At 48.5% G+C, this 528,071-nt stretch overlaps 5 protein-coding genes, 3 long non-coding RNA genes and 2 pseudogenes across 27 annotated transcripts; 4 read left to right on the top strand and 6 right to left on the bottom strand.

Annotated features, from left to right (window-relative positions):
• Positions 1-5,982: 5,982 nt before the first annotated feature.
• LOC105467920 (heterogeneous nuclear ribonucleoproteins C1/C2-like) lies at positions 5,983-6,940 on the bottom strand (annotated as a pseudogene).
• Positions 6,941-35,235: 28,295 nt separating this feature from the next.
• On the bottom strand, positions 35,236-39,496 carry LOC112424266 (uncharacterized). Its single transcript, XR_011616108.1, has 3 exons — positions 39,273-39,496; positions 37,848-38,006; positions 35,236-35,551 (listed from the first exon to the last, which is right to left on the bottom strand). It is a non-coding gene; the product is annotated as an uncharacterized lncRNA (long non-coding RNA).
• A 6,444-nt stretch (positions 39,497-45,940) lies between these two features.
• On the bottom strand, positions 45,941-48,703 carry LOC105467771 (uncharacterized). 2 transcript variants are annotated; one of them, XR_979119.2, is made up of 4 exons: positions 48,583-48,703; positions 46,892-46,960; positions 46,157-46,241; positions 45,941-46,062 (listed from the first exon to the last, which is right to left on the bottom strand). It is a non-coding gene; the product is annotated as an uncharacterized lncRNA (long non-coding RNA). The 2 variants fall into 2 exon arrangements; XR_011616107.1 differs by lacking the exon at positions 48,583-48,703 and having other exon boundaries at positions 46,892-48,344.
• Positions 48,704-68,993: 20,290 nt separating this feature from the next.
• Positions 68,994-308,994, bottom strand: LOC105467772 (C-type lectin domain containing 16A). Of its 6 annotated transcripts, XM_071084121.1 has the most exons (24): positions 308,721-308,993; positions 295,375-295,503; positions 290,732-290,865; positions 283,925-284,073; positions 281,374-281,479; positions 279,535-279,658; positions 274,837-275,011; positions 272,835-272,888; positions 268,897-269,010; positions 249,095-249,326; positions 231,704-231,836; positions 227,523-227,623; positions 214,440-214,562; positions 211,942-212,051; positions 210,243-210,287; positions 207,001-207,051; positions 202,454-202,582; positions 193,151-193,271; positions 132,133-132,284; positions 128,680-128,884; positions 126,471-126,638; positions 85,178-85,342; positions 76,854-76,977; positions 72,660-72,796 (listed from the first exon to the last, which is right to left on the bottom strand). In XM_071084121.1, exons 1-23 carry the CDS (start codon positions 308,798-308,800, stop codon positions 76,901-76,903), a joined length of 2,877 nt encoding a protein of 958 aa, XP_070940222.1. In that variant the 5' UTR covers positions 308,801-308,993; the 3' UTR covers positions 72,660-72,796; positions 76,854-76,900. The 6 variants fall into 6 exon arrangements, with proteins under 6 accessions (XP_011715775.1, XP_024644253.1, XP_070940223.1 ...); XM_011717473.3 differs by lacking the exon at positions 76,854-76,977 and having other exon boundaries at positions 68,994-72,796; positions 308,721-308,994; XM_024788485.2 differs by lacking the exon at positions 76,854-76,977 and having other exon boundaries at positions 68,994-72,796; positions 249,143-249,326.
• A 2,788-nt stretch (positions 308,995-311,782) lies between these two features.
• LOC105467773 (Dexi homolog) lies at positions 311,783-324,948 on the top strand. Of its 2 annotated transcripts, none has more exons than XM_011717480.3 (2): positions 311,783-312,348; positions 324,285-324,948. In XM_011717480.3, the coding sequence occupies exon 1, from the start codon at positions 311,915-311,917 to the stop codon at positions 312,200-312,202; it is 288 nt and encodes a 95-aa protein (XP_011715782.1). In that variant the 5' UTR covers positions 311,783-311,914; the 3' UTR covers positions 312,203-312,348; positions 324,285-324,948. The 2 variants fall into 2 exon arrangements, with proteins under 2 accessions (XP_011715782.1, XP_070940226.1); XM_071084125.1 differs by having other exon boundaries at positions 312,199-312,348.
• Positions 324,073-389,451, bottom strand: LOC105467776 (class II major histocompatibility complex transactivator). 8 transcript variants are annotated; one of them, XM_071084119.1, is made up of 21 exons: positions 376,912-377,515; positions 376,246-376,488; positions 357,721-357,867; positions 357,385-357,480; positions 354,100-354,162; positions 353,824-353,904; positions 351,282-351,326; positions 350,656-350,802; positions 350,039-350,182; positions 348,948-349,112; positions 348,025-348,093; positions 344,695-346,345; positions 343,657-343,815; positions 342,272-342,343; positions 336,771-336,851; positions 335,967-336,059; positions 333,831-333,917; positions 330,023-330,106; positions 329,783-329,866; positions 328,950-329,047; positions 324,073-328,402 (listed from the first exon to the last, which is right to left on the bottom strand). In XM_071084119.1, exons 3-20 carry the CDS (start codon positions 357,845-357,847, stop codon positions 328,972-328,974), a joined length of 3,324 nt encoding a protein of 1,107 aa, XP_070940220.1. In that variant the 5' UTR covers positions 357,848-357,867; positions 376,246-376,488; positions 376,912-377,515; the 3' UTR covers positions 324,073-328,402; positions 328,950-328,971. The 8 variants fall into 8 exon arrangements, with proteins under 8 accessions (XP_070940220.1, XP_070940215.1, XP_070940216.1 ...); XM_071084114.1 differs by lacking the exons at positions 376,246-376,488; positions 376,912-377,515 and adding an exon at positions 389,084-389,451; XM_071084115.1 differs by lacking the exons at positions 376,246-376,488; positions 376,912-377,515 and adding an exon at positions 389,084-389,451 and having other exon boundaries at positions 329,783-329,859.
• On the top strand, positions 387,178-391,026 carry LOC105467775 (uncharacterized). Its single transcript, XR_979120.2, has 3 exons — positions 387,178-387,192; positions 389,529-389,700; positions 390,611-391,026. It is a non-coding gene; the product is annotated as an uncharacterized lncRNA (long non-coding RNA).
• A 5,366-nt stretch (positions 391,027-396,392) lies between these two features.
• Positions 396,393-415,616, top strand: LOC105467922 (rho GTPase-activating protein 21-like; annotated as a pseudogene).
• A 21,074-nt stretch (positions 415,617-436,690) lies between these two features.
• On the top strand, positions 436,691-489,713 carry LOC105467780 (trans-golgi network vesicle protein 23 homolog A). Of its 4 annotated transcripts, none has more exons than XM_011717489.3 (8): positions 436,809-437,119; positions 437,424-437,503; positions 480,345-480,489; positions 482,233-482,322; positions 482,911-483,039; positions 484,572-484,700; positions 486,054-486,113; positions 487,297-489,713. In XM_011717489.3, exons 1-7 carry the CDS (start codon positions 437,111-437,113, stop codon positions 486,111-486,113), a joined length of 642 nt encoding a protein of 213 aa, XP_011715791.1. In that variant the 5' UTR covers positions 436,809-437,110; the 3' UTR covers positions 487,297-489,713. The 4 variants fall into 4 exon arrangements, with proteins under 4 accessions (XP_070940214.1, XP_070940213.1, XP_011715791.1 ...); XM_011717488.2 differs by having other exon boundaries at positions 436,811-437,119; positions 486,915-487,485; XM_071084113.1 differs by lacking the exon at positions 484,572-484,700 and having other exon boundaries at positions 436,691-437,119; positions 487,297-487,485.
• On the bottom strand, positions 487,042-511,759 carry LOC105467778 (NUBP iron-sulfur cluster assembly factor 1, cytosolic). Of its 3 annotated transcripts, XM_011717484.3 has the most exons (11): positions 511,634-511,759; positions 511,451-511,555; positions 508,252-508,385; positions 502,991-503,059; positions 499,893-499,925; positions 498,884-498,974; positions 497,641-497,795; positions 494,205-494,315; positions 493,803-493,905; positions 488,357-488,440; positions 487,042-487,351 (listed from the first exon to the last, which is right to left on the bottom strand). In XM_011717484.3, the coding sequence occupies exons 1-11, from the start codon at positions 511,650-511,652 to the stop codon at positions 487,293-487,295; spliced, it is 963 nt and encodes a 320-aa protein (XP_011715786.1). In that variant the 5' UTR covers positions 511,653-511,759; the 3' UTR covers positions 487,042-487,292. The 3 variants fall into 3 exon arrangements, with proteins under 3 accessions (XP_011715786.1, XP_011715789.1, XP_011715788.1); XM_011717487.3 differs by lacking the exons at positions 511,451-511,555; positions 511,634-511,759 and adding an exon at positions 510,975-511,276; XM_011717486.3 differs by lacking the exons at positions 511,451-511,555; positions 511,634-511,759 and adding an exon at positions 509,022-509,958.
• Between the last annotated feature and the right edge of the window lie 16,312 nt (positions 511,760-528,071).

Below are 528,071 nucleotides of genomic sequence, written 5' to 3'. Positions count from 1 at the left end.
GAGTGAAGTTCAATCAAAGGATCCCTGAAAAGTGCTTAACATGTGATGTGTGCCCAGTCGTTGGAAACAGCCCTCTCTGCTTGATTTTTTCTTTTTTTCTTTTTTTTTTTTTTTTGAGACGGAGTCTCGCTCTGTCACCCAGGCTGCAGTGCAGTGGCCAGATCTCAGCTCACTGCAAGCTCCGCCTCCCGGGTTCCCGCCATTCTCCTGCCTCAGCCTCCCCGAGTAGCTGGGACTACAGGTGCCCGTCACCGCGCCCGGCTAGTTTTTTGTATTTTTTAGTAGAGACGGGGTTTCACCGTGTTAGCCAGGATGGTCTCGATCTCCTGACCTCGTGATCCGCCCGTCTCGGCCTCCCAAAGTGCTGGGATTACAGGCGTGAGCCACCGCGCCCGGCCTTCTGCTTGATTCTTTCATTGCTGCTGGGTTTTTTTTTTTTTTTTTTTTTTTGTTGTTGTTGTTGTTTGAAAACTGTCTTACTGACTGGGCGCGGTGGCTCACGCCTGTAATCCCAGCGCTTTGGGAGGCCGAGGTGGGCGGATCACTTGAGACCAGGAGTTCGACACCAGCCTGGCCAACATGGTGAAACCCCGTCTCTACTAAAAATACAAAAATTAGCCGGGCGTGATGGTGTGCACCTGTAGTCCCAGCGACTAGGGATGCTGAGGCAGGAGAATCGCTTGAACCTGGGAGGCAGAGGTTGCAGTGAGCCGAGATCCTACCACTGCACTCCAACCTGGCTGACACAGCAAGACTCCGCCTCAAAACAAAAAAAACAAACAAACGAAAAACAGTCTCACTGTCGCTCAGGCTGAGTGCAATGACACAATCACAGCTCACTGCAGCCTCAAAATCCCGGGCTCAAGCAGTCCTCCTGCCTCAGCCTCCCAAGTAGCTGGGACTACAGGCGTGCAACACCACACCTGGCTATTTTTAATTTTTTACTTGATACAGTGGTCCTGCTATCTTGACCAGGCTGGTCTCAAAATCCCGGCCTCAGCAATTCTCCCGCCTTGTCTTTCCAAAGTGCTAAGATTACAGGCATGAGCCACCACACCCAGCCAGAACTATAATAATAATTATTATTTTGCATCACACGAGCTGTGCAGAGGATTTGAATCAGCATTGCCATGAAGTCAGACCCACCTGGTCCCATTCTCAGCTTGCTTCTTGCTAATAACAGCAGTGGCTGCCAGCTCACCCATGTCACTAGACGCCAGGCATGATTCTAAGTAAATCATGCGTAGTATCCCAATTAATCCTCACAAGAACTGTATGAATCAGGTGTAACTATTATTACCCTCATTTTGCAATGAGGAAACTGGGGCATAGGGTTAAATAACGGGCTTGGTCACACTGCAGGTAGATAGCAGAGCCCTGGTGGGGGGTGGGTTCTAACACCCGGCAGCTTAATTGTATAGCCATGCCTTCATTTTCATCTCTAAGCTGAGGCTGTCACACCAGTCACTGGAGCTTCACTTGTATTTTTTTTTTTGTTTATTTGTTTGTTTTGTTTTTTCTTTTGCCAGATCTGTCCAAGTTCCCAGCTGTTCTGTTATTTAATTAATATTTTCTGCAAATTAAGTTACATGATTTCCTTAAGTAAATTTTATTTCAAGGGAAATGTTTCATTACATATATGGAAGGTAAAATCACCCGCAACAAAGAGGTAACCCTTAAGCAATGCAACGAAATCCAAACAATGTAAGTTCTAGGTAGATACTGCCGTGTTCTAAGTATTTGTTGTGTGCTGAGCAAAAGGTCTGCTCCATGTTTGGTTGAGAGACAGAAAAAGAAAGGAGGCCAGGCACAGTGGCTCACGCCTGTAATCCCAGCGCTTTGGGAGGCCGAGGTGGGCGGATCACCTGAGGTCAGGAGTTTGAGACAAGCCTGGCCAACATGGTGGAACCCTGTCTCTACTAAAAATACAAAAATTATCCAGGCATGGTGGTGCACACCTGTAATCCCAGCTACTCGGGAGGCTGAGGCAGGAGAATCACTTGAACCTTGGAGGCAGAGGTTTCAGTGAGCCAAGATCACTGCCACCACAATCCACCATGGGTAACAGAGTAAGACTCTGTCTCAAAAAAAAAAGAAAAGAAAAGAAAAAAAAAAAAAAGAAAAGAAAAGAAAAAAAGAAGAAGAAGAAGGAGAGGCTGGGTGCAGTGGCTCACGCCTGTAATCCCAGCACTTTGGAAGGTTGAAGTGGGTGGATCACGTGAGGTCAGGAGTTCAAGACCAGCCTGGTCAACATGGTGAAACCCCATTTCTACAAAAATACAAAAATTAGCTGGACATGATGGCAGGTACCTGTAATCCCCAGCTATTTGGGAGATTGAGGTGGGAGAATTGCTTGAACCTGGGAGGTGGAGGTTGCAGTGAGCCAAGATTGCGCCATTGCACTCTAGCCTGGGTGACAGAGTGAGACTCTGTTTCAAAAAAAAAAAAAGGGGGAGAAGGAGAAGGGGGAGTATTCGCAAGCATTAGAGAGGTGTTTATGGCACAATAGCACCAACATGAGACTTTCATTTTGACTTAAGCAGAAAGACTACAAGAGGATGAAAATATGAAATCATGGTTTCACAGAGGAGGAAGAGGCCTCAATGTTTTATGAAAATGTCCATGTTTCGCCTAAAACTCCCACCCAGAGACCCTCCAGGGCACTCGTCCCATGCCTGGAGAAACACTGCCAGCTGTGTGTTATTGACAAGTAGCCCCTTCAGTGATGCTGAGCCTCAGTTTTCTCACCTGTGAAATGGCATAGGCACCCAGAGCTCAGTGTGTGAAGGATTAAAAGAAAGTGGTAATAGGCCTGGCAAGGTGGCTTATGCCTGTAATCCCAGCACTTTGGGAGGCCAAGGCAAAGGCAGGCAGATTGCTTGAACTCAGGAGTTTGAGGCCAGCTTGGGCAACATGGTTGAAACCCCATCTCTACCCAGAAAAAAAAAAAAAAAAAAAAAAAAAAGCCAGGTGTGGTGGCATTCACCTGTAGTCCCAGCTATTCCAGAGGCTGAGGCACGAGAATCGCTTGAACATGGAAGGTGGATGTTGCGATGAGCCAAGGTCATGCCACTGCACTCCAGCCTGAGTGACAGAGTGAGACCCTGTCTCCAAAATAATAATAATAATAAAATAAATAGTGATAATAAACTGTGCACCCCAGCGTACGTGCTCAACTAAAGGGATGATATTCCCAGGTCAGGCTGGATCCTAACTCAGGGGACCCTGGCTCTGTCCCCAGCTTGTACTGTTGAAAATGAAACCCCCAGCTTGCCCAGCTCTGGGCATCTTTCTGCCATTTGTTGCCGAGTCCTCTTATAGCCAGCCTGTTGACAGGAAAGGCCTCAGTTGCCAGAAGTTGGGTCAAAGTGAAACTGCCTCAGGTCCAGCCTGGGCAGGGATGTGGGGGCAGGGGAGGAAGGCACACTCAAGCCTTAAAGCAGGCCCCCCTTCACTGGATTCACAATGGGGAAACTGAGGACCAGAGATGTGGGCCCAGCTCCCTTTGCAGGCATTAGGAGGGAATTGGGTATGATTACCCAAATTGCAAATTTGATCACCTTATAACCCCAGTTATATACTTAGCTCCCACTGCAAATAAAAATTACTGTCAGCTCACCCTTATCTAGCACATTCCAGTTAGGTATTATTATTGTCTACTTTTACAGATGGGGAAACTGAGGCCAGGAGAGGTTATATTTCTTGTCCATGATTTCACAGGTAGTCGAAGTAAAAGAAGCAGTATTTGAACCAAGCAAGGTGACTCCACAGTGTTCCAGCAGCTCTCAACTGCTAGATATTCAAATATGACCCCTTTTCCACTAAACTTGAGGCCCCCCCACCATCTGGCCTCAATGTACATTTCCAACCACATCTTGTTCCTGTCACACTCCTCATCTGCTCCCGTTTACCCCAATTTCTCATGGTTCCCTAGGCTTTCCTAGCTCCCCAGGGAAAGCCTTTGCTGTTTTGCTTGCTTTCTTTTCACTTGGCAAACTCCTACTCAACCTTCAAAACCCAACTCAGCAAATACCTCCCCTAGGAGGCTCTCCTTGACTTTTTCCACTGGGTCCCACTGCCTCTGTTAAAGTCCACGTGAGGGACTGCCAAGAGGTTGCTCTGTCTTACAGATTGAGTGCCAAGAGGGCAGGGACCTCTCTGAGAGAGTTTAACCTCTGTAACATAAGCAAGTTTACTTAATCACTGATTAAACCACTTTGTGCCTCAGTTTCCCCATTTGTTGATCATGAATTATCGTTGTCACTATCTCCCAGGACTGTTAAGGGGATGTAAATGCTTGAATATCGTGAAGTGCTTAGAAGCATGCCTGGTACAAAGAAAGTTCTCTAGAAAAAAAAAAAAATTTCTCTAGAGATGAGATACCAGTCCCACATCAAGTGCAGATAATGGGCTAAGTAACCAAAAAGCAATGGCGACAAGGATGCAAATGGGGTGGGGCGTGGTGGCTCACACCTGTAATCCCAGCATGTGGGGAGGCTGAGGCGGGCAGATCACTTTAGATCTGGAGTTTGAGACCAGCCTGGGCAACATGGCGAAACCCCGTCTCTACTAAAAATACAAAAATTAGCCGAGTGTGGTGGTGTGTGCCAGTAATCCCAGCTACTCAGGAGGCTGAGGCAGGAGAATCACTTGAACTCAGGAGATGGAGGTTACAGTGAGTTGAGATTGCACCACTGTTCTCCAGCCTGGGTGTCAGAGCAAGACTCCATCTCAAAAAAAAAAAAAAAAAAAAAAAAGGATGCAATGGAGGGAAGGAGGAACCAGGGCACAGGGGTGAAGGAGACACTAATTCAGCCCCTCCCCAGGTGCAGATATGGTGTCCCGCCCCATCATGTGTCAGGCATAAAACTGGTGAATATTTTCTTTCTTTTTTCTTTTCTCCAAATTCCTGGTTTAATAAAGACTTGTTTGTTTTGAGGAAAAAAGGTCCCAAACATCAGGCTGTTCACAAAAATAACCCACAGTATCAACGTTAGAAAGCAAATCTTTTTTTTGTTTGTTTGTTTGTTTTTTTTTTTGAGACAGAGTCTCGCTCTGTCGCCCAGGCTGGAGTGCAGTGGCGCAATCTCGGCTCACTGCAAGCTCCGCCTCCTGGGTTCACGCCATTCTACTGCCTCAGCCTCCCAAGTAGCTGGGACTACAGGCGCCCGCCACCACGCCCGACTAATTTTTTTTTTTTTTTTTTTTTTGTATTTTTTAGTAGAGACAGGGTTTCACCATGATAGCAAGGATGGTCTCAATCTCCTGACCTCGTGATCCGCCCGCCTTGGCCTCCCAAAGTGCTGGGTTTACAGATGTGAGCCACTACGCCTGGCCTAGAAAACAAATCTTAAGACTATAACACTAATTATTTTTCTAGAGGCTGCGTTTGAGGTGCCAACTCTCATTCACAAAAATACATTGTTACATTTGTACATTTGTTACATTGTACATTGTTACACATGCCAACTCATTCACAAAAATACATTGTTACATTTGTACATTTCTTACATCCTACATTGTTACACAGCACACTGATGTAGGAGTGTAACACACATACTTCTAACTCAAAGCTGCTTTTAGGAGCTCATCAACTCAATGAGATTGCCTTTGCAGTTAGGGAAGCAACTACTGAACTTAGGTATGAATGAAAAGAACTGCACGCCCTGCATGACAAGAGATTATTTTGGAGACAGGTGATAAAACCATACACCCTTTTTATTGTTAAGTCATAAAGAGGTGTCAAAATTAAAAGCAAAAATTACAAGGTAAGACTTAAAACTACGAGGAGTGTCAAAGGAAGTGAAAATGGGACTAGGCTCAGGGCCATATGAATTAATGAACATGGGAAGGACAAGGATGAGGAGGACGGTGAGCACATGCTGAAGATACTAGAAGAGAGGATCTGGTGAAACATTTGACCTTAGACAAGCACCTAGGCAAAGAAATAACAGGCTAAGATTTCTAAGCCCCTCTATGTGCTTACAAGTCATCTTCGCCATTGGCGCTGTCTGTCATGCTCTCCTTCCCCAGCCTCCTTTTCATCATCCTTGATCAACTCCAGCTGGTCATCCTCCCATCTTCATTATCCTCATCATCCACGAGGTCCCTCTCGTCAGCAGAGTCATGTGCACCCCCCTCAGACTCTCTCTTCACATGAGTCTCATGTGAGCTGCTGCTCTGCTCCTCTTCTGACTTATCATTCTTCATCTCTACTCCTTGTTTGCTCTGTTTCTTTTCCATTTTTTCCACGTTTTCCAGGAGAGAATCCACGTTTCATTTTATCTGGGTCAACTCCTTCTTAATGACCTGAAGGTCATCTCCTTTCAACTTTCCGGACTTGGAAGATCCCTGCTGTCCACTCTTACAAATGAAGCCACTTTTGCCCCTTCGTGAAGTTTTTCCTGATACACGCTGACATTTCAAGGGCACTACAGCCCCAGCAATAGAAGGAGGAGGAGGTACACGTGCTGGGTAACTGCACATCCTATCATAATAGTCCCATTAAAAGTCATAGTCCAAGTCAAAAGATGAGCTGAGTAGAGGGATGGAGAAGGGTGTTCTGTTTCTGACCTGTACTCTCCACTGCTAATCATTTCACGCCTGCTTTTCCTCGGTTCACTTTTGGCTCTTCAGCCAGGTTAATATCTAAGACCTGGCCAGCGATTATTCTGCCATCCGCTCCTGCTACAGCAGCCCGGGCATTTCTCTCATTAACATATTGAACGAAAGCAAAGCCCTTATGAACAGCGCAGCCCACACTTTTGCCATACTTTGAAAAGATTGCCTCCACATCAGATTTCTTTACCACAAGAGTGTTGAGATTCCCAATGAACACACGTTCATGGGGCGAGGATCTGTCTTGTTGGTAACATTGCTGGCCATTGTGTTTGATGATAAGGTTTCTCACAAAGCCGAAAACGTAGCTGAAGATCAAAAATATCTCACAGGAGCAGGGAGGGAGAAGATATTCAATTCTGAGTCTCCTACTCCTGGGTTCTACGTGGCGAAGCCAACTGCTGCTCGAGGTCGGCAACACGGCCACAACCGCTCAATCTTCATGTCTTCACCCCCACCCCCTTTCTTTAAAAAAAAAAATATAGAGGCTGGGCTCGGTGGCTCACGCCTGTAATCCCAGCACTTTGGGAGGCCGAGACGGGTGGATCACGAGGTCAGGAGATTGAGACCATCCTGGTTAACATGGTGAAACCCCGTCTCTACTAAAAATACAAAAAAATTAGCCGGGAGTGGTGGCGGGCGCCTATAATCCCAGCTACTCGGGGGACTGAGGCAGAAGAATGGCCTGAATGCAGGAGGCAGAGCTTGCAGTGAGCCAAAATTGTGCCACCGCACTCCAGCCTGGGCAACTGAGCGAGACTCCATCTCAAAAAAAAAAAAAAAAAAAAAGAATCTTCCTATGCTGCCCAGGCTGGTCTCGAACTCCTGGGCTTAAGCAAGCTACCTGCCTCAGCCTTCCAAAGTGCCAGGATTACAGGGGTGAGCCACCACACCTGGCTGCAAACATTCTCTTAATGGTTGTATTTATTTCAGTGTGTATTAGGGGAAAATGTATCTCATAAAACCTTAGATGTTATGGTTATTATTCCCCGAGACAACACTAAAGTAGACATTTAGATTTCTTTAATGTTCAGGGGAACATTTGTTTAGAACAATATGGTGAAAAATTGTTTTTGGGCGTGGTGGCTGACACCTGTAATCCCAGCACTTTTGGAGGCCAAGACAGGTGGATTGCTTGAGCCCAGAAGCTCAAGACCAGCCTGGGCAATATGGTGAAACCCCATCTCTACAAAAAATACAAAAATTAGCTGGGCCTGGCAGTGCACATCTATAGTCCCAACAAGCAGGAGGCTGAGGTGGGAGGATCGCTGAAGCCTGGGAGGTCAAGTCTACAGCAAGCTGTGATTACACCACTGCACTCCAGCCTGGGGTGACAGAGTGAGACAACAATAACAAAACAACAGATAACAAACATACAATAATAACAAAAACATTGTCTTACGTGAATGAGGCAGTTTGAGGAATGCTGAATAAAGAAAAGTGAGACAGGCATATTGGGGGAAAAGAGACAGAGAGATAGACAGAAGGGGAGAGAAACAAAGAGAGAGTTGGGGAGATAAGGGAGAAAGGGATGGAGCCACCCAGAGAGGATGGAGAGAGAAGAAGCAACACATACAGATGGACGGACCGAGAGGGAGAGGAGAGAAGGGGGGAAATGGGAAGGAAATTCAAGGGGAAAATGAGAAGGAAAAGAAGGAAGAAAAGAGAAAACAGGGAGAGAACCTAAGGACAACAGAAAGGAGACATGGATGAACGAATGAGTGAGTGAAGGAATGAATAATCTAAGGCATATATAAAATAAACGGCGAGGCCGGTTGCAGTGGCTCACACCTGTCATCCCAGCACTTTGGGAGGCCAAGGCAGGAGGATGGTTGGAGCCCAGGAGTTTGAGACCAGCCTGAGCAACATAGCGAGTCCCCTGTTTCTACAAAAAATACAAAAATTAACCAGGTGTGGTAGTGCATGTCTATGGTCCCAGCTACTTGGGAGGCTGAAGCAGGAGAATTGATTGACCTGGGAAGTCGAGGCTGCAGTGAGCTGACTGTGCCACTGCACTCCAGCCTGGGCGACAGAGCAAAATCATGTCTCAGTAAATAAACAAATAAATAAATAAAGGATAAATGGACGAGCCAGGGGCTAGGAGCCAGGACGCAGACTTTCAGATGCTGTGTCCTGCCCGGCAGCCCCCAATGACGGCTGCCCACTGCACCCACCCTCATGCCTGTGTCGCTGGGGCCAAGCAGAGCCACTCTGGGCTCCAGGCCTGGTCTACGTCCCGAAGTGGTGGCTATTACTTGACTCTAAGAGGCTGTGACTGCACCACCGTCCCCTCCCCACTGAGAACCCTGGGCACCTGCTTTGCTCCAGCCCCAGAAAACTGAAAGTAAAAGCCGTCCTAATCACCCTTTGCCCCAGCCTTCCTGTCCCTCAACTGGTTTCTTAGAAATCAGCCGCCTGGGCTTCCAGGTGCAGCCTGGACTTCCTCTCCTGCCTAAAGGCCCCCTCCTCCGGGAAGGTGTCATGCTGCCAGCAAAGCCGCAGTAGGAGACCTGTGCTGGAGTCGGGTGACCCCGAGAAAGCTTGGAAGGCATCTGCCGATCCTGCAAATGTTGATTCAGTGCCTTTGCATGCCAGGCACAGAGCAGTCAGAGGAATCTGAGCTGTTCATAGTTAGGATAAAAAGGATATAGGTGCTGGCTCACACCCGTAATCCCAGCACTTTGGGAGGCTGAGGTGGGCAGATCACTTGAGGTCAGAAGTTCAAGACCGGACTGGCCAACATAGTGAAACCCCATCTCTACTAAAAATACAAAAATTAGGCAGGTGTGGTGGTGAGAGCCTGTAATCCCATCTACTCGGGAGGCTGAGGCAGGGGAATCACTTGAACCCAGGAGGCAGAGGTTGCAGTGAGCCGAGATTCCGCCACTGCACTCCAGCCTGGGTGACAGAGCAAGACACTGTCTCAAAACAAACAAACAGACAAACAAAAAACCAACCAACCAACCATCCAAACAAACAAAAATAAAACAGACTTAGACATGGCTTGAATACTACCCGATCCAGGCCTCAGCAGGAGCATGGCTAATCAGGCCTAGGAACTGTGGGGAGGATGATAGGAGATGTGAAGTCAGGGAAGGCTCCCTGGAGGAGTTGCTGTCTGAGTCTTCAAACATGGGTGGGAAGGAGTTTACCCCAGAAGCTTCAGTGGGAAAGGCATGTCAGGCAGAGGGGACAGCATCAGCAAAGGCCTGGAGGTGTGATCTCTAGCAATGGGCCTGTGTTATCTACCATCATTGGAATAACTGGCCCTGTAGTAGCCATGTGCTATGGTTTGAATGTTTGTCACCTCCAAAGCTCATGTTGAAACTGAATCCCCAGTGTGGCAGTATTGAGAGATGGGGCCCTTAAGAGGTGACTGGATCAGGAGAGACCCATGGCTTAGTGGATGAATGAGTAATAGATGAATGGGTTATCATCGGTGTGGCCCTGGTGGCTTTGTGAGAAGAGGGAGAGAGATGTGAACAAACACACTCAGCCCCCTCACCATGGGATGCCCTGTGTTGCCTCGGGACTCTGCACTGAGTCCCCACTAGCAAGAAGGCCCTCACCAAATGCAGTCCTTGATGTTGGACTTCTCAGCCTCCAGAAGTTTTCTTTATAAATTACCCAGTTTCAGGTGTTCTGTGATAAGCAACAGAAAATGAACTAAGGGCCAGGCACAGTGGCTCATGCCTGTAATCCCAGCACTTTGGGAGGCTGAGGCAGGCAGACCACCTGAGGTCAGGAGTTCGAGACCAATGTGGCCAACATGGTGAAACCCCATCTCTACAAAAATACAAAAATCAGCAGGGCATGGTGGCAGGCACCTGTAATCCCAGCTACTCAGGAGGCTGAGGTGAGAAAGTCGCTTGAACCCAGGAGGCAGAGGTTGCTGTGAGCCAAGATTGTGCCACTGCACTCCATCCTGGGTGACAGAGCAAGACTCTGTCTCAAAAACAAAAAAAAGAAAATGGACTACGACAGCATGTTTCTCTATTTTTTGCAAGGGAAGAAACTGAGGTTTAGAGAAGTGTTATCTGCCCAAGACTGCACAGCCTGAGTGGAAATCCAAACTTTTCTCACATGAGATACAGGCAGTGCCCCGATCCCCATCATGGCTGTCACATCCGGACCAGGGCCCAGGTTCCCACTTTACCCTTAGGGACTAACTTAAATCCTTGGCACCATCCCATGTTTGGGAGTAGAAATAAAGCTTAGAGAGTTAAGTGACTTACAGAGCTTGGATTCACACTCAGGTCTATTGGAGCCCAAAGTCCCTCCTCCTTCTGCTATACGAGGAGTCCCAGCCCTAAGAACACAGACCTGAGCCGATGGTCTCTGACCCACATTCTAAGGAGCTGGAGGGCTGGAAAGCAGAAACCATGTGTGGAGTACTGTGAGCCAGAGTTTTGCTCTCAGAGAACTGTCTGGCCCCCATGCTGTACGGTCCTGAAGGAGCTGTCAATCACAGCGCCCTGGCCAGAGATGGGTGTGGACCAGACTGGCCAATCAGAGTTCCCCATGCCCCAGTTCAGGGTAGGGACATGAACTAAGCTGGACCAATCAGACACCTCCCTTTTCAGTTGAAACTAACAGAAAGTCTTCTAAATTAGGGCCCAGTTTAGCCAATGTGCCCAATGTATCAAGAGAGTTGATGAGAAAGACACGAGACAGAGCCCTGGTGCATATGTGAGTGCCTGTATCCAGCCATGCCTGAAGTCCACGTTGATGTCCTTGTTCCATGCGCCACATTTCCTTTTTCACTTATGCTGCCTGAGTCATGGTTCTGTCACTTACAACCCAGAGTCCTAGGTAATTGGAGTCTGGTGAAAAGCAGGGGTCAGAGGTCAGGTTTGGCTGGAATGAAGTGAAATGGAGCCATGTGTCATAAGAAGAGACACAATGGGCCGGGCGCGGTGGCTCAAGCCTGTAATCCCAGCACTTTGGGAGGCCGAGGCGGGCGGATCACAAGGTCAGGAGATCGAGACCACAGTGAAACCCCGTCTCTACTAAAAATACAAAAAATTAGCCGGGCGCGGTGGCGGGCGCCTGTAGTCCTAGCTACTCAGGAGGCTGAGGCAGGAGAAGGGCGTGAAACCAGGAGGCGTAGCTTGCAGTGAGCCGAGATCGCGCCACTGCACTCCAGCCTGGGCAACAGCGTGAGACTCCGTCTCACAAAAAAAAAAAAAAAAAAAAAAAAAGAAGAGACACAATGATCTTCCAGTGTGAAAGAGCCAAGACCAGTTTTGCCAGGAGCTGGGGCCAACAGTGGCGCCCGTCACTTGCTGATGTCTGTGGTCAAGGAAAGCTTGAGGGAGAGCAAGTGGAACACAGGGCTTCTACATTTTCATACCCCCTGATTAACGGTTGCTTTATTTATTTAGTTAGTTAGTTTTGAGTTGGAGTCTTGCTGTCGCCCAGGCTGGGGTGCTGTGGCGCGATCTTGGCTCACTGCAACCTGTGCCTCCTGGATTCAAGCGATTCTCCTGCCTCAGCCTCCCGAGGAGTTGGGATTACAGGCATGTACCACCACATCCAGCTAATTTTTGTATTTTTTATAGAGACAGGGTTTCATCATGTTGGCCAGGCTGGTCTCGAACTCCTGATCTCAAGTAATGCGCCTGCCTTGGCCTCCCAAAGTGCTGGGATTATAGGCATCAGCCACCGCACCTGGCCTCATAGTTGCTTTTAATAACTCAGTATTTATTAGAGCAGTTTTAGGTTTACATCAAAATGGAATGGAAAGTACATAGTGTTCCCATGTTCTCCCTGCCCCCACGTGCACAGCCTCCCCCTCATTAACATTCCCCACCAGCCCACATTATTTTTTTAATTTCCACATTTGTTTCAAAAAATGTTTAAAGAACCTACCGATAACGTATTAAATTATATACACACACACACACATATGTGTGTGTATGTGTAATGTAGGTATTTCTAACCTGATTTCTGCAGATACACACATATATATAGTTTTTTCTTTCTCTTTTTTTGAGACGGGGTCTTGCTCTGTCACCCAGGTTGAAGTGCAGTGGTGTGATCACGGTTCACTGCAGCCTCAAATCCCTTGGGTTCAAGTGATCTTCACACCTCAGTCTCAGAGCAGCTGTGACTACAGGCACGTGCCACCACATCTGGCTAATTTAAAAAAAAAATTTTATGGATACAGAGGGCTCACTATGTTGCCCAAGTTGGTCTCGAACTCCTGACCTCAAGTGATCTTCATGCTTTCGTCCCCCAAATTGTAGGGATTATAGGAGTGAGCCACTGCACCCAGCCTATTCTCTCTTTAGAAAAGAAAAGATACTGTTCCTTATGACCCATATTGAAACACACCTTTTTTCCACTTAGCATTTCATGAGCATCTATCTAGGTCATTGGCTGGCTAGGGAGGAACTATCATCCCCATCTGGGCAGTAAAGAAGCCCAGGCCCAGCCAAAATGGGGAAGGGACCCAGTGTTGACCTCAGGATGTGCTTTACTTCACCAAGCATTCCTAACTGTCCACTGAAGTTTTGTTCCCTTTTCATGGATGGGAAAACTGAGGCTTAGACTGGGGAAGTCACTCCGGCTGGGAGCCCCAAAGCCCTGGGCCAAGTGGGATGGGGCTGCTGGCCAGTCCCTGTGAAACTAGACACAACAAAGGCTTTGAGGCTGTGTTGTGAGAGGAGGGAGACTGGCCTCCTAGGGAACCTGCATGGAGGCATGGCACTCCAGTCCCTGAGGGACAGCCTTGCCTCCCTCCTGCCTCTGCCAAATTGCTGGCCCTGGGGACGTGCTGCTGTTCAACTTTTCAGGATCCATCTGGTACAGAGATACTTCATGGCTCTGGCTCAAACAGCGATGGCATGCCAGACACTGCTAGGAGCGCCACGTACACTGTCTCAGTCATTCTTTCTACCACCCCATAGGGGTAAAACTGTCACAATCTCCACTTCTCAGATGAGAAAACTGAGGCCCGGAGAGGTGAAACAACTTGCTCAAGGCCACACAGCTAACATGTGGCAAGGCCAAAATTATCCTTCAGTGAGGTTTTCTTTTTGTTTTGTTTTGTTTTTTTTGTGTTTTTTTTTTTGTGATGGAGTTTCACTTTTGTTCCCAAGCTAGAGTGCAGTGGCATGATCTCAGCTCACTGCTGCAATCTCCACCTCCTGGGTTCAAGTGATTCTCCTGCCTCAGACTCCTGAGTAGCTGGGATTACAGGCGCATGCCACCACGCCCAGCTGATTTTTGTATTTTTAGTAGAGACGAGTTTTCACCATGTTGGTCAGGCTGGTCTCGAACTCCTGACCTCGTGATCCGCCCTCCTCGGCCTCCCAAAGTCCTGGGCTTACAGGTGTGAGCCACTGCGCCTGGCCCTTCAGTGATGTTTGAAGCCAGACAGAAGCATTAATATCCAGGTTGAAAACTTTATAAATAAGTTTTACTTTTTTTTAAGCCAGGGTCTTGCTCTGTTGCCCAGACTGTAGTGCAGTGGCATGATCCTAGCTCACTGCAGCCTTGAACTCCTGGACTCAAGCAATCCTCCAGCCTCAGCCTCCCAAGTAGCTGGGATTATATAGACTGTGCTACCACACCTGGCAAATTTTGTTTTGTTTTGTTTTTGTAGAGACAGAGTCTATGTTGCCTAGGCTGGTCTCGAACTCCTGGCCTCAAGTGATCCTGCATCAGCCTCCCAAAGTGTTGGGATTATAGGCATGAGCCACTGCCCCTGGTGGCCAACTCTGTAAATTATTAACTACACATACACACACACACACACACCACATGCTTGCACACACATGTGACAGCTGGCTGAGTTGTCTTATGTGGTATGCCACAGGGCTCTGGCCTCAGCTAATGCTCTTCCTTCCTTCTTCCTGGATTCCCTCATTAGGAGCCAGGCAACCTACTTATTGCAAGGACAGTGAACTCACTGGGCAACAGAGCCAGAATCCCAAAGAAACCCTGGACTGGGACACTGAGCGGGTACAAAGATTTGAAGACATAAATGTCCTACATTTGGCTTTAAAAAATCAATTGTTCCAATAGAGGGTGACTTCTCTTTTTTTTTGAGACAGAGTCTCGCTCTGTTGCCCAGGCTGGAGTGCAGTGACGCCGTCTCAGCTCACTGCAACCTCCGCCTCCCAGGTTCAAGTGATTCTCGTGCCTCAACCTGTAGCTGGGATTACACCATGCCCAGCAAATTTTTTGTGTTTTTAGTAGAGATAGGGTTTCACCATGTTGGTCAGGCTGGTCTCGAACTCTCAACCACAAGTGACCTGCCTGCCTTGGCCTCCCAAAGTGCTGGGATTACAGGCTTGAGCCACCATACCTGGCCTAGCGTGACTTCTGATCTTAACACTATAGTGGGATAAAAACTCAAGATTAACCGTGAGCACGGTGTGGCTTGCACAAGTTAATGTAGCAATAGGGCCATCCCCAGCAAGCATGCACCAAATGAGGAGAGACTGGGTCTCACTCTGGAGTGAGACAGCCAGAATGAGAAGGGACATAGAATGAGGCTGTGCTGGCTTATGTGCTGTATACACGTGAATCCTGAGCTCTGACACCATGCCTGCACAGGCTCACACTTGTGGGTGACAGTAAGTGGTGAAAACTGAATGGAGAACGTTTATATCTGTCCTGGGTGCACAGTGTGCTCAGTAAGTGGAAGCGTCTGTGGGTTTGACAAGGAGAGGATGGGTGAAAGAATTAGGAGCGCTGTCATTATTATTATTGGCGACATATCATTAGTAGGAGATATAAGAGATATAAGATATATATTATGGCCAGTACGGTGGCTCACACCTGTAATCCCAGCACTTTGGGAGGCCAAGGCAGAAAGATCGCTTGAGCCCGGGAGTTCAAGACCAGCCTAGGCAACCTAGTGAGACCCCTGTCTCTACAAAAAAATAGTATTTTTATTTGAAAAAGTATTATAATATAAGGCCTATTGTTTATTGAGCACCTATGATATGCAAGCACTCTGCTAAGCACTTTGCAGGATCTCATTTCAGTCTTCAGTTTTCCAGATAGGTCATGTTAGAGCAGCATAGAAAACTGCTGGTTTCAGAGGTCGAAACCACGAGAGTGTTGGCAATTTCATACGGCTCAAGCTAATATCATTTTCATTTTATAGAGGAGGAAACTGAGGCCCAGAGGGACCACAAGCCTGACAGTCTTTCCTTCCCAAAACCAAGTTAAGAAAACCCCGCTGGCCTGGAGGCTTCTGCCTTTTCAGGGGAATCAGATTTTGTCCTTGGTTCTTCCTCCTCACTCCCCATCTCACTCTGCCCCCGCGCCCACCACCCCGCCCCATTGTGGCCAGGTCTATATTTACAACTGGGGTTTCTGTGAACTGGAGAACTGAGGAAGTGACTTATCCCAAAGTCATCACCGAGATGGTGGTACCCTAGAATCTGAGTTCTGAGCCACCACACCTCCACCAAAGTGAGGTTTTAGCCCCTTCTCTGGATTTCTAAGGCCCAGCCAGCCAGAAACAGAAACTGTCTGCCTGCCTCCAGCGGGGCCCCTGTCTGGTGGGCAGGATGAATGGGGTGGAAGATTTATCTCCATTTCTTTTCTTTTCTTTCTTTCTTTTTTTTTTTTGAGATGGAGTCTCGCTCTGTTGCCCGGGCTGGAGTGCAGTGGTGCACTCTCAGCTCACTGCAACCTCTGCCTCCGGGGGTTCGGTTCAAGTGATTCTCGTGCCTCAACCTCCTGAGTAGCTGGGATTACAGGCGCCCACCACCACGCCTGGCTAATTTTTGTATTTTTACTAGAGACAGGGTTACACCACGTTGACCAGGCTGGTCTGGAACTCCTGACCTCAAGTGATCTGCCCACCTTGGCCTCCCAAAGTGCTAGGATTACAGGCATGAGCTACCACACCCAGCCTTGTGTCCATTTCTCTGACAGCAACATTGAGGCACATCTGTGCTAAGTCTGATTGTCAGCTGCCCTGAGAAGCTTGTTCAGGGGCAGAAAGAAGAGGAAGTGGGTTTCTGGGCACACAGGGGTCCCGGGCTGGTCCAGCCTGGCCTGAACATCACAGGGGCTGGTGGAGCAGCCCCTGCCCCACCGCTCCTGGGGATGCCGGTGACCTGGCAGCCAAGCTGAGGGCCGCTGGGCTGCAGGGTGGAGTGCCGCTTCCAGGTAGTCAGACTGAGATAGACGCGGCCGCGGAGGCAGCGGAGGAGGAAGGGGGCAGCCTTGTCCCCGCTGTGCGCAGCCCGCCCGCCAGGCACAGCCGGTCTTCGGGGAAGTCGCCGAGTTGGAGTTCCAGGAAACGATAACGCTTGTTGAAACCTCTTTCTTGTGGCCTGGTCTCGTCACATGGCTTGATGGGGACCAACGTCAGGCAGGGCCACAGGTCTGGGCCTGCTCGCACCCGGCAGCCGCTGCCACCCCCGGCTCCACTCCCCCGGTGAAGAGGGAGGAGGGGGTTGGGCAGGAAGGTGGGCATTTGCTGCTTCCCCATCCCAGGCATAAGCAGACTGGTCCCCGCTGGCTGTTTTCACCCCAGTAACACTCCTTGTAAACTGGCGGAGCTGGCCAGGCCTCACATGCCCCCTCCAGCAAAGCTGACTGAGAATGCCTAGGCCACAGGCTTGCTGTCAAAGTGAGGAAAGAGCTTCCTCCTGCCCCTGGAATATAGTAGATACCGAGGATCTAGACATCTTTTTTTTTCTCCTTTCTTTTCTTTTTTTTGGTAGAGACAGGGTCTTCCTATGTTGCCCAGGCTGGTCTCAAACTCCTGGGTTCAAGGCATCCTCCGACCTCATCCTCCCAAAGTGCGGGGATTACAGATGTGAGCCACTGTGCCTGGCCAGAACTAGCAATGATTTCCTCCTTTCCTGTGAAACCAGGGAATGTCTCTTTCGTCTTTCCAGAGCAGGGTCTGTTTTTTTCTTTTCTTTTCTTTTCTTCTTTCTTTCTCCCTTTCTTTCTTTTTCTTGCTTGCTTTCTTCTTTCTTCCTCCCTCCCTCCCTCCCCTCCCCTCCCATCCTCCCTCTCCTGTCCTCTCCTCTTCCCTCCTCTCCCCTCCCCTCTCCTCTCCTCTCGTCTTCTCCTTCTTCTTCTCCTTCTTCTGCTTCTTCTTTTTCCTCCTCCTCCTCCTCCTTCTTTTCCTCTCTCTCTCTCTCTCTCTCTCTCTCTCTCTCTCTCTCTCTCTCTCTCTCTCTCGGCAGAGTCACTCTGTCACCCAGGCTGGAGTTCAGTGGCTTGATTTCAGCTCACTGCCACCTCCATCTCCCAGGTTCAAGTGATTCTCCTGCCTCAGCCTCCCAAGTAGTTGGGATTACAGGCATGTGCCACCACACCCAGCTAATATTTTTGGTTTTGGGGGGGCATTTTTAGTAGAGACGGGGTTTCATCATGTTGACCAGGCTGGTCTTGAACTCCTGACCTCAAATGATACACCCACCTTGGCCCCCCAAAGTGCTGGGATTATAGGCGTGAGCCACTGTGCCCAACCAGAACCAGAAATTCTTTACTCTTGTCCTGTGAAGTCAGGGAACGTGTCTGATCTTTCTAGAGCAGGGTTTCTCGACCTTGGCTCTATTGACATTCAGAGCCAGGTATGGGAGGCTGCGCTGTGCACTGTAGGACGTTTAGCAGTGACCCCGTCCTCTACCCACTAGATGCCATTAGTTCCCACCCCTACCACGATTTGTAACACTGAAAATGTCTCCAGACATGGCCAGATGTTCCTTGTGTGGAAAAACCCGGATTTAGATTCAGCACCCGGCACATAGTAGTTGCTCAATAATTAGTAGGTCTCAACCAGTATTTCTGGTTCATTTTTATACCCCATCACCTGGCATCCTAGGGGTGCCAAGGAGTAACTTGGGAGTCCATTTACCCTCCAGTCTCTATCAGGACCCATCATAAATACACTATCTAAATAAAACCTGTCCTGGAGGCTTAGAGTTTTGAGGATAGCAAGGTGAATTGAGGTGGGTCAGTATGAAACAAGGAGTGAAGGGAAAGGCCACATGCCTGTCAGGGAGATGCCCCTGGCCCCATCCCGCTGCTTGGTCCCTGGAAGCTGATAGCCTGCTTTCTCTGCAGTCAGGAGGCCAGAGGGATCCTCTCAGAAGACACTTCCAATGCTGGCTTTGGGATCTTACAAGGACAGCCAGATCCCAACAAGCCTCACCTGTCCATATGTCCTGCCACACGCATGAAGCTTCCAAGTGTCTTCACTTTCAAGTATCTTTTTCAGTTCCCTGCTCTTCAATATGAATGTGCAATGGAGGGTCAATGAACCCTTGAGAGTAGCTTGTAAAATGAAAGTCAAAAACCGAAGCCAAGAGAGGAAAAGAACTCCAAAAAAAAAAGAAAAAAAAAAAAAAAAAACAGAGCCAGGCAGGGAGCAACAAAAGTCTTCAAGAAAATAAGGAAGCTTCAGATAAATAAAACATATTGCATTCATATAAGAAGAATAAGATGCTGTGAAAAGGAACACTCAGAATAAGAGAATAAGAAATAACTAGAGGCTGGGCACAATGGCTTACACCTGTAATCCCATCATTTTGGGAGGCCGAGGCAGGAGAATCTCTTGAGGTCAGGAGTTCAAGACCAGTCTGGCCAACATGGCAAAACTCCATCTCTACTGAAAAGACAAAAAAAAAAAAAAAAAACCAGCTGGATGTGGTGGCACGTGCATGTAATCCCAGCTACTCAGGAGGCTGAGGCAGGAGAATCGCTTGAACCCGGGAGGTGGAGGTTGCAATGAGCAGAGACTGAGCCACTGCACTCCAGCCTGGGTGACAGAGCAAGACTCCATCTCAGAAACAAGACAAAACAAAACTAGAAAGGTGATAGCGGAAATAAAAACTTCAATATCAGTATTGCAAGAGAAAGCTGAGAAAATCTCCCAGAAAGACAAAAGACTGGAATATATGAGAGAAAGGATAAGAAAATGAGGGATTATCCCATAAGATACAACTTCTAACTCAAAGAAGGTAGAAAGAAAAGAGACAACAGAGGGAATAAATGATCAAGGATAGTCTACAAAAAAAATTCCGTCAGCTAGGCGCAGTGGCTCACACCCATAATCCTATAATCCCAACTCTTTGGGAGGCTGATGCTGGACGATTACTTGAGCCTCACCCTCCTAAGTGGCTGCAACTACAGTTGTGTGGTAGCGAGCCCAAATCCACAGTTGTGTGGTAGCGAGCCCAAATCCACAGTTGTGTGGTAGCGAGCCCAAATCCACAGTTGTGTGGTAGCGAGCCCAAATCCACAGTTGACTTCATAAAAGGGTGATTTTTCAGTGGGCCTAATTTAATCACAGGAAGCCCTAAAGGTGGAATTGGCCGGGCACGGTGGCTCACGCCTGTAATCCCAGCACTTTGGGAGGCCGAGACGGGCGGATCACGAGGTCAGGAGATCGAGACCATCCTGGCTAACATGGCGAAACCCCGTCTCTACTAAAAATACAAAAAATCAGCCGGGCATGGTGGCAGGCACCTGTAGTCCCAGCTACTCGGGAGGCTGAGGCAAGAGAATGGCGTGAACCTGGGAGGCAGAGGTTGCAGTGAGCTGAGATCGCGCCGCTGCACTCCAGCCTGGGCGACAGAGCGAGACTCCATCTCAACAACAAAAAAAAAGGGTGGAATTTTCTCTAGTTGGTGCCAGGAGAGGAAGTCAGAGATTTGAAGCACAGGAAAGATTCACTGCACCATTGCTGGAATGAAAGTGGAAGGATGTAATCCCAGCACTTTGGGAGGCCAAGAAGGGTGGATTGCCTGAGCTCAGGAGTTCGAGGCCATCCTGAGCAACATGATGAAACCCCATCTCTACGAAAACACAACAAATTAGACAAGTGTGGTGGTGTGCACCTGTGGTCCCAGCTACTTGGGAGGCTGAGGTATGAGAATTGCTTGAATCTGGGAGGTAGAAGTTGCAACGAAGAGAGATCATGCCACTGTACTCCAGCCTGAGTGACAGAGTCTGTCTCTGTTTCCAAAAAAAAAAAAAAAAAAAAAAGTTGAAGGAAAAAAAAGTTGGCATCTAGAATAGAGAGAGGCCCTCAGCTGACATTGGCAAGGAACCATGGACCTTAGCCCTACAGCAATACAATAGGGGAACTCAATTATGCCAACATTAAGAATGAACTTGGAAGTAGATTTTCTCCCAGAGCCTCCAGTTGGGAGCTTCAACCCCATCTGACCTCTTGATGGTAGCCCAGTGAGACCCTGAACACAGAACTCAATGTTATACCAAATTTCTAACCTGTAAAAACTCTGAGATAATAATGCATGTGTGTTATTTTAAGCCACTAAAGTATGGTTATTTGTCATGCAGCAATAGAAAACCAATATAGCAGCTTAAAACAATGAACCTTTATTGTCTCCCACAGTTTCTGTGGGTTAGGAATTTGAGAGTGACTCAGTTACGTGGTACTGGCTTGGAGTCTTTTTTTTTTTTTTTTTTTTTGAGACGGAGTTTCACTCTGTCGCCCAGGCTGGAGTGCAATGGCATGATCTCGGCTCACTGCAAGCTCTGCCTCCCAGGTTCATGCCATTCTCCTGCCTCAGCCTCCCGAGTAGCTGGGACTACAGGCGCCCACCACCACGCCTGACCAATTTTTTGTATTTTTAGTAGAGATGGGGTTTCACCATGTTAGCCAGGATGGTCTCGATCTCCTGACCTCGTGATCCGCCCGTCTCGGCCTCCCAAAGTGCTGGGATTACAGGCGTGAGCCACCGCGCCTGGCCTGGCTTGGAGTCTTTAATAAGGTTGCAGTCAAGATGTTGGCCAGGGCTGCTATTATCTATCTGACGGGTTGACTGGGGTTGAGGGACCTGCTTCCACACGGACTCAATCACACGGCTGTTGGCTGGAGGCCTCAGTTCCTCACTTTGAGGGACTCTCCACAGGACTGCTTGAGTGTCCTCACAGCATGGCAGCTGGCTTCCCTCAGAGCAAGTGATCTAAAACGGGGAAGGGCAGAAACCACATGTCTTTTATGACCTAGCCTTGGGAGTCACGTTAATATTATCATTGTTATCCACCTCAATGTACTTCTTTCTAGCCAAGTGACCTTGGGACAACTCCTTCACCTCTTCAAGTTTGTATTTCCCCTTCTGTGAAATATCCCCAGGAAGGATCTGAATAGGGCTGAAATGAAATAAAAATAGCAGCTGGGTGTGGTGGCTCACGCCTGTAATCCCAGCACTTTGGGAGGCCAAGGCAGATGGACCACTTGAGGTCAGGAGTTCGAGACCAGCCTGGCTAACATGGCAAAATCCCTTCTCTACTAAAAATACAAAAATTAGCCAGGCATCGCAGCAGGTGCCTGTAATCCCAGCTACTTGGGAAGCTGAGGCAGGGGAATCACTTGAACCTGGGAGGCAGAGGTTGCAGTGAGCCGAAGTTGCACCACTGCACTCTAGCCTGGGCAACAGAGCGAGACTCTGTCTCAAATAAGTAAGTAAATAAAAGTTAAAATAGCATCCCTTGAAGGACCCACCTGCATCTGTCCCCCACTTTAATACCTAGGTTTAAATCACCCCTGGCTCTTAGGCCCATGCATGAGAGGCCCAGAGCAGAGGCTCAGGGAGGGTTTGTGGGCCTGATTCAACTCTGACCTCTGAGCTGTGAAGGACAGTGTCCTCCCCAGGGCTGGTCCTGCCACTCAGGGCTCCCTCCTGTCACCTGCTTCCTCCTCAGAAAGGCCTTTGTTCACTTGACTGTTCCTTGGTCCTGCTCCAGGCCTCCAGGGCTCTCCCAGCACCATGTAGCCATCAGACAACACGTGAGGCTTTGCAGAGATGCCAACGGGAAGGGCCCTCTGGCATCTGGCCCAGAATCAGGCCTTACTTGGCAGATCCAGGAGCAGAGACCTTAAAGGGTTGGCCCCTTTAAGATGCTGTACAGCTCAAGGCCCTGCAGCCCAAGGCCAGCTCCACGTCAGAGTCCCACCATGGCTCCTTCTGCTGTGCAAATGGGAGCCAGTTCCCTTCTTGAGCTCTTGCGTCACAGCTGAAAAATGGGAATAACACTGGCATTTACTCTATAGGGGTATATATTTGTTCATTCATTCAACAAACATTTACTGAACACTTATTATACGAAAGGCATTCTTCCCAGCTCTGGGCTCTTGGCAGTGAACAAAACAGACCAGATCCTCTGCCCTTGAGGAATGTGTGGTCCAGCAGGCAGAGAGGCACACTCTAGCCAACAAACCTGTTAAATAGTATGTGGGCTGGGCGCGGAAGCTCACCCCCGTCATCCCAGCATTTTGGGAGGTGGAGGTGGGAGGATTGCTTGAGTCCAGGAGTTTGAGACCAGCCTGGGTAACACAGCAAGGCTCTGTTTGTACAAAAAATTATATATAAAAAAAGTTAGCTGGGTGTGGTGGTGCATGCCTCTGGTCCCAGCTACTCTGGAGGTTGAGGTGGGAGGATTGCTTGAGCTGGAGAGGCTGAGGCTGCCGTGAGCCGAGATCATGTCACTGCACTCCAGCCTGGGTGACAGAGCAAGACCCTGTCTCAAAAACAAAAACTAACAAACAAAAAACCAGTATGTCAGAGGGAAGTAAAGCAAAGCAGGCAGTGGCGGGTGGCAGGGGGCAGGGTTAGGAGGTGCCAGGTGTGGGTTGGTATTTTATTAGGATGGCTAAGGAAGGCCTCTCCAAGAAGCTGGGGGTTGGCTGGGCACGGTGGCTCACACCTGTAATCCCAGCACTTTGGGAGGCCGAGGCGGGTAGATCATGATGTCAGGAGATCGAGACCATCCTGGCTAACATGGTGAAACCCCATCTCTACTAAAAATACAAAAAAATTAGTCGGGTGTGGTGGCGGGCGCCTGTAGTCCCAACTACTTGGGAGGCTGAGGCAGGAGAATGGCGTGAACCCGGGAGGTGGAGTTTGCAGTGAGTTGAGATCGTGCAACTGTACTCCAGCCTGGGCGACAGAGCCGGACTCCATCTCAAAAAAAAAAAAAAAAAAAAGAAAGAAAGAAAAAAGAAGCTGGGAGCTGGAGTGGGTGAACAAGCTACTCATTTGGACATAGAGCCTTTCAGGCAAGTGGAAGAGCAGGTGCCAAGGGCCTGAGGTAGGACTGTTCCCACTGTGTTCAAAGAAAGGTCAGTGTGGCTGCTGCAGCATGCGTGAGGGGTGAGGAGTCAGAGGCGAGGCTGAGAGGTGAGGAGTAGAATCAGATCACACAGAGACCATGGAGCCTGGAAAGGAGCGAGGCTTTGATGCAGAGTGAGATGGGAGTGTCCTGAGCACAGAAGATTAAATGAGATGGTGCATGCAAGACCATCTGCAGTGTGCCTGGCGCGGAGCATGTGCTCCCTAACTGCTGGCTGTTACTATTACTGTTGTTGCTGCTGTTATTATTAAGAGAATAAGAAGCACATTGGAAAGCATGAAAACCCACAGAGATGCAAATTTTAATTGCCGGACAGAGATTTTTCAACATTTTCAATGTGCTGTCATGAAGTATTAACCATGCAAATGTAGGTTTGAATTCTTCGTTTTGTGGAAGAGCCACCTATGGCTACGAGAGGTTAGGAGACTTACCTGGTGTTGCACAGTGATAAAGGGTGGAGTCCAACTCACCAGAACCCAGGTCTGCCTCCTGAATCCAGGATCGTGGCTGCTGGTTTGGCCGTGGGGGCTGACAGGCCGTGAAGCAGCGGGCAGAGGGGTGTTCCCTGTATATGAAGGGCAGAAGCTTGGGGGCTGCACCTCCAACATCATTGTGAGAAAAGTCTGGAGCTCTCAAGCTCTGACCTGGCACAGTGAGGCAGACAAGGCTCACGAAAACCAAAATAACCAGAGGCATCATTAAGGATGTCTTTGAGGTTAAGTAAAAGGAATCCTGATGTAAACCGGCCTGAAGAATCTGGAAACGGGCCAGGCATGTGTGGCTCACACCTGCAATCCCAGCACTTGGGGAGGTTTAGGCAGGATGATTATTGAGGCCGGGAGTTCAAGACCAGCCTAGGCAACATAGTGAGACCATGTCTCTATTTTTAAAAATATTTTTTTTAAAAAAAGGATCTGGAAATGGGCCAGGTGTGGTGGCTCACATCTGTAATACTAGTGCTTTGGGAGGCCAAAGTGGGAGGATTACTTGAGGACAGGAGAGTGAGGCTACAGTGAGCTATGATCACACCACTGCACTCCAGCCTGGGTGATAGAACAAGACTCCATCTCTTAAAAAAAAAAATAATCTGGACATGTAATATCTTCTTCAATAGGAAAAAAAATGAATCTGGACATGTAATATCTTGTTTAACAGGAAAAAAAAATCTGGACATGTAATATCTTGTTCAACTGGAAATCCAAGTTCATTTGCCTTCCATCTTTCAGATGGTATCTCGCTGTTGTTTTTATCTGAGGCCAGTCCTAAGATGGCCAGTGAAATTTCAGGCATCACCTCAGGAAGAACAGAAACCATGTCTCCCTGGGGCTTCCCTTAGGAGCAAGGAAAGCTTTCTTCATGTCTCATTGGCCAGAATTAAGTTACCTGCCCATTGTTGAAAGTCACTGACCAGGAACTGGAAGTTAATTTTTTTTTTTTGAGAGTCTTGCTCTGTCTCCCAGGCTGGAGTGCAGTGGAGTGATCACGGTTCACTGCAGCCTCGACCTCTCAGACTCAAGCAATCCTCCCACCTCAGCCAATCTCCCACCCAGATTGCTGGGATACAGGCAAGCGCCACCACACCCGGTTAATTTTTTATTTTTTGTAGAGACAGGGTCTTGCCATGATGCCCAGGCTGGTCTCAAACTCCTGGGCTCAAGCAGTCCTCCCGTCTCAGCCTCCCAAAGTGTTGGGATTACAGGTGTGAGTCTCCTCGACTGGCCTGGAACTTAATTGACAAGGGATGAGTGTTGGGGAGTTGATCAGAGTGATTGAAAAACCAGCCCTACTGTCTGCAGTGGCTCACGCCTGTAATCTCAGCACGTTGGGAGGCTGTGGTGAGCAGATCATTTGAGGTCAGGAATTCGAGACCAGCCTGGCCAACATGGTGAAACTCTACCTCAACTAAAAATATGAAAATTAGCCAGGCATAGTGGCAGGTGCCTGTAGTCCCAGCTACCTGGGAGGCTGAGGCAGGAGAATAGTTTGAACCCGAGAGGTGGAGGTTGCAGTGAGCTTACAACACTGCACTCCAGCCTGGGTGACAGAGCAAGACTCTCAAAAAGAAAAAAAAAAAAAAAAGAGAGAGAGAGAGAAAAAAGAAAAACCATCTCTAACTCTTCATCCCTCCCTGTGTCCCTGCCCTTGTCAGTGTGACTTTGCTACTTCTCCCATCAAGAAGTTGAGTCTAGATCCCCATCCCTAGAATCAGGCTGCTTTAGCCAACAGGATGAAACGAAGGGATGAAGTGACGAAGTGATGTGCTAGATCTCAGCCTAGGCCTCAAGACACCTGTGGCTTCCACTTGCTCCCTCTGGACTCTGCTAACACCAAGAGAACAAGCCCGACTTCTCAGACTCAAACAATCCTCCCACCTCAGCCTCCCAGATAGCTGGGATATAGGCAGGCGCCACCACAGCCTGCTGGATGATGAAAGTCACCTGGAGCAAGAGGAACCCTTCTCAAGCCCTGTACTATGTGCCCCAGGGCCTTAACGTGTGCGGACCATGCTCTCCAGACTGCTCTGGCTCACCTCCCGTGACTTAGGGACACTGTTCTCTTTGGTGACTCAGCTCAGGCAACCCTCTCCCAAGAGCCTTCGCAGAACCTGGAGGTCCATGGCCTCCGTGGTTTCCTGTAGCCTAGTTTGTGTCACTCTGATTTCTGACTCTATTCTTTAGTCCAGCTGCCTCATTCACAGATACGGAAACTGAGACCCAGAGAGGGGAAGTGACCTGCCCAAGGTCACCCAGCCTCTGAGGGCCATGTTGGCCGCTCCCCCAGCAGGTTTTCTTCTTTCCTTTCCTCAGCATCTCAACCCACGAAAGCCTGGATGTGGCAATCCCATGGCGGGAGAGGGGACCTGTGCCCCGACCATGTGCCAAGTCTCGAGTCAGGATGAGACTCCTGGAGCCTCCATGGGCACCACCTCCTCCCCACATCCCTGCAAGGTGGGCACAAGCAGCATTCCCTCTTCAGATGAGGACGATAGGCTCAGAGGGAAGAGGCGGGCCTGGTCACGTGGCCATGGAGGGATTGGGGGATCTGATCCTAGACCTTTCTATAGCCTGCATTCGGCCTTCTCCATGGCTTTGGGGCAGAGCCAGGGCCAGCCACCATGGAGAGGAGCAGACAGAAACCCAGTGCGGGCAATGAGGAGGTCTCAGTCTGGGGGAGCAGTGGACGGCAGGGAACCACCAACGCAGGAAGACGCACAGCAGAAAGTGAAAGGAACCAGAGGCCTAGAATAGCTGCGGGTGACAGAGCCAGGGGACTACAGACGCTGCCAGAAAGAGAAACCAGGCGGCCCACGGAGGGGTGGGGCACCCACTCCTCAGGGAGGCGGCCCCAGGGGCTGAGGAGGCCCATGGCCAGGTCCCTGCTAACCCGGGCAGCCCCCGCTTGGCTTGGCTTGGCAGCCTGGGTGGATGCCCACACTGTGGGAATGGAATTGGGGTGAAGAGCTGTCTTGGGGCAGAGAGGGGCCTACTTCTAACTTTAGGCCGACCTCCGCATCACTTGGATCAATTACCACAAGCTTATAAGATCTGGGACCCGCAAAACTCGTCAAACAGTGCAGCCGGTGAAGTGGGGGCCATGCCGTGAAGACAAGCCTGTTGGTTAACATCTCCTAGTGGCTGTTGATGTCTGTCTCTGGTGGTGGTTCCCTGCTGTGGTGATGCTGCAGGCTCCAGAGCCAGGTGGCTGGGGTTCAATCCGGGCTCGGCCTCTTGCTGGCTGTGTGACCTTGGGCAAGTCACTTCACTTCTCTGGGCCTCTGTGACTATTATCACTGACTTCACGGGGGTGTCCTGAGAATTAGATGAATGAGTATAAGTGAAGCACATGGAACAGCTCAGAGAAAGTGCCTGATAAACAGCTTTTATTATCTGCTGTCTGGATACACTGTATAGACACACACACATCCACCCACACACACACATCCACCCCCACACACACATACACACGGGGAAGATCCCTCCAGGATGTGACAGGGACTCTTTTTTTGTTCACTTCTGTGTCTTCAGGGCCTAGAACAGTGGCTGGCACACAGCCGGTGCTCAATAAATGTTTGTGGTATGGAGGGAGTGGTGGAAGGAGGAGGGGAAGGAAGGAAAGGGTGAGGGAGGGAACAGAAAGTCGGCAATTTCCCGGTGTGGGGCATTGATTCTGTTGCTCTGTATTTGATTCTCTTATCACATTGCCATGCGCTGCTTTGGTTCATTGAAAAAAAAGTGTCTTCAAGGAGAGCCGGCAACAGAGCGGGGAGGTGGCTTGCGAGCTGTGATGGTCTTTCAGCTCAGGCTGGCCCCAAGACACCCCCACCACCACGGCCTGCTAAGAGCTCCAGAGACCCGCCTCTCCCGGGCCAGGGCCGGTGGTGGCAGCTGTGCAGCCTGCGGGCAGCTAGAGAGGCGACAGGAAGCTCAGCAGGACAGGCTGTTCCCAGCCTACCAAGAACCTCAAGGCGAGAGGACAGGCTGTTCAGGGCTGAGATCTGAGTGCTCCCGGCCCCTCCCGCCCAGGGGAAGTGTCACCAGCATCCAGGGCGGGGACCTCTGCCCTGGCCTGGAGATCGTGTTGCTCTTCTGATCTCTACGAGGAACTCAGCCCGCTTGCTTTCCAGGAACGCCTCCTGCAACCGGCAGGCAGATGGTTCGCAGGGGAGGCCGGGGAGCCCAGCCCTGCCTGCCTCGCACCCTGCGCTGGGCTGCTTCGGACATGCCACTCACCTCTCTGGGCCTCAGCTTCTCCACCTTCAAAACAGAGAAAACAGGGCAGCACATGCAGGCATACTGTGAAGACTCAGAGCAAAGTTCAACTTTTTTTTGTGTTTGTTTTACCATTAATTACTTTATTTGTTTGTTTGTTTTTTATTTTTTTGAGATGGACTCTCACCTGTTACCCAGGCTAGAGTGCAGTGGTGCCATCTTGGCTCACTGCAACCTCCGCCTCCACGGTTCAAACGATTCTCCTGCCTCAGCCTCCTGAGTAGCTGAAATTACAGGTGCATGTCACCGTGCCTGGTTAATTTTTGTATTTTTAGTAGAGATGGGGTTTCACCATGTTGGCCAGGCTGGTCTCGAACTCCTGACCTCAGGTGATCCGCCCGCTTTGGCCTCCTAAAGTGCTGGGGTTACAGGCGTGAGCCGCCGCACCCAGCCCCATTAATTACTTTAAAACAAATGGCAGCTAGGCGCAGCGGCTCATGCCTGTAATACCAGCATTTTGCAAGGCTGAGGCGGGAGAATTGCTTCAGGTCAGAAGTTTGAGACCAGCCTAGTCAACATGGTGAAACCCCATCTCTACTAAAAATACAAAAATTAACTGGGTGTGGTGGCGCACACCTGTAATTCCAGCTACTCGGGAGGCTGAGGCATGAGAATAGCTTGAACCTGGGAGGCAGAGGTTGCAGTGAGCCAAGAACTCGCCACTGCACTTCAGTCTGGGTGACAGAGCGAGACTCTGTCTCCAAAAGAGAAGGAAAGAAAAAAAAAAAGATGGTAAAATACACATCACATAAAAATCACCAATTTAAAATACAGTTAGGTAGCATTTAGTACATTCACAGTGTTATATAACCATCAGTCTAGTTCTAGAATGTTTTCACCACCCTAAAATATAACCCCATATTCATAGCAGTCACCCCCCATCCCCCTTGTCCCAGCCCCTGGTAAATGCTAATCCACTTTCTTCCCCTGTGGATTTGCCTATTCTGGACATTTAATATAAATGGAATCATACCGTATCATACAGTAGGTGGCCTTTTGTGTCTGGTTTCTATCACTCAACATAATATTTTCAAGTTCATCCACTTTATGTAGCATGAATCAGTCTTTTATTACCATGATTCCTACAATCCATTGATCACTTTTTTTTTTTTTTAAAAGGGGATTTCAAAAAGTGTTTATCGGCTGGGTGCAATGGCTCACGCCTGTAATCCCAGCACTTTGGGAGGCCAAGACAGGAGGATCACTTGAGTCTAGGAGTTTGAGACCAGCCTGCGTAATATAGCAAGACCCCGTCTCTACTAAAAATACAAAAATTAACCGGGTATGGTGGTACATGCCTGTAGTCCCAGCTACCGGGGAGATTGAGGTTGAAGGATCGTTTGAGCACAGGAGTTTGAGGCTGCAGTGGGCTATGATGGTGCCACTGCATTCCAGTCTGGGTGACAGAGGGAGACTCTGTGTCATAAAAAAGTGTTTATCAAGGGAAAACACAATCACTTACATGCACACATCTGAGCGTCCCGCTTGGTGAGTTTTGACATAGTTGTATGTCCACAGACCCACCACCCAGGCTGAGGTGCAGCCTGGGCAACATAGTGAGACTCCATCTCTGCTAAAAATAATTTTAAAAATTAGTTGGTGTGCACCCTTAGTCCCAGCTACTCAGGAGGCCAAGGCAAAAGGATGGCTTGAGCCCAGGAGGTCGAGGCCGCAGTGAGCTATGATTGTGCCACTGTACTCCAGCCTGATCTCCAGAGTGAGATCCTGTCTCAAAACAAAATAAAACAAAAAACCAAACAGAAACTGAAGTACAGAAGAAGAGGTCACATGGGCTGCCAAGGTCACATGCCCAATAGAAAGAGCTTAGTCGGCCGGGCGCGGTGGCTCACGCCTGTAATCCCAGCACTTTGGAAGGCCGAGGCGGGCGGATCACGAGGTCAGGAGGTCAAGACCATTCTGGCTAACATGGTGAAATCCTGTCTCTACCAAAAATACAAAAAAAAATGGCTGGGCGTGGTGGCGGGCGCCTGTAGTCCCAGCTACTCAGGAGGCTGAGGCAGGAGAATGGCGTGAACCCGGGAGGCGGAGCTTGCAGTGAGCCGAGATTGCACCACTGCACTCCAGCCTGGGCGACAGAGCGAGACTCCATCTCAAAAAAAAAAAAAAAAAAAAAAAAAAAGAAAGAGAAAGAGCTTAGTCTCCAGTTGAAGAACCTCAGCTCACGTGGCCCCGCCGGGCCCAACTCTGCCCTGACACAGGGCCCAGCAGGCTGTGGTTTGGGGATTTCTCAAAAGGACCTTCTGGAGCACTATATGAGAAGCATAGATGGAGAACCCGACTCTTGCTCTGCAGCCCCTCTCACACTCACCACATCCATACACATTCAAGCACACGCACACTCACAAATGCATTCACACACACGCTACGCCCAAACACATCACACCCTTGCAAAAACACACACCATACATCTCATACACCACACACACTTATACAATATACATATGCCATGCATTCTCACACACACGCTTCCACACTCACACACATATCCTGCACGCATACATTCATGTGTTATCACACACCTACCATGAACATACACCCCACATTCCCTTACACTCAGCCTTTAGAAAACGCAAACTAGTCTGGAACACCTCTATACAAAAGGCAGTGGCAAGCTGGGTGCGGTGGCTCACTCCTGTAATCCCAGCACTTTGGGAGGTTGAGTTAGGAGGATCACTTGAGGTCAGGAGTTTGAGACCAGCCTGGCCAACATGGTGAAACCCCATCTCTACTAAAAACACAAAAATTAGCCAGGCATGGTGGCGCAGCCCTGTTATCCCAGCTATTCAGCAGGCTGAGGCAGGAGAATCGCTTGAACCTTGGAGGCGGAGGTTGCAGTGAGCTGAGATCGCGTCACTGTACTCCAGCCAGGGCGACAGAGCAAGACTCAGGCAAGGGGACGTTACCTCAAAGCTAATTCCCCCATTCCTGCTCCCTCCTGTACTAAAATCTAAGAAAGTACCTATGGAAAATATCCCCCAGTGGGCAGCACTGGTGACTTTTGGAGGGCTAGGGATGTTCCACCAACAGCCCCACCAAGTCTGCAGTGCTTGTTACCCTGTGCCAGCCTGGGTACCGGCAGCCTTTCTGGATTATCTCTTGACTGTCATCATAATGGGTCCATGAGATAGGATGTTATCCCCACTTTGCAGAGGAGGAAGCTGAGGCCCAGAGCAGGAAGTCACTTGGCCTAAGACTCTTGCTCAATGTTGCATTTAGAGAGATAGGCTGCATTTGCCTCTTTGCTTTCATATCTGTCCTCTTGCTCAACTCCGTATAGTGAGAACCAACATATCCCAGGCCTCCTTGCCAACTGGCCCCCTACTGAATTAAACAAAGAGGAAGCCTGACAGGAGGCTGGAGGGTGAGAGGAAGGGATGAAGCATGGCGTTTCTCCCTCTCTCTGCTTCAAGTGGCATCTTTGCAGCAGCAGGGACTTCTTTGTGGCTCCAGCATCCTTGAGAAAGTCTAGCTTTTGGAACAGTTCAGTTGCCATTCCTGCATTTCAGATGGCCCCAGCTCCTGGGCTCTGGTAATACGGGGTCCTCTGGTTTTCCCTCTTCCATTCCGGGAGGTACTGGCTTCCTGCTAATGCTCATCTCTGATAGTCTCATCATTCATGTATCCATTTCCCTCTGTTTGAAATACCTGATGTGGTTTCTATTTTCCTGAGTGGACCCTAATGGACATGCAACAAGGCAGGGATTTGAACTCAGATCTTGTGACTCCCAAGACTCAAGTGTAATCATTCTGTGACACTGTCTCTTAGTTAAGCCTTCCCTTGAAATTGTTTCCAGCTCCAGAGATTGCCCCATGTACATGTGTCACCTCTCTTTTGTCTAATAGAGCTGAGTTGCAATACCACTCATCACCAGTAGGGAGAAACTCATTTGGCGGCAAGTGCTCTGGCAGAATTTCGTGTTTAGAAAGCTTTCCTCCTAACTTGTTCCTCAGTTGGATCAGAAAGCAAAAATTAATTTAAATGTAAAAGAAAGGTCTCCTCTTACTAAAGGGAATAATAGCTTCATTTGTTTGTTAACCAGCAGGATAGTTAACTGTAAGACCATCTGGCCAGTTGAGATTCTCAATGAACAGAATTCTCGCCAACAGTGGAGAGTTTACACGTTCCTCCCTGACTACACAACATTGGCAGGAAGAATGGATGCACAATTTTCCAGCAGTTTTTGCCAAAAATAGCTCCCAGAGGACCCAGGCATGGAACTTCTGATCTCATTCAGTGTATTCTTTGGGTCTATAAATTTCTTATGGCTGAGCCTGAAAGTTTGACACAATGAGTTGTTTCCCTCTTTCAGCAAGCAACCCATGTAGGAGGGTGGGTCTGGAGCCAGAAAGACCCAAGTTAGCATCCAGGTCTTTCAGTCACCTGCTGTGATGCCTTGGGCGAATTGCTGAACCTCTCTGAGCTCTGCTCTTCTTCTCTGTAAAATGGGGTTGATAATACTTGCCCTGAGAGATTCTTGGGAGAATTAAATGAGCTAAAGTGTATAAATGCTTGCTATACATTAAAACAAATGTTCATATCCTTTATTCTAGTTTTTTATGGTTTATTTCTGTTCCATGAAGACTAAGGCCTCAGCTGGGGAGGGGGTCACTCAAAAGGTCTGGAGACTACTTCACTCACATGCCTGGTGTCTTTGTTGGCATGACTTGAAGGTTGGGTGTCACCATCACTGGGAACAGTGACTGATGTGCTGACATGTGGTCTCTTCAAGTGTCTTGGGCTTCCTTCCAGCATGGCAGCCTCAAGGAGTTAGACATCTTAAGTTGCAGGTAAGGGCTCCAAGAACAATCTTCCAGCAAATAAGATGAAACTGTATGACCTTTTATGACCAAGTCTCAGACATCACACAGCATCACTTCTGTAATACTCTCTTGGTTGAATTCATCAAAAAAGGGGAGGAGATATAGGCTCCAATTCTTTTTTCTTTTTCTTTCTTTCTTTCTTTCTTTTTTTTTCTTTTTTTGAGACAGAGTCTGGCTCTGTCACCCAGGTTGGAGTGCAGTGACATGATCTTAGCTCACTGCAACTTCTGCCTCCTGGGTTTAAGTGATCCTCCCACCTCAGCCTCCCGAGTAGCTAGGACTACAGGTATGTGCCACCACAACCAGCTAATTTTTGTATTTTTGGTAGAAATGGGGTTTCACCATGTGGTCCAGGCTAGTCTCAAACTCCTAAGCTCAAGCAACTCACCTGCCTCGACCTCCCAAAGTATTGGGATTATAGGCGTAATCCATGGCGTCTGGCCTAGACCCCACTTCTTAATCCAAGAAGTGGCAAAGACTTCACAGCTGTGTTTTCAAAGTACCACCCCTTTTGACTAAGCCAGTCCACCCCTGAGTATCACCCCATCAGATATGGGAAATAATGCCTCTGCAAATCAGATGGTCACTGCAGCCCTGATGGTAACAGCAAATGATCAGGAATAACCCAAAGGTCCATCAATAGTGGGCTGGGTAAATACATCATGATGTTTCCACACAGTGGAATACTATGCAGTTTAAAAAAAAAAAAAAAAGGCTGGGTGCAGTGGCTTACGCCTGGAATCCTAATATTTTTTGGGAGGCTGAGACAAGAGGAGCACTTGGGCTCAGGAGTTCGAGACCAGCCTGGGCAATGTAGTGGGGCCCCATCTCCACAAAACATTTTTTAAAAATAATTACCCAGGCATGGTGGTATGCACCTGTAGTCCCAGCTACTTGGTAGGCTGAGGTGGGAGGATCGCTTGAGCCTGGGAGGTTGAGGCTGCAGTGAGTTGTGATCGTACCACTGTACTCCAGCCTGGGTGACAGAGTGAGACCCTGTCTCATAAATAAATAAATAAACAAACAAACAAAAAAGGTTATTCCATGTATATTGTTACAGAACCATTCTGAATACTACTGTGCAGTGAAAAAAGCAAGGTGCAGGACATTGTGTGTGCTAGGCAGCCTCCAGATGACACACAATAATTCTCACCTCCCGGGACCTAATGTGGTCCTCTCTCACATTAACTAAGGCTGACCTGTGTACTTAGGAGGATACAGTGGAAACATGTCTTCCAAGGCTAGGTCATAAATGATATTGCAGCTTCCACTCTGTTCCATCTTGGACCACTTGCCCTGACAGAAACCAGCTGCCATGTTGTGAGGACACTCAAGTAGCCCTATCGAGACATCTATGTGGTGAGGAGCTGAGACCTCCTGCCAAAAGCCACATAATGAGCCATCCAGAAAGTAGAACCTCCAGCCCCAGTTGAGCTTTCAGATGACAGCAGCCCTGGCCAACTGCTTGACCACAGCCTCATGTGACACTGAGCCAGAATCACCTATCTGAGTTGCTCCCAAATTCCTGCCCCTCAGAAACTGTGAGATAAAAAAGGTTTATTCATATTTCAGGCTGCCAAATTTTGGGCTAACTTGCTATGCAGCGACAGCAATAGATAATGAATACAGTATGTACATGGATTCGTCCATTCTTACATTGCTCTAAAGAAATACCAGAGACTGAGTAATTTCTAAAGAAAAGAGGTTTAGTTGGCTCACAGTTCTGCAGGCTATACAGGGAGCATGGTGCTGGCCTCTACTCAGCTTCTGGAGAGGTCTCAGGAAACTTCCAATTATGGCAGAAAGCAAAGAGGGGGCAGGCATGTCACATGGTTGGAGCAGGAGCAAGAGAGAGATGAAGGAGGTGCTATACACTTGTAAATGACCAGATCTCATGAGAACTCACTCGCTATCATAGGGATAGTACTAACAGGGATGGTGCTAAACCACTCATGAGAAATCCACTCCCATGATACAATCACCTACCACCAGGCCCCACCTCCAACATCGGGGGTTACAATTCAACATGAGATTTGGGTGGGGACACAGATCCAAATCATATCAGTATGGTAGTCTAACATTTGAGTAAATGTATTAAGTATTTCTGGAAGGAGGCCGGGTCTGGTGGCTCATACCTGTAATCCCAGGACTCTGTGAGGCCAAGGTAGGCAGATCACCTGAGGTCAGCAGATTGGGACCAGCCTGTTCAACATGGGGAAACTCCATCTCTACTGAAAATACAAAATTAGCTGGGCATGGTGGTAGCCACTTGTAATCCCAGCTACTCGGGAGGCTAAGGCAGGAGAATCACTTGAGCTCGAGAGGTAGAGGTTGCAGTGAGCCAAGAGCGCACCACTACATTCCAGCCTGGGCGACAAGAACAAAACTCCGTCTCAAATTAAAAAAAAAAGGCTGGGCGTGGGGGCTCATGCCTGTAATCCCAGGACTTTGGGAGGCTGAGGAGGGCAGATCACAAGATCAGGAGTTCGAGACCATCCTGGCCAACATGGTGAATCCCCATCTCTACTAAAAATACAAAAATCAGCTGGGCGTGGTGGCACGTGCCTGTAGTCCCAGCTACTCGGGAGGCTGAGGTAGGAGAATCACTTGAACCCAGGAGGTGGACGTTGCAGTGAGCCGAGATCATGCCACTGCACTCCAGCCCAGCAAAAGAGCAAGACTCCATCTGAAAAATAAAAGGTATTTCTGGAAAGAAATAGAAGAAACTGGCATCAGAAAGGGAACTGGGGTGGGAGGGGGACGAGAGCAGTCAGCGGGGAAAGAGACCCTCTCATCTCTTTTGCATTTTGAGCCATCTTTAAAAACAATGAACTAAATGTCAAATAAATAAATAAAAATAAAGTGCTGTTATTTTTTTGTTTGTTTGTTTTGTTTTTTTGAGAAGGAGTCTCACTCTGTTGCCCAGGCCGGAGTGCAGTGGTGCAATTTTGGCTCGCCGCAAGCTCCGCCTCCTGGGTTCAAGTGGTTCTCCTGCTTCAGTCTCCTGCGTAGCTGGAACTACAGGTGCCTGCCACCACGTCCGGCTAATTTTTTTTTTGTATTTTTTAGTAGAGACGGGGTTTCACCGTGTTAGCCAGGATGGTCTTGATCTCCTGACCTCGTGATCTGCCCACCTTGGCCTCCCAAAGTGCTGGGATTACAGCTGTGAACCACTGAACCTGGCCCAAAGTGCTGTTTTTAGGCAGCCCCTAGTAAGTAACAGCTGTGATTATTCATGTCACAAATATTTCTCAAGCTGCCAGAAGCTTCTCGTGTGTATATGTTGAATAGACCTGCAACCTTCATGGGTTTATGAAGAATGAGGTAGGCCCGGGGCTGAGAGGTACATAGAAGCCCCACCACGTACTAGCTGTGTGCTGGGGGTGGGCCACTTAACCTCTCTGAGCTTCCATTTCCTACCTGAAAAACAGGGATCGTGGGCATAGTCATATGGGCCACGTGTTCAGCTATAGGCCAAACATGAGGTAAACACTTAATAGATTTGACTGTTATTATTGTACTTTTTTATTTTTATTTTTTTTGTGAGATAGGGTCTCCCTCATCTGGAGTGCAGTGGCACAATCATAGCTCACTGCTCCCTCAAACTCTTGGGCTCAAGCAAGCAATCCTCTCCTGCCTCACCCTCCCAAGTAGCTGGAAGCATGCCACCATGATTGGCTAATTTTTAATTTTTTTGTAGAGACAGAGTCTCGCCATGTTGCCCAGGCTGCTCTCAAACTCCTGGCCTCAAGTGATCCTCCTGCCTTGACCTCCCAAAGTGCTGGGGTTACAGGTGTGAGCCACTGCACCAGCCAGATTTGGCTGGTTTTATTAATAAGGGCCAAAGATCCTGTCTTGGGCAAGGAGAAGGGAGGAACACACTGAGCCCACTGTCGCCACCTGAGGAGGTGGGCTGGAGTAGGTGGCCCACGAGGGAGCAAAGCTTCCCAGGATAGAAGGTGGGCAAGGGGTTATGAAGTGGAGCAGCTTCCCAGGGTAGAAGCTGGGCAAGGGGTTATGAAGGCACCAAAGAGAGAAAGGGAGACTCCACCTGTGTACCCAGCACCCCTACCCCTCATCTCTCCCCGTGCAAGATGGTGGGAGGGCAGCCCTGACTGCAGGGAAATCCACACCTGCGCCCCTTCCCCCACCGCCTGGCCCGATAGGCGAGTGCAGAGCAGGAGGCAGCTCACACTCCAGAAGGAAGAGGCACACCCTCTCCCAGGGCCCTGGGTGTGTGCTGGGTGCCACACAGCCCTGTGTTCCAGCTCTCCACGAAGGACCCATGCTAGGACAGGGCAGGACAGGGACCCACCAACCATGAGGCAGCACCTGGAGGAGTGGGAGGGTCAAGGGGTGCAGGAGGAGCTGGGGGTCCCTGAGGTCGGGCGCTGCCTTGGGTGCTTGGCTCTCTCGTCCTGCCGTGCCAGAAAGGGTGCTTGGGTGACAGGCACCCACATGCCTCCAGATTATAGGGTGCCAGGGCATGGTGGCAGGGTGGGCCTGGGGAATTCCCACATGGCAAACCTGGGCATCAGCCTGGTAGGGCAGAAGGGGTGTCAGGAAGCCAGGCTGTGGCTCCATGTCACTGCATGACCTCGGCAAGTTGCTTCTCCCCCTGTGCCTGGCTTTCCCGAGCTGTCGAGTGAGGCGTGGCCTCTGGGCCCCGAGAGGTTTACGGGTTGTCTGGGAGCAAGACAGAGATGAGAGGACAGGTTAGCAAGCCTGCCTGACTCTAAGGATGACTGGAGACGGTGCCTCTCTGGGGCAGTCCCTGGAGAGGCACCTCCTGGCCTGGCCAGGGATGTGGGGGGTCCTCTGCTCATGACTCACGCTTTCTGGGACTGACATTGTCCCCTGGGAGGCGCTTGCCAGGAAGGGCCTGATCTGGCCCTTTCAGCCCTGTGCAGATGTCTCAGCCTTAGCTGCCCAGGCCAGGAAAATGTTGTCCGGCTCCGCCCCACGGCAGGGAGGGGGGCGGGACTGAGATATTGGGGGCCTTTCTTTTGGACAGTGAACAGCATCTGTGCTCAGCTTGGTCACTGCCCTGGTAATTTTTGGCAACACGAAACCCTTGTCCTCAAGGACGCTGCACCCTGAAGCCTCCCTCGATCTGAGTCAGGGATCCCTGTCCGACGCGTCCCGTCTCAGCACTGGCCGCCCTTGCACAAGCCAAAACCTTGTGCTCTTTTCTTCTTCTCTCAGCCCCCAAATCTGAAGTCATTGTCCTTAGTGCGGGTTCCCTAGAAGCTGACCCTACACAGGGGTTTGGTGACCTTGATATGGTGCTGGGTCACCCCTTAGGGGTCCTGATCAGGGGAAAGGGAACTGGAATTTTATGCCCACCACATGTGATTGGTTAAGGGAGCCCCCCACTTCCGCCCTCTGGGCAGTGCATGAATTCCTGGGAGCTTCTGCTTCTCCAGGGGTTGCAGGCAAAGCTGATTCCAGCAGCGACAGATGGCACCTAACTAGGAAATGTAGGTACCTACTGCGGGCAGAGAAAGTTCCCCGGGGGGAGGGGTAAAGAGAAGGGGGCTGGGGAGGAATCTGGGAGGGGCACGGGCAGCGCGTGCGACAGCAGCTGAATGCTCTCCATTTGACCTCTATTTCTGGAAAACATTTGCTTCTTTCCCTTCCCACAGCCTCCCTTATCTGTCACCAGGACACCCAGGAGCCTCCTAACTAAACTCCCTGCAGCTCCACTAACTACTGCCCACCCAGCAGCAGAGGGACTTTCTAAATGCCTATCTGAGCCAATTTTCTAGATCGAGCTGATTTTCTAAATGCCAGTCTAGCCACTCCAACCCCCTACCCTCTGGTGGGCTCCCCCAGCTGCCCCCAGGCACAGGGAGGTGCCATGAATGAATGAACCCAGGGTGGCCACTGCAAACCCACAGGCCTCCCCAGATACCTGTTTGATGGAGACAGCAGTTGAGAAATGCGCCTCACCTCTGAGAAGATGACATATAAGTGTGATGATGGATTGGTGTGGCACAGCGATAGAGGAGTAAAGGGTACGGGTCCCATCCTAAGGAGGCAGCCTCTGCTCGGCTCCAGCAGATGGTTCTTGCAGGGCTGAGGGACAGCATGTGCGAAGGTCCTGGGGCAGAAGCAGGGCAGAAACACAGGAGATGCAAAGGAAGGCTAGTGGGGCTGGAACACTGGGGAGGGGTTGGGAGGTGGGGGTAAAGGGGGGGTGAGGGGCCTGGACCCTGCACTGACAGCAAGCCAGGTGGGTTGGGGGGCATAGCAGTGTGATTCACGCCAGAGGAGATCAGGAGATCACCTCTGGTGTGGGCAGAGTTGGGATCATTGAGGAGGGGCCAGGAGACCAGGTGGGAGGTTTCTGCCACGGACGGTCCAGGCGGGAGATGAGATGGTGTGGACCTGGGCGGTGGCCTTAGGGAGGAGGGGATGAACAGGCCCAGGATGTGGTGAGGAGGCTTTGCTGAAGGGCCAGGTGTGGAGCCAGGAATGGCTGTGGCTGCATCTCAGTGGACTGGAAGCCTGGAGGTTCAGAGACGGAGCCATCTACTCCAGAGTGCATCTCACTGCTGCTTCTAGGAGCCCTCAGGGTACCTGGACAAAGACTGTCCTGGAGGGTCCTAGAGCCCCCTGGGGAGGGTAGGAAGGGCACCCGCGCTCCCGCCCTGTCCGTGAGGTCAGATCAGCCCCACATAAGTTCTGGGGAAGGGAGATGAAAGAGGAAAAGGACCCAGGAAGCACTGCACAATCCAAGAAGGGGCTGTACACATTGGCTCCCGCCTGTAATCCTAACACTTTGGGAGGCTGTGGTGGGAGGATCACTTGAAGCCAGGAGTTCAAGAACAGCCTGGGGAACATAGTGAGACCCCCATGTCTATAAAAAGTTTAAAAGTTTTTTTTTTTTTAATAGAAAAGCTCTGAGAAGGGGTGGAATCCCTAAAACATCTCCCACGCTGCACACCAGGTGCTGGTGCCAGGTCTGCTCACTCACCTGCAAGGTGGTGTGAGGGGGGCTGGAGTCCGCCATTGCAGGCTGAGGACTCAGAAGCTTGGAGAGGGAAAGGCCCTGCCCAAGGCCACCCAGCTAGAGGGGGAGGGTGTCATCCCCAGTGCAGCCATGATGCCCCCATCTCTTCTTGCTCTTGAAGCCATTCAGAGGCCGCCTGCCCCCATCACCAGCCCCCTGTCCTCCTGTCTTCAGCAAGCCCTGGCCAGAGTCGTGACTTGCCTGGGACTTTCCCTGTCCTGGCCTTGCAGGGTTTGGTTCTGATTCTCAAAGCAAAATGGCCTCCTCTGTTGCTAAACTGTCTTCCTGGAGGATGGCGGGTTCCCAGACAGGCTGTTGTTGGCAGTAGGGGAGGAAGGAATATGCAGGGGGTGTCCCAAGGAGCTGCTTATCATCTTCCAGGCTCTCTGCTGAAGGACGTGCGTGTTCTCCATTTTTTTTTTTTTTTTAAATGGAGTCTCCCTCTGTTGCCCAGGCTGGAGTGCAGTGGCGTGATCTCAGCTCGCTGCAACCTCTGCCTCCTGGGTTCAAGTGATACTCCTGCCTCAGCCTCCTGAGTAGCTGGGATTACAGGTGCCCACCACTACACCCGGCTAAGTTTTGTATTTTTAGTAGAGATGGGGTTTCACCATATTGGCCAGGCTGGTCTTGAACTCCTGACCTCAAGTTATCCACCCACCTCGGCCTCCCAAAGTTTTGGGATTACAGGCGTGAGCCACTGCACCAGGCTTGTGTTCCCCATTTATGGAGGAGGAGATGAGACACGGTGAGGCCAGGAAGCAGACACAGACAGAGCCCATTGGAGCCCTGGGTCCCCCACTCGACTTTTAAATTGTGTGATTTGGAGGAAGAAGAAAATCAAGTACCCTATGCAACTCTGTATCCCAAGTTTTCATCCCTAAAATGACTCCACAGGATGGCTTCAGGATATTCTTCTGTGCCCGAGGGATGAGGCCCAGGGGACTCTGAGGGATGAGGCCGGTGCTGTTTGGGGTGCAGGGGTGAGCCCCTAAAGCAGCATCCATCCACCACTCCCTGTGGCCAAGCTCCTTGCCCAGGGAACTCCTGGGCTGGCAGGAGGTGGCCAGGTGCCTTATGTCTCCTCTCCCCATTTTCCCAGTCCTCCAGATGGCAGCTGTTGACTTTTTCTCCAGACCCCAGCTGTCCCATCTGAGCCCTTCTTTCTGTCTGGACAGAGGTGGCCCTGGCTGTGCCTCTCCTTTGGAACCCATGGCCCGAGGGGCATGCTTGGCAGTGGTATGGAGTTCACAGACCTGCTTTCTATTTTTTTTTTTTTTTGAGATGAGTCTCGCTCTGTTGCCCAGGCTGGAATGCAGCAGTGACCTTGGCTCACTGCAACCTATGTCTCCCAGGCTTGAGCAATATTCTTGCCTCACCCTGAGTGGCTGGGATTATAGGCACCCACCACCAAGACCAGCTAATTACTATATTTTTAGTAGAGATGGGGTTTCACCATGTTGGCCAGGCTGGTCTCGAACTCCTGACCTCAGGTGATCTCCCTGCCTTGACCTCCCAAATTGTTGAGATTGCAGGCGTGAGCCACTGAGCCCAGCCCTGTTTTCCATTTCTGAATCACATATGCAAGTCTGTGTCAGCTTAGCTGGGAGGCGCCAGAAAGTCAGCCCTGGCATGGAAACCCTGAGAACAAATCAGGGCTGTCCGAGTGTGAGGTAAGTGGCATGTCCAAGCAGTCACAAAATTCCAACCCCATTTACTCTTTTTTTTTTTTTTTTTTGAGACAGGATCTCACTCTGTTGCCCAGGCTAGAGCACAGCAGCACAGCCTTGGCTCACTGTAGCCTCGAACTCCTGGGCTCACGGGATTCACTGCCTCAGCCTCCTGAGTAGCTGGGACTACCAGTGTGTACACCACCACACCCAGCTAATATTTTAGCTTTTGTAGAAACTGGGTCTCATTATGTTGCCCAGGCTGGTCTCAAACTCCTGGGCTCAAGTGATCCCTCCACCTCAGCCTCCCGAAGTACCGGGATTACAGGCATGAACCACCATGCTTGGCTCAACCCCACTTTCTTATGATCATGGCAGGTCACCCAAGCCTTCAATGGCTCGCCAGGGCCAGTCACACTAAATCCCAGCTCTGCCCTTGCTCATTGCTGCTGCCTTGATCTTCTTTCTGGCCTCCAGGACTGTCTGCTGGGACCATTACAGTAGTCTCTTGCCTAGTCTCCTGCTCTCCCAGTCTTGCCCCATCTGGTCTAGCTTTTCCCCCTAGCAGCAGACTGAGCTTTCTAGAACCCAAATCTGACCACGTCCCGCCTCCACTTAGAATATGTCACTGGGTCCCACTGCCCCCAAGCTGGTATCCAAGCTTGCTCTCAGCCTGGCATTCAGGATCAGCTGCCTTGGATCTGCCCCCTGCCAACACCTCCCCACCAAACTCCACACTCTGACCCAGATGAGCCATCATCCCCATCACTCCCTCTCATGTCCCTCAAGCCTGACCTTGACCCTGGTCAGCTGTTTCCCACACCCCGAATGCACTTGCTGTCCTTCCCATCAACACCAGCTCTTCCTTCAAGGTTGGTCCCAGTGGTTGTCCCCAAGAGGGGTCTCCAGGATTCTTAGTGACAAGCAACAGAATCCAACTGTGGCTCACTTAAGCAGAAGAAAACGTATTAAACAGATATTGGGTTATAAAAACTCCCAGGAAGGCAGGAGGATCCCATGGAAAAGGGGAGGCAAGACATCACCCCTCTTCCTACCACAGAGCCAACCTGGTGAAGTCCTCCTTCTTCACAGCCACCAGGAACTCTATGTGGACCAGGCTCCCTCCAGAAAGAGTCCTGGACAGGACAAGCCTCTAACTCAAACTCCAGAGCAGGTGCCTCTGATTGGCAGAGTCCAGTCACATGCCATGCCCTAGCTGCAAGGGAGGCAGGAAAAGTGGGTGTGGACTATTTGTGCTCCTCCCATGGAAGGTGGGCTCTGCTTGCCCATTGTCCTATGTGGGAGGAGTTTCCTAACTGGGGGTGGGATTTCAGAGAGTGGGGGCTCATAGACTAAGGCTCTGTACCTCCCCAAACCTCAGCATTCCCCATCTCAAGAGAGGCACAGTCAAATATCTGATGACTCAGTCCTTGACACAGCCCTCTGCTGCACCCCAAGTCCACAGGTTCAACTTCCTGTGCTTGTCTTGCACCCATGGGCATTTCCACATCTCTTCCCCCTTCTCTTTGCAAGCTTCCCTGATAAGCCTCCCATCCAGTGGAGGAGACAGGCACTGAAATGATGAGGACAGCCCAGTGTGATACATGCTGTGAAGGGGACATGCAGGAAGCCTAGAGGAGGCACCTGGTCCAGCTGGGGGCATCTGGGAAGGCTTCCTGGAGGTGGCACTGCTGAGTGTTGGAGAATAAATAGGAGTTATAGAAACAAAGGTGTTAGGCCAGGTATAGTGGCTCACATCTGTAATCCTAGCACTCTGGGAGGCCAAGGTGGGCAGATCATGAGGTCAGGTGTTCGAGACCAACCTGGCAAACATGGCGAGACCCCATCTCTACTAAAAATACAAAAATTAGTTGGGCATGGTGTCACATGCCTGTAGTCCCAGCTACTCGGGAAGCTGAAGCACAAGAATTGCTTGAACCTGGGAGGCAGAGGCTGCAGTGAACTGAGATCATGCCACTGCACTCCAGCCTGGGTGACAGAGTGAGACTTGGTCTCAGGAAAAAAAAAAAAAAAAAAAGAAGAGAGAGAAAAAAAGGTGTTGGAGGCTGGGTGCGGTGGCTCACGCCTGTAATCCCAGCACTTTGGGAGGCCAAGGCGGGCAGATCACGAGGTCAGCAGATCAAGACCATCCATCCTGGCTAACATGGGGAAACCCTGTCTCTACTAAAAATATAAAAAATTAGCTGGGCGTGGTGGTGGGCACCTGTAGGCCTGCCCAGCTACTTGGGAGGCAGAGGCAGGAGAATGGCGTGAACTGGGGAGGCAGAACTTGCAGTGAGTCGAGATCGTGCCACTGCACTCCAGCCTGGGAGACAGATGGAGAAAAAAAAGAAAAAAAAAAGAAAAGAGAAGAGAAGGAAAAGAAAAGAAAAGAAAAGAAAAGAAGGAGGGAGGGAGGGAAAGAAAGGAAAGAAAGGAAGGAAGGAAGGAAAGAAAAGAAAGAAAGAAAGAAAGGTGTTGGAGACATCATCCCAGGCAGAGGCAACAGCTTTGCAAAGCCACAGAGGTGCAAGGGGGAGTTCCAAGGAGTTCTGGCATCACCAGGAGTAGTGTGTGAGGCAGAGCTGTCAAGAGATGAGACAACTCAGGGTGGAAGGTACCCAATCTCTGCTGGCTTATGGGGCCTGGCTTTGAGTGAGAGCTGGGTGCCAGGGCAGGGGAGTGGCATGGTCAGATGTGAGCTGAGAATGACCCCTTGGAGAGCCTGACCTGGGGACCAGCCAGGGGTGTGGCAGGACCGTGGGGACCAGGAGAGCGACTCGACTCGGAAGACTCAGCTGGCTTCTGGTGGCAAGCAGAAGTTCGCCACTGCTGCTGGGGCATGTCTGGGCAAGGCAGAGAGACATGGGCAAGTCCCTGGCCCAGTCGGGTGTCCTCAGTTTCCTTATGTGTAAATAGAAGGGTGTAGTGATCTCCAGGCCAGGGGCTGAGAGCCAGTGAGGCCACCCACTTCCTGCTCCTGTCCGCCCCACTCCCACTATGTACCAGGAGCTGGGGATGCAGTGACAAGAAGTGGAAGCCACGGCCCAGCTCTCACAGGCAGTGGATCCAGGAGTGGACACGCAGTGGTGACCTAGGTCTGGGCTGAAGAGGCTTTTCCCAGCAGTGTGTGGCCCAGCATGCTTAGGAGAGATGCACCAGGAAAGGGATCTTAGCCGTTGACAACTGCCCTCCCGTGACAGCCCCACTGGGGCCAGGTTTCTTGGGACAATTGATGCCATCATTCCGGGAAGCCTACCCCAGGAGAGGCCCTGATTTCCCCCCATTTGCATAGCCACAGTAACAGGAAACAGGACTTACATTGCCTCATCAGTGCGGGCTGGGCCAGGCCAGGCCAGCCCAGGGCTCAGCTTGGATGTCCCAGCCTGGGTGCCTCCTGGACAGCTGGCAGAAGCTCCATCTGGGCACTCCATCCTGTGGTGGCCAGACAGGTGGTCTGGGAGCTCCAAGGCTGTTCCCAGGCCCACCTGGATGTCCAACATGAAGGCTCCAAGCAGCTCAGCTGCATCCCCTGGGGAGGAAGGGGGGCTGTCAGTGTGACAGCTGGGTACTCCACCGGGGTCAAAGTGCGCCGTGTTACTGCCAAGCTATCCTGGTTCCCAGAAGTGATGTGTAGAACTTCCTCCTGCAAGGAGAGCGCCTATCTGCTACCTGACCCCGCTCCATCCTCTCCCAGTTTCCCCCGGCTGCCTTCCAGAAAGCTGGGCTTTTAGCAGGAAGTGTTTCTCAGATGCTGTTCACTGGGTGCTGGGTGTGACCCAAGGCTCCACGTGCTGAGCTGGGTCCAGAAACCAGGAGTTTGGGGTGCAGAGAAGGGGCAAGCCTGGGTTTAGCCTCATCAGAGCCAGGTGCTCCTGGAGCCCTGGACCTCCTGGGCCTCAGTCCTCCCACATCTGCCATGGGGATACTTGTGACTACCTCTCAGTGTTGACAGGAGGCAAGGAGGCACTAAAAGGGAAGGTGCTGTAGCACTGCTGGTGGCTGTGATCCTAGCGCTCACGTCTGCCTTAGTCGCAATGCTCCGGCCGCTTTGGGGCAGCTATTGAAAGAGAAGCCAGATTTTAACATTACATGAAGAGGCAACGTGGTAGAAGGTCAGCCCTGTCCAAGATACCCTGTGGACACTGCCTGACCTGGGTTCGGATCTTGGCTGTGCCACTTGCTGGCCGTATGACCCAGGGTGAGCTCCTCGGCTTCCCTGAAGCTCAGTTTCTGCATCTGTAGAACGGGAATGAATAGCGATGCCCATCCCTTAGGGCTACGGTGAAGAGTCAGTGAGACACCGCATGAAAGGGACCCACTAAAAGGGAAGGTGCCGTGATGAGGGGGCCGTGAGCCCACCGAGAGGATGTAAAGCTCAACCCTATAGCAGCTCCTGTGGCAGAGGCTGGGGTTATGGAAATGAGCCCCCGTGGCTGTGTTAAATACCAGCCCCCCCAGAGAAGTCAGAGGCAGTGAGGAGGCAGGAAGCACTCAGTCCTAGACTAGGGATCCAGAGAAGGGCTGAGGAAGGCACATGCCTGGCCAGGGACATCTGAGGAGGCTTCCCGGAGGAGGGGATGTCTAAGCTAGTGTCGAGGATGGACAGGTTTGGCCCCCAAGGTGAAATGTCGCATCCCAGGAGATTAGCCAGCCTGGGCAAAGGCAGGGCGACCAATGTTTCTCTGCAGGTGTGGAAAGGACAAGCCACGTGCTTGAGGGATCACCCACTGCTCCCCTACAGACCCCTGACTCCACCTCTCAGAGTCTTGAGCCTCCAGTCATGGGCACAGTCATTCTCTCCCTCACTCCAGGTCTTCAGACCCCTAGCATTGGGGATGCCCCCTTTCCTGGCATCACAGGAAAAGCAGGGCAGTGGTGATACATACCTGGTGGTACGGACCCTGTCCTTCTCCATGGGCCCCTGCTCTTCCTCCTCAGCATCATCGTCGCCAACACTGTAATTTGTAACTGTTTTCTGGTCATTTTTCTATACAAATAATTTTTGAATGAACAAAAATGGGGTTACGGCTTCCAAACTCTTACAACTTGCTTTTTCTGCTAAGGATACACATGCCATCAGCATTTTCCCAGGGAAGCAATACTCCAAATCACCATTTCATTTTATTTATTTTGAGGCAGAGTCTCGTTCTGTCACCCGGGCTGGAGTGCAGTGGTGGCAAGATCTCAGCTCACTGCAACCTCTGCCTCCCGGGTTCAAGTGATGCTCCAGCCTCAGCCTCCTGAGTAGCTGGGATTACAGGCGTGCGCCACCACGCCCAGCTAATTTTTGTGTGTTTAGTAGACATGGGGTTTCCCCATGTTGGCCATGCTGGTCTCCAACTTCTGACCTCAGATGATCTGCCCGCCTTGGCCTCCCAAAGCGCCGGGATTACAGGTGTGAGCCACCACGCCTGGCCTCCACATCACCATTTTAATGGCTGGGGGCAGGGGGTGGGGGATGGGATGCCTCATGACATAGATGGACCGTCATGAATTTAATCAAGTCTGTAATCTCAGCAAACGTTTCTTCAGGAGGGTAAGATGTGTGCAGCCAAGAGTACAAGGGTCCAGAGTCCTTTGGTTTTGTTTCTGACTGCACTTTTTTGTATTTAAAGAGATGGGATCTCACTATGTTGCCCAGGCTGACCTCGAACTCCTGGGCTCAACTGATCCTCCTATCTCGGCCTCTGGAGTAGGTGACTGTACTTCTTAGAGCCATGTGACTCTGGGCAAGTTACTCAACCTCTCTGTTTTTTCTTGGTTTCCTGAAAGATGAGAAACAGAGGAGCCCCTGCAGATGCCTAGTCATGAGACTCCCTTGAGATCTTGTGTGTGTGGTGCTTAATTAAGCACAGAGTCCTGTAGACGACAGGAGGTGCCATGTGGATGGGGCAAGGGGTATTGTTGCTGTTTGTTGTTGCTATTTGGGCCAGGTGTTGATTTCATAGTCCGGAGAGTGAAGGGCTCATGCCAAATGGCATGAATGTTCAGAGTGACTATGAGGGTTCAGTGAGACCTTGGTGCCTCTTCCCCTCCCTGCCCGCTTCCGCAGAAAGCATCTGAGTCCCTTGCAGGGGGCAGGTCTTCAAATTCCCAGAACCGTCTGGGGCTGGTTGACCTCACAGGCCAATTACACCGGTGTCCCAGGAGTCTAGAAAGACGTTCTAGAAAGATATTGTCTGGGAAAAAACCATACTGAAGTCTGCCCAAAATGCCACCATCACCCACCCCCTTCCTCTGGGTTCAGCACTGCTCTCTGCCCCGGTTCCCCCTTGCATGTTAAATTAATGCCCCAGAGAAGCTCTGCAGACGGCCCCAGTGACAGCCACCACTGGAGAGAGAGACTCCCTGGATGGATGGACAGATGGATGCAGCCCCAACCCCCCTACTCCCCTGGGGCCCTAGCCAGAAGGCAAGAAAGCCCCTACTCAGCCTCCAACTGCTCAAAATCCCCAGCACCAAATTCCCCTGGCCTGGGGATCGCCAGGAGGGAGCCCTGCGTCCCCAGTGTTGGCCCCACCTCCCTTCCGCAGGGGGGCAGATGCAGCCTAGCTTTGCTCTAGCATCCCCTGGGCACCTCTGTTCCCAGACCAGGAGCCTCCCTCGGCCCCAAGCCTGGACACCCCAAGGCTCTCCCAGGCTTGGATGGCAGCATCCCTGGCTCTTCTTTCCAGGCTGCACAGCCTCTCTGAGCCGTGGTTTTCTGCAAAATAGGAATAATGGGACTATTAGATCGAATGACACGAGATTGCCAATTTTGCAGGTCAAGATGAGACAGGCAATCAGCAATTTCCTATGGTTTCAGCAGATGGCTGCCTCCGGTAGGGAGCTGAGGACTAAATGAAGAAACGAATGAGCAGCCCTGGGCACGGAATTTGGCCCAACAAACTCTTCATTGTCATTCCTATTATTTATTGTGGTGGATGGGGCTATTCCTCTCCCACTTCAAGGATCACCAAGTCCTGCCACTCGGGCAAGGCTTCTTCTGAGGCCAGGAAGGTGCCAGGGAGCCCTCCCCGAGTCCTGCCCACAGCCCCTGACTCTCCAGGCTGGACACTCCTTGCTGAGTCTTTTAACTGTCATTTCCCCCGAAAAGCCCTTAATCACCCTCTGCACAGCCAGGGGGAGGAACTGGGAGCTGCAGGAGCTGCAGGCTGGCCTGCAGGAAGATGACTCAGGGGAATCCTTCGAGCCCCTTGGCACGATGTGGGGGTGTGATTAAGGGGGGCATCACAGGTGTGCGCCATGTGTCGTCACCTGACCTCTAACCTTTTTCTGAGCTGGAGTTACTGGAAGCTGACTCAGGGGGTGGGCCTCTCCTGCCCTCCCTCCCCTCCCCAGGGCCAGGTCCCCTCTCTGTGGTGCTGGGAGGCAGGCCCTGAGCATTTCATTCATTGATTCATTTCTCTCATTTGTCCATTCATCGTATCAGATCGATCATTCGTGGCTCACTTGTGTGACTAATCTGTAGGTCCGGCCCTTCATTCATTAGTAATAAACTCCACGACCATTCTCCCAGCCTGTCCTCAGGGCCAGCTGCCCTGTCAAGTGCGTTTTCTTTTTTTTTTTTTTTTTTGAGACGGAGTCTCGCTCTGTCGCCCAGGCTGGAGTGCAGTGGCCGGATCTTGGCTCACTGCAAGCTCCGCCTCCCAGGTTTACGCCATTCTCCTGCCTTAGCCTCCCTAGTAGCTGGGACTACAGGCGCCCGCCACCTTGCCCGGCCAGTTTTTTGTAGTTTTTTTTTAGTAGAGACGGGGTTTCACGGTGTTAGCCAGGATGGTCTCGATCTCCTGACCTCGTGATCCGCCTGTTTCGGCCTCCCAAAGTGCTGGGATTACAGGCTTGAGCCACTGCGGCTGGCCAAAGCGCATTTTCTCATTCAGTCCTCTCAGTGCCCAAGAGGAAGAGCTATTACCCCTATTATATGGAGAGGAAAACTGAGGCATGGGAAAACTCAGCAACGCCCTTTGCTGGAGTTCGGATTCAAATCCAGGCCCGCTGCTGTCTCTAGAAAAAAAAGTCACCGTCCCCCAAAGCTGTGCCTCCCCTTCTGTGTTCCTGTAGCCACATGGCCGGGTAAAAGTTATTCAGGCCAGCCTCACCCCAGACTGACCCACGAGGGCAGGGACCTCAGCTCACCACCTGGGTCCAGCACATGCCCTGGGAGAGCCGAGTGTCTCTTTAGGCTACGTAAGAGCCCCCAGATCTGAGTTCCATCCGCTGTGCAAAGCCAAGCTTCCCCCTACAGATCTCAGAAAATTTCCATGGACTTACGTCCTCACAGCCTCTCTAGCTCCAGGCTCCCAAATGCACAGAACTGGACCGGTTTTCCGATAGTCCCACCTCTACACGTGGGCTGTCTCTGCTCCTCAGTCCCGCGGACCCCAGCAGAAATGTCAGCTCTTCCCTGCATCCTTCAAAACAAAACCATGCTCCCATGAGGCATTTGTGAGAAGCGGTGGTGACTGAGGATTTGGGGGTACAAACGGCGAGGGGGTTTTGCAGCTGCAGAGCTGCGATTTCGTATCGACATCAGATCTATAAGCCACTCCAGCACAGACCACCCAGATGGACCTGCTGTGCCTGATGCTCTGTCTGTGGATTCTCCCACGTGGTGGATTTTTCTGGTGGTTTCTAAGCTTTATTGTGAGCTCATCTTCAGCAGGGAGATTTGCCGTGTATGCCTGTGCACGTTCGGGCTCCCACACGCCTCAGGATGGACGTTTCCCAAAAGGGATGCGTTGAGTTTGAGTAACACTCCAGGGATTTCACCAGCTGGGGACCTGTATTCACACTGAATTCCCGGCATGAGATTCTAGCAACTCAGAGCAGAATCAACCCAGACCTGTCTCCCCTGCCCTGCCCCACCCCCACACTCCCTGTAATGCTCAGGGCCTGCCTCCCAGCACCACAGATAGGGGGCTTGGCCCTGGGGAGGGGAGGGAGGGCAGGAGAGGCCCACCCCGAGTCAGCTTCCAGTAGCTCCAGCTCAGAAAAAGGTCAGAGGTCAGGCTTAGACTTTCAATTTCTTAGACTTCCCGCTATCCAGTCTTGGCCTATTCCTAGGCTAGGCACAGGGTGATGTACCCTCCCATGCGATGGGGGAAACCCTTCATTGTCCTGCCTTCATACTGGGGTTTCTGTTCCTGCTCCCACAAAAGTCATGATTGGATCAAGTCCAATCTGAGTCCCTTTCCCCTTCCCCACCCCACCCTTCCACCTTGAGTTCCATTTTTATTATTGACCCCTAAATTTGCTTTTCTTTGAGTTGTTTTTTACTTATTTTATTTTTGAGGCAGAGTCTCACTCTGTCACCCAGGCTGGAGTGAAGTGGCGCGATCTCGGCTTACTGCAATCTCCACCTCCTAGGCTCAAGGGATTCTCATGCTTCAGCCTCCTGAGTAGCTGGGATTACAGATGCGCACCACTGTGCCTGGCTAATTTTTTGTATTTTTAGTAGAGATGGGTTTTTGCCATGTTGGCCATGCTGGTTTTGAACTCCTGACCTCAGGTGATCCACCAGCCTCAGCCTCCCAAAGTGCTGGGATTACAAGTGTGAGCCACTGTGCCTCGCCTCTTTTGAGCTTTTTAAAAACATTTGTTTTTAATATCTATTGATAAATATTTATCAATAGATATTTTAAAATCAGTTCCATTGATCCTGTATTAGCTAGCTCCCCGGAAACCTCACCAGGGCTTCCCACTGCCCTCAGGATCAAACCCCGGCTCCTTGGAGCCCTAGAGGCCCCACACATGACTTCATTGTTTAATTTGCATAATACCAGGAAGGAAGTATTACTGCATCCGAGGTGTGGATGAGGAAACTCAGGCATGGAGGTGGTGGTGATGTCGAGGAGGGGCAGAGGAGCCCTGTCTGATGCAGGATGGGGAAAGGAGACCTCAGAATCCAGACCTCCTGCTCAGTCCACCCCCCTGGGTGCCAGTCCCCAAGCTGCCTGCTGCAGCCGAGAGGGTTGGGACACACAGGAGCCACTGCCTGAGTCTGCCTAACCACTCCTTCCCTTCCCCAGAAGCAGACACGTGGTGGGACACACCCAGCCACTGGCACCTGTGCCTGGCAAGTCAATACTGGGTGTGACTCTTCCTTCTAGGAATGAGCTCCCTGGAGGTTTCCTTCACAGAAGTGGGCAAGGTCCTGCTAGTCACAGTCTGTCCCTGGGCCAGACAAAGGGCTCCATGCTTGGTGTCAGCACTCCCTAAGCCCACATGGGACCCTGTCGTGGAGCTCCTCTGTATGCCCAGGCTGTGCAGGCATCCAGGTTTGGGCAGTGAGGATGGAGGGTCAGCGATTGAGAGCCTGAGCTCTGAGGTCAGAGGGACTCAGTACTGAGCATCTCTGGGATCTCGGGCAGTTTGCTTTCTCTCTCTGGCCCTCGGTTTCACCACCTGTACAACTGAGCCAATGATAGCACCCACTTCATGGGGCACAGTGGGAGAGACAGAAACTGTAGGAAAAGCACTTGGTCCCTCTCCTCTCCTTTTTCCCCTCCCCTTCCCTTCCCTCCCTTTTCCTTTTTCCTTCCCTCCCTCCCTCCCTCCCTTCCTCCCTTCCTCCCTTCCTTCCCTTCCTTCCCTTCCTTCCTCCCTTCTTTTCTTTTTTAAAAAAAGACAGGGTCTTGCTCTGTTGCCCAAGCTGGAGTGCAGCAGTGCGATCACAGCTCACTGCAGCCTCTAATTCCTGGGCTTAAGCAATCCTCCTACCTCAGCCTGCTCAGTAGCTGAGAATACAGGCACATGCCACCCTGCCTGGTGAATTTTTGTACTTTTTGTAGAGATGGGGTTTTTGCCCAGGTTGGTCTCAAACTCCTGGGCTCAAGTGATCTGCCTGTCTGGCATATTCTTATGCTAACCTGCCTGGGTCTTGGCTTCTTCCTTTGTGAAGTGGGGGAACAACAAAGCCTGCTCTAGGGTCAGAGGGCAGAAAGAGCTGATGGGTGGGAAATGCATGGAGCAGGGCCCACCGGCGTGGGGCTGTGCAGAGCAGCGTCATTGTTTCTCTTCTCTCCCGACGCCCATTCCTGCTAATGGCCGGAACCCTGCCCTTGTCACTTGAAGGTCTCTTATGCTTTCATGTAGTCTCTTTCTGGGTTCACTCTTTCGATTCAGGGCTCCTGTTTTTGTTTTCTTCCCACCCCATCCCTTTCCCGAGGGGTGGCGTCCTAATGGGGGAGGGGCCTTCTGAGCCTCTGGTTGGCTCTGGGGCTGTGCCTGACCTTGGGTGTCCTAGAGTGGAATCTGTCTGGCTGTGGCTGGTCGCACTGTGGCATTCATTCTGGGCAGCATGGTTCTAGGGTCTGGGGCCTTCTGGAGTGTAAAAGACATTGCTAGATCCTCCAAGGTGTTCAGTTCTCTCCTCCTGGGCGTGTAACCCCTTGCAGATCAGTGGGGTCCTGGGCCTTGCTTTGCGGAGTGAAATGTGAGCAGAAGCAACCTGTGTCTTCCTGGGCTGTCATTTCAGAGCTGGTGGCTCCCTCCAGGCTCCCTCCACTGTGGGAAGCCCTGAGGCCTCATGTTGAGGCGGCAGCATTGTAAGTATGTGTGAGGCCTCCATCGGCCTGGGAACCTGAGTGACTATAATGGGCACGATCCCTGCCACCCCATGTGGGACACGTGGTGGGTCCAGAACCACACCCCAGCTGTGCTGAGCCACTTGAGTTGAGGTTTGACACTGCAGCACAACCTAGGCTGCCCTAACCAAGACACACAGACGCCCAGGCGTCTGGTTCTGGGATTCCCAGGACCTGGGTTCAGGGGGACTTCTGGTCTTTTCTACAGACCTCTCACAGGCCGTGGGTACTGGGTGGGCACAGTCTCAGGCCCACTCTCAGCCTGTGTGTTCACGGGTCGCCCCCAGTCCCACCAAGAAGCAGCTCACAGGCTCCTCTGATTTCCGCTGCCCCTGCCCACTCCTATCCTCTGTGGGCTTTCACAGCCCACACACCCAGGGTCCAGCCAGGGCTGCTATCTTCCTTTCTTTACCTCCCCAGAATGGGCACCTCCCAATACTCCCTACCTGGTATTAAAATGATCTTTGGCCAAGTGCGGTGGCTCAAGCCTGTAATACTAGCAATTTGGGAAGCTGAGATGGGTAGATCACCTGCGGTCAGGAGTTTGAGACCAGCCTGGCCAACATGATGAAACTCCGTCCCTACTAAAAATACGAAAATTAGCAGGGCGTGGTGGCGGGCACTCTATTCCCAGCTACTCGGGAGGCTAAGGTAGGAGAATCTCTTGAACCCAGGAGGCAGAGGCTGCAGTGAGCCAAGATCATGCCACTGCACTCCAGCCTGGGTGACAGAGAGAGACTCCATCTCAAAAAAAAAAAAAAAAAAAAAAGATCTGCAAGTCTGTTCTCCTTTCTGGACTCAATGTTCCTCCAGGATTGTCCCACTTACCAGCTGTGTGACCTTGGGCAAGTTAACAAACCTCTCTGTGCCTAATTGTCTTCATCTGGGAAGGCATAAAACATTGTTGGGAGAATTCAATACATTAATACACATAAGGCATTTAGTAAAGCAGTGCCTCTTACTTGTGTTGCTTATCTACTGCCACATAACAAATGACCCCCAAAATTTAATAGCTTAAAATAATAAACATTCATGATTTTGCACTGCTTCTGAGGGTCAGAAGTCAGTGAGTGGTTTCTCCAGCCGGTTCTGGCTCAGCCTCTCCCATGAGGCTGCAGTTAGGATATGGGCAGGGGCTGCATCATCTGAAGGTTTGGCTGGGGCTGGAAGCTCTGCTTCTGAGATGGTTCACTCACCTGGCTGTTGGCTGGAGGCCTCAGTTCCTTGTCACATGGGACTTCCTCCAGGGCTGTTTGAGTGTCCTCACGACATGACAGCTGACTTCCCCCAGGGAAAATGACCTGAGAGAGAGCAAAGAGGAGGCTGCAATGCCTTTTATATCCTAATCTTGGGTGTTACACATCATTGCTTCTACATCTGTTCATTAGAAGTGGGTTCAGTCTACACATAGAGCAAGGACAGTTAAGTTCTATCTTTTGAAGGCAGGAGTGTCAAAGAATTTGTGGACGTATTTTAAAACCACCAAGCTGGCCACGTGTGGTGGCCCACACCTATAGGCCCAGCACTTTGGGAGATGGAGGTGGGAGGACTGCTTGAGCTCAGGAGTTTGAGACCAGCCTGGGCAACATAGCGAGACCTCTTCTATACTCAAAAAAAAAAAAAAATAAATAAATAAAAATAAAAATAAAAATAAAAAAATAAAAAATAAAAAATAAAAAATAAAAAATATTAGCCAGGTGTGGTAGTGCATGCCTGTAGTCCTAGCTACCCGGGAGGCTATGGTGGGAGGAACATTTGAGCCCAGGAGGTCAAGGCTGCAGAGAGCCATGATCGCGCCCCAGCACTCCAGTCTGGGCGACAGAGTGGGATCCTGTCTCAAAATAAAAATAAAAATAAAACCGCCAACCTGCTGAATCCACATGGGTTGTTGTCATCACTGCTAATCCTCTTGCTCCTTCCAAGGGGCTTGAACACAGTAAGTACATAATGAATGCTTATTGAAAGTATAAGTGGGCTGGGCATGGTGGCTCACATCTGTAATCCGAACACTTTGGGAGGCTGAGGCGAGTGGATCACTTGAGGTCAGGAGCTTGAGACCAGCCTGGGAAACATGGTGAAACCTATCTCTACTAAAAAATACAAAAATTTGCCGGGCATGGTGGTATACACTTGTAATCCCAGCTACTCAGTAGGCTGAGGCAGGAGAATTGCTTAAACTCAGGAAGTGGAAGCTACAGTGAGCCGAGATCATGCCACTGCACTCCAGCCTGGGTGACAGAGCAAAACTCTGTCTGGGAGGGTGGGGGGAAGGAAAGAATAAAAAGAAAAAGAAAGTATGAGTGCATGAATGGATATGGGAGTGAAAAACATGAGCTAGAACAGGAAGGAGAGGAGGCAGAAGGGAGGAGATGGTGTGAGGGGGAGGAGGGGCCATGGGTTGTGCCCTCTGTGTTTGAGGCTTCAGGTCCTGTCCCTCCCTTGGCCTGGGGTCTGCCGACCCATCACCCTCTCCCAGCCTGACTCCCAGGCTCCTGACCCTCTAAGCCTCTGCCCTCCACCTGCCCCCTTGAGCTTGCTTTGGCACAAGACAGCCCATATTCTTGCTGTGGCTTCTGTGCCTCATGGTTCTAACATGGCTGCCTCAGCCCCATACATCACCTCCTTAGGAGAATAGATCCTGAAGGGGGGAAAAGATCTTTCTCTTCCAGGATCTTTACTTTGTCAGGGAGGAAAATCTTTTCAGGAAGCTCTCCCCTCTCCATCCAAAATTCCCTTACTCCTTATATCTCACTGGGTAAAAGAAGGTCACATGCTAACCCCCTGGACCAATCACTGGAAGGAAAAGAGAATAGTGAGGATTTCTCCCCTGGTGCTGGGCGCAGTGCCTGGTGTATAGAACGGGGCTCTGTGGGCAGAGACATGCATGTGGCTGCTGGACAGGCACTGAGGGTGACTGCCCCCAAAAATCACAAACAAAGGGCTACAGGGGGCAGAGCTGAGGGGCTCTCAACAACCCACAGAAGCCTGGACCTGCTTCCCCGGGGAGCTGAGGCTTGAGCAGGGCTTTGAAGGATGCATGAGTTGACCAGGCCCAAGAAATCACCTGAAAAGGCTCTGAAGCACAAAATAGCAAATGTCAAGGTAATGAAGAGCCTCTTGGAGGCTAAGATAGTTGAAAAGTAAATCAACAGTCCAGTGATTAGACTGCCAGACTAATGGGCTCAGGTCAAACTTGTAGGCCATCCTTTTTCTAATTCAAGTCTTTAAATTATCACTTCTGTGGTTTAACCAAGGCTGAGCATCATTATTTAACAATTTATTTAAAACTCAACACTTTTAAAAGGTAATTTCAACTTAAAAGTACATCCTAGAATACTCTACAAGCAGAACACCAGTCCAGCTTGCCACAAATAGCAGGTAACTAAATAAATGCAATGAAAATAAAACAAGGCCAGTGTGGTGACTCATACCTCTAATCCCAGCACTTTGGGAGGCCAAGGTGGGAGGACTGCTTGAGGCCAGGAGTTTGAGACCTGCCTGGATAACGTGGTGAGACCCTGTCTGTACAAAAAAAATACAAAAGTTAGCCAGATGTGATGGTGTGCACCTCTGGTCCCAGCTACTTGGGAGGCTGAGGTGGGAGAATCCCTTGAGCCTGGAAGGCAGTGGTTACAGTGAGCTGAGATTGCACCACTGCACTCCAGTCTTGGTGAGAGAGTGAGATCGCATCTCCAAAAAGAAGAGGAGGAAGAAGAAGGAAGAAGGAAGGAGGAGGAGGAGGAGGAGAAGAGGAGGAAGAGGAGGAAGAAGAGGAGGAGGGGAGGAAGAAGAAGAACAAAGAGAAGGAGGAGGAGGAGGAAGAGGGAGGCAAAGAAGGAAAAGAGGAGGAGGAAGAGGAGGAGGATGAGGAGGAGAAAAAGATGATCATGATGATAATGATTGATGATGAAGATGATGAAGAGAAAGAAGAAGAGGAAGAAGATGAAGAGGAAGGGGAAGAGAGGAAGAGGAGAAAGAAAAGTTATGATACAGATGGACCAGGCACCATGGTTCACACCTGTAATCCCAGCACTTTGAGAGACTGAGGCAGGTGGATCACCTGAGGTCAAGAGTTTGAGACCAGCCTGACCAACATGATGAACCCCTATCTCTACTAAAAATACAAAAAATTAGCCAGTCATGGTGGCACTTGCCTGTAATCCCAGCTACTCAGGAGGCTGAGGCAGGAGAATCACTTGAACCTGGGAGGTGGAGGTTGCAGTGAGCCGAAATCATGCCACTACACTCCAGCCTAGCCAACAGAGTCAGACTCCATCTCAAAAAAGAAAAAAAAAAAAAAAAAGATGATAAAGATGATGCAAGGGAAGACAAAAATGATGATGGTGATTTATGCTTGTGGAATAACAAAGGGTAGGCTTGGCTTTCAGAAAGTGTTTCTCACAATCACCTTCTCACAGCTGAAAAGCACAAGAGAAGGCTCTGTGAGTAGTCACTGAGCCTGGAGCATCCTAGGTGGGTGGCTGGACCCTGCAATGCGGCTGCTCATGGGGCTGCCTGTCCAGATACTGCAGCTCCCTAAAGGCAGTGGTAGCTTCTGCAGCCCCCTGCCCAGCCTGGGACAATCCTGCCCAGAGGCTCATGGGTCTGCAAGGCACCTCCCAGTAGCCACTCCCTGAAGCCAGAGACAAGGGCAACTGGTTTATTCACCAATCCTGTGGCATGTCAAGGAGAAAAGGGTCACTGTATGAGTGCCTGCTGGGGGCCAGCCACTCACGACCCTTCTTGCTGAAGCTTGTGTGCAGACTTTGCACACAGGCACTCTGGGAAGAAGGTGTCTGAACTTCCATCTTGCAGGAGGAGAAACTGAAGTTCAGAGATGTCAGGTCACTTGCTCTTGGTCACACAGAAAGTTGGCTGTAGAGTCAGGAGTTAAAACCATGCTCATCTAGTCTCAGGGTCTCTCTGTACATGTGTGTTTATATGGGTACACATGTGCATTGTGCACATGTGTATGTGTGCATGTGTGTGTGTACATGTGTCTTGGAGAACTCCCCTGTGAGACTGGTAGGCTGGACTTTTGGCAGCCACCTTCTCACTGACCTCCTGGCCTCCACCCTCGCCCTACCCCAGGGTATTCTCCAAGCAGAGGTCTGAGTGGTCCTGTTAAAACCCAGGTCGTGCCATGACCTAGGGAGGACTCTCCTCCCAGTCCTCCAAGGCTCCCCATCCTTCTCAAAGGAGAGGCCAGCATATCCTCAGTGGCCTCCCAGGTCTTCCCTATCATTGCTCTGCAACCTCTATCCTTACTCTCCTTAGCTCCTCTCCAGCCATGCCAGCACTTGCAGCTCCTCCAGGGTGCTCCAGGGTCTTTGCACTGGCCTTTCCCTCTGCCTGGGGTGCTGTCACCCCAGACATCCATGAGGTTCCCTCACTCACCTCCTTCAATCTCTGCTCAAAGTCCTTTCTCAGAACACCCTTCCCTGATATCCTGGTTTAAAATGGTAGCTCCTTTCTTCCACTTACTGGCCTGCTGATCCCCCTTCCTTGGCTGTATTTTTATAGAATTTACTTATTTTTAATTTTCTTTGTTTCCTATGTCCCCTACTGGGAGGTCCTTCCCTCCCTTGTCTGAGTCATTCGTTGCTGCTTCCCTAGTGACCTGCACAGTGTCACAGTGTCTGGTACACAGTAGGTGCTCAGTCAAGGTTTTCTTTTTTTTCAGCCAAAGGTTCACTCTATCACTCAAACTAGAGTGCCGTGACATGATCTCAGCTTACTGCAACCTCTGCCTCCTGCGTTCAGGTGATTCTCATGCCTCGGCCACCTGAATAGCTGGGACTACAGGTGCATGCCACCACACCCAACTAATTTTTGTATTTTTAGTAGAGATGGGTTTTTGCCATGTTGGTCAGGCTGGTCTCAAACTCCTAGGCTCAAGCGATTCTCCCACCTCAGTCTCCCAAAAGTGCTGGGATTATAGGCGTGAGCCACTGTGCCCAGATAAGTTTTGCTGGATAAATATTCAAGTCCTGGGGGAAGCCAAGCCTTCCCTCTCCACCCGCTGAAGCCTCCTGGGGAGGGTCCTGAGGATGGGGCTTTCCAGTTCCCACCTCTTGTGACAGATGCCATCAAGGCCCAGGCAGATGGTGCGCTGCGCCCATGGATTTTGGCAGCGGTTACCCTGAAAGGGCTGTTCCCGCTCGGGCAGATTGGCAGGAAAAGCCCCAAGTCAATAAAGTGTGGGAGATAAGCGGGTTCGAGAGAAGACACTGAGATTGGGTGTGCTCCAAGCAGTTCCTGCGAATCTGCAGGGCAACCGAAGGTGGGGGGGGCGGGTGCCCTGCTGTGCCACCTGGAGCTGGCACAGGCCTGCTCTGGCCCTGGTCACGGTGTGGGGTGGGGCTCCTTCTGTCTTTGGCTGCCTGTCTCTGCTCTCTGAGACGCAAAGGATGCCAGGCCCAGGGCATTGGACCAGGCTTGGGGACTCCTGCTCGAGGCACTGCCGACTTGGGATTTTAGACCCAAGTCCCAGGCTCTGTCGCTTGTGAGCCAGGTGGCCCTGGTTCAAGGATTCATCATCTGTAAAATGGGGATAATAATAGTACCAGCATGGCAAGGTTACTGGGAGGATGAACTGAGATTAGGCGTAGAAACCTCTTAGCTAAGCCTGGCCTGGAGGAAGTGCCCATTAAGTGGGAGTTTTTGTTGCTATTTTAGTTGCAGCAACAGTGCCTCAGAGCTGTGTGACCCAGGATCACTCAGCCTCCCTGGTCTGGGTCTCAGTTGCTGTTCTGTAAAACAACATGATACTAGAAGGCTTCTCAGTATCTACAAGAGACTCAAAATATGCAGACTGATTGGGGCTGGGAAGCCGGTGGGGGCCTCACCTGGGTCAGAGGAGACTCCAGCCCCTGGAACATCAGACTTCTAGCTGGGATGGACTAGGGACAAGTGGAGGGAGGGGGGCCGCTGGCTGTGAGAATGTCGAGGATTGAGAGGGGAAATCTGAGGAGGCTTCTCAGAGGAGGTGAACTCTGAGCTGGGCTGTAAATCGGGAAAGATTTAACATGCACAACATTTGGCGGTGGGGAGACTGGTGAGATGGGCACTTGTGTACATCGCTGGTGAGAGTGTCAGTGGTCCAATATTTTTGGAAAGCAATCTGTCAATTTGTGGCCAGAGTCTTAATATGGTTTACCTTTCTATGATCTGGTAATTCCCATGCTCAGGACTTCTTCTAGGGAGGTAATAAAATGTGGACAGACCAAGAGGGTGCATAGCTAGCCACAGGGATACATTATCTGCAGCAGAACTTATTACATACTTCAGAAATGGAGTTTCCATGGCCAGGCTCAGTGGCTTTTACCTGTAATCCCAGCACTTTGGGAGGCTGGGGTGGGCGAACTGCTTGAGCCCAGGAGTTTGAGACCAGTCTGGGAAACATGTGGAAACCCCATCTCTACTAAAAATACAAAAATTAGCCGGGCATGCAGGCGCGTGCCTGTAATCCCAGCTACTCCGGACGCTGAGGCAGGAAAATCGCTTGAACCCAGGAGGCGGAGGTTGTAGTGAGCCTAGATGGCACCAATGCACTCCAGCCTAGGCAACAGAGTGAGATTCCATCTCAAAAAAAAAAGGGGGGGTTTTCAGGATCATGGAGAAATGATGAGCCATATCATGTCATGCTGGGTCAAAAGCACGACATGAAATGACACCCACTGCGTTATTTCAATTCTAAAATGCACAGAAAAAAGACCAGAAAGAAATCTGCCAGGGTGTCCACAAGGGTTGTCCTTTAGTGGTGAGATTATGGGAAATACTGTTTTTCTAGACTTTGCCAAATTGCCAGCAGAGCTGTGCAGTCCTTTTGGCAATCAGTGGCAGCAACATAGCAAAAGAGAAAAATGAAATCCGGCAAAGGAAGAGGTGACAGCAGCTCAGGTACACACCGGGCACATGGATAGTTCGTTTGGACACTTACTGAGCTGCCAGCCTGGCCACAGACCAAGAGCTGTCCTTTACCTCCCCTCTCCCTTGTGGCCAATCCAACCAAACCTGTCAATTTTATCTGCTGAACATGTTGCAAGTCACCCACTTCAGCTGTGACCCATCCCCACTGCCATGGGCTCCTCTTGACCGCTCCTCACCTGTAGCTCTGGACATCTTCTTGCCAGCCACATCCAGCCATGCCATTTCTTTGCCTAAAACACTTCAGTGCGTGCCACTGCCCTCGGCCCCTCGGCCAAGCTCTCCAGTGCAGCTTTGAAGGCCTCTGGCGGCTGCCCAGGCAGGCCCTCTGGGTATGGCACCTTCACACTGCATTCCTGTCTATCTGGCTTCTTTACCATCTTCCATCTATGCCATGCCCAGCCTGGCCCAGGAGCTAGTGCTGCAGAGTGAAGCCACAGAATAAACATGAGGATTGAATGAACAAGCAGGGTGGTTCCTACTCTCCCCTGGGGGGTGCAAATGGGGAGAGGGAACCCAGGGAGTGACCCATTTTCCAGATGAGGAAATGGAGGCCTAAGAAGTTAGTTTCTGTGCCCTGTGTACAGATGCCATAGCTGGGAAGTCATGGTCTGCCTGTTGTTAGATCCCGTCCTTTGTGAGGGCAATGGCTGTGTTCAGGTCACGTCTGTGTCCCCAGGATGCAGCCCAGGCAGGCACACGGGTGGAGGTGGAATGAGAGAGAGAGAAGAGGCCCTGGGTCTCAGCCCATAGGGCAGCAACTTGAATATTTTAGCTGCCTCCTTGGGGAGGGGGCATGTGGGTAGCAGTGGGGAGCACTCAGGAGGGTGGCCTCAGTTTACCCAGAGGGGCTGGGCTAATCAAATATTGAGCTACCTGCACCTGACCCAGGGATTGGGAAGGGCTACTGGAGGTGAAGGGGCCAGGGTAAGGAGAAAATACTGCAGCAGCCACCGATCACCAGTCTGCCCATAGGCCCAGGTGCTGGCGGAGCTGACAGGGTGGGGAGCCCACACCTGCCCAAAAACTGGTCAGTACTTCTATCCAGGGGTACACGGGCCCAAGATCCTCAGATCTGATTTTTAAAGAGAAACCAGGAATCCAGGTATTTGTACCAGATTCCCAACATTTAAAATCTCAGCTCAATGTTTCTTTAAAAAGCCTTTGATGGCCAAACACAACACAGTGGTGGGCTGCACTGGGCCTAGGGCTGCCCATTTGTAACCTCTGGTTTGGGGGTGTGGCTACTGTGTTGGGGTCTGGTAGCGCCTCCCTGCAGCCACTCCAGGTCCTCAGGCCCCCATTAGTCTTCCAGTTTATGCGCCTGTTGAGTCTCTAATTTTCTGTCCAAAGGAGGAGCTCACTCAGGAGCTGTCTTGGCTCCAGGCGAGACAGCTGGGAGGAAGCAGGACCTTCATGGCATGGGACAGTCTTCAGCCAACAGGGTATGAGAGCTGGGGGATAAATGCCTGACCTCCTGCCCCTCCCAGGACCAGTCCCGAGGCTCATCTACGCAGCTGTGCAGAGGGGCTCCAGAGAGGCTGAGTACCAAGCTCCCCCAGCAGTGTCTGGTGGTGACCAGGCCAGCTGTGCCCTGTCTACTGGCCTCCTGCCCTTCTTTCCCAGCTCCCACTCCAGCTTCCTGGGGCTACTACCCAAATAAACCAGCTGCACCGTGTCCTCCTTTCAGGCCTCTGCTCTCAGTGGTTCCTCAAACGAAAACCATGAGATTTTGCTCATGGCAAAGCAACAAAAATCCTTTGAGGTGTGACAAACGCCAGGAAAGAAATGGGTGGCAGCTGCTGATGGAGGAAAGCAGGGGTCTGACATCAGAATAGCCCCTGGAAGTAACACTGATTCTGTGGACAGAGGATAAGGACAGAGGATGGGTGCAGGTGCAGGCGTGGGGGAGGGGGCTGGAGGGAGGAAAGGCAGGTGCCAAGGTCCTGGGAGGGGAATGAGTTGAGGGGTCGTCCAGGACAGGGCAGAGGGCTCGTGTGCTGCAAGTGGTGGGGTGTGGCCAGGGTGGGCTGCAGAGGTGGCCCAGGCTGGCTTCTTATTTTGGGTGCTGTATCAGTCAGGATTCTTCAGAGAAACAGAACCAACAGGAGATACACATAGGTAGATAGGTAGGTAGCTATAGATATACAGATTTATAGGCTGGGCACGGTGGTTCATGCCTGTAATCCCAGCACTTTGGGGGCCTGAGGCAGGACGATCACTTGAGGCCGGGAGTTCAAGATCAGCCTGGGCAACATAGTGAGACAAAAAAATAATAATAAATTCAGGTGTGCTGGCACACGCCTGTAGTCCCAGCTGCTCGGGAGGCTGAAGCTGTAGGATCGCTTGAGCCTGGGAGTTCGAGGCTGCAGTGAGCTTTGATGGCAACACTGCACTCCAACCTGGGTGACAGAGTGAGACCCTGTTTCTAAAATAAAATGAAATTAAAAACGAGATTTACAGATGCCCCTCAATTTACAATGAGACTACATCTCAGTAAACCCATCCTAAGTTGAAAACAACTTTAGTACCTCGATAAACCTGTCACAAAGTTGAAAAATCGTCAGTTGAACCCTTAACAGTTGGGGACCATCTGTATTATGGGAATTGGCTCATGCAATTCTGGAAGCCGAGGAGTCCTAGAGTCTGCTGTCTGCAAGCTGGGAAGCCCAGGAAAGCCAGTGTTGTTCCAGTCCAAGCTGGAAGGCCTGAGAGCCAGGGCCACTGATGTCCAAGGGCAGGAAGAGATGGATGTCCTGGATCAAGCAGAAAGCAAATTTGCCCTTTTTCCTCCTTGTTTTATTCGGGCCCTCAATGGATTGAATGGTGGCCACCCACAGTGGTGAGGGCGATCTGTTTCACTCAGTCTACTCATTCAAATGCTACTCTCTCCCTTTTTTTTTTGAGACTGAGTCTGGCTCTGTTGCACAGGCTGGAGTGCAGTGGCACGATCTTGGCTCACTGCAAGCTCCACCTCCCGGGTTCACACCATTCTCCTGCCTCGACCTCCTGAGTAGCTGGGACTACAGGCGCCCGCCACCATGATCGGCTAATTTTTTGTATTTTTAGTAGAGACGGGGTTTCGCCATGTTAGTCATGATGGTCTCAATCTCCTGACCTCGTGATCTGCCTACCTCGGCCTCCCAAAGTGCTGGGATTACAGGCGTGAGTCACTATGCCTGGCCTTCTTTTCTTTTCTTTTTTTTTTTTGTGATAGGGTCTCACTCTGTCACCCAGGCTGGAGTGTAGTGGCCAATCTCAGCTCACTGCAGACCTCTGCCTCCTGGGTTCAAATGATTTTCGTGCCTCAGCCTCCTGAGTTAGCTGGGACTTCAGGTGCCCGCCACCATGCCCAGCTAATTTTTGTATTTTCGGTAGAGACAGGGTTTCACCATGTTGTTGGCCAGGCTGGTCTTGAACTCCTGACCTCAAGTGATCCACCCACCTCAGCCTCCCAAAGTGCTGGAATTACAGGCGTGAGCCACCACACCCTGACTCAAATTCTACTCTCTTGCAGAAACACTCTCCCAGTCACACTTGGAAATCATGTCATGCCCACTATCTGGGCACCCCTTAGCCCAGTCAGGCCGACACATAAACTGAACCATCACAGTTGCCCCTGAGGATCAGCTGGGGACTTAAAAAAATTCCAGGGCTCAGCTGTACCCAACAGGGGCCGGCTCCATGTACCTGAGGGGTCCTGGGTTACAGGTATTTCTTGAAGCCCCTCTGTTTTTCTGGCTGGGCTGTTGGTGAGACTCCCTGGCTGAAATTGCATGCGCCAGGCTGGGTCCTGGTGCTTGATTTACCTGCCTCCATTTCATCTACACAAGCAAGGACCCCGCCAGAAAGGTTCCCATTTTACAGATGAGGAAACTGAGTCTCGTGCAGTTTCACCACATACTCAAGGCCACAGGGATGGGGAGCGTTGGTGCAGGGACTTGAACCTCGTCAGCTGCTGCAAAGCCTGCACTGCCACCTACTCCACCCTGCCTGAGGTCTCGCTGGTCACTGAGATACCAGCAGCAGCTCGGTCTCAGCTCAGATACCTGTGGAGGGTTGGGGGACACAGAATTTCTGATGACGGCAGAGGAAAGCACTCAAACACTCCTTCCGTTGGTAACCTGGCCCTGGCAAATTCCCCTGATCTTTGGCTAGTCCTGGTAAGACCTGGAAGACACCAGAGTGAGCACACACAGGGAGAGGCTGAAGGTTAGGGTCATGGGCATGAAGAACTGAATGGAATTCAGGCTTTAAGAATCTGGAACTGTATCCAAGAATGACTCCATCCATCCATCCATGCATCCATCCAACATACATACACAGAGAGCCCATGGGCCAGAGCCTGCACCCAGCTCCCAGAGAACAGGTGAAAATAAGACACAGTCTTTGCCTGTGGGTGAGTCTATTGGAGAGGGAGAACTGAAATAAGAATTGTAAGGCTGGGAGCTGTGGCTCACATCTCTCGTCTTAGTGCTTTGGGAGGCTGAGGCGAGAGGATTGCTTGAGCCCAGGACTTTGAGATCAGCCTGCACAAGGGACTTTGTCTCTACGAAAAAATTAATAAATTAACCGTTCCACAGTTCACAACACACTGTGACCTGTGATTTGTGTGCGTCATAGTGGCATCTCTGATCTAGGATGACATTTAGGGGTTCAAGGACTCAGACATAAATACCCTAGTCCCAGAGTGAGCTGGTTCTTTTCTTCTGTTTTTTTTTTTTTTGTTTTTATTTTTATTTTATTTTTTTGAGACAGGGTCTCACTCTGTTGCCCAGGCTGGTGTGCAATGGTGCGATCTCAGCTCACTGCAACCTCCACCTCCTGGGTTCAAGCGATTCTCCTGCCTCAGCCTCCTGAGTAGCTGGGACCACAGGCCTGGTTAATGTTTGTATTTTTAGTAGAGATGGGGTTTCACCATGTGGCCAGGCTGGTCTCGAAGTCCTAACCTCAAGTGATCTGCCCACCTCAGCCTCCCAAAGTGCTGGGGTTACAGGCGTGAGCCACTGCGCCTGGCCTGTTAGCTCTTCTGATCCTATCACTGAGAAAATCTTGGTTAGGTGCCAACGGGCCTCCCCTATTAACAGGGAGCAGGCAAGGCTGGGCCCAGAGCCTGTGGCAGGTGCTAGAACCTGGTTAAAAATTTAGTGATATGGATTTGCTTGTACTGCATTTGTTTTTATATCTTTAATTTCTGGCAAGGGTAATGGGTCGAATGCTGAGCCCCTCTAAAAAGATGTCCACGTCCTGAACCTGGTCCCTGTGAATGTGACATTATTTGGAAATAGGGTTTTTGCAGAGGAAATGAAGGATCTTGAGTTAAGATCACCGTTGATGAGGGCAGGCCCCAAATCCAGTGACTGCTGTCCTTACAAGAGAAAGGAGAGGGGGATTTGACACAGACACGGGGAAGAAGGTGCTGTGGGGAGAGGCAGGGACTGGAGTGATTCACTCATGGGATGAGGATCGCCAAGTGCTGGAGCCACCAGAGCCGGGAGAGAGGCAGGAGGCAGCTTCTCCCTCTAAGCCTCCAGGAGGAGCAGCCCAACTGGCAGCTTGATTTTAGACTGTGGCCTGCAGAACTGTGGGAGAGTAAATATCTATTGTTTTAAGCTGCCCTGTTGGTGATCATCTGTCATGGCGGCCCTAGGAAATGAATGCGGCAGTGGTGCTGGTTTTCTGTTTCCAGTGAAAAGTTTTCGTCTTAAATAAATTGAAGTTAAAAGGCAAACATTTTAGAGTCAAGGAAGCAAGGCCACGTGTGGTGGCACTTGCCTGTAGGCCCAGCTACTCAGGAGACTGAGTTGGGAGGATTGCTTGAGTCTGAGAGATTCAGGCTGCAGTGAGCTGGGACCACACCGGTGCACTCAGGCCTGAGCAACATGGCAAGACCCCGTCTCAAAAAAGAAAAAAAAAAAAATGGCAAGGAAGCGACAGTGCGACAGTGGAGGTGACAGGCCGGCGTGTGTTCGGGGGCACAGGCTGCCCTCTGGGAGGAAGTCAGACTGAGCCAGGCAGTGTCAGGACTGCAGGGACCAGGCAGAGCAGGGTGGGCCCCAGGGCAGGTGCACAGCCTGGGAGCCCAGGTGGCTGGTCTCTAAGTGGGGTGGGTAGACCCAGGAGCCCTGGGGCTGTGGAGGACAGGGAAGCTTCACACTGTCCATCGGGCAGCCTTGAGTGAATCCCCAGGAAGCCCCTTCACCCCATGGGTGATTCAGAACCAACTTTCTTTTGGAGAACAGCTCTTTAGAGGTTAAGGGTTTTTTCCCAACGCCATGAAGCGCCACAGAGCAGCAGGAGGTGGGGGAAGGGGGTTTCCAGCAGCTGGCTGGCCAGCAATTGGTCTTCCCCTAGAGGTCACCAGCAGGCAGGGCACTACTACCTGCCCTTGCCGGCTCCTCCCTCTAGCTACCGTCAGGACGCTCCGGGCCTGTTGGGCATATCCACTGGACCCTGTGAGGCTTCGCTTCATGGCTACCGAGTGGGACCCTCCCGAGGCTCTGGGGAAAATACTGACAGCAGCCGGTCTACGCACATCACTTCCAACCGCTGAAAAGGGAATATACAGACATGCTCTGGGGACACCAGAGACGCGGCCCCAGCCTCTCAACCAGCCCCAGGCGACCCCTGGGTTTGAACCTGGGCTGGGAATGCAAGGAGGGAGGAGCTGTCACCCAGCAGGTCTCAGACATGTAAATGCCCACAAGGCCTGAGACCCGGGTGAAGCGGGGGCATGGGAGGGCAGCTCTGCCCTGGGCAGTGGCTTCCTCCTGTTGGCATAGCCCCAACCCTTGGCATGCGGTGAAGGAAAGGGGTTCCTTGTTCATTCTTTCTTGACTCAACTTGGTTTTCCTCCCAAGACCCAGAAGTTCCTGGCCATTTCTGGGTAGGGTTTAAGCCGGATGGTCAGATTTTGAGAACCTGCGATCCTGTTTCCAGGGATTTCTGGGTTTCACGCTGGTGGACGTTGGTGTTTCCGAGTCATGCCCACTCCAGCACTTCACCTGACTCTGTCCTCGGTGGGGAGTCTTCCTGCTTCCCTTGGCCTAGCCTGGCAACAATGCGGCTGCTCGCTACGCTTGTCCTGCAAGGTAGGGCTTGGCTGTCCCACTCCACGGATGCAGAGCCTGAGGCCTGGATGGGCAGCCACCTGCCCAACAGGGAAAAGATGCAGAATGTGGACCACGCTCCCTGCACCCAGCAGAGGTAGGGCGGGGACACTTCCTGATGGGGCCGACTGCCCCTGAGCAGTTATTCCCGGTCTCCGGTTAGTATGAGCCCCGACAACCTTTTAGGAACCCAGGGATGGGAGGGAACTTGGCACAGGGAGGAGGGAGAGGGAGGGGCTCCAGCCACCACACCCCTGCCAAGCGGCTGCGCCGGGATGAGGGGTCATTGGCTGGGAACCTTCCCCTGTACCAGGCCACGGCCTCCTGCCACAGCCCCCAGGAGCAGCACGCTACATTCTTGGTAACTTTTTTTCTCTTTTATTGCCAAGTTTAAATTTACAAGGAAGTTCCAGTTTTCATTTCCACCCTCGTGTTCAGTACCCATGAAGCATGAGTCACGCTGGCGAAAGGAGGTACTTCCCTAGAGCGGTCCCGAGGCTCAGCGGCATAGAGGTTTTCCAACCCTCGGTCCTCACTGAGACAAAAATTATTTACATATTTTTAGTTCAAGGAAACATAAGGAACTCGTACAGTGTATGCCCAATGTCAAGATGACTACATTAAATGCTTCAGATTTATTTATTGCATCTAGACAAGAAGATCAAAATCAGTTCACCCCACGCCTTTTCAAAAAACGGTGCATCTCAGAGACCTTGGAGGAATCTAGCGCGTGTCTGGCAGGGCTGCGCTTCTTCACCTGCCCCTGGGGTTGCTTGTGAATGCCAGCGTTTGTGTCATGGGAGGCTGCAAAGGCTGGGGGAGAGGGACCAGGTTGGGAGGGCGGCAGAGGAGGGGCTGCTTACGGAGGCCTCTCCTCCCAACCCTAGGCCATAGCGGAGGCTGGCCCTTCTGCCTGGGGGAGCACCTCAGCTGGCCTCATCTGACCTGCTGGGACAGGTACCTCCCACGTCCAGAAAGGGATGAGCACACCTCCACAGCAGCATTCAAAGCCAAGGTTTGGGAGTTCCTGCGGCCTGCCCTGCTCCCTGACTTGGCAAACCGAGCCAGATGGTGCACAGTGGAAGGGTGGACCAGGGCCTGGGCCATAACTCTAAGTGCTCTCTGCAGGGACTCGGGGGGCGGGCCAGTTGGGTCTGTGGGGGCTGACCTCAGATCTCTGAGGCTATGACCTGAGTGTCAGAAGCCACAGCCCCCGCTGTGGGCCTCCTCACCCTCCTGGTTCTTCCTCCGGATGCCAGGGACCCAGCATGTCTCGTCTGGACTGGCCTGTCTGGGAGTGCCCCAGCTATGAGGTTTGCGGGGAGCTCCTGAAGACACAGCTGTGCCCACTGCCACTGAGACCTGGATGAGGTGGGGTCCTTTGACGCCAAAATGGCTGGTGGCCTCCAATGGGCTCCCAGACCTCCTTACATAAGAAAAGCTTCTGGGAGCCCTGTTTATAGGAAATCCTCACCCCACATACCTGGAGGTGCCCCCAGAGGCAAGTCGCCAGCCCCAGCTGAAAGAGGCCCCTGAGAGCGACCCTGCAAGCCTGCACGGGGGAACTGCCATCCTTGGCCAGGGATGCAGGGTAGAAGCCCTGCCCTGAGCAGTGTCTTATCCTCTGCTAGTCCTCCCGGGCATGCTGTCCAGCCCTGGCCAAGAACTCTCTCCTTCAGTGCTCAGTGTTCACAAGGCCAGTTGGAGCCCAGAGACTTCTGATAGCAGGCTGGTGGCCCACCCGTGTGGCGTGGAGTGAGCTGCAGGCTGTTCCTCCCAGTCATGCCTTGGGGCGGGGCAGCCACTTGCCTTCTCTAGTTTCTGCTGCCCCATAGACAGAGTCATTTCAAAACCAGAAGTGCATGTCTCAGGGGCTAGCCAGCTTCGGCCAGCTTGATCCTCTCCACCCCTCTTGCTCTTGCAAAATTAAGCAACACACAGGCTGCCTGCTGGGTGTGGGGTATCCCGTCTCCTGATGCTGTGGTCCTTCTCCCCATGATGGTCTTCCCCTTGCCCTACTCTGCCTTCCTTCTCTTCCAGGGACTCTGCGCATGGCCATGGTGGTCACAGTTTGCCCTTCCTTGGGGTTTCTGCCCACGTGGCCCTCTTTCTGAGCTGTGTCTTTTCTCTATTGAAGCAAAGGTCCTTGTACCTGCAGCCATGAAGGCTGGGTGGGCACAGCTACCTGGATGGCTTCTGAGTACTGAGGCCTGCCCCCATGGGCGCCACTCCCCCTCCTTGGCAGGACTGTGTTTCCTTCAGGAGGCTGAAAACTGCCCTTGGCAGGCCGTGCCGGGACACTGGCTTGGCGGAGGAGATAGACACTGTGTTCCTCTAAAATACAGGGGGTAAAAGATCTCAGCGCGGCTACCCAGGCTACCCCATGGCCAAGCTCCGGCGGACACCTAACGCCCCTGGTGGGCACATCTGCGGGCAGGTCTGGAGGAAAGTTGTGGAAGGTCTCACCAGTGACTAGAGAGGTGAGGGGCCGCTGGCCCTGGTGGACTTGGGGAGGGTGGATGACGGCCTGGGCCGTGAGTGCTGTGTCCGGCTCCCAAGCTGGCTGAGTAGAAAGGAACATCTTGGGGGCTGTCTGATGCATCTGGGTCCTTGCCTGTACACACCGAGCCCGAATGGGGAAGGGAACCATGGGGTTTTAATTTTCAGATCAGCAGCAGTAGCAGAAAGGGAGAGTGACAGACTCAGAGCTCTGGGGACACCACGCCCTTGCAGCTGGAGGGGAGCTGGCTCTGGGTCATCTCTCGGCACACGTGGGCACACAGAGTCGAGTGGCAGGTGACGCTGAGGGTGGCTTCCTTTGATTTCCATCATGGCCACAGGGTCTGGAGTCTTCACAGTCCCAAGTGGTTCCTTCTTAGAGATGGCAACACTGAAGAAGATGCTGGAAGCTGTCTCTGTTTGGTTTTGGTGAAGAGAAATGAGGAAGCGTCCTGAGTGGGGAGCTGGCTACATTCTTACTTTTCCTGGAGAAATCTTTCCATGATGGGAGGCCTCTCGGCTGCTATGGCAGAAAACCGTCCAGCCCTCTCAGCTCTGTTTGTACCTGAGAATACATGTATCTCCCTTGTTTTTGTTTAAAAAATAATCTAAACTTTCCAGGAAGGTACTTCATTATTCCACAGGTTTGCAGAGTTAGTGAGTAACAAAGAATCACTTAAGTAAATGGAAAAAGCCACACTAAGAACTCTAAAACATCAGGAAAGGTCCAGTGAAAATGATAATGAAATCTTAACTGTATTATTACACTTTTCACATGACATCAAACCTTAGTGCTGATGTTTTTGGACTCTTTTTTTAAATAGAAGTTTTAAAAATAAATGTTCACCTGCTGCCAAAAGCGGAAATAAATATCCAAAGGAGATGTTTATCTAAGTCTGCTTTTCTACAAATTTCTACGTACAGTGACCTGGTCCAATTCTTCTGTGCACACTGGGGCTGGTGACAGAGGAGCCATATGACAGAGGAAGCAAGAGGTGCCGGTGGGTCCTGCCACCTGGGGCTCAGAGACACGGAGCCCAGGCAGCTCCCTGAGGTGGCTGGTGCAGTCATCTACATTCGCCGGGGTGTCTCCGCTGGTCCCAGCCTGCACGTGAAGAGATGCAAAGTGAAAAAGGAATTCAAAGGCAACATGGCCTTCTTCCCATTCAAGGGAGCGCAGGGATAGGTGGTTGAGATGGCTGCTGGGAGCTGCAGAGAACGGTGGGTGCTCCCAGCATGTCTTGCCAGTCAGCGGCACTGGGGTCCCTACCAACAGGGCCACACACACAAAGGGAGGCCCCAGCACTGACTCAGTCCTCAGCAGGGCCCACAGGCTCAGCACATGCAGCCTCTTCGCCCAGGGGCTCCGTGCAGGCGGCGGCTGGTGTGGACAGCGGGGGGATGCCGGTGAGGCTGCGGAGGCTGTGGGGGTCAACTGGGGGGACAAGGGTCAGCGACTCGACGCTCAGCGTGTCAGCCGTGTCCTCGCAGAGCAGGGAAATGGTGGGCTGCTGGGCAGGGACGAGGCTGGGGGATAGGCTGGCTGTCTCCACGGCTGCGCTCCTGGCCATGTTCTTGCTGGGCTTGGAGTCTGCTTCCGTTTCGTTGACGATTACCAACTGGTCAGGAAGGTGAGGCTTAGGCAGTTCTGGAGTCATGGGGGCATCTGGATTGGGGGAGAGAAACCAGAAACACACTGAGCCCTTGAGACATCCCGTTGCGCTGCGCCCTCTGCTCCCATCCTGAACCGTGGCCCTGGTGAGCTAGGTGGGAGGTGGCTGGCTGGTGTGAGGGCTCAACGTGGCTCCACTCACTCCTTTTGGGGACACAGAACCTGCAAAATCCAGTCTGACCTAGGCCTGGGGAAAATGCAGCAGGGCCTAGGGTTACCCTGACTTGTGATATGAGGGGAACATTTAGGGCCTGTGCAAAATCAGCATGTGGATTTTGTGCAAAAGCACAGCACGTGCAAAAGCACAGTTCCTGGGTGCAGAGACCTCGCTGACAGGATTTATGTGTGGGCAAATCTCAGGCCTGCCGGATAATAAATACTTGTTTAGGAAGTAAATGGGCTTGGGTGTGCTCGTAATGTCAGGCCCTTTCCAGAGTATACATTTGATGACATTTACCCAAGAGGAAACCCACTGCAATATTAAAAAAAAAAAAAAAAAAAGAAAGAAAAAAAGGAAATTCTGTAGAACTTTTCAGCTTGCAAAACCAACACAAAACCTTGGCCTGCCTCCTCCTCCTCCTCAAAGTGCTGAACCAGCACCCACCAAGGGGCTGCTGTGGTTAGTCAGGCCATTACTGTCCCGAGCTTCCCGGCGGCGGCCACTGAGAAACCACGCCAGGACCAAGGCAGGCGAGGTTCCACCCAATGCAGTTATTCTTAGGGCAGCAATTTCTTTTCTTGGTGCTTTTTTTTTTTTTGGCAGAGTCTCACTCTGTTGCCCAGGCTGGAGTGCAGTGGCGTGATCTTGGCTCACTGCAACCTCCACCTCCCAGGGTCAAGTGATTCTCGTGCCTCAGCCTCCCGAGTAGTTGTGATAACAGCCGTCTGCCGCCACATCTGGCTAATTTTTGTATTTTTGTAGAGATGAGGTTTCACCATGTTGGCCAGGCTGGTTTCAAACTCCTGACCTCAAGTGATCCGCCCGCCTCGGCCTCCCAAAGTGCTGGGATTACAGGCATGAGCCACCACGCCCGGCCCTTGGTGCTTTTCCAAATCCTACAGACACACGGTGGCCCATCTGCCTTCTAATGATGAACCTGCCTGAACAGAAACACCAGATGCAGCTGGAATTCATCGTGGAAAACATCTTCCAGCACTTCAGATGCTGGGTGTTTAAAAACATTGAGAAGACGAGAGTGGGCATCCTGCTTGGAGAGTGAATTCTCATTTGCACAGAGCTGGGGGTCCCCAAGCCATGGCGGGAAGTGCTGACGATGCCATATCAAGCTAAGAGTGACAGCAGCCTGGGGCCCGGGAAGCATGGTAGAATTTTTTTTTTTTGTTCAGCGTGATTCCAGTTTAGTTTTTTATTTTCTAAGTCAGGCCAAAATAAAACAGAACAGCAAACGGAACATAAAGCAAAATAACGGAAAAACAAAGAACGAAATAAAAGCAGGCAGCATATAGAAAGCGAAGAGGGAGAGGAAGAGAGCTCTCATCACGGAGCGAAAGCACAAGAGACAGACTGGATTTCAAAGCACACACCAGCATTTCTCCCCACAAGACTCCGGGCAAGATGAACTCTAAAAGGTTCCAATTCATTTCATTTCTTTTGTCTGAGACGGGGTCTCACTCTGTCACCCAGGCTGGAGTGCAGTGGCATGATCATAGCTCACTGTAGCCTCAATCTTCTGGGCTCAAGCAGTCCTTGAGTACTCACTGCCTCAGCCTCTTGAGTAGCTGGGACTACAGGCCCGTTCCACCACACCTGGCTAATTTTTAAAATTTTCTGTAGAGACGGGGTCTCGTTACGTTGCCCACGTTGGTCTGGAACTTCTGGGCTCAAGCAGTCCTTCTGCCTTGGCCTCTCAAAGTGTAGGGATGTGCACAGGTGTGAGCCACAGTGCCCAGCCCAATTAGATTCTTCCTAAGGCCTTTTTTTAAAAAGAGAGAGAGAGAAGATCTAGAGGAAACCATTGCATGAGGCTTTGGTCCTCGCTCTGGGAGGGTGGCAATGGGCATCAGTGAACACTAGTGGAAAAAGTGATTTGAGGTGTGATTTGAGCCCAGAAATGCTGAGTAAACACTACATGCGAATTCTGGTTTCTTTGAATTTCAACTAATTTGCTCCATTCAGTAAGGAGGCTTGTGGTGCTGGGCTGGTTTCAGCTCAGGCGTGCACCCTGACCTAGCATGATCTGCCTGCTATTCCTCAGAACCTGTGGTTCTCTGAGCAGGGCTCACCTGCTCTGGTGGCCTCTGCCCTTGCTTCAAATGGGCATGAGCAGATCTATGACGAACTCACACACATGTGGATCCACACATAAGTTTCGCTGCTGAGGAGGCAGTTTAGAAATGACTAACTCCCCAAATGGTACTGTCCTACCATCTGGAGACAGAGTAGCCAAACGTTTCCTTCATGTTTTCTTAAAATTTCTATGTAAGTGTTTTCTCTCTTTGCTCAAGTCTGCATTTGCATGCAGATACTCAAAATGCTGGCCAACTTCGTTCTCTGCTCCTTAATGGGGTGTTTGGTGATGAGAATAATCAGGGATGTGGAAACCTTGTAGGCAAATATATCAAAAAGAGTAAACCAATTAACAAACAATAGCACGCGCACAGAACTGTTTCTTCTTCAGGAAAAGGACCAACAATTTTTATTAAAAGGATTCGTTTTCCCCCTAAAGGTAGCCTCTTTTTTAATAGGAAGAAAATAACCCCTTCTTACCCATTGCCTACGACCTGGCCTTGTTGTTGTTGAACTGCTTCCTGAACTTGATCTACACGTATGTATCCAACCAAGGGAGGTAAAAAAGGAGAACCCTGCCAGGTTTTCACTGGGGGGATAATTACCCAGTGAGGACACATTTTGTTTCTAGTCAAGCGCTGAGCTGCAAAAGTTACTGGTGAAGCCCTGGCTTCGTGCTTGCTGGTGTTTTTGAACTCGAGGGCCACAAGTTGAGGCCAGGCCCAGGAAATGAGGGATTTGGAGAAAAGTCTGACTTCCTGGCCATGGGCTGGGGAGACAAAGCCGAGGGGGTAAGGGAAGGCCATGTTTCCACGAGCAGTGGACAGACCTCCTGTGGCTGTGGCCTGTGAGGACACCAAGGCAGCAGGTCCCCCACATGCCTGGCCAGCACCTCTAAAACTGATCTGCAGGTCTAGGATGGGGCCTTAACATATCCTTGTCAAGCAAGTGGTGACTTCCAGCAAAAACTTGGATTTGTTGTGCTGGGCTGGGAAAAGGTGGGGCTGAGTGTTGTGGGGAAGAAAAGGATGGTACCTGTAGAACAAGTGCAGGGCAAAGCTCAGAGAAAATAGGATTTCAACACAAAAGAAGGCAAAGGCTCCCAGCAGACAAGCGCAAGGCCAATGGAGAAAAGCGCATCAGAAACCAGAGAAGAAGCGTCACAGGGGAGGCAGCAGGGATGGTCCCAACAGCGAGCCAGGCTGCTGGGTGGCGGCCCATGGACTAGCCTCATCGCTGTGTGGGTGCTACTCAGAAAGGGATATGGGGGGGGCCACATCCATCCATGTGTCTACGAGGGAAATGGCTCTTGGCCTTTGGTCAAAACAGGACTGAATTTGTCACTTATCTTAGAGCAAGGCCAGGGGAAGAAAGGAAAAAGAAACGAGACTTCTTGGTTGCTTTCTACAAATTCTCACTTGGCCAGCCAACTGCCGCCCAACCCCCATGGCCTAAACTGCGGGGACCCCTGGGGGACTTGGCGGGAGCATCTGCTTCTGGCCCGGGCTGAGCCTGATGCTGCTGCACACTTCACAGAGGACAGCGTTTCCAGGCTGTACAGGTCTGGCTCAGAAGGACCGCCGTGAAGGTCAAGGGCCGGGGATCTGGTTTTCACATGAGGTGAGGCCAGAAAGGGAGCAGGGAGAGCCAACTTTGGGGGAAACTGGGGAAGTGCCGCCTTGGTAAACGGCTCTGTGCTCAGGCCCAGCTTGGCCCACCTTGCCAGCGTGGACCCTGCCGACTGTGGAAATGCAGCATGGCGAGTGGACGTCGCGGCCCGAGCGGCTCCCAGGGGAGACCTGCCTGAATTGACTGTGCGTGAGGTGTCGTGGCAGCCGCCGTTCGGAGCACTAAACCCAGTGGCCGCCATGACTGTCGGCCTCCGACAGGCTGAACACTCGCCGGCGTCCTTTCCTGCCACTTCTGACTAGAGGGAAAACACAGCGACAGATCATAGAAAGCCTTTAACAATGGGACGGCAGAGGCGACATGGAGGGGACACAGAGCAGCAGTGGACGCTGAGCACTGACGGCGGGGGAGACTCGTGGGGCAGTGCCCAGCATGGGCTTGTGGCCACCGGAGCATGGGGTGCTGGCCCCCCATGCAGAGAAGACACCCCCCATGCAACCCCCAGGACGAGACAGGGTCAGGATCACTCAGAACCAAGTTGTTCACTCGTGCATCTTAATCGGGTTGGGGCAGAGAAGGTGGGGTCCTGTTGGAAAGGAAAGACGGGTTCATCCGCAACATCTAGTCTCGGTCGGAAGCCTCAGGGGATGGAAGAACAGAATCACCTGTCGGTTTTAGACGTGGCCCAGGAGTTAGGACACGAAAACCCTGCATCCTCAGGACAGTGTGAGGAGGGCAGGGTATGTGGCTGGAGGACTGGTGTCAGACCAGCTAAGTGAATCAAGCAGATTTCTGACCCCAAGTGAGGAGGTTCTTGGTGTTACACGCTGACGCCAACAGCACAGCTCCGAGTCCTGGGAAAGCTCAGATGCTCAAGGCGCTCCACGAGCCTCTCCCTCAGCCACCTATCTGGGCAGTGACTTGGTGACCCGTGCCTTTGAAAATCAAGACTGAACCACAGCAGGAGAGCTGAGACCAGGTGCCAGGTGGCCGAGTGGGGCTTCTAATTGGCTGAAATAAAAACGTCAGGAGCATCTCACTGCGAAGGGAGAAACCACACTCTCAGAGACAAAGGCGGGTGAACACACAGCTTGAAAGTGACACCATAGAGCACCACAGTATGAAGGTCCTTAGATGCCACTGGACTATACACTGAAAAATGGCGAAAATGGTAAGGTTTATGTTATCCGTATGTTACCACAATAAAAAAGGATGATGCCACAGAGAAAACTGAGGAGAAAAGGGAACATACCTTACTTGGGGTTTCTATCCTTAAAACTCCAGCAGGACAGTGGTGACCGAGTTCAGTGGCACGCGGGTGGGTTTCAGGCCATCTGACTCTCAGTTGGCCCGAATGGGAGGTGTCATGGGGTGAAGGGGGCTCATATGGACACAGGCACAGGGGTGGGTCCACATGGGAGGGAAGCCAGGGAAGCTCCCTGTACTGGGCTGTCAACAGCAGCCAGACCCGTCTTTCTTTCTATAAAACCTCAGGGGACAATCGAGCTGGCCATGGCTCATAACCCAATGTGGTTTTGTTTGTTTGTTTTGAGACAGAGTCTCGCTCGGTTGCCCAGGCTGCAGCGCAGTGGCATGATCTCGGCTCACTGCAACCTCTGCCTCCCAGATTCAAGCAATTCTTCTGCCTCAGTCTTCTGAGTAGCTGGGATTACAGAATGCCTGCCACCATGCCTGGCTAATTTTTGTATTTTTAGTAGAGATGGGGGTTCACCAAGTTGGCCCGGCTGATCTCAAACTCCTGACCTCACGTGATCCACCCGCCTTGGCCTCCCAAAGTACTGCAATTACAGGCATGAACCACCACACTCGGCCCTTTTTGTTTTTTAAAAATGAATATTTAATTACACCTACTATGTGCTCCCCCAAATTAAAATAAATAAATAAGCAGGCTGACATTCATGCTGTTGTCAGTTTTGAACAAACGGTTTTCTGTCTTCCCAATGTAGCTTGCGTGGAATGTATGTGAACTCCAAGTAATCTGGAGCTCAGAGGTGTGAGTGGGTTGTTTAAGAAACTCACTGTAGGTCAGAGTTCTTATCTGAGGAGATGGTTTTCCTATCAGCATCTCACCCAGAGAGTGTGAGTGTGTGTATGTGACTGTGTGCATGTGTGTGTGAGACCATGGACATACATTTGTGTGTGACTGTGTGCATGTATGTCAATGTGGCTGTGTATTTATGTGTGACTATGTAAGTCCATTTGTATATCTGTGACTGCGTAAACATGTGCAGTGGCATATGTGTGACTGTGTATGTGTGTGTGACTATGCATGCTCATTTGTATATGTGTGTATGTGCAGTGACATGTGTGTGACTGTATATGTGTGTGTGACTGCGCATGTATGTATGTGTGGGAGTGTGACTATGCATGCACATTTGTAGGTGTGAGTATGTGTACTGGCATGTGTATGATTGTGTATGTGTGTGTGACTATGCATGCACATTTGTATATGTGAGTGTGTATGTGCAGTGGCATGTGTGTGACTGTGTATGTGTGTGTGACTATGCATGCACATTTGTATATGTGAGTGTGTATGTGCAGTGGCATGTGTGTGACTGTGTGTGACTATGCGCATGTATGTATGTGTGGAAGTGTGACTATGCATGCACATTTGTAGGTGTGAGTATGTGTACTGGCATTTGTGTGACTGTGTATGTGTGTGTGACTATGCATGCACATTTGTATATGTGAGTATGTATGTGCAGTGGCATGTGTGTGACTATGTGTGGGAGTGTGACTATGCATGCACATTTGTATGTGTGAGTGTGTATGTGCAGTGGCCTGTGTGTGACTGTGTGTGACTATGCATGCACATTTGTATATGTGAGTATGTGCAGTGGCATGTGTGTGACTGTGTATGTGTGTGTGACTATGAGCATGTATATATGTGTGGGAGTGTGACTATGTATGCACATTTGTATATGTGAGTGTGTATGTGCCCTGGTATGTGTATGACTATGTGTGGGAGTGTGACTATGCATGCACATTTGTATGTGTGAATGTGTATGTGTACTGGCATGTGTGTGACTGTGTGTGACTATGCATGCACATTTGTATGTGTGAGTGTGTATATGTACTGGCATGTGTGTGTGTGGGAGTGTGACTATGCCTGCACATTTGTAAGTGTGGCTGTATGAACATGCGCATTGGCATGTGTGACTGTGTGTGTGCAGAAGTGTCACTGTGTGGGTGCACAGTGGTATCCCAGAAGATATTTCTAATGTTTTCCTGTGGCCCCACATGTGGTTCTAAAATTGGGTAGTTTTTCACTTTCCCGCTGTATATTCTTTGCAAGTTCAGCTTCTCAAAACCATAAAATGTTTAAGGGGAAAAAATGCTGATTCCAACCCTGCAATTTTCTCACTAGGGACTGGCTGAGGCCTGCCAGGCTAGCTCTGCTGGATGTGTGGGCGACAAGATGCCTGGCTCCTGGACACGTCGTGGGGAGGGTGTTGGGCTCTCCCCACAGAGCACTGGAGGATCTCACCGCACTTCTCGAAAGGACCGGCCATTAAAGTGCCCTGGGGCACAGTTACTCGGGTCATCAGGGAGTTCAGTGTCGACTCTCCCTTTGGTCTGGGGCCGGCACTGAAAGAGCCACTCCAGGGCACCCATAGCTCTGCCTCTGGTGTGCGAATGAGGCTCAGAGGCAGGTGCTGCACCCAGAGGGAGCCTCCAGGTGACCAGGGAGCCAGTGACCCCTCGGGGCTGTCCCCTTCCCCCTTCCGGCTGAGAGTCCCTCGCCTGTGCTGGGCCTGAAGCTACCACCGGGCCATAGGCTGTGGCCCTGATGGGCATGGGGACTGTTCCTCAAAGGTGTCCTTCCCCTGCCCACAGCCTGTCTGCATTTGGGAAGACAGAATGTACAGGCAGACCCCAGGGAGATGGGCAAAAGGAATCCACTAGTCTCCAGGAGATTGTGGTTTCAGGCCCTGGTGGACTCATGTGAGACCCAAAGGCCACCTTCCTCATGGACCAGGGCCTCGCCAACCCCTCGTCCCCCGGCTGTCATCTCCAGCAATGCCACCTCTGGGAGCCTCCCACAGCTGTTCTGTGTCAGCTGTGGGAACCTACTGCACCTTTCCTTTGTCACAGTTTGTAACTGCACGTGCTTCTGGGTGGCCACCTGATAGGCCTCAGCCACCCTGCCTGCCTGCAAGATCATGCTTTTTGCCACATTGTATCCCGAATGCTGTGCACAGTAGGGACTTATCCTAATCCTGCTTGCTTAGAAAAAAATAGTTCAGTGAGACAGGGAGTGGAGTGCCCAAACCCAGGGAAGATGAGATCCAGGGAGATGAGCCACTAAGAGGATGGAAGGCCACGTGGGGGCTGGGTGGGTGGAGGGACCTCTTGGATCAGCTCTCAAGTCCACAAAACCAAGAGGACAGCCTGAGCCTAAATCCTGGGAGCGAGGCTGAGGTCCCCACAGGAAAGTGAGAACATGTTTGGGATAAATGTGGGGAGTTTTCAACCCCAGGCAGGAAACCTAAGGTCCCCTGAGCTGGACACAGGGTGGAGGCGGAAAACCCAATTGAGCATCAGCTTGTTTCACTGCCTCATGTGGGATGAACCCACGTGGGCTCCCTGGGGTCCACTTTGTTACTGATTTTAAGAAAGCCCCAAGCCTTCCTCCCACAGGGGTTCACACCACCCAGCCTTCTACGGCTGGGGCTGCACATGTTAGCAGGCCTTCACGAGTGGGGCCGTGACTTTTCACTCGGGCCCTAGAGTGGCCATCCATGTTGGAAGGAGAAACACATTTCATGGGCTGCCTCCAACCACGATCCACACTGGGGCCCGGGTCTCTGGGACACCCTGGAGGTGCCTGAGACAGTCTTGGAAACCGCATCAGATATTCTGCTAGCTGTTTCAGAAGGTGGGCATGGGCTTTAGGGTTGCCAAGGCTAGGCTTCAGCTCCTGGCTCCTCTGCTGGCTAGCTGCATCCTCTGGGCCAAGTTGCACAACCTTTCTGGGCCTCTGTGTTTTCTACTGTACAGTGTGAGGTGCAGCGTGGCAGGATTTAACAAGGGGACTTCTGTGAAGTGCCTACAAGCATGGTGTCTGGCACAGGCGGGCTCAATTTCAGGAGCGTCCACCTGGGACGCCACATAGCAGGTGCACACTGAGAAGGCCCTGCTGTGGCTACAGCAGGAGCCCACGCTGATTGGTGGGTGCCTGGGCCACAACAACTGTCAAAACAGCATGAAGGTCACTCCCAGCTTTCAACAACTTCCTTGAACAATTCAAGTGTTCAAAACCGTGGGCCAGAGCTATGGAAAACTGGGCCTGTCTCATCACTCGGGGGATGGCATATCTTGTGTACTTTCCCAACCAAACACCTGGCCATGCAAAGTGTGCTTTCAATGGCAAAGGAGGGCCAGGTGTGATGGCTCATGCCTGTAATTCCAGCACTTTGGGAGGCCGAGGTGGGTGGATCACTTGAGGTCAGTAGTTCAAGACCAGCCTGGCCAACATGGTGAAACCCCATCTCTACTAAAAACGCAAAAATTAGTTGGGCATGGTGGTGCGCATATGTAATCCCAGCTACTCAGGACGCTGAGGTGAGAGAATTGCTTGAATCTGGGAGGTGGAGGTTGCAGTGAGCCAAGATTGCGACACTGCATTTCAGCCTGGGCAACTGAGCAAGACTCTGTCTCAAAAAAACAAAAACAAAAACGAAAAAACAAATCAATGGCAAAGAAGCCACTGGGGTTTGCTAGTTCTCACTTCAGAGGGTCTGGCAGCCGCTCTCTACAAGGGGGAGCTTCCCGGACTCTGGGAGGCTCCATAATCACAGAGACGGGAACGCTTCTGACTTAGCACTGTGCCCTCAAAAACCACTTTGAGGACAAGCTGCCCCTTGTGGGGGCTGCAGCTGTCTTCTGCTGTCTAGGCTGAAGGCAGTGGGCAGTTAGGATGAATGAGCTTGGAGGAGAGGTCCTGGCCCACCCTGCTGCTTGGCTGGCCCTTCAAGGATGTCATCCCTGGTGGATCAGGGCCAGGTCCCTGGTGGGTGGAAAATAGGGTGAGCGAGCCATGCAGGGTGACCTTCCTTCATCAGAAGCCTGAATGCTGGGCCGCACTCTGAGCTGATGTCAAATCAGGCAACTGGCAGAAGGGCTCCCATCCCAACAAAGCTGTCTCCCTTCTCCTGCCCTTGGCTTTCTCTCCTCTGCGTCTTGGTGGAACAGCAGGCAGATGTTGGAACCATCTGGTTAGACCCATTCCTACAAGGAACATGGAAAGCCCATATGCTTTGTTCTGGGTGGACTGGGAGGGAGATTGCAGGGTGGCGTGGAAGTCTGGCCTCAAGACAGGGAGGAGCTTGTGGGCTCTGATGTGCTCTCCTGCCAGGGATCAATAGCTACGTCCTGAGGCATCCATAAGAGTAAAGCCCAGGCTGCCCGCCGGGCCCGGCCCTTCATCAGGTGAGTTATCTCAGTGTCTGCAGAGCCGGACAGGCAGGCTGGGCCTCAGGCTTTTACTGTCATGCTGCATAAAGAATGGGGACCTATACGCTCGTCTACGCAGGCATGCTGGGGACGCACCAAATGGGAGCAGACACCTCAGAGGTCCTGACTCTCACTTATCGACTGGGACTGCCTAGCCACCTGACAGCCAGGCTAAGAGCCACTGGATTTCTGAGATGAGAAGACACGGCGCTGATACCACGCAGGGGATGGTGGGGGTAGGGACAGAGGGGCTGAGGGAGGCCAAGAAAAAAGAAACTAGCACACGCTGCAGACACCAGGCCCTGGGAAAGTGCAGAGTTGAAGCTTCAGGGGTCACATTCAGGTGGGCAGCCATATACAGAAGTCCATTTTTTATCATTTTTGATACTGTGGGTCTTTGCTTGTTTTAACTTTAGGCAAAGAAGTGTATGGCTCTTTGCTCACTTAGCTGTTGGCTGTACGTTCTTAAAAATGACAGAAAGGTGACTACAGCTATAAGGGGAAAGAAGTTTTCACTCCCAGTGCAATGGTAAATATGTGCGTTGGGCTGCCCATGCAGATACAGAACTGTGCACACGCAGGCAGGGGGTGGATGCGCACACAGGCACATGAACACACAACCCTGTACGCCCACCCCTGAGCAAGCATGAAACCGGGATCAAGAGGGCTACTGGGGATGCGCCTTAGTTTCTGGAAGAAGCTCTGCCGGAATCTCCCAGCTACAAGCCTGGCAACAGTGGTGGCATCTGCTTGGATGTGCAGCCAACCTTAAATTGGGCTCAGAAATAGCTCACAAGGGGTGGTCATGCCCTGGAGCAGGTGCTGAGTGGAAGAGGATCTCTCAGTAAGGTGGCTGTGGGGTGACCTTCCTGCCTGGGCCTTGTGAAGTCAATAGGAAATGGAGGTAACACTGTGTGTGGATGGGAGAGACACAGGTGGGTTGGGATACTCTGAGCCACAGCATGAACTGGAAATGCAAAAGCTGGAAGTGCCAGAGAGAGAGAGGTGTAGGTGCCCAGGGAGATCTTGGCTCCTGGTGCTGACAGGATGGTGACCAAGGGCCCTTGACCTCTCTGGCTCTGCAGTGGCCCGTGTCCTCCTGCCATGATCCATCAACCCAGAACTTAATGAGAGCTGTGCCAGGTGCCCCTGAAATATGATGAGTGAGGGCTCTGGAGGGGAACTTGCAGGAACAATGAAGGATACTGAGGGTCCCCAGTCAGAGGTGCAGGCACTTGGTGTGACCCCCTAGACCCATGGTGGGGGGATGCTGCTGGGGCACAGAACATCCCGCTGGCTCAAGGCCATGGATGCTCATCTCCGCTCCTCTGGCTACAATTTGGGGCCATGTTGTTCCACAGGCCTGGTGTCTGTACTCCCCCACATCTCATGCAGTGAATAGCTCACGGCAGCCTAGAACGAGGAGCCGGGGCATGTCCCATTCCAGGCTGACTCCAGGGGCTCCCATTCACTCCCGGGTTCCCTCTGTGCCATGTCTGAAGTGGAGTAAGTTGAAGGATGGCAGGATACGACTTCATCACATCCTACCAAAGAGTGGCAAAGTGCATGCCTACTCGGAGAACCGGACCGCACCACATTTAAGGACAAAACTGGTATGTTACAGAGGAAAAAAAAATAATTAGCAGGAACACGATTCTTTTCCCAGACTGCAAACAACCCCCTCAGGAGACCCCTCCTTGTGACACTTAAGACTGTGGAGGTGATGATGGGGTGGGTTTAGGTGCAGCAGGCCTGTTGCCCATCAGCTCTGCAGTCAGTGACAGCTTCGGTGGGGACCGGCCTGAAAAAGGAGCAATTCTTCCCCATCTGGGAGCTGACCCAGCCCGGAAGGGAACATCAAGTTAGAGGAATCTCTAGAGGCTTCAGGTGCAGATAACCTGAGTTGCAGCATCCTTCAAGTGCTGTGACAAGGAGGACCTGGAGGTCAGGGGTTTTGGTCATGGCGAAGGATCGCGGGGTTCTCCCAAAGTCCCCATATCACTGAGTCACGTGGCCAGTACCTGCTGGGCTCTGGGCTGTGGAGGGGGTGGAGGACGAGCTGGTGCCTCCCGAGTCACAGTGGCTGGTGCTCCCGCTGCCGCTGGGGCTCCCGCTGGCGGAGGGTGGCGACTGCGAGGACAGGGACGGGGAGCTGTGCTGGTTTATGCACTGGGCCACGGCGAAGCCTGCAAGACAAAGTACCAGGTGACCAAGTGGAAGCAAAGAGCATGCCTGGGGGCCTCAATTTCACATTTCCACTGAACAGCTCAACCTCAGTTCCTTGAAAGTCCTGCTCTGTTCCCTGGAACAGGCTGACCTCACTGGTCGTGGCCCTGACCCAGCCACATTTTGAAGCTATTTCAAAGAAAAGGTTTACTACAGGTTTATTTCAAGGAAAAGAGTACAACCAGCCACAGAGCTGAGTGTGGGGCCATGAGTCGTAAATCCGAGTGCCTGATACAGGCTCAGCAGTGTGCCAGCTGTGCCCCTGAAGAGTGACACACAGCCTCGTGGCAAGTTCACCCAGGGATGCTACATGCCCTCACGGTAGAGTCTCAGGCCTCTGCTGATGGTGCTCAAGGAAGGGCACTGGACCCACGCTCTGAAGTCATATCCAGGCAGGAGGAGAGTGCCCTGGACTCTCCTTCCAGAGAATTTGCTCTGCCCTTCAGGTTCTGGGGAAGTCAGGTTCAGGAACAATGAAAGCTCTGGCAAACAGCTAGTGATGATGGTCTCAAATGGCCCTCAGCATCTCCGGGACCTGGAGGTGGAGTGTGCCCGCATGTTTCTGCGGTAAACTGACCCAGCAGGGATGGACAAGCCTCATTTGGAGACACTCAGACCTGGGTGCACCCCTGTTTCCCACACAGAAGCACCAGACACATGAACAGCTATAGTGTTTCTTTTGAGTCTTTCCCAGCCACAACCTGGCGGTAGCATTACCTACCTCCACTATTGTGGGAATAAAATGAGAGAACTATTATCACACTCCAGCACAGGGTGTGGCACATGGTGACAGCTCAGTATACATGTTTGTTCTTTATGTTTTTTTTGAGATTGGGTTTCACTCTGTTGCCCAGCCTGGAGTGCAGTGGTGTGATCTCAGCTCGCTGCAGCCTTGAGCTCCCTGCAGCCTTGAGCTCCCAGGCTCAAGTGATCTTCCCGCCTCAGCCTCCCGAGCAACTGGGACTACAGGGATGTGCCACCACGCCCAACTAATTTTTTTTTCTGTAGAGACGGGGGTCCCACTATATTGTCCAGACTGGTCTTGAACTCCTGGACTCAAGTGATCCTCTTGCTTTGGCATCCCGAAGTTCTGGGATTATAGGTGTGAGCCACCACACTTGGCTGATGTGTTCTTTACGATAAATCAAAGCCCCTTTTACCCGGCCCAGTAACCCCTCTTCTGGTGGACATTTGCTTTTCTGCAGGCCACAACTTCAGCCCCTAGGAGCTGAGCAGGACTCATGGTGATGGTGCTTCGTAGTACAGAAGCCACCCCAAACTGCAGTGGAGATATGCAGGGTGGGGTGGGGCGGGGAGCGAGTCCTTCTTCCAGCTGAGAGGGGATCTCAACCCTCCTGGTCATTCCCCCAAGATGAGCCACTGCTCAAGCGAATGCATTCACCACAGCCAGCCCTGGACCCCATACATGCCACCCGCCCTGCCTTAACCTTGCACGGTCCAGCTCTCTGCTGACACCACTTCCAGAAGGCCCTCCTGGCCCTGACCTCACCTTTCTTGAAACTCAGGAAGGCTGCAGGGTGTTAGCAGGGGTTGGCATCCTACAACCTGCTGCCTGCTTAGTAAGTAAAGTTTTATTGGAACAAGCCACGGTCCTTTGTCTACACAGACTATGGCTGTTTTCTCCATCAGCGGCAGAGTTGGGCAGTTGCCATAGCGACCACATGGCCTGCAAAGCCTAAAAGGCTTTTTTGCCAGGTTACCTGGCTCCAGACAGAAGCAGTGTGCCCATCTGGTGCAGGGGACGACATCCAGGTTATGGCACCAGAGAAGTCTGGCATTTAACCCTCCTCTACTCACTTCCCAGCTGTGGGACCTTGGGCAAGTCCCTGACATCCCTCAGCCTCCTTCCTTTCACCTACAGATGGGACCTGTGGCTCTGTCTACCCAGCTTAGGGCTTAGCAGGACTCTTCTCCTGGCCATCAGGGAGGGGCTATTTGTACTCAGGTTCATGTGAAGCTGTTTTCATCTAAAGATCAGCTCCTTAAAAGGCAGGGGCCCTATTTATACCCCGAGTTGGGTTTTGGGGGTGACATAACAAGCACTGACTATAATGGCAAGCGCATGGGGCCCGGTGGGAGCAGGGTATGTCTCCAACCGAGGCGGCCATCCTGAGCACCAGCTCTTCTTGTGTGGAGGGTATTTCCTGCCCGCACCTACCGCAGAGGTCTGCTTGTGGAGAGAAAGGCAGGATGAATGTAGCTGGAGTTCTCAGGAAGAGGCACAATGTGATATAGTGTGTGTGTGTGTCAGGGCCCCACTCAGATGAACTACGGCAAACATCCGGCAAATCCAAACACTGGGCAGGAAGATTCCTTGGGGACACTCAGCCGCAGCCTCGTGGAACCAGTTTTATAGCTGCTCACTTCTTAATCACTTAGAGCGGTAAACCCCCCAGTTTACAAGCTGTTCACTTGCCTCGAAAATGAATTACCCCTTAACAAATCAAAATGTCAAGATGGCTTTTCCCGAGCTGCCTATTTATCATGGCCATGAACAGAGGGCCAGCCAGGGGCGTAACAGAGTTGGGATTACACCTTGTGTGCTCCCGACAAAGGCCCTGGCCAGAACGGATCAACGACACGGCTGTTGCCAAGGTGGTCACAGGCCCATTCGAAGAAGACACGTCTTTTCTCTTGCCCTCTTTAAAGCCATGGTTTATTACAGCATCATACACCTGGCTTATTATCAAAAGACATCTGCAGTGGGACATGTAGGGTAGCAGATGAGAAGCTGGCATCGCAGTCAGGATGCTTAAATTCTTTTATTTTGGGAATGGGTTGGGATCAAGTCATAGCTTGGCAGTAAAATCTGCATGCACTGAGTTAAACAGAAAAAAAAAAAAAAAAATCACCAACCTCCGATCCCACCCATTTGCAGGGTCTAGCTGAGCAGAGGTAACTGAACACCTCTCTCCCTCACCCGCTGCTACTACAAATTCCACTTCCCTCCTTTCCACTCTCTCTCCCTTTGCAAGCGGCACTGAGACCAGAAAGCCACAGTGAGTTTTGTCTTTTTTTTTCTTTATTTTGCTGGATGCCCAAGGCCCCCCACCTGCAATTTCAAGGGGCTTTTCCCCAAATCAAGGTGGCAACACATCAGAGAATCAGGAGGGCGCTGGGCAGAATTTAGGATGGACGCCCATGGCCAGAGCGCCTTGTCCTCTGGTTCCCGCTTCACCCCAGCCAAGCAGTTCTTGATGAACTAGTTTTGGCGGAGGTGCCAGAGGCTTTTGGTACATGAATCAAACACACATGGGCTGCCAAGCAAGTGCAAACACACAGACAAGCCAGAGATCGCGCAACAAGGGTGCAGGCAAACAGGTCTCCCTGAGATCCTCTCCAGTGACAACAGTCTTGGCTCTCTCTGGGTATGCTTCAAGGACAGCCTGCAAAACTTGTATCAGAGGCTGTATGGACTTTCACAGCAACTGACCAATTCCACACCTGCAGCATGGTTTCCCATGCTGCAGACGACACTGGGTGGAACCACATGCATTTCTGCAAGGATATTCTACAAGGATATTCAGCATATTGGTGTGTAGAACAGAGGACAGAAGACAGCTGGTATGTCCAAGAGTTGGGGAAAGGCTAAGTGAATTCTAATCCATCTAGATGATGAAATTTCCTGCTGCCAACCAAGATGCTGGTAAGAGAAGATTAGGCATCGGGGGAAATGCTCAAGATGGAGTCAATGAAAAAAAGTTAGAAAAAGCATGTCCCATATGTTCCCACTCATGTAAAAAATTCATGCTCTCTTTCCCCCTTGTCCAGAGCAGATAAAGCAGACTGGAGGGATTGAAGCTGACGCAGTGAGAGAACCAGGTAGTCATATTGCAGCGAATTGTTATTTTTTGTGCTTGCCTGAATTTTCCAAGACTCCTATTATAAACCTTATGTTAAACCAAAAAGAAAAAAAAAAAAAGGGAGGATGATGGAAGAAATACAAGCTGCCTGGGAACTGGATAGACTCAAGCTCCCGATCCTAATATCCTCCTGAGATGTGTTCTGCCCTCTGAAGCTCTCTTCCCCAGACTCACCAAGAGCAGGGCCAGGCAGGCCACTCCAACAGCAGGGGGACCTATGCCCATGGTGAGACACATCCCCCACTTCCCAGGAGCCCCCAGTTTCATGGGGGGCAGCCCAGAGTCTTCCTGTTGCCCTCTGGCCGTGTTCTACCAGTTATTCTGGGAAGATGAACTAATGAATAACGCTCTGGCATTTGTGAAGCACTAAAATACCACAAAAAGGTCAGTCTTCTATTTTTAGGCCCACTGATAGAAGGAAAGCTGGGCTTGCAGTCAGAACCCCAGGTTTGAGTCCAAGCTCTGCCCAAACTGACATTGAGACCTTGGACACGCCCCCCTCCTCCTCTTCTATGGGTCTTTAAGCTTTCCCTACCAATAATCACTTTACCATGTGATTCAAGATTCAGAGCCAGCCAGCAGCAGCCCAGGGGCTTGCACACGAGTTTTGCTTTGCTTATTTACGTTATATGTGTGTTTGTTGGAGGTACCACCATGGACACATTGGGAGCTTTTACGCACAGACCTGGATTTCTGGTTTCTTAAAAAATGAAAAGATCTGGCTTTATGGGGCCCCATTCCTGCAGGACAGCACCGGGAGGGAGACGAGCAGAGCTGGTTCCCTGCTCTTGCAACTTGCCTGGCCGTGTGGGCATTTGAGTTGATAATCTCTGCTTTTTATGACTAGATTGTTGGTCAAATCCACAGGACTCAGGGAAGTTGGAACCCCCAGAGACCTTTCGAGTCAAGGCCCTCCTACAACCCCAGAATCACTGGGTGTGTGTAGAGGGAGTGGGGATGTAGAAATATGGTGATCTGCCTCCAGCAGCCTAGGTCGGTCCTCAGACCTCCTAACAAGAACCACTTGCTTTCAACTTTTATTAGGTTGTTTCCTCAGTCTGGAGTTTTCTTTTGCTTCTTTTCTGTCTTTACAAATCCCTGCCCCATTCTTCATGGCTCACACAGCTCAGCATTAGCCTGGGAGGAGTCTTTGCATACGGTGGAGTTAACTGTTCTCTCCCCTGTGCTTCTGCAACAGCTCTCTGCAGCCCTGGGGCCTTGATGGGTGTGTAGGAGTTGGCCTACCTAAGTAGGGCATAAGAAATTTGACTGCAAAGATGTTTAGGTATTTAGTGTGATGATTATCATTACATTAATAGCTAGCACCTGGAATCCTCTGGGTTAAGAGGGTTTTGTTCACTTTACTGGGAAGGCTTAAAGAAAAGGAAAAAGAAGAGGGTTTTGGACAGGGTTCTTGATATTGTTAGCTGTCTCTCAATAACCATTCTCCCTTTTGGCTGCAGTTACAGAACCCAGAAGCTAGGCGTGTCAAGTGACTAAGTTGTGACCAGTGAGATAGAAACGCATGTGGCATGTGGGATTTCCTGGAAAGCTCTTTAAAAGGAAAGGGGGTATACCCTCCTCCATTCTGCTTCCTGGAAAATGGATGCAATGGCTGGAACTCCAGCAGCCACCCTGAGCTATGAGGATGAATCACACATTAGAGACAACAGAGCATTGAAAAGGAACGGGCTTGGGTCCCTGACGCCTTTGTGTAGCTCTTGACTACAAGGCTTCTTTTACCTAAGAGGGAAATTAACTTCCCTTTGAATTTATCTTTACTATGTAGTTGAACTTAATCTTAACTGATACAGCTAGGGAAAAAACTTTGTTAATGCAGGGATGTGAGTTAAGTCCCCTAGGGACAAGGGGATGGGCTGGCTCCCAGGGTTTCTGGTGCAGAGAAAGCTACCCTATACCTGCTGGATGGAATCTAGGTGTGGTGGGCTGAAGGGAAAGGGGGAAAGGGGCAAGTGAGGTGGGGAGGTGACCCGTCCCATGACCCCTCAAATCTTTAGGAAACACTTGGTCAACTCTTTCCCATGTGGTGCAAGTGGACTTTTTGGGCGGAAACCAGAGATGGGACTGAGTTTTTGTCTGGGTTCATACCTGGCCACAGAGATTACACACAACGGTTAAGACCCAGAAAGAGCGAGGCCCAAGAGAGACTAAAGGGTGGGAAGGGCTTGGATGTGTGCAGGCACAAAAACTAGTGGGCTTGCACCAAAGGTTTTCTGAATCTCCAAGGGAGCAGGGAAGCCCCCCGACCTCTGTGGCGTGCCTGGAGTTGGTGCTGCTTCGTGTATGGTAATTACTCTGAGGATATTGGCCATGTGACTAAAGTGCAACTATTTCAGGCTTAAAAAAAAAATCTACCCTTGGAAGATGTGAAAACTACCTGAGCTTATAGGGGATTCCACAGGGACCTTTCAGGGAGCTGAAAGGGAACGAACCCAGTTGGCTCTGAATTCAATGTGGGGATTCTCCACTCTACTCAAAAGCGCTAACCTCACCCTGCAGCCTCATCCCCTACAGATGTACTTACATACTACCTGTTTCCAGGAAGGGTGTGAGATGGCTTATATTTTAAAACCCAAGCCTAAATGCCATAGATACTAAATACTGAAAGCTACTAAAACAAAAAGTAAATAAGAGCTGAACAATAAAAGATGAAAAGTTATATCAGAAAGACTTTAAGCTACGGGAAGCTAATGTCACCATTTAACTCTGAGCTTCCTAGGAGCTAAGACCACAGGCAAAAAAACAGGTGACCTACATGACACACCAATTCACCCGCAAGGTTTCTGTCCCATGAAACCCTCCTGGGGCATGTCTTTAAAAGCAGCTTCCTGGGAGATACACCTGCCTGACTGCAGATGGAACCTCATTCTGCAAAGATAATGCCCTACGACGGCCCTTTTCAAATATTTTTTCTAAATAGTGAAACTCCAATTTATACATGAGATGAAAATGGAACTGCCTGGGCTGGCATGGTGCCTTACCAAGGAGGGGCTGCCCCTCCCCTTTCTAGACACTTCTGTGGATCCCACTTTTGAAAATCACAGACAGGGCAAGGCTGGCCAGCCAGGTAATGTAATGAGGGGCTGGAGGTAAAACGCTGGTGGTCCTATCTGTCATCTGTTTCCCCTTATTTAATAGACACATGCACACTGAGAAACCATTCTCTTCTATTAAAACAACAGTGCAGGCATGCTAATACATGCAGTCCATGGGACATTCAGCTTTTGTGTCAGGGAGATGGCAGGGACTGGTACAGACTGGGGCAAACCAGAAAGCCCAGATCCCAGCTTCTAACTGCTGTTGCATGAGAACATGGACCTCAGTATGGTCACAGACTCCAGTTCTTCAAGAAAAGATGGATATCTGGATTTTGACATAACGCCTCCTGATTTTGAAAATGTTGACAGCTTCATTTATACTCCTTTTGAAAATTAAGAAGTGGATAACCCTAAGCCAGCCAAGCCAAGCCGTTTGTATGCAACCAGAGGGGTCTCCAGCCTTTTTTATTTTTCTGAGCTCTGTCATCTCATGTATAAATTGGAGTTTCACTATTTAGTCTCGCCCTGTCACCCAGGCTGGAGTGCAGTGGCACGATCTTGGATCCCTGTAACCTCCGCCTCCCAGGTTCAAGCGATTCTCCTGTCTCAGCCTCCCGAGTAGCTGGGACTACAGGCGTGCACCATCATGCCCAGCTAATTTTTGTATTTTTAGTAGAGACGGGCCACCATGTTGGCCAGGCTGGCCTCAAACTCCTGACAAGTGATCCTCTTCCCTCAGCCTCCCAAAGTTCTGGGATTATAGGTGTGAGCCACTGCACCCGGTCTCCAGCCTCTGTTTTTAACCCCAGGGTGTCTGTCGTACCTTGGGGCCTCCTTGACCAAACTCTGGAGATGGGTGGCTTTTGAGTCTGAGGTATGAGACCAAGACATTTAAGTCTCAGTTAGAGGTGTGTCAAAGAAGTCCAGTTTTCAATAGACCTCTTTTAGGAAAAAGCTCTAAGATTTGGACAGGAGAGCTGCCTGCCCTAAGAAAAACCTACACTTATTTATGGTTGTTGCAGATTGCAAAGCATAACATAAAACCCGCTGAGGGCTGATTCAGGAGAAGCAACCCATGCATTTTCCACAGTCTCTGCCGTGAATGAGGACCATGAGGCATGGGTGCCCTGAGCTTGCCTTTCATTAGCAAATTCATTCCGAGGCTGTGGCTCAGGTTTCTGACGATGCAGTGTTCATATTTTCTCACCACCCATCACGATACTGGGAAACAGTAAAAAAATCAATTGGCCCTGTGACCTCGCACACAAACTGAAGACAGCAAAAGTGTGCATGGCCTTATTTCTCCCCTCGCCAGCTCCTTCCTTGGATCTGCCCTTTCACCTCTCAGTGCAGCCTGCCAGGTCCCTGGGGCGAGAGATGGGGGGCTGGGAGGTGACTAAGTCTGGGACTTCAGCTGCTGGTGGCTCTGGACAGACTGCGGCTTACTAGAAAGATCTGCAGGTGACATAGAACCTTCTCGTTCGTGCTTCTGACTCAAGGAGTGGCTCTGGATCCTACCCCCGGCAAGATGACAGCAATGCCCGAGGGCGGGCCGGGTCTAGGAGCTACTCAGTAGGGGGCTACCCTAGGAAGGCCACCTTAGGAAGACAGGGCACAGGGCCCAAACTACCCACGGCTGCTCAAAGAGCACGTGTTGGGGGCTGAGGAAGCAGGGTTCAGATTCAGGTCTAGCAACAGCACACCCACATGGGCCAGGTGAGGCCTGGGTCCTTGCCCGCGATTCCTCTTAGGAATCTACACAAAAACAAAAGCATCTACTGACATGTGGGCAGGGTTCAGATGGCAGTGACTCCAAGGGCCTGCAGGAGCCTTGGGGGCCCCCAGAAGTTTCCTCCCTCACTGCTAGGACCCTGAAGTTTGGGAAAGCTTCAGATATTTGCATAGAGACCCCCTTTTTAGTATCCCTTTAATAAGTCTCAAATGATTTACTGTTTCAGTGCACAAAACTCTGTGCTTTCGGGGCAATGAAGGACTTGCCCCCAAATAGTGATATCTGATTTTCTTCCTGTGCACTGGTGCTGAAGAAGCCACTTCCTGTCCAGCCCAGCGGGCACATCTACACATCAGGCACCTGGGGAAGGGACGTTCCTACGGTCTCTCTGGGCCAAGCCCGAGCCACCACCATGGGCGACCCCCACATCACTGACTGGGCTGCACCTCACAATGCTTAAAGACTTTTTATTTCTGGTTGCTTTTCAAGGGATAACATGTCCAACATACAAAAATAGCTGGGAAATTGCAGAATCTTTTAGCCTATAGCTCTTTATCCATGGATAAATCCTCTCACATTTTAAGCACTATCCTTGAAAACCTGCAGAAAAGAAAAAATGGTCTTTCAGTATCTTGCTTTCTCTCTGTGTCATTTCTGTCCTAATTGTGCCCTTAGAAATGTTTTTGCAGTGGGTGAAGGTCTGCCTGTGCAGGCTGCCACCCCCGGGGAGCACCAAGTCTTAATGCCTCTTTTGCTACCCGGGAGGGGGGCATCTGGGCTGTCTGAATGTGAGGAATGCGTGCATTTTACATGAGCACCTATCCATGCCACAGAGGGTTGGCTGGCACACGAGGGACACAAGTGGACCAGATCTTGGAATCTCTCGCAGTGATGCAACCTTGCTTTGGATTTCTAGAACTGAAGGTCGCCAGGGCTGGGCTTGATTCCCAAGGACCCCGTCCCTGCCTTGCCCAGCCCCTGCCCTCTTCCACTGGTATTACCGTCTGTAAATTAGCCAGCAAAGAGCTCCACAACAGTCTCTCAGCCAAGGCACTAGCAAGCTTGGGAGCGGCCATCTGGGCTGCCTCTCTACAGAGGCAGTCAGCAGGGCTGAAACGGCAGCAGGAGGAAGGCGGGTTAGACAACGCCCAGGAGACTCCCAGGCACAGGCGCTCACTGACCCCAGCTGGAGTGGAATCACGAATGCACCAGGAGTGGGGTGGGTCACTATGGCCCTGCTTGCAAAGGATGGCCCCCCAAGGTTCTGGCTGGCCAAGGAGCGCCACATTAGTTTTTTTTTTTTTTGAGATAGAGTCTCACTCTGTCACCCAGGCTAGAGTACAGTGGCGCAATCCCACCTCACTGCAACCTCTGCCTCTTGGGTTCAAGTGATTCTCCTGCCTCAGCTTCCCAAGTAGCTGGGACTGCAGGCATGTGTCACCATGCTCGACTAATTTTTTTGTATTTTTAGTAGAGACAGGGTTTCACCATGTTGGCTAGGTTGGTCTTGAACTCCTGACCTCAGGTGATCCACCCGCCTTGGCTTCCCAAAGTGCTGGGATTACAGGTGTGAGCCACCGTGCCCGGCCAGGAGTGCCAGATTCTTCCCTAACAAGTCTCTTATCCCATTAGCCCCGTTTTGACCTTTTCAGCCAGAAGCGGGGAGGCGGTGCGGGGTGTATCCTACACTGACATGTTCGGCCTGCTCCATGTGTTCTAGGAGGTGGCACTGTACAAAGGGGCCAGGGAATTAGACTTGATTCTCTGCAAAAGGCATGTGTAGTTGACACATACTTAGTATGCGCCCAAGGCAGACAGCAGCACTCCTGTGGTCCCATTCCATTTGCTTGTGTTCGCCAGGACTCTGATTTTGCAGGGTGGAGTGGTTAACTTCTGTAGCTGGGCCACCTCACCAAAGTCTCTCCTACCATGTGTTTTAACAGATTGGGGCTAGGCCAGACCGACAGCTGATGACGTTCTATGACACATTATCTACAACAAGAACTGAAGATACTATCTGGAACTATGTGAGTCAGATAGAATCAGGGAGTATGTGCAGAGCCACAGAAAGGCAGCGATGGATATCAGCACAGAACAAGCTTCAGAAGCCCACAGCTGCGGTTGTTAAGTGGACAGGGCTCTGTCGACGTCTGCCCTGGCAGAGCTGTGGGACATGGCCGACCAGATGGCTGGACACGAGCCTTCTGCTATCTGCAGGGGAGAAACCTTAAGAACAGCTCCTTGGCTTTAGGCCTGTCACTTTTACTCTGGCTACAAAATACAGCGGTGAGGAGAGTACCACGGGTCTGGGCATGTGACAGCAGGGGACCTGATGACCCCATGAGCCTGTGTCCTCTAAAGCACTGCTGTCACTCTAAAGCAGAGAGACCACCACACTTTACAGGGTTCGTGAGGATGAAAGCATTAAAGCAATCTGAATGTTCAGGTAGCACTTGCTGTTTTGACTCCTTGGCTGGAATTTATGGTGCCTGGAACTTGGGCCCAATGAGGCAATAACTGGGATTTTCTTCTTTTTTTTTGGAGACAGGGTTTTACTCTGTCGCCAAGGCTGGAGTGCAGTGGCATGATCCCGGCTCACTGCAGCCTCTTGACCTCTCCAGGCTCCGGTGATCCTCCCACCTCAGCCTCCCGAGTAGCTGGGACTACAGGTGCACACCACCACGCCTGGCTAATTTTTCTATTTTTTGTAGAGATGGTTTTTTGTTTTTTTTTTTTTACTTTTTTTTTGAGATGGAGTCCCGCTCTGTCACCATGACTGGAGTACAATGGCACGAGCTCAGCTCACTATAACCTCCAACTCCTGGGTTCAAGCGATTCTCTTACCTCAGCCTCCCAAGTAGCCGGGATTATAGGCAACTGTCACTACATCTGGCTAATTTTTTTGTATTTTTAGTAGAAACGGGATTTCACCATGTTGGCCAGGCTGGTATCGAACTCCTGACCTCAGGTGATCCACCCGCCTCGGCCTCCCAAAGTGCTAGGATTACAGGTGTGAGCCCCCAAGCCTGTCCTGGGATTTTCATTTTTATAAGTGTCTTTAGACAAAGTGGTATGTAGCAAAAGAAATGGCCCAGTTCTTTGGAGAAAAGAATGAGACACAAAATATTAGCTGTTCCTCACATTAGCTGTTATGACTGAAGGTTTTAGGAGTTAACAAAGTGAGACACGAGAGAGCATTTCTAAAGGAACTTTAAATATGTAGGTTTAAGGGATTTATATGAAAATCGTTTATGAGAAAAATAAAGTTATTTTCTTTTTTTTTTTTTTTTTTTTTTTTTGAGACGGAGTCTCGCTCTGTCGCCCAGGCTGGAGTGCAGTGACCGGATCTCAGCTCACTACAAGCTCCGACTCCCGGGTTCATGCCATTCTCCTCCCTCAGCCTCCCGAGTAGCTGGGACTACAGGCGCCCGCCACCACGCCCGGCTAATATTTTGTATGTTTTAGTAGAGACGGGGTTTCACCGTGTTAGCCAGGATGGTCTTGATCTCCTGACCTCGTGATCCGCCCATCTCGGCCTCCCAAAGTGCTGGGATTACAGGCTTGAGCCACCGCGCCTGGCCTAAAGTTATTTCATCTAGATTCTTAAAACACCTCATGTTACACTGCATTCAAGACACATGACTGTTCTGTTTGCATTTCTTTGATAGAGAGTTGAATGGATGAGCTTGGACCATATGCAACTGCCAATATTCAACTAACCTGACCTACAGAAACAGCCATTTCATATGGTTCAATCTACTCTAAGTCCAACCCTCTTAAAGATCTCCACCAGAACAATTCATGGAGGATGGGGATGGAGGGAACAGCCAGCAGTGTATTCAAACAAATAAATGGCTTTCCCCAATTCTCCATTTCTCTTTGCCCTGTCTGCGCTTGTGTGTGCAGGAGTGTGCGTGTGTACACACCTGTGTGTGTTCCTTCCTCCAGCTACATTCATCCTTTCATTTCCAAAATCGGTAGTTTCAACAAAATGCTTGGAAATAAGGTTGGCACTTATGGGGAGGTGTGTGTCTTCTTGACAGAAAATTCACAAAAAGGGACTTACTAGGAACTGAAAGCGCTTCTCAAATGGGCTAGGTTTGCTTTCTTTTCCCTTTGTTCCTCCTTACAGATGCTAAGCTGATGTGTCCAACATTAAAAATCACCCTGGCTATTCTGCATTTGTAGTTTTGCCTTATTTTTTTAGTATTATTAATATTTTATCATAAAAGTATTGATTTCCTTTAACTAAGAGACTTTAAAGTTTGCTGCATTCTTAAGCATGATTTTATTATGTCTCGGGGCCAAATGTTTTTCCCTCCCCCCAAAGGAATGCTTTTCCTTTTCTATAATGTGTGTCAAGAAGAAAAGAGGAATTGATTCACAGAATTCTGCATTACAGGCAACTTTTAAGGAACGTATCTAGTATGTATACTTAGAGCAATGTTTCTTAAACACATCGCATCGTATGTTTCATTGTTTAGCCTTTTTAATCTGTTAGAGGTTAAGAACCAAAGCACAACGTTTATGTTAAAATATAAGGCAGTTTCAAAGAAGCAAATCTGGGAAAATGAAGACAACTCTGGACATGACCCTAAAGCTGTCAACTCCTCACAAGTGCTCCAGGGGTCATAAAAACCTTAGTTTCTACATTGTCATCCTCTTCCTTCAAGAAAGGCAACAGAAAACGAGAAGGAGTCCTGCTGGCGAGGTGGGGGCTACCTAGAAAAGGCATCATTTCCCTTTCTATGTAAATCGCCGGTGTCAGATGCCAATTGCAGAGTTGGGGAAGGAAGGCTCCATTTTACAGAACCCATCCAGGAAGGAGGCGGGGGGCAGTAACTGGCAAACCAACACAGCGCTCTGCAATGTTTAAATATTGAACATCCTTTCTCCTTCCTCTACATTTATTATTAACTTGGACCCACATCACTATGTGCATTGACTTCATTTCTTCCCAAGAATCCAAGACACAGTGCACAACGCTCAGAGGCTGCAGGGTGGGGGTGGAGTGGAGATTTGGGTTTCTTGCTTCATACCCTCGCTGGAGATACTTTCCGGTCAGCCTCACAGTTTTAGAGCCATGAATTCCTGGAAGCGTCTCAGCCTTTCAATGACCCCTGGCGCCCGAATGCAGATGATTAGTGCCCCAAATATTGACAGGCTGGACTTTCTTCCCCTTTCACACAGGGGAGCAGCGTCAGAGGGAGGCTGCAGGAAAGATGCTGTCACCACCTGATGGGCAAGATTGTGGGAACGTCATGACAGGTGTTCTATTGTTTGGGACCACGGTGGTGCCCTTAGCTTTGACCAGGTAGAAACAATGCTCAGGATGCTGTGTGAATGCTACAGGAGACCTGGTTAAAAACAAACAAACAACTCTATCTACAGACACCAGTAACTGATGTCTTTTGCTCAGTTTCTAGACCACAGAGAAGGGGCTGGCACTGGCCTTGCTCTGACAGATACAACCCATCAGATGCCAGTGTCCTGGATCAGCAGCCAAGCAAATGCAGAGTTTGGGCCCCCCCGTCATTCCTCATGAAGATGAACATTTGGGATCAGAAAAAGAAACCTCAAATCTCTCCAGAAAATAAACCAGCACCTTTTCTTGGGAACAGGTAAGGGCGGCAGGGTGGACCATCCGTCAGGCCCATGCAGACACCAGCTGCCCTCCTGCAGAGGGAAGATCCTGCGGGTATGCTAGCAGGATGAGCTGGTTATGAGCATTCGTTTTTCCTGGGCTTTTAGCTGTTCAAGTAAAATTGTCCCAAATGACTGGCCTAAGGCTTCCACTTTCTTTTAAAAGACAGCACTACATTTGAGATCGATGTTTTCCCCTGAAACGTAGGCTAAATTTATCCTGTGCATCCTGCTCTCTAGTCTCTGTGCTAAGCTGGTCCTTGCCATGCTGAGTTAGGCATCTGCTGTTCAATGCTGGTTCCTAGCCGGCAGTACTCAAGCACCTAGTTGTATCCTTTCGCTCATCACACACACAAAACCCTCTGGTTCTCTGAGAGATTCCTCTGCTGCCTCTCTCTGTAGTTCCGTTAATTAAGCTGTTGCTTCCCAGGTTCCTTACCTGTCTCCAGCTCTCAGAACTACCCTAAAAAGCTACCAAGTTGGCTCCATTTGAACGGTTCCAGAGAGCCCCTTCCCCAGTCAGCCCCCACCCCCCCGAAAGTGGCTGAGTACCCATTATTTGATTGCCTTTTGCAGTAGTGGGCTGGTGCAGGCTGCCATGGGCTTAACGGACTGAACTAAATCAGAGTACTCACTACTCTCTCTTGGGCTTGTTTGGCAAGCTGCCCTGTGAGTGAAATTGCACTGATTGATTTAATGCCTGAGGCCCAGAGGGCCCGGTATTTCTGAAATCTCTATTCATCTATACAGATGCAAGAGAACATGCCCTAAACAGACATTTTGAGCTATGGTTTCTACTTTGCTATTAACCCGCAGACTTGCTCTCCTTTTGGCAGGAATCTGGCACATGCAGGCAGAGGCGCACACCCATGTGCAGTGGACTTCAGCTTGGAGCACTGGGCGGGAGTCATTTGAGAGCCCAGGTGAATGAAGACAAGGGCCCCGGTGTGGTCAGGTGGGCATCCCTCTACCCTGCTTTCTGGAAGGCAACTTGGCAAGGTGCCACCCAGAGCCTGACAAATGGACAGTCCCTTTGACTCTAAGGAATGGTTTCTGGAGGAACAATTGAAAATGCAGACCAAGATTTCTTAATAAGGATGTTCGTCATAGGGTGATTCATAATGTAGTAGAAACAACGTAAGTGGCCAGTATAAGCGGATTAAGTAAAATCTGGCAAATTCAAACTCTTTCGGTTTCACTGTGTCCCCTTCAGATTCTTAGGTTGAAGTCTTAACCTCTAGCACCTCAGACTCAGAATGTGACCTGGTTTGGAAATGGGGTCATTTTACAGATGCAGTTAGTTAAGATGAGGTCATTACGTTTGGTCCAAATCCAGTATGACTGTGTCTCCTAAAAAGTGAAAATTTGGACATAGATTTTCACACAGGTAGAAAGAACATCATGTGAAGATGAAGGCAAGACTGGAATGATGCTTCTACAAGCCAAAAAGTAGTAAAGATTGCCAGCAAAGCACCAGAAGTGAAGGAGGGAGGCCTGGACCAGAGTCCTCCTCACACCCCTCAGAGGAAACCAGCCCTGCCAATACCTTGATTTTACACTTCTACCCTCCAGAACTGTGAGACGATCAATTTCTGCTGGTTATGCCACCCAGTTTGTGGGACTTTGTTAGGGCCACCTCAGGAAACTAACACTCAGACAATGTACTATTATGCCGCCATCAAGAATGAAGTTTAGAAGAGGCATTTTACAGCACAGGGAAGTGCTTCTGACACTACGGCAACGTTGTTAAAACAAAACCTTGCAACTCAGCAGTTCTGCTTCTTGTACTGCTCGTGCACACACAGAGAGGTGTGGCCAAGGATGCCCACTGCAACGCTGCCTGGAATAGAAAAAGACTAAGATGACTGAATCACTCAGCCAAAGAAACGCAAGTAGCCAAGCTTTGGAATACTACGCAGCCATGAAAAGGAATGTGTGAAATCTGTAAGTGCTAACACAGATTCCTGATTTACAGTGGTGTCTGAAAAGAGCAAGGTGCAGCAAGGTATACAGAATTATGATTTTATTTAAGGAAAGCCCAAACCTTAAGACAATTACAGATCCATACATAACTCCTTAACCTAAACCTCTGTGGCCAGATATGTCTTGGAATTTAGAATCTTTAGCAGGTAAAAGGCCATGTAGGGCACACATAGGTATTATGTTACACTGTCAGCTGGGTCTCCAGCAGCTAAAACCAAACACTGAATTTTTGCAGAAATGAAAACATAAACTCACAATAACTGGCATCAATGACTCTTATAAACCCGCCCATAAATAGCTGAAGGCAGGTTTTGGTTTTGCCATCATACGAGTTAGGAAAGATCTTTTGATTTTCAGAGCTGTTTGGGTTTCAGAATTGCAGAGAAGGGGTTGTGGCTCTGTCCTGTCCATCAGCTCTGGGCACATGTATGAAATGCAACTGCACAGAGAAGGGTCTAGAAAAATAAAAATAAGGCAAATGATGACTGAGGGATATCTGAGGAAGGGTGGTAACTGATGGGGTCTTAAGTCTCACCTGCAATGTTTTGTTTTGTTTTGTTTTTGAGACATAGTCTCACTTTGTCGCCCAGGCTAGAGTGAACTGGTACGACCTTGGCCCACTGCAACCTCTGCCTCCCAGGTTCAAGCCATTCTCATGCCTCAGTCTCCCAAGTAGCTGGGATTACAGGTGGGCACCATCATGCCCGGCTATTTACATTTTTAGTAGAGATGGGGTTTTGCTGGCATGTTGCCCAGCCTGGTCTTGAACTCTTGAGCTCAGGCAATCTGCCCGCCTCAGCCTCCCAAAGTGTTGGGATTACTTTTCAAAAGTCAACAGTTAACTCATGTGTGTGTGTGTATATATATATATATATATTTTTTTTTTTATTTAATGAGAGAAAGAGACAAAACAGGGAAGATAGAAGTGGAAAGTAAACAGAAATATTAACAATGTTTTCTTCTGGGTTGATAGGATTGTGATTTCTCCTTCCTGTAGCTTCTCAGTTTTCATTTATAATATTCTACGTTCATGTATTAATGCACAAAAATTAATACAATGGGTCTGCAGTAGTAGCAAAACAGCTGACTGGTTCTATGCATTCCTGTCATCATCAGCTCATCCCCAGGGCCTCAGTGACTCTGTGGGGTCAAGTCCCGCTGCCTGCCTGACTCACTGCCACTGGTGACTTGTGCTCTGATGGCCCCACACCTCCCTGCCTGTGAAGCCCGGCCCTTCCCCTGGACTCTGCTAACATACTGGCTGCTTTGATTCACCATCTCTCTTTCTCCTTGTCCTTTATTTTTCTGCCCTCTTTGGCCTTTGATTGCTTTTTGGGAGTTTATCATAGTGAACTTTCATCCCTTTCCAGGAAACTCTATTATTTTTTTCTTCCCTTTCACAATGAATAAATAATCATGAGAGCCCTTCTTTGGACAGAAGGACATCCTGCCTCCTACACAGAACTGCTGGAGCTTCTCTTTTGTGGCTCTTCTGGGCCTGAACTGGGGGGCACATCACCTGTCACAGGAGGGAGAGCATTCTGGTACATCGCCGTGCTTGGAGGAAGGGTGCCAGCTGTTGGCTCATTATTTGAGCTGCTCCTGGTCCTACAAGATGGCTGTGCTTTCCTGGCCATACAGGGGATGGAGCACTGGCCTGGGAGTCTAAAGGCTGGGGTATGGACAGGGAAACAAAGGCGCATAATATAAGCTAAGAGGGTGGGCTTTGGGGGCAGACAGACATGGGAGGAGGAGGTAGAGGAGGACAGAGAGTCAGGCTTTTAGGGCCATATGGTCTCTGTCGCAACAAGTCTCTCCCATTGCAGCCAAAGCAGCTATAGAGGATACGCCACCAAGTGGGTGGGGTTGTGCCCCCATCAGTCTTCACTGGCAGGATAGCAGGTGGCTGGATTTGGCCTGCAGGGCTGGATTTGGCCTGCTCCATCAAGGCCAGCCACAGCCCTGATGCTGACTGGCTGTGTAATAGAAATTGTAGCCTTGAGCCTCCATTTCCCTGGCATAATATGGGGGGAATAATCCCTATGTCATACATCATTGTGAGGATTAAGTGAGAAGAGTACACACAACCTTGCTTAGCACAGTGTCTGATACACAGTAATTGCTCAATAAATAGTACCTGGATTGTCAAGTTCTACTGCCTCCAGACCTCCTCCACCAGGAGGTGGAGGTTTCCACCATACAAAAAGGCCACAACTAGCCCTAATTACATCCAAGACATAGCGTGCGGCATTTGGGATGACATTTTTAAAAGTCATTGGCATGAGCTGGACGTAGTTGCTGGCATACCATCTAGCAGCACCAGGAAGTAAGTTCTAGAGCAACAAGCAGGTACTGGTCACCTGTTTTCCATCTCAAATCCACAACACGAACCGCTCACCGCACTTCTAATGTTCACAGCAGTGATTCTAATTCTTTCTTTCTTTCCCAGAAATCATGATTCTGAGGTCAGACCACAATCAACAGAGATTTCTGGAAAGGTATGAAACGCAAACTTATCTCATAATTTACAGGAAAGAAAAGGGAACAGGAGGCTATTTTACCAGTAAGAACAGAGTTTTTTTCTCCAAAGTCAAAAAGAAATGGAAAAAAGGCACGTTTTAGGGAAGAGAAAGGGTGCCAGGTGAGTCTGGACTGCATCAAGGTTTCCAAATTATTCCGGAATGTGTTGTAGTTTCCAATTTCTTTTTTTACATTTGGACTACTTTAAGGAAAATGTTACATAAATTGAACTATTTTATGATCAAAATGGGACACAAATGAGATAATCTGGTCTTTATGTGCTGTCTGATGACAGCTTTGTGACAGTCTGACAAGTTGAGAGCTGTATTTTTTAATACAACAGTTTCATTGAGATAGAATTCACATACTGTACAATGGACCCATTTAAAGAGTACAATTCATGGACTTTAAGTGTATTCACAGAGTTGTGCAACCATCTCTCCACAGTCAGTTTAGAACATTTTCATCCCCTACCTAAGAAGTTCTGAGTAGAGCTTGTAGCAGATTACAAATACTTTATTCCCAACCCTGCAGAGCGACCTGGAACCTCGCCCTCAGAGAACCTTGCCCCCTCCAGGTTCTGTCGGCCATTCTCTTGCACGTGGCTCAAAACATTTAATCTTCAAATCAGGCTCAAGTCCAAGAACTTTCCCTTTCCAAAGAATTCAACACAGGAAAATATCCCAGCCCAAATTCCTCCTTTTGTGCTAATGATGCGGGTAGTCAGGGCCGCTGCAGGGCGTACTGGGCTGAATATCTACCTGGGATACAGGACTGGGGTCTCAGCTCCCCTTATCTGGCCAGGGCGGAAATTGATGACAAGGGGGAATTCCATGCCTGGCCAAACTGGTGCAAGGTTCACATGGGCAGCAACATATTCACTCCTTGGGGATTAGGCAGCCTGTGGGCTGAGACATCAATGCTCTCCTGTCTATGGCAGCCCCTGTCTGGGACACAAGGTTCTCAGCAGTCCTCCTCTACCTCCTCCTTCCAGGTCAACATCCTTTCCTCCGAGAAGCCTTCCCAGACACCTGGTCCAGGTCAGATCCCCTTACTGGACATTAACCCAGCATCTGACAGTTCCCTGAGGGCGCCAAACATGGTGGGAAGTTCTAGACTATCTGAGGTGTCCACAGTGCTCATGAGCTCCAAAGGGCCTGATTTGTTTAGTGTGACTGACCTCTGAGTCCCCAGTGAACAATGTTTAGCACAAAGAAGAGGGGATTAAAGATTTGTTGGCTCCATCATCCATCCATCCCTCTCTCCCTCCCATCCATCCATCCATCCATCCATCCATCCATCCATCCATCCATCCATCCATCCCTGTACATCTATCTATCCATCCACCCAGCAGCCACCTACCAATTTACCCATCTGCCAATCCATCTATCTATCCAGGCTTCTATCTATCCCTCTATACCAATCAATCCACCTACCCGTTAATCCCTCTCTACCCATCCATCAATCCCTCTACATCTATCTGTCCCCTCTCCCTCCCTCTACATCCATCCTTCTACACCCATCCCTCCCTCCCTCTACATCCATTCATCCATCTATCCCTTTACCCATTTATCCATCTTCAATATTCATCTATTTATTCATTCATCCACTTATACCCAAATATCCATCCATCCATCCATCCATCCATCCATCCATCCATCCATCCATTTATCCAGTACTTACCAAGCACTACCTATATGTCTAGTATAGCCCAGGACTTGGAAATTCAGCTGTAAACAAAACACAGTGCCTGTTTTCCTGAAGCTCACAGTTTGATAATGGGAGAGGACAGGGCAGGGCCAGTCAAGGAATAGAAAATGTCAGGAGAGGCTGAGTGCTTTGAAGGAATGAGCAAGTAGAGACCCCTGGAGTGCTGGGAGTGGGCACAGGGCTGCCATTACATAGGATGTCTGGGAAGACCTTCTGAGATGGTGAGGTCTGAAGAATGACCTGAAGGAAGTGAGGACAGAGCCACAGAGGTACCCAGGGTGACTTCTCCAAACAGAGGCCACCCAGGTCAGGGTCCCCTAAATAGGAGCATACCTAGCAAGGTCAAGGCTCAGGGGAGGCCCCTTAAGTTGCCTTGGAGTGGGCCAAGGGGACCATGGTGGGCGGGGAGTGAGGTTAGTGTCAGGAAGTACAGAGGGACCAAACCATGTGAAACCTGGGGCTACTGTGAGGACTTTGGCTTTCATCTGAGTGATGGGAGCCAGTGAAGAATCTAAGTAGAGGAGACACGTGACCTAACTCACACCCTGAAAGGATCTTTGGTGCTAAGAATAGACCATAGAGGGCAAGGAGAGAAACAGTGGGGCTGACTTTAAAGCCACTGGCCCAGGCTTGGCCAAGATGAGGAGTCAGCAAACAATGCCCTGCAGGCCAAATCCAGCCACCTGCTGTTCTGCCAGTGAAGACTGAGGGGGGCACAGCCCTACTCACTCGGTGATGTATCCTCTACGGCTGCTTTGGCTGAAATGGGAAAGGCTTGTTGCAACAGAGACCATATGGCCCTAAAAGCTTAACTCTCTGCTGCTTAAAGAAGAAATTACCCAGCCCTTCGCCCAGGAGACAGGTGTGGTGGTGAGAGGTCCTTGTCATGACTGTATCTCCCAAGTAGAGCTAACAGACTTGGGGAGGGACTGGATGCAGGAGTGGGAGAGGCTGCAGATGACACTGGACTAATGGGTGGATTTGGGCTCCAGTTGTGTGACTCAAGGAAGTGTTGCTGGCTGCCTCTTCTCTCCAGCTAAGTGTGGGTCATTGGGCCCCATGGGTAGCCTGCCCTAAGGACGGCCCCGTGAGTGACTATTTTCCTGCTCCAAGGGCTGTGTGTGGTCGGGTAGAGTGGGAACTTAGCCCTCTGCTTGAAGCCCATCAGCTATTCCCTGGGCCTTCCGACCAAGTCCAGGACAGGTAATCGGGAACAGGGGCCATTCACGTGGCTTCATCTCCTGCTGACCCCCATCCTCAGGTTGCCTGCAGGACCCATATGCACATGCTGGTTTTCATAGCCCAATCATTCCCCCTGCCGGGATGCACCATGTGAAACCTAGCTCATCCTTCAAGACCTCCTTTCAGAGCCTTCCCAGCCCTAGCTAGGTCTGGTACGAAGGTGAGTTAGCCCCAGGACACCATGAACTCCAGGAGGGCAGGATCATCCAGAACCCATTTCCCAGTTCTTAGCACAGCCGTCCCCAAAGTGGGTTTGCAGAAGGCATGACAAGCTTTGTGGAATTGGCCTCTCCTGAAACTGGGCCCAGGGCATGAAACATCCCACTCCTATACCCAGAATCCCTCCTACCCCAGGCACGCTAGAGCTACTGCTCCTACAGAAGAGAATGTCACCAACAGCCCTTTCTTCAGTCTGACTTAACTGGGTTAGGCCCGGACATTGGGCTTTTCTAAAAGCTTTCAAGGTGATTTAAAAATGCACAGCTAGGGCTGAGGACCACAGGGCTGGGCTGGCTCAGGCCTGGGCCTCAAGCTGGCAAGGATCCTACAGGTGCCAGGACTCCGTAGTTTCAAAAGAACGATGCCTCTGGGCACCTGGGCACTGTCAGGGCAGCCTGTAGGTCCCTCTCGGCTGAGGGGAGGGTGGCTTTTCTTTGCCGCTGTGGGGTTCCAGTTGAGTGGCTTCCTGATCGCCTAGCTGGCTGTCCCACAGAAGTTGTGGAGGTACAGGATGGAGAATGAACACGGCTGCCTGCTTGGAGGGGTGAGGAGCTGACCCGAGGGCTATGCTGAGCTGAGCAGGCCTTGTCACCCGTGGCAACAGAAGACTGAGGCCGCTCTCCTGCCTGAGGCTGCAGGGAAGCCCCAGGAGGATGGATGTTCACTCAGCTCCTTGCTCTCCTGGGATAGCACGATTTGCTCATTTGGGTGCGGTTCCCTACCGAGTTTCAGAGATGTATTCACTCTAAGGTGGATGAGGTAGCTCGGGAGATGACCAGCCTAGTGGTGTTCTGAGAAAGTGCCTAGCGACAGGGCTAGGAGGCACTCTCAAGGTGAGGTTCTGGGTTTGCAGATTTAAGGTCAATGACTAGAATTATCCTCCAATGGGCTTGATAGTTACAGGGTTCTGATCCTTCTGGCAGGCCTCTGAGCCTTATCAGTAACAACACAGGATAGGGAATAAGAATAAAAAATGAGAACACAGAGCAGGAGGCCAGGGTCAGGCCAAGCCAGGACAAGACACTGGCTTTGCTGTGCAGTAGCTGTGCAACTCCAGGTAAGTTAACCACCCTGAGCCTCAGAAAACCTCAACTGCAGAATGAACATAAGCCTGCCTTTCCCCAGGGAGGTTCTGATGATGAGTGAATGAATGCATGGAAGATGCTTGTAACAGCTTCAAGCACAGAAGGTGTTACATCAATGGGGAGCCGGGGAGCCTCACCCAGGGCCCTGGTCCTTCCTCACGCGGCGCCCCCGCACATGCTGTTCCCTATTCCGTCTGCTCTGAGGAACACTCTCACGATCTGCTATACGGCAGGTGCAGCTGACAGCAGTAGCTTCACTTAAGCCCTTTGCTTTAGGTTAAATTAAGGTTGTCAGGTAGAGGCTGCTAGCGGGAGGGTGCTAAGGGAAACTACTATCTAAGTGGCATGCTTTTTACAAGCGGCTGTGGTTTTCCCATCCAGCCTGCTGCCACTGGACCGACCCTGTACATTAAGTCCTTGATGAACCCTATGTCTCATTCGCTGGCACCAAGTCTCTTCTTCAGCCTCTGGAACCTGGTGCCATCCCTCCTGAGGTCAATTGAGGACTGGCATGGTATCTGCCCACTCATCTGCCCAGAGATGCCTTCCCCGTCCCTACTAGACCAGCCAGGCTCTCTATTATAAATGCATTAGTCATGGGTGTGATTACTTGAATGCTGTCTGTTACTTTCACAAGATTGCAAGCTCACCAGGTCACCAACCCTAAGCACAGGGCCTGGCACACAGTAGGTGCTCAATAAATGTTTACTGGATAGGCTGGGCACAGTGGGTCATGCCTGTAATCCCTGCACTTTGGGAGGCCAAGGCTGGGTGGATCACCTGAAATCAGGTGCTCAAGACCAGCCTGGCGAACATGGTGAAACCCCATCTCTACTAAAAATACAAAAATTAGCCAGGCGTGGTGGCAGGTACCTGTAATCTTAGCTACTCGGAAGGCTGAGGCAGGACAATCACTTGAACTCAGGGGGCGGAGGTTGCAGTGAGCTGAGATTGCACCACTGCACTCCAGCCTGGGCAACAGAGCGAGACTCTGTCTCAAAAAAAAAAAAAAAAAGTTTACTGGAAAAAGGAATGAATGAAAAGATATGCCACTGCTTTCCTCAGAAGCCTACCTCTGTAGATCCATGAAGACAAGCTAAAGAAGTCCCAAACTCACATCACTGAAGGGCTTAACTACACTCTTGGCCAGACCCAGAACCTTCCAGAAAGATTCTAAATTTGCTCCTGACCAGCAGACCTTAAATCTCCACTGCAGAGGCTCCTGTGCCTGGGCTGCACCAGTGTGCACCACTGCAAGTCAGTGCCTTTTTATGATTTTTAAAAAGAGTTCTAGCTGAGAGCCAGCAGGGGCTGTGAAAAGCAGGAGAAAAAGCTGTTGACACATCACACCTATCGGGCAAATGCCGCTTGGCTCATGAAGCCTAGACAGCTGCTTAGTGCCACTGGCCAAGCACAGGCATCTCCAGGCTTGCTTCATCACTGCACTCTGACAGACGTGCCAGGAACCACGCATGTGAGGCTGCAGGTACGATCACAGTGCCCCCAGCTTCCAACTACAACTCCCCCAGGGCAAGGCCAAGACTTTTGTCAGGTTCCTGGGCCCTGAGGAGGATCCCTGGACACTGGACTGAGCAGACTGTGGGAGTCAGATGGCCTAGCAGTGAGTTTCAGCAACACCACCTACCACTGAGTGACTTTGGGCAAGTTACTTCACCTCTCTGGGTCTCAGCCTCCTCCCCTGGTAAGCAGGGAGAGTAACCACACCTTCCTCCCTGTTTGCTGTGAACCTGGGCTATAGAGATACTTAGCCCAGTGCTGGCAGCTCGATGAGTCTCACAGAATGCTCTGTCAAATGTCCCCAATGCCTGAGTCATTTAAGCCTTTCAACCTCAGGACAGTACGGGGGCCAAGTGCAAAGCACACTACTGCTTCTTGCAGTGTGACCTGTGCTGGTCACCTCACCTCTCAAGCCTCTCCCATCTCACTATGCTTTGCAGTTACTGAGATCACATATGGGAAATGCTTTGCCTGTCCCAAGCTGCTACACGATGTGCAGAGGCAGCGCCATTCTAGGAGCAGATCTGTCATAACCCCACCCCCATCACTGACCATGCTAGCCAAGGGCACCTCCCATATCCCACACCCTCCCTCACCCAGCTGCTCTGGTTTCTGTGGGGACCCCAGTGGTCCTGCACTGCTGTCTCCAATCCACTTACCACCCGGTACGTGCAAGAAGCTTAGACAGATATGCGTCAGGTCCAGCCACTTCCCTGCTTCAGGGCCCCGAGGCCACCCAGAGCAAGCAGAATGAAACTCACATGCCTCCTTGCGCCTCTCCAGATCCCCATGGTCCCTGACAACCCAGTACCCCCTACATCCCGTGCTCTGGCTGCATGAACCCTCTGGGTGACTTGCCCTGTTGATGCCCCCACCACTTCAGTTATCTCCCTGGCCCCACGGTCATCCTTTTCCATGTCTGCCTCCCCTGAGTGAGCTGTCCTCTGCACAGGGGCCTAGGAAGGGTTGCAGCAGGCACTTGGTGTGCACTGGCTGGCAGAAGGAAGCATGCCAGAGATGGTGCCTTCCATGGCTCTAATAGGGCAGGTACTCACAAGTCCACCTGCCCGGTGCTGCCCATACGGCTGGCAGAGCCCAAGGGCACTGGCTAGAATACTTGGGAGGACCCTACGGAGAGGCCTGGAGGAGTCAGGCCAACTGCCCTGCAAGGGACCCCAGCCAGGGCCATGAAGCTGGGAGTGCTGGCCTGCCACCCCTGAGCTTGCAACCTTGGGCAGGCAGCTCTCTCCCTCTGAGCCCTGGCTCCCTCCTCCTCAACAGCAGTGGCCATTATGATACTACAATAACGCGAAGCACTCACATGTAAAATGCTGGCCCCGCTAAGCTCCTGCCATGTGAGGCAGGTCCTATCATCAGCCCCATTTGAAAGAAGGGGACATGGAGGCTCAGGAGCCTCACAGAACTTCCTGACATCACATAGCTGTCTAGCGGTAGGTGTGGATTTGAACCTGGGGGGTCTGGCTCCAGGATGTGTGGCCCTAGCCTCTTGATTGCAATGGCTTCCTTGGCAGGGCTGTGGCACAGTTTGGACAGCACAATGGCAGGTGCTCTGATGATGGTGGCTTTCAAGCCGCTCAAGTCTAGCAGCTTGAGCAAGTCTTTCAGGTGCTCTGTGTTGGGTCAGCACAAAGGGCCACTCTTTGGGACATGGTGGGGACAGGAGGACAGGCCAGATTCTGCATTTGTCCTTTGCTGGATGTGGAGAGAGGGCAGGATGGGCCCTCCGGGAGGGCAGGAGTGCATGGCCTCCACCGGGCCAAGCACTGCTTCGAGATGCTAGACCACTGTGCTGAGCCCATGGACATTTCCCTTGGGCTTCATGCTGGAAATCTGGCAAAAAAGAGAATGTTTTTCTCCCCAAATGCCCAAGACTTTGTAAATGTCAACTATTTCAGAGTTTTTTCCGGGTTACTAAGAGCGGTGGTGGGGGTTTTTGAGGAAGGCTCATTCCGTCCACACTGACTCTTCCTGCCACCCGGCCGTCCCTAGGTTCAACGGGACATCTGTGAGCCAGGAGGCTGGAGTGTGCCTGGAACCCAGCACCGGAGACCCAGCCGTGGGCCAGTAAGGTCAGTGCTCAGAAAGCCACAACAAAGGGGCACGTAGGTTACCCCAGAAACTCTGCAGAGCCTTCAAATCAACTTAGCAGGAAAAGAAAGAACAAAGGACAGGAGATAACTTTTGTTCTCAGGAAGCCGGTAGAAGAGTTAGAAGAAGCAGGCACCGTCTCTAGGGACGAACTTTGAGACTCTGGGCAGGGGACCTTGCTTTCTGACTCTTGCTTGCCCCAGCAATAAAAGCAGGGCTAATAACTCTACACAGTATTTACAAAAATCTCCTTGTTTTGTGTAAAGCACCTAGCCCAGTGCCTAGCACATAGCCGGCATTTGATAAATAGGATTTTTATCCTGGGGCCTTAAATAAGTCTGTAAGGCTAGAAGTAGACCACATATGCCATGAGACTGAATTTTACCAGCTAGCAAATATTTTCAGAGAAGTCACTGCACGTCGCAGTCCAAACTTTGTAGTACATACAGTTGAAGCATCTGCTCCCAAAATCATGCTGTGAATTTCTCATCCACAACATGGAAATTGAGGAGGCGACTTTCGAGGACTGAGCTCACAGCAGAGAGTGACGGAGACGGTAAAACAATCCAGCAGCCAGGCTGATGGGTTTTGGAATGTGTTTTTGTGATTACTCGGAGGCTTCAGGAAGCAGGCTGTTTAAGTGTGAAGAGATGTTGCAAAACAGCCATTCCCATCACACTGGGATAATATTGACTTCTGGCCCTTTGGGAATTTGAGATGTTAAAAAAAATAATACTGTGTGTGTTTTTAGAGAAAAGCACATTTATACTAAATGCCATGGCTGGACGGCTGCAAATAAAGAAAACTGTATTTTAGTCATGGGATTCTGGTCATAGAGAGAAAAGAAGTGTAGAAAGCTGTAATCTCAGCAGAGGTGCCGGGCGGAGGGAACAGAACCCACTGGTGTCTCTATCACGCCAAGTTTGGAGGAGCTTGTCTCTCAGGAAGCCGGTAGAAGAGCTTGTCCCCTGCTCTGTCTGAGATGACAAGCCGAGCTATGAGTGGGCCAGCCTCTGAAGACCCCCACCAGTTCCTGGGGACCTTTCCACTCACCCCAACTCCTGAAGGCCTGGACAGAACGAGACCCACAAGTCACAAGGACTGTTGGGTGAGAAGTTGGGATCATCGAGACGCCCTTGCTAGCTAAATGCATGGAGAACATTCGGGGAGGGAAACCAAGGCTTCTTTTTTTTTTTTTTTTTGAGACAGAGTCTCGCTCTGTCGCCGGGGCTGGAGCGCAGTGGCCGGATCTCAGCTCACTGCAAGCTCCGCCTCCTGGGTTTACGCCATTCTCCTGCCTCAGCCTCCTGTGTAGCTGGGACTACAGGCACCCGCCACCTCGCCCGGCTAGTTTTTTGTATTTTTTTAGTAGAGACGGGGTTTCACCGTGTTTGCCAGGATGGTCTCGATCTCCTGACCTCGTGATCCACCCGTCTCGGCCTCCCAAAGTGCTGGGATTACAGGCTTGAGCCACCAGGCCCGGCCGGAAACCAAGGCTTCTTAAGATTTTGCCTTAAGCTAGCTCTGTGGCTTCCTACTCCCTCAGTCAAATTGGTCACCAAATCCTGTTAGTTTCTCAGCCTGGCTATTTCTGTTTTCACTTCATGGTTATTCACCCTGGGGAAACCCTTGCGCAAGGGCACTTGGAGATGCCTATTATTTGTTAAAGGATGAAAAATCGGCCACCACCTAAACATCCATCTGTAGGGGAGTGGCTCAATGAACAGTGGTTTGACCAGATGATCGCAGCAGTCAAAAATGAATGAGGGTGCGCCTGCAAACTAAAATGAAAAACACTCCAGGATATGCTGTTGAGTGAAAACAGTGCTCATTTAGGTTTTTTGAAAACAGCAATATAATCCTATAGTACAAGTACAGTGGCAAATGGCTAGAGAAAGGTAAGGAAGGCCGCACCCCAGCCTGTGGGACTTTCTCATCTGCCCATGGGCATCGCCTGACGCACAGCTGTGAGCGTGCAGTGAAGGGGCTAGAGTGTGTCTTGTGGCCCTCCCACTCCACCCTTCTCCTTTGCCCTTCCCAATTCCAGTCAATTAAAACCCAAGTCCATTTTGCCGCCCATGTGCCCTGCTGTCTTAGAACCTTCGATGGCTTCCTGCTGCTTCCAGGATGAAATTCGACCCATGCGGCAAGCTCACAAAGCGCTTTGCCATGGGGCCCTGCTGAGCTTCCCAGCTCTCTGTTCATGCCTACCCTGCAGCCACACCTTTGCATGTGCCCTGCCAGAAGCACCACAGAGCCTCACTAGCTGGCAAGACTTGCTCACAGTCCCTCCCCACAACCCCAGGCTTCTCTGTAAGCCCTGTGCAGTGTTTATTTGATTCATCAAGGGCCTTAGTAAACGCTTGCTCAACCAACCTTCCTTTTCCTGATCCTTGTCAACATGTTTGTCATATCACTTCCTTGGAATTGTAGAAGTTTCTTTTAAAAATGCCATTTCTTCCCCCACCCCAATTCTTCTCCACCAGGCGGTCCCGTACCCTGGCCCCCAGGAGCTGCTGTGCTTTGAAGAGGTCATCAGAGGCATGAAGGAAAGGGGACACTTGGAAAATGGAATGGCTTCTGCCTGTCTCTGAAGCACCATTGTCGCCACATCTCTGCCTTTTGATTCCGTTGGTTTTTCCCACTCTTAGTGGGCCCTCATGAACTAACTCTCCTTCCCACCAACTGTGTACTCGGCAATACTGCTTCTTATTTGGCATTTCCCTTTTTTTGAGACGGAGTCTCCCTCCGTTACCCAGGCTGGAGTGCAGTGGTGCCATCTTGGCTCACTGCGACCTCTGCCTGCCAGGTTCAAGCAATTCTCCTGCCTCAGCCTCCTGAGTAGCTGGGACTACAGGCACACACCAACATGACTGGCTACTTTTTGTATTTTTAGTAGAGATGGGATTTCACCATGTTGGCATTTCACCTTTTTTTTTTAAGACGGAGTCTAACTCTGTCACCCAGGCTAGTCTCGAATTCCTGACCTCAGGTGATCCACCTGCCTTGGTCTCCCAAAGTGCTGGGATTAAAGGTATGAGCTACCGCGCCCAGCTGGCATTTCATTTTCTTGGATCCCAAAGGCACTCTAATTCTCGGGAAGTGGGAAAGTGGTTCCCAAACCTTGTTCCAGGGGGTTGTCTTTGAGCTAGTCAGAGAGATTTTAAGGCAAACATCAAATCAAGGTGGACTTTTATCAACTTACATACAGAATTAAGGGCTAGGAATTTTTTGTTTCTCGGTTTTCTGCCATAAAGGGGCCTTCACACCTTGGCATCTGCTATCACTTGTCTGTTAATGAGAACTTGCAGTTGATAAAACAAATGATTCAGAAGCAAAAAATAAATACCATCAGAAAAGGTTTAGGATGTTTCTTGGGTGATTTTATGGACTTTTCCTTTAGAGACAGACTTGAGACACAGATGCAAGTCATGCTCTCTGATGACTTCTGTGCTCCTGGGTCACACGACGGAGTAGAATACGGCAAGAGTATGTGGGGTTCCCAAAGCACACCTGATTTCCAGGTGTTCCGCCTCTGAATACGCTTCAGAACAGAGGGCATGAAGGTTCATGGAGTGGAAAGCAGGGAGCCCTGGCTGGCCACTTGTGAGCTGGGTGACACTGGGCACTGAGGAATGACACTAGTTTCCCAGAGCTGTTGGGAGGCTCCATGGGGACTGCCTGGCTCAGGTGGGCACAGTGCCAATGATGGCAGTCAGCACCCCAGGGGACAGGATGTGTGCTGGGCTGGAGGCCTCGGGGGATGAATTTGTGCTCTTCTCTGGCCCTGGCTCAGCCTCTGAGAGCTGTGGGGCCTCAGGCAGATTACAGGACCTCTTGTGTGTGAGGAGGAAAATTCTGCCTGCTCTATTACGCCCAGGTGTTTCATCAACACCTAGGGAAAGTCTCTGTGAAAGAGCAACTCTGTGTCACTGCAGTGTGCCTTTGTTATTGACAGCAGAAGGGCTACTGCATTGGTAATTTTGTTTGTGCTAATTAATGTACAGAAAAGGAACCTATTTTCTGGGGTCCCAAGGCTCAGCCCTTAACTAACAACAACAACAACAACAACAAAAATGCTAAGAGCGGCCAACCTTTGCTGCACGTTTTATATGGGTTAGGCATTGTCCGGCCACTTAGGTGAATGAACTCATTTTATGTCACAAGAGCCTAATGAAGGGACATCTTTATCCCATTTTTTGTTTTTCAGTTGTGGTACACATAACAGATTCTACCACCTGAGCCATTAGTAAGAGTACAGTTCAGTTGTTAAGTCCACTCACGCTGTTGAGCATCACCCCTGTTTCTCATATGAGTAAACCGAGATCCAACAAGGTGAACTAAATGGGTCAAGGCCACCTAACAAGTTTCACGTGGAGGTGGAAGGCTGGGACTTGGGCCCACACACTCTGGCTTGTGCTGGGTGCCTTCACGCTGCTGCTTCTCACCTGGGCAACTACTCTACTGCTGGGAAAAGAAACCCCACTGTGAATGAACAGGAAAAACAACGAAGAAAAGGATGCCGGAATTGATCATGGACACCCTGGGGTGGCAAGATTTGGTAACTTTGATCTTTTCTTGGTATTTTTCAGTCTTTTCTGACTGTCATGCACTAAAAGTGCTTGACTAGGAGGCTGGAAGATGACGCTGGAGAGCTCTATCCTACGTGGGGAGCCAGGCCCGTGCTGGGGAGCACATAGGGTGTGCGGCCAAGCCACTTGCTCTGCCGCTGACACTGGCCTGTGCTGTGCTGCTGGCAAGGCTGCCCTGCTGTGGGCCCACCCGAGCCTATAGAACATTCTAAGGCATAGCCCAGGTCAAATGGCAGATTGCAAATGGGGTCTGTTCTCTCCCCACACCTCCTGCATGGGCTTCTCTATTAGCAACCAGGGAATGTTCCCTGCCATTTGACACACTCTTATGACCAGAAGGCTCCTGGGCATACAGTTGCTTTGGCAGCCTGAGCTAGGTAATGACCCCGAAGAGTGAGGCAATACTCAGTTCTCTGGAACTCTCTTCTTCCCCTCCCTGCACCTCCCAGAAAAGTGTCTGGGTAAGATGGCTGACCCTGCCTACTGCATCCATATTTAGCAACAGAGGGTTCCCCACAGCAAGTGCTACTGTGTCTATTGGGAAAGTGTCTTTGGGGGGCATGTTGTGAGTGGGGAAACCGTGCAGGCCCGGATCCGAGAATGTGGTTCCTTCTCTGGCTGTGTGAGCCCAGCTCCAGATTCCCTGAGGCTCTCTCTCTTCACAGCTGCTGTGGAGCCCTGAAAACAGGCTTGGCAAACAGGTGACCCCTTGGACTCAGCTCAGGGCTGATTTTTGAGTAGGATCTGTTCCCCACACCCCTGCCTCACCACTTGAAGACTGATCTCTTAGAGGCAATTGCCAGAAAGCTTTGAAAGGGGCTCAAATCCTGCTGCTTTTGTTCAGGCAGGATTTTGAAGTAATCTTTCTGCTTTTTGTTCACGCACACCAGGGACAAAGCTGTGCAGGAATGAGCCCTGCACCACTAGCCTGCTTTGGAAGTGGTGGTCTCAGGACAGGGTATTTTTCCGGATTGCTGCTTTGCAGGTTTGTCCTTGACACACTGGAAGTGGGTCTTGGGGCACGAGGATGTGGGCCAATGCCAGGGTGGATGATGAAGAGGGGAGTGGGGAACATTCTGTTTAGACCAGGGGCATCCCTTGAGGCCCCTCTCCAAGGAGGGCCTATCCTACTGATCTCCGACATTCTGAGACAGGCAGACCTGCCATGTGAAGTAGTTCAGTCATTGCAGGTTGAGCAATCCAAATCTGAAAATCCAAAATCCAAAACTTTTTGAGCATCGACATGACACTCAAAGGAAATGCCCATCGGAGCATTTCAGATTTCAGATTTTTAGATTAGTGAAGCTGAACCAGTAAGTATAATGCAAATATTCCAAAATCCCCCAAAATCCAAAATTCAAAACACTCATGGTCCCAAGCTTCTTGGATAAGGAATATTCAACCTGCAGCCATGCCAGCCTTGAAGCAAATGGGACTTAGAGGCAGGAAGGGGAGGTACAGATCTCAGCCTGTCTCATGTGAGCTCTGCAGTCTTGCTCTGAGCCTCAGGTTCCTGTCTGTGAGGCAGAGCAAGTGACACCAGCTTCCAGGGTGGTCGGGAGGATAGAATTCATGCATATAAAGTGCCTGACATGGTTAATTCTTCCAAATTATAGCTCACACTTCCAGAAATAATAGATATGAATTTTTCTGTCTAAAACATGCTTAGAGTTGGAGGCGAAAATGTAGTTTTGCCTGGTACCGGTGAGGCCTTAGGTGGCTGCTGTTAAGCATTTAAAAAAACAATCAGCAAAGGGAAATTCACATCAGCTATGAATGAAAAGTTGGTTCAGCATGGTGGTGGGACTCAGGGTCTGACACTAGAGGGAGGGTACCTGCTGTGACTTTGGGTAGGCCACTTTCTGACCTGTAGAAAAGGAAAATGGTAACACCTTCCTTTTGAGGGCTTGTTGGGAAGCTCGAATAAGAATAATGCATAAAGTGCTTAGCAGCTCAATAAACTTTTCTTTAAAAAAGGCCTCAGGGTAGGAATCAAGTTTCTGTAACTCATGGACCTGCCTCACGAACCTGCTGGCCCGAGTCTCTAAGCTGTGAGCTGAAGGGTGGGAAAGGGTTAAGACTGGGCTGGAGAAGCTGGAGGAAGCCCCAGGCCCTTCTTCCCGTGTGACTCCAGAAAGGGTATTTTTTGCCTTAGGGAGCTGCAAGGAGAGGACTGACTCCAGTTTTATAATTAGAAACTAGAAAAATAACAGGCCTACAAAATCAGTTCCTAGGAAATGCCAACATGAGATGACATTAGCACCTGGGACGTTATCCTCAGAGGAGAAGTCTGAACTGAAGTCTATGAATGAAACATCGATTTTCTTTTTTCCTTTTCAGATGGCGGTCAGAGGCTTCGCGGTCAGCTCAGTTGGCTCGTAGCACAGCGTCATCTCTGCATTCTTCCTAAGTTACTCAGCTGCCAAGGGCTGGGTCTAGAACCAGCAAGGCTTTTCCATGGAACTATTAAGTACTCTGGGTCACGTGACTGACCCTGCCGGTTTAGGTGCCTTTGATAAAGATAACACTGTGAAAAGCAAGGCACGGCCCAGATACTCAGGAGAGTTAAATTCTTTTTTTTTTTTTTTTTTTTTTTTTGAGACAGAGTCTCACTCTGTCGCCCAGGCTAGACTGCAATGGCAAGATCTCAGCTCAATGCAACCTCCACCTCCTGGGTTCGAGTGGTTCTCCTGCCTCAGCCTCCTGAGTAGCTGGGACTACAGGTGCCTGCCACCACACCGGGCTAATTTTTGTACTTTTAGTCAGACAAGGGTTTGCCATGTTGGCCAGGCTGGTCTCAAACTCCTGACCTCAGGTGATACAGGGGAGTTAAATGTCTACCACAAGACAGCTGGAGCCCCAAACCCAGTAGGAAGCTGGGACAGGAAGTGAATAAAGTCCAGCTTAGCCCTTAAGGGATGAAATCCAACTTGCCAGCTCACACTCAAACGACTACCAACTGGCACCGGGTACCAGACCTGAGTAAGACAGAAATGCCCTGGCCTTAGGGGTTTATAGTCTGCTGGGAAAAGACTGAACAATTCCTCCGCCCCATCCTCTGTCCCCCAGCCTCCCATCCACCAATCCATCCATCCACCCACACATCAGTATTCACTGATCAACTACTTCATAGGCATCAATCAGTACTGTCAAGGACAAGACAACCAAGGTCCCCCACAACCCTGTACCCACCCCCTGGCCAAGTGCCTTCCATTCTAGTGCAGGATAGTGTCAGAGAACAAGGAATACAAGAGGCAATTTCAGCTAAAGCTAAGGGCTATGAAGACCATGGGAAAACCGTCGGGCAATTCCTCAGAAAGTTAGATTGTCACATGACCTACTTTCTACTCCTAGGTATATACGAGAAATAATGGAAAACAGGTGTTCAAACAAAAGCTTGTGCACGAATGTTCACAGCAGCCCATTCACAATAGCCGAAAGGCAGACACAGCCCAAAATGTGCATTGATGGATGAATGGGGAAGCAAAACAACGTCTATCCATATAATGCATATTATTCAGCTAAAAGAAGGACAGATGCACTTCGAAAATATGATGCAAACAGAAAGAAGCCAGGCATGAAAGGCCACAGATTGTATGATTTATATGAAACATCCAGACAAGGTAAATCTATAGAGACAGAAAGCAGATTAGTGGATGCCAGGGGCTGGGGAGAAGGGGGCATGGGGGATGACTGCTTAACGGCTATGGGGTTTTCTTTTGGGGGGATGGAAATGTTTTGGAACTAGAGGAGGGGATGATGGCACAATACTTTGAAGGTACTAAATGCCACTGAATTGTTCACTTTCAAATGGTTGGTTATGTTGTGTTAAGCAAATTTCACCTCAACTAAAAACAAGCTGCCGTGCAGAGAACTAGGGTGACCCGGGCACTCAGGGAAGGCCCCTTTTTGAGGTATCGGAGCAGACCCCTGAGTGCTGAGAAGGAACCAGCCATGCAGTGGGCTCCACGCGGAGGGAAGCATGAAAACAGAGGCCCCGAAACGGGACGCGCTTGGCCCTGGTGAGGCACAGCCAGCCAGTCAGTGTGGCTAAAGGGCTGGATTGTGTCACCTGCAGAGAGCCGAGGGGAGAGAGGGCTGGGAGCTGATCCCAGAAGGGGGCAGGGGCCAGACTGTATGGGACCATGGGCCACAGAGAGGGGCTGGTGACAGGAGGGGCTGGTGGGTTTGAAGGAGGAGAGAGAGCAGCGGAAGAGGCAGAGCAGTCCCTGTCCCGGAGTTAACAGGCTGGTGGGGAGCAGCTGATAGTAAACCAGGTGGGAACACGTCACTTTTTTGTCATGTCACTAAGCCCTCATCTGCAAGGGCCAGGAGAGGTCAACCTGCCTGGCTGCTCCTCTGAGCTGTGTGCTCTGCCAGCCCTTCCCACACCTGCCAACCCACCAGGGGAACACCTGTAAGCAGCTCCGGTGCCCTGCGGCCTCCTGAAGCAGCCACTGGGCCAGTGGGAGCCCAGAGTGAGGAGCAAGGCTGTTCTGGGAGGCTGTGGCCCCCGGCATCCCTGGGTCATTTCCGGGGAACAGCTCTGCTCTGGGTGCTGCTGGTCCACTTACAGTGTATGGAGAGGGTGGTCTTGTAGGCGAGTTTTGGACACCCTGCCCATCATGGCAGATTCTATCTATCTCTAGAAGCAGCTGTTGCCATGGGCAGGGTCCACGAGGAACTAACCACAGCAACGTGGCACCTCAAAGCCACAGAGAGCTCAGGCTAGAGTCTAGACCTGGCCATGCCTGCCCACCACCCCCACATACTGGCCGCCACTGACCCCCCTCCTTGGCCAGGCTCACGCACAGTCCCTTGTGAAGCTGAACATTCTGTGAGGGTGACAGCCATCAACATAAAACCAGCCAATAAATAGAACTTGTGATTTTTTTTTTTTCTAAGCCAAATGGAAGAAGAAAAATACACCAAAGTGGCTAGTTACCTATTAGCCCTGATTTATACACTACTTTAATATCTCCTCCAAGGAAATGAAAGGCATATTTTCATCAAATATAATCGTTTATAGCTTCTAAAGGGGAGACAAACTGCTCTATGACAATTACCTGGGTCCGCAGATAAAATCGGAAGATGTGTCCTAATAAAACACCCTTGTCTGGCAGCTACCCCAAGGCATGCAGCCAGAGCTGTTTTCCTCCTTGTGAATTATTCCCCAGGCAGAAGCAAGGACTCCATGCACTGTGCGGCCTATGGGGAGGGGCACCATTGTGGAGGGTGGGAAGTGGTCATGCCCCAGCACCCACGGGCCCTTGATGGCAGCGGTGAGATGTCACAGCATCAGAGGCCAACCCGGGCCAGGTTTCTGATGACCAAATCACCCTCCATTGCCCAGCTCCCGCTCTGGCACTACTCTTTGGCTTCTGTAAAACTCTGAGTAGGAGGAGGGTGGTGAAATTCAGCGGATATGCAACCAACCTAAATCTGTCACCTGGGTACACGGTCCTTGGACACACATCTTGCTCACTTGGTGACAGAAATTTAGCCGAGGGATGCTGCTTAAGGTCTTCTGGGTTCTCAGTTCCTTTGTGTTCCCTTGTCAAAGTGCCATGGACTAAACCACCAAGTATCTAGGGCCCTAGAGGGACTTTCCTTGTCGTCCCGTGTTCAGAGAAGGGAGAAGGCCTTTGATGGGCTCTGTTCCAAGGCTGAGCAGAGAACAAATGCAGGCTCATTCTTCACTCAACAATACTGAGTAGGGGCACAGAGCTAGGCACCGAGATACAGGGTGAACAGCACACAAGGTTCCCACACAGGCAACCCTCTTTGCAGGGGAGAAAGACTATGACCAGGCACACAAAGGCATCAGCCAGGTAAGGAACCGCAGTGCTGTGGATAAACTGAACAAGGCCAGGCCGGGCGCAGTGGCTCATGCCTGTAATCCCAGCACTCTGGGAGGCCAAGGCGAGTGGATCATGAGGTCAGGAGATTGAGACCATCCTGGCTAACACGGTGAAACCCCATCTCTACTAAAAATAGAAAAAATTAGCCGGGCGTGGTGGCGGGCGCCTGTAGTTCCAGCTACTCGGGAGGCTGAGGCAGGAGAATGGCGTGAACCCGGGAGACGGAGCTTGCAGTGAGCTGAGACTGTGCCACTGCACTCCAGCCTGGGCGACAGAGCAAGACTCCGTCTCAAAAAAAAAAAAAAAAGGAACCAGGCCAATGCAGAGCAGGGACAGAGGGGCAACCCTAACCAGGAGCTGATCCGAAAAGGCCTCTGAAGAGGTGGCACACGGACTATGCTTGAGCCGTTAGCGGGAGGCAGCTACCAACATCCCGGGACAGACATCCAGTGCAAGGCCCTGAGGCAGGGAAGGCCGCAGTGATTTACCGGAGTGGGTCTCAAAGTGTGGTCTGGAAATCCTTGTTTTCATAAAAATAGTAAGACATTCTTCTTCTATGTTCATTTTCCCAGGGGTGTACTGAGGAGTCTTCCAGAGGCCACAGAATGCATGCTCTCACAACATATCGAAAACAGAAGCAAAGAGGAGAATCCAGATGTCTTCTATTAAGCCAGGCAGTAAAGAGACTTGCAGAAATGTGCACGATAAATTATTTTGTATGTTTATTGTTCATAGAAAACTATGTTAGTTATGCATATATGCAATGGATTTATTCAATGAATAGATATTAAAAGCATTTCTTAGTTTTAATTTCTAATGTCATAAATATCTATAAATATAATCTACCTAAATGAAATCTCTTTAAGTTCTGTAATACTTTTTAAGCACATAAACAAACACGGGAGTGCTGAGGCTAAAACTCTGAGAAATGCTGGCTTAGAGGAGCAGCAGGGACTGGCAAGGCTGGGATCGGGGCTAGAGTGAGCTTGGGATCGGGGGAACTTCATCTGAGAGGCCAGTTGGGGCTGGATCTCACAGTCATCACCCAAGATCAGAAGGAGAGATGTGGATTTTGTTCTAAGTGCAACAGGAAACTACCAAAAAGCTGGAGGCAGGGGTATGACGTAATCTGATTGAAGTACTAGAAGGATCCCACTGGCTGAATGGAAGCTGGGGATCCTGAGAAGGCTTCTGTTGCAATCTTGGGAGATCTGGGAGAGGAGATCTCAGATCTCATTATTTTCCTGAGGCCAAGCAGGCTGGTGGGTGTGGAAGTGGGGTGAAAAGATTTAAGAATGATTCCAAGATGCTGAGTGGCTGCTGCTGTGGGGGAACCCTGACTACTGAGAAGGGGATGGGGCAGCCTATGCTCCCACCATGCCAAGGCTCAGGGATTTCAACTTGCTCTTTGGGACACAGCTCTTGTGCCAAGCCAAGGTGGAAGGGCAGTGAGGCCTCCCTCTTTGCAGGGGTGGGGGGATAAATAAGAATGTCCCCATCTCACTCCTCATAGCTGAGTGGCACTACCAGGGGCAGTCAGGGGAGACAGCCAAGGGGTGGAGGCTGCCTTCAGCAGCCACCTCTGACTTGCTGTTGTCCCAGTTGGCACAGCCGCACACTTGCTGACCCTGGGACCAGCAACAGGACATGGGGCATCCCAGCTGTGCCAACTTCCCTGCCAGGCAGGCCCAGGTTCTGGAGCCAGGCCACATTCCCAGCATTTGATGTTCTCACCCCTCCACTGGACGGCCAGGCAGGGTAGAAGAGGTAAGCAATAAGTTATCCTAAAGAATTCTGCAAACAGAGAAATGATCATGTAGATGCCGAAGAATGTGCCACTTGACTCTATTTATTTACTTACATTCTATCTCATTCCAAAAGGAATCGGAGCGGAGATAAGGCCTGGGTTTTTCTCCTTAACCAGTAAGTTCCGAAACTGAAAGACGCCTCAGTGAGCCTAAAGAAGTCATTTCTTACCAGGTCAATTTGTTCTCAGTTAACTTAGACTCAGTCATACTTTATATTTACTTAGCAATCACGGCTACAGAACACGAAGCAACCCGCAGAATTTTTAAGCAAAGAATCCTCCAGGCGCTGAAATAGGCAGAAGCATCTCACATTTCATCACTGAAAATAGAGGCGGTGCCACAATCAGTCTCTCAGCCTAAGATTGTTTTTTTCTTTTCTTTTTGAGACAGGGTCTCACTCTGTTGCTCAGGTTGGAGTGCAGTGGTACAATCACAGCTCACTGCAGCGTCAACCTCCTGGGCGCAAGTGACCCTCCCACCTCAGCCTCCTGAGTGTAGCTGAGACCACAGGTGCGCACCACCATGCCCAGCTAATTTTTTATTTATACTAGAGATGAGGTCTTACTATGTTGCCCAGGCTGGTCTCAAACTCCTGGGCTCAAGCAATTCGCCTGTCTTAGCCTCCCAAGCTGCTGGGATTACTGGCATGAGCCACCACACCCAGCCCTAAGACTGGTTTTAAGAAAGAAACCAATCACAAGCTGTGGGTGGCAGAGTGAATTGGTGTACTGTCTTCTAGACTTCATGTTGGGACTATGTATACGAAGATTAAAAACCTGCCCCTTTGGCAAATTCACTGCTAGGAATTTATCACACAGACATGCAAGATTTGCACAATTACACAAAGATACCCTAAGGATGCTCACTGTGATACTGTAAGACCAAAACACTGGAAATGACCCAAATATGAAACAGCAAAAAAGATTTTTTTGCCCATCCATATGACAAAATACCATATAACAGTTAAGGAGAACTAGGTTGATTTATATGTGTTAATGTGTGACACTTTCTATTAAGGAAGAAGAAGCAAGGTGCAGCATCAGACATATGGTATACCCCATGTGTAAAAAACAAACATATGCATAACATACAAAGAAATATTTCTGGAAAGAGAGGCAAGAAACTGTTAACAATAGTTACTTCTGAAGCAAAGTAGACTTGTTTTTCATTTGATCATCTCCTGTCTGGATTTTAAAAAATCATATGCCTACAGTATATACATATAAATAACAAATTCATCAAATCAAATAATGAAACTAAAATAAATCAGGTAGGGGAACCAGGACTCGGGTTTTGAGCAGGATCATATGGCTGCGTTTTGTTCTTAAATCAATAACTGCTTTTGAAAACATTTCACAAAACTTGCAACTTAAGTTTGAAGCCCTACATGGGGAGGGGTTTAGTTGTGAATGAGAGCTTGGCCAGCGTTCTAAAGTTTTGCAATCAAAAGAAAGGCTCTCTTTCGAGGGATCGGGGTGCATACGGATTTACTTAAAGCAGACATGTCAGAACAGGAAGGGGAGAACTCAGTCTCCTGGAGAAGTGGTCCTTTCCGCTCTGACAAATCAGCAATGAACTTTCCACTCAATCTTCTGTTTTGGGAGGAGGGGCGGAGGACGGTTAGAGATGACCTTTGGCAAAAGTGGGAGGAGATGCCCTCATATGGAAGGAGTGGACAAAGAAGGCCCTGCTGTCCACAGGTCAGCTGTCCACTCCTTCAGAAGTCTCACTTCTTCAGGGGGTTGTAATCGGAACCAAACACACTCTCTCTTTCTAGTCATCTTACATGGAGAAGGAAACTACTCTCCCACAACTTCATCACTAATCATTTAAATGTTTCCAAGAAATTTCCAAGAAACTTCTTAGTCAGTTCTGAGAAGTTCTTCCACATACCCAACACATCTCTGGAAAACCAAACCAAACACTAAAGGGAAAGTCAAAATTTATTTTGGGGGCTGTGTTTAATCTCGTGCTGCGCTTTGATAAATTCTAAGAAGCCAGTGCTGCCAGCCGACTGGGCTTCTGAGAGAGGAAGGGCAGCTCACACAGGCTCCACAGAGAGAAAGCCCTTGAACGCCCACCATGACGAACGAGCTGCGGAGCAGGGCAGGGGGCTGGCTCACCTGGCACCTTGTCCACTGACGCAAACACGGAGCGCTGCACTGTGGGGTCGCTGCTGCCCCGGCGCCCCTGGTCGTAGAAGCGGAAAGGCAGGTGCTGAGTGGAGGTGGAGGAGCCGAGTCCAAAGCCCAGGACTTCAGTGGTGGGCTGGATTGGGAGGTCCAGGAGGGCTACGGTCAAACAATAGCATGGTTCACTCTGAGCATGTGGGATAGAGGGGGGTGGTGAGAATTTGTGGGGGGACATTGTAGTGGCTGTGGCCCTGCCAGGCACGTCACTTAGGAGATGCCAAGTGGGCAGCAGGCAGCCTTGAGCTGGAGAGAACAGTGGAACATCAAAGATCCCACTGAGGCTCAAGGCACAAGCAGATGCCAAGTGAGGGCTTCAGGCCAAGGCTGGAGACCAAGGAGAAAGGGGTACGAGCCCGGGCTCCTTGAGTGGAATGGATGCTAGGTCAATTTCTACTTTGGATTCTCAGCTTCCATGTGTAAAGGACCCTGACAAAGGCTGTTTCAGACTGCAAGCGAGTGGGGCTGAGTCTGCCCAGAGAGTTCACACATATATGTGTGTACATATATCTGCACGTGTGAAGGAGCATGTGAAAATATGTATGTGCATGTACATGTGTAACTATGAGTGGGTGTTTATCTGTCTCAGCCACTATCCTCCCTTCCATAAATAAATCTCCCAATATATCCATTTAGAGGGGCTTTTTAAAATCAATTTAAGAAATACCCAAGGCGTTAGTTCTAACAGCCACTTTACAGCATAATTCTCAATTTTCAAATGAAGTATTTGGCCTTCATGCCAGCTGTGAGAAATTGCTTTACATGGGCGGGGGGTGTAGGGGAAACAACTCCCTGAAAATAAATCTTAAAAGAAAGAGCTGAATGATTTAAGTCACTTTGCACATTACAAAATGCTTCAGTAATGATTTTGTAGGCCAAGTTTCAGCTAAGTGAGAAATGAGACGGGGACGACGTGGGACGCGGGACTGTGCAAATCAGCACAGTAAATCATCGCATCGGTAATGCCCAGAAACTGGCCCTCTGAGGGTTTATTTTTGAGACAGGGTCTCACTCTGTCTCCTAGGCTGGAGTGCAGTGGTGTAATCATGGCTCACTGTAACCTCTACCTCCCAGGCTCAAGTGATCCTCCCGCCTCAGCCTCCCGAATAGCTGGGACTACAGGCGTGTGCCACCACGCCTGGTTCATTTTTGTATTTTTTTGTAGAGACAGGGTCTTGCCATGTTTCCCAGGCTGGTCTCAAACTCCTGGGCACAAGTGAGTCACCTGCCTTGGCCTCCCAAAGTGCTGAGATTACAGACATGAACCACCGTGCCTGGCCAAGGGCTTATTTTAAAGTTATGCCTTGAGAAAGCATGCCCACATCCCCAGGTGGGCTTAAAATCCTCTCAGCAGCCACCAGGATGACCACTGGTGCCTGAACTGAATGGCACTGGGTATCTTGAGAAAGACTGTTTGAAATTTTAGGAGTTGACAGAATGCCTTCCCCCCACGCCGAGGAGAAAGCCCTGCCTTCCTGCCCAATGAACGCATCTCTCTCATTTCTGTGCCTTTGCTTCTAAGAAATCTTGGCCTTCCTAACACTAGGCAGTGTTGGGCTTCCTCAGAAATTCACCACAATCCCCGTGAAATGTAAAATGACTTCCTTCCAAGGGTTCCAGCCTTTCACCAAGTAGGGCTGCCTCTTATAAGAACTGGGAAGGTGAAGGAGGAAGGGGTAAGCTTTAGAGCAGGAAGTTCTGCCTGTGGGTTCTGCCTGCATCACTTTGGGCAAGTCCCTGAGCCTCAGTTTCCTTCTCCGTAAAATGGGCAGAGCAGGCCCTACAGAACTTCAGAGTTGTTTTAAGGATCGGAGGTGGCAGAGGAATGTCAAAGCACTTTGTTAACATATGCTTGAGAATTTCAGTGTGAAGGGCTGAGAAGAGTGGTCCCACACTGGTATCTACTTATTGCTGACCTCCTGCCTGCTAGGGAGGGCTCCTCTTCTCTTCCATGCAGCCCTAGAAACTCATCAGAAACCAAACACCCAGGAAATGGGACTTCTTTGTACCCACATAAAACAATTCCTGAGTCATAGGTATCTTCTTCTTTGCTATGGGGGTTCTCAAGGTCAATGTGAGAACTACAGATAGTCCTGCCCCGCCAAGTGCTCAGAGGATGCCTTGCCAGGGTCCGGCCACTCACCAGCTATTCTCTGCATCTTCATGCGCCTTGCCTGGATGCGGCCTTTGGCCAGGCGCTGCTTGGCGATGATGCAGCGGATGTGGTCTGAGAAGATGAAGGTGGCCTGGAGGATGGGGAAGGGCTTAGAATGGGGGCTGGAAGCAGGCTTGTGGATGGTGATGTTCAGGGCACGGCTGTCATCCTCCACGCCAGTCACCTGCATGTCCTGCACAGTGAGAAGCAAAGGAAAGGGCATTCGTTGGGTTTGGGAGGAGAGTGGCTAGGAGCTGTGGCATCATGAGGCATCTAGAAAGAGGTCTCCAAATTCAATGCTTTTGATCTAAGATCAACAGCCTCCCAAGTCCAACAGAGTCATGGATGGGCACAAGGCAGACCAGGCCCAGTGGGAGAAGACAGTGTAGGAGGAGGCACAGAGTACCCCAAAGGAGCGGATGCTGGTGGTGGTGGCTCGTGCCCGTTTTCCATGAGGACTTGGGTCAGCTCATGAATAACAGGGTACCCCACACAAGCCTCTTCAAGGGGCCACAGGAAACACAACAGGCAAACTCTTACTTCTGAGAAGCCAGAGATAATGAACCAAAATTACTACTACCATCTGGCATGATCTTAGATATAGTTCCGCATCTACTCATCAATTTCTTCCTTATTTCTTCTAAGAAGGGGACATCGTTGGCAACCATTTGTTTGTCTTTGAGAAACTTCTGGTCCCCAAAGGGAAAAGTTAAGGGACAGGGGCTGGGCATGGTGGCTCATGCCTGTAATTCCAGCACTTTGGGAGGCTGAGGTGGGGGGATCACAAGGTCGGAGTTCGAGACCAGCTTGGCCAACAAGGTGAAACCCAGTCTGTACTAAAAACATAAAAATTAGCCAGGCGTGGTGGCGTGTGCCTGTAGTCCCAGATACTCAGGAGGCTAAGGCAGGAGAATTGCTTGAACCAGGGAGGCAGAGGTTGCAGTGAGCAGAGATCGAACCACTGCACTCCAGCCTGGGCGACAGAGTGAGACTCTGTCTCAAATTTAAAAAAAAAGAAAAAAGAAAAAAAGAAAGGAATAGGGAAAGTCACTGAGCAGAGATTTGAAGGAAGCTGTGTTTTGAAGGTGGAGAAGAAACGAACATGTAGTGAATTTTAAAAAAGACAAACCCAGTCTAAAACCTCAGAACGGATTCTGCATAGAGAATCTGCTCCCATGAAGGTTTGAGGTGATCTGATAGAAAAGCCTGAGAGGGGAGGAACACAAAAGTCAGAAATGTTAAAGGAGGTGGGGACAACACTGGAAAAGGCTCACAGCGGAATTGTGGTTCTCAGGCATTACATTTGGCATGGGCTCTTTGGAGCTAACACCCCCATCAAAACGTGACAGTAAGGATTAGATGAGGTATTCTACATTTAAAGCAGGGAGTGTGGTATAGTAAAGACCTGACAAATAGTACCCATTGGAAGACGGCCAAAAAAAAGGTTTATGTGGCTTTCATTGTCTGATGGAAGACACATATTAATTCTTCGGTGGAGGAAAACACTTGCCTGACACTAAATTCTAATGGAAATTAATCATAAGCCTAGGTAAAGCCTAGATAGATAAGCATAAGTCAGTTAATGGACAATGTCTTACATGGAGTGTTTTGTTTTGTTTTTTTTTCAGATGGAGTCTCACTCTGTCGCCCAGGCTGGAGTGCAGTGGCGCAACCTCGGCTCACTGCAAGCTCTGCCTCCAGGGTTCACGCCATTCTCCTGCCTCAGCCTCCCGAGTAGCTGGGACTGCAGGTGCCCGCCAACATGCCCGGCTAATTTTTTGCATTTTTAGTAGAGATGGGGTTTCACCGTGTTAGCCAGGATGGTCTCAATCTCCTGACCTCGTGATTAGCCCGCCTGGGCCTCCCAAAGTGCAGGGATTACAGGCGTGAGCCACCGCGCCTGGCCCATGGAGTGTTTTTTTAAATGAAAGATTCTTCTAAAGTTGTTTCTTACATTATACTTTGTAAAAGACACTTTTACAATAGACAGATGCTAAAGAAGAGGAGGTTGGGGAAGAGGCTGTAACAGCAGCTTCAAGTATGTAGGTGGTTCTTGCAGAGAGCAGGACACAGACAGCAGGTCAGGCTGTGGCGAGGCAGAGGTGGGGCAGCCTGAGCAAGGCCCTTCCAGAAACCAGGGCTGGCTGGCAAAGAAATGGACTGCCTTGAAGTAGGGCAAAGCTCAGGCGTGAAGTGTCGGCTGGACATCCAGGGACAAAGGGTATGGCAGAGGGGTGAGCTGGGAGGCTGCTTTCAACCCTTCTGATTCTTTGCTTTATTCACTCAAAGAGCTGGTACTAGTCATCTATCACGTGGACAAACTTTTTTTTTTTTTTTTAGACAGGGTCTCACTGTGCCACCCAGGCTGGAGTGCAGTGGCGTGATCTCAGCTCACTGCAACCTCTGCCTCCTGGGTTCAAGCGATTCTCGTGCCTCAGCCTCCTGGGTAGCTGGGATTACAGGTGCCTGCCACCATGCCCAGCTAATTTTTGTATTTTTAGTAGAGACAGGGTTTTACCACGTTGGCCAGGCTGGTCTCGAACTCCTGACCTCAAGTGATCCACCTGCCTTGGCCTCCCAAAGTGCTGGGATTACGGACACGAGCCACCACGCCCGGCCCACATTGGCAAACATTAAAAACAAAAAAGAATCAAACAAAAAAACCCCAAAACCCAAGCCCCAGCTTGGTACTTGGCAAGTTAGAGCCTAGCTCTGCTGGAGTGACGCTGAGCAGAAGGGAATTCTCAAAAATGCCAGTGGCGACAATCATTTTAGAGTGGTATTTGGCAGTGTCTACTAACACTTAAAATTAGTACACCCCAGCTTCTTGGTATCTGCCTAGGGAAATCTTGCCCAAGTGCATAAAGGAGTGAGAGTGATTCCGTTCATGGCAGTACCATCTGGAAAGGCAGAAAACTGGAAATAGTCGACAGGGCATGGGTTAAACATGCCTTGCTATAGTCACACAGCAGTGAAAAAGAATACCAGGAGGTCTGCGTGTACTAACGTCGCTGGCTCTCCAAGACATAGTATTGAATGAAAAAAGCAAAGTTTAGAACATATTCAATGTGATATCATAAAAAACACGCACATACACTCTCAAGTATATGTATATAATTTAAAAAAATAGTACATGTAGTTACATTTATATATGCATTTGGCAGAAAAACAGATCTGGAAAGGTCACACTGATAATAAAGGTTATCTCCTGTGGAGGGGAAGTGTAAGAATTGAGGGTTTTGGTCAAAAAGGATTTTGCTCTATATCTGAGCATTTATGTGATATTTTAGCTTTTTTTGGGGGTGACAATTTGTTGACATATACCTTGTATAATATCATTAGAAATTAATGATAAAGATGATAATTGTGTGTGTGTGTGTGTGTGTGTGTGTGTGTTTGTAGCCAACTGAGAAGAGATTCCAGAGCTCCTGGCCATCTTACCTGCAATAGGCCTGCAAACTTGACTACTCCCCAGCCAAGCCTGGACACATCAGGCTCCACCAAACTCATCTGGTAAATATCTACAGCCAGGAATCGCTGGACCATGCCGCCGTCCTTGGTGATCACTGTACATGCAATCAAGTCGCTGTTATCTGGGAGGAGGAAGGTGAGAAGAGAATGAGGCATAGTCTGGCTGCCGGGGGTGATAGAGACACCAAAGCTGACTCTCATTCTACCAGGAGCAGAGCTCAGTGGTTAGAGCCCAGGCCTAGAGTCACACAGACCTAGGTCTGAGTCCCTTCTCTGCCAGTTATGCTGGGAAAGTTTCTTTGTCTCTCTGGATCTCAGATCCCTCATCTGGATAATAAAGATAATGCCCACTCCCTCAAACTGCTACTAGTAAGAACTGATATAAAGCATATAAAGTACATAAAGCATCTGTCCATTGCTTACTGCATGTTAGGTGCTCAAACCGTAGCTTAAAAACAACCAGCATGGCTGGGTGCAGTGGCTCATGTCTGCAATCCCAGCACTTTGGGAGGCCGAGGCAGGTGGATCACCTGAGGTGAGGAGTTCGAGACCAGACTGGCCAACATGGTGAAATCCCGTCTCTACTAAAACTACAAAAGATTAGCTGGGTGTGGTGGAAGGCACCTGTAATCCCAGCTACTTGGGAGGCTGAGGCAGAAGAATTGCTTACACCTGGGAGGTGGAGGTTGCAGTGAGCCGAGATCGCACTATTGCACTCCAGCCTGGGCAATAAGAGCAAAACTCCGTCTCAAAAAACCAAACCAAACCAAAACAACAACAAAACAATCAGCAACCCAAGAAAGAAACTGAAGATGACACAAACAAGTGGAGAAACACCCAACGCTCACGGATCAGAAGAAATGATATCGTTAAAGTGATCACGCTACCCAAGGTGATGTACACATTCAATGCAAATTCCTATCAGAATACCAACTTTTTCACAGTATTAGAAAAAAATCCTAAAATTCATATGGCACCAAAAAAGAGCCCAAATAGCCAAAGCAAACCTGAGCAAAAAGAGCAAAGCTAGGCCAGGTGTGGTGGCTCACACCTATAATTCCAGTACTTTGGGAGTCCAAGGAGGGAGGATTGCTTGAGCTCAGGAGCTGGAGACTAGCATGGGCAACATGGCAAAACCCCACCTCTACAAAAAATGCAAAAAATTAGTTGAGTGTGGTGGCCCACACCTGTAGTCTCAGCCACTCAGGAGGCTCAGGTGGGAGGATGGCTTGAGCCCAGTGGGGTTTAAGGCTGCAATGAGCCATGATCACGCCACTGCACTCCAGCCTGTGTGACAGAGACCTGGTCTCAAAACAAACAAAAAAAGAGCAAAGCTGGAAGCATCACACTACCTGACTTCAAATTACAAGGCTCTAATAACCAATACAGCATGGTACTGGTATAAAAACAGACATATAGGCTGGGTGCTGTGGCTCATGCCTGTAATTCCAGCACTCTGGGAGGCCGAGGTGGGCAGATCACTTGAGGTCAGGACTTGAAGGCCAACTTGGCCAACATGGTGAAATACTGTCTCTACCAAAAACTAAAACAAATTAGCTGAGCGTGGTGGTGTGTGCCTGTAGTCTCAGCTACCCCGGAGGCTGAGGTGGAGAATCGCTTGAACCTGAGAGGCAAAGTTGCAGCGAGCCAAGATTGCACCACAGCACTTCAGCCTGGGTGACAGAATGAGACCCTGTCTCAAAAAATAACAAAAAGAAAAACACATGGACCAACAGAACAGAATAGAGAGCCCAGAAATAAAGTCACATATTTACAGTCAAGTGATCTTCAACAAAACTGGTAAGAACACACACTGGGGAAAGAACACCATCTTCAGTAAATGGTGCTGGGAAAATTGGATAATCATATGCAAAAGAATGAAACTGGATCCCTCTTTCTTGCTGTATACAAAACCAACTCAAGATGGATTAAAGACTTAAATATAAGGCCCAGAACTATAAAAATTCTAGAAGAAAATCTAGGTGAAAACTCTCTGGACATTGGTCTATGCAAAAAGTGTATGACTAAGACCTCAAAAGCACAGGCAACAAAGCCAAAAATAGACAAATGGAACTTACTTAAACCAAGAACCTCAGTAACATTTCTGTGCTTCTTTAAAGACTGATGGCAGTTTACACTTGTGATGGTTAAACTGAGTTCACCTAATTAAGTAAATGGTTAAACTGAGTTCACCTAGTTAAGTAAAGACAGTAAAGCAAGAGTCCCCTGAGCCACGAGAGAATCACCAAGCCCTCAACTCAGCGTATGACAATTTAGAGCCAAGCCCTGCACTGTTGTATGTGGATATGCATTGGATGTGTATGGCACTCGGCCCTTCAGAACCAGTTTTCCCATTTGTAAAATGAGAATTATGTCCCTTATCTTGAATTGGCATCAAACAAGAAACGGCGGGAAAAGCATGGGGTCTTGTGCATAGGAGTCCTCTGCATATGCCAGGTTCCTTCTCTTACTTGAAAGTTGTCCCTAGCTGGGTGTGGTGGCTTGTGCCTGTAATCCCAGCACTTTGGGAGGCTGAGATGGGAGGACTGCTTGAGACCAGGAGTTCAAGACCAGCCTGGGCAACACAGTGAGACCCTGTCTCTACAAAAAGCAGAAAAAAAATTAGCCTCCCAGCTACTTAGGAGGCTGATGTGAGAGGACTGCTTCAGCCAAGGAGGTAGAGGCTGCAGTGAGCCATGAGTGTACCACTGTATTCCAGCCTAAGTGACAGAGCGAGAACCTGTCTAAAAAAAAAAAAAAAAGAAAAAGAAAAAGAAAAAGAAAGTTATCCCCAAATTTAATGTCTGATTTAATGCCTACCCTTGACTAGGAAATCACCAGAGTAACATAGGACCATTAGATCTACGGTCTGCTGGTGTATGTAATCCTCTGCCACTTACGTTTTAAATGAGAGAGCTCAGTCCGGAAACAACCTAAATGTCCCCAAACAGGAGAACTATTTGAGTACATTTTTTTCCCACCAGATGCAAAATTATACACCCATTTAAAAATTGTTTAACCAAACTGTGGACAGTGGTTCCCCATGAGGAGCGAGGTGAGAACTGGGGGTAGGAGTGTGTATGTGGGAGAAGTATTAAGGGGAGAACTTTCATTTTTGTTCTATGTTCTACTCTACTGTTTAAAATTATTTCAAAATGAGAAAAGTATTCAAAGACATACTTTTGAAACACATATAATAAGCCCAAGTTAAAAATCATGTTTTACAAATAATTGCAATGACTGTGGAAAACGTACTTTTAAATGAAAGAGGATAAAAATGTTATTACCATGAGTTTGATTTGTTTTAAAAAAAAGTATCCCTACAAAGAAACACTAGTACAGAGAAAATGTGCCAAAACATTAACAACTCTCTGATTAGAAGATGGTAGGTGAGATGTTTTGTTGTTTCTTCACAGTTTTATTAAAGTATAATTTACATACCATAAAGTTCCCCTATTTTAAGTATACAGTTTACCTATTTTAAGTGTACAGTTTGAGTTTTAGTAATTTTTTCTTTTTCTGAGCATAGTACCCAATAGTTTTTCAACCCTTGTCACCCCTCCGCCCGCCTTTGGCAGTACACAGTGTCTCCTACTGCCATCTTTATGTCCATGAGTATCCAATGTTTAGCTCCCACTTATAAGTGAGAACATGTGGTATTTGGTCTTCTGTTCCCACACATTAATTCGCTTAGGCTGCCAGCTGCATCCATGTTGCTGCAAAGGACATGATTTTGTTCTTTTTTACGGCTGTGTAGTATTCCATAGTGTATATGTACTACATTTTCTTCATCTAGTTCACCACTGATGGGCACCTGGGTTGACTCCATGAGTTCACTATTTTGGATAGTGCTGAGTTTTAGTACATTTACAGCTATGCATTACTACATCCCAGTTGTGGAATACTTCCACCACCCCAAAAGGTTCTGTTGGGAGCACTTTAACCAGATATTTGGCTCAACTTTATTGGGGGAGGAGAAGGGTAACATGGATGGTATCAATTCTGGCCAAAACACGCAATAACAAACTTGGGCTCATGATTGAGGACTTCCAAGGACTTCCCCCCTCTCCTTTTTCAATTTTCATCCTGATCTAAAAGCACAGATTTTTAATCTAGATAAACTTCTCTTTCCTTTTTCGGGTAACCCCCAGCAACATACGTCTCGGTTCAATCCTCCAACAGTGTAAACTGTCTGAGATTCTGGTTTCATCTGGATGTCGCCCAGTTGGTCTTCTCGGTCTTTACAGGCCTTGTGTTTCCCTCTATTCTCTCTAGCACATGACCCCTGAAGTCAGCTAGGTGCCCCCATAGCAAATCCCAGCACCGGATAGGCTTTATTGAATTTGTACCTTTTTTTTTTTGACTGTCTCGCTGTGTTGCACAGGCTGGAGGGCAGTGGCACGATCTCAGCTCACTACAACCTCTGCCTCCCAGGTTCAAGTGATTCTCCTGCCTCAGCCTCCCTAGTAGCTAGGATTATAGGCACATACCACCATGCCTGGCTATTTTTTAATTTTTTTTTATTTTTAGTAGAGACAGGGTTTCACCATGTTGGCCAGGCTGGTCTCAAACTCCTGGCCTCAAGGGATCTGCCTGCCTTGGCCTCCCAAAATGCTGGGATTACAGGCATGCGCTACCACATCTGGCCCAGTTGTACTTTCTTATCTACGGCAAGAATCTTCTTTCCTTTCCAAACAGTCCAGTCAGGTATTTGAAAATATTTTTTAAAAAATATATTTTAGGGCTGGGCACAGTGGCTCATGCCTGTAATCTCAGCACTGTGGGAGGCCAAGGTGGAAGGACTGCTTGAGCCCAAGACTTCATCCTAAGCAACACAGTGAGATCTTGTCTCTAAAAAAAAATTAAAATAAAATATGTGTGTTTTAATATATTATGAAATGTATTATATTAACATAAAATGTATAATAATATGTATATCTCAGAATAAATTTTTAGTTTCATGTTGGATGATCATGTAGATGACTAGTCTTCTACATTATTAAAAAAGGAAGTCATCATATTCATTCTTACAAACATTTTCTTTGTGGTAGTGTAGGGTTTGTTTTCTTTACTCAATACTTAAAACAGGCTGGGGCCGGTGGCTCATGCCTACACTGCAGGCAATTTTGAAGGCTGAGATGGGTGGATCGCTTGGGCCCAGGAGTTCCACACCAGCCTGTGTAACATGGCAAAACCTCATCTCTACTAAAAGTAGAAAAATTAGCTTGCTGTAGTGGCATGTGCCTATAGTCCCAGCTACTCAGGAGGCTGAGGCAGGAGGATCACTTGAGCCCAGGGAGGTTGACGCTATAGAGAGCCGTGATCACACCACTGCACTCCAGTGTGGGCGACAGTGATGAGCCCTGTCTCAAAACAAACAAAACTTACAGCATTTTCTCAATGGGAATCTTTTTAAAAATGCTCTTTAAAAATAGAACAAAAACAATAAACATGTTCTTTCTTTTCTCCTTCTGTCCTCCTTCCCCCTTCTCTCCTTTCCCTTTCCTCACTCTACACAGGACAACTTGACTACCTTCTGTTTCCACATTCACAAAAGAAGTGCATCTGAGAGTTTGACCTGGGAAAACGGACACAGTCATAGGTGTCAGTGTCAGCAGGGTTTGTCCCAGGCAGTGCGACTCCCTCATAGAGCCTGGCTGCCTGAGGGGCTTCAGCGGAAGAAAGACCTGCCACCTCCACCACAAAGAACAAAAAAGGAAGGATAAAACCCCAGAACAGAACAGCTTTCAGAAATGTAATTGAGACTTCAAAGCCCTGTGACAACACAGTGAGAGATTTCATAAGAAAACTAAAATGCGGCCACACCAGTGAGACAGGAAGGATCCCAGGGAGGGAGCCTCTCGCTTTTCAGAGGCTGTGGGGCAGTTAAGGAGAAATGAAGTGGCTTCTACGGATTATAAGCGAATGCCATTCGCAAGGGAGATCAAGGAAATGCTGGTTTTGGGTGACTCCTTTGTGGTTTGCTCAGGTATCATTTTAGGGAACTCCTGTATCCTGCCCCAGTCCTTGGCTGCTCCACACCCTGGCTGTGGAGCCCTGGGGGACACGGGCTAGTCACTTTGGGACTGCCATGGGGTCTTAGGTTGAGGATAAATCCAGGAGAGAATTGCTGAATGGAATCCAACTCGGCCCACCCTCTAAAGCCTCTGCCTGCAGCCTTCATGTGTACATTTTGGCAGCCGGCAGGAGTATGCTGAGTGCTAAGGTACCATGGGAAGGACTTGGTGGCAGGCGGCTCTGTCGTGGTATGTGGCAGCCTCCCTGCCTGACACTCAGGAGTGGCCATGGCAAGGAGAGGCCAGTGCAGGTGATAGGTGACATGAGGCTTCCTGATCATCCATCCACCATCCCCAGATCTCGCTGCCCATCGAATCTCCAATTCTACAGGTGTGGGGCTTAGGATTCTTATTAAAAAAATTATCAGAAGACAATGATCAGATCAATTATCCACGTGATTTAAGAGGCAAAAGATACACTAGTAGATGTGAAGGATTTGCATAGGCCATTCACAGACGAGGGGAGGGGGGAAGCCAGGAATGGGGACTGCCAATACACACACACACACACACACACACACACACACACACACACAGAGCCATCCTTGTGGGAAACCTTGAAACAAATCAAAACAAAATACCATCTTCTGCCCATAGGATTGACAAGAATAAACATGTCTGATAACATCAGGTGTAATGAGGATGCAGAGAAACTGGCATTTCTCAAAAGCTACTAGTGGGAGAATAAATTAGCATAGCCGTTTTGAAGGACAAATTAGCATTATTTATTAAAACCGAAAGTTTCACATTCTATGACCTAGCAATTGGTATGTTCCCAAGAAAAACACTCACACGTGTGGGCCAAGAGACTGTGAAGACTCAATTTTCCAGCAAGGGAAAGTCTAACTAAAATGTGTTTATTCCTTCTGTGTAACACCAAGGAGCAATGACATGGAATGAATTCGCTCTCCAGAGAGTTCAGAAGAGCCAAGTCTCAAGAACATACTGATGAGTAGAAAAAGAAGCTCCAAGGTGATTTTAGTTTTTTTTTTTTTCTTTCTGTTTTTTTCTTTGAGACAGGGTCTCACTCTGTCACCCAGGCTGGAGTACAGGGGCACGATCATGGCTTACTGCAGCCTTGGCCTCCCAGGCTCGAGTGATCCTCTCACCTCAGCCTCCCAAGCTACTGGGACTAAAGGCACACGCCATCCATGCCCAGCTAATTTTTTATTTTTTGTAGAGATGGGGTTGTGCCATGTTGCCCAGGCTGATCTCGAACTCCTGGCTCAAGGGATCCTCCCACCTCAGCCTCCCAAAGTGCTGGAATTACAGGCCGATTTTAGTTTCTACACACTGCTCTGATTTTCCAAAGGGAAAATAGGTATGTTATTTGCACACTTAAAATTGAATAAAGAAACAAGTGAGTCTCTTTCCATAGTTTTACACAAAGGGACTCAGGTCTTTATGAGGCCCAGCCAAGGTTGGGGAGCAGCACTAGGCCAAGCTGCTGGCCAGCTGGGCTCTGCCTGATCATGCAGATGATAGACAATCACTGAGAACCAGGGGATGGCGGGAAGCCAAGAGCTCTCTGACAGCACCCTTGGGACATAGCTGTGGATGTTTCCAAAGTGTGAGTTCTTCTCACAGTCAGACCTGTGAGTTCCAGAGCTCTGGTGTCCAGCTCAGCTCACATGTGCAGGTGCACAGTCTGGTGCCCACCGGGGCCAGGCTCTGTACTAGGCACCAAGTACCCATACTGAGAATGAGGCTTGGCCCCCACCTTGAGGAGTTCAGGGCCCAGGTGGGAGGCTAAAGACCATGAAAGGCCATGCAGATCAAGCCTCCATTCTGGGAAGGGACCAGACCCCACAGGCAAAAGGTAGGATGGCAGATGTCTCCATCATCCCCAGGACCCTGAAGGTATGACATGCCTCCTAGCAGAACCTTGTTCTAAGGAAAGGTGACATGGCCCTCCTACTTCCAGGCACTACCTTTTATTTTTCTTTGGGGAGGGGAGAAAATTTGCTGCATGTCATATGTGTGTATGTATGTATGTATTGATTGAGATAGGTCTGTCACCCAGGTTGGACTGTAATGGTGCAGTCATAGCTTATTGCAGCTTCAAACTCCTGCACCCAAGCGATCCTCCTGACTCAGCCTTCCAAGTAGCTAGGACTACAGGTGTGCCATCATGCCCAGGTAATCTTTTTTTTGTAGAGATAGGGTATTGCTATGTTGTCCAGCCTGGTCTCCAACTCCCGGTCTCAAGCGGTCCTCCTGCCTTGGCCTCCCAAAGTGCTGGGATTACAGGTGTGAGCCACCACACCTGACCCATTCTATTTTATTTGAAAATATTAAACGTATCAACCACTTTCACTAGATAATACATTCCTAGGTTCCCATTTTAAAAGGTATAAAACCTTTTTACAGAGGATAATAAGGGTCTCCTGTCCCCCTCTGCAGAGGCAACCACTGCACGGACTCTTATTACCTGTCCACTGTGCATTTTCAAGCACTCATGGGGCTATGTTCTCCTCTCCCTTTCCTTTCTTAAATGGTGGCATGCCACCCACACTGCCTGCATTGTGCTTTTGACACTTTCTGATGGCACATCGGCACTGAGACACTCCTTGTGATTTTTCATAGCTGCATTCTCTCCCACGGTAGGGAGAACTCTACATCATTTAACAGCTCTCCAACTGGCGGACATTCAGAGAGTTTAGAAGTTTTTGCTACAACATTCAAAGGAACATTCTTATTCATACGCACATGCGAGAGTAAATTCATAGCAGCAAATGAGAGCTTATGCTTAATTTTTCTAAAACATTTGTATTCTATTAAAATAAATTTCAGAAGGAAACTTTGTATCATTACCATGAATGGAAAAACAGAATTACTTACAATCATTAAGGTAAACATGAAAACTGATTAGAGGAGAAAAGACCATTTATTAAATTACAGCCTAATGCCTGCTCTTTTGATAAAAAAGGGAAATCTGAGTTATAGAGGTTCTAAGACAAACTAGTCTGAATCTGAGACCTTCTCCTTGGTGTAACAGCACAGACTAGAGGGGCACTGAAATGGATTTTCTTACGGACTACACTTTCCAAAGATGGCCACAGCAATATTTCTCACCTACATATTCTTCTTATAGTGTGACTTTGACTCTCCTCCCATCAAGTGGTGGGGTCTACCTTTCTCCTTGAACCTGAGTGGGCCTCAGTGACTGTCTAGACCAAAAGAGTTTCAATGGAAGTGATGCTTTGTGATTTCTGAGGCAAGGTCATAAAAATGCTCTTGGAACCTATCCACCATGTTGTGAGGAAGCCCAAGTAGCCATGGAGACACCCACAGAGAGAAACCAAGGTCCAGGCCCACAGCCAGCTCCCAGTCCATACACTCCAGCTGATGCCATGTGGAGCAGAGTTATTCCCATTGAGCCCTGGGCAAATTATACATTTGCCAGCAAAATGAATTTCCATAGTTGTTTTAAGCCATGAAGTTAATTTAAGTGGTTGGTTACTCAGCAATAGATAATTATGATGGTAATTTTAGTGCTATATCCAGGCACATTTAAAATTCTAAAATTCTTTCAGTACCACCAAGAAGCTACATGCTGCATCTGAGAAGACTAGCCCAGAGAAACAACTCAGGATTGGCTGTTTTGGGGACCTTGGAAGATCCTCCGAGTATTAAGCAGAATGAAGGGAAACTAGTACAACCATTTTCCAACACAATTTTAAGATGCTGGGAAGGAAGAGGAGAAAAGGAAAAAGCATGAAAGAAAAAGCATGCTGTTACCATGAAGAGCAGAATGAGGGCAACTTGGCCTGATAAAAAGAGCTTCGGCTTTAGTGCTATGGCGACTGGGTTTAAAGCCCAGCTCTGCCAAATATTAAACTGTGTGACCCTGGGCAGATCACCTCCCTTCTCTGAGTCTCAGGTTTCTGCCTTATATGTAGAACACTTAACCACCTGCAGGTGGTCCAGGGTATCTGGGAGGGGCATGCGGCTGCGCCCAGCATGCCTCACACATCCAAGCTATGGTGGTCATTGTCAGAAGGGGTCGTAGTGTTCACCCAGCACAAGTCAAATTGCTCAGAAGTGCCATGACATTTCTGGAGCCATGACTCTCTCGTTGGAACCCTTCTGCCTAAGGTAGTCATGCTTTCTGAATGCAAACTCTTGACTAAATGAGTCTCTTCGGAGGGAGAAAATGAATCTTGGTTTTCAGTTTTCAGAATTCCTGTAAGGTCATGGAATATGGAAGATACACAGGCCCCCTGGGCTCTGCGGTGAGACCTCCCCTGACCCCTCATTCCCGGCTGCTCTCCCAGTCCCTCTCTACATTTCCCCAATCTCCAGCCCCACCCCAGTGCCTGCCATTCTTGACCGTGTTGAAACATCCCAGTCGAGACTGTAAGCTCCCAAAACAAGGGGCCCCGACTGGTATCACTAGCTGCTATACTCCCTGGAGGGGGTCTGGGCAATGGCTGGTGCTGAAGAAGTATTTGTGCCTGGGATGGAAGGAAGCTAATGTCTTTTGGTGCTCCCATTTGGAGGCCAGGGACTTCTCAACCAACTGTTCTTTTAGCTCCTGGGCTGAAGCCTTCCCCTACACCCCCCCTCTGACAGGCTGTAGCTCATTACTGAGCGATAAATGGGGCTGACTGACTTTTGCTATATTTAAATAATCCCTTCACAATAAAATATGGATGCCAATCCATAATTTAATTCTTGGCATTGATGGCTCCAACTGCATTTAGAATGGAAGTCTTTTTCCTTACAGGGGGATCTCCAGGCCAGCAGAATTCCAAGGCTTTGAAATCCAATAGCCTGTTTTAGGCCACAGCTGGAATTTAAATTAGCAATTCAGTAAACATTAGCAAATCTTTCAAGCACGTGTGGTTAATCAGAGGTCAGGAGGGGCTGAGGAACAGGGAACACTGATCCCCTGAGGGAAAGGCCGGCTCACCCTGGAATTCCAAGAGCAGGGCCCACAGCTGATAGGAGATCGGGAGGGCCCATGGCTGCACCTGTGAGGGAGGGGCTGTGGTCTTGGCCCCTCCACACATCCACTCCAGCCTGACTTGTTTCCATTCCAGAGTCTGCGCTGGTACCAGGGATTAGTGAGCGGGAACTTCAGTGGCCTGTGGGTGGTGCAGGGAGGGCAAAAAACACTGAGCATCGCTGGCTTTCACCGGAGTTGGGGATGCAGCACCATTCCAGGCTTTGGTTCTCTAAAGCCATGTACTGAAAGATTATCAGGGCTGAGTGAGGTGGCTCATACTGGTAATCCCATTACTTTGGGAGGCCAAGGCGGGAGGATTACTTGAGCCCAGGAGCTCAAGACCAGCCTGGGCGACATAGCAAGACCCCGTCTTTACAAATAATAATAAAAATTAGCTGGGCGTGGTGGTGCACACCTGTGGTCCCAGGCTGAGGTGGGAGGATCACTTGAGCCTGGGAGTTCCAGGTTGCACTGGGTCATGATCGCACTACTGCACTTCAGCCTGGGTGACAGAGAGAGAGACTCCATCTAAAAAAAATAAAAAACTCAGGGCTGTTTTGAATTAAGGCCCCTGCTCCCAGTAGTTATTTTTTATTTATTTATTTTTTTGAGAGAGAGTCTCGCTCTGTCGCCTAGGCTGGAGTGCAGTGGCGCGATCTTGGCTCACAGCGAGCTCCGCCTCCTGGGTTCACGCCATTCTCCTGCCTCAGCCTCCCGAGTAGCTGGGACTACAGGCGCCTGCCACCACGCCCAGCTAAGTTTTTTTGTATTTTTAGTAGAGATGGGGTTTCACCATGTTAGCTAGGATGGTCTCGATCTCCTGACCTCGTGATCTGCCCGTCTCGGCCTCCCAAAGTGCTGGGATTACAGGCGTGAGCAACTGCGCCCGGCCTGCATCCAGTAGTTTTATCAATGACAACTGTTGCTGGCACCAAGACCAACCTTTATAAAGTGCTTTTATATGCCAAGCCCCAACTTTCCACTTGATATGGTCCCAGATCCTATGAGGTGGACACAAACTGCAGCAGGCCAAGTGACTTCCCCAATGACACAAACTGATGAGTGACATATGTGGCCGAGGGATGCAGCCAGATGGCCATGTGAACTTCACACTCTCCTGAACAAGCTGATCGAAACGTGGCATTCCAGTCCCCTGGGTGAGGCCAGAGAGAAGATCACTTGTCTGCCTCACAGCCTGGTGCCCCCTCCACCTGGACTAGCTGCTGAGGGTGGGAGATGCCTGGTTCTGGCAAGGGGACAGTCAAATGATGTGAGCTCTCAAGAGGCAAGCCCTGAGGGTTTAACTCCCTGTAGGCTGAGGACCTGAAGCCACCTCCATGCTCCCGGACTGCCTTGGCAAGGTCCCCCTTTCACAGGGCACTTGGTGGCCTCTTTGAGCAGCAGACCTAGTTCCTTCTTTGGCTTAGGAAATGCTGTCTCTCTTCTACCCTTGAGAGTTTCTCTTCCTGGCATGCAGGGGAGACTGAAGCTGGGTGTCTGCCCCTTGGGCTCTTTTCAGATGCCAGAATCCATCAGTTAGCAAGACCGGTCAGCGGCCTGCCTTCATGGTGCTTCACCAGCACAAGGATGGCTGCCCTTCCAAGCTGCTGGACACTTGGGGCACCAGCCTTTGTGGGATGGAGATAGTTCTTTGTGGCACAGAATTATATTGGTGACTTCAGGGAAAAACCAGCCTCGCATGCCTCCCTGATGACAGAACGCAGCTGCAGGAGGGGCCTTGGCCACCAGTACTGCACCGCTGGGGAGTACCTGGTGAGTCACGGCTCACTGCGGGGTGGAGGGGAGAGGAAGCCTAAGTGGTCCGAGGGGTCAATCAACAGCTCAGGAGGACAGTGCAATGCATCTCTCCCAGGTCACCACCCTGTCAGAATCCAGTGAAAACTGAAAACAGCAGTCATTCTGGGGCATAAAAAAATCATGTTTCCTTGGGAGCTAACTTGAGTGCTTTGAAAAGGAAGCCAGTGCTGATTCCAGTGCAAGCCCAGCAGAGCTGCAGTGACAAGGAACCGGGCCCTGGTAAATTCTACAGATCACCCGGAGGAGGCAGAACAGCGTGATATGACATCTGGACCTTCCCGAGCCTCGACTAACTCCAGTGGGGGACTTCATAATCCAGGACACTTTGAAGATGAAAGAAGAGCAAAGACTGTTCCCACCGAGGGTGTGAACTAGCACACTCAATTAGGTTGGCTGCTTCTCCTGACAGTCAAATCAATCCTTTGAAGAAAATTAAGTAACCATTTCTCCATCAACCCAGCAACAGCTTATGGGTTACTCGCTGCAAGTAGCAATCAATTACTTCGTCTCCTTTGTAGCTCCCTAAAGCATTCCTTCCCAGCACAAAAAGGGGGCAGTTGTGAAGTGTGATATTTCCTGGATGGAGAGTGGGTCTTGGCACCTTTCTACTGCCAAGCCTATGAGCCGCACCCTCTAATACGAAGAGGAAAAAAAAAAAGTACTGGTGGCATTTCTGGGATTTGCAAAGGAAACTAGCAATGAGGTATGGAGATAATGGGGTATTTGTTGAAATTCAGTTACCCGGGGAAACTGGGATCTAGTGCTTGGTTTTAAGGTTTGAGCTGTGATCACTGGGCCTCCCGTTACAGGTGCCACACTGATGTCCTGGCCTCAGCTGCCTCTCCACACCCCTCTGCCCACACCACCAAGAGTAACCGGCAGAGCACTGTTAAGAAAACTCTGTGTTCTCCTAACACATTCCAGCTCTGCTTCCCCGCCCAGAAGCATAGGTCTGAATGCAGGGGAACAGTCCCAAGCCGGGCCTGGGGCCAAGTGCCTGGAGTTGACTGGTAACTCTGCCACCTTCTAGCTGTGGTGACCCTGGGCATGTGACTTTGCTTCAGTTGTCTCATCTATAGGTGGGGGGTAATAAAATAATTTTATAGTGCTATTTCATGATATGCAAGCTGGAGTATTTGGGGAGAAGGGTACTGAGGCCTGCAATTTACTTTGAAATAAATTTTTTAAAAGATTCACTTCCTCACCTATAAGGAAAAGTATCTTAAAAAAAAAAAAAAGGAAGAGAAGCCAGGTGTGGTGGTGTGCAACTACAGTCCCAAAACTCAGGAGGCTGAGGCAGGAGGATAGCTTGAGGCCAGGAGTTTGAGGCTACAGCACCAAGACTAAGCCTGTAAACTCCAGCTTGGTTAACATAGCCAGAGCTATCCCAGCCTGGGAAACATACCAAGACTCCATCTTAAAAAAAAAAAAAAAAAAAAAAAGAAGATTGGGCTGGGTGTGGTGGCTCACACCTGTAGTCCTAGCTGCCTGGGAGGCCAAAGTGGGAAGATCACTTGGGCCCAGGAGTTCGAGGTTGCAGTGAGCTATGATCAAAACACTGCACCCCAGCCTGGGTGACAGAGACCCTAACTCCCTGCTGCAAAAAGTTTGGCGGATAAAGTAGATACGTGATAAGACAAGTAGACAAGTATGAGGGTGTTGACTATACAATTCTTTCAACTTGGTTGTATGCTTGAAAGTTTTCAAAATAAAATGTTGCGAGGAAAATGGACTTCTAGGGTTGTCGTGAAGTTCAGGCAAATTACAACAGGTTTGATACAAGGTGACCGGTCAGTATGCAGAACCTGCACTCAAATTATTAGTTTTCTGGCCTCCTTTATATCACTTTTGTGTGATGACTACAGGATCCCATCACTGTGAAAATCTACTTAGTTCCCAAGTGGAATAGTAGGGATTTGAATGGAAAGAGTTTGGATGGAGCCCTCTGTAGGACTCTTTCTAGAATCTCTTAACCCTGCAGAATCTTCATGTCTCCCAGGGTACTCAGGGCCACTGAGGACTCTGTATCAATGCTCACTTTACAGACAGAGGTGGATACATCTGTCACTGGCTCACTCAGCAACTATCTGAGCAGTGACTGTGTGACAGGTTGGCTGTCTTTGTGACTGGTACACGGCCCAGGAGCAATAACTAATTGAAAGTGCCATTCTCAGGCAGGGAGCTGAAGGCTTGGGGAGGCTGGGTGCCTCATCCCCAGGTGCCCACAGGCTGGGGGAAGTGCTAGCTTTGGGCTCAGCTCTGTCTGCTTCCAAAGGTGGGGTTTTCCACAGCTACTTCCTTTCTCTCAGTGTGAAAAGTATATGCTGTGTCTAGTAAAATGAGGTGACTGGTTTTCATAAAGTGGCCAAGAAAACCAGTTGCATGTCTTCATCTTTCCCCCGTGTCAAATTTTAAGACTCTTCTTGGGAGAATGGAGGATGAGAATGTTGCCCTTCTTGTTCCCATGTGTCCAGAACATGTATGGGGTCAGCCTCTCTGCTGAAGTCTACTTAAGGATGAGCAACTTGCAAAAGCTTCACTCCTTGTTCCACTTCTTCAATACATGCAGTTCACAGCTTGCCAACGTGGTGAAAACATAATTACCAGAAACCGAGTCCAAGGGAGCATCAGTTCCAAGTACAGCCTGGCATATCCCCTTATCAAGTGACACCCAGCTGCCAGAGACACGATCTCATCTTATAATGCATCGGTGACCACACTTATCTCTGCTCTCGGAATGCCACATTTGCATAGTACATTGCATAATTTCCTCTCTGAAAATGGCCCTGTTTAGCATGAGTAAATAAAGTTACCTAACTCTGTGAGGCAGCCGAATGGAATACTTGAGATTTCCAAGAAAAGATTTGAATACCTAAGCTCTTTATTATGCAGCCAGATAGTCACACAGAATCGAGGTTCACACAGCTCCTCTTCCCTGCTGTTCAGCAGCCCAGCAGCCCAGGAACAAGGGTATCCTGGTCTTCGGAAGCCCTCTGTGATGGCTCTGCTCTGGACCCTTCCACAGGATGTGGTCAGGGTCTCTCTACCCCGTATGTGCCTGGGGCTACTGTGTGTCGGGTACTGGGCTACAGGGATGAAGGAGGCAGATGCATCCTTACTCTGGGTGACCCTTCAGAGGCTGTTTCCTTATCTGAAAAATGAGGACACCCTACTTTGTAGTAATGCTGTTGGGAACAAATAAGCTGGGGTGCAGAGAGGGCTTGTGAGTTTTCTCCACCTTTGTGGTGTGGGCCCACCTCTCCTTCCTCCTTCTGGATAGACGTTCTTAAAGGTGGGGCTACACCTTCTCTTTCCCTTGGATTTCCTCTATAAGGCACCTCATCAGGAAAGTACACAAGGGTATTCCAGAGAGCAGATACTGGCCCAGGGTGTTCTTCCTTAGGGGGTGAGGTCCCCAGGCAGAGAACATAGTCTAGAGAGTATGTTAAAACCTCTGGGATAGGCTGGGTGTGGTGGCACACACCTGTAATCCCACCTCTTTGGGAGGCCGAGGTGGGAAGATTGCTTGAGCTCAGAGTTCGAAAACGGCCTGGGCAACATAGTGAGACCCCATCTCTATGTCTCCTAGGGAGACATTTTTATTTAAAAAAAAAAAAAATTAGCTGGGCATGGTGGCACGTGGCTGTAGTCCCAGGTACTTGGAAGGCCGAGGCTGGAGGACTGCTTGAGCCCCGGAGGCAGAGGTTGCAGTAAGCTGAGATTGCACCACTGTACTCCAGCCTGGGTGACAGAGTGAGACCTTGTCTCAAAAAAAAAAACTCCCCAAAATAAAACTTGACTCTCGGGTCTATATTACTAACACTGCTAGAGAAGGCATCTGTGGGTGCCACAGGATCTGTGGGGTATCCTGGTACCCACAGATGCTGGCCAGACTTCAGGGAGCTCTTCTGGTCAAATGGATCTCAGCCTGGTATTCAAGGCTCTTCTAAGCAAGGAGGCATTCTCTCCTGCTAACATCTAACCCAGACTCTCCTCTGACATAGGCCAGTTGTGGGGAAGAAAAGGCTTCAGAGATGGAGCTGGTACACCCATTCATCACTGCCTCAGACTTTTCATTCAAACATTTCTGGGGGTGCTGGACTCTGTGCTTGGCAAAGAGGACCACACAGATGGGCAAGACTTGTCCCTCAGGGATTCCTGTCTAGCACAGGAGCCCAAACAAGTGACAATTACATGCCATGTGATGAGAGCCACAGCAGGAGAAGATCAGGAGGATGCAGACCGCTGGAAGAGAGGCCATGAGACAGCCCAAGGGTCACAGAAGGCTTCTTGCAGGAGGTATATTTTTTTGAGACGGAGTCTTGCTGTGTTGCCCAGGCTGGAGTGCAATGGCGCAATCTTGGCTCATTGCAACCTCCACCTGCCAGGTTCAAGCGATTCCCCTGTCTTAGCCTCCTGAGTAGCTGGGACAACAGGCACACGCCACCACACCTGGCTAATTTTTGTATTTTCAGTAGAGACAGGGTTTCACCATGTTGGTCAGGCTGGTCTCAAATCCCTGACCTCAGGTGATCCGCCCACCTCAGCCTCCCAAAGTGCTGGGATTACAGACGTGAGCCACTGTGCCCAGTCAGGAGGTAATGTTTTAAACTGAATCCTGAAAGAAGCCCAGCAATGGGCCAAGCAGAGGTGGAGAGTAGCGCCATCGGGCTGCCAGCTCCTCCCCAGCATATTCTCGGATCTGACCCTTCTGGGTCCAGCACTAGCCTCCCATTTTCCACCAAACCTTTGTGGTTTGAGGCTCCTCACCTCACTTCTGCCAGAAGGTCTGGGGAGCATTTGCTTGCCCATCTCTCAGGCCCTCCCTCTGTGTCTGTCCCTGAGCTTCAGCCTCCAGGGATGGCTCAGCCTTGTGATGAAAGCATAGTGAGGACCAGGCTGCCTGCTGCTTTAGACCGAGCTCTGCCCTTTACCACTGTGGGACCTCGGCTTGCTGCCGTCTCCCCTCTGGCCCTCAGGTACCTACCTCATCAGCAAATGGAGGTGATATTAACAATACTGTCCCTATAGTGTTACTATGAAAACTCAATGATGTTTGTAAGGTGCTAGGACAGTGCCTGGCACTTAGGAGTAAGAGCAGCTCTCTGAGTTCCACCCAGCAAGAACCAGCAGGGTTTGGTGGGGAAGACACTGAGCTGAGATGCAGAAGGGGCCTGGGTCTGATGCCCACTGGGGCCACTTACTAGGCTGTGTGGCCTCAGTCAGGGCAACTGACCCTTCCGAGTGGACCTCAGCTTCCTTGTCACTCAAATGAAGAGGTTGGGACTAAACCACATGCCTCTTTTCTGATGGGAAAGAACGCCTAAATTTCATACCAGGGGACACATTTATAGCCGTTTGGCAGAAATTAGTTCACAGAGTGAATGCTTACCGGCATAGCAGTCTGATTTTTAATTAGCTTGTGGGAATTCAATATACTTCAAACATTAACAGTAAAATATAGACCTCTGGTGGAGACAAGCTGTACCTTTGGACTTAAACAAAAGCTGTATACCTCACCAACCAAATTCCCTGCTTTACGTTTTTCATGTTTTGTGTTCTAACTGATTACCAATAAACTTTTGGCAGCAGAGCAACATTCTCAAAGCATGTGATTTAAGTGAAATACAATCCTACCAGCACAACTGTGTGGAATACAATACCACACATGCAATCAGATGGTCTTATTTAAACTATGTTTCAGCCATGGTAAAAATGGAGAATCTCAACTATTCTTCCCTCTGAGTTTTTAATTCTTTTAAAAATGAACTAAGTGAGGTGGCTCACACCTTTAATCCCAGCACTTTGGGAGGCCGGGGCAGGCAGATTGCTCAAGCCCAAGAGTTTGAGACCAGCCTGGGCAACATGACAAGACCCTGTCCCTACAAAAAAAAAGAAAAAGCAAAAATTAGCTGGGTGTGGTGGTGTGCACCTGTGGTCCCAGCTACTCGGGAGGCTGAGGTGGGAGGATCACCTCAGCCCAGGGAGGTCAAGGCTACAGTGACCATAATTGCGTCACTGCACTCCAGCCTGGGTGACAGAAGACCCTGTTTCAAAAAAAAAGAAAAAAAGAAAAGAAAAGAAAAAAGTGAACTTGTACATGAACTACCTATGAAATTCATGAAGGGCAAAATAAGAAAGGGAGCTCCATTCATTCAAGAAACTTTTATGGAGTACCTTCTAGAATGTTAATTCTATGAGGGCAAGGATTTTTGTCATTTTTGTTGATTGCTCATGGCCAGGCACACAGTATGTGCACACCAGATGTCTGTGGAGACGAGGGATGCCTACCTTGGACATCCAAGGTGTTGGAGAGACAAGATAAAAGGCTCAGTCCCTGCTCTCCAGGGCCTCACAGCCCAGTGGGGAGAAAACAGAATGAACAAGACATGCAGAGTGCTACCGTCAAGGACATGCAGAGAAGGGGCATGTGCCATGGGCCAGAGGCAGGAGGGAACATGGTGAGTTTGGGAAACTCCTGTCCTTTGTTGGGGCTGGGATATGAGGAAGAGGGCAGTGAGGGCTGGTGGGCGTGAGGCTGCAGAGGGTGGGGACCCCTCAGCAAGGGTGGCTTATTAAAGCCACACCTAGGAGTATAAACAGATGCCCAGGAACTGGGGACACTGGGAAGATCACTGCGAGAACTAAAGGTTTTTGCCTATGATTATTCAGTGAAATGTAACTCAGGCCCTTAATTGGAAGTTTATAATTAAGACCTGGACTGGAACTTAAAATACAACATGAAGAGAGTTTACTAAGCATAATAATAAAAAAAAAACAAGACATTTGTTCCTTTATTTATTAATTCATCAGTTACTGTGTATCTACTATGGGCCAAGCACAGTCCCAGGTACTAGGGCTGGAGGGGTGAAAATGAAGGTCTGGTCCTCGTGCAGCCACAGTCTGAACAGACAGACCATAAAGCAGTAACTGAAACAAATCTATTAGTATAAATTGTGCCAGCACAATGGGAAGCTATATTCAACCTGTTATAGACTTTGTTTAAAAGTTCATCTGCAAACCCTGCAAATAAACTCTTCAAAAGTTCCAGCCATTTGCAAACATAAACCTATGCTAATTTCAGATAAGAACAGTTACAGTGTAATATTTAGTAAGTGCCTGGCACTGAGCTAAGCACTCAAAACCATCCAGCCCAGGCGGTACCATTATCTGAACATTACACATGAGGAAGCTGAGACCCTGAGAGGGTCAGTAACTGACTTGAGGTTGTGCTGCTAGTGTTATCTTCTGAGAGGTCAATTGCCAGGACCCCAAGCAGGAAATGCCCAAGTGAGTCAGGTCCAAGTCCCTCTATGTGCTTGAAACCAAACCCCAATCTTGTAAAAAGATTCTCTGGGCCACATTAAGTTAGTGAAATCTGGACCAGAAGTGTAAACCACATTTGGCTGCCTGTGCTAAGAAAGAGATCAGCGGCTTTCAGAGCAGGAACAGGGGTGACTTCATTTTGGCCAGGCCGTGTGCGTATCACCGCCTTCAGCTGCTCTTCGTAAATTCTTGGCAGAGGAAATCCACCAGCAGGCGGAGAAAGGGAAAGGCAAAAGAGAAACAGGAGATTTTGGCAGGACCGTAAGAGGGCATGATAGGTGGTGAGAAAGCCCAGGCTCCAAGTTGCGGAGTACCCCACAGTCTTACCTCCCTGCTAAGGTATGACTGGCTCTGAAACTCCTGCACTTTCTTGAGCTTGATGCACAGAGGCAAGTTCAGAGCGAGGAAGCCATGGATTGAATTTTTTTAGGCAAAAGGTAAGAAAAGAGCTAGTCAGGTTGTCCAATAGTAAATAAGTGTGTCATAGGCAGAACCACCGTGGTCAGACACTTGGCAGGGGTGTAGAGCCTGGTACCCAGTCAGCTGTGCCACTAAACCCCAGGTGCAACTCTGGCTAGATAGATAAGAATCATAATCCCCACTGTCTCACTTCCTGCCACATGCTGGGCACTTAAACACAGCGCAGGCTCTGGGCCTCTACTTCCCCATCTGTAAACAGGGGTGAAAACAGCACGTGGGTCCCAGGTAGGGAAGAATGAAAGCAGAGAGTGAGTGCCCAGTCCACATCTCTGTTACTGTTACCATCCTCACTTTGCCCCATCCTCGCACCTGGGTGAGGAAGTAGCCACACAAATCTGGGCTTTCAGTCCCAGACGAGGACGCCTGGGCCCCAGCAGGGTTGACAGCATGCAGCCACACACTAGAAAGTGATGGAGCTGGGATCCCGAACGACCCCAAACCCATGCCTTTCTTGTTTCCCGATTTTACCGCACCTGCCAGACAGCGCTGCTGCCCAAAAGGACTTTCTGCATTGATGGAAATGTCCTACAGCCGTGCTGTCTAGTACAGAGCCACCACACATATGGCTATTTGCATTTCAATTAAAATTAAATACCATTAAATACTCTTTTTCTGTTGTCTTGCTACCTATGACTGAGCACTTGAAATGTGGTTTGACAGTGGAACAGAAATGTTTAATTTTATTTAACCTTAATTTAATTTTCATTAATGTAGATTTAGACAGCCACAAGTGGCTACTGTGTTGGACAGCGAAGGGTTAGAGGGAAGAAAAAGAGACCCTGCCCACTGTGTGGGACCGTGGGAAACAGCTCTGCTCCACGTCTGCCGATGAGCCGTGCATGTGAATGACCTGTCCCGGCAAACCCGGGTGGCATGAAGCAGCCTGGCCCACGGCCTTGGAGCTCCCTGACCTGGAAGGAATGGGGCGCTCTGGCCACATGCACTCTTGGCTCTCGGCTGACTCAGCCTGGGGGCTATAGCTCCCAAGCCTCACCTTAGCCACCACACTCCCTGCCAAGCACACAGAAAGCACGTTCCACACAGCTCTCTCTCAATGTCACAGAGGAAGTACGTATGATCAGTGGGCATTGGGTGCCACGGGTCTCACTGCTGGAAGGGATTCCTTATGGGCCACCTGCCTCTCTCCACCCTGGCCTCAGAGGATGAGCAGGGTCTGACTTGCTCACTGCCTCGGCATCTCTTTGTCCTGGCTCCCACACAGGACTGGTCCCAGTGGAGGGGAGGGAAAGGCTCTTGAAAGAAGGAGTTGAAAAGTTACTCCCACACACAGCACTTGGGCGAGAATGCGCAGGCAACTGGAAAGGCTGAAGCTCACACACAGCGTCTTGGGAGGGATCCAGGGTTCCTCGAAGGGAGGCCCATTGGCAGCCTGGGGCACCCGGCACTAGGACAAAGTGCAGATTTCAGGACTCCAGCCCCACCAGGCTGGTTCTCAGGGTGCAGGGCCTTGGAGGGTCTACGGACAAGCCGTTTGGAGACCTGTCAGATCCCAAATACCATTACGGATGGCCACACTAAGGCCCTCACGCTCAGCTCGTAGGAAGCCACATTTGGAAGCCCATGTCTCCTTACTGAGGAGCCTGACAATTCTTCAAGGCAGAGGGGACTCAGCAGCAACACTAAACAGGCTGGGATGCAAATACCTGGTAGTAGTTTAGAAGAAAAGGCTACCTGCCACTTGGTCCCCTGTCCCTTCCTGCATCCTCGGTGCACACAGACACGCATTCTCAGTACAAAGGCTCACACGGCCATTCCTCGGAGATGGGGCCAAGCAGGATCTGACTTCTGTGTCTCCACCTTCTGGCTTTTCTGTTGAGGGGTGGGCACTGAGAACTCACTGTTGGCCACCATGCTAGTGTGTGCTGCAGAGGCCTCGGTTAATCCTTAGAGCTGTGGCTCCCAAATGCTACTGCATGTGGGATCACCTGGGATCACTGAAAACACAGATGCTGGCTCCTGCCCCCAGATAGTCTGATTTAATGGGTGTGGGGTGTGACCTGGGCACTGGGAGCCTTAAAGCTCTCCAAGTGATTCTACCACTCAGCCAAGTCTGCATACCACTTGGCCTTCTGGCATCCTTTGGGGGAGGCAGACCTCCCTACACCCATGCCCTGTGGGTCAGCTGAGGAGACAAACCTGCCCGAGGTCATACCCTGAGCCAACACTGAACTTGGTGGAGTCTGATCATAGGCTTGTGCTCCTGCTATTATAATGCAAGGAACTCACAGCCCATGGATAATTAAAAAACAAAGCAAAGCATAAAATCCTTTTCCTCATCTCCCTCTGAGACACTGGGGCAAGATGTTCCAGGCCATTCATGAAACAGATGTAAACCAATGGGGCCAAAAAGCTGCTGGATGTTTCACCGGCAGGGAATGCTCACTGAAAAACACACCAGTAAATACGGAGGCTGTAATGCAAGCCCAGGACTGATGGATTGCTCATAACATCCCGGGGAGTTAATTAGAGCAGCCCTGAACTCAGTTCTGTGTCAGCGCTCTTTGCCATTAATGATTCAGGTAAAGAAGGAAGTAAAATAATAGGGCAGGGAAGGAAATTAATTGAACTAAGCCTTTTAAAAATATTTCTGATGCATCAAATTCTAATGAAAGATTAACACACACCATGGAAATATTAAAAGGCACTTACAGAGACCCCCAAAACACAGAGAAAGAAACCTGTCAAGGGCGAGGGAGCTGATTAAATCTTTCAGATAAGGAAATTGGTAAGGGATGTGAGGCATTTACTCACAGCTGTGAATTTCCATCAGGAAAACAGCCCCTGGTTACTCACCCAGCTGCTCACACTGGGACAGCCTTCCAGGAGGCAACTTGGCAATTGGCAAAGAAGTCTTTCAGCTGGGCGTGTCCTTTAACTTGTTCTAGAATTTTAGGTTACGGCCGTTCTCATGGTTGGGTGTAGAGATTCAGCTACAGGGAACTTCAAACTCGGGGCAGGGAGGACTTAAAAAGGGAAAAATTCACAGATACGGGGAAACTAAATCTTGGCAGGCCCTCGTGGTGTCATGTTATACAGTCAGTTTTTTAAAAGATGCTGTTAAAATGGTGGTTCCTAAACTTTAGTCATTTCCTTACCATCCTAAGGATTTCTTCCTAGTTGTCCACCTGTACCACTGATGTGATGTTTTCTTTAGATTATGTCCCTCCCTTTGTATTGAAATTTATAAGGAAAATGTCATTTACCTCAAGGCAAAATCAGCATCATCTTTCATAGAAGACATAATTATGTACATGGACAAAATATTCCTACGTTTGCCAACCAAAAATGGCCTCAGGCACTACCTCTGGAAGTCTTGATGAGACACACAGCTTGGTGATGACAGGGGCAAGGCACCCCCCAAGGCCTGGAGTGAAACATGAAGGTTATCGAACAGTGTGCACAGGGTGACCTCATTTTTGTAAAATGAACTCATGTGGTTATTTTTGGGTTATGGTATGGTTACAAGCGTTTTTTAAAGGCTTGTTTCTCTTTTCTTAATTTTCTACAGTGAATAGATAATACTTTTATAATCAGAAAATAAATTTAGAAAACTTTCAATGGTCTGTATTTCTCCTGTGGGTCTCTGTGTGCTTCTTGGGAGACAGGTCTGGAAGAAAACATACCCAGTGTGACTGTAGTCACCCAGGGAAGTGGGATGAAGGGGGTGGAAATTACTGAGTTTTTATTTTATTTTACTTTTTGAGACCAAGTCTCACTCTGCCACCCAGGCTGGAGTGCAGTGATGCCATCACAGCTCAGTATAGGCTTGACTTCCTGGACTCAAACAATCCTCCCACCTCAGCCTCCTGAGCAGCTGGGACTATAGATGAACACCACCATACCCAGCTACATAATTTTTTTTTTTTTTAGAGATGGGGTCTTGCTACGTTGCCCAGTCTGGTCTCCAACTCCTGGGCTCAAGTGATCCCCCACAACCCTTGCCTCAGTCTCCCAAAGTACTGGGATTACAGGCATGAGCCATGGTATCTGGCGTTAGTTTTGTTTTCTTACAAGGACAAGGTATTTTGCACACTATTTATGTAACTAAAAGGTAATGGCCGGGTGTGATGGTGTACACCTGTAGTCCCAGCTACTTGGGAGGCTGAAGTGGAAAGACTGCTTGAACGCAGGAGTTTGAGTTAACTTCCAAAGTGAAGGTCTCATTTGGTGCCAATCTTATGCTACAGCCATGCTTCTAGCTTTTTTTTTTTTTCTTTTTGAGACAGAGTTTCACTATGTCGCCCAGGGTGGAGTGCAGTGGTACGATCTCGGCTCATAGCAACCTCTGCCTCCTGGGTTCAAGTGATTCTCCTGACTCAGGCTCCCAGGTAGCTGGGATTACAGGTGCCTGTTACCACGCCCAGCTAATTTTTGTATTTTTAGTAGAGATGGGGTTTTACCATGTTGGCCACGCTGGTCTCGAACTCTTGACCTCAGGTGATCTGCCTGCCTCAGCCTCCCAAAGTGCTGGGATTACAGGCATGAGTCATTGTGCCCAGCTGTAGCTCCTGTCTTACTCAACTGTCCAGAACACTGTGGCAAACCCTCAGCTATGCTGACTGCCTGGCCTCTGTCCCTGGAGTGGTCATTCCCAACACACAGACCAGAGCTGGCCCATGGACAGAATGTCAGGACTGATCAAGGTGAAAATGGGGAGGTGGGGGGAGCCCTGCACCCAGAGTCAGAACATGATGTGCCAGGCTGCTATGAGGGCCTTTCCAGCCGTGACCCCTGAACGGGCTTTTTTCTTGTTCATCTTCTCTCTCCTTTCTTTCCTTTCTTCTCTCTGGTTCTTGCTCTAAAAGCACGACCTAGAAAAGGCAGGCTTTCCACGTTCCATAACATTACCGCCCACTTTTTCCTGCTATTTACATCAAAGATCCCAAGCTCACACATTTGAAACAGAATGTCATTTAAAAGACTACCCACTTAAAAAAAAAGAAAAGAAAAAAAAAGATTAGCAACTGTTCAAATAAGAAACAAGTCATGGAAAATGTGACTTTCATTCTAGTTCTGCTTGATCACACCTGCTAAGAAGAAAGTAGAAACTTCAAAGGCATCTCGGGTACTGAGGGAGCCCAGAGCTGCAAAAGGTTAAGTGCTTTATCGGGGATCATCCAGTAGTAGGAAACTTTTTCCATTATGTGCTTAAAGGCCCACGGCCCCTTTAAATAGCCCCCTACTTCTTCATAATAATGATAACTTGATTCATTCTACAGGCTTTATTGATTTAAATGTGATTCATGTAAAATTCATGGCAACCATGCAAACCTAATTTTTCACATTTGAGCTACATTAGAAACTACACGGCAGAGGCAGGAGGGAAATGAGAGAAGGCATATTTGGGCAGTGGGGCCAAGGCAGGCACGCAGGGCCCCCCAGGAAAAAAGGGAGAAATTTTTCTAAAGAACTCAGATGTAAAAAGAGACACACAAGGTCATTTCTTAAGAAGGGAGCTGCCTGATGTGGCCTGGAAAAAGTAGGGGGGAGGTGGTGCCTGTAAATGCTTCAAACTTCAGAGGCAAGGCCTCCTGTGGCTCTCAGCTGCCCCTCCTCTGAGCAGCTGGAGCCAAGAGGGCCCGTTAAGCCACAAGAGCACTCTGCCTCCTCCCACAAACCTCGCATCTGTAGATGAAGCCGACTCTGGCCTCCAGAAGGTTTACTGCAATCACACCTTAGGGCTGGAAACTTATCAGGCGTGGCCTGCCCAGGACAGACACGGAGATTCTGGGTCAAGCCTCTGGAACCCCTGACTCACGTTACCCTTCGGTTTCCCCTCTGAGCCCCTGGAGCCTTCATCTTTGGTCACCTGAAGGTGACACAGCAAGGCAGTTCACTAGGACAGCCACAGGCTGGGAAGGGGCCCTGTACAACTGGGAAGTACCCTGGAGGAAAGGTTGAGACCAGGACATCATTTAGAGGAATGGGGTCAGTCCTGCTTCCTAATGCCACAGTTACAAAAGAAGGCAGAAATTAACCACCATGGCTTCTACAAGTGCATGATAGGACCTGCCTGTCGTCCAAAGGCCCTCGTCACCCCTCCACCCCAACAGGCTAGGAAGCTTGTGGGTCCTCCCTCCTAATCAAGCCTGCCCTGTCCCTGCACGCACTGTGGTTTCGGTCACTGTCCTCACACTTGGGATGAGAGAGGCGTGTTCCACCAGCTGCTGCCTCCAGTCTTGCTACCTCATCCCTGCTAACTGTGCCATGGAAGTGGGCTTCCTGGAGCTGCTCCTAGCCCACTTTCCCGTCCTTCAAAGGGGCCCCTTCTCTGCACTGCCACACCCTCATGTCCTGGCTCGCCTTCTACCTCCTCTTGCTGTCTTGCACAAGCCCTGCCGTCTTCCACCTATGCTGTGCCCAGGGTGCATGTGCCCACCCTCGGCACTTAGCTGATATTTATTTCTTCAAAAATACGCCCCCTTTGCTTTAAGACAGATTTATTTGGTGGTTCCTCAGTGCCAGGCAGTATAGATACGAAGAGAAACGTGACCAGTCACTGCCCGCCTTCCAACCCTTGAGTCTGGGCAGAATCACTGAAGTGTCCAGCAGGGCATGCTCCCGGCCTCTACACTGGAAGCCTGTTTGTTCCTTTGCCTGAGTGTCACAGGAAGTGTCAGCCAGGGTTTAGGAGGCCTTGAAGCACTTTTTGAGTCCTAGACTCATACTCACTGGGACCAGTATGACCATGGTAAATCGCACTGACTAAGTGGCTTGGTTCTACCAATGTCCCGACTCCAGGGCCCAGGCTCACTGTGAGGGACGGCAGGGACAGGCCACTCCAGTGAAGCTGAGTGCCCTTCTCTCTCTCTCTGCTGTGCTGAGCAGGTCTAGCTGAACTCATAGGAGATGAAGGTGCATCCCACTTGATGCCCTGAAAGCACCATGTGAAAGGGGTGCAAAGGCTGTAGGAGCCAGCAGGGAAGTGGAGGTGGGGGGGTACAGGAGGAGGAGACCCCTGAGATGGGTCTGGACAGATGGCCCAGGTAAGGACAATCCTCACCCCAGCTCCTCCCTGCTCCATGCGGGCCTCGACACTGGGGTAGGGAGAGCTGCCTGCCTCCTGGCCTGTCTCCCACTAGACTGGGGACAGTCGTGACGATGAGGATAATGACAGTCAGCATGCGTTGGGGATTCTATTATGGATCAAACGCTTGTTAGTATATTTAATTGTCACGACCACCCTGTTTTATAGAAGAGGAAACTGAGGCCCACAGAATTTCAGCAGCTCAGCCAAAGTCATACAGCTCATAGACAACAGACCCAGTCCTCAAACCCTGATAGATTCTGACTCCGGAGCACCTACTCTCCACCATTGTGCCACGAACAAAAGGAAGGAAGGAACCAAAAGTTTTGGGGACAGGAACTGAAATCAGTTATGTTCAAATCTGTATTTGCAAAAACTTTCAAGGAAATGCTGGAAATGCCTGCAGGCCAGGGATTGGTTTAAGCATGGGCTTTTTTGTGTGTGTCTGTTTTTGTTTTTGAGACAGAGCCAGGCCGGAGTGCAGGTATGATCTTGGCTCACTGGAACCTCCCGGGAGGCTGCGATCCTCCTACCTCAGCCTCCCAAGTAGTCCCAAAGTAGCTGGGACTACAGGCTCCCACCACCAAACCTGGCATGTTTTTTCTGTGTGTGTGTTTTTGTTTTTGTTGGTTTGTTTTTTGAGACAGGTCTTACTCTATCGCCCAGGCTGCAGTACAGTGGTGTGATCTTGGTTCACTTGGGCCTTGACCTGCTGGGCTCAAGCGATCCTCCCACCTCAGCCTCCCAAGTAGATGGGACTACAGGTGCAGACCACCACACTTGGCTAGTTTTTCGTTTTTGTAGAGATGGGGTTTTGCCATGTTGCCCAGGCTGGTCTTGAACTCCTGACCTCAAGTGATCTGTCCACCTGCCTCCTAAAGGTAAATTACAGGCGTGAGCCACGGTGCTTGGCCTAAGTGTGTTTTTAAGGAGTTTGTTTTCTGTCGATAATGGAGGGCTCCTGCACATTGAGTCCAAGCAGACCCTACAGTGAGAGAGGGCAGCTGACAGAGAAGCCTTCTGAGGAAGAAACCCATGGCCGTCCCAGGGTGTCAGAACGCCCCTGCTGAGTACCCGTTACTTAAGCACAACTTTCCTGCAAAGAAAAGTGGGGTAACTTACGAGGGGGAGCTCAGGTGTCAAGTTCAGCTACCAGTGGGTTACCAGAAAGCCCAGCAGATCATCTGCAGCCTGAGTCATGGAACTTGAGCTTGCACCTATCAGAGGCCTGCTGTGCTTCAGGCATCGTGTTCAAAGCTTTCCTGACAATTTTCCTCATTTTTCAGATGAAGGAAACCTGAGGCTCAGGTTAAGCAATGTGCTGAGGTCACCTGGTTGGCAAGCAGCAGAGGTAGCTTGAGTGCTGGCGGTCAGACTCTGGGGAGGACCCATTTACCCGCTAACTCTACCCATCTCCTAGCCAGCCCCTCAGGATAGCCCTGTAGAGGCAGGGGAGGCCTGAGGCTCAGTGGGTGCAGAAGGCTGCCAGGGCACACAGCCCCACCCGCCCTGAGAGGTGAATCACAGCCTTCAGAGCACGCACTTGCCTCTACCTGCTGCCTCTCAGGCGCCACTGGGGCCAGACCCGGGGGCACGCACCACAAAGTAAGGCTTCTTCATCAAGTGGCCAACACTGAATAGGTCTGTGAGCTTTTACTGAAAGCCACACACAACTTCCCTTTTACCCTTTGAAATAAGTGATATCATTTTCAACACCAGTTATCCATCTCCTGTGTCTTTTAATAGAAGCAGTTCATGGTGTGAGTTGGGGTAGATATAAACACAGGAGGGAAAACTGCTTACCTCACGTCTTTACTGAGAAAGGAGGTTAGGGGCTTTAAAGGCAAAATCCTGGCTAGACTTGGTGGCTCACGCCTGTAATCCCAACACCCTGGGAGGCCAAGGTGGGTGGGGTGCTTGAGCCCAGAAGTTCAAGACTAGCCTGGGCAACATAGTGAGACCTCATCTCAAAAAATTAAAATAGGCTGGGTGCAGTGGCTCATGCCTGTAATCCCAGCACTTTGGGAGGCTGAGGTGGGTGGATCACTTGAGGTCAGGAGTTCAAGACGAGCCTGGCCAACTAGGTGAGAAACCCTGTCTCTACTAAAAAAAAAAAAAAAAAATTAGCTGGGTATGGTAGCACATGACTGTAATCCCAGCTACTTGGGAGGCTGAGGCAGGAGAATCACTTGAATCAGGGAGGAAGAGGTTGCAGTGAGCCAAGATCACACCACTGCACTCCAGCTTGAATAATAGAGTGAGACTCTCTCTCAAAAACAACTAACTAAAATAAAACAAAATAGAAACAAAAATCCAGAGTGTCTCCTAAGACACCGGAATGTAGATTCTCTGGACCTCCAGGCAGGATGGGTAAGTGGGGAGTTGTGCAGAAATGTAACAGGAAAGTGGCCCACTGTGGAGGCTTCACACAGAGGCTCCCTGGCAATGCTGCAGATGGCCATCAGCACCACTCTGCTGCCCGAGGACAGCTAGTATGGAAGAACTCCAGCTAGGTTGTCCATGGCCCCTTTCTTGACAATGGCCCCTAAGAATTATTCCATGAATCCACAAACACAGGAAAGGAATAGCCCATTCTTAAGCTCTTCTTCAACCCAAAAATTTCAAAGTGAAATTCTGACCACACTTGAGGTCCAGAGTTCGAGACCAGATTGGGCAACACAGCAAGTCCCTGTTTCCATTTTGTAAAAAAGTGAATGTCTGACAGCTCACCCCCATGACTGATGCAGCCTGGTCATATGAGGCAGGTCCCCCTTCTGCGGTTCTTCCAAGGAACCAGAATGCAGGGGACGCATGATTCTATGCAATGGAGTGTTTGGTGGAGAACTAAATAAGCAAGCATATTTCTGGGACTATTTTAAAATAAACAACAACCAAGCAGAGTTAGGAATGTCTAAGCAGATATTCTGAGTGTAAAGGATGGTGGAGGTTTGAGAGAACACAGCTGTGTGGCCTCCAAACACACACAAAGCAGGCAGGAATTCCAACCGCTGGAAGCCTTTTCTGGCACCTCTTTGATGAGCAAAGACAGGGATGGAAAAAACGGAGCAGAGCACAGGGCTGATTGGTTTGGAGCAGTGCCTGGCGGCGGCTGGGTGGGCCAGCACATGCTGCGAGTCATGCCCAGCACCCCTCAGCAGGCTGCCCTGTCATTCTCACCGATGCCATTTCCTGAGTTGGGCCCTTCCCTGGCCACCTGGGATATATGGAAGGAGGAATTCCCACAGCCACTTCTAACCAGGTGACCAGGCGACCAGGTGGACATGCCCAGCAGATGGGTAAGCTTCTGCTCATCACGCTGGCACAGATGACAAAGACCAAAAGGGGCCAGTGTGGGAGAGAGGGGAGGAACAGGCATTTCCCTGTGCTGTTGGCAGGAGGTTTGATGGGCAGCTTCTTTTATGGAGGGCAATTTGAGCAATTTCACAGCTAGGACTCCCTCCTGCCAAAGTGCTGTGTTTGTGAACTGAGTTGCTAAAAGGCTGACCCTCAGGGTTCTGTGACATGGATGAACGGACACAGCCGATGCATGTCAACAAGGGTGATGCACAAGGGACAGTCCCTCGGGTGCTTCCATTTAATGCAATGATGGCAGATAAGCCCACCCTCACACCCTGATGCCCTGACGCAGGAAAACCCCACTTTAAAGTGCTAAAAGCAAGTTGCAGAACAAGACGTCCATGGTCCCATTCATGTAAAAACTACTGCTACTGTCATTCATTTAGTAAAAATTTACTGGGTGCCTACCACGTGCCAGGCCTGTGCCCGGGCTGGAGTGACCGTGGTGAACAAGACAGCCCGAGGCTATCCACCCAGAGGAATATGTATGTGTGCAGGTGCGAAGAGCTTGCTCCGGAAGGACACCCTCTCCCTCCCCCCAACGGAGGCTGGGAGTTCCTGCTGGAGAGGCAGGTGGCCTGGGTGGGGGGGTACCATGGGTGGCTGGGGAAATGGCAGGGCACTTTCACTTTTTACTCTACACACTGCATTGTTTGAGCCTTTTACAATGTGAATATGTCTCTATATTACTTGGTAGCCTAACAAGTATGCCTTTAAACAACAAAGGGAAAACCTGAAATTACTAACTCAATGCCAGGACCCCCACCTGACTCAGCCCAGGACGGCGCCCACTCCATGGGTAAGTGATGGGCACAGATGGCAATACGTGAGCCAATTTTCCAGCCAATGCTACGGTTTTGATCTGGCACCACTTCTGGGTCCTGTGAAAAGAGCAGGGGTGTCGAGCATGGCCTCTAGCTGCACATCACAGCCGTCTCTGGAGAAGCTCTCCACCCATGGCTGGGGGCCTGGTGCACTTCCTGCCCGAGGGTGGCACAAATTCCACTCCCTGAGAGCACCAAGCTTCCTCCCTGGGGGTTGCCATGGGCCTTCCGCGGCAGCCCTCTTTGAGTGTGAGAAATACACCAAGGTCTTCCTGGGCCCATCTCCATCGAGGCTCTTGCCCACACCCAGCTGAAGATGGTACACGGATAATGGCCCGGAAGCATCAGCCACAGCACCTGAAGCAGACACATTTCAGATCCCCTGGCAGACGGCAGACTGCCTCCCACCTGGCAAGGATGAGCTGGTTCTGCTGAATCCTAGCTGTGGACGCTTGGGCTGGTCACGTGACCTCTCAGAGCCTCTGGCCTCAAAAGCATGAAACAAAGTTGTTACCTACTGCAGAAGTGCAGGAGGATTCCGGAGGATTTCTTTCATCTGATTCAGCAAGGGTCCAGTCAAGCACCTGGCACAGGGCAAGGCCACATGTGTGATCCGCACTGACGGACTGGGGCTTTCAGCGCAGAGGCCCCTTTCCAGACAGAGCCCCAGCTGACAGAAAGCTCTAACAGGCTGTTCTGTATGGAAACAGGATCTGAAGGTAGCAAGAGCTCTGACACTCTCAGGCTGCAGGGGCTTCAAAGGCTCTCAGACTTGTCCCAAGAACTCCCAGGTGGAGGAGCCCAGGGTGGCTGCACAGTGGGGAGCTCTGACCAGCTTCTCGGACACTTCCTGCCCCAAACTGGCTAGGCCTCCCCTCCCAGCCACCTTGTACGGAAGCAGCACGATGACCTGGCCAGCGACCTGGGCAAGCCCCCTCCTGCTCGCTAGGCCTCGGTATACCCATGTAAAAGGCGACGGATGAGCTTGGGAACAGATGCAGAATCTGCCCAGCACAGCTGCAGCCATTCCTGGCGATTGTGAGAAATAATTCACATCCGATTCTCTGCCCTCCTGGAAGAAGTGTTGGTGAGGCAGGTATAGAACTTCCTTGCCTGGGGCCAAAAAGGACCCGGCGTTGAATCCTACTCCTACTTGAATGCTACTTTTACTCAAACACAGGGCTTACCCAGCCTTCCAAACCAATGGTCTGCCAAGCAAAATCTGTCCACATTTAATATCTATAGGTAGCATAAAAAAACAAGTAGTAGTTCAGGTTCGTTCCACAAATTTAAAATTACAATACTGAATATTAAATGTGGTTTGTAAACTGCCTCACTCTCCCTGTGCTGTACGATGAAAAGCCCAGCCTAACCCCTGGGGAGGCACGGCTTCCTCCTGGACGTGAGAGTGGGCCTGGCTCTCGGGACCAGGACCAGGTGAGGCTCGGTGGGTAGGCAGGGGTCCCAGGGGAGCCTTAACAAGTCCACCTTGTGTGCAGACTATGGGGGACAGTGGGGGTTAGGGGGGGACAGTGGGGGTTAGGGGGGGACAGTGGGGGTTAGGGGGGGACGGGGACCTAAGATGGTTTTAGATGGCACCTATGTGAATGGTTTTTAATTTTATCTCATTCTCTATTTAGCTTCAGATGTTGTGAGAAAATACATATTTAGTTTATGGACCTCCTGATTTCATGGGTGTAGTTTTGGACTAGCTTAACCTACTTCATCTTGCCCTGACGGGTAAATTGCGAGTAGATTCAAAGAAAAATACAAAGTGATCACATGGTTGGTTCTCTGACACGGCAAACATCTCAGGTGGTGCTGGAGGGCCTCCCCCTGGGGATTCCTGGTGCCCAGACACAGAACTGCCTCCATCGAGCTGAGGTGACATGAACTGAATTGAAGGAGATGGGGTAGCACTGACTTAAAACGTGACACCAGGCTCTGGAAAGGCAGAAACTGGGCAGTGGCATAAAATGTCTCGGCTCTCGATCACCTGAGGTCAGGAGTTTGAGACCAGCCTGGACAACATGGTGAAACCCCGTCTCTACTAAAAATATAAAAATCAGCTAGGCATGGTGGCAGGCGCCTGTAATCCCAGCTACTCGGGAGGCTGAGGCACGAGAATTGCTTGAACAAAAACAAACAAACTAAAGAACGTCTTGGCTCTCACCATCCCCATCGGAGTTCCACTTTAGCTGTCCTTAACAGGAAATTATCTACCAGTGAGGTACTATCCAAAGCCTTACTGTAGCAAAGCACTGTTAAAACAACATGGATCGCATCACTGAATCCTAATAACAATCCCACAGTAAGGGGGAAATAGTTCCTAGCCCCATTTTACAGATGATGTGGAGGAATTTGTTCAGGTCACAGAGGTAGCGAGTGGGGATCTTGAGCCAGGTGGGATGGCCTCAGGCCTGTGCTCCTCCCCACCACCCCCATGGCCTCCACTGTCAGCCCAGGGCATGAGCCCAGGGCCCTACTTGAGCTTCATCCTTGGTCCAGTGCTTGCGTGCATACCCCAGAAGCCAAGGAAGCTAAAGTTCCCTGGAAAGAATAATCAAAACAAGCCTAACTACCACAACAAAGGCAATAACAGTAACAATGCACTTTCAACAAACAGTGGCTCTGTGCTCCACACACTTCATCCTCACCGCCTCCTTGTGAAGTGGCTATTACTTAGGATTCTCCCTACTTCCCAGAGGACAAGCTAAAGACCTGAGAGGCCTTCAAGTCACTTCCCACAAGTACTGATATAGTTTGGATGTCTGTCCTCACTCAATCTCAGGTTGAAATGGGTTTCCCGGCCAGGCACAGTGGCTCACGCCTGTAATCCCAGCACTTTGGAAGGCAGAGGTGGGAGGGTCACTTAAGCCCAGGGGTTCGAGACTAGCCTGGGCAACAAGGTGAAGCCCTTTCTCTACAAAAAATACAAAAATTAGCTGGGTGTGGTGGTGCACACCTGTGGTCCCAGCTACTCACATACAACACTTGGGACTAGAGTCCCACACAGTGGGATGAAGCCACTCAGATCCAGACAGGAGGCTGCTCTTGGCTCTGGAGACCCAAGGCTACCATAGGACAATAACAACTGCCAAGCACTTGTAACACACGGCACTGTCTTCAGCCATTTCAAATGCATTTTCTCACCAAATCCTCCTTATGTTATGTTGTTGGGCCTTATCATCTCCATTTGACAGAAACAGACACTCAGAAAGATGAAGAGGGCAGCCAAGGCCTCATGTGTGTGACAAAGCTGGGTCTTGGCTGAGTCTGCCTGCTTGCCAGCGTGCTGCCCCAGCACCTCCACGGGCACTCGACCTGAAGCAAGCGTGCTTTCTCCTTCACTAATCCCTCCCGCCGTCTGTTTCTTATAAGCCACAGATGTGCCCTCTGACCATCCAATTAAGGCCTGTGGAGTAAAAATGGGCCTGTCACATTCTTCTCTGACAGCCAGGCTGAAAGCTCCTTCCCGTGATCCTCCTGAAACCCAGGGTGGGGGCTTCGCGGCCTCACCTGTAAATGAGTCCAGTGCTTGGTGCTGGCTGAGAAGGGTGGCACAGAGGTGCCTTTCAACCCTTCAGACAACGACAGGCTCCTGGGGAAGAGGGGCTTCTGGTGCTGGCTCCCTTCCCCCAGGCCTGACAAAGACTCTGACTCTCTCTCTGCAAAAGGGCTGCTGATTTATTTATACCCAGGGCCAAGGAGAGGCCTCCCCAAACTCAGGGACCTCACGGGCCGTGAGTTATTCCAGCCCGCGTGCAGCCTTCTGGCCATGGGCCCTTTCTGCCTTCAGAATTGATGGCACCGTATTAATTTTCCTCGAGGTAAATCACCACCCAGCCCCAGCTGCCTCTTTCTCCGCAGTGTCTTCGAGGGCCGCTGAACAAGGGCAGGCTTTTCAGGTGGAACGTGAATGATTTACTAGATATTCTGACATATCGATTGACCTTTCCAGTTTAAAACTGCCTCCCTCCACGGTGGAGATGACTCATATAGCCAGCGAGTTCAGAAGACTAATGCTGGGCCCTCGAATTAAGTCTTGATCTTATTCCAACTTCTCAGTGGATAGGGACCCACACAGAGTGTGTCAGATGTCTGTCAGACCAGGAGGTTTACAGGCTTCCTCTAGGGCCCTGGAGTCACGGTCTATTTTTGGAAAACAAGGCCAATGTCCTCATTTATGGGCTCGGACCCTAACCCACTCGCATTTCCATTCATTCATATCTGGCCCGTCTTCACTGAGTACCTCCTACACTGTGGGCCCTGGGATCCAACTGTGAACAAGAGTTGGGGTTTCTGCCCCCAAGCAGCTTGGTACCTACATGAATCAAAGAACCACACAAAAATAGAAAATCACACACAGCAGGAAATGCCATGAACAGAGTTCTGGCGGTCAGGGAAGATTTTGCTGGGAGGTGAGCTGTCTGCAGAGTTGAAGGTGTCAGGGAGTCGGCCAAACACAGGGGACCACGGTGGCAGGAATAAGCGTCCCAAGCAGAGGGATGGGCCTGTATGAAGGCCCAGAGCTGAAGGGGACACACTCAGCAGGCAGGGGACTAAAAGGGGTGGTATGGGTGCATCCCAGAGCTGGGCCGCAGGGCTGGAGAGAGGGCTCAGCGTGGCCCTGCTGGGACCCATAGGGCTTGGGCCTGGACTCTGCTGGTGGAGAGAAAACCAGCAACGGGGGACTGGGACAGAGGCAGGGCTGTGTCCCCCCAGGTCCCCAACCTCTTGGACAAGGTGAAAAGCTGGTTTCCATTCCAGGTAGAACACACACAGGCAAGGGGAGACCACAGCCGTCCCCTCGCACCCTGTAAGGACAGATTCTCCATGTCAGGTCCCCCTGGGCCAGCCTCACTGCCTCCCAGCAGACAGGGGAGCGCCACAGGCAGCAGGAGGCTGGAAGTGGAGGGCTCCCCCCAGTTCAGGAGAGGACTGGGGCTTAGGGCCAGGGCCACCTGTTTATTCTGGGCTCCTTTAGCCCAAATCAGTGTTGGAGGAAACCGGCAGGTATTACATGGGCTGAGAAAGGAAAGAAAAATGGTTGGGTGATGCTAGGATGGAGTGAGAGTAGGTGAGGCTTAGGAGGAGATCGAGGGCTCTGGAGCTGTGTGGCCCTGGGGTCAGGTGCTACCTGGGTCCCTCCCGCATGGGGCCTCCACACATAAATCCTCAGTGCCTGGCACATGATAAGCTGTCTTGGCCAGGCACAGTGGCTCCCTCCTGTAATCCTAGCACTTTGGGAGGCCAGGTGGGAGGATTGCTTGAGCCCAGGAGTTTAAGACTAGCTGGGCAAAACGACAAAATGCTGTCTCTACGAAAAATCAGAAAAATTATCCAGGCATGGTGGTGTGCACCTATAGGCCCAGCTACCTGGGAAGCTGAGGTGGGAGGATTGCTTGAGCCCGGGAGTTTGATGCTGTAGTGAGCCATATGTGTGCCACTGCACTCCAGCCTAGGCAACAGAGCAAGACCCAGCAAACAACAACAACAATAAAACAAAAACAAACAAACAAACAAAACCTTAATCCCCCCACATGGAGAGCTGCTGATGAGGGGCAGCTCTTATTAACCAAACCCCCATGGTCTGCAGGACTTCTCAGAACCTTTGTCTGGGCTCTCCAGGGGTCAGTGTTGTTGCAGGGGCTGGGACTGAGGGTAAACCACAGATCTATGGGAGGAAGAGCTGCAACTTTAAACCTAGATGGGGAGCTCCCACTCTCCCTAACTGGGTGGAGAAGCTGTTCATGCACAGCTGGGCTCCCACAATTTCCAGTGCTGAATATAACCCCATGCCCACACACAACTAAACAAAACTAGAGTATAGATTTGCCAAATATGGAAGTTTTAACATTTTACATTCGGGGCAGGCAGGACTTCCTCAACCCAGCTGTGAGTCTTAGGCCTTAAAGGAAGAATGCATTCCTTTCCTTCCAGGAGAAGAGAGAGGTGGAGGAGAGGGAGTGCCAGCTTAGCTTGATCCCCAGGGCTGGGCTGGCCCAGGAGGCAGCAGGGCCACCATAAACCGCTGCTGAACGAATGCACAGCTGCTCTGGCTGCCTTTACACACCACCCATTCCCAATTCACCAGTAAACCCACTGGGATGTAAGCCTCATCAAGTCTTACTTGTAGCCCTAAGTTTTAACCCAAAAGAGTTCCTGTCTTTGTTGTCAGCCAGTATCAGGAGCTGGGGTGGGCTGGCTCCTGTTTTCAAGAGAAACACTTTCCTCACAGCAGGAAGAGAAGTGAAAGACCGGACCCTGGGTCTTCTGGCAAGGAACAGCCTCAATGGGGAAGTGGCAGCCAGCCGGGAGCCCTAGGGCCCTGGCCCTGCAGGGGTGAGGAACTGTCCACGAGCAGATCTACACTTCTACAGAGCACACTGTCGCGATTTCCCATGTGTACACGTGTACATACACACATGCACACACTCACGTGTGCACACACACAGTTTCTAAGGTTATTTGGGGTTTGTTTTTTAACAACAGCCACCAAAATCAAAGGAGACATGCACGAACCTTCACAGAACTTCAATTCTCACTCATATACTTGAGGCCAGAATCAGCTGACTGTATTCTTTTGTTTTTGAGACGGAGTCTCACTCTGTCGCCCAGGCTGGAATGCAGTAGTGCCATCTCGGCTCGCTGCAATCTCTGCCTCCCAGTCTCAAGTGATCCTCCCACCTCAACCTCCCAAGTAGCTGGGACTACAGGTGACTGCCACCACACCTGGCTACTTTTGTTCTCATTTCTTGAAGAAACAAAAAGGCACATTTATTTCATTTCGTTTAAAAACCCAACCACTTTGGTCAAGAACTAGCATTCTGCAGCGGAACATTTAATGACTGGAACACTCTAGTCCTTTCCTGGAGAAAGGCCTCTTTCAAAAGCCAACTTGGGCTTTTGGTTAAAATTCCTCATGGCTCAAATTGGCTGGAAAGAACCCCGATGCTCTCCTGGCTTGGAATTGCTGTCCTGTAAGAAATGATAGGGCCCTATGACTTGAGGAATCTGGGGAGTTGGTACCTCGTGACTAGGTGGGGAGGGTAGGGGAGGGGCCAGATGGCCATGGAGGAGGATATTTGAGCCTTTTAGGGCAAAAAGGAAAGGAGAGCTTGGGGAGACGCAAGCCAGGGCTACCTTGGGGAGCCCTACCTGGAGGCACCACAGTAGCAAGGACATGGGTGGCTAGAGAAGACATGCAAGAAGGGCAGGATGTGGCTGGGTGGCCCAGAATGGAGGAGGCAACCTGGGAATATCAGGGGGCTCAGACCAGGGGCATTCTAGAGATGGGAGTACAGTGGAGAGGGGGCTGAGGGCAGAATTTTAACTTGTACCACCAAACGGGGGCTTTTTTGTCCAGACAAAAGGACAAAAGATTGCTGTCTCTGAGACCCAGGGGCCCACTGGGCATGCCTCCACCCTGCACTGGGGCTGCAAGGTCAGAGGGATCGGCCAAGGACAGGGCAGGAGGTGGGACCCAGGCCATAAAACGGAAGAGCGTCTGAGGGGTAGCTGTCCCCTGCCTGTTCATCTGCTTAGTTCTCCAGGATTCCTCAACTGCAGCGTGTCCCGCAGAGCCTCTGCCTACCCTTCCAGCCCCATCTGCTGCCAGTTTCTGCATCCCACCTGGGGTGGGTCGTAATAGCCCCCAAAGATGCCCATGCCCTAATCCCTGGAACCTGTGAACATATTACCTTACAAAAGGGATTTCACAGCTGTGATTGAATCTAAGAGCCTGAGCTGTGGGAGGTCATCTTGGATTACCTTGACAGGCCAATCTAATCAGAAGCCGTTCTAAAAGTGAAAGAGTGAGGCAGATGAGGAGGTTGGAGTGATGCAGTGTGAGAAAGACTCATCCTGCCATTGCTGGCTTTGAGGATGGAGGGAGAGGCCATAAGTCAAAGCATAGGTGACCTTTATAATCCAGAAAAAGCAAGACAACAGATTCTCCCCAGAGCTTCCAGGAAGGACTAACACCTAGACTTTAGCCCAGTGAGACCCGTGGCAGACTTCTGACCTCCAAAGCTGTAAGAGAATAACTGGGTGTTGTAGAAATGTATAGCTGCAGCCATAGGGAACTAATGGACCACCCAATGTTCCAGACACGGGCTACTGACCTGGTAGCCAAATACACCTGTGTATCTTCACTGCAGATGCCCCCTCTGCCTGGAAGGCCCTTCCCCAGGTTGTCTGCTGCTGCACACTGGCTCACAACAAGCCCTTGGTTCAAAGGCTTGGACGCTCAGAAGCAATTCTAGTCCCTGTTTACCAACCACCCCCAGCAAAGGTCCAACTACTTTGTATTTTTCTTGTTGATCCTGCAGTTTCCAGCAGAGCACCTACACCCACCTGCTAAAGTGCCTCACTGTGCTAGACGCCTGAAGGGAGGAGGGCTCTGTCTTGTCCTTGTGTTTCTGGTGGCTAGCACAGTGCCTACCACTCAGCAAATGATGGATGGACGGGCGTGGAAGTGGGTGAGGAAACACTGAGAGTCCCTGCGTACAGTCAAGTGTGCAATCTGCAGTCTGGATCTTGCCCTTGTGTCCTGGCTCCCCTACCCTCTGGCAGAGAGCCTGACACTGAGCAGGTGTGCTTCAGCTTCCTCATCTGTAAAATGGGGGTAATTACTGCTCCCACCTATAATCCCAGTACTTTGGGAGGCCGAGGCAGGAGGATCGCTTGAGCCCTGGAGCTCAATATCAGCCTGAGCGACAGAGGGAGACCCTTTCTCTACAAAAAATTAGCTGTGTATGGTGGTGTGTGTCTGTGGTCCCAGCTACTAGGGAGGGTGAGGTGGGAGGATCACTTGAGCCTAGGAGGTAGAGGCTGCAGTGTGCTGTGATTGTACCACTGCACTCCAGCCTGGATGACAGTAAGACACTGGTTCAAAAATAACATAACATGTAACATAACATAACATAACATAACATAACATAACATAAGATTAAAACAACAGGGCCTACATTGCCATGTTGCAAAGGTCAAATGTGTCAAGCTGTGTGAAATGCTCACAACAGTGCCGGCCCCAGGAAAGAGACCTGCACCCATCTGCTGAATAGATGCGTGAAGGGAGGAGGACTCTGTCTTGTCCTTCCTCGTGTTTCTGGTGGCTAGCACAGTGCCCACCATTCAGCAAATGATGGATGGACAGGTGCTGGAGTGGGTGAGCAAACACTGAGAGTCCCTAACTACAGTCAAGTGTGCAATCTGCAGTCTGGATCTTGTGTTTCTGGTGGGAAACAGACGGGATACATTATGGTTACTATGCTATGATAGGAACAGGATGCCATGATAGGAAGGGAAGCCGCTGAAGCCAGGGGCCCTGGGAGACCTCGGGAGACGGCAACAGGGGCTGCATCAATCTAGTCTGGAACCTTCTGCTAGACACTGCTTGGGACTCACATTTCCCAGAGTCTGCAGCATGGCTCATCAGACTGGAGGCAGCAAAGGGAAGGGGGCCCAGCAGGGAATAGTGAAAGCTGTAGATGTTCATCAGTTTTGCTCCTCTGGAGAATGCAAACCATAGCTGTGAGAGAAGCGAGTTTTATGAGAAACCAGTTGAAGGCTAAAGGTTAACCGGAGTCATTTAAATGACATGCATATTTCCTGGCTTTGTACAGCTCTGGAAAACCCCAATTGCATTTAGAAAAATGCAAAGTGTATTATAAAATTCAAAGGCCAGGGTATAGGTAGTAAAAAAAAGATAAATGCAAAAAGATAATGTGGATGTGCCAAGTTGAAAAACCAGGAAGTTGCATGTGGCTTTTCTACAAGAGAATTTGGCAGGAAAAGGAAAGAAAGTCTATCTCACCTTGAACCATGTATAAAAAATGGTGGCATCCTAGTCAGTCCAAAGGCTGGAGGGAAGATGGGATGAGAACTTTTAACTTTTAATTATTAGCAAATGACTGAAAAGTTGTGAGGACTGAGGGAGGCCAGCTCAGTCCCATCAACTTCTGAGCCTCCCTGGTCTGGCTGCCTCACGCTGGCCTGGACAGTCTCTGCTCCTAAGGCATTTTTTATGACTCTGCCTGAAACAAAACAGGCCATTTCCAAGACTGGCACTGGTTCAGGACAACCACGAGAGATAGGAATGGCTAGGGTTTCAATGCTGCAGGGAGTTTCGAGTTCTGCAAGGGAATCTCCTGCCTAACCCATGCAAGTGATTATAAACAAGGCCAAGCACAGAGTGGGTCCAGCTACCTTCTGAGCACACACACATGTAGCTGTGTGTGGGGCGGCGGGGCGGCGGGGCTGCAGGGCTGGGGACCGTCCAGGAGGCCCAACCTATTATGCAGGCCCTTCCTCTCAGACAGGTGCCCAAGGCTCGAGAGGGCAAGTGATTTGTCTTCAAATCAGGTAGAGGCACACTGTATGCAAGGTTAACTTCCACAAACGCAATTACACGCATTCAGGAAAGTGGAGAGGAGAGGAAGAGAAGCCTAACAGCTTAAATACCACAGGCCTCTTTGGCTGCCAGACCCATGAGTGAACCTTAGGGGCAGATGGGAATCTGCCTCCCTCATGGGCTTGGTTCTTCCTGCCTATCCCTTGAGCGCCCCTCAAAGTGCCCTGGTAAAGAAACCAGGATTTCATCTGATGTGGCCAACCTCTTCCTCTTAAAACCTGCTCAACGACCGGGTCTACTGCAGCCCTGCAGTTCAGACTGGTTGTGCCGGACCCACTCCTCATTGAGAAATGTCACTCTCCCATGAGGGATCTGTGAGGCTGACTGGGACGACAGGTGGTTTCCACCTGAGAAACTGACTTCGGAACTCAGAGAGATGTGACTGCTGTACCATGCCACCAAAGCCAGCCTCTCTGATGGCCTCTGGCTGACTAGCAGGTGGGCAAGGAGAGTTCCTAGAGGGAACTGGAATCCATGGAGAGCAGCAAAGTAGACACTGACTGCTGAGTTCCGGAACATTCCTCACTCTAACCCCATGGTTCTTAACACTGGCTATGCAATGGAATCCCCTAGGGAGCATTTGAAAATACAGATGCCAGGGCCCCACCCCGGAGCCAGTGACTCAGAACCTTCTGGAGTGGGGTCTAGGTACAGATTGTTTTCAAAGTGCTGCCAGGCCAGAAACCACAGGCCTTCCCACCACCCACCCTCACCCTTGGCCACAGTCCTGTCCTGGCCTGGCCTGGCCTAAGAGCAAATCAGATGCCCCTAGAGTGGCTCCCCTGCGGCAAACACATTTTCACTTCTATTTTCAGGGAGGTCAAAGTAAAAATGAAAATTTATGCTTTTACATGGCCCAAGCTCAGTATTCTGTACATTTCTCTCCACACACACACACACACAAATTTTTTTTTGCGTAGAGATGGGGTTTCACCACGTTGGCCAGGCTAGTCTTAACTCCTAGCCTCAAATGAGCCGTCTACCTTGGCCTCCCAAAGTTCTGGGATTACAGGCGTGAGCCACCGCGCCTAGCCATATTCTGTACATTTCTTTTTTTTTTTTTTTTGAGATGGAGTCTCCCTCTGTCGCCCAGGCTGGAGTGCAGTGGCTGGATCTCAGCTCACTGCAAGCTTTGCCTCCTGGGTTTATGCCATTCTCCTGCCTCAGCCTCCTGAGTAGCTGAGACTATAGGCGCCCGCCACCTCGCCCGGCTAGTTTTTTGTATTTTTCAGTAGAGACGGGGTTTCACCAGGTTAGCCAGGATGGTCTCGATCTCCTGACCTCGTGATCCACCCGTCTCGGCCTCCCAAAGTGCTGGGATTACAGGCTTGAGCCACCGTGCCCGGCCTCTGTACATTTCTTTTCCTTTTTCTTTTTTTTTTTTTGAGATGGAGTCTCGCTCTGTTGCCCAGGCTGGAGTGCAGTGGCCGGATCTCAGCTCACTGCAAGCTCCGCCTCCCGGGTTTACACCATTCTCCTGCCTCAGCCTCCCGAGTAGCTGGGACTACAGGCGCCCGCCACCTCGCCTGGCTAGTTTTTTGTATTTTTTAGTAGAGACGGGGTTTCACCGTGTTAGCCAGGATGGTCTCGATCTCCTGACCTCGTGATCCGCCTGTCTCAGCCTCCCAAAGTTCTGGGATTACAGGCGTGAGCCACCACGCCTAGCCATATTCTGTACATTTTTTTTTTTTTTTTGAGATGGAGTCTCGCTCTGTCGCCCAGGCTGGAGTGCAGTGGCTGGATCTCAGCTCAATGCAAGCTCCGCCTCCCGGGTTTACGCCATTCTCCTGCCTCAGCCTCACAAGTAGCTGGGACTACAGGCGCCCGCCACCTCGCCCGGCTAGTTTTTTTGTATTTTTTAGTAGAGACGGGGGTTTCACCGTGTTAGCCAGGATGGTCTCGATCTCCTGACCTCGTGATCCACCTGTCTCGGCCTCCCAAAGTGCTGGGATTACAGGTTTGAGCCACCATGCCCGGTCCTGTAATTTCTTAAAAGTTTATAAGTATGAACAACATTTGACATTCATTTGAAAAATCTGTCCAGACCGCCTGCAGCATCACGCATTGTGTTCGTCACCAGCAACAGAGAGACCCTCACACCCTCCACCAGAGTTCTTAAGTCTTAAATCAGGATTTTGCTCTTTTTGTTTTCGACAAGGTCTCATGTTATCTCCTAGGCTGAAGTGCTGTGGCTTGATCACAGCTCATTACAGCCTCAATCTCCCTAGGTTTCAAGTGATCCTCCTGCCTCAGCCTCCCGAGCAGCCGAAACTACAGGCACATGCCACCATGCCTGGCTAATGATTTTTCTTTTCTTTCTTTTTTTTGAGACAGAGTCTTGCTCTGTCACCCAGGCTGGAGTGCAGCGGCACGATCTTGGCTCACTGTAACCTTCACCTCCCTGGTTCAAACAATTCCCCTGCCTCAGTCTCCTGAGTAACTGGGATTACAGGTGCATGCCACCATACCTGGCTAATTTTTTTTGTATTTTTAGTAGAGACAGGTTCACCATGTTGGCCAGATTGGTCTCAAACTCCTGACCTCAGGCAATCTGCTCGCCTCAGCCTCCCAAAGTCCTGGGATTACAGGCATGAGCCACCATGCCTGGCCTTTTCATTTTTAGTAGAGAAAAGGTCTCTCCATGTTGCCCTGGCTGGTCTTGAACTCCTAGGCTCAAGTGATCCTCCCACCTCCCAAAGTCCCGGGATTACAGGCCTGAGCCACTGTGCCCGGCCCTGGTCTTTGTTTTTAAATAAAGAGATTCTAATGATCAGTCCTTGCGATTTCAGGTGCTTCTTAAGCCTCTACTTTAATGGGTGTTTAGGATTTAAGGTGACAACACTTTTCAGCTTTTCTGCCTAATCTGAATAAAACTCATCTCCCTCCTACAAGAGGGTAGGAGGAAGTGCTGCTCCATTCTTCTTGATTCCTGTTCTCCCCAGCAGGCCCTGGGGTGGGCTGGAGGGTGTGGATTGGCTGAGGGCAGGGTGGACCCGGTCAGCAGCTGAGCCAGGCTCTGGGGCAAGCGGCAGGCCAGTTTCCTGGGCTGGGAGAGGTGATGTATAGGAGAGATGGCCTTCTCCTGACTTATACCTTCCTTAAAGGTCGCACTGTCTGTCACTGGTTCAGAGATTTGTTTTGGGTGTTCTGTGGTTGATCAGATATCAGGGCCAGAAGGCAACCCTCCCCTCCTGAGGCCTGAATAGTCACCAGATCCTGTGTCAAATCTGGTGGCTGGGTTCACTGGGGAAGGTGGGCGTGTGATGCAGGGGAACCCAGCAGCTTCAGGGTGAGGAGCTGTGTGTAGGCGGAGCCCCAGACAGCTCACAGAGTAGGCTGGAGCGAGGGATGTTTTGAAACTCAACGTTAATCCTCAACCCCACTCCCCCCACGAATTCCTGTTTTCTGTGGCGGCTCTCACTGCCCTCCCTCCCCAACAGCCAGATGTCGTCAAGGAGGCTGGCTTTGGCAACCCTATGGGGCAGAGTGGGGGTTTTGGGGCACCATGAAGCCGGTGGCCCAAGGTGGAGATCTCTTGAGCCCCAAATGACTGGGCTAGCACAGTGAGGGGCAGATGGGGGGCACACACGGTACAGTGAGCTGACACCACGATGGGAAGCCAGGACCACTGAAGGGTCTGACATCTATTTAAAGGGATTCCACTGGCTGTTGGTGTGGAAAGGGCAGAGGAAGAAGCTGGCCCCCTAGTCCCAGTTTCTAAAGTCCCCACCAGCTGCAGGGGGAGCTAAAGGCAGGAAGACGGAGCTGGGTTCTCTATCTATGTGATGCTTAAGGTGGCAGAATTTGCTAAGAGCTTGGTCATAGGGATAAGAAGAAACAAGGATATTCCAAGGTTTGGCTGAATAACTAGAGTGATCATTTCTTGACAGAGGAGTAGTGGGGTTTGGATGAGAAACCCAAAGCCAGCTTCTTTGCCAGCCCTCGTCAACTGGGCTCTATCAAGATGCCAGGCATCGTGTGGAGCACTGATAGGCAGCGTCTCATCCTCCTGACATCTCATCCTCCCAAGCACCTCATCCTCCCCTTGGTCAAAAAACATGCCAAGGCGAGGCGCACGGGCTCACACCTGTAATCCCAGCACTTTGGGAGGATGAGGCAAGAGGATCGCTTGAGTCCAGGAGTTTGAGACCAGCCAGGGCAACATAGCAAGACTCCGTCTCTATAAAACATTTACAAATTGGCTGGACATGGTAGCACATGCCTGTGGTCCTAGCTACTCTAGAGGCTAAGGTGGGAGGAGCCTCTTGAGCCCCAGGCTTCAAGGTTGCAGAGAGTTATGATTGTGCCACGCACTCCAGCCAAAGCAAAAGAGTGACACCATGTCTCAAAACACACACACCCAAGGTCACAGTGCTGGGCCGGGACTCAACTGCTAGCAGGACCTCTGCCCCTCCCTGGAAGCCCTCTGCTGCAGCTGCACCCAGAAGCTGTCCAGATCCCAAGGGCTGATGTGCCTTGGAAGTTGCTGCTTTTTAAGCAAATCTAAGTCACTAAGTCCCTTCCTAGATGAGAAATCAAAACCATGGTCCCATTTCCAAACATGTGGGAAGGACTGGTATTTTGAAAAAATATTTTAATTGTAGAGTGCCTTCAGCAGAAACAATACAGATATTTTTTCTTGAGATAGGGTCTTGCTTGATTGCCCAGGCTGGAGTACAGTGGTGCAATCACAACTCACTGCTAATTTTTAAAAAAATTTTTGTAGAGACAGGGTCTCACTATGTTGCCCAGGCTGGTCTCCAACTCCTGGGCTCAAGCAATCCTCCCACCTCAGCCTCCCAAAGTGCTGGGATTATAGGCATGAGCCACTGTGCCTGGCTTAAAAACAATAATTTTAATAGGCAAAAAAACTCAAACAGTCTCTACTACTCAAATGCCTCATTTCTCTAACGCGTAGAATTGAATCTAGAAATCCTGCTTTGTAGAGGAAAAAAGAATAATGTGTGTGTGTGTTTTTTTCAGAAGAACTGTCCCAGAGCCACTTCAATACATCACCAACAAAAGAGGGCACAGTTATTAGGTGACCTTGTGATCTCGGCAGAACATGTCTCTCTAATGTGGCTCAATTATGATTGTAAGTTTATAAAACAGGGAAAGATTACAGGAATATACATTAAACCACATCAATGAATGCTACTGAGAAAAAAAAAATAGGTCCAGCAGACAGGTACCAATCAAATAATCAATACACAGGAAACAGCTACACCACCCTCTCCTTTAAAACAACCAAATAATGCTGCAATTGGATTTCCTTAAAAATTTTCCACTTGAACAAAACTGACAGCTCTATTATAATCACATTTCCAGTCAGTTTATAAGATACAAATTTCATTTCTCCGTATTTCTACTTCACTTCTGAAAAGTGGCCAGCAACATTATTCATCAAGTACACAGGGAAGAAGTTTAATTCATAGAGAGAGGGGAAACATTGTGATTTCCATGTTTTCCATTTCCTTAGAGAATTGGTAGTTTAACCGAAACTTGATTTTTTTCCCAGTCTGTCCCAAGTTCAGGGTGCCTGTTTCAAAGTGGGGTAAGGAAAAAGAAAAGAAAAAGAAAAAGAAAAAGAAAGAAAAGAGGAAACATTTTAGCCCTTAGAGAGAGGTTAAATAATTTGGGGTAGCTCAACTGTTGAAATCAAAACAATCTACATTTTTAGAAAATGCCAAGATGGGTTTAAGATACTTGGTATATTTCATTAGAGGGGGAAAAAGTCTGCAGTGGGAACCTGATATTCAAATGTATGGTAATGATGAACAAACATTATTTTTCTAACTCGCGATCCAACTGCCTGAAATTACTCAAGATGAGATTTGGAAATGCTACTTCTATGTTAATGAAAGTCCTTCAGTGTTTATGAATAATTACAGTGACTGCTAAAGCTTTCATCAGTTCAATCCAAGAAGCCTTTTTTGAGTGTCTACTATGTGCCAGGCCCTATGCCAGGCCCTAGGGATATACAGTTGGTAAGTGCATGTCTGAAATGTGCACCAGGCACATGGAGTAGGAGGGAGGCTGGGAGGGCCATCCAGGCAGGGACGACAAGAGCAGGCAGGCTGTGTTCAGGAGGCTGTGAGCAGCGCTGGGCACCACGTTGGCAGATGCAGCAAGACACACGGCAGAAGAAGAGTGTTGAGGGTAGCTTGGGCCGGTGCACTGAGGGGATCTGAGAGTTTACAAGCAGGGACACGATGGCGGGTTAGGCGCCTTTTACACACTGGGCATCAGGGTGGATGAAGCAGCGTGGGGCAAGGCCATGGGCTGGGGTAGAATGGGGGAGATACTGGGCAGGGGAGAGGTGTGGAGAGGCCAGACCAGGGATGGGGCAGAGCTGTGGAACCCAGGGAGTTGATGACCCCCCTGATTGTGAGGTTGGAGGAGGGTTGGGAGTGATTCCAAGTCAGGTTGGGTGATGGGCAGCTGCTCCATTAAATGTCTACCTGTGGAGCGACCCCATGAAGACTGCAGACTGTGCTTCCTTTAAAGACAAAACATGGGGCCCTGCGGGTGGGGGCAGAGAACAGGCCAAAGTGCCACAAAACCACACTCGCCTTGCAATACAACTCTTCAAACGCCATATACATACTTGCCTCTCGGGTTTCACGTTAACATTAGTTCACTTCAGAGTCAGCACTAAGCAAACCGCTCCTCCAGGGCCCCATGCCTGGATGCTTGAACTAAATTGCCCCCAAGGAGACATCTGGGTCTGATTCAAGTCCCCACCCCACCCTGTGGTTTCAGCTCTTCAATCAGACGGCACCCACTTTCCTGAAAGTCATCTTTCCAAGAACCTTATCATCTAGTTAACGAGGCTGTGTAACCTCCTCCGCTTTTCAATGTGTCCCCTGGACAGAAGCAGTCATGAGGCTGTGCTTTGTTAGGATTCCTACAAAGAACCCTCCAAAGAGAACAGACATATTTCAGTGCCCAATATGCAGTCAACAGGATGAATTGTAATGACTGTTTCTATTACAAACACCTGGGTACACTTGGTGTAATGCTGAGTATTTCTGATGGATTTTTCTCTTTTACTCTACAGAATGGTCCTGAGGTAGGCACTATGAGACCCACTTTACACATGAGGAAGAAAGGCTCAGAGAGGTGAACTAATTTGTCCAACGTCACATAGCAGGAATTAAAACCCAGGCTTTTCTAAATCTGGGGCTCCAGTTCCTAAACATTACACTCCCCATCTATTAAATGTTGGATTTTCAAGGACCAGATTATCTCTCTCTTGTCCCTTCCTTTTTATTTTGAAGATTTTCAAACTCTGATAAAAGTTTAAAGAATAGTATAACAGGCCAGGTGTGGTGGCTCATACCTGTAATCCCAGCACACTGGGAAGCCAAGGCAAGAGGATCACTTGAGGCCGGGAGTTCGAGACCAGCCTGGGCAACATAGTGAGACTCTGTCTCACACACACACACACAAAAATAGGCAGGCATGGTGGCACATGCCTGTAGTCCCAGATACTCAGGAGGCTGAGGTGGGAGGATCGCTTGAGGGCAGGAGTTCGAGGCTGCAGTGAGCCAAGACTGTGCCACTGCACTCTAGCCTGGGTGACACAATGAGATCCTATCTCAAAAAGAAACAACAGTGTAATAGACAAACATGTACCCTTCACCTTGATTCATCACTTGTTGACAGTGGGCTGTATTTATCTGCTCTCATTATACCCGCACACACACACAGTTTTATCTTCTGAATCAGTCCAACATTACAGGCATCAGACACTTTACCCCTACACACTTCAGCCCATACTTCCTAAGAACAAGAACATACTCCCACAGAACCACAATGGCATTATCACACTCAAGAAATGTAATATTAGCCAGGCCAGGGGTTTTGCCTATAGTCCCAACTACTCAGGAGGCTGAGGTAGGACTGCTTGAACTCAGGAGTTCAAGAGCAGCCTGGGCGAAACCTCATCAAAAAAAAAAAAAAAAAAAATCAGCCAGGTGTGGTGTTGCACATCTGTAGTCCCAGTTACTTGAGAGGCTGAGGTGGGAGGATCACTTGAGCCCAGGAGTTTCAGGTTGCAACACTGCACTCCAGCCTGTGTAACAGAGCAAGACCCCATCTCTTAAAAAAAAAAAAAAAAAGAAACGTAATATTGACCTCAATTATATCACTCAATGACAATCCATATGCAAATTTCTTCAGTTTGCAGAAAAATGTCCTTTAAGGCTACTTTTCTTCTCAATCCAAGATCAATCCAGTCTGACAACTGTCATGTTTCTTTGTTTCAATTATCTAGAAACAGTACCCCTACCTTCCTCCCCCTCTTTTTTGGTCTTCCACAACATTTACATTCTTAAAAAACTCAGGTCAGCTGTCTTCTAGAATGTTCCACATTCTGGATTTGTTTTTCATTGTCTTTCTCATTTATGCCACTTTCTCATTTTCACTAGGATGAGAGGCACATGACAATGCCTGGACCATCAGCAAAATAAGCCAACATAGAGAATTTTCCAGAACTGACAGATAGGACCACAAAACTAGTACTGGTTTTGCAAGAGAAACAAATCAATGAGCTCACATTTTCACGGACTGACAGTCAAACCACATACTTGCTTGGGGAGCTTCATAATACTTTTGCTGGAAACTAATCTCCAGGCAATCCGATGAAAATAGCTAGGGACTTACACTCTGCCTAAAAGCTCTTGTCTGCAAAGAAGTTGGGGTGAAGCATGCAGAATGCTAGGAAGTGGGACCCTGCAGAATCTTTATGATATTCATATTCATACGCAAATAAAGAATACACAAAGAGGGCGATGTGGTCAGGATTTCAAACATGGAGCAAGAATTTGGGGTATGGTTTTCACATGTGAGCTTTGATGGGCCTCGTGGTGTCCTCCAGTGTACTTGTTCTGGGGAACAAGTGGTTTGCAGGTTGGGGTTGGTGAGAAGGCACAGTCAGAGCAAAGACTCTGAGATGGGCACATGCCAGGTATGTTTGAAGAAGAGTAAGGAAGCAGAGACAGGGAGGTGATCAGGCTCAGGGGTAAAGGTCTCTGTTTTTTATTCAGACTGGGATGGGAGCCCACTTTGAACAAATGAATAATATGATCAGGCTTTTAGTTTAAAAGGAAGACAGTTCACGCTGCTGAGAATAAACTCTAGGGGACAAAGCAGAAGCTAGTGACTGGGCAAGAGACTACTGTAATAATTCAGATAAAAGATAATGGCACAGCTGGGTGCAATGGCTCATGAAAGTAATCCCTGCACCTTGGGAGGCCAAGGTGAGAGGAATGCTTGAGCACAGGAGTTTGGGACCAGCCTGGGCAACATAGTGAGATTCCCATCTCTAGCTTTAAAAAAAAAAAAAAAAAAGGCCAGGCACGATGGCTCACACCTGTAATCTCAGCATTTTGAGAGGCCAAGGTGGGCAGATCATGAGGTCAGGAGATCGAGACCATCCTGGCTAACATGGTGAAACCCCGTCTCCAGTAAAAACACAAAAAATTAGCTGGGTGTGGTGGCATGCACCTGTATGCCCTGCTACTTGGGAGGCTGAGGCAGGAGAATGATGTGAACCCGGGAGGCGGAGCTTGTAGTGAGTGGAGATCGCACCACTGCACTCCAGCCTGGGCAACAAAGTGAGACTCTGTCTCAAAAAAAAAAAAAAAAAAAAAAAAAAAAATGGATGGTGGCAGTTCAAACAAGGTGCTGGGAGAAGCTGGGAGAGATGGTAAGATCTTGACAATACAGTTGTCCCTCCATATCCATAGGGACTGGTTCCAGAACCCCGCAGAGGATACCAGAATCCACAGATGCTCAAGTCCTTGATATAAAACGGTATGGCATTTGCACATAACCTAAGCCCATCCTACCACATTCTTTAAACCATCTCTAGATTACTTATAATAACTCATACAATGAGATGGCTATGTAAATAGTTGTTATACTGTACTGTTTTTAAAATTTGCTCATTTTGCATGGCTGTATTTTTTTGTTGTTGTTTTTTAAAAATATTTTCAGTCTAGGTATGGTGGCTCATGCCTGTAATCCTGGCACTTTGGGAGGCTGAGGCAGGAGGATCGCTTAAGCTCAGGAATTTAAGACCAGCCTGGTCTCAAACATAGTGAGACTCTGTCTCTATAAAATATTTTTTAAAAAATTAGCTGGGCATGGTGGCACGCACCTGTGATCTCAGTTACTCAGGAGGCTGAGGCAGTAGGATTGCTTGAGCCTGGGAGTTGGAGGCTGCAGTGAGCTATGATTGCACCACTGCACTCTAACCTGGATGACAGAGTGAGAACGTGTATCAAAAAAAAAAAAAAAAAAAAAAAGTAGTAATAACAAAAGGCCAGACACAGTGACTCACGCCTATAATCCCAGTATTTTGGGAGGCCAAGGTGGGTGGATTGCTTGAGACCAGCCTGGGCAACATAGAGAAACCCTGTCTCTACAAAAAATACAAAAACATAGCCGGGTATGGTGGTGCCTGCCTGTAGTCCCAGTTACTTGGGAAGCTGAGGTGGGAGAATCACCGGAGCCTGGGAAGTTGGGACTGTAGTGAGCCATGATTGCACCACTGTACTCCATCCTGGGCAACACAGTGAAACCCTGTCTCAAAATAAATCAATGGCCAGGCACAATGGCTCATGCCTGTAATCCCAGCACTTTGGGATACCAAGGCAGGCAGATTGCTTGAGGCCAGGAGTTTGAGACCAGCATGGCCAACATGGTGAAACCCTGTCTCTACTAAAAATAAAAAAAATTTTAAAAATAGCCGGGCGTGGTGGCATGCACCTGTAATCCCAGCTACTTGGGAGGCTGAGGCATGAGAATTGCTTGAACCTGGGGGACGGAGGTTACAGCAAGCCGAGATTGTCTCTGCACTCCAGCCCAGACGAAAGAGCGAAACTCCGTCTCAAAAAATCAATAAATTTTTAAAATTAAATAAAAATAGAAATGTTTTCAATCTGTGGTTGGTTGAGTCTTTGGATGCAGAACCTGAGAACACATAGCGCTGGCTGTATTTTGCAGTAGGAGCTGAATAGGTCTGCTGACCAAGTGGAAGTTGACTTTGAGAGAGAGAGGGGAGTCAGGGATGAGCCTGTGGTTTTTGCCACCGGCATGGAACTGCCACCAACTGAGTCTGGAAGCCTGCAGGGAGGCAGGTTTTTTGGGAAAGCTCATGCCTTGTGTTTGTGGTAACCAAGAAATGCTGAGCAGGTAGCTGAGTACACAGGTCCGGAGTTCAGCAGAGACTCTGGCAGCTGGGACACGGGTTCATCCCCATGAAGAGGAGCAACTAGCTGCTGCCTGTGGGGATGCAGATGCTGTGTGGACAGACTGTCACCGTCTCATATTCAAGGTGATAGCTAGGTTTTTACCATAAAATATCCTGGTTTTAAAATGTTAGCAACTAACGTAAAATTTGCTTGCAAATGCTTTACTGGCCATGAAGCTACATCTGTGGGTCCACCTGCCTGAGGCGAGCCGTTCGCAACCTCTATATCCACCTTATTGTTCTGCCTTACAATAATCCCGCAAAGATGGGCATCACTGCTCTCATTTAATTAATGAAGGAACTAAAGCACAGAGAGGGGAATAGATTTGTCCAAGGCCACATGGCTAGGAAGAAGCATGGCTGAGATTCAATCTGCATTTGTCTGGGACCCAAGGCTTCCTCCATACCCTCAGCCTGACTTTTAAACAGGCAAGTCCTGGCCTGGAAACAGTCAGAAGGAGAGCAAAGGGAAGGTCCACAGTGGCCTGCCTTGCCAGGAGGTGAATACAACCCAAATAGTTGGGTTGTTGTTTATAATTAGCTTCAAAGGTACCATGGTTTGGAGAACAAGCCGGATCCAACAGGATGGACCTTCGTGCAATAAAAGCCCCTGTATCTAGGCCACAGAGTGGACAGAGCAGCACTCAAGACAAGTCTCTGGAGCAAACCAGAGTGTGCAAGCCCGGTGTGGATGCCAGCTTGTGGACACCACTTCTGTAGTTCATGCCTCGAAGGTCTGGCCTCCCAGTGGGGCTCCCTGCTGTAATGCTGCCCTGACCCATAAATCTCTTCCACGGAGGCCAGAGAGGGCCTTGTGAGTTACCAATCTGATCATATCAGCCAGGTAAGAACTTTTCTCACTGTTTTTAAAACAGAACCCTGAATGCTTGATACGCCCACAGGGCCTGCATGGCTTCCTACCCAGCCTTATCTTGCCGACCACCTTCACCCTCCCACTCCCCCACCCTGTGGCCCCACTGCCATCTCTCATCTTCCCCAAATCCCCATCGGCCCCAGGGCCTTCGCTTCTGTGCCACTTCTCGGCACCCATACCCCCTTGCAGCCCTCAAATGGGCCCTTCCCTTAGAAGCCTCTCTGACCTCCAGCCAGGTTAACCCCGTCACCTGCTCTTAGAACAGGAAACACGGTGGCCATCGGACTTTGATCTGTGCTGCCATGATTGGGGTTTGCCTTCCCCATAAGACTGTGAGCTGGGAAAGACAAAGACACTGGCTTTTACTAGAGTCATTGGTCTGTACTTGCTTTTTAAAAAAAAAAAAAAAAAAAAAACTCACCACCACAACAACAAAAAACCCACTCTCCACTAAAGCACAGTATGTGGGTACACAGTTGCCACTACTGTTTCCTGGAAAGACTGGCCCTCGTTCTGAAATGATGTGCTACCTACTCAATATTAACAATATTAAAGGTAATAATAATGTCTTTTATGAAATGATGGTTCATAAATGCTTTTTTTAAAAAATGACTACTTGGTAAACAAACAAAACAAAAGTTGGCGATCTGTCCCCAAAAGCTTTGTTTTATTTTAGTTTTGATGATTTTCTGAGCTATGAAATCCTAAGGGCTGGGACCTACTGTTCTGTACTTATGAGTATTTTCCAGGCCCCCAGAGCCTGGGAAGTGTGTCCAAGCCTGGAAGAGTGCTCAGATCCAGTGTACAGAGGTCTGCTTATTCACAGATGTTTCTCTGCAGGTTTTGGGACTTCCCTTACACACCACGTGATCTAACACCCTGTCGTGAGGATCTTTCAAGGAAGAGCCAGCTAGGTTATGCCAGGCAAGAGTAAAAATGACCCAAAACTGCACAATGATTACGTCAGAAGTCTCAGACAACAGAGTATCATGCAGGCTACTAAACACAAGAGTTCTGAATCTACGAAGTAGCGAGGAGGCTTCCGGCCTGCCCCCCATCCCCTGGACATCCTGGCCGAGCTCCTTCACAGCACTTCTCACCTGGCCGCCCCACCAACCTCAGCACCTTCTGCTTGGAACCAGCTCCTCCTCCAGGATCAGCCCTGCTGATGACAGAATCACCATCCTCCCAGCCCCTGCCACCTGGACTGCCCCAAGCTCAGAACCTCAGAGTTAACCGAGCTCTCCAGCATCACCACTGCGAAGTGTCACAAAATGCTGTACCTAGACTGTCCCGTCCCTCTTTGCCCATTAGCACTGACCCTGGCCCCTGCCACAGCCTCCTAAATGGCCTCTCTGCAATTCTGTCAGGCACTGTTCTAGGCACAGCACAGATAATACTCATCTACTCCTCCCAGCAAGTCCTATTTCACAGCTGTGGAAACTGAAGCGCCAGGAGACTCAGTTCCCTTAAGGTAATATAGCTGGCAAGCAGAAAGCAGCAAAGCTGGGACTTCCATCCAGGCACAGTCTGGCCCCTGAGTCCATGCTCCTCACCACCCTGCTGCATGGCCTTTCTAGCCCCCGGTGCAACTGGAAGGCCCCTGCTGGGACCATCTGATCTGGCAGTGCCAGCTGTAGAAGTGTCCGTTTAAGACAGATGTCCCTGTGAGAAAGCCCTGGAGTTGAGACCTGGCTCTTCCCAGCCACTGACCCGCTCTTGCTACTTGTGTGCCGGCCACCCCAGTTTCGGTGAGGACCTTGGAACATGGCATGCTCTCACCTCAGCCTCACCTCTGCCATCCTTAAAAGGCAGTCCTCATTTCCATGCTTTCTCGTAGAAGCTTCTGATCCCTCCTGGCACAGCACCCCTTCAGAGAGGGCTTTCCTAACCAGCCCGTGAGGATTTTCTTCCTGGTTACTCTCTAGCATGGACTCTGCTTGTCACCTCTACAGAGCCATCCCAATCAGTCTGTGATCATGCATTTACTTAACTAACCTGTTAGTGGTCGCTCCCTCCATCCTCCCCTCCCCCAACTGGAAACACCTCAAGAACAGAAGCGAAGTCTGGCTTTAGATCACTCTCACATCTCAGCTCCTAGCACTGTGCCTGGCATACAGCAGGTGCTCAATAAATAGCTGAATGCATGAGTGGGTCTTCATTGAATGGGCTTCACAAACGGATTTTAGAAATCAGAATACAAGTTAGATACAAGCACCACATGCTATGGCTACAACTATGTGAATGTCAGGTGCCCACATGAATAGGCTGAAAGGAAACTGGACACTGAACACGCCTGGTTGCCAGGTGTCTCTTTGGGGTGTATGGATAATGGACAGATTTCTCCCCGACTATGGTTGCTCATGATATTTGGAAACAGGCAAGAATCTTTTAAGGAGGCCCTGAGGTCAATCCCAAGGAATCTGTGGTTTCTCCTCAAAGCTTACTTGTCCTTGGTCAGGAGGCACACTGGAGTGAGTGAGTGAGTCTCACAGCCTACAAGGGATACAGCTCCCTTCCTCCGGCCAAAGCAGCCAGAGCCATCTTTCTTAACTCTCAAAACAGTGCCATCATCCGAGCGATGACCTGAATGTCTCAGGATACTGTTCTCACAGTGTTGCTTAAGCAGAAAATGCCAGCCCCGTGGAGCCCAGCAGGATGAGTTTCAGCTTGTGTGTTCAGCAGCTGCAGCAGCGAAGTAGCCAGCTCCCACTCACTGAGCACCTACTAAGTGCCAAGCATGGCGCTGTGAGCTTTACACATTATCTCATTTGAGCTCCATGGAAAGTCTTTTAGAACCATGTTTTCATTTTGGTTTTATTTTTTTGAAAGAGGGTTCTCACTCTATCGCCCAGGCTGGAGTGCAGTGACACGATCAGGGTTCACTGCAGCCTCAACCTCCCAGGTTCAAGAGATCCTCCCACCTCAGCCCCTCAAGTATCTGGAACTACAGGTATCTGCCATCATGACTGGCTAATTTTTTTTTTTGGATTTTAGTAGAGACAAGGTCTCGCTATGTTGCTCTGGCTGGTCTTGAACTCCTGAGCTCAAGTGATCTTCCCACCTCGGCCTCCCAAAGTGTTGAGATTACAGGTGTGAGTCACCACATTCAGCCCTAGAACCATTTCAAAGGTAAGGCTACTGAGCCTCACAGGCATGAAGACTCTGGGGAAGATTACAAAGCTGATTACTCCAATAATGCCAGCGGCTGCAAAATCAAATGTCAACAAGACAGGGCGGCAGCACACGGGTGAGCACAGGCCCTGTCTATAGGCCCCTGCACCCTGGCCTCCAGCCCAAAGCAGCAGCTGGGGCTGGGGAAGCACTCGGTTTGCAAATGGTGGCAACCAATTCTATTAAAAGGAACAATACAAAGTACTTCTCTGTTAGAGAGAGGTATTTCTAGATGTAATAATATGAAGTCTTCCATTTGCTTTAACACACTGTGTGGGTGGATGGTATATTTTAAATAGACAGATGGAAGGGCAGATAAAACAAAAATTAGCTAAATGGTAAAAGCTGTTGAAGCTGAGGGCTGGGTATATGGAGATTCATGATGCTATTTTCTCTAGAAATCGACTCTTTTCTCTAGTTCCTCCCCTCTTCCCTTCCCTCCCTTCCCCTTTCTTCCTCCAATCTCTCCCTCCCTTCAACTTCCTTCCACTTCCCTCCCTCCCTTCCTCCCTCTCTCTCTTCCTTCCCACCCCAGCCCCCATCACTCCAGCAGATGTGGCACATGTGGCTGCCAGTTCCTGACCTCTGCCCTCTGCCACTTTCCTCTCTAGTGAAAAACAAAACGGACTTCACTTGAAGTGTGACCAGTTTGCCTCTTTCCTGAGTGGTGGCCACTTCTTTGATGAGCCCCATGAGCAGCCACCTTTTATGCCAGAGCTCGGCTGTCACACCCAGCCGAGAGACCTGCTGCTGGTCAGCAAGCACTTGTGGTGGCTTCTGGGGAATATCCTTCATGCTGTCATTTCTCACTGAAGTGTGACAGGGGCAGTGAATACGCTTTATGCCACTTCTTCCTGCTGTGTGGAGACAGCACTCCTTTAAGCCTACCAGAACACATTGAGTCAGGTAAACAGTGAGCAGTCCCTAACATTTCTCCCTGAGTCAGCTTTCTCAAGTTCATCAGGGAGACAAAAACATGCCCAGCTTCCAGCCATGCAGCAAGCAAGAATGGCTTCACCTGTCCTTCACCTCTATTTTGTATACACAGAAGGCATTTGGTCAGATTGCAGAGTAGGGTGATTTTCCCCCTCAAAGGAAGGTGAGGAGAAGCTCCAGCATTTACAATCCCTCCCTCAAAACAAAACAAAACAAAAAAACAAAAACAAACAAACCAACAACACAGGCATATCTTATTCTAGCACCATGTGCTTCCATAATCCTTAGTATTTTCTGAATGTCACCCCTCTTAGCAAAAGACATAATTTGCAATCAGGCTGGGCAAAGACAAACAGCCATTACTTTCTTAATGGCCAACTACCCAAAAAGGCTCAGTTAAGTGATCTCAACTTGCAATCTAATCAATTAAAATTGGTAAGTGAAAAACTTTTAACCTTTACTCCAGCAGGCCATTCCTAGGGGGAGGAGGGAAGGAATGTGAATTCTCAGCATAAAATTTAATTCCATTTCAAGGGTGCAAACATTTTTGCTGCCCTGATGAAGTGCCCCCTCCCCACCCCCACACCTCACCCAAAGCAAGCTCTTTCTCTCCTTGAATCAAATCAGAGAAAGACTGGTTATGATTCTTTGCAGTCAACTTGATCAATTTAAACCCTTAGAGAAATCCCTGTGGTCATTTCTCAAGGGTGAAAGGGCCAAAGGAGATGGGCAGCGGGCAGAGAGGCGTCACAGCTGCTTTATTCTTCCAAGAAAGGGAAAGATAAAACGTAAACAAGAAGGCCAGAAAAAGACACTAGACAACCAGGTAACACACAATACGCATTCACTGAGAACCTCTACGTGTCAGGCAGCATGCTATGCTCCTCACACGCATGACCTCCTGCAATACTGACTACAGTTTGCTGAGTACAGTTACACGGTAGGCACTATGCTTGGTCATGTGATATTTCGTATTCTATTTCATTCAATCCTGAAAACAATTCTGTACTTTAAGAAAGACCGTCTCATTTTACAGGAGAGGAAATGGAGGCTGTGGGGGTCTAGTCATTTGTTCAAGGGAATACAAAGCAGGGTCTAGATCACAACTCTATAGTTTTGTCAAAACTCATTGAATTATACACTAACACTTGGGGAATTTTTTTGTATGTAAATTATATCTTAATAAAGCTGATTTAAAACAGCAACAACAATGCTACAGAGAGTGACCCTGTGCTGTTTCTGCCCACCCAGCCACCATCCCTTCTTTGCTGATTTTCCTTTGACGGCCGCCTCTTCCCTCTCTCAGGTGATGGGGTTCAAAAATAACTGGCCCTCCCTCCCAGGTCCAGGGCTGGGCATGCAACCCCAGCTTAGACAATCAGTGAGTCACATTCCTCTGACCACTGGCTGGTTCAGGGATGGTCACGTGGCCCAAGCTAGGCTAATAACAGCTCTACCCAGACTTTTAGAGAATTAAAGGGAAAGAGAAGCTCTCTTTCCATCAGATTGGCTGAACAAATCTTGGGGCTGCTGATGGCCATCTTGTCACTACCTGGGAGAGCCCTCCTGAGGATGAACAGAGGAAAGCAGAGTTGAGAGATGGACGAGGGCAGCTTCCTGAGGACAGTGTCTGAGCACCTGGATCCAGCCATGCCTGAAGGTAGCTCACTCCTGGACTTCCCAGTGACATCAGTCAATTTCCCTCTCTTTTCCTGAAGCCAGCTTAAGTTGGATTTTCTGTCTCTCATAACCAAAGACTCCTAATATACCACAATGCCCTTAAGAAACAGAAAACCATGCTGCTCATTAGAGTGCCTGTGCCCTGTAGCAAATGGAGGAAAGAGAAAGCTATACAAATACGAGAGGGGTTCCAGGAACATGGTCAGGCTTTATGCCCATTGTCTCCTTTAAAGGTCAGCCTCATGCTGCAGATGAGAACAATGAGGCACTACACAACAGAACAAGTAGCTCAAGGTTACGGGCTGAGCACATGGTTCTCCAGCCTCCAAAACCTTCATCCTTACCTAAACACAGGTGATTTGCTTTTTACAAGTTTCTTTCTTTAGCAGCAGAACACTTTTATCATTGGAATCATACAGAAAATGCTTAATATATAAAACCAACCAAACTGATGCCACTATGTTTATAGGGAGGGCAGGAACCCTGGAGTTTGTTCACCCTTGCTTGAGCCCCCAGTTGCTCTGCAGATACTTTTTAGAGAACCAGCTGGTTGTGAAAGCAGAACCCTCAAACTGACCTCAGAGAACCCAGGGGCCTTTTCCTCAAAACCTGCATGGGACATGCACACCGCTGGCTCAAGGTCACAGCTCACAGTACAGAATGCAGGTTGCACACTGACCCTCCCAGTGGCATGTGAATCAGCAGAGTGGTGTCCCGTGTCCCATGTACCCCAGCCCCCTGCTGTGACTCAGAGCAGCCAACTCACTCAGATCCAGGACATCATCAGTCTTGATCAGGTCCTCCTCCCGGGTCAGTGGCAACTGTGTCTCCGGCTCCCCTCGCAATTGCAGTGACAGAGAACGCAGCATGAAGAATACCCGGATGGCCTGGACCAACAGTTCAGAGAGCAGAGAAGAGTGAGACTGCAGAGTCATTTTAGCGAGATGCCCTACATCAAGAAATGACACAACGACTCTCTATTAAAAAAAAAAAAGAAAGAAGCACGATAAAGCCCACCTCTTTGGGTGTTGTGATCCTGGTACTTCCTTTTATAACAAAACAAACAAAAAAAAAATTCAAAGGCGGAGTAACCTGTTTTCAGTTATCCACAGGTTCAGGTTTGGGTTACTTTACCTGAACTGAGCACCTATCATCTGCCAGGACCTTGTCCCCAAGTATCAGGTGACCTTCATAATAGCCCTGCCCAGCAGTCAGCCCCTTTTCACACACCAGGCAACTGAGACCTAAGAAGGTGAAGTGACCTGCCCCAGGCCATGCTTCCAGCAAGGGCTAGACCCTAAGTCTGTCCCAACCAAACCAGCATGGGCTCTGGAAAACCCAATCACTCCAAAAGCATTTCAAGGTTCTACCTACTGAATATGGCGGTGGGGCAGACAGAAGAGGGTGAAATGAAATGCCTGTGGGCTGCAGGGCCTGAGACTGGAGGAAAATCCTACCCCCGGGTGAGTCTCTTCAACTCCGGGTCCCTTAGTCTTACAACAGTGAGTGTGCTGCAGTGACCTTGGTTCCGTGAATACCCCTCAGGCTTTCCCAGCCAGCAGAACAGGGGCAGAGACGATCCACCAGCACAGGGATTCCTGGCCCATGGAAGTGGTGTCTGGTCAGAATTGTGTGGCCACCAGGTACTTTCAAGGAGCAGAAACAAAGCAGAGTCCCAGCAGCCGGAGGAGTGTGTGCAGAAAGCAGCCTCCAGCCCCCAAACAGGCTTGCCCACCAGCCAGAGCCTGGAAGCAGAGGGGCAGTCCACAGAAGAGGCCACCTGCAAGCCTCTCCCCGTGATGCACAGCTCCTGGGCCTGACTGAGGGTGCAGTGCCCGATGGGGACAGCTCCAGAGTCAGACACTCGAGGTCTACATCGGATTCCCAGCTGCACTAGGTTGGGCAAGTCCAGTCCCCTGACTTCTGTGAGCTTCCTGTTCCTCATCTGTAAAATGGGCATGATAGCTCGCAGGCCTGCTAGGAGGTTCTGAGATAACGCAGGAGGGAAATCAGCCAGCACAGTAGGGTGGCGGGGACAAACCGCTGTCACCACTACAGAGCTGCAAAGGTGAATCCCAGTGCACCTTTGGGTCTTCTTGTTCATGGCTCGGAGGGCTGCAGTGTGGACCTAGGTGAGGGGAGGTGGCCTCTATACAGCAGTGGGCCTCCCAAAACTGGAAAGGGGCCACATTACTGTCTGAAAAGAGGCGCACTCACACTGCCTCCTCATACCCCAGGCAACGAGGAGCTAGTCAGCCTGCCTGCTTACACCCAGTGCTGCTTTGGGCCCTAACCAGTGGGAGACTTTGGAACAATTTCCTAATGTTGAAACTGGAAGAGCAATCCTATCTCCTGGCCCTATGCTAAGGCAGCGCAGTCCTCTGTAAACTATAAACCACTGGAGAAAGATCAGCTCTTATGTTACAATGATGATGGTCGTGGTGGTAGCATTCGTATCTGACTGTTAACAGTTTTTAAAAGTACAGTCTTCGTAAAGACATCTGTAACAATCAGAAGAAAAAGAAGTGTAGTTCCATTAAAAAATTCAAAAGAACTTCTATTAAGCAACTATGGGGTGGCAAGAACTGTGGGCACCTTATTGTAACTTGAAGAGTTTATGGAGGAAGAAACAGAGCTGAGAGGGGCAGAGTTATTTCAGCTCACACATCTGCTAAGTGGCTGAGCTGGGTGTGAACTCAGGAACGTATGACACGTGTCACTTAACCAAGTGCACCAGGAAACTTAAACATCCAAGGCAGCCCAAGTACAGAAAGCCCAAGACGTGGGTGGTCACTTGAAATATTTGGCAGCTTGAGCTCTCAGATAAGGAGTCATTACCACGGAGTCATGACCACGAGGATGAGGAAGAAAGGAAAAGGCCCATGACATCCAGGTCCAAGTCAAGGAGACGCTCATTTCTGTGCCCAAACCCCCGCTTCTCTCAGGGTTCTGAAGGCAAATAACTCACGCAGGACCAGAGCGGGTTGGCTGAGAAAACAGAAACATGTGGCTTTCTGCAGCCCATCACTCTGAAAAACTGTAACCTTCCAATAAATACTTTAAAAGTTCAGAATTTGGCTCCCAATATAGGCCAATATCTGCTTTTGCCCTGCAAACAACACATGGATAACAATCGTCATCATAAACATAAAATAGAATATAAAACACACACAGTCGGCTCTCTGTATCCACGGGTTCCATATCTGTGGATTCAACCAACTGTAGATCAAAAATACTAAAAAAAAAAAAAAAAAAAGTTGCATCTGTACTCAACTTGTACAGATTTTTTTCCTTATTATTCCCTAATCAATACAGTATAACAAACTATTTACATAGCATTTACATTGTACTCTGTATTATAAGTAATCTAGAGACGATTTAAAGTCTACAGGAGAATGTGTATAGGTTATATGCAAACACTATGCTGTTTATATAAGGGACTTCAGCATCTGTGGATTTTGGTATCCTTGAGGGAGTCCTAGAACCAATTCCCCATGGATACCGAGGGACGACTGTACAATAAAATCCCTCAATGTTTTTCCTGGTTCCTGCCCCAACTCCTGAGAGAAGGAAGGACACATGAGAAGCCATGCCCATGAACGTGAGGAGGGGCGATTCCCACAGGGCAGGGAGCTCCACTCGAGGCAAAACCTGGGCTCCCGTTGGGGCAGGGTGGTTATAAGGGCCTGGTAGGCACACTGGGCAGCCCCACAACTCTGTGAATTCACAAAAGAAAGCTAAACTATGAGCATAAGAGCCATAAAATTCACCCCACCACCCCCAAAACAATAACCACTCTCTGATTCCCCATGGCCTGCCGGGTACTACGCCAGCTGTACAGTGTCGTCTCATTCAAGCCTTTTAATGACCCTGTGTGGTTCCTATTTTACAGATGGGGAAACCAAAGCCGAGCAATGACAGGCAGCCTGCCCCAGGTCACTCAGTGAATAACTGGATTCCAAGCTCTGTGTTCCTGCAACCACACTCCTTGACCTCCAAAAGATTTAAGGCTTGGGACCCGGGGTTTTATTGAGTGCTTTTCTTCGCTAAATAAAGATGCAAATTTAAAACTATTATTAAAAAGGAAAAAGAAATTATTATTCTTTCAGATTCTTCCATAGAATATCAGGAAAGACGGACCCAGGAAGAACAGGCTAGACTGTGAAAAGGATGACAGCTGACCAAGCTAAAATAGAAAGAGATGTCTCCAGTTTCTTTGCTTCAGTGAGTCTGGAAGCAAACTCTGGCAAACTCACAGTCTCCGGGGAATCAGTCCAATGAGCAGGGGAAGGTGGGTGGCTCTGTAGTTGGACACACTGTGGCTCAAGCTGGGGCTTGGTAATCGCATGAATTGCCCAGGCCAGGCTTATGCTCTGGAAATGGGGCACCCACCATGCAGGTACAACGGGATGGCACTGGTGATGTGCTGAGCCCAGGAGCTGGCCTGGAACAAAGGCTTGGTTTTCACCCTCCTGCTTCCTTGCTGCATGTGCAAGCTGCCTAGTTTAGGCGACAGTCACTCAGGTTAGAAGCCCACTGAGGCCATGTAGCTGTGAAAGTCAGTCATTCTTAAAAGAGTGCCAAAGCAGTTTAATGTGGGCACAACCCATCGGGAAAGCAATTTGGCAATATGCAGATAGTCATGAAAAAAACACGTTCATACCCTTTGAACCAGAAATTCCACTTCTGGGAACTTATCCTAAAGAAATAATTCAAGAGAAAGAAAAACACTGTATTCATGAAGCTGCTCATTATAGTTTAGTTGAAAATAATGTAATACTGGAAGCAACCAAAATGTCTACTTGCAAGAAAATGCCAGATAAACCTTTATGAGGCCATAAGAAATCAGACTTATTTCAACTATGGCAACATGAAAACTTCCTGTGCTACGACGAAAAGAAAAAAAAGAAGGGATGAAAGCAAGACCATGGTACACTCTCTTTACAGACAAAGATAGGAGGAGCACAAAAGATGTCCAAGTACTGTTTGTTTAGGGTGATGAAATCATGGGAAATTCTTTTCCCTTTACTTTTGAAATTGTAGGAGATGCTATTGTATTTTCTTTAATATGTAATACACATCGAAAAAGTAAAGCAAAATATTCTATTTCCTCAAGGCCAATAGTGATAAACACAAAAACTGCTTGTGGTTTTACAAAGGAACAGGGAAACAATCTGGGGACAAATAAAACCTCGTGCAAATACGGGTGTTTCATAGCCGCTTCCAAGATGACTATATACAGATGGCTAGTGGCTTAAACTTGGATTTTGATATTCACCAAAAAATCCTGTTCCTGACTCTCTTTTCTCTGGCATTAAGCTTCGGTAGATTTAGATCATGAAAGACCCTATTTCTTTCCCACCTTACATACCAGACTGCTCCATTTCTGTTCAGACAATGCTTCCTGAGCGCTTAATGTCTGCCAGGCCCTGGGCTTGTCACTTCGCAGCCACGCTCTTCTCTGGGCAACAGCTGAGAGGCAAGACCCATGAGGGACCTGAGGCTCCGGGAGGGTGAGTGACTCACTCAAGGTCATGCAGCTGGAGTTGGGATTTGACCCACGGTTGGTCTGACACCACAGTTTTCCTTCTTCACCGCTTCTCTCAGTTCCCCCTACATGTGGGGTGGGTCCAGCCTAAGCCTGAAGTTCTACTTGAATGTTCTCACTGGACCCCAATAGCTCCAGTGACCTTCATTTCAACATGAATTTCCCTTCTCAGCTGGCATGGCTCAGTGGCACCCTTGCTGTTTTGGTCTTATTTTATATTATTTGTTCACCATCTAGTCTTGCATCTTACTCAGAGCCTGATACCTAGAATATGTTCAACAATTACGTTGAAAGAAAGAGTAAGTGATGTGGTTTTTAAAATGCAAGAGGGGGCTGGGCATGGTGGCTCAAGCCTGTATTCCCAGCACTATGGGAGGCCAAGTCGGGTGGATCACCTGAGTTCAGGAGTTTGGGACCACCCTGGCCAAAAGACTGGGGACACTCAGTCTCTATTAAAAATATAAAAAAATTTTAAAAATCAGCTGGGCATGGTGGCTCATGCTACTCTAGAGGCGGAGGCAGGAGAATCACTTGAACCTGAGAGGTGCAGGTTGCAGTGAGTCGAGATCATGCCACTGCACTCTAGCATGGGTGACAGAGTGAGATGCATCTCAAAAAAAAAAAAAAAAAAAGCAAGAGGGAAAACGGCGTTATGGTGAGATGCCTCCCAACAGCCTGCAAAGCGCTGCCACCATCCTCTCCTGTCGCTGCCCCTGCCTCTACCTCACTTACTATGCTCCTTGAACATGCCACCCTTGGTGGCATCTCAGGGACTGGACGTGTGCTGTTCCCTGTTTGGAAAGTGCCTCCTTTATCACTTTAACCTTCCTGGCTCCTCCTCATCCCCCAGGTTTCAGCTCAGATCACCTCTGCAGAGCAGCTCTTCGGATCACTCTACCTGCAGGAGGACCGCTCCTCAGCCCCTGGCTACGGCATGCTCTTTCTTTCCTCCAGAGCTCTGACTGTGGGTTGGTACCAAACCTGCTATTCTCTTACTTGCTAATAAATTTTACCTCTCTAGGTAAAAAGAGCGGTCCAGAAGGCAGGGGTGTGTGCTCGCTCATTTCTTCACTCCCCAGGCTAACACAGTATTTGGCATATAGCAAGAATCTAGCAGCTCTTTGATGAATCTATGAATATTTAGGAGTGATTTGCCAGTAAGAATTGTTTGAACTTCCTTGACAAATCCTTAAGGAAAATAAAGGGTGGAGTTTCTGAAAAGGATCAGCCTCCTTTAAAAAGTCTACTTGGTGGAAAAAAAAAAAAAGAAAGAAAACCTTTGAATCCAAAGGGGTAGCTTGGAATGTTCTTTGGATACAAGCAAAAAACTTGAAACGAACCACATAAGCCCTCAATTGCTTGCTAAACCATGTAACTTCCTTTAGCTCAAATTCAAAGCACATTGGTGTGTTCTGATTTCTGAAGCAGGCTTGAGGAGCTAAGCTTCTGGATGATTCCAGATGGCTCCCTTGCAACAGGAACCGTAGTGAGACGAGTGGCCAAAGCTACCCTTCAGAAAGAAATTCTTAAAGTCACAAAGGAAGCTTTTCTAAAGTGGATGCCTTGCCTTTGAGGTAGCCTGGCCTCTTTTATATCATTCTGCTACCCAGGGACCCTGGGAGGACTTAAGAGTTGCTTTTGGAAACTGGTCAGACAGGCAAAGAGCCTCTAGGGAAGCTGAGATATTCCAGGTCTCTGTGCTTCAGCTAGCCACTTGGGCTGTGCATCCTGTCCAGGACAAGGGAGGTGGGCAGCACAGCCCTGGGAACCTGCAACTATGTGACATGTGAGGGGCAAAAAGACTATCATCAAGACCTGCCATTGGCTTGCTGCTGAGTCCTCACAATAACTCTGGAAAGGCAGGCACATTTTACCTGACAGATGAAGAGACAGTAGCTCAGAGTAGACAGGAAGCAACCTCCCTTCCACCACATGCCTGACAAACTCGCCCCTGCATTTCTCCCATCTCTCGCCTGTGTATCAGGACCATCTGCCCCAGCCCAGCAGGGCATAAGGTCATGAAACAGTGTTAAGAGGTGACAGCCAAGGCTCTCAAGGGGCTCCAAGGCCCCCGTGATCTGGCTCCTGCCAGCACCCCCAGCCTCATCACATCCCACTGTGGGCTCCAGCTGCAATCACTGCCGTGGAAGTGCCAGAATGTGTCACCTGTCTCTGGGCCTGTGCCTCCCTATCTGGTGCCTGTCCCACTTCCTGCTCCAGGTGAGATTAGTGACCTGATCTAATGCTGCTTGAATAACGGCCTAAGCCACTGTCTCTTCCCACTTTGCCCTCCAGGCTCTCATTCCTTCAGGACTGGGGCTGTTTTTGATGTCCCAGTGTCCTGAGCAGAGCTAGCAGATCTGAAGAAGGCAGTGTGGGAAGCAGCAGGTCAGAATGCCTAAGAGTCTAGGTTCTGGGCGCCACATTGCCTGGGCTGACTCGTGGCTCAGCTACTCACTAGCTGGGTGACCTTGAGCAAATCACTGGACCTCTCCATGCATCAATTCCTTCCTCTGTGGGCAGGACGTGGTAGTTCATGCCTGTAATCCCAGCACTCTGAGGCTGAGATGGGTGGATCGCTTGAGTCCAGGAGTTCAAGACCAGCCTTGGCAACATGGCAAAACCCCACCTCTACAAAAAATACAAAAATTAGGTGAGTGTGGCGGCACACACCTGTAATCCCAACGACCCAGGAGGCTGAGGTAGGAGGACCTCTTGAACCCAGGGGGCAGAGTGTGCTGCAGTGAGCCAAGATGGCACCACTGCACTCCAACCTGGGTGACAGAGCAGGACCCTGTCTCAAAAAAAAAAAAAAAAAAAAAAAAAAAAAAATTCTTCTTCTGTAAAATGGGGATAATAATAGTGCCAATCTCCTAGGATGGTTATAGAATTTAATGAGGAAATTCACCTAAAGAACGGATTTGAATTGATCTACTTCATAGCAGAGGCTATATGTTCACAGAAGTGGTAAGAAAAATCCTGATGAACTGTGAACCAAAAGAAGGTAGAGTGTGGGTCGGGTGTGGTGGTACATGCCTGTAATTCCAGCACTTTGGGAGGCCAAGGCAGGAGGATGGCTTGAGGCCAGGAGTTCAAGACTAGCTTGGGTAACTTAGCAAGACTTCATCTCTATAAAACATTTGAAAATTAGCTAGGTGTGGTAGCTTATGCATGTAGTTCCAGCTACTGACGCTGAGGTGGGAGGATGGCTGGAGACCAGGAGTTCGAGGCTGCAGTGAGCTACAATAGCATCACTGCACTGCAGGCTGGATCACAGCTCACTGCAGCCTCAAAAAAAAAAAAAGAAAGAAAGAAAAAAAGAAAGGCAAAGTGGAATCCAGAGCAGCAGTGCTCAGCGTTCACTCCTCTGGACAGGAGGGATCTCCCAGGCGGGGCCTTCTTGGCACAGGATGCTGTAGCCCTGGCTGGGGGTGAGCATGTCAGCATCACGAAGCAACACATACACATCTGTCAGAACCGGTCCTCCAGTGAAAGCTGATGCCAGGACGTCCAGTGCAAACGCTGCCACCCACAAACAGAATCGTGTGCCTGGCTGGGAGCACATGGAAGGAAGACGTCAGCGGCCCGGACGGGTGGGTCCTGCGGTGAGGTTTGTGGGTTTGGTCAGACAGTTGGAAATGTGGATTGACTCAAGACACATGGGTCCCACTTCCTCTGCACCCCCAGGCCTCCGAGGTAGAATCACCAGCTGCGGGGAGGAAGGTTCAGACTCCTCGTGTCTGAGGTGCAAATGACAGGTCATTCCTGCTTTGCAAAATCCAAAAGTGAAACACCTCTGTCACACATGAATAAACTCAGACGATACAGGCTGACAGGGGGAGCTGCGTGCAATGAATTCCTCTAAACTATCCACAAATATTCATGTCTCCAGGGAATGATTTTCTAGGGAAAAGGTGATGGTGCTTTCTAAGAAAGAAACTCTGATCTTACCCGGGAGATAAAATACCATGAACACCCTTGTGGAGACTGCTTCCTAGAGTGCCTGCTTCGGAAAAAAAGGGCTGATAACAGAAGCACACGCTGCAGCTGGTTCTGAGAACTAATCTTTTCACGCATATCTCTCCTGCAGGCTGGCGAGATTCACATTCCATTTGACTGTGGCCCAAGAGCAGGTAGATGCCTTAACATCGCACTGTCTCTGAGGGTCCTGAGACCGCTGAGCTAAGATTTCACACCAACCTCACCCTCCACGGTTCACAGAAACCTGGCCCCACTGGCTTCCACTCCTGAGCTCAGGGCTTGAGTCTGTCTGCACTGGTGAAGGCTACCTCTCTGCAGCCAACATTGGGTGCCAGATGCAACGGAATGCCAAACCCCACTTTCCAAAGGGCAACATGCTTTGGAAAGTCATGCCTGGGGGCAAGTGTGAACTCTCTATCTGCGTCTAAGCTGTGTTGAGGGCAAGCTCCTGACTTTGACAAAGAAGCCCTTTCCTCCCTGGTCTGGGAGTGTTTCTGGAGAACAGTGGCCCAGGAGATGACAGGTCCTGCGCTCACTCACCCGCCGGGTCTTCTCCACATCGCCACACGGCAGCCGCTTCACAAAATCAATGCCTGTCAGCGGTGTGCCTGTTGGGGGCAGCAGGATGGAGGCATCCATCATGAGATATTCCACGTTCATGGGCTTCATCTAGAAGAGACATTACAGGAAACCTCAAAGCAGGCCCCTTACTTGGGAGGAAGAAGAGGCCCGGGAAGGTTACACAGGCCTCTTACCTTTACCTGCATTTAGTAAATGTAAATGAGTGATCTAAACCCTGGATTTAGATTGAAGTAAAGCACAGAGGCAGTCAGATAAGGGAGCAATATGCCTTTTCGTTTTCTAAACTGGTGATTTTTCCTTTAATTGAAACAGCAGCTCAGACTCTTGAGAAGCTGCATCCTTGCTGCGAAAAGCTCGTTCCTCCTCACATTCCCTCTCCACCTCAGCAGGGACAGGGATTCTCAGCAGGAGGCCAGGTATGCTTTACCCCTGTGGGTGCAAGCCCATCTGCCACCTGCCTTCTCCTCGCTGTCCTTCCAGTGATGATAACAGCTGTGCGATGGCAGCTTCTGTTTAACAAGAGCTGATTCTGCGGCACGCTGTGACCTAAAGGCTTTTGAGGAGCTGCTTCCCACTTTGCTGATGAGGGAACAGAGTCTCAGAGAAGCAGAAAAATGGATCCAAGGTCACTCAGCTGGTGGGTGGCAGAACCAAGACATGAGCCCAGGCCTGTCTTGCTCCAGGGCCTCTGTGATTCTCACCCTAGGACCAATGTTTCCCCTTCCTTCCTTGTCCCCTTCACATCTTACCTGGGATAATATAACATAATCATTTTTGGAGCATCTACTAACTACCAGGCACGTGCTGGGGTCATCTCCTGCTGGACGGCAGGTGCTGGTGGCTCATCATGAAAGGGACACTGAGCTCAGAGGAGGAAAGGCACATGCCCACGGCCACTGGGCCAGAGCTGACTGCCTCTTTCCACACCACCTCTGCGAAGCCTTCTTTGACGACTAAGACACAGGGTGACATCCCCTACCTGCCACCTCTCCCAGATCTCTGCTGCATCAGTAGTAATCAATGCACACGTGTTGCTGAACACTAACACTTCATTTCCCTGGCTTCACAGAGGAAGGATAAGCTTTCTGCAGAATTCGTTTTACTCTTTCAAACATGACAAACTTTCCTTGTGTCTTCTCTTTTCAGAAAGTGGGCTTCAAACATACACTTTCTCCCTCCTTCTAGGTAAAGCTGACTACGCAGGGCAGGGATGTAGTGACAGCCCAGCGGCCCAGATACCTGGTGCTATGGTTTGAACGCATCCCAAAAAGTTCATGTATTGGAAACTTAATCCCCAGTGTGACAGTGCTGAGAGGTAGGGCCTAACAAGATGGGATTAGGTCTCATGAATGGAGTAAGGTCATTATTGCAGGTGTGGCTCCATGATGGTGACAGTGAGTTTGTTTTAAGAGCGAGTTCTGTTCTCTCTTTCTCTGTGTCTTGCCCTTCCACCTTCCACCATGGGATGATGTGGCAAGAAGGCCCATCCGCCTTCCACCATGGGTAATGTGGCAAGAAGGCCCTCGTCAAATACTGGCACCTTGATATTGGACTTCCCGGCCTCCAGAACTATAAGAAATTTCTTTTCTTTATAAATTAGTCTGTGGTATTCTGTTATAGCTGCAGAAAACAGACTGAGACACCTGGTGAACAGGCCACAGGGCCAAGGAGCCACTTGGTACATGCTGCTTGCCTTTTTCTTTTGGACACTTTGAGTACTTTCCTCCAGAAGCCCGAGGTCCCCCACTCCAAATCCTCTATCCCAGCAAGGGTGGCAGCTCCATTCCCCTCTACTCCTGCTGCCCCCTACAACCTTCCCAATGAACCCCTCAAGCCTGCTGGGGGCAGAGCTAGGCCATCACTTCACTGAACCTTTTGCATTAAACCAGAGGCAGTAAGGGAAATGAAGGGTCACAAGTCATGGCCTGACTTTGGTACAGCGGCCGGCCTCCGAGGGCCTGTCCCTACCCCCTTCCACTCAGAAGCTGCATTCCTGAAGGCTGAGGACTGATTTTCAGATACAGAGAGAGGGTGTAGCACCTTTGTATTTCTCTGGAATGCCAGGCATTGTATAGGACACACAATACATGCTTGATTAAAACAAACCATCAATCAAACAAATAAAACCTTGGACGTTCCCCATGGTGGGAGGGGGAGGAAGCATTTGTTGTGTATGGACCCATGAGGATTTGTTGTTGTGTATGGACCCATGAGGCCTCTTGCTGGCTATTTCATATACAGCCTGGGCAGCTCCGAGGTAGGGATCCCCCACCTTATGGATTAAAAAAAAAAAAAAAGGCCGGGCGCGGTGGCTCAAGCCTGTAATCCCAGCACTTTGGGAGGCCGAGACAGGCGGATCACGAGGTCAGGAGATCGAGACCATCCTGGTTAACACGGTGAAACCCCGTCTCTACTAAAAAATACAAAAAACCAGCCAGCCGAGGTGGCGGACGCCTGTAGTCCCAGCTACTCGGGAGGTGGAGGCAGGAGAATGGCGTGAACCCGGGAGGCGGAGCTTGCAGTGAGCTGAGATCCGGCCACTGCACTCCAGCCTGGGTGACAGCGCGAGACTCCGTCTCAAAAAAAAAAAAAAAAAAAAAAAAAATCGCCAGGCGAGGTGGCTCACACCTGTAATCCCAGCACTTTGGGAGGTCGAGGCGGAGGGATCACGAGGTCAGGGGTTCGAGACCAGCCTGGCCAACATGGTGAAATCCCGTCTACTAAAAATACAAAAATTAGTTGGGCGTGGTAGTGGGCGCCTGTAATCCCAGCTACTTGGGAGGCTGAGGCAGGAGAATTGCTTGAACCCAGGAGGCGGAGGTTGCAGGGAGCTGAGATCGCGCTACTGCACTCCAGCCTGGGTGACAGAGCAAGACTCTGTCTCAAAAAAAGAAAAAGAAAAACAAAAAAAAAAAATCAGAATTTAAGCAATGCACTCAAGGCTGCATTGTCAAAAACAGACACTGAGCAGGGGTTTAAGAGCCCAAGCTCTCCCACATGGTTAAGTGCCATAGGAGCCTGACATTTCCAAACAGGAAACCAAACTGTAAGGAATGACATTGCAGGGGGATGTCTCAGCGGTAAGAGGAAATGGCAAACGACAAATGAATCCCTTCCACTCTAAGGAATGGTCTGAAGGGTGGAAGACTGAGTCACTCTTGAAGGGGCTGGGAGGGGCTGTGGATGCACAGCCCACGGACACCTTTCCCTTGAAAAGGCTCCATGGAGGCCTCAGACACACAGTGACAAAGGACGTGGTGAGGGCCCGGCTGTCCAGATTCCCGGGGAACAGGCTGTGAAGCCAAGGAGCCAATTAGTGCACGCTGCCTTTTTCTTTTTGACACTTAAAACACTTAGGTTTATTATAAACTTCCCAAATCACACACGCTTTGGTGGGTAATATTCCCAAGAAGGATAATTTATCATGTACTTAATGGAGTACCTAGCCAAGGGCAGGTGCCGGGATACAAAGACAAATGCACAAAGCAGCGAAAGCTGGGATCTTCTGAACCTATGGCTTCCTGTGATTCTGCCTGCCGGAGGAGGAAGGAATCCCGTGTGCTGGCACTGCAGACTGGAGGAAGAGCTCCATGCTGGAACATTCCAGGAGAGCAGCAAACAGAGAGGCAGGGATATAATACATGGAGAAGGACAGGGGATGCGGGGGTGGGCTGTCCTCTTCCGGAAGCCTGGCTCCGCCACTCACCGGCCAGGCAGACTTGGGTACATCACTAGACCTCTCTGACTCAGTTTCCTCATTGGCAAGTGATATGGTTTGGCTCTGTGTCCCCACCCAAATCTCCCCCTGAATGGTGAGACACGTGGGAATTCCCACGTGTCAAGGGCGGAACCATGTGGCGGTAACTGAATCATGGCGGCAGTTTTCCTTATACAGTTCTCATGACAGTGAGTGAGTTCTCATGAGATCTGATGGTTTTCTAAGTGTCTGGCATTTTTTCTCCTTGCATTCATTCTCTCTCCTGTCACCCTGTGAAGAGGTGCCTTCCACCATGATCGTAAGTTTCCTGAGGCCTCCCCAGCAATGTGGAACTGTAAGTCAATTAAACCTCTTTTCTTTATAAATTACCCAGTCTTGGGTATTTCTGCATAACAGTATGAGAAAAGACTAATTCAGCAAGAAAGGGACAATGGCAGTAGCTATTACCGTTGGTTGGTGTGAGGATGAAGAGTTATAATCTGTACAGCATGCTATACACATCCAGCACAGAGTAAGTCCACAAAAAAATGATACTGCCCCCCAAATTACTATTCATAGCAGATAATCGTCCTGACTCATTGGATACCTCCCATCTTAGACGGAACAAATATAATCTGAAATTAACAGTGCTGGGGATCACAAGACACCACTCTAAATCTGCTTCCCCATCAATCTGCTATTTGGTCAGAAAGCCCTAAGTCAAAAAACCCCGTCTGGGATGGGCAGGGTGAGCTTGGCAGGGACACAGGCGCATGCCAGCCCAAGTGTCTCCCAGTCCCTCACTTACTGTCATGCTCCTGTACTCATCTTCAAACATGTCCAAAAAAATGTCTTCTCCCTAAAAAGAAAGGAAAGGAGGGAAGAGGAGATTATTCATATTTTTTTCCATAAACAACAGAGTATTATAAACTCTAGTTTGTGGCTTTAGAGGCCATCTGTTTCTCATTAGTGAGTTCTCGTAAATCACCAGGAAGTAAAATGCACACGTGAACACAAACACACATGCTCAAATGACAGACCAAATATCAAATTGCACTACTCAAAATTTTCTCCTTCCTAAGTATATGGAGTTAGGATTCTTCTGTCAAAGCAGTTAATTAAAAAACAACAACAAAAATACTACTATGTAGGATTAAAATATAGAAAAGACTAATATTTCAAGTGTTTAACATCATCTATTTATCAAGAATGGTTGGAGAAATGGACAATCCCGTTTAAGTTACCATATTAAAGATACGAGGCTCCACACCTCTGGGAGGAGGAGTATAATTAAATAAATTTAACATTACAATTGCATGGCTTGTTCCATTTGTTTTTGAGGAGTGCTTTCGGGGTTATGTCATTCCTCAGGGTCATGACTGCCTGGGAGCGCCCCTTCAGAACAGCATGGTGGGCACAAACTTGGCTCTGAGACACATAACCAAATCCAGTTTTACACCTCTTGCCTCCTTGTTCCACTGCAAGAATGGCATGTCTGTCTGGGGTACTGTGAAGACGAAATGAGTTAATGCACATGAAATGCAAGGAAGCACAGAGCCTGTCACTCAGTTGGGGCTGGGTCAGTGTGAGCACTCACTGTCATGATAATCTCTACTGGACAATGAGCCTTAGAACTGCTGCATCTCTCTCACAGGTTCTGAACGAGACACACACACACACACACACACACACCTCCCCCCCACACTTGGGGTGGGAAAGGGAATAGATCCTTTTTCGTTTTTTTCAGTTGTCAGAAGTACAACTAAATTTGAATATTCTTGTGTCATATAACTATCAACACCAGAAAAGACAATTCCTGAAAACATCTAAAAGCTGCTGAGAAATTATACTTAGGGTGTAATAAATATTATGGGATAAAAGTAAGAAAAATCTGGGTTGGGAGAAGGGATCCAGAAATTAAATAAAGCTCTCCTTTTGTTAATAAAGAATAACCCTCTGGGAAAATGCCTACCTATATATCTTTCTGTTTTTGCAATCCAAAAGCTTTCCAGGGGACATAAACTTAGGGCAGTTATACTGGAAAGAGGTTCAAAGATGACTAATGCAACCCTGAGGTTTCTGCTTTCTTGTGGGCTTTGCTAGTGGGGGTGTATCCTCACTTGGAAGCCAAGCGTGGTTTCGGATGTTCTAAGGGGAAAGTGGGATTTCCTCCTTAGTGTGTAGGGGCCCACCACGGTGCCACCCTTGTCTGGGTATGTCCACTGCTGCAGTTGGATGGGGTCATCCGAGCCTGGCAAGGCTGATCTCCAAATTATGTAACCTCATTTTATCTCAACAAACACTGGCAATAATGTAGTGGCTTAAAACGATTCCTGCAAAAAACCAGCAGCTTAAAGAGGGCTCAAAAAATGAAACTACAGGGGACAGCAAGGAAATGGCAGTGTTGCCATCTTCCCCCTGTAAGAGGATCTTCAGCAGCCACGTGCAGAGACCTGATCCAGAGGCCAGCAAACTAGAAAATGACTATTTGACCCATGGATTAATCCACCATGGCTGACGAGTGATGAGCCTTGCCTGAAAGACACATGAGGCTGGCAAGGCCTGAGTGTTTCTGCTCCCTGCCGCGCCCCCCAAATTCGTATGTTTAAATTCGAATTCCCAAGGTAATGGGATTAGTAGGTAGGGCCTTTGGGAGGTGATGAGGTCATCCAGTAAGATGGTGCCATTTATGAGAAAGTGAGCCTTCACTAGATACTGAATCTGCCTTGATCTTGGACTTCCCAGCCTCCAAAACTGACAGAAATAAATATCCTTTTTTTTTGAGGACTCTTGCTCTGTCACCCAGGCTGGAGTGCAGTGGCGTGATCTCAGCTCACTGCAAGCTCCGTCTCCCGGGTTCACGCCATTCTCCCACCTCAGTCTCCAGAGGAGCTGGGACTACAGGCATCCGTCACTATGCTAGGCTAATTTTTTTTTGTATTTTTCAGTAGAGACAGAGTTTCACCATATTAGCAAAAATGGTCTCAATCTCCTGACCTCATGATCTGCCTGCCTTGGCCTCCCAAAGTCCTGGGATTGATTACAGGCGTGAGCCACTGTGCCCAGCCCAGAAGTAAATTTCTATTGTTTTTAAGCTACCCAGTTTATGGTGCTGAATGGACTAAAATCAAATGCTTAAAAGCTAAAACAAAACCATGGCAATTAGAATTTTTTTTTTTTTTTTTGAAATGGAGTTTTCACTCTTGTTGCCCAGGATGGAGGGCAATGGCGCTATCTTGGCTCACAGCAATCTCTGCCTCCCGGGTTCAAGCAATTCTCCTGCCTCAGCCTCCCAAGTACCTGGGATTACAGGCATGTGCCACCATGCCTGATTAATTTTGTATTTTTAGTAGAGACGAGGTTTCTCCATGTTGGCCAGGCTGGTCTCAAACTCCCGACCTCAGGTGATCCACCCGCCTTGGCCTCCAAAAGTGCTGGGATTACAGGCATAAGCCACCATGCCTGCCTGCAATTAGATATTTATAAAACCATCTGGAACCTGAAGACAAAGCTCTGCAAATTTTTCAGATACTGAAAGTCACTGTGGCACTTTACTAAATCTCAATAAACTTAATAAAGGTTTAGAAGCCTCTATAAGGTTTCTTAGCACATATGTATAAAAATAATATACATGTATATAGTTCATAAATTCATAGGTAATTCGTAAGTAATTTTATATATGTAAGCATATGTAACTCACGAACATAAGCACATCATATATATATAATTTACTTATGTGTGTTTATATGTATGTAGTTCATAATTTACATATAATTATTCCCAAACAACCAAATCCATGTATTACTGAGAAACAAATTGTCATATACTGGGGCTGAGTCCTCAAAAATTTTACTGATAAGACAGCATGGGCAGAAAAAAGTTTAGGTATTGCTGCTCTAGGGACTATGAAATTGAGCATTTTTATTCAGTAATTATAGGCATAAAAAATAACTGAAGACATATAACGTTTATCTGCATAGAACCAGACACCCCTTCTGCTGCTTCTACAAGACACACCATGCTGCTGTCCATCTGTGCTCTGTCAATTACCTTATAAAAATGTCGTACAAGGTGAACACTTTCTTCTCTCGCACCCTGTTAAAAGACAAGGAAGGTGTGAAGGAGGCAGGTCTCATCTAGGCGCGCAAGTCAGGCAAACTACAAATTCTAAAACATGAGTACGTATAAAACGGATCTGGACTAATAACCTTAATGCATAAAATGTTTTCTTTTGTTTTTTTTTCCTTTTGTTGAGATGAAGTCTCACTCTGTTGCCCAGGCTGGAGTGCAATGGCATGATCCTGGCTCAGTGCAATCTCCGCCTCCCAGGTTCAAGCGATTCTCCTGCCTCAACCTCCTGAGTAGCTGGGATTACAGGTGCCTGCCACCACGCCTGGCTAATTTTTGTATTTTCAGTAGAGATGGGGTTTCACCACATTGGCCAGGCTGGTCTCTAACTCCTGACCTCAGGTGATCTGCCCGCCTCGGCTTCCCAAAGTGCCGGGACTAGAGGCATGAGCTACCATGCCTGGCCTATAAAATAGTTCTTCATGAGAGAGAGAGGAAAGGAGACAGAGCTCAAAATGAAAATGCGAAAGGATAGGTAATTTGATTGTAATGACATGAGAAGCTGTTAATATACAGTTAATCAGGGGAAAACGGTTACAAATATGGCCATTATGACTCCTTTTTTATTTTACTTTTTCAATACAGTCTCAAACTGTGGCCCAGACTGCAGTGCGGTGGTACAATCATACTCACTGCAGTGTCAAAATCCTGGGTTCAAGCAATCTCCCAGCCTCAGCTACCTGAGTAGCTGGGGCTACAGGCATGTCCTGGCTAACTGTTTTTGTTTTTGTAGAGACAGGGTCTCACTTATGTCCAAGCTAGTCTCAAATTCTTGGCCTTGAGTGATCCTCTCATCTCAGCTTTCCAAAATGTTGGAATTACATGCATGAGCCACTGCACCTAGCCCAACTACATTTGTATAAGACAAAAAGTTCATTTATAAGGGGGGGTGTGTGTGTGTGTGTGTGTGTATACAAACATATACATACTTATAAATGAATTTTCATTTACATATATGTAAATAGATGTTTCATTTACATATATTCACATGTTTACATATTTATATATTATATACGTAAATATATACATAGTGTATATTTACATATTGTATATGTAAATATATTCCTTTATGTAATTATTTGCTTATATAATACTTAAATATATTTACATATATAATATGTGTGTGTGTGTCTACATAGACACAGCCAAAGTGTCAACTATAGTTGTTACTTTTACCTCTTTGTACTTCCTAAATTTTCTAAAATAAACATAGAAAATAAGAGGAGGTACCATAAACACTACTGAAAATTTAATGTATATTTTAAGCACAAAAACCATAATCAATGTGTGTATATGTGTTAGTGTGTTTGTATGTGCTTAAAACTTTTGTAACACCAAAGAAAAAATTCAGAAATCCTGAGGACAAATACAGAACCAAATAAGTGCAGCAGGAACCACTAAAACTCAATTAAGTGGACTCTTCAGCGAGTCTCAGCCGAAAGGAAGTCCCTGCTGAATAAGTAGGTTGGAGTGGGGTCTCAAGAGAGCAGCCCCTGCTGCTTCTAGCTGGTGACCGATGACACCACAGGCCAGGGCTCCTATCTGGATGCCAGCACCTTCCCTTCCATCCTCCTGTCCCTCTCCCTTGGCCCACAGGAAGGAGGAGGGGAGAGGGCGTCACCTCCAGGCAGGCCAGGTGCACGTCCTTCATGATGCAGCCGGCACTCGTCAGGACTTGCTGCTTCAGAAGTAGGCAGCTCAGCTCCAGCGTCGCCAGCCGGATCTTCCCATCTGCAGAGCAAATCAGGGTGAGCCTTGCATACCCAGGGAGCGGCGCCCTTAAGCCCAAGGCTCCTGCCTACCCACGTTGAGGTTAGCAGGTCAGATGACAGACCAACTGCTCATGGCTCCCAACATCCAGTGGGGACACAGAGGGAACCCCCCATGCCAAAGCCATTCCCAATCAGTTAGAATTCAATGTTCTCCATCAAAACTACCTACACCAAATACTTCCCTGAAGTCCCTTTACTGGCAGGGTGCAGGAAAAAGAGGGTGACTAAACACTGTTGAGGCCTAGAGAGTGGCCCTGCACTCCCACTTTCCTTTAGAGAGCCGCCAGTCCCACTCTGGGTCATGTGATTTGGGTGGAGCTGGTCCTCCTTTCCCCTTCCAGGGTTGGGCACATCACCCAGCCAGTTGGGGTGCTCTACATTCCCTTGGTCCCAGTGACTAGGTAAGAACTAGGCAAGGGAGCCAGTCAGAGCCAGTAAGGCTCAACCTCACAATTTGCTAGAACTGCTGGGTAAGAGAAATTCTCCTTGTGCTGGGTTGAGCAGAGGACCGTGGTGAGGCCCTGAGGGGCACAAGCATTATAACCTACATCAGCCACCTCTTCACCCTTGCCAGCATTTTTAATATTTGTAAAGTATTCTGCAAATATCACTTCGAGATCTCTCTTCCAACTAGACTGCTCAAATCTAAGTGTCTCCCATAGAGTAAGTCTAGTGTCTCAGTGGAGAAAGGGCTAGCTGGAGGGGCTGACATTTAACTCATCAACCCAGAAGGTGGCAGAGGCCAAAGGTAGAAAAATACTGTTTGAGCCCCTGGATCCAGCTTTGCCTGAAGCCAGGCCTCAGCAGACTTTATAAGCCAACATAGCTTTGTCTGTTTGTATTGTTTAAGCCAGAGTGAGTCGGGTTTCTGTCAAGTGCAACAGAGCTCTAACACAGCTTACTTATTATACTATTACTTACTTACTACCGTGAGCCAGGCACAGTGCCGAGCACTTTATATAGCTCCTCAAGGAATCTGTATGAAAACCGATTGCAATGAGTGCTCGAAAGACTGAGGCTTAGGAAAGGGAAGGGACTTGTCCACGGTCTCATCGCTGGGCAGTGGTAGACTGCAGGTGCTCAGAATGCCAAAACCCACGTCTGGCATCTCTCCTAGAAGCATCTGTAACTGACTGACTGAAGGACAACTGCTCTTACGTAAACTCCTCTGTGGGTCTTTCAAGCTTATTTCTGGGGAAAGGTCCCACTGTGGAGAGGAGGAGGTCTTCAGGCTATGCCTCTAAGGCCTTGGAAACATCAGAGACCACGATAGGTCACTGGGAAAAAACTAAAGGCAGATACACCCCTCTGCCCACCTCCCTGCCTGTCCCTTTGTTAATGCCTTGTAAGTCAGGTGAAAATAGGTGAGAAAAGGGGCTCTGCCTAAAAAGTGAAAAAGTAGGCCTGGCGTGGCAGCTCATGCCTGTAATCCCTAGTACCTTGGGAGGCCAAGGTGGATGGATCACCAGGTCAAGAGTTCGAGACCAGTCTGGCCAACATAGTGAAACCCCGTCTCAAATAAAAATACAAAAAATTAGCTGGGTGTGGTGGTGTGCCCCCGTAATCCCAGCTACTCGGGAGGCTGAGGCAGGAGAATCCTGTAAACCTGGGAGGCGGACGTTGCGGTGAGCCGAGATCACGCCATTACACTCCAGCCCAGGCGACCATGCGAGACTCCATCTCAAAAAAAAAAAGAAAAGAAAAGAAAAGAGAAAAAGCACTATCACGAAAAATAGGTCTTCTCAAACATGATACATGCCCCAGGAGCAACCAAGGAGAAGGCAGGGTGGTCTCAGCTCCATCGGCTCTCCTGGCCCGTCCCTACCCAGCCCCAGCACTAGTGTAACCTCTCTTCAGCTGCCTCCTCCAAGTGAGTTTTTCTCCAAACGCATTCTCACTCCTACCTGTTCCCATACCTACCCACAACTGCTGCTGGTAACAAAACTCTGTCTCCTACTCTACTGGCCCCTTAAACCTTTGAACCTTCTCCCCTCACTCCACTCTCAGCCTAGTTCTTTCTCATAATATCACCTTGGGCCACCCAGAGATTCGGGGGGTGACAAACATTGATAATCTCAGCAAAGGAAGGCGGGGTGTGGAAGGAGAAGAAAGATGGTTAGCAAGTGGCAGGGGGTGGCATGGCAAAAGGAGACCCAGAGCTAAAGACACAGTTCCAGCAGGCAGGAGGGCTGGCCCAGGATGCAGGGGTTGAGAGGCCGAGGGAGCGGCTGGGATGGACCCAGATTCTCAGAAGGCTCAGGCCTAGCACCCAGGGCTCAGGCTTCCAGTGGGGCCTGCTCCCCATGACTGCGTGGCCCTGTGGACAGACAACACCCCAAGTGGGCACCTGGCTGGGCAGCGTTGTTCATGATCCTGATGAGTCTTTCAGCCAGCGGATGGTTGTAGGTGGTCTTCTCGACTGCGTTTGGCACCGGGAGCTGGATTCGCTCTAATTTTTCAGGATCTATGCCTGGAACAGAGGAGAAGGATGTAAGCGGAGGCCTCCTGACTACGTGACCTCCTCATCCTGAAAGGCCCTGCAGAGTGGGGTTTCCTCAACTTCAGCCACATATCTTCCCTCTTGGTGATTTCTTTTCCTTTTTCTTTTCTTTTTTTTTTTAGTTTTTAGTAGAGACAGGGTTTTGCCATGTTTCCCAGGCTGGACTTGAACTCCTGGGCTTCCCCAAGTGCTAGGCCTCCCAAAGTGCTGGGATTACCAGTGTGAGCCACCGTGCCTGTCCCCTCTTGGCACTTGCTGTCATGACTGGTTGCTGTCGGTGCCAAAACTTATTGCAGAGCTCTCCATAAACTGAACTTACATAAACGTATTAAAACATACATTTTCTGTCACTACTTATAAATAGGAAATCAGGATTGATGTAATAATTGCCAGTAATAATTTTTAAAAAATCAAAAAATGTTTTTACATTCTAGCCAATGACTGGTGACTGCCCACTCATGGTGGCCCAAGGCCTGATCTTTGTTAAAAAGGGAGGTTGGCAGGTACTTAATAGTTTTGGAGAGAAGCTAGCCCCAAATGGTGACATTCTCCCAGACATAGCAGAGGAAAGGGAAGGGAGTAGAAAGAGGGGTAACCGTCCCATAGCACAATTCACTGCCACTGGGTGCCAGGTCTGAGGGCCACCTGAGGCCACTCCCGTATTAGGCACCTTCTACGCTTGGGGAAACCCAGGCCTAGAGAAAGAGAGACTATACCCGAAGGAAACTACTGTCATCCCCAACAATTGTGCCCTCAAGCTTTTAACGACAAGCTCAAAAGCTGGGCCCCACCCTCAACATGGGTAGGAGGAATCAAGTTCTGAGTCAGGTGAGGCAGAGGCCACCCCTGCCCCTGAGGGTGACATTAGCAGAAAAACACTAAGCTAAGCCTTTTCTTACAGAAAGGTGCACATACTAGGTTGGCACAAAAGTAATTGCGGTTTTTGCCATTAAAAGCAATTCAAAAACTGCAATTACTTTTGTGCCAACCTAATACAATGACACCAATAAAGCAGAGATCTATCATTAACAGGCAAGGGAATCACCTTTCCTCCAGTGAAAATTCAACAGTTCTTCCTGCCAAAACTAACAGCATTTAAAAGATAAAAGATGAGATGGGGGTGGGGAAGGTAAGTGGAAAGGAAAGAGGGAACAGGCAAGTGTGTGACTTTGAGCCCTGTTATCATTTCTCCTAAAGAAGCACGCAGGACCCGCAGTGACAGAAGACCTGTTAGGGCTACTAGAACAGTTCCCGCCTGGGGTAAGAGGTCTTCAAACTCCTTATGTGCTCATCTGACATGGCTCTTGAAAAATACACTTGGAGAAACAAATATTTCACTTGATCCAAGCTCAGCGAACTGAATGGATTATTTGTGCTTGGAACACGTCTTTTCCTGTTATTCTACAAAAGGGGGAAAGGTGGCACTTCTCGGAACTCTTGAAATACGGTCCCTTGAGTACCAGATGACGCTTCATTTAGAACCTTGACAAAATAGTGGAGGATAGCATTGAAGAGCTGATTGTCTGGATTCTAAGTAACTCCTGCACACACAGGTTGATGAAATAAGCCATAACAATATATCTTGCTTTTCTGAATTCCTTCCAGCTCCCAGAAAGAGGCTAAGTCATACCAAGGAGATGACCTGGGTGAGGGACGGCATAAAGGCTTGAGTTGGGTAGTAGTCTCTCTCATGCCCCAAAACGCCCCACAAATTTGGGTTTCCTCAAAAAATTTGATTGCAGTGAAAATTTAATTTGTGGATTCTGTATCCCATGTTAATGCTAAATGTGTAACCCTGAACGATTCTGGCTTATTGAATGGCAAGAGGAAAGTCAACTGAATCTTTTTGGCATTTGTTTTTTCCAGAAATGTTAACACTGTCATAACATCTCTCTACCCACTAATTTCTGGCCCTTTGAGAACTGCCAGTCAGTGGTTCTGGGGGTGGGGGTGGGGAATAAAAGCTCCTCTCCGTCCCAGGTGCATCGCCCAACTTTATAACCCACCAGCAATCACTCCACTTCAGCGAGGACAGCGGAAAGGGCCTGGCTTCTGGCTCCTTCTAGAATGGGGCTGTGGCCACAGAACCATGGAAAGAGGCAAACTAGGACCAGGCCTTGAATTTCCACAGAGAGGTCCGTTTTTGTTTCTTTCCTATCATTGCCCCCTCTGCCTTCTTAGAATTTGTGAACAATGAGGAAATCTGTGGCAAGCTCTTGACAGGAAGAAAAGTGTGTCAAGATGATCTTGACCTTTCTCAACTCTCCATCAAGGGAAGATTCCGGAGGATAGAAACACTTCTCTCTGCACCAGATTCCAAATCTAGCCCTTTCCTTTCATGAGGAAGTTAAGGCCCAGAGTTGTTAAGCTGTTTCCCCAAGGCCACAGAGCAAGTCAGAGACACGGCTCAAACCACCTTCACATGATCCCGAAGGTGGGCGGGAGCCAGATGGGAAAGGGTGGCAGCTCCCACTCAGCGAGCCCACCAGAAGCATGCAGGGTACCCATCCTCTCAGGCTGACAACAGCCACCCCTCTATGTCCCTGGGTTCACTCTCTCCTAGGGGGTCAGCTGGGTACAGCAGGAATGAGAAGCCTAGCGGTGGAGTACGGGAGAAACTTTGTTTTGACACTTTACCTCTTTGAACCTCAGTTTCCTCACCTGTGAGGTGGGAATAATTATGGTAACTACCCGCCCCACAACTGCTATCAGGATCGAAAGAGAAAAAGCACCATCACAGACCAACAACTTTACCTCTCATTATTATGCACAAATGGGAATTTTTAGTTTGATCACTGCTTAATGCATGGATGAGAATTTTTAGTTTGAGCACAACTTGATGTGTTTCCTCATCATTTGTGTTATAAAAGGAAAGTTAGGCCAGGCACAGTGGCTCACGTTTGTAATCCCAGCACTCTGGGAGGCCGAGGTGGGCAGATCACTTGAGGTCAGGAGTTTGAGACCAGCCTGGCCAATGTGGTGAAACCCCGTCTCTACTAAAAATACAAAAATTAGCTGGGTGTGGTGGCACATGCCTGTAGTACCAGCTACTCGGGAAGCTGAGAAACGAGAATTGCTTGAACCCAGGAGGCAGAGGTTGCAGTGGGCCGAGACTGCACCACTGCAGTCCAGCCTAAAATTAAAAAAAAAGGAAAATTAGAACAAAAGAACAAAAGGAAAAAACCTAACAAGAGCTAAATCAAGCTACAGACAGCCCAAAAGAGGCATGCTGAGCTGCTGGGGGCCCCTCTCAGGGGACAAGCTGCTCAGGTTGGATCCTAAAGGATGAACAGGAGTTTGCCTTGAGCTGGACAGGGAGGGCCAGGACTTGCCAAACAAAGGTGGGACTGCAGGGAGTGGAGCACAGCCAGGGAGGTCAGGGCGGGGAAGAGCCGGGGAGGGGGGTGATGAGGTGGAGGATGGGGGAAGGGACAGGCAAGGCTTCGTGCCAGGATCCTGCAGGGTGATGCAGTGGAGGGGCCCAGGAGAGGCAGCTAGTGGGCCATGACATGATCTCGTTGTGTCCTGGCTGACGGGGGTGGTCCCATTCCCCTGGCTGCTCCAAGTGGTCTTCATGCTTCCGGCCCTTTCCCCCAAACTGACCTGCTACTGCCATGCAGTCCATGTGAGGTAGATTTTATCACCAGCCCTGGGAGGCAGAGAGCAGAGGTGATTCCACACAGCACACGGCAAAACTATACAACAGAAAACCCTCTGAACATCTCCCTTCTTTCCCCAAAGCTCCTTCTGGGCCAGGTGCCCCATTATCTCTCCCAGCTCTTTTTCCCACCATGGCCTTTAAAATCCTCTCTGTGACTCTGAACTATCAAGTGTTTCCAAGGAGGCCTTATCATTTACCAAAATACTCAGTCAAAACAAACAACAACAAAATCCCCAGTCTCTCTCGGGAAGGACAAAGTGTCTTTGGAAGGAAGGAGGAGAGGATTCTGCTAAGACGACAAGAATGCCTTCACATGGTAAGCCCTGAAGAAATGGTGACCATCTGCCAGGCATATGAAGTGGAATGCTTCATTTCATCCTCATGACGTTCCGTGAAGTGGCTAATATTATTTCCATTTTATAGACGAGGAAGCTGAGGCTCAAAAAAGACATGAAGCTTGCCTGAGGTCATGCGGAGAGTGGAAAGCCCAGCCCTGAATGCAGCCACCTCACTCTTACCTCCATCCTCTCTGCCGTGTCCCATGATCCCTGCTGGTTAATGCGCTTTCTCTCCACCTGCCCAAGCTATGTGTGTCACGTGATCTAGTGGTGTTCTTGGCACAAACACAACAGCCCATACATTTTTGCTGAATTAATTTTTTTTAAAGTTAAGTAGTTTTGATCAAATTTAGGACAGAAGATCAGACAAATCTCAAAATTAAAGGGAAATGTACATAAAATAGAAGCCACCATATGACAGCTGTGCAGAAAAGCCCAATCATCACCCACACACAAAACAGGCTAGAAAGAAATACGACCCTGTCAGCAGCTGGTTATCTTAAGGTGGTATAATCAGAGGCAAGTGAAAAAGCAACTTATTCTCATTTTTGTTTTCCACAACAATCACTGCATGACCATCACTGTTCTTAGGATGGCATTTAATTTGTGGCAAACAAATTTGGTTTGGGTTTAAGCCTCCTGCCTGAAACAATCTGGTGGCTGATGGTTCTGAGTGGCTAAGGTCAATGTCACCGTATAACAGGGGCAAGCATGTGAAAGGTAAGACGGCTCCTGTGTGCAAGGACATATATATATACACACACACTCTCTCTCACACACACACACTCATACACACACACACACTCATACACACACACACACGCATACCCCATGGTTCTCAGTCACAGAAAGGCAGGTTTTGCTGCAAATCCAATAGCTTCTTTGCCAGTCATTTCCCTCTGACAGAAATAAACATTGTGGATAATATATGATCCTATTTGCTTCAACTCATAAGTGCCTTGTGACAGACAAATTCCAAAGAAATCCTGCTGCACTTCACGGGAGCACTAGCTCATTCTGGCTTCCAGCAGACCACATGTTCCTTGCCCCACCCACAGCCCTGCCTTAGGGGTCAGAGCCTGAGCTGCCCACCGAGTCAGAATGGGTGTCTCCTGTCCACAGGGTTGGAGGGCGGAACTCTCAACCAACTCATTCAAAGAATCCAAAACAGAAGGGAAGGGTGTGGCCCCACAGTGTAAGTAACTCTTACTAAGCTTCCCTCTCAGTTCTGATATCTGGATTCTTCCCCCTTAGTAGTAGCTCCCATTCAGCATAGGGATGGAAAAGACCCAGACCAAAGATGCGTAAGAATAATTAGACAGATCTGGATAAAGACACCATGAGAACAGCAGGTAAACAATGTTCAAACTTTTAAAAAATGTATTTTGACTACGCAACGTCTCCCTGGCTGCAGTCACACAAATATTACCAGCTTTGGAAGACTATAGACCAAAGATTTCGAAAGCTAACCAGATGTTGGGCCAATTTCCAATGTACTTCCAATTCTGGTTATGTGTCAGCCAAGATCCAAAATGACGTTGTGCAAGTTCTCTGCATGGCAAAAGCTTCCCTTTATCCTATTACCTTTCAACCTTTTCCGTATCTCTCATCCACGTTCCATTAACTTCTCAGCAAAACAAAACACAAAACACAAAGAGCCCAAGACTCCTTCTTCCTGGGTAAACAATGACTAATGGAGTGGCAGGAGTAGAAGGTTGGTAGCTGAACTGGGGAAACTTCAAGATACAAAAGCTGTAAAACTCACCCCCCATCCCCCGACCTCTGGCCCAGGACTCAGCAGACTTGATAGAAGAGCGAAGCCTGCATTTTCTATTACAGAAACAAACCAGAATTCATTCTGTGGCCCAATTGAGTCACAACAAGCGCCTTCCACCAACCGGTCAACCCTTTCCACTGTGGGATATTCATTTCGGTGCAGCATCTAATCTATTACGATTTACTGGAAGGCCTGAGCTCACATTTGGTTTTTATTAACATGGCTTTTATGTTAAAATTGTCTATGAGGAAAAATCTATGAGAAAGAGACCAGGTCACTTGGGGGCCTGATTTGGGGAGTAAGGATCTGGAAAATTGAGGCTGAAGGTCAAGTGCAGCCTGACCAACTGCTGCATAACCAAAAACCAATCACCCAACCAACCACCACCACCAAAGCCCCACCAAATACAGACTCTGTGCTCACAGGCCAGGACTGAGCATAAACCAGGTGGCAGCTCCCCCATGAGGCAGCTTCCCTAGGCACCTGGGCCTCGGAGCACTGGACTTGAACTTTTCAGTTTCTTCTCCAAACCTGCTCCAAGGCCTATGCTTGTTAGGAAATGGCACTGCTACTTGTCACACAGTCAAAGAAGTCAGGAACCTGAGCCTTACCTAGGCTCCTCCCTTCATGCCCCCTTCTTTCAAATCAACCAGAACCCCTCATTCCCTAGCCCAGTGCCTCTCCTTGTCTCCTCATCCTAGTAAATGCACCCGACCGTTGCTCAAGCCAAATCGCAGGAGTCATCTGATTCGTCCCTTTCACTTGACCCCTACATTCAATCCGTCAGCACATCCTGGCTCTAGCGCTGAAATAACCACAAGTCCTTCCAGTTTCCTCCACTCCCCAGCCAGCAGCCTAATTCGATCCACATTATCTCGCCTGGACGACTGCAGCAGCTTCTTAGCAAGTCTCCTGGTGTTCCCTCCTGCAACTCATCCCCACCCCTAGTCATCTACTTTCCATCTGGTAGCCAAAGTTTCTTTTAAAAACTTCCATCTGACCACATCACTGTCTAACTTAAAAATTCTGTAGGGGTTTCCCACTGTACTTGGGAAAAAAAATGGTAATTCCTCTTCATGGCCTTCAAGGCCCTTCATGACCTGGCCCCTGCCCACCTGGCCAGCTTCACCTCGGCCCACTTTCTGCTCCTTCCCACCCCGGGGCCTCTGTACATGCTGCTCCCTTCGCCTGGAGCACTCTTGCCCCAGATCTTTCTCACTCTCTGGGCTTTGGCTCTGCTGGTCCTTCCTCAGAGGAGCCCTCCCTGACCACCCTGACTAACACCTAGTAACACCTGCAGCACAACCACTGGGCCTCCTCATCACTCCACCCTGTTCATTTCCTTCTACCATTTGTCACAGTCACAATTAATCTTCTTGTTCACTTCCATGAACTCATCTGGACTTGTTTGAGTGCCTGTGACAGGGCCTTGCCCTAGCAAGTGCTCAGCAAGTATCTGCTGAATGATAAGAAAGCCTCTCGGTTTCACCTCCCACCCCTCCCACCTGCTGGCTGAATTACCGGAAACCCACAATGAGGGGTGCAGAGTGGGTCAGCTCACTTACTGACCAACTGCCCCCCAGCAGCCCCACATGGCTCGTAGGAACAGAGCTCACAGTTGCTGCCTGTGCTAACCCTGCAGACTGGCTCCAGATGCCTGCCTCTTGGGGCAGCCCGCTGCCTCGGACATGCTGCCGCTCACCCTGGGGAACGGGCAGTGATCCGACAGATATGCCACAGGCTCTCATGCCCCTTCCTGCTCTGCCCTCTACCATAGCCCGGGTGTCCTCAGGAAACGGGTTTTCACTCTTGCGGGCAGAGTCCATGCTCACCACCAGGCAAGTGACCTTCTATTGTGCTGACAGCCTCCTCGTAGGACTTTTCTGTCCAAGAGTGACTGATGCTTCCTTGGGCAAGAGCCTGGGTTGGTCTGCCTGGAGTCTGTAGTCCCATGTTGAGCACACTGCCTGGCACACGGCTGGTTCTCCACATGCATTTGCTGAATAACGAATTACGTGCGGAAATTCATCAGAGACTGCAAGGCTATTCCTCCTGATCACTTAAGCCTCCAAGAGGCCTCTCCGGATTGCTCAGGCAGATGTAGTACCCTCTATCTTCAGCCTGCCGCCCCCACATTACCTAGTTTTATTTTCACTGTTGCACTCTCGCTACACGGGATTATTTTACTTGGTTACAAGTTTATTGTCTGTCTCCTCTAAGAGAATCCAGATTCCACGAAAGCATTTGTTTGGTTCACCACTGCATCCCCAATACTGATCTCAGTGCCTGCCATCTAACAGGAGCTTCCAAAATAGTTGTTGGAAGAATGAATGAATGAATCAATACATGAATAGCATTAGCAGAAAATGGAAGAAGGAATTTAATTTCCTTGAATATACAGTTCTACTCTTCTACGAAGAAATTCCCAAGAAAAAGAGGTAGGATGCCCAGGGGGGAACATGGGAGAGTGGTCTCTCCAGCACGTAAGACTGGATGAAGGTGCACAGCAGCACACCTGGTAAGCCATGATGTCTCTGCTCCCCGCACAGGTCAGGGCTGCAGGGAGGAAGCCCATGGAGAACGCCAGTCACACAGAAGATGAGGAGCTTGCCCACTGTCCCTTGGAGCCTGGCGTCTACACCACACAGAGAGCATCTTCTTTGCTGAAGCCCTGAGCTACAGGCTGCCAGGAAGAGATGGCCCTGGGGATGTGCCACATAGCTGAGCGGCAACCAATCAGCAAACTCTGGCTGAGCACCGACTGAGTGCCAGGCAGTAGGCTGGGTACTGCAGGGAGCACATGGTTTCTGCCTTCCAAGGCCTAGCTATCTAGAATGGGAGAGAAAAAAATATAGAGAAAAGGAAGTATTAAAAAGTGCCACAGGAACCTCAAGGAGATTGAAAAACATCTGGTCTTCCCAAAATATTGTTATGAAAATGAAAAGACATGCCACAGACTTGGGGGAAATAATTGCTAAATGCCTCTGACAAAGGACTTGCATTCAAAATACATAAAGAACTCTCGAGGTTGAGGCAGGTGTATCACTTGACGTCAGGAGTTCGAGACTAGCCTGGCCAACATGGTGAAACCCCGTCTCTACTAAAAATACAACAATCAGCCAGGCGTGGTGGCGCGCACCTGTAGTTCCAGCTACTCAGGAGGCGGAAGCAGGAGAATTGCTTGAACCTGGGAGGCGGAGGTTGTAGTGAGCCAAGATTGCGCCACTGCATTCTGGCCTGGGTGACAGAATGAGATTCCGTCTTAAAAGAAACAAAACAAAAAAAAATCCCAAAACTCTCGAAACACAACAATTTTTTTACGCAATTCAATACAAAAAATGGGCTAAGGATTTGAAAAGACTCTTCACCAACGAAGACACGTATGGCAAAAGAAACACATGAAAAGATGTTCAATGTCATTAGGGAAATGCAGATTAAGATAATAAGATACCACTGCAAACCTATTAGAATGGTGAAAACTAAAAAGGTGACCACACCAAATGTTGGAAAGGAAGTAATAGGAACTAGATCTCTTGTACACTGGTGATGGGATATAAAATTATACAGGCATCTTGGAAAACAGTTTGGCAGTATCTTAAAATAAAAGCAAACATACACATATCTCCCATAATTATATGGGAAATATGATTCAGCCATTCCATTCCTAGGTATTTATCCAAGAGAAAAGAACGTATATGCTCATACAACTCTCTGTATGGGCATACACTGCATGGGGCCATACAAATGCTCACAGCAGCTTTGTTTGTAATAGTCCAAAACTGGAAACAACCCAAATTTCCATTAACAGATGAATGAATAAACTGTGGTACGTTCATACAGTGGAATGTTACTCAGCAAGAAGAAATGAACTAGAGATACACACAACATCATGACGGATCTCAAAATAATTATGTGGATTGAAAGAAGCCACATGAAGAGGAGTACATGTTGCATGACTCTGTTTATACAAAATTTTACAAAGTGCAAACTAATCTAGAATGACAGGAAGCAGATTGGTGTTACTTGGGGAGAGGGGTGTGGGAAGCAATGGGGGGCATGAGGAAATGTTTGGGATGCTGGATTATACACCGTCTTGATCATGGTGATGATTTCATGGGTATTTACATATGTCAACACATCAAATTGTGCACCTTAAATATGTGCAGTTTATTGGACATCAATTAGACTTCAATCAAACTTTTTCTTTAAAGGTGCTATGCTTCTGGCCAAGATGGATTGAATTTATTCTTCTGACTCAGGCAACTTAGAAAGCAAGACAATATATACAAAACAATGGTTATCAGACTCTGGATGAACAGGCAGCATAGGAGAGAGATCCCTGAGAGAGAGAAGCACAAAGGCGGTGGCCCAGTGATTGCTCCAGCTTGCTCTCCAGTGAGAGTATCCAGGCCTCAGCACAGGGAAAGAAAATCCAGACAAAGACTGTGATTCTCTCAGAGAAGGCAGAGTCTGGAGTTCAGAGAGATCAAGGGGTTAAAATTCATGGACAAGAGAAATGAAGAGAGAGCTGCAGAGAGAGCTCAGACACCTGCAGAGGTTTCCTTTAGAGCCTCAGTGTTCTGGTCTGTGTGTGCACATGAAGAAAGGGAAAGACCTGCCAGAATGAAGCCTGTGGAACAATTCCTGGAGCTCACACAGGACTGGCCAGTGTGGAGAGACTACCTCACCATGGGACACGGTAGAGTCTCAGAAGGGTAATGCCTTCAGTAGTAGGGCGAAGTTAGTCCTAAGCTAAAGGCTTTCTGGACTAGCTCTCACAGAGCTTAAAAGAAAGCCTCAAAAAAGGATCAGACCAACTCCAATTAACTGAACCATCAGCCCAAAAATATTTACAGGAAGAATCCAGCATCCAACTGTGTAAAAATCACAGTAACTGTTAACCAATCAAAAATGACCAGGCATGCAGAAAAAGGGGGAAGGAATCCAAAAGCAGGAGAAAAATCAGTAAAAGAAACACAGCTAGAAATTACAGACATGACAAAACACAAGAAATCAAAAGGGAAACTGCATAATATTTTAAGCTGAATGAACCTCATATGTTAAAATTTACTGGATGCAGGTAAAGCAGTGCTTACAGGGAAATTTACAGCATTAAAGTCATAGAGAAGAAAGGTTTAAAAATCAATGACTGGAAGGGGAATAGCCTGAGGGATATTTTTCTGATAATGAAACTGTACTATCTCCTGATTATGTGGTGTTCACACATATCCATACATATCCCAAAATTCACAGAATTAAATACAAAAATGAGTTAATTTTATGGTATGTTAGTTTAAAAAAATAAGCTGATTTGCTTAAAAAAATCAATGATCAAACCTTCCATCAATGATTAAAATCAATGATTAAAGCTTCTTTATAAGAACTTATAAAACAAAAAGTAAATTAAATTGGAAGCAGAAGGTAAAAAAAAACCCATAAGAACATAAATCAATAAAATCGAAAACAGCAGAACAATAGAGGGTGGCAATAAAATTAATAATCCTCTAGCCAAAATGATTAGGAAAAAAAATGAAGACCTAAATTATCAATACCATGAATCAGAGAGGGACCATCACTACAGATCCTATAGATACTAAAAAGATAATAAAGGAATATCATAAAGTTTATGCCAATACATTTGACAGTTCAGATGAAATGACAAATTCCTTCAAAGACACAGGTTACCAAAGCTCACTCAAGAAGAAATACATAACCTTGAAAAGCCCTATACCTACTGAAGAAATTGAGTGGTTAAAAACCTTCCATCAAAGACAACTCCATATTCAGATGGCTTCACTGGTTTAAGGAATATTTAGGGAAGAAATAATACTACAAAAATTCCTCCAGAAAATCAAGGAGGAGAGAATATTTCTCAATTCATTCTATAAGGTGAACATAACCCTGATAGTAAAACCAGACAAGAGAATTACAAGAAGACTACAGACCAGTATCAGTCATGAACACAGATGCAAATATCCTTAATATCTATGATTTGCTATGATTTGCTCACACATTGATAAAAAAGAATGGCAGTTCTCTATGGACGTGAACCCATGTGCTGAAACATGATGATGTGAGCAGAGCAAGGTAGAAAGCACAATATTGATATCTCCATTTACAGCTAAGTGGGCAGTCATATAAATAAAACCATATATACTCCTACTTGGGTTTGTTTGGCTATCTTTAAAAACACACAAGAGAAACCAGTAGCGGGAACTGCCTTTGTAGAGGACAGCTGGGGTCAAAGGTGGGAGACTTTTTTCACTATATACTCTTCTGCCACCAATCGACTTATTTATCATGATTAATGATTTAAGAACGCACAAACTTGGTTATATCATGTATGTTTTAACGCCTCTAGCTATAGGCTATCTTAGTAAAACCCAACTCTATCTACTCCCCAATAAGCTTATAAAAAACCTACTAAAACATCACTTGATTTTTTTGTATTCCAAGCCCAGCTCTTGGCAGGTGTTAGAAGGAATATTCCTGAATTCTTCTTTGAAGAGATTCTGATGTGGAGGTTTCAGAACATGCCCATGTCAAGCCAGGTGGGCAAACAACAGTGACTATTCCCAGGAGTCGGCAGCAAGGCAGTGAATGAATGAATCCTAACAAAACCTGTCAACCCCATGGGAGTTGGATCTTGGCCAAGCAGCCTCAACAGGGGAAGCCAGAGAACCACACCTTTCTTCAGAAAGGAAACCTACGCTTCCACAAAGTCCACCCAGGGTCTATTTCAGCTCTGAACCCAGAATAAGAACACCAAGTGTTATATATAGCAAAACCAAGATTACAATTTGACTGATTTCAGTTCTGATGTTAGGAAAGAGGTCGGATGCTAAGTCAGTTGTAAATCAAGGGGTCAAAAGAAAACCACAGGGTGAATATAGTCATCCTGGGTTAGGCAGTCAAGTCACCTTCCCCCACACTGCCTGAGTAACCAATTCCTGTGGCTTCAGTTGGCAGAAAAACACCTGAGAAATTCTAATGAAGCTAAAGAGGAGTGGGAGTCAACACCAAAAAGGACCACCAAAACCAGAAAGGAAATTCTGTACAGAAAGCACCTTTCTTCGTCCTCCATGCAGCAGAGGGGAAGGATGCTATGCATATGCAGGGCCCAGTGAGGAAGTCAGGCAAGGCAAGGGTCTTACCTTTATTATGAGACATGGCATAGAGGAGGCAGAGCACAAACAGAGCATGGTAATCGTCATCCGGGCTGTCCAGGGCATGGTACACCATATCCAGGAAGGGTCTGGAAAAGAGGAGGGGCATATATGAACCTTGTGATGCACATGGGTGAACACCTCCGCTCTCTAACCTGCACATGGGGTGCTAGCTGCCTTTGACACAGCTCTTTGACTAGCTGCCTTTGACCAGGCCACAACTGTGTGCCTGGTCCAGCACCAGGCACTGAGAACACAGACAAATGAGAGATAGGCTCTGCCCAGGAAAGCTACTATCCAGAGGGGAACCTGACCAAGGAACAGACTGCTTGCTTAGTCACACAACAATCACTCACCAGGTATTTCAGACACAGGGAATCAATTATACAAACTCCCCACAGCACAGCTCCCATGTCAGCTGGTAGAGACAGAATAGACAAACATCACTGCAAAGTGATGTGTGTCAGAAGACAACGAAGAAAACAGGACAGTGTGATGATATCAAACAAGGCACAAACAACAATCCAAACAAGTTCAAGAACATGAGCCCTGGTGCCAGACTGCCTGGGTTCAAATTCGGGTTCTGCCTCTTTTTAGCTTTTTATTCAGCAAACCCTTGGGCAAGTTACATAAAACCTCTCTATTTCCCCATCTGTATGGCGTGGATTCCAACCTCGCAGGATTATTGTGAGGATTCAAGCACAATGAAGACTGAAAAGCATTTAGCACAGGGCCAGGCGCTGTGGACGGTGCCAATGCATGGGAGCTGCTATTTGATTTCTATTTGTAATATACCAAGGGCACTACTTCATGATTTCACTTTGGCAGTGTCCTGACCCAGCAATTTCTTAAGCCAACTTTCTCTGACTGTGAAGAATCGATAGTGAGGTCTCTCACCTCTGATGCTTTGCGAGTGAGATCTGTAGAGAGGCTGCAAATATCGGAAATGGCACATCCCAAATGCTGCCTTTCCAGGTGAAGGGCCTCACAGAAAAAAGACTCTTCAACACCAGGAGAATAGAATATGCACAGGTCTGGCCCACAGGCCAGAGGCTCTGATCCTCTGACTGTCTGTGGCTACCCCCTCTGAATGCCACGTTGAGGTCAAGAGAACAGAGCACCTTCATGAATGACCAAGGGCACATTTAATTTTTGGAAAGACACCCAAGCTCCAATGAACACTGGATGCCTATGGAGAGTGAAAGGGGACTGTGGAGAAATAGGGAGCGTTCACTACATAACCTTTGACACAGTTTTGAATGTTTGACTCTATACATGTATATCTGACACAAAATATTTCATTGAAAAATGCAAAAAAAAAGAAAAAATGTACTTGTCATAACATTTCAAACACACACGTGACACACAAAAACAAAAACAAAAAAAATCTTAAAGGGGACATTTATGTTCCGTTCCCATTTCTCCACAGCCCGAGATGGGGCACCGCCTTTCAGATGTGTTAATAGTTTTGCCATGTGTAGATTTGGGTTTTGAAAGCCTCCAGCAGTAACACTTCCAAACTTAGGAGTAGGATAACATTTTCTTGTAAATCGGCTGCATGAAGTTTGGATCATATTTTCATTTGGGAATAATATGAATAACCAAATGCCAATAGCTGGGTGGGTACCATCTTTTACGAGATGAAGTATCATAAAGCCATTAAGCGTTTTGTTTACACAGGGTAGACTAAGGTGAAAAGGTTGCTTGGGGATTGAGATTAGATGGAAAAAAAGGAGGAATACAAAATTATAGACATGATATAGTCCAAGCTTCTGGGAGAAGGGAGGGTGAAATTCCCAGAAAGTTCACATCGGGAAAAAAAAAAAAAAACTGGTGAGAAATAACCAAAATGGTAGTCCCACTGACTTTGAATGCTCGTATCATGAAGACCTTTTTTCCCCTTCTTTACACTTTTTAAGATTGTGCATACTTCATAATTTTAAAGTTTTTTTTTTTTTTTTTTAAGAAAAGAAACAATGTTTTGAAAGCCTTAAGTTTCTTAGGCCTATATTTAACCCCAAATGCAGATAGAGCCGATAATATACGGGGAATATAAGAACAGCCTGTTTTTTACCATGCTGTTTCTTGAGGCAAGTAGACCAATGCCAAGATCCAATTCATAGCCTAGAGAACAAACGGCCACCTTTCCTCCCACCCCTGCCTCCCTGCCTTTCTGCCTCCCTGCCAGGAAGTGGGGGGACAGAGGGCAGTGGCAGTTTCTTACAAGCTGCATCTCGATACCTTGACAAAGGAGAAAGCAGCTCTCCACCTGGGCCAGTCTCTACGCTGGCATTCAGTTTCAGAGTCTAGCAGAGATCTGGCCCGGAGGTTCTCAGGCCTGCACGTGGCCTAACTCAAGGCAACTGAATCAGCTTCCATTAGAAGCCATGTGCTTCAAGATGCCCAAAGTTAGTGAACAATCTCAATCAACTCTAAGAAAACCCTTCTCTCCAACAGAATTCAGAAAAAAAGAAGTCATCAACCCCAATATTCAAACATAACATTTTGGTCTGATTTTTTTTGCCCTTTTTTTGGTGGCGGGAGGAATACATGGGTGTTTTTCTTCTATTAGCAAAGCTACAGTATTACCATACTATGAAAAGTATGTCCTCTGTTTCCATGTATCAGATCCTAAGGAACTGAACACATCATGACAGTATTCACCTAAAAGCAGCAACTTACATTCTTTTAGACAAAATCTCATTCTGTTGCCCAGGCTGGAGTGCAGTGGTGCAATCATAGTGCATTGCAGCCTTGACCTCTCTGGCTCAAGCAATCTCCCACCTCACCTCTCAAGCAGCCAGGACTACAGGCACCTGCCACCATGCCCGGCTAACTTTTTCATTGTTTTGTAAAGATGGGGTCTCACTATGTTGCCTACACTAGTCACAAACTCCTGGGCTCAAGTGATCCTCCCGCCTTGGCCTCCCAAAGTGCTGGGATTGCAGGTGTGAGCCACCATGCCTGGCTTGATCTTCTATTAAGCAGATACCTCTTCCTTTGCCTAAGCACCACCCCACTACTGGTTATTTGGGGCTCTTCTAATTATTTACAGTCTAAAGAATGCTGTGCCAAGGTGGTCCCCAACCTTCTGTGTTTAGAATGACTTCCTTAATTTTCAGAGCTTTGGGAGTTACATTTTTTGCTCTGAAGCAAAATCTAAAAGGTCTTTGTACTCCACTGTTTTTTTATTTAGCAAAAACTAAAAATGGCTCCCTTGCACATCTGATAAAAATTAATCCCATCTGTTAAGTCATTGAAACATTTGCCAAGCAAAGAGACAAATAAGATATGGAGGGAAAAAATTAGTGGACTTCACATCTTCACTTGAAATTGGATTACTAAAGAGGATGCCGGGGGTGGGAGGTGTATTTCCACCAGCCCTCTCTAGAGGCTGAGGAAGTGAATGTCTCACAGGCTGACAGAGAAATCCTGGTGTGGTGCATTTATGAACAGGAGGGTAGTGCTAATCAGGAGGCTGTTGCAGGGGTTTGTGCAGTGGGGCTATAAGATAAAGAAATAACTCTGAAATGAAGAAGCCCTGCTACCAGCTCCCACATACACTGGGAGTAGCCTTCCCTCCAATCCCATTGTAAAGGGGCTCATGCTATGGCAAGGTTCCAGGAAATGTGGGGTCACCCAGGTTTAAGAAGATGTAGCTACAGATGGCCATCACCGAAATGAATAATCAGGCAAAAAGTCAAAGGTGGATCGCAGCACTAACTCACACGGGCCGAGTCAAGAGGGCGAGCCCTATAGATGGGGTATGTGTATGTGTGTACCGGGGAGGGAATGAACCAGGCAACGAGATCCAAGCCCAGCTACTGAGGGGATCCTTCCTCGGAACAGCAGAGCATTTCCAGGGGCAGCCAATATGAAGCAACCCATGTCCTTTAGACGGAGCCCAGCTCCAAAGTGCCAGGAGCGGGGCAGGGAGAGTTGCGCTATCCTGGCGAATCTCTTTGTAAGGGAGTGAGCATTACAGTATTGAGTGATGGCTCTGTCCCCATGCCTCTGGGTGGCCAGAGCTGGAGAAGCAGGGAAAGAAAGGGAGGCAGCATGGTCGGGCTGAGGGACAGAAGAGGCTCTGGCCCCAGGGCTCGACCTCCGCACTGAGCCCTCTCCTCTTCCCTGAGAGAGCACTCAGCATCGGCCTCTCGGGCAGCTACCTGCTCCACTGCGCACTCTCAGAGCAGGTGGCGGCGGCGCTCTTCTCCTCGTCCGTGGTGTTCTGCTCCTGCACGGAGGTGCTGGCGGCCAGCTCTGAGAGCTTGCTACGCTCCATGATCACCATCTCGATCTCTGGAAGCCAAAATGGAGACTGGGATGAGCCTAGACAGCTTTGCAGCCCTAGATTTGTACACATGCTCATGTTGGAGAATAAATATGCATAAGTGACTCCTAACATGTCAAGTACATGTCCGACAGCAGTGACCTGAACATCAGTGACACATTGGGGTGGAAATAAGACACAGGCCGGAGCCTGTCTTTCCATTCATCGCAGGAACATCAAGAAACGTGTTCCTGTTTTTGATAACAAAACACAAATTGCAATCATTTATTCTATTTCAAGAATTTAAAATGGCCTTTTTTACTTTATTGATACCACATTTCCTTCCCAAAGGATTTGAGGCAGCAGAGAAGAGACGATATGTGGTTGGTAAACATAATCATCCTCACTGACAATATTCTAAAGCACCTTACATTTTCTTATTTTTTTTTTGAGACAGAGTCTCGCTCTTGTCACCCAGGCTGGAGTGCAGTGGCGCGATCTTGGCTCACTGTTACCTCCGCCTCCCGGGTTCAGGTGATTCTCCTGCCTCAGCCTCCTGAGTAGCTGGGATTACAGGCGCCCGCCACCACGCCTGGCTAATTTTTGTATTTTTAGTAGAGACAGGGTTTTGTCATGTTGGCTAGGCTGCTCTCGAACTCCTGACCTCAGGTGATCCACCCACCTTGGCCTCCCAAAGTGTTGGGATTACAGGCGTGAGCCACCATGCCCGGCCTAAAGCTGCTTACATTTTTAATAGAAAGCTCTGATGTGACTGAAGCCTTTTGTTTTCCTTTTCCACTTACAACTTCCGGAAGGCAAAGAGAGATTAGGAACCTCATTTTATTTTTCTCCCCATTAAACAAGGGTAACCTGTAGCAATCAACTTAAGCATGGTGTGCATTTTTATTTTTCAGAAAAAGTTATGAACCACCAAAGACAATATCTTGAATTACAGATGGACGAGGGTTGGGCTGTATGGTGTCCCCATCACAGAGTTCTTGGCTGTGCGGCGTAGACTTTCAGTCAGCCCTCGGAACTCAGAGTTCACATCTTTTTCCCCACCTTCGGGAGACATACAGGGGGAAAAAGAGGTGGCAAAATGTGAACCTGCACTTCTGTTTGTAGAGGGATGTGAACACATACCTTGGGCTCAGACACAGCCTCTGCCACGGTCTCCCTCCCCGCTGGCTCATGCAGGGACCTCGGCCACCTCTTCTGCCACCCCAATTTATTCTCCACACAAACCCAAACGATTTTAAGGAATTAGCTCGTGTCAGTCCTCTGTTCAAAACTCCCAATGCCTACCCATCACTCCCAAGATGAAATCCAAACACATGGCCTGGCCCCAGTCCACCTCTGACCTTACCTCCCGGCCATCCCTGCCTGGCTGGCTCACGCTGCTCCAGCTGTGCTGGGCTTCTCACTATCTCTTGAACATCCCAAGCTTGTTTCTTTTTTGTTGTTGTTGAGACAGAGTCTCACTCTGTCAGCCAGGCTGGAGTGCAGTGGTGCCATCTCTGCTTACTGCAAGCTCCGCCTCCTGGGTTCACACCATTCTCCTGCCTCAGCCTCCTGAGTAGCAGACTACAGGCGCCTGCCACCATGCCCGGCTAATCTTTTGTATTTTTAGTACAAACAGGGTTTTACCATGTTAGCCAGGATGGTCTCCATCTCCTGACCTCGTGATCCACCCGCCTCAGCCTCCCAGAGTGCTGGGATTACAGGAGTGAGCTACCGCGCCTGGCCCAAGCTTGTTTCTATCCAAGGACCTTTACACAGTAGTTTCCTCTGCCTGGAAGGCTCTCACCCCAGGTCTCTCCTAGCCAGGTGTGACTGGGGTACATCATTCAAGGCTCAGCTCACATGTCACCTCCTTGGAGACATCTTCCTGGATGCCCTCTTCACCAGTTTTTTTTTTGAGACAGGGTCTTGCTCTGTCACCCAGGCTAGAGTGCAGTGGTGTGATCATGGCTCACTGTAGCCTTGACCACCTGGGCTCCCGAGTAGCTAGGAACACAGGTAAGTTCCACCACACCTGGCTAATTTTTTAATTTTTGTAGAGATGGGGACTCACTGTGTTGCCCAGGCTGGTCTCAAACTTCTGAGCTCCAATGATCCTCCTACCTTGGCCTCCCAAAGTGCTGGGATTACAGGCGTGAGCCACCAGACCGGACTTCACCTGCTTTTTTTTTTTTTTTTTATATATATCTCTTAAAAAATTATTATTAACTAAACTCAACTCCACACTTTGGGCAGATTTCATTAGTTTTTCCCAATGTCTTTTTTTCTGTTCCAGGATCCCTTTTACATTGAGTTCTCATTCTTAGGTTCCTCTGGATGTGACGTTTCTCAGACTGTCCCTGCTTGTGATGACCTGGACATTTTGAGGATTACCGGTCAGGCATTCTCAAGAGTCCCTCAATCGGGGTTTGTCCGATGTCTTTCTGCTATTGGGGCTACAGGTTTTGACGAGGAGGACCACAGAGGGGAAGTACCCTTCTCATCACATCCTATCAGGGCACATACTATCAATATGACTTATGACTATTGATGTTAATCTCCAATACTTGGCCAAGCTAATGTTCATCAGCTTTCGCCACTGTGAAGCCACTTTTCCTCCTCCTTCCATACCATACTCTGTGGAAGAAAGTCAGTAAACATAGGCCACACTTAGAGAATGGGGCATTAGGCTCTGAAACGTCTTTACATATCTCCATAAATTATTTGGCATTCTTCTGTAAAGGAGATTTGTCCTTCCTCCCCCTTATCTTGATTTCACTTTATATTAATAGCATTTATTGCGACTTGGCTCTTCCATTCTCCATTGTTTTGCTTCCTTACTGTCTGCCTTCCTCCACTAGAACAGGGGCTTTGTAGCTGTCTTACGTGTCTTGTTCTCCACTGTCTAATCCAGTGTCTGGCACAGAGTAGGCACACAATATATATCTCTTGAAGTGATAAATGAATGACTGGTCTAGCCCAACACGAGTTTTGGCAGCATGCCCGGGTGGCAAAGATTCATGGTGGCTGCGGTCTGAGGGGGGGTGGGCCACTCCCCAAAAAAGTCTGCGATCAACGTGGGCACAAAGTGTTCTCGTGGGGAGATATCTCATGCCCCAAGAGACTCTCCCCAGACTGTTAGGCATGACTGCACCTGCAGGCACCCCTTGGCATGGAGAAGCAACCCCCCTGCCATATCCACATGGGCCCTGGCCCTATGTGAGGTTCACTCTCACCATCCCCCTTCCCTCCCATCTGATCTGAAGTCAGATGCCAAAGATCAGAGTCTCCCACAGGGCGGGCCCTATCACACAGGTGGGAGCCAACAGTGCTTTCTAAGTGGTGTGTGGACAAATGCTTTGTTTGCATAGTTTTATACTTATGTGCATTAGAAGAAAATTCTAGCTGCACAGAAAGCCTTCTGTGGATATTAGTGCTTAGAATAAGGCTAAATTTTGGGAAAAAACCAAGTGAGTCAATTCAAAGAAAGCTATCCAGTAAACAGCAGAGCAAATAGTACACAGAGATGGCTAAGAGCTGGAATGTGGGCGGGCGTGGAGGCTCATGCCTGTAATCCTAGCATTTTGGGAGGCTGAGGCAGGAGGATCCCTTGAGGAGTTCGAGATCAGCCTAGCCAACATGGTAAAAACCTGTCACAAAAATTAGCCAGGTGTGGTGGCGGGTGCCTGTAATCCCAACTACTCGGGAGGTTGAGGCATGAGAATCGCTTGAACCCAGGTGGGAGCTGCAGTGAACCAAGATTGGGCCACTGCACTCCAGCCTGGGTGACAGAGTGAGACTGTTTCAAAAAACAAAAAAAAAAAAAGAAAAAAAAAGAGCTGGAATATGGTGCAGACTGCTGTCTGGGAAACATCACTCTTTCCTTTCTCCCATTTTCACCTCCACCAGCCTCCTTCAGGCGCTTAGTGCCCTCCAACTACCCTGGTCGTCTCCAAAGTGGGTATGGACCTCAGTGGGCATGCAAGATGATTCCTTAGGCAATAGGTCTTTTAATGCTTCTCATCTTTTAAAATCTGTTTTGTTTCATACTGTCCATAATACTAGCACAATCATATATAATTTATAATACATAAATGTTTACACATATTTGGGAGATGTATGCTTAAATGTCATAGGTATGTTTGCTTGTGTTTACTAACAAGACTTGCCATCAGACATCTGAAGACTCCCAAGCAAGCCTGTGAGGCCAGCCTCCTCCTCGTCTCCCAGCCTCTGGCCTCTGCCCTTTGAGGCAGAGGACATGGCATAGGCCCACCTCCCCTACAGCTGCAAGTTCTCCTTCCCCAGGCTCAGCTCTGCTGTGCTTGGCTGACACAGTGGGAACTCAGCTCCAAGTACTTCCTAAGATTACAGGGCCAAGCCCCAGTGCCCTGGCCTGGAGGCCAAGCTTCATGACATAGCTGTACCCTTTCTGGCTTAATCTCGTTGGACACCAGAAGAATTCTGGAGCAGAGAAGAGGGTGAAGACAATTCAGCACCAAGCTCATCCAACTTTTTTTTTCAAGCAGCTGAACACTAATTTGAAGGGCATTTTTCCAGGGCATCCCACCACAGTCTGCAGATGAGCGCAGAGCTGCTCCAGGAAAGGGTGGTGGGCACCAAATGCCTCTGACTGCCGTGGGCTCCCTGGTGCACTCCACAGAGGCCCCTTTCTGGAATTCTATGGCTTCACACAAAACTGCCTGAAAACCACCGGTTGGTCCAACTCCGGATATTGAATACGAGTGCACAGAAACCCAGAAGTACAGTGACTCTTAACACAGCTGGAAATGCAGCAGCAAAGCCAGGACCGCTCCCCCTTCCTCACCCCCAACCTCCATGTCACGTCTGGGTGCAGAACCAGGCCCACATGGGCCTCTCCACACAAAATGGGATTTCCAAACCCTGGCTGTGACACCTGTGCCCACAGCTGCACCTCACAGTCCTCATCCAGCTAGCACAGCTGTAGAGTGAGTGACTCTACTTAATTTTCTAGATGAATGCAGATCAGATCTTCAAATGTCAAGGAAAGGTTTCTTGCCCTTCTTTTTGATAGTTTTATCCAAACAACCCTTATAGGTACTGAAACAACCCTTATAGGTCTGCCAGCTCCCTGAAGCTCTATGCAAAGTGCTATGTGGGCATGGGAATAGTCGGTAGCAGGTTTCTGGGGGAAAGGGATCCCCAGCTTCTCACTGCTGTAAAGTGAGTATCATCTTTAGAAGAGGATATCAAAGAGGACCTGACCTCTCCTGATGATCAGGGCCACAGGGAACCCCCTCATAGTGCTACATCTGAATGTCGGCATGGTTCTGTGCCACTCTGGGCCCCAACTCCAGTTGTCCCTGCTGTCACTGGCCAGCCTCCCTCCCAAGGTGCAGGTGCCACACTGCTGCCACCAAGGAAAGCAGCTCAGTGGGCTATGTGGATACAGATTTCCACCAATGGTCCCCAAGGCCGGGACTCAGGCACTGAGGCTGGATTCCCAGGGGTCTCTGACTGAACCTCAGTTATGATCCTATTTGGAGTTTGAAGGGACTGAAGCAATAGTTCAGCCCGTTTTGCTCAAACTTCAGTTACTTGCTTGCTTTTATGATCTCTGTCACGTCTCTGTGTTACCTGTACTATTTTTCATTTTATTTGAACTCTTACTTGTTTTTCACTTAAATACAACTTAAAAGGAAAGTTTAACTCACTATTATGCTCTACAACCTAGCAGCCCACCTGTAGGTATTTATGTGCAAGACACACCTCTGGCAGTAGGAACATGCACACGCACAAGGATATTCACTGCAGTATTATTTGTAATTGCAAAATAATGGAAACTACCTAAATGCCCAGGCATAACAAACCGATGGAATCAACTATGGTACATACACACAGTGCAGCTGTGAAAAGGAATGAAGAAGATATGAGAACTGATATGGAGTAATTTCCGGAGATACTGCTAAGTGGAAGGAACACATATGCTATCCTGTGTGTAAGAAAGGAAGAGAGGAAAACATACACAAATCTGCTTATTTTTACAGAAAGAAACACAGGAAGGATACTTCAGTTACCCAATCAAGTTGGTTATCTATAATAGATGGCAGGAATGAAATGAAAGGGATGTGGAACGGAGGATTTGAATATAACTTTTTGCATAGTTTTGAGTTTGCTAATATTCCATGCATTTTAAAAAGGAAAATTAATTAAATGAATGAGAATGAGAAGGAAGAACCCTAAACTGGAAGTTTTAAAAAAGAATCCAAATCTTTTTATTATTATTATTATTATTATTATTATTATTATTATTTTGAGACAGAGTCTCTCTCTGTTGCCCCGGCTGGAGTGCAGTGGTATGATCTCAGCTCACTACAACTTCTGCCTCCCAAGTTCAAGCAATTCTCCTGCCTCAGCCTCCCGAGCAGCTAGGATTACAGGTGCGCGCCACCATGCCTGGCTCATTTTTAAATTTTTATTTAAAATATTTATCTTTGAGAGACAGTCTCACTCCATCGCCTAGGCCGGAGTGCAGTGGCATGATCTTGGCTCACTGCAACCTCTGCCTGCCGGGCTAAAGGGGTTCTCCAGCCTCAGCCTCCCGAATACCGGGACTACAGGTGCACATCACCATGCCTGGCTAATTTTTTTGTATTTTTAGTAGAGACAGGGTTCTACCATGTTGGTCAGGTTGGTCTCAAACTCCTGACCTCAAATGATCTGCCCGCCTTGGCCTCCCAAAGTGCTGGGATTACAGGTGTAAGCCAGCACGCCTGGCCTCATTTTTGTATTTTTAGCAGAGATGGGGTTTCACCATGTTGGCCAGGCTGGTCTCAAACTCCTGACTTCAAATGATCCGCCCAAGTCAGCCTCCCAAAGTGCTGGGATTACAGGTGTGAGCCACCATGCCTGGCCTAAATCGAAATTTATTTTAAGTGAATGCCAAATCCACTCTCAATGGGGAAAGGAAGGATGCTAAGACTAATCCAAGTAGCTTATGAACACAATACAGCAGATCTTTGAATAACATCATTTCATTAAACATTGTTGCATTATAACATGGATGAGAATAGAAAGAAAAAAACCGATTTCCAGCCCCGGCCACTGTCTATGTGGAATCTGCATGTTCTTGCCATGTCTGCATGGGTTTTTGCCACGTATTCTGGTTTTCTCCCTCATCCCAGAGATGTACACCTTAGGTTCCCCTGGCGTGTCTACATGGATGCAGTCTGAGTGAGTGTGGGGCGTGTGACTGTGCCCTGTAACAGGATGGTATCCTGTCCAGAGTTGGCTCCCACCTGGCATCCTGAGGTACCCAGGCTCTAGCCATACAAGACCCTGAACTGGAAATACACGAGTTGGAAAACAAATGAATACAAATGCTTGTCAAATAACAATTCATAAAGCAGACAATAATACAAATACATGACAATACATGATGTGGTATGAAAGCATTCAGCAAACCTAACAGATTTGTGATTGTTTTTGAACTTCGTGCAGGCAGGAGGTGCTCCTTACAATTTTCACTTTGCAAACATTTATTCCTTGATTTAACCCACCACCACCATGACTGCTGTTCACTTATTAATTCACCAAAAATTGGGTAAGTAATTATCTTACATGTTTTCATAAATCTTTTTTCTTTTTTTTTTTTTGAGACGGAGTCTTGCTCTGTCACCCAGGCTAGAGTGCAGTGGCATGATCTCGGCTCACTGCAAGCTCCTCCTCCCAGGTTCACGCCACTCTCCTGCCTCAGCCTCCCGAGCAGCTGGGACTACAGGCATGTGCCATCATGCCCAGCTAATTTTTTGTATTTTTAGTAGAGACGGGGTTTCACCATGTTAGCCAGGATGGTCTTGATCTCCTGACCTCGTGATCCACTCGCCTTGGTCTCCCAAAGTGCTGGGATCACAAGTGTGAGCCACCACGCCCGACCCATAAATCTTTAAGTGTATGTACAGCTCACATTTATTTCAATGTTTAATGCTAGAAGTGTTTTGGGCCTTTATTTACAAGTTAGATGATGTTTCTGTGACCAGAAATATGCCACAGGAACTTAACTCCTGTTGGTATCAACTCACCTATGGTAAAATTGGTTTCTTTCTACATCATTTCCCTTAAGGTCACAGTTTCCGAGAACCTATCCATGATGTTAAGTGAGGACTTAGTGTGCTCAGCTATATATCCTCAATTTGGGGATAAGTAAAGCATTGGGATGGGCATGGCGGAGGGAAAATTGCAAAAACATCCTGAACTGTTCGTTTTTTTAAGCAATAAACAACTGTAAGTAAAGCAATTCTGAAGCTTTTAGATGCATTATAGGATTGGGCAAATCAGTAAGCAGATGTTGTTAGGAGTCAGGGCTCTCAGAGTACAAGTAGAAACATACAAATCTAAGATGGGAGAAGACAAGAAAAAAAAACCTGTATGTTCACTGGAATTGGGGGTACTGGTATTGAACATATGATTCTGAAATATGTGTGCGCCATGGAATACTATGCAGCTATAAAAAAGGATGAGTTTGTGTCCTTTGTAGGGACATGGATGCAAATGGAAACCATCATTCTCAGCAAACTATCGCAAGAACAGAAAACCAAACACCGCATGTTCTCACTCATAGGTGGGAATTGAACAATGAGATCACTTAGACACGGGAAGGGGAACAGCACACACCGGGTCCTATTGTGGGGAGGGGGGACGGGGAAGGGATGGCATTGGGAGTTATACCTGATGTAAATGACGTGTTGATGGGTGCTGACGAGTTGATGGGTGCAGCACACCAACATGGCACATGTATATATTTGTAACAAACCTGCACATTGTGCACATGCACCCTAGAACTTAAAGTATAATAAAAAAATAAATAGATAAAAATAAAAAATAAAAAATTCAAAAAAAAAAATAAAATATGTGTGTGTATGCATGTTTGTGTGTATGTATATGTAGGCATGTATAATGTACACTTTGTATATGTACATACACAGATTTCCTAGCTTTGTCCACTGAAAGGGCCAAACTGCAAAGACACCTCAGTAGCAATGAGCACATCCAGTGCCCAAATCTTGGCCTCTAATACCCCTGTCCATGGACAGGAGCCAGAGAAATGGTTAATTCCAGGGACAGGCAGAGGAGGTACTAGATGAACACAGAACACCATGTTATGCCAGAAAGTGTAAGGGACTGCTCAAAAAAGCACGGGGCAAGCACATGACAGCCAGCTTGAAAGGGTTCCTGCAGGCCAACTCTGGGACAATTTAAGCACCAAAATCATTAAATACAGTAATGCACTATAAACCTTTAGAAAATTGGAATCCATGATTCCACACCAATAAGAGATAAATAAATAAATGAGAAGAAGGGAAAGGTCTTGCTTACAACAGAATGCCAAGGGCTGACTTTTAAACACAGAGAGAATGCTGAAGGTAGAAATTCATCTTTTCCTGCCCATCATGGTAATGACTGAACCAGGCAAGAATCATAAATGCCAAATCTAAGGGGGAATTTTAACAAGGGGCGGGGTATCTATATGATCTCAAAGTGTCTCCCTGTGGACTGCTTATTAGTTGGGAAGATAAAGGAAGGTCATTACACAATACAGAAACTGGGCAACACCTTAGTCATGTGACCAAAATGAACATCACCCAAGAGGGACAGAAGGACATCATGTGCCTCCAGATGTGACATGCTGAGAAGTGCATGACATCATCTATGCCGTGTTCCAGCCAAGAATGCATAACCTCAGTCTAATCACAAGTACACATCAGACAAAGACAAAATGAAGGACGTTTTATTAGAACAAAAAAAGGGGGAGGTTCTGTATTCCTCAAAAAAAAGTGAATGTTGCAAAAGAGAAAGAGACGGTGGAAATGTTCCAGAATAAAGGAGGCTGGAGGCGTGACAATGGAAGGCACCACCCGCCTCTGGATTGGACCTTGCACTGGAGGAAAGAATATGCTAGAAAGACATTATTAGGCTGATACAACAGGAACACAGCAGGAGAATACTATGAAGTTGACAGCTGTGTTGTGCTCATGAATGATAACACCTTAATCTTAGCAAATGCTCATGAAGCTTCAGGAGGAAAGGGGCACGATGGATGTGTGTGGGGTGTGTGGGGTGGGTGTGCAGACAGAGAAAATACAATAGGAAAGTAAATGGTATGAAATGTTACAGGGGGAAACTGGGTAAAGGGTAAACAGATGTTCTTTATACTATTTTTGGTTTTGCAACTTTTGTAAATTTGAAATTATTTTCAAATAAAAAGTTTGGGAAAATTACTATGAGCATAAAACCAATATAAATAGCAACTATAAAAATATACATGATGAATAAACAAAAAGGTGCCAGGGACTGTTGTGTGCAATTGAGAAAGGGAGATTCATAAACATGAATGAGGTATTCAAGTATTAAACATCTGCCACAGCAAATATGCAGGCTCTCCCCACCCACCCTATCCCCTGCCCTGGAGATAATCATTTAGAATTAGAGCTTTTGCACCATCTTATTCTTTTTTTTTAAGAAACAAGGTCTCACTCTGTCACCCCGGCTGGAGTGTGTGGCACGATCACAGTTCACTGTAGCTTCAACCTCCCAGGCTCAAGGGATTCTTCCACCTCAGCCTCCAGAGTAGCTGGGACCACAGGCACGCACCATTATGACTGGCATCTTTTATTTTTTGTACAGACAGGGGTCTCACTATGTTGCCTGGCTGGTCTTGAACTTCTGGGCTCTGGTGATCCTCTCAGGTTGGCCTCCCGAAGTGCTGGGATTACAGGTGTGAGCCACTGTGCCTAGCCACCATATTCTTTAAGGCTCTCTCTGTACCACCTAAAACCATCTCCATATTCTGCAGTGGGAGAAATACTTACGTACCCTCAACTCTGCATGTTAAGGCAGGGGAAACTGAAGTACCAAGGCATTAGGCGATGGGTCTCTGCCCCAGGCCGCTGTGGGCTCCTCTCTTTGCACTGCCCACCTGAGTTGTGGAAATGAGCGCCTGCACAGTATCAGTTCCCATGCCAGGTACCATGGCCTGTCATCTCCAACACTCCAGCACCTAGCCTGGTAAGTTTCCAGCCTCTGGGAGCTGAGTAATATGATTACCATCCCACAGCTCATGAGGCTACAAAGCTGGGAGTGGGAACTCAAATCTCCAACTTATTTTGCTTTGGCCAGTACCACCCAGACCCTCCGCAGCCTCTATCAATTCTACAAAAGCCTCAAAGGCAGGAATGGATTTGTATACCCATGTTTATAGCGGCATTATTCCCAATAGCCAAAAGTGGAAGCAATTCAAGCGTCCATCAACAGAGCAGTGGATAAAGAAATGTAGTCTAGCCATACAATGGAATTATTATTCAGCCTAAAAAAAAGAAAGAGAAGGAAATCCCAGCACATGCTACAACATGAATGAACCTTGAGGACTTCATGCTAAGTGATGCAAGCCAGGCACAAAAGACAATACTACATGATTCCATTTGAATAAACGACCTAGAGCAGTCAAACCCACAAAGACAGAACATCAAAGGGTGGGGTGGGGAGTTATTAAATGGGCACAGTTTTGGTTTTACAAGATGAAAAATGAAAAGCGTTCTGGAGACAGATGGTGGTGCTGGTTATACAATGTAAATGCACTTTTTTTTTTTTTTTCTGGTCACTCTGTCGCCCAGGCTGGACTGCAGTGCATGATTTCGGCTCACTGCAAGCTCCGCCTCTCGGGTTCACGCCATTCTCCTGTCTCAGCCTCCGGAGTAGCTGGGACTACAGGCCCCCGCCACTACACCCAGCTAATTTTTTGTATTTTTTTTAGTAGAGACAGGGTTTCACCATGTTGGCCAGGATGGTCTCGATCTCCTGACCTCGTGATCCACCCGCCTCGGCCTCCCAAAGTGCTGGGATTACAGGTGTGAGCCACTGCGCCCGGCCGAATGTACTTAACACTACTGAAATGTGCACTTAGAAATGATTCAAATGGTAAATTTTATGTTATATGTATTTTACCATAAGTTTAAAAAAAGAAAAAAAAAAGGAAGCAGGGAAGGCTATATCTTTCCACTTGTTGTCCAAGTAGTGCCTGTGTGGGGAGGCACTGGTGTAGGCCAGGAGAGTCCTGAGGGCCCTTAGCACCCAAGGACGTCCACTTCTGCCTCTCCATATGACAGCCCTGGCCAGATCCTTGAGCTTCCCCGATACTCGGACACACTCAGTTTTCAAATTACAGCAATAATTTATCAACTTGCCCAGGGTGATGTCCATTCGAATCTGATTAATATTTGGTAAATGAAGCGCTTTTCAGGGAAATGGCAGGCATGGCCTCCCAATAGTCTTTGACTTCACAATTTCAAGGATTTTCTCAATTGCCCTCTGTGTTCCATATTCCAGCAATCATAGCAAGGACAGACTAAAAAAAGAGGGCAAGAGGGAAATAAGAAGACCTTCAGAGGAAGGCTAAGGGGAAAGATGCCTGGCTGGTTACCTAGGATATAAGGGACAGCCTGCATGTAATTGGCTGGCTTTTTAGCAATGACCGAGAGTACGTGTGCTAAGTGCTGTAAGTACTGGCGGCACCCCTTCCTTTGTTTTTTTTATTATCTTCTTCTGCCCAGCAGGAGATTGAGTTGAGAACGGTTTTCGGGAAGTTGCTCTTCAAAGGCTTTGTCCTAATTCACCTCCAATCCTCCTCCTTATCCCAGTTAAGCCCATCTGAAAAGGTGACAGCCCCACAACATCACTCTACTGCAGCGCCTGAGCTTGCTGATGCTTCTTCTCCCTCTCTTCCCACCATTACACACACACGTACACACAAACACACTCACTCACACACACATACTCACACCTGCACACTCACTAAGCTCACTTACTAGCTGTAGAAATTAAGAGAGAAACGGGTCCCACAGAAATGTGCTTGGTGTCCAAGCGGAGTTCACACAGCCACACTCAAATTGCTGTTCGAGCGCCTCACTCTGCCCTCCATCTTGGCCGGGGTTCGTAGAAAGCTCGTGTGTCACATGCTGAATGCTACGGTGTTGATGTTCTCACTTATGCCAATCTGAGGCCCAGGCATTAGGAAGCCCCGTCTACAGGTGGAGAAGTGCAGAGAGGGCAATTACTTGCCCAGAGCCACACAGCTGTTCAGGCGCAGAGCTGGGATTCAGATCTCAACTCCCCGATAGTCAGTCCCTGGCTTGCCCCAACCAAGACACTGCCAGGCCTGGGGTTGGCTCTAATTTTGAAAGAGGAGCTGGAAATGAGGCCAGGTTTCATCTCATTTCAGTAGAGACTTCCAAAAGAAAAACAAAAAAGGCAAAGATGGGTCTCTGAACTCCCAGGTACCCCCTCAAACCCAGCTAACCCGGCAGGTTCAAAGGCCTATCGTCTTTACTCTATGCCCTTGCTGGAATTTCAACAAATGAGGAAGCTTTGAAGGTCAGGCTGGGCAATTACTTTTTCCATAGGCAAAAAAACACTAGTCCAGCCCTATTTTTAGATGAGGAGTTTGAAGGATTCAGTCCCTCGGATATGCTTATTAGGTTACTGCTCTAAGTAAATTCCAAAAGAGATAACTGTCCTTTCAGACTCAAGGGCAAGCTAAAAAAACAAGCACGTGCCCTAGGATGTCTGTCTTCCTGGGCAGACTGAATACTTCTTTGCCTACAGGGACGATGAAATCCCTCTTCTTTTAGTACTTAATTTCTGCAAATTTAAGGGCCCTGTGATTTCTTGGTTGCAGAATGAGTCACCCATTACTTGGGACCTGAGGCAGAGCAAATTTCTCTGTAGACTGGGGAAGGGAGCGGATGGGTCAGGGGTGCACATTCATTTCACACAACTTCCTTGTCTGAGCTTACATCTGGAGGAGGTGTGAATTCTGGGTGCTGCATTTGTAAAAAATAAAAAAAAAAACATGCACACACACTAATGCCATATCCAAATCAGGTCATGGCAAAACTGTGCCTCGTGACCACATGCCTTTTTTACTCCTGTATTTTCCCCCTGTCTTTTAAAGTCAGAATTTCACAACTAAAATGGAATTGGCAGGGCATGCGGAGGCAGAGTGTCAGCATCTCTTTCCTTAAGAGTCACCATGTCCGTCTGTCGATAAGTGTGTAGATCTAGGGACAATGAAAGGAGCTTCTAGAGAAGAAATAATGTGGAAGAGAAAAGAGCCACATGTCTATCTCAAAATAGGAGGGCAGAAGACGGCCTTGAGAGAGAAGGGGAGTACCCAGAAATACAGCATGACTTTCTAGGGGGAAATCTGCTGTTTCTGCTGGCCCAGCATCCATGCCCCTTACTTCTGATAAATGCATCTCATTTTTTACTGAGGGAGCCACTGTAGCGTAGATTTGTCATGTGGGCTTGGCCAATTGGTCCAGAATATCTCTGGGGGTAGGGGGTGGACCCAAGCCAGGCCCACAGTACCCACAAGCATTGGCCCCAGGACTTTAGTGGCAGCCACTGGGAAGGAGAACCCCCCCACTCCACTTGCTGGCCAAGCTGGCAGGATGTGAGTGCACCTGGGCCCAGTCCTGTCCAAGCTTCCCAGGAACATGAACAATAAATACCCTCTTTGCTTAAGCCAGTCTGAGTTGGATTTCTAAATCTTGCAATCGCAAGTATCAATGTATCTTCACTTAAAAAAAAAAAAAAAAGTCATCACGTAAATTATATTTCCTATATTCAGAAATTTCCAGACAGGGACAATGAGGTCCAGAGTTTCAAGAGGCCATCCGAGACACACAATAAACCTAGATGCTGAGACATGACCATGAGTCAGATCTCGCATCTTTTAGGCACCGCCCAGCATCTACAGTGTTCTCTGGTATGCAGTGTGAATGAGAAAATGTGCCCGACACCCTTCCAACTCATAGGAATTAACAGCTGTGCAGTTTAATCCAAACACAGATACAGTCTAAGGAGAGAACACCCACTAATTGCACCTTCACATTTACAAATAATCAAGAGAGCAAATATATAATTCAGAAAGCTCAGAACACAAGTGCTATTGCCTGGCAGGACTGGTCTATGAAAGTTGTATTTATTTATGGTGAGCTGAGTGACAAAATGACAGATCCATCATATTATGAAATGACTAATGTGCTCAAGAAATCAGGAGGGCACCAAAATTGCAGAGGGGGTCATTGAGAGTCATGTGTGACTGAGCCCTGAAGCACCAACTGTCCAAGCAAAGCCTCTGGGGAGATTCCTGGGTCCTGTGTAGCATGATCTGGCTGAGTAACCACCTGGAAAACAGACTTTTGGAGGCGGCGGAAATTCATTCCCTTGTACCCTGCCCAGGGCAGCCAGGCACAGCTTCCAGGAGCCCCTACTCTAATTCAAGCAGTTCAAGCTGAAACAGCAGCCTGCAGAACTGGCCTGAAGTCCCCGTGTGCCAGTACTGGGCTGGCCGGCTGACTAATTTGATTGTGATTTTGGGGCCAAGCCTGCCTGATCCGCACCACTGTTAGTCACAACTGAGGCCTGGTTAGAGAGCATCCTTAAAAGGACTGGAACGAAAGAGGTAGCATCTTTCTAAAGCAAAAGTGATGAGAACACAATGCACAAAATGAGGTGAAGATGTCCATTTATCCCCCAGTGTGGCAACAGAACAACTAAACCTAGGGATTAGGCAGACATTTTTCTTCTGCATTAACAACAAAATAATCAGAATAACCCCAATAAGCAAATTAGCATGGCTTACCTTGTGTTTGGCCCTCCCCTTCCCACCACAGTGATATTTACTGGTAAAGGCTTTCCAGGCCAAAAATGAATTCCTAAACCAAAATGCCTACTGCACACTTTAAACAGAAATAAGAGGAGGTTGGAGACCTCAACCTTAAAAAGAGGTCTGGGTGGCATCAGAGAGACATTTTGGTTACACTTGTTGAAATGTGATCATGGTATTCACTGACAACTGCCAAGAAAGTCATGATGGGGCAAGCAAGGTGGTGGCGGGGGCATGCTTTGGCTGCAGAATCTCAGGCAACTCCCAAAAGCAAATGAGCTCCCAGTCACTGAACGAGTGGCTCTGTGTTACAGCTTTAGATGCCCTGGACTGGGAAGCTCATGCAGTCCTTGCTGACAGGGCTGTGGAGAGATGGCCTCAGAGTAGCCACTCTGAGCCCAAGGCCCAGTAGGAGGGCTCACAGGAAGTGTTCCCCACACCCACAGAGACTGCAGCCAGGCTGCTAAGGAGATGCCAAGTTCATTCCAGAAGGCATGGCCAGGCCTTCCTGAGAAGAGCCCCAGCTCCACTTCTACCAAGTATCAAGCTCCCCATCACTTCCCGTTGCCCCCAGCCCCAGTGCCCAGGACCACGGGCAGAGACCCCAGCTGTGTGGCTGTGAGTCTGACCCATGACACAAGCAATAGGGCAGTTCCAGTTTGCTTAGTCCCAGAGTAAATGACCTCCAATTCAAGAAGGTTTTAGCATCTCAACAAGAGGGAGGTGAAAACCAGAACTCCCAACGAGGGCAAAAGGAGGAACGAATGATTTTGCTTACACACATACTACACATGAGTGCACCTCACTCTAAACAGATAGGACTTAAACAATCTTAACGTAAGAATTGAGGGAGTTATATTTTATTTTTTTGTATTTTAAAAATACTACTTTTATTTATTTATTTATTTTTTTGTAAAGACAGGGTCTCGTCACGTTGGCGAGGCTGGTCTCAACTTCCTGGGCTCAAGTGATCCTCCCACCTTGGCTTCCCAAAGTGCTGGGATTAAAGTGTGAGCCACTGTACTTGGCCTACAAGCATATCATTTCATTAAACACAAATCCTCTTTCTTCCCACAGTGCACAGGATGCAAATCATAACCCCCGGTTATTGGGAATAATTATATCAGCAATAAGGATAAAGATAATAATAATTCCATGCTGCTCCTACTGTCATAATAATAACGAATACTTCTGCAGCTTCGAATCCTTCGCAGCATTTAACATGGGCCAGGCACTGTTTGGAGCACGTTGCACATATTCACTCATTTAATTCTTGTATGAACACTATAAAGTAGGTACTATTTGTTACCCTCCTTTAAGGTGGGAAAACCTGGCTCCAGGTCACCCATCCTATGAGGGTGGGACTTGCCCTAAATCTGCATGTGACACACACCTACAGCAGCCTCCGAGTGGCAGGGCTGTACACAATGAGGTACGCCAGTGTGAGGAAGGAACCGAATCACTGGCTGGATACTGGGGGGAGCAGAATTCAGGGCGGAGGGGGCACAGGTGGCAGCCTCGCTGGCAGGCTGGCTGGCGGCGCAGGCGCAGGCGCAGGGCGGAGTTCACAGGGACACTCACCTTCACTCTCCCCACTCGTCTTGATGCCTTTTGAACCACCCTCTGTACCTTTAGCCTTCTCGGCGTCTTCTTGGGCATCCTCGGTGGGCACTTTCTCCTCATCTTCTTCTTCCCCAACGTTTTTGTAGTTGGGTCTCTTTTGCACCCGCCTCTTGCCCTTGTGCTTGTTCATCTCAAGGGACCGCTCGAGTGTCTCAGTGGGTTTAATGAAGCACCGAATGCTGGGCTTGGCCTAGGAAAAGTCCAACGAAGGCAACAGGTGAATTCGAACACTGGAATCCTGCCAGATGCTATCAAGTTGCCCAAAAGTTTCTGTCCTAAGAAACTCATCTCCAAAAGAAACCATTATATCATAAGATAGCTGCACTCGCATGTTTACTGAGGGACTATTCACAATAGCAAAGACATGGAATCAGCCTAAGTGTCCACCAACAGAGGACTGGATAAAGAAAATGATGTGTATATACACAATGGCATAGCATTCAGCCCTAAAAAACAAGGAAATCATGTCTTTTGTAGCAACATCGGGACGTTTATCTTAAGTGAAATAACTCAGACACTTATTGCATATTCTCATAAGCAGGAGCTAAATAACATGTGCACATGGCAGCAGGGTGTGGGATGATGGACAACGAGACTGGGAGGGGTGGAGGAGTTGGAGGGGGTGGATGGTGGGAGGGTGTTTGGTGGGTCCAGTGCGCATTACTCCAGTGATGGATGCACCGAAGGTCCTGACTTCACCACAATGCAATACGTCAGTGTGGCAACACTGCCCTTTTACTCTATGAATACAGATAATAAAAACATCTTTTAATACAGAGAAATTAATCTCCAAAACAAATGCCACCTCCAGATCTATTATTTTGCCCATTATTAACATCATCATCAAACAATCAAAACAACAGTGCCAGCTACCATTTCCTGTCTACTACCCTAAGTCAGAAATGGTGCACTTTACCAGCAGCAACTCTATACTCCCCAAATGTTAGCTGTTCGTGTAAGGGAAACTTCTGATGAACACTTCTGTGGTACTTTCTTATGTGCCAGACGCTGTTCTCAAGCTCTGACTCTATGATCTCACTTGAACTTTACAGCAACTCCATGAGATATTACTGTGTCATCCTCATTTTACAGGTGAAGAAACTGAAGCACAGAGACAGAAAAGGATCTGCCCGAGGTCACAAAGCCGGGAGGCGGCAGAGCCGGGATTCAAAACCATGTACCAGCCACACAAGGTGTGTCTTAGCTACAGCCCACTGATATTATTATTAATTTTAACTCAAATAAGTTCATTTTAAACAAAACTATCACTACAGGAAATGAAACACGAGTGTGCCTTGCTATTACATTAAACATAAATAACCAGAAAGAAAAAGCCAGGTGTAGTGGGTGTTGTCAAATTCTGGCTCTCATTAGAAACGGAGCCTAGTAAGTATCAGCAATAAGTCAAAGATCAGCTCGCCCCAAAGGACAAAGTTCTTCCTTAAAAAAGTCAGAGATGGCCGGGCGCGGTGGCTCAAGCCTGTAATCCCAGCACTTTGGGAGGCCGAGACGGGCGAATCACGAGGCCAGGAGATCGAGACCATCCTGGCTAACACAGTGAAACCCCGTCTCTACTAAAAAAATACAAAAAACTAGCCGGGAGAGGTGGTGGGCGCCTGTAGTCCCAGCTACTCGGGAGGCTGAGGCAGGAGAATGGCGTGAACCCGGGAGGCGGAGCTTGCAGTAAGCTGAGATCCGGCCACTGTACTCCAGCCCGGGCGACAGAATGAGACTCCGTCTCAAAAAAAAAAAAAAAAAAAAAAAGTCAGAGATGGCTGGATGTGGTGGCTCACGTCTCTAATCCCAGCACTTTGCGGGGCTGAGGCGGGAGGATTGCTTGAGGCTGGGAGGTCAAGGCTTCAGTGAGCAAGATTGTGCCACTACAATCCAGCTTGGGTGACAGAATGAGGCCAGTGTCAACTGTGGTTGATGCTTCACATTGCTCTATCTCAGTCTTTTTAACAACCATCATATACAGGAATTATCAGTCCCATTTTTATCGTTGAGAAAATGGAGGCACAGAAAGGTTAAATAACTTGCCCAATGTCACACAGCTACTGAGTTGGAGTCAGAATTTGAATTGGGGCTTCTTGGGGCTTGTCAATTCCAAAGTTCACACTCTTCCTAAAAGAACAGTGTTTCACCAGGAGCTCAAACTTAATCACACATTTACTGCTCTTTAAAGAGGAAGGCCAGGCATGGTGGCTCACACCTGTAATCCCAGCTATTTGGGAGACCAAGCTGGGAGGATTTCAAGACCAGCCTGGGCAACATGGCAAAACTCCATCTCTACAAAAAATAGAAAAATTAGCTGGGCATGGTGGCATGCCCATGTAGTCCTAGCTGCTTGAGAGGCTGAGGTAGGAGGATTGCTCTAGCCCAGGAGGCAGAGGTTGCAGTGAGTAAGATGGTGCCACTGCACTCTAGCCCAGGCGATAGAGTGAGACATTGTCTCAAAACAGAAAAGAAAAGAAAAAAAAGAATATAGACACGCAAACAGACTAGAAAGGGGCAAAAGACAGAAGAAAATTGATTTATTTAGGGCAGGATTTTGATTGAAGTGTTTTTCTCTTACCACAGTCTGAATAATGTTCAGATATCATTTTGTCATTTAAAGAAAGTTTTAAAATAAACTTTTCCATTATCTTGATATAGATTATCCATCTGAATTTACCCCAAACGACCACCAATTATATAGGGGCCAGCGTACCTTGCCAATAAATGGAAATGTGCTCAAGGAACACAGATTAATTTCAATAATGTTCAAAACAAAACCTAATTGAAAGCTGAATTAGCATCCAAATACAAACATTAATTTTTATTTGCCCACTGTGGATTATTCAACCACAAAAAAATGACAGATAAATTGCTACATGATTCTACTGTCCAGGAAACCCAGATAGCGTATTACAGACGCCAATAACCGAGGGCCCCCAGATGGGAGCGTTCTGAGAATGCACTGCTTGACAGACAGCATCCATCAGAGCCCACTTAGGAGGCTGGGTGATCGAATGCAGCCTAGTCACCCTCTCATCTTCTCCTGAAGCATCTAACCCAGGAAGTTAGCTTCCTCCCATCACTGCCGACTCCTAGTGAATTTCAGAATTTCAGAGCCGGCCACATAGTAATCAAAGCTTTCAGAGACAGAAAATAAGAGACCAAGCGCAGGGCAAAACGTCCCCTAGTTTGAAATTATGAGCAGAAATTCACACGGACAGATGTAGAAACCCCTCCCTAAGCTCTGTGTGGACTCAGATGCACAGAACAAGTCGGCAGAACTGACGAAGTGAAACACAGTGCTCAGTGCCTGGGGCTGGCCAGAGTGGTCTGAACCCCAACCCAGCTGGCCCGTCCCAGGCCTCAGGTTCCTGTTCTAAAACATGGGGAGAGTAATTCCGGCCCCCTAGAACCAAAGGAACCCATGGATGTAAAGTTCCTTCCGAGGCCGGGCGTGGTAGCTCACGCCTGTAATCCCAGCACTCTGGGAGGCCCAGGCAGGTGGATCACCTGAGGTCAGGAGTTCGAGACCAGCCTGGCCGATATAGTGAAACCCCGTCTCTACTAAAAATACAAAAAATTAGCCAGGTGTGGTGATGGGTACTTGTAGTCCCAGCTACTCGGGAGGCTGGCGCAGGAGAATCGATTGAACCTGGGAGGCGGAGGTTGAAGTAAACCAAGATCAAACCACTACACTCCAGCCTGGGCACAACAGAGTGAGACTCCGTCTCAAAATAATAAATAAATAAACAAATAATAAAGTTCCTTCAGAGAGTGCCGAAACGGTGAACATCCAACACAAAACGTTACCTTCTTTTCCCTGCCTACATCTAAAAAAAAGAAAAAAAAAAAAATCAGCTGCAAGAATGAATTTTAAAACTTTCCAAAGGGATCTGCTTTTCTCAGTGATCAGGTGTCTGGTGTGGGAGGGCATGCTTACTGGGGAAATTTCAAACCTTTATAACACGACCTTCCAGTCAACAACTGGAAATAACCTAAATGTCCATCGATAGGGGAGTTGTTAGGTAATTACGATCTGTTTGTCCAAAGGGTGGGAATCTAAGAAGACTGGGGCCTTTTTATTCCTAGATAAACTGATGCAGACTCAGCACCAGGATGAAAAGGCAGGAACAGAGTACGCGGTAGGGTCCCTTTCAGGTAAAGCTTTTCAAAGGCTACACATGATGGTATAAACACAACTTTTCCTGGAAAGATGCCTAAGAATGCATTGGCATCTTGGGGGAATAAAAAAAATTAGTGGCACTGTGTACACACCCACACAAGCACACTTTTTTTTTTTTAATACCTTTTGGTTTGAGATTTCTAATCATGTACATATATTAACTTTATTTTAAACACTCAGCTGGGTGTAGAGCTCATGTCTATAATCCCAGCACTTTGGGAGGCTGAGATGGGAGGATCACTTGAGCCCAGTAGTTCAAGACCAGCCAGGTCTACACAGTGAGACCCTGCCTCTAAACATATAAATATAAATATATATACAATAAAAATTCAGCAGGGGTCATTTGGACATGGACTATTTTTGCTCCCTTTTATTCTATATTTTTAAAATCTGTTTTTTTTTTCTTTTTCTTAAAGCTAACACCAAAACATCACAGGTAGCATGCAGAGGATGGTAGAACTTGGCTGGGAAGTGTGGGCAGAGATTTGTGACCATTTCTGCTGCTCCTGTCACCCTCCTTCTGGCTGCCAGCCTCCAAGGATGCTCCAATCTGAAGCCCCCAGGAGAAGGGTCCCTGTCCCGTCTCTCACCAGTGTGCTCTCAGCTCTACCCCACGGTGCCTGGACCAGAGGTGGACAGGCTGCTGCTGAGTAAGCTCATGGCTGTAGGAATGAATGTTTGTACCAGGCTGTACCCAAAGGGCAAGACAGAATGATGAAAAAAGGAGAAGGAGGAGAAGGGAGGGAAAGAAGGGGGAAAAAAGCCAAACATTCTCAGGAGCTAAACATAGCACAATGAAAGAGCAAGCTCACCCAAACTAACCAGAATTGGAAAAGCCCACTTCAGAGTAAGAAATCAGAAGGCGTTTGGGTTGATTTTCTCAAAAAGAAAGTACACAACACATGCCCCAGGGAAAAGTATTCTGCAAAGAAGGTCTACATTTCCCAAATGCCACAGGTTTAGGTTTCACCACGCGCTGAGGCTGGGCTGCAGGAGGAGCATGAGGGGAAGGAGCCTCCTTGCTGACTGCAGTGAAATACAAGGGAGCCTTGAGCTCTGCAGCTGGATATTTGGGCTGACTTTGGGGGTCAGGGCCAGCTGATAGTCAGCAATGACATTTTAGAGGTGCCCTGGGGCCTAACTACTCCCTAAGTGCCTGCACCTGCCTACTGGTTAATGATGTCTTCCATCAGCCTTGAACCCCTTCACGTAAGGCTTTGGTCCTTGCTTTTTCAAAAGTCAAATACTTGGGGAAAGGTGAATCCCCAGGGGTCAGTCTTTCAGGGAATGGAGGAATCTGAGTGCAGAAACTCTGCAAAGGGCAGCAACAGGGTATGGGAGGGAGGATGGAAACAACCAAAGACTGGGTGCCTGAGGGAAAGAGGGGAGACCCCTGGCTGAGAAGACAGATGTCAAACAGAACATGTTCCACCAGGTGTGGGTACAGCAGCTTACAAAGACTTGGACACAGGCTGCACATGAAAAAGCAAGTTGCAATCAACAATTAATGATTCAGTTTATGGTTAAAATAAAACCAAAACTATAGAGCTGAAACATACATGTATATCATGTATTCCTAGGTTGATAATTACATGAAAATACACAGAGAAAGGTCTGGAAGGATATACAAACTGAGAACAGTGGTTCCCTCGGAGGAAGATACTGAGGTTGGAGGAACTTTCACTTTCTGCTCTACCTACTTCTACATCATTCAGTTGTTTTATTACCAGCACTATTTAAACATTACCAGCACTAGAAAATTTTATTACCAGCACAAGAAAATATTACCAGCACTATTTAAATGTAAAGAACATCTTTACAGAATGCATTAATGCCACTGAACTGAACACTTAAGAATAGTTAAGAGAGTGAATTTTATCCTTATTTTATACAATTTTAAAAAAAACTTTGAAAAGGCAAGTTTAGAAGTTAGGATGATGATTCTCTTGGGTGGGGTGGAGGTATGGGTTACAAACTGAGGAGGGGCTTTATGGGAAAACCAGAAATGCTTTCCATCTTGACTCAAATTATACATGAATATAATCGTGTGTACAAAATCATCAAGCAGTACATCTAAGATTACTAAACTTTTATGTATTTTATCGTATTTATGTGATTCCTCAATTTAAAAAGTTTCCCAGGCTGAGTGCAGTGGCTCACGCCTATAACCCCAAGATTTAGAGAGGCTAAGGCAGGAGGATCACTTGAGCCCAGAAGTTCAAGATGAGCCCAGGAAGCATGGTGAGACCTTGTCTCTACAAAAAATACAAAAATTAGCTGGGTATGGGGGTGTATCCTGTAGTCCCAGCTACTCAGGAGGCTGAGGCAGGAAGATCACTTGAGCCCAAGAGGCTGAGGCTCCAGTGAGCTGCGGTCATGCCATTGCATTCCAGCCTGGGTGACACAGCAAGACTCTGTCTCAAAAACAAACAAACAAACAAAAAACACCAACAAGTTTACCAAGAGGATTTTCAATGAAGTCAAATTGCTGTAATGCCCTAAATACAAGGTAGGAGAAAGTGAACAGGCGGTAGAGCTGGATTCACTGATCACTAATGATGTGAGGGGAGCTGAGGTAAGATCATGAAGCCATAGGCCACACCTCTCAGAGCCCACAGTTCACCCCAGACAGGTGAATCCTGGTGAATCCCAGTGAATCCTGCATTTATTGCCACATGGCCTGTGCAGATGCTGGAAGAGAAGAGGTTCACACAAGAGTGATGGGGGCCACAGAGGAAGGGAGGGAAAATGTGCCAGGGCTGGGAGGCATAGGGGGAGCTTAGGAGGGCTTGATAGAGAAGGAAATGAGTGATACGAGTCTTGGATGTCAACAGGAGTTCAGGAGCATGTTCAGGAAGAAGACAATAGTAGGAAAGCCAGCTCAGAGCCCAGGAGGAGCCAGCTCCCTAGGTGTGTCCAGAAGTCACTCGTCTTTTATTTCTGCTAAGGCCTAGGTCACCTGGGCCTGGTGCTTGGTGACAGTAGTGGCACCCTTGGACTCAAGGTGCTCGGCCAGCTCCCTAGGCAGGGGCAGACATACAGCCGCTGGACCTTGCAGGAAGTCAGGGCAGTGGTCCCGGGTCAGCCAGTAGCCTCTCAGCCAGGCGCTAGCCCATGCTGCTCATAAAGGGGTTCTTCACACTCATTGCCTCAGAAGAGATATCGGATGCCTTGAGTCAGTGCCCTACAGATGCAACGTGTTGAGTGGGTTTCTCAGCATCTATTCATTGGTGCAGCAGGGAAAGGAGAAAGCAGTGGTTGGCGAGTGACCAGGAAAGGGGATGTAAGGGCACCAAGCAGCCTGCCCAGGGAAGAATCTTGGTTGAGCACGAAGGAAAGAAAGAGAGACCAGTGGCCAGAGACATCAGGTAAGGGAAGGAGAGATCTCGAGGCCTGGGATTCTGTCTGGATCTGTTGGAGCTGTCATGGTAATCAGGCTAAGAAGACCCTTCCAGGCTCTCCAGGCTGAGTCCACTCACCCTCTGAGGATGCTTCCTCAAACGGCTCTGCTAAGCGATTTGAGAAGTAGGAGAAAGGTTTTCCCCTTAAGAAAGGAGGCAGGTCATGTTGACTAACAAAAAAACATGCCCAGGCAGACCTGGCTCCAAGTCTCAGACCCACTTTCTACTAGCCAAACGACCCTGACCACCGGAGCCTCAGTTCCTCATCTGTAAAACAGAGACAAGAGTAGTTCCATATCACACGCCACCATGGGGGTAGTGTGGGATCCAACAGGCAAAATGCCTGGTGCAAGGGGGCACCAGAGAAATTTTCATTGCCCTTCAACCCCCTGGCAAATAGATCATAAGGATGGAAGACAGGGCAGGGGATGGGCTTTTAAGGAACAATCACGTTCTGTGCTTTAAACTGGACTCCCAAGCTCCTAGCAACTTACTGCTCGCTGGCCTTCTGGTTTGTTAGTGGGCTAGACTCAGCCTCCCCGACATGCTCCTGGGCCCCTGGCTAACCTTCCTCATCTCCAGCCTCAGCAGCCAGGACTGGCAAGGTACGGAGCAAGGTACAAAATCAGGATGGGATTCAGACGCCCGGGGTCCCACCCACCGCAGTTTGAGTCCTGGCTCCACTGCTTCCTACCTTCTCCTCTATGGGTCTCAGTTTCCACAGCCATTAATGGGCATCATATTAGCATCTCCCCAACAGTGCTTCTGAGAGGTGCCAACAGATGGCACACTCTTGTTACTCTTTCCAGGTAATAACAGCCATCCTGAATAGTCAGTGAGCACTTAAAATGTGCCCAGCATGGCTCTGAGCACTTTATACATATAGTCTTGCTTTACCCTACAAATAACCAAATGGGGCAAGGAACTACACAGGCGAGGACCTTGCCCAAGATCACCCACTAGTGAGAGGCAGAGGCAGGATTTGAACCCAGGAAGAATCTAGCTCTGGTGCCTAGGTGCATAACCTTCCTGCCAGGAATGGCTCAAACACCATTCCCTTCCATATACATTTGCTGCACCTCCCAATGCTGGGCCAGCTTCCCGGGAGCACTGATGTTAAGACTACGCCATGCTGATGTCACACTAATCAGAGAAACAGGTAGTTCTTCGCAACAAAAGGGCAGTGGCAGTTTATATATCACTTGACAGGTGGCCCTCTGACCTGACAATTACACGGTTGTCTATAACGTGACTCTTTTCACATTTTTTTTTTTTTTTTTTTTTTGAGATAGGGTCTTACTTTGTCACCCAGGCTGGAGTGCAGTGGTGCAATCTCAGCTCACTGCAACCTCCGCCTCCTGGGTTTAAGCGATTCTCCAGCCTCAGCCTCCCACGTAGCTGGGATCACAGACACGTGCATCTTTCCACATTTTTATCTCACATACACAGAGACAAAGTCACAGGGGATCACACCCACTGTAACCAACAGCACTGTAGCACATGGCTTGGCCATTGGCTGAAAAAGGAAGCCATGTGACAGTGCAGCAGAGTGAACCTGTTCTCATCCAGAAGGTGGTGATTGGCAAGCAAGCACCAGTTGGGTGATGTACCCCAGGGTGATGTACAGACACATGCCTTACTCGCCAATCCAGGAGCTGTGTGGAGCTGCAGAACCAAAGCCCAAACACTCATGAAGAATGCACAGCTGCAACATCAGTGAGGCGATTTGACGGCACTACTGAATGTAAAGGGGAAGATGAAAGCTATGGAGTGGGGAACATGCAGAGGTAGCAGGCCACTTCCATTAACAAGGAGAACATGGCATTCTTTTCCATGAAATACCAGTTATCAGGGGTGTTGCAGCTGCAGAGGCATAAAGCAAGGCATCTCTCAGGAATTGGAACAGACTCACAGCACTCACAGGCCTCTCACAGCCGCGTGCTCAGCACTTGACGCTGAGATAAGGAACAGGTAACATCAAGACGGTGCTGCAATTTCTTCTTGGAAAGCGACCTCTGGCACGTCACTAAGTCTGTAGGGGGCCAGCCTCCTCTCACTTGCATTCTCCATCCCAGGTCATCTTCTCTGTCCCTCTCAATGCCAAGCAGTATGTCTGGCACTGTCTCTGGCATTCAATCAAGAGGGAATGCTTGTGGGATGAATTAATTGCAAGATCCTCACGAGCATTGAACAGGCCTCTTCAATCACACAAAATGAGGCATCTCACACTCCCTTACTAAACAATGACATACCAAGCACTTATTTGGTATTTCTTTGGAAAGAGTATTTTACTATATTTTGAAAAAGATGAACTGTGAAATATTGGTTATTCTGTTACTCAAAACAGCCCAAAATGCCACACTGCCCCGATATCTCATGCTAAACTGGAAAACATAATTGCAAATGGTGATAAAAAGACATGGAATAGAAACAGTGAGATTTGGGGCTGGTCACCTGCAATCCCAATCACTTAACCTCTGGGAACCTTGGCTTCCTCATGGGGAGCGTGTGACAATACCACCACCTCACTCTTTTTCATTATGAGCATGACATGAGATGTTCAATGAGACAAACAAGTAGGCTTGCCTTCTTTTCTTTCTTTTTTAGACAGAGTCTCACTCTGTTGCCCAGGCTGGAGTGCAGTGGTGCGATCATGGCTCACTGCAACCTCCGCCTCCCAGGCTCAAGAGATCCTCCCACCTCAGCCTCCTGAGTAGTTGGGACCATAGGTATGCACCACCACACCTAGTTAATTTGTGTACTTTTTGTAGAGACGGGGTCTTACCATGTTGTCTAGGTTGGCCTCAAGTGATCCGCCCACTCCAGCCTCCCAAAGTGCTGGGATTCCAGGCATGAACCACCAAGCCTGGCCAGGTTCACCTCCTATAAAACGAAAACCGTCCCTCTCTTCTGCCAACCCAGGATGTTTCTTGAATACTGGCCTCTCTCCTGATCCCATATACACCTAACTCCTTCCCACAGAGGTCTCTGACTCACCGTTTTTCATGTTTTGGCCATGTCCCCCCATCCCACCCCTCAACTCTCAGCAGGCCTAGCTCCCTGACCTCAGTTCTCAGTATTAGGCTCCCTCCTTAGGGGGGCTTCCCTCACCACACCTCCCAAAGTTGCTTCTATTTCCTTCTCATATCCAAATCTTAAATCTGTGAGGATGAGCTGGCTTACTGTCTATCCCCCACAAATAGACCATCAGGAAAGCGACAGATGTCTTGTTCATTTATGGCACCTGCCTGCAACTTGTAGGGGCTCAACAATTACTCGCGGCAGGGAGTGCACCAGGGTAAGTATGGCAGCCAGCCTCTGCTTCGCAGACAGAGCACATTCTGCTCATGTTGGAAAATGACCCACCCAGAACTCAAGTGTCACCCAGCACAATATTATTTGAGTGAATAAAGCTGTTTAATGTTATCTTTTTCTCTTTTTTATTTTCATTTTTTAATGGATGCATTACAATTGTACATGGTTATGGGGTACAATTTGATGTTTTAATACATGTGTATGTCATGTAATGATCATATCAGGGTACTTAGCATATCCATCGCCTCAAGTATTTATCATTCCTTTGTGGTAAGAACATTCAAAAACCTCTCTTCTAGCATGATCTCACTCATTTGTGGAATCTAAACAAAGTTGATCTTCTAGAACTAGAGAGGAGAACAGTGGTTACAGGAGACCGGGCAGGGAGGCGATGCAGGGATGCGGATGGGGAAGATGGGGAGAGGTTGGTCAACAGGTACAAAGTTCCAATTACACAGGAGGAGTGAGATCTCGTGTTCTATCGCACAGAAGGGTGACTGTGGTTAATAGTAAAGTATTGTATTTTTTATTTGCCCATGAAGCTGACAAATCTGTTCCTGTGCTTATCTGGAGGCTACCAGGAAGCTGTCCTGGGGCCAGGTTATAAGCAACCCAGCAAGTGGTCAGCAGGCAATCAATTTCAGGCCAGCCAGGATCTGCTACTCAACTGGCCTCAGAACTCTCTAGGGAAACTCCCACTCACTAATCACCTCCAGGGATGAGAGCTGCACTGCCCTCAGGCATGAAACGAATGACTCACACCACCATCCCACTGTTGTGAACTGTGCTGGAATGCCCAGAAAGGGCAGGGGACTCTGAGAAGTAAGCAAAATGCCCCCTTCTTGCTCATGTGCAGCCCCCAGGCTCCCATCGGGCAAAGCATTCCATAGCAAAACCAGTTTCAAGGACTCTGACACTGCCTAAGACTGGATGTCCACTGCTCATTAGAGATATGTGTTTGATTCCCGTACTGAGACTTCTTACATCAAGACAATCAACGTTGACTGCAGGAACCAAGCTAAACATGCGGACACAAAGACGAAGAGGTTCCAGTCTTCTTCCACAGCAACTCCTGAGTCCTCCAATGGCACACAGGCGCCATGTGCCTCGGACGCTTGTTCTCTCCCAACCTCATCTCCTACTTCCCATCCCCTTGCCACACTGCCCTTTGCTCTTCCTCCAACACACTAGGCACCATCTCACCGCAGGGCCTTTGAACTGGCTGGTTTTTTTTTTTTTGAGGCGGAGTCTTGCTCTGTTGCCCAGGCTGGAGTGCAGTGGTGCGATCTCGGCTCACTGCAAGCTCCGCCTCCCAGTCTCGTGCTGTTCTTTATGACCAAAATGCTCTTCCTCCAGATATCAACATGACTCACTCTCTTGCTTCCTTTGAGTCTGTGCTCCCACCTCACCTTCCCAACGAGGCCAACCCCAGTCACCCTACTGAGAACGGTAACATCCCAGTCTCTGAGCACTGCCCAGGTCCATCCTCTGCTTCACTACTGTTTTCCCAGGGCTTCTCACATCTAATGTGCCCCGATGCCTGCTATTCGCTTTATTGCTCCTCTGTCTCTCTGCATGAGACCCAAGCTCCTGGAGGTCAAGGTTTTTGCTTTGTTCACTGGGTATATATCTCCAGGGCCTAGAACAGTGCCTGGCACACAGCAGATACCCAATAATTATCTGTTGAATATCTGAATAAATAATACTGACCTGGCTTCAGGTAACTCAAAGTCAGGTTAAAAATCTCAAATGTCCAAAGATGCTAGCTCGGTCATGAAAACTAACAATGCCACAGGGGACAGAGGCTAGAAGTGGTGCATACCTCATTTGTCTGTCCCCACCCTCAATTTTCTGATTTTAATTGAAACCCAGAAAAAGCCACCAATGGCCTGACGCAACCAGAAAAGGTCCCCATTCCACATGGAGCTGCCTCTGGCCTTGTGGCTGCCCCAAGCCCATTCTGCGTCACACTGCAGGACAGATATAGAAAAGCCAGCTAGGGTCTGAGTCACAAGGCTTCTTCCCCATCTGCCTCCTGCCCCTATCCCTGCCCACTATGCCCACTCCATTGTTACCAGTTGGCTTCTACAGGACGTAGCAATGAAGGCCCCTGCCCCTTCCCCGGCTAGCTGGCCTGAAGTCAAAACTCCTGGTCTTTGGTCACAGCCACCTGCAGCCCTGACTGAAGTCTGCTCCCTTTTCAAGTACTAAGGGACACTCTGAGACCCTCCTCAGTTGTCCAGCCCACTTTCTGCCCCAGGAAACACGGAGAGGCAACTGTTTCTCAGACAACGATACGCTCCTTAGTACTGGACCTCATGTTGCACTCTGGATTTTGATCCTATCAAATCCTTTTAAATGTGAACCAGAGCTGCCACATTCAATACTTTGGTGGGCAAGAATGGCACCTTGGAGCTGTAACTGCATTGAGGGATTAGGGGATAGACCTTAATGGCAAAGCCAAAAGGGAGAATATACACCAAGCTCTAATTCCCTTGTGGGAATGTTTGCGATGGGTCAATTAAGGCCCTTAATTTATAGAAGTCTATTTTTACCCTTTGATATTCACAGTCAACCTTCTCCCAGAAGCCTATCAGCATTTTCAGGAAGAAGAATGTGTGTGCCTTGGAACCAGCACTGATCACCTGGGGGATCATAAGTACAGTCAGGGTCATTAAAAGACTCAGGAACTCTAATCCTGGCGGGAAGAGGTGCTATCCGGCCTGATGTATTCAGCACTTAGGAGACTCGGCTAACGTCAGATACAAGTTTGAGTTGTAAAGAAAGCCCTGCAGGGTGGGTGCAGTGGCTCATGCCGGTAATCCCAGCACTTTGGGAGGCCGAGGCGGGCGGATCATGAGGTCAGGTGATCAAGACCATCCTGGCTAACACGGTGAAACCCCGTCTCTACTAAAAAATACAAAAAATTGGCCGAGCGTGGTGGCAGGCACCTGTAGTCCCAGCTACTCGGGAGCCTGAAGCAGGAGAACGGCGTGAGCCCCGGAGGCGGAGCTTGCAGTGAGCTAAGATCACGCCACTGCACTCCAGCCTGGGCGACAGCGAGACTCCGTCTCAAAAAAAAAAAAAAAAAAAAGAAAAAGAAGAAAGCCCTGCAGCAGCTTTCTTAGGGAGCTAAGTCAATGATTAATGCCCTGAATCTGCAAACACACAACCCAGAGAAGCAAGGCTGCTACTTTCCTAGGCAATGGCTCCACACACCATATCCTGGTACAGTATCCGGCTGGGCAGAGAGTACTGCTACTAGAAGTGACAGGTATCCAGAGAATCATCTGGAAACCATCCTAACTGCTAAACTGCTATCTACAGATAGACTGTCAATGTCCTTATTTGGGGGTAAGCAAGCCTATTCTGCCCCAGAATCCTTAGACCCTGACTTCACAACCAGCCAACCATATGAACCCACATTAGCAGTTAAGTATTTATACTTTCCAGGTGGGTGTGATGGCTCACGTCTGTAATCCCAGCACTTTATGAGGCCGAGGTGGGTTAAATGCTTGAGCCCAGGAGTTCAAGACCAGCCTGGGTAACATGGCGAAACTCCGTCTCCACAAAAAAAAAAAAAAAAAAAAAAAAAGAAAAAGAAAAAGTTATCTGGGCATGGTGGCAAGTGCCTGTAGTCCCAGCTACTCAGGAAGCTGAGATGGGTGGATCATTTGACCTGGGGAGGCTGAGGCTGCAGTGAGCTGGGACCATACCACTGCTCTCCAGCCCGGGCGAGGCAGCGAGACTCTGGCCCCCCAAAAAAACAACAGTATTTGCACTTTCCAGAAATTAAATCTGGGTCTGGCCGAACGGAGAGCACAGTATACACACAGAGGGCTTCACCTACCACCACTCAATGGCAATGGCTAACATTGGTGCTGTTTCATCATCACTGTTATTACTGACACTTCTCCCTCTGTGCCTTGGTATCTGCTCAAAAGCCACCTCCCTGAGGGGCGCACGGTGTGTGTTTCCACATTCATCAGTCCAGAGACAGCTCGTAAGCCCAGGGAAGGAGGTTCCAGGTAGGAAGTGGAAGGTCACCGTGCAGCCTCAGGAACTAAGGTCACTATAATGATAACATCTAATATTTATGCACTTGCTGTGTACATAAAAAGGCTTTGGAGTAAGCACTGTACACAGCATTTAATTCTCATCATAAACCCACGTTTGCTATTCTCACTGGCGAGGTAAGAAATTGAGGCCCGGGAACACCTAGTAAAATCAGGGGCTAGGACTTGAGGAGCCCAGGGAAACTGGTTATAGCACCCACTCCACAAGGCTGCCTCTGGAGGTGGAACATGGAACAGCACCAAAAGCAGCCCACTCCAAACCCAGCCACTGAGGCAAAGAGAAGGCAGCATTCAAGGGGCAGGCTAGGAAGTGATTTCTGCTCTGAGAGTCATTATGAGAATGTCACGAGAGCCCTTGTGACTCTGCTACCACTGCACCCACTGAGTCATTCATTCCTGCACCGAACACCTCCTGGGCATCTCTGGCAAGCCCCAGGATGGCACAGGTGGCACAGGCATCTCCGAGACATGGTCCCTGTTCTCGTGGGAGGAGGGAAGTCCAGGGAGGGGAGGGGTCAGGTCGTTCCAGTGCACCACCACATCCCTCATCTCTCAGCACAAGTACACAACAGATGGCTGCTGAAGGAACGGATGAACAGATGAATAAATGAATGAATGCAAAAATGCAGGAAACTATTCCACAGAAACCCAAGAGGAAAAAAAAGTCCTTTAAAAAAAGTACCTACAAGTAATGATGCATATCCCAAATTCTAATCTATATGTTCATTCTGCAAAAACAATGAGATGCTAGCAGTTTCAGAATTAGTGTTCTCCTACTCGGTTTCCCCACACAAGAAACACTATCTGCTCTGCATTCGAATTATAGCAAGAATTAGCCCTTAGCAGGAACCATATGATTTTAATGCACAGACGAATTTCAATTAGACATTCATCTAACCATGCTGATTGTTTTCCATTTAACCCTAAATTACAGTCCTTTCAAATAACTGTGATCTCCCCTCTGCTTCTCTCTCTTCAATTTTGGTTTGGTTTTGTGAAAGGTCTGCTGGTAAAAATGAGGCAATACCAGTAACTTATCTACAAATTACGGGAAGGAGAAAGTAGGTTAAAAAAGACCAAGAAACTTAAAACAAGTATGATCAAACCACATCCGAGTTGGGCAGGAAACAATAGGAGACTGTTCTCGCTCATAGGGAAGGAAGGTAAATCGTACCAGGACTATTGTCAAACAAGTCACAGAAGGAATTCAGCCTGTGCTCTTCCCAAACCTGAACAATAGTCATCAGATTACAACCAACTTCAACTTCACACTGAGAGAAAGGTAGTAACTGGAAGCAGAAAGCTGACACGTGGGCTGGCAATTCCCTCCACACTACAGAGTCTCATTTTCAGTTCAGGTGTCCACCACAACCAGCACTTATGTCCCAAATGCAGTTTGTGTGTCTCTCACAAGGGAGGTGAGACCTTCATCCCAAGAAGAGGCCATAACGGGAGAGAGAACAGATCTCCTAAAAACTTCCCCTAACAATGGTTCAACTACGGCCAGTGTCCTAAACTGAGAGGTTGCCAGTAACCTGCAATTTGCTTTTGCTCAAACGTAAATCCTATGTATCACTGTCAACATCCTGCTTGTGAAGGTGTACTCGAGTTTGGCAAGATGTTACCACTGGGGGAAACTGGGGAAGATCTCTCTGTATTATTTGTTACAACTGCATGCAAATCTATAATTATGTCAAGAAAAAATTTCAATTAAAAAAAAAAAACTGCATAAAAGCAGGGTGCAGTGGCTCACACCCGTAATCCCAGCACATTCGGAGGCTAAGGCGGGTAGATCACTTGAGGCCAGGAGTTCGAGACCAGCCTGGCCAACATGGTAAAACCTCGTCTCTACTAAAAATACAAAAAAAATTAGCCAGGTGTGGTGGTGCATGCCTGTAGCCCCAGCTACTCGGGAGGCTGAGGCACCAGAATCACTTGAACCTGGGAGGCAGAGGTTGCAGTGAGCCGCGGTCATGCCATTATACTCCAGCCTGGGCGACAGAGCCGGACTCTGTCTCAAATAAATAAATAAATAAATAAATAAATAAATAAATAAATAAATAAAAATAAACAATGCTGCAAACCCGAGAGCCCAGCAATCTCTGATTTCGTCTTAGAACACCAAGTCTAGCTTCAGCACTGCAGAGGGTATCTTACAGTAAGACAATTTGAGATGAAGCCACAGCAGCCATCTTCAGGTCTGGAAATCACGCAACCAAAAAAAAAAAAGGCCCAATACCTTAACATCAGTGTAGTCCCAGTTAGCAGTGGACAGATTTCACAGTAAACACGCCTCATCTGATGGGAGCAGGCTCTGTGAAGCTTCCTGTAGAAACGTGCATTGATGGGGACCAGATCTTCTGACTGTTGGAGAACATTCCAAAAATCTGGACTTTTCTTCCTAAATTTTAATGTTGGCAATTCATGAAATTTTCTTTTAAACACTGCACAGACCAAACCAAATGGGTCTAGTGGCCAGTTTGCAACCCGTCAGGCACTTGATGGGCACTTTATATATATACATATATATATATATATATACACACACATATATATATATATATATATTTTTTTTTTTTTGAGACGGAGTCTTGCTCTGTTGCCCAGGCTGGAGTTTAGTGGCGCGATCTCGGCTCACTGCAAGCTCCGCCTCCCAGGTTCACGCCATTCTTCTGCCTCAGCCTCCCGAGTAGCTGGGACTACAGGCGCTCGCCACTACGCCCGGCCAATTTTTTTTTTGTATTTTTAGTAGAGATGGGGTTTCATCATGCCTGCTCTTGATCTCCTGACCTCGCAATCCACCTGCCTTGGCCTCCCAAAATGCTGCGATTACAGGCGTGAGCCACCGCGCCCGTTGGGCACTTAACATTTTGCCCCCATCTCCATCAGCTCTCCAGAGCAGGGCTAGTGCTGCCTGTTTTCTAAATGGAGTGAAAGAACCTGCCCAAGGCCAGGTGGCTGGCGGGGCATGGGGCACCTCTAACCAGAGGCCCTGCTGGTTCTGCTGACTCAGCTTTCCCCGACTTACATTCATTTAGCAAACGCTACTTTAAGATAGTTGCAGAGAAATATCTAGGGCCCCATAAACTCTGAGTCAGCTATACATTTGCCAGATCGTGTGTTGTCATGAGATGGACTACTAGGAAAGTCTTTAACACATCACCCCTGTCACCTCTAGGCCAAATCCTCTCACCAAACACTTCTTCCCTTTAGAGCACTTGTAAGAGTTGAGACAGTGAGTTATTTGCATATCTGATCCATGTTCATCTCTCTACTGTACTGTAAAGCTCGAATGTGGCACAGACTATTTATGACATTGTGTATCCCCAGAACTAGCATGACACTTGGCCCAAAGAAAGAGCTTCATCAACACTGCTGAATGAATTATGAAAGGGATAGGCCAGACAGGGGCCATGAAAAGGCCCCATTCAATTCAGCTGAACTAATGCCACCACCACTAACAAGGACAGAGGTTCTGGGAAGCTTTTCAGAGGCGCTAATGCTCCCCTGAATAACAAAATGACCTGGCCAGACCATCATACACCAAAACAGCGAAAGGGAAGGGGCCTCTTGTAATTGTACTCCATGTAGTGCTGGCCTTTCATCCACAGGGTCACATTTCACCCATTCATGCAGGTGGGGCAGCAAATCTATTACCCCAGGGCGAGCCGGCCCTTTTACCAGCCTGGCCATTGCCTGAGCACCTGGCTGCAGAGAGGAAACCTGTATGAAACAGCCCTTGTATAAAACATACCGTGCTCATCTCACTTACCCACTCTAAGCTCCTTATGGCAAGGATCTCACCTGTCACTGAATCAGCTGCAGCCTGGGCTCAGCATAAGTGAGATGAGCATTTGTGCAGCCTAGGCTGCAGCTGATTCAGTGACAGGTGAGATCCCTGCCATAAGGAGCTTAGAGTGGGTAAGACCTTTGAAAAGAGGGAACCAGGTGCATCAGGAACCAGGCTATGGGTATGGTAGAGGCACAGGTTCAAAGGCACAAATGTTGGACATGCTGGGGGAAAAGCAAGTCAGACCAGAAATAAGGCAGCTGGAGCTCAGGACATGTGAGCAGGATGTGAGGGATGACAGCAGAGATATACAAAGGACAAGATGGGAAAGCTTCAAAAGAAGTCACAACACTGGCCATCAGGTGTTTTCCCTCAGTAGTGTACCAAATGGAACTCCAAGACTCCTGCAGACCACAAACATGCTACTTAGTCCAAAGCTGGATGATCATTTAAAACCAGAGATTACACATAACAATGCAGATTTCCTGCTTCTTTAGAAACATGAAAAAAAACCTAGTAATCCTACATCCATATTTCTGCAGAACAGCAGCAGCCTGGGGTGGAACAGGAGCTGCTCGCCAAGGTGGCATATACTCTCCAATTTGCCACACCCCTCACCACTCTCTACTGCCTTCACCTGGGGCCTGAGTCATTCATGGATGTTCATCGCCCAGCTTCTGTAGACATTAGTTCCTCTGATAAGGCATTTTCTGTGTCCCGATAACAGTGTCTCACAGATATGCAACCTAAGGCCCAGACTGGTACAATTCCATGTTTAAGAACACACAATCAATCAAATCCAGGTGGTACCTGACCCCAGCTTCTCTGGGGTATGCAATCAAGACTCTGATTAGGTTCATTGAATCCTGGACCAGCTTATGCATCATCACTGCTATATACTCAGAACGTTAGTTTCTGATTTTAGAGAAACACATGGATTAGCAAAATGAGCAATGGTTTCTTATTAAGGTCAAACAATCCCAAAGCTAATAACTTACAGAACTTCTCTGAACATCCTGTTCAGTCTTAGCGTACATCTCAGACAGATCACCATTCAGAATGACTTCAGCTAACGAGTTCACCAGCGGTGCATGATGTATAATTAAGAAGACCTGATGGAAAAAAGAAACGGGATTTGCATGAAAGTGTGCGGTACTTTTCAACCTCTTGCTTCCGGGATCAGAAGCGACCAGGCTGAGCCACATAAGTCCTGTATTAAGCAGCAATTCCTACGATGTAAAATCTGAAGAATGAGGCACAGGAAGGACTGAGTTCTACTCTCGTAAGGTCAGCCTCTCCTTCAGACTGTTGCCTATTTGGCTGGCTGCTCTTCCTCGGAAGGAAGTGCATTAATGCGAGACTATCCCTCATGGCTGGGTGAAGCCAAATCCGGCTGAAGTGGAGCAATGCGGGAAAGAACAGCCAAACCAGCACACTCCTTCCTTTCCATGGGCATTTTAGTGTCAAATTTGATTATGAGAAGACTAGGAGGCACTGTCCCAATACTTTAGTGATACAAGAAGAAGGGGCAGCCGGAGAGTTTTGTTCCAATCAAGGACTTGGCAGAGGATTGGCTACACAGAGATTCCATCACGGGAAGGAGCTCTGACCCTGTGGTGGGTTTTAGCACACGGGGATTCCACAGCATCGTCAGTAGGTATGCGAACTCCGGGGCTGAAAACCACACGAGACAGAGGCAGACCCAGCCGGGCCAGGATGTAAAATCAGAGGGCTGGCTCTGGGCTAAGCTGGCCCTGCTCCCACACCTGTTGCCCAATGTTCAGAGGACCAGCTTTAAGAATCAGGGTATTCAAAACTGTCTTGCAAAGCTGGCCTAGACACGCCTGCTATTTTGTTTTAAAATGTAAAGGCAAAAGGGTGTAGCACAGGGTGTGGCTTATCTACCATTTGTATACAAAAGCGTGTGCATGTTTGTATTTGCTTATTTACACATGCATAGGCCAAGGTTTCTCAATCTTGGCACTGCTGACACTTTGGGCTGTCACTGAGTGTTGAGGGAGGCTGTCCCAGACACTGCAGGCTGCTTAGCAGCATCCCTGACCTCTACCCACTAGATGCCAGTAGCACCCCAGCCTCAGTCATGACAACCGAATGCGTCTCCCCAGACATTGCCAGGTACCCCCTGAGGGGCGAAATTACCCCTAGTTGAGAACCCCTGACAGATGTCTCTGTTAGGACATACGAGAACCCTGTAACCCTAATTGTCTCTGGAGATAGAAGTCAGGAGCCTGAACAAAACTAGAAAAGAAACCCGGTTTTTACCTGTTTGAACTTTTTAACTTTAAAAAACGTTGTTTAAAAAAAATTATTTTTTAAAAAGTGGGCCGGGCGCGGTGGCTCAAGCCTGTAATCCCAGCACTTTGGGAGGCAGAGGCGGGCGGATCACGAGGTCAGGAGATCGAGACCATCCTGGCTAACCCAGTGAAACCCCGTCTCTACTAAAAATACAAAAAATTAGCCGGGCGTGGTGGTGGGCGCCTGTAGTCCCAGCTACTCGGGAGGCTGAGGCAGGAGAATGGCGTAAACCCGGGAGGCGGAGCTTGCAGTGAGCCGAGATCGCGCCACTGCACTCCAGCCTGGGTGACAAAGCGAGACTCCGTCTCAAAAAAAAAATAAATAAATAAATAAATAAAATAAAAAATAAAAAGTGAAAGCAAAAATCAACACAGGCTGCCTCTGGGGAGTGAGGTTGGGTGCCCACGGTATAGACTGAGAGAGGGACTTTTTCCATGCCATGTTTTGTACTGTTTGAACAAGGGGAATATATTAATCCAACGAATACATAGAATTCAAATTAGATAAAAGGTACAGGCAGAATGGCCATGTGGCACCTCCCTATAAAAAATGGCCGATAAAAATCTTTTTTTAAAATACTGGGAACCTTTTCTAATACAGAGACCGCACAGTATGATTCAATGAGTTAACCCATGTCCAGGGTTTGGCAGGCCCTCAAATGTTACCAATGATGATTCTTCTCACCTTATGGCCAAATTCCTGCCACACATCACGCTACCAGCAATACAAAACACCGATCACTGTGGCCATTCATTCTCAGGTATGTTACGTACCTTGTACGAATGCGGCCTTAACTGATCATTTATTCCTTGTTCTTTTCAGTCCACAAGCATTCAGTGAGCACCTACAAAGGATCCCCTGAACAAAGCAAACAATTCCTGCCTGTGGACACGCACAGTGCTCATCTTCCTGGCTCTGAACCCGAAAAAGAGGGAGGGCGAGTAACTGCAGAGTACATGGAGGCACGTGCAGGCCAGACTCAAAAAGCCGGGCCCAGCTGCCCACACCACACTCTGTTAGCAGTTTAGTTCTAGGAGGATAGCATCACCTGTCACACCAAATTAATGTCATCCACGAAAATTTTCACGGTTTTCTAGCTATGCTTGTAAAATAATTTGCAAGTATGCAATGATTTTATATTGAGGTAGGGGCTTTAAGGACACAGGATTTATACCTGATTTGGGTTTTCCACACATTTAGGTCATATTTCCATTAAGCTAAATGAAAATGCAGGGGGAAACAGGGCTCTAGGTTGTTTATCTTTAAAAGGGATCTATTACTCAAGTTTGAGGAATACCGAATTACAAGCTATGCTTTCTGTGAGATATTGAAAAAAGTAATTGGGTGCATGGGCTCCTGGTTCTTTACAAAGCAAACCGGCGAGGGAGGAGTCTCAGAGAAAAGGTGTAACTGTCTCCACTGATGTTCCCACCGTGGGTGGCTGGTGGCCATGCTCTCTGGAGGAGACCCTGCCCGGGCAATGCTCCAATAGCTGAAGGGTCCTGGGGATGCTTTCCATGTGATTCCTGGGGCTGAGAACTGGCTTGCTAGGGTCCTGCTGGACTCCCAGAATCCCAAGCAGGAGATGCCAGCAGACTTGGAAAGAGGCAGCAGAAAAAAGCTGCCAGGAGAGGCTGGGGTTTGCGCTCAGCGCCATCGTACAGAGCAGCATTCAGACAAAGTTGGCCCCGCGCAGAGCCCTAAGCAAACAGAGCCCCAGAATAGGACTTCGGGCTGTGAGTGATAGTCAGGACATGTCCGGATCGGCCTACCTGCTGGGGAGGAGGTGGCCTCTGAACATCTCCTCCTGGGCCAAAAAGAAAAAGCCCCGCCCCAAATTCAAAACAGCTGGGGATCAAGTTAGATGGACAGTTCCTCATCAAAGCAAATACCTGTGCCATTGCAAAAGCGGAAACAGAGTTCTGGGTAAATGCTGGACTACTTGATAGTCTAATGAGATGCCCTGAGAGTCTGGACTGCTTGTAATAAAAATATTTTTAAAGTTATGTAACTGGGTCGCCATGGAGTTTTTCCCTTCTTGTAAATATTACATAATTACACGAAGGAAACACACTTGTTTAAGGAGGGGAGGGAGACAAATTGGCTCAAGACACAAATCTGAGAGCTAAGGCTGCTACGAGATCCCTTCCACGAGGTAATCTGGGAACTAGAATCGCGATAAAGCCCTTTAAAAATAGCCTCATTTCAGGAAGTTTGTTACACCAAGGTTGCTATGTGTATGCACGCTGTGGGTTCTGCAATGTGGAGCTTCATTCAAAGCTGCATGAGTAAAAGCGCTGCAGCCCACATTTCCAGGGTATTTCAAGCACTCAGTTGTTTTGGAAACCTCAGTCTTCATGGTAAAAAAAATCAACGACACAAGTCAGGTTTGGTTTATTTTTCATTTATCTTTGGATTTCTATCCCCTACCATGAAAAAGATACACACTACCTCTATTTAGTGCCTGGAAAACAGAAAGCCCCTTTGTTTTGCTGTTATTTTACTTTAGGATGGGGGACACAGAGAAGATGGGTGATAAGGCCTGGGGATTTTCTGCAAGGCAGTGGCACACCAAGGGACCCCAAATGTAGTGGGGACATTGGTGAATGATCAAGCATACCTGTGACAGAAGATAAAGAGACACCGGCAGGCTAATTTTCGGTCGTTCTCCTCCCTAGTGGGGGGTGGCAGGAAAGAGAGAGATCAGGTCACACAAGGGAGCAGCACAAAATACACAAAGCCAAAAGCCTTCTGTGTGAACAAGGGCATCCTGTCCCACTGACTTCCTCCATGGCCCTAGGGCTGTCCTTTCCGGGTGCTACTCAAAAGTCCACTCTGCAAAATCCCACTCAATACTGTTTGTAAGGCCACTATTTTTCCACCTGAGAAACCTTTCATCATTAGTCACAGATGAGAGGCTGACCCCCGAGAACTTGCTCCTTAAGTTACCAAGCACGTTCATTTCCACCAGCTGGGGCACTGGATGACCCGGCAGGAGAGGCCTCCTGGAGGCCTGTTCTTGGGAAGTTATTTTCAAAGCATGGGGGAGGAGGTTTAGGGCACTGTGGCCTTGGAAAAGCCCCTCGTTTATACTGAATTTCAAGATGCTCCATTTCACACCCACCCTGTGAGAGAAGAATCGTTAGGCCCTCATTTTGCAGCTGAAGAAATGGGCTCAGGTTACTTGCTTTAGGTCACAGAGTTAGGAAAGGGAAGAGGCAGAATTTGAACCCAGGTCTGAAAACTCCAATTCTCATACTTTGTCTGTGCCTCCTAGAGCCGCCTCTGGTAAAGCTAAGGAGCTTAATTCACTTTTACAGTCTTCTCTCACACACACTCTGTCTCTGTCTCAGGAAATAAGAGGAAAGGAAAGGAAAACCAGCATGCTTTGAAAGGAAAGGAATCTCCCTCAGGCTTAAACCTCAGTCCTGGCCAGGCGCGGTGGCTCATGCCTATAATCCCAGCACTTTGGGAGGCCGAGGCAGGCGTATCACCTGAGATCAGGAGTTCGAGACCAGCCTGGCCAACATGGTGAAACCCCGTTTCTACTAAAAATACATTTTCTTTTATTTACTCATCTGTAGTGAGAATCCTGAAAACTCCAGGCTCTGTCCTGCCTCCTGCTCTGTCCTGAGGCTCTGTCCTGCCTCCTGCTGAGGCCCCTTTACCTCCAGAGGAACTGCACAGAGGCCTCCCCTCCAGAAGCGGCATTCCTCACAGAGGGGGCCACGAGAACCAGCAGCACAGAATCAGAATCACCTGAGGGATAGGTGAGACATGCAGATTCCTGGCCCCACCCCAGAGCAACAGAACCAGAATCTCTGAGACTGGGAGAGAAACTGAGGCCCTGCATGTTACCAGCCGTCATCCCCACAGGCCTCTGAGGCCTGCTAACAGTGGACAGTCACCACCCTGGGACCCTTCCCTGAGTGTGCTCCATGCCTTCCCTCCGTGCTGCGCAAGTTCTGTCGCTGTCTGCATCTTCTCCAAATCAGTGGGTTCTGGCAACTACCAGGAAAAGTTACCGGGGAGGAGAACACCTCAGGGAAGGACACACAGCAACCAAAACCCTACATTTGTACAAGTTTCCTGTTTCCTCCTGAGGTCGCTCATCTTTTCTTATTCACTTTTATAATCTTCTCTCACACACACTCTGTCTCTGTCTCAGGATATAAGAGGAGAGGAAAGGAAAGCCAGCATGCTTTGAAAGGAATCTCCCTTGGGCTCAAAACCTCAGTCCTGGCTGTAATTCTAAGCCCAAGCAGGTGTATCACCTGAGGTCAGGAGTTCGAGACCAGCTTGACCAACATGGTGAAATGCCATCTCTTCTAAAAAGTACAAAATTAGTCAGGCATGGTGGTATGCGCCTATAATCCTAGCTACTCGGGAGGCTAAGGCAGGAGAACTACTTGAATTCAGGAGGCGGACGTTGCAGTGAGCTGAGATCGCACCACTGCACTCCAGCCTGTGTAAAAGAGCAAAACTCTGTCAAAAACAACAACAACCACAACCACCTCAGTCCTGGTTTGCAATGCTCAGCCCCATTCCAGGGGACTAGAGACTGTTCTTCCCCACTTCTGAAGATGGGCTTCAGCCAGCGGGAGCCATGGGGCCGGACCCACCTTGTCCTGGTTCTCCAGTGAGTACACGTAGAGGGGCAGGAAGAGCCTGTTGAGCAGGTGGTCCGTGAGCACGTCATTGAGGAACTCACAGTTGATGATCAGGATGTCATTCAGATAGTGCAGGTGGTCTAGGTGCTCTGCCACCAGATCACTCAGTTTCCCCCGATTCCGGTGCCTGCCATGAGAAATGACCACCTCAGCCTGGAGGCCAACACTAGGAGCCTTTGAGCCTAACATCAATGGCCTGAGACTTAGGTCACTGGGGGTTCATCCATATAACCAATATCTCAGTTAGTCTCAAGAGACACTTATCCTGGCCACCGCTGGGGAGATACACAAGGGAAAATGGGCAGGTTTACTGCAATCAATTTCAGGGGACTGCTGGGGTCCCCCAGAATGAGGTAAACAAAGCAAAATGCTGCTAAGTTCTTCCAGCAAGCCACTGCATAAGCACAGCTACTAGCCACTGTGGCAAGATCCCCTGGCTCCCCAGATAAGCAGCATTAATGGAGCAATAAATCCACTGTAATTAAAATGCTCCGGAGGAGTTCTAAAGAGAAAAGCAGGCCTCCACAGCCGTGGCCACCCCGGTGGCCCTGCAGACATGCAGACATAGAGCAAAGACACGACACCCCTCCCCCAGGCCCCTGCCCTGGAGGTCTCCGTCTCCCTGCAGTTAGCAACAGCGTGCTGGGGGTGGGGGGTCAAGGGGTAATGTCTCTTGGGTGGAGTCAGTCTCACACTCCAGAAACAGCTGGTGGGGATGCTTTCACCTCCCCCAAAGCAGTATGCAGCAAATCCTAGCTAGCCATTTGGTTTGTATTATTATTACCCAACTGATAGATGGTCATTTTTGACAACAGCGAATTAAAATACAAAAGCAAATAGAATTCAAAGTCTCAAACCCACTACTAACAGATATTCACTATTAACATTTTGGGACTTATAACCCTAATGTCTGTTTTTTCTACATTTTTACCTCTCCTAGTAGTAGTCACATCTAAAATACAGATGTCACATTTCTATCCATCTAACTGTATATACTTCAAAAAAAAAAAAAGGTAAAAACAAGATCAATTCTGCTTCTTTTACATAATTCTGGATAATTATTCCTTTTATTATTATTTTTTGAGACAGGGTCCTGTTCTGTCACCCAGGCTGGAGTGCTGTGGCATGAGCACAGCTCATTACAGCCTCAACCCTAAGGTTCAAGGGATCCTCCCACCTCAGCCTCTAAAGTAGCTCAGATTACAGGCACTTGCCACTATGCCCAACTATTTTTAAAATTTTTTTGTAGAGGGTAGAGGGGTCTCACCATGTTGCCCAGGCTGGTCTCAAACTCCTGGACTCAAGTGATCCTTCTGCCTCGGCCTCCCAAAGTGGTAGGATTACAGGTGTGAGCCACTATGCTCAGCCAATTATTTCTTATACTTCAACAAGATATTTCAGCTGGGTACAGACTGGGATCACACCTGTAATCCCAGCACTTTGGGAGGCCAAGGCAGGCAGATTGCTTTAGGTCATGAGTTTGACACCAACCTCGCCAACATGGTGAAACCCCCTCTGTACTAAAAATACAAGAAAAAAAAAAATTAGCCAGGTGTGGTGGCACGCACCTGTAGTCCCAGCTATTCAGGAGGCTGAGGCAAGAGAATCACTTGAATCTGGGAGGTGGGTTACAGTGAGCCAAGACTGCACTATTGCACTCCACCCTCGGTGACAGAGCAAGACTCCATCTCAAAAAAGAAAAGAAAAAAAGATATTTGCTAAATATTTATAGCAAATATATGTTGTAAAGCCTAATAGTATATGAATGTCTACGAACCCATCGTGCGCCTGAGGCCTAGAACATTTATGCACAATGTTTTGTACTTTTCTCCCACTTAAGAAGATACTTTGGAACATTTTCTCTAATGGTATATTTAAAATACCTCACTTTTTAATACTTTGGTTTAAAAAAAATCAAAGTAATACATGTAGCTAGGTTTAAAACTCAAATAGCATTGATAAATTGATAACGAAAAAGAGCAGCTCCTGGCCCAGGCTCGCATCCTCCATTATTTGTTTTTCTCTTTGAGACAGTGTATTGCTCTGTCGCCTAGGCTGGAGTACAATGGTGCAATCTCAGCTCACTGCAACCTCCGCCTCCTAGGTTCGAGCAATTCTCGTGCCTTGGCCTCCCTAGTAGCTGGGATTACAGGGGTGCACTACTATGTCTGGCTAATTTTTGTATTTTTAGTAGAGATGGGGCCAGGCTGGTCTCCAATTCCTGGCCTCAAGTGATCTGCCCACCTCAGCCTCCCAAAGTGCTGGGATTACAGGTGTGAGCCACCACACCCAGCCCTCCTCCACTTCTCCCCACTGTCCAGAGGCAGTTACTTGTTTCTACAGCTAGTTCCTCCCATATTTCTAGAAAGTCTGCATGGACTTCTATTTTGCAATTGAGCCATTTTAGGTATTATCTATTGACCTCCTGTTATGACAGAACTCTTCTGTTTTCTCTGCCCCTTTCCCCGAAGTAGTCATCAGTAATTGGGGTTGATGTCATAACATTCGCCGTGGAGCCAAATAGAGGACTATGATTTCATTTCCTTGCTTGTACAACTTTGCTCTTTCTGTAGTTAAGTGTCTCATTATGTCTTGCATCCACGACTGTTTAAATCCATAAGGCTTCTGGCTTTCCCAATTGCTCCGCTGGGTCTGCCATTACCCATTCTTGCTTCTTCCCCCATATCAGATCTCATATTCTATCTGCCTAGCTCCCGTCCCCCAGGACACTTCTCATCGGGTCCCTTTAGCATCCTGACCCCATTTAGGTGCACCTCTCACCAGGCCTGGGCAAAGCTGTCACCCTGGAGCAGTGGTTCTCAAGTGAGGGTGATTTTGCCTTAAAGGGGACATTTGGCAATGTCTGGGGACATTTTTGGTTAGTGCGACTGGGGAGGGGTGTTACTGGCATCTAGCAGGTAGAGAGGTCAGCGATGTTCGTAAAAAGCCTACAATGCACAGGACAGCCCCCACAACAATGGTACCCAGTTTAAGAGGTAAATAGAGCCAAGGGAAAGAAATCCTGCTCTGGAACTTCTAATCATCCCTCTGAGGACAAAAGCACCATCCTAATCTCTTTTTTAAAAGAGATTTATCGAAGTATAATTCACGTGCCATAACATTCAATTATTTAAAGTAGACAATGTCATGGTTTTTGGTAGATTCACAGAGTTGCCCAACCATGATCGCAGTCGATTTTAGAACACTGCTATCCCCCTGTGAAAAAAGCCCCTTACGGCCAGGCGCGGTGGCTCACGCCTGTAATCCCAGCACTTCTGGGAGGCCAAGATGGGCGGATCATGAGGTCAGAAGTTCAAGACCAGCCTGGCCGATATGGTAAAACCCCGTCTGTACTAAAAATACAAAAATTAGACGGGTGTGGTGGCGCACGCCTGTAATCCCAGCTACTTCAGAGGCTAAGGCAGGAGAATCACCTGAAACCAGGAGGTGGAGGTGCAGTGAGCCGAGACTGCACCACTGCACTCCAGCCTGGGTGACAGAGCAAGACTCTGACTCAAAAAAAAAAAAAAAGCAAGCAGCCCCTTACTTGGCTGGATATGTGTCTCACACCTGTAATCCTAGCACTTTGGAAGGCCAAGACAGGAGGATTGCTTGGGCCCAGGAATGCAAGATCAGCCTGAGCAACATGGCGAAACCCCATCTCTACTAAAAATCAAGAAAATTAGCTGAGCTTGGTGGCCTAGGCCTCGTGGTCTTAGCTACCTGGGAGGCTGAGGGAGGAGGACTGCTTAAACCTAGGAGGTCAAGGCTGCAGTGAGCCATGATCACCCCATTGCTCTCCAGCCTGGGTGACAGAGCAATACTGTGTCTCAAAAAAGAAAAAAAAGCCCAATACTCATTAGCAGTTGCTTCCTAAGTCCCCACACAACATCCTAGCCACCAATCTACTTTCCGCCCCTATAGATTCACCTGTTTTGGGCATTTCACTAAGAATAATGCTTTTGAGGTTCATCTACGCCATACCAAGTGTCAGCACTTCATTCCTTTTTTTTTTTTTTTTTTTGAGACTGAGTCTTGCTCTTTTGCCAGGCTGGAGTGCAGTGGCAGGATCTCCACTCACTGCAAACTCTACCTCCCGGGTTCAAGCAATTCTCTTGCCTCAGCCTCCCAAGTAGCTGGGACTACCGGCGTGCGCCACTACACCCAGCTAATTTTTGTATTTTTAATAGAGACGGTGTTTCACCGTGTTGGCCAGGACGGTCTCGATCTCTTGACTTCGTGATCCACCCGTCTCGGCCTCCCAAAGTGCTGAGATTACAGGTATGAGCCACTGCACCTGGCCCGCTCTATTCCTTTTTATCGCCAAACACTATTCCATCGTACAGATAGACTACATTATGTTAATGCATTCATCAGTTGACAGAGCCCCGTGACCTTCTCACCAGCTGTCTAGCAGCCCCATCTATGGCTGTAGTGAACTGATTTACCCTGCCTGCTCTGGGAGGCCTCTGAGTTGTTTCCAGCGTTTCATTATTACAAATAGGTGAGCAGGACCTTTTAGAGTACGGAAGTACAGGCTACACAGAGGTAGGGGAGTGCTGTTAATGTGTTTGTTTTTTCTTGATGAAAACAGAATTCTCCCGTAACCACCCTGTCTATCTACTGAGTGGCCCTGGGGGTGTCACTTACTCCTCATCTGTCTGCACGCAGTCATCAAGTTCGATCACGTGGCTCCCAATGAACCAGACCAAATTGGAGAAGTAAGGAACAGCAGTTTTATCTCGGATGTAGTGCAGCATGGCCTGGTTATCCACTGAGAAAATTCACAGAAGAAAAAAAAGTCAAGCTACCAAAAATAACTTGGGGAAGATTTAAAAAAAAAAACAAAAACAAAGGAAAACCCAAAAACCACAATGAAAAAGCCCTCTGCTATAATCTGAAATTGTCTGTCTTTCCTGGAAATACTTAAAAATGTTTATCTTATTCATAAAACTATAGTCATCAAGGCAGTTCTTATGATATTTTACACTTAAATTAGCTGGGCTAAACATTATTAGTGCATGGGAGAGCCTACTTATCAGTAGCAGATTGAGCTAGACTACACTGAGAATTACATCATTCTCAAGCAAGGTTCCTGTATTTATACATAAGGATAAATTAAGAAAGCGGAAAACCAGAGGTTAATAACTTACATGACACTGGAATAAGGAACACAGGAATCGTCATTGAAGGAAAGGCAAAAAACAGACAACAGTTAACAGGATTAGGACCTGGGAAGGTGAGAGAGCTGCTCAGGGGGAGAGAGGCTAGGGCGGGAGGCATCTGCACAGAGAGATAAGGTTAGAAGGGGACAGCAGAAAACAGAGCAGGAGGCAGCAGAACCAACTGTGGCTTGGACCAGGGTCACACACTTAGAAACCTGCCAGGTTGGCTGGTGGCCAGAGGTCCAGCGTGTGACCTAGGAGCATGGGCCTTGACCCCAAAGGGGCAGCTGCTTCTATGCCAGCTGACCCCCCACCCCTGCAGGACTGTGGGCTTCAACTACCAAATCTGAATCTTCAAGGTGCAAATCCAGATTATCATGGAAGACCTCTCAATTTTTAAATACTGGCAACTACATATTTTTTCAAAAACTAAGCCAATTAAAACACGTCTGATGGTTGGATATGGCCCACAGGCCCTCAGTTTGCGACCCTGGATGGGTCCAGCTGGGTTCCTAGAAAGGTTCTTAAATTTAATGTAAGCCCAGTGCCAGGCTGAAGTGAGTCCCTGAGGTGCCCCCACCCTCATTAGGGAGTAATAACATTTTGACTCATGAAAGTCAAAGCCCTTTCATCCCTGAGAAAATAGTCCCATCTCTACTGTGGTGACTCCAGGGAAAATAACCCAGGCATTAGGCAGAGAACTTCCAAGCATTGCCTTGGAAGGGCAATTCCAGTTCAGGAAACCTGTGGCCAGGCGGACTTCGTGTCAGTGCAGCAGAGAGTGGGGGAATAGCTTTTTCCCTGGGGCAATGTTTTGGGCATTAAGAACATCTTGAGGGAAAGGTGGAATTTGTTAGTGCTGGGCTTTGCAGCCTGTTGGGAATACAACATTGCCCCCTGCTGTTCACAATGTGACATGCTTTTAAATATTACTTAAAAGTCAAATTACCCCTTAGCTGTATTAAAGTATATTTCAGAAGCCAAGACACAAAAATTTAAATGACACATTAAAAAGACAATTTTGCTTTCTCAAATTCTAAAACATAGTCAAAACATAGTCACTCTGAATCCCACACGTGCCTCTCAGGACATCCTACTTCCATGTAGCAGCATGAGGAAGACTTCCACATGCCTGGAGAAGGCAAGGATTTCCATGAGCGGCCAGCTAAATGCTAGGGGATTCCAAGTTTTTCATGAGAGAAGCTGCCACGGCTCATCATCATTGTGCTCCCTCGTGACAATCAGAGAGCCATACGCACACACAAGGGAGCGCTTGCTGCCAAGTCAGAAATCAGCCGAGACACAAGCCCACGAGGACACTTACCTTTATAAACGTTCAAAGTTATGGTTCTTACAGCAATTCTAACCATGCTTTCAGGGTGGTTGAAAAACTTGATGGCTTCTGTGTACAGGGCAAAGTCATTGGTGTGCTAAAACAAAAGAAATAAGGAAAACAAATTACAAGCCCATAAGCCAGGCCTGGCCTCACCCCAACTCTCTGAATTCCATCAGAAACTTCAGAAAAAGCCAAAAAAAAAAAAAAAACATTGCCAATGTGAACAGTTAAGTCAGTGGTTCATTCCCAATGGGGAATGTGGAAAGGGATGGGAAGGCAAAGCCACAGAAGAAACAGAAAAACGTCCAAGTCCGTGTGGTGGTGCACACCCATAGTACCAGCTACTTGGGAGGCTGAAGTGGGAGGCTGGCTTGAGCTCAGGAGTTGGAGGCTGCAGTGAGCTGTGATCATGCCACTGCACTCCAGGTTGGGCAACAGAATAAGACCTTATCTCAGAAAAAAAAAGAAAAAAAGAAAAAAAAAAAAGAAAAAAGAGCAGTAGTAGTGGTAGTAGTAGTAATCACTGATTCACTGGCTGGGAGTGGTGGCTCATGCCCAGAATCCCAGCACTTTGGGAGACCACGGAGGGAGGATCACTTGAGGTCAGGAGGTTCAGACCAGCCTGGGCAATGTGACAAGACCTCATCTCTATTTTAAAATTATAATTAAAAAAAAAAAAAAAAAAAAAAGAGTCCAAATAATGTCACAACTGGGTTCATTACCTGTTCTATCACTTCTTTTTTTTTTTTTTTTGAGATGGAGTCTCGCTCTGTCGCCCAGGCTGGATGGAGTGCAGTGGCATGATCTCAGCTCACTGCAAGCTCCGCCTCCCGGGTTCACGCCATTCTCCTGCCTCAGCCTCCCGAGTAGCTGGGACTGCAGGCGCCCGCCACCACACCCGGCTAATATTTTGTATTTTTAGTAGAGACGGGGTTTCACCGTGTTAGCCAGGATGGTCTCGATCTCCTGACCTCGTGATCCACCCGCCTCGGCCTCCCAAAGTGCTGAGATTACAGGGGTGAACCAACGCGCCTGGCCTTGTTCTACCACTTCTAACCTGTGCAATGTAGTATTTCTAAACCTCTGTTTCTACATCTATAAAATGGGGATAATAACATCTACTTTATGGTTTCCAGGACTAAATGAGATCATTTCTGGTCCCATGCTTACCCCAGCACCTGACACCTAAGAAGTACTCAGTGGGATGCAGGGAAACATGACGGGAAGGCTGGTGGGAGCCTTCTGGGAAAATTTTCTTTGGAAGTTAGAAAGGGACACAAGAGGCAGGGCACGGTGGATCACGCCTGTAATCCCAGCACTTTGGGAGGCCGAGGCGGGCGGATCACAAGGTCAGGAGATCGAGACCACGGTGAAACCCCGTCTCTACTAAAAAAAAAATACAAAAAATTAGCCGGGCGCGGTTGTGGGCGCCTGTAGTCCCAGCTACTCGGGAGGCTGAGGCAGGAGAATGGCGTGAACCCGGGAGGCGGAGCTTGCAGTGAGCCGAGATCGCGCCACTGCACTCCAGCCTGGGCGACAGAGCGAGACTCCGTCTCAAAAAAAAAAAAAAAAAGAAAGGGACACAAGAAGGGAAGTGATCTCATCAGGCATTTTGGCAGCGGCAGCCACCCTGTGACCATGACGGGTTGCACTTGAGGATGGATGCCAACCATACAGCCAGCAGAGCAGCAAGATGGGAGAGCCTGGGTCCTTGCTGATATGGTTGAAGCACAGGATGAACCAGCCCCAGCATGGCCAGTGCCTGGACCTTTCAGTATGGGAGATACATTGACCCTATTGTTCAAACTCCTTTTAGGTGTGAGGACAGGAGCAACTTATTTAAGTTGTTCATTTTAATAATTCTCCCAAAGAATGTCAGGGACGTTATCTTATCAAGAATAGCAACGTCTATGATTGTAGGGAGCTACGTACATACTAGGCACTTTGAAGACATCATCTCATTTAATTCAACCCCTAATAACCCTACAAGATATATATTCTTATCCTCATTTCTCAGATGAGGAAACTGAGGTTCAGAAAGGGACTGGGACTTCCTGAAGGTGACACAGCAGGGAAGTGACAAAGCCAGTCCTGACTGGAGTTCCTTTTTTTCCCACAGGGCAACACTTCCCCAAGACAACATCTGGGCATGTCTCCTCTCTGCCAAGTATAAAGCTCTCAGAACAAACGGAATTTTACATTAAAAATGGAAAGGCTGGCCAGGTGCTGTGGCTCACGCCTGTAATCCTAACACTTTGGGAGGCCAAGGTAGGAGGATCGCTTGTGCCCCGGAGTTCAAGACCAACCTGGGAAACATAATAAGACCCTGTCTCTACAAAGAATTAAATTTTTTTAATAGAAAGGTAACTTATTTAATTAAAAAAAAATTTTTAAGCATGCCAAAGTCAAAAGTGTTGCCGTGAAAATCCTAATAAGCATATAAGAGCTTTGTAAACAGACACGAGATCATCCAGATCTAAGGCACTGCCATAACTAGTTTAGCTTTACACCCACATGTGCCCCTCTGGCAATTACTTACCTCATTATAAAAGAAATGGACAGTGTGGTTGTTGAGTTTTAATGAAAGCGTTTTCAGGAACGATATATAATAGGCCATAATCTCCTCATCAGAAAAGTCAAATTTATGAACGATGATAGAATTTACATAGTTATTTGACAGCAAATAATCTAAAGGGGAAAAACAAACAAACAAACAAAACAGGTTAACTCTCGCTGGGGAAAAGATAAGCCAGGTAACAAGCAGATGATCACATTAATGTACTTGAATTAGGTAAGCCTCTGGGTTGCTGGGATTAAACACGCTAACTGGGAAGAGCTTAACTTTTAACCAGCAAAGAGATCATCTTTGATGCACAGTCACCAGGAAGTTCAAAGGCATCACCGGAGAACAGCCCTTCCCCGCCCTCCCACACCAAATAAATTTAAAAAACACTCCAACATTTTCTTTTCATTGATGGCAAAGTTCAACAAAGAGCTCGGAGTAGGGGGAGATTAGCTGGTGTGTGGGCATTTTCACAAACCACCCATGGATGAGGGTAAAAAGCTGCCCACTTCTGCCATCACAAATCACATCAACTCTGAATGCCACAACAGGCCACACTAGGGTTTTTTTCCTCCTTATATAGCAACATGATTTCATAAAGGTCACTTTCTGCTGAATCCCTACTATAAGCCGGCCACTGGGCTGAGTGCTTTACATGACCATCAACCATCACATGATCCTCCTCATTCTTCCCATTTTGCAGATGAGCAAAAACATCTCAGAGACGTTAACTTACCCGTGCACAGAGACAGTCACAGAGAAGGGATTCAAACTTAGGTCTGATGTCAGAGTTTGTCATGCATTATGGGGGCCCAATAATGAAAACTGGGTGATGAGGGCCCAAGGGCACTGGGGTCAACTGAAGAGCAACCCCCACTCCCCAGCTCCCAGCCCCTGGCCCTACAGAAATGCAGGCCAGTATGGTGAGTGCTTTCAACTGTGAAGAGAGGCAAAACCAGATTCCAACACTGCATCTCCTGATCCTGACGTGTTCGCCACTGAATAAACTAGCTTTTAAGGCTGTGCTGGCCAGCAAAAAACACGTCTATCAGTCAGCTGCAGCCTATGGCCTACAGTTCGATATCGGTGTTGGGCCTTTGCCAGGCATATTTCCCTCTGTGTTCTTGCCAGCCACCTGCAAGGCAGGCACTGCTGTCCCATCGCCTATCCTTCAGGCTGCTGTTGTGTGAGCGTTGCACCAGCTCACCTGCCCGGCCCCCAGGACAGCTAAATGCAGAACAAGATTGACACCTGCTGGGGGCATGGTTTGGAGCCTTGTTACTCAGTCTTGTCCTCAGATGGGCAGCACAGCAACCCTGGAGCTTGTCAGACCTGCAGGATGTTGGGCCCTGGCCCTGCATCACGGAGTCAGAATCTCCAGGGGTGGGCCCAGCACTCTGCATGTAAGAAGTGTGCACGGCTCCCCACACGTGCTCATGTTTGGGAGGCTCTGGGTTCAATCGTGGACTTGGACTGGCCTGCCTGTGTCCACATCTCACCCCTGCCACTTCCTAGCTGTGTTATGACCTTGGGCAAACTGCCCACCCTCCCCACGCCCCAGTTCCATGAAGCCAAAACTTCCTCATGAAGTTGTGGTAAGGATGAATGGAGAAAATGCACAGAAAGCACTCAGGACAGTAGTAGTAGTAGTAATCACTGATTCACTGGCTGTATGAATGGACAGTATGGGCCACAATGCAAGCACTCGATAATGTTAACGGCCATTCTTCTTCTTATTACTGTTATGTGGAGATTCAAAATCTCAGCTTTAGCCAGGTGTGATGGTGCGCGCCTGTAGTCCCAGCTTGAGCCCAGAAGTTCAAGGCTGCAGTGAACCATGATCGTATCACTGGAGTCTAGCCTAGGCGACAGGGTGAGACCCGTCTCTAAAAACAAAACAAACAAAGAAAATCTCTCTCATGTTCCGAGACTGAACACAGTTGCTCTTGGGTGAAGAGGAAATAAACCATTAAGTTATCTGGAGCCGTTGAGGTACCTAACTGAGGTCAATCAAAGTATTACTCAACGGTCTGTTGGGAATCATCAAAAACACCACAAAGAGGAATCTGGGAGCCCGGGATTGTGACGGAAGCCACAGTGTGGGCCCATGGCGTGGTCCTCCCTGGCAGCCAGTTCTCCGGGAAAGCCACTGCATTCAGAAAAGCCACTGTGCACTCTGAGCAGGCATGGCAGACAGGCTGTGCGGTCTGTAGTCTCAGAAGAGCGGTTTTCAAAATCTGCTGAGCATAACAACTCCTGAGGCAGTGCTTGGGGATCCCTCCAAGCAAGGAGTCAACGGGTCTAGGGCAGAATCTTAGGAATCTTAATGTTTCTTAAGATGGGTTATATACATCACAAATCCTAAGTGGACAGTTTGACATATGTGGAAATATACATACATGTACATGTATGATATGGTGTGGCTGTGTCCCCAACTAAGTCTCATCTTGAATTGTAGTTCCCATAATCCCCACATGTTGTGAGAGGGACCAGGTGGAGATAATTGAATCATGGGGGTGGTGTCCCCCATCCTGTTCTCATGAGAGTGAGTTTTCACGAGATGTGATGGTTTTATAAGGGGCTTTCCCCTTTGCTGAGCACTCATTCTTCTCCTTGCTGCTGCCATGTGAAGAAAGATGTGTCTGCTTCCCCTTCTGCCAAGATTGTAAGTTTCCTGAGGCCTCCCCAGCAATGCTGAATTGTAAGTCAATTAAACCTCTTTCCCTTATAAATTACCCAGCCTTGAGTATATCTATGTATGTAAAACACATATGTATGTTATATCAGTCCATTGAGAATTAGTCCATTCTCAATGGACTGATACAACATACATATGTGTTTTACATACATAGATATACCTCACAAACTCTTAAGTATCCAGCATGATAAATTTTTACATATACACACGGTGTAAGCACCATCCAGATCCCACATCTGACATTTCCAGCTCTCCAGAAGGCTTCCTCACGCCCCTGCCCAGTCAGTACCTGCTACCCCAACGCAACCCTTATTCTGCTTCTAGCACATTAGACTCATTTTGCTGGTCCATGAACCTCATCTACTGGAAGCAGACAGTACACACACTTTCTATGTCTGGCTCCTTTCGCTTATTACCACATTTGAGGGCTTTCCAGTTTGCTGTGTATGCGATGTTAGTAGTCCACTCCTTTTTTTCTTTTCCTTTTTGCTATAGAGTATTACATTCTCTGAATAGTCCAGTTTATTTATCCACCTGGAGTCTAACATGGGTAACATGTCGCCCAGGTGATTCTGATACCCAGAGCACTTATTTTTCTTTCTGTATCATTCTGGCTCTTGCTGGGAGAGAAGGAGGGAGGGGTAATGGGCTGGCAGGATAAGGAGCTGTTGGGGTTTCTTACTGAGCCCTGCTGTGACTGGTTAGTGGCTTCCAGACCACCAGCAGCACAGATGCCATACTGGGAGCTTCAGACGTACAATTGAGTCTCTTAGCTGCACCCTGGAGCTAGGACAGCCACAGGCTCCCTCCACTCCCCAGCAGGGACTTTTCCAGGGCCTCCAAGAGATGACTCTGTGGGTGGTGGGGGGCCACCATAGGACAGTTGGAGGCACCTCTATTATCAGGCTGGGATTTTTCTACTACCCCCTCACTGTGTGGCTGACTTTCTGTGGTATCCTTTTCTAATAAACCCGGGAGCCTGTACGTAATCTCAGTCTCTCGGGACTCTGTCACTTAGGTCACTAACCCCAGCAGGCAACAGGTGCATTTGTGAAATGGCTGCTTGTAATAGTGAAAAGCTGGAAACCACCTAAACGCCCATGGTCAGGTTAAATAGATTATGGCACAACAAGCTGCCACTCCTAAGCCAAACCAGGCAGGGTTACAGAATGGGACAATGAGATCTAAGATACACTGGGTGGCTAGGAAAAAGAAAAGCAAACAGCAGAATGGCTGGTGCACAATGAATTGTTAGGGTGAAATTCTGCAGAAACTTGACTTTATATTTTTCTAACATTTGGCTTTTCGTTGTTTAACAATGAGGACATTTTTTCTTCTGTGGTTAGAAAATAAAAATAAAAGCAAAGGTCGTCTATCCTCTTCACCCCTTACAAATCCAAGTTCTGTCAACGTGTAATGATGTCTACCCTTTTTGAAGGGCTTATAAAAGCACTGTGGTGAAGGGGCTATAAAGCCAGGGGCATCTACCTGGGTTTCCCACAGCAGGGTACCCTTTTTGGTGCCAGGACAAGAAGAGCCACGCATACTGCATGATCTCACTTATAGGGAGAATCTAAGACAGTCAAATTCATAGAAGCAGAGAGTCAAAGGGTGGTTACCAGGGACTGGGGAGGAGGGAAATGGGGAGACACTGATCAAAGGGTACCTTGCACGATGAGTAAGTTCCGGAGCGCTCGCATACAGTACAGTGACTACACTTCATCCTATTGTGTTACAGACGTGAAATCTGCTAACAGGGCAGATCTGACATATTTTCATCACATAACGTGCATGCACATACCCCCCACACACAAATGTGAGGTGATGGGTAGTTAATTCACTTGACTACAGTGATTATTTCACAATGTACACATATTTTTTGTGTGTATATATTAAATCAAGTTGTACACATTAAATATATATAATTTTTAAAAGCCATACAATTCAGAGAAAGTCTCTAAAAGTCGTAAGTTTTGATTGCCTCACTCCCATCTCAATCCAGTCACCCTGTGCCTAGCTGGGCTTTGAGAGGCTTCCCAGGGCAGGGACACTGAGGGTGATGCTGCCTTAAAGGATAAAATTGATCCATGGCCATGTCCTATCTGCCAGACCCTGTGCCTTGCTCTGAACACCTGCTCTCACGCTCACGCCCAGCCACTCTATGCCGCAGCCACTGTGCTCTCCTCTTGACAGATGCACAAACAGCAGCTCAGAGCCTTTACTGTCCAGTTACACGCAGGGAGCAAGTGTGGGGCAGAACTGGGCCTGGGACCTGGTTTAGTCTGAGTCCAGGAGCTGTGCCACTGAGCTGGATCTTCCCCTCAGAGCTTTCAGAAACCGCAGTCATTTCACACCCAGTGAAACAGGCACTGGTAACAAGGGAAACCATTTAGGGAGACAGGAGTCGGCCCACATTTGTCAACCTGCGGTCACTGGGAAGCATAAGGCGTCTCTGAGGCAGCAGCACCACCTAGCGGCAGCTGCAAGAGCCATCACTCAGCAGCCCTTTCTCCTCTCCCTCTTGACCAGAGGAATGCCACCATCTCTATCTACCTCTTTCTGCCCACTGCAGACTTTTTTCAGACCTGTCCTGGGGACTGAGAGCCTGCCTCTGATATAGACATTCGGCCACTTGTCCCCCACTTCTGGCGGGCAGGGCCAGGGCTTGGTGAAGTCACCTTGGAATAACAAAGCTAGCGGTCTAGCATGGAGGATTAGGAACCAAACCAGCGTTTATCAGCCTCGGCACTGGGGACAATTTGGGCTGGGTAATTCCCTGTTGTGGGGGGCCTGTCCTTAATGTATAGCAGCATCCCCACCTTCTATCCACTAGATGTCAGCAGCACCCCCAAGAATGTTTTTGATGATGCCATATGTCCCCTCACTGAAGACCACTGAGCTAATCACCTGGGATGAAACCCCTTCTCTCTTCTGGCTTTGCTACAGCTGGCGCCTGGGTGTTAAAATGAAAGCACTGACAGCACCTGCCTCTCGGGGTGGTTGTTACGGATGAAGAAACTGAGGCTTAGTGAGGGCAGGTAAGAAGTTCAGAGTCACACACTCACTAGCTGGGTGGAGGGACTGAAGCAGGAGGGTTGGTACCAATGCCCACACCCTTGCCTGCCCTCTGGCCGAGATTCCTTGTCCTGCTTCTTCCAGTGCTTATTCCACTGGCTGATGATTCAGTGACCCCAACTCTTTAACAGCAAGTTATAAAGAAGAAGTGCAAACACCCCCAGCACCATCAGTACAGGGGAACCCTCTCATAGTACCCAACACACAGAAACAAACACAGGGTTAGGGACTGAACTGTGTCCCCCTCAGGTTCCTGCGTTGAAGCTCTAACGCCCATTGTGACTGTATTTGAGGACAGGGCCTTTGGGGAGGTAATTAAGGTTAATGAGGTCATAAGGGTGGGGGCTCTCATCCAATAGGACCGGAGTCCCCATAGAAGGAGGAAGAGACACGAGCTAGCACCCTCTCAATCTCTCTGCACTCGCACAAAGATGAAAGGCCACGTACAGCAAGAGGGTGGCCGTCTGCAAGCCAGGAAGAGAGCCCTCACCAGAAACCGACCCTGATGGCAACCTGATCTTGAACTATTTTTGATTGGAGACGAGGTCCTGCTCTGTCACCCAGGCTGGAGTGCAGTGGCACAATCACGGCTCACTGCAGCCTCAATTTCCTTGACTTAATCAATCTCCCTGCCTCAGCCTCCTGAGTAGCTGGGACTACAGGCGCACACCACCACGCCCAGCTAATTTTTATGGTTTTTTGTAGAGGTGGGGTTTCACCTTGTTGTCCAGGCTGTTCTCAAACTCCTGAGCTCAAGTCATCTGCCTACCTTGGCCTCCTAAGGTGCTGGGGTTACAGGGATGAGACACCATGCCTGGGCAATCTTGGACTTCTATCCTCCAGAACAGTGAGAAAACAAATCTCTATTGTTTAACCCATTCAGTCTATGGTACTTTGTTAGGATAGCCCAAGTAGACTAATATACTCAGTAAACACAGAGAAAACCATGCTAAACTTCACCCTGCTAGATGCCCAGCAGTACAGAGCCAAATACCAAGGAATGTCCTTACAAAGTGAGGTCTCGTGACTGATATTCTCAAAGAGGATGTTCAAGGTCTGCAGCAGCTGAACGCACACATAACGGCCTGACTTTTGCCGCAAGATGTTCAAGAAGAAAACAAACATATTCTTCTCCAGGAAGAAGCTGGGGAGAGAATGGAAAAGCGTCAATGGTTTGCTTCCACGTGTGGAAACGGAAATTATTATGTGGTTTCATTCACAACACAAGTATTAGATTCACCCCTCTACCCCAAGATATCTGCACAGATCATGCCACCCATTGTCACCTGCCACAACTGGAATTCACAGCAAAGGAATAAGATAATTCTGAGTATTAAATGAATTTTAGCGCTGGACACAGGGGCTCATGCCTGTAATCCCAGTACTTTGGGAGGGTGAGGCAGGAGAATCGCTTGAGGCCAGTTCAAGACCCAGCCTGGGCAAAATCACAAGACCCCTGCCTCTACAGAAAAGAAAAAAAAAAAAAAAATTAGGTGGTGGTGCATGCCTGAAGCTCCAGCTACTCAGGAGGTTGAGGTGGGAGGATCACTTGAGCCCAGGAGTTCAAGCCTGCAGTGAGCTATGATCAGGCCATTGCACGCCAGCCTGGGTGACAGAGCCAAAAAAAAAAAAAAGTTCCCAAAAATCTTTACCCCTACAGCTTTCTTCCCCTTAACCACCAGTTTAATCATGAGAAAACCATGAGACAAACTCAGATTGGGGGACATTCTACAGGAGACCTGGCCAGCATTTCTGAAAACTTTCAGGATCGTAAAAACAACAGAAGACTAAAAAAGAGTCACGGAACAGAGGAGGCCGGGGAGATACGACAACCAAATGTACTGTGGTTCCCAAATTGTCAAATTCTAGGGGAAAATAACTAGAAAGAAATACACAGGTACTGATGTGGTGGAGAAACCCTACTAACCCATCCCCAAGTCTGTTTCTGCCTTTCTCCTTGTGGATAGGATACTTGTCTGTCCACAGCCTAGCGGCACTGGCTTCTGGGGGTACACGTTGGCTCTTTTAGTCTTGAAAAGGAAACAGACCATCCAATGCCTTTCTTTAAAGGAAGAGAATAATGTTTCTAGTTATGTGTTCTCTGTACTCAAGCTAATACCAGATTAATCTTGCATCTGGGACACCTGGAAGAAATGAGGTGTGCCTGCGGGTTGACTCAGTTGTGGGTGCCTCTCTGTCCTTGTCTGGCATCTCCACAGTGGTGAGGTCATGGGCCTGGAACTTACTCAGTGCTGCCTGATTCTGTCTGAATCCATGAACAGGTAAATGAATAAATTTAAATGGCCTAAAAAACACCCTTACAATCTTCTCCAACTCGGAGGCCCATCTGCCTGTAAATGCCATTCATGTTGACCTCCAGAGTATTTCTGTCACGTGGCCTATTTTGTCCACCTTTGGTTCAAGTTACATACATCAGTGACTCCTAAGGGTCACCAGCAAACTCACTGCCGCACTGTGACCAACTTGGGAGCTTGTTAAAATGCCTGTACCTAGATCTTGCCCCAGGGATTGACTCAGTAGTTCTAGCATAAATTCCATGAACCCAGATTTTTAAAAACTCCACAAGGGAGTGGGCAACTCATTGGAAAAAAAGGGTGATTGTAGGATTGGAGCATCTTATAGTACCAGGAAGTAATAAGTGCTCAAAAATCAAAAAGAACACAGCATACCAAGGGGACACAATAACCAGCCTGAAAGAGCTCCTCATAGCCAAAGCTGAAACAACTTGAGCAACAAAATGACAACATATTGAATTACACTGAATTACAGCCCAAAGTATAAATAAATATCCATGAGTCCACATTAATATAAGCAAATGATAGCATAAATAAACGAGAGAGAAGAGATGAACCTTCCATGCAGAAGAATTTCAAATAATATATGTAGATACTGCCCCCTTCTAGAAGGTAGAACTTAACCCCCACCCCCTCATCATGAAAAGGTGGGGTAGACTTGGTGACTCACTTCTAAAGAACAGTGTGGGCAAAGGAGAAAAGAGTAGTTTTATAGTAGAGAAACCTGGCAGACAGCACCTTAACCAGGTGATAAAGGTAACATCACCAGGATGTCATGTGGACACTGTGAGTGCCCTGTGATAATGGCATGAGAGGGGCACTTTACTCCTACAGCTTACTTCCCCTTAACCCCCAGTTTAATCATGAGAAAAACATGATTTCCCCCAAACCCAGATTGGGGGACATTCCACAGGAGACCTGGCCAGCATTTCTCAAAACTTTCAGGGTCGTAAAAACAACAGAAGACTAAAAAAGAGTCACAGAACAGAGCAGACAAGAGATATGACAACCAAATGTACTGTAGGAACATGGATGGGACCCCAGGACAGAAAGAGGATATTAATGAAAAGCTGGCAAAATCCAAATGGGGGCTGAAGTTGACTCAATAATACTGTACCAAGGTCAGTTTCTTAGTTTTGCCCAGGGCACCCTAGTAATGTAAGACACTTACAATGGGAACTTTCTGTACTATCTTTGCAACTTTTTTATAAATCTAAAATTACTCCAAAATTTTAAAATGCAATAAAAACAAAATTTTCTTAGGAACTTTGTTGGATAGCTGTTTAAGAATCATGGGGACTCCAAGAGCTCAGCAGCTGTTCTAAGATGACAGATGGACTAAGAAAGTCCATTCTAGGCAGGGTGCAGTAGCTCACGCCTGTAATCCCAGCACACTGGGAGGCTGAGGAGGGAGAATCGTTCAAGCCCAGGAGTTTGAGACCAGTCCGGGCAACACAGCAAGACCCTGTCTCTAAAAAAAAAATAAGTCCATTCCAGTCAAGCAGGGGCACAGTTTCTAATCTTTAACCCAAAGGTCTTTCTCATTTCCAACAAGATATTAAAATAAAAAAAAAATTCCGGCTGGGCATGGTGGCTCAAGCCTGTAATCCCAGCACTTTGGGAGCCCGAGGTGGGCGGATCACCCGAGGTCAGGAGTTTGAGACCAGCCTGGCCAACATGGCAAAACACCGTCTCTACTAAAAATACAAAAATTAGCCCCACATGGTGGTGGATGCCTGTAATCCCAACTACTCAGGAGGCTGAGGCAGGAGAATCACTTGAACCTGGGAGGCAGTGGCTGCAGTGAGCCGGGATGGTGCCACTGCACTCCAGCCTGGACAACACAGCAAGACTCCATCTCAAAAAACAAAACAAAATTCCCCATGTATCGTTAAAGGAAGCTAGTTCCGTGTATAAACACAACTTCATTACATGTTTTGCTTTGGAGATCATATCCAGTGTTTACAGGTTTGCATTTTCAAGAGTTTGCATCTCCACAAGTAGCTTTATTGGATAACCTTACTGATGCAAATATAAACCTATCTTGAACCTATATTCAGGAACTTGCTCAGTGCTGCCTAATTCTGTCTGAATCTATGAAAGGGTAATATCCTTCTTACTAGGATATCTAACGAGAAGTCAGGTTAAAAATAGAACACCTTTACTTTCCAAAAATGAGTTTTAAAAGTGGCCTCAATATTTATAATACACACACACACCCCCCCACACACACCGCCACCCCGTGTTTGGTGGTTGTCATAACCCAGTCCCAAATCCTTCTGCACTAAGACATCAAGGCAGATCTATTAGGGAGGTAGTTCACAGTTAACAGCCCTTGCTTTTTTTTTTTTTTTTGGAGACGTGGTCTCACTCTATCACCCAGGCTGGAGTGCAGTGGCGAGATCATGGCTCACTGCAGCCTGGACCTCCTGAGCTCAGGCAACCCTCCCACCTCAACCTTATGAGTAGCTGGGACCAGAGGCACACACAACCATGCATGACTAATTTTTAAATTATACATAGAGACAGGGTCTCCCTATGTTGTCCAGGCTGGTCTCGAACTCCTGGGCTCAAGCGATCCTCCTGCCTCAGCTTCCCAAAGCACTGGGATTACAGGGGTGAGCCACTGCGCCTGGCAGCCCTTGCTTTTTAACTGTCCAGTGAGGCATATCTAGCTTTATCATCTGCTATCATTTATTCCTGTACCAGGCACTGGACAAAGAGAACTTTTTCTCTCTCCTTTAAAGGTAAAGAAACTGAGGCTTAGGGAGATGAAGAGCCTGGCTGAGGACTGCTCACCTAGGAAGTAGGAGAGTTGGGGGAACCCCTCACAGATTCTGGGTGTGTGTCGCCTTTCCACCGCTTATCAGCTATGTGACCTTGAGCAAAAAAGGGGACACCAACTGGGCCTCTACCACGGGGTGGGTGGGAAACTTAGCTGGATTGTCTCATCAGGAGCTCAGCCCTGTGCCTGGTCATCAGTCAACATGGTAACTGTTTGACTCCCCCAGGGCACGGGCCTTCTGTTCATGTCAAATCTAACCACCAGACATGTACTCCTTCTTTTGGGAAAATGATCAGACACAACCTGGAGGAAAATTACCCATGACATTTTCAGGTTTTCTAGAGACACTCATTTCCATAACTTCCCCATTTTTGGCTTGCATTTCTATAGTGTTTCAAGGGCACTTTTTTTTACAGCTAGACAGAGATAGATATCTGGGCAAGATCAAATTAGCGTCAAATCCTGACATCATCCGGAATGACTCATGGTATACATTTAGAAAAACATTCAAAGAAGAATAATTAAAAAAACAGCAATCATTAGAAACCCTTACTCAAATACAGAACTGTCATTTTGATCTCCCCAGATCAGGATCTCGGTGATGGAGCGGATGGTCTCCACTAGCAGGTTCCGGTTCTGTTCTGTGACTGTGGTGTTTTTGGTCAAAACGTGGTAGAGATACCTGAGAGAAATGAGAGAAAAGGAAATGAAAGGTTACCAACTGAAATGCAAGCCAAGTTCAACGACCATTAGCAATATTTTGGAGACAATACAGCAATGCTTTCTCAGGTTTGGTTAATGCAATTTCCCATTCAGATTAGATGTAACTCACAACCCAAGAAAAATAGCACACAAAGCTTTGAAGGGTTAAACCAAGGACACACCAACCCAGACTGAGACAAGAAAATCGTCAAACCCTTGAAGTCAGCTATTCTCAAACTGCAGTGTGCAAGAGAATCACCTGGATAACTGAATCAAGTGGGGGCTCCTGGGGCCTCCTGGGAGATTCGGATTCAGCAGGACTGAGAGAAGAGCAAGTAGCCACCTATTTCACATGCTCCCCATGATGTTGATGCCTTCAGAGCAAGTGGGGACATACAGCTCAGGCTGGATGCCTAACACGGGACTAATGAGGTTTAGAGAGATGGAGCCACAGCTTAGGAAGGCTGGGTCCCAGAGCAGTTGCTGGGACAAAATTCACATGCAATTCCCTTTGAAATGCTCGCAGTCCCTCTCAAGTGCAGTGTGCCTATCAGAACTTACGGCTCAAATGATCTGGGTGGTTTGCAGGCCAAGGGCAATGGTCTTATCTGCTGAGAACAGACTGTTAAATTCACTGAGTTAAATGGACTGGCTGGGAGCAGTGGCTCATGCCTGTAATCCCAGCACTTTGGGAGGCTGAGGCGGGTGGATCACCTGAGGTCAGGAGTTCAAGACCAGCCTGGCCAACATGGTGAAACCCCATCTCTACTAAAAATACAAAAATTAGCTGGATGTGGTGGCAGAAGTCTGTAATCCCAGCTACTCCAGAAGCTGAGGCAGGGAGAATTGCTTGAACCTGGGAGGTGGAGGTTGCAGTGAGCCGAGATCGCACCATTGCACTCCGCCTGGGTGACAGAGTGAGACTCTAAATAAACAGACAAACAAACAAATGGGCTGGAGAGGCTATGGTGCTGTACTTCATCTACCCAAACAGGCCTGAATGACAGGTGCTGGAGCAGAGACAGGCAGACACCATCCAGTCCTCACGGCCTCTTTACTGGTGGGAAAGACCAAAAGAATCACCGAGGCCAGTCCTGAGCAGTGCAAGGACTAGAAGTCTGGCTGGACGCCCCGGGAGTGCCACCAGGTACAGCTTTTAAGACAGCTTCTCCAGGGCCCACAATCCCAGGTAACTTCACCTGTCAAGGGAGCTAAGGCTTGAGAAGGAAAAGCAGACACCAAGAAAAAGCAACTCAGGAAAAGTCCCCTCCCCTCCTGATTTCTTTGATGGCCAACTTCAGTTTACAGGGCTGGGGGTCTGGTGAGAGCAAGGAAGGAAAGGGCTAGATAGGACTGTCCCATTTACAATCTCTAAAAACGGGTAAGAGATAAAGAGGAAGCAGCTTGAAGATGAAACAATAAAGAACAATCTGCTATTTAAAGATGCTGGGGTTTATTTATTGATACTATTACTGTTATGCTTTAAAGACCTAGTATAATCAAGCATTTAATTTATTAATTAGAAATTGCATGTAATTTTTAATATGCAGTAATTAGAAGAACCCTCAAAAAAACACAAATCCTCAACCATTTGTACCCAAATCTACCAACAAGGACGCAGGTGGCGGCATAGGCCCAGTTTCCCTCTGTAATTAGGTAAATCAAACAGCACTTGAACCACCCTGGGATGAATTGTTGGAGGACCCGCTCCCAAATCTACAGCTTCATCTTACCTCAAGGGCATCTTCCCCAAGAATTTCAAAGAGCAGAGTTTTCCAAATTGCAGTTCCCAGGCATCTCGCATCAGAATCACCTTTGTAAGTTATCCCAGACCCACTGAATTGGACTTTTGGTGCAGGGCCCCAATCCCAATGAAGTTTGATAGTCACTGTACCACTCCAGCTGTGGCCATCAGTGACAGTCCCCACGCAGGCCCCTATGTGCCCAACACCCTGCCAGTGACAATGCATTGTTGGCAATGTGGGGGAAGGGCAGATCCTCCCTCCTCTCTTCTGTGCACATCTATTAGCATCACACATCATACTCCTGGTCAAAGGAAGGTGGTGGCTTAGGTGAGTGGGTCTGCTCTGAAGATCCCCAAAAAGGCGAGGAAATTTTAAATTCTTTAGGACCACATGACTTCAACTGATGGGACTTTCTGGCATCCTTGTCAACCAGTAAACTCTTACTTATATTTCAAAACCCAGCTCGGGCCTCTCTTGGTAAAACTTTCCCTATGCCCCGTCCCAGGTGGATTTATTTGTTCCCTCCTCACTGGCACCTCTGTACCCACACATATTTGCTACTGCACAGCCCACCCTCATTTGCAAAGATCTGCCTCCCTTACTAGACCTGAGTTCCTCAAGGTCAGCACCATCACCTTATTCATCTTGGTGACCCCAATGTACTCCAAACATCTGATACACAGCAGGTGTTCAATAAATGCTGAATGGGGCAGGGGATGGTCTTTGTGAACATAACTTAGATGAAAGCATACACGACTGAACATAGCCAGGGATCCAAATGCCAGACACGGCAAGAGACAGTGCAGAGCTATGGTGAAGAGGTCAGGAAGTAGAGAAAGTCTGGTATTTCCTGAGAGGCACTAGAGTATATGGTCAATTACAAACACTGGTATAATTAGAACATATGGGTTAATCACAGACACTGGAATGCCTGGGTCTGAGCACACCTCCATCACTTATTAGCTGGGTGATCCTGAGCAAGTTACTTTTTCTCTGTGCACCTCAGTTATCTCACCCGATGAAACAGCAGTGGTACCTAAATACTTTATCTAAATACTTTACCTATTTTGGTGGTGTTGGGAGATAACAGATAACTAACCTGGCAGTTACTATGTATGATACAAGTGCTAGTTATTGTTATTGTTGCCCTCATTAAATAATTTCTTCAGGAAAAAGTCCTAGTAACTACCAGAAGGCCCTTACAGGCAGAGAGGGCAGGGCAGTAAGTCCTGAAAAGAAGATTCTAGGAACCCTCATGTGCCTGGTTCTCTGCGAGGGCTTCATGTGACCTACAGACTCACAGTAACCTGAAGATGTGCACACTGTTGCCACTGCACAGGCCAAGACAGCAAGTGAGGTTTGGGGACGTTCAGTAGCTCGCCCACAGCCCTGTGGCCCAGAAGCAGGGTCTGAGAATTCCGTTTGTTTCTTGGCCGCTCAATATTTGGCGTTCTTTGCCCTGGTCGGTGGCGCCATCTGCTGGGTATGTGATGATGTTGCATGGGGGCTTTCCCACACTAACGAAGCAGGGTGCCCGTTCATATATGTTTATGGAGTGTTTGACTATCTTCTTTTGTGAGATGCCTGTGCAAGTCTTTTGCCTATTTTTAAAATGAGGCTGTGTGGCTTTTTCTTGCTTGTTTGGTGGGGTTCTTCATATATTCTGACCACAAATCCTTTACTGGAGATACATATTGCAAATACTTTCTCTGATGGTGGCTTACCTTTTCGCTCTCTTTATACTGGTCTTTGGATGAGCAGAAGTTCTTAATTTTAATGTAGTTCAATTTATCAATCTTTTCCTTGGATGGTGTTTCTTGTATCAAGCTTAAGAGGTTCTTACCTACCCCAAGGTTATAGGGAAATGCTGTTTTCTTCTAACAGTTATTGTTTTACTCTTCACATTTTGACTTTGAGTACATCTGGAACTGATTTCTGTGTATGATATGAGGTATTAGCCAAAATTAATTTTTTCTATATGGAAATCTACTTGACTCAGCACCATTTACAGAAAAGGCCCTCACTTCTTTAATGCACTCCAGCGCCACCACTGTCATTAATCAGGTGACCACCTGTGTGGGTCTCATTCTGGATACTCCAGTATCATTGATCTATTTGTCTATCCTCGTATCACGACCACACTGTATGATTACTGCAGTTTTACAGTAAACCTTGCCATGTGGTAATTAAGTCTTCCAACTTATTTCCTTCTGTTTTTCAATATTATATTGGCTATTCTTGGACCTTTTAATTTCCATATACATTTAAAAATCACCTTCTTCGTTTCCACAAAAATACCTGCTAAAATTTCCTTAGACTTGCCCTACATCTATGGCTAAATTTGGAGAGAGCTGACATATTTACAAGAGTGTAACATTCTGATATTTACAGCATTTCTTTCCACACTTACTTGACAGGAGTCTTGCAGATCTTTTGTTAGATTTGTACCCAGGTAGTTGATATTTTTTAAATGCTATTGTAAATGATATTGTTTGAAATATTCATTTTCTAAATGTCTTTTAATGGTATATGGAAATACCCACTAGATTTCAAGCTCCAAAGCTCAATGGAGGTTACACCTTCACCTTGCTCGTCTTTCTGTCCCACAATGCCCTAGCACACTGTTTTACACAACATTTGAGGAAGAGATTCTCAGTATACATTCGCTTGAATGTAATAGGGGAAAAGGCTGAATGGATTAAGATTTAATGTTTTAATGCTCTATCAAATTCCAGGGCTTTGGAAGATCAGGTAATTCAACCACCTCAGAGAGATAAACATTTTAATAACTTTTTGTTGTTGTTGTCATTTTTTGAGGAGTCTCTCTGTCGCCAGGCTGGAGTGCAGTGGTGTGATCTTGGCTCACTGCAGCCTCCACCTCCTAGGTTCAAATGATTCTCCTGCCTCAGCTTCCCAGGTAGCTGGGATTATAGGCACAGGCCACCACGCACTACTTTTAGTAGAGATGAGGTTTAGCCATGTTGGCCAGGCTGATCTTGAACTCCAGACCTCAAGTGATCTGCCTACCTCGGCTTCCTAAAGTGCTGGGATTACAGGCATGAGCCAGCCCACCTGGCCCATTTTAATAACCTTCTGATTCTAAACGTAACATTCACTTTAGAGAGGTCAGAAACTTTGACAACAATGAAAGAGAAATGACAACCATGGCGCCTAGAGATGACTGCTGCTGGAGTTGTGATCTCTTTCCTTGGATCTTTTTCTTTACTATGGATATTGACATAGTTGAGGTCATGTTGCATTATCCATTTCCATGCCAATCTTTTTCCACACCTCAGCTAAAACAAAGGCACTTTTTTTTGGTTATTGACAACTGTTTGCAAATATCTGTAATGGCTACACAGTATGCCATTTTTTTTTTTTATATATATATATATATATATATATTTTTTTTTTTTTTTTTTTTTTTGAGACGGAGTCTCGCTCTGTCGCCCAAGCTGGAGTGCAGTGGCCGGATCTCAGCTCACTGCAAGCTCCGCCTCCCGGGTTCGGGCCATTCTCCTGTCTCAGCCTCCTGAGTAGCTGGGACTACAGGCGCCCGCCACCTCGCCCGGCTAGTTTTTTGTATTTTTTCGTAGAGACGGGGTTTCACCGTGTTAGCCAGGATGGTCTCGATCTCCTGACCTAGTGATCCGCCCGTCTCGGCCTCCCAAAGTGCTGGGATTACAGGCTTGAGCCACCGCGCCCGGCCACAGTATGCCATTGAAAGGACAAGCACAGTAGCAACTCTTTCCAAGGGCATTAAGATTCCTAATTGTTTGAGGGATAACAACGTTGCTACGATCATCTTTGTGTGCAGAGCTGTGTCCTTATCTCAGAAACGTTTCAAAAGACAGAAGAATTACCTTGCTACTTAATGGCAGCAAATTAAAATGTTTCTCTTACAAGGATAACCACTGTTACAATGATAATGTTTTTTCTCAAACTATGTATCTACCTCAGTAAAAGAGTGGAAGCTTCCTATTACTGCCAGTCTCTGAGTGCTTGGTTTAATATTACTGCCAGTCTCTGAGTGCTTCGTTTAATCCCGGAAACAATCAACCCTCTGGGGATGATGCTCTGGGAGCTGAGGCACCTGCCCAGGGCCCTGGTGCAGCACAGGAGGTGCCTAGGTTAGAACCAGGCAGGCTGAACTCCAGACCCCATGATTATAACCCTTCTAGGACTACAAAAATGCAAACAATGAAGAAAGCAACAATTATATTGGCCAAGAATTTACATGAGGTTATGAATGCCTAACATACAAAACAAAACAAAAAAAGAAAATAAACTTAAAAAACACCAAATAGATAAACCAAAAAGCATGAAAATATTATCAGATCTTGCAGAAAGTCCTTATAAAGTCCTCTTACTCCCATTTGTCTGGCAAAGAGCCAAAATTCTCATATTCCCAACAGGAGCTCTGCAGATGCAGTCTCAATATCGGAGCTTTGCCCGTTAGCTAACTCTCCACCGACAGATGAGCTTCAGAGTTTGAAATGCCTGGAGAAGAGAAACTGCAACCAACACACTCGAGGTGCATCACCAAGGATGATGGACGTAAACAAATCCCGCCTCAAGAGCCTCTGCTTTCTCAAGAGAGTCACTGATTTCACAAGTTAAACCACTGCAGTTAATAAAGCCCCATCCCCTTCAAAAACTAGGAATTCAGTCCATTGCAGAGACAGAAATACTAAGTCCAAGTTCATTTCAGTGACAGCATTTTCTGCAAGTGTTATGCCTTGCACCATAATATGGTATTATTAGGACGCTCCTCTTTCAAGATTTTGAAATGTATATTTGCAAGCTGGGGCATGAGAAAGGATAAGCAGAATGATGGGAGGTCTGGGGGTTAGAAATTTACCCCCCAATGTCCACACAGCTCCAAATAACAATGTCTCAGGTGTGGTACAGGGATGGGGGACACAGAGCCTGTGTCTGTCTGGCCTTTCCAGCACTTGGGCAGAGGCACTGCAGACGTTCCCCAGTGTGTCCCACTGTGCCCTGAAAACCACCATCTGCTCAGAGTTCAGCCTTCTGGCCAGCAGGATGAGGAGAAGCTTCAGGCAGGGTGGAATCAGGCTGGAGGATGAGAGAAGGTGTTCACAGGTGGTGCTTCCCCTGGTGAATCATCCCCCAAACATGTCAAACAGGGCCAGCGAGTGAGGCTGGGCCGGGGATATGTAGGGTATAGTCAGGGCTTTTAGACCTAGAGAAAGTCACAGCTCTGGCACAGGTGCTGTGACCAAAACTGGGAAGAACAAGCAGTTGTTGGGAAAAAGACTAGCCTTTTCTGAAAACAGAGGTCTGCCTCTCGTTCATCCTGTGACAAATATTTGTTGATTGCTTACTATCTGCCAGGTCCTGTGCTGGCATCCCACAGTACCCAGCTGAACAAACCATATAGGCTTTCATGATGCTTATGTTCAAATTTGGAGAAAGTAACAAAAAGATATGTAACAAAGGAAGACAAGGTCTGAACCCCAGCCAGCTTCCAGAGGGTCTAACTCAAGGCTGGGATGAAAGTTTTAAAAACGTAAAGCTAACAGCTGAGCCACTCTTTGGCGATGAGAAGTATATAATGATGTGTTAACTGTGTGGGACAGTGTGAGCAGGCACAAGAGAAGTTAGAGCGGACAGCAAAACTCTTGTTGGCTGAAGTCACCAGGGCAATTTTTAGGGAAGAACTGGCATTTTGGGGATAGAGCTAGGGATTTGGATGGGCAGGAAGAAAAGAGCAGAGGAGCTCAAGTGGGCAAGCGAGGTGTGTGTGTGAGTGGACCACCAACGGGAGATACGCCTGGATGACAGCAGCTGCTACTATAACTCACCAGGGGACAGCAGCAGTGTCCCACCCCACCCCCACCCCATGGACACTCACCTCCAGTCTGCCCCTCCTCCAATCCACTCTGCCAGCTTCAGCCAGACAACAGCCTTTGTGTGGTTAAAAAACCTTCAGTGGTTCCCTCCTGTTCTCACTCACAGTCTGAATTCCTTAAGGTGATTTACAAGGCCCCAGGGGAACTGGCCTCTGGAGACTCTCCCAAGTATGGCTATGAGCTTGGGTCCTCACCTCTTCCCCAACGAACACTCCCCTGCTGAACTGCTGAACCACCTCAGTTCTGCCAACGTGCGCTGCTCCCCTTGCCCCACCAGGCTTTCTCAACTGCCTTTTCCTCTGCCTCAAACATCCTTCCCTTCTCTTGACACCCCACTGCCTGATAACAACCACTCACCTCGTAGGTCTCCATTTTTTTTTTTTTTTTTTTTTTTTTTGAGACGGAGTCTCACTCTGTCCCCCTTGCTGGAGTGCAGTGGCCGGATCTCAGCTCACTGCAAGCTCCACCTCCCGGGTTCAGGCCATTCTCCTGCCTCAGCCTCCCGAGTAGCTGGGACTACAGGCGCCCGCCACCTCGCCCGGCTATTTTTTTTGTATTTTTTAGTAGAGACGGGGTTTCACTGTGTTAGCCAGGATGGTCTCGATCTCCTGACCTCGTGATCCGCCCGTCTCGGCCTCCCAAAGTGCTGGGATTACAGGCTTGAGCCACCGCGCCCGGCCAGGTCTCCATTTAAACAGCATCTGCCTGTGCTGGGTGTTCCTGGCTCCCTGTGCTCCCAAACTACATGGTGGGAACAGAGTCTGGAGCACCCTGAAGGCCTGGAAGAACTTAGACATGACACAGTGGGTGCCTAGGACCCATAATGTGTGACGTAGTGAAGATGGTATGTTAAGAAAATCAAAGGCTGGGCGTGGTGGCTCACACCTGTAATCCCAGCACTTTGGGAGGCTGAGGTGGTTGGATCCCGAGGTCAGGAAATCGAGACCATCCTGGCTAACATGGTGAAACCCCGACTCTACTAAAAATATAAAAAAATTAGCCAGGCGAGGTGGCGGGCGCCTGTAGTCCCAGCTACTTGGGAGGCTGAGGCAGGAGAATGGCATGAACCCGGGAGGCAGAGCTTGCAGTGAGCCGAGATGACATCACTGCACTAGAGCCTGGGTGACAGAGCGAGACTCGTCTCAAAAAAAAAAAAAAAAGAAAAGAAAAGAAAAGAAAATCAACACAGCAATATTGTACCCCAAGCTCTCTAACACTGTCAGTGCCACCTTAGCCAAAACTTGAATACACCAAGAGTAGGTGTGCATCTGTCAACCTGCCATGGATCCATTCCCCGCCTTCTTTGGGCAGTATCCCCTGATTCTCCCATGGGAAACCACCCTTTTCTCTCATTCTCTTCCACTAGCTTGAGTGGAGCTCATCCCACTCTTGCTCTAGGGAAGGAAATATGAGTGAGGAATGGCCAATCACAGCCCCCCTATACCTCTGGCCAGAGTGACAGCTCAGGGGTGGCATGAGACCTCGTTGGTCCAGAGATACTCAATTCTGGACTTCTGCTGGCAATATTAGGAAAAGAAGCTCTCTTTTCCCCCAGGAGTGCTAAGCTGATACGATGTAAGCCTGCAGCCTGCCTGAAAATGACACCAATAGGAAAAAGGTAGAGCTGAGAGGTGGAAAGAGGCCGATTTCTGATGGCTCCAAACACCTGGATTCAGCCATGGTTTAGCCAGGACAGATCATTCAGTGACAGGAGCTATTCAATCCATTTGGGGCTGAAGGCAATTCTAGCTGGTTCCTGTCACTTGGAACCAAAAATCTTGACCCCCACACAAAGAGGACCAGAATAAGGCCACAACACAAAAACAACCAAGTTCTACCAGCTGTAGACTTGCAGTTCCTGGTAAAGATGATGCTTCAGTAGCAATCAAATGATTCCATTACTCAGGCTTCTGCTTGGTGGTGGACATTTGTCAGTCAATGTCACAGCCTTGCCACTAATCTGGACAACAAACCATCCATGGTGTGTAGCAAATAACCTCTCGACTACTTCGATCTACCTGAGCTAAATCACTAACTCAGTTCAGTAGACAGAGACCATAGGTATGAAGTTTTCTACCATTTAGCAAAAGTAAAACCCTAACAGGAAAATTCCTTTCCAGTTTGCAAGCTGGGAGCATTACAAAGAATAATGAAGCTAAAAACAGTTTCCAGCTCTCTGTGCTATCTTCTCAATCTTTCTGTAAATCTCAAACTGTTCTAAAAAAGTTAAGTCTGGGCTGAGCGCAGTGGCTCACGCCTGTAATCCCAGCACTTTGGGAGGTTGAGGCGGGTGGATCACAAGGCCTGGAGATCAAGATCATCCTGGCTAACACGGTGAAACCCTGTCTCCACTAAAAATACAAAAAAATTAGCTGGGCATGGTGGCAGGCACCTATAGTCCCAGCTACCCAGGAGGCTGAGGCAGGAGAATGGCATGAACCCAGGAGTCGGAGCTTGCAGTGAGCCGAGATCGTGCCACCGTACTCCACTCCAGAGCGAGACTTCATCTCCAAAAAAAAAAAAAAAAAAAAAAAGGGGGAGGGTTTCCAGATGCCTTGTGTGTTAAATAAATAAATAATAAATAAATAAATTCTTTCAACTATCTTAAACTTTTCCTCTCCATCCATACCGCCCAGGTCAAGGCAAGAGTGTATTAGGAACTGTCACTTGTCACTGATAGGCTGACCAGTTTATACTAGTTTGTCTGGGACTTTCCCAGTTTTAGCACTGAAAGTCCCATATCCTGGGAAACCCCTCAGCCCAGGCAAACCAGGACGCTTGGTCACCCGAAGCGTCAGATAAATCCCAAGCGCCTTTCTCCTTCCAGCCTTGTTTCCCACAGCTATCAGCCCCCACCTGGACATGCCAGAAAACCCCCAGGGTCCTGGTCACAGTGTTCCGCCTCCCGCACCTGCTGCCCACTGTGGTGGCTTCAGCTCGTTCTTGGAGAACCCGCGCTGGTGTTGCCTCCTCCAGAAAGCTGCCAAGAAGCGTTCCCATAGAACCCTGGGCCCAGGGTGATCCCAGCACTTGTCACACTGTACAGTCACTGGCTCTACGGCTCTCTCCCCCACCAGCCTGCAAACTTCCTCAGGGAATGAGCTGTTCTGTACCCAAGACCCAAGATGTTTACTAACAGAGCCAAATGCAGAGTGGCACAAGCCCCTGGGTGGGCACTGGCTGTTTACAGCACTCTTTTCCAAGTCACTGGGGGATCTTCTAACCCCCTCACCAATACAAAGATCTCAGGTTCTTGCAGTTGTAATATGGATTAAGCTGATCTGCCCGATTCAGGGCAGGCAACTCGGGTTTCCAAAGAAGCATCCGATAGACATGTGATCTAAACAATGAACCCAGGCAGTTCCCAGGATACTGCAAAGGAACCAGAGACCGTTTACCATTCTCTGCTGGCTGGCAAAGATGCCCCATTGGCGATGAGACTCGGCCAAGTCAAAAGTGTCCTCAAACAGACTTATTGGGAAGTTTTACTCAGAAAGACAGTATAATGAGCACAAGCTCGGGAGTCAAATCCTGCCTCTGCCACCCTTCAGCTGCTGACACCTTGGGGCAAGTCACTGAAGCCCCTTGAACCTTAGTTTCCATTTCTGTAAAACAGAAACAATAATGGTTCCTGTAACTCACAGACTTGTGAGGACAAATGGAAATAACACACAGGAAGTCCTTAGCAAGTACCTGGTACAGAATAACGCATTCGATATATTAATAAATTAAGGTTATTTCAAAGGGCTAGAGTTAAGCAGAGTTAGGTGAGAGCCTGCAGGTACCTGGATGCTGGCAGGAAGCCCAACCTCCTCTGGACAACTCCCCTCCCCTCCTCAGCCACCTCCGCCCACTCGATAAATTCCTGAAATCCTTCAACCACTCCCTTTCCCCCGCCAGCTGCCCTCCCATCTAAGATCCCTGCTTCCCTACCCACCCCATCCTTGTCCTGGGCCTCTTTCCTCCCCTTGTCTTCTCTCACCACCTCCTGCTCTAAAAGTGCCCCTCATCACATACTGAACCCTCCTGCTCCCCACTCTTCAAGACTCACAAACGTTTTACTAAATGCTGCTCCATGCTAGAAAGGTCACAGCTGAGAACTGCAGCCCTGCCACTACCCCTACCCCACTCCGGGGGACACATGAGAAGTCCCTATCTAATTCCCTCCCACCAATCCTTTCCACAGCCCCGTCTCCCTTCCACTACTTCCCACCATATCCCTAACCCTATCCTCCTCCTTTCCAATTAGTAGTCTCAGGATCTCCCTCTGGAAACCTGCCTATTTCTTGACACTGAAGGCTTGTCTACTCCCCTCTTCAGCATCCCCGCCATTTCCCTCCCGAAAGCCTTCCCCTTCACTGAGATCTCTATTTTTCATCATCCTCCACACATGCCCCCAAATCCCGGGTCTTGGCCTGCATGCTCTTCACCTCTCCCCAATTCAACCATTCATTTTTCTACTCTTTAAGCAGGCAGAGAGCAGTACTAGATGCTGGGAATACAACTTTGAGCAAACCAAGCAGTCTCTGAAGTGCCAGTTTAATAGGAGACAGAAAGTAAGTATAAATAAAAAATACAGAATAATTGCAGAGAGTGGAGAAGCACTCAATGAAAGCAAGAGAAAGAAAGATGCGATGGATAGGAATTGGGATGGGGGGAGCATGTTAGGTAGGGTGGTCTGGGAAGGCCTTGCTGAGCTGATAATAAACACAGCCACCACTACTGGCCATCTGCAGATTGAGGATCTGGAGGCTCAGAGAGGTGAAGTAATTTGCCCAAGGTCACACAGCCAGTAAGTGGTGGTGTCAGGATTTGAATGCAGGTGTGGCTGCAAAGCCAGCCTCTTAATTTCTGTGCACTCCTGGTCCCAAGACCCTATTTGCCATTAGTTCTCCCCCAGAGCTGTAGAGTCATTCCCTTCTCAGAGGTCTCTATTTTTCCTCATCCTCCCCATTCGCCCCAAAATCCTGGGTCTCAGCGTGCATGCCTCCAGCTTAGACTCCTCTCGGAAAATAATCTGTTCTTTTATAATAATTAATGCCGTTTATTGAGCAATTGTACTTGTTCTGAGCTTAACGTTCATTCTCTTATCCAACCAACCCTCAACACAACGGCAGGAAGCAGGTGCTGTCACTCTACCCATTTTACAAGTGGGGAACCTGAGGCCTAAATTCTCATAGATAGATTCGTACCCAGATCTGCCCGACTCCAGGACCCAGACCATGGACCCCTAAGCTGTTCAGCTTAAGATGCACCCCGCCAGGAAACTTGCTGGACACCGTCAAGAACAAAGTCTGTGTCCATAAACTGAAATCGCATTCTCTCGCTTTACAGGTGGGGATACTGAGACTCAGAAACTAAGCGACTCGTCCAAGGTCACACAGCCAAGAGCGACGGGGTCAGGGTTCGATCCCAGGCGCCCTGACTCCTGAGCCCTCGCTCTTAACCACCATACGGGCTTCCCCGGGCGCCCTTCGCCGCCGCCGCTCTCACGCCTCCTAGAGCCCGGACCCGGAACTCGGAGCCCCCGTCCCCCGTCCAACCCCGCGGCCTCCCGCTACGCCCCCCACACTCACTTGAGGTGGTCCAAGGAGTGGATGTTGCGGGAAGACTTGCCATGGCCCCCGCCCACCCAGCTCCGCGAGCGGCCAAACATGTCGGCGGCCCCGACCCGTCTCTCGTCTCACGGTCTCATGCCCGACCAGCCAAGCGGCCCAGCGCCCGCGGCGGCAGCACAAGCGGAGGATGCGGCGGCGGAGGAGGTGGAGGAACCACCAGCCGCCTTCCTTCCCGGCCCACAGCCCGGCACTGACATTCAGCCGGAACCGGCCGTTCGACCGCCGCGCTTTACGGCCGCCGCCGCGTGGGGTGCTGGGAAATACAGTTCATCCGCGAGGCCTTGGGCGACAGGACTCAGCGACGGGACTACAAGGCCCTGCGTGCATCGCGCAACTGCGGGCTTACGGCCATCCAGAAAAGGCGGGGCGGGAGGAGGAGCGACCCGGAGAATAGCCCCGGTTGGGCGGGAATTGGAAGCTTTAGGCGCAGTACCGGAGAGGGAATCGGCGAAGGTGGGTCAAGGAAAGTCACCACATAGTAACAATTATTAGGTTTATAATAAGAATAAGAATAGTATTTGTCATGCGCGTCCGTGTGAAGAGACCACCAAACAGGCCGTGTGTGAGCAATAAAGCTTTTTTAATCACCTGGGTACAGGCGGGCTGAGTCCGAAAAGAGAGTTAGCAAAGGGAGATAAGGGTGGGGCCGTTTTTTAGGATTTGGGTAGGTAAAGGAAAATTACAGTCAAAGGGGGGTTGTTCTCTGGCGAGCAGGAGTAGGGGTCACAAGGTGCTTAGTGGGGGAGCTTTCGGAGCCAGGATGAGCCAGGAAAAGGAATTTCACAAGATCCTATCATCGCTTAAGGCAAGGACCTGCCATTTTCACTTCTTTTGTGGTAGAATGTCATCTGTTAAGGCGAGGCAGGGCATTTGCACTTTTTTGTGATTCTTCAGTTACCTCAGGCCATCTGGGCATACACGTGCAAGTCACAGGGGATGCGATGGCTTGGCTTGGGCTCAGAGGCCTGACAGTATTGGATGGTGTATACTATGCAAAGCCACTGTCCTAAGGACTTTACATATTAAGGTATTTAATTTTCACAACCATCCTATGAGTTGGGTACTATTATCAAACCTATTTTATCATCACGGAAACTGAGTCACAGAGAGGTTGACTTACGCAAGATCATGCAGTTAATAAGTGGCAAAACCAGGGTTCATATCCATGCCCGCACCCTTATTTTTCATTCCCTTTATAAACCAAAATGACACTAAATAGGTAACAGCCTTATGTGTCCTGACAACCTTTTTCTTTTTCCACTTCAATTAAGTGTGTGTGTTGGAAAAGCCTGCAAGCAACAATGCACCAAACTGAAAATTTTGTACTTCCAGAGGATTCCTCTGATCTTCACCCAGAATCCATGCTATTTCCCAAAGTACCACTTTAAAGTGAAAAAGGAAATAACCCAACTTTCTGCATGAGCCAGAATATATCTAATTTCTCCCCTGGATTAGAAGTAGTAAGTTCGACGTGGGCAAGACTTCTCAAGTTTACCATCCATTCATTCATTCAGTCACTTATATATATCATCCTTTTTAAAGGTCTGCTGTGTCCCATTAACTCTGCTCAAGAAAGAACTGGGCCAGAGGCCAGTATTCTCCCCAGTGCCTAGCAAAAGGTTTGGCACATAGTAGGTGTTTAAAAAACATTGGTAAAGTGCATGAATGAGTAAAGGTTTGTTTCACCTTCAGCAGTTGGAGAAATGGATAAGAGTGGAGAGTTAATGGTTTGCCCTGTAATTCATATAAAGTGGGGCAAGACAAAGTCATGGGGCAGAAAAGAACAGGATCTGGCCTCCAAAGAAACACACCCAGGCTCAGAAATGTAGGCTCCCTGGGCTCCTATTTTTCATCCGTAAAAAGTACGCACATACACACTACGCTGCCTTGTGTGCCTCCGATTAAGCAGTGCATGGAAAATACTCAGCTCAGTGTGGCCTGAGATTTAAAGGTGTCTTGAACTGCTTTGGAAGGCTCTTCAGGCAAGACCATGTTTTCCTGAAAGACATACGGTGGTTACCCAAGAGCAGGGGGAACCAGTGGGTGGGAGAGACTCCCTTTTCTGTGTACTTCAAGGTTGTTCGAATGTTTAGCCATATGTATTATTGCTTTTAAACATGATTTACAAACTAAAAAGAAACAAAAAGCAACCTTATGGTTGAAGATCTGAACTACCTCGGAATCTATTCAGGTATTCCTTAACTCTAGGATGCAGGTTCCCTAGTGGGCAGACCTTCCAGCAACCAGAGTTTGGAGAAGCGAAGGGGACACTGGTTGATCACCATGAAAACTGGCGCTTTGGGAATGTCCAAGATTTTCAGGGCAACCGTCCGTCGCCCCTCCCCGACCCCGCCTCCTTTCAAAGGAGAAACGGAGTCCCAAAGACGCATGCATCAAGGTGCAGCGGAAGCCCGGGTTTTCTTCGGCTTTTGAGGCCTTAGCATTATGTCTAGGTTTAAATTGTGTTCAATCTCTTTTCCCTCCCGCTATTTGATATGCAGAGCGAATCTGAGCGCAGACCCGAACCAGGAAAGCAACTCAGACGCGAGCGCTCCGAGGGGCGGAGCGAAGCGGTATCCGCCCCCTGGAGGCCCGGGCCAGTCAGCGCGGGCGTCGAGCCGGCCAATGAGCGTATGCAGGGGCAGGCCGGCGAACCAGCTCGGGGCCGCTCGGGAGGCGGAGCTCCGAGCGCGACCCGGAGGGAGACGCGGCGGCCGCAGCCATGGGCGCTGGGCCTGCGGGGGCGCGCGGGGGGGCGCGAGGACCTGCGGGGTCGGGCGGGAGAGACAGCTGCCGGGACTGGCCCTAGACGCTCAGCCGCGGTGGGATCCCCGCCGGCTGCGAGGCCCTGCGAGCGCCAGAGAGGCGCCTCGAGGGAGCCGGGCAGCCGCCGGCCACTTCAGGGGGGGCCCGTCTCGCCGTCTGGGCGGTCGAGAGGGCCTTCTGGGCACATCTGGGGGTGCGGTGACCCGCCCGGCGTATTTCAGGGGTCGGGGCGCGTTTGCCAGGGGACATCTGGAGCCCGGCGCCGCCTCTGTCGGGCCCCAGGGCACCCCTGGATGGCTGCGCTGTGCCCTCGCCGGCCGCCCGGGCGCCGCAGCGGCTGAGTTCGCCGGGATCGCCGGGCCGCCGCCGCCCTTACCACCCGCTGCATGCTCGGCGCCCGGGTCGCGGCCCACCTGGACGCACTGGGCCCCCTGGTCCCCTACGTGCCGCCGCCGCTGCTGCCCTCTATGTTCTACGTGGGCCTGTTCTTCGTCAATGTGCTGATCCTGTACTACGCCTTCCTTATGGAGTACATCGTCCTTAACGTGGGCCTTGTCTTCCTGCCCGAGGACATGGACCAGGCGCTCGTGGACCTCGGTGTACTCTCCGACCCCGGCTCGGGCCTTTACGATGCTGACTCGGAGCTCGACGTCTTTGATGGGTACTTGGAGTAGGGTCTCGACTGCCGTTCCCCTCTTCCCTCGAGCCGCAACCCACGCCCTGGACCAGCCGCCCAGATCATGCCGCCGCAGCTGGTTGGGGGCACCATCTGGACGGGGATGGTTCCCCAGGAGGAGATCCTCCCCTGCCTCCGAGGCCTGTAAGTGCCATCTCCGAACAGGATGAGGGCGGTTTGGGGCGCTGGCAAGGGAGAGGGAGGCATCCCCAGGCCGGATACACACCCCTCCCTCAGGCTTCTCCCTTCACCTCCTCCAGGTCTAACTGGATGCCAGGAATGGCCAGACCCCTCTTAATTCCTTCGTTTGGGCTAGAAAGCTTCCCTCAGCAAAGGGGACAGTTGGTGAAAAGGAAGGGGACCCCGAGACTAAGTTACATTTGGGGTCACCCTGTGACTTACCCCCCAAAGCTTATGGAAAAAGCCTTCGCTTCCAAATCTATTTGAGGAAGAGCTGTTCGCTCCTCCCCCAATCCTCATCCTGGCTTGATGATGACCTTGGCTTTTGGGGGATTCTCGGTCATCCTAGAAGGATAAAGATTTAGAGGTGTCAGAAGGCACAGGGAGCCAGGCACGAATCATATTTGTACTGTGGCCCTTGGGTGGCTGGGTGCAGATTAAGTGCAGGGGCTCCAGGCCAAGGCTGTGAGAGGAGAAATCTCAAGCAAAGAAGCCTGTACTTCCTTTTGGCCTTGGGTTTGCTGCTATTTTGGAGTCAGATTTCAGGGTGCCCCAGCTCATCAGTTCTGCAGCTCAGAACTGCAGGGGCTGCCAGTTTTGTAGGCTCCCTTCACAGAACAGGCAGGCAGGGAGCTGGTGCTAGGGCTCGCTTTGTCTGCAGTGTTTGCAAGCACTCAGGGGGCTCTTAGGTCCTTGGGAGAAGGGACCACAGGGTCATTGCACTGAGATGGTCAAGTCCTGTCTTTGGGGCTGTGATGAGGGAGCTTTGCATCCAGCATCCAACCCACTGTGTATGTGAGAGGTAGGGAAATGAAGGTCCAGGGAGGAGTAAGACTTGGTCATAGTCTCCAGGAAGAGAGGCAGCTGGACTCAATGAGAGAGAACACATGACCAGATAAGCTGTCAGGCAGCCTCCGGGACTGGTGAGGGTCACAGGGCAGGCAGGAACGCCTTGGCTCAGCCCCTGAGGCTGGACAGTACTGGAGTGTCACTTGGCACAGGGCCTCAGTGGCAATGAAGAGGGGATGCTGAGTTATGGTAAGCAAGGGCTCCTTTAGGAAAATGGACGCTAATACCATTCACCCCAAGCAGGCTGAGTCCACCCCTCTCCTGCATTACCTGGCTTTGCCAAGACAACCGCAGGCAGAGGGTGTCTTAGTTCAGTCTTCTATAACAGAATACCGGAGGCTGGGGGACTTAAGCATTTATTTCTTACTGTTCTTATAAGGGCACTAATCCCATCCATGAAGGCTCTGCCTTCATGACCTAATCACCTCCCTAAGGCCTCACCCCCCAATACCATCATTTGGGATCAGGGTTGCAACATATGAAGTTTGAGGAGACACAGACATTGAGTCTGTTGCAGATGGTGGTACAGGGTGGGGTAGGACCTACTGGCAGCATAGCTGGGTGCAGAGGGCTCTCCTACGGGGTCCACAGTGAGATTTCTTTGAAGAAAGCTTCCGTTGAGCTCAGTAAGATCTTAGCAAGAGCCAAGTGCCAGGGGGAGCGTGTGCCAGCTGCTCTGCACACCTCCCCAGCCTGCCTGCCTGCCATCCGTCCGTTCTTTTACGGAACAAACACTTTTTTGTTCAGTACAGTGCCTGGTGAGTGAACACAGTGAGGAACACAGACCCAGCCTTGGCCCTTTGGCACTTGGTGAGGAAGACTAGTAGGAACCCAAACAAGAGAATCAGATTTTTTCAGAGCTATGAAGACAGGCAAGAAGGATGTGAGCTTCCCTGCCGTGTTCAGTGCCGTGTCCTCAGCACTTAAAACTGTGCCTGGCATCTAGTAGATGGTCTCTGTAGGTGTAGACATGGAGTAAAACAAGTGAACCAGTAGAATAGAGATGGTGGGCTGCTTTAACTGAGGGGTCATAGAAAGGCTCTCTAAGGAGATGATGCTTTTGAGCTGAACCTTAATTCAATAGAAGGATCTAGAGAAAAGCAGTCCAGGCTGAGGGTGCCGGTAGTCCAGTAGTGCCAAGACCTTCAGGTGAGAGAGAGTTGGTTTTTCCAGCAACCAAAAGGAGGCCCATGTGGCTGGAGAACAGCCCCAGGAGAGGTCAGTGAGGTGGGCGGGAGCCATACATGGAGGACCTGGAAGGCCATAGCCAAGAGCAGTGGAAAGCCATTGGAAGGTTCTAGGCAGGAGATGACACAATCACATTCCCATTTTGTAAAGATGACTCTGGCAATTGTGGACAGAATGAGCTGAGGGGTAAGAGGGGAAGCAGGGACACCACCTCAGAGGCTGTTGGTTGTCCAGGCCAGACATGACAGAGGCTTGGATGAGGGGAGTTTAGTGAAGATAGAGAAACACGAACAGACTGAGAACAACTCTCAGAAGTAGAACCTACGAAATCCATTCAAAATCTGTAGTGAGCGTTGATTCTATGGCACTCCTGGGTCTAGGCCCTTTGCATATGCACTCACTCATTCAACAGACTTTGACCCTGCCTGCTCTTCTGCCAGGCCATGTGCTAAGGCCCTGCGGTCCCAAGATAAATCCCTGTCTCCAAGCCAAGCACTTGACTTTGAAGCAGTGTAACTTGGTGAAGAACGTCTTATTTTATCTCTTTATCACATCAACAGAAACACTTCCCCTTCCAAATGAAAACATTGGCATATTCTGAACTAAAAACTGAATCCCAAATGCTTCGACATATTTTGCAGCAAACGCTGTTTAAGCAGAAACACCAGGAAGTATCTCTCAGGGACACCCTTGCAAAGCTCTCGGGGTGTCAGGGCCTGACCCTGGGAAGTGGGGAGGCCTGGAGAAGTGGTGGAAGCCATGCACAGCCTTCCCCCCTCCCCACCCTCAAATCCAAGCCAAGGAGGTCTTGCCTTCAAGTGCTGAGGAAGCTCAGAACCCCGGGGTATGAGAGAGGTGGCTAGCAGCAGGGAAGCCGCTGGGAAAGACCTCAAGATGATCTGACCGAGCCTCATCTCCAGGCCCCTTTCCATAAGCAGGGGAATGCCGGTAGTCAGTCCTGTTTTTTCTCAGTCGTTCTCATGTGGTCACATGTGTTCCCCACATGCCAATCCAGGAAACAGTGACTAAGGGCAAGGGGCATGTCACGCAGTGGGGCCCAGGATGAGTATCAAGATGAACAGGCGCACCCACTTTTGCTCCCTCTTTTTTTTCTCTCTCTTATGTGTGGACCCACGTAATTCATTTCTTCAAACACTTGCTGAGCACCTACTTGAGGAGGCAGTATTAGGGTCATGGTTAAGAGCCGGGGCCCTGGGTTCACATCCTAGGGTAGCTGTGACCTTGGGCATGCTGCTTAACCTCCCGGTACTTTGGTTTCCTCTTCTAGAAAATGGAAATAATGAAAATCTCCCTTGTTGTGAGGACTAAGTGAGATATACATAAAGCACTTAGACCTCCTTGTATATAGTAAGAGATGTTTTAATATTAACCACTCGTATTCATAGTCAGATATAATGGAAAGCGTGTTATACCCATGCCCTTGTGAACGTAGAAACCTGCACCTATACTCGTGCACGAATATTTATATTCCATGAGCAAAAGAGGATAGGCTGCCTGAGTGCCAGGGAGGTCCAGGTCTAGCCTAGCTGGGGGGGACTTCCCACTCTGCCTTCCCAGCCCCAGCACCCTCAGGAGACCTTTCTTGCTGCCCTGTGGTCCTCAGGGCACCAGAACCCTGGAGAGCCGGCTCTGTGGTCTTCCTAGAGTGTTAATTGTTGCCCAGGAGCAGGGAATGGGGAATCAGGAGCTCCCTCCTTCCCAGGAGAAAGGGCCGCAGTGGCTGGCCTGGGAGCCAGGGAGAGTCCTCACGTCCCAGCAGTTCTGGTGCAGAGGCAGCTCAGTTGGATTCTTCGTCCCAGTTCCTAATGAAAGTGAAAGGCCCTGGTACCTGCCAGCCCTCTCTTGGCACACAGCGAGCTGAAAATGCAGAGACTGGAGAACATTGCCACCAGAGTTGGCTTGTCCTGCTACAGCTCAGCTTTGGAGCTGAGGGTTATCCAATTCATTGGTCTATCTTATTCCAGGATTTACTAGGCTTCAGTTACCTCCCGACTAGGAACCACAGCTGCTCCTTCCTAACCTGGTCCCTCCTTGCCAATTTGTGGCCTTGCTGTCAGCAGAACCCCTATGCTGGACATACAGCTGCCCAGCTCAGAAACCCAAACCTTCCGCAGGGACACAGTCAGATTTGAGTTATGGGAGATCCCACAGGCAGGGGTAAGGGCGGATGCAGGAAACCAGGCCAGGAAGCTGTGGCTGTCATCTAAGCAAGAGACAGACAATGGTGACACAGGGAGACAAGTGTGCCCCCAGGCCTGGCCACCTCTCCAACTCTGCTCCTGACATGAGGCTCACCCAGAAGGTCCTTGGCCACAGCGTACATTGGTGCCAGCTGCGTCTTCAGACAGGAGAAAACCCCAGTATGTGTCTCAACACAGTGAGATGTCAAGGGCCCCACTCTCTTAGCCCTGCATTATACAAACTGGAGATTTCAGCCAAGAAACAGGCAGGATCTGCCCCACTTATAGCCCGTGTGTCTGTTTTGCTGAACTAAGAAAGTGAGGGCTCCTCTCAATTTGGATATTCACATTTCTGGCGTATCTGCTAGCTTTCCTCCCAGAACTTCTGAAAGCGTAGTCTGCTTTTGGGAAACCCAAGATCACAATAAAAGTGGCAGACATCTTTATCCCCGTCTCACAAATCAACGGAGGCACAGAATGGGGAGGTGGCGGCCGAGGGAACAAAGCCAGGGAAGGCTGCCAGCCCGGCTCCCTGGCCACAGCACCGAGGGTTTGAGGGGCGCCCCCAGTGAGGGCTCCCCATCCCCGACTTTGGAACACCAGCTCATAGTTTCTGCCCAGCCTGTGTCATACACACTCTTGCTCCTTTTTCCTGAATAAAAAAATTAAAAAATAATTTCACACATGCGGAAAAGTTGCAAGAGCACAAAGAATGCCCACCCAAATTCACCAAGTGCACCAATTAGCACTTTGCTCATGTATACATGCATGCATGCCATTCCTTGTTTGTATATGCATGCCTGTGTATATGCACACACGTGTATATGTGTAATTTTCATAAGCATTTGAAAATGGGTTCATTATGTACCTTTACTCCTAAATAATTCAGTGTTTATTTCCTTAGAACAAGGACAAATTTGCATAACCACAGTAGGGTTGTCAAAATCAGCAAATCTAGTATTGACGCAATATACAATCCTATGACCAATCTCGTCTACAACTTTATTCAAATTTTATGGAGGCTGAGGTGGAAGGATCACTTGAGTTTAAGACCAGCCTGGGCAACTTAGTGGGATCCCGTCTCTACAAAAAGTAGGAAAAAAAAAATAGCCAGGTGTGGTGGTACACGCCCATAGTCCCAATTACTCGGAAGGCTCAGGCAGGAGGATCGCTTGAGTCCAGGAGTTCAAGGCTGCAGCGAGTTATTGCACCATTGCACTCCAGCCCGGGCAACTGAGCGAGACCGTATCTCAAAAAAAAAAAAAACCAAAAAATTGTCCCAATAGTGTCCCCGAACAATAAAAAAGAGAGAGTTGAGGTCCAGGATGCAATCCCAGATCAACTTTTGCATTAATCTCGAGCCTTCTTCAGTCTGGATCAGCTCCTCAGTCTGTCTTTATCTCTTGTGACATTGACATATTGGAAGAGTACGAGGCTGGTGTTTTGTAAACTGTCTCTCAACTTGGGTTTGTCCGATGGTTATATTTGAGATTAGATTCAGATGAGGCGTTCTTGGCAGGAATATTGCAGAAGTGAGTGTGTGTCTTCAGTGCATCTTACCGAGAGGCACGTGCCATCTGTCCCCTTTCTGGCAACGTTAACTTTGATCAGTTGGTGAAGGTGGTGTCTGCCAGGTCTCTCCACTGTCAAGTTGCTATTATTCCCTTTATAATTTGCAGTTTAAGATGAAATGCACTAGTTTTAGTGCTCCATTTGTAAAACTACTTTTTTAGGTGAATTTATTTTAAAAAGAATGTCTATGTCACTAAAGAGAAAACCGTCATCACTTGGCATGGATAAAAACCCTAACTGCCAAAGCCATTAACTTTTGGCCAAATACCAAAGCCAGCTAAAGACACAGGGCCTTGGCCTGCTCTTTTTTTGTTAAAAAGAGATTAACAACTGTCAGGTGATAAACATAAGATACACCAGCACCAAACTGAACTTTCTCCTCTAAATAATCATAAGGATTGACCAAAAACTGAAAAGCAAATTGCTTGCTCACTATATGTGATTCCTTGTTACTTAGGGTCACCTCCCTGTACCCTCTAAAATTGTTGCTTACAACTGCTTTGCAGTTGGACACATCTTGGTTTAAATCCCAGCTCCACCAACACCTCAGACTTCATCTCCTAAGCCTCGGTTTCCTTCTCTGTAAAACAGGGATAATAGTAGCATATAATTTGCTACTATTTTTGCCTAAGGGCTTGTGCAAATTAGATTGGGATAGTGAATGATGTATAGTCGGTGCTTGCTTAATGAGTGAGGTGGTCAGTGTCAATGGTGTGTCAGACCCTGAAGGGGCTCTAGCCCAGGAAGCCTTCCCCCTTTCTTTGGGCGCCCTTCCTCCTGAGGATTGGTTACCAAGGAGGGTGTGTCTGTGTGGGCAGACTTTGAAGTAGCCCAAGAGCAGTGATAATTGGTACCCAGTGAGTCCCCAGATGATGCTGGTACCCTCACAGCTGCCATCCCAGGCCTCAAGCTTGGAGTGGCGGGGAACTCCCTCCAGGGCAAGGCTTCATTTCTGGGAGTCCCTCCTGGCAAATGGCTTGGCTGGGTGGTTAAAAATAACTGCCTCTCCCCCATCTCCATCACTTGCCCCAAGCGTCACCCTGTGAAGCCGCCAAGGAGGGTTCCATTAGACAAGGGAGGAAACTGAGGCTTGCAGAAGTTTGATGACTTACCTCAGATACCCATCTATGAGGTGGCAGCATTGGGCTCCTGGCCACACTGTCCTGATGCTTCCCCGAGTGAGGTGCTCTGCTGGAGGCGTCCCAGGGTGGCAGTGAATACGCAGCAGCGGAGCAGATCGGCTTTCAGGGGCCCGACACCCCCTGAGCACCTACTGCTTTGCCCTTTTAACTGGCACCAGGCTCAGTTGTACAGGCCAAGGGTATCAAGCTAGAATTCATGGTTCCATTTTCATTGTATTTTTAGCATTGCCTTCTGTGTATGATAAATTCTACTGCTTTGGGTGTTATATAGTGACATAAATGATCTTTTTTAAAAATTGGAGTTTAAAAAGTGCATTGATTTAAAATACTAAGTAAATAGTAGTCCAGGTGGTTCTTGGATGTGGCAGGACCTGGAGGGAGGCACTGGGCAAGTGCTGTCCTTCCAGAGGCCTCAGGGAGTCTTGGATGTGGTCAGCCGGAGGCACGTGGTGGACCAGGCATCTTCACAAAGCCCACTCCTGATCAGCTTTGGCAGCCAACATGCAAATCAGAAGCCAGGTTTGAGAAAGTGGCCATCATTTCTCTGTGACACTGGCTTTCCTCAGGGACATGGACCTTCCGGCCACTAGGAGACGGCCACCCTGTCACCAGGGTGGAGGATCAGAGTGGCTGCGTGAGCAGGGGAGGGTGCCATCTGTCTTTAGCCACTTTGATTGTTTTGGTACTTGAAGAAAGGAATGAGCAATGGGTTTCTAGAAGGCAAAGTCTTTGAAGGAGGAAAAGCGCTACTGCTCTCAGAAGGCCCCCAGCCTTGAGAAGGTTCCCTGCCGGTATTGGTTTCTACCTGGGAACAGGTAGGGCTAAGGAGGGAAGGAACCACCACGTACTGATGCCTCATGTGTGCTGGGTATTGCCAGGCACTCCACAGACACAAACAACCCAATGCGGTGGGCATTGTCCCCTTTTCCGGATGAGGAAACCGGCCCAGAGAGAGTGGGTAACTTGTCTGAGGTCACACAGCCAGGGAGGGGCAGAACTACAATCAGCACAGACAGGCTGAATCCAGATCTCACAGGGTTTGCCCTGAGGAGCAGCACAATGGGCAGCTGAACTCCAGGAAAGAATCCCCTTCTACCACTTTCAGAGCCTCGCCTACCAGTGCCCGTAAAATGCCAGGGCCATCTTCTTAAGCCACATCCTGAACCAGGCAGCTTCTCTGTAGAGTTATTGAGCTGAGATATTGCTTCACAAAGTGGATCTAGTACCCAACTGTCATTCTGACTACAGAAGCCAGCCACGTCCTCTGTCCAGCTTTGGGGAATGGCCTGGAGTGAAGGCTTACAGTTTCAGAAAGGGGGAAAAAGATCTAGTGACTGATAACTTGTGTGCTGTGCTCTAATGATGTCAGAAGGTTGGAGAACCTGCTGCCCTGGGTTCTACAAGCTGCAGCTCTGGGGTGCTTTTCAGTCTGGGGCTCTTGGTGCCTTAGAGCAAACTTGTCTAACCCGTGGTGCGGCCTGCAGGCTGCGTACAGCTCAGGACGGCTTGGACTGTGGCCCAACACAGATTCCTAAACTTGCTTAAAACCTTGTGAGATTTTAGCCTGGCCAACATGGTGAAACCCCATCTTTACTAAAAATACATAAATTAGCCAGGCATGGTGGCATGCGCCTGTAGTCCCAGCCACTCAGGAGGCTGAGGCAGGAAAATTTATTGAACCTGGAACTGCAATGAGCCAAGATCATGCCATTGCACTCCAGCCTGGGTGACAAAGCAAGACTCTGTCTCAAAAAAAAGAAAAGAATTTTTTTTTGGTTTGTTTGTGAGTTGTTTTTTGTTTTTTTTTTTTATTTTGTTTTATTTTTTAGCTCATCAGTTATCATTAGTGTATTTTATATGTGGCCCAAGACGGTTCTTCCATTGTGGCCCAGGGAAGCCAAAAGATTGGATACCCCTGCCTTAGAGAAAAGGGATGAACCTGCAGTGCCGAGTGGTTTCGGCTTTGGGATCAGGCCACAGAGGTTCAAATCCTGGCTCTGCCATTTATGAGCTGTGTGGCCTTGCACAGCTTGCTTAACCTCTCTGAGCTCCATGTGAAATGCAGGGATGATGGTCCTACTTGGCCCCACCTCCTAGAGTTGTTTTTGAGGAATAAGTGAGTTAAGACATGAGTTAGAGTAGTACAAGGTAAACACGAAGTAAATGCTTCATAAATGTCAAGTGTTGTCACGATTTTCATTTAGGGTTTGCCAAGGCTGCCACTGCAAGGCACAGGAGGAAAGGGGTTGATCTCTCATAGCCAAAGTGGGTGACAGATGAGAATTGAACTGTGTCCCAGGACATCCTCCAGCCCTAGATATAGAAGTCTGGGGTCACATCCCTGTCCTCGAATCACTGTGTGACTTCAGGCAGAGATCACCACCCTCTCTGGACCCTTTTATTCTCTGTTGTGGAGTGAGTGGGACCAGCTGGGATCAAAACCCTCAAACCTCATACAACACTCAGCAGCTTTTCCTCTATCTGCCTGTTACCTGAACTATTAACAGTTTTCTTTAAATTGGCTCCTTTTAAAGTGAAACGTTTTGAAAAGAGAAACTTTTGTGTTTTTTTGAGACACAGTCTCACTCTGTCACCCAGGCTGGAGTGCAGTGGCATGATCTCGGCTCACTGCAACCTCTGCTCCCCCAGCTCAAGAGATTCTCCTGCCTTAGCCTCCCGAGTAGCTGGGACTACAGGCGCCTGCCACCATGCCTTGCTAATTTTTTTTTTCTTTTTTCTTTTCTTTTTTTTCTTTTTTTTTTTTTTAGTAGAGATGGGGTTTAGCCATGTTGGCCAGGCTGGTCTTGAACTCCTGACCTCAATTAGCCATGTTGGCCAGGCTGGCCTCACACTCCTGATCTCAAGTGATGCACCCGCCTTAGCCTCCCAAAGTGCTGGGATTACAGGCGTGAGCCACTTTGAAAAGAGAAACTATATTACTACCAGAAATGGAAACTTGGCATCACTTGCTATAAATAGAAGGCAACCCTACAGATAAACACAATGAAAACAGGAGTGTTAGTAGATTCCACGTGTAGCCCATTCAGACTGGAGATCTGCACACAAGAGAGCAGCTACAGCCAGACTAACGCCTGGCTGGGACTGTCGGGGATGCTGCTTGTGGTCACAGGATTGGGAGAGGAGTGAGGTCCTCACTGAATGATTCCATCTTCTCCTTTTTTTTTTTTTTGAGACAGGGTCTCTGTCACCCAGGCTGGGTGGTGCAGGGGCACAGTCATAGTTCATTGCAGCCTTGAACTGCTGGACTCACGCAGTCCTCCTGCCTCAGCCTTCCAAGTAGCTGAGACTACACCGTGCCTGGCTAAGTTTTAAATCTTTTATGGAGACAGAGTCTCATTATGTTGCCCAGGCTGGTCTCAAACTCCTGGCCTCAAGTGATCCTCCCACCCCAGCCTCCCGAAGTGCTGGGATTACAAGCATGAACCGCTGTATCCAGCTGATTTCATGTTCTGTTAACACCCTGTCCACACAAATCTGAGATGGGCTCAAGGATGACCGCAGGCCTTGGAGATCTCTGCAGTGAGCATCTGTGCAGCTGAATCTGAGTAATGGATTCTGCTCGGGGCTCCTGGCCAGCAGGTGTCTCAGGAGCAGCCTGGTGGAGGGCAGCTATGGGGAGACATTAGCCCTGCCTGCACTTACAGCCTGGGGACCAAGCAGGCTCTGGAGGCAGAGAAAGGCCTCAGCAAAGAAGGGCAGGTCAACCTGCAAGGAAGAGTGAGTAGAGGGAATGGGGTGAGGCACCCACAGTCTCTGTTAAGTTCTCATGGCACTAAGCAGGGTCCTCAGCCTGTGCTAAGACCTCAGGAGATGGTAGCTGCTCTCATTCAGACTGTTTCCATCGTTATTACCAAGCCAGTGCCAGCTTTGCCTCTCATAGCTGTGCATCTTTAGGCAGGTTACTTGGCTTCTCTGAACCTCAGTTTCATATCCTATACAATGATAAGAACCTCTGTTTCTTATCCTATACGATGCATGGATCTCAATGGAAACAGTTCTGCCCCCTTAGGTCAACCTTGGAAAAAGGGTAGGAGGGCATTTTTAGTTGTTACAGTGACCAGGGATGCTACTGGCACTTAGTGGCCTGGAGCCAGGGATGCTGCTAAATACTCAGTGCCCAGAACAGCCACTCCACATCCAAGAATTGTCCTACCCCAAATGTCAATAGCACCCTGTCAAACACCAATACATGTCACATGTTTAACATACAAGTTCTGCGAGATGTTCAGTGAAGTTTGTGGAAGGGATAGTCTGAGCTGGCAGATGAGGCTTGGAATCAGAGCAGGGCTTGAGGGGGCTGCAGAGGGGTTGGGCATGGGAACACAAGGTGCTGCAGCAACACTGGCACCCAGCTGGGCACATAGAGAAGGCAGTGGGAAACGGGGACTTGCCAGGGGGCCAGGCCATGGAGACAGTGCTGCGTCCTGAGAGAAGGAGCCAAGTGGGCTGCTGAGTGACTTGGCTGTGGCCAGTGCCTTCCTGTAGGTTGCAAAGCATTTTTCCGGGCAAGGTGGGAGGTGTTGCCAAGCCCTGCCCATTACCCAGCGCTGGCTCAGCTGGCCCAGAGCTGCAAGTCAGCCTTCAGACCCTGGGTGACTCCTGAGCAGACTGCACCAGCGTCCCCCTCCTCCCTCCCAATAAACAGGACAGACCTTCCTGTCCCGTGTGACAATGTGCTGGTTCTCCAGCCCAGGGCCTCTGAGAAATTAGGCAAATTCATTAAAAAGAGTTTTAATAAAAATTGCAGAAAGACGTTTTCAGCCTGAGTCTGGGGCTCCCAGTGGTTCCCCAAATTCAAAGGATGGAGGAAGACTTCCCTGCCCCACCCCAAACCTCCTGAGCCTCATGGATTGGTCCCTGTCCCCAGCCAACATGGTGGCAGGGTGGGGCTTCCATGCTAGTAACCCCCCTTTTTCCTTCTTGTTAGGCCTGCTCCCCTCAAAAGCTTCGTGCCAACAGAGAGGTTCCTATTTGGACCCAGGAGAGTAGAAAAGAGATTGGGACTGAGTGCTGAGGTTGGGAAGGCACCTGCTCCCACAGAAGGGGGAATGCACGGGGCGTCCCACGACCTCATCTGCCCGCAGCGTCACTCCGATGGCCTGGCCTTGGCTTCTGATTATTTGCAGCTGCGATGGAAGTTTACAGGAACCCAGCCAGAGTTCGCCTCCCCGCACTTCACCCCGGAGCGCACCTGCTTCCCCCACTTCACCTTCAGAGAGGACACTTCAAACTGCGGACACACGCAAAAGCAACTCCCAGCTCCGTTTGATGTGAGTTGAGCCTTCAGGCCAGCTGGGTTTAGCCCGAGGCTGGTCTTAGATGCAGCGGCTGTTGCAGGGAGTGACTCAGAAGAAAAAGCTGAGGAAGCTGTCGGGGGCTGAGGGTGGGATTCTCGCTTCTTCATTTCAGGTTACTCGTTCTTCAGCAAGTTGGCGAAACAGACATCATGCTGGGGAGGTCCCCATTACTCCCCTGGCTGGAAAGGCTTTTCTGACAGTATGAGTGTTGTGCCTACTTAATTCTGATAAACCTGTTTAAGCAATACTTAGGAGGCTGACTTCTTTGGATTAAAAAAATGTATGCAACTCCAACCCCTGGGGCCCTGCGTGTTTTTTGTTTTTTTTTTTTTAACTTTGAGATTCGGGAAAGGAGTTCTAGGCAGAACCTTGTGGTTGACAAATAGCAGAAGACAAGGGTCTCCCAAGTTGGAGATCCAGAGGGGTTCAGAGAGTCTGCCCCAGTCGGGCTGGTGTGAGAGTCCCAGGCTGGCCCTCTGCCCCACTCCACAAGCCAGGGACAGCATTTGGGGTGTGGTGGGAAAAGCCTGAAGGCCAAACTAGAAACCAGGCCTGAATCCTATAGAGGTGGCAGTGGGTATCCTGTGCCAGGCACGTGGTAGACCTTCATTAAAGATATGGGGGAAGGCCTTGGCACGGTGGCTCATACCTGTAATCCCAGCACTTTGGGAGGCCAATGCGAGCAGATCACTTGAGGTCAGGAGTTCAAGACCAGCCTGGCCAACGTGGTGAAACCCCACCTCTACTAAAAATACAAAAAATTAGCCAGGTGTAGTGGCACACACCTATAGTTCCCAACTACTCGGGAGGCTGAGGCAGGAGAATTGCTTGAACCCAGGGAGGCAGAGGTTGCAGTGAGCTGAGATTGTGCCACTGCACTCCAGCCTGGGCAACAGAGCAAGACTCTGTCTCAAAAAAAAAAAAAAAAAAAAATTGGAAGGATTAAATGAATGAGTGGAATTGGGTCAACTTGCAGTTTCACGGAATACTAGCAGTAATTCTCTCCAGTTTGCAGAGCACTTGACTTCAAAGCACCTTCACATACACACCGAGTGAAGCAGGGTACAAATGATTAACCCCCTTCTACAGGTGAGGAGACTGAGGTGTGGGAGAGTAGAGGCGGCAGAACTCTGGGGAAAGACAGTTGTAGCGCCACTTGCCCTCATGCGATGCTAAAGAAAGAAAAGCTACGAAATCTGGAAAGAAGACATTTGAGAGGCCCAAGGAAAAAGGTGAGCTTGAAGAGGGAGACATTTGCATGCAGAGAGAGGCCCGAGAGGAAAAGTGACCATTTGGAAGGTGCGCGGACTTACAATCCACTGGACGTGGAATTGCATCATCATGCCCCGATTCCTCTGAGCACTGCCCTACCACCTGACAAATGGGGTTCGGGGCACTTCCAGCACACTGTGCCTGTGCCTGCAGAGAGGTCCTCCAAAGAAGTCAGGAGTCCATTCCCTTATAGGAGTGTGACTGTAAGTATCACTTAGATCTGTGACATGGAGACAGTGATTTATCCACACTTATGATGACTGTGTGTTAACTACAAAAACATGCCCCTCTGGGTTAAAAGGCTCCACACCAGCACTGCCAGCTTGGCAAGCAGAACCCAGACTGTTTTGCAACCCCCATGTTCCCCCTTGACCAGGTGCCTTTGTGCAGTGTACAGACTGGCCAACCTCACCTGGCAGCCCTGTCCAAAGATTTTTTTTAATTTGCTAAAATATAAGACTCACCAGGGCAGGAACATCTTATTCATGACTGTGCACTCAGTATGTATTTGTAGAATGAATAAAGCAAAGTTAAGATCCATGCAGCCGGGTCTGGATCCCTCAGACTCTCTTGACACCCACGTCTCACTTGCTGGGGAGAGGAGCAGAGCTTGGGAACCAGGCTGATCCTGTGGGCACTGGGGCTGGTGAGCTGGAGCTGAACAGGCAGCTCCCATTGCCACCAGGAGTAAGCTAAGCTGTCTTGAATTGGGGCTTCCGGGCAGACTATGCCCGAGTGGAAAGCAACAGTCGTGCTGGCAGCTCGCTGGGTAGAAAGCGGAGCTCACTGCAGCCAAGGTGGGACTCCATCTCTGCTAAAAACCAGCTCGCTCCCAGGACAGAGGCAGAGGACAGTGTCAGAGGCAGAGGCAAACATTCCCCTTGATACAGCTTTCGGTGCTTCAACCTTTCTCATCCCCAAGCAATGAATTTTCCACTGAATTTTAGGAAGCCACAAAGAAAAATCCTCTCAGAAAAGAGGACTTGAGTCAAGGTGGGCTCTGGTGTGAGTGTGTGTGTGTGTGTGTGTGTACGTGCACACATGTGCATGCGACATGTGGTGAAAGGAGGGTGGGTAGCAGAGTAGCAACCCTTGTCACACTGGCCAACAAAATATGGCAGAAGTGGGCTGGGTGTGGTGGTTCACATCTATAATCCCAGCACTTTGGGAGGCTCAGGCAGGAGAATCACTTGAGGCCTTAGTGGAACCGAGGCCCCAGCCAACAGCCAGCATTGCCTGCTAGACATACAGGAGAATGACTCTTCAGGTGACCCCAGCCCAGCCCTCAAGCTGTCCCACCTGACACAGAGTAGAAGAGAAGGAGCTGTCCCCGCTGAGCCCTGCTCAAATGACAGATGTGTGAGCAGAATAAATGTGTGTGTTGTTTTAAGCCACTATGTTTTGGAGTGGCTTGTTATGTATTAGATAACCAGAGCAGTGGGTACCCCAAAATGGTAACAGGGTATGAACTCAAACCCTGGACCTGCCTGTGACATTAAAGAGACATTTATAATGTAGTGAAAAAAGACAGAGGAAATGAAGCTGTGCTTCCAGTCTGTTCCCCTCTCACCACCCCATTAGTGTCCCATTAGCTGTTTCCCTGCTAAGGGCCGGTGCATCTGGCCAGGCCTAGCTTTGGCCTTGGCCAACAAAGTCAGTGCATTGAGTCCCAGAGACAAAAGCAGCTGCCACAGAAGCCCAGCCTGTTGCAATCTGGGGAATTAGTAGGCTGGAAGTTGCCCATCAATGTCTTCTGAGTGCCCGGTGTGCCCTATCAAGGTGTCTGGTCGGAGAGCAGGGTGGAGAAGTACTTTCTCTGTGGCTGGGTGCTGTGGTTCATGCCTGTAATCCCACCACTTTGGGAGGCTGAAGTGGGTGGATCACCTGAGGTCAAGAGTTTGAGACCAGCCTGACCAACATGGCAAAACCCTGTCTCTACTAAAAATAAAAAAAAATAACTGGATGTGATGGTAGGTGCCTGTAGTCCCAGCTACTCCGGAGGCTGAAGCAGGAGAATTGCTCGAACCCAGGAGGCGGAGGTTTCAGTGAGCCCAGATCGTACCACTGCACTCCAGCCTGGGCAACAGTGAGACTCTGTCTAAAAATAAAATAAAGAAGTACTTTCTCCCCAAGGTGGCAGGGGCCTAGGCAAGCAGAATAGGGCTGCCTCCGTCACTCTCTCTGGCCTGGCCGTGGCCGTCCGCAATGTCCTGCAGGGAAGGCCTCAGGGCTCCTGGGTGGACTGCAGCTGCCACCAGGCATCCATCCAACTGGACGCTAAAGAAGCCTGGAGCCGGGTCTGTGTCTGTCAGCAGAGCAAGACGTGGTTCATTCCGCAGCCGGGCAGAGGCCAACCCTGAACCAGCAGGGGCCGGGTGCCAGGATGCTGAGGCTCATGGGATACAGCCTGGAGAAGAGCTGTGTCCACAAGTACCCAGTTCAAGGTCCAGCGTGATCGGTGTTCTCAGAGAACGTGCTGTAGGGGGAGGAGACAGGAGAGGGGGTTGGACACTCTAGGAGGGGCAGCTTGACACCTGGGAAGGGTGCTATCAAGATGGGGAATGGGAGGGGCAGTGGGAATGGAGGCGTATGTGCAGCCCAGTGCGGGGAGCACTGCGATGGGGGACAGCAATCTTCATAGTGAGGGGCAGGAAACTTGTCAAGCAAGTTCATCTGAAGACAAACCCGGAGCATCAGGGCAGCCACCAAGCCAAAACAGCAGCTGGGAAGGCTTGGAGTCCCCAAAGGAAGCTCTTCTAAGCACTGAAGCTCGGGGATGTGGATGGCCAACTTTCCTGTCCCCTGGTCTCTAAGCCTGACTGCAGGGATCAAGCTCGCAAAGCCTGGATGACAGCTCCACCGAGCCCAGGGTGGAGATGGGGGGATGTCTCTGATGATGTGATCGTCCAAGGGTGGTGGCCTAGCCCCACCTGTGTCCCACCTGCGTTTTATGAATGCCACGTTCACAAGGACACTGTCCCCAACCCCCTGTGGCTCTCCCCTCCCCAGCCCACCCTGGTTACCCTGTCCAGAGCACAGCTGGGATCATCTCAGGCTGATCCGTGAATCCTGTTGTTGCAGGTGTTCCTGGACACTGAATGGGATGGTGGGCGTCCACATCCTGCAAGGGGGAAAGGGACACAGCCAGGTTAGAGGACAGAGGGTGGTCTGGGGCTCTAATGACAGCTGCCTCCAAATCCCTCCTTCCACCCAGCCTAGAACCTTGGGTACTTTTCCCCTGGCAAGATACAGACCGGTGTGGGTCATGGGGAAAAGTAGAAGCCTAGGAGGCCCGAGATTCCTTTATGGTTCTGCAGCTGACTTGCTGTGTGACCCCAGAAGGTTAGTTAACTGCTCTGTGCTTTATTTTCCTCATCTGTAAAATGGGTCTCGTAAGACCCACCCTGTGTGTCTTAGAAGGTACGAGTGATTATGGAGATAAAAGTGCTTTGAAAGAATATAAAGTAACCACTATTGGACATCATGGTGACTTAATAAAAGATAAACTTGAACCATATGAAATTGCCAATTTTACAGGTCAAAAATGGGTGGATGTCAGCAATTTCATATGGTTCGGCCTAATATAGCATTTATGGAGCATTTTGGTGTGCCAGCTACTATTGTTATAAGAGCTTTGTAGGGCTTGATTAGTTTAAGCCTCACAAAACCTCTTGGGTGGATATTATTACCATCCCCACTTTACAGATGAAGAAGCTGAGGCCAGAGGGGGCAGTGTCTGCTCACTTAGGGTTGCAGATTGGTGAAGGGAAGAGCGTGATTTGAGCTCTGGGGTGACACTGGGCCACACGCCTGGGGAGTGAGTTGTTCTCCACCCACCAGGTTTGCCTGGACTTACGCCAGCGTCTCCACGTGAGGACACTTCCGAAGGCTGGCAGCGAGCTGCTGGGCCCCGGCAGCCGTGAACTTGTTGTACTGAACGCTGGCAAGAGAAACTCACTTGGGGCCTGACCCTTAGGACTCCCCAGCTCCAGACCAAGGCCACCCACACACCCAGCCCTTCCAGGACACCCAGGGAGAGACCCTCAGTGTCCCCCACCCGGGCTGAGCCACCCACCGCCCAGACTCCCACACTCACTCCATCACCCGGAGGGACACCATGTCCGGAAGCACACGAGCCAGGCTCTCAGCTCCCATGTCGCAGATGCAATTATTGTACAAGCTGTCAGAAACAGAAGGGAAGGGATTGGAGGCCCGTACATGGTCAGCCTTCCAGAAGCCACCACCCCTAGGTTCCAGAAAGAGCCTGGTCCCACCATCCCTGGGGGAAGGGACTAATATTTATTGCATAACAGAGCCTGGCATTGTGCCAAGTACTTACATAGACCGTTAGGATGGTTCCCATTTTCCAGATATGAAAATAGAGGCTAGGAATGAATAAGTGACTTGCCCAGAGTTTCTTTCCCCAGGTCCCACTAGTCCTCTTGTCCAGGGCTGTGGTGATTGCTTCTAGGGTCTCAGTGTCCCCTGCAGCCTGGAGGTCAGCCCCGTTGGAGTCACCGCCTACTGGGATTACTGCCCCATTTTAAAGACAGGCAAACCAAGGCCCAGAGAGTTGAGGCCATTTCTCTGTGGTCAAACAGTGAGCCCAGGAAAACAGCAGGACTAAAAGGAAGTCATTTCTTGCCTTACTGTGTGGAAACTCCCAGGAGAATGACTTCCCAAGTTCAAATCCCAGCTATGCCTCTTACTGCCTGTGTGACCTTGGGCAAGCTACTCAACTCTTCTGAGACTCAGTTTGCCCATCTGTGAAATGGGCATGATTGAGTCATTGTGGGGAGGAGTAAATGAATCAATGCTGGCATAACGTTTAGAATATGCCTTGGTGCCTAGAATAAACTAAATGTTAGCTATGGTTCTGACTACCTCACAGGAACATTGGTGAGGGTCACATGAGTCAACATAGAGGGCATGACCAGCACTGGGGGCAGGAAGAGGAAAAGCCAGTTAAGGGCCAGCTCGAGTTTCTGTGGCGTATTCACAACCAGCATTAGTAGCAGTGAAAATAGCATGATGAGTGTCATTGATGCCAACTTCGGCTGTTTACGCAACACCAAGCAGCCTTTTAACAGGCCAGGTGCTGCTGTGGGTATGATTTCAGGGCCATGACTTTGCCATGATTCAGCCTCAGAGCTGCCTTGCAGGGCCGCATATAAAAGCAGCAGATGCGGTGGCTCATGGCTATAATCCCAGCACTTTGGGAGGCCAAGGTGGGTGGATCACCTAAGGTCAGGAGTTTGAGACCAGCCTGACCAACATGGCGAAACCCCATCTTTAATAAAAATACAAAATTAGCTGAGCGTGGTGGCACATGCCTGTAATCCCAGCTACTCAGGAGGCTGAGGCAGGAGAATTGCTTGAACCCGGGAGGCGGAGGTTGCAGTGAACTGAGATCACGCCATTGCACTCCAGCCTGGGCAACAAGAGCGAAACTCTGTCTTGAAAAAAAAGAAAAAAAAAAAAAGCAGCGGATTTACACTGCTGCCAAGTGGATTCAGGCTAAATCAACTCATATCACAGGTCGGCCGCTACCAGTGCAGAAACTAGATGGGGGTTTTGCAATCTCTGAACCCTGGAGACCCTTCCTCCACCCCACAGGGAGAGTAATCTGACCTTATTTCATCGATGCCAAGACATGTATGTCACCATTTGAATGTCATTGAGATCAGGATGTGTCTTATAACCAATAGCGTGTCACAACTTGCATTTTGGCCTAATGCTGGGGTCTTACAATGGATGGCCTCTCAGATTCCATGAAATATGATGTTTCTTAAAGTGTAAATCAGTCCGGGCATGGTGGGTCACACCCGTAATCCCACCATTTTGGGAGACTGAGGTGGGTGGATCGCTTGGGCCCAGGATTTCAAGACCAGTCTGGGCCACATGGCGAAACCCTGTCTCTACTGAAAACACAAACATAGCCTGATGTGGTGGCAGGCGTCTGTAATCCCAGCTACTCGGGAGGCTGAGGCATGAGAATCACTTGAACCCAAGAGGCAGAGCTTGCAGTGAGCAGAGATCATGGCAGTGAGCCGAGATCATGCCACTGCACCTTAGCCTGGGCGAAAGAGTGAGACTTGGTCTCAAAAAAAAAAAAAAAAGAAAAGAAAAAAGAAAAAGAAAAAGAAAAGAAAAAAAGAAACAAAAGTATAAATCAGATCAAGTGTCACCTTCACAGGCCCACCTGCTTTTCCATTCACACTGAAAAAACTGCAAATGCCTCTTGTGACCCACAAGGGCCTCCCTGTGTGACCTGGATTCCCCTGACCTCCCCTACTTCCACCATTGCCCAGCCTCTATCCCTCATTCACTACACACAGCCACAGTGGCCCTTCTGACCCTCAAAACCCAGCCCCTTTTCCCACTTAGGGCCTTTGCACCTGCTGTTCTTTCTTCCTAGAGTCCTTTTCCCCTAGAGCGTCCCACAGAAGAATCATCTCCCCAGAGGTCCTGTACCCTCCTGGGCCTTGTTAGTTTCCTTCCCAGCATGAATCACTGTTTTACAATATTTTATTTATGTAGGTGCTTAATTCTTACTATGCAAAGAAACTCAAAAGCAAGAACCACATCTCTCTGGTTCATGCTTGTATCTCTAGTTTTTAGCACAACTATGAACCAGACAGATTCTATTTCTGCCTTTGACTTTCTTTGCATAGCAAGAAGTAAGCACCTACATAAATAAAATATTGTAAAACAGTGATTCAGGCTGGGAAGAAACTAACAAGTCTCAGGAGGGTACAGGACCCAGCTACTTGGGAGGCTGAGGTGGGAGGTTCGCTTGAGTCTAGGCAGTTGAGGTTGTAGTGAGCCATGATTGCACCACTGCACTCTAACCTGGGTGAGACCCCATCTCCAAGTAAGTAAGTAAGTAAGTAAGTAAATAAATAAATAAATAAATAAATAAATAAATAAAGTGGCCGGGCATAATGGCTCACGCCTGTAATCCTAGCACTCACTTTGGGAGGCCAAGGCGGGTGGATCACCTGAGATCAGGAGTTTGAGACCAGCCTGGCTAACATGGTGAAACCCCGTCTCTACTAAAAATATAAAAACTAGCTGGGCGTGGTGGTGGGCACCTATAATCCCAGCTACTAGGAACACTGAGGCAGGAGAATCGCTTGAACCTGGGGGCAGAGGCTGCAGTGAGCTGAGATCATGCCACTTCACTCCAGCCTGGGTGACAGAGCAAGACTCGTCTCAAAAAAAAATAAATAAATAAAAATTAAAAATTAAACAAATAATAAGGGACCAAATGCCATCTTTCCTGGGAATCTGACTCTGTCCTCAGTAAGTGCAGAGCTCTGGTGAAGAGGAGAGAAGTTTCTCCCAGTCTGGCGAGTGAGAAGAGCTGGTAATGCTGAGTTGGATGACTGGGGCTCTGGTCCAAGCCCAGTCCTCTCATTATCTCTGCGACCACACCAGGGCCTGGCTGGAAGTCACTCAAAAGCAAGAGGTGCTATGCCAAGGCCTACCAGAAGGTGGCAGTGAAAGCACTGACCGGCATGTGAGTGACAAGGCGGGCAAAAGCTGCCCGTGCTGGTTAGCCTTCCAGAAGCCACCACCCCTAGGTTCCAGAAAAAGCCTGGTCCGGCCATCTCTCGGGGGAAAAGGACCAATATTTACTGCACGACAGAACCTGGCATTGTGCCAAGTACCTACATAGCCCATTAGGATGGTTCCCATTTTCCAGGTAAGAAAACGGGGGCTAGGAATCAATAAGTGGCTTGCCCAGTGCTTCTTTCCCCAGGTCCGGCTGATCCTTTTGTTCAGGGCTGTGGTAATTGCTTCTAGTGTCTCAGTGTCCCCTGCCGCCAGCATGACGTGAGTTCCCTGTGCTCCTCAGCCCCCCAGCTCAGCACCTGACCGGTAGCCGGGACCCCACTTACCTTAGCCTGAGCAGGGATGCAGCGAGTGAAGGCAGGCCCTCAGCAAGTTTGTAGGCACCCAGATCAGTGATGCTGTTTTGGGACAGGCTGCGGGGACACAGTGAGGGGGAGGGCTCAGGACCAAACTTGCACGCCTCCCTTTGACCTCAAGGAGAGTTGTGGGTCATAGGCTGTGAATGGCGCTGTTGACAGACTTAAGCTACCTCTTGGTAAATAAGAGGATACTGTTGGGTCCTGTGGCCAAGTGGAGGGCAGGAGTGAGGAGGTGGATGGGAGGGAGAGCGCACCCTCCTGCCCCCACCTGTCCTATGATTCTACAAGATCCCCTCTTTTCACTCTGTGCCACTTTTCAGCACTATAATGAAATGTGTTGGCATTATTTGTTTAATGGCTGTGTAATCCTTTCTGCTGGGTTGTGGGCTTCATATGGAGCAGGGCTGTGTCTGTTTTGCTCATTACTGTATCCCTGTGCCTAAAGCACTGCCAGGCACATAGTAGGTGCTCAATAAATACTTAAGTGGGGTGGCAGGTAAGAAAGGGAGGGAGGGAAGGACTAAGGAGAAGAAATCTAGCTTACAGTGTTACCTAGGATACTAGAAATTACTGGAGAAGTCCCAGGGTCCTACAATTAAGGAAATTGCTAAGGAAATTCCGGTAAATTCTTTGGCCATCCCAAGACCTTGATAGTGACGGGGAGTGTGGGAAGATTTTGATATCCTCTAGGTTCAGTAAAAAATCATGTTGAACTGGGCATGGTGGCTCATGCCTGTAATCCCAGCATTTTGGGAGGCTGAAGCAGGCAGATCACTTGAGGTCAGGAGTTCAAGACCAGTCTGGCCAACCTGGTGAAACCTCATCTCTACTAAAAATACAAAAGTTAGTTGGGTGTGGTGGTGTATGCCTGTAATTCCAGCTACTTGGGAGGTTAAGGTGGGAGAATTGCTTGAACCCAGGAAGTGAAGTTTGCAATAAACTGAGATCATACCACTACACTCAAGCCTGGGCTACACAGCAAGACTCCATCACCAAAAAAAAAAAAAAAAAAAAAAAATCACATTGACCCAGGCACAGTGACTCATGCCTGCAATCCCAGTACTTTGGGAGGCAGAGGCAGGATGGCTTGAGCTCAGAAGTTCAAGACCAGCCTGGGCAATGTGGCGAAACCATGTCTCTTCAAAAAAATACAAAAATTAGCCGGATGTGATGTTATGCACCTGTCCCAGCTACTCAGAAGGCTGAGGTGGGAGGATTGTTTGAGCCTAGGAGATTGAGACTGCAGTGAGCCATAATTACACCACTGCATTCCACCTTGGGTGACAGAGCGAGACCTTGTCCAAAAAAAGAGAAAAAATCACACTGATCCTCCTGTATCTTATCCATCTCCAACTTCCCAGAGCCCAGAACAGTTTTTAAAAAGTTTTACTGTTTTGATAATAATGCTTTATTCATAAATCCTAATCTGTCTCTCCTATTTCACCCCCAGTATAATTTTCTGTCACCGAACATTATTTTCACTGCTGTACACTTCATAATTACTGACTTGTTTACTTGTTCATTATGTCTCCTCACTAGAATTTAAGATTCCTGAGGTCAGGGGATTTATTTGTTCTGTTTCAAGCTGGGTCTCCAGGGCAGGGCCTAGAAAAGTGTCTGCACATAGTAGGTCCTCCTTAAGTATTTGTAAATTGATAAATGGTTGGGTAATTAAATAAAGAAATGATTGAGTGAGGGGTTGGATGAGTGAGTAAAGAAATGACTGAATGAGTGAATGAATGAATCATTGAATGGAAGGATGAATGGCTGATTGAATAGGTGAGTGAGTGAATGAATCATTGAATGGAAGGATGAATGGCTGATTGAATAGGTGAGTGAGTGAATGAATGAATTAATGGATGAATCCACTGGGGCTGTGCATGGTAGCTCACACCTATAATCCCAGCACTTTGGGAACCTGAGGTGAGAGGATTTCTTAAGGCCAGGAGTTCAAGGCTGTAGAGCTATGATCATACCACTATATTCCAGCCTGGGTGACAGAGCGAACCCTTGTCTAAAAAAACAAATTTAAATTAATTTTTAAAAAGTCAGCTGGACTTTGGGGGCCAGATTCAGCAGGAAGGGCAGGCCCAGCTCACTCACTTGAGAGTTTCCAGGGACTTCAGCTGGGGGAAGGTGGCTGAGAGCTGCGAGACACCCTCGTCCCCGATCTTGTTCTCACTCAGCGCATCCAGGCTGCAGGTGGAATCAGATGGGGGCCATCAGCTAGCGTCCAGGGGGCCATCTGACCCTTCCCATCCCAGTGTGGGCCTCCTCAGCCCTGGTACCTGCCCTTCCCGCCTCCCAGCTCTAATACACCATAGGCAGCCAGCATACTCCTGAGCTTTTCAGACCAGGACTTCATCACCTGGAGGCTCTAACCAGCCAGCCAGGGGACAAAGTAACTTGTGATGGACTCAAATCCCTGTTTAGCTTCTTAGGACCCCCCTGAGGCTTTGCAACTTCCTTAACCTTCATCGTAAAGTAGGACTATGCTCCCCAACCCCTCTCCAGCTGAATTGCTGAGAGCAGCAAATGAGGTTGTGAGGAAAAGAGTTTCAAAGGTCACAAAATGATCTACAACTTTTTTTATTTTGGGGATTCCCATCTGCTGTGGAGTCATCTCATCACTCATGTGCCAGCCATGTTGAGGATGCAGTAGGTGGAAGAGAGAAAAAAATGGGACAAAGTGAGGGCTTTCCTCTCTGCATGTGCCTTGGGGGCAGGATTTGGGGTTGTCAAAACCCAGAGGTTGCTGGACACTGTAACATGCACCTGTGGTCCCAGCTACTCAGGAGGCTGAGGCAGGAGGACCACATGAGCCCAGGAATTCGAGGCTGCAGTGAGCTATGATCACAGCTCTGCATCCAGATGTTGAGAGGAAGGGGTCCCAGAGTCTATACTCACTCCAGATGCTGCAGGGAGGAAAAGGCCGTGAGGATCCGCACCAGTTTGGGGAAAGCCTGGGGGCCTGAGATGGGGCCCAGCCTAGGAGGCAAAGAGCAAGGGTAAGACTTCCAGTCACAGTCACAGCCCCTCATTCAGCCCCAGGGTGGGATAGAGACAAGGCACAGAAGTCAGGTCCTGTCTGAGGCCCCTCCTCTTCCCTTCCACCACAGCCTCTTAGGTCCCTGCAATCCTTCCATATAGGACCCCAATCTTTTCTGCTTGGGGTAGATTTCACAGCCCCCCATAACAGGCCAGCTGAGACTGGGAACAGTGGTTCATGTCTGTAATCCCAGCATTTTGAGAGGCCAAGGTAAGAGGACCGCTTGAGCCCAGGAGTTAGAGACCAGCTTGGGCAACATAGCGAGACTCTGTCTCTACAAAAAATACAATAATTAGCCGAGTGTGGTGGTGTGTCCTGTGGTCCCAGCTTCTTAGAAGGATCGCTTGGGCCCAGGAGGTGAAGGAAGCAGTGAGCCATGATCACACCACTGCATTCCAGCCTGGGTAAGAGTGAGACCCTGTCTCAAAAAAAAAAAAAAAAAAAGAAAAAGAGGTAAGTTGGACTCTCAGCTTGGGGCTCCCCAACTTTTGTCTCTAAGTAGGGAGCCAGTTCTTACTCTTCCCAACATCCACGGATACCCTTCTCCCTCCCCAGCCTGCGGAAGGAGTCCTCAAATGCCAGCTGAGGACCACTGCCAATGGTAAACCAGGTGGTTGACTAATATACGTTTGCATTTTAATAACAAAAGGAACCATTTGTTGAGCATTTATTATAAGCCAGGGACATGCTAGGCCCTTCCCTTGGCCTAGATCTCATTTACTCCTCAAGACTCTGAGCTACAGGCTCTTCTTACCTCCATTTCACATATAGGGAAACTGAGACACTGGGAGATCAAATAGCTCTTTGGGTCACACAGCCTGGATCAACATTTAGACCAGACTTCAAGGAGATGAGAAAAATAAGGACAATGAAGGGCCGTTTAGTTTAAAAATATGGTTAAATGCATTCCATATAAAAAGCTGTCTTTTATTCTGCAATTATGTCCTTTGAACTTTTTCAATATTAAAATGATCGTTCTTTGGTAAAATTATGGTGCCAGCAGTGGGTATTTTGTTACTCGTTTGTTTGAATGAGCATCCTTGATAAAAATTTAAAAACAGTAACCGCACACGGTCACTCAAATTCGTTCTGAAATGTTCTCGGTCTCTGAAATCCTGAAGTCTGAGAACCACTGGCCTCAGCAAAAGGCCACAGGATCAGGGTTTGACTTCAGGATCTGGCATTTGGCTCCCTGCTAAGGGTCTTGGCAAATCCCTTCACCCCTGAGTCTCGGTCTCCTCAAATATTTCACCCCAATCTTATGGGGTTCTTGGATTAAGGAATTCATTGTTAAGTATTGACCGCTTGCCTGTTATGTGCCAGGACCGGGGGGGATGTTGTGGGCCAAACAGATGAAAATCCCTGCCTTCTGGGTGCTGACATTCCAGTGGGGAAGACAGACAGGTAATCAAAGACATTGGAAAGCAAGCTGATGTCTGAGATAATGAATCACATAGAAATGTACAGTGCTGAGGGGGATGGAGTTTTATTTTTAACCGTGAGGGCGATGGAGTTTTATTTATTTATTTATTTATTTTTGAGATAGGGTCCCACTCTGTCGCCCAGGCTGGAGTGCAGTGGCACAATCTCAGCTCACTGCAACCTCTGCCTCCCGGTTTCAAGTGATTCTCTTGCGTCAGCCTCCCAAGTAGCTGTGACTACAGGCACCTGCCACCATGCCCAGCTAATTTTTTTTTTTTTTTTTTTTTAGTAGAGATGGTATTTCTCTATGTTGGCCAGGCTGGTCTCAAACTTCTGGCCTTGTGATCCACCCATCTCGGCCTCCCAAAGTGCTGGGATTACAGGCATAAGCCACTGCACCTGGCCGGAGTTTTATTTTTAACTGTGAGGGTCAGAAAAGGCCTCACTGAGGCCGGGCGTGGTGACTCATGCGTGTAATCCCAGCACTTTGGGAGGCCGAGGCAGGGGGGATCACAAGGTCAGGAGATTGAGACCATCCTGGCCAACATAGTGAAATACCGTTTCTACCAAAAATACAAAAAATTAGTCAGGCGTGGTGGCAGGCACCTGTAGTCCCAGCTACTCGGGAGGCTGAGGCAGGAGAATCACTTGAACTTGGGAGGCGGAGGTTGCAGTGAGTCGAGATTGTGCCACTGTACTCCAGCGTGGGTGACAGAGTGAGACTCCATCAAAAAAAAAAAAAAAGAAGGAAGGAAGGAAGGGAAGGAAGGGAAGGAAGGAAAGGAAGAAAAGGAAGGAAAGAAGGGAGAGAGAGAGAAGGAAGGAAGGAAGGAAGGGTGTGAGGGAGGGAAGGAGGGAAGGAGGGAGGGAGGGAGGAAAGAAAAGAAAAGAAAAGAAAGGAAAGGAAAAGAAAAGAAAAGAAAAGAAAAGAAAAAGAAAAGAAAAGAAAAGAAAAGAAATGAAATGAAAAGAAAAGAAAAGAAAAGAAAAGAAACGGCCTCACTGACTAAAAACCAGAGGAGGTGAAGGCGTGAGCGATGCAAATATCTGGGGAGAACCGTTCCAGGTAGAGGGCGCAGCTGGTGTAAAGACCTGGAGACAGAAGCATGCCTAGGAGGGTGACAGCCGGCAAGGAGGCCCTGTGGCTGGAATGGAGAGAGCACCAAGCGAGTGTAGGAGGTAAGGGTGAACATGTGAGTGGGGACTGAATTGGGGAAGGACTTTGTGTACAAGTGGAGTTTCTGTAGGGTTTTGAGTGGTTGAGCACCCTGATTTGACAGACAAATGAGGTCTACAGGGTGCCAGGCACAGTAGATGTGAGAGAAAATGCCAGAAATAGTCTTCCTTCCTTCCTTCCTTCCTTCCTCAGAACCTCCTCAGGGGATTCCGGGCTCCAGGTGGCTGGTCACCGGGCCCTAGGCTGTTCCACCCCATGGCCGCTATTCCCCAGAGTGCAGTTCTGATCTTGAACTAGGGGCTTTTTCTGTTGAAAATAATTTAAGCCAGAAAGGGCCCTCAGTTATTGTTTTCAGACATTTCCCCTTTTCAGCATCGTTTTTACCTCTGGACAATTTTAGCACCTTGTCTCTGTTCAAAACAAGAGACGCTGGCTTTTTTCTGGTGCACAGGGGAACAGTGATCAGGGAGAGCTGACAACTTGTGGGTGACCAGCTGGGGGACCATGGGCAAGTCACTTGACCTCACCAGGCCTCAGTCTCCTCATCTGTAAAATGGGGAAGATGATGACTATCTGTCTCCCACAGTAGCTCGTGAGATTAATGAGACTATATAAAAAATGCACTGAATTATAGGCCAGGCGTGGTCGTTCACACCTGTCATCCCAGCACTTTAGAAGGCTGGCCAACATGGGGAAAGCCCGTCTCTACTAGAAATACAAAAATTAGCCAGGCATGGTGGTGTGCACCTGTAATCCCAGCTACTCAGGAGGCTGAGGCAGGAGAATCGCTTGAACCAGGAGGTGGAGATTGCAGTGAGCCGAGATCACACCACTGTATTCTAGCCTGGGTGACAGAGCAAGACCCCATCTCCACAAAAAAAAGGAAAAAAAAAATGCACTGAATATACCACAGGCATTTAACAATTCCTTCCTAATCATTAGATGATCTAGACCCCTACCAAGGAACAAACATTCATTTAGCTTTTTCTGTGGAAGGAACTTAGGGCCAGGCTGACCTGACTTTTATGACTTTGGATAAACTGTGTAAAGTCTCTTGTTCTCAGTGTTGCCATTTGTACAATGGGGGATGATGATAATGCCTCTAGAGGAGGGTCGCCTGAGATAATTGAGATGGAGGGTGAGTTGCAAATTTAAAAGCCTGTTCTAGCCAGGTGCGGGGGCTCACACCTATAATCCTAGCACTTTGGGAGGCTGAGGTGGGAGGATTGCTTGACTCCAGGAGTTCGAGACCAGTCTGGGCAACATGGTGAAACCCTCTCTCTACAAAAAATACAAAAATTAGCCAGTCAGGGTGGGGCATGCCTATAGTCCCAGTTACTAGGGAGGCTGAGGTGGGAGGATCACTTGAGCCCAGGGAGGTTGAGGCTGTGGTGAGCTGTGACTGCGCCACTGCCCTCCAGCCTGAGGGACAGAGTAAGACTCTGCCTCAAGAAAGAAAAGAAAAGAAAAGAAAAGAAAAGAAAAGAAAAGAAAAGAAAAGAAAAGAAAAGGGAAGAGAAGGGAAGGGAAGGAAGGAAAGAGAAAGGAAAGAAAGGAAAGAAAAGAAAGAAAGGAAGGAAGGAAGGAAGGAAGAAAGAAAGAAAGAGAAAGAAAGAAAGAGAAAGAAAGAAAGAAAGAAAGAAAGAAAAAGAAAGAAAGGAAGAAGGAAAGAAAGAAAGAAACAAAGAGGAAGGAAGAAAGAAAAAGAGGGGGGAAAGGAGGGAGGGAAGGAAGGAAGGAAGGGAGGAAAGGAAATGAAGGGAAAAGGAAAGAAAGAAAGAGAGAGAGAGAGAGAAAGAAAGAAAGAAAGAAAGAAAGAAAGAAAGAAGCTATGTTCTGACAGATCGAAATATAATAATTATTGTGCTTTCTTGGGGCCCTTGTGTGGTGGACTGCCCCTCCTCAGTGACCCAGATACAACTGGACTCCCTAGAGCCCTGCCTAGGTCTCCATTTCTGTCACCCCAGCAGCACTGTCTAGGATGTTGGCCCCCAGCCCTGGCCGCACATAGAGTGACCAACTGTCCCAGTTTGCCTGGGACTGAGGGACTTCTTGGGATGCAAGACTTTCAGTTCCCCAAACAGGATAGTCCCAGGCAAGCAGGGTTGCTTTTTCATCCTAGCTGCACTTCAAAAGCTCCTGGGAATCCTTGAAACTCAGGGAAAGATTCTCCCCAGGGAGGCCATCCCTTGGCTGTGGAAGTAAACAAGCTCAGGCACAAGAGGCATTGTGCAGCTCCTGGCCACAGGAGGGAAAAGAACTCTATAGTCAGTGGCATCCTCCTGCGGAAGGTTGGGGACACACTGGGCCTTTTCTGATCCCTGGCCAAATTACAATTCCAGGAAAGCCTTTCTTACTCCCCTCTCCCCACTCAGCTCATTCCTTATCCTCACTGAAGCTTCAGTGCAGATATCACCTCCTCCAGGAAGTCCCCCTGACCTCCTCCAGAGGGGAGTTGATTAGACTGTCAGCTCATTGAGGACAGCAGCCTCAGTCATTCAAGTGCTCAATATGTCTGTTGAATGAGTGATGGGAATGACCGTGTTAACCAGCAAATGGGTCCATTAGCTTCAAATGCCAGAACCTCCAGCATTTGCCCAGACTGGCCACTTTCCAGCTACTGGAAGCTGTTTCCAAAGTGGTGGGCAAGAGGGTGCGAATGACCCTGGAGATCCATCTCGATTCATATCGTACAAACCCAGCTAATGCTTCAGGGGAAACCTTGCGCAGACCCACGAGACAATCCACCCCTTTGCTTACGCAAACTCCAGTTTCTTTAGGTCCCGAACAGCAGGGAGTTCCCCAGCTGTGTCTTCCGAGGAACTTCTTGTCCTGGAGAGAACAGGCAATGTTAGGGAGAACAGGCATTGCTGTTGCTGAGCCCTTACCCATAGGTCCATGATGGCTGCCCCAGTGCCCCAAATTCCCCAGGGGGATTGCTTTCCTTGGGGCAATTGCTGTCCCCCTCTTAAAAAAAAAAGATCTGTCTGGATGCGATGCCTCATGACTGTAGTCCCAGCACTTTGGGAGGCTGAGGCAGGAGGATCGCTTGAGGCCAAGAGTTCAAGACCAGCCTGGGCAACATAGCAAGATCCCTGTGTCTACAAAAACTTAAAAAATCATCTGGTGTGATGACATGCACCTATAATCCCAGCTACTTGGGAGGCTGAGGCAGGAGGATCGCTTGAGCTCAGGAGTTCCAAAGGTGCACTAAGCTATGATTGCACTGCTGTACTCTAGTCTGGTACACAGAGCAAGACCCTGTCTCTAAGAAATAATAAAAATAAAAATAAAAGATCTCAGGACTGTACCTTTCATGGAAATGAGCCTCAGATTAGGCACTTACCAGTACCTATCCCAGACAGCACTTAAGAGGTGCTCAAACAACATGTGACGAAGGAATGAATGAAAGACAGTTTACTTGTTCTGTAATCCAGTTTTGTCTGCCTTCTGGACCTTAGCTCTGCCATCTATAAATTCGGGACAACAGTTGTCCTAAATACCTCAAAGGGTGGCAGTAGGTGTCACTTCTGTTACTAGATGCACAAGGCATCCTTGTTAACTCCTAGAAGGGGAGAGGTTCTCCATGGCTTTACCTAAGACTTGGACACATGATAGCAGGTTTTTTTTTTTTTTTTTGAGACGGAGTCTTGCTCTGTCACCCAGGCTGGAGTGCAGTGGCCGGATCTCAGCTCACTGCAAGCTCCGCCTCCCGGGTTTACGCCGTTCTCCTGCCTCAGCCTCCCGAGTAGCTGGGACTACAGGCGCCCGCCACCTCGCCCGGCTAGTTTTTTTTTGTATTTTTTAGTAGAGACGGGGTTTCACCGTGTTAGCCGGGATCGTCTCTCGATCTCCTGGCCTCGTGATCCGCCCGTCTCGGCCTCCCAAAGTGCTGGGATTACAGGCTTGAGCCACCGCGCCCGGCCGATAGCAGGTTTTGAATGCAGCAAAATTTTCAATTCTGGAGGCTCCGCCTGGGCAGTGAGTGCAGTGAGAGACTCTGGCTGGCCAATGCCCAGAAAGAGGGCATGGGGTGTCCCAGAGGACAGGGGGCACTGCAAATGCCCATGACAAACTTGAGAATGGGTCCTACATGTCCTCAACCTGCATGGTGTGAACCACCTCCCATCCGCCTCTCCCCTCACCTCTGAGTCTGCACAAGCTTTCCCAGGTCTTCCACATCCTTCAGGGACTTGGCTTTGAAAGGTTCAATGGTGAACTTCTCCTCTGCTGCCTGAAGTAGCTCAGTCTCCCCATGCTGCCGCAGGGACTCCCACAGCGCCACCGTGTCACTCAAGGCAGCCCTGTGGAGGGAGGGCCTCAGACCCAGGCACGGTGACCAGGCTAGACCTTAGTGGAAGGGCAGCTCCATGAAGGGTCCTCCTACCTATTAAAATACTTTCTTTCCTTAGCTCAACCTCTACCTTTCCCAGAAAGCCTTCCATGACCACTCCAGCCTTTGTTGATTCCTACTTTCTCACAACTTGCACGGTGGTTTTCTTTCACTTTTTGCTTCGGCTACCAGGAAGCTCACTGCCAAATTATTGGCACAATTATGTAGGACCTTGCAGCTTGGGTAAAGTATGTTTAGCGGGGAATGTGGAAGGAATCCTCTGGAGATTAAGCAGAAATGCTCAAGCAGATTGCAGACCAACTTAATGAAACCAAATTGAGGAATTTAGACTTCATCGTGACAGTGGTGGAGTGTCCCTGAAGGATTGTAAGCAGGGATGGGATACAATCAGATTCAAGTTCTGAGAAGATTGGTCTGGTTGCTGAATATAAAATGGAGCGGAAGAGGAGAGAATGGAGGCAGAGAGTCCAAGGGAAGGCCATGGCTTTACTCTTAGCATAAGAAAACAGTGGCTTGCTCAGGGGGTGGAAAGAATAAAACAAATTTGAGCCCAGGCCAGTCTCAGATTCTAGACATATCCCAGTGACTGGCACATGGCAGGCCTTCAAATATTGATTGGGAGAATGCCACTGCCTCTCACTTGCTGTGTGGCAAGTGGCCGCCCCTCTCTGAGCCTCAACATCCTCATCTTAAAAATGGAGAGAATCCATTCTGCCCCACCCGGCTGCCCTGAGTACTAAAAGAGACCCCACAGAGCACTGGGCTTGGCACCAGGACCACAGTTAATGCCCAACACAAGGATGCCTCTTCCCCTGACCCCTCGCCCCACCTGAAATGGGTGACACAGCTGAGTCCCACGAGGCTCCCCAATCCAGAGGGGTCAATGCCAGTGCTGCGGAGGTCCAGGGTGAAGTCTTGGCCTGCAGCCTCCAAGGCCTTGCCCAATACATGTGCATCGGGAGGTGTAAGACGGGTGCCCAGAAAAGAGAGGCGGGCAGGGAGCTCCTGCACCACGTGCTGCCAAATTCCAGCCTCCTCAGCCTCGTGGGCACAGTGCAGCAGCTCCAGCAGCTGCCGCGCCCGCAGTGTGCCCGGCTGCAGCCGCTTCAAGTACCTTGCTAGCACCTTCTGCTTCCTGTCCGCGAAGGCAGTCGCCGATGGCCCGACTAGGGCTCCCAGGCAGCGGGCGCGAGGCTGGAAGATCAGCCCAGTCAGAAAGCGTGGCACGCCCTCCAGCCAGTTGTCATAGGGCCTCTTCTTCCTTGGGGTCAATGCTAGATACTGCGGGAGCTCCTTGTCCTTGATTTCACCACTCAGAGCCAGCCACAGGGCCCCCAGGAAGCATTGCAGGAGGAAGCTGGGGAAGGCCAGCTCGGACTCTGTGGCCCCTGGGGGGTGTTGCACTAAGCCTTTGGCCATCGCCCAGGTCCTCACGTCTGCAGATGGGAACTGGTTCTCCTGTAGGGTACTTTGGTGTCTGCGGCCCAGCTCCCAGGCCAACTTGGCCAGCTCTGCCAGGGCCCCCGGGGGGCCATTGAGGGCTGCACGGCCCAGCAGGCCGACATAGAGTCCCGTGAGTGTGGAGGGCAGCTCAGCGTCCTCCCCAAGCTCCAGTAGGGCCTCTGAGAGCTGGCACACTGCCTGGCACAAAGTGGGGCTATGGCTGTGACTGAGAAGAAATGGCCGGTCCCGGAGGAGCGCCAGGGCTCTGTCTTGGTGCTCGGTCATCCCTGAGCACTCAAAGTAGCGCATCACATAGGCCTGGGCCTGCTCCATGGAGAACCCGGACAGCTCAAACAGGGCGTCGGCCTTGCTCAGGCTCTGGACCAGGCGACCCCGGGGCCGGGCTGTGAGGAGGAGGGTGCAACCTCGGAGCAGCTTCTTCTGGAAAAGGCCAGCTAGCAGTCCCCGGAGGGAGCAGGGCTCGGCCAGTGCCGGGCCGCATGTGCTGTGCAGGAAGCCGTCTTGCGCTTCCAGCTCCTCAAAGGCGTCTAGGATGAGCAGAATGCGGTCAGGTCTCTTCACGATGTGGCTGAAAACTTCATCGGCTGCCACGAGTGGCCGTGGGCCCAGGGAGAAGAGCAGGTCCTGCAGGCGGTAGACATCCCCCGGGCGGTTCAAGCAGTGGCAGGGGACAGAGAAGACAAAGTCGTATTGGGGAAGCCGGCCACAAGCCCAGGCCCGGCTCACTGCCCCAGCCCAATAGCTCTTGCCCTGACCAGCTTTGCCCAGCATAGCAATCACTTGTGTGTCACGTGGCCTCCGGTGCTCCTTGGCAGCCAGCAGCCCCTCAGCCAGGCCTCCTTGGGCCAGCTGCCGTTCTGCCCAGTCTGGGGTGGCCAGTTCCCGCTCCAGGCTCTTGCTGCTGCTTCTCTCCAGCCTGGCCTGCACCAGATCCACCTCCATCAGGATGCCATCGGGGCCTGTGGGCTCGGCCCGATACGTGTCCTGCAGTGAGCGGTAGAACTGCTCCACCGACTCTGCAAAGGCCAGGGGCATGTCAGGGTAGGGGTATGCAAGAGGCAGGGCCAGGGCCAGCCACCACAAGGCCAGCACTGCCACCATGATTTGCAGCTGTTCCCCACACAGTTTTTGTTTGTTTGTTTGTTTTGTTTTGCTTTGAGACAGGGTCTGGCTTTGTTGCCCAGGCTAGAATGCAGTGGTGTGATCATAGCTCACTGCAGCCTCAACCTCCTGGGCTCAAGCGATCCTCCCGACTGCACCTCCCAAGTAGCTGGGACCACAGACATGTGACATCATGTCCAGATAATTTTTTTGTAGAGATGGGTTCTCACTATGTTGCCCAGGCTGGAGTGCAATGGCACAATCATGGCCCACCGCAGACTCAACCTTGCAGGCTCAAGCAATCTTCCCACCTCAGTCTTCTGAGTAGCTGGGACTAAAGGCGCCCACTGCCATGCCTGGCTAATTTTTCTTTTTTGTTTTTTGTAGAGCTAAGTTCTTACTATTTTGCCCAGGCTGGTCTTGAACTCCTGGGCTCAAGCAATCCTTCTGCCTTGGCCTCCCAAGGTGCTGGAATTATAGGTGTGAGCCACCACATCTGGCCCCCATACTGTCTTCATCAACTGCTTCATTCAGTCACCCACTCATTCATTAGTTCACTCATTTCCACATCCATTCATTCACTCATCCTTTCTCTTGTTTATCTGTCCACTCCTTTTAGACCTTTTCTCTCTCTCTTTTTTTTTTTCTGAGATGGATCTTGCTCTATCGCCCAGGCTGGAGTGCAGAGGCACAATCTCAGCTCACGGCAACCTCCACCTCCTGGGTTTAAGCAATTCTCCTGCCTCGGCCTCCCAAGTAGCTGGGATTACAGGCACCCACCACCACGTCCAGCTAATTTTTGTATTTTTAATAGAGACGGGGTTTCACTATGTTGGCCGGGCTGGTCTCGAACTCCTGACCTCAGGTGATCCACCTGCCTTGGCCTCCCAAAGTGCTGGGATTACAGGTGTAAGCCACGATGCCCGGCCACCTTTTCTCATTCCTTCATTTACTCACTAAACTTTTTCTTCTCTTGATCACTACCAACTCACCATGGGGAGGTCATGGGAGGGAGTGTTAGGAGTTAAGACAGTGGAGTCCACGTGTCTGGGTTCAAATCCCAGCTCTACCATTTGGAGCAATTCTGAGCATGTTATACATCCCACCATGCCTCAGTAGCCTCATCTGGAAAATGGGGATGATATTGGGATTGTGTGACACTTTAATGATTTAATATACCTAACATGCTTAGACCAGTATGTGAGAGTAAGTATTTTGTAATTTAGCAATTCTCCTATTCACTGGTTTATTCCTACTTTCCATTGCTCCCATCCTCATCAACTTCTCACTTCATCCACTCGCTCACTCCATCATTCACTTGCCCCTCATTCATTCTCTCAGCCTGAAAATGAGATGTTAACACCCAGTGCAGGCTTATTGGAGGGCAATAAATATTATTTAAGGGAGTGGTGGAGTGAATGGTGAAATGACGGCATCATCAAATAAGTGAATGAATGAACGAATGAATAAATAAATAAATGAGTGTGTGAGCCAACAAAGAAGGGATTGAATAAACATCAAGTGAATGAGTGATGTGAAGCCAGATTTGGGCTTCCATCTCCAGCACCCAGGGCAGAGATCCCGCACCACTCACCAGGCCATTTTGGAAGCTTGTTGGAGACCTCTCCAGCTGCCTGGCGTTGGGTGGGGGACGTCTTGTGCTCTGGAGATGGAGAAGCAGGTACCAGATTTAGGGTGAGGGTTACCCCTGGGGACTCCCCTCCCTCTGGGCCACTTAGTCCTTACAGCCTTCGTGGGCTGAGTTTCCCAAGTTGGAGGTTATAATATTATCGGCCTGAAGCTGTATCTAACTCAAAGGTGTCTTTCTTTGGCCAACTGTACTTTAAAAAATTTCACCTATGTTTAAAAAAAAAAAATCACAATATCAGGTGGGGTGCAGTGGCTCACGCCTGTAATCCTAGCACTTTGGGAGGCCAAGGCAGGTGGATCACTTGAGATCAGGAGTTCAAGACCTGCCTGGCCAACATGGTAAAATTTGTCTCTGCTGAAATTACAAAAATTAGCCAGGTGTGGTGGTGCACACCTGTAATCCCAGCTGCTCCAGAGGCTGAGGCAGGAGAATCGCTTGAACCTGTAGGGTGGAGGTTGCAGTGAGCTGAGATTGCACCACTGCACTCTAGCCTGGGCAACAGAGTGAGACTCCATCTCAACAATAAACAAATAAATAATAAAATTAAAATAAAAAAATCACAATATCTATGTAAAAATCAGGGTTTTCAGCTTCAAAAGGCCTGGCCACATTGTCTGGCTTTTCTGCTGGGTAACAAGCAGCTGAAGGCTGATGGCTGTATTTGGATGGGATGTGGATTCTCTGGCTGTCCCCTCCCCCACAACCATGCCTCCAGTCCCCAGAGACCCTCCCTGTCCTGACTGACCCCTAAACATGACCTGCTGTCCCTACAGGCAGCTTTGCTTGTGGATCTTATCCAAGACAATTCCTTCCCCAGGGCCTTGATCCTGCTTCTAGTACATCTCACAGGCCCTGAGGGTTCTTACCTGTCACGTTTGCTCGGGAGATCAGGGCAGGTTCAGGCATGCTGGGCAGGTCAGTGGCTGATGGAGCGAAGGGGCTGGTGGAGCCTGGTCGGTCTGGAGATGACGGGAGGCCATGGACAGTGAGTCCACTGGGAGGGGGTACTTGGCTGGCCTGGGGCACCTCACCTACATTGGGGGTAGAGAGGGATGTGAGAACAACCAGGTATTGATTCCAGAAACGCACTTGGGTCACCCCTACTCCAAACTGGGCTGTGGAGCTCACGAAGTCTGGAGAGAAGAGAGGAGAACTTCCAAAGGAAGATATTTCAGGACAGAGCTGAGGAAAGAGCTCTGGATTTACATCTAGCTCCTGGAACCTTGCTTTTCCAATCTGTGAAATGGGCGCAATTAGCTCATTAGGAGCTTAGGGCAGGTACTACTATTTCACTGTTCCTGCTGTGTGGTAAGTGCTCATTTTCCTAGATATCAGGAACTGCTTCTCTGCTTCTGAGATACCAGTGCATTATACTGAAACTGTCATACAACCATGAACGGATGCTCTGGACTTGAGTGGAAGCATCCTCCTGGCCTCATCCCTAAAAGCCCAAACACACCTTCCCTGGGACAATTCACAAGCCCTCAGTGTGGTGGGTCAGTAGGGATCATTTTACTGATTAGGAAACAAGACAAATCAGAGAAAGCTATGCAAGGATGCACACCAAACTATTCACATCAGCATACTAAAAGAGTGAAACAGTGAATTCTTGTAAACATCACTTATCATTAGCTTATTAATGCACATGTATTGATGTCACAATTTAAAAACAAAAACATTAAATAAAAAATAAGGAAAAACTAAGGGTCAGAAGGGGAAAGCAACATATAGAAGGCCATACAATCACTCTTGGTCATGCACCCAGACCGCCTCAGAAATCTCTGCCCCTCTGCTTTGATTTTTGGGAAATGGGGACAGAGAAAGTTGTGCTGGGGAGGGAGGATCATGAGAAGGTGCTAAGGCACCACTGCCAAGTATGTGGAGTATGGGGAGGATGAGGTCAGGGAGTAGTCAGGTAGGAGGGAGAGGTGGTCGGAGAGCCAGGCCCTGCACTCACCGTGGTAGATGAATATACTGGAGACCCCTGTTCCAGTCCCAGAGATTTGCCAGAGCCCCTGGGGCACAGTGGAGACGGTGGGGACAAACTGGATGGGTCCCTCAGGGAGATTCAGGCAGCTCAATGAGGAACTGGAGGAAGGCACTGCAAGAGACAAAGGCAGTGAGGTGGGATCTTGCATAGCACCTGTATTTGTGATTCTGCTTTTGCTTATTTGATTAATGTCTGACTTCCCTAAAGGGCCCTAATTTCCCTAAGAGCAGTAGCTGTTTCTGTCCTGCCCTGATGGCATTCTTAGCACCTAGCAGAGCAGCTGGCACAGAGAAGGAGCTCCATGAAGAACTGATGAATGAATGAGGCTGGCAGGTGAATGCCCTAATTGGTGGAGATTCCCTCCTAATCCTTGCACGGATGTGTTTCCTTCCGAGGCATGTTCTCTGCCAGGGATTGAACTGATGGGGGCCCCAAGGATGAAACTGGCTGGGGAAGAGGTGAGTGACACTGATAGGGTCGGGGAGAGGGGAGGTCCAGTTCCTGGCAGTCCCTGCCTTGGTGTCAATTCCTTATCCACCTCCCAAGAGGGAGAAAGCCCACCCTCTCCAAGCCCCCTAACATACTGGGCATCTGATTGGTTTCCTCTAGGCGCATCCGGCCGGAGGCTGGCTCCTGGTTGAACAGAGTAGGCAGTGGCAGGCACGGCAGGGTGGAGGAGTTGCTCACTGGTCCCACCAGGAAACTGCCAGTCACCACAGCTGGGGGCTCAGCTGTGAGGAAGGGGGCTGTGTTAGAGGCTGGCTGCTTGGAGGGGCCTTCCTGGGATGGGGAGGGCCCCAGAGTGGCGTGAATCTCTCTCCTGACAGAGGAAATGCTTGTCATCCTCTCAGCCCTGGCTGCAGCTGTGTTGATCAGCAACTGCTCTGTGCCAGGCAGCCCCCCAGTCCTCTCCCTGTGACTTGGCTCTGAGAGCTTTGCTGAGCAGGACCCTAGGGCTTCCACACGGAGAGCTCGGGCAGAATAGAACCTATGAACAGGCTGTTAGCTCCAAGGCCCTACCACCTTCCACAAACAGTCGTGAGCCCTTCAGGGGACCCTAAGAGGCCCCAAGCTCTCAGGCTCTGCCCAAAGAAGGGCAGGGGCTGTACCATGCACCATCCCCAACTGACTTGGGCCAGGAGTTCAATCTCTTCCATCCTCTCCCCAAGTTATCCACCCCTCCGAACCCTAGCCCACCTGCCCTGCTCACCTGGCTTCCAGTGCTTCAGGTCTGCCGGAAGCTCCTCTGGGAAGGCTGCAGAGAGAACATATGGTCAGCTGCCCCAGGGAGAGGATGTCCCAAGCCAGGAGAGGCTCAGGACTCCAGTAGGCCATATGGCCTTAACTTCCAGGTTGGGAAGTGGTCTTGTACGTCCCTTTACCTCCCCTTCCTCTAACCATTCCAACCCCAGCTCCTTGGCTTGAACCCAAATCCCATCTCAAACCACCCCAGGCAGTGCAGCAGCAGAAGAGACCTAGCCACAAATGGGGACACAACACGGGTTTTAACTAAAAAACAAAATAGAACAAAGCAAAGCAACCTGCTATTGAGTCCCTTCCTAGCTGTGTGCCTTTGCAATGCAGCTTCTCTGAACCTTTGATCTCACATCTATGAAATGGGGGTGGTGGTTCCTACATTGCAGGAGTATGCCAGAAATCCGTGAGTGAGTATCAAGCACTCACATCAACAGATTAAAAACCCATATATCCCTTAGCAAGGGTCTGCTTAAACAAATTATGGTTCATCTACCCAAGAAAACACCACATGGCCTTAAAATAAAGGATGCTGAAGTACACAAGGGGAAGTGTAAATCTGCAATTTACACTTGAAATGTACATTGAAATGTACCAAAAATATAAAGAATGAGTGGGTGGATGGATAGAGGGATGGACAGATGGATAGAGATGTGATGAGATGAATAAAACCCAACATTAATTGTAGAATCAAAGTGGTACATGGTGGGTATATGGACCTTCATAGTACCATTCTTTCACCTTTTCTGTATCTTGAAAACATTTTTTTCTTTTTTGAAACAGAGTCTAGCTCTGTTGCCCAGGCTGGAGTGCAGTGGCGCAATCTTGGCTCACTGCAACCTCTGCCTCTTGGGTTCAAGTGATTATCTTGCCGTCACCTCTCCAGTAGCTGGGATTACAGGCGTTTGCCACTATGCCTGGCTAATTTTTGTATTTTTAGTAGAGATGGGGTTTCGCTATGCTGGCCAGGCTGGTCTCAAACTCCTGAGCTCAGGTGATCTGCCTGCCTTGGCCTCCCAAAGTGCTGGGATTACAGATGTGAGCCACTGTGGCCGACTGAAAACTTTCATGATAAAATCTTGGGGGGAAATATTTATCAAATGAAAACATAAAGAAGAAAAACAAAGAAAATAAAGAAACTACTGAAGATAGGACCATGTCCTCTCCCTCAATAATATGGAATGTGACCTCCCAGACATAGTAAATGAAGAAAGCGAAGTACAGAATAGTGTAAATAAAATATGGCCATTTGCATGGAAAATTAAAGCAAATACAAGAGCTTGTTTTATTTTTGACAAGGCAAGAAGGAAGCTGGTCACATAGGTTGACTAAGATAGCAAAACTGAGAGAACTATAGAACAGAAGTGGGAGGGAGATTTTTTTTTTTTTCACTGAATATTCTTTTTGTTGTTGTTGTTTGAGACAGAGTCTCACTCTGTCATCCAGGCTGGAGTGCAGTGGCGTGATCTTGGCTCACTGCAACCTCTGCTTCCTAGGTTCAAGCGATTCTCCTGCCTCAGCCTCCTGAGTAGCTGGGATTACAGGCATGCACCACCACACCCGGCTAATTTTTGTACTTTTTGGTAGAGACGCGGTTTCACCATGTTGGCCAGGCAGGTGTCAAACTCCTGACCTCAAGTGATCCACCCCCCTTGGTCTCCCAAACTGCTGGGATTACAGGCGTGAGCCACTGCGCCCAGCCTTCACTGAATATTCTTTGCACTTTTAAAATTCTTATACCCTGTGTGCGATTCACCCGTTTTAAAAATAAATAAATAGATACAGGGCTTACCCATAGTGAGACCCATAGTAAGTACTCAGTTAACTGTTACACCCATTTTGCAGGTGTTTTCATTCAACAGCTATCTATTGAGTCGCTACTGCATACCAGGCACTGCACTAGATGCTGAGGAAGCAGTCATGAGCAAGAAAGACGAGGTCCCTGTGCTCACAGTGGCAGAGCAAGGCATAAAATATGTCCAGATGGTAATGAGCGCTAAACTGCAAGGAAAAAGACACACAAGGTGAGAATAACTGAGCTAATCTACAGGGAAGAGTGGTCAGAGAAGGGTTCCAGGAGAAGGTGACAGTTTAGCCAAGACCAGAAAGATTCAAAGGAGTCAGCCATGGGAAGAACTGGGGGAAGAGCATTTCAGGTAGAGACTATAGCAAATGCCAAGGCCCTGAGGCTTGAAAGGGCACATGGGTTACAGGAGTGGAGAAGCTGGTGGTGGCTGAAGTGTGGCGGCTCATAGTGGATTTGGAGAGGGAGGAAGGGCCATGCAGGCCTTGTGGCATGTATTTTGTAGCCATTGGAGGGTTATCAGGGCCATGAAATAATCAGATGTACATTTTAAAGCTCCTGTCGGCTTTTAAAGCACCTCCCAGCCAGGCAGGACTTAGCGAGGGAAGCAAGTTGGAGCCACAGCAGGCTTTGGAGTCAAGGAAAGGCCAGGTCTCAAGCAATTCTAGGTTGGATCAGGGAGGGGCTCACTCACGTCTTTTCTGACTTTTCTGCCCAACTTCTGCTGGCATCTCCATACTGTCACCGATCACTTCATCTGGTCCTATGTGCTCTACTTTGAGAAAAACCAGAGACCAACTCACACAATCAGTGGAAGCCCAAGGTGAGTGTCTATTGTCCCCACCTTGGGGAGAGGGGTCTGACTGCCCATAAATGAATGGTCATCAAGTATTAGGGCGCCCCCCAAGGAAGAAGTCAGGAAATGCAGGCTGAGCCAAGACCTGCCCCCCCACCGCCCCCACAAACTTACTGAAAATGTCTTTGCTCAGGCCCTCCAGCTGGGAGTCCTGGAACACATACTGGTCCAGTTCCGCTGCCCAGACAAGGAAAAGTGCAGTCAATCAACAAGGTCTCACTGAAGGCCTACTGTGTGCCAGGCCTTGGGCTGGAGACCCTCTGGGCCTGGCACACAGTGGGGGCTCAAGAAATGTTTGTTGAATGAATGAATGATCAAACAAATGAATGAACACTGACGCTCCAGGGGCTCTTAATCTAATTGAAAAGGTGAGGTATGTATCCATGAAAACTTATCTACTGCTGCAAAGAAGAGCAAGGCGGAATGGTAGAGTTACTGCAGGATTTGAGTTCAAATTCCACCTCTACTCTCCACTAGCCCTACTAGCTGTGCAATCTCGTGTTAGCTACTTAACCACTCTGGGCTTCCATTTCCTCATCTGTGTAAGATGAATAAATAATGCCTATTACCCAGGGATCGATGGTGATAATTACAGGTTCTACATCTAGAGCATCCAACACAGTAGCTGGTATACAGTAGGCACTCAATAAATAGTGGTAACTATATAAAGGGGTACATGGCTTGGAGCCTTTGGAATACAGGCACCATGACACGAGGTCCGAGAAAAAAAGTGTATAGTGGGATGGGGCAATCTGGGAAGGCTTCCTGGAGGGAGGGATCCTGGAACCAGGCCTTGAAAGATGGGGCAGAGTCTGGGAGAAGGAGAAAAGATAGCTTTTTGGGTCATAGTGACAGAGTCTGGAAAGATGTTCAGAGTATGTTTAGGAAACCCTGAGAGATAGGTGACGGTGGTAGAAGTTTCATGCTGGGGAAAGTCAGAACTTGATTTTATAAGCAATGGAGAGCCACAGAAGTCTTCTGAGCTGAGGAATGGAAAGATGGCCATAATGAAGGTGATGAAAATGAAGACGATAATAATGATGGTGATAATAATGATGATGGTGGTTGTGGGGTAGTACCTAACATCTATTGAATGCTTACTCTGCGCAAATTCCTTTTCTAAATGCTTTACACATTGTGACTTACTCAGTCTTACAACCATCCCATGATGGTGAGTGTGAATATTATCTCCCTTTTACACATTTGGAAGCTAAGGCCATATTTCAGGATGCTGCAAAAGAATACTTGCCCAGGCCTGGGCTTCACCTTCCAGAAGCAGAGAGAAAACCCACAGACTTGAGAAGCAGACTTGGGTGAAGCTGCCTGTTATGATTTGAATATTTGTCTTCTCCAAAACTCATGTATAAATGTAATCCCCTATGTGGCAGTATTGAGAGGTGGGGCCCTTAAGAGGTGATTGGGGCTCTTCCCTCATGAATGGGTCAATTCGTTCATGGATTAGTGGATAAACAGTTTAATAAACTGGGTTGTCATGGGAGTAAGACTAGTGGTTTTATGAGAAGAGGAAGAGAGACTATCACACCAAAACCTCTTGCCTCGTGATGCCCCACACTGCCTCGGGACTCTGCAGAGAGTCCTCACCAGCAAGAAGGCGCTCACCAGATGCAGCCCCTAACGTTGGACTTCTCAGCCTCCATAACTGTTAAGAAATAATTTTTTTCTTTATAAATTACTCAATGTCAGGTATGATGTTTTAAGCAACAGAAAATGGACTAACACACTGCCTCACCTACTTGCTGAGACAGCTTCCACTGCCTGTGGAGATGCCCCTAAGGGTGGGGGGGGGGGAGACAAATACTACGACATGCCCAAATCCTTAATGACTGCCTCCAGTTGTGAGGAAATGTGAATGTCCTCAGCCCCAAACACTTCTGCTTCCCCCATGTAAATCCCCAGGAAGGGAAGGAAACCATCAAGGTCTCAGTTCTGTAATTTCTGAAACATGAACAATTACTAGTCTCCTCCATTTTCTTCTTTGTATGATTTTCAATAAATTGTGCTCTGGGGAAATATTGGCCACATTTGGATCAAGCACAGAAGTGCTGAATGCTGCAGATCCTGGGTGGCCAGGAAAAGGACCACTAAGAAGGGTTTTGCAGGTTGTTCACTGCACAAGGGTGCCCCAAGCCAACAGGGAAAATGGGGGCAGGAATCCAGTTTGCACTTTGCTAGCCAAGCAGTTACTTCCTAGTAGGGGCTGCATCCTCCAGAATAGGACCACTTTTTTCTATTTCAACAGAGGCTCTGTATGAGGTGGTGGTGATGCTGACGAAAGGGGATTCTCTATCCCACTTATCTCTCCCAAAAAACAAACCACTAGCAGCAACACCACCACCACCTCTTCCCAAGAGTCCTGCCCTTGTCTGAAAGCTGTAGCTCGGGCCGGGCGCAGTGGCTCACGCCTGTAATCCCAGCACTTTGGGAGGCCGAGGCGGGAGGATCACGAGGTCAGAAGATCGAGACCACTCTGGCTAACACGGTGAAACCCCGTCTCTACTAAAAATACAAAAAATTAGCCGGGTGTGCTGGTGGGCGCCAGTAGTCCCAGCTACTCGGGAGGCTGTGGCAGGAGAATGGCGTGAACCCAGGAGGCGGAGCTTGCAGTGAGCCGAGATTGCGCCTCTGCACTCCAGTCTGGGTGACAGAGCGAGACTCCATCCCCCCTCCCCACCAAAAGAAAAAAAAAAGCTGTAGCTCTTCTTAAAGCTGCAAATTGACTTCTTTGCTTAAGCCCTAGCAAATCTTCCAACCCCAGACACTTTCTTTTTTGTGGTTAAAAATGGGGACTTTGAAATGAGAAAGACCTAGGTTAGAATTTCAGATCTGCACATTACTACTTCTAAAGAAAACTTCGGTAGGTCGTTTCACCTCTCTAAACCTCAATTTCCTCATTTGTAAAAGACAGAAACTAACAATATGTATTTCCTTTGTTGTTGTAAGGATTCCAGATGATAATATATGGCCAGCAATGAGCATACTATGAGTATCCAGTAAATGCTAGTTATTACAAATACTAGAGTAGCTTGGCTAAGGAGCTGGGAGGAAAAGGGAAAGAGGCGTATGGTATGGGCTTCGTAGGAAGGATAGACAGAAGAACAAGAAGCAGAAATGGGTATAGACATGGAGGTGGAGGATGTAAACATGAGATTTTTGTTTTCTTGGTGGTCATTATTGAAGGGACCTATTTCTCCCACTGGACTCCATCTCCCCGCTCTTCCCTGGAGTCTCCGTTCTTCCAGCCGTTGCTCCGCATCACCCTTGCAATGATTTCTGTGGGAGGGGCCTGACGTGGCTCATGATGAATGGGTGATATTGACAAGTGACAGCAAAGAACCCTTGCCCTTGATTGTTCTTTTCTGGGCTCAGGTGCTTCCTCACCGATATTGGCATAAGCCTCCCTGGTCTCTTCATCGCCTTCCATGTCACACAACAGCCTGCTGAACTGGTCACAGTTGATGGTGTCCGTGTCGGGTTCTGGGAGGAAAAGTCCCTTGGATGAAGCAGGGAATTTCTGGGAAGAGGGCTGGTGGGGAAGGAGGGAGAGGCCGGGCGGGGCTAGGAGACCATGCCTATCTGCAGAGAGCGTCCCACAGGCGTGGGAGCTGTCCGTGGTGCTGACGGGAGCACAGGGGCCAGAACTTCCCTTGATTGCCGTCTGTACAGCAAGCTGAGGGGTGGGTGATACCGGAAGAGACCAGAGGGAGGAGGGCCCACCTGAGTAGAGCTCAATCTCTTCTTCTCCAGCCAGGTCCATCTGGTCATAGATGTGGTAGAGGCACAGGGGGTCAGCATCGCTGTTGAGAAGCTCCAGGTAGCTGCCTTCTAGGGGCCCCAACTCCATGGTGGCACACTGTGAACTGCCTGGGAGGGAAGACATGCTCAGTCACCTCACAGGGTGTTGGAAAGAGGCAGAGGATTGACACCTACAACAACTCCCAGCTGGTGAGGGCTGGGGATGCGAGGAGTGAATAAAAGTGGTCATTCAGCACCTCTTATATGCTCAGGGTGGTGGAGAGAGGAAGCCACATTCCCTTCCTCCAAGGAACTTACAAACATATGAGAAGATACCCAGGAGGTAGAAGAGGGAACTAGGAAGTGTAGATTCCATCAATCTCACACAAGAGAGTCAGGAGACCTGTCCCACATTTGGCAATGCCATGAGTGGTAACAGCTAAGATTTATAAAGCACCTCCTATATGCCAAGCACATGAGCTGTCACGTTTAATACTCATATTAGCAACTATGTAAGGAACGTACTATTATTATCCTGACTTTGCATATGAGAAAACCGAGGCTCAGAGAGGTGAAGTGATTTATGTAAGGAAACCCACGTCCGAGTGGAACCAGGATTTGAACCCAGACAGTCTGACTGAAGGCCCTGCATTTAACTGCAATATTCTACTGCTTTGGGTGGACTTGAGCAAGTCTCTGCTCCTTTCTGTGCCTCAGTTTCCTAATATGTAAACTGAAGGAGTCTGAGCAGATTCTAAGATTTCCTCATCGTTTGAAGGGCATATTAAATACTTTTAACACTATTTCATTTAATCTTTAAACAATCCCAGATGTGGATACCTCAAATATCCTGACATGATCATTATACAATCTATGCATGTAATAAATACTCACATGTACCCCATAAATATGTATAATATTATATATTAATAAAACAAAAGAAAACAAGGAAAACCAGATACATCCACATAAAAACATGTACGTGAATGTTAGTAAAAGGATAATTCATAATAGCCAAAATATTAAAACAGCCCAAATATCCATCAAAAAATAAATGGATAAACAAAATGTTGCTTATCTATACAATAAAGTATTCTGCCATTAAAGGGAGAAAGCATTGATACATGCTGGAACATGGATGAACCTTAAAAATATATGCTAAGTGAAGAAGCTAGACACAAAGGGTCACATATTGTATGATTCTACTTATCTGAAATGTCCAGAACAGGCAAATCCATAGAGACAGAAAGTAGAAGAGGCAGGACATGGTGGCTCATGCCTGAAATCCCAGCACTTTGGGAGGCTGAGACGGGAGAATTGCTTGTGCCCAGGTGTTCAATACCAGCCTGGGCAACATAGCAAAAGCCTATCTCTATTAATTTTGTTTTTAAATAAAGAAAGCATATTAGTGGTTGCCTAGGGCTTAGTGGAGAGGGATTTTGGAAGAAAATGGGGAACAACTGCTGATGGGTATGGAGTTTCTTTAGGGGGTGATGAAATGTTCTAAAATTGACTGTGGGGATGGGAGATGGTCGCACAACTCTCTGAGTATTCCCAAAAGACCATTGAAGTGTACTTTTTTTTTTTTTTTTTTTTTTGAGACGGAGTCTCTGTCACCCAGGCTGGAGTGCAGGGGTGCAATCTTGGCTCACTGCAACCTCTGCCTCCCAGGTTCAAGCGATTCTCCTGCCTCAGCCTCCCGAGCAGCTGGGATTACAGGCACCCCACCACCACCACACCCAGCTAATTTTTGCATATTTAGTAGAGACAGGGTTTCACCATGTTGGCCAGGCTGCTGTCAAACTCCTGACCTCAAGTGATCCGCCTGTCTCCTCAGCCTCCCAAAGTGCTGGGATTACAGGCATGAACTGTACTTTTTAAGTGGGCAAATTTTATGATATGTGAATTACATCTCAATAAAGCTGTTAAAACCTAGGAAGTAAGCATTATTGTCTCTATTGGCAGATGAAGAACTTGAGACTCAGAGAGGACAAGCAACTTCCTCAAGATCATGCAGCTCTTGCTGGGGAAAACCTAGCTGAAGGCTCATCTGTGTGACTCCAAGGCCCCTGCCCTGATCCCTGGTTCAGGTCCATGTTTCCATGGTATATTCATTTCCCAGGGCTGCTGAAACAAGGTACCAGCATCCAGGTAACTCAGAACAATAACACTTATTCTCTCATGGTTCTGGAGGCCAGAAGTTGAAATCAGGGTGTCAGCAGGGCCACGCTCCCTCCAGAGGCTCTAGGCTCTAGGGGAGAACACTTCCTTGCCTCCTCTAGCTGCTGTGAACTATTGGTGATCCCTGACTTGTGGTCTTGTGGCTGCGTCACTCTAAACTCAGCTTTAGTGGCCACATCACCCATTCCTCATGTCTCAAGTCTCCTCTTTCTCTTATAAAGACACTTGTCATTGGATTTAGGACCCACCTAGATAATCCAGGATGATGTCATTTCAAGATCCTTAATTCTTTTTTTTTTTTTACCCTTTTTTTGAGACAGAGGCTTGCTCTGTTTCCCAGGCTAGAGTGCAGTGGTGCTATCTCGGCTCACTGCAACCTCCACCTCCCGGTTCAAGTGATTCTCCTGCCTCTGTCTCCTGAGTAGCTGGGATTACAGGTGCTCACCACCATGATCAGCTAATTTTTGTATTTTTCGTAGAAATGGGGTTTTGCCATGTTAACCAGGCTGGTCTTAAACTCCTGACCTCAGGTGATCCTCCAATCTCAGCCTCCCAAAGTGCTGGGATTACAGGAGTGAGCCACTGCACCCAGCCCCTTAACTTAATTCTATCTGCGAAGACCCTTTTCCCAAATAAAGTCACACTGAGAGGTTCCAGGGATTTGATATGGACATATATTTTGGGGGGGCCACGTTTCAACCCACCACACATGACATGCAGATGAAGGCTGGAAGGAAACAGAGGGAGCTTCCTGGAGGAGGTAAGAGGAGAGCTGGCCCTGAAGCTGGAGGACCAGGGGGAGCCTCCTACTGTCCTATTCTGGGCCCAGAAGAGAATAAATTGAAGGGTAAACTCATGAGAAAACACACACGCGAGTCGCCACCCCATTCCAGACACTCATTTTCTTTTTTTTTTTTTTTTTGAGACGGACTCTCGCTCTGTCTCCCAGGCTGGAGTGCAGTGGCATAATCTCGGCTCACTGCAACCTCCGCCTCCCGGGTTCATGCCATTCTCCTGCCTCAGCCTCCCGAGTAGCTGGGACTAAGGCATCCACCATCACGCCTGGCTAATTTTTTTTTTTTTTTTTTTTTGTATTTTTAGTAGAGACGGGGTTTCACCATGTTAGCCAGGATGGCCTCAATCTCCTGACCTCGTGATCCACCCACCTCGGCCTCCCAAAGTTCCGGGATTACAGGCATGAGCCACTGCGCCTGGCCTTTTTTTTTTTTAGACAGAGTCTCACTCTGTCGCCCAGGCTGGAGTGCAGTGACGCAATCTTGGCTCACTGCAACCTCTGCCTCCCGGGTTCAAGCAATTCTCCTGACTCAACCTCCCAAGTAGCTGGCATTACAGGCGCCTGGCACCATGCCCGGCTAATTTTTTTATTTTTAGTAGAGACAGGGTTTTGCCGTGTTGGTCAGACTGGTCTCGAACTCCCGACCTCAGGTGATCCGCCCACTTTGGCCTCCCAAAGTGCTGGGATTACAGGTGTGAGCCACCATACCCAGCCCAGAGACCCATTTTCTTTCACTCATCCACAGCTTTCACTGCCTGTGGAGAGGCTCAGCATAGACCCTGGATGTCACAGAGAATGATCTTTCCAGTCCAAGCTGGGGCACTGGCTGGGGCCGCTTGTTCATGACAGTTGAGTGGGGGCTGCAGGAATCCAAACATAACCGGCTTGCAGCGAGGTCCCAGCCAGCCGTGACTAGAGGAAGCAGAACTGAAAGATGGGGCCACAACCCTTTTCCTGGAGTGAGGCCAAAGCTGGGAGGTGGTTGGGGGGTGGGACGCTCCACCTCTCCCAGCCCCTTGGTCAGGGACACAGGCACGAAATCTATTCTCTCAGAGCAGTAAGAGAAGACTCCTTTGCCCCAACTCCTGCCTGCTGCCCGTCTCCCATTCCACCCATGCTCTTTATTGAGAGCCTACATTGCAGCACGCTGCCTCCTCTTTGAGGCAGTGTGATCTCGTGACAAGAGCTCCAGATGGACCCTAGCAACTCCATGAATGAGTTGTGTGACTTTGGACTTTGGGCAAGTTACCCAGACTCAGTTTTCTCACAGCATCGGGTCTGCCAGGGACCTTCAAGCTTGACCTCTTTCCTTCACTCTGCAGATGACAAGACTGAGACCCTGGGAAGGACATGACTTGCACAAGACCCCGTAGACTGTCGGTGGCAGCCCCTGCACCTGCTCTCCCACTCTCCCCCCGCCAAGACCCCCGGGCTGGTGCTCTTTCCTCCCAATCAAAATGTTCCCAATCAAATGATCACCCTTGAGAGACACAGGTCGTATCACAGACGGGGGATAGTGGGAGGGACTGAAGGGAGGAGCCTGGAGATATTTAGCCCACCCCACTTATTGATGAGCTCTGCTTCAAACTCTGGATGACATTGCCATGTGGTTAAGCACACAGTGAGATAAATACATTGAGAAGGGAAAGAAGGCAAGTATTGTGAGCTTTGGGGTAAAATTTACCAACTTTGAGACTACCCCTGCCTACTAACACACTGCCACCTAGGCAAGTTCATTTTTTAAACCACTTAGAGCCTCAGTTTCCTTATCCATAAAATGGGGATAATAATAATTGGCAACTCACAAGGATTAGGGGAGTTAAGTTGCATGGAGCCCTTAGAAAGGGGACTGGCAATCAGTAAGTGCTGAATGAACAGAAGTTTTAAGGTAGCACAACTTCTACATGGTGAGTACAATATGTGTGATGGCCATCATTATTATTAGATTGCTTCTTACCTCTGTGAGAGTGACAAAGGGACACTTTCCCTTCCATTTCTTCCGAGGTCAAACTTTGTGAAGCTGAGCTTTCTGCTCTTTTGCATAAGGGGACCCTACAGACTTAATAGGAACAAGAAAGCCCCCACAGGCCAGGAATGGTGGCTCACATCTGTAGAAATTCCAGGAGTTTGAGACAGCCTGGACAACATGGCGAAACCCTCTCTCTACAAATAACACAAAACTTAGCTGGGTGTGGTGGTGTGTGTCTGTAGTCCCAGCTACTCAGGAGGCTGAGGTGGGAAGATCGCTTGAGCCTGGGGAGGTTGAGGCTGCAGTAAACTGAGACTGCACCACTGAACTCCAGCCTGGGTGATAGAGCCAGACTGTGTCTCAAAGAAAAAAAAAAAAAAAAAAAAAAAGGCCCCCACAGCCAGCAGGGCAGCTTGGATGGTCTGACCATGCCCCCTATCACCACCACTGAGAAGTTGCCTGGGCAAAAAGTTACCAGAGGTCCTAAGATCTGTGTCACTGGCTCAACCTGGACAAGAAGAAATCCACTCCCAGAAACCCCCAATACACATTTCAGCCCCCCCAGTTCCTGCTTCCCTAAGACCGAAGCCTGCACCTTAAGCACTTCCTTTTGGGTGTGGATTTGCAGCTCACAATGGACTTCTGCCTCCATCCCCCATAGCTGAGTTCCCAAAAAGCTCTGGGGAGAAGGCAGGGTAGAGTGTTATGCCCATGTGAGCTTGGAGGAGGTTCACACGCCTCAGTGAAATGGCTTGTCCAAGGTCACGTGGTTTGGGAGCTTGCATCTGAATTCTGGCTGCGATGCCTTAGCCAAGTCACTTGACCTCTCTGAGCATCAGTTTTCCCAACATTAGATCTGGACAATGAAGATCGCCTTGCAGCCCAGCACTTTGGGAGGCCAAGGCAGGCGGATCACTTGAGGTCAGGAGTTTGAGACCAGCCTGGGCAACATGGTGAAATCCTGTCTCTACTAAAAATACAAAATTAGCCAGGCATGGTGGTGCGCTCCTGTAATCCCAGCTGCTTGGGAGGCTGAGGCAGGAGAATTACTTGAACCTGGGAGGCAGAGGCTGCAGTAAGCCAAGATCGCGCCACTGCACTGCAGGCTGGGCGACAAAATGAGACACCGTCTCAACAACAACAACAAAAAAGATTGTCCTACAGGATCATCAGAAGGCCAAGGGGGCTTCTGTGTGGGGTGCCAGCTACATGGGAAGCCCACAGTCAAAGGAAACCCATTACATTAGGGGGTGTCAAAGCTGAAACTCAGGCCCAAGACTCTAGGTTTCACCACAACGCCACAGCTGCCTCCCAGTCACACCAACATCTACTTGAATCTTGGCATGGGACTGTCCTCTATCCCCAGACCCAAGTTTCCAATGTCTATAGACGCTTAGAAAGTGCTTCAAAGGCCCCTTCATTGGATTGTTTCTCCAACCCACAATGCCAGAGCAGGGTGGAGGGAAAAGATGGCCCTGATCATCCCATGGCAGAGAGAGCTCTTCAGCAATCCCTGAGGGCAGGGATCGCATCGCTCAAGCTCACTTCCTCCCAGCTCTCAGCATGTTTCTGCACATGGCAGCCTCTCTTCATCCGTGGCAAAGATGCAGAACTAGAATTCACAGTGCCCAGCAAGTGCCAGGTACCAAATGACATGACTCGTAGGTGTTATCCCATTTGGTCTAACTTACACATCAGCTATTTGTATTCCTGTTTCTCAGATGAAGAGACAGGCTCAGAGAGATTAGTGAGCTGAGATTTGAACCCAACTACCCATCTCCAAAGCCTCAGCCCACTCTACAGCCTTTTTGAATGGCTCTTGGCCCCCCACCACCCCGGTGAGGAAAGGCGTGGGTGGCAAGACAATTTCTCCTTTTGAGGAGCCATCTGGAGGCAGGGCAGAGGTGTGGTCTGTGTCTTTCTGGTAAATGGGCAGTATTTTTAGAAGGTCCTCTTTGAAACTGTGCTTCCCCCTGGGCCACCACCTTCCACATCCAACTCGAGAAAATATTCCTGATCTTTTTGCCATCAAAAGTCCTTTTTAGGGTTCATTTTCATCCCCACTTCACACTGCTGAAGGATTTGAAAGACTAAGTATAGACACTAAACGGATGTCTGAAATAACAATTCATTTCTCTCTCCCCCGAGGGAAATCAAGTGTTGCCGGAATGTTCTAACTCAGACCTAAACAAGCTGGAGATCAGTGCATGCAGCTCTTCTGTGCATAGCATAATGTTCCATCTCAGCTGGTGGGAGATGAATGGGAGCTCAGATGGTGAGCTTTGGGGTGAAATTTCCCAACTTTGAGATTATCCCTACCTACCAACACACTACAATCTGGGCAAGTTCATTTTTTAAACCACTTGGAGCCTCAGTTTCCTTATCTGTAAAGTGGAGAATAATAATAATTGGCAACTCATAGGGTTAGGGGAGTTAAGTTGCATGGAGCCCTTAGAAAGGGGACTGGCGACCAGTAAGTGCTGAATGAACAGTAGCTTAAGGCGGCACAGCTTCTGCATGGTGAGTACAATATGTGTGATGGCCGTTTTTATTATTTGCTTCTTACCTCTGTGACAGTGACCAGGGAAGATTTCTTTGTGTCTGGACCTGTGCTAGATGCCTTGCATTTACTATTCTGTTTCAACTGTTAATGGCAACTCTGGGAGATTTGTGTTATTATACCCATTTTACAGATGCAGGGGCTGAGATCATGTCCAGTTCATTAGATTATTTTCTTTCCGGAGGAGGAGAGTCTATCTTTGAGGGTCTAAGGAGGCACTGCAAGGGAGAAGAAGACTCTTTTGCTATCCCTAAAAGCTTCCAGCACTGCTCTGAACTGTGATTAAAGAGCATGAGAAGGAAGCCAGTGGTGGTGGCTCATGCCTGTAATCCCAGCACTTTGGGAGGCCGAGGCTGGCGGATTACTTGAGGTCAGGAGTTCAAGACCGGCCTGACCAACATGGTGAAACCCTATCTCTACAAAAATACAAAAATTAGCTGAGCTTGGTGATGGGTGCCTGTAATCCCAGCTACTCCGGAGGCTGAGGCAGGAAAATTGCTTGAACCCAGGAGGCGGAGGTTGCAGTGAGCCGAGATTGCGCCACTGCACTCCAGCCTGGGCGACGAGCAAGACTCTGTCTCAGAGGAAAAAAAAAAAAAAAAAAAAAAAAAGAACACGAGAAGGAATACTTCCCTACACTTGCCCGTGAACTTCTCCTCCTGAGGAATAATGGGAAGACCTCTGAACTGTGTGCCTAGTTTTGAGTTTCTGCTCTGCCTTTAATCCTGAGTACATTACCTTAGCCCTCCGAGCTTCCGTTTCAATGAGTGTGGGAACCCCTTCAATTGAGTCTTTTTGAGATTCTGATTACTCATTGCCTGGCAGTCTTCTCCTTTTCCTTTCACCCAAGGCCCCCCACCTCAACACCAAGTTGCTCCCCAACCTCATGACAAGCTGCTTCCGGGGGCCAGATGATGTTGAGAAGTCAGGGGCCTAGGAATGCCTATCTACCACGACCAGACCCCAAACAGCTTCTTTGTGGGCATAATAGCTCAAATGAGTTCTCCTTTTGCTCGAGCACCCTGTAGTACTCCCAGATAAACACTAAGACTTAAACATCTCTCACTTTTCCCCTCTAAAGCTGTAAAACAATGATTTACTGAGCACCCCATAAGAAAGTCGCCGAGCTCAGTTCCTTACGGGCCCCAAAGAGGTTTGCCACGCAGTCCCTGCCAAAGAGGCTTGCAATGTAGACCCAGATGATATTTTAGGAGAGAGACAAAACATCATAATAGCATAGTGGTTAAGGGTGCAGGCTCTGGGTTCAAATCTCAGTTCCACACTAGCTGTGTGACCTTGCAAACGTTACTCAGCCTCTCTGAGTCACAGAATCGACTGCATTTTATTGGCACAGTGCTTACTTCACTGGGTTGTTGTGACTTGCCTAAAGTGACTTAGCCAGTAAGTGGTACTAAGATGTAAACTCCAAAAATAAAACAGCAAGGTGTCCTTTGACACTGTACAACTGGCAAAAGTTAGAAATCTGGGAAATGCCAAGTGTTAGTTACACAGGGTTTGTGGGAATGTAGATGGATGGAGCTGCTCTGGAGAACGACCTGGCATCATGTAGAATATCTAAGGATATGTAGATCCTACAACCTGGCAATTCAGCTCTTGGGTCTATACATTCCGAAGAAATTCTCCCATAACTCCCCAGGAGAACCTATCTGAGGATGGTTACTGCTGTGTTATTTGTGTTGACAGAGGGTTAGAGGTCACCTAGGTGTCCATTACTGGGGGTGTGGACAGGTGAAAAGTAACCAGTGAACTCCATAGAGAACAAGGTCCATGATTAGAAGCAAAGACCAAATGCATCAGAAGCAAGGCAAGTAGATCTTAATAACATAGTATGGAATGCAAAAGTAAGACACTATGGCCGGGCGCGGTGGCTCACACCTGTAATTCCAGCACTTTGGGAGGCTGAGGCAGGTGGATCACTTGAGGTCAGAAGTTTGAGAGCAGCCTAGCCAACACGGTAAAAACCCATCTCTACTAAAAATAGAAAAATCAGCCTGGGTGACAGAGTGAGACTCCATCTAAAAAAAAAAAAAAAAAGGCAAAACACGTTTTATAAGAGCACATATAAACAGAAGGATACACCTGAAATGCATTAGAATGGGCACCCGGTATGGGAAATAGGGACATTAATGAAGAGAAATCCCTCATGTGAACCAAGGATCTTAGTGTACTATGACCTGGGCTGGGCTGGGCAGTTAATTGAAGGTTTAAAGGTCCAAGTGTTGAAAAGGAGGCTTCTGGTTGGGCGCGGTGGTTCACACCTGTAATCCCAGCACTTTGGGAGGCTGAGGCAGGTGGATCACCTGAGGTCAGGAGTTCGAGACCAGCCTGTCCAACATGGCGAAACCCCGTCGCTACTAAAAATACACAAATTAGCCCGGTGTGGTGGCGGGCGCCTGTAGTCCCAGCTACTGGGGAGGCTGAGGCAGGAGAATCACTTGAACCTGGGAGGCGGAGGTTGCAGTGAACCGAGATCGAGCCACTGCACTCCAGCCTGGGCAACAAAGAGAGACTCTGTCTCAAAAAAAAAAAAAAGAAAAAAAAGAAAAAAAAAGAAAAGAAAGAGGCTTCATGGGGTGGGGTCGATACCTGTGTGGCTCACCAACAATAGGGCCTATACAGAGCCTGGTACCTATAGATGCTCACAAAGAAAGAAACCTCTGCTCTTGCCACCCCATAGGCTGTCTGGGGATGGCTTGATTTGTACCTGATAGCCCAGGGTCCTGGGGAAGAGATAAGAACATGCTGGACTTGGAGCAGGATGGGGGAGGAGCTGGAGGTAGAGGAAGAAGCCCCTCGCTCTCCTGCCTGCTGTTTGCAAACCAAGTGTAGGTATCCCAGGAGAATGAGACAGAGAGAGGACTTAAGAGAAATGACTGGTCTCACTCAAGACTTTCACTTCTTGGAGTGGCACGAGGAGGTCACAACAGGTGGAGAGGAAACTAAGGCATGTAGCAACACTGCAACACTCAGGGGCTTATGGGCCTGGAAACAGTTGCAGGTTCTGATCATTTGTCCTCAAGGCAGGGAGAGTGGAAGACGTGTGTGCATGTGCGTGCATGTATATGTGTGTGATGGGGGCAGGAAGTAAGATGAGCTTCATCTCAGGAGAGGTCTGGAAATATTGCTATTGGTTGGCTCTAAATCCCCTCTCTGACCTGCAGGCTCCTCAACTGTGCAACAGGGACTTGGCTGCAAAATCAAAAGTTGAATCCGGTCGATAGGCCTACTTGTTTCATTTCCCAAGCCAAAATAACTGTGTGTGTGTGTGTGTGTGTGTGTGTGTGTGTGTGTGTGTGTATTACCATCACAATGTCTCTATATAGAGTACACACAATTGTTACCAGAGGCCCCACTACTCCCTATTGCCTTCTGCCTGTACACATTTCACATCATTATGACCCCTTTGGCATTTGGATTTGCCACCCTTGGCAGGTCCCTTCTAGCTCTGACCTGCTGGAAAGATAATGGGTTGAGAGGGATGGGTGACGGGGGCAGGGAGAAGCAGGATTCAATTCTTTCCTGTCCTGCAATGGAATTGAGGTGCACAGTAGGTCTTTTTCTACAGAGGGTCTTGGAGGCGACTGGCCCTGGGTACCCAAACAGGCCAGTTCCACACAGAGAAGAAGCAGGAAGCACTAAAGTTGCAGCATCTGGGGTGTTGGGTGCACTTTCCCAGCTCTGCTGCCAGCTCAGATGGAAAGGTGATTAAGAGATAAGCTGTCTGAGATCACACCTGTAATTCCAGCACTTTGGGAGGCAGAGGACGGAGGAAGACTTGAGGCCAGGAGTTTGAGACCAGCCTGGGCAACATAGTGAAACCCCACCTCTTCAGACATAAAAGATACAAAAATTAGCTGATGTGGTGGAGTGCCCTTGTAGTCTCGGCTACTTGGGAGGCTGAGGCAGGAGGATGGCTTGAGCTCAGGAGCTTGAGGCTGCAGTGAGCAATGATTGTACCACTGCACTCCAACCTGAGCAAGAGAGTGAGACCTTGTCTCATAAATGAATGGATGGATGAATGAATGAATGAATGGTAAGCTCTCTGGGAACTGCGGGATGCAAAGAGCTACTCCCCGCTGACACCTGCCTGCTGCTCCTTTTTGCCATCACAATTCCAGTGCCCTTGGATGGATTTCCATTGCAGCTCCCTGCCTTTTGGGTTTGAACCAACCAGCCTCTGGCAAACAAAGTAACTTCAGAGCAGGAAAGCTGAAAACAAAGCAAAACTGGCTCCAATCCCTAGCCAAAGGGCTTCTCAGCAGTTGGAGGCAGTTTAAAGAAAGAAGGACCCACTCGGTCATGGAAACAGCAGTGTTTACAATAGCCTGGTGGGATGGAATTGACCCAGGGAGTCATGAGACCTGAGATACGGGCACTGCTCTGCTTCTGATAGGCTGTGTGACTTTGGGCAAGCCCGTTCCCCTCTCTGGTCCCCAGGGCCCTCATCTGTTAAATAAAAGGGTCACACAAGAGTAGCGGTTTTCAGATGAAATTTTACATGGATCCTAAATTCCTGAACAGGTGAAGAGAGCGCGCTGTGGTTAAATAGGATCGCCAGAGGCTCCACTACTCCCTATTGCCTTCTGCTGGGACACATTTCACATCATTATGGCCTTTTTGGTTCTTGGGTTTGACACCTGTGGCTTAGAGGCCCTTTTCAGGTCCCTTCTAGCTCTGACTTCTGGGAAGATGATGACTTGGAAGGGATGGGTGACTGGGGCATGGAGAGGCAGGATTCAATTCTGTCCTTGAAACCTCTCTTGCCTAAAATAAGCTGTAGAGAGTACAGTTTAAAAACACAACTCAGCCTGGGCCTGGTGGCTCATGCCTGTAATCCTAGGACTTTGGGAAGCTGAGGTGGGTGGATCAGATCACTTGAGCCCAGGAGTTCGAGAGCAGCATGGTCATCATGGCAAAACCCCGTCTCTACAAAAAATACAAAAATTATCTGGGCATGGTGGTGTGCATCTGTAGTCCCAGCTACTCAGAAGGCTGAGGTGGGAGGATCACTTGAGCCTGGGGAAGTCGTTGAGGCTGCAGTGAGCCGTGATTGTGCCACTGCACTCCAGCCTGGGAGACAGAGTAAGACCCTGTCTCAAAAATAAATAAATACATGAAACTAAGTTAAAAAAATAAAAACACAACTCCACCAAGTGAAAGAAGCCAATCTGAAGAGGCTACATACCGTATGACTCCAGCTATTTATCTGAAAAAGGCAAAACAATGGAGATAAAAAGGTCGGGGGTTGCCCAGGGTTATGGGGGAGAGAGGGAGGGATAAATAGACAAAGCATGGGATTTGTAGGGCAGTGAAACAAGTCTGTGTGATACTATAATGTCATATACATGACATCATATATCTGTCCAAACCCACAGAATCTACAACACCAAGAGTAAACCCTCGTATAAACAAACCATGGACCTTGAGTAATAATGATGCATCAATGTGGGTTCATTGATTATAACAAATGTATCAGTCTAGTGCTGAATGTTCATCATGGGGGAGGCTATACCTGTATGGGGGCACAGGGGGTAGATGAGGGGTGTGAAGCTCTAGCTTCCTTGCTGTCCCAGCTTGAGTGCTCCCTATGGGATTGGCTAAGACCTCTGTTGTGACTGCATTGCACCTCAACTCCTGCTGCTTCCCAACCCTGCTTTCTTCCCTTTTCCTTTGGGTGTTCCCTCCTGTGACTGTCCGCAGTAAACCTCCTGTATGCAAATCTCCATCTCCTACTTGGCTTTCCAGGCAATCTGACCTGAGACAACTTACTTCTACTTTTCCTCCAAGAGGGGCCTGGAAATCCTACAGAACCCCACAAAAGACACCACAGATGCCCCCTCTGAAAGTTCAGGCAAGCCACCTATCTTCTCTGGGTCCCGATTGAGGACCTTGACCTCACAGCAACTTGGAAAATCTTAAAACTCAAATGAGCCATCATCTCCAGCTTGTGCGTTTGCCAGTGAAGGGTAAAGTTATTGCGGGTGAGGGACTTGGTGGTCCCAGGATAAGAATGAAGATGAGCTGTATGAGCTGCAGCCAGGAGACCTTCCGTCCCTGTCCAGAATGCAGGGTTGGGATAAGAGTTCCCTTCCCCACTTGCCTGGTCTGTCCCAGCTCCAGATGGCCTCCCTTCTGCTTGCCACTCCTAGCTGCAGTCAATGACCTGGAAAGGAGTCCAACAAGTTTTTCCTGGAAAGGAACCTGACCCTGGTGCTGGGGTAGGGGGTGGAGTGATGAGGATCTTGTGACTGCAGTTAGAAAAGCCAGGCCCCACACTCCAGTCTTGACCTATCCAGCTCTACTTAACACAGTCCCCTCAGCACTCTGCTGGGTGCTGCAGACCCCAGGATGAACCATGAGCCAGTCTTGCTTGCTGGGATCTGACTATGGAGTCCAGCCATTGGCAGGCTTGGCTGTGAATGAGAATTACCTGGGAAAGGTGTCAAAAACACAGCGTCCTGGGCCTCACCCCCAGTGGCTCTATTCAGGGAGTCTGCAGCCGGGCCCAGGAATCTGTATTTTCTTTCATTTTTTTTTGAGACAGAGTTTCACTCTCGTTGCCCAGGCTGGAGTGCAATGGCGTGATCTCGGCTCACCACAATCTCCACTTCCCAGGTTCAGGTGATTCTCCTGCCCCAGCCTCCTGAGTAGCTGGGATTATAGGCATGCGCCACCACACCCGGCTAATTTTGTATTTTTAGGAGAGATGGGGTTTCGCCATGTTGCCCAGGCTGGTCTCGAACTCCTGACCTCAGGTGATCCGCTGGCCTCGGCCTCCCAAACTGCTGGGATTACAGGTGTGAGCCACCATGCCCGGCCTGGAATCTGTATTTTCAAAGATTTATTTTTGGCCGGGCACGGTGGCTCAAGCCTGTAATCCCAGCACTTTGGGAGGCCGAGACGGGCAGATCACGAGGTCAGGAGATAGAGACCATCCTGGCTAACACGGTGAAACCCCGTCTCTACTAAAAAAATACAAAAAACTAGCCGGGCGAGGTGGCGGGCGCCTGTAGTCCCAGCTACTTGGGAGGCTGAGGCAGGAGAATGGCATAAACCAGGGAGGCGGAGCTTGCAGTGAGCTGAGATTCGGCCACTGCACTGCACTCCAGCCTGGGAGACAGAGCGAGACGCAGTCTCAACAACAACAACAACAAAAAGATTTATTTTTATTAATTTATGTATATTTTTTTCTAAGAAAAGATCTTGCTCTGTTGCCCAGGCTGATCTCGAACTCCTGGTCTCAAGCCATCATCCTGCCTTGGCCTCCCAAGGTGCTGGAATTACAGGCATGAGCCACTGCACTGTGCCCCTTTCTTAATTCTTACATCTTTCCTTCCTGAAGTTTCTCAGCTGCCCTCTGCTGCCATGCCCTTGGTCTAATAGTCACCAGACCCTCAGCCTAGATTTTACAATAGCTTCCAGGTCGTTCCTCTCTTGCGGTTTCCCAAACTGCAGGCATTCGTCTTCCATCTTTACAATTTTTTGGGGTCATATTGACATATCACCTGTTGTATAATTTACCTCAGGATTTTCCTTAAATTAATTTTTTAAAGAAACTTAAATAGACAGATTTTAAAAGACAGCTTTCTAGAGTTGAAAGCAGGGAGTCAGACAGATATTTGTCCACCCGTGTACCTAGCAACATTATTCACAATAGTCAAGAGGTAGGAACAACCCACCTGTCTATCAATCAACAAATGAATGGATGAACAAAATATGGGATATCCACATATTAGAATACTATTCCGCCATAGAAAGGAATTACACGCGCCATGACATGGATGAACCTGGAAGACATTATGCCAAGTGAAAGAAGCCAGGCACAAAAAGACAAATATTGTGTAATTCTATTTATAGGAGGTGGCCCAAAACATAGAGACAGGAAGTTGGAGTTACCACGAACTGGGTGGAAGGAGCAGTGGGGAGTTATTGCTTATTGGGTAGAGTTTCAGTTTGGGAGGATGAAAAAGTTCTGGAGAAGGATGGTAGTGGGGGTTGCACAAGAATTTGAAATATTTAATGCCACTGAATTGTACATTTCAAAGTGGTTAAAATGGTAAATTTTATATGTATTTTGCCATGATTTTACAAAAAGAAAACTTTTTTTCCCACGTATAAATGGAGAAGCAAAACCAAACCAACAGTATCACTTGTGGTTGAAAAAGAAACAATGTTACTAAAATAATGTCAACTTCTTTACCACTTTGTTAAAAAGAAATCTTAGCAAGCATTGGGGCACTGTCAAAGATCAGGGAAAATCAAGAGACTTTGTCCTTGATGCAAGAAGGATTGAAGGAATCTGAAAAGTATCTATGTCCTTCCTATGAGAATCGGTGGTAACTAATGCCTCTTTCTGAACTGTCTTTTGACTGTGTGTGTCTTGGTCTTTGGAAACCTCCCATCTGCCTATGCTTTCCTCTCTGAATTTTTTTTTTTTTTCTGAGACAGTCTTGCTCTGTCGCCCAGGCTGAAGTGCAGTAGTACAGTCTCCGCTTTCAGGTAACCTCCACCTCTCAGGTAACCTCTGCCTCTCGGGTTCAAGCGATTCTCGTGCCTCAGCCTCCCAAGTAGTTGAGATTACAGGCGTGCACCACCATGCCCGGCTAAAACACAAAAAGGCGTTTTAGTAGAGATGGGGTTTCTCTATGTTGCCCACGCTGGTCTTGAACTCCTGGCCTCAAGCAATCCACCCGCCTCGGCCTCCCAAAGTTCTGGGATTACAGGTGTGAGCCACTGCGCCCAGCCCCTCTCTGATCTTTCTAAACAATCCCTTTAGGATCTATAACAGTTATTCCCAATGCATGAATATTCTTTGGTGGTTTTCCAAAGTGCTTTTTCTGTGCACATCAGACATCATCAAGCAAGCTCTCATGTTTTATCCATTTTACAGATGAACCTCAGAGAGGGGAAGTCACTTGTCAGGGTGACTCAAGGCGAATCAAGGCTAAGTCCAGAAGCTTCCTACCTCCCTCCAGCCACTTCCCTGATTGCCTGGAACTGACCCAGAGTGTCCTTGGGTTAATTTTCTGATTCTGCTCTTCTCAAGGTATCTGAAGTTGGGTCTTAGGACATGAAACCAAGCCCCAGCCATCAGACAAACTGGGTATCAACAGGTTTCTCTCTGACTGCGTGGGACCTGCCCTGCATTTGTGGAGGTTCACATCTGCTTGCTGCACTGGACTGGGCTCTCGGTAGACCAGGGTTCAAATCCTGCTTCTGTAAACTGCTTGCTGTGTGGCGTTAAGCAAAACAAGCAAAACAAAACAAAACACCTCCTGGGACTTCTTTTCTGATAGAGGGTTTGTAACAGGGAGAGAGTAAAGAGATGAGACCACATTAGCCCCTCCCAGTGTCTCTGCCCTGGGGACTTTTGCACCACAAGCGAACATTGGAGTCACCTGGGATAGATGGTTTAACCTGCACGGTCTCAGCCTCACCCCAGGCCTAGCCAACGGAGCCTGGGGGTGAGCCAAGGAACCTGCATCCTAAACAGGTTGATCATCCTAGGTGATGTTCATGTGTGGGAAGCCTGGGATTCCCAGCTCAGTCATCTCCGAAGACCCTGCCTCCAAACGTTCTGAGGTTGTTGGAGACCAAGTCATTACCTAAGGCAGCCGGGGGTTTGCAAGGTGATCATTTGTTGGAGTCAAGTTCCTCTGGTTCCTCTTTCTCCAAGAGGAAGAAGTACCAGTTTCCTTGACCTCACTCCGGAGAAGTATTTATTTATTTTTTCTTTGGAGTGGGGAGCAGAGACTGAAGACTTCCTGCCAAAGTTAGAAACTTCAGGCTGTGACTGGGGAGGGAGCCATGCCTTGAACTTCTAGGCTTTTGCCGCTTCTCCTGTGCCACCTAGGGTGGAGAGGGGTTGTGGGACTCAGGAGGACCACGGCTTTTAAGAGTTACAGACAAAGCTAAGCATGGTGGCTCTGATTCCTGCTTTCCTGGACCCTAAGAAGACCCAATTTCTCACTCCCACCCCGGCATTCGTATGCTGGCTTTCCGAGGCCCTTTAGCCTCTCTCCTTAGAGGGTGTGACTCAGGACCCCAAAGCGAGATACAGAAGCGAGAGATCAAGAGATCGGTTCAGTCCGGGAGACCCCTCCCCCACCCCTCCCAACAACACACACCTTCGCCAAGATGTTCAACGAGAGTTGAGGACTTCTCTCATCCTCCGGTTAAAGGTTTGGCTCCCTGCTGCCTCCCTGCACAGGGGCCCCCGCCTGGAAAGCCCAATACCCAAGATTCCAGAGTTAGAGGAGGAATATGACCCAACAGAGAAAGTGAAGCTCAGAGAAGGGCGGCCCTGGTCCAAGGTCTGGAGTACAAGAAGGGCGTGTGTTTTCCTCTGCGCTCAGGTGCGCGCCTCTGAAGGATCCCGGGCGCACAGAGTCCGCCAAGGGTGGCCTGGGGCGTGCGTCTGCTGCGCGCTCCCCGTCTGCGCTCCAGCTTCTCTGTAGAAGCTGCCGCCAGGCTTTCCTGCCACCCGCCCACGGCCCTGGAGCTCTGGGCACAGCAAGCCAAGCCCCGGGTTCCCAGCTCCCCGTTCCCATGCAGAGTCGCTCCAGGGATGCAGGAAACGAGGTGTTTCCCGGGTCTACATTCTGCATATTCTATCCCCCCTCCTCCCAGACTTACTGTGTAACCTTGAGCTAGTAACTAACAGTCTCGGAGCCTCGATTCTCAGCCCGACGTTAGGGGCTGCAGAGAAGACTTTGGTCACCTACCGCTGTTCCCCGGGCTCCCGCACGCGCTGCTGGTGGCCTCTCCCTCCCGCCAGCTCTGGGGCCGCGGCGAGTCTGTGGCAGCTCGTCCCCTTATCATCTTACCTCCCCGCCTCCCCGCAGATCTTTTCCCTTTCACTTTCTTTCCGCATCACTAGACGCTGGCCAGGCTGTGGAGCAACCAGGCACCTGCTGTGGCCACCACGTGCTTTATCAGAAGTGGCATCCCAACTGCCTGGGCCCTTCAAGAGGTCCCTACCTCCAGTCGGCTCCTCACAGCGGCCAGCTCCACTTCGAGGAAAGTCCCAGGCCCAGAGCCGGAGCCAGGAGCTAGGGAGCCACTTGGGCAAGTGATCAGCAAGCCCTGACTTGCAGAGAGCTCGTCCCTACCCCTGGGTGGCTCTCTGTTTCTCTCCAACTCAGTCCAACCGTGAAAGTGGCAAACCACCTCCCAGGGCACATGGAGGAGTGAACTGAGCTATTCAGTCCTCTGATGCTGGCCCTACGGAGGAAGACAAAATCTCTCAGGGCCTTCCATGGATGGAAAATCTGTGTCCCCATGACCACACCCCCAGTGGTGGCAAGAGTCCCGCCCTTCCTTTTCAGAGGTCTTGGATTCCTGCTGGGTCTTCCAGGGCATGAGACCTTGAGGTGGTGACTTTCCCTTTTCAGGCCTGTATTTCCTCATCTGGAATTGAGGGAGGGGGCAAAGTCACCTCTGACTTCTCCCCATCAAACCCTTTCCCCTAGCAACTTACAGCTGCACCCAGCAACACCTGCAGACCTGTCATCTCTCTCTGGGTTCAGAGCAAACCATACATTTCAGGGGAGTCTGAGAAAAGGGGTACCTTTTCTCTGTTTCTCTGGAATGGCAGGACCAGCTGAGACCGCACTCTAAATTAAGATGCTTTCCCGGCCCTTTTACCTTGGGGCTCTGACAGGTAGGACCCAGCCGGGTGTGGAGCCAGGCAACGCATGGTGTAGGAATTCCAGCCAGGCAGCAGCTCCTGGAGTCTAGCAGCCCCTCCTCGTGCCCTCAGCTTCCCCAAAGATGCCTTCGGATGCCCAGCTCAGAAGCACACAGCCTCATCACTAGCCTCATCACTAGCCAGTCACTAGTCGGGAGCCCGCCAAGCTAAGCCAACATGCAAAGAAACAAGTGAGGGACTGTCAAAAAAACTCTCCCTGCAAGGTGGCCCCAAGCCGTCAGATTTCTGTTTCTGAACACCCTCTAATTTTCCCACACTCCCTTAAACCCTTTAACCATCCAACAACAGCAATGCCAATAAAATTGAGCTCCTATGATGATATTCAGTTCCTACAAACTACTGGGCAGTGTGCTAGGTCCCTCGTCATTACCCTATCATATGGGCTTTCCCACAGGTCCATTTTACACTCCAGGAAAAGTGACTCAGAGAATATAAACAACTTCTTCAGGGGCACACCCTTCGCAGCCAACGGTGGAGCTGCCATGCTGCCTTCAGAGCCAGTGCTAGGTGTCTGCGCTGTGCTCTTCCCACCATCTGTCCCCTTGTCCCCTGCCCCTTTTCTAACAACACCATTTTAAAACTGGGGGAATGGCAGCATCCGCCAGCTCTCACCAGCTGCCAAGGGCTCAACAGCTACACCTCAAGACTGACTCCAGTTTTGGTTTCCCTGCTTCTCTGGGGATGGAGTAGAGTCTGGCAGAGGTCCCGTTTTGCAGAAGCAGTGCTCAGTATTCACCCAAAGGGATGAGAAAGGATCTTGCTGTGGGCGGAGCCAGGCCAGCATGCTGAGAGTTAATGACACACTGCCGGAAAGTCTGACTTCTAGAACCTTTCGGTGCTGATACAGGATTCACAGTCCAGACACCTGGCTGACCTGAAGGTTCCTTCCGGTGGAAGGAAATAGACAACTCTTTCACATCTTCCAATGGCCTGCCCCAGCAGGACACAGACTCATGTTCTCATCCTCATCCCCGCCCCCAATTCAGAATAGTTTCTCTGTTTATCTAGAATGGCAAGACCAGCTGAGACCGCATTCTAAATTAAGATGCTTTCCCGGCCCTTTTACCTTGGGGCTCTGACAGGTAGGACCCAGCCGCGTGTGGAGCCAGGCAACGCATGGTGTAGGAATTCCAGCCAGGCAGCAGCTCCTGGAGTCTGGCAGCCCCTCCTCGTGCCCTCAGCTTCCCCAAGGATGCCTTCGGATGCCCAGCTCAGAGGCACACAGCCTCATCACTAGCCTCATCACTAGCCAGTCACCGGTTGGGAGCCCGCCAAGCTAAGCCAACATGCAAAGAAACAAGTGAGGGACTGTCAAAAAACTCTCCCTGCAAGGTGGCCCCAAGCCGTCAGATTTCTGTTTCTGAACACCCTCTAATTTTCCCACGCTCCCTTAAGCCCTCCCCACGCGTCTGAATTTCAATTCCTTGTTGTGGATTGCATTTGGTGAAGACAGAAAGTTACACAGAAAGTCTGTTGGGGGAACCTTCAACACTCTGACATTCATAAATGATGATCACAATGGAACCGCGCTGGTGCCAGCTGCCAATATGTGCCATCCTCTGCACGATGGGGCCAGTATCATAGCCGCCCCAAATGCCTCAAGACAAGCTGAGAGCCTCTTTTGGGGACTTCTTAGATGCCGTTCCCCTCTACCATGCCCACCCCCACACGAAATTGCCGTGAATTTCCCTGGAGATCATAAGTGGCCCACCTGTCATTTTCATCCCTAGATATTGGACTAAAACACAAGTTATGCCTAAAAGAGTGTTGACCCAAATATAGTACCCTTGTAGCCAGATGGTTTGGGATGACCCACTGATGTGATGCTAAATAATATTGACTCCCACAGGGAGAAAGGTAGTGTCTTTTCCAGGATCTGCGCATCCTCCCAATGGCATCAAGGACGAAGTCTCAGTTTGGTGCTAACATGTCTTTAACACCACTTCTAATGTATGATCACTTCATTTTATAGAAAGCAGCTCTCTAGCCTCAGAGCCTTCTATAGTCAACAGTATCTTGCTAGAATCGAACATCACTCTGCTTTCTTGTTTAATGGTTACCTCCTGTTTTTGCCATTTTTTTTTCCTTTATATTGGAATGTAAAGTTTTATTTGAAAATAAAGTAGATGTCTGGGCCAGGTGGCTTGTACCTGTAATTCCAACATTTTAGGAGGCCAAAGCAGGAGGATTGCTTGAAGCCAGGAGTTGGAGGCCAGCCTGGGCAACATAGTGAGACCCTGTGTCTACAAATTATCATTATTATTATTATTTTTTAGACAGAGTTTCACTCTTGTTGCCAGGCTAGAGTCCAATGGGACGATCTTGGCTCACTGCAACCTACGCCTCCCGGGTTCAAGTGATTCTCCTGCCTCAACCTCCTGATTAGCTGGGATTACAGGCACTCGCCACTACATCCGGCTAACTTTTCTACAAATATTTTTTTAAAAATTAGCCAGGTATGATGGTGCACACCTGTAGTCCCAGCTACTCTGGAGGCTGAGGTGGGAGGATCGAGCGTGCCCAGGAGTTCGAGGCTGCAGTGAGCTATGATCATGCCACACACTCCAGCCTGGGCAACAGAGTGAGATCCTGTCTCTCTTAAAGAAAAGAAAAGAAAGGTGAATAAAAAAGGTGAGTGGTTAAAAAAATACCCTGTCATAAATAATAGTAAGGTGTTACGCAGAAAACACAAAAATGAGGAAGGTGGTACTGAAATGAAGGTTTGGAAGCAATGACTTGCGTGCCTTATGCATTTTTGCTGAAAGAGCACTGGACAGGGAACTTACTAGCAGGTGTGCGACCTTGGCCTCTTTACTTCCTCTCTGTGGTCCTCAGTTTCCCCAGGTGTGAAATGAGAATGATGCCCTTCTTTGTAAGGTGATTACTTTGAAGGCTTCACTGTTTTCAGAAGTCCTGGGGTGAGGAGGGGGGTGGAAATTGCTGGACAAATAAGAAGTGCTAAGAGTCAATTTGAAACAGCCTTGCTTGGTGGGGCTAACAAACGGACATGGTGAATGTCAGAAATTCTAAGAAGGGCCAGGCGGGGTGGCTCATGCCTGTAATCCACTTTGGGAGGCTGAGGCAGGCAGATCATTTGAGGTCAGGGGTTCAAGACCAGCCTGGCCAACATGGCAAAACCCTGTCTCTACTAAAAGTACAAAAATTAGCCTGGCCGTGATGGTGTGTGTGCTACTCGGGAGGCTGAAGGACGAGAATCACATGAACCCAGGAGGCGGAGGTTGCATTGAGCTTAGATTGTGCCACTGCACTCAAGCCTGGGTGACAGAGACAGACTCAGTTTCAAAAAAGAAAGAAAGAGAGAAAGAAAGAAAGAAAGAAAGAAAGAAAGAAAGAAAGAAAGAAAGAAAAAAAGAAAGAAAGAAAGAAAGAAAGAAAGAAAGAAAGAAAGAAAGAAAGAAAGAAAGAAAGAAAGGAGGGAGGGAGGGAGGAAAAGAAAGAGAGAGAGAGAGATTCTAAGAAGTCTAATTATCCTACGACCTAGTGCCACGGGAGAGGCACCTCTGACTGCTCAGCCATCTTGAGGTCCCATATGGGGATCCCTTTCTGTTCTCAGAGCTAGCTGGCTCTGATGTCCCCCCACCCCGCCCTCAGACCGATGGCCAAGGCAGCTTTGGAACTTAGAATGGGCCAGCCACGACTACCAACTCTCACCTGGATGACTGCAGCTGCCTGGTATATCTTCCCTGTACCAGAGGTTCATTTCAGTACCACCTTCCTCATCTACATCTTCCTTGACTCCTCCAGACCCGGGTCTTTTCCACAAGACCTGAACCTGACGGTGCCTGTGTCAGTGTAGGTCTCTGAGCAGAGCAAGGGACACCCGTCAACCCGTGTGTTTGGCTGATGGCAGAGGATGCACTTTGGCACCCGGAGGCACCAGGGTAGAGAGGCTAGAGATGAGTGGCAGTGGTACCCAGCCAGGAGCTGAGCTGAATTTCAGCAGAGGCAGGTGAAGGTTCAGGGATGGAAAGGGAGGGGGCAGGAAGGCTCAGAGGCAGAATGACAACCTCTGGCACTGAGTGAATGGGGGTAAAGAGCAGGAGGAGGAGTGAAGCCCACCGCAGGCTTCTTATCTGTTGAAACACCTGCCTCGTTGCTTCTGCCTCTTAAAGACTCCTGCAGGGTGGATGCGGCGACTCACACCTGTAATCTCAGCACTTTAGGAGACTGAGGTGGATGGATCACTTGAGGTCAGGAATTCGAAACCAGCCTGGTCAACATGGTGAAACCCTGTCTCTACTAAAAATAGAAAAATTATCCAGGAGTGGTGGTTCATGCCTGTAATCCCAGCTGCTCGGGAGGCTGAGGCAGGAGAATTGCTTGAACCCAGGAGGTGGAGGTTGCAGTGAGCTGAGATCATACCATTGCACTCCAGCCTGGGCAACAGAGTGAGACTCCATCTCAAACAACATCAACAACAACAACAACAACAACAAACTCTTGCAGAGGTGATGAGGATTCCCCGAGCCCAGGTCTGCTTGGGACAAAGTCAGTTCTCTCCTGAGAGGGGACCCCTGTCAGGAGAGGTGCTGCTGAAGCCAGTCTTGCCCTAAGGATCTGAATTTATTTGTCTTGAGCCAGAATCTAGCATGGCAGCAACCACTAGCACCCATACTGGGGTCCCCTGCCAAGTCCCAGGGAGAGATGGGGAGGAACTTGGTCTTCCAAGTAAAGAACAGTGTTCTGGAAAAATTGCCGGTCCTTGCTGCAGTCTCCCAAAACAGATTTCGCTCAATCCTACCTTCGCACCTTGGTTCCCTGCAAGCCAGGGGAGAACGCTGGGAGCTTGCTCCCTCCCGGCGCTGCTCTCCTGCCTTCTCCCTTTTGGCCTATATTTTAGCCATCCTGCAAAGCTCGAGTTCCCAACTTCATTGCGCCACCAGCTAACTATAATTTTTTGCTTTGCTAGGTTTTACAAAACTTGCTGCAACATTGTTTGGCAATAAAACTTCAACTTTCAAGTTCATAAGCATCATCCCTGCTACCTCCGATTATATCATAAATCTGTTAATGTCTAGGGCCAGGTCTTTAATTTTCTACGGTCACCCCAATGCCTACATAGAACTGAGCATTTGAAAGACACATCATCAGGCTGGGTGCACACTGCACTTTGGGAGGCTAAGGCAGGCATGTCACTTGAGCCCAGAAGTTTGAGACCAGCCATGTGCAACACAGCGAGACCTCATCTGTACAACAAATAAAAAAATTAGCCTGGCAGAGTGGTGCATGCCTGTAGTCCCAGCTACTTGGGACGCTGAGATGGGAGGACAACTTGAGCCCAGAAGGTTGAGGCTGTAGTAAGCTGTGATTGCACCACTGTGCTCCAGCCTTGGCGACAGAGCAAGACTCTGTCTCAAAAAAAATAAAATAGGCTGGGCGCGGTGGCTAATACCTGTAATCCCAGCACTTTGGGAGGCCGAGGCAGGTGGATCACAAGGTCAGGAGATCAAGACCATCCTGGCTAACACGGTGAAACCCCGTCTCCACTAAAAATACAAAAAATTAGCCGGGCGTGGTGGCGGGTGCCTGTAGTCCCAGCTACTTTGGGAGGCTGAGGCCAGAGAATGGCGTGAACCTGGGAGGCAGAGCTTGCAGTGAGCTGAGATCACACCACTGCACTCCAGCCTGGGCAACAGAGCGAGACTCCCTCTCGAAAAAATAAAAATAAAAAAATAAAATAAAATAAAAGACACACTATTCCACGACCATTTGAAGGAATGAATGGAGTTTTAGATTTGAATGATCAAGGCAGCCTCCAGTTCCAAATGGATGAAGATTCCTCCCCTACTAGATTGAAAGTGCTTCTTCATCTCATGCTTTTTGGTGAAAGAGCACTGGATGGGGAGTCCACCATAATTTCTAGCAGGTGCTAAATAAATGATTCAGGAGAAGGAAAGAAAGGAGGTGAGAAAGGGAGGAAAAGAGATCGGTGAACAGGGAGATAGGTGAGTAGAATACAACTGCTATGTATCCAAATTAGGGAGGAACATGGGAAAGCATATGAGAACCTGGACCTACTGATGGATTGTTGTATAGGGGGCTTAGTTGGTAGGAAGGTAGGAAAATATTTTGACATGTAAATATATGGGAAATATATGGGTGATTAGGTAGGTACAGAAATTGATTAACTGATAAGTAGACATGAGTAAATAAGTATATAAGTATGTAGGTAGTAGATATAAATAGATAAATTGAGAAGTAGATTACCACCATAAGACAGGGCAAGAGGCTGGGCACGGTGGCTCATGCCTGTAATCCCAGGATTTTGGGAAACTGAGATGGGTGGATTGCTTGAGGTCAGGAGTTTCAGACAGGCCTGGCCAACATGATGAAACCCTGTCTCTACTAAAAGTACAAAAATTAGCTGGGCATGGTGGCAGGTGCCTGTGATCCTAGTCATTCAGGAGGCTGAGGCAGAATTGCTTGAATCTGGGAGGCAGAGGTTACAATGAGCTGAGATCATGCCACTGCCCTCCAGCCTGGGCTACAAAGCAAGACTCTGTTCCCCAGCCAAAAAATAATAATAATAATAATTAATTTTAAAAAAAGACAGGGTGAGAATAATGATAATAACAATAATAAAAAGAAATAGATATGAGAAGGTAAGTAGACAGATCAGGAAAGTTGGAGGGCAGGCAGGTAGGTGGATGGGAGAGTAGACAGTAAGGAACGCAGGTGAACTGTTCAAGGTCATAGCAACAGAGAATAGAAACCGTCCCTGGTTGGAGAAGTGCCAGGCTTAGGGGCAAGTTGTGTTTGGAACAGTCTGGCCTGGGAAAACCCATGGGGAAATGCCAGCTTCCGGATGCAGGTGTGTCTCGTTCTGTGGTTCCTGGGGTAGAGGGCCAGAGAAGCACTCCAAGGTGAAAAGCATGAGTTCCTCACCAACACATCCTCTTTCCTGAGGCAAAGGAGGTTCCCAGGATCAGAACAGGGGCTAGTTCTCAGGAAAGGAAGCCCAGAAGGAGGGAGGGCACAGCCTCTATCCTCTCTGGTATGTCACAGCTCTGGTTTCTCACATCCAAAGGATCAGATGGGGAAGGAAGCTGGAGGAAGGGAGCTTACCGATTTGTGGAGTGTTCCTACCTTTCCAATAAATCAGGCAACTTCCCAGAGGGAGGCTTTGTTCTATTCTTCCTAGAACTGAGACCTCATGGGCTAAAATACCACACAATGAAAACAGAACAACAAAAACAACCAACAAAGCAGAGTCAAAGGAATCAATAAAATCTAAGACCCTGGCAGGGGTGCCCTACAGCCTCTGAGAAAGTGTGCAGAATGGGCCCCTTCATGCTGTGCCTTCCATGGTCAAACCTAAGGCCAGCTGAGGCTGCCCACACTTAGAGTCATCTTTCCACCATTCACGTTGGGCTTGTGGTTGCCTCAGACGCCAGCCTCGAGGCTGAGTCAGAACCAGCTTCCTCTTGCGGGAAATGCATGGGTCTTACACTGAATGATGTCCCTGAGCCCTTAGATCAGTGACTCCGAATGCTATTATCATCTCCACTTTGTAGATGGGGAAACTGAGGCAGGGTGCCCAGGAAGTGCTCAGAGTCATATCTCTTGGAATTGGGAAGGCAGGACAGGCACTCAGGCTGTCTGAGGACATGGCCCATGTGCTAATGCAATGCCTCAACCCAAGGACAGGGGCCACATTGATTCTCAAATATGCACAGTACCCAAGCACTCAGCACTGCGTTTTGCACAGAGTAGGTGTCTAGATATTGTTTGGGGCCCCCAGTGAGACTGCAGTAATTATTTTTCTCGGTGCTTCAAACCCCTGGTTTATCTTCTTCCTGTTCAATTCTCCTTGCTGTTATCCTCCTTATAGTGGTCTGATGTTTTTACAGTGTGACCTAATGCCAAGCACTGCCTTGGAAGGTTTCTACCTACCATCTCATTTAACCCTCACTAGAGCCCTGGGAGATTCGTGTCATTGCTCCCATTTCAGAGATGAAGAAACTGAGATTCCGAGTGGTCTAGTCATGTGGCTAAGGTCACATGGTGCATAAAGAACAGAGGATGGCCTCAGACCCAGAGTTGTCCAGCTGTCCAGCTGTCCAACCTCCAGCCTGGTTCTTTTTCCATCATCACCCATCCTAGCTCCCCCTTCTTTGGCTTCTGACAGGTGTTGTCCCGATGTTGTCACCCACTGTTGACCAGGGACTGCCTGAATGTTTGCTTTAACTTCCTATTGAGGCACCTGAGTTCCTCCAGGGCAAGGACCTTGACTCTTGGGACTCACTGGAGCTTTCATGGGACTGGATGCACAGAGGTTGCTCTGTGTAGCATAGAGCGAAACCCCTAAGCTCCCATCTCCAGAATTGAGCTTTCTGCACAATTGCAACTAAGGTACTGCAATATCTGAAGGTGCCTTCTGAATCATCAATTTCACTTTGAAGATTGCCAACCTATTTGGGGTAGATTTATGGTAGCCCCTTGCGTTGTTTAGGAGAGGAAGCCAAAACAGTACTTTTTTTGCAGAAAGTACAGCAATTGGCCAGGACTCATGAGACCCCATAGTCTCCCTCTTCAGAATATGACCAGAGGCAAATCACTTAACTTCTCTGTGCCTCAGTTTACTCATTAGTAAAGGAGGAATAATGGTATTACAAGAACTATCCATTCATCCATCCACCCACCCATCCACCCACCCATCCACTCAATATTCAACAAATATATATTGCATACCTACCGTGTGCTCAGGCCCTGTGCTAGGTATTTGGGACATATTGTGATCAAAACCTAGATCCATGTTCACATGGAGTTTATTTTCCAGTGGGAGGGTCAAACAATAAACAGCAAACACACAATACAAAAGTAAGATATACAGAAGGTGGGGAGCCAGGCGCAGTGGCTCACGCCTGTAATCTCAGTACTTTGTGGGGTGGACGGATCGCTTGAGGTCAGGAGTTCAAGACCAGCCTGGCCAACGTGGTGAAACACTGTCTCTAAAAATACAAAAATTAGCCTGGCGTAGTGGCTTACACCTGTAATCCCAGCTATTTGGGAGGCTAAGGCATGAGAACTGCCTGAACCCAGGAGGTGGAGGTTGCAGTGAGCTGAGATCTCACCACTGCACTCCAGCCTGGGTAATAGAGTGAGACTCTGTATAAACAAACAAACAAACAAAAAAGTGGGGAAAAAAATCAATCTGGGGAGGGGGCTCAGAGTGTGGAGGGAGGAGCTGCAATTCTAAATGGTTTGGTCAGGGCAGGCCTCGTTGATAAGCTGCAAAGAGTAGAAGGAATTTAGGAGGTTGACCAAGAGAATGCTCGGAGAAGAGTGCTCCAGACAGAGGGAATGGCATGTGCAAAGGTTCTGAGGCAGACGGTGTGCTGAGCATGTCCGAGGAACAGCAAGGGTGCCAACGTGGCTGGAGTAGATGAATGAGGCAGACAGGAGTAGGGGATGAACAGCAGGGAGGTGATGAGGTGGGAAATTGTCCGGATTGTGGGCCGTTGTCCAGATTTAGCTTTTTCTCTGAGTGACGTGGGAGCCAGTGGAGCATTTAGCACAGCAGAGGGCCAAGGTCGTTACAGAGTGGTTCGGAGGGAGGGTCACAAAATCCCCACATGGATGATTTCCTTTTCTGAACTCCCATAAAAATGAGTCAGTGCCCTTTGTTTACAAACCATGCAATTCTCTTGCCCTGTCCTCTTTCCTCCCCTCTGAGAGCTGTCCAGCAGCAGCACACCTGCCCACTGTAGAGGGTCAGGCCTGGCAGCCCTGGAGGGAAGCTGGCTGCAGGGCAGAAAGAGAAAGCAGGAAAAAAGCAATTTGCCCTATACCCCTCTCAGCTCCCCAAAGACCACACTGGGCCCTGAGTGCAGTTCCACTTTCTGGAGTCACGTGAGATCAGAAATAAAAATATTACCTCCCGAGGGAGGAAACACAGTTAAATAACAGGAACCAGCACTCTCGGAAGGAGGGGGTGGGAGGGGCTGGAGTGTCCGGCAGCAGCCTGTGAGGGCACATGTGGCTGGGGCGGGAGGGGCTGCAGCCAGGGAGAGAGGAAGGTTCTGGCTTCTCCCCCAGTTGGCATCTGTGCCACCATCGAGACCACACTGACTGTCTGAACCCCTGTTGAGAAGCCAAGGGAGAATGTTTGGGTGGTAAAGATGCCCCCTTGCCTAGCTGTCTGTTAGGAGGAAGAGAATGAAAGATGAGGCCAAGAGACGATGGAAACCACTTGGGTGAGAATTTGACCATAAAAAGAGCCAACCCCGTAGAAATGTATGTCTTGGCAGGAAAGTTGGTAAACAGCATTGATCTGGTGCCCAAGATAAGGCCGCCAAAACGCATTTGATGCCCTGAAGGTTAAGTTGAAGATCAAAGCTTGTCTGTCTTCAAATCTAGCCTTCACCACTTCCCACCTGGGGGACCTGGGCAAGTTGTGTCACCACTGGGTAGAGTCTGTTTTCTTCTCTAAGTGTTAAATACGGATGAGGATCAAAGGGCTCAAGGTCAAGGGAGAAGTAAGTAAGAGGGTTCTAGATTGTGGTTAGGAAGTTTCTAGCACACTAAATACTCAATAAATGTCAATCACTGTTATTCTCTCAAGACTTGCATTTCAGAAGGAGATAGAGCTAACATCGTCTTTAGAAAGTTATGACCATGTCGGATGCAGTGGCTCACGCCTGTAAGCCCAGCACTTTGGGAGGCCAAGGTGGGAGGATCACTTGAGCTCAGGGGTTTGCGAGCAGCCTGGTCAACACAGTGAGACCTCATGTCTACAAAAAGTAATTTTAAAAAAGTATCCAGGCATAGTGGTACCTGCCTGTGGTCCCAGCTGGTTGGGAGGCTGAGGTGGGAGGATCTACTTCAGCACCGCAAGTTGAGGCTGCAGTGAGCTGTGATGGTGCCACTACACTCCAGCCTGGGCAACCAAACAGACTCTGTCTCAAAAAAAAGAAAGTTGTGACATTGCAATGAAGGGAGGACTTCTTTGTAACTGGGTAGGAGACATAAAAAGTTGGAGGAGCCAAGAATGTGAGTGGACAGAGTACAGTACAGGCTTGTCTTTCCGGTTTAAGATGATTGTGTCACCAATGCTCTTAAAAATAAGGCATTCATTCTCTCTCCCTCCAAGCGAGTTCTTATTCTCTGTTTCTCATCTTTCTTTCCCCTACCTTCTCCCTTTTTCTCTTCCTCCGTCAGCCTCCCCTTTCCTTCCTCTCCCTCCCTTTTCTCCCTGTCTCTGCCTGTCTGTCTGTCTCTTTCTGTCTGTCTTTCTCTCCCTTCCTTTCTCGCTCTCCCTCTGTCTCTCGGTTTCTGTCTCTGTGTGTCACACAGACACACACATGCACACATAAGCAAATGCATGCAAATGCACACATGCTCATGCACACACATACACACAAGGTGAGCTCTGCTTTCAGCTCTTTCTCTGGCTCCTCCTTTCTCTGCACCCCATTTCTCTATTTTTTTTAGATGGAGTCTCCCTCTGTTGCCGAGACTGAGTGCAGTAGCACAATCTTGCCTCATTGCAACCTCCGCCTTCCGAGTTCAAGCAATTCTCCTGCCTCAGCCGCCTGAGTAGCTGGGACTACAGGCACCCACCAGGATGTCTGACTGATTTTTGTATTTTTTAGTAGAGACAGGGTTTTGCCATGTTGGCCAGGCCGATGTTGAACTGATCTCAGGTGATCCACTTGCCTTGGCCTCCCAAAGTGCTGGGATTACAGGCATGAGCCACTGCGCCTGGCCCCATTTCTCTCTTTTTGATTCACAATGATTGTGCCTGCATCCATCTTCCCCAATAGACTGCGGGCCCCTTGAAGGCAGGAGCTGATCTATCCATCCATGCCCCGTTAATGTTGGTGTATCATCAGGGCTCAGTGAGTGAACCCAAGCAGGGATTTGGCTGCATGCCCCTGGGATGGTTCCTTCCAGCAGAGTGGGAAGCAGCAGCGTACACTCCAGCACACCCAGCAACAGCGACAGTGCTCCAAGTTTTCACTGCTCCTGCCAGCTCACCAGACACCAGTCTGCCTTCCCGTTGACTTCCCTTTCAGAGAGGAGGGAAAATCCTTGAGCTGCCTACAGTCTGTCATTGCTCTTTGATTAAAAGTGATGCCAACTTACCATCATGGTCACTGTGGCCGGGGCCCCTCTCGGCTGCTGGGGACTGCAGCCCACTCTGGGCCCACCCCAGGAGGGCCAAGTCCAGGTCTCCTTTCTCTAGGAGGGTCAAAGAGATCTTCCTGGCCAGAGCCTCACTATCAGGCTCATGGAGCAGGGTGCAGTGGTATTCCCTGGAGAGGAGCTCCTCTTTCAGCAGGCTGTCCAAGAGGGCCTGCACCTGGCTGGGCTGATGGCTGGAGAGCAGTATTCGCACCTGAGTCAGGATGGCCTGGAAGTTGTTCATGGCAGCCCTTGGAGTCAGGGCAGCTGCCCTGGCCAGTGCCTGGGATCTCCGCTCACCCGGCGTGCAGCATCCAAAACATGAAGTGAAATCCAGGACGAGGGAACCTCTGCAATTTATTACAGTTTATTTCTACTTAGGAAGATTTCCTCTTTTGTGTTGTAGGCTGGGGTTCCTGAAGAACGGATGGATATTGGCTTTTGGGTTGATTCAGACTCCACAGGTATTCTCTGGGTCCTACCCAGGTGCATGTGCCAGAGAAGCCCACAGTCTTCTGTTGGAGCCAATCTCGTATTGCTAAGAGGAAGGCAACATGCCTCTGTAGAGGACCTATAGGGTAATAGGTCTTTTCAGATGTTTTATCATAGCAAGAAGGCATTGTGGTATAGAGGTTAAGCAAATAGGCTTGGAGCTAATCTGCCTATGTTCAAGTTCCAGATCTGCTCCTTGACAATTATGTGACTTTGGGCGTGTTAAGTAGCATTTTTTTTTTTTTTGGCAGGGTCTTGCTCTGTTGCCCAGGCTGGTGTGCAGTGGCGTGATCATACTCACTGCAGCCTCAAGTTCCCAGGCTCAAATGAACCTCCCATCTCTGTTTCCCGAGTAGCTGGGACTACAGACTCACACCATCATGCCCCGCTAATTTTTTATTTTTTGTTTTTAACAGAGACAGGATCTCACTCTGTTTCCTAAGGTGGTCTTGAATTCCTGGGCTCAAGTGATCCTCTTGCCTCAGCCTCCCAAAGTGCTGGGATTACGGGTGTGAGCCACCAGCCTGTCTTAATTAGCATTTTTAGTCTCTGTTAACAGTACTTACATTATAGGGTTGTTGGGAAGATTAAATGAAATACCATAAATAGAGTTCCTAGTGCATTATCTACAACTTGATATTAATACAATAAATACAAACCATCATTATCATTATTAGTGATTAATCATGCAAACTACTATCACCTTGAGTTTAACCTCACAAAACCTCAGTCTCCTCATCTGCAAAATTTCCCACTAAAAGCAATCCAAGCTCATATACATTTAAGGGGCTTAAATTAAGTGGACCTAGTAAGCACTTAACGAATACTGACTATTTGTTAAGACTATCCCCAACTTACTAATGCACAAAACTGAGGATTTGCATAGAAGCCAGTCTGGTTTATGATTCTAAAAATCCCCAACCCAGTTTTAAAGAACCCATGGGCGAGTGTTCTCCTGCCCATTCTGTAACATGCCGTGACTTTGTTTCCTTCCAGACTCAGGACTATCATCTCTCAGATGGGGCCATTTGCATTATTCACTTAAATGAGACAAAGGATTTCCATTTCCAATATGGCTGACCAGCTCCCATATGATCACTACCACAGGTAACAACTATAAACTCTGGGGAGAATATAAAAAACAACTATCTGAAGGCACTGGAGAGTGACAGGCCAGGCAGATACCGGAAGGGAGTCAGCACACGGATAATGAGAATATCACCAGTGAATTTCCTAGTTCATGAGTTTAGTCTGAAGGCAAATTTCAATCAGTGCTGTGCAGGGCAGTTAAGACTCTTATTTTAAAAAGGGGGGGAAAAAAAAAGGCTGGTCATGGTGGCTCACAGCTATAATCCCAGGACTTTGGGAGGCCGAGAAGGGAGGATTGTTTGAGCTGAGGGGTTTGAGACCAGCCTGGGTAACATGGAGAAACCCCATCTCTGCTAAAATTACAAGAGTTAGCTGGGTGTGGTGGCTCATGCCTGTGGTCCCAGCTACTTGTAAGTCTGAGGTGGGAGGATCACTTGAGCCTGGAGAGGTTGAGGTTGCAGTGGGCTGTGATACTGCCACTATGCTTTACCCTGGGCCACAGAGTGAGACTGTATCTCAAAAAAAAAAAAAAAGGAAAAGTTTACTGCCCTTTACAATCAGAGGATAGAATTTGGGGCAAAAATAGCTACTGGAAAGTAGAAATCCCAGACAGAGAGGGAGAAAAGAGTAGCCCCAAATTCTGTGTATAACTGCCCAAATATCTGGCTGGCCTCTGGACCACATATGTATTCATAGGTCAGACTCCAAGCAGCTCAGCTAAGGCTGAGCTAAATTTTGAGCTGCAATGGGTGTAGGGGTAGGAGATTTTGCATTTGATTCCAGCCAAGTTATATTCCTACTGAAATAAAATCCAAAAATATTAACGCTGTTCAGATTATAACAGAATCCAGGGTGTTCATGACATATCCCTAATGTCCTGTGTTCAATACAGTATTACTTGACATAGGCCAGGTGCAGTGGCTCATGCCTGTAATCCCAGCACTTTGGGAGGCCAATGCAGGTGGATCACAAGGTCAGGAGTTCAGGACCAGCCTGGCCAACATGGTGAAACCCTGTCTCTACTAAAATTACAGAAATTAGCTGGGGATGGTTGCGGGCACTTGTAATCTCAGTTGTTCAGGAGGCGGAGGCAGAGAATTGCTTGAACCCAGGAGGCAGAGGTTGCAGTGAGCCAATATCGAGAGCCACTGTACTCCAGCCTGGGTGACAGAGCAAGACTCTGTCTCAAAAAATAAACAAATAAAAACAAAATTACTTGACATATAAAGAAACAAGAAACAAGTAACATTTTCAAGAGAAAAAGACAATCAATGAAAACGCCTCAAGATGATGCTGATGTTGAAATTAGCAGACAATGATTTTTAAAGCTAGGATTATAACCATGGAGGAAAAAGACATCAAAGATGTAAAGGAAAATACGCTCATCAAAATGAAAAGATAGGAAATTTTAGCATAAAAATAGAAACCATAAGAAATAGAATCTATTAAAAAAAATAACCAAATGGAAATTTTCAAAGTGAAGAATACAATGCATGAAGTTTTAAAAGTCACTGGGTAGAATTAACAGCAAAATAGATATGAAACAAGAAAAAGAATTTTAAAATGGTACAGTAGAGGTTATTCAATTTGAAGAAGAGAGAGAAAATAATTTTTAAAATGAGCTTCAAGTATTTGTGGCATAATCTCAAAAGGTTCAACTTATACATATATAAAGTCACAGAAAGGGGAGAAAGGATGAGACAGAAAAGGTATTTAAAGAAATAATAGCTAATGTGTTCTCAATAAAGATGCTTCTAATGAAGTAACTCAGGAATTGAAAACGAAATATCATATGTTCTCACTTATACATGGGAGATAAACTATGAGGACGCAAAGGCATAAGAATGATATAATGGACTTTGGAGTCTAGGGCGAAGGGTTAGGTGGGTGAGGGATAAAAGACTACACACTGGGTAGAGTGTACACTGCTCAGGTGGTGGGTGCACCAAAATCTCAGAAGTCACCACTAAGGAACTTATCCATGTAGTTAAAAACCACCTGTTCCCCCCAAAACTATTGAAATTTTAAAAAGTAGAAAATGGGGACAAAAGATGTGACTATGGAAGACTAGTCAAAGAGATACAATGTTACTGACTTTGGAGATGAAGGAAGGAAGTCACAAGCCAAGGTATGTGGGTAGCTTCTAGAAGCTTGAAAAACCATGGAAATAGCTTCTGTCCTGCAATCTTTGGAAGGGAATCAAATTCACCTTGATTTTAGCCCATTGAGACCCATGTAAGACTTATACAGTAATGTTAACAAAATAAATTAGTGCTGTTTTAAGTAAAAAAAAAAAAATAGCCAAAGCCTTTTTTTTTTTTTTTTTTTTTTTTTAAGGAATACAGATTTGAGAAGCTTAGCAAATCTAAGTAGGATAAATGCAAGAAAACCACACCTAGGCACATAATAGCCCAACTGTTGAAAACCAAAGCTAAAAAGAAACTCGTGAAAGCAGCCAGTTCAAAATAATACAGTACATATAGGAGAACACCTGAATGATCACCGACTTCTCATTTGAAACCATGGCGGCTGGCAGACTGCGGAAGAATATCTTAGAAGAGATAAGATTTTAAAATATGTTCATCCTGAGTTCTACATTCAGTGCAAATATCCCTCAAGAATGCAAACAGAAATAGACTTTTTCAGATAAAAGAAAGCTAAAGGCCGGGCGCGGTGGCTCAAGCCTGTAATCCCAGCACTTTGGGAGGCCGAGACGGGCGGATCACGAGGTCAGGAGATCGAGACCATCCTGGCGAACACGGTGAAACCCCGTCTCTACTAAAAAAATACAAAAAACTAGCCGGGCAAGGTGGCGGGCGCCTGTAGTCCCAGCTACACAGGAGGCTGAGGCAGGAGAATGGCGTAAACCTGGGAGGCGGAGCTTGCAGTGAGCTGAGATCCGGCCACTGCGCTCCAGCCCCGGCGACAGAGCGAGACTCCGTCTCAAAAAAAAAAAAAAAAAAAAAAAAAAGAAAGCTAAAAAGATAGGTTGCAGGAGATCTGCATTACAAGATGACGAAACAGCAAACGGTGGGTACACAGAGCCAGGGATAAGGATCTGTTGTTCTAATCACTTAACAAGTCTGCTTTGATTGTTCCTGTCAATCCAGTGACCACTTGTCATGTGCTTGGTGGAGAAAACCTGGGTGCCAGCCTCCACTTGGCCACTGACTCACTGTGCCATTACTGGCAAGACACTTCCTCTCTCTGGACCACAATGTCGTCACCCATGAAACACATAGGTCGGATTACATGGTCCCCAGGATTTTTCACTTCTGAAATACTACAGTTTCCAGGGAGGTGTTACCTAATTGCAGAACCCACTGGTCTTGAGCTCAACAATATTCCCCTGCAATTAATCACTGGCGTATTACTTCTCCCATCTTTACTTATTCAGAGCTTCCTGCATGATTTTTTTTTCTCCTCCAAATCACATGCAATCTGTACTAATTATTTACCTAATATTTTGTTTTACTCTGTCTTACTGATTTAATTTCTTTTAAAAGGATATTTCCTATGTTTATCACAATTGGAAAGACAGCATCCCTTGTGCAAGAATAGTAGGCAACTATAACAACAACAACAAAAAAACAACCCAGGCAGAATGTAAAATGATAATATGAAAGTTTAGATTTCAGTTTGTTCGAGTTTCTGATCCGGGGTACCTATCTCCCTTTGCGACAAAAGGTAGTTAGCAAGTGTTAGAAAGGTATTAAAGATAGAGTGGCACCAAGCTAAAGCTCTCTTGCATCAACAGGTAAGTAAAAATGTTAAGGGTGTAGAAAAACGGGAATTCTACTTTGCTGGAGAGCATGTAGAATGGTGTAATTGCTTAGGGTAGTAATTTGGTAATGCCTATAAAATCATTAGATAATACTCAGGATTTCCATCTTCAGTATTTATGCCAGAAAAATTCTTACACGTGGGCATTATGACACACGAAGCAGCTTTATCTGTGCTAGAAAAAAAAGAAAAAGAAATAAAAATCACCATAAGAATAGATAGAAATGTCTTTTATAAACATTCTGGAGTACGTACAGCTTTAACCAATTAAACTTAATAAACCTAATCAAAGTGTAGGAAGTTGATGTTTGTTAAAAATAAAGTTATTTAAATAAATTACACATTGGGACACTGAGTGAGTTTTAGAGGTTTAATAGTTGAATCTTTTATCATCTTCTCCCCTTCGGTTTCATCATATTATAGTGTTACATGTAAAAGTGAATCCATAAGCTATGACCTGGGACTGCTACATTTCTAAGAAGAGACCCTTAACACAGGTTGCTAAAGGTACAGCATTCAGATATAGGTATTCTAGAATCTTCTCATGAGCTCAGCTGCTAGTATAATCTCCACACCAGTGGTAGCATTGGTCATCTATGATTACCAACCTGTAATTCCTTGCAGAATCATCATAAGTTATTTGCCTTCAGGGCTCTCTGTGACTGCTCTTCCACAAAAAACTGTTCATTTTAAAGAAAATACTGTTCATCTTTTTTTTTTTTCTTTCTGATTCAGGATCTCATTCTGTTGTCCAGGCTGGAATGCAGTGGTGCAATCATGGTTCATTGTAGCCTCAACCTTCTGAGCTCAAGTGATCCTCCCACCTCAGCCTCTTCCCATGTAGCTGGGAGTGTGCCACCATGTTTGGCTAATTTTTAAATTTTGTGTAGAAATAGGGTCTCACAATGTTGCCCAGGCTGATCTCGAATTCCTGGCTTCAAGCGATTCTCCTGCCTCGGCCTACCAAAGCACTGGGATTACAGGTGAGAGCCACCGCACTAAGCCTAGCCATTATTCCTTATAACTTTGTTGTTGTTTTTGGGACAGAGTTTCGCTCTTTTTGCCCAGGCTGGAGTGCAGTGGCACGATCTTGGCTCGCTGCAACCTCCACCTCCTGGGTTCAAGTGATTATCCTGCCTCAGCCTCTGGAGTAGCTGGGATTACAGGCACGTGCCACCATGCCCAGCTAATTTTGTATTTTTAGCAGAGACAGGGTTTCACCATTTTGGCTATGCTGGTCTCAAACTCCTGATCCGCCCGCCTCAGCCTTCCAAAGTACTGGGATTACAGGTGTGAGCCACTGCATCCGGCCGTTATTCTTTATAACTTTTTATATGTCTAAAGTATCCTATTCGATTGAGTCATATAAAACTGCTGATATTTGTTTGTTTTAGATTCATAAAAATTGCTGTTTCATGTGGTGTAACCGAATATAATGATGAAGATGATGATGAATTGAGAGGGGACTTTCTTACTAAGTGATTGGTTGTTATTTAACACCTATGGGTGAACCCCTTTTCCCTCAGTTATCTGCCTGCCAGCAGGGTGGCACAGAAACCACACTTTGGGAAACACCAGTTTAGTTACCAATCAAGACCTGGGTCTTGACTCTGAAGACACTAGGGGCCCTGGGGATGAGAAGCTTGGGGCCTGAGGCTGAAAGCAGGGGAAAGAGAAGGTGCTGAGGGATCTTTTGAGAAGGGCAGTGAAGCTGGTCACATGTAAAATGCTCAGGCTCTATTTCCCCAGTTCAAGGCTTGGGGCTCAGGTGGTCCTTGAGGTCACCTATCTGTTGGGTGAGGGGTAATTGGCTTCTCTATCTCCTGCTCCTCTAGCTAGAAATCAATGATGATATAATTTTTAAAATTCAGATATCATTTCTTGAGTGAGAATATTGGGGAGTTAGATGCTTTCTGTATATGGTCTCATCATCACCAAAAATAATTCAAGGTAAGCATCAATCATCTTACTCTACGGATGCGGCTAAGTTGTAAGTTACAGAACCTGGGCCAGAACCTGTGTTCCTGGGAGGAACGCTGGGCTGCAGATTTTAAAAAGGAGAAGAGGGCTGGGAACACAGCATCTGCTGGGGTGGCTACTTCCCCCTGAGAGGCAGAGGAGATCAGCTCCCTGGATCCACGGGCGTGTCCAGGCTGGCCACTGTGGCTGCTGCGTGCCTGCCCACAGACCAGGCTGTTGCATCTCAGCCTGAGTCACCTTGGCCGCTGCTCAGGGATGTGGACTGCTACCTTTGCTTCTTGGGTTTCCCAGCAAGGCATGTGGAGTTCACTCCTGGCTTATGACTGAAAGCAGTGGGGAGAGTGGGTGGAGACTGGCGTGTCGTCTACAGGATGACAGCATGACCCACTGTGGCTCATGTGGGCCAGAGGTAGGAGTCAGGAGACCTGGGCCTGGTTGGGTACTGGAGTTGGCTTCACCATCTCCTCCTCCACCCCATTATTTCCAGCACCATTTTCCCCTCTGCCACTCCCACATTGCCACCACTACTTCCATAGTCACCATTACTTCCATCACCTCTACCACTCCGCCATCACCACCACCATCATCACCACCACCATCATCACCACCTCTGTCATCACCATCATCACCACCACTGTCATCACCACCTCTGTCACCAACACCATCATCATCACCACCACCATCATCACCACGATGGTCATCACCACCACCATCACCACCACCATCACCACCACCATCACCACCACCATCACCACCACCACTATCATCACCACCTCCATCATCACCACCATCATCACCACCACCTCTGTCATCACCACCACCATCATCACCACCACCATCATCATCCCTACCATCATCACCACAACCATCATCACCACCTTCATCATCACCATCACCATCATCAGCACCACCATCATCATCACCACCATCACCACCACCAGCATCATCAACACCATCATCACCACCTTCGTCATCACCACCACCATCATCACCACCTCTGTCATCACCACCACCATCATCACCACTACCGTTCCTGCCACCTCTATCATTATTCTTTTTTTTTCTGAGACAGAGTCTTAATCTGTCACCCAGGCTGGAGTGCAGTGGCATGATCTCAGCTCACTACAACCTCTGCCTCCAGGTTCAAGTGATTCTCCTGCCTCAGCCTCCTGAGTAGCTGGGATTATAGGCATGCACCATCACACTTGGCTAATTTTTGTATTTTTAGTAGAGACAGGGTTTCACCATGTTGGCCAGGCTGGTCTCAAACTCCTGGCCTCATGTGATCCACCCACCTCGACCTCCCAAAGTGCTGCGATTACAGGTGTCAGCCACCGCACCCGGCCATTTGGTTAGTATAAGTGGATTTGAATCCCTGCTTTATTACATATAAGCTTGAACATGCCCTCTTATAGTGCTATGTCTTAGTTTCCTCATCTGGGAAATGATGTTCATCATGTGTTAGACTGGGCCTGGCATGTAGTAGCCATCTAACAAACTCATTCATTTATTGAATAAATGAATCAACCTCAGTGGGGCACTAACAGAAACAGAGAAAACAATCATGAACAAAAAAAAAAAAAAAAGAAAATTGCTGGTCTTATGCAGCTTACAGTCTTATTAGTTAAAGGTAAATCTGGTTCAGGTGTGGTGTGTCACATATGTAATCCTAACATCTCAGTGATCCGCCTTTCAAAGTCCTGGGATTACAGGCGTGAGCCACCACGCCTGGCTTGCTCTGAAGTTTTAAAAGACATAGACTAAATACTCAATGCAGGCAAATTGCAGTTAGTAAGCTAAGATCAAAGTTTCCAGGTCAGAGTGCATTTTATTCTTACCTTTGAAGTCTTATCAAGAGCACATTCAAGATAAATCTTCTCTTGAATAGATATGCATATATACAAAGATATACACCTATTTTTAACTATTACCTTTCCCATTTTCTCTATTATTTACTTCTGAAACTCTAATTTGTTTTATGTTAGACCTGTCATCTATGTCTTTTAACATATCTCTCATATCTTTCTTCTTCAGAATTAGTGAATCAGAAAATCTACTAATTTACCATTTAATTTGTCTACTAAGTTTTCATTTTTAGTTATATTTTTCATTTCTAGAAGTTTTATTTTGTTCTTTGTAAAATTTGCTCTGTTTTTTGTTTTTTGGTTTTGTTTTTTTTTTGACAGAGTCTTGTGCTGTTGCCCAGGCTGGAGTGCAGTGGTGAAATCATAGCTCACTACAGCCTCAACTTCCTGGGCTCAAGCAGTTCTCCCACCTCAGCCTCCCAAGTAGCTGGGACTACAGGCATGCACCACCATGTCTGGCTAATTTTTAAAATTTTTCTGTAAACATGGGGTCTCCCTATGTTGCCCAGGCTGGTCTCAAACTCTTGGGTGGCCTCCCAGAGTGCTAGAATTACAGGCGTGAATCAATGTTTACTGCCCAGTTGTTCTTTATAGTCCCTGTTCCCTGATTTTTTTTAAGCTTCTCCGTTAATCTTTAAATAAATTCACCATCTGGTTTGAGTTGGTATTTGAAAATAAAGAAGTAAATAAATAAAATATATTCAGCAGTCTTCTAGTAAATATTAAACAACTGTATCACTGTCTCTTTAAAAAAAAAAAAAAAAAGAAGCCCTAATTTAGTGTTTGCCCACCTCCATGGTGTAAATATTCCCACCATGGACAATTTCAGGCTACCAATGTGATATTGCTGAACATGGAGTTGGGAAGAGATACCCACAAACAGCTCTCCTGATCTACACCAGCTGGCTTAAGCACACCTCTGATTTTACACATTTGTATCTATATTCTGGTATCTGAAGCCTCTGGATTTGTTTGTTTATTCATCTTTTAGAGACTCTGCTGCCGAGGCTGGAGTGCAGTGGTATGATCACTGCTCAATGAATTCCTCAATTCCAATCCTTGAATTCCTGAGCTCAAGTAATCCTCCTGCCTCAGCCTCCAAAGTAGCTAGGATTATAGCGCGTGCTATCACGCTCAGCTAATTTTTTAACTTTTTTGTAAAGATAGGGCCTCACTATGTTGCCCAGGCTGGTCTTGAACTGCTGGCCTAAAGTGATCCTCCCACCTTGACCTCCCAAAGCGGGAGGGAGCCACCGAGCCTGGCCTCTGTTTTTACTGTCTATTGTTTCTATTTACTTCCACTCAAGATGCTGTGCTTCTTTGGCTGTGTGTGTGATTTTTTTTTTTTTTTTGATGTGAGCTATTCATTTCCTTAGAACTTTACTGTAGGTGACCTTTGAACCCTGGAATATAGTTAAATTCCATTAGAGAGGAATTACTGACTCCACCCCTGCTAATCTTTAAGCACCCTACTTCTAATTTATAACATCTTTAGATGATGATGATGATGATTATTATTACTAGATAGCATGAATTCAGGTCACAAACCTGAGTAAGGACCCCTTTGTAATGATAAGTTCTCAGGTAAGATATTTTTCTTCTCCTACATTCAACCCTAAGATTAGGACAGGCAAGTTTCAAAGCTGTTTCTCTGGCAGAGTTTAGCTCTTTACTTTAGTAAAGTGACAGTGTACTCCATTAGAGTTCTGCTGTATGCAGAAATCTACCATTGAATTATCACCTGTGGCTGGGTGCAGTGGCTCATGCCTGTAATCCCAGCACTTTGGGACACCGAGGCGGTCAGATTGCTTGAGCCCAGGAGATCAAGACCAGCCTGGGTAACATGGCGAAACCCTGTCTCTACAAAAAATACAAAAAAAATTAGCCAGGCTCGATGATGCCTGTAGTCCCAGCTACTTGGGAGGCTGAGGTAGGAGGATCGCTTGAGCCCAGCAGGGTGAGGCTGCAGTGGACGTGAATGCATCACTGCACTCCGGCCTGGGTGATGGAGTGAGACCCTGTCTCAAAAAAACAAAAGCAAAACAAACATTCTCACCTGAGGTTTCCCAGTATGCTCTACAGCTTTCAAACGAGGAAGCTTGGGTTCTCTAGAGTTTGATAGGAACCTTCAAGAAAAAAAAACCTTTAGTGAGTGCTCACCGGCATTCTTGACTTCATGCCATTTGTGGGATCTAAGGAGCCTTATCTTTGTGCCAGACCAGCAATGTGTTTTGTTTTTATCTATTTATTTATATATATATTTTTGAGACAGAGTCTTGCTGTGTTGCCCACGCTTGAGTGCAATGGCACAATCTCAGCTCATGGCAACCTCCAACTCCCCGGTTCAAGCAGTTCTCCTGCCCTAGCCTCCTGAGTAGCTGGTACTACAAGCATGTGCCACCACACCCAGCTAATTTTTTTGTATTTTTAGCAGAGGCGGGGTTTTGCTATGTTGGCCTGGCTGGTCTCAAACTTTTGGTCTCAAGTGATCAGCCTGCTTTGGCCTCCCAAAGTGCTGGGATTTCAGGTGTGAGCCACCGCACCCAGCCTATCATCTGTAATTTAAATCTTCTTCATCACTTTTCATCTGAACCTGACTCCCTACATGGTCTAAGCACATGACTTCACAGTTGGTCCTCCCAGCAATCCTGTGTGGTAGGTACAATCATCATTCCCATTTTACAGATGAAGAAGCTGAGGCTCATCAAGCTTAAGTGAGGGTCCCAGGCTAGTCAGTGGTGGAGCCTGATTCCACACAGTGGTCTCATCTAGAGTGGTCTCATCTTAACCACCACTCTTTAAAGTTTGGCTGGGCATGGTGGCTCACACCTGTAATCCCAGCACTTTGGGCGGCCAAGGTGGGCGGATCCCTTGAGGTCAGGGGTTTGAGATCAGCCTAACCAACTTGGCGAAACCGTATCTCTACTGAATATACAAAAATTAGCCGGGTGTGGTGCGGTGTGCCTGTAGTCCCAGCAACTCAGGAGGCTGAGGTACAAGAATTGCTTGAACTTGGGAGGTAGAGGTTGTAGTGAGCCAAGATCACACTGCACTTCAGCCTGGATGACAGAGCAAGACTCTATCGCAAATAATAATAATAGTAATAATAATAATAATGATGATGATGATGATGATGATGATTGTTTGTTTTCCTGCCTTCACCATCGTCCTCCATGGCAGCTACAGGGATCTTTCTAAATTGCACCACTGGTCCAGCAACGCTTCCACTGCCTTGGATGAAGCGTCAGCTCTTCAGGAAGGCTCTTTTCACCTGCACAGCCTCATCCCCTATCACAGGAAATTGTTCTTACTGCATTTCATCCACTCTGCTTGCAACCTCACTGCAGCCCACACATGGCATCAGAAAGGAAGCCATGTTCTCCCCTCCTTCTCGGACTCTGACACACCACACTCTAACTGCACAGATTTCCCCTTCATTTTCCCTTGGTGAACTCCTACACATCCTTCAATACCCAGCCCAAATGTTACTTAGTGGAAGGTTTCACTCACTTTCCTGCAGAAATGGTTATTGTGTCCTTTGCCCTATAATACCTTGGCAGGAGATTTTTTTATCTTCGAGGATCATTAGTGCCAGAGAAAGTCAGGTAAAAGCAAATCTAGTCAGAATGGGACTAAAATTTCACAGTAAATATTGAGGGGAAAAAGGATTTAATTATTTGATTGAGACTCTACCTTAAAAATGAAACTAAGGCCGGGCGCGGTGGCTCAAGCCTGTAATCCCAGCACTTTGGGAGGCCGAGACGGGCGGATCACGAGGTCAGGAGATCGAGACCATCCTGGCTAACACGGTGAAACCCCATCTCTACTAAAAATACAAAAAAAATTAGCCGGGCGAGGTGGCGGGCGCCTGTAGTCCCAACTACTCGGGAGGCTGAGGCAGGAGAATGGCGTGAACCCGGGAGGCGGAGCTTGCAGTGAGCTGAGATCCGGCCATTGCACTCCAGCCTGGGCGGCAGAGCGAGACTCCGTCTCAAAAAAAAAAAAAAAAAAAATGAAACTAAATGAAACAAAAATTTGTAGACACTATTCTGTCTTTAGCTAATGAAATTACAATTGCAATACTGTACTAATTTTTAGAATGAACAGAGTATGAAGCCAGGACTGATGTATATTTTTTCTTTTAGACATAATTTTCTGATAAAAAATTTGTTGGAACACATGATATGACATCGTTTTCTGCAAGTTTCACACCATGATCACACAGAAAGGAAGTCATTTTTACAAAAACGTTTGAAAGTACTACTAGTTTACCAACGGGTCTTTCTCTGTCTTTTCATAATGAAATTATCTGTTTTAAGCACCTGTCCAGTCTTCTTGTCAATTTCCTCTTTCTCAGTTGTTTCTTAGCCTATGTCTACCACATGCTCATTTGTTGATATCTTTGTGGGTGCTTTGAATAGCTCTCCAGCGCCATTTACATTGACTTCAGGAAATTCTGTAACTTGGCAAGGATGGTAGTTTCACTTTGCAAATGATCACGTACACTCAGAGACAGACGGACTGAAAGAGGGTGTTGATATGAGGGACAGAGCCAGACTAGGGTTCGAAAAGGTTCTGCTGATCCAGAGTCTAGTTAAGTCTGTTGGACTGTTTCCTGGTGCTAGTAATGCACTATACTTATGGGAGAGGTTCCAGTTGCAAAGAGCTGGGTGAAAGGTACACAATACCACTTGACACTCTCTTGGCAAGGTCAATTGAGTCTATAGCTATTTCAAAACAAAAAGTTAAAAATATTACAGAAATAACTCACAGGCAAGAAGGGCCTAAGGAAACGTGGAAATGAAATTCATGAGACCTAAACTTGAAAATTAAACTTACCGATGACCAGATACTTTATTAAAACATTATTAAAATTTTATTATGGATGAAGGGTGGGGGCCAGATAATGAATACTTGGGCTTTCACTAAGTCCTTTCATGGAATTATAATTACTTATTTAACTGCCTACCTTCGTTCCTTGGGACTGTGAGTTCCTTAATGGGTGGGAATGGGTCTTATGGACCTTCATGTTCCCAATGCCCATCATAGGGGCTGGTGTTAGATTTAAATCCCTGGTAACGAATAAATGAATGGATGAAGCCTCTAATTTCATCTTGGCACAGTTAAGCCCTGGGAAGAACAGTATCTATGGCTTCTCCTCTAATAGCGGCTATGGTTTGGGTTTTCATGGTAACAATAGTTGCTACAGGTTATGGGAACCCTGCTGGAAGGATTTACCTGCTATGATTCTGCCTTCTCTTAGCAGACGGTGTTTGTTCACCTACCTGTCCTACCCCCTGAATCAGCGAGGAGGACTTGGGGAATTTCAGGGGTGGTATGTTTGGGAAAACCCAGTTTTGGGTGAAGTCACCTCCATGGGCACCTGGAAAGTGACCTGTAGGTAAGAATCAATTCTTCCTGAGGAGGCTGGATGCGGTGGCTCCTGCCTGTAATCCCAGCACTTTGGAAGGCTGAGGTAGATCACCTGAGGTCAGGAGTTTGAGACCAGGCTGGCCAACATGGTGAAACCCTATCTCTACAAAAAATACAAAAAATTAGCTGGGCGTTGTGGTGCACACCTGTAATCCCAGCTACTTGGGATGCTGAGGTAGGAGAATTGCTTGCACTGGGGAGGCAGAAATTGCAGTGAGCCGAGATCATGCCATTGCACTCCAGCCTGGGCAACAGAGTGAGACTGTCTCAGAAAAAAAAAAAAAAAAAAAAAGAATAAACTCTTCCCCATGCTGCTCAGCCTCAGATTCTAGGACGGGGTTTCAGAGTTGGCTTTGTTCCCCTGGAAAATAACAACTCCATCTTCAAAGTGAGAATATTATTCCCTACACTGTCCTTGCCTCCTTTCTTCTCCCTGAAACTTAAAAGAAATAAATCCAGCTATCCATACATAGTCTCTCTTTCTAGAAGCAATCTAGGGAAATCTTTAAATATCATTCTGTAATAATACTGTTATACAACTTGACTCTCAAATGTTTCATGTAACGTATTTTGGACCCCTTTCTATGTCAGTGCATGCAAATGTGCTTCATTCCTTTGTTTGTTTTGTGTATTTACTTGCTTTATTCCTTTTAATGGCTCTACAATATTGCACAGAGTGAATATATCATTGTTAATCTAATCAAGTCCTTTTAATGATGGACATTGACATTGATCTGATTTGTTACAAACAATGTTGCAATGGTCATATACATTTGACTTCCTAGCTGTTGACATCTATTGCCAGCTTGCCCACTGTTATGGTTTGGACATGGTGTGTTTGTCTTCACCAGAACTCATGTTGAAATTTGACCTCCAATGTGGTGGTGTTGGGAGGTGGGGCCTAGTAAGAGGTGTTTGGGTCATGGGGAGGGATCCCCCACAAATGGCTTGGTGCTAGTATTGCAGTAATGAATGGGCTCTGTGAGGCTGGATTAATTCTCATGGGAATGAATTAGTTCCTTTGAGAGTGGGTTGTTATAAAGCCAGGACACCTTTGGGTTTTGCCTCTTCATGTCTGTTTCCCATTTGACCTTCTCTGCCATGATATGATGCAGCATGGAAGCCCTCACCAGAAGCTGGTGTCATGCCCTTGAACTTCCCAGCCTGCAGAACCACAAGCTAAATAAAGTTTTTTTCTTTGTAAATTACCCAGTCTCAGGTATTCTGGATTTAATTTTCAATGGAATGGATTAGTTCCTTTGAAAGTGGGTTGTTTTAAAGCCAGGACACCTTTGGGTTTTGCCTCTTTGCATGTGTCTGTTTCCCATTTGACCTTCTCTGCCGTGATATGACACAGCAAAAAAGCCCTCACCAGAAGCTAGTGTCGTGCCCTTGAACTTCCCAGCCTGCAGAACCACAAGCTAAATAAACTTCTTTTCTTTGTAAATTTCCCAATCTCAGGTATTCTGTTAGAGTAGCACAAAATGGGCTAACACATCCACCCAAAAGATTGTACCTGCTTTCACACTCCCAGCTATAGCATGGGACCATGAAGCCAAGCCTCTCGAAACAAAAAAGAAATTGCATTAGCAATGAGGATGATGCTTAGCATACAAAGGAAGAATGAACCCCACTTTACAGGGAGTTTTCTTAGCTCTTTTTTGTTTTACTTTCAGCCTCTTAGCAACCTTGCAGGGATGAGGAGACTAATGAGTGGTGTGGCTACTATAATCACTACTCATTTTACAAACATTTGGTGTCAAGCCTATACAGGATACCATGTAGAGGGTGAGCCAGGGTGCTAGAGACGGCCAACAGGAGAAGACACCTCTCTGGGGGATTAGGTTCCTGCACATCCTCCTCCAGCCCAACTCCAGTTTTTTGCTCCCTTTAGAGCCAAATTCCTTGAAAGCATTACTTATACTCCTCTGTCTCGGATTCTTCTCTTCTCTCTTTTTTTTTTCTTTCCTTCCTTCTTCTTCTTTTTTTTTTTTTTTTTTTTTTTTTTTTTTTTTTTTTTTCCTGAGACCGTGTCTTGCTCTGTTGCCCAGGCTAGAGTAAAATGGTACAATCACGCTCACTGCAACCTTGACCTCCCACATTCAAGCAGTCTCACTTCAGTCTCTCATGTAACTGGCACCACAGGTATGTGCCAACGTGCCTGGCTAATTTGTTTTGATTTTTTAGTGATAAGGTCTCACTGGAGACCTAAATAAATAGGCAGACCTTATCTCTAAAAAATAAAAATAGGCTGGGCGTGGTGGCTCAAGCCTGTAATCCCAGCACTTTGGGAGGGTGAGATGGGCATATCACGAGGTCAGGAGATCGAGACCATCCTTACTAACACGGTGAAACCCTGTCTCTACTAAAAAATACAAAAAGCTAGCTGGGTGAGGTGGTGGGCGCCTGTAGTCCCAGCTACTTGGGAGGCTGAGGCAGGAGAATGGCGTAAACCCAGGAGGTGGAGCTTGCAGTGAGCTGAGATCCAGCCACTGCACTCCAGCCTGGGCGACAGAGTGAGAGTGGGTCTCAATAAATAAATAAATAAATAAATAAAATATAAAAAATAAATTAGCCTGGCATGGTGGCACATATCTATTTACTTAGGGCTCCCTATAGGGAGATTAGGTTTCCCTATTTAGAGTAAAGTCTTGCCTGGCTAATTTATTTTTATTTTTTAGAGATAAGGTCTCCCTATGTTGCTCAGGCTGATCTTAAACTCCTGGACTGAAGTGATTCTTTTGCCTCAGCCTCTCAACATGCTGGGATTATAGGCATGAGCCACTGGGCTTGGACCCATTCTCTGTTAAACCTCCTCCAATCAGGCTTTTACTCCTACCTCCCTCCCAAATAGCTCTTGTCAAGGTTGCTGTTGCCACATCTAACATGAAAAACCATCAGCATTTGCCATGGTCTACCACTCACTCCCTGAAATGTTTTTCCCACTTGGGGTTGCTTCTCCTCCTATATTTCCCCTTCATCACCTCCACTTCTCAAATGAGAGCACCCCAAAGCTCTTTTCTCAACCTCTTCTCTTTTTTTGTTTTCTTTTGAGCTGGAGTTTTACTCTTGTTGCCCATGCTGGGCAATGGTGCGATCTCGGCTCACTGCAACCTCCGCCTCCTGGGTACAAGCGATTCTCCTGCCTTAGACTCCCAAGTAGCTGGGATTACAGGCATGTGCCACCACACCTGGCTAATTTTGTATTTTTCGTAGAGATGGGGTTTCTCCATGTTGGTTAGGCTGGTCTGCAGTGGCCCAATTTCAAGCCAATGAGTATTTCGAGCAAACTCTGCCTCCGGGGTTCAAGCGATTCTCCTGTGTCAGCCTCCCGAGTAGCTGGGATTACAGGCATGTACCATCAGGTCTGGTTAATTTTTGTATCTTTAGTAGAGATGGGGTTTCACCATGTTGGCCAAGCTGGTCTCGAACTCCTGGGCTCAAGCGATCCCCTCACCTCGGCCTCCCAAAATGCTGAGATTACAGGTGTGAGCCACCACGCCCAGCCTCCTCTTCTCTTTTCTAGCTACATTCGCTCCTTGGACAATCCATCCAGCCCCATATCTTTAAATCCCATCTGTATGCCCCTGACTTACACACGTCAGTCACCATTCCAGACCTCCTCCAGGAACTCAATAATCCTAATCCACTTCACAACCTGACTTTACATCTGCTTCTTCCAGGAATGCTTCTCAGATTAATCCACCCACTGCTCACCAGTTCTGTATTCTCCTTGTCCCCAGCATTTGCAGTTGCTGACAACGTTGAAGCTTCACTGGAAACTTGACATCTTGCAAAGAGTTTTCGCAGATCAAATAGTACATATTGGGGAGCCTTTCAAAAACTGCGTGACCTTGGGCAAGTTAGTTGACTTCTGTGAGCCCCTATCTGTGAAATGGAAGTAGAAATGAATTCCCACTTCTTAGGGTTTCTGTGGCACCTAAAGGAGACGTGGTCTATGAAACACCAGTGCTTAGCACACAGTAAGTGTCCACTACATATTAGTACTTATTACTTTTTTTTTTTTGAGGCAGAGTCTCACTCTGTCGCCCAGGCTGGAATACAGTAGTGTGATCTCCCCTTACTGCAGCCTCCACTTCCTGGGCTTAAGTGATCCTCCTACCTCAGCCTCCCAAGTAGCTGGGACTACAGGCACACGCCACCATGCCTGAATAATTTTTGCATTTTTGGTACAGATGAGGTCTTACTATATTGTCTGGTCTGGTCTCAAGCCCCTGGGCTCAAGCTCAATCCCAAAATGCTGGGATTATAGGCGCAAGCCACTGCACCTGTGCAATTTATTACTATTATTATCTGGAAATGACCTGGCAAGTTAGATGTTTTGATCTCCATTTTATTATGAGGAACCCAAAGCACACAGACTAGAGCACTTTGTGCAACTCACAGCAGCCAGCAGGAAATCAAGCCACATTTCCTGCCTTTCTGTTCTACTTCCCCACATCCTTCAGAGATTCCATTTCTAACATTCCACTTTATATCCAACGGCATTCATCTCACATGTAAATTTTGAATCATTCTCCGATTTCTGGTTACACCCAATAACAATGACGATACTCTGCTTCCCAGGCCTTTGTGACTTTTGCAAGCATGTTCATGTAGGATTTCACACTTGAATTGCCCAGCAATTCTGCAGTATGGGTAAGGTACATCCCACAATGTGGGCAGGCACATCCTCATTTTGCAGACAGGAAACCTGAGACTCAGAGTGGCAAAGTCACTTATTCATGATTTCACAGCACAAAATGGCAAAAACCATTGTTAGAATTCAAGGGCTGGCCGGGCGCGGTGGCTAATGCCTGTAATCCCAGCACATTGGGAGGCCGAGATGGGCGGATCACGAGGTCAAGAGATCAAGACCATCCTGGCTAACACAATGAAATGCCGTCTCTACTAAAAATTACAAAAAAATTAGCCGGGCATGGTGGTGGGTGCCTGTAGTCCCAGCTACTCAGGAGGCTGAGGCAGGAGAATGGTGTGAACCCGGGAGGTGGAACTTGCAGTGAGCCGAGATCGTGCCACTGCACTCCAGCCTGGGCAACAGAGCGAGACTCCATCTCAAAAAAAAAAAAAAAAAAAAAAAGAATTCAAGAGCTAAGCCAGGGTTCACCTTCCAGCCTACCACAAACTCACATGCCTTCTCTTTCCCCCTCTCTCCCACCACCAAAAGATTCTGCAGTCAGCAGATCCTCAATGAATGCTTACAGGGAGCTTCCCCCGCCAGAGAGGGTAACAATGTACACCATGATCATCTTCAGACCCCAAGGAAGACCAAAGAAAGGCGAGTGGGGTGAGCGGCTGCCTTAGGCCGACCCAGCTCTGGAAATTCTGTCCCCAACTCAGCCATCATCTAGGGGGTCATTCTAAGTATTCAAAGTATTTGGGTAGAAAGTATTTCAAAAGCAAGTTGGTTGTTTATTCATGGAACTTCCTCCCAAGATGGAGAAACCACAGGGGTAAGTTCTCTTTTCCAAGTAAATACATTAATCTGCTTCTCCAAATTTGAACTGTGCAGGGAACAGAGATTCCCCAAACTCTTGCAAAGCCAGATTCCACCCATCCAGGAACTAGCCTCATCCATTTCCCACCATTCTTCAGTCAACAAACGTGTTGCTAGGAGCCTACAAACTGCCATTCTGTGTGTGTGTGTGTGTGTGTGTGTGTGTGTGTGTGTGTGTGTGTCCGGTGATGGGGTAGGGGAGTAGACAAGTGTGGTTGGCATGCAAAATGAAGTATTTTTATTTATTTATTTATTAGGGACAAGGTCTCACTCCATCATCTAGGCTGCAATGCGGTGGCATGATTATAGCTCACCGCAGTCTCGAACTCCTGGGCTCAAACAGTCCTGCCGCTTCCTGAGTAGCTGGGACTACAGGTGTGTACCACCACACACAGCTAATTTTTAAAATATTTTTTGTAGAGATGGGGTCTTGCTATGTTGCCCAGGCTCAACATGAATTATTCTTAATGTGAAGGGAAATGTCTTCACAGAGGGTGTTAGGGGCTGAATTGAGTCCCCCATCCCTATTCATACGAAGTCCTAAAACCTAGCATCTCAGAATGTGACTGTATTTGGAGACCAACTCTTCAATGAGGACATTGGGTTAAAATGAGGTCATTAGGGGCTGGGCACGGTGGCTCATGCCTGTAATCCCAGCACTTTGGGAGGCCAAGGTGGGCAGATCATGAGGTCAAGAGACAGAGTCCATCCTGGCCACATGGTGAAACCCTGTCTCTACTAAAAATACAAAAAATAGCCGGGCTTGGTGGCAGGTGCCTGTAGTGTCAGCTACTCGGGAGGCTGAGGCAGGAGAATCTCTTGAACCCAGAAGGTGGGGGTTGCAGTGAGGTGAGATCGAGCTACTGCACTCCAGCCTAGGCAATAGAGTAAGACTCTGTCTCAAAAAAAATAAAATAGAGATGGAGGTTGTGCTATGTTGCCTAGGCTTGAACTCCTGGCCTCAAGTGATCCTCCTGCTTCAGCCTTCCAAAGTGCTGGATTACAGGCATGAGCCACCATGCCCAGCCAGAAAATAGCATTTTTATTGCCGAAGCCACCCAGTCCATGGTACTTTAATACGGTAGGCTGAGCAGACTCATGCAAAGGGAATGTCCTTTTGCATCACGGACTGTGTCCATTGTTGGACACAATTTCCACTCTTCCTTATTGCCTTGCACATGCCTGCTTTACTCATCAACATTGCCTCACTTCTCCTGATGGTGTATGAGTTTATACTTACTAAGAGGCTACTTGTGGAAAGGCTAAGAACCACTTTCGATCTTCCATCCCATGTGACTGCCAAACCCATTATCATCAGGGTGGCTTCCCATCCACTCATCGGAACAAGATATTGAAAGAACCACCATTCATCTACTGCTCTGTATTCTTCCGTTCCAGGAAAATTTCTGGCTTTATTTCTTTGATGCCTTCTTCCCTTCTGTCTTCTCGCTTCTCTTTTTAGAGAATCCCTAAACTCTTTTAGTCAGTTGTCTGGATACTCATTCACAGAGGCCCCACCAGTCTTGCGTACCTACCCAGGCTTCTGTTGCCCTATATAGAAAGCAGAATGATGGGAAAAAATGGAGGCAGGTAGAATGCAGTGAGTTAAATTGTGTCCCTAAAAAAGATATGTCTGTGGCCAGGTACAGTGGCTCACGCCTGTAATTCCAGAACTTTGAAAGGTGGAGGTGGGAGGGTGGCTTGAGCCCAGGAGTTTAAGACCCACCTGGGCAACATAAAGAGCCCTCATTTCTACCAAAAAAAAAAAAAGATATGTTCAAGTCCTAACTCTCCATATATGAGCAAACTTAATTCGAAATAGGATCTTTGCAGATTTCATTAAGGATCTCAAGGTGAGGTCATCCTTGATTTAGGTTTGACACGGGTCAAAATCCAATGTCTCGTGTCCCTATAAGGAAAGTAGGGGGAGATTTGAGACAGAGGAGAGAGAGGAGAAGGCCACGTGAAGATGGAGGCAGGGACGCCCAGGGGTGGTGGCTCATACCTGTAGCCCCAGCACTTTGGGAGGCCGAGGTGAGAGGATGGCTTGAGTCCAGGAGTTCAAGACCAGCCTGGGCAACACAGAGAGATCTCGTCTCTACAAAAAAAAATTCTAAAAATTAGTAGGCATGGAGGTGTGCGTCTGTAGTCCCAGCTATTCTGGTGGCTGAGGATCGCTTGAGCCTGAGAGGTCGAGGCTGCAGTGAGCTATGATCGTGCCACTACACTTCAACATGGGCGACAGAGAGACCCTGTTCCAAAAAAAAACCAGTCTCCAGCATTTTATTTTGGGGAAATTGGGTTCGGTTCATGCTGGTCCCTCTTCCCTGTTGCAATGGTTTTACTGAATGAAATCTTCTTCAGTGCATTAACTAGTGGTGGGCTCTGTTTGTCTTTGATGGACAGAGCCAGAGATCTAAAAACAGCATGCTCATTCTCCTCCCTTCCAATCTCCTATCTGGGCCCGCATTGGCCAATGGGAGCCTGTGGGTGGTGGGCGCTGCAGCTGCCTGTTGATTGGGGCTCTTATGGTCAGCACCTGTGCAGGCGGCAGGTGTAGAAGGGAAGAGAAGGGAGGGGAACCACTCTGGAGGCAACAGAAGCTAGCCAGCACACCCTGCTTCCTAGGGGCTTCTCGTGGCATCAGCAAGAGTCTTGTCATGACTGTACCTTAAAACATTCCAAGGCCAGGTGTGATGGCTCATGCCTATAATCCAGCACTTTAGGAGGCTGAGGTGGGCAGATCAGTTGAGCCCAGGAGTTTGAGACCACCCTGGGAAACTCGGCAAAACCCCATCTCTACAAAAAATACAAAAATTAGCCGCATGTGGTGGTGCACACCCATAGTCCCAGCTACTTGTGGGACTGAGAAGTAGAAGGATTGCTTGAGCCCAGGAGGTCAAGGCTGCAGTGAGCCAAGATTGCGCCACTGCACTCCAGCCTGGGTGACAGAGCAAGACCCTGTTTCCAAATAAAAAAACATTCTGAAAAAGTCTCGCTTCTTCTGGGCAATGTGCTCTGAACTTCCAGCTTAGGTCTCAGGACACACCTAAGACACAGGGGCTCTCCAGGTGGGTTCTGATGTCAGACAAAGACATGCGTGACCCTGCCTGTTGGGTCACATGGCCGGCAGGATGACTCTGAAGGCCTCTTGTGTGTCTGGCCTGTGCCTGAATCCCAGCCAAGGGAAGCGGCCGCCCAGTCCCAAGGCCTGGCTTTCGGTTTCAGGCTGCCTGTGGTCACACCAAAGTCAAGGACTCTAGAAAATGTTTTCCTGGTTCTGTAACCTCCGGAAACCCCCTAAAACTCCCAGCAGGTGGGAAGGCACAAGGGGCTGTGAGGAGGAAGCCCCACAGGCTGAAGCCCCACAGGCCCCAGCCCCCACGCTTCGCTGGGGTGCCTCCCTCCTTCTAGGATCTGGGAGTAAGCTTTCTCTTCTGACATTCCTCAGCCTGGCCCTCCTGCCAGGCTCCACCCCTCACCAGGAATGGAGAATACTCATTTACTCATTTATTATATTTATATATTTATTATGTTATTTATTTTTAGAGACAGCATCTCACTTAGTCACCTATGCTGTTAGTGTAGTTGCATAATCATAGCTCACTATAGCCTCGAACTCCTGGGCTCAAGTGAGCCTCCCTTCTCAGCCTCCCAAGTAGCTGGGACTGTAGACATGCACCACCAAAGCCTGCTAATTTTTCAATTTTTTCGTAGAGATGAGGTCTCACTCTATTGCCCAGGCTGGTTTCAAACTCATGGGCTCGAGCAATCTTCCCACTTTGGCCTCCCAACGTGCTGGGATTACAGATGTAAGGCACTGTGCCTGACCTGGAGAAGATTTAAAATCCAGGAAGGAAACAGAAACTGTGCTATTAGGAGGCAGGACAATGGTTCCTCTGGCGGGGGGGTGGCTGGAAGGGACTGACCCCCACAGGGGCTTCTGACGGTTGCAAACATCCTGTTTCTTGGTCTGGATGCTGGATCTCCGGGAGTGTTCAGTTTGTGAAAAGGTATTAAGTTGTACATTTATGATTTTACACTTTATGTATGTTATGCTATTGTTTAAAAATGTATTTTTTTTTTTTTTGACAGAGTGAAACTTTGGAAAATAGACTGCCAGTTTCTCAAAAGGTACAAATGGAGCTGGGCATGGTGACTTCTAATGCCAGTGCTATGGGAGGCCGAGGCAGGAGGATCACTTGAGACCAGGAGTTGGAGATCAGCCTGGGCAACATAGTGAGACCCCCATCTCTACAAATATAAAAGTAACTGGGCATGGTGGTGCACTCCTGCAGTCCCAGATACTCTGGAGGCTGAGGCAGGAGCCCAGGAGTTGGAGGCTGCAGTGAGCTGTGATCACACCACTGCACTATAGCCTGGGCAACAAAGTGAGACCCTCTCTCTCTAAAAAGAAAAAGAAAAAAGAAAGATGCTCTAAAATTGACTGTGGTGAAGCATGGACAACTTCGTTTATATACTAAAAGCCAATGGCTGGCCACAGTGGCTCATATCTGTAATCCCAGCACTTTGGGAGGCTGAGGTGAAATGATCACTTGAGTCCAAGAGTTCGAGACCAGTCTGGACAACAAAGGGAGACCTCATCACTACAAACAAATTCTAAAAGTTAGCAGACATAGTGGTCCAGTTACTCGGAGGCAAGGTGGGAGAATCGCTTGAACTCAGGAGGCAGAGGTTGCAGTGAGCTGAGATTGCACCACTGCACTCCAGCCTGGGTGATAGAGTGAGACTCTGTCTCCAAAGAAAGAAAAAAGCCATTGAATTGTACACTTTTAATGGATGAGTTGTATGGTATGGAAATTACACCTCAATAAAACCGTTATAAGAAATTCACGCTGGGCGCGGTGGCTCACGCCTGTAATCTCAACACTTTGGGAGGCAAGGCGGGCGGATCACGAGGTCAGGAGATCGAGACCACGGTGAAACCCCGTCTCTACTAAAAATACCTTGGTGGCAGGGGCCTGTAGTCCCAGCTGCTTGGGAGGCTGAGGCAGGAGAATGGCGTGAACCCGGGAGGTGGTGCTTGCAAGTGAGCGGAGATGGAGCCACTGCACTCCAGCCTGGGCGACTGAGCAAGACACCATCTCAAAAAAAAAAAAAAGAAAAGAAAAGAAAAGAAAAAAAGAAATTCATCAGTGCACAGAAATGAAACAGTGAGTTTTTGGCCAATGTCAGCACCATCACCTCAGATTTTTCCACCACATCGTCTGCTACGTACTTGACTAGCCGGGACTCCAGTTGACTGAGTCCTGAGATGCAGTCCCTGGCAGAGAGCAACGGGGACCAGGCAGACGCCGAGAGAAGCGAACTCATCAGCGAGGGGCGGCCTGTGGAAACCGACAGTGAGAGCGAGTTTCCCGTTTTCCCCACAGCTTTGACTTCAGAGAGGCTTTTCTGAGGAAAACTGCGAAAAGTGACTAAGAGCAGCCGGAGAAATTCTGAAGGAAGTGAAGTGAGTTGCACAGAGGGAAGTTTAACACCAAGTTTAGATAGCCGGAGAAAGCTCTTCAGTTCCCATAAACTCATCGAATGTGATACTCTCTCCAGGAAAAAATCAGCTAGGTTCAGGTCAGACAGTGGAAGTCTAGGAGATGCCAAGAACGAGAAAGAAACACCTTCATTAACTAAAGCGTTTGATGTTATGAAAAAAAGGAAAGCCAAGTGGGAGTTTTCTGACACCCACCAGAGGCGAATCCGAAAACAGGAACCTACATGGAAGACGAAAATAGCAGATCGGTTAAAACTGGGACCCAGAGCCCCTGCGGATGACATGTTTGGAGTAGGGAATCACAAAGCGAATGCTGAGACTGCTGAAAGGAAAAGCATCCCACGCAGACGTACTCTAGGAGGGCACAGAGATGCTACTGAAATCAGCGTTTTGAATTTTTGGAAAGTGCACGAGCAGAGCGGGCAGAATCGGAACTTTCAGCTGTGAACCGGTTAAAACCAAAATGCTCAGCCCAGGACCTTTCCATCTCAGACTGGCTGGCCGGGAAATGCCTACACACTAGTACCTCTGACCTTAGCAGAGGATAAAGTGGAGCTCCCCAGGCGGAGAACCCAAGCACCTTAGAAACAGCCACGACCCACACACCTCTGGCTTTTCAGTGCGACACAGGCGGTTCTTCCAGCACCTTGGCTTCAACAAACAGGCCCCTTCTTTCCATACCACTGCAGTCACCTGACCAAATGAACGGAGAAAGCTTCCAGAACGTGAGCAAAAATGCTAATTCCGCAGCGAATGCCCAACCTCATAAACTGTCTGAAACCCCAGGCAATAAATCACAATTTCATCCCTGTCTTTAAACTGGGGGTATGTCCACTCTAGCAAGTAAAAAGCTACTGCTACACATTCCAGGAACTGTCAATATTTTCTTGTACCAGAATTGTTACTATGCAGCCTTCATTTGGGCTGGTTTCATCATTTTGCACTGTGAAATAGCTTTACAGTGGATTACTACAGCCAGAAGAACATATATATATGTATTATATATACATATGTTATACATATTATATATGTATATATGTATTTAAAATATATCATATTTTATATATACATACATATATACATACATAATAAATATATGTATTTAAAAATATATCGGATAGTTGTATACAAATGAGCAAAGCATTTGTTGCAACTTACTACATAGCATATACCCCAAGTCACTGAAGAAAATCACTGGCATTAGTGTGCAACAAGTTTGTTCTTTTGGCTTCATCACAAACAAAAGTGCCTCATCATAAAAATACATGTGGTTTTTAGGGTGCCATATTGTTAAAATTAGATAACTTACATTGAATAAATGAATGTGTTTTATCGGTAACAAATTTCATTACATTTACCAGTTTTAACACAGGTGGATACAGAACTTCCATTCTTTAGTCATTCCAGGTGGATCTGAGTTTTATATTCCAACTTTTAATACAGTTTTTGGGTTTTGTGTGACTTGAATTTTTAATCTTTCTGTAAAATACGTAACTTAAATGAATGTATTAAATGTGTATCTTTTCTCCAGATACCAGATTTGATATAAATGTTGTAACATAGGTGTGTAGATAGTGGATCTTGTATGGAACTGGCTTCTTTATCAAGAAGAATATAATTCTGCATGAGGACTTAATGAATCCAAACCTGTGTCATGCCTGTGTCCATATCCAGTTAAATACTGGAAATAAAAATCATTTTGTTGAAAAAAAAAGAAAAAAGAAAGAAAGAAAGAAATTCAGCAGGGCGTTAGCATTAGAAAGAATACCAGACCAATCTGAATGAATGCTGGACAGATGGCCCCACCCACAGGGCTGCACCGGTGCCTACCAGTGGCCTCCAGCCACCGGACAAACATACACAGTCTGTTGGCTTCCCAGGCTCAGAAAGACTCCAGATCATAATCTAGTGCAGAGAATCTTGAAGGTGGGAAGTACAGGCAAGATCCAACGCAATCCTTGGGCTCCCTAGAAACAGATCCTGAGATAAGGATGTGGGTGGGAATAGTTTATTTGGGGAGGGTTCCAGGAAGGGAAGGAAGTTAGAATACGTGATGAACAACTGAGGCTCAATCCCATTTCGGGGCGAGGGAGAGGGGGCATTTATCCTCCACCCTGACCATCACTGTGCAGGGGGGAGTGCTCCTGGGGCATTCACTGCCTTCTTCTCACCCTGGCTTGGGTGGATGGAGCCCACAGGTGCAGAGTCACAGCTTGCCTGGACGTGTGCTGGATTTTTGAGTGCCAAGGAGTATGGGCAGGGCAGCCCCAACTCCACCTTGCCTGGGCAGCTCTCAGGTGCTGTGAAACCGTGGGTAAGCCCTGGCCCCTGCAGGCCTCAGTTTCCCCTATCTGGAAAGTACAAAAAGAAGGTGATGAGAGCAGTGTTCTCAATGGGGCATTTGGCCATATCTGGAGATATTCTGGGCTGTCACAACAGGGAGGGAAGGTGTGTCTGGCATCTAGTGGGTAGAGACCAGAGATGCTGAATCCTACAGTGCACATGACAGAATTTCACAACATAGAGTTATGTAACCCAAAATGTCAGCAGTGCCTCAGCTGAGAAACCGGAGCTAGGATCCACCCACCTCAGCCTGCCAAAGTGCTGGCATTTCAGGTGTGAGTTACTGCGCCCGGCTGAGAAATTCTACGAATGATTTTCAACTTGAACATGCCAAGCTCTGAGTATATTCCAGAGAAGGCTTATGCCAACCTCATGCCAGTCAGGGACCACTGCTCCTGTACCCCTGAGCGCTCCAGGCGGCCCCTCAGAAGCAGACGAGCCCAGGCTCCCTGACTCCAAATCTGCTGTGAGCCTCTCCTGGCTCTCCTGTACAACAGTGGGATATCCCTCACGAGCTGTGGGAGCAGAAGCCGGGACCATCCTAAAGGCCTGGAGACAGCCCTATAAGTCCTCACTCCTCAACCCAAGCCCTCAGATTTTTACAAAGTAGATTTCACTTTTTAGAGTAGTTTTAGGTTCACAGCAAAATTGAACAGAAGATAGAGGCTTCCCTTGTACGCCCTCCCCCAAAACATACGCAGCTTGTCCCACTCTCAACATCCCTCTCCAGAGTGGAACATTTGTTACAGATGATGAATCTATATCGACACTTCATCACCCCAAGCCCATGGTTTACGTTAGGGTGGATGAATGTACTCGAGGTACATTCTGTGAGACTGGGCCGAAGGGTAATGACATGAATCTACCATTACTGTGCCATACAGGGGTTGCACTGCTCTAAAAATCCCCTGTGCTCCACCCGTTTATTCCTGTCTCCCCTCAACCCCTGGCTACCACTGATCTTTTTGCTGTCTCCATAGTTTTTCCAGAATGTCATAGAGTTGGAATCACAGAGAGTATAGCCTTTTCAGGTTGGCTTCTTTCACTTACTAACATGCACGTAAGTTTCCTCCACGTATTTTCACGGCTTGATAGCTCATTTCTTTTTAGCACTGAATAATATTCCATTGTCTGGATGTACTCAGTTTTTATCTGTTCCCCTGCTGAAGGACATCTTGGCTGCTTCCAAAGTTCTGGCAATCATGCATAAAGCTGCTATAAACATCCATGTGTAGGCTTTTGTGTGGACATGAGTTTTTAGCTCATTTGGGTAAATGCCAACGGGCCTGATTCCTGGGTTGTATGGTAGGAGTATGTTTATTTTGTTACAAACTGCCAAGCTGTCTTCCAGAGTGACTTCACCATTATTGCATCCCCACCAACAATGAATGACAGTTCCTGTTGCTCCAAAGAGGGGAGGTGCCACACACTTTTAAACAGCCAGATCTCACAAAAACTCACTCACTCACTCACTCACTCACTCACTCACTCACTATCAGAACAGCACCCAGGGGATGCTGTTCATAAGCACCCATTCATGAGAAACTGCCCCCCGATCCAATCACCTCCCACCAAGCCCCACTTCCAACATTGGAGATTACAATTCAACATGAGATTTGGGTGAGACATAGATCCAAATCATATCACAGCCGGACTTAAGTCCTAGCTCTGCCACTTACCAGTGGGACCTTGGTCAAGTTGCTTAACCTCTCTGGGCCCTGGGAGAAGCAGCACAGTGCAAAGTAGCACTTGTGTTTTGGGATGTCTGCCCATGTAACTCTTAGACTGGGGCACCTGTGGAAACTGCCATTTTTTATACTTAGTATCTTAATACTGAAGTCCTTTTGTCTCAGTCCACTTCATGTTGCTATAAAGGAATACCTGAGGCTGGATAATTTACAAAGAAAAGAGGTTTATTTGGCTCGTGATTCTGCTGGCTGGAAGTTCAAGACTGGGCATCCAGTGAGGGCCTCAGGCTGCTTCCACTTGTGGTGGGAGGTGCAGAGGAGCCCCGTGTGTGCAGAGATCACATGGACAGAAAAGAAGCAAGAGTGGGGGCAGGTGCCAGGCTCTTTTAACAACCAGCTCTCTTGGGAACTAATAGAACAAGAACTCACCCCATGGGAGGGAGAGATCCATCTGCATGCCCCATGCCCTAAACACCTCCCATTTGTCCCCACCTCCCACATTGGGGATCAAATTTCAACATGAGGTTTGTAGGGAACAAAGATCCAAGCCATAGCACCCTTTTCCCACCTGGCAGTCCTGAGAGCCTCTCTTCATGCCTAGTTTCTGCTCCTCTGTACCCTGGATGAGTGCTTTATCTCTTTAAGGGGCTTCCCCATGCATGAGTCGTGGAGCCAATGTCTTAAGCCAAATGGTCTCAAACACAACATCCATAGTGGACAAATCTACCCATTTTTTGCGTGATTCAAAATAAGGTAAGATATAGATATGGCTGCTGTGACAAAGGCCAATGACAGACAAGTGTATTTCTTTCTTGGGTAACAGTCCAAATATCAGCCATTCAGAACAGATAAGGAGGCTCTGTAGTGCAGGGTTTCAGCTTCTCTCTCTTTCATGGTTTCCCCATCTTTATTCATGGCTCCCACCTCATGATTCAACATGGCTGCTCCAGCTCCTACCATCACAACTGCATTCTATCAGAGGGAAAAGTATAACCCCAAAGTGGCACAACTTACTTTATTAGCTTTACTTTACATGACTCACTGCAGGGGAGGCCAAGAAAGGTGATCTTTAGCTGATAGGACCATAAGCCAGCCAAAAATCCTCATCTGATGTGAGAAGATATTAGAGTCAGCTGGTAGTTTTGCCCTACATAACAGAACAAGATAGAAGTTTAATTTTATTCATGTGGTTGGATGAATACTGAGACCAAGGGGTGTGAGGAAAAGATCCCTAAATCCCCAACAGAGTAATGGGCAAGAGGCTGGAGTGAGACAGAAGCCTATTTGGAAAAGCTGTCAATGTTTTCTTTTGTTCAATCAACAAACAGGCATTGAGCATCTCCACTGTGTCTGACACTAGAGTGGACACTGAGTGTATGCAGCGAGGGAAGTGGGTGAAAAAGCTTGGTTGTTCCCAGCTGACATGGTGATCAATTTTTTGCATGCCTTTAGTATTGTGCCTCTGTTTACTGAGCACCTAATATGTGCCAGGCCTGGGTAGGGGATAATGAAGCGGAAACAAATCCAGCCTGATCCCAAAAGACTCTCACAATGAATAGGCACTGCCCACAAGCCACATGGGAATGCCCGGCTCTCTCTGTTCGAATCACACCTGCCTGGGATGGGGTGGGGGTGAGGAAAGGAGGAGGGATGGCCTGATCTTCAGCAGCATCAGTTCCTGAGCCCTGGTTCCAATCTCACCCCTATGCTGTCCATCTGTGGCCCTTTCCCCTCCTCTGATGTTCCAGGTCTAGAGCAGGATTCATGGTCCTCTCCTCAAGGCAGCGGGGATCTCAAGGGACTTGGACCTCTAGAAGTCACCAGGGAAGGGGTGTGGCTGGTTGGATCTGCTATCCAGGTGGCATGGGGAACATGTAGAGTGACCCACTCATCCTGGTTTGCTTGAACTATCCCAGTTTTAGCACTGCAGAGCCTGCCTCCTGAGAACCCCCTTGGTCTGGGGAAACTAGCAGAGTTGGCCACCCTAGAACCTTGGATTGTATCTGGGTCCTCCCCTACCTCCCAACTTCGAAACCAGTGCTTCTCCACCCTGGCTGCACATTAGCATCTCCTGGGCAGGTTTTTAAGAATGCTGCTGCCTGGGTCCCCCTGCCAGACGAGTTCATCCGGAGTTCAGGGTTGAGGCTGGGTGTGGATCTTGTAAAAACAAAAACAAAAATTAAAAAAACAAAAACTCCCAGGGGATTCAAGGTGGAGCCAGGATGTGAGCCCCTCCTTGGGGATGAAGCCGAGCCAGGAGATGGTAGAAGGTAGATTTTTGTTTTCTAGCTCCAGTGGGAGCTCAGGAGGAGTGGAGAAGGAACGCTGGGTTGGGGTTCATTGACTCATTCCTTCACCCACTCATTCATTCATTCACCCACTCATTCACTTATTCATCAGTTATGTACAGAGGACCTGCTATGGGGACCTGCTATGGGTCAGCAGCTGTCCTGGGGCTGGGGACATGGACTGGGGGAAGAGGGTGATCATGAACTTGTTTTCAAGAAGCTCACATTCGAGTCGGGAAACACACAGTCAACAAGCAAGTCATCTGGATACTTCCAGATGAAGATGGGAAGGAGCTTGATGGAGTGATGTGTTGGATGAATGGGGCTACATCAGCTCCTGAAAGCCATTGGTTGGGTGCAGCATCTGGGGGCTTCACCACTCCAGACCTTTGGCCTCAACTGCTGGGTCTTCAGGCTTGTGAAAGACAGAGACAGCCCCCAGGCAACGTCCCAGGTGTTTGCCAGAGAGTGAGTGTCATAAGATCCTAGTGTGGCACCGACCACAGCTCCTCCAGAAAGTGACCTCTGAGCTGCCACCTGAAGGACATGGAAGAGCTGGACAGGTGACGAGCACGCCAGGGCATGTGGAGGGCATGCCAGGCAAGGGGGATGGTAAGGGCATAGTCCCCAAGGTGTGTGGAGGGCATATCAGGCAAGGGAGACGGCGAGGGCATAGTCCCCAAGTCAAGTTTGGTGCATTCCAAGAACAGCCACAAAGGACGGTGGGCAGTGTGGCCTGGGCGAGGAAGAGAGAGTGGCAGGGGCTGACAGTGGGGAAGAAGTCGCCAGGGCCAGGCCATGCGGAGCTGAGATTCAACTGTGTGGGCAAGGAAGCCTCTAGAAGGTTTTGAGCAGGCATCTACGGGATCCACTTACTGCTAGACAACAAGCTCACTTCGCATGTGGTCTGGAGAAGGGATTGTAGGAAAGGGCACAAGAGGAAAGAGGAGAGATGGTCTCACCCTCCTGGGTGGCCTTGGCCAGTCCCTTTTCTTCTCTGAGATTCAGTCACTTATCTGGAAAATAAGGCCAACAAGCCAGGCCCCATGTGCTTCAGAGGGGCATTTCAGCTGTGTGCAGTAGCTCATGCCTAGAGTCTTAGCATTTTGGGAGGCCAAGGTGGGAGGATCACTTGAGCCCAGGAGTTTGAGACTAGCTGGGCAGCATAGCAAGACCCTGGTTCTACAAAAAAAAATTTTTTTTTTTTTAATTAGCTGGTCTTGGTGGCATGCACCTGTATAGTCCCAGCTATTTGGGAGGCTGAAGCAGGAGGATCACTCGAGCCCAGGAGGTCGAGGCTACAGTGAGCTGTGATTGTGCCACTGCACTCCAGCCTGGATAACAGAGTGAGACTCTGTCTCTACAAAAATAAAAAATAAAAGAACGGTGTTTGGTGACTCCCATGAGTGGAAGTCCCCTGGCTACAGCTGGATGAAAGTCTCCTGGCTGTGGCAGAACACACGGAGGGGGCTTGACACCACCCTTTGGGTAGAAGTGGCCAAGCCTGGACCCACCAAATTCAGAGTGGGGCCTTTCTCAAGTTCTCTGCTTTGTGGTTGGGTTTTTCCAAGTGAACTGAGCTAAAATTATGAATGGTGAACGCAGTGTCTCGGAGGTATAAGGGCCAAGTGAGGCTGAGAAATGAAAATCCAGTCCTGGCCGGGCGCGGTGGCTCAAGCCTGTAATCCCAGCACTTTGGGAGGCCGAGACGGGCGGATCCCGAGGTCAGGAGATCGAGACCATCCTGGTGAACACGGTGAAACCCCGTCTCTACTAAAAAGTACAAAAAAAGTAGCTGGGCGAGGTGGCGGGCGCCTGTAGTCCCAGCTACTCGGGAGGCTGAGGCAGGAGAATGGCGTGAACCCGGGAGGCGGAGCTTGCAGTGAGCTGAGATCCGGCCACTGCACTCCAACCTGGGCTACAGGGCGAGACTCCGTCTCAAAAAAAAAAAAAAAAAAAGAAAGAAAATCCAGTCCTCAAGGTATCTTGGCCAAGCAGCCCTGGGGCTGGCTGGTCATCTCACTCTGAACTCTGGGACGCAGTAAGTGTGGCTGACAATTCCTAGCAGCATAGCACCAACTCCATATTCACGTTGAACACGAAGAAAGCTGGACTGAACTCTGAGAGAAGGGCAGAGCTGCAGACGCTTGGATTTCTCCAGACAGAATCCAAGAGTGATCACATCTCAGTGAAGGTCCCAAATCTTAGTGTATTCAGATCTTTTCTATTTGGCTGCCAGGAAACTCAGACCCATTCATAGTTCTCCTCCACAAATATATTCTAGAACCTCAACGATGGCTACGGAGATTTACTAACACTGAATATCCATTTATCATAGGTTCCCTACCTACCAGGTACTGTGCTAAGCACTTAATATGAGCAAGGACTGGTACCATTCCCATTTTAGAGTTGAGGCGATGGAAATCCAGCAACATGAATTCACCTCGTGGGAGCCACTAGTAGGTAGCCATTGAAATCGATTTTCTCCATCCTCTGTAAAAATAGAATTCAGGGCATGGTGGTGCTTGTCCGTAATCCCAGCTACTTAGGAGACTAAGGTGGGAGGATTGCTTGAGTCCAAGAGTTTGAGGCTGCCGTAAGCTATGATTGCGCCACTGCACTCCAGCCTGGGTGACAGAGTGAGATCCTGTCTCTAAAAAATAAAAATAAAAATAAGGGCTGGGCTCCCAGCACTTTGGGAGGCCAAGGTGGGAGGATTGCTTGAGGCCAGGAGTTAGAGACCAGTCTAAGCAACAAAGTGAGACCCTGTCTCTACAAAAAAATTTTTTTTTAATTATCTGGGTGTGGTGGTGTACACCTGTAGTCCTAGCTACTTGGGAGGCTGAGGCGGGAGGATCACTTGAGCTCAGGAGATCAAGGCTTCAGTAAGCTATGACGGTGTCACTATACTCCAACTTGGGTGACAGAGAGAGACCCTGTCTCTAGGAAAAAAAAAAAAAAAAGGATTGTAGTCAAGCACATAACTGGACTACATTTCCCAGCACCCCTTGCATTGGGTGTGGGCAGGTGACTACTTTCTCTCCAGTGGCATCTGTGCCTCTCTTGGGTCCTTTAAGTGAGTGACCTACCTCTTCCATAGTCTTTTCTCTTCTACCTTCTGGATATGGAGGTCAGAGGGTCCTGGGGTAGAGTGGATCCCCAAGCTAGAAAAAGCCGGGCTCTTCCAAGTGGAGAACAACTGCCCTGCCACCTGGAACACCAACCCAGAACTGTTGCAATAAACAAGTTTCCACTATGTTTGAAAAGGCAAGGTGTGTTTGCAGCAGGGCGTAGCCTAGGCTAATTCATGATGCCCAGAGTTGAGGCAGAGCCAGGACGTAAACCCAGTTTGTTGGGCTCCGGGAGTCTCAACTTTGGGGTGCTGTGTGTATGGCCTGGGGGTTCTCTCTTGCAGCAGGCCTGGAAGCATGAGTGCCACCTGAGACCTCTGTTCCACAAGCACCGATGCCCCCAGCACCTCCGCTTCCCCCACTTCTTCTGTTTTTGAGACAGAGTCTTGCTCTATCGCCCAGGCTGGAGGGTACTGGCATGATCTTGGCTCACTGCAACCTCCACCTCCCAGATTCAAGTGATTCTTCTGCCTCAGCCTCCCGAGTAGCTGGACTACAGGTATGTGCCACCATGACCAGTTAATTTTGTATTTTTATTACAGGGAGGGTTTCACCATGTTGGCCAGGCTGGTCTCGAACTCCTGACCTCAGGTGATCTGCCCACCTTGGCCTTCCGAAGTGCTGGGATTACAGGCATAAGCCACTGTGCCCAGCCCACTCCCCAACTTCTGCTGGCCTCAGCCTCCCTAAACTGCTGGTGGGTCTATTGTGAAGGGTTCAGAGCCACCGTTGCTGCTGCAAAGAGTGCAGCCCGGGCCGTCCCACTGATGTCACCAGGTATGCTTCTAGACAGGGCACAGATGGCCCTGCTGTTGTTGCTGGCCAAGCTGGGACTTCTAGCTCAGGCCTGATGCTCTTGCAGGATGAGACTGTCATCATCTCCAGGTCACTGGTTCCCTCTCCTAGGGAAGAAGTCTGCATGCTCTCCTGGACAGCCTTGCCACCTCCCTGTTTGTGTGATGCCACTAGCAGGGCCCCCCAGCAGGGCTGCCTGGGTTCCCAGGCTCACTGCACACAGCACTGAAGTGCCAGGCAGCTGGAGCGGGGACTGGTGTTAGCACCGTTGAATGCCAAGCCTGGAGCTCTCACTCCTTCCTGGTCTCAGGCTTCGGAGCTGAGTATAACCTACCAGACTAGGACCCTCTTCCCCTCCTAGGTGGCCTCATTTCTGGCACCCATTGCTGCACAGAGAAGCCACATTTCTTTTTTCTTTCTTTCTTTTTTTTTTTTGGGGGGGGGTGTGTGAAACAAAATCTCGTTCTGTTGCCCAGGCTGGAGTGCAATGGCACGAACTTGGGTCACTGCAACCTCCACCTCCCAGGTTCAAGCGATTCTCCTGCCTCAGCCTCCCGAGTAGCTGGGATTAGAGGTGTGTGCCACCATGTCTGGCTAATTTTTGTAATTTTAGTAGAGATGGGGTTTCACCATGTTGGCCAGGCTGATCTTGAACTCCTGACCTCAAGAGATCCACTCACCTTGGCCTCCCAAAGTGCTGGGATTACAGAAATGAACCACCGCACCTGGCCCAGACGCCACATTTCAAGAGCTGTGTTTGAATATCCTGAGCTCACTCATGGGGAGGGCTATCTGATTTGGGGGTCCTGTTTCTCCCAGGGGCTCCTCGGTCCCTCTGTAAGTGAGTTGACGGTGACAGGTATGAGGGCTGTACCACCTCCATCTGCTGACACTTCCCAGGCACCAGCCGGGTTGGGGTGAACATGGATGGGGGTGAGTGGGCATCATCCACTCCTTTTCCGAGCAGCTCCAGTCCCAGCTGGTGTGGCCTGTATATGGAGAAAGTAATGCAGAGAGGCCAGTGACTCATTTAGGGCCATCCTGCTGTTCAGTTCCCACCAAGGTAGTGGATGGCAGAGGTGGAGTAAAGACTCTGTCCTCTGTGTCTCCATGATGGTGGTTGGCAGGAGCCTACAGTCCCTCGGATCCTGTCACCATCTTCATTCCCACCAGGTCCTGGTGAGCTTTTGCTTCCAACAGCAGCCCCTGCACGTCTTAGCTAGAGACACCCCTCATGATGTTGGAACCCGCTTTCACTGTGTGTGTTCCTAGAGCCAATGGGGCAAGGGCGAGATGGGCAGGGGAGTATAAATACCCCAGCTCCCTCCTCCCACTGGAGACTCTGAGAACCCCCTGTAGGGTGAGCCACAGTTACCTCTGTTAAGGGTTGACTGTGTCCTTCATCTCCAAATTCCTACATTGAAGTCCTAACCTCCTGTACCTTAAAATGTGACCTTACTTGGGGATAGAGTTATTGCAGACATCATTAGAAAGATGAGGTCACACTGGAGTAGGGTGGATCCCTAATCCAATATGACTGGTGTCCTTATAAAAAGGGGAAATTTGGACACAGACACGCATACAGAGAGAACATCATGTGAAGATTGGATTACGCAGCCACAGCCTAGAAAATACCAGAAACTAGGAGAGATGCTGGGGACAGATCCTTCCCTAGTGCTTGCAGAGGGAGCAGGGCTCTGTAGACACATCAGTCTCGGACTTTTAGCCTCCAGAACTGTGAGACAATGAATTTCCGATTTTTAAGCCACTCAGTTTTTTGTACTTTTTGATACACCTTTGAGTGCCTTTGTCTGCTATCACACTCCTGTGTGGCCTCCCTGCCTCTCAGCCCATCTCCGCCTCCCTTCCCAGGGCACTGCCCAATCCCTAAGGCATTCGTGCACCCTTATACAGGGTATGGTGTGCTTCCGGGGAATCCTATCTAACAGCGGGTTTTTGTTGTTGTTGTCATTGCTATTGTTGTTTTTTGAGACAGAGTTTCACTCTTGTCGCCCAGGCTGGAGTGCAATGGCACCATCTCAGCTCACTGCAACCTCTGCCTCCCAAGTTCAAGTCATTCTTCTGCCTCAGCCTCCCCAGTAGCTGGGATTACAGGCGTGTGCCACCACAACCAGCTAATTTTTATATTTTTAGTAGAGACAGGGTTTCACTATGTTGGCCAGGCTGGTCTCAAACTTCTGACCTCAGGTAATCTGTCTGTCTTGGCCTCCCAAAGTGCTGGGATTACAGCCATGAGCCACCATGCCCAGGCTACAACAGCAGGTTTTAAGGAGCAATGGCAAACTCACCAGCAGCAGACAGAGAATGAAGTGAGCACACCGGTCTCTGGGGGTGGTGAGCTTGACTCTGCAACCCCATCTAAGGGGTAATAGCACCGCTCAGCTCCCACCACAGGGAATTCAGGCTCCATGTCACCTGAGCTTCCTTAAGAAAAATCAGAAATACAGACTTCAAAAAAAAAGTGACATCTGATTTCTCTTTTCTTTTCTTTCCTTTTTTTAAAGAGACGGGGTCTCACTCTATCACCCAGGCTGGAGAGCAGTGATGTGATCACAGCTCACTGCAGGCTTGAACTCCAGGGCTTAAGCGATCCCACTGCAGCCTCCCAAGTATCAGGGACTGCAGACACAGGCCACCATGCCCCGCCTGGTTAGTATTTTTATTTTTTATTTTATAGATATGAGGTCTCGCTTTGTTTCCCAGGCTGGTCTTGAACTGGCTTCAAGAGATCCTCCTGCCTTGGCCTCCCAAAGTGCTGAAATTACTGGCGTGAGCTACCACACCTGGTCCCAATTTTCCAATCCTGGCCATTAACTCCATGAACTCTGCCCTTTTTTTTTTTTTTTTTTTTTAAAACTATGCAGGTCCAACCCAAACATGTCTGGAACCCAGAGTTGACCCTTGGGCAGGCACTTTGCAACCTTGGGTTAAAGGTTTGGCAGGGACCGTGCACCCCAGTTTTGTGTGATGGGAAAAGCTATGAGCAGGGAGCAGGTGGAGACCTGATATCTACTCATGGGTCTACCACTGGTTTGCTGTTTACACCTGCTTCAAAACCTCTCTGAGCCTCAATCACCTGATCTGTAAAATGGGTATCATGTCATGCACTTCACCTACCTCCTGGAGTGGAAATAAAGGTGGATTGACATAATTTATTTAGCAAACAGTTACTATGTGCATGCAGTATGCTGAGTATGTGATAAAACATTAACTCCTAGCCAGGCACAGTGGCTCATGCCTGTACTCCTAGCACTTTGGGAGGCTGAGGCAGGAGGATCACTTGAGTCTGTTCCAGACCACCCTGCGCAACATAGCAAGACCTTGTCTCTACGAGAAATAAAAAATTACCTGGGAGTGGGGTGTACACCTGTAGTCCCAGCTACTAGGGGGGCTAAGGCAGGAGGATTGCCTGAGCCCAGGAATTGGAGGCTGTACAGAGCTATGATTGCAGTACTGCACTCCAGCCTGGGTGACAGTGAGACCCCCATCTCAAAAAACAAACAAACAAAATAGCTCCTGCATTCCATCCAACAGCCCTTAAAAGCAAGTCATGATTCTCATTTCATACTGGAGAAAACTGAGGTTCAGAGAGGTTTAGTGACTTGTCCAAGCTATTTATCTCCCGACTGAGAAGAGGCAGAGCTGAGCTTCAAAGCATGCTGACTGCAAAGCATCTGAGTCCACGAACTGCTATTTTGGTTTTTGTTGTTGTTGCTTTGGATACATAGGAAGGAGAGAGATGGGCAGTGACTTCCCGGCTTGCCTTGTGGATCTCTGGACAAGCTGTATGGGGAGGAACTGAGCCTGCGTGGGTGATGCTGGCACAGAGCAAAGCTTCCTGACCCAGTCTGGACAGCGGCCAGGAGTGGGCTAAACAACCTACCACCCTTTCTCCTCAGCAGCGCATTTCCCGTAAATGATGGCAGCCTGCCTGCTGGCTCGCAGACCTGCCTCCATGCTACAGCGGCTACTCTGGGCTCCCGGCCTCATGTCTTAAATGCGTCCTCCACGTTGACACATGTGGCAGGGCATTTCGGGAGGGGATGGGGGCAGGTGGGCCTGTGCTGAAAGGTGGCGTGTGTGCGTGTGTGTATGTGTGTGTGTGTGTGTGTGAGAGAGAGAGAGAGAGAGAGAGAGAGAGAGAGAGAGAGAGAGAGAACTAGATTGAGGCCAGACCCTCCTTGGGAGGCCATAATCCAGGCCTCTGTGTCCCCTGAATTGTAAAGTCCTCATGAGGGGACTCTGTGGAGATTGGCTGCCAGGCGCGTGTCCTGAGTCGCTCATCCCTTTGTTCACCCACTCACTGACGGCTTGTGGAGCGCCAGCCGTGCACCTGGCCCCACGCTCTATGAACAGAAGAAGCGCCTGCCCTTATGGAGACAGTACCCTAGTGGAGGCATGGGGAGGGTAATCTCACCAAACTAATAAGAAAGCGAGAGTATTAGAGATTGTAGAAAGTGCTAGAAAGGAAACAAACATGTCGGGCCACAGTCTACATCCCAGACCCTCAAGAGGGACTGAGAAACTGGGTGGGACATGAGCTGGGCTTCAGCGAAGGCCCCTTGAGGGGAGACCTCGTATTTTTAGCCCTGAGAAAACCAGGAGGAGAAGGGCACTCCTGGCTGGGGAATCAGCAGGAGCACAGGCCCTGAGCCAGGAAGGGGCCTGGAAGTTTCTGAAAACCTTGGAGTCTGGTCAGTGTGGTCAGAGCCTGATGAGTGGCACAGGGAGGAGTGGGAACTACCAGAAGGTCCTGATGAAGCAGGGCCTCTAGTGGGGACACTTCAGACCCCCCGGCTGCTGGGGGAACCACCAGCATCATGATCTCCCCAGCTCTGCCCCGATGGGAGAGGCCTGCTAACCTTTGGCTGCTCCAACAGGAGGCAGAGGTCCAGGGCCCATCCTGCCCATTGGGTAACAGCCACTACTCCCCACCCCGGCCGGCCGCAGAGAAGGCCCTGTTGACCTGACATTTCTGTCTCTTGTCCAGGCACTTGAGTGACAAGAGGCCTTCTCTGGCCTGTTTGCTGACTTTTCCATTGCGCTGGCGAGACGGTGTGTTGCTCGGGAGGCCAGGCGGGTCACATCAAAACTTGGCTGTCCCTTTTGTTCCCTGGTCCGGAATTTCCCCTATCTGTGCTTCTGGAGCCCTGTCTCTACACAAAATAAAATTAGCAGGCCAGGCACGGTGGCTGACGCCTGTAATCCAAACATTTGGGGATGCCAAGACAGGAGGATCACTTGAGGTCAGAAGTTCCAGACCAGCTTGGCTAATGTGGCGAAACCCCCTCTCTATTAAAAATATAAAAATTAGCTGGGCGTGGTGGTGGGTGCCTGTAATCCCAGCTACTCAGGAGGCTGAGGCAGGAAATCGCTTGAACTCGGGAGGCGGAGGTTGCAGTGAGACCGTGCCGCTCACAGAGCAAGATTCTGTCTCAAAATAAATAAATAAATAAAATGAAATAAGCTAGGCATAGTGTCATGTGCCTATGGTCCTAACTATACAGGAGGCTGAGGTGAGAGGATCACCTGAGCCCAGGATTTTGAGACCAGCCTGGGCAACATAGTGAGACCCCCAACGCTAAAAAAAAAAAAAAAAAAAGTAAAATTTATTTGCTTTGTCCCCCAGGCTGGAGTGCAGTGGCGTGCTCTTGGCTCACTGAAGCTTCCGCCTCCTGGGTTCAAGCGATTCTCCTGCCTCAGCCTCCACAGTAGCTGGCATTACAGGTGTGCACAACCACACCTGGCTAATTTTTGTATTTTTTAGTAGAGACGGGGGTTTCACCGTGTTGGCCAGGCTGGTCTCGAACTCCTGATCTCAAGTGATCCACCCGCCTCGGCCTCCCAAAGTGCTGGGATTACAGGCGTGAGCCACTGTGCCTGGCCGTTTATTTTAATTTTGACAGGCTTTCGCTCTGTCACCCAGACTGAAGTGCAGTGGTGCAATCACGGCTCATTGTGCATTGACCTCCTGGGCTCAAATGATCCTCCCTCCTCAGCTCTTCAGCAGCTGAGACTATAGGCACATGCCACCATGCCAGGCTAATTTTTGTATTTCTTATAGAGACAGGGTTTTGCTATGTTGCCCAGGCTTGTCTCTAACTCCCCAGCTCAAGTGATCCTCTCGCCTCAGCCTCCTGAGTAGCTGGGACCACAGGCATGTACCACCATGCCAGGCTAATTTTTTTAAAAATTATTATTTTTTTGTAAAGACAGAATCTCACTATGTTGCCCAGGCTGTTAATTATAATAATACATTCTCTTCAATCCACTATGTCCAAAAGATTATCATTATCGCATGTAAACAATTAAAACATGATTTCAATATTATTATTTTACATTCTTTTATTCCTACCATGTTTTTTGGTTTTTTGTTTTGCTTTTTTTTTTTGAGACAGAGTCTCACTCTGTTGCCCATGTTGGAGTGCAATGACACGATCTCAGCTCACTGGAACCTCTGCCTCCCGGGCTGAAGAAATTCTCCTGTCTCAGCTTCCTGAGTAGCTGGAACTACAGGTGCCCGCCATCACACCTGGCTGATTTTTGTATTTTTAGTAGAGGCGGGGTTTCATCATATTGGTCAGGCTGGTATCGAACTACTGACCTCAGGTGATCCACCTGCCTCAGCCTCCCAAAGTGCTGGGATTACAGGCGTGAGCCACCGTGCCCAGCCTTTTATTCCGACCAAGTCTTCAATCTCTGGTGTGTACTTTGCCCTGACAGCTCATCTCCATCCAGCCTCACCCCATTGCCAGGGCTCAGTAATGACTTGTGGCTCCTGGATTAGACAGCACAGCTTTGCATGGGGCATTTAGTGCACTTTTGACAAGCTCTGGTTTGCTGTTTTTTCACTTGGCTGTATGTATCTGTCTGCAACTAGAATGTTAGCCTAAAGAGGGTCAGTGTTGGAATTACAGGCATGAGCCACCATGCCCTGCCTGAGTTCCCTTATTTTTATTTGCTAGATCTGGCAACCCTACCTGGGGAGAAATGACAGGGTCATCGTCAGATGCCAGGGAGTCGGGTATAGATCTTAGGGGCCAGTGGGATTGTAAGGCGTGCCATCCATAGCAATGCTGGGCTGAGGGTGATGAGCAACTGCTGGCTTTGGTATGACAGGTCTGAGGGCTGCCACTTCCATCCTGCCTGGTGGGGACACGGAGTGCAGCTTGGGCCTTTTCAAGCCCCAGATGTAGTCAAACTCCTTCCACTCCCCACTGACCTTCTATGCCAACTGCCCTTTGCTCACAGCGAAAGAGTCAAACACTCTGCGTGTCTTACAGCCTGCCATGGTTCTGCTGGACTGACGTCTTCTTCCTCCCCTGGCCGAATGTTCTCCAGCCTCTGGGCTCCAGCACCCTGACCTGTGTTTGCCAGAATTCAAACCCAAGCCTCCGCCTCCTGGTCCAGGACTCCTGGGGTCACTGGAGAGAAAGACTGTGTGTGTACCTCTGTCCAGGTGCCCTTTGTCCCGGGGGCATGCAGTATGATGTCAACTGGAGCCACTCAGGAAAGGCCAGCTCTGTTCTGCCGGGAAGACAGATATCCCCAGCAGAGGCCCCTGACACGAGGCTCCTGTCCTGTGTGTTGCTGGCTCACGGGGGCTCCTGACCCGAGATCCCTCTGCTGATGGCCCCAAGTCACCATCAACAAGGCCGCTGTTTCCTGAGCCCCTGTTCTGAGAAGGGCATTTGACATGTTTTCTCTAGTCCTTCATTATCCTTGCCGGGTAGGGGGAAAGTATGGCCCCACTTTACAGATGTGGAGACCGAGGCCAGAGAGGTGAAGTCCCCTGCCTAAGGCGACCTGCCCCCTCCCCAGCAAAGCCTGCAGACTCCAGGTGTTGACCTCCAAGGTCATCCAGAGGCCAGTGGCTACTTGAGCCTGTATCTCCTTCCCTGGGGTTGTTCTGGCTTCAGGGTCCCAAGCCCAGCTGCAAGGATCAGAACCGGGGTTGCTTCTCGCAGGTCTGCTCCCCAAATCCTTCAGGGGCCAAGACCAATGGGGGCTGGGGGAGGGGAGAGGGTCAGTGTTCCCCAAAGACTGGGCTTCCAAGCCGTCTCTATGGCTCTTATTAAGGCAGACCCCCAATCCCCAACCCTGGAGGTTCAGAAAACCTAGAGTGAGATCCTAAAATCTACCCCCTCCCCTTTTTTTTTTTCGAGACTGAGTCTCACTCTGTGGCCCAGGCTGGAGGGCAGTGGTACAATCACAGCTCACCACAACCTCCACCTACCATGTTCAAGCAATTCTCCTGCCTCAGCCTCCTGAGTAGCTGGGATTACAGGCTTGCGCCACCATGCCCGGCTAATTTTTGTATTTTTAGTAGAGACGGGGTTTCGCCATATTGGCTGGGCTGATCTCGAACTCCTGACTTCAAGTGATCTACCCACCTCGGCCTCCCAAAGTGCTGGGATTACAGGTGTGAGCCACTGTGCCCAGCCTAAAATCTACCTTTCAACAAAGGTCTCTGCTGCAGCCAGTTTTAAAACCAATGAAGAGTTCTCTGTGCAATCCTCAGGCCCTCTGCCCACGCCCCAGATTCAGGAAGCTGACCCCGCAGAGGGCCGTCTGGACCATGTGTAAAGGGAGGGTGCTTTCTTCCGATGAGGGAATAACAGGGTTTCACAGGTGGCCCCAGCACCTGTATCTTCAGCCCTCTGCCCCATGTGGACAGGTTAGGAGGGAGAGAAGTGACTCTGAATTTTTAGAGCCACCTCCAGATGGCAGGAGCTGTGGATATTTCTGGAGGAATCTCCAACCCAGTGGCTGAGAATGACAGTTGGTCTTGAGTGGGGATTCCAAGGGGGTTTTCCCATGACTCCAGGAGCCCCAACTCAACAGACACCAACAGCTGGTGATTCTTAGGGTCAGAGAAAAAGCCCCTAAATGTTCTGCAACGGCTTCTTCCCTCCAGCTGCCCTCCTGCCTCCTTCCTCCCAACATCCCCTCTAAGGCTGCTGGGGCCTGGCTGGGAGTGGGCCTCTCCGTTCACCCTTCTGGACAGGAAGAGCCCACAGGCCTTTCTAGAAAACCAGGCCTTGGTGGTTTAGATCTTTTCAATTCAAAGGGTGGTCCAGGGAGCAGCAGAATCAGCTTCTCCCAGGGGCTCTTAGAAATGCAGGATCTTGGCCGGGCGCGGTGGCTCAAGCCTGTAATCCCAGCACTTTGGGAGGCCAAGACAGGCAGATCACGAGGTCAGGAGATCGAGACCATCCTGGCTAACACGGTGAAACCCCGTCTCTACTAAAAAAAATACAAAAAACTAGCCGGGCGAGGTGGCGGGCGCCTGTAGTCCCAGCTACTCGGGAGGCTGAGGCAGGAGAATGGCGTAAACCCGGGAGGCGGAGCTTGCAGTGAGCTGAGATCCGGCCACTGCACTCCAGCCTGGGCGACAGAGCGAGACCCCGTCTTAAAAAAAAAAAAAAAAAGAAATGCAGGATCTTAGCCGGATGCGGTGGCTCACACCTGTAATTCCAGCCCTTCGAGAGGCTGAGACAGGTGGATCACTTGAGGTCGAGACCAGCCTGGTCAACATGGTGAAACCCTGTCTCTACTAAAATACAAAAATTAGCCAGGCGTGGTGGTACGTGCCTGTAGTCCCAGCTACTTAAGAGGCTGAGTCAGGAGAACCACTTGAACCCGGGAGGTGGAGGTTGCAGTGAGCCAAGATTTAGCCACTGACTCCATCTCAAAAAAGAAAGAAAAGAAAGAAAGAAAGAGAGGAAAGAAAAAAAAGAAAAGAAAAGAAAGAGAGAAAGAAAGACAGAGAAAGAAAGAAATGCAGGATCTCAGGGCCTGCCCAGACCCCCAGACCCCTGAGTCAGCATCCAGCTTCTAAGCCAACTCCACGTGATTCGTTTGCAGATTGAGGGGTCAGAAGCACTCATTTAAATCACTGGTTCTTTACCTTGCAGCCCAACACCTGGGAGCTTTAAAAGCACTGGGATAGGGTTCCATCCCCAGAGAGCCTGATTTAATTGGTCCATAACACAATCCGGGCAGTGGGTCTTTTAGAAGCTACCCAAATTGCAGCAGAGTTTGGCAAATATATATATATATGTATATATATTTATTTAAAAAAATTTATATATAAATATTTTTATTAAAATATTTTTATAAAAATATATGTAAAATATATTATATATAAATATTTTTATGAAAATGTATATAAATATATTTATTAAAAATATATAAATATATTTAAAATATATATTTATATATTTAAATTTAAATTTATTAAATTTATATATATTTAAATGTTGGTTCCCAAAGATGGCATAGTAGAGGCTGGGTGCAGTGGCTCATGCCTATAATCCCAGCTCTTTGGGAGGCCAAGGTGGGTGGATCACCTGAGGTCAAGAGTTGGAGACCAGCCTGGCCAGCATGGTGAAACCCCCTCTCTACTAAAAATACAAAATACAGACATTACCCGGGTTGGTGGCAGGCAGCTGTAATCTCACTACTTGGGAAGCTGAGGCAAGAGAATTACAGGACCCGGGAGGCAGGGGTTGCAGTGAGCAGAGATCGCACCATTGCACTCCAGCCTGGGCAACAAGAGGGAAACTCCATCTCAAAAAAAAAAAAAAGAGAGAGAGATGGCATAGGAGAAAGCACTCTCCCTGCACACACACCTGGCAGGCCTCTTGTGGGGTCAGCTTAGGGAATTGGGGTGGTGGCGGAGGGCAGAAATCCTGGAACCCAGGCCCAGGATCAGAGATGAGGCAGCTCCTGCCTCCGCCTCCGCCCATGGAGACCAGCAGTGGGGAAAATGTGTCAGGGGCTTGTGGCCCAGGGGCCCACTTTGGAGTCACCAGGGGCGGGGTACATGTACCTATTGCCCATGGCGCGAGGCAAAGGGCAGGACCAGTGGCTTTGGCATCCTGATGCTCAGACCTCTGCCCGTGGGTGGGGGTTCAGGACAGGGAGAGGGCACACAGGAGAGGAGAGTCACTGTGTCCTGGGCCAGGAAAACCCTCAGGTAATAAGTTTTCTTTCCGGGGAGTTACCCAGGAAGACTTCCACATCAAGAAACACTACTATTACTGTCAATCATAATATTAATACTACTAATAATTTTGTGTTTAATAAGTGCCTGGCATGGCGATGCACGCAGATCTCATTGTGGTTCTGAAGCTGTGACTGCAGCAGCATCACCCCTTAAAAGGCAGATGAGGCTGGGTGTGGTGACCCACTCCTGTAATCGAACACTAGGAGGCTGAGGTAGGAGGATGGCTTGAACCTAGGTGTTCAAGACTAGCCTGGGCAACATAGTGAGACCCTCCTCTCTACAAAAAATTAAAAAATTAGCCAGGTGTAGTGGTGCAGCCTGTGGTCCCAGCTATTCGGGAGGCTGAGGCGGGAGGATTGCTTGAGCCCAGGAGTTTGAGGGCACAGTGAGCTATGATGGCACCATTGCTCTCCAGCCTGGGCGACAGCGAGGCCCTTTTCTTTCTTTCTTTCTTTCTTTTTGGTGGCGGGGCGGGGCGGGGCGGGAAAGGCAGGTTCTAGGGCCCCACTCCAGGCCTTCCACATCCCCTGGGCCGGGCCTGAGAATCTGCTTTTCACAAGGTTCCTGGGAATTTCTTGCGCGCAGAGACTGTTGGGAAACACAGGATTTCTCCCAACCCTGAATGTGGCTGCCCACCACTGACATTCATTCCTTGCCTTATCATTCACTCCATTCACGTTTATGCGCTGTCCACACCATTCGCTGACGCAGCCTACCCCCACCGCCCCCCGCCCTACTCCCATTCCTCCCAGTATCTCTGTCCGCAGTTCCCCAGGCTGTTCCCTCCCTGCCGCCGCTTTCTCTCCCCGGCGCGTCCGCGGCGAGCCAAGCCCCCTCCCCAGCCCGCGACTGCGCCCTGGGCCCCGAGCGCCCCGCCCCACCCGAGAACCTGCGCTGAGGCGGCCCCACAGGGCGCAGGCCCAGACCCTCAGCGTCCACTGCCCGCTGCCCGCATCCGCCCGCCCGGCGTCCGAGCCCTTCACCGGCGACGGGTAGAGCTGGAGCCCTGGGCCTGGGCGCCAGGTGGGCTCCTGGGAGGGTTATGAAGCAGGTAGGGCCACGGGGATGCTGGGGCTGGAGGTGGGGCGGGGACGAGAGGAGCCTACTGGAGCGCTGGAGAAGCCGGGAGGAGGAGGAGGGATGCGCCGGGGCCTGGGGCTGGGCTGCACCCGGTGGTCGGGAGGGTGGAGAGGGCTTTGCCACTGCGGCCGCAGCGGAGGGGCCCCGCCAGCTCCGAGGGTCCACTTGGGAACCCAGTGGGGTGCGAGTGGAGTCCAAGCCCAGGAGGACAGGGCGGGTGGGGTCGGGGTGTGCACCGCGCTTGGGCCTGCCACCTGCCCTTGCTGTCCCCCCAGGCCCTGGTGGACGATACGGAGGATGTGTCCCTGGACTTTGGAAACGAGGAGGAGCTGGCCTTTAGGAAAGCCAAGATCAGGTGTGTTGGGATGGAGCTTGGGTCAGGCGTTCCCCAAAGCTGCAAATTCATTCATTTACTCATTCATTCAAAATATATTGAGCACCTACTGTGTGCCAGGCCTGGGTCTGGGGACGTATCTGTGAACACATCAGAAAAGGTCCCTGCCCTCCTGGAGCCTGCATTGGGAGAAGCAGGAAGAAGGGGTGGAGCTGATGTTGAACAGGCAAAGAGATTAATGAGATAATTGAATGTGAGAAGAAATTCAGCCCTGTGATGAAAGAGAAGGTAACTAGAGAAGGCCACTTGCCTTAGTGCAGCCATTGGAGGGCCTCTCTGAGGAGGTGACATTTGAGCTGAGACCTGAATGATGAGAAGCGGCCAGCCATGGGAGACTCCAGAGAAAGAGTGTTCCAAGCTGAAGGAGCAGCAAGCACAAAGGCCCTGGGGCTATGTTGTAAGATCAGAGAAAGCCACTGAGGCTAGTGGGGAGCAAGCTTGGCAGTGGACTGGACACGTGGAAGAGGGCTTGGTGTTTTATTCCTATCCCTGCTGAGTCTAGTTAGACAGGCTAGTCCTGGGTCAAGTCACTTAACTGCCTGAGACCTCTAGCATCCCAGAAGGTGGCAGGACCAAAGCATGAGGAGTGACCCGTGAACGTGGTTACCGATGGCCCAGGCGGCAGCCCCTTCTAGAAACACCCACGGCTCAGCCTCACTCACCCACCCAGTTCAGCCCTATCTCTCCTTCCAGCTATCAGAGCCAGTAGGCATGGAATGGGCCTTGGCACCTAAATGCCATTCCTTGTTAAGTCTCTGTTTTTAATATTAAACTCTCTAATAAACCCCGGAAAGGAATAGACTGTATTAGTTTTCTATGACCGCTAGAACAAATTACCATTATCATCTTGGCTTAAGACCAAAGAAGTTTATTCTCCTGCAGTTCTGGAGGCCAAAAGTCCACAGTCAGTGTTCCTGGGCTGAAACCAAGGTGGCAGCAAGGCCATACTCCCTTTGGAAGAACTAGGGGAAAATCTGTTCTTTGCCTTTTCCAGCTTTTGGTGGCTGCTGGCATTCTGTGGCTTGTGGCCTGTTCCTCCACCTTCAAGGCCAACATTACAGCATGTTCAGATCTCTCTCTGTTCCATGGTCAGGTGATGTGTGTGTGTGTGTGTGTGTGAGAGAGAGAGAGAGAGAGAGAGAAGTTTCCCTGTGCCTCTTTCTTGTAAGGACTGTTGTGATGGCATTTAGGGTCCACCCAGATCATCTAGGATAACCTTTGCATCTCAAGATCCTTAATTATATGCTGAGTGCAGTGACTCACATCCATAAATAATCCCAGCACTTTGGGAATCCAAGGCGGGCAGATCACTTGAGGTTAGAATTTCGTGACCAACCTGGCCAACATGGTGAAACCCTGTCTGTACCAAAAGCTATAAAAATTAGCCAGGTAGGCCGGGCGCGGTGGCTCAAGCCAGCACTTTGGGAGGCCGAGATGGGTGGATCATGAGGTCAGGAGATCGAGACCATCCTGGCTAACATGGTGAAACCCCGTCTCTACTTAAAAATACAAAAAACTAGCCAGGCGAGGTGGCGGGCGCCTGTAGTCCCAGCTACTCAGGAGGCTGAGGCAGGAGAATGGCGTAAACCCGGGAGGCGGAGATTGCAGTGAGCTGAGATCCGGCCACTGCACTCCAGCCTGGGAGACAGAGTGAGACTCCGTCTCAAAAAAAAAAAAAAAAAATTGCCAGGTATAGTGGCACGACCTGTAATCTCAGCCACTCAGGAGGTTGGGGAAGGAGAATCACTTGAACCCAGGAGGCAGAGGCTACAAAAAAAATTCTTAATTAAATTACATCTGCAAAGTCCCTTGTGTCATATAAGGTAGCCTTCACAATTTCTGAGGATTAGAACCTGGATTTCTTTTTTTTGAGACAGGGTTTTACTCTGTTGCCGAGGCTATAGTGCAGTGGTACAATTATGGCTTACTGGAACCTCAAACTTTTGGGTTCAAGAGATCCTCCTGCCTCAGCCTCCCAAGTAGCTAGGACTATAAGGGTTGCCACCACCCCTGGCTAATTTTTTAAAAATTTAATTTTGTAGAAATGGGGTTTTGCTATGCTGTCCAGGCTGATCTGGAACTTCCAGCCTCAAGTACTCTTCCTGCGTCAGCCTCTCAAAGCCCTGGGATTATAGGTATGAGCCACTGCACCCATCCAAGACCTGGATATTTTCAGAGGCTATTATTCATCCCACCATAATGGCCAGTGATTGTCTTTAAGGGAAGACACTGCAGGAGAACTGGAATCCTGGGTAAAGAATCTTCTAGAACATCTGAACTCATATGTGTTCAATCTCTATTGAGCATCTCCTGTATACCCAACTCTGGGCTAGTGGCTGGGGATATGCAGAGTTCAGGACTCCACTCCTGCCTTTACGGGTTGTGCAATCTAGGGCAGGGTGGCTTAATCTCAGCACTCCTGACGTTTTAGGCCAGATACTTCTTTGCTATAGGGAGTGTCCTGTGCACCATAGGATGTTGAGCAGCATCCCTGGCCTCTATTCACCAGATGCCAGTAGCAGCCCATCCATAAAGTCTCAGGCATTGCCAAATATCCTCTATGGGGCAAACTTGCCCCCGGTTGAAAACCACTGATTTGTGGGGTGGGAGTAGGCATACCGGTGGCTGTTACAACTCAGTATTTGTGTTTTGTTTTGTTTTGTTTTTGTTTTTGTTTTTGAGATGGAGTCTCGCTCTGTCACCCACACTGGAGCATAGTGGTGCAAACTAGGCTCATTGCAACCTCTGCCTCCTGGGTTCAAGCAATTCTCCTGCTTCAGTCTCCCAAGTAGCTGGGACTACAGGTGCACGCCACCACGCTTGGCTAATTGGTGTGTTTTTTTTCTTTGTTTTGTTTTGTTTTAGTAGAGATGGGGTTTTACCATATTGGCCAGGCTGGTCTCAAACTCCTGATCTCAGGTGATCTGCGTGCTTTGGCCTCCCACAGTGCTGAGATTACAGGTGTCAGCCACCGCGTCTGGCCAGAGCTCAGTATTTTAAATGCGGGGATAGGCAGAAGCTGGGGCTCTTACCCTGGCCAGAGGAGGAGGAAACAGCTAAGCTGGGACCCACAGGTGGGGTAGGAGTTGGTTAGGCTGGGAGGGGTAGATATACCATGGGGAGGCCTGGAGGGAAGGTCATGAGTTTAGGATGGTTCCGTGTGGCTCAAGACCCAGGTGCTGGTGAGTGGCCTGAGTGGAGATTGGGGCCAGACCCTGCAGCGCTCAGCAACCAAGCTCCAAGCTCTGGAGGTGCATTGTCCACTGAACGTTCTAGAGGATGGGGCTGTGCCTTTATCTGTGCTGTGCAGCACGGTGGCCCCAGCCACCTGTGGTGACTGAACAGCTGAAATGTGGCCAGGGCGACTGATGTTTCGATATTATTTACTTTAATCAAATTGAATGTAAATAGCCACATGTGACTGTGGCATTGGGCAGGGCAGTTCCAGAGTTCAGTCACCGTGGAAGGATTTTGCTCAGGGCAGTGATATGAGGATTGCAGGATGGAGGCTGGGTTGTTCGGGTAGAAGGAGGGTAGGAGATCAGACCAAGGCACTGGCAGGGATGATGGAGAAAAGGGGCCCAGAGGCACAGGGGAGGTAGAACCCGCCCACCTTGCTGATGGTCAACATGTAGGGTGGGGACGGGAATCATCAGGGTGACGCTCAGGCTGGTGGTCTGGTGACTCAGGTGAAGAAGCACTTTTGGAGGAAAGATGTTGAGTTCAGAGTGGTCCTTGTTAGGCTGTGTTGGAACATTCTAGTAGCCAGTGGACAGCTGGGAGGAGAGGCCAGGAGCTGGAGAAGCCACCAGGGCTGTAATCAGAGATCTGGGAGGCAGCAGTTCATGCATCCAGGTGGGTATGTTTGAGAGCCACCCATCCCAGAATCCTCGGTGTGCCTAATGCAGATTCCTAGGTCTGGCCCTGGACTTATTTAACCAGATTCACAGGGGATGGGCCTAGAAACATAAATTTAAATAGCACCCCCAGATGATTCTGATGCATAGGAATGTAGAGATGGCTCTAAAATCCTGAGAACAAATTAACTTACCCGGATAGCAGTGTAGAAAGGGAATTTTTTTTTTTTTTTTTTTGGAGATGGAGTTTCTCTCTTTTTGCCCAGGCTGGAGTGCCGTGGTATGATCTCGGCTCACTGCAACCTCCGCCTCCCGAGTTCAAGTGATTCTCCTGCCTCAGCCTCCTGAGTAGCTGGGATTACAGGTATGTGCCACCATGCTGGCTAATTTTGTATTTGTAGTAGAGACAGGGTTTCCTCATGTTGGTCAGGCTGGTCTCGAACTCCTTATCTTGCATGATCCTCGTACCTTAGCCTCCCAAAGTGCTGGGATTACAGGCGTGAGCCACTGTGCCCAGCCTAGAAAGGAATTCTTAACTGAGGTCTACAGATGGGCTTCAGGCGTTCAGGAAACCTCTGAAAACTATTATCTAAGTTTCATATGTGTGTTGTTTTAGGAAAAGGATCCAAACTTTGTTTGTTTGTTTATAAGACAGGGTCTTGCTGTGTTGCCCAGGCTGATCTTGAACTCCTGGACTCAAGCGATCTCTCTGCCTTGACCTCCCAAAGGCTCCAAACATTAATTGGATTATCAAATGGGCCCATGATCCACAAAAGTTACCAATCACTAGTGCAGAGTGAAAATGGTTATTTGTAAATCCCTTGTTGAAATGGATTCCAGGCTGACATCGAAAGGAGGTGATGCTGTGGAAGGGGGCCTGTCACAGGAGTCTGGGACATTGGGTTCATCTCTTCCTTAACCACTTTCTGGCTTTATGATTTTTGGACAGGTCACCTTGCTTTGCTGGGCCTCCATTGGCCAGTCTGTAAAATGGGGATAATTGTATCAGCCTGACTTCACCACGCGGTTACTATACAGTTTATTTAGTAAATATTTATCCAGCATCTGCCGGGGCAGGTGCTGGGCTAAGCCCTGGGGATGGAGCTCTGGTCTCTGCTGTTTCTGTCCCTGGTTCCAGGTCAGTGAGGTGCAGTGTTGTGGTGGGGGGCCCTGGGGAGTACGTCGCATCTTGCAGGATAAGTGGAGGGTGTAATTCCACAACAGAGCTGGGCACATAGAGGAAACATTAGCCTTGCTGTGTGTGTTTTTCCCCGGTGGACAAACTTTTTATTTCTTTTACTTTTCTTCAACTTTAAAAACTATGATTTAAAAAAAGAAAAAAAAAACCCACGCATAAAATTCCATCTTAGTCATTTTAAATTATACAGTTTAGTAGTTTAAGTATAGTCACATTGTTGTGAAACAGAGCGTTTTCATCTCGCAAAACTGAAACTCTGTACCGTTTAACAACTCTCCTTCCCCCAGCCCCTGGTAAATACCATTCTCCTTTCTGTCTGTATGCATTTGACTACTCTAGGGACCCCATAAAAGTAGAATCATACAGTGTTTGTCCTTTTTTGACTGGCTTACTTCACTTAGCATAATGTCCTCAAGGGTCACCCGTGTTGTAAAATGTGCCAGAATTTCGTTTCTTTTTAAGGCTGGATAATAATGCCATGATATGAATAAACTATGTTTTATTTACCCATTCATCCACTGGGGTATGCTTGTACCTCTTGCTATTGTGAATAGTACTGCAATGAACGTGGTTATGCAAATCTCTCTTTGAGACTCTGCTTTCAATTCTTTTGGCCATATACCCAAAAGTGAGATTGCTGGATCCTATGGTAGTTCTATTTTGAATTTTTTGAGGAACTACCATACCGTTTTCCACATAAGTTGCACCATTTTACAATCTTACCGACACTGTACAAGGGTTCTAGTTTCTCCATATCCTTGCCAACATTGTTATTGTCTGTGTTTTTGATAGTGACCATCCTCATGGGTGTGATAACTATGTTATTTCATTGTGGTTTAGATTGGCATATCCCTAATGGTTAATGATGCTGAGCATTTTTTCATGTGCTACATGTCCATTTGTATATCACGTTTGGAGAAATGTCTATTCAAGTCTCTTGCCCATTTTTAAAATCAGGTTATTGGATTTTTGTTGTTGAGTTCTTTATTCTGGATATTAACATTTTCTCTTATTCTATAGGCTGCCTTTTTATTCTGTTGATTGTGTCTTCCAATGCACAAAAGTTTTTAGGTTTAATGTAATTCCATTTGCCTCTTTGTACTTTATTTATTTATTTATTTATTTTTTTTTTTATATGGAGTCTTGCTCTATCCCCGAGGCTGAAGTGCAGTGGCGTGATCTCGGCTCACTGCAAGTTCTGCCTCCCGGGTTCACACCATTCTCCTGCCTCAGCCTCCCAAGTAGCTGGGACTACAGGTACCTGCCACCACGCCCGGCTAATTTTTTGTATTTTTAGTAGCGAAAGGGTTTCACAGTGTTAGCCAGGATGGTCTCAATCTCCTGACCTCGTGATTTGCCCGCCTTGGCTTCCCAAAGTGGTGTATTTGTACTTTTGTTTCCTTTGCTTTTAGAATGTCAGTGTGCGTGTGTGTGTTTGTACGTGTGTGTGTGTGTTTAATATAATTTATGGCCAGGCATTGTGGCTCACGCCTGTAATTCCAGCACTTTGGGAGGCTGAGGCAGATGGATTGCTGAGGCCAGGAGTTTTGAGACCAGCCTGGGCAACATGGCAAAGCCCCGTATCTACAAAAAATGCAAAAAGTAGCCAGACATGGTGGCACACACCTGTAGTCCCGGCTACTTGGGAGGCTGAGGTAGGAAGATTGCTTGAGCCTGGGAGGTGGAGGCTGCAGTGAGCCATTATCACATCACAGAGCAAGACCTTGTCTCCAAGACAAAATGAAACAAACAAATAAAAAGAAATATAATTCACATTCCACCAATTTATTCTTTAAAAGTGTACGATTCGGTCTTGGTTTTGGTACATTCACAAGGTTGTACTTCCATTACTACTATGTAGTTCCAAAAGTTTTTCACTGTGCCAAATGGGAACCCTGTACCCATTAAACAGTCCCTACCCATTTTCCCCTTCCCCAAGCCCCTGAGAACCACTAATCTACTTTCTGTTCCTATGAATTTGCCTATTCCGGACATTTCGTGTAAATGAAATCTGGGTTAGTCAGGGATCTCCAAAGAAACAAAACCAATGGGATATCTACAAATATGTAGAAAGAGGTTTATGTTGAGGGATTAATTCATGCCACTATGGAGGCTGAGAAGTCCCACGGTCTGCCATCCACAAGCAGCAGACCAAGGAACGCTGGTGGCATACAACCCATCCTAGCCCGAAGGCCTGGGAACCAGGGGAGCCTACAGTGTCTCAGTCTGAATCTGAAAGCCCCAGAACAGAGGATCCAACATGTAAGTCCTAGTCTGACTCCAGAGGCCCCAAAGCCAGGAGGTGTGATGTCTCAGAGGAGATGGGGACGGCTATCCCAGCTTAAGCAGGGAGAGGAAATTCCCTCTTCCTTTCTTTGTTGTCGTATTCAGGCCCTCAAAGGATTGGATACTGCCCATCCGGACTGGGAAGGGTGGGCCTTCTTTTTCCTTTTCTTTTCTTTTCTTTTTTTTTTTTTTTTGAGACAGGGTCTTGCTCTGTCACTCAGGCTGGAGTACTATGGTGTGATCTCAACTCACTGCAGCCTCCACCTCCCAAGCTCAATTGATCCTCCTGCCTCAGCCCCCTGAGTAGCTGGGACTACAGGCATGCACCACCACGCCTGGCTAATTTTTCTATTTTTTTGTAGAAATGGGGTCTCACTATGTTGCCCAGGCTGGTCTTGAGCTCCAGAGCTCAAGTGATCCTCCCGCCTTGGCCCCTCAAAGTGCTGGGATTACAGCCCTGAGCCACTGCATGAGGGTGGAGCTTCTTTTCTCAGTCCGCCAATTCAAATGCTAATTTTTTTTCCCAGAAACACCTTCACAGACCCAGATGCGATCTGGGTATCCCTTAGCCCAGTCTAGGTGACACCTGTTTTGTATAATATGTGGCTTTTTGTCCGGCTTCTTTCACTTAGCACATTTTCCAGGTTCATCCTGGTTTTGGTGTTTATCATTATTTCATTCCTTTTGATGGTCAAATAATCACCCATTGTGTGGACATACCACTTTTGTTTATCCATTCATAGGTTGATGGGCATTTGAGTTGTTTCTGCTTTTGTGTTGTTATGAATAATGTTGCTATGAATGTTTTTTGGGAGCATACATTTTGGGTTCTCTTGGGCACATACCTAGGAGTGGAATTGCTGGGCCTTATGGTAACTCTGTTTTAGCCATGCCGTGTTTCAGACCAGCTGTGAGTGAGTGAGTGTTGTGGGTTTCAAGCTGCCTTGGGATGCAGGAGGAGCCTGGGCTTTAGGTCAGACGGACCTGGGTCTTGATTCTACCACTCCCTAGCCAAGTGCCTGCACCCCCACAGTACAGTTCTGGGCACAAGCTGGCAGATGCAAATAGGCTTTGATATAAAACTGTGTTTTCTCAGCTCTATAGGAAGGCAGAGATAGAGCATCTTGAGCTCATTGGGAGATCTAGGCCCTGCACCCACATAGCTCCTTTTGCTCTACCACTACAAGAATTGTGTCTGGCTGCCACAGGCGAGAGCCAAAGCACTGTGGGTTACCTTCAATCATAGAAACTGTAGCCTCCGTTTCCCACCAACCTTTTCTATGACTCTGTTTACCCAGACCCAAGGCCTGCTGGCCAACTCAGTCCCTCCAGTGCAGTGGCAGTGGGTGGCAGATACCACAGTCCTCGTGGAGCCTCTGTGCTATGGGAGGCCAGGGTCATTCCCAGGCAGGCCCTCATCAGCCCAAGCCTGATGTGAACCCTTGACTCATAGTGACCTTGAATTTGAACAGTGACCACCGCACCTTCTGGGTCCCCAGTTTTCTCTTCTGTAAAATGGGGATGATGTTGGCTATACTGTAAGGTTGTAAAAAGATGATTAAATGAGGTGAACAATGTGTTTAGGGGACCTGGCAGGGCTCCCGATGCCCCTTGTGGGTTTCATAAGTGGCACCTGTTATTCTGATCAAGAGTGTGACTTCCACATCCTGGGCTGTGCAGAGGCATGTTCTCAGCTCACCCCGTCACTCTGGGGTTCTCCCTGGAGTTGGAAACTGTCTTCCTATGGAAAGTTATTTTATGCTTTCAAGGCACTGTTTTCACAGAATTCCTCTGAACCCAAAGGTCATGGGCTCCCATGAATTCCCTCCCAAAGTAGGAGAGTGTCTTCCTGCCACAGACAGATTTCTTAGATCTAATTTTGGTCCCAGTTGTCAGAGCTGGTTTTGTGTGTGGCGTCTGGCCAGTGTTTCTTTTTCTTTTGCGGAGTTGTGGGGGTATAAGGTCTCGCTCTGTTGCCCAGGCTGGAGTGCAGCGGTGTAATCATGGCTCACTGCAGCTTCAACCTCCTGAGCTCAAGCAGTCCTCCCTTCTCAGCCTCCTCAGTAGCTGGGAATACAAGCATGCACTACTGCGCCCTACTAATTTTATTTTATTTTATTATATTGTAGAGACAGGGTCTCAAACTCTAGCCTCAAGTGATCCTCCCGCCTTGGCCTCCCAAAGTGCTGGGATTAAAGGTGTGAGGCACTGTACCCAGTCTGGGTAGTATTTCTTGGTTGGTCCTTGTTGAGCCTAGTGAATGTCATTTTGAGAAGATCATTGTCCTGTGGTCTCAGACGCTACAGGAAGTCACATGTTAGTGGGCCCAGGTCTTCAGGCAAACATGTAAAGTAAAAATCACCCCTGAAAATCCCTAACTAGCCCATCAAAGTAAGTTTTGTCTTTCAAGAAGTCTTCAGCAGTCACTTTATCTGCCATTGGATACAACAGCAGTCCTGAACGTAAGCCCCCGTTGAAATTGTTGGCTGCTGTTTGGGGGGAACTTACGTTGAATGAAAAATAACAATAGCAAACACTTCCCCAGCACTTACTGTATGCAAGCACTATTCCGGGTTTTTTATTTAGCATAATTCATTTCGTCTTCATTACAAACCTAGGCACTCTTATTTTCTCAAAGTCAAGGTTAAAAAGACAGGCTAAGGGAGAGAGTTGAGTGACTTGCTCAATGTCACATACCTGTTCACTTCAAGGAGGGCATTTGAGCCTGACACAGTGGCGTGCCCCTGTAATCCCAGTTACTAAGGAGGCTGAGGTGGAAGGATGGCTTCAGTTCAGGTGTTCGAGTCCAGCTTTGACAACATAGCAAGACCCCACCTCTAAAAAGAAAAAAGAGGAGATTTGAACCCTTAGAATTGGGCTCTAGACTCCATATCTTGCATTACATTGTGTGCAGATACTCTCAGGGCAAGACACTCAGCATGAGCTTTGCCGTGAGAACGGCAGATTCAGGGCTTCCATCTTCGGCTCACCCTGGGGAGTACTTTATATTTTCCTCCTGTAAATGCTAATGCAGAATTGACCACTCTTTAGAGCAGCTTCATAGCCTTGGCACTGTGGATATTTGAGGCAGATCATTCTATGTTGTAGGGATGTCCTGTGCATCCAAGGATGCTGGGCAGCACCTCTGGCCCCCACCCACTACATGCCAGTAGCTTCCAACTCCTCAGCTGTGACAACCAAACATGTCTCCTGACGTAACCAAGTGTGCCCTCGCAGCCAGATTGCCCCTGGTTGAGATCTCTGATTTAGATTATCCCCTCTCTGTCTGGGGTTTGGATTTGGATAAGTGAAATTTGTATTTGAGGGAACTGAAAGCACCTTCTAACACTTCTGTTTGTGACATTGACCAAGAGAAGCCGGAGGTGTAAGGGCAAGGAAGGAGAGGGTACAGGTGATGGTATTGATGACGCCTTGGTGGGCACTCATCCTCTAAAATCAACATTAGTACATCTCTAACTGGCACCCATGCACAGACATGCACACACCACATCACGCTCCCACACACTAAGGAGAAGACGTTTAGCTTTTCTTTGTTGATTTTCCAGGAGTTCTGCTCACCTCGATGAGTGAGGACCCCTTATCCAAACCCCTGTCCCCTGAGCTTTTGGGAACAAAGTTGTATTGTATTGTCACCAGCTCTTTAAAATCTATTTTGAAATTATAGAAATATGACACATAAGCAGGTCCCATCAAGAGCTGATTGTTTAATTTTAAGGAAGGTTCATGATTACGAAGGAAAATAACCCACAGAATCAGGGAACTAGACAGATTTCGGTTCTCTTTGATTAGGGCACAGAATTACATATTTTGAAATTAACTCCTTACATCTAAGGCAGTTTAACTTCCTCTTATTTATATTTCTTGTTCACATGAAATTGTTGCATAAGCTGCGCCCACAATAAAATCACTGAAGGGCTGGGTGCGGTGGCTCGAGTCTGTAATCCGTGCACTTTGGGAGGCCAAGACAGGTGGGTTGCCTGAGCTCAGGAGTTCAAGACCAGCCTGGGCAACATGGTGAAACCCTGTCTCTACTAAAATACAAAAATCACCTGGACGTGGTGGCAGGCGCCTGTAATCCCAGCTATTCAGGAGGTTGAGGCAGGAGAATTGCTTGAACCCAGGAGGTGGAGATTGCAGTGAGCCGAGATTGTGCCACTGTACTCCAGCCTGGGCAACAAAATGAAACTCTGTCTCAAAAATAAAATAAAATAAAATCACTGAGGGGTGATTTCTGCTGACCTGTGACCCACATAATCTGGGAAGACATTTGGGAGAGGACATTGGTCAGGTTCTTTGATGTTTTATAAACTTAGACAGCAGCTTGACTGCATGGACCTGGAATATTTAGTTCTTTTATTTTTTTATTTTTGAGACAGTGTTGCTCTGTCACCCAGGCCAGAGTACAGTGGCACAACCTCGGCTCACTGCAACCTTTGCCTCCCAGGTTCAAGTGATTCTCCTGCTTCAGCGTCCTGAGTAGCTGGGATTACAGGCATGTATCACCATGCCTGGCTACGTTTTGTATTTTTAGTAGAGATGGGGATTCACTGTGTTGCGCAGGCTGGTCTCGAACTCCTGACCTCAAGCGATCCACCCGCCTCAGCCTCCCAAAGTGCTGGGGATTCAGGGCGTGAGCCACCGCATCCGGCCAAATATTTAATCATTCATTTATTTCAAGGTTAGCACTTTTGCCATTTGGGGCCAGGTCATTCTCTATTATGGGGCTGTCCTGTGCATCATAGGATGCTTTGCACCATCCCTGGCCTTATCCTGTAGATGCCGGTACAGCCCCCATTGTGACAACCAAAATGTCTCCAGACATTGCTGGGGGACACTCCAGATCACCCACCTCTTTGAGAACCACTGGTTTATTCTTTTGCTCATTCATTTGTTCATTAAACCAACAAACATTTTCAAGGACCTTTGTGTGCCAAGCACATTTCTAGGGGCCACAGAGAAAACCAGATAGGCTTGGTCCCTGTCTTCCTGGAGCTGACATTTTACTTAGGGAGAAGACAATAAACATATAAGCAATGACTGAAGCAAGGAAACTTGAGAGAGTAAAGCGAAATGTGATTTTAAAAAGGGTCCAGGGGACTTTCTTCAGCCCTGAGGAGTCCTCTTCATGTGGAGCCCAGCCTTGGGGGTTCCATGGCCCCCTGCTCACCCTTCACTCATGACAGGAGCAAGCCGGCTTCTGAGATGACTCAGAGATAGCCACAAATCATGTTCATGGATTCCCTGCATTAAAATACAGATGTATTTCTCCCCTGGACTTTAACATACTTTAGAATAAAAATTGCAAAGTGACAGTCAGCTAACTGACTCCAAGCCTCAGGCATGCTCTTGTCAGCCAGGGAGATATTTTACATTCATTTGAATTTAAAATTTACAATTAGAAAAGATCACATTAGGCCGGGCGTGGTGGCTCACACCTGTAATCCCAGCACTTTGGAAGGCTGAGGTGGGCAGATCACTTGAGGCTAGGAGTTAAACACCAGCCTGGCCAACATGGTGAAACCCTGTCTCTACTAAAAATACAAAAATTAGTCAGGCGTGGTGGCATGCACCTGTAATCCCCACTGCTCGGGAGGCTGAGGCATGAGAATCGCTTGAACCCAGGAGGTTGCAGTGAGTCAAGATTGCACCACTGCACTCCAGCCTGGGCGACAGAGCGAGACTCTGTCTGAAAAAAAGAAAGAAAAAGAAAAGATTACATTGAAAATCTGGATTGCTTAGAATAGATGAACACACTGAGACAGAGGCAGATTGGTGGCTGCCAGGATCTGGGAGGAGCGGGGAGAATGGGGTGAAACTGCCCAAGAGGTACAGGGTTTTGCTTTGGAGTGATGGAAACGTTGGGGACAACAGTGTGAATTGTTCCCTTCATGCCACTGAATTGTTTACTTTAAAATGGTTAATTTTGTGGGATGTGAATTTTACTTCACTAAAGTAGGTTTTAAAAATATGATTGCTGGCTTGTTTGTTTGTTTGTTTTAAAGACAACGTCTACGTCTGTGGTCCGGCCGGGAGTGCAGTGGCATGATCATAGTTCACAGCAGCCTCGAGCTCCTGGGTTCAAGTGATCCTCCCGCCTCAGCCTTCTGAGTAGCTGGGATTACAGGCATGTACCACCACACCAGCTATTTTTGTTGTTGTTGTTCTTTGTGGAGATGGGGTCTCTCTAGTTGCCCAGGTTGGTCTCAGGCTCCGGCCTCAAGCGATCCTCTTGCCTTGGCCTCCCAAGGTGCTGGGATTCCAGGCATGAGCTACTGTGCCCGGCCTGCTGGCTTCTTTTGGAAATCTGTTAGAGCCGGAAGAATGGGCTGGAGTTGCAGGGAGCTGCCTGTGGGTGAGCTTCAGCCCTCACCTACTCAGTTGACTTATTTCTCAGCTTTGCCTGGCCCTATGAGCACCTGAGGTTGCAGCCTCCGACCCCAGCCCTGAAAACAGTGGTGAGAAAATATTATCCCAGTGAAAGCATTTTCCAGGGGCCCAAGAGGCCTTGAGTTGGAATTCCTCCCTGATGCCATGGTTTTCTCCATTAACCTCTTGAAGCCACCTCCAGGGGCCTGAGGGCCCTGTAGGGACAGGCCGGCCGCAGGGTCAGGCTGTGCATATGGACATCTGAGGCCATCCAAGGCCACTCACCCTGAACCCCATGTTCCTGCTTGGCCCCTGGCCTTTATATACGCTGCTGTCTCTGCTTCCTAAATTTGTCCTTAGATCTTTAAAACAAAATTTAAAATAAATTTTAAAATTGAGATAGATTTCATATACTATGAATTCAAAATTCACCCCTTTAAAGTATTTAATTCATTGGTTTTTAGTATATTTACAAGTATGTTTACCCATCACCACAGTCTAATTTCCAAACATTTTCATCACCCCAAAAAACCCCATGTCCCGTCGACCCTAATCTACATCACTGTTAAGCAGTGTTCTCTAAACGAGGCATCTCTCCTTAGCCCCCACAACCCCAGTGTCTACCTAGGTCTGATGGTCAGCTGTTGTGTCCACCTCTTGGGTCCCCATGTTGGTTAAAATGTCAGTAAAGAGCCGAGAGCCTCATGGATACCCTGCTGGGACAAGCTCCCAGAACTAAAGGGTCAGAACCTCGAACACCAGGACCAGCTGATGGAACCCTGCTCCATTGGCCATTCTCACTGGACAGTAGTCATCCCATATCTGTTGTTGAATATTTTGATTGTGGCTCCGTTTACCTATTAATGACACTTTGCACCCTGGGTGGAAATCACTCCTCAGCTCCTTCCCCTCCCTGCTAGAGATAAGTAATGTCTGGGAGACAGGACTTTGTCCAGCCTGTTCACTGCCCTCTGACCTGGCCCTCCACCTGGTAGACTGCAGGTTCTCTATACATGTGTTGTTGTTGCTCTAAGCTCAGTTTATGTGTTGTTGTTGTTGTTGTTGTTGTTTTGAGACGGAGTCTTGCTCTGTTGCCCAGGCTGGAGTGCAGTGGCACGATCTTGGCTCACTGCAATCTCTACCTCCAGGGTTCAAGTGATTCTCCTCCCTCAGCCTCCTGAGTAGCTGGGATTACAGGCGCCTGCCACCACGCCCGGCTAATTTTTGTATTTTTAGTAGAGACAGGGTTTCACCATGTTGACCAGGCTGGTCTCGAACTCCTGACCTCAGGTGATCCATCCACCTCAGCCTCCCAAAGTGCGGGGACTACAGGCGTGAGCCACTGTGTCTGGCCTCTAAGCTCAATTTATTAAACTCAATGTTTCTTAAGCAGTGTTGAAAATCAATTAAAAACATTTATGTGTTGATCATAAACTTAATTCTATATCCTTGGGCAATTTAAATGACATTTCAAATTTAGCATTAGTGATTATGTGGAGCACTAAATAAACATGCAACCTAAAATACACACAGCAATGACAAAACTTACTGTTTGCAGCATGGTGGGGATTTTTTAGTGGTTAATGAAACCCCAAATGAAAGAAATATGTAAAATATAGCAGCAAGATATGTTGAATTGGAAAATGATATTTTGAATTAGTGTCCTTGAAATAACTTAAAAAAAACTTTTTACTTTGAAATAATATCAGACTTACGAGAAGGTAGCAAGAATAGTACGAAGAACTGATGTGTACATTTTACCAAGATTCACTAACTGAATGAGTGCAGTGGCTCACACCAGTAACCCCAGCAATTTGGGAGGCCGAGGCGAGAGGATCACGTGAGCTCAGGAGTTGGAGACCAGTCTGGCCAACATGGCGAAACCCTGTCTCTACTAAATATACAAAAATTAGCCTGGTATGATGGCACATGCTTGTAATCCCAGCTACCCTGGAGGCTGAGGCAGGAGGATCACTTGAACCCAGGAGGCAGAGGTTGCAGTGAGCCAAGATCACACTGCTGCATTCTAGCCCGGCTGACAGAACGAGACTGTGACACACACACACACACACACACACACACACACACACACACACACACGCATATCATATAAATTCATGGATGCAGACATATTCTTATTGCTATTCAAATTGTCCCATTGTTGATCAGTAGAAGCCTCTTCCAGTTGGCTTCTGAGTCTTCCTAATTGCCAACATTGTGTGTGTGTGTGTGTATTCTCTAAGTGTTTGAGAGTAACTAACACATCATGCCCCCTTTCCCCTAAATACTTCGATGTGCACTTTTTAAATTTATTTTTCACTTTTTGTAGAAATGAGGTCTCACTATGTTGCCCCAGCTGGTCTCAAACTCCTGGGCTCAAGCGATCTTCCTGCCTTGGCCTCCCAAAGTGCTGGGATTACAGGCCTAAGCCACTGTGTCCAGCCATCAATGTGTACTGTAAGAAAAGGACATTCTCTTATGTAAGCAGAGTGCGATGACAGAAACTAAGAGACTATCTAATCTACGGTTCATATTCCATTGTCCTTTAGAGTAATGTTTTCTCTCAGTTCAAGGTTCAATCCAGAAGTTGGGCAGTGGCTCATGCCTGTAATCTTTTGGGAGGCCAAGGCGGGAAGATTGCCTGAGCTCACCAGTTTGAGACTGGTGAAACCCCGTCTCTACTAAAATACAAAAATTAGCTAGGCATGGTGGCATGTGCCTCTAATCCCTGCTACTCAGGAGACTGAGGAATGAGAATCGCTTGAACCCAGGAGGTGAAGGTTGCAGTGAGCTGAGATCACGGCACTGCACTCCAGCCTGGGTGACAGAGCGAGAATCAGAAAAAAAAAGAAGACGACTCAATCCAGGATCTCCATTGCATTTAGTTATTCTGGAACTATTCTGAGTCTTTCTCTATTTCTCATGACACGGACGTATTTAGAGAGTAAAAGGGCAGCAATGTTGAGGAATGCACCTTCATTTGGGTCTGTCTGACATTTCTCCTGATTACATCCAGGTTATGCTTCTTGGGAGAGATACTGCAGAAATGATGTTGCATCCTAAAAGGACATTTTCTTTTTTGAGCTCTGTCACTACTAAAGGTGGCCCAGAAATCACGTGGTTTTGTTGTTGTTGTTTGTTTGTTTGTTTTTTAAGAGTCATCCACCACCTCTTACCTACAATCCCAGGCCCCAGAGTTTGGTCTTTCATTCTCTTTGCCACTCAAAGAACCCAGGACTCCTTAGAAAGGAGATGATTCTAAGTCTTGAGGCAGAAACCAGTCAGACTGGATCTGGCACATCCTTTTGTTGACAAAAAGCAGGAATACTGTTTTTTTAACAAAGTATATTTTTTGAGACAGCATCTTGCTCTGTTGCCCAGGCTGGAGTACAGTGGCGCAATCTTGGCTCACTGCAGCCTCTACCTTCCAGGCTTAAGTGATCCTCCCACCGCAGCCTCCCAAATAGCTGAGACCACAGGTATGCACCACCATGCCTGGCTAATTTTTTTAAAAATTATTTTTAGTAGAGATGGGGTTTCGCCATGTTGCCCAGACTGGTCCTGAACTCCTGAGCTCAAGCGATCCACCCACCTCAGCCTCCCAAAGTGCTGGGATTACAGGTGTGAGCCACCTGTGATTTTTGCCTGGACAAAAATACTTTTTAAAAAGTTATAGGCTGTTCAAAAAGAATAAATAAACTAGTTTTACGAGCCTCCCATAGGCCAGGTTGTGGTAGTGATTCAGTATTTGCTGAAGGAGTTAATATGACCACTCAATTCTCCCATTAAATAACCTGCTGATGGCCATAGTTTCTAGAATACCATACATTTTAGGGTACATTGATTTGGTTATAGCTTTTAAGAAGTAGAGGTGAGAAATAAACACCATATTAAATATTTGCAACCATTAATAGACACACTCTGATTCCAGAAATATTAAAATGGTCAAAAATAAAAATGCAAAGGAAGACAAGATTCTCTCTCCATTTTACAGATGAGGAAACTGAAGCTCCCAAGAGCCAGGTAACAGACACAAGTGAGTATTTACTGCCTTCAGATCTTACCCAGTTTCTAGCAGAATCTAGAAGCTCTTCAGAAGAAAAAGCACAAGGCCAGGCACAGTGGCTCACACCTATAATCCCAACACTTTGGGAGGCCAAGGCGGGCTTGGCCCAGGAGTTTAAGACTAGCCTGGACAATATAGCAAGACCCTGTTTCTAAAAAAAAAAAATTATTTTTAATTAAAGAAAAGAAAATGAAAAGTATATAACTGGGGGAATACTACTTTTTACTTCCAGTACAAAAAAAAAAAAAAAGAACCCCACTCGGGGTGAAAACAAAAACAAGAATAAAGGCTCCGTAACTTCTGCAATCTCTGTGGGCCACTCCCTCTTTTCATGCCATCTGGCTGTTGGTTTCTGCTCCAGGCTTCTAGAAAGTCAGTCTCGGGCCTCTCTGCTCTTTTCTGTCCATCAGTTAATAACTCCGAGTCCCCTTCTTAAAAGGTGAGTGTCAAATGGTATTTCCAGTTCTAGATCCTTGAGGAATCACCACGCTGTCTTCCACAATGGCACATGTATACATATGTAACAAACCTGCATGTTGTGCACATGTACCTTAGAACATAAAGTATAATGGAAAAAAAAAAAAAAGTGAGTGTGAGTACAGCTGTCCTCGTGGTCTCATCCATTCACCCCCAACTCTGCTCAAGTAAGCCTGGGACCCCTCATTTCACCATCTGCTTCTAAGAGGAACCTCTCCTTGGCTTTCCTGCCCCTTGAAACCACCTAACACAACAACATGCCTTATACAGAGTTAAAACTCTTCAACAGGTTGGGCGCGGTGGCTCACGCCTGTAATTCCAGTGCTTTGAGAGGCAGAGGCAGGAGGATCACCTGAGGTCAGGAGTTTGAGACCAGCCTGACAAACATGGCCAAACCCTGTCTCTACTAAAAATACAAAAATTAGGCAGGCGTGGTAGTAAGCACGTGTAATCCCAGCTACTTGGGAGGCTGAGGCAGGAGAATCGTTTGAACCTGGGAGATGGAGGTCGCAGTGAGCCGAGCTCCTGACACTACACTCCAGCCTGGGTGACAGAGTCAGACTCTGTTTCAAACAAACAAAAACAGAAAGAACTTCTTCAACATTAGAGCCTGTAGCAGGGAGCTATTGATGCATGACAGATTTCCCTCAACTTAGCAGCTACAGATAACAAACATTTATTATCTCACATCTGAAGCTCGGCTGGGTGGTTCTGGCTCAGGGTCCCCAGAGGTTGTAGTCAAGAGGTTGCCCAGAGCTGCAGTCATCTGAAGGCTTGACTGGGGCAGGAGGAGCTGTGTCCAAGATGGCATCCTCCCATGGCTGTTGGCTGGAGGCCTGAGTTCCTTGCCATGTGGGCCTCTCAGTATAGGGCTGCTCCCATGGCAGCTGGCTTGCCCTAGGGAGAATGAGGGAGAGAGTGATCAAGACAGAAACAGAAGTGGCCAGGTGCGGTGGCTCACGCCTGTAATCCCAGAACTTTGGAAGGCTGAGGTGGTCAGATCACGAGGTCAGGAAATCAAGACCATCCTGGCCAACATGGTGAAACCCCATCTCTACTAAAAATACAAAAATTAGCTGTGCGTGGTGGTGCATGCCTGTAATCTCAGCTACTTAGTAGGCTGAGGCAGGAGAATCACTTGAACCCAGGAGGTGGAGGTTGCAGTGAGCTAAGATCACGCGACTGCACTCCAGCCTGGGCGTCAGAGCAAGACTCTGTCTCAAAAAAAAAAAAAAGAAAAAACAGAAGTTGCCATGTCATTGGTAACCTAATCTTAAAAGTGACATAAAATCACTTCTGATATATTCTGTTGGCCACTCTGATGACCAGGACCCCTGCTCCATTGTGAGACGTGACTACACAAGGGTGTGACCACCAGGCAGTCAGGATCACCGGTGGCCATCTCAGAGACTGGCTACCACAGGTCCCATATCAAAGAAGGAACCACTGCATGGGTATCTACCGAGTCCACTGTGCTCCAGGCCTTGATGTTAGGTAGATGTGATTATCTCCATTTTGCAGGTGAGGAAATAGGCCCAGAAAGGTTGACTCACTTGCTCAAGGTCACACAAGTAAATGGCAGAACTGTAATTTGAAAGGAAGTAGTCTGCTTCCCTGATTAATACTTAAAGAAAAAGAAAAAAAAAAAAGATTTACTATAGAGAATTCCAAACATATACAAAATAGAATAATACAGTGAATCCCATGTCCCTATCACCCTGCTTGAATATGCCCAATTCATGACCAATCATTTTGTATTTCTAACCCAGCTTTTCCCCTTCCCTGGATCATTTTGAAGCAAACCACAGAGATCACATCACATCAGTTCAAATATAATTATTTTGATATTCCTAAGAGACAAGAAAGTTTTTTTTTTTTTGAGAGAATGTCCCCCTCTGTTGTTAAGGTTGGAGTTCAGTGGCATGATCTTAGCTCACTGCAACCTCCGCCACCCAGGTTCAAGTGATTCTTGTGCCTCAGTCTCCCAAGTAGTTGGGATTACAGGTTCGCACCACCACGCCTGGCTAATTTTTGATAAGAATCTTTTTTTTTTTTTTAATTGAGATGGACTTTCTCTCTTATTGCCCAGGCTGGAGTGCAATGGTGGGATCTCAGCTCACTACAACCTCTGCCTCCCAGGTTCAAGCAATTCTCCTATCTCAGCCTCCTGAGTAGCTAGGCTTACAGGCATGTGCCACCATGCCTGACTATTCTTTTATTTATTTATTTTTTATGTTTTCATTTTTATTAGAGATGGGGTTTCTTCATGTTGGTAAGGCTGGTCTCGAACTCCCGACCTCAGGTGATCTGTCCACCTTGGCCTCCCAAAGTGCTGGGATTACAGGCCATGAGCCACTGCGCCCGACCAAGAATCATTTTAAAAAATAAAGCCACAGGCTGGGCGCAGTGGCTCACGCCTGTGATCCCAGCACTTTGGGAGGCCGAGGCAGGCAGATAACGAGGTCAGGAGATCGAGACCATCCTGGCTAACACGGTGAAACCCTGTCTCTACTAAAAATACCAAAAAAATTAGCCGGGCATTGTGGCAGGCGCCTGTAGTCCTAGCTAATCCGGAGGCTGAGGCAGGAGAATGGCGTGAACCCGGGAGGCGGAGCTTGTAGTGAGCCAAGATTGCGCCACTGCACTCCAGCCTGAGCGACAGAGTGAGACTCCATCTCAAAATAAATAAATAAATAAATAAATAAATAAATAAAGGAAAACCACAATAGAATTTTCTGAACTTTCAATCTTTTTTTTTTTTTTTTTTTTTTTCCCAGACAGGGTCTTGTTCTGTCACCCAGGCTAGAGTACAGTGGCATGATCAGGGCTCATTACAACCTCAACCTCCCCTGCTCAACTGAGCCTCCCACTTCAGCCTCCTGAGTAGCTGAGACCATAGGTGCATGCCACCACGCCTGGCTAATTGTTTGATTTTTTTTGTAGAGATGAGCTCTCACTATGTTACCCAGGCTGGTCTCAAATTCTTGGGCTCAAGTCACCCTCCTGCCTCAGCCTCCCAAGGTTCATGAGCCACCGTGCCCAGCCTCCAGTTTTCTAAACTTTAAAACAATTGACAATACCCAAATGGCATGAAATATCTAGCCAGTGTCCCTATCCTTGATTGTCTCATAACTTTATTTTTTTACAGCTTATTCATTTGAGTTGCAATTGAAATAACATCCACACATTGCAATATTGCAGTTGGTTGCTACATAAAGTCCCTTTTATGGGCCGGGCGCGGTGGCTCACACCTGTAATGCCAGCACTTTGGGAGGCTGAGGCAGGTGGATCATGAGGTCAGGAGATCGAGACCATCTTGGCCAACACAGTGAAACCCCGTCTCTACTAAAAATACACACACAAAAAAATATTAGCTGGGCGTGGTGGCGGGTGCCTGTAGTCCCAGCTACTCAGGAGGCTGAGGCAGGAGAATGTCATGAACCCGGGAGGTGGAGCTTGCAGTGAGCTGAGATCCGGCCACTGCACTCCAGTCTGGGCAACAGTGCGAGACGCCGTCTCAAAAAATAAGATAAAATAAAATCTCTTTTACTACATAGGTTTCCCACCCTCTCCTCTCTCTTTCTCTCTTATATTTTAAATTGTTCTTTTCTTGAGACAAGGTCTTGCTCTCTTGCCCAGGCTGGAGTGCAAGTGGCAGGATCACATATCACTGCAACCTTGAACTCTTGGGCTCTAGTGATCCTCCCACCTCAGCCTCCCAAATAGCTGGGACTTCAGGCCCACACCACCATGCCTGGCCACTTTTTGTATTATTATTATTATTATTTATTTATTTTTTTTTGTAGAGATGAGGTTTCACCATGTTGCCCAGGTTGGTCTCAAACTCCTGGGCTCAAGCGATCCTCCTGCCTCAGCCTCCCAAAGTGCTGAGATTACAGGCATGAGCCACTGTGCCCAGCGCATCTTTTAAATTTTTAAAATTTTTTCCCTTGCAGGCAAACTGTTGTTCTGTGAGGCTTGCTGATTGCATCATGTTGCATCCTTTGATGTTTTCCTTGGTTCTCTATATTTCTTGCAAATGCGTAGTGAGAGCTACAGTCCTGATGTGATTCAGATCTGAGTGTTTTCGGCATGCGGTCTGTAAAGGAGTGTGTTCTTCCATCAGGAGGCTCCCAGCGCCTGGCTGTCTCTCAGGAACCCTTGGTGCTCAGTCCTCCATCCTTGAATTCTTCAGGGATTGTGACAGGGTGGCGGTGTGGTGACTCTATCATTTCACTTGTGAGCTGAAATGATCCAGAAGGAAAAACTCCCTTCATCAAATGTGCAGTCCTTGCACGGTACACTTTGTAGAGAAAAGGCATAATGTGTGCTTGAAACTTGTCCTTTGCTACTCAGTTTTCAAAGTAATGAGTTAGGTCCCCTGCTTCCTCCATGAGGTGACCAATGAGGGTTTATTTAAGTATCAAGTAGGCCAGGTGCGGTGGTTCACACCTGTAATCCCAGCACTTGAGGAGGCCAAGATGGGCAGATCACCTAAGGTCAGGAGTTTGAGATCAGCCTGGTCAACATGGTGAAACCCTGTCTCTTCCAAAAATGCAAAAATTAGCCAGGCGTGGTGGTGCATGCCTGTAATCCCAGCTACTCAGGAGGCTGAGGCAGGAGAATCACTTGAACCTGGAAGGTGGAGATTGCAATTAGCCAAGATCATTCCACTGCACTCCAGTCTGGGCAACAGAGCAAGACTCTGTCTTTTAAAAAAAAAAAAAAAAAAAAAGTATCACATAAACTCATGGATGCAGACATATTGTTATTGCTACTCAAATTGTCCCACTGTTGGCCAGCGGGAACCTCTTCCAGTTAGCTTTCACCATATTGCCCAGGTTGGTCTCAAACTCCTAGGCTCAAACGACTTCCTTAACCTGACTCTCATGGTGTCTGGCAGCTTCCTTGCCATCTGGGATGTTCCAATATCCCTGCCCCATTGTGTGCATTTCTCCATCTGTACCTGGAATCTGCCATTTCTCCAGGGAGCCCCGGCTCCTCTGAGTGGAGACTGGCCTTGGTCGCCTGTCTTACTAGCTCTCTGTGGTTAAGCCTGCTCATCTGAGGGTTCCAGGGGCAGCCTGGAAATCCTGGGCTGAGAGTGAGTGGGAATCTAGGACCTCCTGTTGATTCTGCCACTCAGAGCAGCTGCTAGCCCACAGGATGCTGTCCTGAAAACTAGGACAGGCCCCCTCTCAGACAGACACAGACCCCTACCAGGTACCAACTGGGGAGTGGAGCATGGGCAGATTTCAGCACTTGACCCCCACCCCCATCTCAGCTGAGCGCCCTCACCCTGTGCACCACCTGCATACATAACTGCTTCTTTACTCCCACTCCGGGCAGCTCATGTCACCTCTCTGAGCACCAGTGTCCTCATCTGTAAAAGAGCACAATGTCCTCTTCCTACCTCAGTTATTTTCTTTGGCCTCGTTTGTCCTAAGGCAGATATTATGGGTTGAGCTGGGTCTTCCCAAAAAGATACGTTGACATCCTAACCCCCTCAAAAATTGAACCTTACTTGGAACTAGGGTATTTGCAGGTGTAATTAGTTAACATGAGGTCATACCAGAGTAGGTCAGGCCCCTAATCCAGTATGACTGGGGTCTTTATAAGGACATGCGAGGATAAAGACACAGGGAGAGGCAGAGATTGGAATGATATGGCCACGAGCCAAGCAATGCCAAGAATTGCCACTGTTATGGTTTCAATATTTGTCCCATGTAAAATGTATGTTGAGATTTGATTGCTATTGTAACACTACTAAGAGCTGGGATGTGTAAGTGATGATTCGGCCGTGAGGGCTGTGCCTTATGAGTGGGTTTCATACTTTAGAAAGGGGCTGGTGGGAGTGAGTCTTGGCTCAGGGCTCTTCTAGTGGATGGAGAAGTGGCTGGGAATATACTTCTTCTGCCATGTGAGGACAGTGTTCCTTGCCTCCGGGGGGTGCGGCGTTTAGTGCATCATCTTGGGAGCAGAGACCGGACCCTCACCAGACACCAAGTATGCTGGCACTTTGATCTTGGACTTCCCCACCTCCAGAACTGTGAAAAATACTTTTTTTTTTTTTTTTTTTTTTGGCGAGACAAGGTTTTACTCTGTCACCCAGGCTAGAATGCAGTGGTGTGATCACAGCTCACTGAAGCCACAATCTCCTGGGCCCAATTAGTCCTCCCACCTCAGCCTCCCATGTAGCTTGGACCATAGGTATGTGCCACCATGCCCAGCTAGGTTTATTTTTTTTATTTTGTAGGGACAGCGTCTCCCTATGTTTCCCAAGCTGGTCTCAAACTCCTGAGCTCAAGTGATCCTCCCACCTTGGCCTCTCAAAGTGCTGGGATTACAGACATGAGCCACCATACCTAGCAAAAAGATAAATTTCTATTGTTAGTAAATTACTTAGTCTATGACATTCTGTTACAGCAGCATAAAATGGGCCAGGTCAGAAATTGGTACCAGAGGAATGGAGTATTGCTGTAACACGTACCTGAAAACGTGGCAGAGATTAGAATGATGCTGCTACAAGCCAAGCAGTGCCCAGGAGGTGGAGGGTGAAGGGTGAGAATCCGCACACAGGGCCCAGCCTGGGCTCAGCATCCAGAGACATCCCCCCGCAACTTGTCCCTGGAGCTCACACTTTCATTTTGATGCTGAACATACCCAGACTTGAAAGTCGGTATGTCTCTTTATGTTTTTATTTTTATTTTTTTGAGACAGAGTCTTGCTGTGTTGCCCAGGCTGGAGTGCAGTGGTGCCATCTTGGCTCACTGTAACCCCCAAGCAATTCTCCTGCCTCAGCCTCCCAAGTAGCTAGGATTATGGGTGCATGCCATGACGCCCGGCTAATTTTTGTATTTTGAGTAGCCACAGGGTTTTGCTATGTTGCCCAGGTTGATCTTTAACTCCCAGCCTCAAGTGATCCACCCACCTCGGCCTACCAGAGTACTGGGATTACAGGCAGGAGCCACCGTGCCCTGCTGGGTATGTCTCTTTAAAAAGAAATAAAGAACAGAAACAAGAGGAAAAAACTGTGGCAACTAGAGGGAAGTTTGTTCTTTTATTCACTTCTACACATAAACCTCTATTTCCTTTGAATGGAAACTGGGCACTTAGCAATCAGCCTCTGCTCAGACATCCCAACAGTCCCAGACCCTGAGGTCCCGGCTCAGATGTCAGAGGGAGTAAGAGGATGTGCTGTCTTTTGAATTAAGAAGGCAGTTTCAGAAGGATGATGGAGCTAACATTGCATCTAGGTCACTCTAGAAAAGAAAAATCAGGTCATCCCAGGCGGTTCATCCCCTGGGTTAGTGCAGGCCCCACAGCATTCCTCAAGGGTTCATAGGGACCTTTGCTTTTTTAGGCTTGTGTTTCTTAAGTCCTTTCTGCTTTGTTGCTGAAACTGAGTTCATCTTGAAAGTGGAAGAGAGGAGAACACTTCAATTGTCACACACAGAAGAATCACTTGGGAGTTTTGTTGAAGTGCAGATTCTAGTTCAGGAGGTCTGGGGGTGGGGCTGTGGGTCCTGTATTTCGTAACTTCCAGGAGGTATGGTGGAACTAGTGGATGGAGAAGTGGCTGGGAATGTACTTCTTCTGGGGCAAACATCATCTTAGCTGCCTCCCCTGGCACCTGGGGGTCCCTTGAACCCAGCATCTTCATGGTGGCATGCTGTTGCTAGTGAAGCAGTGTTGTCTGGGTAAATACCTGGGGTTCATTGTCTCATGCCAAGAAGATTAAGGACACGGACACACATGAGGAATGAGTTTAGAAGCGGAGGTTTAATAGGCAAAAGAAAGATAAAGGAGAACAGTTTTCTCCCTAGTGAGAGAGAAGGGCTTCTGAAGGGAAAATCTGGCCGGTGGTGGACCACAGCAGATTTTATAGACAGGCTTGAGGAGGTGGTGTCTGATTTACATAGGGCACAGAGATTGGTTGGATCAGGTGTGACGTTTACATAGCGCTCAGGGAAGGCTGGCCATCCCACCCTAATCTTATTACATAAATGGGCTTTCCACTTGGCCCATGCCATGTTGTCTGCTTCTTACTGTACACATGGCTGGTGAAGAGAAGGGAAGATGCTCACACCTGTAATCCCAGCACTTTGGGAGGCCAACGTGGGTGGATCATGAGGTCAGGAGATTGAGACCATCCTGGTAACATGGTGAAACCCTGTCTCTACTGAAAATAAAAAAAATAATAATAAAAGTTAGCCGGGCATGGTGGCACGCACCTGTAGTCGCAGCCACTCGGGAGGCTGAGGCAGGAGAATTGCTTGAACCCAGGAGGCGGAGCTTGCAGTGAGCCGAGATTGCGCCACTGCACTCCAGCCTGGGCAACAGAGCAAGACTCGGGCTCAATTAAAAAAAAAAAAAAAGAGAGAGAGAGAAGGGAAGATGGAGCCTCCATGTTGGACATGCCTGGTCCCAGGTAGCCTTTCCCTACTGGCACAACTCGTGGCATTCACCCTGCAAGCTTCCAGCTCGCTTGTCTATATCTGCAGCTGGATTTTACAGGCTGCTCTTTGTTAGAAAAGAAAATAATTTGGGGGCTGATTTTCATTGAAAGGAAAACCTTACTTGGTACTCCCATACCCTCACTATATGCTTAAATAATTTCCTCTGAACTCCTACGTCAGTAGCGGAGAAGCCACCTGAGTGTAAGTGGGTGTCAGGGCCAAAGAAAGAAATAGCAACACCCTACTTATTTTTAACAATGGGGAAAAACATTCACCTGACAAAGGATGTCCAAAAAGAGCATTACTGGTCACGGTTTTTTTCCCTTTTTCTGTTCTCAAAAATGTTGACTATTAGTGAGTCAAGCAATAAGTAGAGTGATACAAACCACAGCCGCTGGAGGACTGTCTCTGATATAGCATGGTAGGTATTTTATCTCCCGGAAGCCTGTAAACCAAAAACAAAAGTCTAAGCCCCCCAACCAACTGAATGGACCCCTCCTCTCGGCCAAGGGGATTCTAAAGTTAACCTGAAGAACTAGTTCAGGCCCTGATGGAAAGAGGTGGGGGTCGGACGTGCCTCGTTCTACCCTCCTCCCGTTGGAATCCAGGCACAGCTGACCAGCATTAACATTAACACATTAACATTAACCTTAAGGTTGACAAAACAGATTGTTTGTAGCAATAAATACCAACAGCACAGATAGCAGGCCCTGAAAGAAATTGAAGTATTTTACCCCAAAATACATTTGAGGACTAAACTCTAATTTTTATCCTATCTTGCCCAAATTCCTATCTAAGGGGTCTGGGGATTCATGCCCTACAAACCATAAATTCTCATCAGATGGGTTTTATTTAACCCTATATATCGCGACTTACTTTCCAACCTGATGCTAGTGTAACATTACAGGACAAAGAAGAAACTCAAAATATTTTACCCCAAGACATGTTTCTTTGCCATATTTTGAAATGGTCCTGCAAAGCTGTTCTTTGTGGGGGAAAATTTATATCTGTAAAGAATCCCTATTAACATAGTTAGATTTTTTCTTCTAGACCCTCCCAATCCTGAAGAGATTAACTGAGAACCTAACACCTTTTACAGGTCTGGATAGGAAACATTTGTCTTCTACTGTCTCTAAGGGCTGCCACTGTAAGACTTCAAAAGAACCTTGTCTCCACAATCTTTTAACTTCACCTGCACATTCCCTTTCTATTGATCCCAGGTCTTGAAACTCAACCAATTTTCAATCAGAAAAATTTAAAATTTATCTATAGCCTAGAAGGTCCCTACCAACCAGCCCCCTCCTCCTGCCCCTCTTTGAGTTATCCTGCGTTTCTGAAACAAACGAATGTACCATTGTACCCTTTTTTTTTTTTTGAGACATAGTCTCACTCTGTCACCCAGGCTGGATTGCAGGGGCACAATCTTAGTTCACTGCAACCTCTACCTCCTGGGTTCAAGTCTTCTGCCTCAGTCTCCCAAGCAGCTGGGATTACAGGCACCTGCCACCAGGCCTGTTTTTGTTTTTGTTTTTAGTAGAGATGGGGGGGGGGTTTCACCATGTTGACCAGGCTGGTCTTGAACTCTTAACCTCAGGTGATCCAGGATCCAGCAGCCTCAACCTCCCAAAGTGCTGGGATTACAGGTGTGAATCACCACACCCAGCCCCAATGTATATCTTGAATGTATTTGATTGATGTCTCATATCTCCCAAAAATATATAAAACCAGGCTGTACCCCAACCACCTCGGGCACATGTTCTCAGGATCTCCTGAGGGCTATGTCATGGGCTATAGTCACTCCTATTTGGCTCAGAATAAACCTCATCACATGTTTGACAGAGTTTGACTCTTTTCATCAATACATTTTTTGACGTATTTTGAAGGAGCCCTACAGAGCTGTCTCCTGTGGGGAAAGTCTGCACTCTGTTGAGAACCCCCTTCCCTTTCCAGGTGCTTCCCCTGATCCAGGAGAGAATTCACGAAGAGCAGCACCTTTTCAAGGCTGGTAAAAATCATTTGCCATCTGTTCTCTCTGAAGCTGGCTACCGGGAGGCGCCATCTGTGATATAAAAACCTTGCTCTTGTCCGGGCGCGGTGGCTCATGCCTGTAAGCCCAGCACTTTGTAAGGCCGAGGCAGGTGGATCACGAGGTCAGGAGTTCGAGACCTGTTGGGAAATTGCTTGTGGGGTGCCTGCATAAACTGGCCATAAAAATATGGGACAATAAGTTGTGGAAAGTCACAAGAGGCCTCTGAGGAGGAAATTGCCATCATGGTCCCATGTTCAGAGCGAGACCTGCTCTTTTATCTGCAAACACTGTGTTCAAGGAGAAAGACACTCCTTTGAAGCACTGGAATGTGGACAGATGTGCAGGCTCCTAGTTAAGCCCGCTCCCACCAGCTACTCTCCGATAAGTTCAAAATACGCTGTTTGAGCACGAAGGAGATTCATTTAAACTGCTACAGCATGACATACTGTCTCCCTTTCCCGGTTTCACCCCTGAACATCTGCTTCTTAGACCTAAGTGATTGTACTCAATAAATAGTGTGGAGACCAGAACTCTGAGCCCTTTGCAGCCTCTGATTTGCTCTGGCCCTCCGGCTCCCACCTTTATGAACTCTTAACCCACCAGACTTTGGGTACCCTACTAGTGGTGTTGAGGCTGGTCCCCAACAGAGACCAGCCTGACCAACATGATGAAACCCCGTCTCTACTAAAAATACAAACAACTAGCCGGGTGTGGTGGCAGGCACCTGTAGTCCCAGCTACTTAGGAGGCTGAGGCAGGAGAATCACTTGAACCCAGGAGGTGGAGGTTGTAGTGAGCCAAGATGGCACCACTGCACTCCAGCCTGGGCAACAAGTGAGACTCCACCTCAAAAACAAAACAAAACAACAACAACCAAAAAAACACCTTGCTCACAACGCCTTATCTTAACCCAGACACTCCTTTCTCTTGATTCCAGGTCTGTAGATAATAACTCTTTCAACCAATTGCCAATCAGAAAATCTTTGAATTTACTTATGACGCAGAAGGGCCCTTCCTGTTTGAGTTGTCCCGCCTTTCCACACCAAACCAAGGTACATCTTACATGTATTGACTGATGTCTTTGTCTTCCTAAAACGTATAAAGCCAGGGTGTAGCCTGACAACCTTGGGCATATGTTCTCAGGACCCCATGGAGCTGTGTCATGGGTCACAGTTCTCATATTTGGCTCAGGATTAACCCCTTTAAATATTTTACAGAGTTTGACTCTATTAGTTGAAGGCCTCCGGCATCTGACGTAAATGTGACTGTCTCATTTTATGGATGGATCATGTGAGGCTCAAAGTGAAGCGGCATCGTTGTCTGGGGTAAATACCTGGGGTCTGTCATCTCGCACCGAGAAGATTAAGGACACGGACACATATGAGGAGTGAATTTAGGAGCAAAGGTTTAACAGACAAAATAAAGAGAAAGGAGAACAGCTCCCTCCCTTGTGAGAGAGAGGGGCTTCTGAAAGCGAAAAACTAGCCCACTGCAGACTGCACCAGATTTTATAGACGGGCTTGAGGAGGTGGTGTCTGATTTTCGTAGAGCCCACAGATTGCTTGGTCTAGGGGTGACATTCACATAGCACTCACGGAAGGCTGGCCACCCCACCCTAATCTTATTATGCAAATAAGCTTTCCACTTGGCCAGTGCCATGTTTTCTGCCCCTTTCTGTACATGTGACTGGAAAGGAGAAGAGAAGATGGAGCCGCCATTTTGAACGTGCCTAGTCCCAGGTAGCCTTTTCCTATTGGCACAGCTGTTGGCGTTCACCTGTGCAAGCTTCCAGCTTGCTTATCTGCAGCTGGATTTTACAGGCTGCTCTTTGTTAGGAAAGAAAATAATTTGGGGGCTACTTTTCATTAAAAGGAAAACCTTACAGAGGACTCTCGTACCCTCACTATCTGCCTAAATAATTTCTTCTTAACTCCTATATCAAAAAGGGTTCAGTAGTTTGTCCAGGACTGCATACCTAGCAAGCATGGAGCAGGAGCGTGGGGCTGGACTCGCTGACTTTCCTGGCACCACGCTGGCCAGGTGCAGGGAGGGTTGGGCTTTTGTACTTCATAGAGGGGTGGCCTCTTTTCTGTAGAGGAACTGGTAAGCCCAGAAGAAAGGACCTGCTTTCTGGAATTTTCTTCATGCATCCAGCTCTAATATTCCATTACTCAACGGGGGATTTTTAGGTCTAAATTTTCTTTTTTTTTTTTTTGGACCACAGCTGGGCCATCTAGGAACCCAGAATATCAGCCCGTGAGCTTGGTTTATCCCAAAAGGCATCTGGCCTCAATGCAAAGTCAGGGCTGCTTCTGCCGATTTCTTTCTTATTCTACTTTTAAATTCAAATTTACGTAAAAGTACAGAGAACAACGAACCTGATGTTCCCATTGCCCATCCCCAGTCATCACCAGGATGTGGCGAGTTTCATCTTCACTCCCTCCCACCCCCGCACACTCAGGTTATTTTTAAACAAATTCTAGACATCATCACAGAGCAGAGCAAACCAAGAAGGGAAGAGGATGCCTCTCTTCAGGCCTGCCATACTGAGAAGCAGGAAGGTTTCCAGTGTCTGAAAGAGGGCACAGAATTTAAAATGGGATGTTTGATGAGGAATTCTAGTTCGAGATGGGCTTAAAAAAAAAGAGTACAGTTTTCAAAGTAAAGGGATTTTTTTTCTTCTTCTTCTTTAGACAAGGTCTCCTTCTCTCCCCAGGCTGGAGTGCAGTGGTGTGATCATATCTCATTGCAGCCTCAAACTCCCGGCCTCAAGTGATCCTCCTGCCTCAGCCTCCCAAAGTGCTGCGATTACAGGCATGAGCCACTGCACCTGGCCACAGGACAACTTTTAAAGACATTGTTAGGTCACTGCTGAATTTAGGATAAACTCACCTTCCCCTGTGGATGGAAAATAAATCTTGGGGCCCCCAAATCATTAAGCTAAAGGGAAAAGTCAAACTGGGAAATGCTTCAGGCCAACCTGCCTCCCATTCTATTCAAAGTCATCTCTCTGCACACTGAGACAAATGCATATCTGATTGCGTCCTTTGGAGAGGCTCATCAGAAACTCAAAACAATGTGACCATTTGTCTCTACTCTACCTGTGACCTGGAAGCCCCCTCCCTGCTTCGAGGTGTTCTGCCTTTCCAGACCCAACCAATGTCCATCTTCTTTTTTTTTGAGACAGAGTTTCACTCTTGTTGCCCAGGCTGGAGTGCGATGGCGCAATCTCAGCTCACTGCAACCTCCACCTCCCAGGTTCAAGTGATTCTCCTGCCTCAGCCTCCGGAGTAGCTGGGATTACAGGCATGTGCCACCACACCTGGCTAATGTTGTATTTTTAGTAGAGATGGGATTTCTCCATGTTGGTCAGGCTGGTCTCGAACTCCTGACCTCAGGTGATCCGCCTGCCTCAGCCTCCCAAAGTGTTAGGATTACAGGCATGAGCCACCGAGCCTGGCCCCAATGTTCGTCTTACATATGTTGATTGTTGTCTCCTGTCTCCCTGAAATGTGCAAACCAAGCTGTGCCCTGACCACCTTGGACACATGTCGTCAGGACCTCCTGAGGGTGTTCTCAACCTTGGCAAAATAAACTTTCTAAAATAACTGAGACCTGTCTCAGATATTCAGGGTTTACACCCCCAAATCAGACCTGCTTTGGAAGTTGTGGGAAGGTGATATTTGTGCCTCCTCTGTTTCTCTGTGTACTCTATCTAGACAGAGCCTCATACCTATGTCCATCCACCTTTACAAATTCTGGCTCTTTTTTTTTTTTTTTTTTTGAGATGGAGTCTTGCTCTGTCACTCAGGCTGGAGTGCAGTGGTGCGATCTCGGCTCACTGCAACCTCCACCTCCCCAGTTCAAGCGATTCTTGTGCCTCACCCTCCCCAGTAGCTGGGATTATAGGCTCCCGCCACCAAACCTGGCTGATTTTTGTATTTTTAATAGAGGCAGGGTTTCGCCATGTTGGCCAGGCTGGTCTTGAGCTCCTGACCTCAGATGATCCACCCACCTTGGCCTCCCAAAATGCTGGGATTACAGGTGTGAGCCACCACGGCTGGCCCTGGATTTTTTTTTTTTTTTTTTTTTTTTCAGATGGAGTCTCGCTCTGTCACCCAGGCTGGAGTGTAATGGCGCAATCTCAGCTCACTGCAACCTCCACCTCCCGGATTCAAGGGATTCTCCTGCCTCAGTTTTCCAAGTAGCTGGGATTACAGGCGCCTGCCACCACATTCAGCTAATTTTTGTATTTTAGAGATGGTGTTTCACCATTTTGGTCAGGCTCGTCTCGAACTCCTGACCTCAAGTGATCCACCTGTCTCAGCCTCCCAAAGTCCTGGGATTACAGGCGTGAGCCACCATGCCTGGCCCTGGCTCTGTTTTTTAGAGCAGTTTCAGTTTTGTAGCAAAGTTTGAGGAGAAAGTTCATATAATTTTTATATATTCCCCTTCTCCCCCAATTTCTCCATTTTAAACATCTTGCATTAGTGTGGTATATGTGTTACACTTGATGAACCAATACATTATTATTAACTAAAATCCATAGTTTATATCAGGGTTTACTCTTGGTGTTGTATATTTTATGAGGTTTTTTTCTGTTTTCTTTTTTTCTTTCTTTCTTTCCTCTTCTTCTTTTTTTTTTTTTTTTTTTTGAGAAAAGGTCTTGCTCTGTTGCCCAGGCTGGAATGCAGTGGTGTGATCTCGGATCACTACAACCTCCACCTTCCAGGCTCAAGCCATCCTCCCACCTCAGCACTCCAAGTAGCTGAGACTATAGGTGTGTGCCACCATGCCTGGCTAACTTTATTATTTTTTTCTTTTTTTGGTAGAGATAGGGTTTTACCATGTTGCCCAGGTTGATATTTTTTCTTTTTTTTTTTGAGACAGAGTCTTGCTCTGTCACCTAGGTGGGAGTGCAGTGGTGGGATCTCAGCTCACTGCAACCTCCCCTTCCCGGGTTCAGGCAATTCTTCCTCATCTTCCTGAGTAGCTGGGATTACAGGTGTGCACCACCACACCTGGCTACTGTTTGTATTTTTAGTAGAAACAGTGTTTCACCATGTTGGCCAGGCTGGTCTTGAACTGCTGGACTCAAACTATCTGCCCCCTAGGCCTCCCAAAGTGCTGGGATTGTAGGCAGGCGTAAGCCACCACGCCTGGCCCATTCTGTGAGTTTTGGTAAATGTGTAATGTCATGTATCCTCCATCACAACATCATACAGAGTAGTTTCCCAGCTCGAAAAGTCCCCTCTGCTCCACCTCTTCATCCCTCCCCACCCTCTGGAACTCCTGGCAACTACTGATCTTTTTACTGTCTTTAGAGTTTTGCCTTTTGCAGTACGTTGTATAGTGGAAGTTGTCCATACACGGCCTTTTCAGATTAACCTCCTTCACTAAGCAATATACATTGAAGGCTCCCCCATGCCTTTTTGAGGTCCGATAGCTCGTTTCTTTTTAGCATTGAATAACATTCTGTTGTCTGGATGTACCACGGTTTATCCATTCTGCTATTGAAGGACATCTTATTTGTTTGTTTGTTTGTTGAGACAGAGTCTCACTCCGTCACCCAGGCTGGAGTGCAGTGGTGCGATCTTGACTCACTGCAACCTCCACTTCATGCGTTCAAGTGATTCTCATGCCTCAGCCTCTCCAGCAGCTGGGACTACAGCATGTGCCACCATGCCCGGCTAATTTTTTTGTATTTTTAGTAGAGATGGGTTTTCACCATATTGGCCAGGCTGGTCTGGAACTCTTGGTCTCAAGTGATCTGCCCACCTCAGCCTCCCAAAGAGCTGTGATTGCAGGCATGAGTCACCACACCCAGCCAATTGAAGGACATCTTTTTTTTTTTTTTTTGAGACGGAGTCTCGCTCTGTCGCCCAGGCTGGAGTGCAGTGGCGCGATCTCGGCTCACTGCAAGCTCCACCTCCCGGGTTCACGCCATTCTCCTGCCTCAGCCTCCCGAGTAGCTGGGACTACAGGTGCCCACAACCGCGCCCGGCTAATTTTTTGTATTTTTAGTAGAGACGGGGTTTCACCGTGGTCTCGATCTCCTGACCTTGTGATCCGCCCGCCTCGGCCTCCCAAAGTGCTGGGATTACAGGCGTGAGTCACCGCGCCCGGCCTGAAGGACATCTTAGTTGCTTCTGAGTTTTGGCAATTATGAATGAAGCTGCTGTAAACGTGTGTGTTGCTTTTTGTGCAGACGTAGGTTTTCAGCTCACTTCGGTAAACACTGGGGATTGTGGTTGCTGGATTGTATCACATGTAAAATGTTTAGAGTGATTTGCAAAGATTTGGCTTTGGTCAGCGGCTTCCAATAGGAAATTTGTATGGTTCAGTGAATTTTTACACGTGTAGTCATTAAAGCTATGGAACATTCCAGCATCTAGAAGTCTCTCTCATACCCCTTCCCAATCACCACCCCCTCACCCACTCCAAGAAAGAACACAACCCCTTGGGATTCTGCCAGTCAGGCAGCAACCACCCCCCAGCTTTTGAAAGCAGATTTTTTGGGGTGTGGATTTGGGGAGCAGGTAGGGGCAGTTTGCTTCATTTTGGGTTGTTTTGAAGGGAGCCTAATGTCATCACCAAGTTGTTCTTGCTGGTCTGGAGCAGGGATTGGCACACTCTCTGGGTATTTGGGGCTTGACAGTCCAGCGAATGAGTGAGTGTGACTGTGTTCCAGTAAAACCTTATTTATAGGCTGGGCGCAGTGGTTCACACCTGTAACTATAGCACTTAGAGAGGCTAAGATGGGAGGATAGCTTGAGCCCAGGAATTTGAGACCAGCCTGGGCAAAAGAGTGAGATCCCATCTCTACAAAAAAATTTAAAAATGAGTCAGGTGTGGTGGTGTCTGCCTGTATTCCCAGCTACTTGGAAGGCTGACGTGGGAGCAGTGCTTGAGCCTGGGAGGTCGAGGCTGCAGTGAGCCTTGATCACGCCACTGCACTCCAGCCTGGGTGACAGAGTGAGACCCTGTCTTAAAAACAAACAAAACAAACAAAAACAAAAACAAAACCAACAAAAAGTTTATGTCACAGGTGAGCAGCAACTACCTGGGGCTGGTGGCACAGGGTTAAGAATTTACCAACACAGTTAAACAGGTAGACAAGCAGATTTATTAGAGAAAGTATGGAAGTACATTTCAAAGGAGCAATGGGCAGGCCAGCAAGAGAGGAGCTGACTGCCAGGAAACAAAGGCTTGCTGGGGATTTTCTAGGATGGTGCTTGTGCTGTGTGCTGAAGAGGGCTATGTGAAGTACTGATAATGCCAATGTTGCAGTGAGTTCACTTGTGATTTTTGTATCAGCTTAAGGTTGGATGACAGCTGGGTGCAGAAAGGTTGTGTTATTTGGCCAGGAGCGGTAGCTCACACCTGTCATCTCAGCACTTTGGGAGACTGAGTCAGGTGGATCACCTGAGGTCAGGAGTTCGAGACCAGCCTAGCCAACATGGCAAAACTCCGTCTCTACTAAAAATACAAAAATTAGTCAGGTGTGGTTGCAGGCACCTGTAATCCCAGCTACTCAGGAGGTCGAGGCAGGAGAATCGCCTGAACCTGGGAGGCAGAGACTGCAGTGAGCCGAGATCACACCGCTGCACTCCAGCTTGGGCAACAGAGTGAGACTCTGTCTCAACAAAAAAAAAAAAAAAAAAAAAAGACTGTTATTTGTGAAGGAGGGCTGTGTGTTCTGGACAATGAACAGAGGTAGATTTATAGCTTATCAGCCTTTTCTTTTTGCTTTCCCTCATTTCTGCCAACCTGACTCTCCCTAATTAAGACTCCACACTTTATTTACAAAAGCAGGCCATGGCCAGATTTGGCCCTTAGGTTGTAGTTTGCTGAACCTGGGCAGAGCTGGGCTTTTTCTTTGTGAAATTCATGTCCAGATCCCACCTGAAATCTGAATCCATGTGTCCTGTGCACGACATGAGACCTCCTCAGGTGGCTTTCGTGCACATTTCAGGTTGAGAATCTACTGTGCTTCCCCCCAGGGAGGAAGACAATGGGTGACAAGGGCCCAGAGCTGCATAAATGGATCTAGAAAGAGAGGAAAGTTGAACAGAAGCCCCCATCAGGACTCTTCCCGCCTTGACAACACTTTACTTGTGTAATCTCATTTCCCCCTTTCATTACTGTGTCATTTTCTCGCCTCTTCTTTTTTCTTTTGAGATGGAGTCTCACTCTGTCACCCAGGCTGGAGTGCAGTGACATGATCTCGGCTCACTGCAACCTCTGCCTCCCAGGTTCAAGTGATCCTCCTATCTCAGCCTCCTGAGTAGCTGAGACTACAGGCGTGTGTCAGCACACCCAGCTAATTGTTATATTTTTAGTAGACATGGGGTTTCACCATGTTGGCCAGACCTCAAGTGATCTGCTCACCTCTGCCTCCCAGAGTGCTGGGATTACAGGCGTGAGCCACCGCACCCAGTCTCCTCTTCTTGAAACAATGGGTTTCTACCTGTCTGGGGTTGGGGATGTTGGATACTGTGCGGAAATAGCACCTGTTCAAGTTGAACACGATTCTGGGGGACCGTAAGGGGCCCAGGAGTCTTGGGAGATCCCTGCAAAGACAAAAAGTAGTCCCCTCAGGAGTGAGAGAAAGTTGTGGTCAGAGGGGGAATTTCACAGTTTGGCTCTTGGTGGTGGAACTGTCGTTTTGAATGACACGGAGGACTGAGATGGTAATGGCTGTCACCTATTTTTGAGCATGGTGTGTGTTTCAGGCACTTTATATGTACCATCGTCACCCGATGTTTTCAGTATCTTAGGAAGTGGATCCTGTTGGCATTCGCATTTTGCAGAAGAGGAGATGGAGGGATCACAAAGTAGCTTAGAGAAGACCACAGAGCTACTCAGAGGTTAGAGCGAGGATTGGAACCCTGGTGGTCTAGCACCCAAGCCCATGGGTGGCAGGCCAGGTCTCACTAACACAGGCCTCCGTAACAGCTGTCTCAGCACTGACTGAGTGGTGAAGTTAAATATTAAAAGCTGAGAGAGCCAGTGCCCTTATACAAAGGCTGGAATGTAACAAAAGCCCACCCAGAGTTGTGTCCAGGCCTTTCCTGGTCCTTGAAGTATGACAAGATAACGAAGGAATTCTTAACAGGAGCCATTTAGGATTAAATAAGTTTATTGGGGGGTCCGAAGAAACTCCCCAGTCCTCCACAAACAAGTTTAGTGGGGGTCTGAAGAGGCTTCCCAAACCTCCATGATTTAGCAGGAGACAAGATGAGGGTAATCACCCCAGCACCTGGACCCACTTAGATTAAGTAAATTTACTGAGGCTCCAGAGGAAGGTCTTTGGGACTCGGATCTTAGTTATAGATTAAAAGAAGTTAATCTTTATTTTATTTTCTTCATTCATTCATTTTGAGATGGAGTCTCGCTCTGTCGCCCAGGCTGGAGTCTAGTGGCATGATCTTGGCTCACCGAAACCTTCGCCTCTTGGGTTCAAGCAATTCCCGTGCCTCAGCCTCCTGAGTAGCTGGAATTATAGGCACGCGCCACCAGGCCCGCTAATTTTTCTATTTTTAGTAGAACCGGAGTTTTGCCATGTTGGCCAGGTTAGTCTCCAACTCCTGACCTCAAGTGATCTGCCCGCCTCAGCTTCCTAAAGTGCTGGGATTACAGGCGTGAGCCACTGCCCCCAGCCAATCACTTGTTTTAGATGAATGCAAACTTACCCATGACATATAGCTCAGAAGGTATGTAAGCTCCGGAAAACTCGGTAATTTTGAGTTGACCTGGCGTTATTTTCTAGGTCTTCTCCCTGTAACTGGCTACAGAAATAAAAACTTCCTCTCCCAGTTCATCTGCATCTCGTTTTGGGGCCACAAGAATATGCCGCCTGATCCTCAGTTGGTCCGGGAACACACGCAGCTGTGCCATGCCCACTGTGCCGTTTGCCTCTCAAGGGGCGACCTCCCAGGTTTGTGCCTGGGAGAGCGGAGTTAGAGAGCAGTGGCACTAGGACCTGGAGGTGATTGGTGGGGGTGGGGGGGCGGGGAGTGTGCTCCATGTTGCCGGGGAGCAGGAGGATGGAGGACCCGATGGCAGAGATGAGTGGACAGGACTTACGCCATGACTTTCAAAACTCTCAAAACTGGAAAACTGGTCTGAGATCACACAGTATTAGCTAGAGGCACAGGCTGGGCAAACTCCAGGTGGGGACTGAATGAGGACTTGGAGGATGCTGATGGAGCAACCTGCATGAAACAGGATTAAAGCAACATTTAAAAGGGCAACAGGCGTCCTCTTCTACTTGCTTTGGGCTTTGAACTCTGTTTGAATAACACCACTTTCCACTGAGTTAATCAGGGCCCAGCTAACTGGAAGCTATCAACAACTGGAAATTTTTCAGCATTTTATTTTAGGAAAGCCACAGCCAAAAAGAAAAAAGAAAAGAAGCGGGTGGGCAGGGGATTTATTCGAATGCATTTACTTCCACATTTTACCATGGGTCAGTGCACACTTGGGTCACACTCTGACCTTTTTTTGAGATCTATATATTTTGTTTTGAGATGGAGTCTTGCTCCGGAGTGCCATGGTGCAATCTCGGCTCACTGCAACCTCTGCCTCCCAGGTTCAAGCAATTCTCCTGCTTCAGCCTCCCGAGTGGCTGGGATTATAGGCGCCTGCCATCAGGCCTGGCTAATTTTTGTATTTTTAGTAGAGATAGGGTTTCACCATGTTGGCCAGGCTGGTCTCGAACTCCTGACCTCGAGTGATCCACCACCTCAGCCTCCCAGTGCTGGGATTATAGGCGTGAGCCACCGAGCTCGACCCTCTATACGTTTTTACGTCTCTGTTGTTCTACAAAGAGGACAGATGTTTCCAACGATTCTGACTTGATTACAAGTTCAACATAACAAACATGTTTGCCGAGAATCTTAAATACCGGCTGCTTTTGGGGATATAAAAATATCCCCAAACATGGTCTGTGCCCTCAAAGAACTTTCAGTTATTGAAAGAGCGTTTATTTATCTCCAAGGGCAAGGGACAAAATTTTATTCAGTTAGTTAGGAAATTCTCAATAAGGTTTAAAGCAAAAAGAGACACCCAAGATTCATACCTTCTGGAACACTCCAGGAAGTTTTTAAGTTCTATGTGATCCTGTCTAATTCTTCTTTGAGACAGAGACTTGCTCTGTTGCCCAGGCTGGAGTGCAATGGTGCCATCTCGACTCACTGCACACTCCACCTCCCGGGTTCAAGCGATTCTCCTGCCTCAGCCTCCTGAGTAGCTGGGATTACAAACATGAGCCACCACAACTGGCTAATTTTTGTATTTTTAGTAGAGACGGAGTTTCACCATGTTGGCCAGGCTGGTCTTGAAATCCTGACTTCAAGTGATCTGCCTGCCTCAGCCTCCCAAAGTGCTAGGATTACAGGTGTCAGCTACAACACCTGGTGATCCTGTCTAATTTTTAAATGCGGGGTACACTTCCAGGGTTGGTTTTCATTCAGGTCACTGGCAGAGCTGAGAGCCTGAAAGGCTCAGACGAGACCCATCCTGGTGAATGGTTGGTGCTTTGCCATGCAAAAAGTCACTGTGAAGTCTGCTTCTGACTCTTAACATTCCCCTGGGAGTCAGAAGCCCCACAGTTTTATAGGCGTCTATGTTGTGCTGACTCTGACTCCATTTCTTTTTGGGGAGAGTGAGCAGGCTCTTTCCCTGCAGTTCTGTGTGGACCTCTGTGGCCACCCCATTCTGCCTCTCATTTGCCAAAGCCCACAGCATTTTATAACTCTAATCCAGAGGTTGCAAGCTCACTGCTTGCAGGCCAGTGAGAAACACAGACTGGGATATTTCAGTAAAAGAATTAGCGGCCATCATTTAAAATCAGATTTCCCATTGCAAGTATGGATTTCTGACTTCTCCTGAAAATCTTGGATCTGGCAGTACTGGGTCTGATTTGCACCAGACCAGTGGTGCTGGGAAGAGTCCCTTTCATCCCTCCCTTTTCCTCCCCTGCCCTGAGGTGTGGGTTTCATTGCCATCCATCACTGTGTCAGAGGTGTGTGAACCAGAGCAACTCCATGTTGAATAGGGGCTGGGTAAAATGAGGCTGAGACCTACTGGGCTGCATTCCCAGATAGTTAAGGCATTGTAAGTCACAAGATGAGATAGAAGATCGCACAGGATACAGGTCATAAAGACCTTGCTGATAAAACAGGTTGCAGAAAAAAAGCCGGCTAAAACCCACCCAAACCAAGATGGCCACGAGAATGACCTCTGGTCTTTCTCACTGCTACACTCCCACCAGCGCCATGACAATTTACAGACGCCACGGCAATGTCAGGGAGTTACCCTATATGGTCTAAAAAGGGGAGGCATGAATAATCCACCCCTCATTCAGCATATCATCAAGAAATAGCCATAAAAATGGGCAAACAGCAGCCCTTAGGACGGCTCTATCTATGGACTAGCCATTCTTTATTCCTTTACTTTCCTGATAAACTTGCTTTCACTTTACTCAATGGGCTTGCCCTGAATTCTTTCCTGGGTGAGATCCAAGAACCCTCTCTTGGGGTCTGGATCTGGTCCCCTTTCTGATAACAACTGGGCTCGTGCTGTTGATTTCTTGATCATAGTTGAGTATCGTTCTCTACCTGTGTGCTCTATCTAAACTGGGAAACTATAGAAAGAAACAGAAACCCACAAGTGTCTTCAGTCTGGCCCACATCACCCGCTGCCATCACCTGCTCTAGACAACTTGGTGACCATTCTTTTCTTGTTTTGAGATGGAGTCTAACTTTCTTACCCAGCCTGGAGTGCAGTGGTGCAATGTCGGCTCACTGCAACCTCCGCCCCCAGGTTCTGGTGATTCTCCTGCCTCAGCCTCCCGAGTAGCTAGGGTTACAGGCGGACGCTACCATGCCCAGCTAATTTTTGTGTTTTGAGTAGAAATGGGGTTTCACGATGTTGGCCAGGCTGGTCTTGAACTCCTGACCTCAGGTGATCCACCCGCCTTGGCCTCCCAAAGTGCTGGCATTACAGGTGGCACGTGGCCTATATCAGACTATCAAACTCACATTAAAAAAAAAAAAAAAAAAGGCCGGGCGTACTTGCTTATGCCTGTAATCTCAGCAATTTGGGAAGCTGAAGCGGACGGATCACCTGAGGTCAGGAGTTCGAGACCAGCCTGGCCAACATGTTGAAATCCCATTTCTACTCAAAATATAAAAATTAGTTGGGCATGGTGGTGGGCGCCTGTGATCTCAGCTACTCGGGAGGCTGAGGCAGGATAACTGCTTGAACCCAGGAGGTGGAGGCTGCAGTGAGCCGAGATCATGCCACTGCACTCCACAGAGCAAGACTCCGTCTCAAAAAAAAAAAAAAAAATAAATAAATAAAAATAAAAATAATAGGAAAAAAAAAAAAACAGAAAAAAAGCAATTTACATAAGATGAGCATGTTCCCCTTGGCTCCCTCTCTTCTTTCTGGCCAGGTTTGTGTCTAAAGGAACAGTGAACAAGAACCACCTTCCCCTAGGTTAAATGCCAGGATTCACGTGCCACTCACCACTGAGCAACTATGATGAGTGAGACCTGCCACTCACAGGTCACATGTTTCGCTCTGTCCAGGAACACATTCCCCGATGACATGAGACACTTGCCCCGTGGGCTGAATGTGAGCTTGGAGTTCAGTGACTGGCGGAAAAACCCAACCTTTACCTTTGGGGAACTGATTGTCATCTCTGCTGGGCGGGGAGGCAGTGATTGCTGTCACATTTCACTTCAAAGATGACCGTGTTTCAAAGAGGGAGAGTGATATTTGGAGTCAAGTGGCGGGAAAGTACTGGATTCTTCGAAGGGGAGGGAAAAAAACAGTGTCAGCATGACTATTTGGGGACTGCTGACCTAATAATGCATCCCCAGGGCTACAGCCTGAGTTTCTGCTTCATATGCTCCAGGGAGAACATTCCATTGAGCCATGTGAATGCCCCCAGCAAAGTCTGAAATGGTGAAGGGAATTCAGTAACCATCCGCTTGGCTCTTGGAGTGAGGGCGCCTTCTGGGTCCTTTCCTAGACACCCCTTGGCCACCTTTTTCCACCTGTTTTTCCGAGTGAGTGCCATCGTCACCTACGTGTGCTGCGACTGGTTCGGCAAGAGCTTTGTGGGCTGTTTTGTCACGGTGCTGCTCCTCCTGTCCCTGGACTTCTGGTCTGTGAAGGTGAGGCCCTTTCCTGTGATGTCACTACTCCCGAAACACGAGGCTTGTCCCCTATATGCGTGGGATCAAGAGATACTTTGGTTTAGACTCCTGAGACATGCTTAAGAGTGCTGAGCAGTGTCACTTAAAAGTAGGGGGAATGGAGAAACCCTGTCTCTACTACAAATACAAAATTAGCCGGGCGCAGTGGCACATGCCTGTAATCCCAGCTACTTGGGAGGCTGAGGCAGGAGGATCACTTGAACCCAGGAGGCAGAGGTTGCACTGAGCCGAGATTACACTATTACACTCCAGCCTGGGCAACAAGAGTGAAACTCCGTCTCAAAAAAAAAAAAAAAAAAAAAAAAAGCTAAGGGGAAAAATGCATTGTTTAGCGCTTAATAAATGGCTTTTGTCAAATGTCAGTTGTCATTCTTGCACATGTGACAACCCCATATGACTTTGCATTTTTTTGTAAAACTTACTGTATTAGTCTGTTTTCACACTGCTTATAAAGACATACCCAAGACTAGGTAATTTATGAAGACAAAAAGGTTTAAGGAACTTACAGTTCCACATGGCTGGGGAGGCCTCACAGTCATGGTGGAAGGCGAAAGGCAAATCTTACACGGTGGCAGATGAGAGAATGGAAGCCAGCCGGGCGCGGTGGCTCACTCCTGTAATCCCAGCACTTTGGGAGGCCGAGGTGGGAGGATCATCTGAAGTCAGGAGTTTGAGACCAGCCTGCCTGGCCAACATGGAGAAACCCCGTCTCTACTAAAAATGCAAAAATTAGCCATGCATGGTGGTGTGCGCCTGTAATCCCAGCTACTTGGGAGGTTGAGGCAGGAGAATCATTTGAACCCAGGAGGTGGAGGTTGCAGTGAGCCAAGATTGTGCCACTGCACTCCAGTCTGGGTGACAAGAGACAAACTCTGTCTCAGAAAAAAAAAAAAAACAGAGAGAGAGCGAGCGAGAGAATGAAAGCCTAGCAAAAGGGGTTTCCCCTTATAAAAACCATCAGATCTTGCGGCACTTATTCACTACCACGAGAACAGTGTAGGGGAAACTGCCCCTATGATTCAATTATCTCACACCTGGTCTCCCCCATAACACATGGGAATTATGGGAGCGACAATTCAAGATGAGGTTTGGGTGGGGAGACAGCCAAACCATGTCACTTGTATATGAATTAATACATATATTTAAAACATATATAATATGACCATATAAATTATATATGTTTGTGGGGGGAGTGTGTAACTTTTTTTTTTTTTTTTTTTTTGAGATAGAGTCTTGCTCTGTCGGCCAGGCTGGAGTGCAGTGGCGCTATCTCGGCTCACTGCAAGCTCCACCTCCCAGGTTCAAGCCATTCTCCTGCCTCAGCCTCCCGAGTAGCTGGGACTACAGGCGCCCGCCACTACGCCCGGCTAATTTTTTTGCATTTTTAGTAGAGACAGGGTTTCACCTTGTTAGCCAGCATGGTCTTGATCTCCTGACCTCATGATCCTCCCACCTCAGCCTCCCAAAGTGCTGGGATTACAGGCATGAGCCACCGCGCCCAGCCGTGTGTAACTTTTTAAAGTGAGCTTAGTTGAAAACTAGAAGCCTTGACATCTGAGAATTCACTACAATTCAACACCTTTTTTTCTTCCTGCTTCCAGTACAAGTCTGACATGAATCAGGGGACTTTTTATTTATCAACACAGTGAATACGCCTCTTTGCTTGTGACCTGCTCAGAGTCATTTGTCTGTTGTCTTCAGAATGTAACCGGAAGACTCCTGGTGGGCCTTCGATGGTGGAACCAGATAGATGAAGATGGGAAGAGCCACTGGATCTTTGAAGCCAGGAAGGTATTCTCCATGACGAGCTGAACTAACCAGAGCGGGGATAATGGGCGTAGAAAGTTTCTGTGGGTTCCTTTGGAGTTTTATGCATATCTGATTCCAGCTACACAAAAGCCACTGCTGCGGGTGCCCTGGTGAAACATGGGTGTGGCAAAAGTGTCTGCAAAATAGACTGGGCATGGTGGCCCACGCCTGTAATCCCAGCACTTTGGGAGGCGGAGGTGGGTGGATCACTTGAGGTCAGGAGTTTGAGACGAGCCTGGGCAACATGGTGAAACCCTGTCTCTACTAAAAATACAAAAATTAGCCGGGCGTGGTGGCAGCCACCTGTAATCCCAGCTACTCGGGAGGCTGAGGCAGGAGAATCACTCGAACCCAGGAGGCGGAGGTTCCAGTGAACCAAGATCATGCCACTGCACTCCAGCCTGAGTGACACAATGAGACTTTGTCTCAAAAAATAAAACAACATCAACAACAAAAAAACCCCACAACAACAAAAGCATCTGCAAACTAAAATAAATGAAAATGCGAGCACGCTCGTTCGTTTGCAACCTTTCTGCTTGTTTTGACATTTGAATTACTTTCCTTAAACAGGTCTCCTCGAATAACATTGCTGCCACAGAAGCTGAAGCGCGAATCTTCTGGCTGGGCCTCATCATCTGCCCCATGATATGGATTGTGGTTTTTTTTGGCACCTTATTTTCCTTGAAGCTGAAGTGGCTGGTAAGGCCATACCTTGACTTCCACATTGCTTTGATGTCTCTGCAAAACCGGTGTTTGCACTGCTAGGCTTCTGTTGTTATTCGTTATTGATTGAACAATTGTAATAAGTTTATTGAGATATAATACACATTCCATACAATGTACCCATTTAAAGTATACAATTAGGGGCTTGGCGTGGTGGCTCACACCTGTAATCCCAGGCCTTAGGGAGCCCAAGGCAGAAGGATTGCTTGAGCTCAGGAGTTTAAGACCAGCCTGGGCAACACAGTAAAACCCCATCTCTGCAAAACATACAAAAATTAGCCAGTCATGGTGGTGTGTATGCTTGAGCCCGGGAGGCAGAGGTTGCAGTGAGCCAAGACTGTGCCACTGCACTCCAGCCTGGGCGCTAGAGTGAGACCCTGTCTCCAAAAAATAAAATAAATAAATACTAAGTGTGAAATTCAGTGGCTTCTAGTGCAGTCATAGAGTTGTGCAGCCAACACCGCCATCAATGTTAGGAAATTTTCATCACCTGAAAAAGCAGCCTTGCACCCTTTCAACATTGCTTCCTTATGCTTCTGTTCCTCCAAACCCTGGCACCTATTAATTTTTCTGTTTCTATGGATTTGCCTGTTCTGGGCATTTCATATAAATGGACTCACACAGGCTGGTGCGGTACCTCACGTCTGTAATCCCAGCAGTTTGGGAGGCGGGGGCGGGTGAATCACCTGAGACCAGCCTGGCCAACATGGCAAAACTCTGTCTCTACTATAAATACCAAAATTAGCCGGGCATAGTGGCACATGCCTGTAATCTCAGTCACTTGGGAGGCTGAGGCAGGAGAAGTGCTTGAATCCAGGAGGCAGAGGTTGCAGTGAGCCAAGATCGCGCCACTGCACTCCAGCCTGGGTGACAGAGTGAGGCTCCATCTTAAAAAAAATTAAAAAAGAGAGAAAACAAAATACTTGTAGATAGTAAAACAACAGTGTCATTTAATGAAAGTGCGGGCTCTGGAATTTGGATCCCGGCTCGACCACGCTCCAGTTCTGTGGCCTTGGGCAGGTTTAATCTTCCTGAGCCTCAGTTTCTTCCTTGTAAAACGGGATGATGATGGTGGCAACCTCTCCAATTGTAATGATTCTGAGGTGTCCATGGGTATTTGCAAATGCTCAGTCAATGTTGGCCGTCACTATTCTTAGGTGCTGGCTAGAGCACTTCTACTTGGCTTGAGAGGTGCATTTCTGTAAATGCTCTTAGAAAGTGACCTCTGCGTCAGGAGATCGAGACCATCCTGGCTAACACGGTGAAACCCCTTCTCTATTAAAAAAAAAAAAAATACAAAAATTTAGCCTGGTGTGGTGGTGGGCGCCTGTAGTCCCAGCTACTCGGGAGGCTGAGGCAGGAGAATGGCGTGAACCCAGGAAGCGGAGCTTGCAGTGAGCCGAGATCATGCTACTGCACTCCAGCCTGGGCAACAGAGCGAGACTCCATCTCAAAAAAAAAAAAAAAAAAAAAAGACAGTGACCTTTGCTTTCTTTGTCTGAGTGCAGGCTCTCGTGGTTGCTGGGATCTCTCTCCAAGTTGCAAACCTGTATGGCTACATCCTTTGTAAGATGGGAGGCAACAGTGACATTAGCAAGGTCACAGCCAGTTTCCTGTCCCAGACAGTGTTCCAGACGGTGAGTAACTGAGGTCTGACTCCTGGACCACTCCTCTCCAGGTAGTCAAAGTCAAGGTGGCCTGCTGGCAACTGCGGTTTATAATGTAACATATCAGCCAGGCTGCCATTGTTTTATTGTTTATTTATTTTTTGGGAGGAAGGATCTTGCTCTGTCACCCAGGCTAGAGTGCAGTGGTGTGATCATGGCCCACTGCAACTTCCATCTCCCGGGCTCAAGCAATCCTCCCACCTCAGCCTCTCGAGTAACTGGGACTACAGGTGTGTACCACCATGCCCGGCTAAGTTTTTAATTTTTAAAAAATTATTATTTTTGTAGAGGCAAAGTTTTGCCGTGTTGCCCAGGCTGGTCTTGAACTCCTGAGCTCAAGCAACCCGCCTGCCTTGGCCTCCCAAAGTGCTGGGATTACAGCTGTGAGCCACTGTGCTGGCAGTTTTGCTTTTTAATTTTAAGATTTACATAAAATGTAGCCTTTTAACCATTTTAAAGTGTATTGTTCTGTGGCATTAAGTATAACCACCATGTTGTGCAACCTTCACCCCACCCAGCTCCAGAACTGCTTTCATCTTGCAAAATTTAAGCTCAGTACCTGTAAAACATTAACTCCCCCTTCTCCTTGCCTCCTGGCCCTAGCAACCAGCATTCTGCTTTCTGAGTCTGTTGGTTTGACAGCCCTAGGGACCTCCTGTTAAGTGCAATTATAGTTTTTGTCCTTTTGTGACTGCCATTGTTTTCAGTGATTTTTAAAACTATAGAATTAAGAGTCACAAACGGTTTTTCCATTTTTATTATTATTATTATTGTTATTTTTTGAGATGGGAGTTTCCCTCTGCTCCCAGGCCGGAGTGCAGTGGCATGATCTTGGCTCACTGCAACCTCCGCCTCCCGGGTCAAGTGATTCTCCTGCCTCAGCCTCCCGAGTAGCTGGGATTACAGGTGTGCACCACCACGCCTGGCTAATTTTTGTATTTATAGAAGAGACGGGGTCTTGCCATGTTGACCAGGCTGGTCTCAAACTCCTGGCCTCAAGTGATCCGCCTGCCTTGACCTCCCAAAGTGCTGGGATTACAGGCATGAACTTCCATGCCCGGCTTGTTTTTTTTGTTTTTTTTTTTTTAAACTTAACAGATATTTCTAAAAGTGAGAGATAGGAGGTCTTTGAAATTTGACCAGGTTCATCCTGAAATGGTTTGAACCATCTTAAATTTGAACAGTGCTGCTTTATGCCAAGACGTCAAGCAACCAATTCCGCAGGTTTTCTGTACTTTGTGGGTTTTCTCTGGCCTTGCATCAGCAGGACTGCCCCAGTCGCGTGTAAGGACAGAAAACCATGGTTGACTTTTCCCCTTGCAGGCCTGCCCAGGTGACTTTCAGAAGCCGGGCCTTGAGGGGCTGGAGATTCACCAGCATTAGGTGAGAAATGGATCGTGGCACCCGTGTGGAGGGGCTGGGGAATTCTGAAAAATGCAGCTCTTGAGGCACAGGGCCCAGGGTTTGGGTGGGCTTCCCCTGTTCCCTGGGGTGGCCTGGTACGTGATCAGGCAAGAAGCAGACTGGGCAATGGGCCTGCCCTGGGCTTTGCAGCCTCATAGCTCTTGGAGTGAGGAGCTGTGGGGGGGGGGTGGGGTGTGAGGTCACACCTTCCTCACACTGAACATGTGCAAATCTGACCATATGTGTGGTCCTAGGGAAGGGTGGGGAGGGAAAAGAGACAAGGGAGGGAAAGAACAAGGGGATTTGTTCTTGTTTCCCACCCACCCACTTTTATGTCCCAGAGTGGAGAGAAAACAGGAATTTACTCTTCTTCCAGCTGGTCTCAGATCCTGTGTGTCTCAAAGAGAGCAAGCACCTCATGGCAGTGAGGATGACTGTAGAGTTTACATCTGTCTCTCTTTTTTTCTATAATTTAAAAGCCTGAATATTGGTTTGCATGCCACTGGACATTACTGGATATACTGTGCACATATTACTACACAGGGTGTATACACAGACCCCAAATTCTGTCTTAGTGGGTGATTCAAGGACTCTTCAAGGGCTTTTTGATTTGACCCAGCTGCGCCACATGCAGTGATTTTAGAACAAACCCCAGCGTGAGCTCTGTCGCTTTTAGATTTTTCCTCAGTCTGAAGAGGAGCGTTTGGACTGTGCTGTTTGAAAACATGCCTGTGTGTTCTGCAGTGAAGCCGCACACTCACCCCTTTGGTTCTTTTCTAGGCTTTCTTATCTTCAGAGGCAGAAATGGCTTAAATGGGAGTTTCTACAATCGACTAAGCTTCCGACACAGCAGAATCCCATGGTCCCACAACCCATTTGTTTTTTACGTGAAACAGGCCTCGGGGGAGAGGTTTGAGGAGGGGGTTTTATTCTTAAAACGGCATATTTGTAGAGAATGCCCTTTATATATGTTCTAAGGAAAAGTGTACAAATACTCGATGATTAAAGTGTCTCTGCGAAAGTGGCTTTGGACCACGCCAGCATCTGGTTCCTTTTTGCTGTGACCCACCCTGTCCCGGAGCTGGTCGGGTCTGGCTGGACATGCTGCCCAGGGAGTACCTCACTTGGTAACTGCTTGGTTCTGAACATTCTCTCATTTCAGGAATTGATGAGGTTCTCTTCTTCTGACTGACGGAGATCACAAAACTCTTGGATTCCTGGAAAACAAGACGACAGGCATAGAGTGCTAAGAATTGTCCACCCCTGGATAGCCCCGTCCTGTGCTGGGGAGGGCCGTGTCTTGACAGGGCTGGAATCCTCTGGCAAGTTCCATAAAAAGCCCTGTCTGTGATGCCCTGAGTCTTTGAAAGTGACCGGAATACCTCACACTGCCCATCAGAGTCATAACCAATGGCTGAGGCCTTCCTCGGCCCATCTATAGATGGAGGATTCTGGGAATGCTGTTTCCTTACCCTCAACATCATTTTTCTAGGCAAGTAAAACCCAGCCACAAACTTGGAGACCGCAGCTTTAAAAAACACTGACACCTCTGCCTTCACTCTGGGGCCTCTGATGGCTGCCACTGGCTGCACGTGGGTTTGGTCTGGCTAACCAGAGTTTTTATTTCTATTTTTTTAAGACACGGTCTCACTCTGTTGCCCAGGCTGGAGTGCAGTGGCGCGATCTTGGCCCACTGCAACCTCTGCCTCCCAGGTTCAAGCTATTCTCCTGCCTCAGCCTCCTGAGTAGCTGGGACTACAGGCGAGTGCCACCACACCCGGCTAATTTTCATATTTTTAGTAGAGACAGTGTTTCTCCATGTTAGCCAGGCTGGTCTTGAACTCCTGACCAGCCTCAAGTGATCTGCCTGCCTCCTCCACCCAAAGTGCTGGGATTCCCAGTGGGAGCCACTGCACCTGGCCTGTTGTTTTGTTTTTATCAGTTACTTTCTTAAATGAATTACTTTATCGCTTTATTGGGATGTATTTCCTAAGCCATAAATTTCAACCTCACTGTGTTTTTTAAACTATGAATTAATTCACTATTCTCACACATTGAGAGATTTCTCATGGACTCCTGGCTTCCTGGGCTATGGAGGCCACTCTGTGGTCATTGCAGACCCCACCACCCACCCGTCCTTCCACACCCCCCATACCCTTGGCTCCTTTATGTTGCTTCCTGCCCCACAGGCATCTGCATTTAGTACTCATGGAAATACTTACTCTGAATTATACTTCTGTAGGCTAACGTGGCTGGGGAATCTGGGGCATCAATGAAGAAGGACTGGCCTTTGTCACAATTCTTACCTTAAAAGAAACAAATGGAAGACAATTCAGTCCAAGAGGAAAACAGAGTGGCCACAAGATCCTGGGGCTCCTTCTGTGCTGGTGACAATGGGAATATTTTGAGTCCCCTTCACTTGTAATGAAGAACAATGTAGAAAAGGCCACTGGGGTCTCTGGGACCTTCCTTCCAGCATTTCAGGGTCCCCAGCCAGCATTTCAGCGCGGCTAAATCATCAGGTGGCGTACAGAAAATGCAGGTTCCAGGGCCCTACAGAGAACTGATTCAGCAGCTTCCAGGTGGGCCCAGGAGTCTGCATTTTAAGAGATTAGCTTTTGAGCAAAAGGATCATGAATGCACATGATTAAAAAAAGTACACAATACAAAAGGATATGGCATGAAAGGCCAAGTCCAAAGAGGGCTACTAGTGTTCTAGGTGTCTTTCCAGAAAGATTATGCGCATATAAATGTGCACATTCACAAGTGTGCACACACACATACACACACTCATATACCTAAAATACGAGTGGGAGCACATGACACACACATTCTGCCCACTGCTTTGTCTGTGTATAATTTTATCTTCTGGGTCATCTGTGCTGGTGTCTATCCGTCTGCTAGTCTTTCCCTGCCATGTGGCCACTGTTCCAGTCCCCTCCTATGCACACCCAGGTTTCTCTAGGACCATGTTATCCCAGAGCCAGGAGGACAGGGCACACGGGCCTTGGAGTCACTGGGGGTGTTCTCGCCCCCAGTCTGCCCTGCTAGCCCCCGGTTGTGGGTGGACCTGCCATCAGCTTGCTCTCCCCACTCTCCAGGCCCTGAGCTGCCGGAGAAACAGGGCCAAGTGACTGCACTGCCCATGTCCAGTCACCAGCCTCAGGTGAACCCCAGGAGGAGTTCCTACCTTGCACCTACCATTTCCTCAACTTCACTACTGTGCTGCCGTGTGGGACAGGGAAGTCCAAGTCGGGGAAGAAGCCTGTGGGGAGAGGGTGGTGGGAGATGGGGAGCCCAGATGGCCCAGTGAGGCAGGAAAATAGGGTCTGGAGGCAGGGAACATAAGGCCAATTCGCACTTGAGCCATAACAGGAAATGTCCTCTCCACAGGACATATGCCATAAATGACTCTGTAACTTTACTTCATCCTCTTCGTTTATATAGGACGTACCCCAAGTAGAGGATATTTAAACCCAAAAACTCTGTAATGGGGCCTTTGAGCCCCTATTCTCAGGCCCATTCCCTTCCCACACTGTGGAGTTTACTTTCATTTTCAATAAATCCTTTCATTCCTTCCTCGCTTTGTGCATTTTGTCCGGTATTTTGTTCCAGGCGCCAAGAACCTGGACACCCTCTGGAACTTACTAGGGAGGCCCCTGAGTGCACGTTCGCTGGGCCAGACTTGGGAGGCTGGGGATCCCAGAATAGTCATGCTGGGGGTACTTTCTGTCCCTGATTTTCACCCAGGTCTCCCTTCCCCAGAGGGCTCCCCAGCCCCCAACACACAAATATGCTCTAGTGTTTTCCCGTCCTAACTGCATTTCCCCCTGGGCTCCCACCTCTCCGAGAACGGGCATCATCATCAGAACAGCTGGTGTGAGCACAGCCCTGTTCCAAGAGATCTCAGGCATCCTCTCTCCACCCTGGCAGATCCCTCACTAGGCACCACTGTCACCTGCATTTTACACACGGGGCCATCGAGGCTGAGAGGGGAAATGACTAGCCCAAGTCCCACAGCTAGTGGTGGCGAAGCAGGGATCTGAGGCCAGCCCTTCCTGTGATTCTCAGCACACGGGGGCCAGGACCCACAGCACCAGAGCGCTGGCATCTGCAACTTTGCCACCATGTCCCTAGAGGGGACTGAAGTGCTGTCCTCGTGTCCTCCTGTCTGCTCCTAGGAAGGTGGCTTTGCCCCCACTCTGTCCCCAGTGACCTTGCCAGATGCGTGTCTGTCGCTTGGCCCTCACGCTCCACCCTCTTGGGTGTGTGACAGCGTTAACCACCCCTTCCTTTCTGGCACTCCCTGGCCTTGCTATCTGTGGTTTCCCCTCGAGGTGAGGTTCTGCAATGTGCCATCTGACACACAGGACCAGGCCCACTGGAAGGCACTTAATGCTCTCAGTTCAGAATGAGCCCCGCAGCTGTCACTGTCCTCTGCTTTGAAATTAGCTCTTGTGAACCACCTGGAACTTTGCTTCTTTGTGACAAGTGGCCCTGAAAGGAAAGACCAGGGCCGATGCCAGGGCTCGGTGTGAGGGAGGTGGGAAGATGGAGGTTGGTGGCTCTTTGGAAGAAAAGCCACATCAGGATCCAATAGAGGGCCCCAAGGTCACTTCCTGATCTGTCAGACAATGGCAATGGCAGGCCTGTGGCTGGGCCCATGGACATATTTGGGTGGGTCAGCAAGCAAGCATGCCATTGTTTTTTTTGGAGACACGGTCTTGCTCTGTTACCCAGGCTGGAGTGCAGTGGTGTGATCAGGGCTCACTGCAATCTCAACCTCCCCGGGCTCAAGTGACCCTGCTAACTCAGCCTCCTGGGTAGCTGGGACCACAGGCACATGCCACCATGCTGGGTGAATTGTTCTATCTTTTTTTTTTTTTTTTTTTTTAGAGACGGGGTGTCTTCCTGTGTTGCCCAGGCTAGAGCATGGGGTGTGCGTGTGTGTGTATTTAATGGAGTTAGTTGCCATCATTTAGTAATCAGGAGACTTTGGGTAAGGATATAGATTTCTAGCTCTTCGTTAAATATTGGAAAATGTGGCAATTGTGATGGCCATAAGGACACACCTCTTGGATCTCTGGTAGCAGCTGCCAGGCTCCAAAATCCATCACCACGTTTGTGTGGAGGCAATGCTGCCCCCAGGCTGCTCCTAGCTAGTGACTGAGCTGAGCATGGCACTCGGGCAGGCACATTTCTGGGAGATGCAGGCCCTCTGATGGGTAAGTGGGCTCAGAAATGCCCTGGTGGCTGTGCCCAGCTTTCCTTGAGAGCAGCCAAGACGCTCCAGCAGACTGAGATGCTCCAACAGACTGATACGCTCCAGCAGACTGAGATGCTCCAAAAGACTGACACACTCCAACAGACTGAGACGCTCCAACAGACTGCCACACTCTAGCAGACTGAGATGCTAAAAAGTAAAGTACACTGAGGTGCTCCAGCAGGCTGAGATGCTCCTATGGGCTGAGATGCTCCAGTGGGTTGAGATTCTCCTTTGGGTTGAGATACTCCTGTGGGCTGAGATGATCCTTTGGGTTGGGATGCTCCTGTGGGCTGGGATGCTCCCATGGGCTGAGATGCTCTTGAGGGCGGGGATGCTCTCTTGGGCTGACATACACCTATGGGCTGAGATGCTCTTGCGGGCTGATACGTTCCTTCCCCCATTCCTTCATCGTGGATTAACCCTCTCCTCTGTCATTTTCTCCCACAGATGTTTCCCCTGACAAATGTCCTGCCTACCAATCCCATCTCAGCAGAGCTGAACTGCGGCAGAGGCGCAGGCTAGCAGGAATGGATGTGCCCTGGGCTGCTGCAAGCTCCCGTCCCCAGTCACATCCATTCATGCAGCCCGACTGCCTCCAGGGGCCTTAGAGGGCAGCTCTCAGCACCACTTCCGGCCACTGCAAAAGCTGCCTGGTGAGTGTTTTATAATGCTGGGGAAGGCTGAGAAAGCAGCTGTACTTTTCTGCATTTTGTTGGGGAAATCACATGCCAGAGAAGTATTGTGGGATGTGGGAATAAGGGAAAAAGGATTTGGGGACACAGTCTCCTGGGCACACAGGGTCTCTGGCGTTCTCCCGGGCTGTTCCCATCTTCAGAGTGGCCCTCGCACCTCACTCCCCCACCACTTCCTCAAGGCAGCTGTCCCCTAACATAGTACTCCCGGCTCCCGCTTGGCAATCCTGTCCACGTCTTGTGGCTTCAACACTCAACTGCACGGACACGAACCACCTTCTCCTGACGGACCCCAGAGCCTGCTGACAACCTAAGCCCCCAAGCCCCTCATCCACAGCACCCCAGAAGGCCTGGCCTCCCTCAACCTGTCCTCACTGTCTCTGAGGGACGGACCCTCCTCCAGGTGGCTTGTAATGGCAGCAGGGACAACTCGACCCTCAGATGCCGTCACTTTCTCTATTGTGTGTGTCCCTTCCTTTCTATACCAACACCAGAACCCAGGGCCTCATCCTGAACCTGTATCCCAGGGCAGCTGCCCCCGAGCCTCCTGCTCCCAGGTACGTGACACTGACACTCAGACACTTAGCTGTTTCTCATAGGCTCCTATTCTTCCCCTGCAGCCAGGCCCTTCCCCAAGGCTCCCCACGTGGCTTTGTGGCTTCCCGCTCCCAGTCTCCAGGCTCTCCCTGCCCTCTCCCCAAGCACTAGGACTCCACCCTCCTGGCCAGGGCATTCTTTACCCGCCCTGCCCCTTGCCCAGCCCCTCGCTCCCATCCCCCGCGCTCCCATCCCCCTCGCTCCCATCCCCCTCGCTCCCATCCCCGCAGACACCTCTCACTGGCCTTGGTTCCCTGACAAATGAAGTAGAAGTTCCGAGGTGTGGGTGCAGCCGGCACTCCTGGACCCTGGCCTCCCCTCCAGCCTTCTCTCTCTGTTCTCCCCTCAGACCTAAAGGCTAGTGCTGGACCCCCGGCAGGAGCCCCACTGTGGGCCCCAGTAACAGTGATGGAGGCCCGCCTGGCTCTGCGGTCCTGGGGGACAGCAGCCTGCTGGGGGAGCAGCTTCGAGTGTAGGCCCTGCCCAGTGCCCCGCTGCGAGTGGGTGCTCTGCAGGCATGTGGGTGGAGATGTGAACCCCGTCCCTCCTTCAGCCCCAGGGCCACTCAGGGAGTGGGCATCTCTTGGGATCCTGGGGGACCCAGGCACTGAAGAAGAGCATTTGCTGGGAACTTGGCCCCTGCTAGCAGGCCAGTGATCCGCGTTCCTGTCTGTTCCAGTGCTGGAGACAAAGGGGCCTCATCTGTGAGGTGCTGGCTTCTCGGGGCGCAGGAGGCTGGGCTCCTTCCTGAGGGATTTTTCACCTCAGGCTGCCCTTCTCTGTAACCTGGATGCCATGCCCATTCCCTGGTGCCCCTCTATCAGGCACCCTCCTCAGTCCCCTGGCACCAGCACCCTCACCAACTTCTACCCCGTTCTTCCAGGCCTTACCCCTCTGCCTGAGGCCTGCTTGCTCCCGCGACCTGCCCGCAGGGGTCTTGGCCTCTCTCCTGGTGGCCTCTTGGGGTGCCAGCTGGAGGGTGGGTCTGGCTCCAGCGCCCTACTAACCTTCCTCCTTCCATTGCCCCTCTCCATAGCTGCCCCCATTGTGCCCGAACCATGCCTGTGGGGTTGACCGAGGAGTGAGGTCCTGCCCCACATGGGGATCACCCACCTATGAGTGGATCCAGGGGCACTCTGCCGAGGAGAGGTACCTCCAGGTCCTGGCACATGAGCTCCGCACCCCCGGTCGTGGGAGGGAATATCTGAGATTCTTTCTGCAAAGCAAATTCAAAGGAGACGAAACATCATTTTTTTGTAGAATCACAAGGATGGACCACATTTTAAAGAAACTTACAAAAAAAAAAAAAAAAAAAAAAAAGGTTTAGTTTGAATGTGAAACACTTAACACCAAGAGAACTTTCCTTCAGTCAGCAGAAAGGGATTTTAATTGTGATTCCACTTCCCAAAATTACGGGGAAAGCAGAAACGGTTTGCAGAGCAGCCTTTCGACTCTTTCCTCAACCACGAGAGCAGGACCTTGTTGGGCTCGCCTGGCGGCCCCACGCGCCCTCACCTTGCATTTAGGACAGATGAAGCCACTCATGTTCTCCACCACCCCGATGATGGGCAGCTTCACCTTGCGGCAGAAGTTGATTTCTTTCCGGACATCCTGGAGTGACACCTCCTATGAAGGTGAAAAGACCAGTGATTCCAGCAGCAAAGTGCGAGAAAGGGAATGTCTGTGCAGCCGAGGGGGTGGCTGCAGTGCAGTGGATCTGCGATCGTAAAGCCTTAGAGGTTTCTGCCCTGACGGGGTTTGGCTCTGTGTCCTGTCCCCATCCAAATCTCAGCTCCAACTGCAATCCCCATCATTCCCATGTGCTGAGGGCAGTTCCTGGTGGGAGGTGATTGGATCATGGGGGCGGTTTCCCCCATGCTGTTCTCATGATAGTGAGTTTTCACAAGATCTGATGGTTCTATAAGTGTTTGACAGTTCCTCCTACACACTGTCTCTCTCACTGCTGCCACTGTGTAACATGTGCCTACTCTGCCTTCCACCATGATTGTAAGTTTCCCGGGGCCTTCCCAGCCATGCGGAACTGTGAATCAATTAAACCTCTTTCCCTTATAAACTCTCCAGTCTCGGGCAGTTCTTTACAGCAGTGTGAAAATGAACTAACACATGCCCTTTACCAAATCCATATTTATTTAGTGCCTACTAGTGCTAAGCCCTGTTCATTTGAGGTGCTATTTACTTCCCACACAGCCAAATAGCAAGAAATCAATCTAAAAAAAAATGACTCTTTTTTTTTTTTTTCAGAGACAGGATCTCACCCTGTTGCCCAGGCTGGAGTGCAGCGGCACGATCATAACTCACTGCAGCCTCGACCTCCTGGGCTCATGCAATCCTCCTGCCTCAGCCTCTTGAGTAGCTGGGACTATAGCCATGTGCTACTCGGCCTGGTTAACTTTTTAATTTTTTGTAGAGATGGTTGTTGCCCACATTGGTCTTAAGCTCCTGGTGTGAAGTGATCCTCCTACCTTGGCCTCCCAAAGTGTTAGGGTTAGAGGCATGAGCCACCGTGCCTATCTGAAAATGACCTTTTAACGCATCTACACGCTCCATGTCTCTATACTATACTATATTCAGCCAGAGTGTACACTGTTTTCTAGACCAGAGCTTGGCAAACCCCAGCCTGGGGCCTGAATCTGGCTGGTTTTATAAATAAAGTTCCTCTGGAACCAGCCATGCCTGTCCCTCCAGGCACCATCTGTGGTTGCTTCACGCCACGGTGGCACAGCTGAGGGGCTGGGACAGGGACTGTGGGGTCCACAAAGCCTACTTATTATCTAGCCCTGTACAGAAAAGTTTGCCGATCCCTGCTGTAGCTAATTATAAACGCAAACAACTTTATGGACTAAAAGAAAATAGAGAATATTGCCCAATGTGGATAACTTTGCATTTCCTTCTAAACTCTGAGTTTTTACAGTGTGATTACTGTGTATACACACTGCTCAGTAGCTCCCTATTTTCCCCAGTTAATGTTACCACAGATCTCTGTGCCCAAGTCCTGCTGTGGCTTGTCACTGTCAGGTGTAGTGACTCCTTAGCACCTGGGGCTTCACCACTCACGTGAGCCCGAAAGGCTCACGGCTTTGGGTCTGTTCTTTTCCTGAGATGCCTGTTTGGCTCTTGGCACTAAGGCAGGATGCAGAGGAAGAGGCGTTCAGCTAGAAAGTCAATGGGCTGCGACTCAGTCTCTCATTTCTTTGTTTCTTTTTTTTTGAGACAGAGTCTTGCTCTGTGACCCAGGCTGGAGTGCAGTGGCACGATCTCGGCTTACTGCAACCTCTGTCTCCCAGGTTCAAGCAATTCTCCTGCCTCAGCCTTCCAAGTAGCTGGGATTATAGGTGCCCACCACCACGCCTGGCTAATTTTTGTATTTTTTGGTAGAGACAGGGTTTTGCCATGTTGGCCAAGCTGGTCTTAAACTCCTGACCTCAAGTGATCTGCCTGCCTTGGCCTCCCAAAGTGCTGGGATTACAGACATGAGCCACTGTACCCAGAACCAACTACTTTTTAAAAATGCGACAGAAAACATTCCTAAGGACAAATCCACTTTCCCTCCACTGCCATCACCCAGACCAGGCCATCCTCCCGCCCGTCCAGGGACCCAGCTGGTATCCTCCTCCTCTGTGCGCCCCCATGTCCCCTCTCTGCAGGATGCCAGAGCGGACACGAATCCTGTCACCATTTTCTGACCCAGACACCCTTCCCATGGCCGCTGGGCCATGGCTGTACCCTCATGTGTGTGTCCAGCACCTGTTTTCCTCAGGGAGCCACAGGGGCCACCAGGGAGGGCCAGGCCCTTTTACTGTCCTGGTGCCTGGCACGAAGAGTTCAGTGAGTGCTGGATGAGGGTGAGACTATGGGTCGTCCTGATTGATTCTGGCCAGTGAGATCAAATCAAACCTCATTTGCTGGGCTTTCTTAGATGTGGAGGAGAACGTCACGAAGAGAAGTCAAGCGTAACTGTGGAGAAGAGCCCTTGGTTTCTCAGGCCCCTGAGATGGATAGCATCATGGTCCTGCCTGCAGTCGCTCTCTGCGGGGCTTCCAGAGAGGAAACTTCCTATCGCTCTCCTCAGCTCGGGCTCACCAAGGGCCCTGGGGAACAGCCACCAGGTGACTGCTACAGAGCGGTGCTGGGTGTCACCAAGGAAGGAGCAAAGGCACCCAGTGGCTTATCTCGAAATCCCTGTCTGCACCTGGCTGGTTCTGTTGAAAACTGGAGAGGTTTCCTAAATCATTCTGGGATGTAAATGGAAAATCTACTGTAGACTGGAGGGCCTGAGACGTGGACATGGCAAGGCTGACGGGGACCGGCAGCACAATATGAATTATAACTGCACTGGTGGTTTCCCCAGTCTCCTCGACGAAAGTTCAAAAAGCATTCTTGACCTACTATTATTTAATCCATGGACTAAAAAAAACAAATCGTTGAATGGTTGTCAGCTGCGAATGTTTAGACTAAAGATGAAGTTTTTCTTATTTTTATCTTTTGAGACAAGGCCTCACTCGGTTGTGCTGGCTGGACTACAGTGGCGTGATCATGGCTCACCGCAACCTCCTTTCCCCAGGCTCAGATGATCCTCCTACCTCAGCCTCCCAAGTAGCTGGAACTACAGGTGCAAGCCACCATGCCTGGCTAATTTTAAACTATTTTTTGTAGAGATGGGGTTTCGCTATGTTGTTCAGGCTGGTCTCGAACTCGTGGACTCAAGTGATCCTCTCATCTCAGCCTCCCAAAGTCCTGGGATTACACGTGTGAACCACTGTGCCCGGCTGAAGTTTTTAACAAGAGGTTTCTGCAGATGCGCATTGGATGCAGCTGTGGAACACACACTGGGAAGAGCCTTGGTGAGACCAGGATATCAGAGCCGGGCAGGAAAGAAACCTCGCAGTGTGGAGCACGGTTTGGACCCAGCTCCAGCTGGGAGCTCGCTCACCTGGGGAGTGGTGATGATCACCGCTCCGTCGATGCGTGCGGCGGCCAGGTACTGGACGACCGAGAGGTGTTCGTCCGACGTCCCGGGTGGGGTGTCCACGATGAGGTAGTCGACCTCTCCCCAGTCCACATCTCGGAGGAACTGCTTGATCATGCCTAGAAAGAGGAATCCGCAGGGGGTGCTTATTTCCTTTCTTTTCTGTACTTACAACTCCCTTCTTTTTTAAAGGATGGGCTCTTGCTTTGTTGCCCAGGTTGGCTCTGAACTCCCAGGCTCAGGCAATCCTCCCACCTCAGCCTCCCAAGTAGCTAGGACTATAGGTGCGTGCCACCGTGCCCAGCTCAAGGAGAAGCATGATCTGATCTTTTTGTGCCTTTGGTCTATGCTGTAAATCAGTGGCTCTCAACTGAGAGTGAATTGCAATGTCTGGAGACATTTTGGGTTGTCACAAATAGAGTAGGGGGTGGTACCGGCATCTTGTGGGTAGAGGCCAGGGCCACTGTTTAACACCCTATGATGTAGAACACGGTCTACTCCTCCCCCAGTAAAGACTTATCTGGCTCAAAGTATCAATAGTGCTAAGGCTGAAGCTTGCCCTGGTAACACTTTCACATTATTACCTTAAGTCTCAGTACCAGATCAGCCTGCTGCTGATCTCACCTCTCTGACCCAAATAAGCCACTATAAAACCATGATAAAAATAATTTCAGGGTTCTATAGCTTTTTTTTTTTTTTTGAGACAGAGTCTCGCTCTGTCACCCAGGCTGGAGTGCAGTGGCATGATCTCGGCTCATTGCAACCTCTGCCTCCTGGGTTCTCCTACCTCAGCCTCTTGAGTAGCTGGGATTACAGGTATGTGCCACCGTGCTTGGCTAATTTTTTATGTTTTTGGTAGAGACAGGGTTTCACCATGTTGGCCAGGCTGGTCTTGAACTCCTGACCTCAGGGGATTCGCCTGCCTCGGCCTCCCAAAGTGCTGGGATTACAGGTGTGAGTCACCACACCCGGCCAGGGTTCTACAGCTTTTAAGGAGAGAAAAACGCACAGCAGATATTTACAATTATGTAACGGAAACTGGTATTTCTATTAGCTCTTTTCAACCAGTGAAGAAAGAGGCACTGGAGGCTTAAAAATAATAAAGTGTGAAGTCCAGCAGGCTGAGACTGGCAGGACAGGGAGCAGATGAGGCCAGGAGCCACAGTGCGCGTGGAAGAATGTGAAAAACAAAGGCAGAGTGGCAAACCGTTTTTCTTGGGTCCCCTCCAGATAACAGCATCATCAGGACTGCTGAGCAGGAAGCCCACTGACATCACCCCCAGGTTGTCTTCCACGTACTGCAGAGGGAACAGGGTGAGGGCAAGACACGCTTTACTCAAAACCACACAGTGAGGTTCTCCCCCAGGTCTTCTGTCTGAGCTCTGACTGAAAAAAACATTTTCAGGACAAAACTACGATATGACCTATGAGCATATTTACTCTTTGCATCCTAAATCATTTTTGGGGACAAAAAAAAGTGGGGGTACCACGTTGGGGGATTTGAAAGAGGCACTGTATGTCCATGGGCTGCAATGACAGGGAACTCAGCTAAAATAAGTAAATGGCATCTCCTTAACTCTCTCTTTTTTTTTTGAGATGGAGTCTTGCTCGGTTGCCCAGGCTGGAGTACGTGGTGCGATCTCAGCTCACTGCAGCCTCTGCCTCCCAGGTTCAAGCAATTCTCCTGCCTCAGCCTCCCGAGTAGCTGGGATTACAGGCGTGTGCCACCATGCTCGGCTAATTTTTGTATCTTTAGTAGAGATGGGATTTCACCATGTTGGCCAGGCTGGTCTTGAACTCCTGGCCTCAAGTGATCTGCCTGGCTTGGCCCCCTAAATTGCTGGGATTACAGATGTGAGCCACCGCACCCTGCCTCCTTAACTCTCTTAACCAGAGATTTACAAACTATGGCCTCCAGGGCCAAATCTGGCCTACCATCTGTGTTTTAAATAAAGTTTTACTGGAATACAGTCCTGGTTGTTAAGTTACATGTTACTACTTTCGTGCTACAACAGCAGGGAATGTAGGCCCACATGCTGAAAATCTTTACCGTCCTACACTTTACAGAAAAAGCCTGCCAATCACTGGATTTAATCACATCCTCTGTGCCTCGAAAAGCACCCTAATAAATACACATGGACCAACAAACCACAAACCCATTATGTACACACAACCACACACTACTGTGAAAATAGGACAAAGAGGTGAAAACTCACCACTGGAGACCAGCCTGAGCCACTCTGGTGAACCTGTGTGAACATGAGCACCGATGTTTGTTAGTAGAAATCATGTACCCTGGTCACATTTCATGCACAAATTGTACAAAGAAAGAAGATGGTTTTATGAAATACAATTCGTTGTCTTATGTGGTACCACGAAATTCCTAAAAGGAGGTGAACAACTGGGGTGTGGGTAATAAAGATGCAACTCAACTCCCTTTGTGCCCTAAGATGGGTTATTTGGAAGCTCTACTTGGGTGTCTAGATAGGGAACCAAAGTTACTCAAGTTCAAATATGATGTTGTGCCTAAGGTATTTTAAAAGAGTGATACAAATCGGCTGGGGACTGATGAGAAAATGCAGGTACCTGTGGAGCAATGAGGTGGCTTCTGTAAAAGCACACGAGTGAAGGGAACGAGCTCTCCTCAAACAGCTGCTTCAGAACTTGTCCCAAATCAGCTCCAGCCACTGCCCCCAAGGGCAAGGGCTGGGGGTCAAAGGGGAGCTCCCTGGGGCAAGATTCCGACCTCTTCCCTCCAGCAGGTGTCCAACAGCACACAAAGCGCAAATGAAAGTTTAATTTTCATGATGAAGCCTTACTTTTCTCAGCAGATTTACTGAGACATGATTCACAGACAACACGACTCACCCATTGAATGAGTGGCTTTCTGTACAGTCACAAGGTGCAGCCATCACCGCAGTTTTTTTATTTTTATTTTTGAGATGGAGTCTTGCCCTGTCGACCCGGCTGTAGTGCACAGGCGTGATCTTGACTCACTGCAACCTCCACCTCCCGGGTTCAAGCAATTCTCCTGCCTCAGCTTCCCAGGTAGCTGAGAACACAGGTGCCCACCACCATGCCCAGCTATTTTTTGTATTTTTTGTAGACGGGGTTTCACCATGTTGGCCAGGCTGGTCTCAATCTCCTGACCTCAAGTGATCTGCCGGCCTTGGCCTCCCAAAGTGTTGAGATTGCAGGTGTGAGCCACTGTACCCAGCCTCCACAATTTTAGAACATTTTCATGATGCTAAGAAGAATCCCTATACCCCTCAGCTGTCACCACCCCCCCTCCAGTGTCTCTCACATCCTCCCAGCCTTAGAGGGCCCTTCATCTACTTTCTCCCACTGTGGACTGACCTACTCTGTATACTCCATGTCAGTGGAATCATACAACATGTGGTCCTCTGTGACTGACTCTGAAGTTCTATTAAAAGAAACCCAGCCAGGAGCAGTGGCTCACGCCTGTAATCCAAACACTTTGGGAGGCTGAGGTGGAGGATCACTTGAGGTCAGGAGTTCGAGATCAGCTTGGTCAACATGGTGAAACCCTGTCTCTACTAAAAATACAAAAAATAGCTGGGCGTGGTGGCGTACGCCTGTAATCCCAGCTACTCAGGAGGCTAAGGCAGGAGAATTGCTTGAGCCCAGGAGGTGGCGGTTGCAGTGAGCCGAGATTGTGCCATTGCACTCCAGTCTGGGCAACAAGAGCGAAACTCCATCTCAAAAAAATAAATAAATAGAAATAAAATAAAATAAACCCCACAAAACCATTCATTCCTATTTATACTCATTTGCTAAGTCCACTTGTCTTAAAAGAGGGGTAAACAGGATGATCCAATAGTGCAGGAGAAGAAAACGGTGAAACTTCTGTTTTATTTTCCTTTAAATTTTCTGTTTCTATGAAATACTTAGGTGTGATGACAGTAGCTTATACCCTCACTGGGGCGTGTGCTACAAAATCCATTGGGGTATGTGACCAGGCCTCAAGGGGTGACATCGCTCTCCTTCCCTATTCCCTCGGAAGCAAACCCCAAGGCCTTAGAAGTGCCTGCAAGGCCTGGCCCCATCTGCCTCGGGCCACCCTCCAGCCCCACTGGTCACTCCACTGACGACACAAGGACACCTTGCGTCAGAGGCCCATGCACTTGCTCCCTTAGCCCAGAATGCTCTTCCCCCAGCTCTCCCCTCCCGTCATCCTCTGCTCAAATGCCATTTCTCAGTGAGGGCACCTTTGACCACCCCTCAGCCCCTCTGACCCTGCCGTACTGTCTATCCCCTCACTCTGGGTTGGTTTCACATTATCTAGCATCTGCCTTCTCCCACCCAGACAGGGGTCTTCATGGACCTTGTTCACCACTGCATCCCCAGAACAGGATTAATGCATCTCTGACACTAATTAAAGAACCAATCTTGAGACTCTTGGGTCATCCCAGCACCCCCAGCTTCCATGCACTGCCCTTCCATGCAGCACCCCCAGCTTCCATGCATTCCCCAATCCTCTCTTGGAGAGCTTCTTGCTAGCAATAAGAGGCCAGCAACTACATAGACTGCTACGGCCCTGCCCCCAGCCCACATCACTCACCCGCCCTGCAGTCTCAGTTCCCCAGGGCAGACCACAAGGGCAGAAATATTCCCGTGCTTCTAGGGTACAGACCCCTACCAAGCCCTGGACGAATGTTCCCAGTCAGAGCTAAATTTCCGTGTCTTACTTCTGCATTTCGCTGGCTGTTTCCCTTCCCCTCTGAGGAAGCATCGAAACCAATGCTTCTCCAATGGTGTAGACAGACTTCATATGTAATCCTGCCCTCCCCAAAACTCACAGTTGTTGTTAAAAGTAGACAGATGGACTACTGAGCATGTATCTGAGCTCCTCATGTCCACATAAACATTTACGGGCCAGATGCGGTGGCTCACGCCTGTAATCCCAGCACTTTGGGAGGCTGAGGCAGGCGGTCATCAGAGGTCAGGAGGTGGAGCCCAGCCTGGCCAACAGAGCGAAACCCCGTCTCTACCAAAAATACAAAAATTAGCTGGGCATGGTGGCACGCCCCTGTAGTCCCAGCTACTCGGGAGGCTGAGCACAAGAATCGCTTGAATCCATGAGGTGGAGGTTGCAGCGAGCTGACATCGTGCTACTGTACACTCCAGCCTGGGTGACAGAGTGAGACCCTGTCTCAAAAAGAACAAAACAAAACAATAACAACAAAAAAAACATTTATGGGCTCCACACACCTCTTTGTTGAGGTTTGACAGTTCAGTGCTACAGAGTTTGCCTCAAGAGAACAATTTCCTGAGTTCTGTAACCGGCTATTACCTGTTCTCCTTCCAATCCCATTATCTTGGGAATCGATGGCCCACATATATCGATGTCTAGAAGAGCAATCTGGGGAACAAGAAGAGACCAAAGCAGTTACATAACTGAATGCACACACTCCAGATACGCACAACTGGGAGGGGAGTGGGGTTAGAGGAGGACAGGGGAGAAGACAGAAACTGGGTCAAACTTGGAGCCATCAGATTCTGAGAGAAAGTCCTAACGCTGATCTCAAGGTTCATAAACACGGATGCCCCCATTCCCCTACCCCTCAGCCTGGCTGAGCTCCTTAAGGGTGATCTTACAGACCTGGCCGTCAGGTCACTTGGAGGCTTGAGCTCAGACCGTTTGCTGAGCCCTGGCTGGAGGTGACAGGGAAAGGGGCCTAGCGCCTTTTTGGCTTCTGTGACAGACTATATGGAATAGCCAAGAGACAGCAATGTTGGAGCCACCCTCAACAGCTCTCCTTTGCTCACCCCCTCACCAAGTCTTGGTTTCCGCATCTTATATTTTTCTCAAACTCATCTTTTCTTGTTCAGGAGTCTCCGATGCAAGCCAAATCTAGCCTATTTAAGCAGAATATGAATGTATTAAAAAAATATTGCGGACTGGGCGCAGTGGCTCACGCCTGTAATCCCAGCACTTTGGGAGGCTGAGGTGGCCATGTACCTAGAAGGTAAGTATCATTATCTCTGGTTTACAGAGGAGGAAACTGACGTTCAGAGGGGACCAGTTCAATAAGCAGGGAACAGAGCTGGGACATAAACTGAGGTCTTTTGGCCCCAACTGGGGCTCTTTCCAGTACACCACGGGGCCTGCTGTGGAGGACCAGAGTGGAGCCTCTAGCTGAACCTGACCAAGCCCTGTTTTCCTTTGATCCTGAAGGTGAATGATGGTTTAGGCTAAGCTTTCAAAACAGAGACTTAAAGTAAGATGGAAACCTGGAAAAGTTCTTTGCTTGTGACTTGGGTGCAGCTTCAGGCGACCTGTTCCCCCCAAGCCTTCCCCTCTGACACAGGAGGTCTGAGACGGCCTTCAGAAACCTTCTGAGAACAAGGCCAGTATTCATCTTGAAAGATGCGATCACTCAAACCCAAAGTGCTGCACCTCCGGGTCACTTTTTAACTTGCTCCGAATTAGTTTCTTGCCTCCCTCTTGAATCCTCTCAACAAACCCAGCCTCCTACTTCCTCAGCACCCAGCGCTGTCTCAAACCCGTGGTGCATGGGAAAATGCCATCCACAGACCAGCGCTGGCCTCAGGCGCCCTCTACGGGGCCATCCGAGGAGCACCGCAGAGTGACAGCATCGGAAAACCTGACTTGCTCTCTCAGGACCTTGATACTTGGGACTGATGTGTCAATGATCCATGGGGAGATGACACTATCACCATGACTGTGATAGAGACTTTCCTCGATACTCTCAGGTTTCTAGCGACTCTGTCTCCATGCCTTTCCTTCAGGGAACAATTTAATCAATTCCCTTCAGAGGAATTTCACTCCCTTGGGGAGTGAATCTTGAGCGAAATGATGTAAGGATGCGAGAAGCATCTAATGCACTCACTCCCGTGGCAGGCCCAGGAGGCTGCTGACAAGCTCCTGCTACCCAGATGGCCAGCACAGTCCTGGGTCCTGTCTGTTCAGACTTCCTGCTGATCCTATTACTACCCCAAAATCTGTCCAATTAATTCTGCTTAGGTTAGGCCAGAGAAGCAAAGCTGAGAGCAATGTGCCTGCGTTCCTCCACAGCAGGACCTCTGGGCCCGTGTTTGCAGCTGATGGGAAGAGGCGGCGTTTGCTGCAGAAGGTGGAGACGCTGCAGGGCTGTTGGGATCCAAAGCGTCTCCTTTATCCAGCACCCCAAACTTCCCCTGATGAGGAGGGTAAGGGAAGAGGGATTTAGTCCCAACTTTTAGTCCTTGCACAAGTTGCTTCTGCTCTCTAAGCCTTGGCTGTCTGGGCTTCTGACCTGCGAGACGAGTGCTCCGGGGTCAAGGCCCCTCCCAGCTCTGCAGTCCCAGGACCCAGCCTTGCACACTGAGTCCTGAAACACCTAGTGCTGACCTTGTAATGACAGTTTGCCTTTCAGATCACAAAGATCATAAATGTTTAATTTATGGTGGCCGGGTGCGGTGGCTCATGCCTGTAATCTCAGCACTTCGGGAGGCTGAGGCGGGCGGATCACCTGATGTCAGGAGTTCGAGACTAGCCTGGCAAACATAGTGAAACCCTGTCTCTACTAAAAATACAAAAATTAGCTGGGCGTGATAGCATGCGCCTGTACTCCCAGCTACTCAGGAGGCTGAGGTAGAACAATTGTTTAAACCTGGGAGGCAGAGGATGCAGTGAGCTGAGATCGTACCATTACACTCCAGCCTGGGCAACAGAATGACATTCCATCTCAAAAAAAACAAACAACAAAAAAAGTTTAATTTGGAAGTTGGTGACTTGTTATTTATTCATTGTTTCTGAGGTAGGGTCTCACTCTGTTGCCCAGGCTGGAGTGCAGTGGCGCAACCATGGCTCACTGCAGCCTTGACTTCCCAGGCTCAAGTGATCCTCCTACCTCAGTCTCCCGAGTAGCTGGGACTACAGGTGTTCACCACCATGCCTGGCTCTTGTGTGACTCTTGGCTGTCTCATGGCTCAGGCTTATGCTACAGAGGCGCCTTCTGCCTTCACCACAACTTACACACCCCATGGGCAGCCTGTGACCCGTCAGGGGTGTTTTCTAATTCTGCTGCCTCTTGATCCAAGGCCCTGCCTGCCTCAAGCGCTAACATGGAATGGTCTTGCGTAGAGTTAGAGCCAAGCTTCCACCAGACCACCAGATGGCAGGCAGAAAAGGGTCAGGGCATGTCTTACCATCCTGCCGGATTTAGGGCAGGGAGAAATCTGTGCTGCTTGACTTTAATCAAGACATATTCAGCATTTTCCATGTGTTGACACTTTGCAGATAGCGATGTCACTGTCATGAGTAGGTCTGCCTGGGGAAAACACACTTTCCTAAATGCTAACTTCTTTTTTTTTTTTTTAAACCACCACTGCATAAAGAAATACAGCTGATCTAGCCATATTTCCACACTGAATGGTGTGCTTTCCTTCTATATATTGCAAAGTCTAGACAGGCACGCAGCAAAGACTTCAGAATATAATTACATGAAAGTGAATGATGTAAACAGTTGTCTACTCACAAGTGGTTACTTGCAAGTGGCAAGATGAAAGCCCATCTCCAGTGAGCTGTTTAGGAATATTCCTGACAGCTTCGAAAAGCAAAGATTATTCTAAACAATACAGACAATCTGAGAAAGCAGATTTCTTGGCCAGCCCACTAGGCCAATACAAATTTGACCCTCAAATGGCAAGAGATTGCTAAGCAACAGAATGATGAATCAATAAGTATATGCATGGGTATGGCGGGGGGTGTGTGTATCTACCTTTTTTTTTTTTTAAACAGAGTCTTGGTCTGTCACCCAGGCTGGAGTGCAGTGGGGCAATCTTGGCTCACCGCAACCTCTGCTTCCTGGGTTCAAATGATTCTTGTGCCTCAGCCTCCTGAGTAGCTGAGACTACAGGTGCGTACCACCACGCCCAGCTAATTTCTGTATTTTTTTAGTGGAGACAGGGTTTCACCATGTTGGCCAGGCTGGTCTCTAACTCCTGACCTCAAGTGATCCGCCTGCCTCAGCCTCCCAAAGTGCTGAGATTACAGGTGTGAGCCACCATGCCCAGCCCAACAAGTGTATTTTGAATCTGCCCAGTACCGTGCTTTGGGTAGGCTACAAACTCATCTCTAAGGCAGTATAATCATCATCCCTTCATATTGAGTTAGTGAAATATAGTAATAAAAATGGTGGCCATCACAGACATTTACTGAGCAGTCAGGCCCCGTGCTAAGTGCTTTATATGTGCCATCTCACTCAGTCCTCGGAGTCCCATTTTATAGATGAGAAAATGGAGGAAGAGTAAGCCTGGTAACTTACTCAAGGTCACAGCAGTGGTGTAGATGGAGCTGGGACCTGAGTTTGGGCTGTCTGATTCCAAAGTGTATGTTCTTAGCGACCCACAACCCCTTTTATTAAAGCTGAGATCCCAAGGGCAGCACTGGGTAATTTGAGTTTTCATGCTCGTCTGTATACCTGGGTGGTAATGAATAAACTTGTGTAAGGGTCAGCAAAAATTTTCCACAAGGGCCAATAGAAAATATATTATTAGGCTTTGTAAGCAAAATCAAGGATCATATGTAGGTACTTAGGTACTAATTTAAAAATTGCAATTTTAGGCCAGGCGCGGTGGCTCATGCCTATAATCTCAGCACTTTGGGAGGCCGAGGCAGAGGGATGCCTTGAGTTCAGAAGTTCAAGACTAGCCTGGGCAACACGGCAAAATCTCATCTCTATAAAAAACACAAAAATTAGCCGGACATGGTGGCAAGCACCTGTAGTCCCAGCTCCTTGGGAGGCTGAGGTGGGAGGACAGCTTGATGAACCCAGGAGGTAGAGGACGCAGTGAGTCCTGATCATAGCACTGCACTTCAGCCTGGGCGACAGAGTGAGAGCCTGTCTCAAACAAATAAAAAACATTTCAAAAATGTGAACATTCTTAGTTCACAGGCCATAAAGACAGGAGATGGGCTGGATTTGGCCATCTGGTTATAGTTTGCAGGTACCTGGCTTAGAGAAAAGCAAAAAGGGGTTAATAAAGAGGAAAAAGAAATGTGAACGTCATGTAATAAACGATCCACATGCAAGGAGAGATGTACATCTGCTAGCCATTTTCTTGGCTAGGGAATCCAATAAAATGCTTCATTTGACTACTGGGTATTTCTTTGTTCTCTGCAGGATTGAGATTCCAAAGAGGCCAATTCAACTTAGTCTAAGGAAATCTGTTTTTTTGCTTTTTGTTTTTTCTTTGACAGTCTCATTCTGTCACCCAGGCTGGAGTACACTGGCGCAATCTTGACTCACTGCAACCTCTGCCTCTCGGGCTTAAGTGATTCTCATGGCTCATCCTCCCAAACAGCTGGGATTACAAGCCTGCGCTACCATGCCCATATAATATTTTGTATTTTTAGTAGAGACAAAGTTTTGCCATGCTGGCCAGGCTGATCTCAAACTCCTGGCTTCAAGTGATCTGCCTGCCTTGGCCTCCCAAAGTGCTGGGATTACAGGCATGAACCACTGCGCCTGGCCTAGGAATCAGTTATAGTAGCCATCACGACCCTCAGACAGAATGAGCATCTCCCAGTGGTTCCTGAGGTCTCACCTGTGTGTTTTCATCCTCTGCTAGGCCATGGGCAAGATGGGCGCTGAATGTGCTTTTCCCAACACCGCCTTTCCCAGACAATACCAAGATTTTGTGTTTTACGGTCTTCATTTTCTCTTTGATTTCCTCTATAGCTGCAAAGAAAGCCAAAGTTCAGGGGATGAGGTCCCTGACCAAACCTCAGATGTCACTCTTCCCGTGAACTAGAAAGAGCTAAGTCCTAGTCCTAGTCCTAGTCCTGGGGCTGTTTAAAAGGATCCTCCGAAATACCTCTTAGTCAACAGTAGAAATAAGTGTTAGGAAGAAAATAAGGCTATAATCACACTTGAAGGTATTTCATTTATTGGTTTACATGTTTGTCTCCCCCAACTAGAACATACTCTCCATGAGGGTAGGAACTGTCTGAAGCTTTCAGTGCTGTATTCCCAGCTCCAGAAGGGAACTCTGCATACAGTAATGGTCTCCAACTTAGGGACAAAATCCCCCAGGGACCTTTGGTAATGTCTGGAGACACTTTTCTTTCTTGTTTTTTTTTTTTTGAGACAGAGTCTCGCTCTGTCACCCAAGATGGAGTGCAGTGGCGTGATCTCGGCTCACTGCAACCTCCGCCTCCTGAGTTCAAGTGATTCTCCTGCCTCAGCCTCCTAAGTAGCTGGGATTACAGGTGCCTGCCACCATGCCCAGCTAATTTTTGTATTTTTAATAGAGACAGTGTTTCTCTTTGTTGGCCAGGCTAGTCTCGAACTTCCAACCTCAAGTGATCCACCCACCTGGGCCTTCCAAAGTGTTGGAATTACAGGCGTGAGCCACCGCGCCTAGCCTGGAGACACTTTTCATTGTCACAGGAGAGGTACTGCTGGCATCTGATGGGTAGAGGCCAGGGATTGTGCTAAATGTCCTACGATGCACAGGACAGCCCTCCACAACAGTGAACCTGCCCCAAATGTCAACAGTGCCGAGGCTGAGAAACTGATAGACAGCAGGCACACACTAAGTATCTATCAATGAAATTATCTTATTCAAACCTTTAAAACAACACATGCGGTATAAAGGAAAATAAAAAGTCTCATGACTGGCCAAACTCAAGTAAAAGTTAAGCCTGGAAACCTCCCAACACTGCTGTCCTCCTCCCCATCAACAGACAGCTGTTACTTCTCAACCTTGCGTCGAAGCATTCTACATTAACCAGACCCCCGCAAAAGGCCAAAGGCCCCATGAATCTCCATCGTGGGATGACTGCCCTCACAAGTTGCTTCTAAGGAACTTCTTTGCTGGCCCCCAAACCTTTGAAGATGAATATCCTCCCATAAACAAGGACATGTCAACTCTAACTTTAGGGTTGTAACCTCAGTCTAACTCCTTCCCTGTTACTGATGTCTGTTAAATGCCACACCGACAATGTCCATTACAAGCTTATCTTCCCACAAGCCGAACAAAGAGAGGATGAGACCAGTCCTTCCTCTCCTACCCTGAGACCTCTGCCTAATTAATTCTTCCTTTACTCCCTCTTTTGAATGTTTATTTTCTGTAGAGTGTAGATATACTGGGCACTACTTAAAACCTCTTAAGAATGTAACCACCTGCCTCAAGGCCTGAAGTACTTTTTCCTGCATGCTTTTCCCCCTTTTAACGAAACATGTAAACACAAGCCCCCTGGAACCTCTCCGGGGAGCACAGGCCACAGACATTTCTGTGACTTGTGTTTTCCAGGGCATGCCCTCAAGCTATGGCCCAATAAATCTCCACTGGTAGACACTCAGTTTGGTCTCTCCATTGGATAGACAGAGGTATCTGTTTTTCTCTTCATTTTTTTTTTTTCTTTGAGACAGGGTCTCACTCTGTCACCCCGGCTGGAGTGCAGTGGCACGATCTCAGCTCACAGCAACCTCCACCTCCCGGGTTCAAGTGATCCTCCTACCTCAGCCTCGAGAGTGGGCATGCACCACCACGCTGGCTGTTTGTATTTTTAGTAGAGACAGGCTTCACCATGTTGGCCAGGCTGGTCTCAAATTCCTAACCTCAAGTGATCCACCTGCCTCGGCCTCCCAAAGTGCTGGGATTACAGGCGTGAGCCACTGCACCCCGCCTGTCTCCATTTTTGATGAGGAACCAGAAGCTCAGAGAAGTTAGGACTATTGCTGAAGGTCACACTGCATGGACCCAAGAATCAAACCCAAGTCTCTCTTTGAACTCCAAGATTCTCCCCCTTGGCCAGGTGCAGTGGCTCATGCCTGGAATCCCAGCACTTTGGGAGGCAGAGGCAGATGGATCACCTGAGGTCAGGAGTTCGAGACCAACCTGGCCAACATGGTGAAACTGTTTCTACTAAAAATACAAAAATTAGCCGGTAGTGGTGGCAGGCGCCTGTAGTCCCAGGTACTTGGGAGACTGAGGCAGGAGAATCGCTTAAACCTGAGAGACGAAGGTTGCAAGTAAGCCACGATAGCACCACTGCACGCCAGTCTGGGCTACACAGCAAGACTCTGTCTAAAAAAAAAGGAGGGGAAAAAAAGAAAAAAAAAAGAATGTCCTCCTGCCTCCTGCTTTTTAAGGTCCTTCTGAGCAGGCTCCCAGGGTCCTCTCATCCTCGAATCTGTTTCACAGCACTTAAAGCTGTGGTGGTTTAGTTCCTAGCTCACGTGTTTGTTTCCCCGTTAAGCTAAACTCCACTAGGGCAGTGACCACGCCTGATCCCCACCTGTGTCCCCAGCACAGCACCATACCTACGAGGCGATCAACACATTTGTTTAATGAATGGGAGAATCACTCCTCAAAAGGAAGAAAATTGTGTCAAGAAAGCAGCTGGCAGAGCCAGGATGTAAGTCCGAAGACTCCTGGACTTCGAAGTTTATCCCGTTTTCTTCGCGGTCGGTTACTGTCACTCAAACCTCTGGCCCCGACCCTCTTAATTATGTCCCTTTCGACTCCGCGCCGTTCAGTCTCCACCCTCCACCCGCGCCACGTCCTTAGCGCTCGCCTTCTAAAGGTCTCATTCCTGTCAGTCTGTCATTTCAAGCTCTGCCCTCACCCTGCCCACTTTCCACGCCCCGTCCCCTCTGGGCCCCACCCCTCTCCGAATACAATACCTTCTAGCCCGCCTCTGTCACTCATTCTGCAGATCCCGCCCCCTCCCTCCCACGCCCCGCCTTTTCCGGGCCTGGGCCTCTCACTTCCTGTTGAGGCCTTGCCCTTTTCTCACCCGGGTCTGGAGTGGCCCCCGCTCCAGAAGCGCACAGCCGCTGGTTGGGGCATCCCTGACATGAAGCCCCTCTGCCCGCCTGGGCGCTGTCGGCCCCTGGACAGTCTGCGCAGAGACAAGACCACAGTTAGAGCAGCTCGCTACACTTTCGCCCCGCCACCCACGCCCCCTCCGCGAGCTCACCGTGAGGCACCTCCTCCATTCTGTCGCCTTTGCCGCCTTCGTGGTCACCGGAACCCGCTGTCGTGCATTTCCGCCTTGTGGGCACAATCTGATTCTCTGGCCGCGCTAAATAAGTCTAGGAAAGAGGGGGTTGTGCGCACGCGCGAACCGTGGGCCGAGAGACTGAGACTGACGTCTGTTCCTCTTCAGAGATTTCCTATCATAAATATTTCGGCATTGCATCTCCTAAGAACAAAGGCATTCTTCATGACCTCAGTGCCGTTTTCGTACCCAAGAGATTTCATATCGATGCAGTACTAGCCAATGCAGTATTAGCCAATAGACAGTTTATATTCCAATTTCAGTAGTTAGACCCCCTCCCCTCCTGGATTCACTCACTGCCTGGAGTTACCTCTCTTCCGTCTCCTTTAATTCAGATCAGTCCTTCTTTTTTTAGGGGGAGTCTCATCACAATGATAATTTTGACGGGTCCAGACCAGTTGTCTTATAGAATACCCCATATTCTCGATTTGTCTAATCCTTCCCTCCCTCTTGCCCCGTAATTAGATTCAGGTTAGTATTTATTTTTATTTTTTTTCCTGCAGAACACACTTGGATAATGTCAATTTGTGTCGTTTTTGGTAATGTGAAGCTTGATCGCTTGGTAAAGGTGGTGTCTACCCCATTTCTCCAGTGAATGTTACCTTCTTCCATTTGTAATTAATAGGTTCTCTCTGGGACCATCTTCTTCTCTATCAGCCTTTCACTTAGTGATTTTAGCAGCATTGACATATATATAAAAAACTATAGATTATATATGAGATAAATATCAGTTATATACCCTCTCTTTTTTTCTTTTTTTTTTTTTGGAGACTCACTATGGATTCCTGGATTTTTTTTCTAGTTGCCTTTTGTAATAAATTATTATTGTTTCTGGTCCTTTTTTTTCCCCTCAAATGTGGCCAGGGAAGCCCCTTCAAGACAGTTCTTATGTTCTTTGGGCACTAATCCAACTTCTTTGAGCATTTTCTTGCTTTATGATACGGTAGGATATTTCAGTCATGCCTTCTCCCTGCGGCAGTCATTTCTTCAGGGAGCCTCGGTTACTTTTTAGCAGACAACAGTTCAGAAACCGAGATCTGGATGCCACAAGTGCTCATTGCTCCTGGAGTGTCATTGCTCACAGGTTTGGCACCTGGAATATTAATGAATGGACAAACTACCTGGCCCCAGACACTAAGAATATTGAAACATTTATTTATTTATTTATTTATTTATTTATTTATTTATTTATTTATTTTTGAGGCAGAGTCTCGCTCTGTTGCCCAGGCTGGAGTACAGTGGTGCGATCTCAGCTCACTGCAACCTCTGCTTCCCGGGTTCAAGCGATTCTCTTGCCTCAGCCTCCCGAGTAGCTGGGACTACAGGCACCCGCCACCATGCCCGGCTAATTTTTTGTGTTTTTTGTAGAGACGTGGTTTCACCGTGTTAGCCAGGATGGTCTCGATCTCCTTACCTCGTGATCCCCCCGCCTTAGCCTCCCAAAGTGCTGGGATTACAGACGTGAGCCACCGCACCAGGTCCCAGAAACATCTATTAAACAGCAGTGTATCAGCTGCCCATCACTACCACTAATTATACCCAGCATTTTGTAGAATACTTACTATTTGCCAGCTGTCATCTTAGTGCTTTCATGTGAATTACCTAATTTATGTCCTTTCATAGTCCTACTGTCTCCATTTTTGGATGAGGAAACTGAGGCTTAAAGTAAACTACTTTCCTAAGGTCACATGACTGGTAGCAGGGGAACTAGGGTGATAAACCTGGTCTGTCCGGCTGCAGAGCCTGCACTTAGTAACAGATGGTCCCAGCCAGCACTGGGTTAGATGCCGGTGATTCCAGACTAACCTGGCCCCTGCCATCTGCAGCCCAGTATGGTTGGGAGAAGAGGACCAGAGTGATGAAGCATCAACAAAGGCCTGGAAGAGCAGAGAGGAAGTCACCTATCAGGTAGGGACTGTTGTCGTTTCCATTTTACAGGTGATAAGATGGCTGCAAAGATTTACTTGCCCACAGTCTGAGAGGCAGAAAGAGCAGAAATGGGTTTTTAACGAAAGTCTGATACACGGCCTTGGCTCTTAATCACTATACTGCACATTGAAGGGCAGGATGCAAATTATTCTCCTCTGTATTTGTATTTTTTTGAGATGGAATCTCACTCTGTTACTCAGGCTGTAGCACAGTGGTGTGATCTTGGCTCACTGCAACCTCCGCCTCCCAGGTTCAAGCGATTCTCCTGCATCAGCCTCCCGAGTAGCTGGGATTACAGGCACCCACCACCACACCTGGCGAAGTTTTTGTATTTTTGGTAGACATGGGGTTTCACCATTTTGGCTTGGCTGTTCTCAAAGTCCTGACCTTAGGTGATTTGCACACCTTGGCATCCCAAAGTGTTGGCATTACAGGTGTGAGCCACCACACCCAGCTGCAAGTTATTCTCCTTTTACTGAGGAAACTGAGGCTCAGGGAGGTGAAGTGACTTGCTCAAGTGCTCAGCTAGCAGACTCCATTGGAACTCTTCTGACCACAGAATCTTTTTCCCCTGCCATACTTCAGAGGCTTGAGACAGGTCCTTTTTTGTTTGTTTGTTTTTGTTTTTGTTTTGTTTTGAGACAGAGTCACCCAGGCTGGAGTGCAGTGGCGCAATCTCGGCTCACTGCAAGCTCCACCTCCTGGGTTCATGCCATTCTCCTGCCAGCCTCCCGAGTAACTGAGACCCCAGGTGCCCATCACTACACCCGGCTAATTTTTTGTATTTTTAGTAGAGATGGGGTTTCACCATGTTAGCCAGGATGGTCTTGATCTCCTGACCTTGTGATCCGCTCACCTCGGCCTCCCAAAGTGCTGGGATTTTTTTTTTTTTTTTTTTTTTGAGACAGAGTCTTGCTGCGTTGCCCAAGCTGGAGTGCAATGGTGTGATCTTGGCTCACTGAAACCTCCGCCTCCTGGGTTCAAGCGATTCGCCTGCTGCAACTTCCCAAGTAGCTGGGATTACAGGTGTGCACCACCACGCCTGGCTAATTTTTGTATTTTTAGTAGCCGTGTTGGTTAGGCTGGTCTCGAACTCCTGACCTCAGGCGATCCACCCACCTCGGCCTCCCTAAGTGCTGGGATTACAGGTGTGAGCCACTGCGTCCAGCAGAAACAGGCCCATTTTGTTCTTCCTTCCTGATGTCCCTTAAGACATTTCCTGGCAGGCTCCTTGTAGCTGTCTCCAGCAGTGACACCACTGTAGATCTCTCTTTTGTCTCTAATCACACAGGTCCTCTCACTCCACACTCAGTGAGTCTTTGCACAGTGGCAGAGAAGAAATGCCTACTTTTTTTTTTTTAACCTTTCCCTTGCTTCTCACTCCTCCCCCCAACAAGGCTATAAAAGTGATCAAGCGTTCCGCACCAAAGAAAACCCCCCAAAAATAAAATAAACCTTCTCTCAACCTTGCTCCAGGTCTGTCCTACTGTTCCCCCCGCCAAACCCCCATCTCACCTGGGGTGGAATTTTCCATCCTTAGTAGTTGGAGCAGAAGGACAGAGACTAGATTGCAAAGCAGATTCCCAGGCCCCATACCTGGCCTCCTGAGTCAGAAACTCGAGAGCTGGGCGGGAATCTGATCTGCATCTTGATGCTCTCAGTGGATGGTGATCACCTCCACTAACACCTGAGGATCACCCCTTCCCTTCCCTTCCCTTCCCTTCCCTTCCCTCCCCTCCCCTCCCCTCCCCTCCCCTCCCCTCCCCTCCCCTCCCCTCCCCTCCCCTCCCCTCCCATTCCCGTTTCACTCTGTGACCCAGGCTGGAGTGCAGTGCTGCCATCTCAGCTCACTGCAACCTCCACCTCCTGGGTTCAAATGATTCTTCTGTCTCAGCCTCCCAAGTAGCTGGGATTACAGGTGCCTGCACCACCACGCTTGGCTAATTTTTGTATTTTTAGTAGATACGAGGTTTCACTGTGTTGGCCAGACTGGTCTCAACCTCCTGACCTCAGGTGATCCACCTACCTCAGCCTCTCAGAGTGCCGGGATTACAGGCGTGAGCCACCGTGCCTGGCCAGGACCACTTCTTAAGGCGAGTGCTCCCCAAGACTGTGTTCTTGGGCCACTTCCAGTCCCACTTCCCACTTCCTCCTGGGCAAGCAGCTGACAGCCCTGACGCCATCCATCATCTGTCTCCAGCTCCAGCACCTCTTTCTCCGTAAGTTCAGATCTGTGTATCCTACCTTGTGCCTACTGGATTTTGTTGCATGGACGTCCCACAAGCGTAACAAATAAATGTCTACAACTTCTTCTCAAGCCAGTTCCTGCCTCTGGGTTTCTTATCCCTGGAAAGGGCGTGACCCCTGGGCTGAGAACTCAAGCTGTAAATCTGAGCATCAACCTTGCTTAGTTTTCGCCATCACCATCAGTTATCACGTGCTGTGTGACAAGTTGCCCCAATATGTAGTGGTTCAAAGCCACCATGGTTTCTTGCTTCCTGTGACTCTTCTGGGTTCCCTGGGCTCCCTTAATGGGGCTTCATTCAGCCGGAAGGTCCCAAATGGCCTCACTTTCACACTGGCCTTGATTCCCGCCTTGTGGCCTCCCACTCTCATTTTTCAGTGGTCTAGCCTGAGTACCTTTAAATGGCAGCTGGGAATGACAAAGCTGGGAAGTGGCTGTCACTTTCACCACGTTCTCTTGGTCAAAGCATCACAGATACGACTCCTCCTCTTGATGAGTGGGGTGGCATAACCATACAGGGACAGGGGTCATTGTTGTCCGTAGAGACGCCCACAGCACCCCCTGCATCCAATCAGACATCAGGCCAGCAGCTGCACCCGCAGGTGGTAGGCTGGTAGCACACATGACCCCAGTTCTCTCCCCGTCTGGATCTGTGCCCTTGACTGGCGAATTTGCAGTGCCCTCCCACGTGCGGGAAGGGGGTTCTCTCCTACCCCTGGACTCTGTGCTCAGGCATGTGACTTATTTTAGCAAATGTGATTCAAGCAAAAGCTGGTAATGGGGCTTTTGCCTGTTTTAATCCCTCTCCGGCTCCCCTGCAATGGCTAGGAGATCTGGGCTGGCCCATGGGAGGTGAAACACATGGAAATGAGCTGAGCCACCCCAGTGCTCTCAGTCAAAGCCGTCCTAAACCAGCGGCCTGAGACACATGAGAAGAGTTCAGCCAAGAGGTGCAGAGCCACCCATCCAGACCCACAGATCCACCCCTCTGGACCCGCCAATCCACCCCTCCGGACCCGCAGATCCACCCCTCCGGACCCGCTGATCCACCCCTCCGGACCCGCTGATCCACCCCTCTGGACCCGCAGTTCCACCTGTCCAGACCCGCCGATCCACCCATCCGGACCCACAGATCCACCCATCCAGACCCACAGCTGGCTGTAGATGCATGAGTCCTGAAGAACCATCCGGCCAATGCACAGGTTGGTGAACTAGCTAAATGCTGATGGTTTGACACTGCTGAGTTTGGGGTGGCTATAGACAACTGATGCTCCATGCCTTCCAGCATCCCTCCTGCCTCAGCTCAGGCCCCCTCCTCCTCCTGGGCCTGCAGCAATGTCTGTTTCAGCCAGGATAGGCTAGTCTATATACTAAAACAGACATCCCCAAACCGAAATGGCTCAAGGCAACCAAGTTTATTTTGGCACTTGCTCCATATGTAGTTTCATGGACAGAGGCCCCTGCTCCCTGTGGTTCCTCATGAACACAGACTGAAGCTCCACCGTCTTCTGTGGCCCCTTTTGAACACAGAGGACACAAGCCAGGGGAATTGTATCCTGGTTCTGAAATGCTTCCACTAGAAATGACACCTGTCTGCCCATTTTTCATTGGCTACGATTAGTCACACAGGTCAGCTGCGGTGGTTCACACCTGTAAACCCAGCATTTTAGGAGGCCAAGGCAGGAGTATCGCTTGAGGCCAGGAGTTGGAGAACAACATAGTGAGACCCTGTCTCTACAAAAAATTAAAAAATTAACTGGGCAAGGTGGTGCGTGCCTGTAGTCCCAGCTACTTGGGAGGCTGAGGCAGGAGGATTGCTGGAGTTGGAGGCTACAATGAGCATTGAGCTGTTATCACACTACTGCCCTCCAGCCTGGGCAGCAGAGTGACACCTCATCTCAAAAAAAAAAAAAAAAGGCCAGGTGTGGTGGCTCATGCCTGTAATCCCAGCACTTTGGGAGGCTGAGGCGAGTGGATCACCTGAGGTTAGGAGTTCAAGACCAGCATGACCAACAGGGTGAAACTCCATCTCTATTAAAAATAGCAAAAATTAGCTGGGCATAGAGGTGCATGCCTATAATCCCAGCTACTTGGGAGGCTGAGGCAAGAGAATTGCTTGAACCTGGGAGGCAGAGGTTGCAATGAGCCAAGATCCGCCACTGCACTCCAGCCTGGGCAAAAAGAGCAAAACTCTGTTTCAAAAGAAAGAAAGAAAGAAAAAGCCACATGGTCGTGCCTAAAAAAGTATAGGAAGTACAGTTTTATATGACTGGAAGTGAAGGAAAACCAGATATCCGGGATCACAGTGATGTCTCCCACAGTTCCCTGAATTGTTTCTCAGTCTTAACATTCTTTCCCGATGCAAATCAGACCAAGTCACTCTGCTGCTCATAAACCATCAATGGCTCCCTGTGGCCCACAGGATAAGGCCCAGTTTTCACATGGTGTTCAGTGGCCTCCTTGACTCATTTTGACCCTTCCAGCCTGAGTGTCACGGAGAATACCGAGTCTACTCACTAAACAGCTGGCCTTTGCCCAGGCACCCTAGTTCATTGCCGTCACTCACACAGGCCTTTCTGCCAGGAATGGCCATTGCCTATCCCTCGCCTACCTGGCTTTGGCCCAGTCCTCTGTGACAGGCCAAGTCTCAGCAGCATCTCCCCACGGAGGCCATTCCTGGCCCGTGGAACTGAACACAGTGCGTTCCAGAAGTCTGAGCACGGTTTTCCATTCTAACAACTTCCAAAGTATGAATGCCATAAACTTAACAAAAATTAGCATTTGAAATTTTGTGTGATTTTCCTTTACACTTAGTTCTGTGATTTTGAAAGACTAGATTTTAAATTTAAATTTTTTTATTTCAGTCCCTCTGACTGAAGATGGTGAATAATGACTAAAACAAAACGAAAGTTGAATTTACAAAGCTAAGTTAGTGCCAAGGGTTTAAATAGTTAGGCTTCAAAATAATTTTAAAAATAAATTAGTAAAACTATAAAGTCGGAAGATCAGGGTTGCTAGGAGTTTGGTGGGTGGGAGGGGAAAAGGGGTCAACAGGAGTCTGGGGGCACTTTTAGGGCAGGGAAGCTACAGTGTGACACTGTAATGGTGGATGCATGCCATTATACATTCGTCAAATCCCACAGAACCTCTCACACCAAGAGTGAGCCCTAATATAAACCATGGCCTTTATTTAATAATAACGTGTCAATATTGGTTCAGCAACTGTGACAAATGTATCACACTAATGCAAGATGATAAAAATGGGGGAAACTGGCCAGGTGTGGTGCCTCATGCCTGTAATCCCAGCACTTTAGGAGCCCGAGGTGGGTGGATCACCTGAGATCATAAGTTTGAGACCCACCTGGCCAACATGGTGAAATCCCATCTGTAGTAAACATATAAAAAATTAGTCGGGTGTGGTGGTGGGCACCTGGAGTCCCATCTACTTGGAAGGCTGCAAGGTGGGAGAATTGCTTGAGCCTGGGAGGCGATCTCACTACTGCCCTCCAGCCAGGGCGACACAGCGAGAATCTGTCTCACCAAAAAAAAAGAAAAAAAAAAGATTAGTGAGTGAAACAAGACTGAAACCTGGTTAAAGCGGCTAAAAAGTTAGTTGTTGATTTCAGCCAGACAGGGCCACTTTAAATATTCAAACGAGGTCAGCGAGCGCCCTTAGGAAGTGCCTGCGGTTCCTTAGTTACACCAGCAGGTGGAACTCTCCCCCCATCTATGATCAAGGTACTCAGGCAATGGAAACAAATTTAGGTTTAGGTATAGACAATTTTCTACTTCTTCCCTGGGATCCGGCAAATATAACAAGGGGCTGTATACACACCAGGTGCTCAACACGTAATTGAGTCGAGAAACAAGGCTCAGATGCATTATATAGAGAGAAACTGGAAAGGACATGGATCCTTGAATGCCAGGTGTTCGTGTTCATGCTCCCTGTTTCCTTCTCTGAAAAATGTCAATGATAATATTCAAAGATTTATTACTGGGAAGATTAAACAAGTTAATGAGTAAAAGAGTTTTTTAGAGTGTCTGGCACATTTAAACACTATATAGGTGTTAGTAATTATCAGTTTGTTTATTTCTTTTTAATGAGACAGAGTCTCACTGTGTCCCAGGCTGGAGCAGTGGCGCGATCTCAGCTCACTGCAAACTCTGCCTCCCAGGTTCAAGCGATTCTCCTGTGTCAGCCTCCCTGGGATTACAGGCGTGTGTCACCACACCCGACTAATTTTTGTATTTTAGTAGAGACGGGGTTTCACTGTGTTGACAAGGCTGATCTCAAACTCCTGACCTCAAGTGAAATGCCTACCTCAGCTTCCAAAGTGCTGGGTTACAGGCGTGAGCCCCTGCACCCGGCCTGAACATCTTTTCATGAGTTCACTTGACATTACATATTTTTTGTTGAAAGTGTTCATTCAAACCTTCCAGCCCACTTTATAAAATTTGGTGGTTTGTTTTATTATTGAGTTTTGATAATATTATGCATATATTCTGGATGGAAGTCTTTTAAAAATGTTTTTAATTTTTTTTTCCGAGAGAGTCTCACTCTGTTGCCCAGGCTGGAGTGCAAGGGCACGATCTCGGCTCACTGCAATCTCTGCCTCCCCGGTTCAAGCAACTTGACTACCTCAGCCTCCCAAACAGCTGGGACCACAGGCGCATGCCACCATGCCTGGCTAATTTTTGTATTTTTAGTAGAGATGGGGTTTCACTATGTTGTCCAGGCTGGTCTCGAACTCCTGACCTCAGGTGATCCAACTGCCTCAGCCTCCCAAAGTGCTGGGATTACAGACGTGAGCCACCGCACCCAGCCGGAAATCCTTTATCAATTATGTGTTTGGCAAATGTTTTTTCCTAGACTGTAGCTTGTCGTTTTATTCTCTTAAAAGTTTATTTTGAAGAGTCATTCTTAATTTTGATGAGGTTTTATAGTTCATTTTTTTCTTTTATGTATTCTATTTTTGATACTATATCTAAGAAAGAGTTAACCGAATGCAATGTCAGAAAGATTTTCTCCTGTTTTTCCTTCTAGACATATTATAGTTTTAGACTTTACATTGAGGTCTCTGATCCATTTGGAGTACATTTTTGTAGGTAATTTTGGTATGTGGTGTGAAATATGGGTTGAAGTTCATTTTTTACTGTTTGGATATCCAATTGTTTCAACACCATTGGTTGAAAAGGCTAGCCTTTCTCCACAAAATTAACTTTGTGCCTTCATTGGAAAATAAATGGACCATTTCTGGACTCCCTCTCTCTCAATATAGATATATATTGAGCCAAGCTCTCACTATGTTGCCCAGGCTGGTCTTGAACTTTTAGGCTCAAGCAGTCAGCCTGCTTCAGCCTCTTAAAGTTCTGGGATTACAGGTGTGAGCCCCTGCGCTTGGCCTGGACTCTTTATTCTGTCCGTTGATCTATTTGTCTGTCTTTATGCCAGCACCATACTGTAGTTTTATAATAAGGCTTGACCATGATCATAACACTGCACTACAGCCTGGGCAACAGAGTAAGACCCTGTCTCAAAAATAATAATAATAAAAATAGAATAAAAATATATAAAGCTTGAAGTCAGAGAGCCTAAGTCCTCCAACTTTTTCTTTCCAAAGTTGTTTTCGGCTGTTCTAGGTCTTTGAATTGTCATACAAATATTAGAATTAGTTTATTAATTTGTACCAAAAAAGCCTACTAGAATTTTGAATGGGTTTAAGTCTGTCCATCAATTTAGGAAGAATTGACATCATAACCATATGAAGCCTTCTGGTCCACACATATGACAGATCTTTCTATTTAAATTTCTATTTTGTCTATTTTAAAATTTCTCTCAGCAGTAGTAGTTTTTTTCCTGTCTTTTTTTTTTTTCTCTTTGTTTTATTTTGGATACTTTCTGATGCCATGTCTTCGACTTCACTAATGTTTTCTTCTACAGGGCCTAATTTGCTTTGTTATGAATGGAATGTTTGTGTCCCCCTCAAATTCATGTGTTGAAGCCCTAACAAAATACCAGTGTGGTGATATTTGGGAATGGGGACTTTGGGAGGTAAGTAGAGCTAGATGAGGTCATGAGGATGGGGTCTTCATAATAAACTTTGTGTCTTTATAATAACAGACACCAGAGAGCTTGTGCCATGTCTCTCTCCATATGTACACACCAAGGAAAGGCCATGTGTAGGCAGAGCCAGAAGCCAGTCGGCAAGCCAGGAAGATAGTCCTCACCAGAACCCAACCATGCTGGTGCCTGGTCTTGGACTTCCAGCCTCCAGAACTGTGAGAAAGTAAGTGTGTAAGCCACCCAGAGTATTATTTTGTTATGGCAGCCTGAGCTAAGACATGTTCTTAATCCCATCTTGCATCAAGATGGATCAATATTTTGCATCTCAGACATTATAGTTTTCATCTCTAGAAGTTCAGCTTAGGTTTTTTTTGTTGTTGTTGTTTGTTTTTAAGTATCATTCATGTCTCGACTAAATGTGCTGAATCTTTTTTCTAGTTTCTTGAACACATAGAATACAGTTATAATAACTTAAAATATCCTAATCCACTAATTCCATTATCTGTGTTATTTCTGGTTTGGTTTCAATTGATTGATTGCTCCCCTTCATTTTGGATCATATTTTCCTGTCTCTGCATGGATACTGCCTCCTTCTTTTCTTCTTCTTTTTTTTTTTTTTAATTGCGTGCCAGAGTGCTATTTGTGCTTTTACAAATATTCTTGATTTTTTTTTCTAGGACACAGCTAATTTACTTGGAAATATTTTTATCATTTTGAGACTTCCTTTTAAGCTTTGCTAGATGGGGCTGGGCGCGGTGGCTCATGCCTGTAATCCCAACACTTTGGTAGGCTGAAGTGGGTGGATCGCTTGAGGCCAGGAGTTTGAGACCAGCCTGGACAACATGGTGAAAACCTGGTCTCTACTAATAATACAAAAATTAGCCAGGCATGGTGGCACACGCCTCTAATCCCAGCTACTTGGGAGGTTGAGGTGGGAGAATTGCTTGAACCAGGAAGCGGAGGTTTCAGTGAGCTGAGATCATGACACTGTACTCCAGCCTGGGCAACAGAGTGAGACCCTGTCTCAAAGGAAAAAAAAAAAAAAAAGTTTTGTTAGATGGGACCAGAGTGGTGTAAGTCCAGAGCTCCTTTTGCCCTAATACTGAGGTAAAACCCTTCTGGGATCTGACTTGATGCTACATGAATTATGAAATTTTCTATTGCATCTGTTGGGATCAGGAACTACCCAGCCTTGCATGAGCTCTGGAAATTGTTCCCTTTAATCCTTTTGGGTGGTTCTTTCCCTGGCCTGGGGTTGTTTGCTTGCATGCACACGCTCAGCTGAAGACTTAAGGCAGCCCTCTGCACGTCTCAGGGCACTCTTTGCATGGCCTTCTGCTGCCTGTGCTCCATCCTTCACACTCTAGCCACATCGGCACCCCTCCTTCCCAGCTCCATCTCTTGAAGGTCAATGGACTCCCTTTGCCGGACTGTTCGTGTGCCAATGCCTGGAAACTTTCTCCAGGCAGTCAGCTGGGCAATTATAGGACACACTTCATCTCTTTCCCACAGCATGGGGATCGCTGTCCTTCAAGACCTGATAGCCAGTGTCTGGAACACCATTGCTTTATGGATTTTGAGTGTTTTTGGAGTCATTTTAGGTAAGAGGGTAAGATCAATCTGTGTTTACTCAATCTTGTCTAGAAGGTGAAATCTATTAGATTTTTATGGATACACATATATATGTATATTTATATTTAAACACATATATATGTTATATATATGTTTGCTTTTACGTTTTTGAGGAATAAATGTATATATAAATAATGGTATGGAAGGGCTTGATTGAAAAGTAGAAGTCTTCTTCTGTGCCCCATTCCCCTACTCCACACCTGTCTGACCCCCAAAGGTTTCTCACTCTGGCGCTGTTTGTTGTGTACCCTCCCAGAAGTGTTTGGGTGTACAATTCCATATATATCTGCTTAGGTGGTATCACACTTGGTTTCTTGGTTTCTTCACTTTATGTATCTTTTTTTGTTTGGTTGGCTTTTTTTTTTTTTTGAGACAAGGTCTTGGTTTGTCACCTGGGCTGGAGTGCAGTGGTATGATCATGGCTCATTGTAGCCTTCACTTCCTTTGCAGCCTCCACTTCCTGGGTTCAAGTGATCCTCCTACCTCAGCCTCCCAAGTAGTTGGGACTATAGGCGTGCGCCACCACGCCTGGCTACATTTTTTATTTTTTGTAGAGGTGGAGTCTCACTATGTTGTCTCAAACTTTTGGCCTTAAGTGATCCTCCCACCTCAGCCTCCCAAAATATGTGAGCCACTGTGCCCAGCCACCTAATACAAAAGCTTTCCTTATCAGCCAATACTGGTCTGACTTACTGTTTTTTTTGTTGTTATTGTTTTTGTTTGTTTTTTTGTTTTGAGATAGAGTCTCTCTCTGTTGCTCAGGCTGGAGTGCAATGGTGCGACCTGAGCGTAATGTAACCTCTGCCTGCCGGGTTCAAGCAATTCTCCTGCCTCAGCCTCCCGAGTAGCTGGAATAATGGGTGCGTGCCACCACAACTGTCTAACTTTTGTATTTTTGGTAGAGACGGGGTGTTGACATGTTGGCCAGGCTGGTCTCGAACTCCTGGCCTCAAGTGATCCACCCGCCTTGACCTCCCAAAGTGCTGGATTACAGGCGTGAGTCACTGTGCCTGGCCACTTAATACGAAAGCTTTCCTTCTCAGCCAATACTGGTCTGCCTTACTCTTTCTGTGTTGCTGAGCTTTCTGTAGAATGGGTGTTCTATATTTTGTTTAGCTGTCTCTTACTTGGGGATATTTGGTCAGTTCTACTTTTTCACTGCTTGCAGTCAATGCAGCAATGAACGCGGTTCTGCGTGTGTTTTTAGCACACGTGCGTGTGTCTGCAGGTAGATTTCCTGAAAGATTATTGGATCACTGGATGCCAACCAGGGCCAGTGCTCTAAACACCAAAAAGATTTCTTCTGAAATTGAAAGTGAAAAGCAAAATGCTTTGCTATAAATTACATTTTAGGTTTCGAAGGGTACAAATTGATAGCTGGGCGTGGTGGCAGGCGCCTGTAGTCCCAGCTACTGGGGAGGCTGAGGCATGAGAATCACTTAAACCTGGGAGGCACAGGTTGCAGTGAGCAGAGATTGCGCCACTGCACTCCAGCCTGGGTGACAGAGCGAGACTCTGTCTCAAAAAAAAAAAAAAAAAAAAAAAAATGATGATACAGATTGAGATGGATGCTGAATTGTAAGCAGAGCAGGTTCTTTCTGGGTTTTCTCTGTCTGTTTGTGTATTTGTGTGTGTGTGTGTGTATGTGTGTGTGTGTCCGCATTTTCCCGTTTCCTAAACACTGCTTAGAGCCACGTCCAGTCACAAATTTTGGCTTCGAGGAAGGCAAAAGTTAGACAAGATTCCTGCCTGCCATAGGGTGCACCAGTGGAACACCTGTTGTCTTGAGTGGCACTGACGACCCATTTGATCTGAGGGATTCTCCCTTTCTTCCCCTCCTCCTCCTCCATGGAGTCTCATGTTGCCTCCAGCACTTGCGGGGATCTGGGGCTAGGTGAACAGGGACGACGGAGGCTGTGTAGCTGCTCCTGGGCTGGTTGGAGGGTGCTGAGTGCCCACTGCAGGCAGGCCCTGAGTTGGGGCCAGGTGGGGATATGGCCGGGGGATGACACCATGAAGTTCTCAACTCAAGAGACTCTGCCATGACAGGGGCTCAAAACCCAACAGATGCCATTGCTGCCGCTACCACCTTCTATGCTGAGCCCTTAGGAAACATTTCTCTAAGCACAGCCAGTCCCCTGAGTCAAACGTCAGCAAATTAAATTTCCACCATCCTATTGTGTGGTTCTTGCTGAGGGGTTTCCTTCCCCCCCCCCAACGCCGGGTTGAGCTCTCCAAGGTCAGAGTTTGTGTCTCATCTGTCTTTCCCTTTCTCGATGACTCCCATGCCTGATCTTACACACAGTGCACACACACGCACCCCCTCTGACACACAGCTTCACACCTCTCCAGGCTCACTCTCACACACACACAACTCATTCAAACACTCTCACGCTCACCTGTATACATGCACACACGTACTCTTACACTGTCACACACACATATCCCCACTCACACCCATACTCAGCCACACACACACATTCACACACTCACATTTGCTATTTCTCACACTCACTGCGCATTCTCCCACTGATTCTTTTACAGACTCACGCATCCACACTCACATTTACACACACACTCTCCTCTCACACACCCATCCTCTAACCTATGCACACACAATTTGCATTTGCATATACACACACTCATATCTACTCACACACGCACACAGTCATTCTCACTCCCGTTCTTATACACTCAACACACCCACACTCACAGTCACACTCCCATTTTATCACAGCTATCTGCATGCACACTGTGGCCACATCCCCTGACCCGAGACATATACTATATGCTATAATATACCCATGTAGCATATAATATACCCATATGCTGTAATAATGCCCAGCTATATTCTGCTCCTCCCCTGCAGCCATTTAGCAATACCTTTCAATGGGCTAATATTTGGAATTAGTAATACATTACCATGGTTCAAAATACAAAACGTACAAAAGAGCACACCTGGAAACTCTCCTTCTTGCCCTCTGCCAACTCCTCTCCTGTCCTCAGTCCTTCCGGTGCGATGTGTGCCTCTGCAAAGACCACCCTCCACCCCTGTTTTCAGCCAAATGACAGCAGATTGGACCCTTGCCTCTCCATGCACCTCATGCATCCATCTGCACGGTTACCCCACATTAGCACACATAGATTTTCCAGCCCCATGCTGTCCAGTATGATAGCCACTGGCCACATGTGGCGATTTACATTTCAATTAAGAGTTGACTCACCCCATTTCAAGTGCTCAGTAGCCACATGTGGTTAGCACGGAACAGTACATTTCCATTGCTGCAGAAACTTCTGTCAGACAGCGCTGTGCCAGCTGTCACCTAAGACGGTCTCCAGTGTGTTCCTTCAGCAGGCAGATGGGATTCACATCAGGTTCACAGATGCGGCGTGGTTCCTTTCCAGCCCGTGGAGCTCGAGCAGCTGTCTCAAAACAATATGGGCAGGTTCCAGGCAGAGATGGCAGGAAAATGACCCGGCATCCTTGACCTGGAGCATCCAAAGTGCAGGAGGCCCAGGCTGGGGCGCAGGATCGGGAATCCTGCCCCTGGGGACAGTGAGGTCCCTGCCTCTCCCACCTCACCTACCCTCCTCCTCCACTGCCCACACAGGGTAGGATTCTGCTGGCCATCTGGCATTTCAGAAAGAGAATGTCTTTCCCATGAATATGGTTTAAGAGAGATTAATAACAATCTTTTGGTGATGGGCGAGAGGCCTCTAAGCCGTGGTGTAGCTAGGGTATTTGCATTGGAGTACATCATTTTTTAAAATGCTTTCTTTCACTGTACAACATTTTCAGTGATAGTTATGTTTTTGGTTAGTTTTATGGTTTTGTAGCAATTAAATAAAAGGAGAATATAATTCAACTTTCGTGTTTTTTTTTTTTTTTTTTTGAGACAGAGTCTTGCTCTATCATCCAGACTAGAGTGCAGTGGTGAGATCATGGCTTATCACAGCCTCAGCCTCCTGGGCTCAAGTGATCCTCTCACCTCGGACTCCCCGAATATCTGGGACTACAGGCACACACCACCATGCCCGGCTAATTAATTTTTTTTTTTTTTTAAGAAATGGGGTCTCGCCACATTGCCCAGGCTGGTCTGGAACTCCTGGGGTCAAGCGATCCTCCTCTCCTCCCAAAGTGCTGGGATTATAGGCATGAGCCATCATGCCTGGCCAATGTTAAAGACATTGTTTGGAATCGGTAAAAGATTTCATGGAGGAACTAAAAATGTCACTTTCCAAACAAAAATATTACACCTTGCAAGCTGCACTCTGCTTTACTGTTGGACTCTTGACATAGGTTCTTATCTGTCTTTACAGCAGGGAAAAATGTGCATGGGTTATACACACATGCACACACGGAAGTAGAGATCATATTTTGTCCATATATATTATATATGCAAAGTCAAATATCAGAAATTTGAGATTCTTTCCTTCAAGGAGCCCCACCTTGCTTAGGAAGATCAAGCAAGAGCCCCAAGTGGATG

This window comes from Macaca nemestrina, chromosome 18 (genome assembly GCF_043159975.1).
Source record: "Macaca nemestrina isolate mMacNem1 chromosome 18, mMacNem.hap1, whole genome shotgun sequence".
Taxonomy (NCBI): Eukaryota; Metazoa; Chordata; class Mammalia; order Primates; family Cercopithecidae; genus Macaca; species Macaca nemestrina.
Note: the sequence above shows the minus strand (reverse complement) of the source record. Positions and strands in the feature narration are given on the sequence as shown.

Bases quoted from the DNA above. Each gene is read 5' to 3' on its own strand.
- LOC105467773 (XM_071084125.1), top strand. From the start codon at position 312,269: ATGCCGCCGCAGCTGGTTGGGGGCACCATCTGGACGGGGATGGTTCCC. The intron at 312,349-324,284 runs GTAAGTGCCATC...CCTTCTTGTTAG, and splicing joins CTCCCCTGCCTCCGAGGCCT to GCCTGCTCCCCTCAAAAGCT.
- LOC105467772 (XM_011717473.3), bottom strand. From the start codon at position 308,800: ATGTTTGGCCGCTCGCGGAGCTGGGTGGGCGGGGGCCATGGCAAGTCT. The intron at 275,012-279,534 runs GTAAGTGACACC...TTCTCATGGCAG, and splicing joins TGCGTGCAGACAGATGAGGA to GCACCGGAATCGGGGGAAAC. The intron at 272,889-274,836 runs GTGGGTCCGGCC...ACCCCCCACTAG, and splicing joins CACTGGAGAACCAGGACAAG to GGAGGAGAACGACCGAAAAT.
- LOC105467780 (XM_011717489.3), top strand. The intron at 437,504-480,344 runs GTGTGTTGGGAT...GTCCTTTCCTAG, and splicing joins TTTAGGAAAGCCAAGATCAG to ACACCCCTTGGCCACCTTTT. The intron at 484,701-486,053 runs GTGAGTAACTGA...TTCCCCTTGCAG, and splicing joins CCCAGACAGTGTTCCAGACG to GCCTGCCCAGGTGACTTTCA.
- LOC105467776 (XM_071084114.1), bottom strand. From the start codon at position 389,366: ATGAACAACTTCCAGGCCATCCTGACTCAGGTGCGAATACTGCTCTCC. The intron at 353,905-354,099 runs GTAAGTTTGTGG...TTTTTCTCAAAG, and splicing joins CCTGAGCAAAGACATTTTCA to TAGAGCACATAGGACCAGAT. The intron at 336,060-336,770 runs GTGAGTATAGAC...TTCCACCTGCAG, and splicing joins TCCTCCCTGCAGCATCTGGA to CCTGGATGCGCTGAGTGAGA.
- LOC105467778 (XM_011717484.3), bottom strand. The intron at 503,060-508,251 runs GTGAGACCTCAG...CTTGTTCCCCAG, and splicing joins CAGAGGATGAAAACACACAG to ATTGCTCTTCTAGACATCGA. The intron at 498,975-499,892 runs GTGAGTTTTCAC...TTCCCTCTGCAG, and splicing joins GCTCAGGCTGGTCTCCAGTG to TACGTGGAAGACAACCTGGG.